The sequence below is a fragment of the Lepisosteus platostomus genome, chromosome 12, assembly GCF_059453375.1.
Source record: "Lepisosteus platostomus isolate fLepPlt1 chromosome 12, fLepPlt1.hap1, whole genome shotgun sequence".
Taxonomy (NCBI): Eukaryota; Metazoa; Chordata; class Actinopteri; order Semionotiformes; family Lepisosteidae; genus Lepisosteus; species Lepisosteus platostomus.
Window position 1 is genome coordinate 23,554,311 of NC_142622.1, and position 479,276 is coordinate 24,033,586.

Sequence of the window (479,276 nt, forward strand, 5' to 3'; positions counted from 1 at the left end):
TGTAACCACGGTTAATTTCAAACCACATAGCATATTTGTAATTTGCACTAGAAATTCTCTTAAAACCGTAATGACTGCCATATCCACAGCAGACTTCAAGGAATCATCTTGTGTAAGACAAAAGTTTTCAAATGTCAGAGTAATACTGAACACCGTCTTAACGCTTTTTAAAGCTGAATTTGGGCGTTTCGGTTAATTCTTAAATTGTTCAGACCTAGTCTTGTAAATTGGCACACTGTCATGCAGTAGCTATAGGACTTATTCAGCCTTCTCCTCTGGGTTCCAGTGGTGAATCCAAATCTCATCACCATTAACCGTACAAGACAAAAATAAAACTCAGGTATTTCAGTCTTGTGAGCTGAGGTTTCACAACACACATTTAGCAGAATGTTTGAACATAACAGGGTACTGTATGTCAACGCCAATGACAGAAAAGCCAAAGCTCCTTGCATACTGAGCTACAGTCATTTAACAATCAGACATTATCATGCTTTCTACAGTACAGCTTTGTCTGGGTGTCATCCAGACCTGGCTTCATTTTCGATTGGTTCTGTGCCACTTTTAAACTTCTTTGCCCTTTACATCACTGTAGAAAAATGAAGGACAGCTTGCCTTAATCCAGTAATTGTGTGAGAAAAAATACATTTCTCCATTTATACAAACGTGTTGACCATTGCTCAAGGTTTGAACAGGCCATCATTTAATGACCCTTGAAAGAGCAGAATGTCTTTAGTCATCTACAAATGGAAAAACAAACAGAAATCAAGGCATGATTTCAGCCTTCAATAATGAAAAGGAAATGGGCAGCAGTGACAACCTGAGTATTTGACTTACAAAACGTTTTGAATGCCCCTTGAAGTCGAGTGATTAAAGTAATCAGTCTAACAAAATCATTACTTAGCAAATTGATTTTGAATTTCCTATCAGGAATGCTAATTACAGAACAAAGGAGAGAATCAAGGAACTATTTATGTGGGAAAAATGTTGTATAACAAGAGAGAATAAAGAGATATTTCTGCTTTTTGGAAAAAAAAAAACACCTTTAAGCTGCAGAAGTTCAAACATGCTGTATTTCTTTTCATACTTACATCTTTCTGCCATATCATGTGTATTTCTTAACCAATTATTTTCAGTAATCATCTATAATACTACATTTTTTACTTTAACATATGCGCCTTTGAAAAGAATCAGCAGAGTACGAGTGCTGCTGTGCTTTGAGAACTAGTCAATGCTAGAACTCCATGCATGTAAGTACTACACCTATGATAGCAAGATAAATTCATTGCTGTTTACTACTAATAATCATTCTATCCAATAACATTATGTTCCATTAAGATTTTTCATTACACATGAGAGAAGTGGGATGTAAGGGGATGTTAGACAGATCCCCAGTGTCTCCAGCTTCCTGGTGTTTCACAGAGCCCAATTCTCTTTTACAAACAGACCAAAGTTTGCACCATTTTGTCCTGTAGGAAATTAAATTCTACTAAATGTTCAGCACCAGTAACTTGCAACTTAAACACTGTAGTGGATTATGATCAATTGAAAGGCTGCTATCACACAAAACATCAAATATTGCCTTCTTTATATTTGTTGTATTCTGCGCTCAGTCTTTAGGATTTTGAGATCTACAGTACAGAAAATGGCCAGCGTCTGGAGAAGAGAAAGTGATTTTCACTAACAGGAAATGTCCAGTTCTACCTCCCAATCCAAGTATTTCTCTGTAGTTACAAATTTATCCAAACCCTTACAGTTGTACCCATGAATACAGTTGGGTATTTAACTAGTGCAATTTGGATGATGTGCCTTTACATTACAACTCCAGTGTCTCGCCTGGGTCCAGAACCTTAATCTTTGCTCTACACACTGCTCTCAGGACAATATGCAACAAGTTTGTGATCTGTTTCCTGTGTCAAAATAATAGTTTAAGCTGGGGCCTCTATGACGGTTGTTCTTTGCAACGATGATTAGCATTGTTATTATAATTCCATGTATTCATACAGCACTTTTCATCCCAAAAGATTTTTAAGTGCTTTACATACAAGAGGGGACCCACTTCACCCACCACTGAAGTGCAGCACTTACCCTGGTGACGCACAGTAGTCATTATACCCCAGCAATACCACAGCAGCGCAGGTAGAAAAGTGAGAAATTGCTTCACCAATTGAATTAAGATACATTTATAGATATCTGAGAACTTTTCAAGAAACTGAATGCACTGAATAATACTGTATACCCGAATCATAGAATATAAATATTATACTTCAATGTTATTGCTATTGTGTCTTCTAGATAGCACACTTCTGGCATACTGAGTACAGCAAGTAAGAGAGGGATTTCTTTAGAAGTTGGGGTAAGGTAAAATGCACAACCTCCAGAGAGTGGATTCAGTTGAAAGAAACGTGAATTACTTGAATGCCCCCTCTTCAGGCATTCAATATCTTTCTTTATCATTAAGAATTAATGTCCATACCATAATATAGTAAACAATAGGCACGGTTTATTAATACAAATACAACAATTATTGAGATTTTTCTTTCTAGCTTTCTGAAACCATGCCCAGCAGGCCTTTAAATATTTATATTCCCATCAGAAGAAAATATAAAATTGTGTGTGTGATGTGAAGCTTAGCAAATGTATTATCAAACATGCAACAGAAGTGTCAGAAAAAGAGAATACAATTGTATTAAACCTCTCTTTTCTCTGGGTGAGAAACAGCCCATTCTAGGGCCTAGTTAATGCTAATCTTTACATGCTATACGCATCAAAGAGGTTGTAACTGGGTCAAAGTCCATGCAGTATACACTTAATTTACTAACATCTGACTTTAACATATAATAGATCTAATGGATCTGCCTATCGTCAATACAAGCCTTAGTGTTTTATGGCATTAAGTGAAATTTAAACTTTCATCAGTGCAACATAACATCCTTAGGTTTGAAGGCAGAGCTTGGCAGCATTTTTGGTTGTAAGGATGGATTTTTAAAAATAACAAGGCACAAGAATTAAAGAACAGAAGTATGGATTGTTTTTTATGCAATCAAGGAGAGGTATTAAATTGACACTGCTGGCACTTAGGCTTTTTACTTGAATGTGTTGGGGAAAATGACACCTAAGGGCCTCAACATCTTCTGCCTACAGTACATGAGCAAAACATCCAAGAAATCAAATATTATTCAGTTAGTTAGGAGTCTAATAGCCAGAAGAGTACACACTACTTTAGTTCAAGGGTGTGACAAGGACAAACAGCAAATGAGCCTTGTAACATTCATCGGTCTTAAAGGAGGTCGGGACAGTTAATCTGTTCCCATTTTTATGATTAAATGACATTTTGAAATTTCTATTTTTCTCGATTTTACTTTTCAAACGAAGCTAGCGAACAACCAGTACACAGCTGCTCAACAGGAAGAAAAATTGTTAGTGGTTTATGCCAGGTGCTCTGCTGTGTGTATCTTCACTTAAACAGGCATCACACATCCTTTGATTCTTCTCAGTCTTTGTGTTCCTCCTTTCTTCACAGAAAAAAGTGCATCATCACAGGATTTATCTATAGTTGGGACCACATTCAATCTAGAGATGTTCAGGAGCAGATTTATTTCATTAGCAACACTATGTGCTCTGTGTAGTGATGTCTTTCTGCAAACAGGTCCATATCAACTCTGCTCTATTTTTACCTCAGATCTGCGACGTCCCTTGGGAAGCATTTGCAGGACAATTGCGCAATTACATGTTAATGCCTTGTTTGCAAAAAAGAAAAAGACATCTTCTGCAAGTACCAATAGTAACAAACCCATTGCAGTCTCATTACTAGGGTGACAGAAGCCATGCAAACAATTCTGCTCAAATTTATATAGAAAGCTTTCTGCATCTCCATTTTATTATGAACTACCCACTTTACTGAATTCATTAACTGCACGCTTAGTTAGTTAGAGCCTGTCTTCGCTTTAGACATTGAAGGATTCAGAACTCGAACTTCAAATGTGATTGATTGCTAGTTTTGACATTTTTATCTGTGAAGCTGTTGCTGAAAACGAACCTTTTCAATTAATTAATTACACCAAAAGTACATCAGCATTGTCAGTGCGATAAAATGTCTACACTCAACAGTACGGAATAAAATCCTTAGATATAAGCACAATGACAATTGCATATAGCCTACAAGAACCAGGGAAAGGTAAACTAATTTTTACAAAACATAATAACACATGCATATAAGTGAGCTCTCTTATATGTAAAGAGCTCTGGAATGAAAATAAATTAATGTAATTAATGCTGAATTACTGTTTTGAACTGGTGCCATGTTTCTGAGGACATGAGGTTGACATGCACTGTTCATTGGGTGTTTCAACAGATCTTTCATAACACAGGTGCTGAGGTTTAAGGAAGTAAGATTTTCAAAGGGTATCTGTTAAAGTCATGCTCTGTCCATTATGCTCTTCCAGTCCTGTAGGCTGCCTATTCCTTAACCCTGTACTGTGTGTATACAAAGCAATTGATAATGCTGAATTTAATTATGTTCCACACACTAAGCTGGAATACTGTAGCTGAAGGACCATTAAGCCTGTAAATTAAATTATACCGGATGAATAGCTTATAACATAATCTTTTGTGCATTTCTCTCAAAGGCATGTTGAAATAATATAGTAGCCGGAATGCAGGGCTGAGTGTATTAAAAATCTATGGGAAATGTGTGGAAAATAAAACAAAATGTTCAAATCTGCTTCACTTTTATATTGAGCACATGAATGTAATCTAGCAAAGATGCTTCTTTATTAGATTTGATGGATGTCGGGTCCTTTTAAAAAACAGTGCCATTTTTAATTCTAATAACATTAATCATCTACCAATACATTACAAGGACTGATTCAAGAAATCCCTGCAACACTACTGCCTTCACAGTAAAATAACAAAATCTAAGACCGACTCTTGTTTCTTTTAACTAAACTGCTGTTTGTTATCATTGCATAACACAAGCACACACAGGAAAGAAGCCCCTATGCGTCAGGGGCAGTCAGACAGAGAAATTGGAAAACAAGGCTTTAAAAAACAAGCTGGCTCTTCTTGAGCATGTGAGGGATAATTGCTCGTAAGCGATCTTTGTTTTTCAATCTGTGCATCACTGAGCTTGTCTCCCTCTGGTAAGATGCATCCAGGAAACAAATCAACACAGAGAAATTTGCAGAAGATTCTATCTTGTGAAATATATACAGTACAGGAGCCTGCTACTTTATTTACAATAATATTGGCTACATATCTTTTTCCTCTTTGCAGGATAGACATATTCATATTATTCAAAAACAGAATAATTAACATTTTTTAATCTCATTCTCACATTTTTTTATCATTCCAACCTGGAAACAACAACTGACTCCATAACTGATTTAAGACTGCACATCTGAATGATTATACAGAAAAACGGAGTGAGGGAGATTGCAAAATTTCTGATTTTCCAAACTGAGGGGAATTAAGTCCTCAGATATCCGTTAAGATTAGGTTATCATGACTCCTGGGGCTCCAGGTTCTCTTAAATGAAATCCTTGTGAACATTTATCTTTTCTTATCGTTTCACCTCTAGCTTCTCTTCGATTTGCATTTCTCACTCTAATCTCTGGTAAATGTAATAAATTTTAATAAAGTAGATTCATTGAATGAGTCATAGGTTCATTGATTTGTTTATGAAGTGCAGCAGTAAGGAAAACTTCAAAACTTGTAGCTGAAGCCATTGACTAAGGCTTTGAAAACTGTGGTCATTCCACCTACATAAGGCATGATCATTATATACTGAACGTATTGTGAATGGAGTGAAAGAATGTAGTCAAGCACCCTCCCAAAATACATCCAAATGTCAGTTGTATTGACACAGACAGTCTGTGGGAGATTACTCTTCTTTTCATTATCAAGTGGTTGCTGCAGTACATGCAGTGCTTCACTGCTATTTTTTTAATGTGGCAATTGTGTGCCGAGTAGGAGGTGTGAACTGTGACAAATGAAGGTTATGGCAATTTAATTTAAAGTATCTTTCTGACCTACCATGCAATCTGAATATGCTCTTCCTTTACGCAGTCATTAGTGGTTCAGTACATGTTGGGTAATGAGATGGGATAAGATGAGGCAAATAACAAAATACTATTGCCAGGTTTCCAAATGTAGAGAGGACCTGTGGAAGATCCTTTTCACCCGGTAGCGTGGTTCAGGGGGACCTTCAAAACACAAAAGGCTTCTCAAAAAGAGCCATTCAGTTGCTACAGCTGCAAAAGTCCATTGATTCCACCTATGTAAAAATGTGCACACCCCCAAATTAAGTGAGAATGCATACTGGTCGATTATTCAGTAATACAATTGGGGAGCTTAACCCAGGTGAACTAGTTGCATGACTTCAAGGACATATCAGGCATCCACTAGTGGCCACAGGGACACTTTTTTGTTTTTTTAAGTTTTATAAAATCACTGTACTGTACACAGCAGTCTCTTTGCATCACCTGGCAATCAAGATGGTGTAACTGTCTTATAGCAGAGACCTTTCCAGAGAGAAGCAGCATGCTTCTGTAGTTGATTCTCAAATGCTTACTTAGTAAACATGTCCGTTTGCTAATTACTATTGTTTATCCATCATAACCGTGGACAGGACGCAACTCTATCACAGGGCACATACAGACATGGGCACACACACACACTGACACTCAAGGCCAATTTTCTCAGAAGCCCCTACCAGTGTGTTTTTGGATGGTTGGTGGAAACGAGCACCTGGTGAAAACCCATGTGAACACGGGGAGAACATGCAAACTCCATCCCAGGTCTCCAGTGCTACATGGGCTAACCACTGCACCTCTGTGCTGCCCCTCTATTGTTGATGTGTCATACAAATGAAAACTCTGCAACCCGAAACGTCTTGAAAAGTTGTCAAAACAGGGAAATAATTAATCATTTAATTTTAATTTAAAATATTACAGATACAGTTGACTTAAAATACAAAGTGAAAAGAAACAACTTTTCACAAACAAAACTTATGGGTGTGTACATACCTTTTATTACAAGTGGTACAATACATAACCAATGTTCTATAAGGCAGGGGCAGAGTTTTCTTCCTTCTGAATTTATAGAACACATTTAAGCCAAGAGCAATCAACATCTGCAGGTATTTTCTGTGCTTAGCTTTGCTTAAGAAGGTTTGCTGAGCTTATCCTAAGTGTGTTAATAATGGTTTTGACCATTGCTGATTATGGGAATAGCTGCCACAGTCAGAACAAATACATCACATAGTGGTGAACCCTCTGCAATAGTGAAGACTGATAGACATTGCCCAGAGGTTTACAGATGTGTTGCTGCACATGCTGGCAGGGGAGTCAGGATCTAGTGGAACACAGAACACTTATTCTGTAGGTTTTCTGTGAGGTACTGACACTAATGCTAACAGCATGCCCATCTCCTTTGTTTCACATAAAACTTACCCCACACATTCATTCTCTCTCCCACACTGTGCTAGCTTACGGGGTAAGTCGGACAAGCTTGAAAAGATCTAAAACAAAGAAACTGTACTGCAGCTGAGTTGTTTTTTAAAATAGACCAAACAGAGTTAGAGCTATAGGAACCAAACAATCAGACTGAAACACCAGAATGCTCTCATGGGTACAAAAGATATTTTCCTTGTTTGCATTTAACTGTTCTTTCACGTCTTTGTGTTTTATATTGCATTTCTATTTTTTTTTCTGATTTTATTAAACAGAATGAATATTATACTGGATTATTCCTTTACCAAAGGATAACCATACTTTAGGGAGTGGGGATGTGATAAAGATGTTTCACGGGGCAGCTTTTGATTGGAAAAACACTTTGAGAAGTATTTTATTCTTTGAGAAATGTATTCTGCAACTGTTTGGCCAAAATAGGTAGATGTTAAGGAGTACATCTGATACCAGGCTGGCCCGCAAACCGGGAGTCATGACCCCACTGCAACACTACCGAATGTAATTTATCCACAACAAAAAGTTTATCTGCTGGACAATGGAGAGGGACAGAAGTTCTGTCCAGGGCTCGTCTGACTTGATCTTTAATGGAGCAGCGAACCGCTGCCACAACATGGTTGGTTGAGATTATAGGTTCTGGTGTATAGTCCAGGTCCGGGGGTCATGGAGTCGGGAAAGTGTCAGCCCTCCCATTCTTAGATCCGGGCATATACTGTAGGTAATAACGAAATTGAAGCAGGAGAAAAACAGAGAACAGAGAGCCTGACTTGAGTTGAGGCGTTTGGCCGATTGGATGTAGGCCAGGTTCTTGTGGTTCATGATTATAACAAAGGGGCGTTGAGCCCCCTCCAGCCAATGTCTCCATTCCTCGAGGGCCAGCTTGATAGCGAGGAGTTCATGATTACCCATATCGTAATTAACCTCAGCAGGAGAGAGCTTCTTAGAGAAGAAAGCACATGGATGTAGAATGTGTCTTTCACAATGGTGCTGGGAGAGGACTGCACCAACCCCATAGGCATAGGCGTCAACCTCGACCACGAAAGGCTGGGAGGGATCCGGGTGACGGAGGAGTGGAGCCGAGCCGAAGAGGTGTTTTAGGCATAGGAATGCCTTGTCAGCCTCCAGGTTCCACTTACCCCTACCAGGTCTGTTATGTGTCAAGGCAGTGATGGGCGCAACGACGGAGCAAAAATTCCTAATGAAACTCCTGTAAAAATTGGCAAAGCCCAGAAAACAGATCTGTTTCAAATTTCAAATTCAAATTGTGTATTTAGAGACATGAAACACACACTTCTCCAGCTTAGCGTAGAGCTTATTGTTGATCAATCTGGACAACACCTCCTGGACGTGATGGACATGATCCTGAGGGTCGGTGGAAAAAATCAGAATGTCGTTCAGATACACCAAAACAAAGTTACCAATAATGTCCCTAAAGATGTCGTTCATAAAGGACTGGAAGACTGCCGGGACATTAACGAGGCCAAAGGGCATGACTTGATATTTATAATTGCTGTGCATGGTCATAGAGGCCGTCTTCCACTCATCCCCTTCCCGTATCCTGATTAGATTATAAGCCCCCCGCAGATCCAGTTTCGAAAAGATGGATATTCCCCGTAAGGATTCCAAAGCCGCAGGAATTAGAGGTAGGGGGTAGCAATGTTTGACCGTGTAATTCACCCCCCTGTCCCCAGAAAAATGATGATAGTTCCTGGCCCAGAAGATGTAGGAATCATGTTTTCTGAGCCAGGGAAGGCCCAGGATTAGTGGGTAGGCAGGCGAATCCAAGAGTAAAAATGAAGTATCCTCGGTATGTGTGCCCCCAACCATGAGAGAGAGGGGGATGGTTTGACAGGTAATCTGACCAGAAGTGAGCGAAGAACCATCTAATGCTTGAATGCTGACTGGGGGTGACACGGACACCAAAGGGATATTCCAGCGTTTATCAAAAGAGGTGTCTACAAAGTTCCCCTCTGAGCCCGAGTCAACAAAGACCGACAGGGGAAGGTAAGTCTCAGACCATGAAAGCTCCACCAAAAAAAGAGAGCCAAAAGAGGCTTGAGAAAAAAAAGCGCTATTGACCTTAGCTGTGGGCTGCGGGAGGGCACGAGGTGAAAATAGTGGTCTAGAAGGACAAGTAGCTAGCAGATGATTCGAAGAAGCAGGCATCGTCCCTCTTGACGGCGCCTTTCCTTTTCTTGAGAGGAAAGTAGGGCATGAGGCAGAGCTGGCAGTAAAGGGAGTGACCCTTCCGGACGCCCATGTCTACTTCCAGGGTGTCTCTCTGCTCTCCGAATCCTAATGCGGGTGTCCAATTCGACTACTTGAGAGATCACCGCGTCAAGGGACTGGGAGTGAATTGGCACGAGCACCAGGTGATCCTTCAACTCCTCCGAAAAGACCCTTACAGAAGAGGCAGACGAGAGCCTCCGGGTTCCAGGCAGATTCCACAGCGAGGGATTGAAATTCGGCCACGTAATCCTGTAGTGGTCTGTTGCCTTGTTGAAGTGCAGATAGCCAGAAGTGAATCAAGTCCAGGTTGTTTTGCGAAAAGCACACCTGGAGGCGATGTGCAAAAATATGAAAATCCGAGAATTGAGAGTCTCCCCTGACCAGCAAGACAGCTGCCCAATCCAAAACCTTGCCTGTGAGCAAGGAGAATGCAAATCCAATCTGCTCCCGTGAAGCAGGAAAACGCTCGGGGTGCAATTGAAATGCAAGATAGCACTGAGCAATAAAGCCTCTGCAACCCGAAGGATTACCGTCATATTTCTCTGGGAGAACAAACAGTAAGGTTGGGGGAGTGGTGGACAGGGCAGAGGCTTGGGAGAAAGATGTTGCAGGAGACTGTGTGGAAACCAGGGACACAGGAGGGGATGAAAGCCAGGCGACGTGGTTAGCGAGATGCTGTATGGACTGTTGAATCTGGGAGAGGGCTTGGGAATGCTGCTGGAGAAGGGAGCCAAAAGTTTGATCCATCTTTTGGGCTTGGTATTCTGTTAGGATTCCCTAATGAAGAGATATGGATCCTGTGCAGATGCAGCAGTAGGCAGAAGACACGGTACGTGTACAATCCAATGCAAAGGGCGAGTTCGTGGTCCAAAGGAAAAGGTGATTCAGTATCCAGGAAGTCCGACTGAAGCAAACAATCCGAAACAAGAGGCGAGGTCGCGATCGGAAGGAGTAAGGTAGGTCAAAATCCACAAAGTACACTGGTGGCAAACAATCCAAGTCGAGAGGCGAGATCCGAAGTCAAAAGGCAAAAAGGAAGTCCAAAATCCAGAGTCATATGGGGTACAGTAATCGCCAGGTAGAGCTCTCAGGGAGTAGGCTCAATACCCAGCAGCATGAAGCGGGTTAGAATGGCTTAAATACAGCAGCCTGCCGCACGGTAGGGCGTCTGGTGCCGAGTTAACACGTGTGGCGGCACTTGTAATTATCGCCCCGCTGCTGGCACTGATTAGCTCTTTTGGGGGCTGGTCTGTGCAGGTTGGTGGTTGTGACAATTGGCAATTACAAATTGGTCAGAAACAGAAAAATATAAATTGTACATTTTAATTTAAATAATATACATTTTTGATTAAGAATTCCTTTTCCCACCTTTAAAGTGTGATTTGGGATATCTGCTAGTAATCCAATCTTAGTCATCTATGTACATAAAAATATCATAACAAGGCAAACACAAATATGTTTGGTTGTATTTTCTTTTATTTTAGAGCTGCTAATTTAGAACAGAAACAACAGAACTTGGATTTCAAATAAAGGGCAAAACTGTCACACATAAATACAGGTGGCAATAGAGATCCTTGAGCAGTAACAGGATATTCTGTTTTTTAACACACAAATAGACAACCATGGATTCCAGACCTTTATTGCTTAACTTGATCCCGGTGCTGGACAATAAGAAAATAAAAGAGGTTACAGATGGCCCATTCAACATATCTAGCCCATTTGGATGCTGGTTGCCAATTGAGCCAAAGGTCTCATCCAGGTGCTTTTCAAATGAACCTGTGATCATGGGCATCAAGAACATAGCTTGGTAGCTGGCTCCAGGACACTACAACCTGTTGTGTAAAGAAATGCCTTCTGTTGAAAGAAGTGAAGCAGTCTAGAAGATGTAAACATAAATACTGCAATCTTTTTCATAAATGATACCAGTAGTTTAAATTACTACAAGTTAGGAAGACATGTGGCATAAGTACAGTGTCACCATGGTACTCCACAAATTATAGTCCATCAGCCAACTGGAGCTTTCACCTCTTATCTGTACTCTCTGGTTTATATCCTTTAACTAGTTCTCAATTCAAACAATAATAGATTTCTCTGAATACATTCCATCTGTTAATAATTTCTGAGGATGTGTATCAAAAGCTTTTGAAAAATTAAACATATTCATTAAATGTGTGTCCATTGGTGTTGTTGCTTGTTCAAAGAACTTCAGCAAATTGGTTAAGAAAGACCTATAGTACTATTTGAAAGACTCTGTCACCTATTCCCTGTGATCCCGTTTCCTAACAAACCCTCTGGTTTAGATCTGTAGTGAAATTAAAGTTAATTTACTACAGAATCATTAAGGACTAGTGGGAACAAAGAAACAAAACACAAGCTATCTGCTATAAAAATCATGACAGCAGCATTTTTTCTAGTGATTGAGGAAACATCTGACTAATCCCAGATTGATACATACTGTAGATGAAGTGGCCAGAACATTTTGTAACTGAGGAGTATAGTCACTGCTGTACAAAAGAATTGCAACACTCAGCTCTACTGGCTTCCACTAAATATTTTAAATATAGCCACCAAACAAGTTTCAAGTCTCAAGTTTCAAGACCCACGATGAATTACGAGGCATTGTTAAAATGAAAACTTTACAAAGATAACGTCAGGTAAAATTTTACTGAGCATTAACACACTCATGAAAGTCTTTGTACATACAGCTGATCAGCCTCCCGATAGACTAGACTTTTTCAGTGAAAAAACAATACTTTCTGTTCTGTAGCAGCAGAAAATTGTTGGCTCAAAAACTGTCCATGGGTTGCCGAGCAGTAAGTTGGCTTTAAATCAACACTAAAAGTATATTTGTGTTAAAAGAGACATCCTTCCTCTCATCCCTTTACCCACTGGTTGCCCTGAACAATGTAACAGTAAAATCATCATCGTAATGGCACTGCCATCATTGTCTCCAGTCAGGTCTGCAGGTCAGTGACAGCATGACATTCATTGGTGGAATGAACACTGTATTACTCAGATATTCTCTGGCCCTTATAAACTAATGATTTTATCTCTCACCTGTCAACGTTACCCCTGAATAGACTCTGAGCATGCAGAAACTTTTCATGCATATGGCAAACTACAGTAATTCTGCTGATGCATGGATTATTCCTTCCTGGAATGTACTGTGCTGTAACCACTGCTGTTTAAAAATGATGACGCAGAAGATTTTGATGAATGTTACAGTCCTGGACCAATGTGAGAACCCTCTGCCTTCCAAGACATCGCCTGTCCTTCACGCAGCCAGCTTCCTGGATTCTTTCGACTAATTTTCTAAGCAGAGCACTTAATTCTCTTGGCAGCTTCTCTGCCTCACAGGTCGTCTTCCAGCCTTGCAATAGCAGCAACACAATCGTCAATACTCGTCAAAACCTGGACATGGTCATATTTTTTTGCTGTTCTTGTGTCAATTAGAAACATTTGCTATTTACTGTATATGTAGATTTTAATTTATATTGGCAAATTTAATTTAACTTAAACACCAAACATTGAGCCCATAGCATTTTTGGAAATTATAAGACTTGTACTTATTCAGTATTGTGTTATCCCAGGGAACAACCTTCCTTAATCAACTCATCTCTCTGCTTACTATTTAAAATGCAAATACAATATATGCCTTAAAAGGTATAGACGTAAAACCAGGACTTTCTATGTTTAAATTGTGCAGCTGTATATAGATGAGATAATGTTTTCAATTTTTTTTCAGGTAATCACATTTCTTCTCAATTAATTTAACCCATGTACTCTTCACATTAGCAAACCCAGAATAAGAGAACTCTTCTCATTGCACTTTTAAGTGCGGTTCAATTGCAGACCTCGAGGAATCATAATCTTTATCATTGTCATCATTGTCTCAAAGCTCTGTATGACACAGCACAATGTTCAGATGTCAGAACAAATAAATCAACTGGAGTCTGGGCTGTGGAGTAAATGATTCAGCTGTTTAAAGCCCTCACTGATGAATGGTAACCAGTGCAACCCTGTCTTTGTGAATTATCATGCAGTAGAACAGAACACTGTGTACATATCCTCCTCTGTGTTTAGTAGATGGTACTTCACAGCTGCACCACTAAGTCAGCAAAACATTAGTGATATTTTAAGTTCTGTGTCACATGTAATTAATTAGCAGCACCCCTTTGTTTTCAGATGATGGCCATAAATTCAAAAGCTGAAGGTATGGTGCAGAATTTCATCAGGGCTGGAAATTAGTATTCCAGCCACACTAGTTAGATTTTGGTCTAAGAGTATAAGTGACATCAAGGCACAAATTCCTCTGAGTGAGAGTTCAAGAGTGTACACAACTCATAACTGGACAAGTGAGATTTTAGGGCATTTTTGGTAGTATCTTTTTGGTATGTATAGATGTTCATAGATAAATGTTTCAAAGCCTCCAACAGACACATCAATGACTGCACTTTCTGAAGTTTTGATTAGTCAATTACATGTGCTTTCGACAGCAGAAGTTGTTTTTTGCTGGTAGCATCTGAGGTTTGTCTAGACCTGGCTCATGTCTGCAAATCTTAAGCTTCTTCACCCATTACTGTATGTCACTGCGGAATAATGACAGACAGCTTCCTTAAAAACAGAATCTATGCACACATACATTTGTTTGCAGTGCATCCTCCCTTGTTCAGAAATGTCATGATTGTATGTCATCATGAAGAACAGAACGGCATTAGTCATCTACAGATGGCGATATGAACATAAAATTAAGCATGAATTTTAAGTATACTTACAGATTTCTAGAATGCATGGTAGCTACATAAATTATTTACAGTGACTTGCAAAAGTATTTAGACTCTTCCTATCGTATCACATTTGTTAAATTGCAAAATGAATCATTTTGTAAACTGCTTTACCCAGAACCTGAAAACTCAGACTGAAGGCTTTTAAGGATACGTTCTAGTAAATTATAGCAAAAGATACAAAGTGTTACGGATGAGAACCAAAGAACCCTATGGAGGTACGAAAGAAAACAATTGGGCTAGGCAAGGCCGGCGTTGGTGAGGCATGCCGAGTCGAGATCCAAAAGGTCTAGAAATTGTGGAGAGCTAGGAGAACAGCAGGCTGTTTAAATCCAAGCGATGAAGTACGGGTTGAGGAAGGCATAAATAACAGGTCCAGTGAAAGGCAAGCAGCCTGATAGGATGATTATTAAGTGTGCTGTCTTTTCCGAGAATTGGATCGGGCAGGTGTCTCATTATCTGAGGTCGTGGGAATGTGCCAGCGTTTAGGACAGTTAAGTGACTGATTATGAGGGATCATGACACAAAGGAGAAACTGAAATACTGTATGTTGATTGCCACTAGTGATTGCCTAGTGCTCATACCCATGAACGCAATATTTGGTGGAAGCATCTTTGGCACAACCACACATCATTTTGGGTAAACCTCTACCAACTTTCTGCTCTGGTGTGATGCAATTTCCTGCTTGGTAGATTTGCTCAAGTTGTCTCAATTTGTTTGGGCAGTAGTATTCAAGTTGTTTCACAGATTCTCAATAATATTAAAGTCAGGACTTTCACTGGGCCACTCACTGTGGAAAGTTGAATTTTCTTATCAGTTTTGGGTCTGAAGCAAACTTTCTTCTGAGATTCATGAGTTATTTGCTCCGCCTACAGTATGTTCCCATCAGTCAAATTTAGATTTGAATTTTCTTTTGTTTCATATAAATATGAAATACTCCCTTTGTGGAGTGACATGGATACTATTGACCATGTCACTGGTGCCTGTCTCAACCTCTGAATTGCCATTGGCATCAAGTTGGAATACCTAACAAGTTTCCTCCTTGCCTGGCTGCTCAGTTTGGAGGGATAGCCTAATCTAGGATGTGTTTGTGTGACTTCCACTTCTTAATACTGACCACCATATTCAAAGGGAAATTCAGTGACTCTTAATTTTTTTGTAGATTCTTTTCCTGATCTGTGTCTCTATACTACATTGTCCCTGAGTTGTTTTGAAAGCTTTTTGGTCTTCGTGGACTTTGCTTGAAATTCATTACCCAAACAAGGAACCTCACAGAGACAGGCATTTTCATTCTGAAATCTTGAGAACCAATATTATTGCACACAGAAGCCACTTAACTAATTTTGTATCTCATTCAGGCCATTTTGTGCATTCACATTAAGTTAATAATAAAAGAGTTTGAATACTTATGCAGTCATGACTTCCCAATTTTTATTTAATTTTCATTTCTTTCAGTTTTCTTCTTTATTTTCTTCTTTTTGTTTTTGCTTTCAATGCATCAATTTAGCTGTGTATATAACAATAGTAATTGCTATTTCAAAGTTTAACGACTGCAAGCTTTAAAGCAAAAACATGGAAACTGTGCAAGGATGAGTACTTCTGTAACACTCTGGGTGAGTTACAATACTTTTCAAATACATCTTGTGTGACTCTCCATCTCTATACCTCTAAATACATCTCTTGCACCCTTAACAAAATGTTTTATTGGACAGGCTACCATAGTGTTTCAAAACGTATTTTTCATGTTTTCTGCAACATGTTGTAAAGAAGGAACTGTACATTACATATTGTTTTTGTAAAAAAAAAATAGAATTTGTTTCATTTGTTATATGGCTGTGTTTATCATTGACTGATTTTTCTAAAATAAGGATGATTGTGTAGCTGATGGCACTCAAATTTTAAATTTTGATTTTCAGATTTACAACCAAATACAAAATCAGTCTAGCAATAAATATAAACACTATATATTAAAATTCACATTTAATTTAATAATTATTGTACAATACATATCAAATACTGTAGATACAGACATATTGTAGATTAAATATAAGCCAGTTAATATGCACACATAATATATTTTTAGTAAATGAAACAAATATAACAATATGTTAAACATTTTATTTATAGATTATTCATAAAAAATAGATTTTTATTTTTTATATGTACTTGCCAGTCAAATAGACTTGAACAAAGACAGGTACAAACACACTTTTTGTGAGTTAACATGGAAAATAAGCCTTCTTTTCTGGATTCATCTGTCTGCTGATAAAATGAAGAATATTATAATATTTATATTAGAAAACAAGGAGTATTTTCTTTATGTCAAATCAGCTTGCAAAGACTAATGCTATCACTTTAAAAACTGATGTAAGAGCAAAGGTATATTATCAACAGAAAACATTGTATGGAATGCTTGGGTTAGCAGAAAGTGAAGGTGGTTATGATAGTGGGAGCAATGTTGATTTGTGTAGATGTGGTAATATTTAGGTCACTCAGCTCCAAAATGGAAGGTGGTGGGTTTAAAATCTGTGTGGGATAGTGCTGTTTGACAAGGAGCAGTACTTCATTCAGATTACACTGGTAAATGCCATATTATATTAATCAGTACTCATCAGGCCTTCACTGTAAATGAGAAGATGTTCTTCATAGACTTATCTGGGTTATGATAAAATCTCTGCAACTAATAGATAAGGCTGCTTTCAGCTTTCCTTTTTAAACTGATATAGTTCAGCTTTATAGTCCGACAGGGTGTCGATGAGTTTTTCACACCACTTGTTCCCTGATATTGCCTAGTGACTCACAGGGACTGCAATGATGATCCTTTTTCGATTCAGGGTATCTGTTGGGAATGCTTGTTTGCAGATGTTTCTTTTCGTCAGATACAGCGATCATTGAACAAGTGTTCTGTATAGACATTAGCTAAGCTGCTTAGTTGGTTGAAATTGGTGAAAAAGAAGATCCAGTTCTCAGAATGAGGTAAAGCCAAGGGAACATTAATTATTTGGGATTGTACAGTTGTCCATCTGAATGGACTTTCAAACATTTCAGGAGTTAACAGCTTGTATTTCCAGTGTGCAATGTCTGGGCAATTTTAAATCTGTCTCACTGGACCTAAAAAATTGAGGATCCACCTGTTTCACTGAACTGTCAGTTTTGAAAGAATTGAAAGCATAATTTGTATGCTTTAATGCATCCATACATCTGAAGCTAATTAACTGTCTTAAACTGGAAAATGTTTTCGCAATGAATAATTAAGGTAAGACAAATATCAGACTTTGAAAAAATTTAAATGAAAATGAAATGTATCCCTTAAAATACTTTACATATAGGCTATAGATTATAATTTTAAATTGCCTGAATGCTTCAGTGAAAGTCCTAAAATAGACAAAACTGTGAACAGTGCTATTTATTTCATGGTAATCCCTTGGCTGATGAATGACCCAGGACATGAGGGAGATAATATGAAAACAAAAATGATCTTGTTTGAACAAGAAATTTGCAACAGCTCAGTGGGTCTAGTTTTCACAGCTTGGTGACTTGCATTAAGTAAATCCCTGTGAACTAAAATTCAGAAGGCAACAGAGACAATTATTTGCAGCGTGTGCTTTCTTAACAGCATCTGAGTTAAACTTCCCTGAAATTATAAAATTCACTCACGCGGCTCTAATTAAAAGAAAGTGCTCGAAAGTCAAATCCAACCTACATAAAAACCTTATTTCACTTCACTTTCATGCAGAGGCTTGAATTTTTTTCACTTAAGTAGTGATTAAGACATTTTTTTAAAAGATTGTGTGAAGGATAATGTTCTCATTTATTATGTACCTGAAAAGAATCACATTTTAATTGCTTGTTGGGTTACAATGTTGAGGGGCAGTACGGCAGTGCAGGGTTTAGTGTTGTTGCCTCAGTTCTAGAACCCTGGGATCAATGCTGTCTGTTTGGAGTGTGTATGTTCCCTCCATGTTCGTGAGGGTTATTGCTCCGATTTGCTCTAATGATCTAAAGATTTACTGGTAAATTCATTGGCTTCTGGAAAATTGGCCCTGGTGTGAGCCTTGTGATGGACTGGCATCTTGTCCAGGGGGTATCCTGCTGTGCACCAGTTGCTTGAGGTTCTGGCTCCCCTGCGACCTTGAATTAGATGAACCAGTTAGAAAATGGATGGATGAATTACAATATTGAGTAGTCTAATAGAGTAAATGATCATCACTTTAACACAGTTGTGCTTGAGGACCTGCAGAGACTTAAAGGATGATTGAGAGGCAGTAGATGAGAAGTATAGAGATAGCCTTCTGCTAACAGAAACCTCCTATTCCCTGGAGCTTAGCCTATCCTGGAGGCATATGAGATGTCACTGGGCCCCTTTGAGGCCGGTGACAGATAAAATCAAAGAACACAGGTTTGTCTTTAAATATCAGATTCGGTTTTATTACTCAGCTATATCTTCTGGAGGGAGTTTTTAGAAGAGCAAGACTAGTAAAGCAACTCTGAATTATGTGAGCAGACAAAATACAAGGCAGGAATGCATGACTTTTCAGTGTTTTACAGGAGAGCAGCCTGGGTGTCTTCCTTTTATATCGAAAGCTTGGGTCCCTCATGACCCCACCTGGTGCTTCTTAAAGGTGTACAGCTCATTTTTGAAAATCCTCCAACACAGAATACAGCACAGTAACCCTCCCAAGAGTGCATTTTTTCATTTTTTAGTTTCTTAAAAATCCTGAAATACTATGATGCTATGGTACACAAATAAACAATAGTGTGAATAACTGGAGGGGGAGACAATCTCCTCTTCAGACCACAAGAGAGGCCTGTGGAAGCAGGCTTGTGGCCTTTCAGTAACCATTATGTAGTTCAGTTATGGCCTACCGTATTGGTAACTAAAAGCTGCAAATTCAATAAAACAAATACATCTATTTAGAAATATTTATAAACCCATTTTCCTTCCTTCCTGTTTCATGGTCTGCTACTGCCATGAATCTTGCCAAAACATGGATCTGCTGCAATTTTTTTTTTCTTTAATTGCAAACCGGTTTGCATGGGACTGCTAGCAGAGTGCATTTGCTGGTTGGACACCAGTCCATTGCAGGACACATACACAAATTGACAAGCATATCACTCAAAGTTAGAATGAAACCATGTTATTTATGCAAAAACTCATGCAAATGTAGGGTGGAGGACTAATTCTCGAGTATCACAAGGTGTCGCTGTGTATTAGTCATGGTAATCACAAACTTTCACAACTGGTGGTTCTGTCTCAGTGTGGTCAGAATTCTATTTGTCGTGAAGGGAAGACCCTTGAGTCATCTCTCTGAGTCTTAGTAAAATGTGCTCATAATTTTCTTATCCCCTCATTTAAATGTGCTTTTAAATAAATCCTGCTGGATACATTTTCATTCTGTTGTTTTATTTAGACTAAAAATGCTGTTCTGATGTTACTTAGTTAAAACATTTAATACTGTCAGTGGTTTGATCACATGGATTGGAGTAACAAAGGGTTGTCCAGTAAAATGAAACTGTGCAAATGTAACGTTAGCACCAGCTGACTGACTTATTTTTTTGCAATGTATATTAGTGTTCTGTTTAAAAACTAATGGATTTTGTTGAGAACTCCATTCGGTCTTGTGAAGGGAAGACTGCTGTCCGCTAGTTGTGGGGCTTTAAAAAAATAATCGTATCAAACCTGCCTTTAACAGACAAAACCCAGAGTCAATTTCAAATAAACCGAGAGACTCCCAAAAAATAATAACACAACTCAAAGTACAAACTGACTGTAAAAGGTTTGCTGAGTCTGTTTTTTTAATAAATATTTTAAATTTCAATTCATAAGTCCTATCAAGCATACAGTCTTCTATTCTATGACATCAATACAAATACACTTCACAAAATAGTACAGCAAAAAGTTCTTAATCCCATGGCTACAACAAACTCTGCTAGTCTGCTGCAAGCCTGGAACTGGTGAGCAGTGGAAGAAAAGAGTGAGAAGCAGATTTTTACAGCTGGGACAACCAACCCACTAGCAGACATTTATCATCTCAGCCAATACAAACAGCACCAATTGCAAAAGAGTTATTAGACTCTCTGCCCTAACGTGTTACTGAAAATCCAGGCTAGACGTACATGATCCATCATAGTACTGAATTGATTGAACAACCTTCTACAAAGCACGTAATGCATCACACACCAAAGAGTAAACTGGAGACTCTGAGAGAATAAATTAATGTCATGCTTTGCTTACACATCACTGAACTGTATGTCAGTGCCTTACGCAATCTAGTGGTCTTAATGTCAATGAAAGCTGGCCTCAGTCTAAGTACCACCTCTTAACCTTGACCAACACTCTGTATCAACAACTTGATAGAAAACCTTTGGGGTGTTCATTAAATCACAAACCATGGAATGCAGTTATGGCGGTTGGCAAATGCCTTTGAAACAGGAAGCCAAGATGCTGACAGCTTTTTGCATCCCTTTTGGCTTGTTCCATGTGTCATGCATTCAGTCACTGTGATGGAACACTGGACACCTTTCAACCAATGATGTTTCAAATACTGGATCATTTAGAGCACCACATGGAAAGACCACCTTAAAGAATGAAGTGCACTTCTTGCAAAACATGGGGCAATGGAATTTTCTGCATTGAAGTAATGCAGTGATCACTAGTGTCCATTATTCAGGCTGCTGAAAGAGGTGTGATCATTCCATGGTTGTGGTGAGCTCACAAAAAATAAAGTGTCTTAGTGATACAACCATTTCCATCTTCACCAAGAGCACATCAGAGCACAGCACAAAGACCAAAGTGCTTGAAGTGGTGAAACAACTTAATGCGTCTATGTTATCCAATACCAGCTCCAACACATGGGATTAGGAACCAGTCTGTACATGGAGAGATTGCAGCTCTGCACGCTTCCTAACAACATTTTAGAGAAAATGCAAGTGTGCTTCATTTTTACTTTTGTTGGATTAAAATTTAAGGCTTAATGAAGAATTCAATAATTCTGGATAACCAAGTGTACATCCCACTCACCAAAGTCATACTACAGCATTAGAAGATGAAAGCTCTAAAGATTGCAGAGATTTTCTGTTTTTTACAGAATCAGAACGAGACAAAATTTTATTGTCACTTTAAGGACGCTTGCCACTCTGTTTATTTGCAAAATGTTCTATTAGATACCCTCAGGGACAGGCATGTGTGGGCTGATTAATGATTTAATATGAAAGAAGCTCCTGTCTGTAAGGGATTTGACTTTCCAGACTGTTTGTGACATTGCTTTAACTATGGAAGTAATGAAAAGCACACTGCCCGCTGCCTCTGTAACAAATGTCTCTAATAGACTGCATAAAGCAGTCATTCCCACACCATTCCTTGGAGATCCCGGTGTCTGAGGGTTTTCTTTGCAGTGGAGCGCTAAATCTCCAGTACTAATTCATGACTTTAATTGATCTGCTTTTTAGTTTCTGCACTTAGTGCTGAGGTTCAAAAATACCCTTTTTTTAGGGGTCTGTTACACACAACTTTAACACACAGAATTTGAACCTTAACAAATGTTAATAGATCTTAACAGATCTTAATAGATGTTCAAATTATGGTGAACAGACAAAGGATGGAATGACAGTGTATCAGATACACCAGCAATTCACTTTTACTCCTTCTACAGATTTCCATTTGATTACATTTCAGGTTAATCACAGGATCGTTTAGTTCAGAATCTCAAAAATTGGTGCAGGACTAACACTAATTACAAATCCCATCCCACCTTTGAAGAGCTCAAAACAAATTTAAACAACATGTCCCAAAGAGAAAACTGAAACAAAAACCAGAACATACTGAAACCAGAGTTGGAAAAAACAGATGGGGATCTGTGCTGACCTCACCAATAGATGGTTTGTTTGTTTGGTGGAGCACAAAAAGGGATAGTAAAATTAAATGGGCTGTTGTGTGTGTTTCATTTTTCTGTGTTCTGGGGATAAACAGTGCTCAGACATACCAATTCAAGAATGGTATTCAAGAGTGTTATTTGGGTTCTAAACGTGGAACATGCAGAATGAGCATGCCAAAATAAAAAGCACACTGCAGAAAAATTAAGTACAGAATCAGGGGAGGTGGCTAATACAAAGCTATCAACAGGATCTGTTCTGTTCTTGCCAGGATTCAATCAAAGTTGCGTATGGGCTCAGAGTATACACAGCCGCACTCCTTACACAGTGGAGAACCCTGCTATTCTGTAAGATTGGGTCTTCTGCGGTGGGAAAATTGTTCTGTACACCTTTAGGGTGGGAGACATCAGCTGCAGCAGGTTTAGTACCACAGAACCCTGTTACACTAAGATGCCAACTTGCACCAAGAGTTATTCAGATCCTCTTTCCTATATTTCCTATCTCCTTGACATCTCTGTACTCCTCCTGGGCTACTTTTCCTCTGTTCTTAAACAGCCCTGTGTTATATCTCTCTTAGCTAAGCCCACACTTGATCCTTGCCCTGCTCTCCTCTAATACACTTGTGCGAATTGTTAAATTCTTAAAACTTTTACTGAAATTAAATGTGTATTGAGATGATAGTTGTAGAATCAATTACAGATACAATTGTCTGTATATTCCATACAAACATTGTAAAACTACTTCCTTTCCATAATACCCAGGAAACGTTTAGACAGATTATGATATGAAATTTGAACTTTAGAACTGAAAGAAATGCTATACCTTTGTTGCAATCAATATTGATGCTTAATTAAAATGAGAAAAACCATTTTAAATTTGCCCCTTTTGGCAGATCCTCTTTAACGAATACCATGGTGTAGGAGGATGGACATAAGCTACCTGATAGTCAAGTCTTTGCTCTGTTTGCAGTATATTCCTTGGCGGAGCTTAACTGTACTGAGAGTATCTGGACTGAGGCTGGACCAGCCCTGATGTAATGTAGTCAACTTTCCAGCAGAATTTGGTCCCTTGCCACTTTGCCTACCCAGTTTTCTTTTTTGTCAAAACTGTAAAAGGCTTACCTCAGCCTGAACTACAGTAGCTCTGACATCACTCTTTCTACTGAGAATTACCACTGCCTTTCCTAATGAAGCAAAGTGGCTCCTCAGGGAGAGAGCTCAATCGGTGGTAGCTTAACAAATTACTGCAGAGAGCAAACCATATTTCTCCCATCACACATCTAGAGCCCAAACTGGATTGTATAAATAACCCAATCCTTTGTCTACCAGGAAATACTGTCACTATTCATCATTGTTTTTAGTAAATTCTAGGTCGACAACTAAGCACTGAATCTCCAGTCCTCATTTTGGTGCTGACTCTCATTGCTCAAAACTCTTCTCATCAATCGACACCTTCACCTGTGCTCTCTACCTATTTCAAGAAAAATTAAATGTAACCAGTTGCATCAGATCCTGTTCCACTTGTGCAAATGTCCTGATTTATTTTCTCTCTAAGTTATCATTAAGCTGTCCTCCAGCAGCTCATAATATTATTATCATATATTGTTCATATTAAAAGCAGTGTTAATCATCTTGTTGATGATCTTGTTGATGGAGTAGTACAAGGGCAAGCTACCTACAGTATGGTAGGCATGCCATTATTGGCACCCAAAGGGATTTTTAACGATAGTCCAATAAAAGTGGCATTCTTTCCAAGATATGCTCACATATAGTTTTCAATGACAAATGCTATCTGCTCCAATAATATGCCATTGAAGAGACACTTGGAGAGTGTGCAACAGTGTGCATCCAATGCTCTATGTGTCAGTGTCAGGAGCAGTTCTTTCCGGGCCCTATGCGGACGACACGATCCGGAAGGTGAAGAAACAATAGGGAAAAATATCATGCAGGAGTGGGTCAGGAGACAGGGGTGCGTGTCCGAAGTGAGCAGGTGTCCAGGGGAAGTGAGTCCGGGGGAAACAATCCAAGCATAAATCCAAAAGGGAAATCCAAAATGGGAGGCAGAGTCCAAGACCACGGGATCCATCCAAAGTAATTAAAAACCAGAACCGAGTCGGGACCGGCGGGACAGGGAATCAGGAACAGGAAACTAAAACCATAACGGAGCCAGACGCGGCAGGACCCCGGACTCTCACGAAACGAGATTCAATGAGAAGCGCCGGGCAAACGCCTGCGTCTGACTTTAAAGGTGGAACTAAAGAGGGGCTGGAATACGGAACAGGTGTGGGAAATGGGACAGAATGAGGAAGGGCTGGAGCGCCCTTAAGAGGAGAAGTAACGATCGTGACAGTCAGCTTACAGTGTCAGCCCAGCATCCTCTGGCAGTGTCTACCTGGCCAAGAGTATTCTTGCAGTGCAGTAGCTGAAAATCTGAGCTCAGTGTTCAGTTTAGTGATAGATCCAAACAGGATAAAAAGACTACAACAGACTAAAGACTACAACAACCGTTTATTTGATGGTCATCTATTTTATTCGAGGAAAGATAATTTCTTAAATGTTCATTATGAATCAGTGACACCCTAAACATAATTAGAAAAGTCTCAGACAAGAAAATGTACTTTACTTTCTATATATTTAAAAAATGAAGTCATAATCTTTGCCACTTTTGGCTCAAACACTCATTGATTCCAACTGTATAGAATAATTATTCAATGCAATAAAGTTACGTAGTTTTCCGCTGTTTTTTCTGTCCATTGCAACACAATACATTACCTAATTTCTTTGATTATGAGGCTTGGGTAAATTTGTTTTCAAAATGAGAACTGAAAGAGTGCTGGAACTTTACACCTACTATTCTTGTGGACAATTGCATAACGTTTAAAAATACTGTTTAGAGCATTATGGTATATTCAATGCACATTGTAGAAAATAGTACTGTAAGTAACATCTATCCATTTTGTAACTGCTTTATCCAAAACAGGTTCACAGGGAGCCAGAAATTAATCCTGGCAAGCTGTTGGTCACAGGGCACGCTCAGAAAAAAACACACACACTCAAACACAGGGCCAATTTTCCCAAATACCAATTAACCTACAGTACCAGTATGTCTTTGGATTGTGGGAAGAAAATGTAGCACCCAGAGGAAACCCCTTGTGAAAACGGGAAAACATATAAGCTCCTTACGGATAGCACCCCAAGGAATTGAACAAAGGGCCCAAACACAATACTATACTGCCCAAAAGGTAATACCATCTATCTTTTTTCTAAGTGCTTCTTCTAATTCAGGGTCGTGGGGAAGCCAGGGAATATCGTGGCAAGTAACGGGCACAAGGCAGGATACATCCTGGATGGGATGCCAGTTCCTTGCAGGGTAGACAGATGCAAACATAAATGAACATACTCCTATAAATATGTAGATTTTTGTCATTACTATTATTTTTGTGTAAAAATTGTAATCTCATATACTTATGAGTATATACGGTCGTCCTCCAATAATATTGGGATACCAATGTCAAAATGTCTATTTCTTGGCTTTGCAGCAAAGCAATTAGCATTTGTGATCATAAGAATAAATGGTAAGTACAATAGCTATGTACTGTATAATATAATATACTATTTTATTTGGGGATAATTCCATCTACATATTTGGCATATTAAACAAAAACCTTGTGATTAATTCATTAATGACACATTTACTTTAAGTACATTTCAGAGCATAATTTTGGTGCAAATCAGTTTGAGCCAATAACTGCATAAATCTGTAACCCATTGAAATTGCCCTTTGTGTTATCATTACAGAAGCTTTGTCAAAAATGTGCTTTGGTCACTAAGTCCTTGCCTATTTTTGGAATGTCCTGACTTCATTTTCTACAAAATGAAAAATATATTATCAGTTAAATATATATCGGGATCCTGGCTTGGCCAGTCAACAATTTTCTGTTATTTTCTTTTGATAAACTCTTTGGTTGCCTTGGTCATTTTTTGGGTCACTGTCATACTGCATGGTCAAGTGCTACCCGATAAATATGAAAGTGTTTTCCTTTATGAAAGCTGACAAAAAGTTTCTGTAAACTGCAGAATTCTTTCTGCTGCTGCCAACATTAATTACACTATATCATTAATGCATTTTCAGGGACACCCTTGACTTCCCATTACTTCTGATAGGCTGCAGTATTTGCTTGGACGTACAAAGAGAATTTTGGAACATGGTTTTATGGACAGTGTGGAAAATGAAGAGAACTGCAAAATACTCATGGGAGCATAACTGGGTCATGTGGATATGTGTACTTTCTATGTATTTTGTACGCATGCATGTATGTTTTCTCCCACAGTCCAAAAACATACAGGTAAATTCATTGCCTTCTGAAAAATTGACCCTATGTGTAAGTGTGTGGATCTGTGTTTGTGCCTGTGATGGACTGGTATCCTATTCAGAGTGTACTTGTATCCTGCCATGAGCTCATAGCAAACTGGGATAGACTCTGGTTTCAGACCCTGAACTGAAGGAAATGGTCAAAAAAAGGATGAAATTTAACATTGATCTAAATGATGTAACATCATTCATCATTGCACTGATAGGGCAGCCACATGACCTACAGAGTTTGTTACAGGTCTATAAAGATAAATTAAACTGAAAACCTACCTGTTCAAAGATATCTACTGTCCATGATAGCATCAGGCCAGAAAAGAAAAACAAAGAAAAGGGACTTGTAAATAGTTGAAAATATGTTTGTATTTGTTAGCTACAGTATAGCTAATCTCATTCATGTATATTCAAAGGCCAAACCATATCCAGAGTAAGGGCCAAAGATAAAGCCTGGGAAAGAGTAAAGGAATAGCCACTGACCTTTTCCCACAGCGCCACCTTGTGAATTGGAGGGGAGGTGATCTCCCCACCCATTTAAAAATACAATTTTCACAGAAACTATCCATATGCTTGTGCAAAATAATTATTTTAAAGAAAATATAAGATACAAAATATAGCTATAGAGACATTTGTGTGGAGAAGGATCATTTTTGTTTACTGTTATTGTTACTTGGTTTTATGTATGTAAAGGAGCAGCATACACTATTTTTAAGGGGCTGGTAGGTGGTAACAAAAGCATAGATTTCAAAATAAAAGACATACACTAAGCTCTGCTGAGAAGTTCTCTGTCAAGACTTTCATTAAAAGAGGAAGATGACTGCATTTTTATAGTTCTTTTTGCGATCCTGCTGGTTGCATTGTATCTAAATTGGCATATTTTTCCTTTTTGTTGTGGAGTGGCTGAGCATGACTTCTGCCAGGTACAGAGCCCCAGATAACCATTCAGAAAGGAGGGGGCTGTGACAGTAGGACAGATTACAGAGACGATTCAGTCCTTGCAACAGAAGAAACCGGTTGTATTGTTCACACTTGCAGATACCTCTGGCTTATTTTTCCCATACAACATTCATAAATTAAACAGTTTCCTACAGGATACAGTATTGCAGAATTCGACAGGGTAAGGCAGTTTCTATGATGTATATAACAAATGAAGATTTGCCTTCAGTACACACACTGCCGTATATACTGTAACATAACAGTGCCAATGCCAAAACATTCATTCCCTTCCAATGAAATTTCTAGATATATCCACAGTTTTATAATATTTCCAATCAAATCCTAAGTGCTCAAACTGAACATTTGTATAGGTAAAAAGGTAAATGTCAACAGGATTTGACAGGAGAAGATTAAAATATGTTGATACCATAAGTACTCACTTCCCTTTACTTTGGCAAAGCTCAGGCACACAAAATTACTTTGACAGATAATTTTGACAATGCAATTAGATGAATTAGATTTTATTATGCAATAGTGGTCTGCATGCAATATTAGTGATTCACATGATTTCAGAAATAATACAATCTGTCTATCTGTCAATCTGTCTGGAAGGTCTTTCATTCAGGTTGTGAATTTCATGAAGAGGAAAATAAACTAAGGAGATTTCAAAACAACTCAGGGATAAAGTAGAAAGACACAAGACCAAGAGAAGGATCTAAAAGTATATTAGAGCCACTGAATATCTGTTTGAGCATGGTAAAATTGATCATTAAGAGGCAGAAGGTATATCGTGCTATCCAGATACTGTCTAGATCAGGCTGCTTGTCCAAGCTGAACAGACGGCTAAAGAGGAAATTAATCATGGATGCCACTGTGAGAACAACAGTGACTTTAAAATAACTACAGGGTTCAATGGCTGAAAAAAATGTCCATGTGTCAATTAGATTCTGATCACTTTACAAAGTGGTCTGTATGCATTGAAAAATCACAATCTCAGACCATCTCAAACATCCATCTCATCATAGAGTTTTGCAACAAATTTAAGTGATACTGCAAACGTGACAAAACATGTTGTGGTCAGATGAGACCAAATTGGAACAATTGTGATCTAAATGCAAAATGATGCAGCTGGCGCAAACCCAGGACAGCACATCACGCAGTCAGCATCATCCCTAATGTCCAGCATGATGGTGATAGCATTATGTTATAGGACTTCTTCCCATCAGCAGTCACTGGGAAAATTGTCAAGATTGAAGGGAAAATACAGTAGATGAAGAAAAGTGCAGACAAATCTTAGACAACCTGCTTCAGTCTGCTAAAGAGCTAAAACTCAGATGAATATTCACCATTCAGCAGGACAATGAAGCAAAGAACAAGGGCACAGCTACACTGCGGAGGCTTAAAAGGAAAAATGTCTTCATGGCCGTGCATGTCTGTGTGTGGCCATCTTGGGTTATCTTGGCCATGGGATGATCTCAATATTGCAAAAATCCACTCTTGTGTATGCAGAAACTGCTTCTGCCGGTTCCCACAAGCTATGTTAGACTTCAAGCTGCAATGTACGATTTTCAGTCATTCTGTGCTTTTTAGTACAATCAAAAAAGCATGAAATATGATCATATCTATGGGTCATCTTGACTTCTGCATGACCTTTTTTGTAGCTTGTCTAATGTTCTTTAAAATCAGTGATAGTATTGTGAACTAAGATAGAGACAATTAAATTCAATTCAATTTAGTTTTAAATATAGCGCCTTTCACAACAAGGTTGCCCCAAGGCGCTTAACAGTACAATTGATGATACATTTTGTCAATACAGAACAGAAAACCAGAAGACAACGGAGGAGAGGAACCAAAATGCCCTTTGGGCATGCTAACATTATATAATTTAAAAAAGGAAACGATGAGGGTATTAATCCATCCAGCCATCATGTCTTCTGTGTGTTAGTACTCCATGCAGATCTCTGTAGACCAGTAAAGTCCTCCTAAACGATAGGTATATCCATGATGTCCCTCTTGGATCCATGGCAGTGATGCAGCATCCAACTCAGATGGTGCCCAGCCAGGGCACCATCTGGACATGTGGGGAGGAGAATAGGATAGTTTGGTCAGAACAGATGTATCTACCAGGTGGGCCAACACAGAGACACACAATGGCATGTACAGCAGCACCAGCATCCATGGTTGCAGCAGGCTATAATGTAAGGTGTGAGTAGGATAGGCTGAAGTAATAGGTCTTCAGTCTGGATTTGAATACTGAGACTTGGCATCCCGAATATGGGGTGGGAGACTTCCATAAGCTAGGGGCCCTGTAACTAAAGGCTTTACCGCCTACTGTTATTTTATTAATTCGTGGAATATGAAGAAGACCTTAAGTCTGTGATCTAAGCAGGCGACTTGGATGGTAAACATTAATAAGTTCCATTAGATAGACAGGTGCCTGATCGCTGAGAGCTTTGTAAGTACAGTAAGCAGAAGGATTTTGAAGTCTGCCCTGTAGCTGACAGGAAGCCAATGAAGAGAGCTAAGTATGGGGGTTATATGATCATACTTTCTGCTGCTAGTAACAATTCTAGCTGCTGCATTCTGAATTCGCTGTAAGGTGTTGAAAGAGTGGTGGGTGCTCCCTGATAATAGGGCATTGCAGTAGGTTAACCTGCTGTATACAAGAGCATGTATTAATTTCTCTGTGTCTTGAGTGGAGAGAAACTGCCGTAGTTTTGCTATTTCTTAACTGTAAATACTGTTTTATCATGAGAGTTAAATGAGAGCCTTGTGTCTAATATGACGCCTAGGTTACATGCTGAGTCTTTGAGGCAAATTTTTAAATCCTCTGAGTTAAGTGCTGAAGTTATAGTAGTCCTATCAGTATTGTTGCCTCCAAACAACAGAACCTCAGAGTTGAGTAACAAAATGTTTTCACATATCCAAATCTTTACTTCATTAATGCAATTAACTAAAGTGATAATCGAAGAGTTGTCATTTGATGTAAACGAAATGTATATTTGCGTGTCATTGGCATATGAATGAAAGTTAATATGATGTTTTCATATTATCCTACCTAGTGGCAGCGTGTAGAGAGAGAACAATATTGGTCCCAGCACTGATCCCTGTCAGCACTGATCCCTGTCCAGCAGTGATCCCTGTAAGACAACTGTAAGTTATGTACTGTAAGTATTTCAATTAATATTTTTTTTCTGCCTAACAAGCTCCCAATTTGACAGAATTGAATGAAGATTTCTACCTGATAACAATATAGTAAAAGTATTTGAAGAGCTAAAGTTTATTTCTGATGGCTTGATATATGAGGAACAATTGCTTCAAGCAATAGATTCTTTTCAACCTGGAAAGTCTCCAGTTGGGGAGACTCCAAATGGGCTCCAGATTGAATTTTAAAGTATTTTTACTGAGATAAAATGCACGCTCGGTTGTTTTAACCATTCTTTCGAAAAAAAGATGAACACAGAGGGAGGGATTAATTTCATTATTATTGAAGCATGATTTAGATGGAAAAGACAAGAACCCTGAGCACTTAAAAATTGGAGACCTTTGGCTTTATTATGCTGTGAAAATCATATATTATCTACTGTAAATGTCTGGCTCCTAGATTGAAAAAAAGTGATTGATAAAATTATACATAAAGACCTATCGGGATGATATATTGGTGATAATATTCTGCATGTGCTTGAGACTATAGATAATTATAAAAAATTATGAAAAGCAGGGTTACTATTTATGGCAAATTTTTAGGTCTGTTTATTTTAATATTTGTAGATATTTTATTCTTTGGCTTGAGGTACTGTATCAAAAACAGTACCTCAGTAACTCTGCAAATAATGGATATTTATCAGAAAGCTTTGAATTGACACGTGGCTTAAATCTCCTTATTTATTTACTATTGCTTTCTACATATTCCTGTGAATATGTTAATGATTATTATCCTTGATAAAATGTCATTGTTGGGGAAAGTTAATTTTGATTAAAAATTAGCTTAAATTGATATTATTTTATTGTCATGACAGGGGAAAACACTGTCCCTTTATGGCAAAGCTAACTTTCTAATTGTATCACAAAATGTTTTTTTAATGCCTTCCATCTCCAGATAATATTTTCTTTAGGCAATATTAGGCCAAAATATTTAAATTTCTTTGGAGTAGAAAACCATAAAAGGTAAGTGGCAATATATTTTCAGTTCTTTTCAAAATGGTGGGCAGAACTTGGTTAACATCAAAGCACTGAATTAAACCTTAAACTGAGTTAAACATTCAAGGATTCAGAATTTTCATATACAGTAAGTAGACCCTTGGCCTATTCAAGGATACTTTAGGAAGTATCCATCCCTTCTTTAAAACAAATTACTTTCCTTTGATTCAACTGAAAATAATACATTTATCTTGGTTTTCAAAGGTATTTTTGAAAAACGCTTGAACTTTTGTTAAAGAAGCATTAATGACAAGGTTGTACTTTCAGTATTACTCTTCCAACAAAGCTTTGGAGATTCATAGTTGAATTATATGTTTGAATTTAAATGTTTTGGTCAATGGTAAACCTTTATTCTGGCTTAATTCCATTCTAATGAGAATATTTTTATAAATGACTTTTTGGATTTAAATGGCAACTTTTATAGTTTTGAAGTCTATTTCTCTTGCATGGAAATAAAAGATTAGGTCTATAAAAAGACCAAATTAAAATATTTAAATGGATAGGTAAAATTAATATTAAGAGAGTATATACTTGTTCTTTTTCATAATAAGAATCTTTGTTCTATTCCATATACATCCTTTAGGATTTGTTCCCCTCCTCTGGACAAAAGTGTTAAATTTGATTTATGATATTACTGTATATACCCTCCTGTAGACTCTACTTCAGTTTAAGATAACTTATACATTTCTTTCTACAAAACAATATTAAACATTTGGGGTCTTACGGAATCTCATGTTTGTCACTTTAGTGGTAAAGATGATGAGGTTTTGTTACATCTATTTTTGTATTGGCCAGTACTGGTCTCACTTTGGGTATCAATACAGGACTGCCTACTTCCCATAATAATGTAGATTACAGTAAACCACAACCATAATGATTGGGGATTTTAGGATTGATTGTAATATTGTGTGTAACTCACTGATACTACTTGCTAAAGCTTTCATTTACTGTACAATTCACAAAATACAAATATGTTAAGTTTAAATGGTTTAAAGTGTACAGTAAAATATTGTTAAAAAAAACGATTACAGATGATAATCAGATAAGAGAGTTCGCTAATAAACTGAAATGTCATTAGCGATGGGAGACATAATGAGTCATTTTTGGTAATTTTTAGGAATTGTTTAGGATTGAAAAAAATTATGAATGCACAATTTTATTTTTCTCTGTTTCTTGACTTTTATATTGTTTGTTGTATCTTTTTTTGGTTTGTTTCTTAGCTATTTGTTCTTTGGATTTACTTGCCTGATTAAGTTTTGTGTTTATCTGTTGTCTGTTAAAAAGAAAATAAAAAAAAACAATACTATAACCTCCTTTTCAAAAGTTAATTATGTGAAAATCACTCCTGCTCATCTCAAATTGACAGAAGAATAAAGGTATGATTTTGTTTTAATAACAGTACTAAAGTAAACCACAGCTTAACTCTAGGAAGAAAACAGTTTTTGTGCACTTGAGTTCGCAGGGATTCACTTCAGCTTTACGTCACATCCGCACAATTTCCACCCAGCCAGATGGCAGATGAGAAATCTCTTTAATACATACATTCTGACTTTTAAATAAATAATAAAAGCTAAAAAACATCACAAAACACCTCAAAGAGTCTCATACTTTTAGTTTTTTCTTGCTGACATACTGTAAACTAGGCATTAGTTAGAATGTGAAGACAAGGATCCTCCACTTGAAATACTGATCAGGCAGTTATACACTGTAGGAGAGGTGCTGTAAAGAACAGGAGGCTCATCACCATGTCAGTGTTAATCATCATGTCTTCCATCAGATGTGTCTGGCAGAAACTAAGTATACCGAAGGCAAAGGCAGTCCATTATAACTATTTATGTTACATAACATCTTAGAAATCAACAAAACAATAAAGTAAAGCAATGACAATGAAAAACTGCAATCAAAACTGGCTTTTTTTTGGGTTGCTTGAGATACCAGAGTGAACATCTTCAATTGATAACTTCATCAATATGTTTGTATTGCATAGTTATTTCTACAGCCCTGTGAAGACTAAGCATTCACATATTGTTTCCTTAGCAACTGGAACACAATGTGGACTTGAATCATCTCTCTCTGATATACTGAAAGCAAACTACTTTTTCTATTTAATTTATTGAGCCAGGAAGGTGAAATGAGGTACTGACAACGAAGAGACATACAATTCTTACAGTGAAAAATAATTCAGACCTTTCCTATGGCATATTATTTTGTGACGTTACAAAATGATACATACACATTTTTTTTTAATCTTCAGATTTTATTTAACACTTGTGCTCAATTTATAGATTTATAGATTTATAGAAGAGTGAGATAAGTTACAGCAAATGTCATCAATTTCCCTACGGGATTAATAAAGTATTATCTATCTATCAAAACCTCAAGAGAAAGCTTTAAATACTGTATGCTGTATAAACATTCAGACTCGAACTGGGAATGTGGAAAATTGTTTGGAAGCTATTACAGCCGCAAGTCTTTTCAGAAAAGACTCTACTAGCTTTGCGTATCAGCTGGGTGTCATTTTTGCCCATTCTTCTTGGCAAATTTGCTCAAACTCCCTTAAATTGCTTGGGGATTGCTTATAGACAGAAGGTAAAGTCTTTCCAGAGTTTCTCAATAGTATTCAAGTAATAAACATTGACTGGGCCATTTAAAGACATTCACTTTCTTATTCTTAAACTAGCTACACCACTAGCTATACAGTACCTTGTGCTTTGGATCATTGTCCAGATGAAAGATGAAGTTTTGGCACACTTTAACATCTGCAGCAGATACACCTTATGTGTCAGTACTTTCTCCATTTATGACCCCATCAGTCTTGAGAAGCTCCCCAGTCCCTGCTGATGTGAAGCAGAACAATTGCATGATGCTGCTACTACCATGCATACTATTTGGGGTTTGGGCTGGTTTTGCCAATCCCTTGTGGGATTTAAAATATTTTTTACAGTTTCATACAAGCCCCTTCCAGGGGTGACTGGGATATTTTCTATATATGGACATTGTCTCTCATCTCAGCCACAGGACTCTGTAATTCTTTCAAAGTTCTTGTTGGTCTGGTTTCCTTATTACTGTTAGGTATGAAAAAACAGCTTAATGTGCACGATACACCTTCCCCTTCTCAATGATCGATTTCACTGCACTCAAAGGGTTATTAATTGTTTGTGACTTGTTTTATACACTTCTCCTGATCTGTGCCTACCTTCAATCCGGAGTTGTTTTGAAATTTTCCTTGATCATCATCAAATAGAAATCTTTGCTTGAAATTCACTACCTGCCTCAGCGATCTTTGCAAAGACATACATTTATATGGACATCACTAATTTTATGACTTGGCAAAGTAATTTTGTGAACCTAAGATAATTCAGCTAATCGTTGGATTGAAGTGTACAGTTTTGCAAGATGGCAGTATACTGTATAAGGTGTAGTAATGTTTTCTACACTACAGTCCAAAAAGTGGATTTGCCTTTTTACCCATGACAAAAGGGATCAGTATATCTCCATTTTCACGATCAAAACATCATAACAACAACAACAACAACAACAACAACATGAGTAGCCTGGTAATCCTCAATGTTTTACAGAAATGTGACTAAAATGATTTTGTCAAAATAATTGTCTTAAACTGTTCTTATCACACATTGGTCAAATTTCCATGTACACAAAGGGTATCAAGAATCCTCATTCTGGAAGACACCTTTCTGCTTCTAGTGGTAATGAGAAATTGTTTATCCTGTCTGCAATTTCACTTTTGAATAATGTAAAATATTTATGTTACTACTGTTAGAAAATGGATGGTTGAATACTGATATAATAGATTTCATGGAAAATGTTCCTCGAATCTGTTATGGACTGGAATCCCCTCCAAGGTGTATCCTGTCTTGCCCCTGTTGCTTGCTGGAATAGGCTTTGGATCTGAGCCTGTTTTGGCAGATGGAGGGATGGAAGTTCCTGAAATATTGTTTGTCCCAAACTCTTGGTTGGTGAGGGTTGTTATCTTATGTTTTTATGTTGGAAATAAAACAAATGTCCCCTAAGTAATAATAAGAGCAATAAATTCTGAGATTGAGTTCATTTTTTCAACAGATGTCAGTATTGGTCACGTACAGTAGCACCTAATGGGTGCACCAAGGAGATGAAAGTGTCACATTCACATGACTCCTTCTGTGCCTTTGAGAGTTTCATAGTCTTGGAGACCTGATCATTTAATTTTTGTTCAGGAAAGTCTGCCTTTTGACTTGTGGCTTGCCAACATATCAGTTTCAGGCTTCTAAAGGGAAAAATCGGCTTAACCGTACTTGTGAATATAACTTGCATCACCTCATTACATTGACCTTATCATTATTGTAGAGCTACGCCAGATCTACCATAGTCTCTGCCAGTCTGGAACCCAGAGCTTCTGTAACATAAAGTCGTGGTTCATTTCCACAGTAAGTGTTACATAAATGTGTTCTCCTCAACTGTGAAGTAGAACTCATTGGCTTCTCTTTGAAATCCCAAAGTGAAATCCCACTGAAATCTTTTTTGTAAAAATAACTTGGAGAATGGGTCATCAGAAATTAGGAAAGGCTGTGAGGTTGATTGAGGGGAGTACAGCATTCCAAAAAAAGGAACCCTTGCAGGTTGCCCTCTGCTTATTCTGATTTTCTGATGCAAAGGCATGTAAGTAAAGAATATAGGAACTTAAGCAGATTTCTCTGCTCTGGCTCCACATTCACTTTTCAATAGATACCTGTTACGTCCCAGTGTGTGTTCTGTGTTGTTTTTTCTATGTTCCACACTGCTGACCCTTGATTGTTCTCCCTTCCCCATTGGCCCACCATTACACCACACTTTCAGTATGACATCATCATCAATTAGCTCTCAGCCAATCAGAACACATCTTATTCAGCATATAACATGGAGGTTTTGAGCAAGGAGAGGCCTTTTGTTTGACTTCGGTCCCGTTTGGTTTTGGTTATTGCTTTGCTTTGCTTTGCTTTGCTTTGCCATTTGTTTGTGTGTTCATCCTTGTTTTGCCATTACCTTGCCCCAGTGTTACATGTTCAACCTTTTGTGTTCTTTTGTATTCCTGGTTCACTTGTGTTTTTGTGTGAACTTTTGTATATAAGGTTACTTTAGGACTTACTTTATATTAGTACACTAGTTTAGTAAGGGTGAGTGCCATTTTGTCTTGTATGGTTTTGAGTAGTCAGTGCAGGTTAGCTAGGGTGTTGAAGACGCCAAAGACCCGTGTGTTTCGGGTTTTATTTTGTAGTCAGATTAGCTTTCCCTCACTGTCCTAGCCAGCTCCATTTTGTTTGTTATTTTCTTTTCTTTGGCACCACTCTAGTTCCTTACCCTTATCACACTTCCTAGTCCCTCACCAAAACCCACCTGCTTCCAAAAGAATTATCCTAAATGTTACACCCCTTTACCCCTAGACACTTGGGGTTGTAACAATACCTCATACCTGTAGCCTGTTCACTATGGGCTGTGGAAAGTATTTTGTTTCATTTTACAAAACTTTTTTTTTAGTAAAATAAAATGTTGTAGTACTATTTTTACTATAATAGCATGTTCACTTCAACATTTGCTATTATTTAGCTACAGTGTGATAAATACTGTCTAAATGACTTAATCCACTGATCACTTGACTCCCACCAAAAAATAAAAATTCTAGTAACTAAGTTTAAGCACATTTCTTTTACATACTGTATAACATCCCAACTCTCAGCTGTCTCTTGTCACTCATTAACAACCGTTCTTCTTGCCTGTCTTTATTAATTTTTCTATTTTAACTGCCTTGGAATTTTATTTTTAACCTTGTATCCATACTTTCTGTATTGACTTGTTGAATGGATAATAATGTTTTATTTGTATTTATTAATAAGATTTTTTCCCTTGCCTACCTTTATTTCTTTGGTGGTTTCTACAGTATCTTCTTTAACATTTAAGTCTTAGTATTCTTCAATTATTTCCTTAATAATAGTCTGTAAGTAGTACTTGTAAATAAAATAATTTACCAAACATTTAAACAAAGTCACAATAAATAGCTTTAAATAAATAGCTTTACCTCTCATCTAGGAGCTGCCTTCCATATTTGTTCTCTGGGTTAATGTAGCTAATGAAGATTCAAGCTAATGTAGGACAGAAAAGAAAATATTGTAAGTTTCTCATTTTAAATAGCTAACGCTGTGTTCATTTTGTGATCTTCATGAGTGCATTTTGTGCACATTATTTTGTCTCACTACTGCTCAAGACCGTTCTGTAAATTGACTGAACATTCATTTCACTTTTTATGAACAAGACTTAGCAGGTTTTGCATGTTTTCCACTCCTCTAGTTAAAGCAATTAACTCTCCTGCTTGGTGATATTTGACAAAACAGCTACATAATTGATTTGCGGGACACTCATTCGAAGTAGCACGGTATTTTGCTCTGGTACAGTCCAAAGCGATTATATTTTAAGGTCAAACAAGTCTAAGCTGCCTGGAATTTGCACACTGTTAAAACATTTAAAAATGCTGTCACTTATACGCACTTTCCTGCTGTCACTACTGGCTGCTATAATCACATAAATATGGAAAAGGTCTGTACCAGCACTGATGAGTTGCTTTAGTTTAGTGTTGCTTATTGCATTAACAGAAGAATAATTGTTTCCAGACCTGAATTTGTATCATGTTGCTGTATGAGTAGATAGGATTACTGATTCAAGGGTATGTGATGTGACAGTTCAACCATCAATGATGCATAAAGTGATTAGCTAGCACAATTCGTCTAGGCCTTTCCTGTAGTTTTATTATTGATTGTAAGGTGGAGATCTCTGAATTATAAACTAAACAGTATTAATAGAGAAATACAGTGCCATCCGTAAGTACAGGGACAATAAAGTCAATATTGCTATTTTTGCTGTATACTTAATTCAGATTCAGATTTGAATGAAAAGATGAATATGAGGCAAAAGTACAGAATGTCACATTTTAAGGCTGGATATTTCTGTGCTTATATGCTTTAATGTTTTAGAGGGTGAAAAGTCTTAGACTTGCCAAGTCAATCTCCTGAATTAAGACCAATCGAACAGGCATTTCATTTGCTGAAAAGAGTCAGACCCCCCCCATAAAAAAAACTAACAGCCAAATAAACCAAGAGTTTGGTCATATCAGTGGGTCTCAGGTTTGATGCAGTTATTGCAAAGGATTTATACTACTTTAAGTTCATTTTCCTCAACACTTATGCTCACCTGAAATATGGGAATTGAACACACAAAAAATGCAATTATTCTAAAATACTACAACATATAAGCACAGAAATACCCAGAAGAAGGGTGGCATTCTATAATTTTGTCTGATATTCATCTTCTCATCTCAAATCTGAATTGCTTGAGTATACAGTAAAAATAGCAATTTTGACTTCACTGCCCCTATACTTATTGAGGACAGTGTTTATTTACCCACTCTGAAGGCAAGATCATCTGGAAGAAAGAAAAAGCCACAAAGATAGAACAGGAAAATAAAAGATATGTTGACATAAAATTCAAGTCAAACGAGAGCTTTGAGTGAATGCATACAGGGGGTTGTTTTATGATTTAAAGGGGAACTACGGTCCCAATTTCTCAGACCAGTTTTTAAATCTTGGTAACAAAATAAATTAATTGATGGTATTGCAAAATTTGACGAATTCTGAATTGAGTACAAAATTGTGAACTTTGTTGAAAAGTACGATATGGCTGCCATGTTGTCGCAAACTGCTGGTCTCAATACGAGTGAGAGTGAGAGTTTACGAGCATTGTGATGTGAAGCTGCCCTTCCTGTTCACTAGTCACTGTATTGACAAATGTAATGTGATGTATGAGCAAATAAATTCAGTTTGTGCAACAGACATTTCACTGCAGAAATGTTCCAATGTGATCTGCATGCAGAGTTAACAAGTAAGTGGTCTTTTTCTGCAAGCAAGTCGAGAGCAATATTTATATTGGATTAAAAGAGATGTATTCACAAGCCTGCTTATTTACAATATAAGACCACTTCATGTCACAGACAATAACGGCAATATGGCACTGTGCATACCTGGAACGTTATTCTATTTTGTGGTGTAAATTGGAGGTTTTACGTTACTGTATACATTTTACTTTCATTATGGTTTAAAAAATGCACTCATCAATGTCGATTCTAACTCTGAAATATAAAACTAGCCTTGGATTTCCACCTAAAATATTCAGATATTACTTAATTAGGCCATGAACCTAAACAGGCTCATTAAAAAATATATTTGGAATTTTTTATTGTTTTTTTTGTTTTTATGCTTCTTACAGTAAGGGAGATTTGGGCTTTGTGTTGTAGTACACTTTGAGCTCTGCAATCAGGAGCCTAAGATCAATGCATGTATCATGACAAACCACAGAACATACAGTACCTATAGGGATTTGTGTATAGCCACTAAATAGGCTACTCTTCACTCAGTTCAGTAACTGGTCAGTTTTTATCCAGGCCTAGAAAGGAAAAGTGAAATTGGTGGGACAGTTGGCCACATGTACTAAAACTAACCCATTCTTTGTGTGGTACGTATGAGGTTGGCTGCAGTCACTGCTGAAATAATATATTTGTTGTCTGTATTTCCTTTTACTATCTGCACTGAAGGATAGATATGAGCTACATACTGTATGAGATATGAGATTGTTTCCTGACCAAATCCTATAGCTCCCCTGCACACATCCTCAGAGCAAAGCGAAAAAAATCAGCTGGAAAAAAAAACTTTCTCAGGGCTTTTCAAATCTAGAAACCTGCCTAGCCTCACAGTTAATGTCATGTCATGTAAAAAGTGTGAAAGTTAATTACTATGTGTATATACTGTATGTGTGAAATATCTCTCTGAGCCCCCTTCTTCTTAGTAGCTTTTCATGCTGTATTAACGAAATAAATGTCAATGGACACCTTTGCCAGGGTTTATATCACTTTACAATGAAAAATTCTGGCTTCATCTTCTGTTGGATGTGTGGTGCAGTACTCTGGAACAGAAGCCTTTGTTTCTGAGGGAAGATTACATTAGTCAGGATTCTGGCTGGGTATCATGATCCTAAGACTATGAAGGACTACAGGTTACTGAAAATGCAAACACTGCTGTTTTTTCACTGTGTTCTGTGTTTTTCCTTGTCTGTATATTTTCCCTTTTCCCAGGGGTCTGGCACCCCTGGACAGAAGCAAGAGTTAAACCATACTATGAGTGTCAGGGTTGAGCATGAGTGCTTGTGGCCTAGTTTGCCCTTCAGACGTCAGTTGACTGGTTGAGAGTGGAAGCTATTGTGTGAGGATGCTTGAGAAACAGTATTAGAAAGCCATTTTAGAAACTTTGAAATGTTAAACCCACCAGAAACATAAAGCAGTGTGGAGATTGAGGGTAAGGATTAGTGAAGGTAGACTCTTCTGACCTGCCTGTCCACCAGCAGGCCACTCATGTTTCAATACAGTACAGGCAGCACTGCCCCATACTGGAAGCTCAGTGCCAATTGGTGGAGAGAGATGTCCACAGCACTTCCTGTCTGTAAGGGGCTAACAGGTTGTGGGATTTGCAAGTTGAGAGATCCCTGTAACGTTGATTCCACACTAACGTTGGCCACGTTCCCCTTGTGGTATTGTGGTACCAGAAAGTCATTTAGCCCCAGCAGTGCTTCTCATTATCTCCAAAATTTAGAATAAGCAACATTCATGTTTCAATTTAAATCATCAGTGGTACTGATAAATGACTGCCCAGAACCAGGAGGTATCCAGTGATGGTTTAATCATACTAAAACTTAAAGAACTTTCTTTATATCCTACCCTCTTCTCCCCATGGTTTCCATTTTCTGTGCATCTTTGAAGTATCAAATGGCTTTGAAAATTATGAGGTGTATAAAGCTCCTTGCCAAAGTATCCATCCCTTTCCCATGATACCCAGTTTGTCAAATCACTAACTGCAATATATATATAACAGTGAATATTATTTATCAAAACATGTTCAAACTGATCACTTATGGTATAAGGGTGAAAGTTTTCAAAAACTGCAAAGAAACATCAAAAACTAAAACATGCTGATAAACCTCATTTAGTTTAAGAGTGCAAAATTGCTTTGATAGGTCAAAGACGTTGAATGACCTCTGTGTGCAATAATAGTGATATTCACGTGATTTCAGACCTGTATCTGTAAGGTCTTTCAGTCAGGTAGTAACTTTTTAGCTCTGTCCAACCAATAACCAACAAACCTGATCAAACCTTATTTCAAACCATGTCTTATATAAGGCTACAGAAAGGCACAGATAGAGAGAAGAGTATAAAAAACTTCAAAGTCACAGAATATCCCCTTGAGCATGTGGGTGAATATTCATGCAATCAACATATTTTAGTATTTGATTTTCATTGCAGTTTTTTTCTGACAGTTTACTGCTTTCATGCCAAAAAATGTTCAGTTTGAACGTTCAGGATTTGGTTAATAGAATTAACATGACTTTCAGAAAACCTGGATACATAATTTTTAACTTGGCAAAACGGAACATCATTGGAAGGGGGTGATTAATTTTACAGTACAAGGCACTGTACTTTTAACATGTAGGCATCTCGTTTATTCATCAGAAACCACCTTAATACATTAATCATTTTACTTCTTATTGATTCTTATGTTTGAGGTGGAGCTTTATGATGTTCTGATCAATAAATTGTTTTGATGTGCGTGATCTGAGAATTAAAAAAAAAACCTTCTTAAGACAAGATCACTTTATCGGCTATATACAATTTCTTGTATTAGGAATTTGTCTTTTTTTGCTTACCCCAACTTGCTCTCCATGAAGTGCACACACAGGGAGAGAAGCCTGGGGTCAGAGTGCAGGGTCAGCCATTTATACAGTGCCGCTGGAGCAGTTGGGGTTAAGGGCCTTGCTCAAACCGGCAACCTCCCAGCCACAGGCTCAGATCCTTAGCCACAGAGCCACAGCACCGCCCGATATGCGTATCCCATACCCTTTTTTGGTACTTATGTTTAGAATCAATAATTGAAAAGTTTTTTTTTAACTAACAGTATACAGTATGTTGTATCAAATCATATAAGAATCCTTCATGTTTGGGGAGTGAAGTACTTCAAATGCATTTTCTCAGTCATTTGTGTTACTTCAATCAGCTGCCCCTGGATTCTAATGTTCCAATTCTGCTTAATTAGTATTCTGCTTTCTCCACCTTCCTTGTATTAAAGTCACTAAAAGCTTGCTTTTTAACAGCTAATTCCTGTTTCAAGATTGACCCAGGATTAGTTCAAAAGGAATTTTAACTGGGCCTCATTAAAAAGTGCACTTCATTATTTCATACCAAATCTCCTCTAGTCCCAGAGGCTGTGCTGTACAGTAATGAGCCTGGAGTGTGCTCACATGTTGCACACTCCAGCTCAAATCACTTCTGCCAGCTAATGGTTTAATAACATTGAAACACTTGTCATTGGGGTGAAGCACCATTGAGCCAAGCATATATTATACATCTGTGATTATCTTTCAATCATTTATGTTCCTTTTCTTTATTTATTGATCTTTTAGATCAAGCAAGGAGACATTTTCCATCTTAGGCGATCTGCTTTAAGGTATACTGAGCAGCTTTAGAAATGCTCTGCTTGACATTTTCTGTGTGTTTACTTGCAATATCATGAATAAACTAGTAGTTTCAATTAGCTCATGGGCAGCAGGTTAAAGCTAAGATTGTAAGATCCTAAGATCTAGATACTGTGTGTAAATCAGTACAACAGGTGCTTGAACTGAGATGAACATTGCTAAAAGGTCACCCTGTCAGGACTGCTAATACAACAACTTTGTGTAGGGGTGTCCTTCACAAACAAGCTTCCTAGGGGGGCCACCAAAGGCGACCCAAGGGGTTGGTGGACGCTAGATAACAAAACTCGTGCCACCTGAGAGAAAACCTTTGCTTCCTCTAACCCTCTCACCATGCAATCTTGTACCCAACAGCATCCAAACAGCCCACCCAGCCCACCCAGTGATCCATAACATGTTATCTGGGTGCACTATTACAAAAACATTCATTTAGTAAGGGAAATTTATTTTTAATGTCAGTTACTATTTGGGGAAAAAAGACTTTTTAGAAACCTTTAGAAACAAGCATGCATGTTTTTTTGTGGTCCTCCTTCATTCAGTCTGCAAAGTCCTCTGTTCAGAAATTCTTCATTCAGGATTTTCAGTCTCAAATCTCTAGCTCAGTTATTCTTAAATTGAAAGGTATGTGAGAATTCCTATCTATGACTCTATATCCCCCACTACAATATTCACTCAATTGTCACGTTTATTCAAAAAGAGGCCCAGATACATTCAATTTTCTTAACTTTTAAAGACCAGTTTTCAATCTTCACTTTAAGAAGCACAAATCTTTTTGCATAGTGAGACATTTACCATTCAATCTTATAAACGATGTGCTGCCAACTCTACTACTTTCCTTTCAAAATCATCCTTTCTAGTTATACAAGCTGATCCTGTTTAGCCAGGGACATATCTCTCTTACTTCTTAAAAACAAAAAACACTTCTGTCCTTGACACAGCAGCAGCTGGTTCGATAATATCTCAAACCTCTCACTCTAAAACCTCATACCTCTCAGCTGATGTTATAGCAAAGGAAGCACAGGAGTCCAACCCGAGCTCTCTTCAGGACTCTACTGCTTTCTTTGTTGGAGTCTAGATACAGACTGTTAATTTCCTCTAGACACCTCTTATACACCTTCCTATAAAATCCAGGGAGTGGCCAATTCCAATCAGAGCCTATCATAATTGCTCCTCTCTCTCCTGTGGTATCTCACTCTCACAGGGTGCCAATTATACGGACACATCAGGTATGCCTCATTTGTACTTTGGCTATCTCCTTAATAGATGTTTTTTTTTTAAATCCACTTCTCATTACCTCACACAGTCGTTTATAGTATACTGAAGAAAATACAATTATATATTCACTGGTCAAACTTTACTAAACAGTAGTATACCACTGTAGAAGTAAATGGTAAAGGACAGGGAAGTATGCTAATTCACACCTTGGGAAACTCTGGTAATGTATAGTGTAAAGATTATGTGTTTACATAGCACAACTCTGTTAACCTAAACTTAACGCCTGTCTCCCTTTTTGAAAGGTACTGGAATGATTTACAAGATGATAACATATGCTAGGATTGGTTTTATTGTAAGGAAACTGTTTCAAAATCTCAGTGTAAAGAACCTCTGAATGCACATGAAGGGGACATGGCTTGTGTTGGAAGAAGAAGACAGGTGCAGATCTTAGGGGAGGGGATGTCAGAGGTGCTGCAGGAGCAAGCAGGCAGGCTGAGACGCAGGCAGGACACAACTGTGTGTCACGATCGTAAGCCCCTCCTCTTAAGGGCGCTCCAGCTCTTTCTTGTTTGTCTCGATTTTTTGCACCTGCCTCCTGTTCCAGCCCCTCCCTACAAAAACCAGATGCTCCCACCATTCCAGGTTCAGCTTTGGAAGATGGACGCCAGGAAGCCCACCTACCAGTGAGTCCAGGAGATTCTTGACGGCATAGGCTTCACAACGGCGTCCTGACCATCTGGGTCTTGGGCTTGGAGCGCCTGGCCCTGTTACCCCTTTTTATTCCCCCGACCCTACGCCGAATCCTGCTCCGGCTTTTAACTCCTGTCTTGTCTGCCATGGATGGATTACCCGGCTCTGGACTTTTGATCACACATGGATTTTCCTATAGACTCCCTTTGGACTTATTTGCCTTGGCCACGCCCCGCCGAGCACCAGCGTACCATCGACACCCCCCCCCGCTGTTCTTCTTCCAGCCCTGATCCTAGTCTTCTTTCCCTGTGTTTGTTTCACTCCCTTCCGGATTCTGCCTTCTGCAAAGGGTCCTGAAAAAGGCTTTGTGACACTGTGCAGTCGAGCAGCCATGCAGCAGTAGCAGAGCTGCAGAAGAGTGGTGGAGATGAGAGGTAGATGCACTGTACACTAAGACAAATCCAGAGAGAATGGTTGGGCAGGCAAGAGGTCCAAATAATGTGAGACTAGACAAAGCCAGAGGGAGTTCCAGGAATTGAGGTAATGAAGCAAAGAGTCAATCTGGAACAGAATAGACAAGCAGGGGAGTATGAAACACTGGGTCACAGACCAAAGGCTAAGACTGAGCACTGTAATGTTGGGAATAAATACCCTGCTGGTAATGAGGTAAGTGACATTTTAATTACGGGCCGGTAGTATTGACAACATGCCCGAGTGTGTTGCCAATGGAACGGGCATATTAGGCACTTGATTCAGTGATTGATCATCAGCTGTGGTGTTGCAGAAGCTGGAAATTGTACTAATCCAAGTGTGAGCATTGGGTAATATTTTAAACATCTTTCTCTTCCCTATTGAAATGCTCTCCAGGCACAACAGAAATGACAAGCACAGCAGACAAGACACACAGCTCTTGACCTAAAATGGAAGCAGGACCTCATCTCTTTGACAGCCTTTTCAAAATATTGCAGTGAATGGCCCTTCACCCTGGTTTCAACATCTGGATGGTGGCACAGAGCAGGCTGGAGACAGGAGCTTACTTCCAACAAAAGGGGATTTATTGCTCCCTTATAGTTGACTGTGGGTGTGCTAGTCACTAGGGGAGAGAGAGAAGGAGTGGGGGGGGGGAGGCAGAGAGAGAGGGTGACCCCAGTCTCATGTAGCAGGACATAAGGCAAAACGGAAAGATGGGGGTACCCTATTATATAGGGTAACACAAGAGGAAACAGATATGGTAAATGTCAAGGTTGAGAGGGAAGTGGTACAGTCCAACACCAGGGGAGGGAGGATACTATAATATTTAAAGAACAACGAGCATGAAACACAGTCTGTGTTCCATGGGGAAAAGCATTCTTCTGCAAAGGACACTGGGGCAGAAAAGAGATATTGAAATTACATACCCGACTCAGTAATAGTTCTCTTTAGCAAGGCAGAAATCATTGTACTTTTTGAAAACATAATGATCATTTGTGTTTCACGTCTTCCTTCACAGAAGAAGCTGTTGATTATTTTCAAGTCTCTATGGAAGTGATAACATAGAATAAGATACATGATAATTTTTCCAGAGCATTATTTCCATTTTCCATTATTTTCTTGCCACATACCCTGTTATACTGTAGGTGATCAAAATAACAGTAACACTGTTCAAGAAGGTAAAAGAAAATTTGAGTTGCACAGAGCAAATTGATTAAGTAAAGGTAGGGGTTCTGCAGTATTACCTTTCATCTTGTCTTTGAAATCCTCAGAAAAGGGATCTATGAAAAGCAATAGATTATACTGCTGGAGTTCAGGCACAAAGCAATAATTAATCTAAGCCTGATGTTCAGCCTCAGGCCTAATGAAAACACGGGTATACACTTCATTAGCTAATCAATAGACAATATCCAGTGACAATTGCTAAAAAGAGTACAGACTGGTCATTAGTGGGGATTGAGGGGGTGACATTAAAATGAGATATGTTCATCAAAAGACAATAGACAAAAGACAATAGAATTACACAAGTTTTTTTGTAAACTATTAGCTACTACTGAAGCATTCAGGTATTTGCTCAGGATGTAAACAGCAGCTTTTTAACATTTATCTTTCTGCTATATCTTTGTATTTCTAGTATTTGAAGAAGAAGACAGTGGAAAAAAGTCTTAACTAAAATTAGTATTGTGTCTGACATAACAACTTATTATTTCTAATTAGTAAAAACCTTAACTACTTATAAATGGAATGTTTATCTAAATTGTACTGTAAATCAAGCCTTGTCCTGTATTTTGTATTTTGTATTTTGTGCAGTACTAACAACAGTCCAAGTCACACAGCATTTAGTAAATCTTGAGGAACAGCATGTAATGCCATGTCTCTATAAAATGAAGGTCAATATGCCTTCAATATATTTTTCTGAAACCTGACAAGTAAGGTGATATTATAATACCTTTCTCACTGGGATATTATAAATGATCTTGGCACCAAAGATTAATTAGGCTTACGCCCTTCCAGGATGTAATTCCCCCTTGGGTTTTGTGAAAATGACTTACGACAATTCTGAAATCACAGACATGCAGCTCTTGGAAAGCAACTACAAGCACTTGCATGCAAAATGAATTTTCTCACTGTCAGGATGCCCTAATTTATTCAGCTGAGCACCCCTTCAGTTGACATGTCATGGAGACAGAGGAGTGGGGTGCAATTTGATTCCATGGTAAGGAGTTTAAAGGGCAATCTGTGACAACCATTAAACAGAGATGGTGCAAAGATGAGAAAAGCAATTCTCATATTTTTGGTTATGAAGTTTCTAGGTTAAAAGCCAGATTAATTTGAATAAATTGAGAATTGCACAAGTTTTTTTTTTACAGTTTTCAAATCTATATAGGAAGTAGAAGCCTTTTAAGTAAGTATTTTCTGTGAGGTTTATATATACTGTATAGAACCAGTGAGAGTATGATCATATGTTCTATATGATTAAAAAATAATGTATTTAAAATAGATTTTATTATGGTAGTGCAACACAAATCTACTAATCAAAAGGTTTATCTCATACACAGTTTTAGTTTAATAGTGATGAAAACAAGAATAAAGCTATAAGATTGTGAGGCCAATTTACTAAATAATTTCTAATTTTCTTTTATTTCACAAAGAAGGAATAATTAATTAACTATATATATATTATTTCTGTATCTCTGCCTGCATTTCATTCCAAAACATCTTAAAGGCATGTTTTGAGGAATCACACATGAACTTAATTTTTTAAAACCTTTGAGAAAAAGATATAAAACAGAATGGAATCATTTATACGATGCCAGACTATTAAAAGCTAAAATCCAGTACAATGCAGTTAATTATTATCTTTTCTTCCTTTCTTCCTGTTCGGTATTTAAATGTATGTGAATTGTTGTGAACATTAAGCTATAGGCAGGATAATTGATGAAAACTGTATATACCGTATGGCTCTTATATGCCTTAAAATAGACACATCTTTCCTTTTTAAAAAAAAAAAGTCAAGTGCAATTACTGTTATTTTCTTGAGGAAACCAAAAAGCATTTTTTTAAAAGCAGCACTAAATGTACAGAACATTTTGCCAATACAGTTTGGAGGTTTGCATGAATAACTTTACTCAGTTTTACTCAGAAGGTTTACCATTTTGGGATGATGGTTAAGGCATTAAATTATATCCGTTTCCTAAAATTTTCTGCATTTTAAAATTTAAACATTTTCTGGATTTTGTAATACAAATCAAATGGTTAATCAGTGACTGACGTAAATATTTGATTAATATATAAATGATTGCAGCTATTTCATATTGAAAACTATTAGATTCAGTTTAAAATTAAACAGGCACAGCAAATTGAGAAAATTGATCAGGCATACTGTTCATTTCATAAAGACTGTGTTATGAACTTGATCATTAACTTCAAGCATTATCAGATGTTACTGAAGAAAAAAAATGAAGAGGTTTTTAGTGATAGAAAATGGCTTCATTGAACTGCAGCAAATTCATAATGACTTTTCTGCATAGCCAAAATTGGAGGGTGGACACCTGTTTTAAAGTGTTTGGAGAAAATTAACATTCTATTTAAATGTACTGCAACATAGGAAAGCTGCAAACACAATTAAGATAAGAATAATTTAATGAGTGAGACAAAACAGTCCTATCAGTTTATCCTGCTTACTGAGTAAAGAATGAGCATCAAATAAATTAAGATGTGGTACTAAAAATGACAGTTTAGGGGATATTTCTTTAAGGAAATTCAACTTCCTCTGCTGCAATCACAGTGGGAGATTTACTGAAACCATGACGACAGAAAGAGTTCAACACATAACACACCACACACCAAAACACAGACACAGACACAACATTCAGGATCACACACAAATAAACTGCGAGCATGCAAAAATACCAACCCAAACTGAAAGCATTGCATATACAGTATACATACAGTATAAACACCTTAGAAGGCACAAGATCACATCCATACACATTCATACAGTGCCCACTCTTTAAACTTCCTTAGATATTTACCTTAGTCATCTAAATTAAATGCATTTGGTCATACAGTTGCAAGTTAATAGTCTAATAAAACATTGTACTTCCAAAAAAAGAAAAGAAAGAGACCTATAAGCAAAGCCCTCAGTGAGACACTACAGAATGTAATGACCCATAGAAAATGTGCGTCATTCAGATCAACGCATTACACCAACAACAGTACTCAAGTAACAGTGAAATAGAGAGCTTATATTACACAAACTATTCTGTATTTATTTTGTGCTCATAGGTTTTATCAGCAAATTAAATTGTGATGGGTTTTCTAAACGTCACCAGTCTTTGTCTCCACTATATTTTCACACCATATTTTTAATAATTCAATACATGGAACAGCTGCCATAAACTGTAAAGTTACAGGTGTAATACTGGTGTCAATACTTCAGAAGAGCCAAGCAGTATTAGAAAAGATATGTTTACTGTACGTGTAAATGAAGCTAGAAATACAAAATAAAGGATCCATTTTTATGTTATCTGCAATAAGGTATTGACAACCAGAGTAATGTACAAAAAAAGGACGAGATCAGGCTTATTTACTTCTGTGTCGAAGATATATATGTGGGTTAATTGCCTCCACAACAGCTATCAAAACAATCCATCAAAGAGATATTGTAAGGTTTGAAAGAGAGAGAATCAATATCAGAACAGGCACTCTTTTCCAGGGTTTGCTCCCGTTGCTGATGTGAAAAACATAGTGAGTAAAAACATTTGACTGTTCTGTGAAACACAGCTCTGCCAACAATGACGTCTGTATTTCAACTGCAGCACAGAGATCATTGTGAAGAGTCAACTATCTACATTAGTCCCTGGCTAGGACAGGGTGCTGAATAATTTCAGAGTGGAGAGGCTTGCCCTGTCACTGAGGACAATTTTACCAGCACCCCTAAATAGGGAGTAATAAGCAGAGCTCAACCACCATAAGATTATTCAGTTGTGTGAATTGAAATACAGTAGATACACTACAGAAAAGTAATCTGTGAAGATCTCCAAGTACTCTTTGCATCAGCGTTAGGTGTGCATAAAATAAATGTCAATGTATCATGTTTCAGTTTAACTGCCTAGAATGCTGTTTGCCAAACCTTTTTTTCACTGATCACTTTAAACATGCTGAACATGTTTTCTCTCCGTGTTACATACTCATCAAGAATGGGGGAGTGAGAAGCTATTAACTTCAAGGTGGCATGTTATCTTTCACGCAATTGCTGAAAAAAGTACATTTTATATAAATGGTAGAAAAGATATAAATAATAAAAGTAGAATTCCTTTTGAGGAGAAACCATGGCAACAAATCTTTTGCACTTGGTCAAGAAATAAACATGTTACATTAAGCCAAAATGCTCCAGCCTAACTACAAGATGAATGCTGATTTTGAAATTCATTTAATTGTTATATTTCTGTTCTTATTGATCATCAGCAACAATCATATATAAAAGGAAAGAAAAATGTTTATCCAAGTAATGCTTTTGTCAGTGTAAAAGTTCCCCTGAAATTCTCTTCAGAAATATTTTTTCCAATGATGTCATGGTTTGAGGAAAACATAATCCAGATGCACTAGAGAAACAGTTTACTCAAAACTTTATTTGTGTAAAATTATTGTGTGGTTCAATTAATTATAGGCCTGGTTTTTGTAATACAATTTCAACAGCACTTCTCTGAGATTAACATGCACTTCAGAATAAATCAGAAATCAATAGTTCATCAGACTGGCCTTCAGATCTCAGATGAGCAGAATTGTAATAGCTCACTGCTTTGTATGTTGAAAACTCTCATAGAATCTTAGTAAACTTGGCACATAGCCCTGTGTGCTTCTGCTCTGTTATATTCCAATTTACCTAAGAAAGGTCTTTGTTGTACTGATGAAATCAAAATGCTCATGTACTGTACCACTATTCCAGTAATCTGAAGGGACTGGTTGTTTGATTTTGAAAGTAATCTAAAAGGCATATTTATGTTTCAATGTTTCAGAATAAATCAGAAATCAATAGCACATCAGACTGGCCTTCAGATCTTACCTAAGCACAATACCCTCAAATCTTATTGAATTTATCTATTATATTCCAGTTTACCTAGGAACTATTTTTGTACTAATGTTCTTAGCTAATGTACTAATGTTCTAATGTTCAGAAGACCTTGTTTTTTTAAACAATAAAGTCACATATCAGATTTCAGACAAACATCAAACAGGATAAAGTTAACTAAGAAGGCTTCATAGCCGAAACGTTGTGTTTTCTCTCTTCTCTTTTCAGCATGGAATAAACCTATTACTTGTTCTTTTGCAGACTACGCATGCTGATGCAGCAACCCTCCTGAACTAAAGTTAAGTTAAAGTTAAAGTTGTGGACATGACTGCATTTCATCATTACCAAACATGAGTCACAAGGTGCATTTAAGGCAGGTTCTCTACATACTGTAGTGCAGCAGACATATTGAGCAATGATTTAAATTTTGTGGACATCACAAATGCAAAGCCCAGGACTTTGGGCTTGTAGTTCACATCCAAATTCATAAGCTTTGCAAAGTCAGCATTTCTAGACACAACGGTCTAAAACATTTATCACATGATACATCATGTGACCAATGGATTAGAATAGTGTGGTATCAGAGTCACTACAAAGTACCACAACTATCTCACAGTGAGGGTTAGGTTATTATTCACAGCAATGGAAGAGTTTGAAATAGAAGGAAACAGACAAGTTTTAGCTCCAAGTTTCTCCATGGCATTTTTTCCCACATGGATTAGAAAGACTACCATTGAAGACTGTGATGAAACACAGTTCTTGATATGGTAGTGGTATGTTGGGTCTTTTACAATAAATACAAAAAGACAAATCTGAAAACATAAAGAAACTGCTTGACTGTCTTGTTAATACAGTATTTAGCAATAAAGCTAAAGATCCATTTACTTGACTTTTAGTTGTAGGCACTTGCTTATGTAACTTACTTGATAAACTGTAGAAAAAATGCATTTCAAAATGACAAAATGCATAAGCAAAACGTAATTAGTAAGGAAACAAGGGTGCTAAGATGAAATTAATTTTAATAAAGATATCTTAAAAATAAAGATAGTTCAAGATAATATAGGGCATAAAACCTGTTAAGAAACAGGTTTACGACAGAAGATGTGATATTCTGTAGCGTTAACATGGGTGTTTATGTATCATAATTGCTTACATTTACAGTATATAGTGCTTTTCTGGACACTCCACTCAAACCTCTTTACAGGTAAGGGGGACTCACCAGAGCAGAGTAATGAAGCCAAATTAATCGATGGGGATTATTAGGAGTCCATGATTGGTAAGGGCCAATGGGAAATTTGACCAGGACATGGGGTTATATCTCTCTTTTCGAGAAATTCCCCGGAAATTTTAAGGACCATGGTTTGACCTTGGTTTTACATCTCACCTGAAGGATGGCACCTTTTTATAGTATAGTATCCCCGTCACCATACTGGGGTGTTAGGACCCACATAGACTGCAGGGTGAGCGCCCCCTGCTCACCCCCCAATAACACCTCTTCCAGCAGCAACCTTAGTTTTTCCCAGGAGCTCTCCCATTCAGGCAGTGACCAGGCTCACACCTGCTGAGCTTCAGTGGGCTGCCAGTTGTGAGTTGCAGAGTGATACGGCTGCTGACAACCTGTGGAATGCAGTTTATTCTACAAGCCTAGTGTAAAATAAAATTTGTATGAAAAGAGGAGACATGTCAGTGCTGAACTTCTATTGTCTACGCAGTCAGTAAAAGTTTGTTCGAGTGACTTTTCTAAAAATTTCAATAGAATAATTTTAATGTTTTCAGCCAAATTAGATGCTATGTACACATATTATTTTCATCCTGTCTGTCTGTATTTCTCTGAGTAGTAATCACAGGCTTTCTCATGAAACTGAAATCTGCAAAATTGTCAGTTTCATGATAAGAGCATGAAGAACCTGACTGAAGGTGCTGTATTATAAAAGATTAAAGAGGTTCCAGACCTTATCATATAATGATTTCTCTTCACTGAAATCCTCTGCATTTTGAAACATGAAAAGTCATTGTCCATGAATATACTGTATAGGATCAGGTTTCAGGGGTTCACTTGGTTACCCTTGTTTTTGCATCTCAGAATTCTAGTCAGAGCCATTGAGAACTGAAAGTAAAGGGGCCGAATAATTTTGCACGCCCCACTTTTCATTTTTTTATTAGTTAAAAAAGTTTCAAAAATCCAATAGATTTCGTTCCACTTCACAATTGTGTCCCACTTGTTGGTGATTCTTCACATAAAATAAAAAATTTATATCTTTATGTTTGAAGCCTGAAATGTGGCAAAAGGTTGAAAAGTTCAAGGGGGCCGAATACTTTCGCAAGGCACTGTATCTGCTTTACAGATGCTAAACTTCTTCAGCTATTTCAGTACCACCAGCAACTACTCCTGTACTGAAAAGTGGGTGTTATTTTTAAAATATATATATATATATTCTGCATCAAGCCACTGGTACATGAAATAGTACATTTGGATTGATACCCCAGTTTCAGGTAGAAATCTCAGCAAAATGAACTAACCTGACTTTTACTAGGGGCATATAGCAGTTAAATCCCCTTACACAACAACAATCTGTGGCCAGGACTAGAGAAGCACATACAGTACTTTTTGACAGAAAACTGAAATTCTTTTCTAAACCTGGTGAATCAGTATGAAAAAGGTGAAATTGACAGAAACAGGTATTTGTGGGATTTTGACCATTACTTCAGACTAAAGATGTCAATATACAGTAGCTTCTCATCAAGCCACTTACTGATCAATAATTAAAGAACCATTCCGTTAACAGCAATGCTCACCCCTCAACAACACCTTTTCCAGCAGCAACCTTAGTTTTTCCCAGGAGGTCTCCCATCCAGGTACTGACCAGGCTCACACCTGCTGAGCTTCAGAGAGTTGCTACAGTAGTTGTGGGTTGCATGGTGATATGGCTGCTGAGATATTTTGTTAGCAGGAAACAAATGGATAGGAAACAAATGTTTGCAGTGTGTCCATGCAAGTGATTCTTTCAAGTTTTACAGACATTTTATTTTCATATTAATTTACTATTCCATGATACTCAAACCATAGTGCTAGTAGTACTATAGTAACAATCTATTTCTGGCACTAATCCCTGACTATAAAGCTGTGGAAATCAATTGATAGATTTGTAACTTTTTAATGAGGTAGGGAATTATACTGTATACTTTTATGTTTGCAAGGAGTGTTTACTTTACTTACACAGCAAATCCTTGTTTATTAAATTTAAGCATCATCAGTAAGTTTACTTAACCTTCATGTTTTGTTGAGATTGCCTTTACTTCCTCATTGTTTGGGATCCCAGAGACACCAATGCTGTACTGTATGTATAAAAATAATAATAATAATAATAATAATAATAATAATAATAATAATAATAATAATTTTTAAAATTAACCTTTTTTTCCCTTCAAATGTCTTTCAAAATCTTTTTCTTCTGACCTAATTAAAACCCAGTAGACAGAAAATGATCGAAGACTTAACCCTCCCTTTTGCCAAAAAATAGGCGTGCAGATTTCAGAAAGATGATGAAATCCGTAAATGACCATAAAACATTACTATTTTTATGTTTACATGTTGCATGGGCTATACATAAACAAATATATATTTCTTTAGTTTTCCAAAAAATTAATTCACAGAAAAAGAAATGTATGTTATTCAGGATAGTAATGCTATTTATGTTTGGAGTCAATTTGACCCCAGAGAGAAAACTCTGTTAAAAAAGTCAATTAAACCAATCCAAATAGACAACCGATCTGTCTAAGCACTCGTCCAACTGGCAACAGGCAGGTGGTGGGGGGGGTGTCCAATATATAACACCATATATAACACCCCCCACCACCCCCCTTGGCAAGATTGCCAGGCATGAACCACTGTTCCCTAGAACCCAGGCATAAAACTCTACCAAAAGGTCGCTAGCCCCACAAGATGCTAAGGCAAATGAAATATGTACAAATGTACAATATATACATCTCCCCAGGCCAACAGGACGGCAAGACACAGACTCCCTAGAACCCAGTCACAAGATGCTTCCAAAAAGTCCCAAGCCCTGCAAGATGCTAAGGCTGGGGGGAATAGGCAAAAATTAAGAAAGACCCTACTTTATGCAAGACGTGCAGACAGTTTGTGTGTGTGCCCTACATACGTACAGTATATACTTGTGACATTTCATACACGTTATGCAAGTCTTGGAGCCATTTTCTTTTGTGCAGACCTGGCACCTGCCTTGTTTTGTGTTGGGGGGCCGATTTTGAATCTCCCTCACTGTGGATGCAGTCGTGATCTGGCAAGGTGCTCCCTCCTCCCTTCACCTAGCTGCTCCAAGAAAATTCTCCTCTGGTTCAGTTTGCACTGTACCAATCATTGTTGATTTCATTCCAAATGATAAAAGCATTGTAAGTGCTAACATCAATGATGTTAAAAAAATTACCAAGAGCCAGCGGGCATTCTTTCACTGACTTTATCCAAATTGTCTACCCCACCTTTGGTTTCATTGTAGTCTAAAACCGTTTCAGAGATGGAGGTGGGTTTTTTTGCAAAGATTTGTGTATGTGTCCACACAAATTTATCTGTGCACATGAGCATGTGTGTGTGTGTACATCTTTATTTGGGAGGGGTAATATTGAGCCAACTGGACCCTCAACACCAATCAGAGAATCAAAGCATATGAAAATCCATTGCATTTAATCATGTTTTATAACTGGGTTCTCTGAGACCCCAAACAGACCTTATGTATAATTTTCCATAGAGGACTTTGAAATGTCAATTCAAAATCATGTTTATAAGCAGTTCTCATAACATTAGGAAAAGAATCAAGCTGCTAAAACAATGTTAGGTTTGTTAAGTATGTTTACTGAGTTGTTATAGAGGGTCTGGGGTCTCCAGGGCAGAACATAAGGGTTAATGTAATTCAGGTGGGTAGCTGCTTCAGCATGAGTAGGCTGCAAAGGAACAAGTAATAGGTTTATTCCATGCTGAAAAGAGAAGAAAGAAAACACATTTCGGGCATGGAGCCTTCTTTAGGTGTGAGAAAGACAGGGCAATAAGGAAAGGTAATGTAACAAGAGAACAAAAGCTGGGAGAGGGGAAGGGCGGGAGGCGGGAGCAGGGAACAGACAGAGGTTCACACCTGAAGAAGACGCTCACACCTGAAGAAGGCTCCACGGCCGAAATGTTGTGTTTTCTTTCTTCTCTTTACAGCACAGAATAAACCTATTACTTGATCCATAAGGGTTCATAGTTTAATATTGGTTTCTTAAAATTCAAATTCTGTGGATGCTGGAAAATCTATTAAATATCTTTTCAACTTCTCTTTGTTAAAATGGGAAATAGATACTGATACAGAGATATTGCATTTCTCCAAAATATCATATAAGAAAGTCGACTGTTGTTACATTATAATTTGCCATCTTTTCATTTTCAAATCCTTGGACAAACTGACCCTTAAATAGTGTGTTCCAGGTTCCAAGCTGTTTTGATACAGAACTGCCCACTCGAAGAAATAAACATTCGAATTATATACTGTGCAGTACATAGTACCACTATCTGTGGAATTTATCCAATTTATGTGCCTATGGCCACCATGTTATATGGTGTGGAGTAACCTTGTATAAGGTTAATAGATTAAATTAAGATGTGTATGTCTGTAGGGAACATTGAAAGCTAAGGTCTTTATTGCAATGTTAAAAAACATACAAGCATACTGATTAGCTAATCTTTCTCTATTCTCTCACTTGCCTTGCTATTTGTCTGTATTACACTTTAGTGAATGCACCAGAAAACAGCAAGTTTCCTCTCTAATCAGGAGATTGCAGACACAAAGGTGGCTCCTGTAACAACAACTCTTAGGTAACGTAGAGTAAAAGTCTTTCACAGGACTAAGGTCATTTTTTATAACAATGATTGCAAAAATTGATGGACTAGAGTAGCACAGTAGGTATGCATGCGTGTCATTCTTCCATTTCTGCACCGAAGATTTCACAACTTTTTTTTCCAAGGGTACACTGATTTCTGCCATATCCAGTTGAACTGAGTGGAATACTAAACTCAAAATACAAGTAACAGTTCTGTAATATTTTTTTTTGCTACTGAGAAAAAAAGCACAAACCTAAAGCAATGATATCATCTTATATTTGTCTTTATTTGGCTACATCATTGAACGTCTCAGAGCTCAATCAAGGCATTGACTTCATTTCTGATTTTATTTTAAGAGGAGAGACAAGTCCCCTTACTGATATATTGATATATCATTTACCATAGCCAGTCTATCTGGGACACTCGACAAAATGGTCTATTTGCAAAGACTAAGCAACTGCTATGGAACAAGTGTGAACATGATTTGAAATGTCTTAGTACAGTATATTACGTGAAAATAGAACTGTGCAGGAATAACTGTCCCCCTGTTCAAAGACAACTCTATCAGGTAAGATGACCACGTACAGTGTATCTTAACGATAATTTCATACAATAGTTTTCCTCCTCAGTTCTCTGGAACTCTATATCCCAGCCAGTTTGAACCATATGCCCCCTTCTTAAATCAGTAGATTTAAGTTTCTTTTCTTCTCTTTTCAGCATGGAATACACATCTACTTGTTCCAAGATACCTCAATATGCTGCAACAATTGTTCAGTACAATGTAGGAACAGCACCTAGTCTAAGATTAATTCCTAATACAACAAGTATGGAGATACGATTAGAATTCTGGGCTTGTAAAATGGAGGTTGTGGGTTCACATTCCAAATGGGGCACTGTTATACCCTTGGCCAAGGTATTTTACTCAGATTACTTCTGGAAAATGCCCAGTTGTTCAAATGTAAGTCATTTTGGCTAGAAATGGCAACCAAATAAATTAATAATCAAGGTAGTCTGCTATCAGATTGCTGTTTTTTTTTCATAGTTAGAATATATGTCTGTCATTTTAAACAAAGATCTTTACTCCAAGTGTGCACTACAGCATGGTACCAAAAAGCTTTGATTATTAAGTTAAAACCTTAACATAGGTTGTAAGGCTCTGTTAACACTCATTGGCTTCACTCTGCTTTTAAGTTTATAATTGAAAAATATCAATTCAACTTGAAATTTATACTCAGAAACATTTATACAAAACTGACAATTCTAAGGATTGCTTGAACACTTTTTTTTTCACTATAGCTCTCCAACGCATTTATTGTGAGAAGTATTCTTAAGGAAGGAAAGTTTCTTCACATTTGTTGAAAACTGATATTTTGTGAGTTTCAAGTCTATGCATTTTTAATTACAGCTTAAATTTCAATTTACTCTGTTTTCCTAAAATCAGAGGGAGTGTATGAAATTTTGGTCATAATCTAAAACAGACATTAGAAACAGATAAGGAGTGAATTTTTAATTAATCAATCTGCTGCAGTGCTCACACAACTTCTGGCACTTTCTTCAAAGTCAGACTGGATACTGCATGTATCACCACTGCAAAAATACAAGTCTAAAAATAACTTATGAATAACTGAATGAAGTCATATTCTGCTCCCCCCCCAACTCATCCCACTCGCTTCTGGGGCACCTCACTGGGCTGACTTTCATCACATGTGACAGGACCTAAAGGAGCCCTGCTCTCACAGTTCTTTGGCCATTCCTCATGCTCAAGGATGATTGTGACCCATAAGACCAATGCGTGATCTGCACAGCCTCTGTACGTTAAGCAAGCTTTATCTAGGTAGATAAACTGTCCGTGTATTGTACAATCCAGTCACAGTGAGCTTCATTCAATGCTCTCACCTTGCTTCCTTGTTCTTGCACATTTGGGTCTCAAAATCCTGGGCTCCTTCTGAGATAGTCTTCCTTCATCAGGTTCATTCAAGGACCTGAACATCCACAAAGTCAACATTTGTGCTGCTTTTCTTCCAGGTTTGGTTTAAATGTATCTTTGAAATGGGTCTTGGTGGAATAGCTTCTTCTGCTGGGCGACTGAGTTGCATAGCAATGCATATTTAAGTCTTGGACCAATAAGCTCATTGATCATTTGGTCATTTTGCTCAACTAAGTTCTAGTGTTTTATGGCTCAACAATCAATGCACCTCTTTGCAGCCATCAGAGATTTTTTTTTGGCCCTTCCCAAATGATATGAACAGAGCCAGATTAACATACCAAGTGCCCAAATATTTAGGAGAGACTATCTTCAAAGACCATTAACCTTTTGTATGGACAACACACATATCAAATATACAGTGGGTCTGTTGGATGGGTGTGGGTGAAGAACTGGTTTCTCAATGTCATTGTTTCAGGTGAAGTTATGGGTATAAAAGGATGGAAAGATACAACACAGATGAAGCTTAAATGGATGTACAGTACCACTGAAGCATGGTTTGGAGTGTGAATTTTTACTTCTTGCAGTGTTAGGTTAGCACAGTGCCCTTGTATGTTGCTGCTGTGCTTGGGCATTGATCTCAAATTTATAGTCCAGAGAACAGAGTGCCATCTATTGGTTCACCAGTATTACTGCATCCACTGACTGTAAACTCCGGATTTTCCTTTATAAACGTAAATCTTTATAAAAATGTTATTTGGTCTGTACTGAGTATAATCTCTTCAACAATTGCTATAATGTCTCCCGAAATCAGAGGGATTGACAGAACTATATAGTTATTTCTTTGATATTTGGCTAAAATTCCTAGAAATTTCCAGGTAATCTTTTAAAGCTCCTGGAATTACACCATGCCTGATTCTGATATTTAATGAGACTGGTCTCCTTGACAGTAATTTTGTACAACAAACTCTATGTAATGCATTAAACTCAACTGAGTAAAGCAGGAATTTACATCTGGAAGAGAGTACTATAAAAATATAATTTCAATATTCCATTTTCATATGGCCTAGTGCCCTGTGAGGTAAAGTGTTTCTTGGAGGCTCAGATCCAAGATGACTCTCAACTAATCCCATTAATGCTGCTGATATTCACTCAGGGGGTTGTAAAAAGATTAGGAACATAAAGATGGGAAATTACAGGCGGAAATGAAACTGCTTTGTTCTGCTAAAGCCTGTGTAAGTTTTTAATTTGACAGTACTAAACTTGTGATTACATTTTTTTCTGGGAAAAACATGAAACATGAGACAAAAGTATGCAATTTATGCGTTTTAATGGTACTGAAGACTTGAGTGCTCACTTCAATATACTACTGTACAGTATGTCCTATGTTGCAGAGTTTTAGTTATGGATACATGTGAGCAATGGGCCCCAGGAACTCTTATTGAATAGATTCTAGAGTCAGCTATGCATTATAGAGGACTTTAGTGTGGAAAGAATGTGAGATTAGTATCCTTTGCTCGGTAAACCTTCTTTTGGTGATTTTTTTACTTACAGATCTGCTACTTTATTCGTTGTGATAAAGAGGAAATCAAAATCATGTTAAGCAATACAGATTTTAATTTTATGTTACAACATGGTTTTAAGGGTTATTTTCATAAACTGAGAAGCCAGTTAATAGTAGTGCTCAGCAAAGAAGTGCTACACACTAGTTCTTTATGGTGGCTTTTTTTGTTTTCCAGACGATTCTTATCTCTACCCAGTGAAAACTAGCATTGCCCTTTGCAATTTGGAATTAGAATTGGAAAGCAGTGTGTTTAACCACCATATTTAAACCTAAATGTTACACTTTTCCTTGTCAAACAGCCATTAAGCACTGCATTACTGCAAGTCAGGTTACAACGTACTTTTAGACTTTTGATTTATGTACTGCCTGGCCAATTCCAATTCCGAAACTCTAAACACTCTTTTTCTTTTAAGACATACTGGCTCCATGGTGCGGCAGACATCTTGCTTAATATACTGTAGCTATTTTCTATAATACCAGGCAATAAAGAATAATGGATATAAATATGTATGTATAGGCTAGATTAATCATGTTATAATAATAATAATAATTATAATAATTAATAATTGCTTATATAGCGCTTTTCTGGACACTCCACTCAAAGCGCTTTACAGGTAATGGGGTCTCCCCTCCACCACCACCAATGTGCAGCATCCACCTGGATGATGCGACGGCAGCCATAGTGCGCCAGAACGCTCACCACACATCAGCTATTAGTGGGGAGGAGAGCAGAGAGTAATGAAGCCAATTCATAGATGGGGATTATTAGGAGGCCATGATTGGTTAAGGCCAATGGGAAATTTGGCCAGGACGCCGGGGTTACACCCCTACTCTTTTGGGATTTTTAATGACCACAGAGAGTCAGGACGGCACCTGTTTACAGTATAGTGTCCCCATCACTATACTGGGGCATTAGGACCCACGTGGACCACAGGGTGAGCGCCCCCTGCTGGCCCCACTAACACCTCTTCCAGCAGCAACCTTAGTTTTTCCCAGGAGGTCTCCCATCCAGGTACTGACCAGGCTCACACCTGCTTAGCTTCAGTGGGTTGCCAGTTGTGAGTTGCAGGGTGATATGGCTGCTGGCTTATAAGTTATATGTTATGGCATCTCATGTCCCTAAAAATATCCCAGTATCAGAAGAGCACCATCGATTGATTGAAACTTCCTTTATAAACTCAATTACACGAGTATCTGCAAGCAAGAACTGAGCTAGAGTGAGCTGAAGTATTTCATCTGTGGAACGAGCCACAGATGAGGACAAATAGGATTCATATGCTAAGCCAGTCTCCTGTCCTCTGTAAGATAAGATCACTTCATTGGCCATATACAATTTCTTGTATTAGGAATTTGTCTTTTCACATACCCCAACTTGCTCTTCATGAGACGCACAGACAAGGAGAGAAGCTTGGGGTTAGAGCACAGGGTCAGACATTTATACAGTGCTCTTGGAGCAGTTGGAGTTAAGGGCCTTGCTCAGGGGCCCAATGGAATAGGATTCCTCTGCCGGCTGCAGGATAGGAACCGGCAACCTTCCAGCCACAGGCACAGATCTTTAGATGCAGAGCCACTGCTCCGCCCCTGTATCTATTAAAATATGAAATACATCAAATATTAAACCTTTAAAAAAAATATGTAAGTTTTCAAGTACCAATAAAAATAGGGAAACAATTCCTAAATAAAAGACACAACTTTATGTATTTGAGTCCATATTACTGTTCATTTTTCTAAACGCATATCTAAGTAAGCAAATGCAGTAAGGATAAATGTATAACTATGTACTGTATGGAAGCATTCTAATTTCCACGAAACAAAAGAAAAACACATATTTTCCTTCCTTTCTGTACCCAGAAAGGTACCCAGAAAAGTATCATGTACCCAGAAAAATTATCAGGAATGGACCTGTGGTGAAGCAAAAGGCATTTGAGTTCATGATCTTCCAGCCGAGAGGAACGTACTGGGCTTCAATTCTCATTTCCAAAAGTAAGAGAAGGTCTGTAAAACTGAAGGGGTGTAAAATTGGGATAAGTAAGCATCAATATGCCAGGTTCCCCACTTCTCAGGTACTCTTGCTTTAAATAAATCTAGTAAACCTAGAATCATATAGCCTAAAAAATCCTATTCTATCTTTTGTTTGATGACAGATATACAGTATACCTGTACAAACACTGGTGTACATATGATCTGTATGAGCAACAGCTCATTCCATTCCTTCTAAGAATTTTCAAAATCCATTTTATAGCATCATATAGCCATCTTAAACATTTCAGACAATGGTGGACACATGAAACAGTCTAGGATAATTTTAGACCATGGGTAATTGAACAGTAAATCTCATACACAGCTTGCTCTGGTCTGGGAACTCAGTTGTTTAGCTCGTATGCAACCTGTTCGATAATTATGCTGCCAATATAATGTAGCAAGACCTGTCACCCTGTGAGGCTGAATTTTCTAGAAGGCACTATCTGACAGTAAAATGAATATTAGGCCTTTGTGAGATGTATGAATCACAGGACAGATATTTGATAATACTGGGCTGCTGTCAGGAACTAATGTTTTGAGACAGGGTTCGAACTGAAAGTCTGTCAAACTGCCAGTTGCATTTCTCTTCGGTTCAAGTCATTCATCTCAATCCAGTCTAGTGCTGGGCACTTTAAGATCATTTCACTACAAACCCTCTATTTACCAGATGGACATTATTCAATTACTGCTTTTCCTGGAGTTGTCTGCTGTCTGGGGGATATTTCAATTCTTCCTCATCAGGGGTTTTGTGCATGAACTGATTTCACCAGTTGGGAATAGCTTCCCTCTCTATTTATCTTTAACTTAACCACAAATAACTTGACCTGTTAATGAAAAAAAAAAGCACCTGTAATGTGCTGCTGCATTCTTCAATGGATTACTTCACAATGAGTCTGAAATTATAAATGGCAAAGAGAAAATACATCAGTTTAAACAGAATAAACTTTAATTTGGTTAATTCAACATGTGTACAGCTTGTTATGACATGAATGTATATTACAAAAAAGCTACTGTATACAATTTGTCAAGTGAAATGGTTTCAGAAATTTCAAAAATTCAATAGATTAGAACCAAAAGTATCAGATGAGATGTAAACAAAGCTGTGCTTTACTTAATTAATACATTTTTTGTAATTATCCATGATTGTATAAACATATAAATTTTCATGAACAGCTTAAGCAGGCCAAACCTGAAAACATATACAGAACAGCTCCAAAACCATGGAAAAAAGTATATAATAAATGTCAACATTGTTAACTATATCATTTTTAAACCATATATATAAACCTAGAAAAATGTTTATTACATTCATTCAGGAAGAAAAAAAAGTATAACAACAATGTTAAGGAATAATTTAACTTTGCAATATTAACATCAATTTACAGGCAAATAATTCTAAACAGGTTATCTTCTTTTAAGTGTACAAAAATCAAGAGAATGTAATGTTCCACATGTGCTGTCTTTTTACTGTTCATATAATTTCTAACACTTTATAACTATGACCAAAAGTGTTTGAACTACAGTGTTAGGGAAAAGCAATACTCTTGGGCATGGTTGTAATTAAGTGCAATCAGTAGTAATGAATTTGTAGGAAATTGTAAAGACAGTAACTTGTGAGCATGGAAATTCAACCTGAATTGGGCATTTGAAGAGCGTAATTCGTGCAGAAATGTCAAGGTCCTGACCTTAAATCCATTGCTTCAGAGTGTCACCTCATGATCACTGACAGTACATATATGTTTACAGAAAGCCCATGATGCGTGTTCAGAATGAGGAGTGGGACAGTGGCTAAAGTCCCCAGTTCTGCTTTGACAGACAGTAAATTTCAATACAGAACAGTAATTCTGATTTCAATACTGCTCTCTGATCCACTTAAGAAGTTTTTAACTGGGCACATGTGCATTGGACACAAAAAGATTTCTTTTGGGGGTGGGGGTTATGATTTAATCCCTGAAATCTGAGACACTGTCAAATTGCAGTCTGTAATTTTTGCTGTTTCTACACCAGTTTATGGAACTTACTTCCTAACTGTTTTATCCAATTCTGCCAGTGTACAAGCCACAAGTCAGATAATTTCCCACCTGGATTGCACTCATGATTATCACCAAAACATAGGAAAGCAAAAAGCAGATATAGTTTCAATTTATTTTTTTGACCAGTCTGCCTCCAAAATAAACGTGCCAACTCTGCACAACTACTTCATCTATATCAGTGAAAACTATTGCAAAGAAAACAACGTTACCAATCTTTTGGGTTCAGCCCATTCACTTCCAGTCTCTTTCACAGTCTCCAAAAACATACTGCACAATGAGAACCTGTAATATATACATATTTATTTGCTATTATCATCATGTCTTTGTAAGCCCTATTGATCACCTTGCATCAATCATGCTGAAGTCTGCATTTCCATTCCTGACCTTGGTGTTGGAATACACTGTAACTATATCTTAGGCCTCAGAATACAGCAGTTAAGCATTACATCATTATAACCCACAAAAATAAAACAACGGGGTTCTGTATTACACTCTGCAGTAACAAACCAAAGCAACACAAATCGAGGAACAACTTTCCAGTCCTGGTGGGACTGGCCCTGAACAGGAAAGCTCTTGGTGCAGACCCTCCAAAAGTAGTAGGAGACAGTAAGAGAGCAGAAGCTCTCATGACTGCAGAAATCTTCTTTTCTATTACTGACTATCGCAATTCTTTTCTTCTTTTGTAAGAGTACAAATAACAGTGAGGAGAGCATTTTAAAAAGGCTTCACTATACTCTTCAGCATTATAGTTATGTTTGGGTCATCATCATTGAAAAGAGCAAGTAAACACAAATGGGCAAGAATTCCAAACTCCCCGGGGTGCCAATTTCATGTCGATAGTGTATTTTATTTAATCACAAATATGCTATATGTAGCACTGTGATGGATTTGTTCATTCCTAGTCATCTTTATTTTAAATATTATGCAGCAGGTACCATCTGTTCGGAAGTGTCTACATTAATCCAGTCAAGCTGTGGTGGCTGCCTGTATGTGAATGTGTGTAGGAAAGAAAGGGAGTATGTGCAGTGCAGGTGGGAGTGATCAAGCAGACTGATTGAGATTCTCCTGGGAAGACTATGAAACAAATATATATACTGTGTATGTATATTTTAAGCCACATACTGTACTTGGGAAAACACTGAGTCATTATTTAATTAAGAGGTATTGCATAGTCTGGATAAATATTGTCACAAATCAGCTGCATACAACATAATATCATGTATTGCTTAATATTAGTAGCAGTCCCCGAGTCTCAACACATTTGAAAAGAAGGTTTCTGAAAGTTTCACTAAAGCATACTAAAACAACATACTGTACAAAAACTGGAACGTCCTTTACAATGTATGGAAATGTACAGAAAACTAAATATTTTGAATCCACAGTTCTTTTTTTGTTTTAGGTTGGATATGTAAAGCTTCTGTACATGTAGATTTCTGAAATCTCTTCACTAGTAAATAAACTGCCAAGGCAAAAATAAAGAAATGTTTTCAGGGATCTAAGATGTAGGTAAAATGCAAGATATAAAGGGGTGGCTACTTTATGCACTGAGAGATCAAACTGCATTAAAGCTGTTATTTCACTGTTAGTTACCTACTTCCTTACAGCTTTTAAAGACTGCAAAAAGGATCATTAGTTTCTGCACATTGTGGATAATCAATCAGATACCTGTAATTAGGAAGTATATTTATGCAAATTACTACCATGTAGACTGAAAACATTCTCTACATTCTAACCATTTCAAAATCAATGGTCATGATCATGAAACGAGTTTTACAGTACGAATGACATTCAGCATTCTCTGCTATGACAGATGTCTTCCAGCTAGCCATGACCATTTAAAAAAGACAACAAATATTTTAAGTAACGTTGCATTACAACTTCAAGTAATAACAGAGAACAGAAAAAAGTTGGTGAAATCAACTGTATAATACAAGATTTCACAAAGGTATGAACAAGTGAAGACCTTTGTTTACAAAATGGACAAAATCAAATCTTTTTTCCCTTGTATTTTGCTGTCTATTATGACCCACGGCATTCCTCTTTAGCGGTGATAGCTTCAAAAGCCAGACACATTTCGGAATAGGCAACAGGAAAGCGGAAAAAAACCTCTCAGAGAGTCTCAGATGTAGGTCTGGAAGAGAACTTGGTTAAAATGAATGATGTTTTCAATCACATCAACCGGTGTTATAGCAGAATGGAAATGTATTTGCTCTGCTACAGGGTGCAAAGGCATTACCTTTTTAAACCAAGATAGTGTAGGTGCCAACTATTCACGGCAGAAATTAAAAACAGCTCTCACTAATGATATCGGAACAAAATCACAAATAGCACTGAAGAGGATAAATAAGACAATCTAAGCATAGTATAATTTTAAATTAGGAGACTGAAAAATTAGTCTAATATCTGAAATGCGTAAACCCCATTATTCACTATGTCCCATGTGTTCTAAATAAGCAAAGGGATACAGATAACCACTGTGTGCAGGAAAACAGACAGATGCACTAATGTTCTCACAGGGCAAATTCTAGAGCCCACTGACAAATAAAACCCATATGGGCTAATGAATAGTTTCCATTGCTGTAATCATGGCCAACCAAATTAAACCAACTGAGAAAATACCCATCTCATGCTTTCTTTAAACCTTTTTTAAAATGTTGGTGTTTCTGTGTATAGAGTAAATCCTTAACAATTGGTGGACAAAATAGCTGAAACCTCTAAAACAGTTGATTACTAGGAATGAAACTGCATTTCTCTGTTGTACTACAACTTTTGAAAACATTTTGTACACATCTTGCAAATAATGAAAAAGAAACATCAACTCAGAACAGAACCCAGGGCTCAAGAGCCGTGAGGTAGCAGCACTATAATAAAATTGAGATGTCATTAAATTAATCCAGAGCAAAGTGTATCCAAATGTCTGTACATCACTGTACAACGTCTGTACCTCACTTAACTGTGGTTTTGGAATATTAATCAGTCTTCCCAATTTCATGTTTCAATTTTATAGAATGCATGTCAATTATTAACAGTTATTTTTTAGAAAACTATTAAATATCAGGGGCAATTCACAAATTGTGACAAGATATGGGTGACCTATATCGCCATCTGAGGCACGGTCAATATTCTGTACATGTGACCTTGGACTTCCTTCATGCTCTCTCAACTGCAGTATTCATTCTTGCCCTGGAAAGAATGAACTCAAATAAGGACTGGATGGAAAGTAACATAACTGAACATTCTACAACTGAAAAAAGGATTAAAGATTTCTATAAACACATTTATGAAGACAGTACACAAGAATACATTGCAAATAATTAGCAGCAGATTCAGCAGCAACCTGTGATCAGTTTTCAGAAAGCAAAAGGAGGAATACTAAATTTGTTCAAATGCATTCTTTACCACTGGAATTTTTCAAATTATTTTTACTTAGCAAATTATGAAATAATCAAGTAACCTTGAAAACCTCACTTCCCATATTATCCTACTGATTTTCGAGTAAGGTCTGAATACACCATGATTAAGATAACCAGTTTGCTCCCTATATCTTGGTGCATTTCTTCTGTGTTATTCAAAGGTATCACTTACTCATGATAATTATAACCAAAAACTTTATGGGCAAAAACACAGCTTTGTCATCATGCCAGCAGACAATCTCAAGCATGTCTGCATCAGTTATACTATGGAAACCATGAGATGTACATGTAATAACATTCCTGTTGTGATTGGCACAACAGGAATCACAATGTTTTTCTGCATTCTAAATTGCCAGCTAATAAAATGATGAATTTATGTCCTTTTCCTAGGATTCCCAAAGCATAATGGGATACTAATTTGCAATTACTAAATTCTTAAGAGTACGTGCAATGGACAGTGACACATACAAGCACATACTGTACACATTTATAAATGCAGAAAAACATAAAGGCCAATTTTGGGACGTACTATTTGGACACTAGTCTGATCAAGATGGGTAATGGCAATTTTGTTTGCTTTTTCCCCCCAGACACTCTTGTAACCACTGCCCCTCACCTCATCCCTCTATCATTTCTGACTTTTAGCTCTTGGTCTGGTCAGAGGGTGAAGCTTTGGCTTGGTTTGACAACTAATTGGTCAACTAATTCAATAAGTATCAGAATAATAGACAGGTAGATGACCCAACCCAAGGACACTAGACCCCTCCTCTGTAATCTTTTCTTCAGCCTTGAGAATGCCTGAGGTTTTGAGTTTACTGTGCAAACTTCAAGAACCACATGTGGCTTGGCATTCAGTTTCCACAAGGATGACTCAGACCCATGCCAAGAAATTGCCGATTTAAGCTGCTCTGGTATTAATAGACCACATAAATGGATGACTTAAAATGTAATTTAAACCTTTTATGAGCATTCTGCTGTTCCTAGTGGCTTGTAATTTTGACAAAACTGAACAGGGTCCTGGTGATCATATAGCACATGAAATAATGTCTTCTAAGAAGAACAGAAAGTTTCTGCTTTGCATCATTATCGCACTTGCATATTTCATCTATCTCACTTCGCATGCACTTTTCCACTGGAGTAGAATGATCTGCAAAAGATCAAACCACTATCAGGGTAGCAGTATAGACATAGCCTAAATCTCCCTCTATAATGAAGACGCCTGCGTTCCTCTGTTACTCCTCTAAGTTCGGTAATCGAAAGCTTAACATCAAATCTGCATCTTGAGTATTAAGAATCGAGTAGCTGTCATAGCTGCACAACACCTCCAGCAATAAAGCTAAATCACAGTAAAAAGAAGATCTAGAATGATACTGTTCAATTACGAATAAGGAACATTAGCATTAAAAGGTGCATTATAAAATACAAGCTGGCCTATCTGGACAAAACACAATGTTTTTAATTTGGAATAGTCCTTGGCTAAAGCAGTAGTTGGCACCGATCTTTATGATATAAATCTCTATGAGCACCATTCTCATTTACTTGAAGGGATTCTTTTTTGATAGTCTATGCTTTCTTCTTAATCCACCAATTACGCAAACAGTTAATTGGGAATGCCAGACATATCAGGCATTAAGATGTTACTTTTACCGTGCACAGTATAAAAGTAATGTTTTTTTCCCAATCAATAAAAAAAAAATTAAAAAAAATAGGACAGTACAAATAGTGCTAGAAAAATCTTATAACTATCCGTTATAGCAGTAGTAGTAGCAGTAGTCATTTTCCCCAATGTGTTATAAAGTGCCACAGTTCACACGCGCTCCGCCACGTTCTGTGTGTCTTCTCTCCTGCTGATCTGTGGTTTGAGCAGAACGTCGGAGAGAAGTGCAACTTTCTGGCTGCGGGTCAGCTGTGTGGGAGCCAGGCTCCCCTCCTTCCTCTGTTCCCTGCATGTGTGGGCTAGCTGGACTCCAGTGACTGGCCCCGCTGCTCCTCGTACACACGCAGGATGGCCTCGCACACGAAGCGATACTGACTCTGTAAACAGAAATATCAGGACATCAGGTAAGAGGCTGCACCATCTCTGGAGATCCAGACACAGAGGCAGGACTGAGTGTCCCTCCACAGTGCCCTCTACTGCTCTGATGTTTATAGAGTGAGGAGGAGGCACCACTAGACAGCGTGACTGAGCATTTGTGACTATGGCCATATACATAATGCATTTTCAGTCAGTCTGTATTGGAGAGTTTGTTCTGTAGATTGGAAATTTCTGTGAACTGGGTATTTATAAAACAAGCCATATGCTATGTAACCTCTTGCATTTTAAATTCCATCAGTACTTTATTCCTTTTAAGAAAGAGTGTCTGGTAACATTTAGTTTACATATAAGAAGCATGTGGCTTCACAGTGAATGCCTTTATTATATCAAAACTTGTTCAAGTCCACCTGCTAACTACAACTCATAAATGCAGCTTGATGTGTGGTTTCCATTCTGAAGAAGCACAAAACTTAAGACAAAAACCCGCCCGCAAATTTGCAATTCGATACTTGGACAATTGCATTTCAGTTTGTCCCTTGGATATCATTATTCTATGAGAATGAGAATGTAATTCTAGGTAGTATAATAAAGGTCAGGATCAGACATAGTACTTAAAAACCAAACCAGTAGCACATTGAAGTCAGCATGCCAGTTTCCCTCTAAGCACCTTGTTACTGATGGCTAGGAAAAACATACACAGTAACAGTCAGCATACTGAATATAAGGAAGACTATCTAGTTTTTCCTCAAATATTAATACCACACCTGCCCTTTAGTCTCTTTAATGTTTTATAAAAGGAACTTATTATCTTAAAGGGCAGCATGGCACTGATCATAACATTAAGAAAGAGCAGTCTAACTCAGAAAATAGAAGGATAAAAAAGGATTAAATTTAAATATATATGCTACAGAGCCAGAATGTGTTATTCAATTGCAATTAACATCACTTTGAATCTGTACACACACAAAGAGGGAAAGAGTAGGAAAAAGAAAAAGAAAGACTGAAATCTGTGTAAAATATTGTACAATGGGGGTTTTTTAATTAAGAAGAATTGGCTCAAGAGATCAAATACATCTTCATACAGCACTTGGATAAGTGTGAAGAATGCAGAAACATTCTGATGTTAAGCTTTATGTGGAAGCTGTACATGAAACACTTTTCTACACTGAACTATGAAGAAGGACCCAGGTTAACCCTTTCCTCATCAGTAATAAGGGCTAGCACTCAAAGCAGAAGTGATGTCCTACTGTATGTAACAGATTAAAACATGGTAGACTGGCATTACCTATCAATGTGCCAAAGGGTGGGCTCTGGCTTGAACATTGTGACTGCTGTACGTTCCAGACATGAACTGCAATTTAGTGATGGACACGTTTACTAGAGTTTTAAAAGGCAGGAATTTCACTGTTGAAGTGTTTTAACTAATCCCTTCAAAGTCATGGAGAAATAGAACAGTTACTCATTATATTCAGAATCACACTGTACATAGCCTACCTCTAAATCAGAATTTCAACACCTTCCATGAAAGGACAAAGACAAACATTACATTTTGGAGACTTAAAACACACTGTTGTTGTTCCCTGGAGGGAAAAGCACAATCTGAGGAACAATTCCCATTCTCTCAGAAAAAAGTCCCTATGTTTATAGGGTAGGTAAATACCTCTCTCAGATATACTCTAGCACTGCTAAAGAGAAAAATACTTAGGAATCAACAATTCTGAGGAAACAAAGACATTACCCTTGCATGAGCAAATAGATTTCTTCAAAACAAAGCAATTATACCCTTTAAGAAACAGTTAATTTATTAATAATAACCAATTTCAACATTTAACACAATTACACTTTAAAAAAGGTTATCTCCAAAGTCGTATTTCACAATGAATAACTGTCAGTTACAATAATAAAAAGGCCCCATGAGGTTAAAACGCAGGCCGCAAAATGTCAGCACGGCAGGCTCTTGCAGTAACCTGTTATTATGATAAAGGAAAAAAAAAACGCTTGAAGAAAAGAGGGCATGTTGCTGGCTTACTGTTCTGGGAAAGGGCACAGATCAGGGACCTGCATTCTTTTATAACTGGAAGGGGCTGTTCCAGCTGTGAGGCGTTAAATGTGCTGACTCATTTGAAGGTTCTAGATATTTTCATTTTTTCCTGTGCGATTTATTTACTTAGGACAAACAATGTCAGGTCTGAAACCCTTAAGTAATGAATTAACTGTTCAAACAGCCTGCTTTCCTGAGATATACAGCGGGAGACGAACATTGCTTATTTCTACCTTCTCTAGTGGGAATTTGATGGTGAAGAAAGAGAAAAAAGAGCAGTGTCTTAAATATAGCCTCATTTCATTCACCTTTTTTAGGGGTTGCAAAGTGCATTGATAAATACCACTATAAGTAATGACATTATAATGGTTTATAACATCATTAAGAAAATGTAATGGATTTTTTCTGTTGAGTTATTAATGGCAACACAAGCCAAAGTGTTATTAATTTTTGTGTGGATTTGTGAGTGTTTTAGTACCTGGTAAATTGCATTTTTACTTCCTGAGTAAAGCTATTCCATAAACTACACAACCATAAATAACTATAACATGGTCAGGAGCTACTGTACCACTGTCAGAATATGTGGTACTAAATTACTCTACATAAAGCAAACTCTAAGGTAGAAACTACAGATCCAAATGTAAACATGAGTCAGAAACATAATAAGTCACTTAAACTCCAGGTATAATAGTTGTGTAATAACTTAGTATAGTAACATATGTAATGGTGTCTGACAAACTTCATGTTGAGTGAAATTTGTAGATTTGAAATGCATATGCCTAAGTGAACTGTCTGCAAACAAAATCAATGTCTGGAACATAGAAAAAAATTATCCGTATGGTATGCAGGATACAGTGATATCCGTACAGTATATCAGACTACCCTCTTCCATCACAATATCAAGAATGGAACCAATTCAATCTGATAAAATTCATGTTAAATGCCTCTCAGTATATACCGTGATTATTTTCGAAAGGCAAAGAAACGTGCTAGTTTTATAGAGTTCATCTCTTCCAAAGAAAGGAGAATCCAACAAACAGCTGTTAAGTTAAAAACTTTAATTTGCTTGCTCAGATACCCAAACTCACCGCAGTCTGCACCATCATGGCTCTCTGGTCCCTCATGGTTCGTACAATGTCCAGTGGGTAAACAGGCTGGTTCTTTTCAATTAGCTCCACTGCTGTCTCCATGGTAACAAGGACACCAGTTCGGCCAATCCCAGCACTGTAAAAGATTCCCCACAATAACACACAGCTGGGTAATCCTAGAAAAGCCTGGAAATACTACAACCACAAGTGTGAAGCCATTTATGGACTTATTTAGATTAATCTACTGTGTCTCTACTGTATTGCTCCTTTTGAGTTTTATGAATATTCAATATGTACTTAAGTTACTTATAAGAGATAAGATCACTTTACTAGCCATATACAATTTCTTGCAATAGGAATTTGTCATTTTGCATACTCCAGCTTTCTTTCCACGAGACACACAGATTCACAGACAGGGAGAGAGAAGCTTGGGGTCAAAGTGCAGGGTCAGCCACTTATACGGCGCCCCTGGAGCAGTTGGGGTTAAGGGCTATGCTCAGGGGCCAAACTGAGAAGGATTCCTCTGCTGGCTGTGGGATTTGAACCGGCAACCTTCCAGCCACAGATCCTTAGCCACAGTGCCAATTCTCTGCCCCAATTTGTATACTGAGTATGAATTCATGGTACCCTAACACAAATAATGCTGAAAAGAGATACTCTATAAAAGTCATAGATCCTAGATTGTTTTATTCCCAAGAATGAACTCTTTAAAGATTACAACCCCTACCATCTAACAAAAGTTCGGAGAAGCTGGGAGAGACAAGAAAGGAATTGCACAAGCAATTGCAACATTAGATTTTATCATTTTTTTAATTTTACACCAATAAGCATCAACATCTTTTTTAGAGAAAACAAACTGCAATTTGCTCACGTATATTACAAGTTTTCTAACGGCTTTATCCAATTCGGGGTTGTTGGTGAGCTGGATCACATTCTGGCAAGCTGAGGCCACTAGGCAGAATACACCCTGGATGGGACAGCAGTCCATCACAGGGCAGACAGACAGACAAACTGACACCGGGGTCAATTTTCTCAGAATTAGTATTTCTTTGGACCAGGGGAGGAAACTGGAGCACCTGGCAAAAACCTCAACAAACATGGGGAGAACATCTAACACAATCTCCACACAGATAGCACCCCAGGAATTGAACCATAGACCCTGGAGCTGCAGGACAGCAATGCTAACTACTGTGCCTCCATGCTACCCTACAAGGTTGCAATTAATTATTAATAAGTTATGTCAAACGTTTCTAAAATGCAAGTCCCGTCAATGCAAAGCAAATTTAAAGAAAAATATTTACAATGGCAATAGCAGGAACTACTATTTCTGTGGGTAAACGGAAATAAACACCATTGTTATTTTTAAAGAGCACTGCTGCAGTGAGATCAACAGATACAGTTAAAAAAGTATTCACACTCACTCTCAACACAGCCAGAAGATGTACATATCAGTATTGATTATATTGAGATTACTTTGTTAGGGACCAGACCTGTGTTCCATGGAAAGTTGTTGTTGCGTTAGACCACTGAGGATTAAATAGATAATTAACAATTCTACTGTATTTTGGATGAGCACGTTTTGGGACATTCAGTGTGGGTCACATGAAGATGGATGGATGTTTGCTCGTTATACCTTCCAGCACTTAGGGGCAGCAACATGCTGTTGATGTTACCGGAACATTCGTTTTTATGGGACAGGGTTGTTAGCATTCTGCCCAACCTCCAACATGGAGGACCTGGTGCCAGACATGGGACACAAACCCACTGCTCTGAGATTATGTGTCTCATGCTCTACCAACAGAGCTAGTCAGGGCCGGTCACGTGAAGAACATTAAGAAAAAGAAAAAGGTTTGCAAACAATTGTGTTAAAAGAAATCTTATAAGAAAAAGGGTTACAAAAAGGAAGTGGCCATTTGATCCATCTAACACATTTGGTTTTAAGGCAGGTACTGTAATTGGTCTGAGGATCTCATCCAGCTGTTTCTTGAAATAAGTGATGGTATCAGTTTTGACCACATTGCTTGTTTCAGACACCCTTTGAGTGAAGTAGTACCTCCAGGTCTTGGTTGTAAAAGGCATATATATCCTCTTAGTTTCAATTTGTGCGCTTTAGTTTGTGTTACACTGTTGATTCCAATTACCTCTAAACATTTGGAATATTTGAATTAAGTCCCCTCATAGTTCTGTGTTCAAGGCTACAAAGGTCCAGTATTTTCTTATTGGTGAACCCGAGGTCTGACCTGGGTATAATTATCTTTCTTGTTTTACTGTTGATCAAATTTGATCACAGCTTTACAATTGTGGTCTAACTGGCATGCTATACAATTTTAGGATAAAATGTCTTGCGTTACGTTATGTGCTTTTAACGATATATCCTACCATTTCTGGCCTTTTTCATTGCTTCCCGCAATGTCTACAAGAGGGATATAAGATTCATTTGCTTTGGGCATTTGATTTCAATGTACTTCAGGTGGGCCCTACATACCATAAATTACAGAAATACAAGGTACATCCTGCATACAGTACATGCATAGTATTGTTTGTTGCATTGTTACTTTTTGGATTGAGGTGTTTATTTTTATTGTATTTACAATATATGTACCTTTTTAAATGCGATATTAAATACAGTCATTGCATCGTCACTAGATGTAAATTAAGCAGAACTTACAGATGACCTTCTGGGTATGGGACGTTTTTCAGCAGTATTAACTATTTAAGATGGGATAGCTGTGATTGTACTGTGTGCTACTGTATGTATGTCTATGTTCTGTTCTCCTATTGAAGCCCATTGGACAAATAAAATGCTGTTTCTGGGAAACATCAGCCCGCTTGCTTGGCTTTTTAAAACTCTCTGACACTTTTTCAGGACTCACCTGCAGTGGACAAACAGTGGGTCACTTTCACCCCTCTTTTGCCGGATAAAGTTCACAAAGTCCAGGAAGTCAGAGGGGTCATCAGGCACACCGTGGTCAGGCCAGGCTACGTACTGCAGGTGAGTGACGCTGCGCTCCTCTCCTGTCTGGGAGAGGAAGACTGTCATTAGTGGGACTGTGGAAGGCCAAAAAGATGCAGAGGCAATAAAATCAAATACCTGAAGATTAGAGAGTAAAGAATCTGGAAAGACTATACAGTACACGTCTTTTTACCCCTCGCTCTGGTTTCCTTGTAACTTGTTTAGTGATGTGTTCAAACTCCTACAGTATAAGCCATTTCTTAATTCTTAATTGATCCTACTAAAATATCCTCTATAGCAAAGCTTCATACCTTTTGATTGACATCGTTAAGCAGCCCACATACCAAATTTTGGATGAGAGGAAATACTCATGCAATATTTTCTACCTTCTTAAACTTGCTTGACTTATTCTTAATGAGAAAAACTATAAGGTTTCAAACACTTGGCTCACTCAAGTCTGTGTTAGAATGTTAAGTGTTTCTTCCAAGTACTGGAACATTTGGGTTTTGGTTATGCTTTTTTTCCCCCCCAAAGTTGTACACTGAAGTTAGTGTACTGGAAAAAGATCCGTGAGCATGGCCGAATAGGTCTTCAAAATTAGTCACTTGAGACTGCACAAAGCCTGGTCTTTTACAGCTTGGCCAAGTATTCTGTGGAACACGTGCTGCTTAACCATCGTTCCCAAGTCCAAAAAGCGCTTTTCTCAGTCGCTAATTAATGTGTCCTGAAAACAATTTGCCTTGCTTGAGTGAAGCACTGCAGAGCCCAACATATTGCCATTTTTATCATCAATAACTGGCATACAAGCCCAGTCTTTCAGCTTCTCAGGAAAACAAACATCAAACATAACAAACCATTAGCCTTTAGAGCATATTATCACATATGAAATGTGCAGGAGATAGAGACATTTAACTTAATGCAATGAATGACTGCTTCTGCATTCTGAATGTAAGAATTTAAAAGATGTTCACCAAGAATGGTATTACATTCAAATTTGGTTTTCTTAGATATGATTCTATTATCAGCAGGCAGAGCTGTCTTGTTTATTTTGACGACACACAAGTAGCATGAATAGAGCCTGGGTACTTGAGTAACGTGAGAAGATTACTGTATTTATTCTTAAAAAGAAAGAAAATAAATATAAAGAGACTGAGGCTGCATATAAAACCACTTCACTGATGAGTGTGAGAATAAGTGAAAAATAAAAATGTCTAAATGAATCTAAAGAGATCAGAATAAAAGACGGAAGAGTGAGCAAATTAAGGTTTTTAGATTTCCTTAAACTATTTAATTCCTTACCTAATTACTGAATAAAATCAATAAAGTAAGCAACATGCTGACCCATAAATGGATTGCAAACTGAGCTGTACATATCAACTGTTTGGGCATTAACATCGCCAACTTAAATTGATAAAATCCATTGAATCATCTGGTCTGTACAACTGTAAATATTTGTTTAATAACAGATAACACATAATTAATTTGTTTTAATGTTTTTTTAAAACAGGTTTTGCCTTGGCTGGATCCAAGTCATTTTCATGGTTATCAACATGAAAACCAGTTTCCTGACATTATCTCCTTTCTCTGTTCACAAACTAGAAGTCAGTACTTTAAACTCCCATAGTAGATCACAAATGGATGGTGATCTTGACTAAACAAATTCTTAATTAAGAAAACGAACCTGTGGATCCTCCTTCCCTTCTAACTCCCTTCTGGCACTGTCCTTTCAATTCTAAAGGATTAGATTACGCTAAGAGAGGTCAGGGACAGGAACAGACGGGCTGCTCTTCCTGTGCAGTTTCATAGATGCTGCCTTGGAAATTACTGTGTGCTCTGGGTACTTTCTCAGAAGTCTGTGATAACAATCTGCTGCAGATAAACAGAAAAACTTACAGATAAAGACAACTGTAGCATTGGAACAGTCCATAAACTGTGGCGCAGTCCTATTTTCTCACAATGTACACTGAATATACAAATATATCCATCAGGTAGTGAGTGACTTACAGTTCAAGTCTAAGGCATGAAGCAGACATGTGCTTTTATCTGCACCATCGTGTGCTTGGATTTCTGTTGCAACTGTTCTGTCTTCTCGGTTCCTTATCTTACTGTTGTACATCTTTAGACCTTAATCCTTCCTTGCTTTTGGAAACTGAAGGCTGATGAGTTTTGCTACTTATGTGCTTCAGCCCTTTTATTAAAAGAGAATGGATCCCTTTAATACCTAAATGATATTAGACCTGTGACTCATTATGCAGATTTCTTTACTCATCTACAGTTTTGCTTTTGGAGAAATACAACAAAGTAGTCCATGAATTCAAATGACCATTTAAGAAAACCTTTAGATCAAAGTTTAATTTTGCATTTAACAATGTATACTCATTTGTTGACCTTACACTTGTTTTTGTCGAAATTTCCTCTTATTTATAGTGACATAGCAGCTTTCCAAATTAAAACACTTTCTTGCTCTCTGCTGAAAAAGCATTCCTTTCTATGATAAATCAATGCTGTCATTAAAAGCTGGTATACGATTCAATGAATAGATTATATTATATATAATAGATTAATAGTCTATTGTTACCTAGAAATGATTAAAAAATGCTACTCAGGACCGGTATGTACGTTGTACATACAAAAACAAAATACACCACCTCATAAAACATACATTTTCCACTAAGTGGCAACTCAGAACTAAACAAAACAAACCTTCAACAGTCAGTAGTTTTGAAATGACAGAAACCTTAGCTCAGGTGCAGCAGAGTCTTCAAATGCATCTACTATAGGGGATAATTCACTTTGCGAGAAACACTACAGCTGCCTGCTCTCTGGCTGCCCTCTCCTTTGTGGTGATACATTCAGATTCCCATGGCAACAGCAGAGTGCGAACAAGAGGTTCATTTCAAGGTACACTAATCTGACAATCCTGTCCTGGTCCCTGTATGAGATAACAGCAAACTTCCTGGACAAGGAGCTTTATTTCTGCTCCTGTCAAAGCCAGAATTGAGAAAGGAGTGAAAAACCCTCTACTTTTAAGGCAAAATGCCACAACAGGAAGCAAAGGATCAAAAGTGAAAGAACCATAAAGGTGGAAAATAATATGGGATAATAGATCATAAATCAATGATTTATTATTTAATTTATTTCCATCTAGAAATGCACTAAATATTTTACATACAAGATTTTTGTAAATGACGCTTATCACAGAAAAGGGATCAGTAGTAAGGGGTAATTGTAGCAAGATTAACAATGAGGGTACATTTAAAATCAATAAATCACTGAGGCTCAATGGTATTTTTCTGGTCCTTCTTGGCAGATTTTCTTAAAATTGCTCAATTTGCTTGGGAATTGTTTATGGTGAACAGCAGTTTTGCTACAGATTATCAATAGGATTCGTCCAAAAAAGTGAATGTTTGTCACAGTTTTGTCTGAAGCAGGTTTTCCCACTAAATTGTGACTGTCATTTTGTGCATTAATGTTCCCATGAATTTTGACTCTCCTGCACATTAGAAGGAGATTTATAGCAATAGTGCCACCGGTTTGACAATAGGGATGGTGTTGACCAAGTTTTGGACTACGTTGGCTTTGCTTTAGATGTATCTATTTGCAATTAGACCAAAATAGTCCAATTCTCTCTCACAAAGCCTTAGGTGCATTGCTGCAAAATGTCATGTGGGAATTGAGAAGTTTTCCCTTACTTCCATCCAAGCACGCTTTGTGGATTGACTGGGCTATTGTTGACCTTTCAGTCAGGCTTAAGAAAAACAAAATGAAGACTTTGGAGTGGCCTAGTCAAAGTCCTGACCTGAATCCGATTGAGATGTTATGGCATGACCTTAAAAAAGCGGTTAAGGCTCGAAAACCCTCCAATGTGGCTGAATTACAACAATTCTGCAAAGATGAGTGGGCCAAAATTCCTCCACGGCGCTGTAAAAGACTCATTGCCAGTTATCGCAAACGCTTGGTTGCAGTTGTTGCTGCTAAAGGTGGCCCAACCAGTTATTAGGGTTAGTGGGCAATCACTTTTTCACACAGGGCCATGTAGGTTTGGATTTTTTTTCCTTTAATAATAAAAACTTCATTTAAAAACTGCATTTTGTGTTTACTTGTGTTATCTTTGTCTAATATTTCAATTTGTTTGATGATCTGAAACATTTCAGTGTGACAAACATGCAAAAAAATAAGAAATCAGGAAGGGGGCAAACACTTTTTCACACCACTGTAACTAAAACTTTTAAAATATCGTGTGGTTACCACATAGAGAATATATGAAATCTTAGAACAAAATAAAAAATAGCAACCAGAATGGATAACCATATACAGACGGGTGAAGTGAGGTAAGAGAATCCACAAGGGAGGCTTAGAGCAGCATTGATTTAAGTAGAAAGATCCTAAATCGTATATAGAGTTAACCCAGGAGACTATTTCCTAAAAACATAGGATCACATACTGTATTGAACATCCTTGAAAAACACACCATCATAACTCCTTCATAAACAGTACATAGTACAATCATAGTAAATCATGTACAGGAATCATATAGCAAACCAGAATCACTGTTACTAAGCTGATTCTGTAGAAAGGTCATGTCATCTATCAATTTCTTAATGCAATCTTCCATAATTCTACCTGACATTTTTTTACCTGGAGTTCTTAGGTTTTAGCTGAAAGTACTATATGTCTATAATGCACAAATGGTTGTAAAGGATCAGGAGTGTGAAGTGACTAAAGAGAACTACTTTGCGACACTACTTATTCACATTTTTCCGAGATCTGTACTTACGTATTTTATTTTTGGGATACTTTAACTTTTACTAAAGTATGTTGGTTTAGAAAACATGGTATTTGTACTCCACTAAATTTCCCAGAAGCATTTTTGTTCCATGTCCCATGTGGGATACTGATATTTACATGGGTTAGGATTCTAATTGTGTAAAGCAAAGGCACATTCTGTGTATCAACAGAATGAATACTGTAATGACCCATTAAACTAAGCACTTAAATGGAGTTTAAATTTGTTTAATTTGTTTAAGAAACAATTCAGAATTGAGAGCATTAGTGACATCTTCTAAATCAACTACTTGCTTGCTTGATCCTATCCTAAATATTATAAATTTGTTTCTAAACCTTGGATACAGCATGTACCGAAATCTCTAAAAATGGCTGTTATTAATTTTTTATTATTATTTTATCGCTAACGTCCTGGAGAAAGCTGTAGCAAAACAGTTATGTATATTTTTGCAAAGAAATTAGGTCTTTGAAGTTTTTTCCAATCAGGCTTTAGACCACACCACAGTACGGAGACTGCTTTAGTCAAAGTACTGAATGACCTACATCTCTCCACTGACCTTGGCTGCATTTCTATTCTTGTGTTATTAGATCAGCGTTTGATACCATAGATCATAACATTCTATTAAACAGACTTGAAAACCTTGTTGGCATAAGTGGACAGATGTTCCTGGTTCAGATCCTACCTAACTAATCGCTATCAATTTTTACAGGTAAATAATGCATATTCTGAGCCTATTGGGGTAAAATATCGAGTCCCTCAAGGTTCAGTGCTTGGTCCTTTGATGTTTTCCTTGTATATGTTACTCCTTGGTCATATAATTCGTAAGCATGACATTAACTTTCACCCTTTATGCAGATGATACTCAGGTGTACATATCAGTCAAACCAGACGAAGTAAAACTGTCTGAAAGACATTAGAAGCTGGATGGCTTGCCACTTCCTTGTGCTTAATTCTGACAAAACAGAAGTGCACGTGCTTGGTCCTAAGGTTGCTAAAACTAGGTTAGCTGAATGTACTGTACCTTGACTGTTGGTGGCTTCTCTGTTGCTCCCAGTACAGTAATTAAAGACCTAGGTATTACTATCGATTCAGATCTTTCATTTGATATTCACATTGAAAATCTTTCTAGAGTAGCCTTCCACCACTTAAGAAACATTGCCAAGCATAGGAGGCTGCTATCTCTCCTTGACGCTGAAAAATTAGTACATGCATTTATAACTTGAAGAGTGGATTACTGTAATGCTGTGCTCTCTGGTTGCTCTTCAGTGTCCCTAAATAGACTCCAGTTAGTTCAAAATGTGGCAGCTAGAGTACTCACAAGAACTAGAAAATATTAACATATAACTCCTGTTCTGTCATGTCTGCATTGGCTTCCTGTTAATTCTGCATTGATTAAAAATTGTCACTGCTCATTTATAAAGCTCTGTATGGTCTTGGCCCACAATATTTGAGTGATCTCTTAGTCCCTTATAATCCCTCTCGTACACTTTAATCACAAGGAGCAGGTTACCTAGTTGTTCCTACAATTAAAAAAGTCACAGCTGGCAACAAAGCATTTTCTTATAGAGCTCCCAAATTATGGAAGAGCCTCCCCAAAGATTCAGACATATCTAAATGTTCAAATGTATGCTAAAAACGTATTTGTTTAGTCAAGCTGATCTGAGAAGTTGCTAATTGATTGCAGTACATCTCGTTTGGCTTTTAGTAGCCGCTAATGACATGCACTTTTTTAATTTCAGAAATTACAGAGTTTCACACAAACATGCTAATCTGCCAATCAATCATGATATCAAGATATGCATCAAAATCTTTAACTCTGTCACTTGCGGTTATTTGGAAATAACTGGTTATTTGGAATTTTTTTGACATGCTCATTCTAACTATATTAAGTGTATACACTTTATAAAAAGCTAAAATGTTTTAACCCTTTCTATGAATATTTGCTTGTATTGTTGTAAAAAAAGCTGTACTTTTTAAAATCCACTTAATAGGGAATACTAATATGGATTCATGTAACTAAGATTTTGGTAGTTGAAAAACAATGTCACTAATGATATTAATTTAAGGATCTAAATACAGCTACAGTGGGGTAAGTGTGTGCCTACTGTATCACCCAGAAGGGTGATAGGCACTCATTCTCTAAAAAGACTCATTCTCTAAAAATAAAATAGTATATAATACTGCATGTACACTATATTGACATTTTTCTTATTTGTATATACTGTATCACAACATGTTAAATATTAAAATGATATTAATAAATTAAAGACATGAATGAGTTAGCAATTCATGTGAATACCGTCAACGGTGGGAGTATAAACCAGTTCATCAAGTTTAAAACAAGCCTTAAAATAAAAAAATATTTTTTATAATTTATAATACAAATTATAATTATAATCTAGAATAAAGCGGTATTAAAAAAACACTGACACCAAAGTATAAGAATGTCTCTGATCATTATCAACTATATTCATTTTATTACTAATAAATAATAATTTCAAACTACTTGTATTCTGTTCAGGGTGATTTGTTTTCACAATGTTCCACAACGCCTAATTTGAGACCCGTTGTTTCAGATGTCAATAACTTTGTAAACAAAATACACAGAGCCTTCAAACCACAAGCAGTAAGCAAGTTCACAACAGTAGAATTACTATTCAAAAGTTATGTAAGAGAAACACCTGACCATATAAAGCAGAATAACACAAACTCAAAATTATGCATCTTGGGTGAGTATTAGGTTCAACCTCTCTTTAATGTGCAAAAGTGTATTTTCTGTTTCTACTCAGATAACAATAAACTACATATACAATTCTTTTGACAGGAAGAAAAGTAGCCACTAGCTTTTTCACTACAGCATGCATTATGCTACATTTTTATTTTCTATTGTTTAATTGGAAAAAGACTGTCTCAAGGGGCGCAGCATTGACAGAGGTTCGAAACCAGGCGTTTTCTGGTGACAGCCCAAGTGTTTCCACACACCACTTAAGGGCTTCACTGTGCCACCTGGCAGTTTTACAAAAAGTGCACTCTGACAACAATATTTTAAGAATGTAGTGCTGAGGTGCACTGCAAATTGCTGTATTATCCAGCACGCACTCTGAATGGCTGGATCTATACATGCAATGTAATTCCATTTTCAGGAAAAAAATACTGTAAAGCGATATTACATTTAAAAAAAGTAGCTACCTATGTATTTTATATAATATATAAAATATTTTCAAGAAATAAAATTACATAACAAAAAAACGGTTTCATCTAATGCAACACAAGTGCTACCAAGCGATCTGTTTTGAGCTGTGAAGGGCTGAAAGCGGTATGCTGGATAGGACTGTGGATTACCGCCTTCTGCTGTTGTGAGTTTTGACACACATTCTAGATGGCTGCATCTGTAGCTACTGAACAACTAAACAAGCAAGATGGACTAAATGGCCTCTTTTTGTTTGCAACCCTTATTTACTATAGTCCAAAAAAAGTCTTAGAAATCTAATTTATACTGTCTGATTTGACATTTATAATGATGAGAACATATAAATTAGATAGATGATTCAGAATACACAGAAAAGTCACCATAGTTACCACTGAGTAGCAAACACTGTATAAATAATACACCGTGTATACCACTGCTGTTATTGTAGTATATTTCATTACTATGGTTATATATATATTATATATGAAAAACTCATGCAGTAAATAAGTAAATATGGATGAAAATAAAAAGGTGACAATGTCCTAAATATTTGAAAATTAAACTCTCTTCACAGGTACTGTAAGTGCTGAAATAGAGATAATTTAATCTGAGAGGCAGTGCTCGGAGTACTTTTATGTCGTATTTATGAGCAGTGCAAAAGCAGTTACTTTTCAGATGATGAAACAAAGACCACATAAAGGTATTTTTTACTTGACACCTTTTAGACTAAAGACTTATTTTTTTTGTCACTACTTAAGAAACCAATGTGACTGAATAATATAATAGTTATTAGGAACAGAATCCATGGGTTGCTTTCCCGCACATTCATCCATTTAATTTGCAGTTGCGAGAAAGACGAGGACAAAAGACTTCAACTTTTTACCCACTGTGTTGAAACTTACCAGGGCAGCAGCACAAGCAATTTCCTTCAGATTTTAATAATATACCTCTACATTACTGAAAATGGCTCCACAGAGGGAAATGAGCGAAGTAGTAATTTCCTAAACATCAAATACAAACACTGTCAACAGGAGATTTAATATAGGAAGCAACATCATCAGCATTTACACCATCCATCACCTGCTTAATTCACGCAAGAGTACAGTGTTTGACTGCATTTTAAGTTCGGCTTTAAAATATACAGTGTGGACACTGATAAATAAAAAAAATAATTCCTACATCCTGTGAAGAAAGTATTTTGATTCTTTGTTGATAAGGTTAATTTTAGTAAACAATTAAGAATATCATTTAAAAACAGAAACTAAGAACTGCCATGCAAATAGATGATCATGTTGACAGATTTTTCAATGGCATCCACACTATTCCACATCATCAACCATATAGATGTTGTTTTCATCTTCCAGAGCCTTTAGTGTACTATACCATAGTAAAAACAGGTTCACGTGCTGCAAAATCTTAGATAATTAAACCATGGTAAAAATAAAGGAGTAGGAAAAGCACGATAGAAACCATGGTAATGAAAAGTGCATGCTTGTCACTTTATAACTTTAGTAAGACTACAAAGCAAGGATGCTAACCAGCAAAGGTCCAGTATGATTCTTTAGTAAACATAATTCCTCCCCATTTATCAATAACCTACAATATAGATGTGCAAAATGAACCACTAACCAATGGTTATGGCATCTGTGACATCCATACCGGTATGACCTGCAATGACAAATAACCACCTGCACATGGCACCTCAGTATCCCTCTATCCATTATCAAAGAGCTGCATATTCCTTGGCTGGTTGTGGCAATCAGGAGCCAAGCTTGAAAACACTACACAGCAGACAGGATTGTAGTCTATTTCAAAATGTCAATTAACCCAGCCATCATGTCTTGGTTGAAGGAAACCTGAGCCCGCAGTGAAACCCTATATGAACATGGAGGAAGCATGCAAAAGCCACAGGAAAAATGTCTTAGTCCAGAATTGAGCCCAGGAGGCAGCACCCACTGCCACACTACTGTGCTGCTGTACTCCAACATACAATTCTATGTGCAATGAGGGCTAGTGTCATCATGCTGTGGGTGTAGCACTTTGCAGCAAGAGGTGAAGGTCTGAAGCCATCACTTTTAAATGTGTTCTATGAAAAAGGAGTGCTGGCTGCCTAGAGCTTGACTCATCCTGGGCTGGTCTTGTCTGTATGCGAATTGCTTACCAATAAAGGTGCCTCCATACAACAAAATCAGCACGTGGATGAATAATACTACCACTGGGATGTTACATTTGTAGAATTTGCCTTAAAAAAGGATTACAGTTTTTTGCTACAGTCAACATTGCTCAGTATTGAATCTTAAAAAGTCTACCCACTGTCTGAACCATACTAGACCTCCTAAATTGAAACTCAATTAAATCCTCACCTCAAGGGAACACAAGCTTATTAGTAAATCTTGAATATGTTAGGAAAAAAAAGTGAGAACAGAAACAGAATCTTGAAATGAGCTTTTAAAACGTCTAACATTTAGATAACTTTTTAAAAAGTGCTTCTAAACAACACTATATCAAAAGGTAGTAATAAAACCTATTTATTTTAAATGAAAACTTTTAGTTTTGAGAGTTATTGGACTGAACTGCTCCCCGAGTTAAATCATTGCTTAATAAAATTAATGAATTTTGATTTAGCTTTTTTGCATTTTTAAGAAGGGGCATACATAGGTAGGAGTTTATCCACCCACTTTCAGATCACTTTATCCAATACAGGGTTGCAGTGGAGCCAGAGACAATCCTTGCAAACAGCTGGCGCAAGGCAGAATACAAGTAATAATAATAATAATAATAATAATAATAATAATAATAATTATTATTGCTTACACTTATATAGCGCTTTTCTGGACACTCAAAGCGCTTTACAGGTAATGGGGACTCCCCTCCACCACCACCAATGTGCAGCATCCACCTGGATGATGCGACGGCAGCCATAGTGTGCCAGAACGCTCACCACACATCAGCTATTAGTGGGGAGGAGAGCAGAGTAATGTAGCCAATTCATAGATGGGGATTATTAGGAGGCCATGATTGGTAAAGGCCAATGGGAAAATTTGGCCAGGACGCTGTGGTTACACCCCTACTCTTTTCGAGAAACCCCCTGGGATTTTTAATGACCACAGAGAGTCAGGACCTCGGTTTTACATCTCATCCGAAGGACGGCGCCTGTTTACAGTATAGAGTCCCCGTCACTATACTGGGGCATTAGGACCCCCATGGACCGCAGGGTGAGCGCCCCCTGCTGGCCCCACTAACACCTCTTCCAGCAGCAACCTTAGTTTTTCCCAGGAGGTTTCCCATCCAGGTACTGACCAGGCTCGCACCTGCTTAGCTTCAGTGGGTTGCCAGTTGTGAGTTGCAGGGTGATATGGCTGCTGGTGCTACTCATTGCTACAAAGACATAATAGAGAATGTCTTTGGACTGTGGGAGGAAAACAGAGCACCCGGAGGAAACCCACCCAAACAAGGGAAGAAAACTTTATATTCCTGTGTCTAGGCTACAGTTTGGATAATGTATTATTTTGTTTTTTGTCCTCTGTAATTGTCCTTTAGGCATTTCCAAGGACCTCCTTTCACATGAGGTCTTGGTGGTTGGTCAGGTAAATCACTTCATGCATCACAGCAAATGTATCACATACACAACCACTTGGAAGAAGTTTAATTAGACAAGATGCCAGGTCAGGGCTAGTAATGGCATTGGGTGTTTAAGCAAAATGAAGTCGTGTTCAACTATATCTTTTTCGCTTCTTCTCAGTGCTACAAGCCTGTACTAAGTGACTCACATTTTAGTTTGTAGAGAATAAAGAGCCTTCAAATATTACTGCAAGGTCTGGCTTGTAGCCCTGGTATTTTTATTTAGTCTGAAGTCATAAATCACTAAATCATTATCACAAGAAGCTGCCAGTCAATGAAAATACATTGGCGATGACAGGTGCACTGTACCTTCTCAGCTGAAAGATGCTCAGGTTGGTTTAAGAATTCGATCTTTCGTTGTGCAAATTCTTAAGCATATAACTTGCTAATATTTTAAATACACTATTGTGTAAAACTGTCAGCTTACACACAATAAGGAGTTACAATACACGTATATTATTAGCACAACTTACTTAAAGCCTCTATGACTATCTACTGTCATAACAATACTGACTGATATTGATATGTGTATTCTGGACAAGAAGAAGCCAAGCTTGTCTTTTCAGCAATCTTTAATTTAGAATGATCAAAATCTCCAAAAAATGATCTCTAGATCTCAAGAGATCATAATCTATAGGTTAGCCAATATGAAGTGCTGTAGTAGCTAATACATCAAATTGATCAAATCTGATTGACTCATTCTCAAGTGTTTCTCATTGTTGACATCATTTGTCCTGCTATACATGTCCATAAAGCTAAGTGGGCTTTTTTGTAATACAAAATATACATTTTACATTTAAATTGTAAAATTACATTTTCAGTAGAAGATCACCACAGAATTGTGTTTTTGCATGAAAAATGTCAGACTTTTTCCACAGCAGAGATTAAACTATTGGATATTACTAAAGAGGGGTTTGAATGTATAAAATGGTCTAGACGCAGTCCATACGTTATGAATAATGCTCCAGGCTATAATGTTATTACAATTTTGCTCATGATTGTTTAATCTTTACAAAACTCAAATTACTAAAAAACTCTTCAAAACAACATGATTAGCAAGCCTGTACCCACAGAATACAAGGTGAGAGCTCTCATACGGCAGCTAACCATAAGCTGTTGTACAGTATGCAGTGCAGTTATGAAAAAGACAAGTTTGCATTTCTTATAACACAACTATTTAAAATTACTTTGATGTTCGAATAATTTCCTTATGATATATTTAATATTTTGCTAAACCAAGCTCAAACCTGTGCATGTTACTGATGTTTTAATCATCATAATTACATGATTAATAATATTTGACTCTGACCTTAAGCATGAGAACCTTTGAAAGCCATAGTTGACATTTACGTTTATCAACCAATTCAAACACCCGAAGCAAGGTCTTATGTTGAATGATCCATTCTAATAATGGTCTTCTCTGTTCCAGGTTTACTTTACTGGTAGGATCTTGTTTGTACAGAACAGGGGAGAGCTCCCAGAAATTCATTTTAGTCTGGCTCATTTTCACCAAGGTGTATTAAAGAGGCTATTCGACATAAATAGCACCTAAGACGCCTCTAAATCAACATCTGTCTGTTTTGAAGAGCGTTCAAGTGGTTTATCTAATGCCAAAAAATATCAGACTGCTTCCTTGTAAACACACTTGTCACTTGTCTGTCCCATATTGTTTATTTATAAAACTTTGTACTGTATGTTCTACTGTCTTAATAGTCATCCTTATCAAAGCAGATCAACATTGCTAGGTTTTATATGACAAATGTTGAAAAAATTGAAAATTATACAAGTAGAAAATTATAAAAAATGTCATTAAGGGGCACGAAAAATAACAGAAAAGATTGCTTTTTGTTTGGATTTAAAAGAGTTGTGATCGATAGATCTTTATTAGTTTAGAGATTATTTCTAAGATAGATCACATTAGAAAATTCAGAGCCAGTTCCTCATCTGGGCATCACAGCCTTTCCAGAGATGGACAGAACTGTGAAGTAGCTGTCTGGCATATTTCAGGACCAGAACCAGAGCCGCTCAATACTACTCAATCATTACGATGGCACCCTTCTTGTCAAACAGAGCAAAACACTTCCCAGACAATCAAAGTGTCAACTGTGCTATGCCATCTTCTTCCAATCCGCAATATTTCACTTGGAGCTTGGATACCTGAGGCTGTAAATGTCACATAAAACTCAAACAGGAATAACCTTTTTTATCTCAGTGACAACAGAACTGCTTTTCTGATGTTTAAGGGGTACGCTGGATCCTCTAAAAGTTGTATGTGGTACGGGCGCTCACTCGAGAGCTCTGAGCGCTATAATCGTGGGTTCGAGCTTGGCTCACATCACTCCCTGCCCGCGATGTGTTTAATGCTGAGTGGCTTGAAGGTGGGTGTTTCACAGGAGTCTGCCTATACGGAGTTTGGTAGCTACAAGTTTAGACATGCAAAACAAATGGCCCTTCTCAATCAGGTGGGTATAAAAAATAATTGGAGATTCTAAATAAAAAAAAGTCAGATTGCAAGATCAAAAGATGGGAGAAACGGCAGCTTTGTACCTCTGTGTTTGTAAGTGTCAGCTCCCGGAAGACATAGGCAATGTTGCACTCTTCTGAGTGACAGCACACTCGCAGATGCCCGTAGTCTCGCACCTCCTGGGGGTCAGGCCAGTACTGATGACATTTTGTCTGGAATAAAAGACACTGAATTAAGCCATGAACCAACGCATGTTTATTCCCATATCTTTGATTATGGGGTGATGTATGGAGCATTAAACTGTATTTGGTCTCATCAGGCTAAAATAAGAATAAATACAAATTTACATGTGAATTGTTTTAAAAGAAACTTCCAAATGAGCATTTTTGCTGGAAGTATATTCAATACTAATTTAATGTACCTGTATGGAAAGCAGACATATGTGAAAACACATTTGGGATTTTAATCCCATTCAACATGGTTGATTTCTTCAATCAGGACAACATTTCTACATTGTGTTTTAGTGTTGTACAGTACTTCACAAACCTTGGATGCGTGAAGCGTATTCTGTAAAATCACCCCCATCAGCTCATCCCTGATTTCAATGCCATCCAAAATATCAAAAATTTATCATAATTCTTAGGCTACAGTTTAAACTTCCTTCAGCGTCATGCAAACAGTGTTATAGGGCTGGTGAACTGCTGTAATTTTGAACCATCAGTGGAGAAAAAAGAGTGTGTGACTGGTAGAGGGGATTATATAAAGCTTGACATACCACTTAAGTATCTGCTCTTGAAATTTGTGCCTGTCACCGTGCATAGGACACAATGAACGACGGTCTTATTCTAATCCTAGTCTGTGACATTAAAAAGAAAGGGCAACGTGGCACAAGTTTTTTGTTAAGTGTATTACAGCGCCACTAGCTGGCAAGAATCTGAACTACAGCAGAACGTGCTACAGAAAGGATTTCTGGTAAACTCCACCATGACCTTTTAGTTCCTGATTGTAAAAAGGAAAGACACCTAAAGCAGGGAGCCTTCACACATAAGAGCACAAGCACAGTTTATTTAGCATGCACTGGACGTCCTGTATGCTGCAGAGAGAACAGGAATAGGAAGAGGAGGAAAAGGCTGGCCAAAACTCATCCTCAATCCTGGACGCGAGGAGCATAGTAACTACATCTGAAGAATGAGACACTCTCCAGACAACACAGATGAACCATTTTTATGAGCTGCCTCAGGGAGAATTTTAGCTATCACAAGTTCTATTTACTAGCCAAGGAGCAATCAATAATTTTGCAGATTTACAAAGCAGCCCAATCGCCCGTCAGCTCTCCCTTTTGATTTACTTGCTGGATTACAGGTGCATAGCAAGTGGGCAGCATTCATGAATACAGAACAGAACTCAGAGCTCAGACAACGTAGCTTCTCAAAAGACACAGGAGGAGGGGAATCTCTTCTAAATTCAAAACTAGATCTACAGTCATACTAAGCTTCTGCATAACATAGGAACAATGTTTACAATCCAGAGGCCATTCAGCCCATCCATCTTATTTTGTTTCTAGTAGCCAATTGATCTCATCCATTTCTTAAAAGTAGGGATGACATTGGCTTCAACAAGATGGCTAACTTATTCTAGACTCCAACAGCCCTTCATGTAAAACAGAGCCTACTGTTCTCAGTTTTAAAAGCATTTCCTTTAATTTTCATGTGTCCTCCGGTCTCAGTTTAAGATTTGAATTGGGTGTCCCTTCCTATATTCTCTCTGTCCAGTTTTCTTTAGCTTGTCAGAGAAGTATACTCCTTTGAGGAATGCACTCCTTAGAGCAATTCCAAAGTAATATATTTTGTAGCATATCTTCCAAAATCGGACACAATGTTCTAAACGAAGTCTCACTAGAGTATTTAAGATAACCCTTGATTTAAATTCGGAGCGGTTAACATTGCAAACCTTTTATTGCTTCCCCACAGTCTGGACAACATTGTCTAGAAGACATTAATGATTTATCCAAAAACACTTAGGTCTCTCATATGTTTCTTCATGCTCAGCACTTTCACATTTTCTATTTGTACTTTGTTTTTGAAACCTGCATTCTATACTATGCGGTTGGCTACATTTCAGGCCACCTGCCTAGTATTTGTCAGTATTTAAATCATTTTGAATTAATTTTGGAATACAGTGTTTTCTAATTCTCCTAATTAGGTATTATCTGCAAGCTTCACACGTGTGCTTAATATAACAGAATTTAGACAATTTCACTAACAGTTTTGTCTTATACAATTTGTATCTTTTCCAAGTATTCATGGGTACTACAACAGTGTCACTCCCAGTTTTTGGACATGTGTTCTGGGGTCTAGAGCCCAGACAAGTACTCCATATTATCATCTCAGCATGACTTTTTTTTTCTCTTACTGTATTTCACCTGAACACTTGGTTTATTAACTGGTGTGACAGGTTTCACATTTGTTTCCAGAATTCAAAATTTTACATATATCTTGACATAATACTTTTCCATATACAGTAAGAGGGAGAGACCTTGAAAAATCTGTACAGATAACTTGATTACATTAAGACTGGTCTTAAGCTTGGACAGAAACCAAAAGATTCCACAGCCCTCTGGGAAAGTGGATATGCCTTCTTTACACCAACAAGGGAGTTGTGAAAATTTGAGCTTTGCATCCAGAAAGTGAAAACAAATGTACAACTGTGTTGGTTGAAAGAAGCATCCAGAGAGGAAATTGGACTGATTATAACACAGATATGTCTGTTTATTATGCAATTACTAATTTGTTTCTCTTACTGAAGCAGAGTAGAGATACTGAACTTGTCCCGTGTCAAGCTGTTGTCCCAACAAACCTGCACTGGTAATGGTAAAGCAAACAACTAACACTAGACCAAGGACCCACATTTTCAGCTGGCACTGATGTTCTGCAACAGCATAGGATGACTGACTGTTAACAGTGACTTTAGCTTTCAGCCACTTTAAACCTGTCCTTCAGTGCTCAGACAGGTGTCTCCATTGAGCCTTCTTTGCTTATACACCTTTATACACTTAAGTGTCATGCTGGTCACATAAGTTTTCATTTGTGTCAGTAACAAAGATTTAACATTTGTGAAGTATACTATGTACAGTAGGTTTGGTTCTACAGAGTAAATTCTACTCATAAACTTCATAAAGTGGCAAATTTAAATATCTTTATAATATTCCAAAATATTTGTATACTGTATATAAAGCATGAAAGGAAACTATGCACTTTATGCATGCATGTTTTTAGAAAAATACATGTTGGATACGGATTAAAATTTTTTAGGGTCATTTTGATTAATGGATCATTCACGACTGACTAGGATACTTCTGAGTGACTTTGTTGCATATGCAATAAATCAACTCATAGCAAGAGTGCTGATTGGGAGCCATTTAAAACCTAGGGGAGCCAATTTTAAAACCTAATGAAAATCAAGAAACGGAAAGGATCCAATATGCTCAATGAGAGAACAATGGGTTCATGCCTTTGGCATGTTGGAGGTTAATGCACTCTTGCTTGCCATCTGTAGTGTGAAATTTCCAAGTTGGCAACATGTTACAGTTAAACTCAGTCCATCAATGATTGGCCACAGTCTGGAAGATGAGTCATGACATATCCTCAAGATGGAATACAAGTCATCTAATTGTGATGGTCTGGGAAGGAATCCCTACTTGTACTAGCTGATGGCAACAACTGTACAGCACTAAATTCTTCAAGGTCTGGAAACTCACTTGCAATCTTTTCTCCAGCTGATCCTCATGTAACATGACTCGAACAGGACAATATCCTTCCTCATGTTGCTCAAGGAACAACAGCTTTTTTGTGAGATGAGAATGTGACTGCTGTGTCCTCCTCGCCAGACTTGAGCTCACTGAACACTTGTGGGATGATCTGAGATAATGTGTGGACCTAGGATCAGTAGAAAGGCACCTTCTCTCCCTGGCTCCAAGGAATCGAACAGACCCCCACAAGACAGCATTTGCTACCTGGTGCAAAGCATGCTTTGCAGATATACAACTCGTATGGTAGCCTGCTACCAAAGGCAGTCATACAACTGAACTTAACAGACCACCTGTTGATGAGAAATACATTTATATATGCCATTTCTGCCCAAAAAACTGCATCTGCTCCAATTTTGGCAGTTTTCCAGGTAAATTGTAAATTTGTTGTAGATTTGAGTGTTAATGTTCTTTAGATGCTCAGACTTTTAACTAAAGACATTGAACAAGTAATTAAAAAAAGCAATACAAAGATAATAAGGAAGATGACCCATTGCTGAAAAATCTTGTCTTGCAATATTCAGAAATTGTAGATCACCATCTTAAAAAAAACTCAAAAGTTAAGCAAGGGTATTAGCTATGAACATTTCTGTTTTATTAAATGGTAATGAACTCTTGCGGATATACTTTTAACACTTGGGAACTTTAATCTCACAGTAAAGAAATGGAGGTTCTAGTATCTACGTGTTTTAGATACAGGGCCCTCAGCATGTATTTGAACAGCATAATACAATTACAGTGAATATTGCCTTTCCTGTCATGTTCAGCAGACTACACCTAGAGTATAAACAGAAAACTGAAAAACCAAAAGAAGTTTGGAACTGGAAGTTTGGGTGCAGGACTGGAAACTTGAAATCCCCACATACATACAGTAACTAAGAGGTCATAACATAGTTAAGATAATATAGTTAAGTTTTACAATACTACTTTGAACTAGGCTGACAATTTCAGCACTGGTTAAACTGCCAGCAGATAGTAAGACACCTCAGTTTATGTTGTTGACTGTTAAAGCCTCTACATTAACTTTTCCACACCTCTGTGCCTGCCACACCCCAGAAAGGCTCATCTGCCAGCTTTTAGCAGGAAAAATCAGGAAGAGAAATACCCAATGTCTCCTTTGAAAAAAGAAAAACAATTCTAATTAAAGTTGACCTTTCCTCCAAAGACATTGACAGAGTGATGTTACACATCCTGCATTTTTAAATTCTAATACAAAAGGTTATTATCAGTGAGCACAGCTAGTTTTCAATTAAAATGTAAAAACATACTGTAAGTATGAAAAAAAGAACTGCAATGGTGTGGTCTTTCCTTCTTTAATAGGTAAATGCAAATCTGTACAACAAAAGCAAGTTAATGGTTGAGTATTGATGTCATTGTTCTTTCAGCAAATGAAATACTTATTTATAATTCTTTTTTTCCAGAATGAGATAATTAAAAGCAAAGAAAAGATGCCTCCCGTTGTTAAGCAGTGGCCATGAAATGGTAGGAAGTTATTTTGAAGAAGCTCTTCTTTAATGAAAGCACCAACTGTATTTTCTGTTCCTGGTAATGGGATTGTAGTTGCCAAGCAACATCCAAGCAGAAGTGCATATGCAAGCAAACTTTATTGCTCCCACCAACATGGTAGATGTCTTTCAATAAATGTTGATATTTATTTCTGAAAGCAGCTGATGATGAGACAGGAACATGGGTGACATTTTAATGATGTTTCTTTGGGAAAAATGCACCTGTATGGTTTGCACTTTGGGCAAATCATTGCAAGCACAATGCCAGCCAGCCCACAAGCATTCCTTCCAAATCCGACTGTAAGGGCACCTTGCATATTAGCCAAACCAACTACAGTCAAAAACCTAAAATCTTGAAAAATAATTTGTTACACAGTACATTTTTTGGTTTCTGTTATTTTTCTTTAGCTAATACCAAAGGCAGAAATTAATAAATGTATTTCTAGTTAATTATTAGATTATTACACAAACCAACCTGCATGTACGAACAGCTGTAATCTCTATGCCCCTTCAGCTATGGGCTGTACCTACCCGGCCGCGCTCCGTCAGGGTAGTGAGCATCACGATGATGGCAGAGTTCTGCTCCCACACAGCCTGCCAGAAGTGTCTGCAGGTGTGTGGCAGGGGGCCCTGGCTTGCTACATACTTATTCACAATGCCAGCAGAAGGAATCTCCATCTGAAAAAGAAACACTAGATAAAACCAATGCCAAGGCTTCCCATAGCAGAAGAAGCAGGGAACAGTCTGATGATGCACATCTTGCATGTTGCACGCACGGTGTAGTTCATATGTTTCTCAGGCTAGTACGAGGTTTTGTAAAAATATCCCAAGAGGTGGAGAGCTGGAGCAATAAGTTCCAAATATTTGACAATTTAATTTTGTTCCATGACAAAATGATTAAGTGCCAGAGCCTGAAACTAAGTAATACTGCCACACTCACATCATTTCCAACGCACAACAGAAATACTCAAGCTTGAGCGCTTATTTTGGCATTCAGTTTATTCTAGGATGCAAATATTTCTGTAGATGTGGAACTTTTTAAGTCTGGAATGTGCCATTAAGATGTACTGCATCACTGTTTTTTTTTCAGCAGAAAGGATAGCCAGTACTACTCTTATTAATCAGTAACACAAGAAGCATACTGTACTTGCCCATTCAGCAGACAATGCATGGTATATTTTTTGTTCACCTGGCATCTTTCCACCTGAACATGGATTAAGTACTCAAAGCAGGTATGAATGGATTTTGTTATATCTTTTCATCACTGTCCTACCGTTCAAACACATTATATGATGTTTGCATTAATTTCTCACTACTGCTTTTGACGGTTGAGCATATTTACATTACCTAAACAATTTTATCTGGAGCACAACAACATCCCCATTATTTTGCCAGTGAAGTCAATTCCAGGTTCTTTTTTATTTACATTTGAGTTATTAAAAATAATATTAGCAATAGAAAGAAATCACTTTCTTGAAATAATGTTCTCTGTTGCTCAAACCAAGAGCAGTCATGTTTAACCACCCTGCTATCAGTCCACAAGCCAGATGTTATATTTAAACCTTTAGTTTGTAAATGGAGATTTCTAAATCTCTACTCCTACTATCATCCTAGTCACATTTTCTTTTTATAAGAGAAGTAATTCATTGGGTTTACTGTATTTCATAATAAGAGGTTTGCTGCTGCTTTAAGTCTGCACATAAATACCACCCAAATGAGAGATTAAAATCTGAAGGACTGCAGGCTTTTGAACTTTATATTGAAGACCTGGCAGAAGGCTGCTTTAAAAAAGTATGGAAATGCACAGCTTCACTATGTGACTTATAAACTTGTTCATCCCAAAATATCCACTGAAAAAACTCCTGATTATGTGGATCATGCTGGGAAAAGTGCTCCAGGCATCAACCAACCAAATTAATTATGGGCAGAATTAATCACACTTCTGGGATTTAAATAGTCACATTCAAGGGTTCACTAAACACAAACATATAGTATATCCCTTCATCCATCTTGTAATCACTTCATCCAATTCAGGGTTCACAAAGGAGCCAGAGGCTAACCCAACAAGCAATGGGTGTGAGGCGGGATACACCCTGGACAGTACACCAGTCCATTACAAGGCAACACTGACTCACACCAGTGTCAAGTTTCCCAGAAGCCAATTAATCTCTGGACTGTGGGAGGAAACCGACACACCCAAAGAAAACCCACGTAAAAACAGGGAAAAAACTCCAGACAGATAGTGCCCCAGGAACTGAACCCAGGTCCCAAATGGTGAGAAGCAGCAATGCTAACTACTGTGCCACCACAACATACAGTATATCCTTCCCTCTCAAACATAAAGGTATTTCAATAAGGTGTAGGGAAGTCACAGTGAGGAAGTCACAATGAAGATTAGTAAACTTTTGAAAATAGTTTTTAGGTGTTTTACGAAAAGCCATACATTTATCTCTCCCTATCTGCTCTTCACGTAGATGTTTACCACCATCTTATAAACATTAAAACATCTCTTTTACCGTAAATATCAGTTTTAGAGAAACTTCTTCAGCAAATACTTAAGGCCAGCATAACTTTTAATTCAACATACAGATTATTAGAAATACTATTGTGCTATATATGGTAAAGTTATCTTTGCCTTCTAGTTTCTCTGAAATGTCCAACTTTTCCTGAAAACATTCTACACAACAGGTGTTTATCTCCCTGGTTTACAATGCACCCTTTACACACATCAAATCTGACAAAGGTAGGAAAGGTCATCTCTCATGGTAGAAAATGAAATGAAATGGTAGGTTTGAATACACAGAGTACTATAATATCATTATCCTCCTCCGCTCACATAAGGACATGGGGATGGGAATTCAAGCACATTCTTCATGGAAGAGAATATCTGCCACATTGAAGGCATAATTAGGAAGGAGAAATGTGTGAAACTTGCTATTATTGCAAACAAATTCAATGTTTCCCTGGGTATTGTGCAAAGTGTCCTCCATGGGCTGCTGGGAACACTTATAGATGTTCATAAAATCCATGCAGATGGGGAGCAGCTCCAAACAAACAAACTTCCAGCATTAAGAATTGGATGAGCCAGACCACACTTCAAACCCCTGACCTAGCAGCTACTTTTTTCCCTCTCTTCAATCCCTTCAATCAACAAGGATTACAACACTACAACATTTAACTATTAGTTAAATCCAGCTAAACTCTTTACAAATTTATATTTACACATTTATTGATCAGGCTTCTTAAGGAATAGGTCTCCAATTCCAATTCTCCAAACCTGGTCAAAGACACTCTCATTCCAAATAGTCCTCTGATTCTAAATATTGGGAACACAGATGCTAAAGGTTGGAAGCACGTTGGATATAAATTATTATGGATAACTTAAGCAATAATCTGTCCAATTAAGAGAACTATAGAATTTGAGGATTAAAGGTTACTCAGTTTTGTGTTGCAAATCTCTGAATTGTTTAATGTATCACAGCCTGGAAAATGGTTACTGTGATCATTTAAACCAGGATTTTTCTCAGCACAGGCAAAACAGTGGAGTGGCAGTTACTTCGTATCTCTTGGGTCCTGGTTTCAGTCCAGACTGAGGCAGTCTGCACAACCTCTGTTTTCATATGGGTTCACTAATGCGTGCTCTGAGTTTTCTCCTCACTTCCAAAAACATGTTTGAGTGTGTATCCCCCCTGTGAAAGGTAGTCTTAAGCTTCAAAGAGAAGCTCTAGGTTGCTGCAGTTGATAAACACATAACAGAACTATGCCTCATCACAGTAATTATCATCTTCATTAACATAACATTAATGGGAAGAATACAGCACTTACATTAACGTGATTGGCATTGATATAATCATCCTCCTCCCCCTCCAAAACCACCCTCGTGGTGTCATCTAAGGAGAAACAAAAATGAATGTACACAGAGAAAAGGATTATCTGTTTTGCTTTAAGATATAAGGTACAGAAGAGAAAATGATGCTGACATTCAAAGCAATATTGTTACATCTTTGTTTGTCTAACAATGTGATATTATGGTTAATGGGACATTATTCTTTTCAACCAGCTAAAAAATAATTGGAGGATTAATGACAAGACATTTTTTTTTACAGAAAATGAAAAAAAGAAAATAGAGTATTGATGAAATTCCCACAGCTCATACTTTCAAGTACTTCTTTTTTAAAGTTCAAGCTAACTTGTAACAATGCTACTCTGCAGCCATTAGTTATACGCAACCATAAATTCACATTGGTTATAATACTAGTAGAACTACAGTAGTAAGTACAAACTGATAGTAGTTGAGTACAGACAGTAAAACTTACATGGCAGCACATCTTTGTATCTGTTTTTTTCCATGTTCTGAGGTAATTTGGCACACAACACTGCCATCCCAGGCTTTTTTCTGTATAGTTGCTACAAAAAAAAACATTAAATTTATTCTTACATTATATACAACAGATATCTCCAGACAGATATTCATTCCCAAGTTTTTTCTTTATTCATGTAAAACAAAGCAGAGACATGCTTCCCCATATAAGACACAAGCCTTCATTTCATTAAGTCTGTATGGCAGGAAAACTCTGCACAAGACATTGTCATCAATAGAACTATTTGTATTATCAGTACAGTACACAGGTAGTTTTCTGATATATTTTTGTTTTTCTTCCTGAAGAGATCTTCACTATTATCGTTAGATTTCGATTGTTTCATTCAATTGTTCCAATACAACTGATCTGTATAAAACCATTTACAATAATTAAACTGCCAACATAAAACATATTAAAATATACTTTACAGTTAAATATCCTTGATCTGTCAAGATGGCTTTAGAACATCAACATACTTTCATTATGATGGAGGTCACAGTCCACTAATCAGACTAGTATAATCTATCCTCTGTTTGTCCGTGTCCTATTATTCAGACTGACAACCAACATTTTTCTACATTCCATCTGCAATATGATCAATAACCTACTCAAAACATCTGATACTTCATAAAACTGGAAGTAAATGCTTCTGCTTCTGTCTTTATTGCAGTTCATATCTGCCGTTTAACAGACTACGACTGCAATTTGAGATGCATATTTGATCAACAAAAAACAATTTGGGTGAGAAGATTCTGGCTAAAGACAAACTCTTCGTCTTGCTCCTGTCACCTCAAACTGAATCAGCAGTGTCCCACTCTGCAGACCCCTCTTCAGCTGCTCCATTGACTCCTCCAGGGTTTCCCCGTAATGTGTGCAGGGGGGTAAGATGGGGTCTCCCGGCAAAGAGGAATGGTCATCATCTTCCGGTCGTGGCACCACGTGCAGACTGACCACTGCAAACCAGAGACGAGCAAGAGAGTTGTATGACTAACATACCCTTCCTCAGCACGAGCCGCTTCACTTCTGCTTCCAGCATCAAGCTGTCCATAATCTTTACGTTTTACTACTCATCTGTAGCATTCAGCTCCAGCTGCTTACCGAAAAATGACTGTTAGAGCAGTCTATCAATCTGATTACATGGTTATGAGAAAATATTTCTCAAGGATTTGGTGTCAAGTGTAAAGTGCTTAAACAAAACATTGAGTTTTCACATACTTCATCTGTCTGCTGATTTAACATATACTGTATGACAGATGTAGTCAGAGTGCCAATTCAAGAGATCAGATGTTGAAACTTGTGAAAAACAAATATAACAATTGTCCATTTCTTTTCCTCAGTCATATCATTATTGCTCTGTTCTCACATTAATCATGACAATTGCAAATTATTGAAAACACTTAAAGGTGATAATGTGCTATGAGCCATTATATTTCCTAGACAGTTGCATTCCAGTGGAATTGCTTACCTTTGCGCCTGACCAGTAGTGCAAGCTCTTTGGTGTGTGACTCCCGGCTGGCTTTGATGAACATCACTACTTGGTCGTGGGTGTGCTCAGAAATATCTCGGCCATTAATCAGGACAATCTGATCTCCTTCTAGAAGCTTGGGGACACACTTACCAGCCTGTAACACAAAAATACCAAATATTGCTGAGAAGGAATAAATTACTTTATTAACTGTCCATACACATTAACGAGTCTGCCTGACCAATGTTGTATATTACCAGTTCAAAATAACACAGCACATCAGAAGATATATCCGAATGTCTTGCCTTAGGAACCATCTCATGTTCACTATGTCACTGCTTTGCTGCTGGCCTAGGTAATTGTCAGCCTCCAGTGAAGAATGTGATTTTATATTTTGACTGAGAGAAACTGATTCGCTTGCATCCTGTGGAGATACTGTACAACAAAAAAGCTTTTTCAAGGCAAAAAAAGAGGATGAAATAAACTCTCCTTTAACTTGACTCGGTTTAAAACACTGAACTGGTCTAATTTAAGTAGATACTTTTGTCTGTCAGGAGTACAAGTACTTAATATATTCATGAAACAGGAACCATAGGTTTGAATTATGATATGATTCAAATCATGAGAAGAGATTCTAGTACTTAGGTATTGGGCAATAGGAAAGGCATCTAGCGAACAAAAAAGTCACCATTAAGAGGTCGGAATGCAATTTGTGATTGGCGGTTGATGTTAAACTTAGTCCTCTCATAGAGCAGTTATTCCTATTCCTCTTGTGCATAAAGCATCGATAATTTAATTAATGAAATATGAATGTTGGCATTTTTGAACTTTTTAAAACAACCACAAATTTATAAATTACTACCACTTTTGGAATTTGTTCTTGTGATAATAAAATTGCCACTGAATTTCCACCGCATTTCTGTAATACCGCATTAACTACATGTGGAATGCAGCCAAGATAGAATGTGAACCTGAAGCTAGGACAAGGTGTGAAACTCAATTAAAAGGCTAAAAAAGAAATGATCATTTAAAACGCCATTAAAACTGAATTTTTGTGCAACCTTCTGTTTAATCAGGAACCAACAGTGCACGGACACTCTGTGCTGTTTCAGTTCTGTCAGCAAACTGCTTTGCTAGGCTGCACCAACTGGAATGGAAAGATTACATGTATTTTTTCCATTGTAAACATTTTAACTAGGATTTTGGCTTAATTTTCAGTCCATTCACAAAAAAATCATTTGCCTGTTTCAGTGGTGCAAGTCCATCTTAATTGGTTGGACAGAATCAAATTTCACTTTTGCATTTTATTGTTTTGATTGCTACAGTTCATTACTATTTCAGCTGCTCTTACCGGTGAGTCTGCACTGACCCGTGAGATCACCAGAGGCATCTTCTGGTCCACTCCTCCCTGGGACATGCAGAACAGAATTGAGAGTTTATACTGTATGCCTGATGCAATTATTAAGATGATGCAAATATTAAGATGATGCAGACACAAGAACTGGGACACATGGTGCACAGACATGACTGTCTAATTTACCAAGCTACAGTATATACAGTAAATACAATATATAGAAGGTTCTATAGATTACATCAAATGTCTTTACAAAAGATTCTAAAAATATTACACTGTAATCTAAAAAGCACTGCAAAGAGCTAAGTGATATTTAACATAAATAAATTAAGTCCAGAAAACATGCAGGTCAGATTTATCAGATTTATTCATACCCCATGTGTTTAGTATTTTGTAAATCTTCCTTTGGCAGGGATTACACTGATGCCTCATGTGGTGTGCTAGGAGGTTCTGGCATTTCTGAGAGAGGATTTCTAACCATACCTCTAGGCAGAATTCCCGTATAAAGTCTGAAGGATATAGTGTCCATTTCTGAACTGTCTTTTTGAGTTCAAATCAAAAATATTTGACTGGATTGAGGTCTGAGAATATTAGTTTGCTTTAATTATTTCTATATTGGTGTGGATGGATGCTTTGGATTAATGTCATCTTGGAATGTCTACCTTGGCCAAACTTGAACTTCTTGGCAGAGGGAACCAAATGTCCAGAAACTAGAGGTAATTCTTTTGCATTATTCTTCTGTGTGTTCATCATCGTTGCTGTTTGCCAGCTTTTAAGTGTCAAAACCTCGCTGTTGTTTCATCCTGCTACCTTTGGCTACTGATTTCTGCCTTAACTTGAAACCTTCTCGTATTATCGATTTTTCTGCAAAGTGTTCATCTCCACCTTTCCCTTCACAGTCGTGTACAACAGCCAACTGCTTCTCTTTATGCCTATGTGTTTGTTATTCATTCTTTGCAGTTTATGACAGCATTTTTGTCACCAATTCATAGAGTATTTATGGCATGTTCATCACTTTGGTACCAATACTTATGCCAGTCCCCTGCACAGTTGTCTCATTTTTATCATTATCTACATTTGTTTGGCAACCTTTGATTTGATATCTTCTTGTTAATTCTTATTACTTGTAATCTGTCCTTCTGAGTATGTGGCACTCTTTACTTGCTCTAGGTTATCTCTTTTTAGCTTTATTTTCACCCTGTCTTCTCTGTCCTTGCTCTTAGCCATGATTTTAGTTTTGTAGGTATTCACAATCAGCCTTAATGTCTTATGTACAGTGCCCTCCAGAATTACTAGCACCTTTGGTCATAAGATGAGAAAACTGCCACTGAATTTCCACTGCATTTCTGTATCACCGCATTAACCACATCCAGATAGCCAATACTAGGTCGCGGCTGGATCTGCCAGCAGGACAATGATCCAAAGCATACCTTCAAATCCACACAGAGATGGTTCACTGACCACAGAATCAAGCTTCTGCAGTGGCCATCCCAGTCCCCTGACCTAAACCCCATTGAAAACATGTAGGGTGAGCTGAAGAGGAGAGTCCACAAGCGAGGACCAAGGACTTTTGTAAGGAGGAATGGTCTCAAATACCTTTATACAGTGGTGTGAAAAAATGTTTGCCCCCTTCCTGATTTCTTCTTTTTTTGTATGTTTGTCACACTGAAATGTTTCAGATCATCAAACAAATTGAAATATTAGACAAAGATAACACAAGTAAACACAAAATGCAGTTTTTAAATTAAGGTTTTTATTATTAAGGGAAAATAAAAATCCAAACCTACATGTGTGAAAACGAGATTGCCCCCTAAACTTAATAACTGGTTGGGCCACCCTTAGCAGCAACAACTGCAATCAAGCGTTTGCGATAACTGGCAATGAGTTTTTTACAGCGCTGTGGAGGAATTTTGGCCCACTCATCTTTGCAGAATTGTTGTAATTCAGCCACATTGGAGGGTTTTCCAGCCTTAACCGCTTTTTTAAGGTCATGCCACAACATCTCCATCGGATTCAGGTCAGGACTTTAACTAGGCCACTCCAAAGTCTTCATTTTGTTTTTCTTAAGCCATTCAGAGGTGGACTTCCTGGTGTGTTTTGGATCATTGTCCATAGGGTTTTCGAGGCTTAACCGCTTTTTTAAGGTCATGCCACAACATCTCAATCGGATTCAGGTCAGGACTTTAACTAGGCCACTCCAAAGTCTTCATTTTGTTTTTCTTAAGCCATTCAGAGGTGGACTTGCTGGTGTGTTTTGGATCATTGTCCTGCTGCAGAACCCAAGTGCGCTTCAGCTTGAGATCACGAACAGATGGCCGGACATTCTCCTTCAGGATTTTTTGGTAGACAGCAGAATTCATGGTTCCATTTACCACAGCAAGTCTTTCAGGTTCTGAAGCAGCAAAACAGCCCCAGACCATCACACTACCACCACCATATTTTAGTGTTGGTATGATGTTCCTTTTCTGAAATGCTGTGTTACTTTTACGCCAGATGTAATGGGACACACACCTTCCAAAAAGTTCAACTTTTGTCTCGTCAGTCCACAGAGTATTTTCCCAAGATGTTTTCTGGCAAAACTGAGACGAGCCTTTATGTTCTTTTTGCTCAGCAGTGGTTTTCGTCTTGGAACTCTGCCATGCAGGCCATTTTTGCCCAGTCTCTTTCTTATGGTGGAGTCATGAACACTGACCTTAACTGAGGCAAGTGAAGCCTGCAGTTCTTGGGATGTTGTTGTGGGGTTTTTTGTGACCTCTTGGATGAGTCGTCGCTGCACTCTTGGGGTAATTTTGGTCGGCCGGCCAGTCCTCGGGAAGGTTCACCACTGTTCCATGTTTTCGCCATTTGTGGATAATGGCTCTCACTGTGGTTCGCTGGAGTCCCAAAGCTTTAGAAATGGCTTTATAACCTTTTCCAGACTGATAAATCTCAATTACTTTGTTTCTCATTTGTTCCTGAATTTCTTTGGATCGCAGCATGATGTCTAGATTTTGAGGATCTTTTGGTCTACTTCACTTTGTCAGGCAGGTCCTATTTAAGTGATTTCTTGATTGAGAACAGGTGTGGCAGTAATCAGGCCTGGGTGTGGCTAGAGAAATTGAACTCAGGTTTCCAAAGATGTGATAAACCACAGTTGATTTATGTTTTAATGGGGGGGGGCAATCACTTTTTCACACAGGGCCATGTAGGTGTGGATTTTTCTTTTCCCCTTAATAATAAAAACCTTCATTTAAAAACTGCATTTTGTGTTTACTTGTGTTATCTTTGTCTAATATTTCAATTTGTTTGATGATCTGAAACATTTCAGTGTGACAAACATGCAAAAAAATAAGAAATCAGGAAGGGGGCAAACACTTTTTCACACCACAGTATGTGTTCTCCCACCTCATCCAGCATTATAAGAGAAGACTCAATGCTGTTATTTTGGCAAAGGGAGGGTGCACAAAGTACTACTGTAAATGCAAGGGTGCCAATAATTGTGACACGTGTTTTTGAGAAAAAAGATTTATTTTTTCTTTGAATAATTTAACCTCACTAAAAGGTTAGATTTCTTTCATATTTTCAGTGTTAGGTCAAGCTGATGAACAACAAAGACATTTTTTCATAGCCTGTTTTGCTCATTTTTACCAAGGGTACCAATAATGCTGGAGGGCACTGTATGTCACACATTCACTTAATTTGTGAGCTTTTGCAGCTTGTTGCTACAATTTCAATTTTCAGCAGTTAAACCACTGTTAGATTCACATTGTTTAGCTTCTCTCTACCACAGTTAATGTTCTTACCTCAATTCTGTCTTGCTAGTGTGTAGATTGCCTCCAGTATAATGATACAATGGTTGATAGCACACAATCCTGCATATTCTACTACAGTATAACATTCTTAGAACTGACTTTTTAAGGAAGACACATTATCTAGTCACTAACTCATTCTGTACCATGAGTACCATGATGTTTTTCTTGCCATTTCATTGGGTGTATGAATTAACATTGGAGGTACTGTATACACAAAGACGATAAGAATTTTAAACTCACTTTTACATTAAATCCAAACCTGCCCTCTTCATCAGGGGTTATCCGAATCAACAGAAGGTCACCATCTACCATTTCATTCTAGGGAAAAAGAGATAGTAGTTTGTTGTACACAAAAGTAAAATGCAGCTAAAATAAAACACAGACCAACCACAGAATCAGGCAGTGTTGATTTGTACACTATAAGAACAAGTTTTTTCTTTTTTGCTAACACTGTTATAATAAAATTAAATTAAGTTCCCTCAGATAGAGACAGATAATGTATTCCTTGAAAATCTTTTTTTTTTTTAATCTGGGTGAATTATCTGAAGATTTAGCCCTTCTGCACAGATCTCTGAATTATAGCCCCAAACATTAAGAACACAATAAAAGCCCATGAAGCTTATACCACAGTAATAGAGCTAATGTATGCACCCAAGCCAGTAAAATATCTGCATTTCGTTATAAGCTACATTAAACAAGAGAACCTATATAGTCTGCTAATGACTGCTGGCTTAGAAATCGTGTTCTGCATCATGATCCCAGTGAGCCAGGTGTTGTAATAAAATACATGTCATTTGTGTTAATATTATTATAAATTAAGTCCCATTACATTACAATGTTTTTGGGCAGGTGATGAGTTTTACATGGTACTACAAGCTCTGTCACATCTTTGTAGAAGACTGGCAGCAGTGAAGGAATGTTACATTAATATCGCAGTAATATCAGAGTGCTGCATTCCTATAGCAGCATACAAAAAGAAACTTGTATCTTGGTGTGAATGGCAGCAATACTCGGGACAGGTCAGCACTACTCTGGGATTACCAGCCCTGTACAATTCTATACAGATCCAAAGGGAAAGAGATAAAGACATTTTTCATACGCCATGACTGAAAGATACCTGTCCCCTAAGAAATAATAAGGAAAGACCAAAGCAGCTTATCAAGTGCCTGCTTAAGGGAACTAGCTCTGCTCCTGCAGCCATAGTTGAAAATGGGGCCAAAGGAACAGTGAGGTCAGTGGAGTCTGTGGAGTGACATCGCACATGACACGGACACCACACAATACAAACATACACAGGCCTGACATTTCAGGGAAGGAGCTGCAACATTGCCTGGGACAGCAAAGAAATCCTGAATAACTGCAAAGCTTTCAATGTTCTGCAGGGCTGCATACTTCACCCACCCATCACTTGAGCAATGAAAGTCATTTCCAGTCAACTCTGCGGCACTATTTCCAGATGAGCAAGGCAATGTACTATAAAGACCCTTTTCAGACTGACCTGCCTATACTACTAATGCACTTGCAATGTGAAAGAGGATTTATCTAACAAGTCTAACAATAAAATTGGAAGGGCATGAATAACTGTCTGCCTCTAGTGTTAGGCAGCAGTCCCTAGCACCCTCTTCAGTGTAAATTATCTTTTAATAATGACTACATTGCCTCAATGTGTGTTAACCTGATACAATTTTCCAGGAAACAATGCTTAAATGGCCGCAAAGCTTATGAATGTGAAGGTAACCAGCAAATGCAAAACATTTAAGCTCTAGTTAACCTTTTAACTGCCATGCAGGATAAAAAAAATACGAAAGTTAAATCCATAGTTTTACAACTGCGTTTGCGTAGAAAAGCCGTGGCTAATCCGTCATGCAGTAGGTAATAGCAGCTAACATTGACTCAAGCTTGTGAACTTGTGAATTTGGAAGGTACATGCAAATGGGAGCCAGGGGCTGCTTAGCAAGCCTTCTGAACTTCACCTTCATTTAAAGAATCTTAATTAACTTTTCATCAAACAGCTCATCAATGATTTATCAAAAAGGGTAACATTGACTCCTCACAAAGGGAGTTAAACTCAAGATCTGAGACAATGTGAAAGAGGCAAAAGGCAGATTTTTCTGCTGTCTCCAAGAATAGTTGTGGAAGATTGCCACATTCAGCAGAGCAGCATTGTCAGAGTGCTTCATGTGAGAAGGTCCTAATGAATGGATATGAAAGGAGCAGGTTCTGGCTGTAATGGAACAAAAGCAAGCAAGCAAGGCTTCTCTAATGAAAACACTACTGTACTGAGCACCACTCCAAACTCATACTCTTATTGACTACACCTGGATACACATAGGTACAGTACAAAAATGTGAACATCCCACATTCCAAACAATTATCATATGACACAATTAACAATCTATTTCTAAAAGGAAAGTCCATGTCTAGTAACCCCACCATTATTACGACCCCTCAGTTTCATCTTTCAGTAGTAATCTGTCACATAATGTTGAGATGGTTCTACATGTTTTCTTAATGTTCTTGAACTTGTAAATTACTGTAAGTTTCAGGTTATGCTGATTTTATATGGTCTATTAAAATCATAGAGCTTATTTCTTAAAACTGACTACTTAATTGCATTTTATTTAAGACTAGATAATGATTTTGTGATTTGCTTGAAAGACGTGAGAGGTGGAATGGGAGTTTTGTAAAATAAAAAATAAGCTTCTAAAAACTCCTTATCTAACTCATATTTAAAGCATTTTTTTTTCTTTTTTAGTAGGTGGTTCTTCTAAAATTTGCAGCAGTACATAATGAATACACAAGGCTTAAAATATAGAACTCTAGAAGTGATGACTTTTCTTAAAGATAGGAAGCCTGTTTTATTTTTCTCTCCTGAGTCACTGATGGGAAGACACAAAACCACAAAGAAGCAGAAATTATATTAAACTGTGGGCTTTTCTGACCTTGTCACAGTAGTACTGAGAGTCTGGGTCAGTGCTGCTGCCTCGGGTCACATTATCATAACTCTCCAGGAACTGTGAGTCCAACCCGTCCAAGGGGTGTGAGCCAGACAGCCGATGTGTAGTTGTGACTTGCGTCTCCTCAATGCTGGGGGAAGACTGAAGCGAATGATTCTTGGGCGCTTCAAGTGATGCGGTTGGTGCTTCACTGTTCTCCAGGAGTTTCCTTTTTAACACAACGAAGAAAGGCATACATTTTTCTTCCATAAGCTAGACTGCTTACAGTAGCGCTACCATAAGATCTATATCAGTTACATCTCATTTTGAAGAGACACAAACTGATCTGCGAGTCAGATGTGTCTGTGAATTCATTTGTGTGGTTTTGTTCACTTATTCAGACTAGATAACTCAAACATTTCATAAGAACGCGAGAATGTCTGAATGGTTTCTTTTCCTTTGTGACTTGCATAAAGGACAGGAAGTAAATATGAAAATCTTGATTATTTGATTGCTTGAAGCTTATTGATTTAAGGATCTCACACAGCCTCTTCTTAAATGAAAAAAGTTATGGGCTTTAAAAATGAAGATAAACTTTCTTCCAGACGTTTGAAGTCTTTGTGTTGTATTATTACTATTGTGTAGTAGTAAACGTAAAAAGTAGTAGCGATGCTAGGAGTATTTATTGCATTTGTATAGCAATTTTGATCTTGAAGGTTCCCAAAAGGGAGACACTTTACCACAGAGGTGCAGCATCCACCTGGCTGATACACAGCAGCTATTATGTGGCCTAAGAGCTACTGAATAGGAGGTCAGGTAGAAAACTGAGAAATCACTTCAGCTCCTAAATTAAAGAGGAATAGTGGGGAGAGCAGATTATGCAAAACACGGCCAGAATTTAGTCTGGGCAGTGGTGTGAACACCCACATTCCTACATATGGTACCATGGATTCTTTAACCACCAGGAAGTCAGTAATGTGGTTGAATGTTTTATCCAAAAGAACACACCTTTTATAATGCAAAGTCCTTTGGTCACTATAATGGGGTATCGGCTGAACAGCTCAACAGGACCAGAGGGAATAGTGCCACCTACTGGTCCACCAACAACTTGGAGCAGGATGGACGAGGCCCAGCCATGCTTAGTTTCTGAGACCTAACAAGAACAGGCTGCAAGGTGCTAAAACCGCTCTCTGCTGTCAAAATAGTGGCTTACTTTAAGACTTACTGTAAAAGAACCTTCTTTTAATTACTACTTCAACCATTGGGCCTGTGCGTCATTGATTTATTTCTCACAATGCACAGCACTGTCTGAAACACTTGTACTTTTTTTGTACTTAGTAAAAGTAAAACCCTTAAGATGCATTTACTTCAATCACTTATGCAATGTAATTCTTTTAGTGAATATATGATTTGGAAAAGAACAAGGTAAGAAACGTATAAGCATTTTAATTTCCACTTTATCGCCTGTAGAAGTACCTAATAATGTAAAAACTTACTTTGGCAATTCTGATTCAGATGACCTGTGGAAAAAAAACAACAAAGCATGTCACATTCCATTTTATTCCCATTTACTATATATTTTTATGGTATTTCTATATGTTTGAGTATTTCTACAGCAGTACATACAGTACATACTTACAAAGCTATTATAAATGTTATAGAAAACAGACATTGCGTTCAGAGTCTTTTATCCTGCCTTGTAGAGAAATCCAGAACTTAAAATACAAAGCATTCCAAAGATTATTTTAAATAAAAGAGACAAAATCAGAATGAACTACTGTACACCTGGAACCAAGAACCAGTGGCACTAATTTTGTTCAGCAATTCCATAGTCTATAAAAAGATATTCTCAACATCATGTTATACTATACTATCATACTGTCTCATCTCTGCCATTTTTCTGTCTGCACCACAGGCCATGACAGTTACAGAGCAGTATGTCTTGAATGAGGGGAGAAAACAACAACACAATCCTGGTTACATACAAAAGTTAATGATCGAGAACAAACCATTCAGTTAAAATCACTCAATTACAACACTTTGCCATTTTGAAGCACTCAGTGCTTGGAATACTTCCAAATTTCTAAAATGCCATTGTTTCACACACAGAAAACATCAAATATTGCAACCTCATTTAAGCATTTATTAATGTATAATAGAAAAAAATCTGAAAAATGAGATGGAAAAAGATTCAGTATACAGTATACCAAAACTCATCTTAAGTAATAAATTCATTAACGTGCAAGTACCGGAGCTGACATGTAAGAGAATGGGCTTTAGTTTCAGAAATTTGGTTTGATCATGATCTGAAATTTAATCATTAATTTAATTTTAAAAAATCTATTTCTCATTGTCAGTTTAAGAACAAAGCCAAAACTGATAAACTGATTAATATAAAAAGTACTTGAGGTCTTCCATATAAAATAGTATTATTGCACAAACCCAAGGGATATACAAGGTAACAACCTCACTACCTAAAATTGTTCTTCAAATGCTATTCCAATCAGACAATCAAAGATACTTTCTAAAATCCTGCAGTTTCACCTGCTCATTGGGGGAGAAAATGAGTTGAAGCCTGTATCAATTTAACATTGATTTGAGAAAAGATTTAATGCACCTGCTATCCTGATAAATCCATTATCGCCATTCTGGCTCTGACAACCTTTCTCAAGCTGTAGTCTTGTCTCATAGTCAGCAGGTAACATAGATAATATTCTATTCTGAAACTGAGGGGTGGGCTCTGTAATGTATTGCAATACTTACATTTAAATCAGCAGTTTAATGCAAGTTTAGTAAAAGTGCAAGAAAATCACAAAAGGGACTCAAAAGGCATTCACATTGCATGAAATTATACTACAAAAGCAAATGAAAACTTACACCTTGAGAACAGTTATATTTATGGAAGGTGAATCTTGAAAAACAGTCTTTAAATGAGCATCCACATTCAATAATTTTAGACAAATGCAAAAGAAGAGTAGCATGAGTATGAGGAGTAACTATGGAATATTTAGTAATAAATATTGTAGGACATAAGACCTTGAGCTTCATCACAAGCAGAACACAAGGGCTGCTAGTGGTCAAGTGGGTAACCTGATCTCATACAGTAAATTAGTAAAGAATGTGCTCACAATTTGCCCAAGAATAATGTACTATCTGATAAGAACTACATGATAAAAATACAATGAAATAAAGCACTAAGACAAGAACAGGTATTTTAAATCACTGAAAACAAAAAAAGACCCATCACTGTTAAAACTAGAAAGTACAGCTCGACTCTTTACCAAGGAGGATATTCAACAAGACAGATAAGCCATATCAGCTTTCACTTTACATTATTTCAACCTGAAATGATTTCACTTCACTACAATTTAGTGCAGTACTGCTGTGTTGTGCATGAGCGTCAAGCTGGAGGCTGTATTTAAAGACTTACCACAGAATCCAATGAACTTCATCTCCCAGCAATAGACCTCCCGTTGTTAAAGAAAGTAAGCTTGCTGTATCTTCTTGCATGCTCCAGTAGGCACGCCACACACAGCTTTCCACCCCTCAACCAACCAGGAAAAGGGCACAGAGCTGGTATTGTGCACAAGTTACAGTACCAAGGGATTTACAATAATATCTGACTAGAAGGCTAAAGCTGCTTGCCTTGGAATCTCTCCCAGACCCCTCTTAAGATAATGTGAAAAAAGGAAGAAACATAACAAAACAGAAAAAGCTCCAAACACACTTGAACCTAGATCTTTTCATCAAAGCCTTTCACAGGATCACAGTTAGCCGTAAATTGAACGGAACAATAACATTAGCCACGCAATAAGGGTACAACAGGAGAAACAACCGGGTAAATGCTTTTACACGGCTTCCCCCCCTTCCCCCAACTCAGGTCTGGAGGAAACAGCTGCAACGCCACTGGAACAAAAGAAAAGGAAAAAAAGATCTGGTTGCAGAGCTGACACAGAAAAATATACAAGGGCTTCAATCGCCACAGACAAAGACTACAAACACCGCCTGCAAAGAAACATTAATGAAGCTCCGTCAGCTATTTGTACGCAGTAAGGCTCATTGACGGCTATCATTCAGGGAACTCACGATTTATTAGGGGCGTTGTATTTCACTATACAGCTCATTAGCCTGTACCAGGATTCTAGAAAAGCCATAACTGTTTCCTCTCGTCTATTAGAGGAATCCACTTGTTTCCTCAGACCTCCCTTCATTTCTGTTAAACAGTTTCACTCTTCTTGTATTCCTGCTTATTCACAAAGCCTGGGGGTAATTGTTATTTTAAAGTCCAGACATCTGGGGATATCAATGATTAATAAATGGCATTTACTGTAAGACTGGCTTCCTATGTGACTAAGGGGTTCCATATCAGTCGATGCACAGTCAGCATCCCGTAAGGAGGAAGCTGTTCTGAAATTGAGATCTATAAAAAGACAGTTTGTTATTTATTCATGCGCTTCCCTCAATTGTTTTAATATGTGCTGCAAAGTGTTTTACAATGTCGTAATCAGCCTACTGGCATGGCTCAGGGTAGGCCTCAATCAAAATGAAGTGTTAATGGCTTCAGTAAAGTTATCACTTTTAGAAACTGGCTGCTGCAGGCACACATACCAATATCTAAATATACATGCAAGCATAAAGCACCCTGGAGTGTACATTATCTTTTTAAATAGATTAAAAGCCTTAAGACTTTCAAAATCATATGTTTAAAAATAAGATTTGTAAAGTACTGGGACATATATTTCAAAATGCACGATATATGAAATTATTCCTATCCCCGCTATTTTATGAACTCACCTTTCTTCATCTGATATCACAAGTGCTCTAAGAGACTTTAATGAAAAAGGAAACAGATTTTTTGGGTACTTGCTTGAGTTCAGGACGGCCTCTATGATCAAGGTTTGGTGGTTAGGTCACAAGTTGAATATGACTGGAATTCCCCAAATGGGGGTACATGGTGGTGGGATTAGTGGGCCAGGACGTTCTGGGCTCAGAAAACACAGTACCTTCCCAAACCCTGTGGCGTCCAAAACCAGATATCTAGATTTGCAGTGCTGTTGGTGAAGGATGCCCCTCTCCTTCAGCTGGTACTGAGCCTCCAGTACAGCACAGGGTAGAGCTGCCTGCTATAAAAGATGAGCTGCTCCAAAGTGAGCGGGTCAAAGGAGTCTGCCTGCACTTCCTCATTCTCCCGTGTGCGGTTATGGGGTTTGCAGTTGCAAGCCTGGACATGAAAAACTCACAACCGGCGACTCCAAATCAGGCAGGTATTACAAAAGAAAGAACCGATTATTCTTGATTCATTTGATTACCGAGTCTGATATCAACATCTGAGATTGATGCAGTTATTGTACTGTTAACCTATTGTAAATCTCTATTTTCCCATCTAGTCATTTTAGAACTGCTTTATCCAGTACAGTGACATGGGGAAAGCTTAAATCAATCATGGTGAACAACGGATGCTAGGCAAGACACACCCAGGGCAAGATGCCACTCTATAACAGGGCACACACACACACACAAATACATACACACTCACACCAAGGCAATTTTTCCCAGAAATCAACTAACTGACCAATACAATTGTTGCAGACATCTTCTTCATGAGGTTAACCTCATTCTTATGCTATCAGAATTTGCTTAAAATACCCAAAAAGCCTGTCCTTGTGTGTGCATTTAAGTCCCAAACTACATTTGGGCAAAACTTTCCTATATCTCCTGCCTGGTAGCAAGGCAACTAGTCAATTGCCTTTGAACGTGAAATTGGTCAATTTCAGACATCACAGTCGAAACTGTCTTACACATTTTTATAACCATATCTAAAATTTTGGAGGTTGATTGGAAGTTGATAAGCTTTTACTTTCAAAACTCTGAAAAGTCTAATAAAGCCTAGTTCCTAATCCTTTCCAAAACACTTTACAGAAAATATACAGAAACATTATGGACACAAAGAAATTGGTGCAAGTGGCAAAGAAAACCCAGAACACCATCATGTAGATCATGAAGGAAAAAATGAAATGCACTCTTGTAGTTCTTTGTTGACATAATACTGTGTGACTGGCTGTCATGCACACAAACAGAAAGTGTCACTACCCACATAAGGACTTCCAAAGTATAATGTATAATCAATGACACCATTGTGGTGACAGATGACTCACAGTTTGAACTGTTTGGTAATAATCAAAAACAGTTTGAGGGAGGACTTGGAGGCGTTATCACAGCCCATGAAAAACAGCTACAGTAAATAATACAGTGGATTAATATGAGCATCTTTGCCAAGGGTAGTGAAGATTTCTGAAAATAAATCAATGGTACACTGACTGCCACAATGAACCCATCGGAGAGGAGTAGCGCTAGAGCTGCAGACTCCAGAAAAAAGGGTTGTAGGGACAGATCTGGGTGGGACACCACTGCCATCCCTTGAATCTCATTTAAAATGACAACATGGTGAGCTTTTCATGAAGCAGGGCACTCAATGAAACAAACTGAGTTAAAAGAGCATCCATTTAAATGAAATGAGTGTTAACTCAAAGGGGTATCAAAATCCACACTGAACAAACTTCAGTAAGTCCAGGATTCAGCAGCCAGAATCATGACCAGGTCACAAGCAAAGCGATCACATTACTCCCATCTTGGAGTATAGCCAGTTTATCCTTGCTGTCATATTCACATTAATTTAAATAGCTTTCTAGTTTCATAGTTGCTTTATCCCGTTGGCATGGGAACGCACTTCAGTACTGCTGTATTTGTAGCTCAATGGAGCCTCTTCTTCTTGCTTGCTTATTTTGAAAAATTCTAAGCACCGATTTCCATTGACATCTTCAAAAAAAGGTTTGCTCTTTTTAAAACGCCTTATACCCCACCCATATGATTTTATTCAGTTTCACCTTCAGCAGAAGCACTGAACAGCTATCATGGTGTAGTGTAATCTGTCTTGTGAGTGAGTTTGACATTCGAGAATTGCTTCAACTTCAGGACTTGGTATTTGGCATAACTTCTACTATTGTTCAATTTTCCATACGTCAATGTCATTTTACAATCACAAATATATTTTATGTGAATACAAGAGGGCTAACACACCAAATATGAATACATTTCACATAGTAATGTAACTTATTCATTCCTGTTGTACAGTATAATGCATTACATGACTTCATATGAATCTCTTTGCTGCAATTGTTCATTATTTGTGCCTCCGGCATGCATAACACCTGTGTGTAGATTCAGGTTTATTTCTAATATGGTCTATGTGAACAAATAAATGAAAGATTAACAGATTTATATGGAAGCCCGTTTCCGCCAAGGAGTAAAAAAAAACGTGATATGGTATCTCACATTTGCGACTTCGAAATAGCCCATATTTCATTGTCTGTCCTTTTGTTATTGTAACGCATTCGGGTTCTAGGGCTTGTGCCCTCGCCGCTCCCACCCTAGTTCGTGCCTCACTGCATTGGCTCGAACCCAGGTCTTGCCAGCTGAGCTAACTTGTCTGTCTGTCTGTCTGTTTAAGTGGTTTGAGTGGAGACCTGGATCAAAGTGTGCTGCCTTTACTCCTTCCGATCCAATTAATATATTCTTTGTCATTTTGAAACCTTTTCATTCTAATGCTGTGATGTTAGTGAATACTTTTTAAATGCCCCTGTTTAAAAGAGTGGAAATTTCTGCACGAGTTCTAATGCAAACACAATGATTCAAACCTTGGCCGAATTGCATGCACTGTGACGTGTCATACCCCTAAAGATTCAGCATCAGTCGAATTGCACTGTGCACCTGCATTTTAAATGAGCTAAAAAGCGTTTTAGTTGTCAGTGGGCGTGATTAAAACCACTACGAAGACCAGAGGGGCCTTGTTATCTTACTTCCTGCTGGTGCCGTGGTTTGGAGGGGCTTCTGTGTCGCTGTCCTTGCTTCCTAGAGTCCCCCTGTAGGTATAGAAGACATCCTCCGTTTCGGTGATGTAGCTCATCTCGCTGGCCAGGTTGTCCATGGAGGAGTGCCGTGGCTTCCTAATCTCGTGCCGCAGTCGAGGGCTTCTCCTGCAGGGATAGCCACGAGGAAAAGAGGCCTGTCATCCGCTATATCCAGTGGCTACACTCGGACAACCCAGGTAAGCTCAGCTTGTGAAGCCAAGACATGAACAGCTTCATGTTTGCATCCTCGATGACATTTGCGGAGTAAGCTAACAGGCGTCACTGTGAACGTTTAACAAAGATCACACTGAGGAGGCTCCAGCAATCCAGCTTGCCATCATGGAAACATTTAATAAAGTTTCATAGTATAGAAATATAACATGTTATTCATACAGCTACTCTTTCTTTCACTCCAAAACACCTACTGTTCAAGTATTTTACAAAGTATTCACTCCCTTCCAATGACGTCTCATTTTGTTGAATATTGAATAACAAATGATTTATACACATTTTTAAAATGTTGCATATGCTTCTGGAACAGCTACTTGCCACATCAAGTTCATAACTCTTATATTTCTGTTTGCATGTTCATTTAAACAACCACCTTTTTTTCCCCAACAATCCTTAGTATTCAAAACTCGAATACTCAAACTGAAGATTTTTATGGGTGAAAGAAGTTAAATGTCCACAAAACCTGGAAAGAAAATCACTTATCACTTATCAGGGTAATTATATGCATTTGCGTAAACTTATTGTGCATTTGAGATAATTTAAGTTTGCCATAGCAAAGGTTTTAAATACTTAGGTATTGGATGTTGCATGTTTCATTTATTTCTTAAGGTAAATCTCCAAACGTTGGTGTAATTTTTTTCATATAGGCTCTTCATATATCATTAGGACGTTTTTTCACAGAACTGTATACTTAATACTCACAGTGGGTCATGGGTAATGCTGTGTTTCTTCAAAAACTGTTTATCTAATTAAGTCAAACCTTGAAATGATAGTAATGGTGCAATTTCATTATAGTGTTAATGCAATACGGTGATATAGAATTCTGCATTAACGTATGCCTCGGAACACGTTTCCTCATTTCAACCTGCAGTCTTAGGAACTGTTAGACCAATTGACATGAAACTTGGCAGATTTCATTTCATTAGACCCTGCATGAAACTCTTTTTTTAAGTCTATTGGTTAAAACCTGCTTGTTAAAATAAACTGTAGAAAGGGCTAATTGCACTTATCCAAAAATTGTTCAGCCATTGAAGTCATAATGTGATAATCTTTTTCGTTTACCTGTTTACTTGTACAGTAGTTCACTCTGTTATACTGCTTGCAGTGTTCTAGTTAAGAAGCATTATAAACTGCATAATAAAATTGCAATAATACTACTACTACTATTAAGGCTGTCATTTTTGAATACTTGTGGACTGTATTTTAAGAAAGCTTCTTTTAAACTGTCCATAATCATGAAGATTGCTGCATATTCTTTGTGCTTCACTACTACAGAGTAATGAACTGAAGGCAGCCTTTTTAGAAAAATTACCATGTTTGACAGAACGTACCAGCTCCTTGCATTTGTCTCTCTGTATTGGCCTGAATTGCGAGAAGCATTAATGCTACTAATAATAAAGACATTTCCCAGTAATGTATTTAAATGGAACAGAACTGTGGAATTCCTGCCACCAGAATGCCTGAATAGTTCCTTGTGTGTGGCTCAGCTCTGGCATCTTACCAGTTTGGTGTCACTGGTGGGGAGCGTGATGGAAGGCTCTTGGTCTCCAGGTGCTCCATGGACAAGGATTTTCTCAACACTGGATTCCACACCATGCCTCCAATGACCTTCCGACAGAACTGGCTGTTGATGGATCTGGGGGAATTCAACCACAAAATGGATGAAACTGGGAAGGAAATATCCCTAAAGACACCTAAGGAATAGAGTCAAAAGTGCAGAATACCCAGGCTTTTGATGTTTTCATGTCAGAATCTGAATGCTCCTGAGGAGACTTTGCACTTGAAATCAATTTCAGCTAGCAACACAAGTGTTGCCACGCTGGCTTTCAAAAATAAGTCAGATAAATGTATTCACTGAACAGACTCAGATCCTTCTAGGAATATCACAATTTCCCTGTTCTTTCAAAGCAAAAAGGAGGGATTGCTACACATATGTCTGCAAAAACTACAGAAAAGACCAAAAGGAGTAAATATAAAAATTGTTTCAACCACACTCTGCAAAAATGCAGTACAGTATACCTTTTTGTACTGAACAACATAACTCTGTCCCTGTAATATAGGCATTTTTTTATTGCTGTTACAAAGGAACACTATTGTGCTCAAATTGTAACATACAAGGAACATGGCACAAAAATGCTGCTGTAAAGCAACAGCCCTTTCAATGCAAATGCATTGCACTAGAGTTGTGCACAAGAGGCATGTCACGTGCACAGGTCAAGTGTGCAAGACTGGAGGGGAGATGTTGAAGACGAACACTGTGCTGGCCCAGAAAACAATTTAGAAACCATTTACAATGTGTGCTAATAGCAACAGTTTATATCTTCAAGATGACAGAAAGGAAAATGAACCACTCCCCACTATAGTCCCTACCATCATACACCACCCAAGGAAATTAAATAAGACGGAATCAATGGGCTTATATTTCTTAAAGCAAGGCTAAGATCTGAACTGCAGAGACCATGGTTAATTGGCGATTACTATGAAAAAGGAGGCATCATTTCTAAACATTAGCCATACCTTAAATCCACAAGCTTAATTTCTCTTAAGAAAACCATCTGACAACAAGAAAAAGTAATTACTGGATATTCTGAGCTACTCATTTATTGGTACACAGGAGTATAGATTTGTAATGAATACATGCTCTTGTCAAAGATAAATAAGACATAAATATGAACCTAAATGTGTAATTAATAATATTAATAATAATAGGAAATTAATAATATTGTTAATGATGTGCTTTGTATATATTTATTTTACATTAATATAAAAATGCCTATCATCATTAACAATATATTAAATGTTATGCAGAGCAGTGCAATGTTTAAAGAAATTAAAATGTTTTAGATACTATCATAAACTAATTACAAGTGCAAAGTGTTCCAGAATCCAAGAGTGAACTCATTAATGATTGAATTAGCAGATCTCACAAATTGTGTGCTAAATTCCCTTCTGTGCCTACAGAGTACTGTTTTTTTTTGTTTAGATCTCATCTAGGAAACAAACTTTAATCTTAAAAAGGAAAACAAATTGCTAGGGATGGGCTGATCTAATGTAGGACAGGGAGAGCATGGTTTAGGTTATGGCTGCAAACAGAGAAGGGTTACTTTTTCTGTGTGTGATGTTCTTGCACTGCACATCGCATTCCCAACCTACTCAGAAATAATCAGAGATTTGTGCAGCAGGCTTTCTAATGTCTATACTGTGCAGACTACCTGCAAACAGTGGATCCTTCCACTTCCCCAAAGAGGGAAATTGAGTTGAGATTTATTGTGTACTTGAGAAGCAGCACATACTGTACAGTACAGTAAACTGGATCTTCCAAAGAAGTAGAAATACCAAAGGTGATAAAACTACACACCTTTAAGAGAAGATTACAAAATAAAAATATCGCCTTTGCCACAGGCATCTACAGAAACATTACAAATCTTAAATCTGGTCTCTGCACAATAATTTTTCACAAAATACAAACATTAAACATTTTGGTGGTGTTATTTCTGTATTTTGATATTTTTGCCATATCATTCCTCTGAAGCCTCAACGCTACTCCAGATCCACTACAATATAGCTAAAAGTTATGTGGCTCAGGTTATGAAGACTAGTGCAAACAGACTTGGGGATGGAGAAGAAAACAAACGTCTTTACATACCACAAAGTGCTACTTTGCCAGGCAGAAATATGAAAGCAGGTGACAAAAGAAGGAATGACTACAAGTTATTAAGAGATGTCTGGGAACAACTCTTATTCCCCAGCATTTTTGACTGAAGCTACCTTTCTACCGGTAGAGCCACTTACTTGGCAGGGGCTTTGGAGCCGAGGGTCCAGTAGTTGGACAGCAGCTTTTTTTCCTGAGGTAGTGATTTCTTGGTCTGAAAAAAGGTGTGATGCTCCACGCAAGATTTCCACAGGTTTTTGCATGCTCTGTAGTTCAGCATGCTGAAGGCCACCGAGTAGTCTCGAGTCTCACCCTAACAATGCAGAAACATGTTTATTAAAAGACAGAATCTATCCACTTTATTTATGAACCCTCAAAAAATCTGTCTTAACCCACTCATGATCCTAAACCAATTGTGAGACATTTCAAGTAAAATCGTAATGTGTAAATCAGTTGAACACGCCAGGCTCTTTTCTGCTTCATTATTGCGCTCTGTGAGAAATGTGATTTTTGTCTACATTTTATTTTCAAAATGTTAAAGTGAGTTTGTAAAATGCTTTTGGGTACTTTACATTTCTGTAGCTATTACATGCTATGAATATAGAAAAGAATGTTCTTTAATTACATTTGTTTATTTATTATTGTTATTATTTTTTAAGTTATTTATTAATTATGTTTGTTTAGATTGCTTTGAAACTTCGAAAAATAACAACAAAAATCATTATATAAAAATAAGGAATTATTATTAACAGTGACAAACTAGATTTTCTTATTAGGAAAGATTCATATGATGTCTCTGGATAAGATTATTTATTATTAACCCTTTATTGCGCAAATATTTCTTGTATTTGATATTTGACCTTTCTGGGGATCAGCACACTGTTGCACAATCTAAAAAGACTTGTTTTTTAACAGAATCTGATCAGATGTGTTAAATATTTTCTAAGAAATACATTTTATTATACAAATTATCTGCTTGACTAAAATGTGACTAAAACTAATTCTGTTGTAGTCAACTAAAATTAAGAGATTAAAGTCAGAATTTAGTTGACTAATTCATACTAAAAGTGGATGACTATACAGTGACTGATTAATAATACACTTTAGTCAACTTGACTAACATGACAATCAAAAACTAGTGACTAAATTAACACTGCTGCAAACCCTAATGAAGGTGTGACCTGACAAAATACAGTACTTTGAAAAAGAAATAGTGACTAAAGAAAATTCCATTTTAAAAGTACTTAAAGCATTGCATTTTGCGCTAGAAATATAGATTTCAGTCAAAAATCCTTCTCTTCAGTTTCATTTTATATTATGATCCTAAGCCCCCTAGTGGCCTAAATCAGAAAATTCCTCAACTGAAGGAGTTACAGTTAAATGTTAAGGTGTACCTGTTAATGTTTTCTTCACATTTTCTTTAAATATTTTTCATGATGGCTAAGGAGTAAAGTCCTGGAAAGGTGTTAATGGCCTTGAGCAGTAAAACGTCAAAAACATACTACAACATGGCTCCTGTACTAGATTTATTGTCCATGTCCGTTTGTCATTTGTGCCTATTTTTTTCCTCTAAAGTTACTGGGTACAGCTGAAGGAGTACGCATTCCAATACACTTGGCCCCAGCAAGGCCCATTCACAGGAGATATCAATCTGTTGCCAGCCACAGCATTTTTCCACCTTAAGTCAAGGCAACAGGAGGTAAGGTGAAGCCCACATAGCAGAAAATCAAAGGGATTTCACTTACGTGTTTCTGCCTTAACTGTACAAAGAACCTTTTCCTTTTAAAGGAAATTTTGATAATGTTGACCCTAGAAGAAAAAAAAGAAACAGGAAAACTTTGGTTACCAAAAAACTAAAGTAATAATGTTTAAAATGTAAAAAAATATGAAATTGTTCTTTGTAACCTTTCTAATATAATTCGGTGACATTTCGATAATCTGTTGTTTGACAGGCCGACAGGAAATGTTTAGGATTTGTGACCTATCAACTAACTGTGCTGCTCATTGTGTTATAATTCTCACTCTTAGTGTCACACTTTATGCAAATAGTAGAGTTTGGGGAAATATCTTGCTCAGTTCCTTTTTAAGATCAAGTCTCGGCTCTAGTTCCTTCGGCATCATGCAATTGAACAGATAAAAAAAACAAAGAGGAACAGTAGCTGGGAATGTATTCGAAAAGAGCTAGAAGAGAAAACAGGAACTCATGCCAACCCTGTTAGAACCAATCCCCTCCCAGTTCCAATCACTTGAAGTCTGGACAATTGGCATGACTGAATCATCATGGAATCCTTGCCAGCTTGAGGGCCAAGGCTAATGAGTTTCTGTGCTTTAACAGAGGAACAACAAAGGCTTTACAGGAAAATAAAAGAAACAAATAGCAGAAAAGACCTGATGCATATCTAGGAAAAACCCTAACAAGGGTTTGATTGCCAAGAAATTACCAATTGGAAAAATCCCAGTGTAACTACACACACGTCATACTTGACTGAGCAGTACGAGAATCAGTCACGTGTAGAGCTCATGTAAAGGGAATGACAGCAGTAAGATTTTTTGGGGATCAATTAAGAACCTGCAATTTTTTTTTCAATTCAATTCAATTCAGAAAAGGAGAGGAGCAGGCTGACAGCTCTGACCTGAGCCATTTGTTTCTGAACACTTTATAGGTAACTCCACCCTGTAGAAGAGACACATTGCTGATTGAAAGGGTTGTACGTATCTCACCCAACAGTACACCTTGCCTGCCTGGGAGGCTACGGGGGTCATTATATCACTGGGAGATGAGAGAGACCTAGTTAACTAATTGCATCCTTGGAGGTGTTCAGTCAATAGTGTGCTGCTATTTGGGGAATCCCAACAGTCCCAGCTGGGAAGTGGCATGACCCAGACGCGAACCCGCGATACTAAAATATCTGTGTTTATCTGTAGTTCAGGTGGGTAGCTGCGTCAGCATGCGTAGGCTGCAAAGGAACAAGTAATAGGTTTATTCCATGCTGAAAAAAAGAAGAAAGAGAACACAACGTTTCGGCCGTGGAGCCTTCTTCAGGTGTGTTTATCTGTGTTTGGTGGAAGGCCTTTACAGATTTTTTTTAACTGTGCTAAAAAGTTTATTTTACTCCAATGAAGGAACAGTACCATGTCTTAAGTTTGGTTAATGCTATTGGTTTTATGGTTTTGTTCAATGTTTAATGAAAAACACACTTAAGTTTTGTTGTACTTTGAACTTTAACAATACTATTTTGCAATGCAGCATAATCACTTGAATCATGGGTGTTTTTTGTACAGACATCTGTATTAAAGTGTTTAAAACATGATCTACTTAAAAGCTTAATATCTTAATGAGTTCACACTTAGCAACATTGATTTAGAATATTAAGATTTTCTCTGTGGACAAAATAACATCTATTAGTGAGAAACAAGACCTTTAAACAAGTTTCTAAATTCTTTAAAACTGTCAATTGTATGACACCTTAATATACTGTGCTATACAACACGTTTTTCCAACCCTTTAAACTATAACACAGATGTGAGGCATTTTGTTTTGAAATTAAATACATTCAGTAAAAACAAGCATTCTGTTTAATCTTCCTCCATTTTTATACCAGTATATTTAAGATGCCTATATATATTTATACCAAAATACAACAGATATTTAATATCTTTGTTTTATTAAACATTAAAGTGTTTCAAGGGAAAACATTAAAAGACTGAGATGTATCACTTTAATTGCATCAACTCCCCACCCATGTGTGGACTCATGCTGGAACATGTCTACAGAGAGTCAGTAAAAATGAATAAAATGTCATTAGTTCTAATACTTACAGTATATATTGTGGTAGAGTACAAGAGTAGATTTTCTACTACTAGACCAGTTTTCTCACATAGGCCTGTCAAATGTGCAGAGAGAACCATTAACAGTTTCTGGTGCACATAAAGCCCTGTATACAGATTGCCATATTTTTTTATATTGAAGAACTGAAGCAAGTTCAGAAGTGACCAATGTAGTTACATGTGGCTAAAATAACAATTTGTTCTAGATCTATGAATTATAACTTTACCTATTAAAAGAGCTCTTAGTGCTGGGATCTTTTACATATATTGTAGCCACTATGTCAGGCTCCTGGCTGCAGGAGCTCAGTACTAAGTACTATAACAAAACTTTTTCCCTGTTTGGAGTGTATTTCCTTAACAGCTGTACATCTCAGTCCTTGAGCTTCTTTTCTTAATGTTATATTAGGCAATTTATCATCACTGGAAGTCACACTGAAGAGAAGTAGACTGCAATAATTTCCGTTAAAAGAAAATAAACTTACAATTATAAGTTACACCTCTGCCTATTGCAATCTTCATTTACAAAGTACCAATTCCCTTGAGTTTAATTCAGAAATGTAAGATATAAACTGGCTTTTTATATACCAAACACCTATTCCATTTCTCACACCAGGGACTAAGAGGTGAAATCAATTAAGGAAGAAGCCTTTAAGTAGGCATTAAACAGAAAACAGTCTTAACCTTAAACCACAATCCTTACCAGGAGAAGAAACTCGTGCAAATCATGTTGCGAAAGACGGCAAGCCCCCCAGAGGCTATTCCAATGAGCATCTCAGCATTGCTAGGATCCTGAGAAAAGAAACGGTGACATGAGTTTCTGGGAGCTGTATGTGCTTTGTGAGTTTTCAAAGTGACACAAGAAGTACAGAGGATTGGCATTTCTTACAGTATATGAAAACTGTGCAGCATGCAGGCTTCTCTGAACATACTGTATAGTTCTGATTTCTATAAAATGACTTTAAAACTCCGATTCAAAATTGCAGTAATTTTCCAAAATGTAACTAGCAGTTCAAATATAGTACATAGAGTAACACAATTTACTATAACAGGTATAGGCATGTCTTGTACAGCTAGTATATGCACGTCTGGAACAAGCTACCCAGGCATGTTATCAAAGCTAATATTGTTACTGTCCCAGATCTTAACTATGAACCCTGCATCCACAGAGGGGAAAATGAGGAGGTGCTGGCAGACTCCTCCAACACATCAGCCTTCAAGCCACTTGTCTCTTAACATGACAAAGCCCACACAGCCCTGAACAGGTTGTTCAGCACTGATTGAAGAACAGGTGAATCCCTCACTGGCAGAAAACCCTCAAGCCCTCGGGAGGCTGCAGATGTCACTGTGTTTGCAGAGAGCACCATAGGCATGTATTACAAAGCTAGCCTTGGTGGCAATACAGCCAATTGTGTTCCACTCCTTAGGGAATCCTGGTCACAGCTGACTAATCCCACGACCTAGGACTGCTTGTGATGAGCAGATGCTTACCACACGGATTTATAGCTCATGACAGCGTATGCCATTATATACAGCAGTTCTTTTGGAAATTATGGTTTATAGTTGCACTCTTACCTTGCTATGTGGTCAGGTGTGACTTAAAGAGAAATGGTCTCTGTTGTTGTTGTTGTTGTTGTTGTTTCATGCGTACACGGATGCAGCTTTTTAGTAAGGCTACTTCTCTAACCATATTCCGAGGTAGAGATGTATGTCATAACCTGGGTCATTCATTTTTGTTTGTGGTGTTAATCTATTTAAAGGTTAAGCTCTAGTTGATTTTTTAAATTGTTTTTGCCCAGCAGAGGAATTAAAAAAAAAACTTTGTGCTGTACATCTTTGTGAGTAAATCTGCCTCCATTAGGGACACAGGGACAGTTTTCTTGCAATACCCTCCCTCTTGACCGTCTTTGAAAGATGGCTTCATCACACTGCTGCATCAGAGAGCTCAGCCTGGGAGAGTGTCTTTACAGGCTGAGCTACTTAGGAGACAAAATTGTTGGATGAGGCCTTCAGATCAATTAGCTACTGGACACCAAATCAAATTGATAGACCAGGTTGTCTTTTCTTGTTTTTGTAAGATGTATACTGATAAGAAGTTGTTTACAGGTGTTAAGAAACAGGGAATGAGCAAGAAAGAGCCACCAATATTCTATTCCCAAACCACTCAGAGCAAGGGGATTCCAAACTATGATTTGCGTGCGCAAACACACAAACAAAAAATTATTCTTTATAAAAGTAATGTATAAAAGCAACTATTATGAAAGCTATGTTCAGCTCAGGGCTTTTTTCAGACCAAAAAAGTAATAATTCAAGATACATTAAGCAGCCTTTATAGTCAATATATTTGAGGGAAGTAGCTTTTTTCCAGTGCTTTTAGACAGGTCCTTATAATACTCAGGAAAGCACAAAAAATAAAAACAAAAAAGGATATTACTCCCACAAATGAAAGAAACCAGCTTTTGCAGGAGTTTTAATTTAAAACTGCAATTCCCTCTTCAGACCAAATGTAAGTCAACTATTTCCCAGCAGCCCCACCATTGTTCATCCCTATCAAGGGACTAAGGGCACGGAGCTGAGTGGTGTGTGACCAGCTGAACACAAAGTTCTCATTCACAAAACTGAGAACTTCTCCACGCCCTAGGGTGTTCTGTAAGTTTCGGCTCGAGACTGATTTGACTTGGGCCTGTATGAAGTCTCCTCACCCACGCTTCCTGTTTATGGGGGTGTTAAAAAAAAAAGTCTGGGAAAACCAAAGGCGGATTCATCAAGGATCTTTTTTTGTAGCATACAGGCATATGCGCGGCATACAAAGAAAATTAAAATCAGCAAGGTCTAAGTCTAGTGTTACTGTAAAATGTAATGGATTGTCGCTACAGGAATGACCCCCTAGCCAGCTTTCAGAGCTGACACGCAAATAAACCACCCCATGAGTTATATGGGACAGACATAAACCTATGCATCCAGATAGCATGATGACCATATTTAGAGACAGACATGTAAATAGTTTTCTTTGGTAGCAAGAAAAAAAAAATTCATGTGAGCTCGAAGATATGCAGGATTTCTACGGTCAACAAGCCCACTGTTGCGGTGCAAACTAAGGAGGTCAGCTAATTACATTCCCCCAAAAAAACATTCCACCCCTGCAGCATATCTCTGCTCCCACTCAGACAGATAAGGTGCTCCTGTCTGCAACAAAGCCCTGCATAATGTGCTATTATAATGTCATTAACAGACAAAGGATTTATATTCATGTCTTTAAATGGGTTTAGGATTTTAACTAACATTAAGTACTGAAAACAAAGTCTGAATATACAACACGTTTGGGTTTGTCTTCAAACTTCACAAAAGATGAACTTACTCTAGCACTGTGCAATTCCACACCATAGAACTCCAGAGTTCTGGCTACATTTAAATAGCAAAGCTCTGCTTCTGACTGCTTAAGGCCTCTGGAAAAGAAGAAAAAAACGGATACGAAAACTCTGTTATCTCAATAGTTGACGTTTTTTTAAATTTTCTTGTGTAATAAACAATCTCACCACAAGGGGGAGATGTTACCCCACATAATTATGTGATGGCCCAGTTGCACAGTATGCACTCAGTTCTTTTCTTTTCTTGCTTAGTTCTTTGCTTAATCAACATATAGAATGTACAGCACAAGAGGGACATGTGAAATATGTAATTTGCATTCCATTTTATTTTATCATTTAATGATGTATGTGCTTTTGCCGGTTTTGCATAGCTATAGGTCTTTATTTGTTAAACTGAATTGTCGTAAAAGAATCACTTATCCTTGAGGAAACACTTTCTTGAAAATCCAGAGTAATTCTGAAAGGTAAGCAGATTAGTAATTTTCAGAACTCTGGAAAATCTCTCTAGGGAAAATACTGCCACTCAAGCCTGTGCAACTGCAAATGTGTTTTTTGTATTTTGACAAGTGAACAATTAAAAAAAATGGTATTTAAACATTTTATCTGCAATTTATCTGCCTATATTTGGAAGGTGAATTCAAACTACTTTATATTTACTTTAGACCCACTGGGGACTAGTGATAACTAATTCTTTCTCCTGGCTGCAATTTTAATCTGCAAATTGTTTCCCGACATAAGATCACTGAACAGCATGTGGGGTCACCTTTAGAAAATAATAAACAAAATACCCTTTTCTGCACAGTATGAAGTTTAAAGCATTAAAACCAAAGTAGATGTAAAAAAATGCTAAGCAAGTGGTTTGAGATGTGATTTTTCTAAAACATTTGTTAAATAACATCCTGATCCACTAGTTGTTTTATTTAGAGTAAACTCTGCATGAATTAATTCAGTCTGCCACCAATTAACCTCCTTGTACACTGCAATTTGTATTATATCCAAAGTCCTAGGTATAATAAACACAGGAATACCAACAGGAGACGAAGTGATGTGGCAAATTTAATTAACTTTCACATGACTGTGGCAACGTCAGATGTAAAATGATATTGATGAGCTCATCAGTCACAAAATGATTCTATATGAAGCAGCTATCTGCTGAGAGTGACAAATATATGTACTCAAGGTAAATAAAACACATTATGGGATGTGGAGGTTCGTTTTTAAGTGCTTTCCATGGGATCTATTAACATTGTATATTAATGATTTCCTAAAGAAAGAAGGCTTCAGAAGAATATTGAGGGGACCGAAACTCCCCAGATTAACATTTCTGAGTTCTAAAAAAAGTGGAGGAAGATGGCACCTTCTTACACAGTGGATGAAATGCATTGTACAGAGTTTGGAAGCCAGACTGACCACAATATCCAGTCATATCCATCTGCTGACTGATAGGGATGCTTCCTGAATTAGCCAGAGTACATCACTGAAGTAATACATTTTCGTTAGGCCAGATGGCCTGTTGTCATAATTCCGTTATGTTCATAGGTGAAAACAGATATATAATAGAGAATACGTGGTCCTCTTTTGTAATTGAAATAGCAATTTCTTTGATTTTATTTGGTTTCAACTTCTCATAAATGCAAAAAGAGGAATTCAGGAAAGAACTACCTGTGTTGCTCATGCAGGGACTCTACTTTGGTTAGAAAGTCCTCATCCTGCTCAGGGATGAAGCGGAATTCTGACAAGTATCCTGGCTGGTGCTCTGAATCCGAATGGTCTCCAAGTTCAGCTACAAAGACAGTACATTGTCAGTCCTACACAGTTATGAAGATTACATATTATATCAAATCCACCTTTTGAAGTAAAATGAAAAAATAAAACTATTATGAATAATTATGTATACAAAGTAAGTGGACTCCAGAAAAAAAGCATTTAGTTTAAACAACTTGGCTAAAGTGAACTGAAATATTATATAAACCTGTACTGCAGGGTGAGTGAAAAGTGTTCATGTCCGAAGTGAAAAGAATACTGGATTTGAAAAATAGAACTGAACTTATGATATTTATCCCAAATCAAAACACCTCAGAGGCTTTAAGATAACATAAGAAAGGTTACACTTGAGAGAAACATGCCTACTTGGGGGCCAATGCTAACCAAAACTATTCAATTCGCCAAACCCCCTAAGCAATGTCACTTACATTGTACTGCATAGGAGGCCAAGACAACTGCAGAACTGAGTGGGCAACTCAACCTGGAGGACAGACAACAACAAAGGATAGTATAGCAAGGAAGGCATTAGGAGAGATCAAGGGCTACAGGCATCCAAATGTAAAGTTTGCACAAACTGGAATAAGGAAATTTCTATAATTTCAGAAGGAAAATAAAAGTATATTTTAAACAATTGTCTCTCTTACATATTTATATTTAGTCATGGAAACCAAGGTTGTGATCAGAAATGACTGTAGATCAACATCCAATATGAAAACAAAACACCTGGATTCACCATCCCTGCACTGGTAATCAGAGCATTAGCATGGAGCTAGGGGATTAAAAAAATGCTCTGCTATATGCTGCACCAATAAGGCAGTGCTGAATGAATGTGACCAAAAAAGCAGTTTTGTAATCTCTACAACCCACTAGTATCTTCCTTTTCTGTGGAAGTCCATCAGCTGGCCCAATTCCAGGTAGGTACTCTATTGTATCAGTACAGGTTTTTGTGCTCATCAGCTCCTAATCATGCATTTTAAGACTGCACAAGCCTCTTCAAAAATACTATAAATCATATCACCAAGGTGATTGCCACTTGATTGTCAGTGTCATTTCAGCATAAGTATGGAGAACTCTGCTCTAAATTAAATTCCGCAGAAATTGGTCATCTACTGTAAGATTCTAAGTTGTATCATGGGCTCCTTTTTTGTTTTTGTTCCTTATTTCCACTTTGTTTTTTTGTTGGCAAACCTAATGGATACTTAAATGCTCAAACAGTGAGATGTCATGAAATTGTTCATGCATAAAACAACAAATCAAGAACAAAGCTCTTTACAACCAACTCGATTACTTGAGCACATTTAACATGGATTATAAGAACTCTTCATGGCTTATTTTATATGGTACCCAGAACATGCTAAATAACAATGGTCAGTAAATGCAAAACTGTAATATTCCATTCCAATACAGGAACATCCCAATAAGGGAATATCCACTCAATGTTCCGCAGTATTAGAACTCCATTTTCATGCAAACTGACTGACTCAAAAAGATGAATCACAGATTCAGTTACACAGCAGGAAAGAAACCATGATCATTACCTTCCTTCTTGAATGTCGTTCTTGAGCTGCAAAAAATACAAGTGTCTGAAAAAGAACACAGACATTATCATAGTTATTTGGTTACAAGAGCATTAAACCTTTGCATGAATGTCAAATAACCAGTTTGAAGGTAAAAAGAGGAAACAAGGCGAGGCCTTTGGTATGAAAGCTCCACATCCTAAGCCCAAAAAATATATTATTTTTGCCTTCCTAGAGAACTCAAAGCCCAAAAGCAAAATTACTTGATGGTATATTTTCCAGAAGCATCTCCCTTCAACACAACATCTTTTACTGGTTTTGCAGTTTGGAATCAATTTGTGGTTAAAGAGTTTTGATTTAATTCAGACATTTGTCTGAGATTTGAGATGACTAATCGCCATAAAAGAATACAAATTTTAATGGATGGAATGAAAAGGACATGGCTCTTATGTTTATAACTTGCAAGACTATTCCACCATGAGTTAAAATTATTCACAGAGCAAGAAAATGATGCTTTTCACATTACAAAGGTGACTACCTCACTGATGCTCACCAATGAAGTAGAGGATATGAGGATCATGCACCAAAAACCTTTTAAAATGGATCTGACACCACATCTTTACACACAAAGCTTTCTGAACAGGTTCAAAACAAAGAACATTACATTTTTTTTTTTTTTAAAAGCACTAAGAACACTCACCTGGTTTGCTCCTGCTGTAGGGTATTGGGATCTGGGCTGAAAAACCTCACCCGGAAATTCAAAGAACAAGGGAAACTCCCTGAAAAATGTCAAAGTGTACAATTTTTCTACAGTCATATTTCAGTCCCTGGATAAAAGGGCAGGTTTTGTGCACAATGGCAGTTTTACATGGCTCTTTAACTGTGGTCAGAGTACAGTGTTTCTATACTCAAGAATCCCAGGAATTTCATTAGCAGAGTCCCTCACTTACAGAGAGGGCTGTGGCTTAAGATAAACAGGAACTTGGAACTAATGGGATGTTTAATACAAGTAAAACATTTCCACGTAAGGTGTGAGCCATGTGGAAACTGTCTGGAGGCAAAGCGGCTCATTACAGCCTGAAATGAAGAGTGCGAAACATGTACAGATGAACTCTGGGAGCCCTTCATTAATGGCCAGGCTTCTGTAGGTAAGGACATTCATTCACAAGCCAATACTAAGTCACAATGTACATAATATGATTCAATTATCTGTCAGCAGTAAGTAAGAAAAGATAACTTGAAAAGTATAAAGAAAAGCCTTTCTACTTCTTTATTTTGCTCTACAAATCCACACAAGCATCCATTATTCATGGTCCACAGTTATGTTTACACAGAAAAACTTTTCTTCATAGTTATGCTGATTTACTGTTATGTGTGCTTACCTTTCAGCTGCTTCCTGACAGGTTTGTTAGGTTCAAGCCACCTCTGTGAAAACAAGTGGAAATAAATAATAAAGTACATGACGTTCTTACAAACTTTAAAAAATCATAATGTGCTTCCATGCTTGCAATGGCATTAACAAACTTCCACTTCTCTAATAAATCTGACTTATATGGTAGAATAAATCTGCAGATTTACACAGTCAGTACAGATCAGGGGTTGGACCAATTTGATTTCTAAGGCAAAGAAAGCCAGATAGAGGAATTGGCTCTCTCAGCACTTTGCAGTAATTATTCCAGTCAGGTGTGGCAACTTACAGGAGAGTCTATTGAATCCTCATTGTGCTGTAGGCTGAAATATTCCTTCTCGATCAGGCCCAAGTGGTTATAGGCCATATCCAGCAAAATTTGACCAGCATCTTGTTTCTAAATGAAGACAAGCACAGGAAATAAGAACTGGAGTAAATTCTCTGTTGCAAAGAGTTTAGACGGGTGCTATACCAAATAAAATGACTGACTAATTTTACTTTAAATAGCTACAGGATATAATTTTTAAGGAATTAATTCTTATGGGTTCGCTGAATCACATGTATTTTAGATCAGATTGGGAATCTGTGCATGTAAACATTAAGAAAAAAAGGCAACAAAATAGAAAAAAAGGGATAACATTCTAGCTTTCAAACGGTGTTCAAATTAAAATGAAACATCAAATATCTAGAAGTTGTATTTACCTGTAGATGAGAACAACTGCACAGAAATTTGTGGAAGAGTGAACTTGCTCAATTATTTTTCAATAAAATAAGAATGCTTAAACCTTAATTTATTCATAACCAAAATATACATATCTCGATTCTCTCAGCTGAAATAAGAATCACTCACATAAATATAGCCAAGTTTGGATAAATAGAATCAAGTATCACATTCAGTTCAATACTTCATTCCTTATTGTTCTTTGATGATACTGATGACCATGAGTAGCACAATCTATAAAGATTAATTTACATGCTTACAGTAGGGCACCGCAAAGTCACAAAAGAAGAATACAAAAAAATACAAACGAGCACACAATCCTTAAACCAAATGGGTAGCAAAATACAGATACATGTTTATATATATATATCAAGCAAGACAAGGGGTGAGCTTAGCTCCAAATTTCTGTTGGGCATTTTCATAAGGTAAAAGTCCAGGATCATCTTTTATTTAGCTTTTGAGAGCTCCACTGTCTATTTGCTTCAGATGTGCCTGCTCATATTTTCTTCAGCAGATGCAATGACATTGTGAGCAATATTCTGGTACGGCAAGGATCCAAACGGGTAAAGACGTGGTTAACCGCGCGCAAACCAAATTGCTGGACTGGCCGGCTCAATCTACAGATCTTAATCCGATTTGTGGTTTGAATTCAAGAAGTTCTCGTGAGAGAACCACAGGGACCAAAGGACCTAGAGCATTTCTGTTTTGGAAAAATAGTCAAAAATCCACCTTCAAAAGCGCAAGAGCCTCAAAGCACACAATCCAAGCACCCCTACCTGGACAGAAAGACAGATGGGGACTGCTATTTTTTTTCACTTTTTGCTGATATTTTATATTTATTGATGTAAATGACTAATAATTATGATATTTAAGTACATGTAGGTGATTAAACCAATAATGAACCTGAAGGATTACAAAAGTCACTGTAAACATTACACATACCTCAGTAAGACAACTGGCCTGGGTGAGCAGCACACAGCTTTTCTATTCTTGGGGAGATGGAGGATGACAGACAGAGGCGTGGATCACTCTCTGGCCGGAGTCTTGAACCATTTTTGTTTTTCAAGAAAACCAGGGCAGAAAATCCACTTTCACACCAAAAAAAAAACACGTTGTTGCTAATGGCACAAGGCTCCTCACTGGCTCTGTGCTCAGCTGGGGGAAATCCTTCAGGTAACAAATCCCGAACTGTATGAGAGACCTTGAGTCAATGTTCCTGTATATGCGGCCTGTGGAGAGTTTAGTTGGTCGTGTTCAAGGGCTGTCACGTCTGAGCCTTCTGATGCATTTTCCTTAAAACATTACCCATGTTTTGTCCCATTGCCAGTATTCGGCCTCCGAAAAGTACTTGTGAAATTGAAGACCAAGTGCCTCCAAGTGTCCAAGTATTGAGCTTGTCATCCCGGCTGCGAGTCTGCTCTATCACTAGCCATTACACTGTACTTTCCACTGATGAAAACATGGAAAACTTTCCTTCCACGGCTCACCGTTTCATCTTTCGCACTGGATTTACAGTGCAACCTCTTTGAGGAGTGCAAGGAAGCCGCTTTTTATACCGCTCATAGCTCTTGCACCATCGGTACACAATGTAACACGTTTTGCCCAGATTATATCATAAGAAAAATCCAGCAATCACATAAAATTTCAGAACTTCTGCAAGCAATCGCAAGCAATCGTTGTATCTGACAACGGTATAGACATCAGTGTTTACTTATCATTGGCTGCCAGCAATATCAGTCTCTCTGGGATGGAATTTGTTGTTTTACGTTGAGCTATTCGCAGTTCCACTTGATAGGAAGCTTTGAGGGCATTCTGGCTCACCTTTGATGATTTTCTCATCAATTGCTGAAAGATTTTAGGCATTCCTGTAAATATCCTTGCTCCCGTTTTGTTTCACTGCAGCTTTGATGGTTTCAAACATTCATTTGACCAAGATTCTGAACAACTGACACATACGCACATGTCCTCTCCCCCAATTTCTTCCATATATTTTGTTTACCTTGGGCTGCTGGGAAACCTGCAGTTTCTTTTGTTTCACCAGTCACAGATGAGGTGGATGGTAGAGCAGTGTTCTTCATTTAAGAAGCGATCCATTATCCCTTTGAGAGCTGTCTTTCTTTTTCCCCCATGTGCAATATTCACCAGTGAATATGGCCAATTACTATACATGTAGGTTGAATGCACTGACCAAATGATCCTATATGTTGATTTGTCAATGCAGAGGTGAAGATTAGGAACCTATGTATTACAGAGTGGTTAAGTACGTGATAGCATGTTCGGAGTAAGAATAAAGTGTCTGATCCTTAGTAATAGGTTGTAAAATGTATAATATATAGTTAATACCCAGAATTATATTCCAGAAAAATTTCTCTTGCAAAAATATTTTTCTATGGACCCCCTGCAGTACCTCCACAGACACACTAATTGAATACATTTGCACTACAGGAGGAGTCTTGTCAGTGTAATCCTTGCCAGAGGATTCACAAAATCTTAACTACAGGGGTGTCAATAAAAATGAATGTTTTAATTATATATTATATTTAAATTATTTATGACAAATATTGAGCTCTGTGCAATGTTATTAAGATTACATTATGACTTTTTTGAATGCTTTAAGTGGGACTTACCAAATTTAAAAAAGCTTTTGACTTTTTTGTCCTGGTTTCAGGGTTATGAAATTGTAAGCTTTGGCCATTTTGCAATGCTAGATAGCAGGACATTCTAAAAGATGCTTTAATTACAGTTTGCCTTTATAAAGTCAAAGATTGCAGACAGAGGTAAAGTTCATATATCCCTAATTCATGAATTGAAAACATGCACATTATACAAGCCACTGGTCCCATCTAAGTATCCAACATTGCTCACACTGAAAGCCAGATTTGTCAACTGGATAGTATTTATTGCATAATGAGTATGCTTACACTGCTTGAGGAATAGAATGCAACCCAATATCACTGTGCCAAAGATATTCTGTCTCGTGAAGGTCCCACAACATTGTCACTTTCAGGTCTGCAAACAACTGAGGCTACTAAAGCACAGCTAATTCAAGCCCCAAAATTTTCTGTCAAACATATCACTGGGCCCAGTCCTGCCAACATACAGACGTTCTGTAGCACCATTCCTGAGCTGTATCTTGCTGATGTTGAATGGGAGGACTGGAATAGGCAAGACCTTGTGCTGGCTGGCTTCATGATGCTCATAGTCAATCTTCTTATATCAGTAGCTGCTTTTACAAATTTGTCCAGCATTTCTTGCAACGCAAGATATGAGTGTGCTTTAAGTGATGTATTTTCAGCATACAATAAATAGCTTACACTTGTTTTGCTAATCCTGGATTTCCATTTTAACCAGATGAGACACACTGCAAGTCTGCTATAAGTGCAGTTAAAATCCACACAAATCTAATTGAACAACAGTACAGATTTCTAAGCAAACAGAACAAAACTGACAAAAGGTGGTTGTGAATTAGAGCAATTAGTAGTATAAGTGAGGGAGAGAAGTGATGATTCTTCCGCTTAGAGGAGGAGAAGGGAAAGAAGGAGGAGGCCTCTATAACAGTAATTACTATGCTCAGAAAAAAATACATGAGATCTACGAATTGAAGGGGATATTTGACCAATGTGCTGCTTTTTTTGGAAGAGGGGTCCACAGTAAAGAATGACACACTTTTAGTTTATATTGGTCCTCTACAAAAACACTGGAGGAGTGAAAATTACGCATAACAAAAATTAAAATGTCAATTGAGCTATATGAGTAAAAGAATAATGAATGCTGCCTAATATGCCTGAGATAATTAATTATAGAATGTACTTAATCCTGAAATGCAAATGCATATCTCTCATAGGTTAAACAGTATCATATCAGAAGTTGCCTCAAATTGCTCAGATATCAAGGTTAAAGGCAGGAAATTATTTGCCTTAAGACTTGAGCCATAATTGCTGTCCCTTCAATTAGTATTCAATTAATTTCAGGTCAAAAGCTTTAGTCATCACTCATCACCATTACCACTAAAAATGTGAAATATCTCCAATGTCACAGTGGTTCACAGGGCGATGCAGGCCTCTAGCTATCACATTTAGAAAATCATTTTAAATTCATTATCCCTTGTTAACCTATATTATTACAGAAGCCTCCATAAATGGGCCTAAGCCTAGTGGAAGTGTAAATGAATATAAACTTCGGGTAGCTTCATTCATACAACAATCTTGTAACAAACAAATTAGGAACACATACAAGGGGAGGATCTGATGCAAAGGCAATAAAACAACTTCCTTGTCGGATAATTAACACTGTTACAATCATCATCGGGAATAATGTTTTGCATGGTCCCGAAAAAATGTTGAAAAACTAAAAACTGACCAAAGCTCAACGACCCCTGAAAGACTTAAGCCGGCGTCACACAACACAACTTCTCCTAGGTTTTTCAGTCGTAGCCTTCATTAACACAATCGTAAGAAAATCACAGCGAGTTGTAGAGAGTCGCAGCGCGCACTCCCATTACTGTCAGTTGTGTAGTGCGACACCCCCACCATCTCAGCCCCTACAACTCGCTGCGACTCGCTACGATGAAATCAAAATGGTTTGATTTTCTCGTAGCGAGTGGCAAGTTGTAGGGGTGGGCTCTTGTGTCTGCGACAGTCAACAGCCAATGAGCGCTCAACCAGAAATACAATGCATACAATGTTGCTGCAAGGAAAGAAGACCCTCTAGGACAGAAAAGGCAGCATGATTCAGCAACTCCAGTCGTTAAATCCGACATGCTCTCCAACTAGAAGTCATGTCGAGTCCTGTAGTGTGACAAAGGCTTAACAGTGCTGCACTTTTCCTTGCAAAAAAAAAAAATCACCATATTGACAGGCATAGGGGGCTGGTCTTCTTGGCCTGGTATGACCTTTTTCCCCCCCAAACTGAAAAGTAAGACAGTACCTCTTTTTTTGTTGCAATGATATAGTACACTTTTAACACCCTTCTGTAACATGTCATTTTGGACATTGCAATGGTTATTACATAATGAAAATTTGACATTTATGCAAAAATGCACGTTTTCCATAATATTCAGCAAGTCTTGGAAATTTGTCAAGGCAGATCTAACATGTCTCCTGTGTTTTGGAATAGCTGCAGGAGTGTTCATTAAATGGGACTGCAGACTAAACTGTTTAAACATAGTCCCTCTTAAATCTGTCAGATCAGAAGAGCTCAAGGAAAGGAGCAGAAAGCCTAACAAGCCGTGAACTTTCCAAAATCTTGCCTTCTTGCATTTCGATAAATGATTGAGAAGACTGAAATTTGCCCATTTTAAGGAGTGCCCTTTGACATTTTTAAAGAAATGTAAGCATGTAGTATAGAGCATAGTAAGAAATCAAACTACTTAGAATACGCTCAGGTGTGTCTTGTTGGGTGCTTTATGATTGAATGTTATGAGAGGAGTGCATGGTACACAAGCACAAAGCAATATGAAAGACATTCAATTACCTCCCCAATTATCTGTGTGAAACATGGGTAGTCAAATGATATGGACATAACTTCTAAATGTAACTATAGCACCGCAGCCATTCAAAAGGTGAAACATTAAACGAGTGAGCTTTTCAAACAGCTTTTCAGGTACATATGCTTCGGTTAAATCATTTTTCAAGAAACATCTTCTTTCTTGAAGTAACTTGATCTTCTATTAAGAATATATACTGTACATTAGACCTACTGTAAAGCATCAATTATATAAACCAAAACAACTCCACAATTACAAGAGAGGGGAGATCCATACTTTGCCTTATTCTTTGCAAGAATGACCAAAGAAGGATTTTGCAATTTGGACATTCAGCTTAACTCAAAAGGTGCAACACATTAATGCTTCAAACATTATACACATAAGCAGCAGGAAAAGACTCTGACAGGGCAAAGCTACAGAAAGGCTTGTATTTCGATGAGCAATCAATCTCCTACTCTTTACAGTTCACATTTAGCAGCCCAAAGCTTGCCAAGCTATTAATTTACTACTAACCATTCATATCCTTTCAAAGTTTCAAAAGACAACTGATTCATGGTTCCACCATGTTTCCCTCCAGTATAGATGATTGACTCTCATCGCCTATCAATTATGCATGACAACTGCTTTTTCATACAATTTAAAAGCTGAGTATCGGAGTAGTGTGGTATTCCTTCAAATAGGATGCCTCGATGTCCCATATTGGGGGAAAACAGGTTAAAACAATCCATCTGTTGTCAAGTTGTGTACTTAATTCAGCTACTAATGAATAGTAGTAGCTACTACTACATAGCTACTACTATGAATGGTCTGGTCACAAGGCTCTGAGAGTTACTGTGAGGTGCTATTTCTCAGGCATGCGAATATGTTTGTCCACAGCATGTACAACGACATGCAATACATTTGTCCCTTCTGTGATATTCCTCATGCCAAGGAAACAGAGAAACTCATAAATAAAGTATCAGAACACAAAAGAGCTTTGGTACAAGCCCGGTCAACTGAAATAGTTTACTCACAGAACACTGGCATTTATGCATTAAATTTTAATCTAACTTTTACAAAAAAAGATTTGGTTTTTGAATAAGACGGAGAATACAACAAGTCCTAAAATAATTGTACTGTGCATCCAGCATATGCTCTAGGACAAGCTCTAGGACAAGCTGAAAGCTAATCATCTTGCTGAATCGTGTTTTATGACTTTAGTGCTGCAGCTAGTCTCTTATTCCATTTCTCTTATTCCATTTCATTTAACACTGCATAAAGCAGTGAATGAAAATGCTGCTAGTGGAACCGCTTTCCAAATCGAAATACAAAATGTATGCCAAAAAAGCCATATCATCAATAATGAAGGACTGGGTCAAGGATAGTTGGCTTTGAGCATTCTTGTTGCTGAAAAGCATGATTGCCCAGATTCTCCAGCTGAAATCCAATATTCATTCAGCTCTCTTTCATAGCAGTGAAGTATCTCAATAACCCAAATCCAGAAGTCCACATCGTTACACATCTAAGCAGCTGGGAGTCTCATTTGATACAAACAGCCTTAAACTTCCTAAGTCTCTCCATCCCAGGATAACTCATTTTATCTCTGTAACCATGCATTCTGTACAATTAAGGTGACAAGGCCCACAGCTGCTTTTAAACGCCTCTCAGAGGAACTATTTTTGGAGCTCTGTTGAAGCCAGGACTGGTTTAGACGTGTGGGAAAACTGCGGACCCTCCACCCCACTCCCACCCCCCTTGACAGGAGGAGCGCTGAATCAAACACAAACAAGCCCTTTCTGGAACACTGCACTCCAACCGTGAGGGCAGAGCACACTCACTCAAAAAAAGGGAACAGGAAAGATTAAAATAATGGTATGTTATGCTACACCCTGTCACCTTTTGCACGGTCTGTTTCTTTGTATAAAGTAACATGAGACGTACAGTATGAGCAGCTATTGTAGTGTTGAGTGTTTTGGGGCTTAAGACATTTCAGTTTTGTTTGATGTTTAGATCTGAACTCCCCCCCCCCTAAAGGACAGACTGCTCTCACTTCTATAAAAGAAATGTAAAAAATGCATCCATTACTGAATTTAGTGTTTTCTGTACTTATTTTCTGGTGGAAGGTAATTATGGTTTATGGTGCATACAATTTGTGCAGTATGTGCCAGAGTCCTGTGTCTTGTTTTTACACTGTAATCTAAATGTACAGGACTGCAGTACTGTGCTTGCTTCCCTATGCCCTCCATTGCCATGAAAGCAGGGCAGCTGATACTTCTAATGAATGCACAGTCATTCTGAAACTTGCCACACAGTTCATTACAATGCTAGTGCAAGACTGAACTGAACTGGGATAAAGTGCATCAGTGAACCAGCTGCAACAGTGCACATGATACAGACACAACATTTTCTCAATCACTGCTCAAATACAGTCAAACATACCAGTTAAAAGCCAATAATTGTATTTATTTCACCCAACTCCTGAATAATTTGTTATTCTCACCAAAAATAAACCATTTGAAATCTGGTGAAAAGATTCTAAAATCCAACAGTTCTACAATATTCTTTAAAAAAAAGATAATTCTAACATAACATTATTAGGAATTTGTTTATTTTATCATAATATGAATGTGAGTCCCTTATCAAATAACAGCAAAAAAAACCTTGACACTGAAAATTAAGATTCATGGGATTTGAGAGGGATACAGGCCTCTATTAATGTCACACAATCCTATACTGAATTCTGATCCTCAAGTGCATTTTAAAGCTATTACAAAATGTTGTTATTCTGGTGACAGCATGTCAGAATGTACTTTGTAAATGCAGACAATTCAGCCCAAAATAAAATCTTTTCTCATGCATTTGTAGACAGGTTTAAATCTCGGAGGAAAACAACTTTATTCTTTTCTCTACAAAACCATTTTAAAGCACATTGTTTTGGCAGGCTTCAAGCACATCACTAAAATTTGAGGTGAGTAGAAAGCACAGGATCATTGTGTGTAAAAATAATTAATTTAGTACAGTATACAAGACGCATGAAGCTCACTTCTAACAAATGTTAGAAAATAGGAATTAAACTTACATTTATACATTCTTACTCTTCTAAAGACTCCAGAAAAAAATGTTCAAGTAATGCAATTTTCCTGCTAAAGAACACTGAAAGTCAAATTTTATTGGGGATAACTACAGAGGCAAATGGAATTCTATTTTCCACTAAACTAACAGAAATTAAAGCTATTAGAGCTATTCGCACTGCAAAAATGGTTTTGGTCATGTCTGTCCAAGGAAACCTACACCACCTGTGACTGTAGCCTTTCCCCTGTCCAAGGAGTCTATAAGGTCACTTCTAAGATAAAGCAGGTGCTATCTGACCACTTCATTCCAAAGTGAAACTTTATACCGTCTAACTGCCGACTTCGTAAACCTGACTTTATTCTTTTGCTTCTCAAAGCACAGTAGCTGTCTCTGGATATTATCACCCTCTAGACAGCTGCATGTGTGAGAATGACTAAATGCATTTTCTCGCACAATCAGTTGGTCTCAAATGGACGTCTCAGAACTCCTGCAGACCCTGAAGAAAGAAAAAATGTTCACGATGGAAAATATAATGGGCAAAATCAGCATTCATAATACTGTTTAAACAAAGTTAAAACAAAGGGCTGGTTTAAGGCTTTATTTTTTGTTTTATACAAGTTGAATAAAACATTCCCCCATCACTGTCAGTGTGAGTGTCATATGTGGTGACATATATATTGTAAGCAAAAAATGTTTTAACAGAAACCCCAATTTTCTCTGAGCAACCAAGGACAGGTTACCAGGACAGATTGAATTGTGTTGCAAGTGCTCATTATAAAGATAATAAGCAGTTATAGTGCAGCTGAATAGTTCTGCCGACAGTGGCTGCTCCCTGACCTTCAGTGCCCAATCAGAGAACTGTCTTAGCAGAGCAAGATTTTCACACTGGGCCACAAATTACAGAAACCACTTGCAATTTAAAGAAAGCACATGGAAACTAGACTTTTCAAATAAAAGAAAATCTTACAGGCCAAATTAAATAATATCTGATGTTTTGTATTTTAACTAAAATTGACTGAAGTAATCCATTATATAAATTTGTCTTTAGTAGTTGAATCTATATAAATATCCAACCATTCACTTTATACTTTATTTCAGGGGAGCCAGGGAGCCTGAACCAATCCCAGCAAGCAACAGGCACATGGCAGGATACACTCTGGACGGGACGCCAATCCCTTGAAGGGCACACACAGATGCACACGCACACCATGGCCAGTTTTCCCAGAAGCCAACTTCCCTACCAGTTTATCTTTGGACGGTGGGGACAAAAACAGAAGAACACCCACACAGACAAAACATTGTGTTTCTATTCTTCTCTTTTCAGCATGGACTAAACCTTTACTTGTTCCTTTACAGGGAATACATACTGTATGAACTCCATCAAGATTGCACCCCAGGTCCAGAATTAAACTTGGGCCTCAGTACTGCGAGGCAGCCAATGCTAACCACTGTACCACCTTGCCTCTAGGAATGATCAATTCCCCGATATTTTTTCCTGTTTACTTCCAGGTAGAAGCAGTTTTCCTATCACAGATCTTGCATCACTATAAAGCTCCATGCAGATAGCACCCCAGATCCGGTCTTGAACCCAGGGCCCAAGCAGTGTTAACCAGTGCACCACTGTGCCATCCCACTATAGAAATATAGACAATTTAAATATGTCTAGACATTAAGTTTATTTCTTTGTTTTGAGGATTCATGTTGCCCAGAGGTAGATGTGTAGATACATACATCCATACAGATCCAGCTACCCTACCAATGTCTATGGTGACAAAGGACATTAAAGATTTTGTTTCTGGCTCACACAAACCTGGTATTCAAATTTGCATGATAATTTTTTTGTATGTCGTGTTACTTTATACAAATATTGAACACCAACAATACACATTTGAACACACATTCGAAAGACAAATTAGAAAAAAACATGTAAACATACCAGTTTCAAGAACTTCATATCAACCAATATAGCAAGTGAGACAACAGTATCCTTGGTGCCATCACATCTGCTCTGGCTTGCATTGTCAGGGTGTCTTTTTATTTTCAATCTACACAAAGGCTTAGTTTACAAGTAATACCATAAAGAGCTTCAGAACCTCTGACAACCACAAGGATGCAGTGTTTAGCAGACTCCTTGAAAGCTCTGACAAATTCAAAACCTTGCATCCATTTGTCAATTCAAATCTGACACTTAAAACTCTCAGAAATGTCTGTAGAGTGTCGGTATAGAGAAGCCATAGTGTGAAAATCCTTGCTTCGTTTGAACTTGAGTACATTACTAAAAGATTTAAAGATGACTTTTTGCACAACAGTTGCTAAGTCTCGGCATGTAACATCTGAAATGAAGCAAGACACACTACTAAGTCTTTAGAATTTTGTGCACTGGTGTGGGATAGATTCCCATTTCCATAATCCCATCTCCAGTCCAGCCTACATAGTTGAATAATAACACTGAAGTGACCTTTAGCATGCTGCTCTAGGCATCTGACCCAGAAGCTGCAACATTAACATTTCCACCAGCTTTCTTGTCATAAGACACTCCAATTTCAAGATTAGCAGGGTTTAAGTCAGTTATGGCATAAAGATTTAAGAAGTAATGAAAATGTCATGTTATGAGAATTAGATAGTTTATCAAAATTAAACAGAAAAGAAAACCACTGGGCAGATCTTTGCAAAATCCACACAACCTACATGTTGCACCCAAGTAATTGATCATAGAAACTCCCTGTAATGTAAACCAGTCCTTTTGCATCATAAACAATTTAACTTTTACTGCTATGGAGCCATTAATCAATCCATTAACCATGTGAGAATAGAACAGGAGACGGTGGAAAAAGGAAAGATTTGCTGGAGGGGATGGGTGTAAATTTCGGTTGGGTTTACAGCAATAAAGCTTTTACATCTTTGCCATGTGAGTAAGAGGTTTTAAACATGATTTATGTGATGAAAGTAGTGAGTAAAGGTGTTATAATGTTGGAACCAAGCAAAAACATACCTTTTCTAACAGATTAGAGCAAATTAAAAATTTTAACAGCTCTCAAGCCTTAAAAAAGATCAAGTCAGAGGTACTCTCTCAGTACACATAACATTAGGGTCAATATGAAATCGGGATAACAAAACAAACTACTTGAACATCCTTAAATTCAAATGTGTTGAGCAGAAGAAATAGCAAAGAACAAATAAAGCAGCAATATCTTATTAAAGCAGGCTATTATAGCTAAATTAGAGAACAGCAATTCACTTTTGTAACTGCATCCAGCTCTACATTGCAGCTACCAAACTGAGCCTGTCTTCTGCAAAAAAAGGTAGCTAGTTCGTGTGAAGACCGTACCATGCTGTCCTCAAGGTTTCAAGTCACACAGATCAAGTTTAAAATGCACTCAAATTGCCTCCAAATCCAGGATCAATAGAACTATAATTGATACTTTTTCATTGACCAATAAGATCATTTTTAATTACCTCATCAAACAAGACCAAGATGGTGATTTGCTGTTATTGTAGGACTTGTTATAAAACAGATGACAAAGAGAGATTTAGAGATTAAATGATCCCCCAAGAAACTGGGTTACACTGGTATAACAAAGTTCCAATCCTCATCATCTCCCCACCCATAGTCAGATCAGTTTTTCCAGGTGAATTGTGAAGGCTGGAGCTTAGGCACTTACACTGATTTTGAAGCTCTGGACAGTGCCATCCAGGAAGTGCACATTGCAGATGACCTCTGACCTACTCTTGTCCTTTGGCAGCTCCGATACCCGTATGTTGCTGATCCTCCCGCCTAACACGCGAAGCCTGGAGGTCATCACTGTGGACAAGCCGCCTGCGCAACAGACAGAGAAAAGGAACACTTTTTAGGCAAGCTGAGGAATCTTATTACATAGCAGGATTCCTTAAAAATGATTAGTAATTTTTCAATCACTTCTTTCTGCTCCTGAGTAGAGTACAAAACCTGGAACAAGGCATTTTCTGATGATAAGCTCCCACTACACATTGGGATGAAGGGACACAGTTGCATATACGCATTTTAATCATACAAACCAATTTAACAGAACACCATTTAAATGGAAAAGTATGGATGTAAAAACTGAAGTACCATAAACACAGAATCTTTTGTTACAGAAACCTGGTCAAACACTTCATGGTTAAACATGGAACTTTGTTCTCTATGCATGCAAAGGAGTTTTTCTGTAAGCTGCAAAACCAATTTTCATGGACTAGAACAACTGTGTTTTCAACAAACGCAGATATATTCTCTGATCTCATTCCCAGTGACACAGCTCATTCATCACACAACTTCAGTTCTGTCCTCTACAGATCTTACGGTCTCATTCAAACCCAATTTGAGTCATCTCCCTGGCGGTTAATTAAGGATGGAAAAAAAAAAGTCAAGTACCAGCAACATTACAATGAGTGCTTCAAGAAAAGCTTTCCAGATTGCCTGTCATTAAGTGCAGAATTATTTAGCAGAATTTATATTATGACGTCAGCACAAAAATCAAGCCAAACAATTCTTAATCACATTATAAAACCTAGCTCAATCATTCTTTTAAGTTGAGTACTTGTAATAAGATCCTTAGTTAAGATAAAATTAATGACAAGTACTGTTTTAAATGGTACGCACACTGAGGACTTTAAGTATTAACTGTGAGCACATATGTATAACTTTCCTTTGATACATTTAGATTACTTTTTTGGAATTTAAAATTAATTTAAAAAAATTAAAATGTTCACTGTGTGCTTTACTGTCCAAAATGTTGTATATAACTATACCATTTATTCTATTCCACAGTTAAATATACATGTAGTTCTGTTTCCTTTTACAGAAAATATATTGAAAAAACATATATGATGAACATGGTACAGCAACAGTATGTTACAATGCTTTACCAGCTTTAAACAAAGTTTCAGTTTATAATACCATCAAGAATTAAGATCTGAAACTTCTCACAATGAACTAGGGAATCCAATGCATGTACTGGTGTTGGTTCCTATATATAAATCTGTTAAAACCATAAGCTACCCTAAAAATATGGACCACTCCAGCAGTCCCCTCCTCTATGTCCTCACTTCCCTCAGCTCCTTGGATGGAGCAGTCCCATTAGAATGCTGCTCTCTCCTTCATCGCTGTTCTCCTTCAAATCCTCCCCCCTGTCCCTCTTTCTCTTGTCACATTCAAATTTCATATCTTAAGTAAACTCATTTAACTTCGCCTTTTAGCCTTGTACTCTACTGCTGTCTAGGTTCTCTTATTTACTTTGTTGACAGATGACTTCCCTCCCCTCTCCCTCTACACATGGGGATCTTGCTTGGCGATTTCCACCTTTCCAACCACTTCCTATGCTGGGCTACATCCCCTTTTGCACACTCTCGACTTCTCCCTCTCTGTCTGTCTGTCTGCCCCTGCTCACAAAAGTTGGGTCTCATCTTCTTCAAGGACTAACCTTCTTCCCTTCCTCTGTCTGTCTATTCTGTTAATTCTTCAACATCTTAGTATCCCAGCTGCTCCCTTAATAGAATATGAACTCACCTATAGTACCTTATCTTATCTTATCTCCTTTTACTCCCTTGACACCCTCTGTCCACTCACTTCTCACCCTGTCCACTCTTCCCTTTCACATTCCTAAGCCAGAACTGAGCTGCACTCATGCGAAAAGAAAAGATCTATACTACCAATCTGGGATATCAATCACTCTTTATCAACCTTCATTTGCCTCTTCAACACTTGCCTCTGAAAAATTTCTGAATCCAGTCCTATAATCAACAATCTTAGTGAGCTTTTCACCTCCGTCTTATCCGATGACTATCTCCTCTAAAATCTCAGACATTCACAAGCTACAAAATTTCTCAAACTTCCAAAATTCCAACTCCTCCCTCAATCACTAACCCACACCCTCAGCCTACTCACTACCCACTTGCTCCTATTTCTCTCACTGGTGCTCCCTCCTTCAAACCCTTCTCTGACTCAGACACTTCCTCCTTCCACCAGAACTATCATTTGAAATCAGTATCCTCTTCCCACTCATCTCTTCAAAACAAGTCTCTCATCTGCTTCCCTCTTCTTCCCCTTTCTTTAATATTCCTGTACTTTTGTACTGATTTAACTCATTTTCATTAATTTGAAACAGGTTTGCATCACCTCTTAAAAAACAGCCTAGTCCCCCATCTTCCGAATATTTTAAGCATGTGGTAGACCTCAAACTCTCTCCTTTCCTAATGCATCTTGATTCTCTCATCTGGCATTTGCTCGGCACAGTAGACAAAGTGCTCTCCTCTACATTATGGATTCTTCACCCAGCTCATGCTGCTTCCTCTTTCTTCATTCTTGACTGCTTTGCTACCCTTAAGATTGGATAACTATTATCCCGTCATCTACTGATCAAGACCTTTATAACATATACTTGCATATACTACGACTTCTAGTGAGACTTGTGTCCCAAAGTCTTGTCCTGTGTCCCCTACCTTTCTTTCTCTAGATTCCTGATATTGCTTCTTAAATAACGTTTGCAAAATCTGCCTATACTGTATATCAACCTGTTCTACAAAACTATTAGCCTTGGGACTTTCCTGCTAATACTATTATAATTCCCTTTTGGCCAGACTCCCTGCCAATGACACCCGCCCACTGCAGCACATCCAGCAATCTGTGGCTCACCTCTTCGTTTCTCTTCTCAGCTTTGCACATGTACTGCTTTACACCAGGGCCACCTATTGCATCCGATTCAAAATCAGAGACTTCCCCCTACTGTTCTCTCCACTTCCTGCTCTTTTGGCAAATATTCAATTCCTCCTTTATGCTTTTTTATCTTCCAGAGGACTTCATTCTCAATCATCAGTGATGGAATAAACTACCCAGATAAGGCAGAAGTGCTCAATCCCTGACCACCTTTTGGAACTTGACTCAAGATCCATCTTGGATCTATATTCATACCTACAGGGTATTTACATTACTGCGCTGCAATTAAACTGTCTGTATACAGTGACATTTCTAACCATATCAATACTTTGCATGGCACGTGACATTTGCTTTTCCAGTTGAAAGTTTAAAAAGTTTCCCTTCGTTATATCTGCATATAAATTACATTGGAGTTCCAATCTTTAAAAGAGGTGTGAAAATCATTTATGGGGACATGTAGTGACAAATCAATCCCTACGAATTCTTCTCATTTTCACATCTCAATCCCACGACAGAAGAAAATTTTCAAAAGAAAGACCATTACATCAGCTTTTTAGAGTGAGGTAAGAAATATCACAAGCCAAAGGTGGAAAAGTAAACCATCCCATGCGAGCAATTGTTAACTCGCTGATCGAAGAACCTCTCCAAGATCTTAGTAAATCAGTAGCCATTAAATATCCCAAAGCAGCAGTTTCTCATGCATTTAACTTCCTCTTGTACTCATTCCTTCATCGACTTTGTATACATACTGCACATATAATAGTTCTCCTGTTCTGCCTCTACTTCATCTGAAGTATAGGCTAGAATGAATTTCAATTAATACATCTGAAGAAGATTCCACATTTAATTGTGTATTTACTCCTCTTTCTAGAGTGTGGAACTAACCTCTACTCCTCTAACATGCCGACGCAACTGTCCACTTGACCTTTGATGCTTATTTCAGATGAAATGTCAAACTGAACACACACAGTATGTGGACTTCTAACAATGTGGTTATTCATGCACTCCTTAGTTAGTCTCCAATAAAGAGCTGGTGTGAACTTTTTTCTGAACATTGAATTCTGTTTTTATTACAGGAATAAATTTTGATCATTTCTGCAGACCTTTAAGCTAAGAGGAAATAAAACAGGTTATATGTTGTGTAAATGTAAAGTCTGTTAGACAACCTATCTGGCAGCCTCATTTCAATCCGCATACTGTAGAGGAGTAAATTCACAGAAACAGACATCAGCAGGACAGCACTAAAACATATTCTTATTAATACACCTTTCTGGAGAGCTGGCTGATTTACAGTAGCTGCCCGTGTAACACAGGGAGCATGAGTGCATTGCATTATTAATGAGCTGCTGGCCAGGAGGTAATGCATTTACCTTTGACTAATCCCCAGGGAGAAATGAAGGTGAAGACAAGTTCTCTTAGGTTGGGTCTTTTAATCATTTCAGACTACGATGTCTGCAACAGCCTTCTAAATGGAAAAAATAAGTTTACTGCTTTTACCTTCTATTCCAAAAACACTACAGAGCAGAGCAGCTTTTACTGGTTTTGAATAGTTGTTTATACCAATAGACACTGAAAATAATTTACTATCAACCAACTTCCTTTCAAACTTTGTAAGCAAGCAGACAAAGTTCTACAAACCCTCAATCATGTGTATAAAGATACGTTTTTCAATATAAAATCTTCCAACACGTGCCTCCCAGGTAACTACCGAAAACACAATTACAGATTACTGAAAAAGAAAAAAGAAGTCCTGAAGTATTTTCTTGAGAAACACCGTTGTATTCATAGGTGCAAAATGTTTAACAAGTTTGTATTGAACATAAGGAGGGGTAAAAGACTTTCATATCAACGTAACGGTTCATAAACATTGGCTTTAAAGTAGATCTGAAGCACTATGCATGTGATCCTGCAAGAGTGATTCTGCACTGGTCCAGAAGGGGCACCACAAATACACTGTAGCTGCTACCAGTAATAATATGCTTTGGTCCGGATACAGAATAATATCCTGACCTCACAATAAATGTGTATAGTCAGAGATAATACATTCTTGCATTTGTATATGGCTTTTCACCTGTACTGGTTAACATGCAGTGACATAAGAGGATCACAAATGTATGACTTCAATGTTTAAAGTTTAAAGTTCAATTAAAAAACAAATGACTCATAATTTATCATTCCTTAGCCATTTGGGACCTTTATAGTTCTGCACTTAGTGAAAACCTCCGATTTTAGGATACTCATAAACCAACTTTCCGAATTACTGTAACAGTGTAAGTAATTTTATGTTAGTAACCGTGTGATGAATTAATGTACTGCATAAGTATATTCATGTAGGATTCTTGCAACATCAAGACATTTTTACAGCGCACAGGAAAAACAGGTTATGAGTCATTAGTAAATGCGCTGCTGTATAATGCTGTTGGTCAGCACAGATCAAAGCAACTTTCTCACATGATGGCACGATTGATCAAACAGTCTGACATTTACTTGAAACAAATTGTAACGCATTTACTTCAAGGTACTCATGTAATAATGATCCGGATTGATTGCTATCCAAAGTTTCTACAAATGAGTGCAGAAATCTTTATTATGCATGAATCTTAAAGTCCATCATAAATGCCTATTGTTCTTGAAGAAAAAAAGAAAATCGGTTAGCATAATGGATTAACCTGAAATATAACACACAAAACACTGGCTTCCCAAACAGCTTATTTTATCATCTTTCGTTAAAAAACTCATTCCAACAAATGCTCCAACATATTGGTCTTCCAATACCAAACAACCAGTATGCATTTTAAGTGTTTATACTGACATACCAATACAAAATGCCCATTTTTTTACAGAATTTGCAGATTTCCAGGGCCCGTTACGCTAGTGAGATAATGACACTCATTTCAGTGAGCCATGAGTTAAAAGCCTCCTTGCAGACTGTGCTGTAGGTATAGTCAGCACTCAAAAACTGTGGGCTTTACACCCTGTGACCATCTGGACATAAAACTAGAAAAGATGGAACATCCAGACTATGATCACTTACAAAATGTAGTGTTACATTTTCCCGATACAATCCAGCACTTTGCATAAAAACGTAATTGACCATCTAACGCTCAACGAGGACAAATACTTTTTCCATCATTTATAATAAAGACTGAAATCGGCACTGGAATTGCTATTTCACAGCTGAAATCATTATATTCATAAACTACCAAGTTATCTGAATGAATTAGCTCACAACCCCAAGAACCAGCCCACCAAGCTTTAAAACACTGTCACAAACACTGGATTCCGACTCACCCCCCAAACTGAAGTCTCCCCCCCCCATTCACTCATGCACACTGCAGCCTTGTTTCAAGACCTGGCTCCCAGCAATCAGGACACTTTTTGCATCAATAAGCATGCAGAGACTAGCTCATCCAGCAGGCCAGTGTTGGCCACTTTTGGTAGTTTTATTTTGTTCCCCTTTAAAGTGTTTCTCAAGCCAGCTGACCTTGTCACTGAGGCTTATAAGCTTATATTATTAAAAACCCTGCTTAACAGAACAAGCAATGGCCAAGCGTCCTGGATGCCAGCCAACGCACAAATTCCACAGAACGAAATGCATCCGAGAAGCATGGACTTTGCACTTGCACACCATGACTGAAAAAATAATTCCGTCTGGAATGCAGCCTACAGAAAACACTTTCCAATTACTCAGTCCAGCAGTAGTGTTTTCCTCTCCTTTAGCAAGAATCACTGTTCACTTAAAGTTCCATTCGGGAAAGTTTTGCAGCAGCAGACAACATTTTTTCTTTGCCTGTTTTCTAAATGAACAGGCCTCAGCGTAGGCAACCTTCCAGGCGCGTCAAGTACAGGTAGCAGGAAAAAACATTCCCTGCTTTTAAAGGACACTCTTGCTTGTGAAGCCTCACAACTTATCTTCTTTTTAGCAACCAGGTTATCTAAAGAGACAATCCTGGCCCTGAGCAGCTTGACAATGAGTCACTGAAAAGAACATGTTGTACAAGAGCTTGCAGTAGGCCACTGAATGCAGAAAGATATCTTCACAACACCTGAGTCCTAAAGCCCTGGATTAAAAACTTCTAATGTAATGAATGCAGTGTACAAGTGACTTCACAGTTCCGTACAGCACCTTTTTAATTCTGCACGTGGTGTGGCATACAACAGAGCAAAACAGAATACTTGCTAAAAAGATTGCCCATGAAATTACCATAAGTCCTGACAGTACAGTAATAACCACATGAACCATAACTTCTTTCAGGTGTCTTTTCTTTTTAAAAATGTAAAGAGATTTTCCAAAGAAAGCTATTAAAAGCATGTTTTTTTTTAATGCTACAAATTTCTAAACAAAATGGAACCTTGGGGGGCATTTTAATTAGGAGATGTTGAACTAAGCATACATGTTATGCATTTAATACATGCTTAACTAGGTCCAAATAAAATGCTGTGAGGGACAGGAACAGTGTTTCCAGTTCATCAACAGTGTGTATAAGTTCACATTACTAAGCTACCACAGAGACTTTTACTGTCTGTTCACCTTGTCTAAATGAAAGGGTACTTTCTCTGTTGCACCTTACCAAAGCAGTCTACAGAAGCAGGACTTTGTGATTAACAGCTCACAGTTATAGAGTCTCCATTCATCACACCATGCACCTATAACTGCAGGCAGGTCAAAGGGCTAAAAAAATGTACAATCTACTGTGTTTTGCAAGGAGAGATTAAATTTAAAGCAGAGGATCTATTTATTTTTCATTTTATGACAATGTCTTTTTTCTCATTTTGTTGCTCTAAAAAGGAGCATTTCAATCTTGGCTGTGACATCAGTATAAAAGCCAACACATTAACAACTGAGTGGAATGTGTCATAAACTGGGCCATTTGGTAACTACAGAAGAACCTGCCAGTGATATTGAACTTGAGTGTCAGTCGAACATTATTTTTTACATTAACACATGATTAAGGGCCCTGATAACCGCATTTATTCTTTTAAAATGCATTGTAAAGACAAGACCCCAAACCTGCCTTTAAGCTGTTCTTAGATGGTCTATGAAGCCAGGACAGTATAAGCCAAGGGTGTCCAATTGTGATCCTGGGGGGGCAGTCAATTTTAGGGAGGATTTTGTCTTGGAGACCTTCAGTCCTAACTGGTAGCTTTATACAGTACCATTGTCTCCTCGGACCAGCACAGACCCCAAATGTCTGAATCTACAGTTCCTCTTGTAGTGAACAGGATTACTATTATGATGCATCATCAGTTGAGTAAAACTACCTGTCTCACGATGGCCTAGTCCCAGCTCACGCACCATATTAGTGGGAAAATAAGCCAAACTTGGTGAATCCTGTTTCAAAGTAATAAGAGCAGTCTAATATACAATATATTAAATAAGGTTGCCATAAAATCCTTCAGAACCAGGACTGCCTATTCCTTGTTTAGGCTTATATAGAGTGCTTTACCCAGTGATCTGTTTTATGCTTTTTTATTAAACCCGATTGCATTTATACGTTACTCACAATACTCTCCATTACATGGGCATGTTCTTTGCAGAGACAGATTACTGCCCTTCAAGATTCTAATGAAATTTGTTGCTGCACAATGCTCTATGTACACGCCTAACATTATGATGCAGCACAACAAAAGTAAGTGCATTCTGTTCAGCTTTTAATATTCTTGTTAGGATGGAAGCACGAAGAAACCATCCAATAAATTACTTTTGAAATTGTTTTATAAAGTACCTGTCATAGTAAGGACCATTTTGAAAAGATGAAAGCAAACCATCCAAATGTATTATTCCAGTACTAAATCCAATCTTAATTTCTGAATCGCTCAGCTGTGTATTTTGACTATTAAATTATTTTTTAGCTATATTCATTTAGTGCTGGAACACCCTCAGAAAAAAAAAGTTGCTTTATATACAACTTAAAACAGTAATATACTCTGCAGCAATATTAACAGTTTCCACCCTATAAAAATTTAATTTCTGTGGTACTTTACTGTCAGTCCAATTAGTCACCCTTCACTGTAATTAGTTTATCTACTTTCCAGATGGCACAGACTCTGACTAATTAAGGTCAGTTGGTAATGCTTGGTACTTCAAAAAAGAAAATAAAAATGCTTTTGGTAAAACCTTCAGGAAACCTTCAGTGGTGGGCTGATATTATAAAGGATAATAAAAAGTGATGGACAGATCTTATCACAGGTTTGCGGTAAAAAAACAAGCACTGATTGGACCAATAATTAGCTTAGAATTCAGACATCGGTGTTGCTTTCTTTGCAGCTCTATAAGAGCTGAGTGATGCTCCTGCTAAATAAACTTCAATGCACTGAAAACTACACCTGTTGCCCGTTGAAGGGTCTTCACACACACAGCCATTGTATTTCATGTCTGAGTCATTCCGTTCTGCAGTCCTAGAAATTTGGCTCGCCCCTTGCCACACCTTTGTCTGAATCTGATCATGCCATGTGCAAACCCCCTGCACTCATACATAAAGAATGGGAGTGATAAATGCATTTATCACATAGTAATGCACATGATCCACATTCTTTCAAAATCTCAAACATGATGTAGGTCATAAATTAATGACTTGGCAAGGGGCAAGGCTAGAAAAACAGAGCAAACAAAGCACACACAGGATTCTTCTACTAATTTAATACCATAAGTTAGTCAGAACTAACTTATATAGTTAACAAAAAGAATAAAAAATGACTAATTGTTTTGAGATATCTCTATAACTATAAAAATAGTGACATAACTGAATCAAGTAATTATAAACCAATAAGCCTAGCTCCTAGGTTGTGGAAACAATGGTCAAAATGGATTTAGTAAAAAAAATACAGTGTTGCTTAACTAACTTGATAAGATGCTCTTAACAAGCAACAACAGTAACAGAAATTCACGGAGCACATGAATATGGTCTTTAGATTTTCAGAAGGTTTTTGATAAAGTTACTCATAACATTACAGGCGTTAGGCAATAGGAGAAAGGACTGTGTTCAATTTGAAAATTAGTTCATTGCAAACACAGATAAGAGACATACCCTCTCTCAATGGAATGAAGTTGAGTACCACAGGGATCTGTACTATGTAAATACCATTCCTAAATTAGATAAATGACTTAGAAGTTAGTATAATTCACAAATTAGCCAAATATCTAATATCAAAATAGGAGAATTAGCAAATACTACAGAAGTATTCTATTTTACTACAGAATTTAAAGACTGGGTAAACATCTTGCAAATGGTGTATGCAAGTGCAGAGTTAAATTCAGGCAGCAGAAAAATAAAAAGGAACTTGCTTTGGCTCATGAACTATTCACCAGTACAGTGGATTTAATAGGGTGGGAGAATGTTGCCTTAAACTAGACTGGAAAACCAAGAACACTGACTTAAAATGTTAAATGAATTGCAGTTTGTAGATCACTTTACAAACTCTATTAGAATACACAAGATGAAGCACTAAAGGTATTCAAGTAATATACAGCTAGGAAAAAAAGTAACCGAGACATTTTTAATGATGTTTACTATTATAACAACTTTATTTACAGAGCATTATTTGGTTAAGAAGAAACCAAGCTTGCTATTTTTAAATCTTTCATCCATATTGACCTGAGTCTTAAAAAACATGACCACAACAACTCAAGATAAACCATACCTGGGCAGCCAATATGAAGTGCTCTCATTGTCAGGTGGTTCTCATCATCAAAAACATTCTTTGTTCTTTTAATTTTAAAATTTAGACTTTTTAAATTATATACCAACTCAATTTGGAAGCACCAGCTGTGTGTCTTTCATGTCTTGGTTCACTGTTACTGTATGAGTGAATGAGGAGATGAGGCAGACTCTTCAAGCCTAGCCACCACAGAAGCACTTTTAACACGTCACAGGGTTAATGGCCCGGACATCAGCAGTGACTGGAGGCAAGGTACAATCCTCATCACCATCCTACAAGTATCTGGCAAGCTGAAGGGCTTGCAGCCCAGGTGGCCAGAGAATGCCTGGCTCTCACCATTTTCCACTCCAGCCTCAAGAGCGCTGAGCTAACTGTGTGTCGGGGTTTGGGAATCTCAGCCACAGTCTGACCCACGGCTCGCCTTCATTGCACAGCTCAACCTGATCTGGGGAGAGCACCCAATTCATCCAATATAAATAAATACAAATATTTAAGTACTAATTAAATAAGTACTAATTTTACTGTAGAGTAGTTTTACTCAATATAAACATTCCAGAAAACAGCAGATACAATTTTGTTATCCAGCCCAGGTACAGGTGTGAAATACATTGCGAACTGGGATACTGTGAGCACTTGAGGTTGTGCTACAATGCTATTTGGAACGAATAAAAAAAAAACACTGTATTTACAATAATTATTAGCCAAAATGATCCGGAATAATTAAGCAGAAAGAGATTAATGTAGCCACTATAGATGAAGGGGTTGAGAGATTAAAATTGGTATAATACAAACTGACAAAGTATTATAAAGCAGTAGAAAAAAAACATTAAAAAGGCAGTCAGGTTTAGAAGTCACGGTGCAGGAAAGAAAAGATCTTTGGATAAATTATTAAAAACAACAGAAGTATTAGTAGGCAAGGTCAAGCATTTTACAAATATGAACAGATTGTAAAATGTTATCTCATAACATAGCTCACTCCAAAAAAAAAGAAGTACTCCTAAATATGTTGTTCAACTTCACTGCAAATGTATTGTACTTATAGACAGTAGACGTGTTCCCCTTTTAAAATGAGCTCCTGCACTACCTGTTTCTACCAAAGTAAGAAAAAAAACTACAGTGTCAGTTACCGCTAATACTATTTCAAGGGTACTGCAGTCTTCTTCAGCACCACATGGGGATTGAAAATACTCCTGCAGATTCCTGCATTACTCTATCTGCTTCATTTTTCAAAGTTAAAAATGTTTGTACTGTCAGAACTACATTATCCAATAGAGGTTTCAAGGAGAGCAAAGTCCATCAAACTTATTTAGAACTCCCTGTTTTGGTCATCAGATTTAGCTTGACGTGTATTATTGATTTTGTGACCAATGGCTCCCACTATTTAAGGAGTTAAATATAAAGCTTTTGTACTGTACAAAGGATAGTGTTGCTCCTGGAAATAAGATTACATCATCTCCTGGTAAAATAATTTATACTCTACAGGATAATAAAAAAAAAAGAAAACAGGGGTTTCAATCCATATTCCAACATGCAGTACTGCAACAGAGAATGAAAAGGAAGTAACCTTTCTATAAAAATACAGAACATCTTTATTCTCTGAACTGTTATTCTAAAGTATGAAAAAGGGACCAATTTATCAAATGCAGCATCGATTTTCACCAGATGAGAAAAAAAAGCTGCTGAAGTCCCAAATATAAATCATTCCTGATGGTTAATTTCTATAGAAGGGCATGTCTTGGAAACTGATGATTCAGAGTTTACGGAATTGAACATTTTACTCTTCCTCCGGAGGGAACAGAATCAACTGCAGTTTTTCATTTGGATCTCGCAATCCTCTAAACTACAATAAAGCTCTCTCAAATTGAATCATCTCTCTGCCCCCCCACAACAACAAAAAATGTTTTAAAGCATTGATTTACACGGAACAATTTAGCTCACTGTGCAGTTATGGATATTCTTCCATTGCTTTTCACCAACATTTGACACTATAGTTGTATTAAAAGGCTCCATCATATTTGAGTGTTGAGAATGGGTGAACGGCCCTTTTACGCATCTTAAAAGTTTTAAAAATGCCACAAAATAAGAATATTTTTTAAAAACAAATTGGCAGATGATACAATTGGCTGATGCATCATCTGTGATGCAAACCATCCCCACTGCTACAAAAACTCTTAATCTGACAACATAGTCATCCACACTTCCCCTTCTAAACCCATCACTTAACACATGATTCTTAATGTTTCCAAGCCAGCTGGTACATTCACAGGATTGAGAATTCTATTCCATGAACAGGAAATTCAGACAGGACTTACTCTATTGTACCTACTCTAATGCAGTTTGCAGTATTTTCCATAAGTTGCTCATTTAGTTGTAGAAATTTAGAAGAAGGGATCTACAAGGAAAACAGCGTGTAAAAAACATACGTTGTGTAAATGGTACTGAATTAAGAACTTCGAACGTTTCCAAACAAGATGGAAGAGCAGCAAACAAGGGCGTGTGATGTACCATCATTGTGATAGTTGGTGAAGAAACAACACAGTTAATCTCCCCTCAAGGCAAAGAAAGTCAGGGTTTAAATTCTTCCAGAAAATACAGAATTGAGTTTCCTGAGAAAGCGGTTTAAATTAAAATTTATTAAAAAAAACTATTTTTAGTTCTAGCCATTCAGTTTTTTGAATCACCAGTTCTGTGTTTTTCATCACACAGCTCACAATTCCAAATTCCACACTCCCACGCAGGAGAATATTTGGAAGTGCGGCAGATTACTTGGCTACATCCCCTTACCTGCCCACCTGTCCACTCATCTTAACAGGTCACAGGCAACACAGGCCTGTACCAGAGGCTAGAGAAGTTTGTTCCGATTGTGAGGGACTGGAAACTCAGGATGCTGCAGGGGTCAATGAGACACGGTAATTTCCACTCTACCCTCCGTGGTGCTGGTCCAGCTGGGCACCACTGCTTAGGGAATCCCAGGAAAACCCACAACATGTGTGGTTCATATAACCCAGCCTGCATCCATGCCTCTGGTTGAATCAATCAGGAAGCCTTAAGAGGACTTTTGATAAAAGCAATGTAATATGATGCTCAGGTACTCTAAGCCAATACAGAATCACATGCCAATTTGTACTATGACACATTTATAATAAGTGCAATTAAAATCTACATACAAAAGAAAAAAAACAAATGTACAATGTAATTTGTGTAAAGTTATGTTTGTGTTCCTCTTTTAAAAATACCAGAAAAGCTAGATTCATAGTTGATCATAAATCAGTATTACCTGACTAACGGCAAAGTTACCAAGCCATTAGCTCACCTCTCCTCTGGGCAGATTTCACACAAGATCATTTTTAACTGTCAGTCACAGAGAACCACTTTCATTATTTTTATTGAACCACAGTTGCAACAGAGTACAGTAGCTGTAGTGACAAAGCAATCAACTGCCCTAATAAAAGCTGCCTTTTTTATTGCTAAAGAACAGTAGCAGTTGAAAGAGGGAAGAAGACTTCAAAGGATTAAGAACATAAAAACAAAGGTTACAAATAAGAGGGGGACCATTCAGACTGCCAATCCCGTTAGACTGACGTAATATGTCTGATTATTGCATGGTATAAAGTTAACATTCACACCCAGCTGTTATAAATTAGACAAACTCTACACTTTTAACTATATAAAACTAACTTCTCCACAAAAAGTCTAAAAACCTTCCAACATATGGAATTTCTAACAGAGGATGTTATGAAAGTTGGGCATCTATTTTGTAATCTGGGACCACAAACTCAATCTGATGGCTTCTATTTTCAGATCTGTAAAATCAGGCTAGGTCTGGATCAGAGACCTCTTAGAAAAAAAGTTAATAACTTAACCAAAGCAACGTGAATGTCTCTAAGCTTTAGAAACATTTTATATAGTCCACTAAAGCAAAAAAACTACCACCACATATGCTTACTTTCAGTTAAATGTATTCAGACAAAAATGAGGAAAACTGGAGGTTGTGTAAACCACAAGCTTTGTGGTCGCTAATTCATCTCTCACAAGCAGGTTTTTGATAGGGTTCAGGCTAATCCTTGGGCTCTTTGAAGCTGCTGTAACATCTCCCACTTCTGTCTCATGAAAAGCTCTCCAGGTAGACTCTGCAGAAAAGAGATGTGGACAATTTCAAGGCACAAGTCTCTCCTTTCCCCACAGTGTAATGCATGCCAAGACTCCTCTTCACATGGCAGCTTTCTATCCAAACAGCACAGGAAGGCAGATTCCTGCTGACACAGCTTTCTGTAGACCCAGTCCTGCCACACGTTGGCCACAGTCAACAGTCCATCCTAAGAGTCAATTAGACATTGTGTTGTACAGATCTTAAATAGCTTTCCAGTAGCTTTTATATATTCATAAAATGTTTTATAAATGTTGTTTGTTTATTCCCTACCACAGCTGGAGAGCAGCAGAAGCTGGATTCAGAGCCTTGTCCCTCTCAAGGCTATTAGCACATGTGGATGTTCAGTATCTAACCAGCAAGTGAAATGGTTAGAAAGCAGAGACACTACGCAAAGCACGGAATAAAAGTTAATTAATTTGATCTATAAAAGATAGAGCAATGCATTCCGATAGAGTTAAAGCTCCTATTGCACATTTTAAATTTAGTTATATACATATAAGTAAAAACAGGCTTTTAGATGTAGCTATGTACACTACATAAATGCCACTAATTTCTGTATTTCCAGATGTAAAACTGAGACTGTGTGTGATGCTCAAAGTTACATAGTGGTCTCACATCAGACTATAAACCAATAGATCCTTTTGGATCAGTGTTAAATCAAAAGCAGCTGCCTGTCTTGCTATACACATATGGCTGACAGAGGTCCACAGCATTACTTAAGAAAAGAGATCTAGGGAAATAAAAAAATAAGTAACCATTTAAACTCTACCATATGTTAATATCTGTAATACAAATTAAAACGTTTTTTTCCCAGCACTAATGATCATAAACTAAAAGTCTTGACAAATGCCAAGGAGCCAATTAAACCACAAACCTGGAAAAACTCTTATATGTGCCTTGTATCTTATAGCTACCCACCTTAGAATGCAAAAATGAACTTGTTATTCAGGTGACGCATTTGTGGGTCACCAGACAGTAGCCAACCCAAACATTAAAGATTTCCTAAGCATGAAAGTTAGTGGTATTGCAGATATAATGCTTGACTTTTTGTGGCAGGAGAGCTCCTCGACTTTCACAGAGGCAATGTGACAGTTACACAGTGCAGCCTTTCGGCACACTGCCAGGCAACAGCTTCCTGCATTGTGAAAATTGAGGAAACACTACAGCTTCCTTTATAGCCTACTTCCACTTCCACAAAAATCAGTGGAAAATCAAATAAACATACCAAGGCAGACGTGATTAAACCACTGCCCAGGAAAGGAATACTGCTCCAATAAACAAGAGCACAGGGAACAGTGACGCTTACACTCAGCCAGTCACACTCTGTGTCTCTCTTATGTCGCACTGGGGAGATTGAATTAGCTTGAACAGCTGGAGTGACTTGCAGTCGAGATGAATTTAAATTGAGCACCGCAAATCTTGAGTGAACATCACACTGGGAAGAAGGCAGCCTTTCAATTAACTGGAAGAGCTTGGTCTCGGAATAGTGATTAAAGGGATCAATGGAGCTGTTATATTGGCTGAATAGGCCTGGAGAGGCTGAAACAGATGTTTGAACATCGATGGGGCTTTGCAGCCAAACACGTCTCCTCCCTGGCATTCAGCCACTCACAGTCCAGCATTCAGGAAGTTTTCCAAAAACAAGAACTTTACACACATTTGCAACCACGAAAAAGAGAAGAAAAGTCAGAGAACCCATGGATATCATTCAAGAACCTTGCAGAATGGTCTTTAGTTCGTTTGTTTCAGGTGAAATGATGAATATGCACTGCTTTGGAATGATGCTGTAAAATTCCCTGATTTACATTATCTTAACAGACGAGGACCTGCTCGTGTATAACAAGGAGTTCAATGACACAGGGGTAAAGAAATATCGCTGTCAACATTCATTTGGTTTGCATGCCAGTGGGTTGTTAGAGTATACAATGCATTAATAAACTGGACATAAAATAGCAAGATTAAGACTTGGTTAAATTCCTGTCAGAATTATTTATCTAAACCATTAGAAAGATATGGATTATGTGATTTACATATGTATGTAAAAACCAAATATTACACAGCATACGGAGCTGGAAGGGACACCCCTTATTAATAACCATTTCCATCAAAAACTGCTGGCTCACTGTTCTTTTTACAGCTCTTGGTAACTTGCAACATGTGCTTTACATGAGTTGCACAGTAGAAAATCTTTACTGGGTAGTACAGAAACAGTAGATTCTAATCCTGATCATTCTGTACATCTAATGTTCAAAGTAGCAAGACAACCTGATTGCAATTAGGTTGTGACATACTTAGTTTCAAGTATTTAGGACAACACCCTGGTTAATATGAAAATGTGTTGGAACTCTCCACATCAGTATGTAAATTAATGTGCAACAATCAGTTTGGTAGAGAAGTCAGTGACCTATCAATTAGTTTACCTCCAAGAGCAACAGCATCTTCTAGAACTTCAACTGTTAAAAAAAAGAGGACCTGTTATTTCTGTTCAAGTTCAGTGAACCTGCACTGAAATGGTTTAATGAAGACTTTTAAAAAAATGTATCTGAAACATGTGTTTTGGAGAGGAAACCAGTATAGGATTGATGCAATACTATGTATCGACCTAGCAATTAACTGGGAAAAACAAAGGGCAATGTCTGAAAGAAAGAACCATAGGGATCTTCCAAAATTAAGTAGCCTCACCACATGCAATCTGTTACCTGTTATGCAACCCCAGGCTATATTAAACCAGCAGGGACGCCACTTCCTCACTTATTCAGAAACATGGAGAAAACCCAAACAAACAGACATTTCCTAGGTACATCAATTTGTCTTTCGGAAAATAGGCCCAGTCTGGACCTGCCCTGTTTTGTTTTTTGCTCCTCCGCCTAATGCGGTTTGACTAGAAATTGTTCCCAACAGAATGTTAAGAATGTCAAATATTTCCTAACCAAATCGCACCTAAATATAAGGCCTAAACACAGGCTGTGAGCAGCGGTAAAGTGAATCAAGGTACTTGTATGATGTCAGTCCTGCCTAATGCAGGCTTACTGTACATTCAACACAGAAAAGTACTGTAGATCATTCAAAACATTTTAGCAGCACTAAACAGCAGAGAACATGCAGCGCCACAATGTATTTTGTCAAATACTTTTTTTGATACCAGCTTGGTACAATAGCTCGTAGCAAAATGATCCAAGTATCTCATCAAACTGTTTGCCTGTAAGACACCAAGGAATCTGTTTCTACAGCATAGCTGGATAGCCTGCTCCACCTGACCTCAACCCTTTGGGTAAGTAAGTACCTCCTGCTCTTGGTTTTTAATGCACTTCCACAGAACCAGAAATTTTGCATTTTAAAAAACATGATATGCCCATGCTCACATTGCTTTGCTATCCAATATACATGTATACATTGAGGTTTACTGCTGATATTGATGCTTAATATACATTTCTACTTTTTTCCACCCCATTTACTCCCTTCAAACTCTACAATCTAGGCAGACGTCTATATTTCAAGACCACAATGCTGCTAAATCTTTTGATGCAAATGCAATGAAAGTCAGTACTTCATATCAATTATTCTTAATGTTGTTCCTTAGTTACATTTAATCATTTGAACATGTACTGTAGTGCCTTGCACATTTTTCACCACCTTCCACTATCACAGTGAGTCCTATTTTTTTCAAATTAATTTTCATTAGAACTGTAATAATAAAACTAGTGAAGTAGGATGAATGCCATTGAAAACATGCAAAGCAATTTACAACATTTAGACAGTACCTGATAGAAGCACCTTTGGGTGCAAATGATGTTGAGAGCATTGTTTTTGGATAGGTCTCCATCAGCTTACCATATTGCGATGATGGAGTTTTTGCCCATTCTTCCTAAACTGCTCTTGGTCTGACAAGTTCCTTGAAGACAATGATTTGTAAGTATTTCCATAAATTCTTTGGATTCAAGTGGAGACTTTGACTAGGCCACTCATGTGCACTTTCTGTCAAACCACTCCAATGCGGCTTTGGATTTTGACCCTGCTAAAATGTTAATGTGTCCTACTTTTAGGTCTTTGGCAGACTAAAGCAGGCTTTCCTTTGAGATTTGCAAACAAGTTCTGCTATCTCACCCTTGATCTACAGCTGTATGACCAGAACACGCAGTGTCTACAGTCCCACAGAATTAACCTAGATCAAAGGCTGTCATGGTATTTACATTGACTTCAGGGGAGGTGGTACAACAATCTGGCCTTGGAGTGCAGTGATATGGAATACAGTCGTTACAGACTAGCCTCAAAACAGCAACTCTATTCTGCAGTGGCAGAAATCTCACCAATAAGAGCATTTTGAGAGACAGCTGGAATCTTTATCGGCTTGTGTAGAGGCAGACAACAAAACTTCTACGTACTGTACCACAATAGCAATCTTATCTGGGAAATACAAGCTTTAAACAAGTGGAAAAGATCGACACCTGTGAGAGAGTTCCTTACAAAATCAGAACAGCCAAACATAATCCTCTTTAACCTTTTTCAATATCTGAAGATAATTTCAATGTGAAATCTTACCACATGCCTTTTCAAGATCCAAGTGGTTTGGCTCAAAGGTTATCCATCTATTTTCTAACCGCTTCATACAATTCAGAGTAGAGGGGGAGCCGGAGCCTATCCCCACAAGCAATAGGCACAAAGTTGGCTACACCCATTAACTTACCAGTATGTTTTTGGACTGTGGGAAGAAACCCACTTAAACACAGGGAGAACATACAAACTGCACTCAGATACCACCCAACGTCCAGAAATGAACCCAGGGCCCCTGTGCTGCAAGGCAGCAATAGTAACCACTGCAGCAACAATGCCACTCAGTTTAGAATACTGTAAAATGCAAAAGTCTAAATTTTGTCTGCCACTGTAATTTTACCATTCACTCGGGTTATGTTGAATCTATTTTATGCTTGTTTTTCTTTGTTTTTATTTTCTGGAAGAAATGCTTGTCACTGAGGTTAACTAAAAATGGGGAGTATACACACATGGTTTGCTGAAAGGTTAAGGTTTACTCATATCTGAATACATCCAGAGAAAGTTAGAATGCTGTTACATCTGGATTCAAACCTGCCGAGACTTGCAGGCCTCCCACATCCTAGTCAAATGAAAAAAGGGTATTCAGAAAACATGCCCTGCACTGCATATTCAATGTAAAATTGTAGCTCATAGACTGCGCACTTAAGATAAAACTTCAACAACAGAGATAAAAACACACATAAGAATCATCCCTCAAGTCATGTGATTTGGTTAGCTAGCTGATGAAGGGTTAATATCACAAAACAAACAGCTTTCGAGAAAAACCATACCAATAAACTATTACAAGACAAAATTAATACGAAGGAACTTCCTTTGTGTAGCCATAAACACACTATAAATGGAATAAATTTTGTACATACATTCCTTCCTAAAAATCATTTTCAGTATCTCAGCATGACAGGAGGGAGACAATTATGCAGTCAGTTGCAGCCATACCACCCTGCACAACTGGTAACCCACTGAAGCTAAACAGGGGTAAACCTGATCAGTATCTGGATGGGTGACCTCCTGGGAAAAACCAAGGTTGCTGCTGGAAGTGGTGTTAGTGGGGCCAGTAGGGGGCGCTCACCCTGCAGTCTGTGTGGGTCGTAATAACCCAATATAGTGATGGGGATACTATACTGTAAAAAGGCGCCGTCCTTCAGATGAGATGTAAAACCGAAGTCCTGACTCTCTGTGGTCATTAAAAATCCCAGAGTGTTTCTCAAAAATAGTAGGGATGATACCCTGACATTCTGGCCAAATTTCCCATTGGCCCTTACCAATCATGGCCTCCTAATAATCCCTATCTATGAACCATCTTCATCACTCTGTTCTCCTCCCCACTACTAGCCCATGTGTGGTGAGAGTACTGGTGCAGTATGGCTGCCGTCACATCATTCAGGTGGTGCTGCACATTGGTGGTGGTGAGTGTAGTGTCCAGAAAAGCAGTGTAAGCAATTACTACTATTAAATGCTTGCTGGGCGCATGCCAATTTGGGGAAGCAATAAAAAAAAAAAACATTTGATTTCAATTCTACACGTTTGGCTGTTTAAAGAGATGGTATGTTCAAATTGTGTAATGCACTAGTAAGGATTTATTTAGTAGATTTAATATACTGTTTGGTCACCATGTTCCAAAAAAAGATATTGCTGCTCTCCAATCAGCCAAGAGAACAGCATCCAGAAATTCCTGAAGGAGTCCTTAATTCCTGAATGTCCTAAAGGAGTTCCTATCATTAACAGACCTACATTTTTTGAGGTGTGGAACAGAGGCAGTTAAGGGGAAACTTGTTATAAGTACTCAAAACCCTCATTGAGAAAGTAAATGCAGTCAACATCTTCAGAATGAACAGTGAATTTTGAACCAGAGGAGAAAAGTAAAAACAAGTGGGAAGCTGAGTGAGAATGGAACAAACTCCACAGCCATGATGATGAAGTCAGTACCCTGGCTTCTTTCAAGAAATGGCTGGAGGAGATGTTTTGCTCAACAAACTACTAATGTCCAAACAGGCTAAATGGGCCAAAAGCCACCACCTTGTTTAGAACTGTTGTTATCTATTGGCCAGCTCACACATAAATCATCCTTTTATTAGCCAAAATAATGTCTCCCTGGAATCCGCCCCGCCCCACACATTATTTCCCCCGAGTTGTTCAAAGCTTATATTTTGGCATCCTAGCATTATAGTTAAAAGCCTGCAACTTGCATTAAAAGGTGATGGCTGATTGTAATTTTCTCATGCATCACCTACTGGCTATCTGCAATAGCAAAAAGAGTAGAACATAATGCATTGAAGAAAATTAAATGATTCTGAATTCTGTTGCTACTTTTGCTCTTTGTTGGTGGAAAAAAACTCTGGCAATGAAATATGATTAAGACGAGAAAAATCGGTGCATGTCAAGACATGTTCAGACCGACCTGATTGTGCCAAGATGGGAATCTATGCATTAGATGCTGTGTGTATGTCACAATACACACAATACACTTGGACTCTCTGTTCACTATGCGCCTGACTCATCTACCGGAAGAGCCATATTTCTGCCTGAAGCTGCTGTACATATTAAAATTTGAGCCATTCTGCACTGCAAATGTAAATATGTCATGCAAAGAGTGAAAAACGAATAGTGGAACAACAAAAATTAAACCTGTATTTCAGATCAGCACTGCTCACATTGCCCGTGAGAACATGGAAAACAGGCAAGACTGCAGCGATGCTAAAGTCATGAGAATAAACAAACTAGTTCTACGGTTGCCATTTTGTGCCTCATAATGGGGAAGCAGAGTAAATCAGGTAATAGCTTTAATGCCATGAATTTAAAAATGAAGAAATCTAAAATGATGTAATTGTTCTAGTTATGTAAACATAATTTTAGTGCTTGTTTTAAAGAAACTGGCCAAGCTTCCTACATGTGTGAATTTTGAGAGTTAGTTTATTATGACAGTGCATATTACTGGGTTAACATATAAAAAGCACTAATTAGTGACTTATAGCTCTTACAGACTGCCTCAGAGGTTATTTATTACAGTCAATAATGTATACCGTCAATAATGTAATAATTCAACCTTACCACACCAGCGAAAAATGTACCAGTTTCATGAACCCCCTCAGAGTTGTTCACATACAACACTGGGAGGAATGTGAAATCAAACTGCAAATTATTTGTAGGAATACCCTAACATAACTAAAACTGATTTCTATGCATGTAAGCCAGTTTACACCATGTACTTGCCAGAATGATATCACTGCCTATACCACTGCAGGCCTTGAGGTGCTTTGGTATTTTTTTTTATGGCCAACCTATGATATCCCAGTTGTACAGCTACCTTTGTAAGGTTTTTCTGCAAAGTTATTTGATGAGCTCTTCAAAATCTAAGGCATGATTTAACTGACATTAGAGGACGACGCATCTGGGTCCTTCACCCGCGCTATCATACCTTTGCTGATCTTTTCACCAACTAGTGAAAAAGGGAGCAGTAAATAAGAAATGCCATTTCACTATGGAATACAGCCAAGGACATGGCTATGAAGAATCACATTCTTTTGACGTTTTTGGGTCACAGTATGAGGCTCAGAAATGTAACTTTCTTTATTCTATTACGTAGTAATGAATAAAAAAAATTCTGAAAAATTCTATAAAAATAAAATTTGTTTTCTGTGGCCTTTCTGCATTTACAGTACATCCTATTAAGATTTCTCTGTGAAAGCTGCATTTATTCCAACAGCCAACCTCATGTAATTAAGTACATTTTCCTTTTGACACTGCTTGTTTTGACTGCTTTCAGATAATACTCATACTGCATGTATAACCTGAAAATGACAGAAATTGTCATATCAACACAATTGTTATTTATGGGCAAGAGAGAGAAACGTTAATGCTCAGTTGACCTGATAAAAAAAATAACAGATCATGTTGCTGTACTGAGGGCTAAAATCTTTTGGTCTTCTATTTTTTGCCACTATTACTTTCCAGGAAGTAATGAAATTACACTTCCTGAAGCCCCCAACATTCCTTAGGACCGTATATGGAAGATGTTTTTCATTTGGTGGGGTCAAAATTAGGCTTAAAAGAGATCAAAGTTGATAACATCACAAAAAACTATCAACACTTGTACCACTATACACTCCTACCAACATGTGAGAACATGTAATTTTTTGTGCTATTATAACTATTATACAACTATCACACTTAAAACATTTTTTGTAGTTTATTGCACAAAATTGAAAAGTGATTATATCCTACCTAGAATCACAGAAGATTCCAGTTAATGTAACTAAGTTCAGACAGGGATGTCAAAACCCAATATGGATGTCTGCAAGGTTAAATAAAATAACTAAAAAAGGTGCTAAAACATTTGTTTGCTACTTCGTAACACACACTTTTTTAATTGGTCCTTTTAGGCTAAAGGGAGGAGCTGTTACAGTCATTGATTGAACATCATATTTAGAATACAGTATATCCAGCCTTAAAAGCAGTTAAAAGTTAACACACCCTTCCCAACCAAGAAGAAAACATAAATCAAAGGTTGATGTTATGTGCTGGAAGGTATGAAGCAGATACAAATGAGTTGGGAAACATGGCTAGGAATTTAATGTATTTGATACTATAAGTCTGTCATGGTACAAAACAAATAGTGTGAAGTGTGAAATGGTCAAGCTATAAAGAAGCACTTAATACTCTAACAATAAGGCAAGATGGATATTGCCTAAACAGAGTATCACTCTGACATGAAGCCTACCGGAGCAAAGTTTATGTTGCAAGACTAACAGAATACTGCAAGAATGTTTTAATGTGACAAGCACAGATGTGTCCTGCAGGGTTCACAACTTGAAAATGAGAGAGGATGAACTAAAACCAAACGGCTTCAGCCTCAATAAACTGGATTACTGGATCTGAAAAACAACGAGAAGACAACGCCACACAATGAAAATGTTGCAGAAATCGAGGAAGAACTGGAAAAGAGGAAAAAGGAAAAATGAAGTGCTTTCAGAGTGAGAAGGAGACCCTCCCCCAAGACTAAAACAGTTTGAACATAAAAATGTGTGTTGCATAACAAGGGAGAGAAGAGGGGTGGCAGTAAGGTTCAAGGCAGCACATAGTTATAATTTGCATGTCATTTCAGTCAAGAATACAATATTTAACGTAGTCTTCAGGAAGCTTCACTAAAAAAAGGGGCTTCTTAGAGAGAAGCGTTGAGAGATGAAACACAGAGGCAGCCTGGGGAAAGTAACTCGGGGAGCTTCATAAATGTGAGGATTCAAGTCTTACCACTTGATTTATAATTATACTCCGATTTTTCAGAGGCTCCTCAGAAAGAACAGCAGGGGTGTAGGATGTTAGCAAGGTGGAGCCAGGCCTTACAGATTGCAATTACTAATAGAATATTGGCAAGTACTGTTTTCTTTACACAGGACAGTTCTCATTCCATGCTATGGGGAAAAGGAAGGAAACACAGGCTATCAAAATTAGGTACTGTAATTAAAATCCCCTGCAAAACCACACATCAACTCAAAAGTGAAGGTGTTTATGGGAGAAGGTACGTGATGTGCCAAACATAAGGCAAAGAGCAACTTGCCTGTTCTTATATTCAATCATGTTAAGGGACATGACTTCAGGTCCCTCCCCTCTCTCTAAGTAAATAATTCTCAAAACTTAATTTTATGTACTATGTACTGTATCAGCATGCTACCAACTACCAACTCTGTAATAACAGAGATGTTAAAAGGAAGGAATGATGACCAAGTGTTGTGAAGTAATACAAGTTGTCATTGCAAATGAAAACTGAAAGAATTTATAAATTCACTTTTCTAGTCAAAGAAATAAATGAGTAGTTATCAACTGTCTACTGCGGCAGTTTTTCATATCAATTCCAGTCAATGTCTTTATGCTCCAAAACCAAAATACAAAATGATTTAGGGTTTTCCTGGAATCTGCATGGCCCTCACTTTCTTCAGACTAGAAGGTACCACGCAAAGACCTTGAGGATATTCCATCCATAACACCTGCCCCATTGATTTAGTTGTACAACAATCATTTCCATGTATTAACCCGCATTAACCCACAACCAGCTGCGATAACAGGATTTACTTTATCACAAAAAAATCTGTCACCCTTCTCATCCTCAGCTTTTTTCTGTCAGATAGTGTTAAATCGTATTAAAGGGCAACAGACGGGTTCTTTTCTGCCTTGGCTTTAACAGCAGAGCCCTCCAGGCAGTCAGCTTAACTGTTAGTCAGAGAGATTATGAAAGCAGCCTGTATAAAACAAAACTATTTGAACTCCCCTCACCAAACTATAAACCGCTGAGAGGTGAAGAAATAAAGTAATTGGCAGTCAAAGTGGACACAAGAGAGTAGGATTTTATGAGCCATATTGGTAATGGGTCAAAGTTTATATCCCACAATAAGACGTACAGTACTGTTTGAGCTATTGTCTATGTGCACACACAGAATGTTTCCTGTGTAGATATTTTACAAAACGTTGATACAGAAAGAAAGCCCAGTAACATCCAACACTGCAGGCATGTTTTAGAAATCAAGTCACCCTATTAAAACCTGGACAGGGTAGTATCCTCCCGTGACAGGAGGACAGAGTGTCTTTGTGAATCCTGGAAAGGGCAGAGGAGGGCACTTATCATCCATGGTCAGAAAAATAAACCTGGATGACTTAACATACTTTGCAGTATTTTTTACATATTGTAATTGTGGGAGTGGGAGGAGCCGCGGCGAGCACCGGTAAAAAGTCAACGCTCCTAACTGAGGGACGGAACCATTGGTGTGCGGTTGGCAAGAACCGAAAATAACACAAAAAAGGGCGAAAAAACAAAACAAAAAGCAAACAGAAAAATGTGTCACTGTGCGTCACGGCATCCAGGCTGGGCTTACCCTATTTGGCGGGGTCCAGTCTAGAACTAAATAAAAACTAAATGTGTGAAAAAGGTCAGCCTGCCTCAATAGAGATAGTGTATGTAACGGAACAGGCAAAAAGAAAAAGAAAAATAATGACAGCCTCCAGGACTGCCGGTCTACCCACCCATTTTATTGAAGATGACACCCTGGCTTCTAATGAGCTTCACAGAATATTTACCAACAACCAAGAGAGCTAAATGTGCAAAAGGAGGCTATTTGGCCTATGAGCAATCTTACGTTCTTAAGGCACCAGATTTTTAAGTTATCCTCATTATCCCTCAACTTCAAGTACAAGACCAGTACCATAAAATGCAAAATAACTATAAGGCTGCACAGATCCATTCCTGCTTTTGACATTTTTCCCCAACATCAGATTGACCTTCCTGTACTAATAAGACCACACGTACTGTAAGCCTGCTCAGAAACAATTTTTGTTTCATCGAACTGCATTCTTACTCCACGCAGTTGAGGATTTTGATGTTACTAAAACAGAACTTAAATGAAGCATCTAAGGATCACTGCTATTAATGAAACTGTATAATCATTGGCACCCCTCATCACCAACAATTAGATTAATGAGTATGGCAGATAACATACTGTATGTTACAATTTTATTGAAAATGGTATATCCATAAAGTTTAATGAACATCCATTCATTCATTCTCAAACGCAAATTAAGATTGCTAGGTAATTCACCAATATAAGAAATAGGGAGGGTGGCATAGTGGCACAGTAGTTAGGATTGCTACCTCGCAGTGCCTGGGCCCAGCGTTCATTTCCTGGAGTGCGTGAAGTTTGTATGATCTTGTGTTTATGTAGGGTTTTTCTCAGTGCTCTTGTTTCCTCCCACAGTTCAAAGACATTCATGGTACGCAAATTGGTTTCTGGGAAAAGTGTTTCTGGTGTGAGTTTGTATGTGTCTGCCCTGTGATGGACTGGCTTTCAATCCAGAGTATATCCTGCTTTGCGCCTGTTGCTTGCTGTGTACATGTTCCTGTTGTACTATAATTAACCTTTAGCTTGCTTAATACATTTAGTTAAACTATTTGTATTATTGCTTATGTAATAGATTGAGGAATCCTGGAGCTCTATTTCTTCACTAAGCACAAAAGGCAAAATCAAATAAAATGAAGGCCAAAACATGGAATCTTTCCTGAGTTTTGGACAGCCTTGTTCAATGGCTACAATAAGCAACATCAACTGTTAGCTTTACAACATAAAAAACTCCCTTTGCAATTTAAGTATGTTCAAGAAGAAAAATGCTTTTGTTTTCAGTATTTAGAAATAAATAATATAACATTCAGGTGTGTAACACTGTAATAGCACATTTACGAATTTAAAATATAATAATAATTTGTAATTACAATGAGTAATGACAAATCTCAAATCACAAAACAAACTCTCTGAATATCCCTAAAAATGTGTGATTCTTCAAAGCCTAGACCAGACAATACAGACCCACCATAGCACAGTATGCACAGTTCTGCATGCAGGTACACTTAATTAAGGATACGCCCATTAGAGGACACAAAATATTGACTCCTACAGATCAGGTTGCATGTTTTTAAATTATGCAACTGCTCTTTGTAGTTAATTTCTTAATGAATAATTTTGAAAAGCTCTTTATATGAAATTCCTTCTGGCAACATGCCTAAGCATCCAAAACACTCCAGGTGGCACAGAAGTAGAAAAGAACGGAAATAGGGAAGTACAGTATTTACCAATGTTCAGCCTTTGAGGTCTGTGATCAATTCAGTAACATGTTGCCAAGATCAGATTTCAGTTAAAAATAAAGGTAAATCACATTGCAACGAGAGGGGCACCTGTTATCACCGTTTTGCAATGGATTTGTATCTCCCGGAGAGGAACGTGCTCTGTTCTTCAGGGGACGTCATGTACACTGGTCACACTTTCAGAATAGGTAAGCTGCCAGTGGATATATTACATGAAGAGTTCTTCAAAATGATAAAATTGCATTCTATAACCCAGTAGCTGATAAATACTAATTATTGTTTAATATTAAAACAACGGACACCCTGATTTCCAGGTAGCACTTCACATAAGCTCATAGGGTTTACATAAGCCTTTTAATATTTTAGCAGATAAAGCACTATAGGTTGTGAGGTTAACACTGACTGAAACACAATTAAAAATTATAATAATTAAAGGAGAGCTGGAAATAGTATATTTAATCTATATAAAAACCTATAAAACATCTTAAGCTTGCGATTGCTCCAGCTCACCAAAGCCGAAAAAAAAATCTAAATTGTTTAGAAAGAAGAAAGCATTGCTCTTTGTGAAATCCTGTATTTAAGAGCAATTGTTAGAAGACAAAATGAGTGAAAGTAAGGTCAACGTATAGTACTAAAATAGAGCAGTACAACTGGGAGCTAAAGGAGCAAACATTTCTGAAGAGCAAAAAGGGCGCTGAACTGAGTGTAGGAGGATTGCTATTATTAATATACACAGGAGAAATGCAAATAAATTAATGTTAATTATGCAAGCCAGGGCTATCTGGTATCTCCTACTCACTGTTGCACCTAAAAAATGTGGGTGTCCAGCTGTCTTTACATAGCATTTTTATAGCACATGGGAATTCGAAGCTCTGCAGATTTCTACGTTAATGTCAAAGTACAGTACTCATTTGAAAGACATGAAAACACTTTCCTCCTGAGAAAACTTAGGAGGTTTTTAGTTGTTAGGTCATTTTTTTTGGGGAAAAAAACTTTAAAACAAATGTTTCAGATGCTTCCTTTCATCTTCGGGACAAAACACAAGTTTGACAAGTTTGTTGTGTCTACATGCTAAGTGAGGTTACCTCTGCCTAGGCTTTTTTGTAACTTAACAGGTACTAAGTATATCCCCGTTAGTGACATGATCACCTGAACATGAGAACACAACCAATCTAGTGTGTCAGCTAGTAACCAGCTGACGCAAAGATTTCATCCATATTTTCTTGAAGAAAGCCAGGGTAACCATTTCAACAACATGGCTGGGGAGTCTGAAACAACCTACTGTACCACACTTTGTGTGAAAAGGGTCTCAGGGTCTTATCAGTTAACATTGCTGCCCTACAGCATTGGGGCAATTCTAGACCTGGTGTGTTATCTGTGTAGAGGATGAATGTTCTCATGTTTTTGCAGGGTGCTCCAGTTTCCTCCCACAGTCCAAAGCCATACTGGTCATGGTTTGGGTTCTATAAAACTGGTGCTATGGTGTGCATATTTGTATCTCTGTGTGTCCCACAATTGACAAGCATCTTACAACTCTTTAATGTAAAAAAAAAAAAAACAACTCTAAAGTTAATAAGATTACAGAAAATAAACTAATTGATTACATAAATATTCACTCCTCTTGTTTTAATACTTAGCAGAAGTATATTTCATTGTTGTAATTGAAGCTAGTCTATTTGGGTAAGTCTCTACCAGCTTTGAAAATCTGGACACTGCAATTTTCTCCCATTTTCCTTTGTAATATTGCTCGACCTCCACCAGGTTGGATGGGGGCCATTGGGGAACAAGTAATTTCAAATCATTCCACAGGTTCTCGATGGGATTGAGGTCTGAGACACTCTCCGACACCGATTTTGTTGTTTTTAAGCCACTCCAATGCGTCTTTTTCTGTATGTTTTGGGGCTCCGTTCTGCTGAAATATAAATCTTCCCACCAGACCTACAGTAGGCATATTGCAGACTGCAGCAGGTTTTTCCTCCAGGATTTGTCTATATCTCACTTCTTTTTGCCCACTATTTGACAAGTTCTCCAGTTTTCCAGTCCCTCAAGCAGTAATAGCATTATGCTTGAACTACCATGTTTCAAGCAGGGGAAGTGTTCTTGGGATGATGGACAGTGTAACTCTTCCGTCAGATATAGTGCTTAGCGATGAGGTCAAAAAGTTCAATCCTGGTCTCATCAGACCATAGCAATTTCTTCCAGTTGGTTTGAGCATCTCCCACATGCCTTCTGGAAAACTCTAAGCAAGATTTCATATTTCGTCAACATTGACTTTGTTTTTGTAACCCTCCCACAAAGCGCATATTTGTGAAGTGCCCGGACTACTGCTGTCCCATGGACAATTCCTCCTGTCTCTGCCATGGAAGACTAACTCTGTCAGAGTTGCCATAGGCCTCTTAGCAGCCTCCCTAACATGCACCTTCTCGTATGGATGCTCAGTTTTGGAGTACGGCCTGTTCTAGTCACAGTTGTAACATATTCTCACTATTTCATAATGATGGACTTGGTGATGCTCCAGGGGATATTCAAAGACTTTGAAATTTTCTTATATCCGTCCCCTGATTTGTGCTTTTCAATAACTTTTGGGGGATTTGATTAGAATAGTCTTTGATCTTAATGGTGAAGCTCATGTGTGGAAATGCACTAACCAACTGTGGGACTTTCAAAGACAGGCATATTTATTCTGCAATCAGCTGAAACACTTTAATTGTATACAGGTGGACTCCAATCAAATAATTAGGTGATGTCAGAAAACAACACACTGCACCGGGGTTTATTTAGGTGTATCTTTGCAAAAGGGGTGAATACTTGTCTGTTTTTGATTTGTAATTAATTTAAAAAAATAATGTTTTTTTTTTTTGTTTGGCATTACAAAGTATCTTGTGTTGGTCAGTGGTAATAATCCCTGAATAAATCCATTTTGATTCCATGATGTTAGAAAATAAAATGTGAAAAAAGTGTGTGAATACTTTTTTTAGCCACTGTTATACTGTAGGTTCAGGATGTCAATACTTTCAGAAGCTTTCCTTTTATCTTATGTTGTGCATTATTGAAAGAAGGATGAGGTTGTCTGGTTCATTACACCTAAAAACTATGCTATCTGATCAATTTAAGTCCCTGTGGCAGACATTTGTGGCACACTTGTGCAGTCTGAAGCAAATAACACCTTTTAACTAGCATGCATGCATGCATGCCAAGGCCTTTCCACAGCCCATGTCCTGCAAGAAGCTGCAGCAGCCCATCTGATCAGAGCCTGGAGTATCATGTAGAAGAAAGTACCCGTGACCTAAATTCAAACCCCCTCAAGAAACCTTCGTGAAGGATTGCAAATGCCAGCCTCCTTCACAGATGGATGAATAATTCTGAAAAAGCAGCTGGATGTACTGTTCCTACTGGGAAATCCACTGTACAGTATAGCCCTGAGGCGAACAATAAACGTCTTTTAATAGCAACCAAATGCCTCTGGCCTAAAGTTTCAATGAAGTTTGAAATCCTATGCAACACCAAGTGAATCAAGTCAGTGTACTTGCTTTGCCAAACTGCAAGCAACGCTAACACTACCTCAGAGTAACTGCAGGAATTCCAACAATTATTCCCCTATCATTGTTAATACTGCCATCAGGATCACAAAATAAACATTTCAACAAATGACACAGCGACACAAACAACAAGAGAAGAAGTTGCAGGCATTTGTAATTCCCATCCAATCTGGGATGTCTCACTAACGGTAATTTTGGCAACATTGTTGGGGAAAAAAATAATAATAATTAAGCTAGTCATCTTCTAGAAAGGACAAAAAAATTACAGATCACATATGAAAGAAATGTCATAAGAAATGTCAGCAGCACACCCATATGAAACAACAGAGTGTGAAAAACTGAATTCTGTACAATTGTACCTCAGCTTTATGGAGTCTCAAGAATAAATACTAGCTCATAAATAAAACAATTCAAATGTCTTCAATATTATTTAAATAAAAATACTACGGTGATTTGTCAATGTTCCAAGGATTCTTGTCTCACGTATAAAAAGATCAATATTCTCACCTTGGCAGTATTTCTCTAATTGCTAAAAACTTTTGTTTCTTTGATAAAGAATTTCCTAGGTACCGTTAAACAGAGGCTCTGCGTTTATTTTTAACCAAGCTTGAATGTTTACACATTGCACAGCAGCAGACAGCTTTGTACTCCGAAACCTCAAGATACCTTAATCAACACCAGCACTGAAAGACATGGAGGTGCAACAATACATTAAGCACTGCTTTTCTTTTTGATCCTCAATTATTTAACCTATAAAAATACATTTTCTGAGATTTACTGTATACTTCAATGGTATAAAGTAATCATAATTTTGAGCATTCTCTCAAAAAAAGAACAGCTTGATGAGTATGGAAGATTGCCATCCTGATTTGCCTCCATTTCTAACTGCACTCCCGACAGAGAGATAATGGCCAAATAACAAATACCTTTGTCGCTCAATTGCGTATTTTGGCCTGCAGGCATGGGTGTCCAAATTCTAGGTCACAGGTAATACCCACCAAATTGTCATATCTTTGTGTGCTTTAATTCCATTCTATCAGTGTGGCCTCCAACAAACAACATCAAACAACAAACCGTGAAATGACATCAAACATTTCCAATTCTCACTTCCAGATAGTCTTCTGTTTGGTTATCTACATTATAACTGACAAAAAGAGATATTTTGTAAAAATAAGACACAAATAAGAAATGTTAAAAATTGATGGGATTTAACTGGACTAGCCCAGAGGAAGAAATAATTAAAGAAAACAAGATAAGGTATCTTTTGTTCTCTTAAAATAATGGTGAAATATCCAAGCTTCAAGTACAGCTTATAACAATTTGTCTTTCTCCACTTGATGATTAATTGCCAGGTCTGAAACAGTTCTGGACACTTGAGCTGCCCAGAGCCTCCAGCAACTTTTCAACCAACGTGACAGTGAAAGAGGAGACCTTTTCTAGTGCAGCTATAGTAACCACATCTGGATGATTAAGTCTAGTGTCTTCAAATTGTAAAATAGATGGTGACACAGAGCAAGTCACTGTCTTGTGAAACAGAGCTAACTGACTCACTAATCACAATGAAGCTAGCACTCAGGTGCAGCTGTCAGATTCTTGCTAGAATCTGACAGTTTTCAAGTTTTTATGCAGTGGTGGGTAAAGCTGAAAAGGCACTTTTCCATTCTGAATCTAGTGTAATTGTGACTCATACAGGAAAGGATATGCTGCTCTCCTGGGGGTACAGTGTACTCAATATGAATCCCCCACCAATGGATGAAATGGATTAAAATCCCTAATAAAGCATCCCCTGCTACATTCAAATATACTTACTGAGAACATCACATTTTCAGTAAATATTTCAGGAAAAATAATCCTTATTTTTTTGTAGGGGAGAGGCATCATAGATACAGTTCACCCCAGCATGTAGACTTTAAAGAAGGATGGATATTTTACCCACTTTTAGAGGAGTAAAATTCTTCATGGGTATATCAGTCATCACCCAGCATCTTACATCTGTCTGGGTTCCACAAACACATAATACAGTCATTTCACAAACATAAAAATCATCATATTTCTGTCTACCATGGCAAATGTTATTCAAAGAACCAACCAGTATCACTCTTATCAAATGGTTACAGCTTTAAGGTCATGTTTTAGAGTAAAAACTTTGAAAAGGGAAGACTGGGCACATCTATGTAGACTAAACAAAGGGTCGGACTGATGTAGTTACATATTTCCTTCATCTGTTACGGACTGACGCTGAACAGAACACTACACCTCATCTCCCCCTCCTATGTTAAGTACCAGCGTATATGGAGACATCCAAGAACCTCTCGTGGGATTTTTCTGGGTCCCTTTAATAAAGGAAACTAAAAAAAGCTTGATGTGTTGCACAGTAATTTGAATTTCCCTTTTAAAACACTTTTAGCAAATACATGCTTAACACTATATTGAAGCCAGTGGTAAGATCAATTGTGGATCACTCCGAAACAAAAACATCTAGTGGATAAACTCAAAACTTGTCCTTGCATTTTCATTCAATAGACTATGTTCATCAACTGTGCAGAGCTTTCATCCCAGCACGGAGCCGTCAGTTCTGTGCCTGCTTCCCAACTGGAATAAAGACTCTAGATAATGCAGACGCTGTGTTTTAAATTGCAAATGTGAGCTGTGTTATTTCCATTTTTACTGGAAAGCCGTCATCAGCATGAATGTGCAATAGCAAAATGCAAGAGAGGAAAATTATCCTTAAAAAATATTAGTGTTCCCACCAGGCAACCATAAGCAAAGTGGTTGGATTTATCTTGTTATTTTATTATCTTATTAACATGACTGTTAAAATGTACATACTGCAGTGGATTGCTGCATAGCACTCTCCATCTCTTACTAGTTTGAGACAATTATATGCGGATCCCATTGCTGTATGTAAAAACCATAGGTGACCTACATTCAGTACTCACAGTAGGGCTGGCTGTAAAATGTTCAAAAAGATGGATTGTGCTAGTTTAGCACTGAACTCAATTTCTTTCTCGAATATTCCAAAACCTGCATCAGGCATTCTTCCTAGAGAAGCTGTATAAATACGTTGCTAAGTCTGGTTCTAGAGCATACGTGCACTTTCACATTACATTTTCTAGTATTTCGGGAAAAATAATCCTCTTTTTTTTCTGGAGGGGAGAGGCATCATAGAGTTCACCCCATGCATGCACTGGAGAAGCCCCTAAAAAATTTTATGAAGGTTTTTAAAAACTTTTTAAGGGGAGTGGATTGGACTGTATGCATGTGTTCTTTAAAAACTTGAATGATCAGCGAAGCTTTATTGACTCAAAACTCAAAACCCTCGAAGTCTCAGAGGTTTGCAGGTAGGTGACAAAGTACAAGGAATTCTAAGTGTCAACAAATTAAAACATTCATCAACTAAAATGATTAATGTGGAACATTAATATAAAGAAAATGGCCCACTGTTTAGAGATCTTTATAAGGCAGACGAATCCTGCCTCTCTAGATATTATACTAACAAAAGATCATGCAATACAAAAACAATTACAGTTATCCAATAAACACATTCAGGTATAATATGTTTTTCTAGCTGTTTTTACAAGGATATGATTATTTTCACAATTCAGTAACTACTCTGCAAATACTCACATGCCGTGTTCTCAGAAACACTGAAAAACAATGATGTATTCTATACCAACATCCAATACAATGTCTGTGTGCCCCGTGTTGGACAGTGTACTGTCCCACCATGTGCACTATGCTCCTGGGATAAGCTCCGAATTACCGTGAAACTTACTTGAAACAAATGGCTCTCTGATAATAGATGGATGTGATGTTAATAATAATAAACAAATATTTGGTCTCACTATAAAAAGTCACAGTACCATTTTCTGCACATTAACAATTACTAAGCACTTGCACTTTGCCACTGTAGCTGGCACATAGCAAACCCGCCGATCCACACATTACAGTACCTTTGAGAGCCAGAGGAAAAACAATAACTACCCATGGGACCTACAATACGTGAAGCACCAGCAGACCAAGCAGGCAAAGATTACTTTCAGTCTACCTGTAAAACATTCCAGAAAAAAACTCTCCAAGCGGTTTCTTAAACTGTAACACTGATGCTCAAGATCTTTTAAACACTGTGATGATTTTAGAAACAAAAAAATGGCACTATAGATGAAAAATGCATTGTGTGATATAGATTAACTGAATGTCCTTTTTGGCTTCATCTTTACAGAGCACAAAACATGTTTTAAGCCATTAACTGGTTCACTCACTCACAACTTTCATGTTTTCCAACAGCCATTTTGTGACTTATCTTCTAAAGGGATAGTAGTATAAAGCACACAAAGCAACATCAAAGCCCTCTTTATACCAAACACACTTACTGAGGAGGTATTGAAATATTTTCTACCCTAAATGACTCACTAGAATAATAAAAAAAAATACACTCCTCCTTCCTAAGTTGTCACTGTACAGTAGAAGTGAATCTGTTCTTGGTTTGTTCTACCAAAATAAATAAAGGAACACATTTGACTGAATGCAATGTTTGTTGAGGACTGCCAAAACACAAGGAGTTCGGCTGGTCTCCAGGTTTCTAGCCACTGACCAATTCTTACAGACTGTGCCAAAGCCAACACAACTACAGAAAAGATAATAGATAAAGAAATAATTCTCCAGATTAATCCATCCATGAGGTGTTCCAAAAAAGTGATGCAGGCTTTTTTTAAGCTCCCACGTAGAATATAGATGGTCTGTTTGTTTAGAGAATTGCTATTTGGCACTGGAGGTGATCTTCACCTTCTTCTGCAGTGCTGTACATATCCTAGCCTAGTACTGCACCTTGCTGACACTTACTCTGAAATAGAAAGGAGTACACACAAATGTGGACACAATGGCACTCTTCACTCAGCCTCAGAGTCTCCCTTACCTCTATGGGTTGTGCACACTGCTGATCCATTTCTGTTCTTACTCCAATTCTGACCGCTGACACAGAGCTCTCAGTCGCTTATGCTGCTGTCCTGACTCATTTCAGCATATCAGCCAGCCAAATACCCTTCAAGCATCAAAAGCTAATGGAAACTGAAGCCAATATATTTTCAAATGACACGGAACAACGGATTAAAACAGTGAAATTCTAAATGCACACTTTCTCATGACAGTATTTTGCACAGAAAACACAAATCCATTCAGATGTGCAGCAATATTTAGAAAATTAGACATTAGTTATGGGAGAATGAGCAAAACAACCTCCCCTCCGTTATCTTCTGTCTGTGTAATTACTGTAAAACAGTATACCATGTAGAGAAGAAAAGTTTGTGGTCACAATTAACAAAACATCACCGTGAGAATTACAGGAGCTCCTTTAAAGAACTTAAAACCTGCATCCTATTCATAACTTTAAAAAGTACTGTAAAAACACAACATGGCCTGTGCTAGAGGCTACACTACCATACATTTCCCCATCATAAAAATGCACAAAGAACATTAAGAATGGTGACAAAAGTTGGAAATTCAAAATTTTAAAATGTATAGTACAAGACATTTGGTCTGTTTTAGTTAGATTCCAAATAGTATAAGAGAATCATTTAAATAGCATAGCAGAAGGCAGACAGAAGCAGTTTTGGTTGAGCCCAACATGTTAGTAAACAAAGACATACGTGTTTAAACACAAACACATAGGTAAACATGTTGCACAGCACACAGCGCACTTTACAGCAGATACTCAATATACAGTACCAACCTGATGTCACAGGGAAATCCCATACAGATTACTTAAAGCTCATCCAATTCTTTTTATCCCTACATGATGGTTTATTTCCTCCCTGTTTTATTCTTGGATCGACTGTTCTCTAGATATTTTCCCTTCACTGGCTTTTGCGGTTATCTATACTAACTGACAGCATTCATGTAACTTATCTATAGGCAGTGGTTAGACTGGGCCACTGCACTGAAGCACTTTGACAACTACAGCTGTATGGATAATAGTGCAACTGTTGTCGACGCAAACTGGTTCTGAGCCTTGCTTGACTTCTTTTATAATTGACTGAATATGATTCTAATCTGAAATATGAATTCCCAACCCTGGTCCTGGAGGAACACTGCTGGTATTAATTCCAGCTGAGCTCTACATCTACAGTGCAAATTGATTAATTGATCTGCTGGCTGGTTTAGACTTTTTTAAAGTTGTTTCTTCTGTTAGTACTGACTTCTTTAAAGATACCAACAAGTTCATCAGGCAAAACTACCTCTCCTCAACCTTCTGAATAAACAGTTCTTACTAGCGGATTAATTTATAATGAACAGACACGGGTGGGTATGATACTATCAGACACACCCACAGTGAGGCAGTTTTTGCTTCTGCAGAGGTCCAGTAATTTATATTTCAGGCAATGAAGCTGAATAAATACAATTCTGAAACTCAGAAATTGCTACAGGGTTTATACCAATTACAAATCCAATGTGACCATTTAAAAGCTGAAAGCATATTTTCATAAATGTCCCAAACTGAAACTGAAATCAAAGCCTACGATTAAGGAAACAACTGAAAACAAAAACCAGAAGAAACTTGTGTTCCTCCAGGACCAGGAACCACTGGAATAAATTGCTGTTCTATTTAAAAGAATGTGAGGACTCAGCAAGTTAAAAAGACTTCATTCCTAGGCTGAAAGTCCCAGAAACTTTACAATATTTGCTCTTGAACCATTATTGATCCACATCCATAGCATTTAAGAAATATATAGGTTTACAAATCCTATTTGTAGCAGGACTGCTTATTTTAAACCTATGCATTCGTACTTTACTGGTGCCAGATGACGACAACACCACATGAATTCATTAATAGCCTTCAGAGAGGAAAATCGGCTGCACTGTTTAAAGTAAAGGATGTGCACCACAAATTCCTACATTACAGGAATAAAATGTTTCAATTAGCAAAGTCCATCATTGTGTGACACAGTCATAACCGACTTATCCCAAAAGACACTGAAGACTGATGAATAACTGTTGTTAATAGGAAAATAAATAATTCAGATATATACAGAACTGCACAAAACAGTATGAAGAAAGGTATTTTCCAAGATGTTATTTTGATATAAAAAAATCAATATGCCTCCATGACAAGGAAACTATTATCAGGATAACTTCATAGCAGCTGATATTATAATGGACTATGAAAAATATGTACATAGCAATTTATTAAGCCTTACTAAAAAATCCAGGAGATCTTGATCTTTTAACTAACAATTAAACTCGTTTTTTAATGATATAGGAGAAGCCATTTAGGTCATGCCCTGTAATAACCAAGATTTTATCCACTCTAATATGGCCAGTTATGTTATCAGGCAGGCAGGATGGTGGCACAGTGGTTACCATGGTTGTATTGCAGTACTGGGGCTCCAGATTCAACTAATGGGATGCTATCTGATTGGAGAGCATGTTCACATGCATTTCCTCCAGGTGCTCTGGTTTCCTCCCACAGTCCAAAGACATACTGGTAGCTTAACTGGGTTCTGGGAAAACTGGCCCTGGTGTGAGTGTGTGTGTGTTTGTGTCTATGTGTTCCTTGGACTGGCATCCTATTCCAAGGTGTATCCTGCCTTGCGCCAATTGCTTGCCAGGATAGACGCCAGCTCCCCCGTGACCCTGAATTGGACAGAGCAGTTAAAAAACGATGAATGGAAAGCCTGGAGGTACCTACCATGGCCTATCTAGCAGTGTCAACCTATAGAGAACTGTTCTACTGTAATAGTTTGAATGACATGAAGGTTAAGTGCACTGAAGTCTAGGGAAAGTGATCAAGAGATCTTGACATTACATTGACTCAATCTCTTTTAACAGTGACCGATTCTTCAAAGCTCAAAACAGTATTCCAGCAAATTCAACTCAAAAATCAACTCAAACAAGAGTATAAATAACACTTATTAATTTTGCAGACAATTAGCTCAAGACAAAAACTTTTGCATAAAAGTGTTCACTTTTAAGAAAATAACCTACTCATGAGAGGGAAAAAAGAGTCATAAAATTTGTGGACTAAAACATTTCAATCTTTAGCTTGCTTAGATGGAAGCATATGACAAATATCAATTTTATAATGAAAATAGGTGTTTATAACCAAGTTGAGTGCATGGCAGCCAGCACAGGTATGATTCACAGGTTTGTGTTGATGAACAGGAAGTACACTAATGAATTAAACTTGTGTCATTGACAATTTGGTACAATGCATTTGAAATAAAGCTCCCTTAAGGACTGAACATACAAATTTAAACACTTGCAGTACAGCTCAGGTCCTATAAATGTCAAGTACAAATGAGAACACTTTACACCTGGTATTTAATTGCTTTGCAGGCAAATACACTTTCTTTTGAAGTATAGTCAATTATTAAATACATTTACTATGATTGGATATTATTGAAGATAATGTAATATTGCTGAATGTCTTATGCATTACAGTATGTATTATGCTCTACAACTACAGAAGTATAATAAATATCTTAGGACTGATGGTGAATTTACAGCAAATATACAAACATTTGGCACACCCAGCTCATTTGGTTTCTAGCTGCCAATGAACTAAGGATCTCATCCAGCTTGACAGAAGCCAGGTTACAAACAACATGGCTGGTAGCCTGTTCCAGCCTCCCACTACTCTGTGTGTAAAAATGTGCCTGCGGTTCTCAGCTTTAAATGCACATCCACATACTTTTCACATGTCCTCTGGTGCACGCTTCACGGCGGACAACTACAATAAGGTCCACTGGGCTTACTCTGCCAGTTCCTTTGAAGATTCAGACTACATAAATCTGGTGCCTTTACAGTCTTCTGTGTTCACAGAAGAAAGCCACCAGGAAATACTGTCACCTCTGGCAATTTCAATGTAGAACTTTACAATGGCACCCCCTTGGGGGAAAACTCTCAGAGTGTGTTCTCCAAAGCCTCATGTACATGCTTGTTAAACCCAACACTGGCATCACTGTCTCACAGATATAAACAAAGGAATGCATGAAGTAACTTCATTGCTTCCCAGTGTCTTATTCTTAAATAATCAAAGAGCCTTGGATGTTGAAATAAACGTGTCACAGGAAACATTTTCTAATCTTTTTTTAGAATAATTAGTAACACTTTATTCACCCTTATTGCTCCAAGCTGCCTTATGACTTTGTCAAGGTCACAATCTGTTGCACTAAATGCTGTACAGTCGTCTTCAAGCAAAAATAAACAGGCCTGGGGATGTGGAATTACAGCATGTCACACTGATTTCACCCTATTATTACAGCCCTCTTGGTGAGTACAGGCTTTGTCTGAAGGGCGACTAAAAATAATCCCTAAATATATAATTTCCATAGGCTACCAATTTGCAATAAGACTCTTGAATAAAGATTCTTTGATAATAACACACTTTCAAACCGGCTGGACAGTGGCAATTTGCTAACAAACGCTGGAGACCTGCAAATACATGTATATTCAGCTCTTCCGAATATAAATACCAACATCTGAAGTGGAGGTGCAGGGCATTTCCACTTTGACATTATATTAAACTGTACTTTAGTTACTTAAGAGATAATAAACTGTCATTACTTTGTGTCGGGACTTGAAAAGAAATACAAGCAGCTGTGCTTCCAAATGCCAGAGGTTATCTTAAGGCTTATTTTCTACCCTATAAAAGAGAGAAACTTACTAAGCAGGCAGCCACTGAAACCACAAGGTGACTGTTCACTTCTCAGTGACTCCCAACCTGACTGGGTGTTGCCAGGGTGCAAATAAGGACTTGCTTCAGTAATGACTCTGTCCCACTGCTGGGGTCGTACAAGGCTGTTCAAATATGGATTTCCAGACAGGAGAGACTAATCAGATGAGCAGGCACCCAAAAAAACAAAATAACACAATGGGACACTTTTGTAAAGGTTATTACGAGCAAACACGGGAGTGCAAGTGTTCTCCAAATATGTTGTCATAAAATAATACAAACCTTCATGTTTTACAAAGTAAACTGTAGCAATTTATTAAGTGCATTTTACATTATAGTGCACGGTGAGCCCTGACGCACATCTTCACAGAAAATGGGAAAGGGGTGGGCTTGATTCATGCATGTACCAAAACCTTCAAGCTGCACAGGCCACTGTGGTTTAATTATTAAGTGCATCCACAGTCCTTGTTGTCTTTGCATACACAACTACCTTATTTAAAGTAACAGGGCTTTAAAAGCCTCAGCTGGAGGCTGCACTCGGCTGTTCCACATCTACCCTGTCTAAAATAACCATGAGTGCTTAAGCTGTGCAAGAGTGAATGATTTTTGAAAGTCTTCTTTTTTTCCAGCCTTGTTCAACAATAATTTGCTTTCTGTATGCACTTCTTGACAGTTGGCTTTGAGAGATCTTTTCAGGGGTGTTTTCAAGTGGAACAGTAACTCAGTATGGTAAATAATCTAAGAAAGGAAGTCTCAGCTCCTTTCTTCAGTTTTCAAAGACCACTGAGTTTTCTACTTTCCATTCCAAATGCTATCTTAGCCACTGAAATTACTGTGGGCCTAAATTCTGTTGCACTAAATCCCTGAAGAATAAAGTTAAAGGCTCCTCATACAGACAGAAACACTTACAAAAATGTCAGTGAACACATGTATAGGTAACAGGTTTGAAGTATACTGCTGATCTATGCTATTCTCTAGTATATTTCAAATTACTTATAAGTGGAATAAAAACTGCACCCCATTTACAAAATACGTAACATACAAACAGAAATATTCATTCAAGAACTCATGAAGGAAGATAGACATCCCTTGATATGTTTTTAAAAAGAAAGCAAAACAGAAACGTGGAACTAAACTGCAGGACAATTACACTACATACATTACCACAAATATCAACTGTAAGACACTGTAATATGCACAAGATACATATTGCAATTGAAAATACTTATTTTAAAAAAGATTTATAAAATATATATATAATAAATAACTCTTCAATAAACACAGTGCTCTGTATATGTTATATTAAAAGGATTCGTAATTAAAAATGACAAAACGCTTGGTAGTTGTATAACTTTGTTTCCAAAGTCATTTAGCGTTCTAGGAATTCCCAAGGACACTGCTTTTCAAGTTTAATACAAAAAATTGTTAGAAACCAACATTGGATACATCAACGTACCATTACAGTTGAAAGGGGCGCTAGTTCACTATTTAAGGTTACAATATGGACAGAATGCTTTTTATATTCGACGCAATGTGCCAAGAAGACTGAATAAGCACAGTCCATGAACTATGTGAAAATTAATATTGCACATAAACTTGCAGTTCCAACATTAAATTATTAAGAATATGCAAGTGGAGATACATTAACGTAAAGTTAAAAAATACGTTCAACATGGGCAATCCACCTGAGTACTGGACGTTTTTACAAACCTAGGTCACAAAATAATGTTTCTATTCCCAGTCCGCCTCTCTACGTGAGGTATTATTACTCAATAAAGCACCACGAAGCTACCCACAGTGGCGTGTCGCTTTTCAAAGCGAGACGAAAACCTTGCGTCTTAGAAATCTGGCTTAAAAATAACACCGATCTGATTGATTACCGACCAAAAAAGAAAAGCGTATTGTGTTCAACTGGGGGTGGAGAGTGTGGGTGAAGTTGAACTGTGCTCCAACATTAGTTCTCCAGGAACTACCAAAGTCTTAACAGCATTTGTGCAAGAGGGAAAAAAATCATGCATTGCTTATTACTGGGTTACAAACAATAAAAGTTTAGATTCAACAAAAACAAGAAACAACAAAAAGGCATTCCAATGTCAGCGATACAAGCAAAACTACGAATCCAGGCAGCGCTGTCGAACTGTACTGAAATTCATTACTGTAAATATTTACGTTGCTATCACAGTCATCTTTACAAGGCTTCACACACCTCATATTTAACTGGGAGTAGCTCTAAACGAGCCGTATGACTACACTACTACCTTGCAGGTTTTCCCAAGTAAAAAGCCCGTGTGGCACTGTGTTATTACCTTAACCATCCAGATTCTCGCAGTCTTGCCTTTCTTCTCTTTACATGTGCCACAACCGTTCGTCCCAGTTTGTGTATCCGTACAATTCAAAGACAAAGACAGGTGTCGGCAGGACGGATGACCAGGAAGAGAAGCACTGTTCTTTTCCCCCTCGCTCCCTTTCTTGTTGGACTGCTGCGATACTCGATCTCCGCCTCTCTTCGGGATTCCCGATGGCACAAGTGCTGATCGGCAATCTTCGGGTTTTATCGGAAACCTGGAAGCGATTCCAGGCTGGAATAAAAAAAAGCTTCTGCTCGCATAGGTGTCGACTGCACCCTGTTTTACTGTAGTTTCGATTTTGGACATTAATCAGCGGTTAGGCAAGCATTATGTCATGTAGAACATACAACCTAACAATAACTGAGATCATATAGCGTCCGTTGAAATAGAGTCTGTGTTTATGCATAACTTTAATTTATTAAAACAATAAAACAATTATGGTATTTTTGTACAAATATGTCACTATACAGATTGACTGTATTCGCAATTATAATTACTATTTATTTTTTCTGTAATATTTTGTCTTAATTGTTACCTTTCTGCTTACAAAAAATAATACTTTTCCTGCTGTTTCCTGGCCATTAAATTCTGTCTACCTACGTATGTAGCTGTATGAGGATGTAAATAAACATGTATAATTTACTTTCCCTCAGAGAAACATGCGATGATTGCGTGTGGTGTTGTTGATTTTTTTCTCAATATTTTGCCAATAATAATCGCCAAAAGTCCCCGGCATGATTGTGTTTGAAGAAAAGAAAGTTAAATTTCTGAAAACTCATCCAACTATCGTGTGAGATTTTGTTTTGTCGCAGGACAGAACGGGTGGAAGGTAGAAGGGGCTCCCCTGGCGGCAATGTTATGTAAATGCTGCCATTTTTCAAAGTGGTTTTGGAAGTGTATTATTAAACGCATTTCCGAAGGGTGTTGTCTTCTATAAACTTGAATTACATTTTGGGTGTTTCTGTAAATTGGTATCAATATAGAAAACTGGAATTCTTTCTGTGATCTTTGATTTTTCTTTTGTTTTATTTAGAACAGTTTATACTTTCTTCTATAGAAAATGTTGGGCATACATAGTATACTGTACATTAAAATGATCATTTTAAAGAACGTTTTTGGAGTTTATTTGAATTTATGGAGTACAGTTTAGTTTAGCAGATCTGAAACAGTCATTATGAAAATAGCTATAAGCAATACAATACCAAATTCAGTTTGAGTGTCTGCACACATACAGTAAATACTAGTGTGTGTGGGTGTGTTAGAAAATGTTTAGTTTTGATTACTTAAGGAGCAAAAGCTGCACAGTTACCAATTAGATACAGGAACTATTTAAGCATTTATTTTTAATTAGTACAGTTAATAACATTAAACTCTTATGTTCACCTTGGAATTTTAATTCCTACCACAAAAAGAGTCCTGTTTTATGCTTTCCTTGTTTACTTTTTCATATAACTCTTGCACACCATAAGGCTCACTGGGGAAGACTTGTTCTGACTGTTCTATTGTGTACATTATGTCCCACATCTCACATACTGTGTTCCAGCTTTAAAAAGGGTGGCATTATAAATGAAATTCATGTTTACCTAAATGGTGTATAAAAAGCAGTAATTCTGCTACATTAGAGTGATTAGCCGCTGTGAACCACTTGCCCTTTTCAGCTACTCACCAGCAGACATCAACAAGGAGACCAATTATCTGCTTCTGCATTGAAGTTATTATCACTGTCATCAAAACACAGTTAGGGCCATTTAAGATCACTTCAAAGCACCCCTGTACAAATGATGGCAATTATCCAAGTTGACTTTACTGGGTGTTCACCGATAGACAGGTAAAACATATGACAGGATTTATTGAGCCATTTTCTGACAATCACTTTTACATTGCAATCAAAGCCATTACTGCAAAATGCTGGGCTACATTTAAACATTTCCCATTTACTATGCATGTATACATGTGGAGCGTATTAGATCATTAGTAAGTAAAGAGTCGTAAAGAATAATCAGTTTTATCCATATACTGTACATAAGTAGTTTTACTTAAATTTGAGTAAGATTAGCTAAAACTCCCCTACTGTATTCTTAGGACCATAAATTATAATGGCTTCCTTTTTATGATAGAAGCCTGTAAAGATAGAAAGTGCACTTTGTACCCTTAAAGCCAGGACAGACATCTATTGCCTGTATTTTACTCATATCACAGAAAAAAAAATCATAATGCTATGATTAACACAAAGCTTTTTCTAAACAAATATGTATTCTTAAAATTAATACTAAGCAACATCTAGTCTATACCCTGTAAAGTTCATAGGTCTTACATAGCCTTCATCAATCAGTGCTACTTAATTTTATGTATTTAACTATAACCAAAATATGTTGTGGTGCTTTAAATATTCGAGACCTTATGTTAATGTAACTAAATCTATGAGAGTATTCACATTTATAAGCACAGATGCTGGACAACCTGCTGTCCACATGGACATCTGTCCACATGTTTTAGTAAAACAACCCTTTAGTGTTTGAACACCACTGCTGGCTACTAGAAGACAAAATACATGAGGAATGAACTCACCTTCTTCTTCCAGTGAGGGGGCTTGTTGATGCACACCTTGGTCCTCCACCATGGCCTCCTGCTTTATCTTATAATCCACAGTTTATTCACTATTCAATCCATGCAGCAGAGAATCATCAAAGTCAAGGATGTACAAACAGCACAGCAAGTAAAAGGCTGTCTTCATCCAATCTCCTTTTCTTTCCTTTCTTTTTCGTATATTAGTTCTCCAGTACAAACCAGAGGAACAGGTCCTTGCACATTGCAAAAGAACAGCTTAATTAAAAGCACACACCCTTTCTGTTGGCTCCTAAAATGTCTAGCCCGCTTCTTTAGGGTTGGAAAACAACACATGCTGAAGTAATAGCTATGCTGGTGCACTGGGAAATAGGTTGAAATGAATAAGAACTTATCATTTCCCTCCTGAAATGCATAGTGTGGGATTTAAATATGTACCATCTGGTTTTTAAACAGTACCCTACCTCTGTATTCTCTGAAAACATTCTATTGTCCATGAACTGAAAATGAAACACGTCTAGTTGTTTGTGCACTGTGGCATGATTGTATTGGTAGTGATGCAGAGGCTTAGATATTTTTCCAATGTTTGAACATGCAACCAATAATATCTTCTCTATCTGAACATGAGCCTAGGTAACCAACAGCTGTAGGTTTATGTTTAGTCCTTGTTTGGCATATGTGTTATTTACTTGTAGCTGGGTATCAAGAGTAGACGTGAAACTTCTGTGTTGAGAATACCAAAGCTGCTTTGGTTTCTTTGGAAAAGCATGATCTATGTTGTGGCGCTAATGTAATCCCAGAGGACAGTGTGCTATTTCCTCACCTGTTGCAGGGCTGTTTTATGCTGAGTGACACTGACTCAGCCCTGGTGCTGCAATAGATATGAAACTCAATTACTGTAACAAAGGCCTCCACCCTTTCCTTCTTCTAAACTGAAGACACATCTCTGTAGTTTACCACGCTAATTTGTTCTCATCAGTCACATTTTCAGATCAACTTTGACTTGCGTTCTGATTAGACGTCTTATTTTAATGTTTAGGTTGTTCATTTTATAAACTTTGAGTAAGGTCCTGAAATTGGAGAACCTTGAGTCATACCAAGTTTGTTGGGTTCATGAAATGTTTTGTTCACATCTTGGGATGTACAATTTACTACATCTTCCTGGCCCTATGTAAAGCACGTTTTGAGAGTTTTTGTTTGACATCACTCTTTAAATTTGAAGTTTATTTTATTTATGTCACATGTTATGTAAAACATTTGTGACCATGTCTGATAACAAAAAGCAAAGTGTCTATTATATGTTACTGTGACAGACCATTAGTAATGAAGGTAGTAATTTCTGCTGACACCACTGGAGGTTGTTAAGACCTCTATTTTTGTATGTACAGTAGGTTCACATGGATAGAGTTGATTACTTAATTATTGAAGGTCCAACAATTATATTTAATTTAGATTTATTTGGTACATAAAGGGACTCACCGGGTAAGGGTTAGGTACAGAGTAAGTTTTTGTTATTGTGTATAACAGTTTTGTCTGAAAAGAAAGTCTCCTTACACAAATATGTTTTGTTGTCTAATGTGATTTCAATGTGCTCAGGACTCACAAGCCACATGTACACCTTACAATAGTTATGTGATTGAGTCCTGTGATGTGACTGACTGTGTGCCCTCTTTGCTTTCTCATGAACACTTCAGTTATCCATGGATGAAATGGGTGTGATTTTTCAGAATATGTCCATACATGTATCTCCTCTTGTACTAATGAGAGGAATCTTTCCTGAAGGAACCTGCTCCAAAAGGAATAATTTCTGAGATACTGCGAAATCATGGAAATAATGTCTTGTCACAGTATTCAGAACCTTCCTATGGTGTCCCATTTTGTGAAGTTATAAAATGATGCAGACACATTATTTTCTACGCCAAAAATACAGCCGAAATGTCGTGTTTCTTTTCTTCTCTTTTCAGCATGGAATAAACCTTTACCTTTACAATAATACGTTATGCAAAACCCAAAAGGTGAGAAAAGCAACAGTTAATGTAATCAAATATTAAGAAAAAGAAATGGAATATGTTGATAGTATAAGCATTCAGACCCATGATCTCAATATTTGGTAAAAGCACTTTTCATAGAAATTACAGCCACAAGTGCTTTGGAGAACATTTCTACCAAATTTGCTCACTGGCTTGGTGCATTTTTTTGCCCACTCCTCTCTGCAGATTTGGAAAAACACTCTCAGGTTGCTTGGGGATTGCACAACAGCTTTCAAGCCTTTCCACAGGTTCTCATTAGGATTCAAGTCAGGACACTGAGTAAGCCACTCAAGGACATCTACTTTCTTTTTCTTAAACCTCTCTAGTGTAAATATGAACTTGTGCTTTGGGTCATTGTCTGGCGGAAAGGTAATTATTTTGCCCCAGTTTTTGGCCTGGAGCAGGTTCTTCTCTAAGATATGCCAGTACTTTGTTCCATCTTTCTTGATAAGCTTCCAAGTCCCTGCTGATGAGAAGCAGAACTAGAGTATAATGTAATGCTGCTACCACTATGCTAGACTGCAGAGTGATGTACTGTAGTCTGTTGGGTTTATATCACATGTAGGATTTTACCTTTAGTCCACAAGGTTCCAGTTTTGTTTTGTCTGACCACAAAATCTTTTTCAGCATCACTTTGGTGCTTTGTTGCAAACCCCAAGCAGAACTTGAGATGGGCTTTCCACTGTGCTGCACAGGCCCGTTTTGTGGAGTGGCTGGGCGGTGACTTTGAAAGAGCTACAGAGCTCAGTGGCTGAGATGGAAGGAAAAGTGCATGAGTCAACAAGATGTTGCCATGTTGACTCATGCATTTTTCCTTCCATCTCGGCCACTGAGCTCTGTAGCTCTTTCAAAGTCACTATTGGCCTCATAGTGGCATCTCTAAGCAGTTTAATCTTCCTCATCTTAACCATTGTCTTTAACATGCTCAAGGAGATATTAAGGATCACTGAAATCTTTTCATACCCTGCTCCTTATCCTTGAATTTTTTTTAAGCTTCTTGGTTCAAGCTCTTTGCTTGAAATTCACTATGTGACTGAGGGACTTTGTAGAAATATGTGTATTTATTCTGAAATAATATGAACCACTATTATTGCACACTGATAGAGGCCACTCGACTAATTGTTAAACTCATTCAGGTAATTTTGTGCACCTAAATTAATTTAAGTTTGCACATTGCAAAGTCTTTGAATAATTATAGAGTTATGACTTTTCCATTTTCTCTCATATCTTTTTTACTTCTTTCTTTTTGTTATGAAGGTTAGGAATATATAAAAGATATTAATTGCTACATGTAAGCTTCAAGACTGCAAGCTTTATAGCAACCAAATGACCAAATGTTAATACTTTTGCAAGGAACTGCATTTTATAGAATTAACTAATATATTTGCCACAGCAATGTGGTATGATGTTTGACCTTTGTTGTGGATTTGGTTTTAAAATTCACCTTAGACAATTGGGCACACATTTCCTCTTCTCAATTGCATCTATGATTTTCCTCTAAGATAAACTTCAGTTAAGGATGTATTGAATTAGTTCAAAATATGGTGAAGAAATACAACATTTACAGTAATAATAATAATAATAATAATAATAATAATAATAATAATAATAATAATAATAATAATAATAATAATAATAATTGCTTACACTTATATAGCGCTTGGGCCAATGGGAAATTTTGGCCAGGACGCTGGATTAAACCCCTACTCTTTACGAGAAACGCCCAGGGATTTTAAATGACCACAGAGAGTCAGGACCTCGGTTTTACGTCTCATCCGAAGGACGGCGCCTGTTTACAGTATAGTGTCCCCGTCACTATACTGGGGCATTAGGACCCACATAGACTGCAGGGTGAGCGCTCCCTGCTGGCTCCACTAACACCACTTCCAGCAGCAACCTTAGTTTTTCTCAGTAACTTTTCCTTTTTATTGCACACTACCCCATTGCATGCTGTTTGAACAACAGTGTGTTTTGCTCTTTCCACAGTAACTGGAGAGCATTGGAGAGTCAATGTATCTTCTGGTTTTACCTCCACCTGCATTGTTAATGACCTACTGTAACTTAATGGGACTGATTTAGCATTTCCCCTGCTCTAAAACAGTGAATGATTCACAGATATCCAGATGCTCTGTTGAAGGGAGGACCCAGAGGACCTGAATACCAAGCTTACAGTATCATGTAATGGAGTTAGAACTTATTTCCCAATCTGATTACAGTGTCACAAACATCAAACATTCAGATGCCTTAGTTATGAAATATCCTGCTGCCTGTTATACCAGTCATTCTTTTGTTACCCCACGGGTTTCCTACGTGTGCAGTGCATGATCAAACACAACATTCTTTAGTAATTGCTGGATACACATTTTGGATTCTCTACTGAATGGATGAAGTTCAGACTGAATATCCAGTGGACACTTGATTTGACACTGATTTGCTAGTATGTTAAAAAAGCACTCCATTAAAACCCATCATCATGTGGATTAACGTAATTCACTTGGTGAATAACAAGCTGACTGTGTGTCAACTCAATTAATCTTACCCAGTATATGTTGGTTTCATGAGGATGATTTGAGTGAAAAATTAAATTTCTTGCTCAAACTAGTTGAACAAAAATTCACAATACTTCATCACATCAACAGAAATATAACATACGTATTATGTATTTGTCAAATTTACTTTTAACAACATTATAATATTATTCTATACATGTTTGTGCTCCTGCAGCTTTGTGAGTAAGTACTGTGCCAAATGCTACAGAATGAATACAGAAAGTCCATGTCTGTAAGGCTTTTACCAAGGCAAAAATGCCTAAAGCACTAAACACTATATTATCTTAGCTGCTTTTTTCTTATTGAGTAGTTGCTGATTAGAACTTTGACATTCACACTAAAATGTATTAATAGACATTGATAGCCTTATACAGTATGTGAATTATTTTATGCTTTACCATGAAGGACACATGCATTAATGAGCATAACCAGGTCGTTCAGCATACGAACACTGGCAACAGACCAGAACACATACTGTACAAGTCAAGTGCTCTCAATAGCAGCACTTGAGAAATACAAGGCAATTCTACCACCTAGTGGAAACTGCTGAAATTAATTTCTGTGTATATTGCAGATGCTGTATGTGTAAAATGAATGAACAATATAGACACACCACACGCTATAGTGATCTTAGAATACATACTCCAGATATTCCAGTATTTGTGGCAAATATCTCATGCTAAGAGAAAATAACAGTAAAGCTGATGTTAAAGAATACATGGATCAGACAAACCCCAACCTACTGTATTATATTTCTGTAAGACTGTTTTACAGAATTTATAGGATATTTATCACTGGATTTTGCAGGGGCCGTGTGGTGGTGGAATGTGCTGTAATACCTAGGGGGAATCAGATGTACATTGTAAAAAGTATACAATTAATATTACATGGAACATTGTCAGAATTCTCTTGGTCAATTTTGACACCCTTCAGGAGATAGATCATAAGGATAGAATAAAAAGCTCCATATGACAAAATGAGCTAATACTTGTTCTCTACAGCGCATTCCATCTGCCACTAATGACAAACATGACTCATTTCCTTAGCTAAAGCGCTACAGAGCTAGAGGCAACAGAGTCACCTCTACTGTACATTTGACTACATTATATCTGTAATCTATCATGGTTATTGCCATACAAATACAGTACATTTCCCTAATAGAGGTTCAGTATACTTTTATACTTTTCTAGTGCTTTAACAATGCATTGCTTGTATTGCTTGCATTGCTTGTATGTAAAACCTTATTTACCTCTCCACTTTGCTGCCAAGTGGATTGTAGGAATACTGTAATAAATAAATAATTAATTATTATTATTAATAATAATAATAATAATAATAATAATAATAATTGCTTACACTTATATAGCTTTTTTTTTGGACACTCCACTCAAAGCACTTTACAAGGTAATCGGGATTCTCCTCCACCACCACCAATGTGCAGTCCCACCTGGATGATGCGACGGCAGCCATAGTGCACCAGAACGCTCACCACACATCAGCTATCAGTGGGGAGGAGAGCAGAGTAATGAAGCCAATTCATAGATGGGGATTATTAGGAGGCCATGACTGGTAAGGGCCAATGGGAAATTTGGCCAGGACGCCGTGATTACATCCCTACTCTTTTCGAGAAACGCCCTGGGATTTTAATTACCACAAAGAGCCAGGACCTCAGTTTTACGACTCATCCGAAGGACAGCGCCTCTTTACAGTGTATAGTGTCCCTTCACTATACTGGGGCATTAGGACCCACATAGACTACAGGGTGAGCGCCCCCTGCTGGCCCCACTAACACCTCTTCCAGCAGCAACCTTAGTTTTTCCCGGGGGGTCTCTTAACCAGGTACTGACCAGGCTCACACCTGCTTAGCTTCAGTGGGTTGCCAGTTGTGAGTTGCAGAGTGATATGGCTGCTAAATTCATAAATAAACATGTATTAATATGCATTTTACCAGGTAAATTGTGGTAAGACAAAAACCTCTTGGTATTCAATTATCCTATCATTTACAGGGACCATTATCTGCATGCTATTGTTTCTACTGTCAGTATATTCATAAAATTATTTTTCAACCCAGTGACATTTTACGAACTCACATCAGTATCTACTCAGAAGTTAATTAATTTATCTAGAATACTCACCTAGGAGTTACTCTTTTCTCTCTGTCATCCCATTCCTTTTAAACGATCTGTGCTATACTGAATTGTTAGTTTCTAGCATTCTAGCAGGGAAAAATAAAAAAATAACTTGAAAGCTTTCACTTCTGAAATGTGTATATATTTTATTTTTCTGAGTAAATTTTTGGAAGTAATTGTTACAAAGATAGTGGTTAATTAAAAAGATATAGTTTGTATAAAATAAAAAAATTGTAGTAATCAATGTTAGGAAAAAATGTTCGTTTACAATTTGAATTCTAAATATATGAGTCAGGTTTCTGGTTAAAAATAAAAAAATATTTTAATAGTGCCTAGAGCTAACTATACAACATCTTAAGAAGTTGATTAGTTAGCTCTAGGCACTATGAAAATATAAAATTAAATGTAAAAACAACGGTATCTTGAATATTTTCAATTTGTACTATTTTTAATTTAATTGATCTTATTTTACAGTTACCAATGCTGAAACCTTGGTGGTTTCCCTCTGCACATTCATACATCTACTGTAATTAGAACGGACCTTTTACAGGATGTAATTCATGAGGATAAGCTCTGACTGTCTGATCTGTGGAATCTTTGGTTGACATTAAGAAAATAAACCAACAATATAATTCTTCTATGTTTACACATTTGTGTGTCTCAGTCTGAGGTCAGCTGGCAGTCCTAATCAATAAACAAAAGAGTCATGTGTTGCTGATCCTTCACATTTTCATGTTAGCTCTGAGAGGACACTGCAAGAGACCCAGTCAAAATGGTTTCTCTGCTTGGGGGCCGCTGGCTGCTCGGGAAACAACAGGGAATGCTGGAGACCCCACTGACAGGATGTGGGTGTGCTGAGAAGCATCTGAGGGCTGGTGTATCAGGTATATTCCAAAGCTGGCCTGTGAAAAGAGGTTGTGTTAAATGCAAATCAATAAATATATAAAATTCACTTAAAAATTAAGATGGCTATTGTTGAAGTTTGGTTTATCATGTATTGTATAACACATTTACACAGATTCAATTATTCAGTATTGGAAATCATTAAGAAATGCATTTTTCTCATTAACTTGAAAAAACAGGAAGACTAAATCACACAAGTATAATATTCAAACTGAAATCAAACTATTATACTAATACTATTTTCTTTTTCATAAAGTACCTTAAACTATCTTTTAAGAATTGAAATGTCCAAGCAAGTTCATCTCCATTGTTATCCTTCACAAAGAATGAAGATTTGCATTATTTTTCTGGCTTTAGCTATTTGTCTTAAAGACCACTATTTTGTCTGTGCAAGAGTAAAACAATAACCCTTTTCAGCAAGTCTCTTCAGAAATGCACATGCTTTTAAAATGTCTTATTCCCACAAATTATATTTATAGCAATTTAGAAAAATAACCTCAGCTTCGCCATTGTTTGTTATATGTTGTATGATACAGCAGAAGCAAAAAAATATAGACTTTATTTCCAGGGCTACGGATCCAAAAAAACACAGCCTTTTTCAAGTTTCTTATTTCTTTTTGATGTACTATTTAGGATTCAGAGCTTCAAGCAGACTCATTCTTATTCAGCTGCAGCCTTTACAAAGCAGTTTTGGTGCAAATAGTTCCAGGACAAACCACATTCTCCCTGCAGATGTGTGGTGCAATAAAATATAACTGCTGTGCTTCTTACACTTTATCATAACATCTACATGGAGAACAATACATATCATTATCTGACACGGGTCTTAAGAATTGTTATATTAATTGGTGCCCCTTTTAGAAAGGAACTTCCTCTCTACAACTGGAAGCTGGAGTCAGAACTGACTGTAATTATATTTAACTAAACCTTTAATGATTACGTAACTAGCTCTTTTGTTAATAACACCCCCAATGCACACTTAAAATAGCAATGTGAATTGAATAGAGGACAAATATTTCTCTAGTGAGGCTCAGAAAATCTTAGTAATTACCAGTGTCTTTTGAAAAACTTGCAAAGTTGTTCTGGAGTACATCAAACCTTAAATGTTTATACAATTGGAAAATTTTAAAAACAGGAAGTGTATTGAGGTATTCAAGGTGTTTTGATAAACATGTTGAGATAACAGACCGATAGAAATAAACGTATTTGATTTTTGGATATCTTTTTCTTACACAACAGCAATGGCCTCCACAGGTCTTTGGAGCAGTAGTCTCCAATCCTAGTTCAGGAAATCTTATGTATCTACAGTATATCTGTCCATCTGGGCTCTCAATGACTTGAATCAAGTCATTATTGATTTCGTTTAACAGCATCTCCCAGGTGCTGGTGCTTTAAAGAGATCTGAAAAGACTGCAGACACACTGGCTCTGCAGGACCAAGACTGGACATTTCAGCTATGCCATCTCTCTAATGTTTTCTTCACTTCTTGGACACAAAGATTTTTTTGACTGCCTTGGGTTTAATGCCTCAGGATTAAAACAAAAGTCTGACAAAACCTGGACAGAAGCCAATTACAACATCAAACTCAAGAGGGCAGCACAACACAGATTAAAAAAATAACTGGGTAATTCTATACAATATTTTCCCCCCAGTGCCACATTAGTAGAAATCTGAACATCCCTGTTCAAAATAGGTATGCCTGAACTGTCGATGGTACAGTAGCTTGTCATGTATTACTGAAAACATAAGACTCAGCTTGAAAAAACAGAATTGACATTGTGACAAAGGACATTTGAAACAAAGGCCTTGGATTATACAAGCATTTCTATACATCTACAGTATATTAAAAAAATGATGTGTTTAATTCCCATTCCAATTTATGCTTATTTTACATTAAATAATATTTATTTTTTTATGGTACTTAAACAGAGAGCATCTCAAAGTGCTGGAAAGTTTAAGACATGATACATTTAAATTGCCCTCCTGGAATGAATAAAGTATTTTGAATTTAACTGAACTTGCAAATGAGATCTCATCTAGTCATTTCTTGAAAGAAGCAATGATATCAGTTTCAATGTCAGGTTCCAGACACCACTGTATTTGCAAAGAAGTGCCTTCTGTTCTGTTTTAAATGCACTTACCCTTAGTTTCCACTTGTGTCCTTTGGTTCATGTTTCACTGTTAATTCTAAAGAAGTCATAGTTTTGACTTTCTCAATGCCTCCAAGGATTATGAATACAATAATATATGAGTTTTCTCTGTGTGAGGCTGAAGTTTAATTTATTGTACTATGCTAGAGTACAAAACTCTATTAATCCCTGGTACATAACCTAGTTTATTTTGTTTCCTGAGGATTTTTTTTAAAATATTTTTTGCATTGTGGTGACAACAACTGTATAGAATTTTCTAAACAAGCTCTTACTAGTGCATTGCACGATTCTAAAGTAATATCTTTTGATTTAAATTCTACCTTTTGAACCTCATGTACTTACTGTATATTTTGTTTGTTTTTTGCTCATCTAAATTGTCTAAAGCATTAAAATAATGCCAAAGCATAAAATATTAGAATCAGACACATAAATAAAAGCAAGCCAAAGCATAACAAATCAGCACAAAAACAATACACAATTGAGCTGAAGATAAAAGCAGGCATTACACGTAACACAACAGGAGACAATATCAGGACATAAAAAGAGTATCGGTAGTTTTGTATTTCTTGATTGCTTGAGAAGATTATTTGAGAGTGGAAAATGCTAACAAAAGTTCGTAAAACACTGATTATGTGTGGGAACTTGGCATATACTAATATAATAGCACAGTGATATAGCTTAAACCTAGATGATTAAAAACGTTTTGTTTTAAAAAATAAGTATTAAAAATCAAAGTGTGGCACAGTGATTAAGTGGTGAGCGCTGCTACCTCACAGCACAGGGCCCCAGGTTCAATTCCTGGTGTGCTATCTGTATGGTGTTTGTCTGTTTCCCCCATGTTTGTGGATTTCCTCCATGTGTCCTGGCTTCCTACCAGAGTCCAAAGCCATACTGGCAGATTAATTGGCTTTTGTGAAAAATGGCCCTGGTCTGTGTATGCTGGCCTGGCGTCCCATCCAGGGTGATGTACTGACATTCCATCCAGGGTGTGTCCTGCCTTGTGCCAGTTGCTTGCTAGGATAGGTTCTGGCTCCATTGAGATCCTGAATTGGATAAATATGTTATGGTGATGGTTTATGTTAGAAAATGGATGGATGAATTAAAAATCAAGCCTGCTCGTAAGAGTAACACAATGCAGAAAAGTCAGATTCTGTGAAATTTGTGTGGCTAATTCAGAACCAGCTAAAACATAAGTAACAGAGTATTGAATATATTTCACCTTATGTATTGCAGCCTTGGAAGCACTAGCAAACAAAGTTTTACAGCAGTTTGCTCTAAAGGTATGCACCAACTTCTCTCAATTTAACTTTGAAGCTTTGAGATACAGTACATCTATGAAAAAGCTACTTTGGAATCAGATATAAGACTCTAAAGTTCAAAAACCACACCTAGATTTCTGATCTGATCTGTGGCTCACTTGAATAGGACCGCCAAGCAACATTTCCTCAGTTTTATCACAAATAGAGTGTCCCAAGTGGTTCAATCAACCAAGCAAGGATGAGGTGAGTTTGAGCTGTGTCATGTCACTAACCAACGGTGACCAGGATTTCCAGAATGGATACATAAGAACATTGTCACAATTGTAAGTCCCTCCTCTTAAGGGCGCCCTGGCTCTATCTTGTTTCCCTTGATTTTTTGCACCTGCCTCCTGTTCTAGCCCTTCCCTTTAAAAGCCAGACACTCCCACCAATCTGGGCTCAGCTTTGGAAGATGGACGCCCGGAAGCCCAACTACCAGCAGGTCCAGCAGTGGCCCGATGGCATAGGCTTCACAACAGTGTCCTGACCATCTGGGTCTGGGGCTTGGATTGCCTGGCCGTGTTACCCCTTTTTATTTCCCTGTCCCTGCACCTGATCCCGCTCCGGTTTTTAACTTTTGTCGTATCTGTCGAGGATGGATTACCCGGTTCTGGACTTTTGCTTTCACTCTGGATTTCCCTTCGGAATCCTTTTGGACTTTCGCCTGGACCAGCCCCCCCCCGAGCACCAGTGCACTGTCGACATGCCCCCCTGAACTTGAACTTGAACTTTATTGCCATATGTAGCCGGTACTGGTACAATGGAATTCTTACTTACAGAAAGTCTCTCGATTGTAAAACAAGTGTAAAAAACAAAACAAAGTGCAAACAGTGCATCAAGACAATGTACAAACAATAGACAATGTGCAAGTAAACATGTAGACAGTTTGAATGTAAACAATACAGACGTGTAAACAATGACTGGAGATGTGCAATAGATAAGAAATCATAAAGAGGTAGATGGTGATGGTGTAGGTGTGGTCCGAGGGGGATGGCTAAATGTGTTCGCCAGTCTCACTGCTTGTGGATAGAAGCTATTGAAGAATCTAGTGGTAAGCTATTGAAGAATCCTGTTCGTCTACCAGCCCCGTTCCCAGTCTTCTCTCCCCTGTGGCTGATTCACTCCCTTCCGGATTCTACCGTCTGCATAGGATCCTGATTTAAGCTTCGTGACAAACATTAGACCTTAAGAAAGATTGTTGTTGCCCATCTATCCTGTTTGGATGTTCACTGTCCATTCCTCCAAGGATCTCACCCAGTTGTCTCTACAAAGTAGCCAAGATATCAGATATCAGATATCAGATTTAGGGAAGACAGGATTAGTTGGGCAAAGCTTCCTTGGCTCTCAGCCACTACGGCCCTTCCTCTGATCAGAGCTGAACCTCTGGTAACCTCTTGTGTAACCTGTGACAGGAGGAAAGACTTGAGGCTTGAAAGAAGGTGGCTATGAGGGATCTGCCTACACTTCCTCTTTCTCCCTTGCATGTGGCTCTAGATTTGTAACTGTGAACTGAGATGCGAAAATCACACATTGGCTATCAGCCATGAGAAAATTAATATTTTGCAGATACACAGAAATAAGAGTTGAAGAAATTGTCTCAAATCTGTCTCACAAATTTTAAATTGATTGAAGATTATTTTAACTTTTATATCAGTGCAAAGATGGCCACCTTCATATCAGTAGTAGGCTGTTCAGGAGCATAAACGTGTGCAGTCTATTACCAGTCAAGTCAGCAGAACATGTAAGTAGTTGACAAATAAATGGAAACACCTGTGTAAGTGAGGGATGCAAAGTATATGGAAATTTTGACACAGGTGGATAAATTAATGAAGGGTCATGCATAAAATATTTGACAAGCTTGGTTGCTAACATTTGTAACTAGCATGGCTGTAAAATGAGACCTCAGTGACTTTGAAAGAGAAGTGATTGTTGGGATGTGTGTGGCAGGAGCTTCAGCAAGAAACAATAGTGGAAGCGCACACTCCAGGATTGTGATATTTGTGCATGAATTTAAAGTGCAAGGCAAGACTGGCAAGCAACTGCAAATTAATTGCTAATTAACTGCTAATTTCAACCTGGGGTATCCAGCAGCCAGCTGCATTATAAACGGCCCACTGAAAATGAGCGATTGTCAGGTTGCATTGCACAAAACAGTCATCACATTTGGCAATGCACGATCGTGAGATGTGGTGCAAAGACACAGGCAATGGACTACAGAGCAATAGAGAAATGTAATATTATCCATCAATGTGTTCTTAAGAGACCGTCATCACAGGCACCATCCTAAAGAACTCTACAGCCATGAGTGATTGGCTCCAACAGAGAGGGGTTCTAGTGGGTCTGCAATTTTGAAGGACACATTTTCCTGACCAGGTTTCCTGACATGGCTACATGTCGCATCATTTCTTTTCTGCCTGGAAAGGTGATTTCCAGGATGACAATGCGCCCATCCACAGAGTATGTGCAGTTGCTCTATCATATATTCTACATCCATCAGTTAGGCATAAGTTGATTGACTTTCTCGTGGAAGATTGGTGTTGCATCCCTTCTGCAGAATTCCAGATGTTGACAGACTCTATGCCAGGGGTCAGTAACCTCTCAGAAGGGGTTCAGAAGGGTTTAGCTTATGCACTTGTTTTTACAGATTTGCAAGCCACTGATACTATGTTTAATGTCAATTATAGCCCTACTTATATTTTTATTAAATTAAAATTAATAAATTAATACTTCTTACCATTTTGTGTGACACTTGCCCTTGCTTTCCTTTGCTGAGTTTTCCAATCTCAGGCTTGCAGCTTGACACTATAGGCATCACACAAACTTGAGTGTTAAGTTGTTAACCGGCTACAGGAGGGACACAGATCTGACTAAATGTGTGAAAATAACTCTTCACAGAGGTATTTTGATCTAAATACTGAGAGCAGTGAATATGTCACTTTCTTCAAACAATCAAATTTTCTTAGCAGGGGCTTTCAACAGGTGGTGATAGAGAGGCTGTGATCACTTTGAATCCTTAAGATCCAACAATCTTTAATCTTTAAACAATCAATGTTGGAAACTGTGAAAAGTTGAGGTGTCAAAGTCCACATTTTGAAAAGTACCATAACAGTTTGATCTGTACTCTTCAGACAGAGGTGGTATACAATGTTTTGCATTAAGAATTTGTCTTTTCACATACCCCAGCTTGCTCTCCATGAGACACACAGACAGGAAGAGAAGCCTGGGCTCATAGCACAGGGTCAGCCTTAGTCAAGGGCCCAACAGAGTAGGATTTCTCTACCAGCCACAGGATTTGAACTGGCAACCTTCCAGCCACAGGCCCTTAGCCACAGTGCAACCACTCCACCCCCAAACCCACTGTGAGAGCTGAGTTTGAACCCCCGACCTCCAGCATGGAAGGCACACACCTAAGCCATTACACCAACACACCACATATGTTGGCTATGTTGGCTAGAAATATTAGTTTTGCAACCCATTTTTCATTGTATAGTTTAGGGTAGGTTTGACCTTTTCCTTACAAAAAGATCTTGATTGCATCAAGACTTCAAACAAAACATGCCAAACATTCCCTTGGCTTAGCCACCAAACATTGCTGTGAAGCAGAATGTCCCTGTGTGCACTTTCCATCTCCTGAAGCAGAGTTTGAAACTGCCTGTGCGTCTGTTGTTTGTTAATGTTTTCAGCTATTTCACTTATAGTATGTTTCTCTCCACTGATCTCAGAGACACAGATACTCTAAGTCCTTAATTCTTGAGATCATTGTCTCTTTGTTGAGTAAACCATCAAACAAAACATCTGAACAACTAAGAAAAACACCTTTTATATATTTATATTTTATATATTTGACTGTACACTTAAGTTTGAATAGTGCTTTCACCTGCACGCATTGTGAACTCTCCTTTGAAAACAACAGGCTAGCCCCACTAAATAAACCAAGTGTCACGATCGTAAGTCCCTCCTCTTAAGGACGCTACAGCTCTTTCATGTTTCTCTTGATTTTTTGCACCTGCCTCCTGTTCCTGCCCTTCACTACAAAAGCCAGACGCTCCCACCATTCCAGGCTCAGCTTTGGAAGATGGACGCCCGGAAGCCCAACTACCAGCGGGTCCAGGAGTGGCCCGACGGCGTCCTGACCATCTGGGTCTGGGGCCGGGACTGCCTGGCCCCGTTACCCCTTTTTTATTCCCCCGATCCTTCACTGGATCCCGCTCCAGCTTTTAACTTCTGTCATGTCTGTCTTGGATTGGATTACCTGGCTCTGGACTTTTCCTACACTGGATTTCCCTACGGACTCCCTTTGGACTTGTTTGCCTTGGATCACACCCACCGAGCAGTAGCATACCGTAGACATGCCCCCCTGTTCTTCTTCCAGCCCTGATCCTAGTCTCTTTCCCCTTGTTTGTTTCACTACCCTCTGGATTCTGCCGTCTGCATAATGTCCTGAAAAACGCTTCGTGACACCAAGTGAATCATTTTTCCTACGCCAAAGAGCTTTTGTTGGGTAGCATGATGTAGAGAATTACAGAACTATTGAGCATAGTTTTTATAGTTTTTTAACTTAATTTCTTCATGGCTTATTAGATATTTATCGCACATGCCATTAAAAAACCTTGTGCATTCCAATAATGGCACATCTGCTCTACGTTGCCATGACGTGTATATATTGGCTGCATTTGGTGGCCAGACGTCCAATTAAGGGACCTTACTCTTGTGTATCTTGTCCAATACCTGTACATGATAAAAACTGGATGTCTTAGAACACCTATGGATAACAAACTAGGATTATTTATTTACCCATAGATATACTTAGTTTTCAATTGGAGAAATATGATTTGGACCACTGAATAGCAATGTCAATAATACCCAAACAATATTCCAAACACAAGGCTTACTATTTTTTAACTGTTTATAAAGAGGACAGTTTTTTCTTCAAAAAAAACATTGTGCATGGTTTACCCACTGAAGCTTTCTTTCCCTCATCCTGAGAACACAGTTAAATGACTTTAATACTAAAGCTTAAAACAAGACATGGACCCACAGCCAACTCCTGCACAAGCATAATCAATTCCTTACACCTATACAGTATATTAGTTTAGTTTTTTTCTGTAAAGTTCCTTCCGTGCCTCACAATATTGAACCAGCCTGTCCAGTAATCGATGGGTTTTATTTTTCTAATTACATGGCTAAAGTATAATCCATCTGTTTTCAATGACTGCTTAGTCCAATACAGCATTGTACTGACCTAAAGCCTAACCGGCACACAGTGGGCATAAGGCAGGGTACACCCTGGATAGGACACCAGTCCCAAAGTACATTTTTAAAATGTACGTAGATTTAACACATTTAAAAACCTATGAACACACTTTGTATAAATATGCATTTTTTAATTTATTAAGCATTGTGATTCTGAGCAGATTGCTGGAGCTCTGCAGCATTTCCCTATATTTTATTCAGAAAGAGGTGGCTGCTGTATCACTCAAGCTGCTCAGCTTCAAAGACAAAAACCATGAGCAAAGTAGCTTTGAAGTAGTTGTTGTGAATAAATCAGACATAATTCCTGCTGGGAACACTTAGTCTCCTATATGAAACAATTTCCTGTGTTCACATGCTATCAGTAACAGTCTGTAACTACCTCTGCACTTTTTCCTTCTGTTAATTCTTCAAAGCTTGATTTGGTTCTTAATGTTTACCTCCCTCTGCCCCTCCTTCTGTTCTTCAGTATTTGGAGGGCCAGCACAATACTGAAATATCAGCTTTTTTAAACCTCAAAAAACAAATTAATTAACTATAAAGGTATAGGTGTGACAAGTGGTGTGAAGAACCCTATGCAGGTCGGATAGCAAATGAGTCCAGTAGTGCAAGTCAAAGTCGGAGTCGGGTAGACAGGCAGTGTCGTTATTCAGGAGGGTGTGCGTACAAATCCAACGGGCGAGACGAAGACGGAGTCAGATCGGCAATCAGTGACGTTTCCAGGAGGCTTGAAGAAAGGGCTTGCAAAGGTTTCGAAGGTGAAGAGCTCAATAAAACAGTAGACTGTTTAATATCAAGCATTGAAGTGAAGGTTGAGGAGGTTTAAATAGCAGGTGCAGTGAGAAGTGAGAGACGTGATAGGATGATTACTGTAGCTTGTGCGTTGTCGTATTCGGGAATTGGACCGGGGTGGTGGGGTTGTGGGAATACGCTGGTGTTTATCTGAATTATGTGATTGATTATGTGAGAGCGTGACAATAGATTTATGTTGTGTACATTAAAACAGAGGTCTTCTTTATCCACTTCTAAGTTACATGTTGTCATGAGTTAGTGGTATCAAAGTCTTAATGTTTGCTTTTCACATTCTGATTGTGCTACTCAGGCCTTAGTCATAAAGCTTAAGACAGTGTGTAGCATTTGAGGAGTTTGCCTAGTTCCAGGTGGGCAAAGAGGCAAATTAGCACATAGAGGGTTCTGTTGGTTTACTCTGGCTAATTTACTTTATGGTAAATTATCCAAGCATTCAGCGGCCCTGGAACACAACATAAGAGAGAAAGAAGAAAAGACAAGAAGCAGAAGGAAGTAGAAACACAGTAGAAGACATGATGAAAAGAAATAACACCATCCTCCGCTTCCACCTCAAAGCTTGTGCCATGCATGGAGGAACTTGTTCTGATCAGTTTTGGAGACCAGAATCCAGCTACATAATCTTAACATCATTTTACAAGCTTTACTATTTTGTTTATTTTAGAAAATTCTGATTTCCTGTGCAGTGGAATCCTTAGACCAAAAATTTTTTTTTCCTAATTTCATGATGCATTTCTAGAGTTGAGGGATGGGTTCCTGTTTACTTTTGAGCATCCCTGTTGTAGGAAGAGAGATTCAGTTCTGAATCATATTCTTTTACAATTTGTTTCTCCTTTTGGTCTTTTTTGGTGCACAGTATTTATTGGGTTACAGGAGGTTTATGCATCTTTAGAATGCAGGACTCAGAAATGCATAGTTTTTGTACATATACAGTATAGCATGTAATCATTAAATGTGGTGTGTTGTGAAATTGTTTTCTATTATTATTTCTAACAAATATTTGTTTCCATCAAATTTTGACTCTGATTTTGTTATTTAATTGCCAGATCTGTGCTGCAGAATATAATGAATTCTCAAGCCATTTCACTCATGCCTCAAATTGTACCTAGGCTATGCTTCTGTTTTCACTACATTTTTGTGACATTTTGTAACAATACCTTTTGACTGAGTTTAAAAAAGACAGTGAAGATTTATGCTTTTGGTAGGATACTGCACTGAGTATAAACATAAGGAAAAATCCAGTTATTCAGAGTCAGGAGTTACTCGAGTAAATGTTGAGCAAAATGGCATTACAATTTTCTGAGAAACAAAATGCATTTTTAATAGAAACTACCAATGGCATGGTGTAGGGTGGCATCTGAAAAATCATCTTCCAGCCAATTAGAATTGTCATAATGTTTAGATATTTATTTATATGAGTAATACTAGCTTAATTTATATAACTGCATTGCTTAAGGGTCATTTTATGTCAAAGGGACAGCCATGTTCAATTACAATGACTATATCAACATTGAAGAATTCCAGCTCTTCAAGTTATTTGTATTCTTGATTTCTGATAAGACTGCAAACCTACAGTACCAGTTCTTCAACATTTCAAAGTATGAACCAGCACTAAACATTTTATAGTATACTGAAAATAAGTCTTCATTATAATAATTGGTCTTACCTGGCAAAATAAATATTTGATTTAACTGTTAATGTTCAATCCTGACTGCCTCAGAAAACTATTTAATTACCTTGTGGTAACTGGAAGATGTGCTTCATAGGAGAAAATAAGACATACTGATTTGCTTGTAAATGTCTATTTTCATTGGCAGAGACAGATTAAATGATCGATGTAAATGATTTAATTGAAACAGTTCCATGCATAATGTAAAAGGTTGCTGATATCATTTAATGAATTCTATCAGTATGCCACTGACTAAATAAACACCTCAATTATCAAATAAATCATCTCTGTTTACTAACTAATGCTCAATAATGGAAAATGTTTATCTGGTAGACACGCTAAGACCTAGCATCTAATTTCCTGTGTGGTTGCTGTTGGAATAAAATCCATCAGCAAAACTACTTCCACATTAATAAATCATTAAATGTTGTCACTTAGAGGATGGTGCCTCAAGAAAACACGATGCAAAAATAGAAAATGAAATGATGTCACCACTTACATGACAACCAGCAATCTCAGGGAATGGAGCATAAATAATTATTTTTTTGGTTCATTCCAAAAATGTGCACTTACATTTGCTGCAGACTATGTACAGATTCATAATTCCTGAAGACCCACAATCTATCAGGTATTTTATTTGTCTTCAATTTGTGGTTAAACATCATGTTTGGCTTTACAAATGAACGGCTCAAATAATTTTGTCATTTCTCATTTGGAATGAAAAGCAATCATTTTTCTTCAGACCTAGTGACCTATGACCTATAACATGGAACTAATAAAGACATAAGGAAAATAGAAAATAGATGTTTATACGAAATAAGGAATTTATTTAGTCCTCCAATATACTCCAATTTTTTTTTAAATTGGCAGCATGGTGGGACAATAGTTAGCCTTACTGACCTGCAGTGATAGGGTCAATCCCTGGTTCTATCCCTGGGGTGCTATCTGCATGGAATTTCTATGTTTTTCCTTCTTCAGTCTAAAGACATACTGGTAGGAAAACTGGTCCTGGTGTAAGTGTGTGTGTTTTTATCTGTGTATGCCATGTGATGGACTGACATCCAATCCATTGTGCCACAAGGCAGCAATACTAACCACTGTGCTACCGTGGTTCCCCATATAAGACAAAAAATGACTTTATTTTCCTGACCTTCCCACTGTGGCAACCAGGCAGAGACAAGAGAGGCTCCCTACTTCTGTCTCCAGTTTTCTGGTCAATTCCAATCATCTGACAACGATTGCACTGTCCCACAACCTGAAAAACACAAAACCAGAAAAAGTGACTTAGTGTATTTGTTTATTCTGACCTGTTATCTGCTCATTCCTTCACCTGTCCTCCCTTCCATCAATGTCGTTATGCTTCTGCCTAAAAGAAGAAATTGTGCAAAAACTATCTCACCTGAAAAGGGGTTTGGCCTACTGTCACCTTTGTCCAATTATCTTCCTCAAAGGGCTCCTTCCCAGATACCACTAGGTTGGCACGGAAACGCTCAATAAGCTGCTCTGTGTTGAACTGCAGGCAGGTACTGGAGTCACTTCTGTAACATGCAGAGATAATAAAAAAATGGATGAGGCAATCAATTCTCCTCTCCTCCTCTGTATAAACCTCCTGCATCAATAAAAGCAGGACACTTTAACAGAGCTCTATATATTTTATATATTGCTCTATTACATAAGAGAAAGTAAGCTGCTGAGAGTGCAAATCAAAATAAAGGTTCAGACAAAACTCTTGAAACTCCTGGGTGTAATATAAGACAGATATTAATACGAAAAATACGCAAAAACTGTAAAACCTGCAAAGAAAATTCAAAAAGACTTGAAATTAAAGATCAGAAAAATGTGTAGAAGACATTTAATGTAGGTAACTGCAGAATATAACATGCAAAAACATGAACTGTAGATAAAAAAAGAAACACTGAGCTTGATGAAACGTCTTCTGAAGGAGTTTGAGTTTTTTTTTAATTATTTACATCTTCTAGACATTGTGGGTATAAAAAGGCCAAAAATTGTAAGGATATATAGATAAAACTTAACATTTACAAGGGATAGTATGTTAAAATTGTTCAATGCACTAGTAAGACCTAATTTACAATATTGCATAGAATTTTTAATAGCACATTGCAAAAAAGATATTGCTGCTTTGGAATTAATCCATAGAAGAACACCCAAATACTCTATTGGTCTTAAATTATTTTCCTACACAAAGAGCTTAAAGAACTAAACTCTTTAGTCTTAGAAAAAATGACAAGAAGGCTTGTTTCAAGTATTCAAAATCTTCAATAACATTAACTCTTTTCTTAAGGATCAGAAGGAAAACATTAACTTGAAGGCATAGACTGGGAATCTACAGTATATTGCATTTAAAAGTGCATTTAAATCTGAGAACATGAGGCCCTTCCTTACATAAAAGAATGTGGGATTCTTGAACAAGCTACTGAACCACCCTGTTGAAGACGATTTTGTGAATTGGATCAATTAACAGTTAGCACCCAAATGTGTAGATGGGTTGAATGATCACCTCTAATTTGTACTTCTTATATTGTTAAAAAAGTCACAGGTTGTTCTTAAATAAACCCTGTATGGCTGTATGCACACATTGCAAAAGCCTTGTCTGAAAATCATTTCCTCTGGCTGCTGAAGTGTATGAGTTGATAATAATGTTTACTAGTTTCTTAAGATCAGCACAGCATTTATGCAGGTCTACAGAAGTCTGTATCAGACTGGGTACTTACCTGCTGGTGATGTGGTCCTGAAGTAACTGGATGCTAGCTCTGTTGATCATCAGGTACTGGGCTTCATTCACTAGTGAAAGTGAGGTGCGTGATTCCCCTGGAAGTAACAGAAAACATACTTACTCTTCTTGACAACAAACCAAGCCTCTGTTTAAGAGAAAGATGTTCTGTCTCTACATTAAAAGAACTAGACTCTGTCAGGTATACAAACAGTCAAGGCTGTAGAATACGATTAACAAGTCAGTCTGGGTGGTTGCTGTTACAGTAACCACTCCATTATATTTACCAGGAGGCAACAGAAAATTGCACAATATTGCATTAAGATAAAATACATTTAACAATAAGCACACAGATTTTAGACTGTGTACTTGTACAGGATAGTAAATCGTGATTCAGGTGCAGAGTCACAACATTAACCAGAAACCTCTTGCTACTTCTATATTTTCCGGAATCACTGCCCATACCTTAGCTTTCAAGCTAAGAGTAGACAAGAGAAGGGGAGAGCTCACTGTTTTTCTTACCTTGCAAATGGCCTTTCTTTACATTTCTAGAGAAGTCAGCCCTCTGCCTGATGAGCCGACACGTTTTTCCCAAGAATTCAGATATCCAACCTGCTACCTCATCTCCACAGTCTACCGTCTGCACCCTGGTGAAGAAACAATACCATTTACTGAACCAAAACAAGTTTACAAAGTTTAAAACCCAATTTAAGAAATTCAGCTTTTATAAAATGAAGACAAATGTGACTACTGACCTAAAATCTGTCCTGTAATTGCTTTCCTGAATTAGTTTAACAAGGATATTTCCCAGTATCTGTATCAATAAAATTTATTTTTATGTAGCACCTTTCAGTCAGAACACTGAGCTCAGTAGTAGTGACAGGCAACAGATTAATGGAAATTGAAGGTAGAATGTTTAAATTAGGTTAACCTTTAGCACCCCATTACAGATTGAAAAAACTGATAAAGCTGGGGCTTTTATTTTATGAAGATGACAATATTGAGGTCTCACCTGTCTCCACAGACTTTGGTCTGACACACCTGCACTGTTTGCTTTTCCTGTCTATTGCCTTCCAGGGGAACTGATATCAGACTCATTCCTGAAAGAGAGGGTGAAAGCACTGTTCATTAGCCAACTGTCAGTTTAGTTAAATACCAAATTCAGGTTTCACCTTCTGTTAAAGACTTTGGTGTCAATACATACTGTACTTATCTGAGGTTAAATACAGGTTTTTACTTTGACTCCGATTGAACAGGCTTCTTTTTTGAACAAAATCTAAAACTAATAATGATCCTAATTATATAATTACTTCTGTTTATTCCATTACTTTACTCAGACTTTATAAGTTGATTCAGTTTCCCAAATTAACCTTCATTCAGTTTTCCCAGTGTTCCAGAAGATGGTGCTAAATTATAGCCAACGATGGCTGAGAGAACAGAACGGGCATCTTGATGTCTGCTTTTTAGTCCAGTGATCTTCAAGGCTATCAGTGCAGAGAATTATGTATTCTCATTCAGATACAGTAGTAATGATATAACAGCAACTATATAAGGTGGTGTAAATTCCACACAAAGTTTTGTGTAATTCGTTTACTTTTCAAGCTTTATTAATGTAAACATTGATACCTAGAAACTTGGTTCGATGTTCTGAACAGGACTTTAATTTTACATTTTCTTTAACAGTTCAATGAGAAAATCAACACATTTCCAAAACTTTTGATCAAGATTTAGTGACAGAGCTTTTGAAACACATCGTATTTCACTTTAAGCTTTATTACATGTTTACTTGTTACTTGTTTAGAAAACCTCTGTTGTTAATTTTGAATAAAAAGGCTGTCTCTTCAGATTTTGGGTCAAGATCAATACTCCATTTGAAACAATGATTCGGGTGCCAGGGTGCTGAATCTGATAAACCCCTGTTAGTCTGAATGCGTATTTTTTCAGATATGCCATTTGCAATGAGCTGCTCCAAGGTTCTGAGAGGATGCTGGGTTATACAGCAGGGCAATGTACAACCTCAGCAGGCCTTCAGTGCTTTGACACTGAAGTAGGGCGCTTTCCCTGGCTCTGTTGCCATGGAGCTGTGCCTGACCTTCTGCGCTCAAAGACAGCTTGCTGTGCTGCAGACTGATGTGTGGCTGGATGAGACATAGCTTTGGCTCCTGCTTCTGGCTTAGACACACTCCGTTCACATTCACCACCATCCAGATACGGTCGTAAAGCAGGCCTCTCTCTCCAATTGGCCACTCCCTCACCTGAAACCCACAGGAGCAGAGAATACACAGTGGGTGAAAAGAAGTCCCTATGGGGTTACAGTACACCATGATGATCTGAGTCACTGGTCACACAATGATGACTAACACATACTGTAATATACTGTTATTCATCACAACCATATTGCAAATTGCTCACTTTACTGCATTAAACTAACTACAGGCACATGGCATGAAATAACGGTCAGGGCTCTCTGGGCTCCAGACTGGAGAGATTGGCTTAAATCCTGAGCAGGAGGCTGGAAGTCTGGGTGGGAGCGAAGTACTGTACTGCATAAGTGCCCTGCAGTATAAATGGGTCTCTAGGCCACCACTGTGAATGAGAATTTGTACTCAGTTGACTTAGCGTGGAATTTATAAAATCCTGAATTAATGCTGTAGTTCCTCTTCTTTAATTCCATAGGTGCTATACAAGTCAATACTGATGGATTGTTCCAGTCTATTATAAAAAATATTATAAAGAAATGATGAGATTATATTTTACTTAGCTTTAGTTCACCAGGGAGTTCTCTGTTGCTGTTTCTGCTTTGATTGGGATTTTGCTCTCTATTCTAGTAAAAATAGCTTAAACTTATAGTATGCAGATTTCTGTAAATTCCCTGTCCTTCATGTTTATATTTTTGATGTGAAAATACATTTGTTACCAGTGCAGATATATTTTGTGCACAATCATCACTCAGTCTTCTCTGGCTGATACAATTATCTAGCATTACCTACAGGTGTTCACTAAACCTGCGAAACAAAAACTTGCCTCATCTTGACTCTTGCTTTCAGCTGTCAGCCAAACTCTCTAAACCCATTTATAATTAAAAGGCCTTTTCATTCTCCCTAGGATGCTTAGTCATCTCTGCAGTCAATGATCTGCCCTGTGACACCAATCTAAAACAAACTTATTTTTCAACAAAAAACAAAATGTTTAAAAAATAATTCTCTCTATTACTCAGCATCTGTTCAAAATAATGAAGACAATTTTATGCAAGGGGAATTGTACTAGGTTGAAATTTTCCAAATATAAAAGATTACAAGATTTCATCCTCTCAAATATGGGGTAGGTCTTGCAAGAAGTCTTTAATTATAGCTTCCATTATTCCCGACTCCCACACTACCCTCCCTCTTTGTACATGAGCCTGAAACTAGAAGCTACAATTTTACAGATGTTACTCACTAACATTATACAGCAAAATAATTGTTACTCTTTCTAATAATGAGGGAAAAAACAATTAATAATATAGGCAATTGTTTATCCCAAATATGTACTGTACATTAATTAGTATTATAACAGGTGTGGGCAACATGGTGGTGCAGTGGTTAGCATTACTGATTCACAACGCTGGGGTCCTAGGTTCATTTCCTGGGGTGCTATCTGCATAGCGTTTGTATGTTTTCCCCACGTCTGTGGGATTCTGACAGGGGCTCAAGGTTCCTCCCACAGTCCAAAGACATACTGGTAGGTTTATTGCACCAGGTGCACCACTATTTATTGCCAGAGGCTAGGGCATTGTAGCGATGTAATTATTTGATTGTGATGTGATTTAATGTAGTTATGTAGTGAATTGATGTAGTTACAGTATATAGTGATGTAATTGTGTAATTGTGATGATCCCAGTGTAATCATGATATAGGGGCATCTGAGCAGGTTAAAGTCTACAAGGTTTCCTGAGATCCTTAATTTCCCTGAAGAAGCTCCTGTCACGCCTCACACAAATGCCATTACTTTCCCAAACCCACTGTTTCACGATCTCATTCCTAACTGAACCCATCACATTCTCACAGGCACCAGATTTGGTAAACTCCCAAAATGTATGGTATTAACTAACTTTCTCAACCCAGTCTCCTTGTAATCTGAAACAAATCATGGTAGTGAATATGCATGTCAGAGCTCCAGGTGCTTCAGAAAAGCTTTCAGCATGTTATTTGAACACTGATGCCAGAACAACCTACTTAGAGATAGTTGGATGTCAACTTTAAGGAGAATTGTAGAAGAAAACCTTTTATACAGTAGGTGGTTCAAAGAAAGTTTAACAGCAAGGTATCCTGGCTCTTGCACATAAAAAGCAAGCAACTCTTTAATATAAACTTGTTGTGAATGTTTTTAAAAAACAATATTTCAATACTTAATTTATAATTGTGTTGCTTTACTTTCAAAAAAATATTTTTCATCTTTGTGTCAAAGCACGTTTGTGCCCCCCTTTTTATAAAACATTGGCACTCACAGTGAATGCTGGATTATCTTCTATAATGTGGCAGTTTTGCAATATTTGTACAATATTTGCTTCAGGCAATCAATAAAAAGTTGATAGAAAACAGTGTCAGTGCCAGGTTTCTCAAGGTCCCAAGGTCATCTGTGATAAAGAGTTGAGATGGAAAAACTGGTTGATAAACTGGTCATAAGAAAAGCCATGAAGAAGTGACTTCTTGACTATTGGAGGTGGAACATGAAATTAGTACTACCATTCTAGTCCATAAGACAGCAACATAATGTATCATAATATACTGTACTGTACAGTTTGTTATACATTCACTTTTTAAAGTCAATGATGAATTTAAAAGTTAATTAATTCTTATTTTACAAAAGAAAAGATAATTCTATGACACCCCACTCTTGAACAATGTAGACCAAGGGACTTAAACACAAATTTCCCAATGGCAATACTAGGCAGGAGGCTTTATTTTAGCATTTCTGCTGGTCTTTTCAACACAAAGCAGCCTTTCAAGACTACTGTCAAACATCCAGCTCCCAGGACAGCCCTACTGTATATATACCCAAACAGTCCACCTCCCATGAGAAAACATTGAATTAATCAGTGCCAATAATCCCAATATTCTAATTAAGTAAGGGATAATTACCCAGTGTTTCTATTTACAGAAGACAGGGGTCTTTTGTGGCTTCTAACAGCAGAAAGAAGCTGCTGCTGGGACAGGTGTTTACCAGTCCCCTCAAAAACTGACCTGCTACTAGAAGCCAAAGGCCTCTTTGCCTAACCATCTGGCATCTATCACTTGAATAAAACCAGTTCTTTGGAAAATCTTGTTCTCTATTATTCTCCACTTTCCTCTCCATTATAGCTACAGTCATAACAATGACTCGCCATTTATTGGGCCTGATTAGAAAGCCAGGATTTTACAAATGTTTTCCTAAAAGAAGTACTATAAGCCATGTTGGAAATATTGTAGAAAATAGGGAAAAACATCTGTTTGTCATGGACCAGGGACTCTTGCACTGAATCAATACTGAAAGGATGGGCTGGATTTAAGATGGCAATGGATTTATTTCTATCTCTTCCAGTGCTAGGATGAGCTGGCACACAGGAATTTCATTATATAACATCAAAAAGTCTGTATAGAAACTCATAAATTCCAGATAAATGGGATGGAAGGGAACACATATATTCTCTGAGCATTTCACCTGATTTTGTGTGTCTCTGCTCAAATTAATCACTGCATATTTGATTCGGAAAATGAATACCAATATAAATAACATCTGCGTCTCACTTAAGAGTTCTCTATTACATCTTCTTCTTAATGTCAAACTCTGAGAAATGATGTTGAAGAGCTTAATCTTAGGAGAGGTGTTGAAATATATCTATTTCACAAATGCTTTGAAAACCAGTAGCACTATAAAAGAAGAGTAAATTTTAAAAACATTTAAGAAAAGAAATACACTTAAAATACTATATTAAATATGTATTCCTGGGGCTCCAAAGGGTCCGGCAGTGAGATGTTCTGTTCAGCTGTAGTAGGCTGTTGTATTTAATCAGAAACTGCTTTTCAGTACCTGGTAAAAAGATCCTTGTCTTTTCTGACTGTGAAGTGCCTTTAGATTCTATATGGAAGGCACTAAATTAATTTAATCCCCCTGCCAACACTCCAGCTTTCACATATAAAGTAATTAAAGTTAGAAGAGTCCCTGCAGATCCTCGGCAATGAGATATTAAGACAGAGGTTTACATTGCAATTGCACTGAACTAGAGCTGACCACAACTTGCTGAAAGACATTTCAGATAAATTTGTAATGGATTATTACTTGCAACCCCTGTTGATTATGCTGAGTTATTCCAAGATTGAGTTAGGACAGCTCCTGAAAAAAAAAATTTGTAATTTACTGAAAACACTGAACTAAATATGTAAATGGCTGAAATATTAATATAGTTTAATGACCATCATCCTGTTACAATTAAGGTGAGTGGTTACTTAAACCATATTTAATTATGCATACATTATGCATAAATTATGTATGATAAAACTCTTGCCTGGTTTAAGTGTAAGAGGCTTGAATATAGAATATTAAATATTATGGATAAAAATGAAATATAGTTAATACAGATAAACACAGACAATACAGGTAATCTAGAAATGTAAGAAGAATCAGTCATGCTACATTTGTTGACATATTGTCCTTCTCTGTATTTTATTATGCTATTTTATACAATGCATATTGAATCTGAACTAAAGCATTCTTGTATATTCATGTATAAAACATACTGGGTAGACTTTTACTGCTTTTGAACAACTGTATACTGAGTTTGTTCTTGTACATGTATTTCAGGGGTGGGAGGAGGTACAAGGGGCTTTCCTTCTTTTGTATTCACAAGAAGAAGGAAGGTACTCAAGTTCAGCTTTGATGAATTTAGTGCTCATATAAGGTGATAGTCTGACAGTAGTGTTGGCTGTAGCCTTGTGTATCTCATTAGAGGAGGAGCTCAAAGGTTATCTGCACTGCCAGGCTTGCATGTAAACTGTCCTTTATCTAGAGCTATGTAAACAAGCAAACCTTCAGAAGGAGACAGAATAGGCTAACAGGAATAATGAGTAGGGAAAAAATAGAAATATTCAATCTTTTTGGAGCATGGCTGGTGCCCACGAGAGTCAAAACTGTATATACAAGTAAAATAACAAGGAAACAGAATTCTTATTCTTATATCCTATTAGAATAAACAAGTGTATAATAGCATTGCCTCTAAGGAAGAGAGTTTTTGAATCATTTACAAAAAAATACTCTGTCAGCTTCGTCCAATGAACGGCTTAACTTGAAGGATCAAACCTGGTGAAAATTAAAATCCGGTTGTTACATCAATCATCTTTGCTGATCGAGTTGGCGATATACACCATTTCTTTTTCCAAGATGGCGCTGACCAGAGTGACATTGTGTTTGCTGTTTGTGTCTTGTCTGTTTTGTTTGTTACTGTTTTTTAAAATAACTATGTGTGTTAAAGTACGACAGACTGGGTCAACTGTTTTTACTCTAAAGGGTACTGAATCTCAATCTACTACCAAAGCTTATTTTTTCCTTCAAGTGACTGGCTTTACTTATTCAATCAAGACAAGATTACACTTATTGCTCTGCACTCTTTCTACTCTTTCTATGTGAATCAACAATAGTGCTCAGACCCTAAGCTACTTCTAAAATAATGCTCTCCAGAGTTAGAAACCTTTTTCACAAATAGCAGGTCTTTTTATCTGCCCAAATAATTTGCCTTGGTTGTACTAGTGGCTGTTTATGTTCCCCTGGATGCAAATGCAGCTTCTGCTATTCAGCAATTAGTGGCAAAAATTAATATACATTTCCCATCATTGGTTTGAGAGATTTTAAAAATGCCAACCTGAGGAAAGTTCTCCCCAGATATAAACAGCAAAAAGAAGCTGCCACTAGGAAAAATAAAACACTGGATCACTGTTACTGCACTATCTCTGAGGCATACCAAGCTTTGGTTTGTTCCCCTCTTGGCCAGACAGATAATAATGTAGTACAGTATTTCTTGTCCCAAGGTATAGACAGAGATCCAAAGCACGTACAGTATACCAACCATAAGAACTGTAAAACAGTGGTCAGCTGAGACTGAAGAAGTGCTAATGGATTGTTTTGATACCACAGACTGGGGGGTGTTTATGGAGGCCTTTCGTGATCTTAATGAGCTCACTGACACGGTAACATAATAAATTCACTTTTGTGAAATTATATGTGTTCCTCGCAAATCATTCATTGTGTACAATAATAATAAGATTGGTTCAACTGGGAAATGTAAACCCTGTGAGAAAGAAGAACAGGGCTTTCAAAGAGTGAGATGATGCTGACTTCAAATCCTGCAAATATGAATTTCAGCATACAGTGCAGTAAAGAGAGCCAATGCTGAATATAAGAACAAACTAGAAAATAAGCTAATCATCAATGACGGCCGAGGTGTCCGGCGAAGCCTTCAACTTATCACTTTTTACAAGGTGAAACAAACTGCTGACAATCCTTTTCTCCCAGACCAGCTGAATTAATCCTATTGCACATTTCATGCTCAAAACAACACATAGCAGACTGCCCCTAGAAGGCCAGTGGAGCCCCTCCAGCCACCCTTTATCATTCAGGAGTATAATGTAAGATGATTTTTCTGCATACAGCACAGCAGGAAAGCATCTGGACCTGACCTTGTTTCCACAGCTACACTGAAATCTTGTGCCATTCATCGTGCTCCTATCTTTACAGATAATTTTTTAAAGCAGACTAAGATGGCTACTCCAATACCAGTACCTAAGAAATCCACTTCAAGCTGCTTCAATGACTAAAGACCAATAGCTTGAAATCTGTTGTTATGAATGTTTTTGAGAGACTTGCTGTACAGTATAGTACATTTCCTGTATAAAGAGCACTTGCCTACAGAGCAAACAGGTCAGAGGGCTCCATGATATATTTCAACATCTAGAAGAACCTAGCACGTATTGTATGCTCAGATCCTCTTTATTGACTAGGCAATTTGATTAGCTAGCAGAGACAGGTATTTATCAGACGGTGTTGGCTACTGGATTTCCTATCCGATAGGAAGCAGGTGGTGAAACTAAACCTCTCACCCTGAGCACAGGAGCTCATCAGGGTTCTCCCCTCTGGTAGGTGGCTTAGGTACATCAAGACAACGACAACAAGGTTCTGTAACAGCACCTACCCAGAGGCCGAGAGATGCACAAACCTGGCACTTTTTGATATTTTTGCATGGCTTACTGATACTCCATCAGACCCCAATGTTATTTATCTGTTATTTATTTTATTAATGGTGTGTCTTTAGGATGGTGTGTGAATGTGTTGGGTGGATGCATTAAGTTGTATATTTGTATTGTATCTCTTTAATTGTATGAGCTTACTAGATCAAATTCCATGCAACTAGCTGTTATGGCAATAAAGTATTGAACTTAAACTTATATCACTTTGAAAACCATACAACATAAAAGCTATTGATTTCCAGCAATCATCTCCTAATTTTCTTACTTGGGATAAAAGTACACCTCTTGTACTATATAGTGTCTTGTAAATGTGTTCACCACTCTGTAAAGGTTACATTTTATTTCTGTCTGATCTTGCAATTGTGGCACTTTTAAATAGGACTTTATTAATAGAATCTACACAGTTTACCGCAAACCAATCAAACAAACAAATATGATGTAAATAGATTTGATGTTTTCAGCGAAAATTTAAAAAACCCTAAGTTTTATACATATTCACCCATTTTACTATGAAATCAGTTCCAATGGAAAAGAGTAGTTTGAAATTTCACAAAGTTAGTGTAATGGTCTCTGTCTCTGTCTCTGTGTAATCAAATGGATGTTTTCACTTGACTTCAGAGTACATGCTGTGTACAAAAGTTCCCTTAGATTCAGTAGATACTGAATTTCAAGGCACAACTCACAGAGTGGGTTGTAAGGTGATACAATGGTTTGCATTGCTGCCTCATAGTGGCCTGGTTGGATTCCCAAACCTGGGTGCAATCTGAGTTGTGTTTGTTCTCCCCATGTTTGCGTGTATTTCCTGCAGGTTCTCTGATTTTGTAATGAAACAGTTCTTTCCAGACCCTATGCGGACGACACAATCCGGGGTTGAGTGAGAAACACAGGGGAAAAAGCCATGCAGGAAAGTGGGATGAAAACAGGGGGCGTGTCCTCTGGAACCGGGTTGGAACCGGCAGGGGGGGAATGGGAACAGAGAATAAAACCTTAATGGGACCAGGCGCTTCCAGGTCCCGGACTCGCATGATGCGGAGATCAGATGCAGAGCCCAGATTAATGTCAGCGCCTGGCTTTTAAGGAGGACTGGAAACAGGCTGAAACGGGACAGGTGCAGAAAATCAAGTCCGAAGTGAAAGGGCCGGAGCGCCCTTAAGGGAAAGGGACTACAGTCGTGACAGATTTCCTCCCACATTCCAAAAACATAATAGTAGGTTAAGTGGCTTCTGGGAAAATTGACCCTGGGTGTGTATGTGTTTGTGTACTATGCGCCCTGTGATGGAGGAGCATCCCATGTGGGAATGGTGGACACCTTCATGAATAATCATACAATAAGCACCTGGTGAGCCTTTTTACAAAATTATAGAGACCCTTTGGCATTCTCTAGTGGTAGGTCAGTTGTTTTTGAAGTTCCTTCATAGGGTGGCCTACCACAATAATTATGTGATTTTAATTATAAGCAAAATGCATCGTACTGGTATCCCATCCAGGTTGTACCCTGCCTTGTACCACTGCTTGCTGGGATAAGCTCTAAATTCATTTGGAATCCTGAATTGGAAGGAGCGGTGGAAACAGGTTGGATGAATGGAAATAACTAGTAAAGTGCTGATTTTGAATTTAATGTTAAGTACATGGTAGAAAATAATATCACTGTGGAGAGCCGACATGTAGTAACTGTGTAATACTCTCTGGCAATGCACATGTGGGCTGCTGACAAAGCTGCTCATGTCTACCCTGAGGCTACTAAGAACACTGCTGTTCTGTGGTTTACTTCTGAATAACCACCTAAAATGGAAAATGTGTTTAAAGTCATTAATTAATCTTAAAAAGGACTGACTACATAACTATTCATTTTAAAGAAATTTAGTCACCACAAGGAAAGTAGCATTCCACTAAATTATCTCAAAATGATGTCATGATGACATTCTGATTAGGCCATAGTCACTGCTAAGATAATCCGCAAGACTGTAAAATGAAACCCGGCCCTAGGGTTCTGTAGCAACAATACCGAGACTGATTTAACTTTCATAGGAGGATTTGAAAACTGCATTTAAGACCCAAAAATAAATCATAAATTTGGCTTAAATCATTAGTAAGCTTTTGAAAACCTATTACATTACAGTGGGTGTTCATACGTCACAACCAGAATTGTTTTTTTTTCAGTAGTGATCCTTTTCCTCATGAAGTGGAACAATGAGGCAGTCTGTATGTGAATATTAAAGACTGGAAAGAAAGTCTTTTTGGAATTAACAACCAGTAAGACAGCTCCTTACAAACTGACACTCTCTTCCATTTACATGGACAGCAGGATGCATAAGCAAAGGTGCAGGTTGCTTTGTAAAGCTACCAGCTGCCTGGCAACAGCAAAAGCAGTCACTGAGGGCAAAGGGATTAAATCTGATGGTTCCACATATATTTTCCAAACTGACAAGAAGTACAGACTCGTACCAGCATCAGCTTATTTGCTATTTACCAGTTTTGACAGAAGCTGTGATGAGAGTGAAGGTTTAAAAAAGTATAAAATTTCAATCTCTGTCGACTCCTGCATTACCTTCTGTATACTCTCAAACATACCATAGGCTCCCTTCATATTATCCCACTGCAAATACTCGCCTCTCAACAGAGCATTACCATATGTCTTTCACATGCCTGCAGAGACAAAATGATGAGAAACCAAGGACAGGGCTGATCTGCACACTAGACAGAAGAGAGCTTTTTTTGTATGTGGGTGTGTGGGTTTCAGCAAAGCGACAAACTCCAAACTAATTAATAAAGCTGGGCAACACAAAAAGGTTTATTTTACAGATATGACTGTGAGTTTCATAAGGAACCATTGACAAATCTCCCTCTGCAATTATAGTTTCAAAAAAGAATATTTATGGTTTTCTAACTCTCTGTCATAACATATTCCTGGTGTACAGTTTGAATTGATACCGTATTAAACTCAGAATCACTAAAGGTTTAATATTTACATTCCAATAATGAGATCTGTGTTAGTTCATACACTGAAAGTGCAAATTTCTAGGCTCATGGTCAATTTGAAATGTTTTCAGTGGCCTTTCAGCTTGAATGTAATTTTGCTAATTGGAATCTTTCCAAAGATCAAATTGTACAAAAGGAAAAGGTAATGCCATAAAATGACTTTTAAGTATATCTTTGAACAATACCAACAACAGAGCGATGTAACAATTTCTCCAAACTCATTATTATTTTGGCTGTTTTTTCCAAAGCACCATAAGATGTTGTCTTCACATGGAGTTACTTCTCATTAATTTACAACATGCTTTTTCAAAGAAATTCTCTCAGCAAACTGAGGAAGTATCACATTTCTTAAAGCCCAGGTGTCAGGTTCTGCACAGTCTGCTGTATTTGTTCATATGACTGTAACTCCATGATAAACTCCTGTTGACCTGATCACTTTATGTGTTGCAGTGCTGCTATCACTTCAGCCTTTAATCTGCTTTGCAGTCATTTTCCGGTCAGAACTGCTAGAGGAGCATTAATTTAAGGGCTTACCTATTATATCCTCCTATATTTGAATAATACAGCCAACTCACATGGGGCTAAACGGCATTATGTACTGATTCCTTATTTTCATACCCTGCAATATTGCAGGACAAGCAGCACATTGCCACTAGCTTTGGCAAATCTAGCAAATCTAATACTCTGAACAAGGAATGATACAGCTTGCAATTTTTGGGAGTTGATATGGAGGAGAGGTGTGGGTTGGTGTTTGTGGTCTGGCAAGAAATGTATCCAAATACTACTTGAAACAGCTGCTTTCCTGAAACTTCTTTAAACACAATTTCTATTATTTCACTGTTAATGTTCAGCTAGTAATTTGATACAGTAGCCTTAAATTTGAAAATCTAATGAAATACTGTACACAAATCTGCTTAAAGCACAAAACTAGAAGGAAAATGGTATAAAGTAATGTGCGATGAAAACATTATTAACACCCTGAAACATTCACTAAAAGGTCAGAGAGGATAAACAAAAAATCACACCAAAATGTGGATACTTTTACCTGTATCATAGCCTGGGAGATGAAGACTGAGAATTATAAATTCGTTTTGATCAATGCACAGCCCTAATATGTCAATGTACACTACAGAGCATCCAGGAAAACCCAGAACATTTCTCACTGACACTTTTCTATTCCTGGTGTGGTCCCCTCACACACAGGTAATGTGCTGACACTCTGACGTCGCTGGCTTTGCTCTCTCCACATACTTGAACTGAGGAACAAAGAAGCACAGATAAACAAACTGCTTTACGTACTGTAAGAAACATATGAAGGGATACAAACAAGAGAAGGCCTACAGTGCATCTTGCTTGTCTGGCTACAACCAACTCAGTAAACCAAGGATCTCACTCTCAGTTTAATTAAAACTAACTAAATAAATAATTTCTGAAAGAAGCCAGTGTATCCTCTTCACCAGCATGGCTGGGTAGCTTGTTCTTACCTCCCACAACCTTCTGTGTAAAGAAGTGTGCCCTGTTCTCAGTTTTTAAAAGCCCCTGCCCTTAGCATCAATTCATGTCCACCGGTTTGTATTTCATTGTTGATTATGAAGATGTCCATACAATTACATTTGTCAAAGCTAAATAAGTAAAGTAAACTGATTTTGAGTACTCGACTGTACCGAGGAAATGCATTATTACTCTTCTTTGTATTAATTCTTAATTACCAATATCTTTTTTGTAGTATGGTGACCAAAATTGTACACAATATTCTAAATTATTTTAGAATATTTATGATACTATTTTAAAATAAGACCCCCTTGATTTACATTCTATATTTTTAATGATATAAAACACTCTGCATTTTTGTTTTAGAAACTTAAACATCTCTTTTCCATAAATACCCTCTTCAGACCCAGTGTTTCCCATTTTATATCTTTGTTTTTGTTTTTACAGCTTGGATGAAATACTATACATTTTCCTGGATTAATTTTCTGTCAAATGATTCTTCGGTCTTGAATTCTTTCTAAATGTTTTTAAATTTCCTTTTGCAGCATCAGTAGTGTTTGGTAATATTTCTAATTTGTTATCATCTGCAAATGTGACTAGTTTATTCAGGTAACCATAATCTACATCATTGATATAAATTAAGGAGAATGGTCCTAATACATATTCCATTAATTGCATCACTCCTTAACTGTACTTTCTGTTTCCTGTCTATTAACCTCTTCTTAATAAAATACTTCTTATTTCTCTGAATGTATTTTGTCTTGATGAACTTCATCAGAAACTTTCTGGAAAATTAAAAATGACCATACCATATTCTCAGTCGTGTTTAATCAGAGTCTGTGTGTACCTGATAAAATACACCCACACCTTAGATTACTACACATACAACTTTATAATACAAATTAGAGTACTGAAGATAGTGTATTTAGCAAATCAGCCGTTTCTTAAAATAATTTCACATGTTCTCACACAGTATATACACATCTCATGTCATCACAGGTTGAGCAGGGCAGAACAGACTTCCCTTTTCCTGGCAAGCTCCTCTTAGGGGCTTCCCCGATGCCCCATGCCATCTGAGAGATATACTGTAATCCCACCAGTGTGTCCTGGGTCTGCCCTGTATCTCTTCTCAGTGGGCTGTGCCTGGTACACATCCAGTGGGAGACACCTGGGGGGCATCCTCACCAAATGCTGGAACCACCTCAACTAGCTTCTCTCAATCCAGAGTGATACGTCTTTTGGTGTTTTTTTTTTTAGTGGGTGGACATGGTTTTTTTCCTCTTCCCTACATCTACAGCATCTGTTCTGGCTGCTGAGAATTTGGTGATTAGAGGGGTTGGCTGATACCCCATGTATTCTGCTGTTTGGATGAATCTACTGTACTTTAAAACAACATTGAAAAGGGATCCCTACCCTGAGAGAAAAAGCTGATTTGACCCACATGGTCAAGTATTATGCTTAGTCAGTTTTGAAATGTTGCAGCTCTAATAGGGAGTGACTTTTGTTGTTTTTTTTCCAGGAAATTTTTATGTATTAGAAGTTGTTATTTTCTTATATTGGTTTCTGATAAAGCAGGAGATGTGTATGTTTTTCTTTCTTTTCTGTCTTCACCCTTCCTTTTTTTATTATACTTACTAGAAATAAAAGTTTTTTTTAAACTTATCTGGCATGTGTGAATTTTGTTAGTAATGTTGCGACTCATTATGTTCTTATTTTCCCCCAGACTTTATTTATTTTTTTAAAAGTGGGTCATAACAAGTGGAGCAGCAACTCTACTCCATGGTCCTCTTGGATTGCCGAGGTCCTCACCCCGTCATGGAAAGTATGCCCAGCTGCCCTATAGACAAACCTAATTTCTACCATTTTTACCTATTATCGCATTCATTTGGTCACTGCCCAAAGCTCATGGCCATACAGTAGGTAAGTTTGTTTATGTAAACTGAGCAGAAAACCGAAAGCTTCATTGGAAAATTCAGCTCCTATTTCACAGTTCAGAGTACATCGCGGTCTTTTTCGTGAGTGAGGGTAGACAGGATCATGAGGCTGACCAGTGGAATTGTGCAGCGGGTGCAGTAAAGTGAATATTGTACTGAGCAGTGGTGGTGAATTGGGAATATACTGTATACACATTGTGGTGTTGCCGGGGGAAACGTTTATGTAAATGAGATAAGTTACTCACACCACACTTTTAAAAAAAAATTCCAGGTGTTCTTCTCCATTTTTTCTGTCTGTTTATCTTCCAAATCCAGTCCGTAATCTGTTCTCTCAATCCTTAATCTATTCGAGTTCCAAAATACGTAAAGCAACACAAATTTGTGCCATATCCGAGCCACAATCGTAATCCTTTTTCCTCTCGTCAGTCCGTAATTCTTCAATCCTTCGTAAACACCAACCCGATTCCTCTATCTCCTCCAAAACGCATTCACCTCACTGGCTTCCCCACCTGTTCACCACTTCCGGGGCATTTAAATTTTGTTTCCCGATGAGGCTCACCTGTGTCTCATTGTTTCTCTGAATAGGCCCTTTCCATATGCGGGTCAGCTGGTTCTTCTTGGTGGCCATTTTGCTTAGGTCTATGTCGAGTCTATTAAGCAGGTCGATCCATGTATATTAAGCATGGATGTCCCTTCCCCTGGTCATCTTACATGTATAAAGTAATTATGTATTGAGATAGGATGTTAGGTTCCAACAAGATGGCAGTTCTTGTCAGAAACAAAGTCCTTAGAAAGCTGTGAGGGATGACCTGCTGCTCTTGGTTACCTAGCTAATTAGACACTGATGCTTTCATAGGACTGTTGACCTCTGTCAGTGCATAGTATCACTGGGATAAGAGAGCAATTGGACAATGATAAGCCAATAGACTTGAAATGTGAGTTCTGAGAAGAAACTTTGTTTTGAAGCCGGTACGCATGTTATCTGCCCAGTTGTTTACATAGAGCAGACATTCGCAGAAATCTAGTTCTAATTCAAGGAATAGCTTAGGCTTCAGTTTCTGTGGGTTAGGTTATTGAGCGTGTTTACACGTATCTTATTTAATGATCTCCTCATGGTATCCCACCAGATGTGTCACAATATGTAGACGTAACATTCTGAGGTAGAGGGTGTGTCGTTTGCCATTCACATCTTGAAAGTTCACATCTCAGAAAACATTTGCAGTGTACATTTTATTGCACTACTTTTTCAGGTTCTAGAGTTCACATTCTGAGTTTCTGCATCTGTAGAACATTAGCCTCTGAAAACATACTGTATATGTAAATACATGATAGAGTGTAACTGGTGCATGTTGTGTAACATTTTTTGTTGTGTAGTTTTGATATGGTTTTTGTTAATAAATATTTGCTTCTTTGTCCAAATTCTGACTCTGAGGTATACCAGCAGCCATATCACCCTGCAACTCACAACTGGCAACCCACTGAAGCTAAGCAGGTGTGAGCCTGCTCAATACCTGGATGGGAGACCTCCTGGGGAAAAACTAAGGTTGCTGCTGGAAGAGGTGTTAGTGGGGCCAGCAGGGGGTGCTCACCCTGCAGTCCATGTGGGTCCTAATGGCCCAGTATAGTGTTGGGGACACTATACTGTAAAACAGGCGCTGTCCTTTGGATGAGATGTAAAACTGAGGTCCTGACTCTCTGTGGTCATTAAAAATCCCAGTGTGTTTTTCGAAAAGAGTAGGGGTGTAACCCCGGTCAAATTTCCCATTGGCCCTTACCAATCATGGCCTCCTAATAATCCCCATCTATGAATTGGCCTCATCACTCTGCTCTCCTCCCCACTGATAGCTGTTGTGTGGTGAGTGTTCTGGCACACTATGGCTGCCGTCGCATCATCCAGGTGGAAGGGAGTCCCAATTACCTGTAAAGCGCTTTGAGTGGAGTGTATTATAATTATTAAATTATTGATCTTCTACCAGAAGAGAATATAAAGAACTTGCAACCTCACGTTGTTACTTCTCGGATACATTTTAACAGCTCTATTTTCCTGAGCCCTCTATTTTGTGACAATATGTAAGAGTAATAATTTAATAATAATTGCTTACACTTATATAGCGCTTTTCTGGACACTCCACTCAAAGCGCTTTACAGGTAATGGGGACTCCCCTCCACCACTACCAATGTGCAGCATCCACCTGGATGATGCGACGGCAGCCATAGTGCGCCAGAACGCTCACCACACATCAACTATCAGTGGGGAGGAGAGCAGAGTAATGAGGCCAATTCATAGATGGGGATTATTAGGAGGCCATGATTGGTAAAGGCTAATGGGAAATTTGGCCAGGATGGTGGGGTTACACCCCTACTCTTTTCGAGAAACGCCCTGGGATTTTTAATGACCACAGAGAGTCAGGACCTCGGTTTTATGCATTTCTTAAATATTATGCAATGAGACAACCTGCTTTCACAAGCACAAGCTAAGCTTAGACTTAGAAAACAGAGCAGTTGTTATACCCTGCTAGGGAGAATAAAAATAAACCGAGGCTAGCTTTGTATTGTTATTACACATGATGCTTCCCAAGGATAAATTGTCTCTGACATAAAATTGACATACAGAAAACATGTGGCATAATTTCTTCCCAGCAGGATTGATTTTTTATAGTAGATGATTTAATTTGTAAATGTAATTTAAAATGCATTTAATCAACAAACTCTATAAGGGTAACTTATAGATCTAAATCTCCTATTTTAGTGTAAAGCATGGGGTGCTTCTTTTTGAAGGTCCAGGGGGTGGATACAGTCTACTATACGCCCTCTGATCACCAGTCAGATCAATAGAGGTTAATTCTAGTCATGACTAAACAAAAGACAAGTGAGGGTTTTCACCTGAGCAGCTGCAAATCATTTACGCCATGTGTACTGTACATGCCTAGACAGAGCTCAGCTGTTCAGAAATCAATGTCTCAGCTAAGATGTGACACAGGGGCTGGAGGACACTGTTCTGCTTTCTGTGTCATCACTCAAGTATGAGTGGAAGCCTTAAAAGCTAGAAGCAATTGAATAATGTTTAAAGAATAAACATGAAAACAAAAATGTGAATTCAGAAGCATTTAGATAATATTTTTTGCATTTAAGCCTGTACTTTTAATGGAGCATGCATGCCTATAATGAAAAGAAAAAAATTAAATATGTAGCTATGTGTATTCTTTAAGATGAGATGCCACTGCCAGCTACACAATCTCAGGAGAACTATGTACTGTATGCTGTGGATGGGAGAGCTGAATTACTGGATCTGCTTTGCTAAAATTTCATTGATTATTATAGTACTGGGAAAGATACTTTGCCCTCTGAGCTAAATAGAGGCCAAACATAGAAAAGACAGCAAATCCTTACAGATTAGCCCTTGATTGGTTAAATCACACAGCGATCATAACTCATGTCCATGTTGATCTAAATTAAATGAGACAATTCACTGTAATCAGAGAAAGAAAAAGACCCAACAGACTGAGTCTGATTTAGAAGAAGGCTTTACTCAGGCAGTGACTCTAGATATTTAGATACTAGGTACTTTCTAAAATGAAATCTAAATTGATAAAGGTTCAATCCTTAATAGCACATTTTATTAAATGGGACCAGAGTAATAATAGATATCTCATCAACCTTTTGACAGGTGCCACACCCCATATTTGATGCAATGATTTCAACTGATTTTTCAGGATGTCCTTCTTTCCTGTATCCTTGTTTGTAGTCTTGAGCAGAGAGTGAGTGTGTTTTTAGTTCTCTCACTCCTTTTGTAATTTTATCATTAGGGTCTTTAAGAGTTCAGAGCAATATTACTTGTTTTAGACTTTTATAAACAGTCAGCTGGGGCAGCTGAGTGATTAATGCATTAGGGCATTAGGTTAAGAGCAGAAGCATGTCTTGGTCTCTTACTACTAATGGACAGATGTCTGCATGGGTTTGAAGAAAGTAACTTTACATTTACTTGATAGTGACTTCAATGCAAACATCCTACATGATGCAAAGTACAGATTGAGAATTTTGTTTTTCCCACATGATTTATCGGTGACTTCTGTCTTTAAAAATTCTAAAAGCCATTGATTTTCATCGGTATGACACATTTGAAAAGTGTTCATACATTGGTCAGCATGTCCTCATGTGTGCAGATCTGGATCTCTTACAGTTTTTGACAGAGGAAACAACCAAAGGAATGTTTTACTTTTTGCTGCCTCTGATGAAACAGCTTTGAGCACTCTGCAAACTGTTGGGAGTTTAATTCTTAACCAAAAGGGTGTCTTTGTTAAAAGAAAGAGACCGTTCGTTAAACAATCTGGCAGTTTTATATGAAACTTATTGGGTATGGCAGTGCTGTTGATTACAGGGGTCCTGCTAAATTAATGTTTTATGTGATGGAAAACATATGAATATGATGCCCCAGAAATAACTTGATCAACTCAGAGTTGGATTTTAGTTTGGTGTCCAAACACCAAAAGGCTAAACTTTATGGTCAGATGCTCCAATGGCCCTTGATTTTGGTACAGAAGGGAGGTCTGAAAAATGGACTTTAACATTGTTAGTGGGGCCAGTAGGGGGCGCTCACCCTGCAGTCTGTGTGGGTTCTAATGCTCTAGTATAGTGACGGGGACACTATACTGTGGAATAGGCACCGTCCTTCAGATGAGACGTAAAACTGAGGTCCTGACTCTCTCTGTCGCTCTAAAAGAGTACGGGTGTTACCCCGGCATACTGGCCAAATTTCCCTTTGGCCTTTACCAATCATGGCCTCTTAATAAACCCCATCTATGAATTGGCTTCATTAGTCTCCTCTCCTTCCCACTAATAGCTGGTGTGTGATGAGCGTTCTGGCGCACTATGGCTGCCGTGCACATTGGTGGTGGTGGAGGGGAGTCCCCATTACCTGTAAAGCGCTTTGAGAGGAATGTCCAGAAAAGCGCTATATAAGTGTAAGCAATTAATATAATTATTATTATTATTATTATTATTAGTAGTAGTACTAGTTTTGCTGGAAAGCAACTCTGTTGATCTACCACTCCCACACAGTCCACTTAGCAGCGTGTCTCAAAGGTGAAAAGACAATACAAAAACATTTGAATTTGCATACAATTGCTTGTTGCGAGGTCTCAGATATTAGATCTGGAAAGGTCACACAGCATCAACTGGTACCAGCAAGAAAAAATCCAAAAGGGTGAAACGGATTTATGGAGGCAATAGTTCAGATTAGCATCCCAGGTGCTTTATGTGCCAACACCAGTAAACCAGGCTGATGCAGACAGGTACAGTATCTGTAAAGCCATTAAAACTAGATGTAGAACTGGCAGTTGCTAGTGTGTCACCAGATATAGAAATAGTGAACACCTCGCTGATGCAAAATGCTTGTAAGACCCTTTAAAATGTTTTTGTGTTTTAAATTAAATAGCTGTTTATTCATGCATTATGTTAACATTTGTCCATAATCTCTCATTAATGAAAAATAAAACTACTATTTTATTTATACATACTGTAGAAGTTAACATTTCGACACAATTCACGTTAGAATACATAATGCATAACTGAATATCCTTATTTTTAGGTGGCTTAATTTGGTACAGAAGTCTTCATCCCTCCAAAAGACCATTTTTTCACCAATATTTCTGCCATTTTGACTTACATCAGTAGAATAAGGTTCTACAATGTGTCTGTTAAAAAAGTAACCCTTTACATTTCAAGTGTAGAAAATAATCCACAGAAAACTGAAAGGAACTCTTAAAACTCGTTATAAAGTATAGAATTAGTGTTTTCTTTAAAAAGTTCTTAATCCTCTTGAGGAACAGAAAATGTCAGGAAAAAATCTGTATGAGCCAAAAAAATTAATCTCTTCCATCAGTTGTCAGGTAAATATCAAGCCAATCCTCTCAGGGCTCATCATTGTCAAACTAAAAGGTCTCCACTTTTAGACTTTTTCTTTCAGGAGCATGTCACTAGGAAGCTCTTTCAAAAAGTTCCCTAGTATACGGATCCCATGTCAAAATATCCTTTTTGACCAAACAGTTGTTCATATTCAGGGTCTGCTTTTTCGCATGAAATTAGCTGAAGTCATAAATTACCTGACAACACATTTCATTTTCGATCACGTTGTCAAAAATGGCACACACAGCCATGTTAACTGCAGTGGGAAAAGGTTGTGCAAAGTGAATGTCTGCCCTCAGATTGTCTGTTTTACAGTAGCAATAAATGCCTGCTCTCCTGGTCCACACTGAGGCTGAAAGTAAAACAAGTTGTACTCCATTGCAATCTCTTCCACTAGAATAAGTGTCTTTTACCTGGTGAAAATTTTCCTGCACACAGATCCCTTTTTGAAAATCTATTTTCTCATGGGGGGGTTGGTCTTCTAGAAAAATACTCTCAAATCATTGGATCAAAAAAAGGGCTTGACAACTGTCATAGCTTTTCACAAGATTTGTATACTCTCGTATACAGTATTGTATTACAATGATGGAATTACTAAAGTAATAATAATATACTGTACACTATTATTACCACATGTAATATGCATGTATTATGTAAAATGCATTATTTATAACAAAACTCATTAGATCTCTCAACTCCAAACTCTACCAGTTTCTCATTACCGAGAAGGATAAAAAACTCAGTCATCTTCTACAGAAGAAAACCATCAACACCTCGAACACCTTCACCAATCCCAACCTTGTTGTCACTATACCTTCTGACCTTTCCCTTTCACAGGATGAGTCATCCCTCCTCAGCAAAGGCCTCAGTTTTGTACCAGTTCCCAGGAAGCTGGACATCCCCCAGATCATGGTCGACCTCAACCGCGTTTACCGCAGGATCCGTCTCAGAGCACATTTTGCTGACGATTCCTCTTCACAGGCAGCTGACAATAATCCTGTTATTGATATCATTAACAATATTAATCCTAAACAGAGCTGTTGGACTCCCCCCTCCGGCCCCCCTCTGGACCTCACCCAAGGAGAAATTCAGGTGCTCCAGTCTCTGCACAACAGAGATGATATCGTCATCAAACCAGCGGACAAAGGAGGAGCCTTTGATGTGTGGCGGAAGGACCTATATATCTTTGAAGCCTCTAGACCAGTGGTTCTCAAACTGTGGTACGCATACCGGCAGTGGTACGTGGAGTGCCGCCAGGTGGTATGCCAAATGACCATGGAACTGTGTCATGTGCGTTGAAAAATCGGGACGGGTTTTCATATTTTGTATTTTAATACGTGTCGAATACGCAGCCTACATACTACGATACAGTGTGCGCTAATACTTCAGTGGACACAAGAGATACTCTGTAATTCTATACCACTCTATAGGAATGGGTGCTACGGATGCAAGTGACCAATTGTATTTAAAAAAAGCTACTGTATCTCCAGCAAATAGGGAGAAAGGAGAATGTGCGTGATTTTGGAACAATGCCAACGTTGTAAACACAGGAATGCATAGAAATACGTGCTACGAACGCAGGTAATCTTCTGAGCACACAAAAGCATTATAACAGAAAAATATTTAAGAACTGTTCTAATTTTAGAAAAATACACTGAGCGTTGTTGGCAAAAGAGCTGACACGTATTATGTGTAGAGAAAAAGCTGCTAAACAGCTCGACCTGCAGCCCCCCTCCCCCTGAAAGATACAGTCATTCATAGAATTATTGAAATGAAGGATTATATCAAAAGTACACTGATAGAGCGAGTTAAGATGAGCAGATGTTTTTCACTGCAATTAGATGAGTCTGTAGTTGATTTGGCCAATTTGCTAGTTTACGTTAGATACGAGTTTGAGGGTACGTCCCGTGAGGACTTTCTGTTCTTTAAACCGCTACCAACAGGAACTACAGGAGAGCACATATTTCAGCTTCTGAATGAACTTATCGAAGAGAATGGCATCGACTGGATAAAATGTGTGGGAGTTTGTACAGACAGTCCTAGAGCAATGACAAGTCGACATAATGGTGTAGTTGCACGAAGGTTGCTCCAGAAATTAATGTAAGCATTACAACATCCACCGCAAGACTTTTGCCTTCAAGAAAATGTCTGACGATTTAATATCTGTTAGACTCTGTTGTGAATTGTATCAAGGCTCAAAAAATTAATTCACATCTGCTTTGCTCAACTAAACAGGCTCACCCCTCTCACTGAAATGGTGCTTTTTTATTAGTTGTTGTTAATGTTTTTTTTTCTGTAAAACACTTTGAGAAGCCACCTTTAAAGGTGCTACATCAAATAAAGTTTATTATTATAATATTTATTATAAGTATGTGTGAGTGTGTGTGCACGCGCGCTCATGTTGGTCATTGAGAATTTCTGGGGTTCCTATGAGATGATGACTTGTAGGTGGTACTTGGATGCTTTGGTTGGATTAGGGGTGGTACTTGGTCCAAAAAGTTTGAGAACCACTGCTCTAGACAACTAACTGACACTTCTGCGTACATCCCTCTTCAACAGGATCCTACCACTGACTACCAAAAGGAAGCGGTATTCAACATCTTCCTTCTTATCAGCATTCAGGAGCTCCCTCAGGAGGCAAACCAGCTCATCATTGAACATCCGCAGGTATCTTAATTTTACCTCCTCCCCAAAATCGACAATCTGAACACCCCTGGATGCCCCATCATATCAGCATGCAACTGTCCGACTACTTACATCTCAGCCTTTCTCGACAGCCTCATGAGACCGCTGGTTGAAGGTCTTCCCTCATACATCAAGGACATCAACCACGTGCTCCTTTTTCATGATTTCCAATTTAGATAGATAGATAAGATAAGACCTTATTGATCCTGAAGGGAAATTTCAGGGCCCTGAAAGCTACATTTTTACCATGGACATCACATCTCTTTACACCATCATTCCCCATAACGACAGCCTTACAGCCCTCAAGCACACGCTGGACAAATGCACGGTGCTTGATCCACCCACACTGAATGCATTCTCATTCAATAACCTTTTTTACCAACAGGTCAGTGGAGTCGCCATGGGCACCACAATGGGACCCAGCTATGCCAATATTTTGGTCGGCTGGGTAGAAGAGCGCTTCTTCACTTCGTACACTGGCTATGTCCCTGATATCTACAAGCGATACATTGTTGACTGTGTTGGTGCCATCAAATGCTGTAATGACCAGCTTGAGCACTTTCTGCATCATTTCACCAACTTCCACCCGTCCCTCAAATATACAGTTAATATATCTTCCACTACTCTTCTGTTTCTAGACAACAACTTCTCCATTAACTACCCCCGACTCTCTACTTCAGTCTATCACAAACCCACAGATTCAAACAGCTATCTCCTGCATAGCTCATTTCACCTCAAACACACTAAAAATGATCTCCCTTTTTGACAGTTCCTTTGGCTATGACAATTATGCAGTGATGACATCAATTTCCAGAACCAAGCCCTCAAAATGTACTCCTTTTTCATCAACAGAGGATACCCCAGCAGTGTTATTGACAGGGCCCTCGCCCAAGCCAAAAACACCCCTTGGACCATCAACTCAATCAGGAACTCCCGCCGTAACAACTGTATTCCTTTGGTGCTTCCCTACCACCCAACACACTTCCTATCCCCAGGACTATTAACGACAACTTTTCCATCCTACAGGATGATCCCTCCATTGGGGCCCTCTTTTCTGACCGCCCCATCATTTTATATTCCTGATCACCTAATCTGCATAACCTTCTTGTTCACAGCTCCTTTGACTGCCCTCAGCAACCATCCACACCAGGCACTTTCCCTTGCAACAGAGCTTGCTGTATCACCTGCAAGTACATATCTAACACCACACTCATTCAAGGCCCCTCAGGACAATTCCGTATCATCCAGATGGCAACCTTATTTACTGTATCTCTTGCAGTAAATGCCCAGCCCTTTACATTGGAGAAACAGGAAGGAGCCTCAAGACCGCTTCAGAGAACATGTTAGGGCTGTGAAGATTAAAGATCTCTCCAAACCCATTGTTTCCCATTTCACCTCTGACCTCTGATGGCCATGATCACACTAATCTCTCCGTCTGTGTTCTCAAAGATGGTTTTCCAAACTCATACATCAGAAAGACTACAGAAACTTAAATTATACTGCAGCTAGGATCACACCTTCCCCTTCTCTTAATGACAGACTACTTTTCTTCTAAATTCTCTCTATTCGTTGTAGGTTTCATTTCACACCTCTCTTCACCTATCCTGACTTCATACCTCCTGATTGGCCTCTCTTTCTGTCTCCTGCTCCCGCTCCTCGCTCCTCCTCTCTCCCAGCCTTTGTTCTCCCACTATATCACCTTTGCTTACTGCCCTGTCTTTCTCACACCTGAAGAAGGCTCCACAACCGAAACGTTGTGTTTTCTTTCTTCTCTTTTCAGCATGGAATAAACCTGTTACTTGTTCATTATCAATATACTGTACTTTTTATAGTATATGTTCAATGTCAAACCCTTTTCATTTATTGAACTGTCACATTTAATACACACACTGTACTGTATATATTTATGTCTGTGTAAGTTCTTGAAAGCGCTAGAAAGAATTTAGGCCATGAGCAGAAATGAAAGAAATTCATTTTAAAGCTCTTTTTTGAACTCACAGTGTGTGATCAAGTTTCTAAACCTACTGTACATATTTAACCATATTTATCTTCAGATTGCTTTTCAGAAGGCTGAAACAGTAGTTTTAGGCTAGTACATACTGTACATTAAGCCAAGGGAATAATAACATCAATCTTTTCAGAGAAGATATCACTAGTAATACGATTTTAAATGGTTAAAAGATACAAAACTATGAAAAGTAACATGGCACATGTTTGTATGCAGAATTCCAATGTTTATTCTGTCACATCAATACAGACCTTCAGTTCAATTTCTGGTGCTCAGCCTCACAGGATAACAACAGAAGTGTAATGTAAACCACACTGTTCTGCACCTGCTTAGACTGTATATTATCTTCATTATACATTATTTAATACCAGTCTGTGCTGGGTTTGTGGCACTATTACATGAAAAAAGTAATTAAAATCTTCAAGGAGGAATGATTCAAATGGTATTGCAAAATTTAAATATCATATTTCAGTTCCAAATGCATTTTAATGATAACATTTCTTTCTAATGTAAATAACTATCTTTTAATCCTTATCGTCACCCTGTTGCTTCTTGATTGTTGCATGTCTCTATGGCTGAGATGTCATCCCATGCTTCTTTTTTTCCCCTTTTTCTGTCTCCCTGTCTGACTTGCTTTTTACAAGCATACTAATTGCTTAATTAAAATTTGATTCAAGAGCGCCAGTGGCTTTACAGCTCTTCACCAGCACATCAAGGCAGAAGCTGCATTATGCTTGAGATTTGTCTGTTTGTAAGACTGCAGATCACATACTGTATATTCCAATTCTCTGAGCCACAAAAACCCACATTATGGGTTTTAAGGACTTAATTATCAGGGACTTGCAAACCCCAGCTAATACTCCAGATTCCTCACAGAGATATGCTGCAGAGGACCTAAATGATCAGGGCTCCTCTCTGGCATTCTTTTCTGTTCTTTGGATTGTTTCATAACACCATTACAACATCTTTGAGAGAGGCTTGCATTTCATCTGTATGTTGATGACTAGGTTAATGTCACCACTGATGAAAATTGAAAATAAATGACAACGACTGATGACGATTATCTTATTTTACATTTTCACCTCCATTCTGGTTGAAACTGGTTAAATGTCTCCCATTAATTATTGTCTTATACAAATGCATCACACTAACTCCACCCTTATTTATATTTACAAACTTATATAGTGGTTTTCTGGTCACTCCACTCAAAGCTCCACTCAGGAGGCCTCCTGGGAAAGATAAGGTTGTTGCCGGAATAGATGCTAGTGGGACCAGTAGGGGGCACTTACTTTGTGGTCCGTGTGGCTCCTAATGCCACAGTATAGTGATGGGGACACTATACTGTAAAAAGGCAGTGTCCTTCAGATGACACATGAAACAGAGTTCCTGACTCCTTGTGGTCATTAAAAATACCATAAAACACATTAAAACCTAACACTGTATCTGCCTTTAAACCTTTCATATTTGCATAGTAATATAGATAAATAGACACTAGGTAATCATTATAAGAAAAGATTGAATTTAAGTACGAGAAAAACATTTATGAATTTCAATATATTTTAGAGATAAAATATGTCATACATCCATGTGTTTTACATGTTAATTTGTATTAGAAAGGGATTAGGAAACCCTGCAATTACAAAGCCATCAACCTGCAATTGCTATACAGTAGGTACTTTTAACATTAGCAACTTATTAAGACCTAAAAAATACCTCAAACTGACTTTCTATCCAAATGATTCCTTCAATTAGGTGAACAAGATCATAAGTAGAATTAAGATAAGAGAATCCTCAGAACATTTGAGAACTAGAGCTGCCCATCCCTAGGCAGGAGGAAACTGTTGGTCTTAGAATTGTATTTATCAACTCATGTTGTTTTATATTTAAATTTTAAAGCTTATTATTTATCTACAGGTATCTTTACCTTTGCGAGTATAATTCAATTTGATTCCCTTCCCGGAACAAAATGATTAAACATAATCCCTAGATATACAGTATAATGCAAAATTTATAAACTAATTATAAAAGATAATTTATTTTCCTTTCAAAAAGGTTCTTTTTAACACCTAGAGTAGAAGAACTTGCTATCTTTGAATTCCTTAATGACCTGGATAGATGGTACTAAGAGGCTTCAGGCACTAGCACTCTTGTAGGAGCTGTTAACTATAATTACAATCCAAATAAGCACCAAACTAGTTTAGCATTTATTAAGTACCTTCTGATCTAGAGTGGCCCTAATTTACTCCAAGTTCATTACCAACAAAAATGCATCTTAAAGAACCATTCACATAAAACAAGATACATACAAATAGCCACTGTCATTAGAAAACCAAAGCCTTTAATCAGCTAGTAAATTAATGTGATTTCAATAGCCTTTTTTCTCTTTAAAATGTTTTAAGACTCGGAAAGTTTAAGTTTTCTCACTGCAGAGTTTGTCACTATTTTTACTTTATCTCAGAGGACAACACTTCCTCGAAAACAGTACTGTGTTTTTACAATCACCTCCAGTAATATTTGCTTTTAACTGGCCCCTTTCACCATCACAGGTTTTTTTCCTTCTGCAAGGATTAACGTGTTCCATTACAGGCAACACATACGAATGATGGCAGTCCTGAAACTCAGAAATTTTTACACGGTTGATACCAATTACGTATCTCATTTGACCTCCAATTACAAATCTCATTTGACCTGAAAAAAACACAATCATGCTCCAAACAAAAAAAAAACTCAAACATTTTAGCCTGTCATTAAGAACTCAACTGGAGCAAAAACCAGAAGACACAGTGTTCCTCTGTGACCACTCTGTGATTGTGAACCACTGCAATATATACTTGAAATAAAGAGATGAACATGAATACCAATAAATGTGAAAGCTTAAAGTGAGTGCCCACATCAGGTTTTAAAAACACACATACCTGTATAAGGCACATACCTCTACTGCAGCACAAGACTTGATCGGATAAAGGAAGATGTTTGTTAGAGTTCCAGAGACTTCCGCACTCCTTGAGAACACAACTCCAGATCTAGGAATGTTGCTTTCCCCACGCTGAGCAGAGATGCTCAGTGTCTTCACAGAGCCACTGCATTCAGATCCTTCCTCTTGAACTTTTAGAGGGCCATTATGATTTGGAAGTGTGGGATATGCTAAGCTTTCTGCCGGCAGAGAAGTTCTTAACCTCTTCAGTCTGTCTTTATCCATTTTGACTGGCTGTTGAGCGAAAGAGTCAACAATGAACTTCAAGAAGGTCTGGCAGTCCTGGAAGGTCGACATGTAGCCAAAAGAGATCCGAACGGAGCCAGTGGGTCGCCCTCCAATCAGATCCACATTGTCTCCACAGACATGGCCAGCCTGGAAAAAATAAAATCATTGGAGATTCCAGCAGGGTGGGTGGGTTTCATAGAAGAAGAGATGACAGGGGTAACAGTCCCCATTACCTGTAAAGCGCTTTGAGTGGAGTGTCCAGAAAAGCACTATATAAGTATAAGCAATTATTATTATTATTACTTCACAAGACAGGTTCTGCACTATTTTTGTATCTTTCATATTTTATCCATATGTTATTTACAGTCTTGTCATGTTCCTTGAGTGCTCCTTGTTTTTTATGTAAAATAAAAAAAAAGTAGAGCTTCCCATCAGCACACAGTTACTAGTGTCTATGAATGCTGAGAAGGAAAATGTTATTAATTTATCATGAAAGTTCATTAGCTTTTACAAGTCTTGCTTACCTTTTTGTACTTTTATTGCTGAGGTTTCCAGGGTTATCATGAAATGTGCTGTTGAAAGTCAACTAGGGTATATCGAAGGTTGTTGGGAATACATTTTAAAACCATTTTAATGAGGCAATTAATTTAATGAGGGGTATATTTTGTGCATGTGAATACTGTGAAGGCATGGGTATTGTATATTGATGGACAGAACTCGAGTAGGACGGACTAAATATTTTGCTTGTTTTGGTGATAATTGATAGCCTGAGGTGTGATTGGGGAAGTTTTGTCTTCTCACATCTATTGCTTAGAAAAGGTAACACTGAGCAGAGGTACCTAACTTCAACCACTTTATGCAATGGATTATAGGAGTATGAAACAAACTATCCAGCAAAGTTGTTCATACTGATACCCTTGTTTCTGTCAAGATTCTTAGATCAATTAGCTAGTAACTACCAAAGAGGTCAAATGGGCCAAATGGCCTCCTCTTGTGTATAACCTTTTCCTACATGTATGTTCTTAAATGATGAGAATGTGGTTATTTGAGAATTTTAGATTTGTTGTCCATGTAAGTGCTTTTGCATATTTGTTTCTAGTTTTTATGCATATTTGTGAAGGAACTTTTTGAACCTCTGAAGAAAATTGTGATGTCTTTACCTTTTGTTTCCTGTGTATGTGAGATGTTTTTTTCCACTGCTCAAAGAGGGTGACCCTACTTAAATCTAGGTCATTGCATTACATGTACAATAAGGTTTTGGTGATGGAGAAGGAAGCGTATTTTGCCACTAGAACTGGGAATGTAGAGGACATCCCAATTTTCTTTTAAAAAAGCTGCTTTTTTGTTTGTTTTCACTTAACAGCTTGAAGAGAATTGCTACCCTGAATGGATCATTTCTTTTTGCCTCATTAACCCTTTTATATTCTCACATCTGTTATAGCCATTTTAAAAATCCGACAGTGTCCTGCGGTCCTCTGCTCTCTCACCTGCAGATTGTTTTGCACTTCCTGGTCACTGATGCCCAGGTGGCGCTGGCAGGCTCCAGTGTTGCAGAAGCAGCCTGTGCGGACTTGGATGCTATGCAGACTAGCGAGTTTATCCACCTGAAAGGGAAAACACAAAGCTGCATTGTTGGTGTATGTTAAGTATGTGTGAAGGGGATTGATTCAGCAATGTCTTAAGAGACATATTTTAATATATGATGCAGACAGTCCCTGAACTGAAGTAGTTTAAGACTGCTTTTAGGAGCAGGTCATCTTGTAAGTTGTAAGTTCTCTGAAAAAAAGTCCAAAGGCACAAAAACAAAAGGAACCAAATTTCAAGCCATGTGGCATTGCAAGTTTGCTGTTGCTTCACTGTACTGCGAAAAAAAAACACAAATGACAGAGCCCAAACAATCAGATTGGTACATGCATGATGATGAAGATCAGCAAGATGTGTAGTCTAATAGCAAACTCTACTCAGATCCATTGCTTTGAATATCACCTGTACCATCTTTTAAATGTCTGTCTTTGATTTGAAAAAGACTGGGATTTCACTGCATTTTTAAGCCAGTTTAAAGCCAGTGAAATCAGAGAGATGTCAATCAAACATGACACTAAAGAAGGAAAGCACAGATTTAATATCTCTTGGGGTGCAGCTTTGTATACATGCTAGAACAACAGCTTGGATCAAATCTGTTTGTACTTCAATGGTTAGTTGCAAAGCATAAATCATGGAGGAGTTTTACAGGTTGACACAGAAAAAAGTAGATGTTTTTTTCATTTTTTAATAAATGAAAAGATTTGGATTCCCTAAGGATTTTCTATTCTGTTAACTTTACATTGTCTTCTATATTATCTATCCCACTCTATACACTGATTATCACTGTATAGAGTTTAACCTCTGGCATGTGGTCCGACCAACAGACACCTGGACAGTTTCTTTCCCAATGCCATATCCTTACTTAACCAGCATCCTCCCCCAACAACTCCCCGTTTCAGCTGAAAACACTTTGAACTATTATTACTGCTTAGTTCATACATCTTGAATATCTTGTGGTTAAGAACTGGTGCATCTTCCCAACATGTTTACATAGTTGCACCTTACTCCTCCATCTTTTGTATATTGTCCAATATTAACTATGTCAGTAATGTTAATGCTTCTTTTGCACCTGTGTGGGTTTTGTGTTGAGCAGGTTCCAAATGTACAAAGGCAAATTCCTGTACCTGCACAAACTGGCGAATAAAAGCAATTCTGATTGTGATTCTGTTATAAGGTAAATTTTCATTGGGTTGATGCTAATGTAAAAAAAAAAGTTTTTATTGTAAAGTTCCACATGAGAAAGTCTAAAAGAAGAATATAGGAAGGGAGATGGTACAGAACATACTTTTACTCCCAGTTGCTAGCATAATGATGTCAAATCAGACAATACAACAATCATCTGCATCTTGGATGTGCATGAATCCTATTTAGCTTGAAAGATGCATCATAAGACCACTGTAGCCAACAGTTGCAGTTCAATGAGAACTGGTTTTCTCAGGTCAGAGATATAGCTCATGAAAGGATTCTAGAAGCATGTCTGATTGACAGTGAAGGTCAATCAGACAGCAAGCTTGTACAGTAGGTTTCAGTATGATGAAAAACTTTGGCACCTGTATTTAGAACAGTAGAAGACATAAGAAGAAGTGGTTTATAATTGCAAAACATTTACCAACACCCTAAAAAAGAAAATAAATGAGTGGAGTTGTGATATTAAAGTAATCTTTCAGGATGGAGTAAAGCTTTTCGTTAGTTTTACCCTCAAACAGGTTAGTTTTAAGAGTTGTTGCAAATAGTAATCCTGGTCAGTATGAAAAGGAACTGCATATTTAGATATTTATCTGCTAGAACATTATAACTGAATGCTTCTAAATAGGAAATCCTCCTAAAAGATGACAGAAATTAACAGCTATATTACAGAACTGTGTGGATACCTTGTATTTTTAAAATGTATTGTCCAGATTGGCTATATTATTAATTTTCAGTATGTGGATCTTGACTAGACACACGGTGTCCTGTGAAGCAGAAGCTGCCTTAATACTATTTGCATTAAGGATTGTGGTTAAGCTGAGCTCATTAATTATTCGCACATCAATGTGGTGCTGCACGTTGACCAAATACAGAGACTGAAGTTACTTGCATTTTTCCCTTCATGATTTAATTTATTTCAATTTGTGTATGGTATATTTAAATGAAAGACAAAAGCTTAATTCTGAATTAAAACGTTCAATTTTTTTGTCCCCAAAAAACATTCTGAAAATTAAAGATTTACGTAATTCTTACCAAAATACCAAATTCTTACCAAAACAAAACATAACTAGAACATTTTCAAATAAAACAAAATCAGATACTAATTGGAAAATTGCAAACTGTATATGCAATTTGTGGCTCAAAGAACAAAGCTTCAAGAAACTAATATTTAATCTGAGTTTAAATTTAAAATCAAAGACTCTTCTAGGTGTGATAATTTAGCCCCTTTTCTAAAACATACTCATTTGTTAATTTAAATCTTAATTAGAGTTTCCTGCAATTGTGTATTGAGCAATCTACTTTATGTACTATATACTACAGTATATTGTTTACACCGTAATTTATTTTAATTAATGTACATTCATCTTAATTTAATATTTTCACAAAAATGCCAGTAGCCATGCTTGCAGACTTGTGCACATTTAAACAGAGGTTTATGCCAGGGTTAATTATAATTTTCACAATACAGTCATTTGCCTTTCCAAATCCCCCTTTAACAGTTTCACAGATTTCCACTCACTGATGATAAAAGGACTGCTCACAAGCAGTATTATTATTATTATTATTATTATTATTATTATTATTATTATTATTATTATTATTAAGCCTTTGGGATAAACAAAATGTTTGTTAAAGAAGTATGGAGCTGTGTTGCATAAACTGGCTGCAATGGAATACGTAAAGGTTAATTCCAAGCTTAAAGGAAAAGACATAATATTTTTATCTATATATTTTCTAACCCCTTTATCCAAGACAGGTCGTGGTGTGACAGTATTAAGTGCAGTACTTTACTGAGTGGCTACATCTGCACTCCTATATTCAGTAGTTAACTCTGAGTGTTTATTCTCCTTGCTCTAGGAAGATGAACTAGGGCATCACTGATTTCTCAGATACAACAAGATGAAACATTTACTATATTTTCCCTCTTAGAGCTGTTTCTGGAAATCCCAGCTTTTGAAACATGTGCATTTGTTGGAATACTGAGATGATACAGACCTCAAAAAAGACTGAACCCATGGTAAGAAAAGCCTTGTGAATACTGTTAAAAAAACAGGGCTTAAGGAAATTTTAGAACACTGAGCTGGATAATCAATAATTAAGTACCATAAACATAACTCCCAAATTGTAAAAAACATGCCAAGCATATACCTGTTTAGACGCACTTGAGATCTTTATTCTCCTGTACAGCTCTGGTAAAGGAGAAAAAAACCAGTAAACTGTGATAAATTTATGAACAATTATAGAAATCTAGTAACATACAATACAAACATACAAGTTAAAATGCCTCAAAGGCCTAAATTCTGACAAACTGGAACAACCAGACTACAACCTTGTGTTCACATTTCCTGTATAACGCCTAACAGGCCAACAAAAGATACATTTGTGTCCTAAATGAAACATAGAATACAGCACAGAGGTAAATCTCTCTTCTTATAAATCCAGATGCTCCAAAGTGAATGAGACCATATTCTAAATAAATGCATCCACTGAACCTTAGAGAACATTTTTACCCTGGGGACTCATTATAAAGTAAATCAGGAGTTTCCTTAAAAAACAGAAGGCAAGCTCTCTTAAATACTTCAGATACTTAACTAGAATCTGGTCTTCAGGGGTTGATTTGAACAAGGTCCTTTTGCCTGTTACAAATTTCTTCCTTGTGCTCTTTCTCCATCTCTTTCTACATCTCTCCACTCCTTGAACTTGAACTTGAACTTTATTGCCATATGTAACCGGTACTGGTACAATGGAATTCTTACTTACAGAAAGTCTCTCGATTGCAAAACAAGTGTAAAAAACAAAACAAAGTGCAAACAGTGCATCAAGACAATGTACAAACAAACAATAGCCAATGTGCAAGTAAACATGCAGACAGTTTGAATGTAAACAATACAGACGTGTAAACAATGACTGGAGACGTACAATAAATAAATTACAATGATGTAGATGGTGATGGTGTAGGTGTGGTCCGAGGGGGATGGCTAAATGTGTTCGCCAGTCTCACTGCTTGTGGATAGAAGCTATTGAAGAATCTAGTGGTAAGTGTCCGTATGCTCTTATATCTCTTGCCTGAGGGCAGTGGGGTGAAGAGCTCATGCCCTGGGTGGTGACTGTCCTCTGTGATGGCCAGAATTCTACCACGGCAGCGGTCCTCATAGAGCTGTTTAATCTCGGTGAGACCGCAGCCGATGATCTTCTGGGCCATATTGACCATTCTCTGCAGTGCCTTTCTTTCTCGCGAAGAGGTGTTGCCATACCACACGGTGATCCCGTTGGTGAGGACGCTCTCGATAGTGCAGCGGTAGAAGTTCACCAACACATGTATTGGCATCCCCCATCGCTTGAGGCACCTCAAGAAATAAAGGCGCTTCTGAGCCTTCTTCATGATAGAGTCAGTGTTCACAGTCCAGGTTAGATCTTTAGAGATGTGAATTCCCAAAAACCTAAAGCTGGTGACTGTTTCCACTTCCGTTCCATCAATACTGAGTGGGCTGTGAGTGTGTGGCCTGTGTCTCCGAAAGTCCACTATTAGCTCTTTCGTTTTTTTTATGTTCAAGTCCAGGTTATTGCTATGACACCACCTAAGCAGCTGTACAACTTCATCCCTGTAAGTGGACTCGTCATCATCACTGATCAGTCCTATTATAGTGGTGTCATCGGCAAACTTGATGATGCGGTTGTTGCTGTGTCTTGCTGTGCAGTCGTGAGTAAATAGGGAGTACAACCTTGGACTCAGACAGCAGCCTTGTGGGGTTCCAGTGCTCAGGGTGAGTGTTGATGTTTTATTGCCTATCCGCACCACCTGTGGTCTCTCGATAAGAAAGTCCAGCAGCCAGTTGCAGACAGAGTTGCACAGACCTAATCCCCTGAGCTTTGTCACCAGTTGACTGGGTATGATGGAATTGAATGCTGAACTGTAGTCCACAAACAGCATTCTCACATACGAGTTCTTAGTGTCCAGGTGTTCCAAGGTTCCCTTATGCTTACACCTCTTTTATCCTGGGTTTCAAACTGATGAAGACTCTTTATGACACTGTGGATAAAACTTACTTTTCTCACTGTGATATTGTTACTCATCACTAGAGGCCAAGATACCAGCAATCACAGTCCTCTAGCTTTCATCCCTAACAGCCTTATAAAAATGTGGGCTCTCTCATCAGCACTGTCTGTGTCTCTAATCTATATTAAATGCTCATGTGGCTGCCTAAAGGTTCATTGCAGAACCATGCCGAAATCTCGGTTCACTACTGGAATCAGTAATCTTGAATGGACATTCAAGTGTTCCAAACACTAGTTTACTCCGGGAGTGTGCTCTGTTTGGTATCCCCATAGTGAAGAAAGATATAAGATGTGAAGTAGGGGTTAAGTGATTTCTTGCTGCACTTCTTGTGACACAAGACATTCCAGGCTTTGAGTTATGGCAGGGATGGGGGTTAACTGATAAGAATTCCAGATGCAAGTAAGAGACCCCCCAACTAAGGAAACCTAAAACCAACCATTAAAAGTGGTCAAGGTCTGAGAAATGTCCGAGCACCGGTGTCCTTCCCCCATTACCATGGTAACAAATTGCATCAGAAATGGCTGAAGTTTGCTTTATAAACTGGAAGTTTTGTACCTATATTCCGAACAATACTTTGGTCTTATTGTTCCTTGCATGCAATAAACTCAGTAGTTTAAATGTCATCTCGGGATCCAGAACTTATTTGTCTGTTACAACAGTAGTGAGACCAGCTTGAGTAGAGGAATGACAGAACCCTGCTGTCACATGCATTGACAGCTGCCTGTGTGAATCTCCGACTCAGAATAAAAAGTTATAGCATCTGGGCCACCGTGATTCAAAAACTACAATATTGTCTTATCATTGGCAGGGATTTTCCCTGGTTACATCAGTTATTTCTCTCATAACCGTTTACCAAGAGGGATCTTACCTCGGAGAAATTGGGAATAATTGAACCTGCAAACACTAAACAAATAATCTGAGCCGTGGGAAAATGCAAAAAAAAAAGGAGTCACCACACAAACCAACCCTAACAATAATGCTTCTGCCCCTACTCTCTCTCCATACAGATCTAGGACTCCAAGGATTAGTTCATCTTGTGCTGATCCCTTTGACAACTATGGAGCTTTTGACAACACACTTCCAACATGATCATATCAAGGATTCTACGTTGAGCCATGCACAAGAGCAAGTAGTGGAACTGAATGGACTGTAGGACAAAGGATGGACTCAACTATCCACTTCCTTTATTATAAAAAAATAATCTATTGCATCAGTTAAATGATCAACACTGTGAGGGATTCCTGGTGCACCCAAAACATGGACAGTTCATCCTTCGACTAGCCCAGTGGTTCTCAAACTTTTTGGACCAAGTACCACCCCTAATCCAACCAAAGTATCCAAGTACCACCTACAAGTCATCATCTCATAGGAACCCCAGAAATGATCAATGACCAACATGAGCGCATGTGCACACACACTCACACATACATATAATAAATATTATAATAATAAACTTTGTTTGATATATTAAAATGTGGCTTCTCAAAGTGTTTTACAGAAAAAAAAAACACATAAAAATAAAAAAGCACCATTTCAGTGAGAGGGGTTAGCCTGTTTAGTCGAGCAAAGGAGATGTGAATAAATTTTTCGAGCCTTGATACAATTCACAACAGTCTAACAGATTTTAAATCATCAGGCATTTTCTTGACGGCAAAGGTCTCGCGGTGGATGTTGCAATGAAACCATTAATTTCTGGAGCAACCTCTCTAATTCGTACAACTACACCGCTGTGTCGGCTTGTCATTGCTCTAGCACCGTCTGTACAAACTCCGACACATTTTATGCAGTCGATGCCATTCTCTTCGATAAATTCATTCAGAAGCTGAAATATGTGCTCTCCTGTAGTTCCTGTTGGTAGCGGCTTACAGAACAGAAAGTCCTCACGGGACGTACCCTTAAACTCGTATCTAACGGAAACGAGCAAATTGGCCAAATCGACTACAGACTCATCTAATTGCAGTGAAAAACATCTGCTCATCTAAACGCGCTCTGTCAGCGTACTTTTAATATAATCCTTCATTTCAATAATTCTATGAATGACTGTGTCTTTTCTTTAGGGCAACAGGTCGAGCTGTTCAGCAGCTTTTTCTCCACACATAATAGTGTGGGGATTACCTGCTTTAGCAATCCGCAAGCTTGCATTTTTCCACGTTTCCGTTTTTATTTCAGTGTTTATTTTAAGTATTTAATGCGCATGGGAGAGAAACACAGAGACGCTCTGTGTATTTTTCTCAAATTAACTTAGAACAGTTCTTAAATATTTTTCTGTTATTTTTCACGCTTTCCTGTGCTCACAAGATTACCAGCGTTCGTAGCACGCATTTCTATGCATTCCTGTGTTTACAACGTTGGCATTGTTCCAAAATCACGCACATTCTCCTTTCTCCCTGTTTGCTGGAGATGCAGTAGCTTTTTTTAAATACAATTGGTCACTTGCGTCCGTAGCACGCATTCCTATAGAGTGGTATAGAATTACAGAGTATCTATTGTGTCCACTGAAGTATTAGCGCGCACTGTATCGTAGTACGTAGGCTGCGTATTTGACACGTATAAAAATACAAAATATGAAAACCCGTCCCGATTTTTTCACCGCACACAACACAGTTCCAGGGTCATTTGGCGTACCACCTGGCGGCACGCCACGTACCACTGCCGGTACGCGTACCACAGTTTGAGAACCACTGTTGTAGACTATTGTCCTTAGACACTTCAATAGCCACTTCTATAGCAAATACACTCAACCCACCTGGTTCATATCCATTTGATCAGTGTCCTTTAGATTTGAGCCATGTCTCTTCCTTGTGTTGCACCCTAGCCTTCTCTTCACAAATATATTTGTAAATGTGTTTGACATTAGGTTATGTATCACCTGATTATGCAAAAAGGAGAAACACATGACCAAGTATTGGAATAGAAAACATAATCATTCTTTTATGTGAAATCACATAACTAATCTACTAAGTAGAGCACGTTCTTCTGTTGTCAGTCACTGAAAATTGCTTTTGTTTGAGTGAACATGAAGCATATGTATTTAAGGTTTATTGGCTGAAGCTGGTAAATGTCATTTCTGATAATAAAGTGACCCCTTAAACTCCCTCAGTAAAAAATAAGTTTTCCAAAGAAATTCATTGTAGACTTCACACAGTTCAGCCTAAAGAATATGTTGATTCTAGCATTTTATATTGTATATTCACTGAAATATTTTGAAAATAAGAGACTTACAGAAGAAGAAACATGAAAAAGCATTGATATTTTATATGTGTGTGACTTTGTAAAATAGCATAAAGCCATCCCTAGCCTGGCCTTAACATTGTCCAAGCTAGCACTGCTTCAGGTCAGTACAATTCATACTATTCAGGCTGTTATTTCACTCTACTTTAATTGCACCAGTAGTATAATGGAGCAAGACAAAGGTATCCTCCATGATAAATTACACCAGCCTCAATTTAAACATCAGAATTTTCAAGTAATAGCAGTCCAAAAAATATGAAGAATTGTTACGAACTACGATTGCTAAGGATTGTTCTCTGAGATCCTTATAAAGTCTACAGAATCCTATTGATTTCTTTATATTTATCTAGAGTAAATACTAGATATCATGTGTAGTGAAAGGATTTAGTCTTTTGTCTATTTAGACTTAAGGGAATCTGAATCCATAATGGTTTTGTCACTCTGAAAAAATCAACAGGTTTGTTTAAAGCAGTAAGTTATAAAATATTAGCCAAGTTCTAGTATGCATGTTGTATAATGAGATAATCTCAGGTGATAGAGCAGGATGGGATCTGATAGAAGTAACTAAATCATTCCCAGAGAGAGCAGTTCTGCTTCAAGCAACAGATCAGTATGGAGTTCTGCCATCATAATTCTTGTTTTATGGTTGTTTTCAACAGAATTAGTCTGAAAATGCTGCTTGGGTGATTTTTAGGAGGTTACTGTTAGGCATCTAGCCAAAAAACCCATTAGATCTACCATTAATCTTCATACTTTTCCAAGGCATCATACTGCAACAAAGGAACACTTAACAAAATGAGCTCAGAGCATTTTTGAACCCTTATATTACAAACCGGACCTTAGTGGAATTTTAACCCCTGAGGCTGAGACAGTACAGCTTCTAGGACAGTATTTCACCTAAATAATAAAATATATCTTCTTTCTGTTTTTAGATGTCTGAAAGTACTGCATAACAGCCACGCAAACACAGCTATAAATTGTTACCTGCTTCACTCACTCAGAAAGCTACAGCCAAGGAAAAAGATGAGCTGACATTAAGCTGTAGTACATTAAAAATTATCTGGGATGAATTTAATAGCTGTACAGCGGAACATTAATTCTTAGTAACTGGAGAGGAAAAGTACTATAAGCAGTTATTTAATCTGGATGATATTACAGATCTTAGTGTTATGGATGAAAGTTGAAAAATATGTCTGACATTTTTTTTCTCTTTTTCTGTTTAGATAAACACTTCTTTCAATGAAGCAAACGACACAACCAATATAATACATTAATTGCTCATGCTTTTTCTATTCTAAATGGAACTAAACATCCAAGACATCCTTACTTGCTGTTTCAAGACAGGAAGAATGGTACTCAATGTCCAGGAATCTAACATTAAGAATAAGAAAGCTTGGAAGAAGAGATGTGAATTTCCAGTGTTCAGTTCATAATATATTGTAAGTGAGAAACAGTGGGTTTACTGATATTGGGAAAATAAATGCAAGTGGCCATGCCTTTTAGGTTCTTTGTAACCTTAATGTATTATAGTATTAAGTTTTATAAGGTATAAACAGAGTAAAGTATACTTAATTGTTCAAGAAAGGAAGAACAATAGTTTTGTAATAAGGCTCAATACCTTGTTCTATTCAGCAGTAAAGTTACAGTGTATATGAAACACCTGAAACTTCATACAAATAATCAAAATGAAGAATTCTAAAAAGCTTGTGGGGATAACTATTTTTAAGGCCAGTAAAAAAAATGTTTAGAATCCTTTCTCCCACTGTTACATTTGCCATATGATACTCTCTATTAGCATTCACTACTACCTGTATACATCATTATATTTTTATAAGTTTTATGCACAAATTCTGCCACATTGTTTATTCATTTTTATACACTTTTAACAATTTTTAAAACATTTTTTAGAAGTTGTCTAACAATTTTCTATAATGATTATTCAGTGTGTTTTTCCATCTGATTCTTTAGTGAGATACCTTATATAACCCTAATTGACCAAAAGGATTAAATTACCTTACCGGAGACAATCTGGGAAGTGATTGGTGGAATGTACACGTATTTCTTAAAATGAGCACTGTCACCCATTTCTTTTTTTAATTGAAAGTATTGTACTTTAAAAGGCCATTTTGAAACATAATTATACTATGGAACAAGTAATAGGTTTATTCCATGCTGAAAAGAGAAGAAAGAAAACAAAATGTTTCAGCTGTGGAGCCTTCTTCGGGTGTAATTTTACTATGTTATTAAATACTACATGTATTTACAGCAGCTATATTAACATCACTTTATTAACCCTTTACAATTTCTTGCATTAGGAATTGTCTTTTCGCATATTGCTGGTTTTTAAAAGATACACAGGATGGTGAGAGATTTTAAATGCTATTTTTTTTGTCAAAATCAGTTAACTATAATGAAAACCTAAAATTTGAAGGGCCACTATATTTGCTCAGTGCACACAACAATACGTTATAGAAATCTGTATTCTATATTTTGAGTGACAGAGTTTTAGCTGCAGGGATTTAGGTTTTCCAATCTTGGCTGCCTGAGAAGTGATTTATTGCCCAACAAGTCTAACAGATGCACTCCCTCTACTCCTCCAATTACAGTAAAGCACTCTGACTGCCATCTCCCATCTCTGCTGCAGTTCAGCACTACAGACAGGGATCGAAAGCAGGATGCCATTTATTTAAACACATGAAGCGTTTAATGAGTTCATAAAAATAAAATATTCTCACATCTCTACACATGTAGGCGTCACATAATTTTCTATCATGATTCCCCCCAAAATCAAATAAATATGCCAGGTTAAATACAGTAAGCTATGCACTGGCAGCAAATCGCATTCTGCTCACTTTCTGAAGGACATAGAAACCTACTCAGTTTGTTTTAAAATAGGCGCTAATAATCATTCAGAAATCCATCCAATCATTGTGAAAAAGCCACTTAGACCTGGTAAGGATGATGACAACCCACCAGCCATGCTGTAAGCACAAGGCTCAAGGAGAGGTAATCTGGAATGCCAATGCATCACAGGTGCTCATACACATACTCAGGGACAAACCAGGAACACCAATTAACTTAAAGAGCAACTGCTGTCCCAGTTTTTCAGACCTGTTATTAAATCATAGTAAGAGAATAAATTCACTGATGGTATAACATTTTTTTACAAATTTTAAAACTATATACATAATTGTGAACTTTGGGAAAGTATTGTAAATTGCCATGTTATTGCAAATCGACATTCGATCGACAAATCGCAAAGTCGAGAGCAATATTTCTATTGGATTAAAAGAGATGTATTCACAAGCCTGCTTGTTTAAAATGGTATAAGGCTGCATCACATCACTGCAACCTTTATTGCCTAGTTCTGAATCACAGAATGTGGCAATGTGTATACCTGGAAATTTAGTATATTTTGCGATGCAAATTTGTGGTTTTAGAAGTTACTGTGTACATTTTATTTTTATTGTGGTTTGAAATGCACTCAAATCAGCATCAACGCTGATTCTTTCTAACCCCAAAATATAAAAATAGCTTTGCAGTTCCCTTTTAACTAGCATCTATTTGGAAGGTGAGAGCAAACGAGAGCCTGGTACAAAACCCACACAGATGCAGGGGAGAACACGTAAACTATGAACAGGAGGCTTCCCAGGAGCTGAGACCCATGAGGCAGTATGAGCTAATAACTGCGTCATTCAGAATAATGAAATATATTATTATCCTTCACACACTCAAGGGTTCTCTGATTATTTAAATGTAAACAAAAGCTCCTTAAAGGACTTCTTGTTTTATATTTTATTATTTTTCTTTTCTTTTTCCTATTGTTACCACCTTGTCCTATCAGGGTAGCATGGTCTGGATGACTTACTTACCTTAAACCATATTTTTTTTAAATCATGAAAGTGGTTAATCAACTCAGATTGACAAACCTAATGTTGAGAGCAAGGTGTCGTTTGGTCTTCATCCCTACAGCAATGTTTCTTTCTCAATTTATTTAAAGCCTAATTGAACTAGCTGGTCCTGTTTGGCCAGGGACAGGTAACCAGAGATACAGTACTTGTCCTGAAATACTGTAGTAGTCAGTATAGACCTCAACAAAAACATAGTATTTTCAACCTATAGACAGTTTACTTTTTGCCAACACGCAAAAGTTTAGCTTCAAAACCTAGGTAGAACAAAGTACACTGCTTTCTCTATGTGATTCTATTTGATTAGAACCACTGTCGGATTCAACACACTTTTCTCTGAGCTAGTCTCTTTTAAAGTGTAAAATCAGCTCGTTAACATCTGAAGCCGATTTCCCTCAAACTCTAGTGAGGAATGTGAACCCTGAATTATTCCTCTCCACATGTAATAATATGAAAAGTGGACTTCCTGTTTGATGTTTTTTCGACAGCATAACAGCACCTTACCAAAATTAATAAATAAATAAGAAAAGTACAAAAATTGCCTTATATTGGATGGGTTATTTACCGTATATTATTATTAATATGAAATTTACAGGTGGTCTTTGAGGATGATTTTGTTCATTCATCCTTTTGGCACAGATCATTTTCATTAACTAATTTAACTGACCCTTTTATCCAAACAGATTACAGCATTGTCATTTTTTCAATAAAAGATTTTGGTTTCCAACAATGCAATCGGTATTAAATAGTAACTATTACACTTTTGTAAGATTGGTGAAAATACCTTTTTGATTCAAGAAAAAAAGAAAGTAAAACAATATTCACATGGTGTGATAGATCACAAAGCTTCTTGGTACATAGTTTTTTGTTTTTGAACAACTGTTTGCACTTTAAATTTCTATTTCAAGGTTAAAATAATAGGCTGTATACATGCTCACAAAGCCGAGGGCTTACATTGGAGATGCAAACCAAGGTGAGTTTTTCTCAGGTCATTTTCTGCGTGAATAACTGAATCAGGTGCAGCTACTTAAGACTAAGCCCTTTCATCACACCTGCTGTGAAATCAGCAATTTAGCCCCCACAGGGAAAATGACTATTTTTCACCTTTTCAATAAAATGTGTCACTGTGCACATATTTTCTGCTTTATTTAAAGTAAAAAAATGAGGGTAAGATTTCTGTAGCAGAAAATGTATCATTAACAACATCATAAAGCTGGTTTTATGCCTCATTATTAACAAATCATTCAGTTAGTTTCAGTGTAGCCTCTCTCATTTGAACATTTTTTTGTTTCTTCTCCATTATATTTCACCCCTATACTCTTGACTATACTTCTTGTATATCCAGCAGTTTTGTACATCATAGGTCCCCAGCACATGGGATTTATAATTCCCCTCTCATTATTGTTAAATCAGCATCAGCATTGTATAAAATGCAATTTTGGTATTTGTGGAGTGGCTGTCAGCCTCTTATATCTAGGGACAAACTCTGATACAGGACAACTTCAGAGTCTCTGCTGTGTTTCTCAGAGAGGACAAGAGCCACTGCAAGCATTTGTTTCCTGATTTTTAAATGTAACTGAACTAATAGTCTTCTTCTATCTGGTCCAATTACAGCATGTAGTACAGAAGGTCACTTCCCTTCTGGGGAGTGTGGTTCAGATAAGGACTGTCTGAATTTTTTGCTCTTTAGCAGTATTTTTGTACAATAACTATCAATTTAATGTAGACATTTTCATTGTGGGCTGTCACTCTGTATTACAATATTAATGTTACTGATTAATCTGAGGGAGACGGAAATGGTAGGATGGAGTACTGTAGCTATTTTAACTTAGCTACACTTTTTTGTCTTATATACCTGGGAATATCCAACGATGTCTCCCTTGTCGTTCAGCACATTGAAATTAATAATGGCACCTTGAGTGTCGGGGTCATCATATTCCGTCTCACAATATATCTGGGCAACTGGGCTTCCATTTGCATGCTGCAGGCTGGACAGGATCATGTAAGTGTAGCGTCCAAGTCCAAAGGTGTGCAGTTTGATAAAACTCATCCCTCCTGAAAGAGAACAGAAAATTAGAAAAAAAATGCATCACTGTCGCCAATCAAAACTGATCGATCTCTATGCTGAAAATAAAAAAATCTTAAAACAAAGTTATATTTTTTATATTAATGTATTTGTTCAAGTATAAATAGATTAAATTAAATTTCCAATTAGATGCAAAGTAATTACACAGCTACAGTATCTCTCTTAATTATTAACTTTGGGGGTTTTGTTCCTGTCTGCTCAATTATCATCGGCAGACATTCCCTTAAATAACAATTTAAATGGTCTTCATCATGGAGTAGAAAGTTAAGAACTCTACACAGAGTCCTATTCTGAAAATAGACAGATTGCTATTATGTAAAATGTTAGTTTTGTAAAGTTTCTTAGATAAACTGTTTTATTAAATATTTATGTACTGCATGAAATGTTTCTCTGTTTTAACATATTGTTAATGTGGAAGCAGCAGATTGAAGAAATGCCCTTGATAAGTTGGAATATATTGTAATATATTACAAATTCACAGTGTTTTTAATAAAACCTGTATTACACCACTAAATTATTGTATGATCCTTTTTTAAAAATAAACATATATTCAGTGACCATAAAGGTCTAAAGGCTTCTTCAAAATTCCAGTTTTCTTTCTAAGAAGGTTTCATTCTGAACTCAGTTTCTGTACAGTAGCAACACAAAACTGTTAGTGTTGCTGAACCGCAGGTTCTCTGACCTCCAAACTGATAGTTCTCTTTTTTTGAGAGCTTTCAAAATAGTAAAAAGCTACATGAGGTAAAACTTAAATCTCAAAACTGGTAATAACTTGTAAATATTAATTCCATATTTCATATCTATTTGAAATGTTTCTGGATGAACTGGTTTCCCAGCCTAAAATCTCAAGTCTTATATACAGTACATTTGTCTGATACCTGCTCCCTCTCCCCTCCTCAACAAACAAAACAAAAACCAAGACCAAAATTCAGTCAGATATCTGAAGCCCATAAGCACTAAGAGGATGATGTTCTTAGAAATAAAGTCAGCATCAGTTAAGTTTTGAAAATAAAAGAAGTAATTCTAAAAGTCTAAGGGTCACAAACAATAAGAGTTTTAAAGCTTCATAAGTGCTTGCTTACAACACAATGATTAACCACAGCCTGGAAATCAGCCACTCATGTGAAAGAACCCAATAATCTTGCTATTATTTCGAGCAAGAACTGCCAGGTTTGAGCATTGTTTAATTTCACCTGGAAGTGGCTCTATTTCATTTTCCTGTTTAAATAATTATGATATTAAGCTAAAACAGCAAAATGGCGGTCCATGTTGTTCAAATCGGTTTTTTTTTAAGTGGAAGTTTAGGAATTGACATGTTTTGAAATAACCTGTACTTCAGAACTAACAACCAATGGGAAGGGGTGCTTGAGAGATGTATTTTTATTAAATGATCTTTTTTGTAAAAAGGAACTGTAACAAACTCTAAACGTAACATAATGGTAGGAAAAAAATAACTAAGGATCCCTTAAACAGCAAAGGTAATTTAAAAAACAAAGAGGCTTCATCTTTTGAACAAACAGAAGCCATAGACTAAAATACCTAAATTCAATAAATGAGAAATACAAAAAACAAAAAAAAATACAAAAAAAAAAACAAAGAGGCTTCATCTTTTGAACAAACAGAAGCCATAGACTAAAATACCTAAATTCAATCTTATGAGAAAACCCAAGAATCTGACAACATGTCTAAGGAGATAAACAGCTCCATGACAAGGTCACGGCAGTATCAATTTAGTACTGTTCGATCCATTTGCAATTCTGCTGAAGGGGGAACTATGACAACTCTCTCAGACTAAAAAGTTGGCAATTTAGGGAAAAACTGGAAAAAATTGAACTGTTAAGTACAGGTTGTTCTGTCAGGTGTTCATAGTGAGCTGAAGCAGGAACTCTGTGCAGTTATTAGTGTTAAAAGCGAGGTAGTGACAAGGTTTTCAAGAATCCTTATAATCCAAAAGGCAACAACACATGCTTAGAAGTACTTATTGTAGTTTTTTTATTGAATGTTGTGAAAGTATTGATTGGAATAAAACATTACATGAGAAAGAAAAAGCATGTAACAGCTTTGACTAAGAGCTAAATCACGTGATATCTCCATGATACACCCACTAAAAATCTGTCCAAAAACCTTCCTGTGGTTCATTGACTATTTAACATGTCTAAAAATTAGACCAACTCTGAATTCAAGGTCAGCCGATTAACTGAAGTCTACTACCCAGTAATCCTGAATTATGTTTGAGCTGTAACCCTACTGACCAGTACAGTGATGCGGTGGTAAGCATTGCATTCTTGCAGCACTGGGGCCCTGGGTTCAATTACTGAGGTGCTAACAGTGTGGATTTTGTATGTCGTCTACGTTTTCGAGCCCATTTCCTCTGGGTGTTTTGGTTTCCTCCCACGATCCAAAAACATTCTGGTAAGTAAATTGGCTTCTGGGAAAGTCGGCTCTGGTGTAAGTGTGTGCTGCCTGTGTTAGTGTGTGCCCAGTGATGGACTGGTTCTGTCCAGGGTGTACTCTACCTTATGCCTGTTACTTGCCAGGATAGGTTCTGGCTCCCTGGAGACGCTGTACTGGATAAAAGCAGTTCAAAAAATGATATTCTGTAGAGTATGTAATCCTACCTCTAGTCTTAAATTAAGCCTAACTCTAGCGTTAACCCTTAACTTCTGACTTAATATTAACTTCCGACTGAAATACAATCTATACCCTCAACTTACACCTAGCAATAGTTGTAACCAAAATGTAACACTATTTCAAGCATAAACCTATATCTAACTCTAACTTTAAACCTGACTCTACCCACTACCCCAGGCCAGATGTTATTACAGCAAAAGTGTAGGCACCCCTGGTAAATTTTATGTTTCAGCAAATCTCTAAAAGAAGTTGACACAAGTGGCACAAATGTAAACATGACATGTTTCTTTAAATTTAAATGCAAAATTAGTATTGATTTACAATATTTACTTTCTGTAGATATTGAAAACAATAAAACAGTGAATATGGCTTGTGCAAACGTTTGGGCACCCAAAAAATTGGTCAGTATTTTCTAATCCCCCCCACTCACAAAAATCACAGCCTTCAAACATTTCTTGAAGTCAGCTAAGAGTCTTTCTATTCTTTCTTTTGGATTTTTTTCCCACTCTTCCTCACAGAAATTTTCTAGCTCAGAAATATTCTTACAGTAGCTCCGGGGACTATGAAGGCCATTCCAAAACCTTAAGCTTTCACAAAATTCACACAACGCTAAAGCATAATAGATCCAACCAGTGCTTAATCGTTGGTAATGTGTTCTTTTCTCTAAATGTATCTTCTGTAGTTGTGACCAAAATTCCATTTTAATTTCAACAGTCCACAGAACTTTGCAGGTCCTTTGCAGTGATCTGTGGGTTCGGCTTTGCAGATCTGAACAGTTTTTCTGCAGTTCTATAAGAGATTTTTCTGGGTCTTCCAGATCTTGCCTTGACTTCAACAGTTCCCTTTAACTTCCATTTCTTAATGATTTTTCTGACAGTTGAAATTGCAAGCTGGCCTCCCCCTGCTTTGTAACTGAGCATTATCTTAATTTTCAAGTCCTCAGACAGCTGCTTGAGGATCTTACAGTTGTTAAAAATAGGCATTACAATCTGAGAGATTAAAAGGGTCGTTTGTTCAATACTGCAAATGTCTTCACCTGACTTAATTTAAGGCTTTACAAGTCAATCAAGTTTTGTAGCCTTTTGTAGCCTTTGAAAAACATAACTTAAAAAAATAGACATGAATGGTAAAAAAACATTTGCACATCACATCAACTTTTTTATTTTTTTGATCTGTTCAAATCAGAAAAGAAATATTAATTTTGCAATACAACTTGCAGAAATATGTTGGGTTTAACTTTGTACCATGTAGAGGTTGCGCTACCTTCTGTTCACTTAGAGTTTCATTGAAATATAATTTAGCCAGGGATCCCTAAACTTTTCGACACAACTGTAAATGTACATTCTAAACACAACAATCCTTTACTGAAACTTTAACTAATTAAGTTAATTACACCCTACCTTATCAGTACTTCTTATAGCTAAAGCAAGACAATTGGCATATTTTGAGTGTTGGTGTAAACAACATGTAAACAAACTGTTCAGTAAAAATATTCTTTATTTAACAGAGAATACCTAACAAGGGCTGAATTAGGCCAAAACAGTAACCAGAATCCTACCAGAACTCCAAAAGGCCCGCTGAGACAAGAACTAAGCCCAGAGAAAACCCCCTATGCCAGCTGGTCCTAATGATGCTTACTGACACTTCAGTACCAACCTCAAGACAGCATTAATCAAAGTCAAGCAAATCACAGCACAAACCAAACAGCATTGCCTTTTCCACTGGGACACACACGCAAACCCAACAAAAATGTGAATGTTACAGGACTCTAAAAAGGAAATACACACTATTCAATTCAATTCAATGAATTTTATTGGCATGACCAATGAATTGCAGTGTTGCCAAAGTGTATATAATTAACGCAACATCTGCAGACATTTCCAATACAAACACATCATGGCACATTTACATATGCATACAACAAATAGAACATTATTGAGAGACGGGCTCATTGTTCCTCAGGCTATAACAGGAGATCACATACTGGGCTACCAGCTCAATGAGTTCCCTCTCCCTCTCCTAGAAGGATTGGAAGCTGCTCTGATTCTGGTTGGTGTGGGAATTCTAGGATTAGGCTTGTTATTTTAAGGATCCCATATTATTTTGCATGGTAATCACATTTTTCACTCTGATTCCAGAGTATTTTTCACAGTGCAGCAGAAAGTGCATCTCTGTTCCTTTTTCTCCCTGCTGGCAGTAAGAACATAGGCTATCCTCCCTTGACAGCCAGGTCTGTCTGTGCCACCCAGTTTCTATGGCTAGACTATGGTTACTGAGCCTGTGCGTCATCAGGGTCTGTTTCTCTTGTGTTTGTTCACTGCTTTTTAGATGTAGCTATTATTGTATTGCTCTTTTCTGTATGTTGATCAGCCGTGTGTATTGGCCTTATTCTGCCCTGCACATTTTGTTTGGAATTTTTCTCTGCACATGAAAGATGTTTTTACAGAAAAGTGCAGAGCTTCTGTGGAGTCTTTATCCCATTTTATGTAATCCTGGTCTGTGATTGGACCCCACACTTCGCTGCCTTACAGGGAAAAGGGATGTATTAAGCATTCAAATGTTTGAATCCAGATTCTTGTGGGAGGGTTGATGTTGAAAAGATTCCTTCTTATTGCATAGAAAGCCCTGAGTGCCTTCACCACCAGGTCTGACAAATTGAAAGTCAGACCAAGGAATGTGTAGCTCATTGTGTGCTCAAGTGTGGTGTTGTTCACTGTGAAGTGCTACCTGTTTCCCTGAGATCTGGCTCTATTTAGGAAGGCCCCTTGTCACTTGTCTTTATCCAACTGACCGTGAGTGCCCATGTCTAACAGTACTGCTCCAGAAGTAACGGGCTCTGCTGCAGCCTCTGTTTTTTGGGCAACAGTAGAACCAGGCACCAGCATGTTTGGACTCAGGATGCAGCCCTATCTCACCCCACAACCCAGAGTGAAGAATTCTGTCCATTTGTTTCCAATTTTCACTGCACATCTGTTCTCCAAAAACATTGATTTAATTATGTCATACATTTTATCCGCTTGTGCCAAATACCTTTTTGGTGGTTGTTTTTATCTTTAAGTGTGCTTAGGATGTGCGGTGATCTGATAAGAAGCCAATCTTACTCTTACTCAGGACACTGTGCCCAGTAAGGAAGGTCAGTATTCATGTACTGTATATATACTGAGTCTGTCTCTACTTTAATAAAGGGGAGTGATCAGTCCTTGATTCCAGGCCTCAGGAAAACAGTGGGCTCTCAGGATGAGGGTAAAGAGTTTGAGCAGGGCTTAAACATACTAGCTGAATATCTGACCAGGGTAAGAGATAACAAAGAAAAGCAGATCCTGATGAAGTACAGGCTCAGTGACCATAGCTTGTCCACTGGGCATCAACCTGGCTGCCCAAAGAGAAGCAGTGATGAAGATATACTTTCTGCTGTACTATGAGAAATACTCTGTGTTTAGACATTCTTCCCTAAAATATCAAATCTAATCCTTCCAATCCTGCTGGGCAAGGGAGAAGGAGACATACAATAATTGAGCCGGCAGCCCAATATGTGATCTACTGTGACAGCCTAAAGGACAGGGAGCTATGCTGTCTCTCACTAATGTTATATGCTTTTTGTGATATACAGTATGTAAATATCCAATAATGTTTGTCTGTGAATGTTGTGTTAAATGTATATACTTTGGTGATAATGTAATTCATCATTGATGCCAATAAAGCTCTTTGAATGTGATGTCAGATTGAAGCCCCACAAATGTCTTTTGTTTTATCTTACCAAATGAGACCACAGCAATGATAATCTTTGGAAATAAGTAAACACACCCTATTGGAGATGGGGAAAATGGCCCCCAATACAATATAACTAAAACTTCAAACATTCTCAGGCTAAAGAAAACAAGTGTAGAAGGAAAAAATAAGAAACTGTACTTTGAATACTATACAGTAAGTGGTCTTATAGGAAAATTTATTTTCCTTTTGTAGCACCCACACTATACCAAATGCAATATCCTGCTTTTATATGTACTATTTGGTATACAGAGAAAGATTTTCAGTTACTATTTAGGATGTGCATCTGTCATGAACATTCTCATTGTCATGAGAATGATCTTTTATTTTATAAGAAACAGGTTCCCATTTTCCTTTGAAGTTTCTGTTCCTCTTTTGCAGGACTAAGATCTATTTCCTGTTTCTATAAATGCTAAGCCCCATTTGGCCCATCTTACCCATTTGGTTGAAAGTAGATAAATGATTCAAGCATCTCATCCAGCTTTTTTTAAAATGAAACCAAGATATCAGCTTCAACAACTTGGTTGGGATATGTCCATAGCTGATTTTTCTCCCCAGACACATCAGGTAAAGAAATGCCTCCTGTACACAATATTCTAATATTATTGTGACCGTATTGGTGCATTAATACTATGATTAGATTTAAACTAATTCTGAAATAGTTTTCACCCCATTTTGGGCTCAGTATGTATAACTGACACCCCTAGCTTGTAAAGCTATCAATAACAATCCTATCCTAACACTTATTTATGAGATGCTTCCAGTAACACCATGTATTTGTGCTTCAAAATGACAGCAATAAGAATCAGAAATAATAATAAAAAATTATTTAATAAATAATAAATAAAAAATAATTAAGGCACTCCCATCATAGGGTGTCAATTGTGTAGAATGATAAGTGATGAGGATTTGTACAGAGAACCCCCTGAGTCCTTGACTTGAGTTCAAGGTAAGTGAGTTGAAGCTCTTAATTGGGAATGTGAGTATGGAGTATGGAATGAGCTACCCAGCAATACACAGTATATACTGTATAAACTATATACTGTATATACTGTATAAAGCCGTCACTCATTAATTAGAACAGACATATTATATAAAGGAGCCACTAATGCTGTACCTTTCATTTAACCAGTTTTACTGCATTTTCAACACAAATCATAAATTAAAAAATAATCCAATGCCTAGTCTAAAAAAACTTGAAAGCACTGTAACATAAATGGAAAAAAAAAGGAAAAAAGCTGGTTGTTCAAATGAACGTGCAAACAGAAATATAAGTTCTCAAAAGTACATATAGATGCATCTGGCAAAGCTAATTAGATTTTGTTGTCTATATATGAACTTGATGTGGTAAGTAGTTATTCCAGAAGCATACAGTATACAACAATAAATGCTCCCTGTGAGGTAGGAAGGAATTTCTAACAGAAACTGTGACATACAGTACCAACAACACAACAGAAGCCATTTGAAGCATAAAAGAGAAGAAGGGTTGTTTTGTCGGAGACAGAATATTGAGCTAACAAGTGCTGAAATTGTTCAATTAACAAATCTAGACCTGCAACGTGATCCATATGGCAAAAAGTACAAATAAAAATGAATGATTTAGGTGGCTTTCCCAGGATGATAATTCAATATTGAAAGATGACATGGATGCAGTATGAAAGTTTAGATGTCTTGTTTTCTCAAATTACATGGAATATCATGATGTATAGTAGTCTGATAATAAAATTTGATTTTTTTGTCTAATTTATTTGAACATTTTTGGAACAACTTTACTTTTATTGTTGACTGTGATCTGACACAGGGGCTATCTTTAATTTAAACCTGGCCTAGAACTAGTTACTGACAGTGTTTTGCTGTTGTTCACATTTCTGAAAGGAGGTTGACACCTGGGATTGTTGTAAACGTTGTGCGGATGAGAGGATCATTAACCATCATCTCAATTTCTTTAAAACACTCTTCACAGACCTGTGCCATTGGGTCTTAATACTAGTCCTTTAGGGGTTTCATTGGCATGACTCTTTGTTCAAAGGAGTTCAAAATCCAGACATATGCTCCTGTTTTTTCCATCTGACTGCCAGTTTAAGTATGCAACCTACACAGTTCACAATATCCTTGTACAGTATTTCTGAACAATGGAAGGAAGCACAATGAATTCTTTATGAAACATTACTCTTGCTTTCCTTACAGTTCCAGCAGGGTGAGCTGAGAAAGTTTGTTCTAGAACTTTAAGGTAGATGCCTTTATTAACAAAACGAGAATCTTAAAGCAGTTGCCTGTCTCTTTAAATGAGCTCCTCGGGTACTTGCAAAGCACAGTTTTCCTGAGATAATATCCATTTAATCCAAATGCTGTCATTTCTGATTTCACACATGCTCCAGCGAGCAGTAATTCTGTAGGGAATTAGTCGTGTGTAATAAAAACACTAAAAGAGGAAAATGTGTCGCCGTTTGATCATCTGACAGTTGCCTAGGGCTCAAACTGAAAAGTTTTTTTTTATTATTTAATGTTATTATTTTCCTCTTATTTCGACAACGAACATGGCTTGGTGAGATACTCCCTAGCATTACAACTGATAGTCTTAATGACAGACCCTGCATGGCACAGATACTGCTAAATCTGCTAAAACTGAAGGTTTTAGAAGTAGCTTTTAAGTATTTTGCAACTATTTGTCTGTTATGGCTTTTAGGGTGGTGCTTTAGACCCCGTCGAAACAGTGCCTCTACAACTGGATTTTGGATGCAATTTCAACAGTTTATGAAAGTGTGGATCATTGCACTCTATCACAATAATGTGTGGCAAGGTCAGTAGCTGGGTAGGCAATAGCGGTTCTTACACCCCAATTTACATAGCCACGATTGGCAGGTTTATTGCTAGCTGTATTATAATTAGAAATATGGTTGGGAATGAGATTGTAATTGACACAACTAAGAGCACAGAAAGACCCCATGTAATTGGATGGCTCTAGATTTCAATGCTTACTTTATTATCATCTGACCTCACTGTCAAATTGATGGTTATTATTGTTCAGCAAAGAATGCACTTTACAATGTATCCACTGATTTAATTTGGAAAAAGAAAATTGTGTAAATTTGTTTAAATTAATGTTGAAAACTATAGTTAATGTTGGGATTTAAAAAATCTACAAATATGAAATACAAACAAATAAATGCATTTACATCTCACTGACTGCTGCACTGGAAAATACAATTTTTAAAAGTCTTTTTGAGATATTATATTACCCGTTTACAGTTTGGTTGGGGATTATCATGTTGGTTTACCTCGGTTAGCTAAATTGCTTGTTAAGAGCATCAACTAAAGGACACAACCCCAAATCCAAAGGATGTCTGTGGTTTTCCATCAGATTTTCCAAAAGCATTTTTTTCCTACCAGTACACATGCATTAATATTATCTCTGCAATGACATAAAAATAATTCTATTTTTGCTGGATTTCCAGAAGGTAGGCAGTGCTTTCTTTACATTTCCCATGTTCTGCTAGCGGTACTGTCAACTCTGTTATTATGTATTCAGCAACTAGCTGTCATATTTCACACACTTTGTGAGGTTCAACTGTCTGGTGCCATGAGTCATTTAATGGTTAAGCGACAGAGCAGCACCCTAGTTCTGCACTACTTCAGCACCTACAGTACTACAGTATATGTCAACACTTCCCACCAGAACTACCATTTGATAGTTGGTCTTCTGTTTCATTGGTGGGTGGATAGTCTTCAAGATGACATGAAACTCCTATTGAGCACAAAAGAACTACACACAAAACCACCCTTGTTTATTGTGAGGGAATGTGGAAGTGGGCTGAAAATTGACTAATCCATAATCTTCTCAGGTTTCCTCTACTACTCAAGAGCTAATTGATTCTATTTGGATAGGGATGTAATTCGAACATGACAAGCTACTGTAGTTTCCTGGTACAACTGCAGTTGGTATGCTCTTATCACTAATGTCCCACCATGAGACTGAAGTGGTAGTTTTCAATATCATCTCAACACAAGACTGTAACATTCTACCCTGAAACCAGCAGTAGGCAACCTCTATTGTGTGTTAACCTCTCTTATAGAATAAATCAGCTCGCAGACAGCTAAAGCTGATTTCTCTAGTAACCTCTTGAAGAATGCAAAACCTTATTAAGCAGTCATTGAAGCCTTCCTGCGCCACCTTCTGGTAGCCTACCCAGTGTTATCAGTCCAGATCCAGGTGATCCATTACAGAAATGCTTGGTAACCCCTGTGACCCTGGTTCCCTGAATGATAAGAGCAATAACTAAGCTTCTCAAGATACTTGACTGACCCTGCATGTCTATGTCAATGAAAGAGGAAGGGCAGAAGGCAGGTCAGCCATATAGTATATCTTCTCTGGAGAGGGGGTGGAGACAGAACTGTATGCTCCTGACTGGCTTATTGGAGATGCTGGAATAAATGCTCAGTCAATTCAATTCAAGCTTTATCGTCCCCTGGGGGAAATTTGTTTTACGGCACACTATGACAAAACAAATATCACTAAAAGGGAAGAGAATACAGTAGTATTACAGAAGATAAGAAACAAGAGACAAGGTAGTTACTTTGCATTGTTTAAGAGTGTTATTGCAATGGGAATGAAAGATTTCCTGAGTCTGTTGGTTTTACACCAGGGGGCACAGAGGCGTCTCCCAAATGGGAGAAGTGTGAATTCGCAATGGAGAGGGTGAGACACACACTCCATGATGCTTTTGGCTTTCTTAGTCACCCTCTGTTTGTAAAGGAAACTTAAGTTGATTTGATTATCATATACCCCTGGGGGCAACACTACCCCACTGGCTAGTGGCTATTCTTCTACATCAGGGAACCTGGGCTACAGGAGCAACATAATGCTTTGTTTTCTTATTAAGTATTCTAAATTGCATTTCACAATGTAATTGGAATTCAGACAGAATAGTAGATCTACATTTTTCTCACTTGTACAGTATGTGTACATGTTTATAAAGTACGAACCTTTAGTGTTGCAACATGTATTGTAAGTTCACAGATGCAATTTATCAGCTTCTAATTTTATTTTGTACACACCTAGCCTTAGCTATATTTTTGCTGACACAGGTGGCCGGCATACAAAAGCCAGTGCTGACAGTGCTTCAGTTAATTTTCTATTTTTTTTCTTTTAAATTGATCATAAGAATGTATTTAAAAATGAATCTGAAACTAGAGACATTCATTTATGACATTTGTGAAAAAATCAACAAAGGGAAGTCAGGAAGGTGCTTTTGAATACATTCAATCACAATGTCCTTAAAGAGATCTGTAAACACAATACACCTACATCTAAACTATTTTTATATATTTTGGGGGAAAGTATTTTGTTGGCATCTTCCATGTATCCTTTCAATTAATTTTCTAATTTCTTTATCCTATACAGGTTGAAGGGGGAGCAATGAGTGCAAGACAGGGTACACCCTGGTCAGGACACCAGTCAATGGCAGGGCACACACAGATATAGACACACACACCAGGGCCAATTTTCCCAGAAGCCAATTAACCTACCAGCATGCCTTTGGACTGTGGGAGAAAACTGGAATTGAACTCAGTGTCACAGTACTGTGAGACAGCAAACACTGCATCACTATGCCACCCATGGGTTTCTTCCATAATTTTTAAATTAAAGTTCAGCAAAAAGATGAGGCTTTGATGCTGAACGAGATGTGCCTCTCTTTCACTGAATACATAAAACTCCCATTTAGCTACAGGCAGGCACTCTGTTTTTTACTGCTCTCTGATCTGGAGCCAGTAGGATCTCCTAGGGCAAACCTTTGATTGTGAAAGGGCTCAGCTGTGTGTTCTACACATTAGATACTACATTCAATTCCTGCCGCTGACTGACCTAGGCTTAAAATATATGGCAAGATAAAGTAGGTTCAGTCACTGTGACAAGATGGGGATGACTGGAGATGCATGGGGAAGAATGCAGCCTCACGGAAAGCACATAAAAAAAGAAAATGGCACAGCACTGCGTAGATTTATAACTGCGACATTAGTGTGCAGGTTCTCCAGCTGCTTTATTTACAAGCTGTTCAAAATATGCCTCAAATGCTTTGTAGGTATTTTCAAATAACTTCCTCAGGGGGGAATAAATAAGCAGTAACCTTGAGAAAGGAGAGGCAAAGGGTCAGCAGGGGAGTCTGAAATTCAGAGAGGAGAAGTGCCTGACATCCTCCTTTCAAATAAGGCCCCACACTTTGATGACAGCTGCCTTCTATGTCGCTTGCTTTGCTGTCTGTTTATAAAGAGACGAGTGATGAGCAAGGGCATAAAACCTCCTGTCACGCAAACCTACCGCAGGTGTCATGCCACTTTCCGCTTAGCATACACTGAGTCACTCAGGCTTCAGGAATGTAAAAGAAAACATTAACCTTTTTTCTTATTCCTTGGAAGGGAATATTTCAAAAAAGCACTTGAAAGCACAAGAATCTGTAAGTCCATTAATTCACATATGTGCATATGAAAACTTCCCTAGAATCAAACAGCAAAATAGATGAGATCCATAATCGTTTTTGTTTTCTGCTGATAAGCCAATAGTTGCATGCTACTCACAAAGAAAAGGTTAGGGAACATATTTTGCAATGAAAAATAAAGCAACTCATTTTGTTTTATTAATGGTACTTAAAAACAGAGAATTTGACTTCAAAGCTCGACCTCACATAAACTAATACTTCCGAAAGGAAATTAAGCGCAAGGTCGAAGGGGGGCATCTACTGTAGGTAATGCTGGAGGGCTGAAGGCTCTCTTTGTGAAGGAATGATTCATGCTGGGAGAGATTTGATATCATTAACAATATCCATGCCTCCTACTCCAGGTGTCCAGTATGTAATCTGCCAGCACAGCTTTGGATGAAAAGATACACCGAAGACCTACAGTAATATTACACTTGACCCAACTCAGTATCACTGAATCACAATTTATTTTCAGCCAGGTCTTCTGGAAAACACTCTTGCAACAGCCCCAGATTCGACAAGAAACAATACATGTTTGAATGTGAGTTTCATTTATTCAAATGTTTTGCAGCAAATTTGCTATTATTCTACTCTGTGCAGTGAAAAATTAAATATGTCCATATAAGGTAATAGCAATAACAAGTTTACACTCTCATGTGTTATCCCCAAAGCTGATTGATTACCTGTTCACCAGCTGTAACACAAAACAGATTGCCCTTTAAGGGAACATGGTGCAAATTGTGCTGTACTCTAAAGTGCTTTGATAAGCTTGTCATTCATTAAGATTAAGCACTTTGTTTTACTAAGACCCAATTGGAAATTGAATATTAATTAATTGCTACAATACTGCCTAACCATGCCATCTTGTGACCAATAAGCATATCTCAACCCTAAATCAATTTGAAAATATGTAAAAAAACCCAAAGCTTTTCTTTTTGTCTAACCACATCAGGCACGGTTACTAGGAATATGCATCTAATGTCACTCGTGTAACACAGAAATGACCATAGCACAATACCAAAACAGAAGTAATCTTCTGTACTATTGTCCTGCAGTTAATTACAGCTGACCTGCCCCTAGAGACTGCTATAGGCTACACATTTACATGTAAATAGCCACGGTGGGGATTAGTTCGACAATTATTAATTAAAGCAATAAATTAATAAAGCAGTTGGAAAACAGTTGCATTGTAAAGGATTTAGGCTAACATTATGCATTTTTGTAAAAACAGAAGATTTATGTAAAACAAGTGACAAGCTGTTAAAAAGTCAAACATGCCTCTAAAACATGCCTTTGGGGTGGAGCGGTGGCTCTGTGGCTAAGGATCTGCGTCTGTGACTGGAAGGTTGCCAGTTCAAATCCCGTGGCTGGCAGAGGAATCCTACTCTGTTGGGCCCCTGAGCAAGGCCCTTAACCCCAACTGCTCCAGGGGTGCCATACAATGGCAGACCCTGTGCTCTGACCCCAAGCTTCTCTCCCTGTCTGTGTCTCCTTGGAGAAAATCTGGGGTATGTGAAAAGACAAATTCCTAATGCAAGGGCTCATAAAGAAGCATTATTATTAAAAAGCCTACTTCCCTTTTAATATTCTCTACACTGCTTGTAAAGTAGTCAAGACACTACATTTGCTGATCTTGTCCTCATTCAGCACAAAACCATCTGTTCTGAAACACCCCCACCAAATTAGAAAAGAGGCTGATTCTCTCACATTCTGGAACAAACTGTCTTATTGTCTTGTGAAATTATACTTCACTAATGCAAAACATAAAAAGATAGCAATCAAGAATACTGGTGATAATGGGAATGGTGAAATAATGGGAAAGACAGTAAAACTTATACAATGGTCAGCCATGAAAAAACCAATGCAACACACTGGTGTAGTGGCAATGCTTGTTAATAAGACAGAATTAAGTGTTGCTGTGCTTTCCCAAATTAGGCCTCATCTCTCTGTTCATCTCTGTGGTGCAGCCACAGAGAAACTATTCATGCAGGCTGATTTAAAGATGTTTTCTTTTGATAAGGGACAGCTCCCAAATGGGGATGCACTTAGCTAAGCCTGGCTATCATGATCAATGGTCATCCAATGGCGCCTATCTGTCTAGGGAGTGCCAGATGGACATCTGGACTGCATTCCTAAGTGTCAGGAGTAAGTGACTCATATCTCACCTTGATCAACCAATCAGGGACTGGTAGGGCCGAGTAACCCACGTGGGACTCTGATGCCCAGGAAAATTTCAGCCAATGAACGAGCTGAAGTTCCTCCAGGTAAAAACAGGCAACACAGAGGGCCTGAGAGACTTCTGTGGACTTTTCGGACTATTCCAGTAGGAGAATTCAAAGGAGAATTCCAGGGCAGGACGGCCCAGGAGCAGAAAGGCTCCCAAGGGCAGGACATTCTCGCAGCGCGCCTCCTGACCATCCTGAGACTCAGCCCGGACAACCACGGAACGGCCAGTGTGTCCGAGTGCCAGAACTTTCCTCTGTTCTAAGAGTCTAGAGCGGAGGTTGCCAGAGGGTATCCCGAGGATCCACCCGAGGTTAGCACCAGCAGCAAGCCTCGTGAACAGGTCAGAACTGTGGACAGCTGAATCAGTATTCAGAACTAGCGCTTCATCAGGAACTAACCGTTCCTCTTCCTGACCTGCTGGGACCCACAGTCATCTTTTCTCCTGTGCACAAACTTTGCTAGTTAAAGCCAACACTAACTAGCCGGTCACTGAGCATCAGCAGCGCACCGTCGCAAGCTGCACAGCACAGCCTGGCACGGAGCCAGAGAGCCCACAGGAGATCTGAATCACCAGAGATTGGATGAGTATTCAACTTCAATGCATTACAGCTCGAGAATTCAATTGTTATCCCAACCAGTTGATATCAATTTAATTCCTAAGAGTTCTGTACTTGTTTTGAGTATCTAATGTAGAAGTTGAAACCAAGTTCAATTATGAAACGGTCTAAATGAATGATATACTGAACGTATGTCCTCTTGATATGTGTAACACTTCGTAACTGACTGAATATATATACCTTTTGTATTCTGATAACCCTCTCGATAAGATCTGTTAGGTTTATATGCATATTCTATGTATTAATAAATGTATCCTCCTGCATTAGTACCTGTGTGTGTGCGTTGTTTGAGTTATATCGCATGGTTGGATTCTAAGGCCATCAAAAGAATCATTTTGTGATTTACTGCTACAATAAATAATTGTCCCAGTAAATGCCCAAATCCTACAGAACTGGTGCCTTCAGAGAGCACGCTACACTGGTATGTACAGTGCCTTTCGAAAGTATTCGGCCCCCTTGAACTTTTCAACCTTTTGCCACATTTCAGGCTTCAAACATAAAGATATAAATTTTTTATTTTATGTGAAGAATCACCAACAAGTGGGACACAATTGTGAAGTGGAACGAAATCTATTGGATTTTTGAAACTTTTTTAACTAATAAAAAAATGAAAAGTGGGGCGTGCAAAATTATTCGGCCCCCTTGCGTAAATACTTTGTAGAGCCACCTTTTGCTGCGATTACAGCTGCAAGTCGCTTGGGGTATGTCTCTATCAGTTTTGCACATCGAGAGACTGAAATTCTTGCCCATTCTTCCTTGCAAAACAGCTCGAGCTCAGTGAGGTTGGATGGAGAGCGTTTGTGAACAGCAGTTTTCAGCTCTTTCCACAGATTCTCGATTGGATTCAGGTCTGGACTTTGACTTGGCCATTCAAACACCTGGATACGTTTATTTGTGAACCATTCCTTTGTAGATTTTGCTGTATGTTTGGGATCATTGTCTTGTTGGAAGATAAATCTCCGTCCCAGTTTCAGGTCTTTTGCAGACTCCAACAGGTTTTCATCCAGAATGGTCCTGTATTTGGCTGCATCCATCTTCCCCTCAATTTTAACCATCTTCCCTGTCCCTGCTGAAGAAAAGCAGGCCCAAACCATGATGCTGCCACCACCATGTTTGACAGTGGGGATGGTGTGTTGAGGGTGATGAGCTGTGTTGCTTTTACGCCAAACATATCGTTTTGCATTGTGGCCAAAAAGTTCGATTTTGGTTTCATCTGACCAGAGCACCTTCTTCCACATGTTTGGGGTGTCACCCAGGTGGCTTGTGGCAAACTTTAGACGAGACTTTTTATGGATATCTTTGAGAAATGGCTTTCTTCTTGCCACTCTTCCATAAAGGCCAGATTTGTGCAGTGTAAGACTGATTGTTGTCCTATGGACAGACTCTCCCACCTCAGCTGTAGTTCTCTGCAGTTCATCCAGAGTGATCATGGGCCTCTTGGCTGCATCTCTGATCAGTCTTCTCCTTGTCTGAGCTGAAAGTTTAGAGGGACGGCCAGGTCTTGGTAGATTTGCAGTGGTCTGATACTCCTTCCATTTCAAGATGATCGCTTGCACAGTGCTCCTTGGGATGTTTGAAGCTTGGGAAATCTTTTTGTATCCAAATCCGGCTTTAAACTTCTCCACAACAGTATTACGGACCTGCCTGGTGTGTTCCTTGGTCTTCATGATGCTCTCTGCGCTTTCAACAGAACCTTGAGACTATCACAGAGCAGGTGCATTTATACAGAGACTTGATTACACACAGGTGGATTCTATTTATCACCATCAGTCATTTAGGACAACATTGGATCATTCAGAGATCCTCGCTGAACTTCTGGAGTGAGTTTGCTGCACTGAAAGTAAAGGGGCCGAATAATTTTGCACGCCCCACTTTTCATTTTTTTATTAGTTAAAAAAGTTTCAAAAATCCAATAGATTTCGTTCCACTTCACAATTGTGTCCCACTTGTTGGTGATTCTTCACATAAAATAAAAAATTTATATCTTTATGTTTGAAGCCTGAAATGTGGCAAAAGGTTGAAAAGTTCAAGGGGGCCGAATACTTTCGCAAGGCACTGTAATATTTCACTAGGAATGACACCACCCAAGATTAAAGCATCATGAAAGGATTAGGGCTTAACCCCCTTGGCTGAGGGCTGGCTTCCTGGCCATAGGACAAGGAGGCCAGGACCCCCATGCAGGGTGACCAAGGGGTAGCTGCAGAGGTGGAGATGGGGTGGAGGTGGGATGCAAGAGACATGCAAGAGAGAGAGATAGGGATCTCATTGGTATTTATAGTGTTTGGGAGAGGAATGGATGTCAGGAGCAATTGCTACTGTAATTATTGACAGCTTGAACTTGGTTGTTGTCATCCCTCCTGAACCTTTGTTATAAACTCCATTAATCGTAAACACAGCTGATGCCCAGGGGCACCTGCAACAGACGATAAAAGAAGTTGAGTTGCAGTTGTGCAGAGTAAACATCTTCATCGATGTCCTTCCGCACTGTGACTTTAATTGGTCTTATTTACAGTCCTAAAGCATTCTCAAAACAGCCAAGACCCCTTCTGAAAAGCACAAGTCCATTCAGTCTTAAGCAGATCATGACAAACCACATCTGCAGAGGTGTGCAACACATTGTTCCCATAATCACCACATGTGCAGCAGTGGCCCAGATCACACATGCTGGTTTCCATTAGATTGGTGTGTCAGGAACTTGGATGTGTGTGCTTGGACAGCCCAGCATCACATTTCAGTAAGCATAGATATAAAAATAAATGTCAAAAAAGTTCAATTGAACTCGCAAGAGGAGAAAAGAGACACTGAAAATTGATCTCTGTGGGTTTTCTTACCATTCAGAAGAGGTTGCTGTGTGGTCCAACAAAAAGAAAGAGGAGTCTAAGAAAAGCTCATCTGCAACATGTTACCGGCTTCTGGGCCTCCTCAAGGCAGAATGGGCAGGCACTCTGTGTGATATTGTTCATGCATTAATTTCATACGCTATTTGGCGGTCTGTATATGGCTTCGACAAATTCACATTCCATGTGGGAATTGTTTAAATGGTTTCTGGAGACGAATGATAAATGGAATTCGATTTGTTGTGCAAAGTGTCTCCTGTAATTCATGATTTATCGTCAGTGCAGGTAGTATTAAAGAATATGCTGCAAAATAATAAAAGAAGAAGGGACTCAGATAGTTGTCAGCTTCTTTTTGATTGCCAGTTTACAGTCAGTAGATGCATATTGTGGCCATTCAAAAAACAAAAGCATTTCAAATTACAAGGAGCACTGAAATGAATCCCACTGAATAAAAGGTCCTAAATCATATCTAGCTACCAATAGATCATAGCCTCAGATTTGAAGAAAACCAAGAATATGTAATAATATTCAGATTGATTGATAATGAGAGAAACATATTCACATTTACTCTTTTGGACTGTGATGGGTGTTTATTTTATCTTATCCATGTGTTATAAATCTTCAGACAGCCATATCAACAGTCAGACTTATCCTTCAGTCATCATAATTGCTCGATGGCAGATGACTACAAGGAACATATGCAGTGCAGTTTAGGTTAATATGTAAACACAGCTGAACTGTTTAATATATTTATAAATATGCTTGTGTGCTATAAAGCAAAAAACATTTTATAAGGATTCATCATTTCACTTGCTTTGTACTGCATCATGATGTTTGAGTTAATGAAATAGGGTGCTATTCTTAATCAAAGACCATGATTTCTAAATTTTGCTCTACATATGGATCAGCAACAAGAAATAGCAAATCAGTCCTAAACTGTTAAGATTGTAGATTTAGCATAGAATCATGGGGTTGCCAACACAGATGAAGTAACGGCTTACAATGTTTGTTGGCAAACCATTCAGTGTTAATAGTTATGCAACAAAGAGATGTCTTTAAAGGTGCCCTTGATATCATATAGCTTTGCAATTAACAAAAACAGAGAAAAGAGCATGAAGCACTGCAGTTTCAGTTGGTATTTCATAGTACAGATGAACAAGAACAGAAAATTTTAAGTTCAGATGACTGAAGCCTGAACAAGCAAGTGTTGCGCATTAGGCCTAGACAGATTAATACGAGCACTTGTGTTTTATTTATGCTTTAATTACCTAGCAGAACCTAAATTTATTTAAACTTTCTTAACACATGTCCAGGTTGTAAGACGCAGATGATATAAACAGTTCTAGAAATCCTAAAGGGAGGAGATGCGGTGCTCAGAAAGTGAAGCTGCTACATCTAGAGGAATAAGTTCAGGTGGGTAGCTGCGTCAGCTTGCATAGTCTGCAAAGGAACAAGTAATAGGTTTATTCCATGCTGAAAAGAGAAGAAAGAAAACATAACGTGAAAAAGGCTTCACAGCCTAAACGTTTTATTTTCTCTCTTCTCTTTTCAGCATGGAATAAACCTATTACTTGGTCCTTTACATCTAGAGGAGTCTACAATGGTGCCTGATGCCAGAAGAGAACAGACAGCTAACTGTATATAATCTGAATTTTTGAATTTTTATTTTTTTTAAACCCTTAAATCCTTACATTCTTATATCTTTATATATTTACATCCTTAGCTTTTCAGAAGAAATCTATTAAAAATTTAGAGAAGAGACAGATGCACAGATAAGAAGACAGATACAGTATGTTGATACATAAAGGTAGAGCTCTAATCACAGCAACTTTCAAGCCAATACTTTGACTGGGGCGACTTGTACCTATTGGTGTTTAGGGTCACTAGTCTGCTGAAAGGTGAATTTTTGTTCTATTGTTTGTCTTCAGCAGACTGAAGCTGGCTCTCCTTAAAGATTTTCCTTTACTTTTCTCTATCCATTTTTCCCTCAGTCTTGACAAGCTGATGATGAGAAGCAGCCCATTAACATAATGATCCCACCACCATGCTTGACTGTAGTGATGGGGTACCATTTGCCAAATATGTGCAGTATCACTTAAATGCTTGGTTGCACATTACATGTGGAAAATCAGATAGGTTTGTCTTTTTGCCATGCAGACCAGCTTTGTGGAGTTGCGGTTACGTTGAAGCCATTGAACCCATGGCCATTGAACCTTGTACCCCTTTAAAGTCACTATTGTCCTCACAGTTACAACCTTGTGCAATTTCTTCTTAGTTAGAAAGGATAGCATGCTCTAGTCACACCTTCCACTTCTTAATGATCAACTTCACTGAGCTCAAAGGGATAGTGAATTTTTTAATAATAATTATTCCTTACACTTTTCTTAAAATTCCTCTCAAAGCGCTTTACAGGTAATGGGGACTCCCCTCCACCACCAATGTACAGTACCATCTGCATGAGTGCGTCACAACACTCACCACACACCATCTATCAGTGGGGAGGAGAACAAAGTGATGATGACAATTCAGAGATGGGGATTATTGCGAGGCCATGATTGGTAAAGGCCAATGGGAAATTTGGCAAGGATGCCAGGGTAACACCCCTACTCTTTTCGAGAAATGTCCTGGGATTTTTAATGACCACAGAGAGTCAGCACCTTGGTCTTATGTCTAATCAAAAGGACAGCACCTTTTTAAAGTATAGTGTCACTATACTGGGACATTAGGATGCAGATAGATCACAGGATGAGCACCCCCTGCTGGCACCACTAACACCTCTTCCAGCAGCAACCTTAGCTTTTCTCAGATGGTCTCCCACCCAGGTACTGACCAGCTCACACCTGCTGAGCTTCATTAGGTTGTCAGTTGTGAGCTGCAGGGTGGTATGGCTGCTGGCTGTTTTTAGAACCTTCTACTGATCAGTACCTTTATCCCTGAGTTATTCTGAACACTGTTTGGTCTTCATGGTTGAATCTCTGCATCAAATTAACTACCTAGCAGAGCAACCTTATAGTGACAGTATATTCTCAAATCACATCAACCTCTGCTATGCACATAGCCTGAGGCCTTTCAACAAATAGTATAAAAGTCAAAGTAATTTTGTGCACCTTAACTAATTCTGGTTTGCCACAGGAAAAATACTTGTGTAATTGACACAATTATAGATTTGAATTTTGTTTGCAGTTTTTGTTAACATTTAACTTCTCACATATGAATACTGCGAGAATAATATATCTTAATGATAAATAAATGTTAGAACTAAATTTGCGCTTAAAGGTGTAAAAAATAAAGTATTTTTAGAGCTCTATTTCAATGGCTACCATTTTTAAAACCCTTGAGTACGTGATCCCTGGAAGCAAAACCTGCTTAATACTGGCAAATATAAAGTCTGATCTAATTTTTACTTTCTGATAATCTCTCTATCTTATTCTTGTTCTATCTGGAAACAGTAGTTCATTATTTTATAAACATATTCCAGTTGATTCATGGGAGTAATTCCATTATCCTCTTTAAGGTGTAAAACTCCCAATCCTTTCTTTCACAATTATTTTCAATTTGCATACACAAATTACAACCGACATTAGACATATGGCTTTTAATTTGAACGCAAAACAATTTTTAATTAGAATTAGTTAAAGCATAAAATCTATTTGGAGAAAATTGCTTGTTCATTATTTTGGAAAAAATGCACAAATTTAAATCTTAATGAACCTCATAATTACAACAGAACCAAGGCGTAAAATGAAGTGCTTGCTAACCATTCCCCACTTATAAAAAAACTGGGGTACTAAGTCAGAATTTACATACTTAATAGAGGAAAATTCAAAGAGGAGGCTTCATTCTGACGGACAGCTCTTACAACATGGGTTCTGTGAATAACTAGCTTAATCATACAACTTTTAATACTCATTTACTTAATCCAGATCTGCCCATTTTTTTTGTATAGCTCATTAACATGAATCAAAATATCTCTGGCAGGTATTGTGGGATTGGAAGCACAGTTCCTGTCTTCTTCACAAACTGTTGTGGCATGTGAAATTGACTTGATAAGAATTTTTCTGAGAAGGTGTCAATTCTGTACAGTAAAGTCATGGCAGAGTTTGGAAGGATTTATCTGGTGTTCAAGATTAGGGCTATTTAATCCACTGTGCAGCATTACGAAGTATTAGGGGTATGTAAGAAATGGAAATGCTGCAGTTGTAAAAAAAGAGCCCTGCCAGAATTTATATTTAAAAACCTCTGGATTACACATGAGGGTAAGAGCAGCTGTCACGTGATATCTTAAAGAGTTGAACACCTCATGAATTAAACAGCCTTATCCTCAGAACAGCATTTCACCTGCATAATAATAAATCAGTAACAGGAATTTCCATATGGGGAGAAACACATAATATCAAAATCTCTCTACATTATTTACATAGCATAATCCTGTATATCACTGTATTCCTACCTTAAAAAGAGGCAGCACATTCTGAACATAAACTGGGCGTATCACATTTATATCAATAATAACATTTTTAACAAGTGGAAGAAAAGCATAACCATAAAGAATCTTTTTTATTTAGTTTCTTAGCTGTGGGTGATCTTCAAATTACTGGAAAAATAACCTGTCAGGTTTCCTTAAAACTTGCAAAAATGTATGTAAATATATAAGAATATCAAAGCTTGTTTTTTGCTGTGATCATAAAACCTTAGTAACACATGTTTCAGATGGGAGGAACGGAACAGTTTTTCTTCCTTTCTCTATGAAGATGAAGACTAAATGACAGATTGTAATGTAATTTCTAACTGCTTTATCCCATATAGGGCCGTATACTGCACCAGTCCGTCACAGGGCACACACAGACAAACACTCACATCAGGGCCAGTTTTCCCAGGAGCCTCAAAAGACACCTTAAACAGCTGAGTGTGGTGGTCTTTATCAGCTCACATGAAAACGTACTTCTAAGCACCCTTGTCAGGAGGTGTAGAGCTGTAAAATTTTTATATATGACAGTGCTATTGACACCTTGTTCCCTGGCCATCAGTTGTACTGTATCATACTTGTAAAGAATCAGATTTTAATTAACATCGGATTTTAAAAACCTTACTTTGATGTAAATTGCATTTTTTTAATTATCCCAAAAAATAAAAAAGAAAACAGGAATGTTACTGATTACTGGAACTGAGCAAAGAAAGGGGACATCATGAGAAGTGGACACACCACCAAAATTATGCAACTGTCTCTATAAATCATAATGCCTCATCTGTCTGTCTCTGTGTTCTCTCCCTTTCTGATTCCAAAATAATTATAGCACTTGACATCTGCTACACATATCATAACTTCCTCTAACACAACACAAAAGCTCTCGCTTTTAGTTATTATTCTCCTTCGCAAAAACAATTTAGACACCAGAAATATAACAATTCTCCCACTTATTATAGTGGAAATATGAGTAGATGCTTTCAAGTAGCATTTTCATTCTGCACCTTATCACCTCCAGTGCAGTGTGCAGCACAGTATTAAATGTGTTTGGGTTCGAGATATATTTTGATTACTTGAGAGTGTCTATTAAATAAGTACATGCTGTAGAAATTGGAAGCAAATTACAAATAGAAAACCCACGATGTGGAAAAATGTCAAAGACCGATCTTTTGTGTTGAGGCAAGTCATGGTTACTTAGATTCAGATGTATGTTCTGATTAGGGATGATTTTTGTATCAGCGAACCATTAAAATAAGCATTTAGCATAACCACACATAAGCATATATTTGTAATGGGGTTTCCAGCAACATTTGGACTTCTGTACTGCTGGCTATAGTCAGGCAGACATAAAGATATGAACATTTTTTAAAATAAATCTTGTTTTCTGTACTTGTCATGGATTTATCTTCAAAGGCACTTTGTTCTTTGGCCCTAGGTCTGACTTTGTGAAATATGAGCAACACACAATTTCAATCTTTCAGTAAAGAGTCTTTAAACATTGGGAGGAAAAAAAAATAAGACAATTTTGCAAAAGTTAGCCACATGTTATGGTTTAAAAGGTAAATTGAGTAATTTACTTTTTTATCCACCTACTTATCCATTTTCTAACTGCTTTGTCCAATACAAGGTTGCAGAGAACCCAGAGCCTTTACTGGCAAACAATGGGCACAAGGCAGTATATACCCAAATGAACACAGGGAGAACATATAAACTCCATGCAGACAGCACCCAAGGTCCAGAATTGAGGGCTCTAGCACTGCAAGCAGCAATGCTAATCACTGTGCTACCATGCCACCCTTTTGGTCCAACTGTTTTATATTATTAATCACTGTCTTCGATATTTACATTTATAACTTTAACACAATAAAGTTAAAGATATGACTCTCTCAGCCTTTAATTTGGCATGGTGCTTAACCTACTTACTTAACTTGGCTATGATGGACTTTGACCAAGTCTCTTTAATGTTATCCTCAAAAAGAATCTTTGCTCAAAGGCTTCAGAATCTTTTCCATAAATACATCTGCTGCTTGAATGGTGGTTGACAAACACCACATTATAGAATACTCACAACATTTATAAAATATATCAGCAATTAAATAGAAAAAAAACTACTGAATTTGATTCATATTGTAGTTACAATTTATTTACTGTTGTGTCTATTGATTTTTATTGATTTCATGTATGATTTACTGATGATGTCAATTTAGTAAAGAGTTTCATGAAATAATTAAAATACCTCTTATTGTCAGGTTACGTTGTTCACTGGCTTTGGAGGCCAGAACATCATCAAAGTTTTCTAGTACACAGTGATGGGTGAAGGGTCATCTTGATAATGATTAAGGGTATGTACCTCCTTTTATTCGAAAACTACTACTTCACCAAGCAACAGTCCTTTCTACTATTCAAAGAGGTCCTGAGAGACACGTTACTTTATGAATATAGGTGTAATTAAACACAGCTTTTAAAATTTTTAATTAGCCCTGTGCAAATACTGTGCAGTGGGGCAGTATACTGAAGAAACACACTGGGGCTTTAGCTAGGCTCTTTTGTTTTCATTGCTGGCATTAGCACAAGAGGTATTTAACTAATTCTATTTTTAAATATTCGGATTAGACCTCCTCAAGGTGATACGTGTAGAGTAAGGAAAATGTTGAATTCTCTTTCAGTCCTCACAGGAACTACAACATGATGTGGTTCAGTTTGCGTGACAGTCTCCACATTGCTGATTTATAAGACCAGTATTTTCCCCCCACATGTCCATCTGAGAAACTGTTTAGACTGATGACTTACATGAATCCCACAATCTTTCCCCTTGGTGATGCCCTGTCACAGTGGGAGAGACTATTGAGCTATTATCACCTCTTCCAGCAGCAACTGTTAATCTCTCAAAGGTCATCATTTCAACCACTACTTGATTTCAGCCCTGCTAGGTTTCTGCTGCACTCCTGATGTTTGACAAACTCTTCTTATAAAGGCATAAAGTGAGAAAGACAGACATCGAGTACAACACTTCAAGGTTTATAACCTCCACCTTATCATTTCCTGCAAATCTACTGTATAAAGGAGAACCAAAAGTACTACTCAGGGGTCAACATCTACTTTGTGTTTGCAATTTGGCGTATTCATACAGCATAATTAAAAAATGTATATAATTTAAATCCATTGCTTTATCAACTTAAGTTGATAAATAACAACAGATGAAACTGAAAAACAGGAGCTAGCATTCCTCCCCCCTAGAAGCTTTGGATCTGTGGAAAACAGGCCTATTCAACTTCATGTTTTGTTTTGGTTGTAATCAAATCTTGATGCATTTTATAGCTCAAATAACACTGTTTCTCTTGTTAGGTGGCAAGTTATTGATTAGGAAAGATGATAGGAGTTGAAAAGGGTACTATAGAGATGAAATCTGTATAACAAAATATAGGGAACATTTCCTTCCTCTCACTCCTTTTCCCATTTTCTGGTTTTTACCTCAAATCCCCATTATTTTGCATCATTCTCCCACCTGAAGAACTGTCCACACTCATAACATTGCTTCTTTTTACTTTTCATTATAGAATTAACCATAATTTGTTACTTGCATGTTGGCACAGCTCCTGACTGTATGTATAATGTATACAGTATTTACTTTAGTATATACAGTGTATACATATACAGCGCTTTGTAACTAGTATTCAGACACCTCCTTTGGTGTCCATGTTGTAAAATTACAAAATTATGCAGACACAATTTTATTTAAAACATAAGAGTAAGATAAGTTACAGTAAATGTTAGCAAAAACCAAAGAGACAAAAAAATATATTGATTGAATAAGTTCTCAGTCCTGTGAAATAAATATCTGATGGAAGCACATTTCATACCACTTACAGTTTGAAGTGTTTTTTGGAACATTTCTATCAACTTTGAACACTGGCTGAGTGTACTTTTTGCCCATTCATCATGACAGATTTTCTCAAACTCTGAAGTTTCTAGGGAATCGCTTATGGACAGCAGTTTTCACGTCTTTCTACAGATTCTCAATAGGATTTATGTCAGGACTTTGACTGGACCTATCAAGGAAATTAACCTTCTTGTTTTCAAGGTACTCCATTCTTGTTTTGGCCTTGTGCTTTGAATCATGGTTCTGCTGAAAAGGGGATTTTCATACTAGTGTTAGGTCTGAAACAGATTTTCCTCTTAGATTTGTCAGTAATTTGATCCATCTATGTCAGTATCAGTTTTGACAAGCTTCCCAGTCCCTGCTGATAAGAAGCACAACTATAACATAATGCTGTCATCACCATTTTTGACAGTAAGGATGGTATTGAGTGATGCACTATGCTGGGTTTGCATCAGATGTAACCCTTTGCATTTAGACCACCAAGTCCCACTTTTACTTTATGTTATCTGACTACAAAACTGTCAGTGAACCAATACGTGGAATAGGAGGATTCTTATGCGTGACCGGAATCCCGCAGGACACAGAGTAGCAAAGGGACAATCCAAAAGACAAAATCCAAAGGCAGGGTCGATAAGGGAGGCAAAGGGTCCGGTAACGAGAGACATTCAAAACAATTCAAAGGCAAAATCCAGAAGGCGAGGTCAAGAGGCGGAAGCAGAAGATTCGTAACGGGAGATCAGTCAAAAGGTTAGGAAACACGCACTGGAGAATACTAAGATAGGCCTCTCAATAGTGAGTGTGGGAAGGTGTGCGAAGGGGGTTTAAATACTGAAAGGAAAGGGGTGTGATTGGATGATTGGTTAGGGAGTGAGAATTTGAGGAATCTGATGCATGTGAGAATGTGCTGGGTTCAATCAGGGATGAGATTGGGAAGCAGAGGTTCCGGGAATGTAACGTCGTTTGGGAGGGAGAGTGTGGGGCGTGACAGTACCCCCCCCTTTAGGGTCGGCTCCTGACGACCTCAGAGAGCGAGTACGAACAAAGTCATCAATGAGGCTGCGATCCAAAATATCTTTCTCCCAGACCCAGGAACGTTCCTCAGGACCATAGCCCTCCCAGTTGACTAGAAATTGTTGGCGACCTCGGAGCCAGCGGGCATCCAAGATCTTATTGACCATGTAGGAAGGCAGACCGTCAATGAGTCGTGGTGGGGGTGGAGGTGGCCGAGGCCAGGAGAGGGGGGATCTGTGGTAGGGTTTCAGGAGAGAGACGTGGAAGGAGGGGTGCACCCTGAGAGTTGGAGGAAGAGCAAGACGATAGGTTACAGGGGTGAGCTGGGAGAGGATGCGAAAAGGGTTTAAATACTGAAAGGAAAGGGGTGTGATTGGATGATTGGTAAGGGAGTGAGAATTTGAGGAATCTGATGCATGTGAGAATGTGCTGGGTTCAATCAGGGATGAGATTGGGAAGCAGAGGTTCCGGGAATGTAACGTCGTTTGCGAGGGAGAGTGTGGGGCGTGACAAAAACCTTTTACCAAATGTTTGCAGTATCACCTAAATGCATTGGTGCACACCCAGTGCTGAATTAGACATGTTTTTGTCAGCAATGGCTTCCTTCTTGACACTCTGACAAATAGACCAGCTTTGATTTAAGTATATTTTGTCTCATCCCGGCCAATGAACTATGTAGCTTTCTAAAAATTGCTGATCCCTAACCCATTTTCTCCTTGCTTGGCTGCTCAGATTGCAGGGGCAGCATGATTTAGGTACAATACACCTTCCAATTCTCTTTGATTGACTTTTGTGTATTTTCTCTAATACCCTTGTCTTGGCCTGTGCCTTTTTATAACTTTATCCCTGAGTTGTTCTGAAACCTCCTTACTCTTCAAAGCTGAAGCCTTGCTTGAAATGAATTACCAGAAAGAAGGACCTTTTTGAGATAAATGTATTTATTATGAAATCATGTCAACCACTATTATAGCACACAGACAGAAGCTGTTCAACTAAGTGTGTGGCTCGTTACAGTAATTTTGAGGACCTAAATTAATTTAGGCTTGCCAAAGCAAAGACATTGACTACTTGTGTAATCACGACTTTTCCATTTTCTTAAGTAATAAGCTATTTTTTTGCTTTGAATGTCTGTAGTAGTTTGTGTACCTGCACCACGTTTTAAAGCAACAAAATGTCAAAACCTGGCAAGGGCGTGAGAAAACGTTAGCTTGGCACAGTATGTACTGTATAAAGCTCCAGAGTTCAATTGCAAAGTTTATGAAAAATACTTTCATTTGCAATTAACACAGCAATCTAGCTACATATTTAATGTTAAACAATTTAACAATTAAATTTTTAGAATTCAGCAATGTTTAATACTTAGGACCAGATTATGATAACTGTTATGCAGGAATTGTTGTAGATAGGCAGGTGAAATCTGCTGGTCAGTAACATTTGCCACAAGCACATAATCTTTATGAGATCATTCTCTACTGGCAGTGGTTGTTCAGCAGTTAGGAGTGGGAAAACAATGGTAGCTGCACTATAGTTACTACAACACTATTAAGGAGACACCGGCACTGCATGACATTCAATTGCTGCATCCACTTTAAACATAGCAAAAGGAATGGTTCACTGTTCCTTGTTTATTGATCAAAAAACATTCATAGCATTTTTTTATCCTCTTATTTTATTTTCAGGTTTCTTTTTTGTTTTGTACAGTTTACTCAGTATGAACATTTCTGTGTAATAATTACATATAAAGTATACACTATATGATCCCAACCTCGAAATACATATTGCTTTGTGCAGAATAATATATTCATGTTTGTGTTCCTTTAATGAACAGTACTTGTTTACAGACTGAATTGACATCACAAACATTGAACACACAGTTAAGTAAAATAATTGGCTAAATCCTCGGCTATGAATGTTTAGTCAGTTATTAATGTAACTGTTTCACAAATACTGACAGAATCCTTGCCTTTACAATTATAGCACAAGCATATAGCATTTTGCATCAGTGTTAGTTTCTGTAGATATACACAATAAGTTGGATTGTTAACACAGCCTTGATTGTCTTAGAAGAAATACTTAATCTTGGCACAATCATCAGTCATTGCATTGACTGCAGTCAGTGCATTGCTCAGGCCCACCCTCATTTCCTCAAAGCCTAGGTGACAAAAAAGATAACTGCCATTTTTTTAGTTAAGCAGGAAGGCTGAGAAGAAGCGACCTTAAAATGTTACTGCATTCCTTTTCAGGATAGCCACATTCTGAAACAAGCCAGCAAACCTTTTCATGCATGGGAATTGGGAAACAGGAGGTCAAAGCAACATGGTTGCACCCTGGACAACTCCAGAAGTGGAAGCAAAATGCAATCCTTTGAAAGAAGCATAGCTTTCAATACATTTGTGTAATGAAATCGTGCAAAGATGTTTGGCAAGGTCCTAGTGGCTGTTGAAGGTGATCCATACAACTAAACCCCACAATGTAGAATAGGCAAGAGTGCTTTGCATGCACCACATTTCCAACAGAAGCCTGTGCAGGGTCTCATATGTCTTGTAGCTTCCATTGTCCATAGGCACTATCAGAATCAGGAGCAAAAAAAACAGTTCTCATAACTTTACAGTTTAATTCTTCCAGGTCCCGAGTAACTTACTGCTTCCACAAAAAATATATTGTTGAAATCCAAAGTTCAGTTCAATAAAAATGCCTGTCTGGAGTGGTTACGCTTCTCATCCAATATTAAAGAAACAAAATATCACATTTTTTCATGTTGAAAATCTACACTCAATATGAGCAATGTGCAGCAGAAACGTTCTGCTTTTTTTTCTCCAAACTTAGGCCTCTAGTTAGTTCGCCCCAGTTTTACAGTCTAGTGGCTATTAAGTTGTGACAACAACCTAAGGAAGAGGATATGGGTTCTTTCTCCTTGTTTAGTTTTTGATTTTTGATTGGCTATGACACTGACCAGCAGGCAGGTCTGAAGCATTAGTTTCAGTCTGTTATGGATAGCGAGGGGCTGAATCAGAGACAGAAGGAGATTAAAGGATTGAATTGCTTTCACTAAGTTAAGTATTAGGGGAAAGCAACCAATGGTTTACCCAGGTCATGTTAATGAGAGGCTGGGATGCTGGGCTGGGATTTAATTGGAAAAAAAGGTTGCATAAACGTTTTAAGTTTTAAGATGTACTTTAGTGGACTCTTCACTCTCTCTCATTTATATTCCAAATTTCTATCAACATACTGTATGCTGGTTGATGTCTTCCTTCCTGTCCTGCCTTGTCCTGCTGCTTGTGCCTCACATGACTGATTTGGAATGTTGGCAGTATTTTCTGCCTGCATTGAGGTCTGCTTCAGAGTTTTGGGACATAAGAATTGCTGAGGAGTTTGGAATAGTATGGTCTTATAGAGAAGAACTGATTTGGAGGAAAATACTTTGCTGTGGATGAAGTGTCAGCCTTATCTTTCTCCCTTTATCTTTCTACTATTGTGGTCTCTTACAGTTGATGTAAAGTTGATGTAACTCTGTATGTAAAAACATGTTTGAGTCTAGTTAGACGTTGTTACAATCGTGCAGTTTAAATAATTAAATAATTCGTTCAGCTATGTAACTAAAAGATCAGGAGAAAATAAATAAAACAGAAGACACTACGCCCTCAAGGAACTGAGACTGAGATCATGGGATACATGCCTATGTGATCACCTCCCGAAAACCCAAAACTATAAGTGCAGCTGCCCTAAGCAGTCACTAGAGGGCGAAAGGGGGTCAGGTTTTCAGTCGTGATTCTAGGGCAGCAGATGAGTATTTTTACTATGGAATGTTAAGTACAGAACCTGTATTCTCAGGAGACATTCATCCAGGAAATTGAATCAGAGGTAAGGCAGCACAGCTGAGGGAAGGGATGAGCTCTCCTTTAGAGGTATTAATTCTTAACAGTTTGGATCAGTTTCAACCCACAATAAAGTTCACTTTTGTGTGTCTCTTAGAAATGTGTAAAGCTGTTTTTGTAGAAGAAATACGGGGTGGTTCCAGAATGAGAATATCAAATTCTTTTAAGTAAAGGCAAAGGATGTGTTTTTGGAGATTGATGAAAATTTTGATGGATAAGTATTGTACAGGTTGGCAAGAGAACTAAATTCAAAAGAAACAAGTCCCGTGCTCCCTACAAAGAGGTTACTGGAACTAAAGACTGTGGGTCCCATCCCACATCTAAAAGTTATTTACTGGGATCTCCCCAGGCTGTGCTACTTGGTCTCTGGGGAAGTCTCACACATTTTAAAACCTCAAATAGGATATTTCCATTTTCTCTTTTTATGATGTATGTACTTTTTCTTCTAGCGATTAGCTTGCATTTTCCATCTTACAATATTTTAATTTTAGTTGTATACACTTTATATGTATACACAGTGCCACATGAGAAAGGCACTCATAATATATTATTAATTGTGCATGTAGATATATTCATGTACAAAAATACACTCAGTGATTTGCAATGATTTGCCTTTAAGTTCTTCTTTTTTAGATTAGTCTTTAGTTTTACTTCTGACTTAACACTCCATATTTATAGCCTGTAGAGTCATTTGCTCTGAGGTGTGAACTGAGAAAAAGCCTCCCTGAAAGAGCTCTTTATAAATGCAAATGCCAGACAGTGACACAGTTTGTGTAGAATCACTTTACACGAAAGCATTAACAAGCACACAGCACAAAAGGGTGTGCTGACCTTTGTCAATAGTGTACAAAGCATGTTCCTAAAATCACAGTGCAGCACAAATAGCTCTTCGCCCAACTTTGAGCTTGATAATCAGGCACGAAGAGATCAAAATATGTCCCTATAAATTTAAAACCTCATGAAAGTTCATTAGCTGTAATTGCTGACAGACCATCTTGAGATGATGACAGAACAAATAAATGTTACAGCTTTTAGTATAGTAAATTAGTTTATAGTAGTTGTATGCTTAGAAATGCACAACAGAAGGAATTGCAGAAAAACAAGGAAAAGGGAACAAGTATTAATTGAACAACTAACTCATGGCATTAAATTTAAGGTTGGTGTTCATCATAAATGTTTTTTTTGTTGTATAGGATTTCAGTACTTGGCATACTGGTCTCTTTCACCTTTCTTTTCACTCAGAAAGAGTTTACTTAATTAATTACTATACTGTACTATAAATAATTACTGTACATATGTTGAAATCATAAAAATCTCTGGTGCTCAGATATTCTATAACTGATAATTTGTACATGTTTAATTGACTATAAAAAATCACTTACATCCCAGTACTGATTTGTAATTGACAGTGCATATGTGCATTCATATTTTTCCATTTTGAAAAGGCCAGATTTTCCTTATGCAAATAATGTAAAAATTATATGCTAGTCCATTATCATTGATAAATATGCCCTTAAGTCCATAAGAACTAGTTCCTTTCCTAATCATTAGTCATTCTGATGTTCATACTCCAAATGCAATTTATAATGAAAGTGCATATTTTCAACTGAAGTGCCTTACAATAAATGTTACTCCACGATTACTTACATTGCTCTCTATTCATCATGAGTGCTAAATCACGACATCCAGAACTGCAAACATTCAATTAATGAGTCTTCTCATTAAAGCTCCAAGTATCAAGAACAAGTACAATATGGGTGTAGGAGGCTGTATTAGTGATTCAGTCAATAGACCCCCAAGAGAGAAAGAAAAGGAAATGTGACTCATTTAAAGAAAATGCATCCGATTGAGTGAAAAGCCACAGAACAGTATCCCAAATACATACATATCTTGTATCAGAGTTTATTACAGTCTGCAGTTGGTAAACATTTCAATTAACTTCAAAGGTTTGGTAGTTTCCCATTAATATGTGAAATATCCATTAAAGTGCAGTGAAACACAGCTGGGTATGGCACCCTTCAGCTGGTGATTAGAATGTCTGCACTAGATAAATGCACATTCAGATGGAAGTAAAATTACCAACAGCATACTGGTAAAGATGGAGAGAGCTGTGCTGCCATGGTATCAGAAGAAGGGATAACCATATAAATCTAAACCTTGACCCAGAAATAAAGCTTCTTCGCCAATCTACGGTTGTGTTTTTTTCCTTCATATATGTACAGTTTATTTACTGTATATGTTCTCGAAAGGGCAAAGCAAGTGGGATGTTGCCAAATAGAACAATAAAGCTTTGATTCCTTTATTTTCTGTTTAGAGTTATGCTGCTGGCCTTTACCATAAGGGCTTTATAAATAAAACTAAGTGTAAAGAACAAAAACAAAAATGCTGAATTTTGGACAGGTATAAAAAGATGTTTTGAAAACTAGAAAATATCCAATATTCCATTATCTTTTTATGAGTTCACGACCTGGTTCCCACCTGGGAACCAGATTCTAAAACACAGTTCTTTATACAGTAGCTACAGTTCATTGAGTTGCACAGAAAACCAACTTCTATCAAGCAACAGCAGTTAGAGCTCTGGACTAGTAATTGCAAGGAGACACCCATTTTCACTAAAACTGACTAAAAAACCCAGATGTACAACATGCCCAGTTTGTTACAAATACTGTATAAGTATATGTTACATCAGCCAATAACATTAGAAAAGTGAAAAATCACCTATTCTTCAGTGTCAATACCACAGCCCCCCCATCACTGTGTTTGTGCATTTTGCTTAGAGGAACAGCAGTTCTGGAAGCTGAACCCATCACCCTTTAGTCTGGAATCCATAACCATGAAGTTTAAATCAGCTGGTTGTAATGAAATTCAATTCCAAAGTTTAGCCAATCTATGCAGCTAAAGCTCAGTGTAAAAGGTTCTACCAGTTGGGTTTTCATGTAACTTTTTGTGTACCACAAACAAATACTGCCATAAAGCTAGAAATGCACCTGTCAGAAATCAATTTGAGAGGAGAGAAACGTCTTAGGTTATGTGAGTGATTATGTCTAAATCAGGCTTGCAATGGTTTGTGTGACTAATAATGTCAAGGAAGTAGATGAGATAAGTGAGATCTTTTTCACCCAGAAAACTTTCTCAGCTTTCTCCCACAGGATGTTTATGACCAATGACTGCTTAATTCTGCAACAATACAAAAGTCCTCCTTGAAACCATTATTATATCTTGCTTATAAAACACAAATTGGGTACTTTTCCCTTCCACAGTATTTTGTTTGCTGCACATGTATGCATTTTACATGTTTTCAGAACTGTACTATCACTGGCCATATAATGTGATTTCAGTTTTAAACATAATCAGACATTTGAAAGGGTGCTTACATACTATAGCACTACGGCAGTGTGGGAAAAAATATTTCAAATGCAGAATCTGGATACTAGATACTAATAAGCTTTGTAAATTTATCCCTCAGGCTACCTCAAGGCTGTGTCATCTTTCAGCTTGAGAAAAACAGCATCTGCCAAACATGGTAGATAAAATTACAGTAGGATGCTAGAAAAGTAGGGTCTAGGATCTTTGAACCGCACTGATAATAAATAAAACATTTTATGTATGTCCTTGAAACTCCAGAGGGATTTAAAAAATCTGTCCAGATTTTATATCTTTAGAGGTGACTAAATTGAATTACTTAAATATAAATCAGCTGTTGAATTAGTGTAAAGTTGTAATACACGTTTTATGTGGTCTTTATTTTAGTTAATTACTTTGTGTACAAAAATAAACCTTGTTTTTGTAATTTTACAAAAAACCACAAGGGATTTTCTGGATTAATACTACTTTGATAATTTATTAATACTGCTTATGTAATGCAGAAATTTGTAAAATGTGTTAAAGGAGAAATCGCCACATTTACCTATTCCATCTTTGTTTTAAAGAAATATCCTAAAGGAATTGGTTTTCATCACATTCTAGAAGTAAACAAATGAAACAAAAATTATTTGCATTTTCTGCCACAGCTTGATTAAAGTCAAATATTAAGAGTCTTAGGAACCTCTATGGTTAGAACTCTACTGTTCTGTGAACTATATACTGTAATTAGGTGGAGCTGTTAGAAAGGCTGGGCTGGAGTTGCTCTTCTGTTCAGGGTGACTTAGCATTCAAATAATGAACATCTGCTAGAGTTCGTATTCATTCCCTAGTGTAAATGAGGTTAAGAGAATACCTGTGTTTTCCCATAGGGCTGAAGACATTTTCACTTAAATCTTATTTGCTATGTGCTTTATCAAGATTATTAAGATACAAATTTACTGTAAGTAAAACATGACATATTTTGAAGTTGGAATGTCTTCATAAAATGCTAAAGGACTATGACAACTAGCACCTCCTTCTAAAAAAACAGCTGTTAATTTAATTTAGAATACAGAATATTTTGTATCTTTTCATACTGTACCTTTTGATATATAACTAGCCATACGTTTTATCTACCAACAGTCAATTTATTATTCATCAAGGATAGTCGTACTATTGTTACATTATTTATGTTGTGTACAGTTAAAGAAAGATACTCTATTATTCTTAAAAGATGCTTCTCTGAACATCTACCTGTCAGCTTACAGGGAATGACATGGAAAAGCACAGGAGGTATAAAGATAAGTGTTTAGTGCACCATAAGTTCTCTAGCCCTAAAACACACAGCTGATCTCCTAGCACATTATTAAAAATATTTTCTGATTTTGACTATATTTTAAAAATCCATTGAACACTTCCTGTATGCTGCTTCTACATTTTAGTTCAGTTATTTATATACAGTATTTGATGTACAAATAGTGTGTTGATACACCATGGTTGTAAACATTTCTGCGTTAAACAGATTTCATCCCTGCTTTTCATTTAAACAGTTAATTGTATTATGCATATTGTGCGTTATGGACCTGGAGTGCCATTTGAGTGGCTATTTACTGTATGTTTTTCCTGTGTTTAGGTGGAAACAGGAAACAGAAGCCAAGTAGGCCGGGAAACCAGAAGCCAGGGCAGCCGGGAAACCAGAAGCCAGAGCGGCCAGGAAAATAAAAACAAGGAAAAAGCAAAAAGACTAAGACCAGAAGCCAGGGCAGCCAGAAAAACAAAAGCCAGGAAAGAAGAAAAGGGAGACAAGGAATATAAGCCAGGGTGGCCAGGAGACCGCTTGTGATGTCCAGAGCAGGCTCGGCATCCTGTCACGGAAGTTGGAGGCTTGCCGTGGAGAGAGACCAGTGAGATGGAAGGACCCTATGCTTAGCAGCAGGAACGGAGCAAATACTGGGGTTTGGTCCGGGCTCAAGGTATCGGGCGGAGTCGGAGCGAGACATAAGCCCTCAGATAACAGGCGTGGGGCGACCTGGAGAGGCGAGCCTCCCGACAACTGATCCCAATGCTGAGCGAGGAGGATAGGGAGACCCGGAAATATAAAGCCCCAGACAACAAGACACACCAGAAGAACAAGTAAAGCACAGGGAAACTAGGAACAGGACAGAGCAGGACCACCTCCTAGATGTGGAGGGCGTGACATTATCCTCCTGGTGCTATGTGTTTCTCCCTACTAGGACATACTAGTAGTTGAATTGACTTCTAGGAAAATTGGTGTGTGTGTATGTCTATGTGTTCCCTGAAATGGACTAACGTCTAATCTGGGGTGTATCCTGCCTGGTGCCCACTTCATGTTGTGATAGGCTCCAGTTCCCCTGTGACCCTGAATAGGATGAAGTGGTTAGAAAATGAATGGATGAAATGCTAAGGCTTTCATTTGTGTTTCATCACTTCATACAGTACATGCTTTTTAAATTTTCCCAATATTTCATTCTGTTCTGGGTGCAATACTTCAGATGGCCCACAACTTCTAATTAGCCCCATGCCTTTGGTTTGATTCTCTCCTGTGAGATCTGTGTTCACTCACCTGTCAGAGTCTCCAGCACCTCAAAGCCATGGTTAAGAGCAATAACATCCAGGAAAGAAATTGTTCCATCTTCAAACCTAGCAACAGGGACAACAGAACACTTTGTTATTTTGTTATTTTGTTTCTTGAACTGATGTATTCATATTGGAAAGGTATTAAGTATATATTATTTAAAAACTGTGTATAATATAAGAAATATTAATGACCATCAGGGGTTTAGAAACCTTTGTGGCTCCAGACAATGACTGAATTACTATGGACTTATCACTGACACTCTGTCAAGTTAGCTTAATTCATGCAAGGCATCCATGTTCTACTTCAATAGATCGCTGTCAATCACTATTCTGTGCTGTTTAAAGGAATGCAGTTACTAAGCTTTTGAAACCGAAAATATATTTCAGAAAGCCAATAAATAATTATGCAAATATGTTTTATAATATAATATAATATTATTACTATATAATACAAATATTAATATATAACAATTTGTGTTTCCCAAAGAAAGGGATAACTAGTGCACATACGTAGGCTAAAATATGTTTTAGCACAGTCTGTTTACTTCTACTTTTTTTTAACAGAAGTAGGATTTTTTCTTTTTTTATTTGGTTTTGTATTTTTTTGCTTTGTGTCTTGGAATGATATATTAAAACATCAGATTTAAATTTTATTTGCATGTAAAGAAAACAGGCCTCCAGACCTCCAAAATATGAAGCATACAGGGTACTGTATGGTATGCTTTAAATTTATTTTGTAACAAGACATACTCAGTGGTTGTGGTGTCGTAGCAAGAAATCTTTTAATAGGTGGGAATATAGACACAAATACTGCTTTAGGGTACAAAAAGAACTTTAAATTTTCAGTATAGGAACACAAAACAACCAAGAACCCCCAAAAAAACAAAAGCTTATTTTGTTCAAAAATAATAATGCCTTGTACACAATCCATAGGCAATTTTATGTCAGAAGCAGACTACTTATTGAGATTGTTTTCTGGAAATCTAGATGTTCAAAAACCTTTCAAGCATACAGAATAAAATCTGTTGTTGCATTGTTACTTGAGAATGATTTGATAATGGTTCCTGTTAAGTAGGTGATTCTGTATGTACAGTAAAAGGGATAAGCAAAGGGCTATGAATGTATACAAGTTTGACACCAGCTGTGTTTATTACCCTGGTAATTTGATAATATTGTAATACTAAGCAGTAATCATAGTATGATAATGGACAAGTGGTGTGGTACTGTATACAATCTTTCCATGTTTCCTCATTTGATTTCTCTCCATTTTAGGTCTGAAATGCTCTTGCTGACCGAGAAATGTTTTGTGCACAGAACTTTAAGTTTACTGGCTACACAATTGCACAGCTTAGAGGGAATACAGGTTGCCATGAATTATTCCAAGTGGAGGTCAGTAGTGACTACAGGAGATACTCCTTGTCAGACAATCATGCTTGTTCAATCATGGTGAGATGTTGTTAATCGTGGTCTCCCAGATTGTGTCCAAACATTGTCAGAGTGTGTTTGACTGTAATGTCTTGCTAAATTAGAACTACTGACTATGAACACCAACGGTTCAAATAAAGTGTATCTTGATAAGTGGGACACATTGACTCCTTTCTTCTTCTTTTCTTTCTTGATTTTCGTGCATATTGTGTCCATACTTCAAATGGCACATTTCCCATCCCATAAGGCCATTTTGCCATTTCTATTTATGAGGGATAACCACACTCAAGAATGAAAATATTTATTGAGTGTTTAGTTATAGTAAACATGGCTCAACCCACTTGGCTATGGGCTAACCTCCTGACCTTATTGCTGTGCCATTCACAATGAGGACTTAACCAAGGGGTAGCCGCAAAGGTGAAGAAAAGGTGGAGGAGGGATGCAGAAAATAATTGCAAATGAAAAAAAGGCTTATAGTATATATAGAGCTGTTTAGGATAGCTGAGACAAATTGAATTTGGCTGCTGTCATCCTTCCCAAACCTAAGTTGTGAATTCCATTAACTGTATATTTGCCAGATAATTATGGAGTTGGGCCAAGAACAGCTACCATATGGTCAGAAAAGACTATTCATCCCCCAAATTATTACACTCGAATTTGTGGGGGAGAACCTCAGGGGAAAAATCTGAGTAAACCATCAATTGATAGTTGGTGACCCAGTTGGCCAGAACACATTTTTGTTTTAATCAGGTGTAGCTGAAAAAGGCAATATTCAGCAAAACTCCATTCAGTCAATGTGCCCTGATACAGTATTTCCCTTTAAAAATGTATTTTAAATGCTTCTGCACAATGACATCAACCAACAGAAAAAAGGGCTTCTGATTTAAAATTACACACACAAGACATGTTAGTCAGAAAAGACTAAGAATCACATAATTCCATTTGATAATCAGTATTCAGACTCATATTATAGTAACAAAACTCCAAGCAGTAAGGAAATGAATAGCCTGTAATACATTTTTTGACATGTCCTCATCACAGCCATAGTAATGTGTGTGAGTGCTTGTGATACTGTGGATAATATGCTGACAGTGAAAGAGACAGTTTCCAGATGTACAAGTTAATGAAGCATTAGCTACTGTAACAAATCTCATCTTATGGCAAAAAGTCCAGTTCAATCAAAGCTTGCTCAGTGAGGCCACAGCCGTTCCCACTCATTAAGATCAGCTCTTCTTTGACAAATATAGAACATACACCCTTCTGACTCATTATATTGATGAGTGGTTAACCAAATGGAGTAAAATATTTCAAAAACATATATTCTTTAAATTGTATTTACCAGTTTACCAGGCTCATACAATATACGGCATGTGTATGTAAAGAATCTTATTACAATTTTTCCATTGACAATAAAAAATATTAATTGAACACCATTTCACTCACATTTTTCAAAGATTTTCCATTTTTTGTGTACAATTTATTGAAATATAAACGTATTTAAAATGTTTAATTTCACCTGGATTAACTCTGTGACTCTATTTCATTAGGTTTCACTTTTAAGATCAAAACAGTCTTTCTGCTGGGAATGTGATGATTGCTTTTACACTCACATTCTGGGATGTCACTGCATTTCTTATTCAATCTGGTCTAGTACTTTGTGTTTTTGTGTAGTATGCTAAAGAAGGTGACCCTACGTTTCACATTTACAAATAAAAGATAGAACAACACAAAGGACACAATTTCCACAAAAAAACTAAAGTGTGAAAATCCAGGAGAAGTTGCAGCAGGATGTCTTGAAGACAGAGCTAGTCAGGACCATCTAATTAATAGCCCACTGTCAACACAGTTTAATTGAGCATCTCTAAGCTTCTCATTCAAGGAAAGTTGCATAAATACAGTATCAAGAGAGGAAGGAGTGACATACTCTCATCAAGAGCAGTGATCACACGGACTTTGGCAAGGTGTTAACTTTTATTTCTTTAACGTCGGAATAAAGATTTTAATACACTGAATTCTATCATTTGATTTTCTCTGGCATTTCTCTGGAAAATGTGAAATATTTTCACAGATTTGATCTTTTTTTAAAAACACAGAACAATATCTTTATGAAAACAGTCATCACTGTATCAAAACTGTTCAAGGTGCATTTTCTCTACTGTTTCACACATAGCACTAAGCCTAGACAAAAACATGAGCTCACTGGTTTAAGTCTGGCCTACTACATGTCATTAGCCAACTATGCCCAGGACTCCTCAAGCAGTGGCCAACAATTGGGCTGGGTACCGCAGAGTAAATGTGCTGACCTGGATGTCTTGACTTACTGCAAATTAGTGACACCTTTAATCTACTAAACACCCAAACTAAACACCAACACTAAGCATGTTGTAAGGTTTTCAAGTAGAATGTCAATGTCTAACCTAAAGGCTTCTTGATTGAAAACTACACTCAAAAGACATACAAGAGTTTCTAGAAGGACAGTATCTTCCAGGTTACATTTTTGATGATTTAACATAATTCAAAATAATTAATTAATTACTTAAGACCAGGGTGGAATGAAAACCAGAGAAATCTGGAGATGGCTGTATGAAAAGTGGTAGATGATTAGACAGGATATGTTTTAGAATAAGGCATGCAACAAAGATGGTACAGTGGTGTGACAGGGTGTCAGCTATTGCTCACCTGGGAGACCACAGCTGCCGCTAGTTACTGTCTTGATAAGCTGTAGCTGCAATTCTCTCTATAAAAACCCAGTACTCTTTTCAGTAGGTGTGTGAAAGGTGAGCTGGAGAAAAGCAGCACATCAAGGCTCTGCAGATGAGCCAAGCAGCAACGACACTGACAGCTGCAAGTGCTGAGAAAGACGAATGAGCCATTGAAAGCTGCCTTAAATAAAGAAGCAGACACTGACAGCTGTAAAGAAGAGGAAAATAAGAAGTCCAAAGGAGACTAGGAAGGACAAATTTGTTTCTCTTTGGCTTCTTTTGTTCCAGTTAGAAATAAAAGAACACTACTGTGTCAAGTTCAATTTTTTTTAAAAGTGCACTGCATTAAAATATCTTTCTTGGAATGAGTCACACCAAATAACATGCATTGCTTGATAAGTCACAGATGTACAGTATGGTTAATAATTTTACACAGAAGATATACTGTTTAAGAACAACTATTGCAAATACTGAAAATTTTATTTCTATCTTTATTATCTTTGAACACTTAAAAGCTTAACCTCCACCAAAGAAATCTTTGCACCAGGAAGAGACATTTTATCAGCTGAGAAAGCAATTCAGAGAGGACGAGAACTACAAATACACAAACATTCCCTATGGCCATTGGTCCTTCTGTTGAATTATTGTCAACACATTCCCACGCGCACAGATCCCCGCAAACACCAATGCACTACCTAATTATCCAACCACGTCCCTTGTCCCGCACCACACCTCCCAGCTACTCACTACTTAAGGACTCCTTACCCGTACTTCATTGTTCAGTATTGGTCTAACCAGTGGAGCTCCCAGCTCTCATCCTTGAGATCATCCTGGTTTCTTTAATACTTCTGAATACTCCCTGCTTCCCGGCCTTGTGCTCTGACCCTGACTACGACTCCTCATCTTTCGACTTGGCTAAGTAAACCCGACTTTCTCTCTCTCTGAAACACGGCTCTTGAAACTAGGGAGTTATCGCATAGGGTCCAAGAAAACACAAACAATTCGGCCTCTGCGTCATGACAATTATAACTGAAGAATAGATGGATTACAATGTTTTCTGATGCCTTTTGTCATGAAACTCAGGCTTGATGGCAAATGGACTTCACAAACGGATAACAATAGAAAATATGCATCATCCTCAATGACTACAAGGATAAGAGATCCGAAAATGGGCGTTCCTGATGGGATATACTAGCATTCACAGTTTGAAGTATAACATGAGCTTAAGAAAACAGGTCACAATGCAGGCTGTACACCTTTTAAAAGGATATGGGAAGCATATTACCAAAGCAAAAGGATGGTTAATATAATACAGACTGAACATTACTGGTAGAAGAAACAGTTCTGAAAGATTCTCTATTTATCCATACAATATACTGTAGATAGTTATCAGACTTTAGCAAAAAAAGTCTGTCTATACAGATGGATTTTCATGCTAAATCAACATTTACAGTTATTTGAGGGGATACAAACATTTGGAAGCTACAGTAAAATGAGTCAGATTGAAGGGAGGTAGAAGCACCCATAGATTGACAGAAACTTGAAATCTGATTCTTAATACCTTAAGCTTTTACAGGCAGAAGCTGCTTAATAGACGTTTACATAATTATGCTGTCTCTTGTAAATCTGAATGGCCGAAAGGCTAAAATTCAATTCCCATCTAAATACTGCTACTTTATCCTGAAAATGTATATAAGTTTGTATATACAGTAATTGTGAACTTACTGTATGATAATTGCCTTCACAGTTTCCACTGTGCATTATATTTGTAATAAAATATATAACGTGTTGATGGCTTGTCAATAAAAACAATAAAACTAAAAAATACCAAGGCATAGTACGGTTCTACAACCATCTTCTAACTGTGTTCAGTGGTAATTTTCTCTCTGTAGGTTGACAAATGAAAACACCTGCAATTGTGAATGTAAATAGTAGAATAGAATCTTGCTGTGTGCTTTGTATAAATACACGTAAATATACTTTTGTTTTCATGGTCATTGTTTTCACATATGTACTGTAAATTATTCATTCATTCTCACCTGCAGATAAACACATACACACATTCACACGCACGTGTACGCATTATGCCTTTTTCTACAGTACATTCTATTTTCAATTTTACACAACATGATTTTATTGATAGTAAAACTCATGGGTGAGTAAGCATTGCACATATCAGAAGATGCTGAATGCAGAGCTCCTGCTTGATATACTGGCAACGATTCCATATGCTGCAGGGAAATTGAAACATACAGACACTTCTATTTTATCACGTTTATCTGGGCTTTATAAACGCATAGGTCTGGGACAGCCGAACAGAAAATAATATAGCACAGTCTTTATATATGAATTAACCACCAGCAGGCTGCAGGACTGAATTAGTGGATTAACGGGCCAGCTATATTAAATTTGCCCTTGGGTCCCTTGCTTGTGTGAACACTAGGAAAAAATGTGAATCCTTCCTACTCAAAACGGTTCCCTAAGAGTAGAGAGATCTTCTTTATTGGCTAATGCTGGAGCCGCAGTGACAGCGAGCTCTATTTTAATCTGTGACATCAGTTCACTTGCGAGGCATACCGTGGGGTCTGCTGCCTGTGTCGCAGGAGCTGTCACTTCACTGCATCCTTGGCAGCACACATGCAGGTCTCGGCACACCTACAGTATGTACTGGCAAACCGCTTGCTCCCGGAATATGAAGCAGCTTGAAGCTCTAGGTTCCAAAAGTATATATATATTCTGCCACTAAGGTGCTGCCACCCAGTACAATTTTTGGCACTTGGAAAATCATAGAGCAGATTGTTGTTTCTTACATTCAAAACTGAGTTCAGTGCCTAGTAGTTACTCTTAGTAGCAGCAAGACCGGAGCTGAATGCAAAGGCTGGTTGTACTAAACAATTATTGTAGTAGAACTTAGTGACATTCGGTGGCAAATTTTATGTGTATTTTCTAAAACACAGCACAGCTACATTATTGCAAAGTAGGCTCACAAAATCAAAGAGTGCCTTACTCTGCACTTTGTACAGATTTTACAAATAAAAGCCGAGGTTTGCTTGTGTGGGCGTGTGTGTGTTTGGGTGGGTGGTGAGGATATTTTACGAGGATATTTGAATTATGCATACTGAGATCAAGTGCCTCATAAATTCTCCAAATGAAGATGTACTAAAAAGTTATATCAGATTTAAGTGACTTTCCTGGGAATCCATTAAGACTTTAGTGTTTTGTGTGCATAAAATATACTTTCAACATTCTGCTACATTAGTAGCTTTACCAATTACAATGTATAGTATGAATACACCGTGCCTGACTAGTGCTCCAGATACAATATTTTGTCTCTTTTCAGACAATATATTCCAAATTATTGCAATTTTCAAACTTAAGAATTCCAATTCTTAATTTTGAGTTACAAATACAGTAATTGGGACTTCCAAACCCACATATTCATAGTTGCAGTTATTTCCCTTTTTACAAAGAGGCAGTCCGGTTATCATTGAGTAGGCTTGAGTTCAATGATTCTATCATCACTAATTCCCACACAACAATGGCAGTCTTACTTAAAGAAAACACTTCTCTTTCTAACCTCTGTCTAAAATTAACCCATTTGTGCTCCCTGTTGCCATATTATTCTGCATGACACAAATGACATTTGAGACCCCAGCCCACCCTAATAGTATTTCATCCTGGCACACAACAGCAGCTTTCCATGAGACTGTGATGAACTCACCCTGACAACCTAGTGCTCTAATCACGACTCTTGCTCCTATACCAGTTCTGATGTTATAACCATATAGGAATTGAAGTGGTGAAAGAGAACAGATGTCTGTTCATGCCCTGTAACCTTCATGAAGTTGTTTTTATAAATGGTGATTTGAAATTTCATCCACTATTCTAAGGTTCAATGCACTCCATCAGGTGTTCATTTACTTTCTGTAGAACTAGTAGAAATGTACAGTATCTTTGAAGTCCGATATAATGGCTCTATAGAGTATACAGTACATCTAAGTTGCTGTACTATTATTCTGCAGTTTGAAGATTGCCTTCATATTAAACAATATGTTATTAACAAATCTGCTTTAACATAATCAACGACATGAATGCAACATGGGAAATTCACACAGGCTAAACATAAACTTCTGCTTTGTGCTGTTAAGACACATGAACTGAAAAACTGAAAAAAATATTATTCAGTACATAGATTTCGTATATGCAGTAACTCAATTTTTAATGTTTTCCACATGAATTAAGAATCTCTCCTCATTTTACATCCATTAGTATTCTTTTTCTCTGGTAGGTTTTTCTCTTGGGCGATTTTTCAGCTATGCAGCTGCATGTCAGTACTTGTTATAGATTCTATTAGCCCTCATGTTGCTGCCCTTCTCCTGAGCATACAAGCCACCACTGCCCTACACTCACCCCCACCACACACACACACCACTAACCCCTCTCACTTTAGCCACAGAGTCTGCAGAGCAGCACTGCCCATCAATATTTCAACACACAGACACTAGCACTCACGTGCCTATCAGTTTCCTTTTACTGAAGCAGCTATGCAAGTTATGTCACTCTGTAAGAAGGGGTGAATATTCTGAGGTTTGCCAGCTGAAATAGTAAATAGCCACTCTTATACTTCAATCAAATATACATTATTGTTTTTATGTATTCCATTTTCCACATTCCATTTTCTTCACCTGCTTTCTATTTCTGTTGCAAGATGATTCTGTTCAAATCTTCTGTCCTGTTGTTGCTAAAACTGCACACACAAAAAAACATTAAACCTATGGGAGGGGTTATCTGTTCAAAATAATGGTAGCATTTTTATGCGAGATGATGGCCATTTAACACTACCATTGAGTCACCAGTCACTGCACATGACATCCACGTGGGTTATCCAAGAACAAAGCAATTTCAGTGAACCCTCTTCCTGATATTTCCTAATAATTCCTTATCCAGGAATAGACAGCAGTCTAGAACATATCTGAAAATCTGGTGATTATATACAGTATAAGCATGTATCTGTCCATGTCTTATTACCAGAAAATCTACCATCTTTCAAGAAGCACTTGTGAACAGCAAAGAATTGGCCAACTGTACTCAATACCAGGATAGTCTGATTCAGTAGAAACGGCTCAAGACTGTTTCTTCCAGCAAACTGGAATGGCTGTCATGCAGTATCCCACTATATATATATACTTCATTTAAACTCCAGTGAGAACTTGTGAGACTAGCTATTTAACAGTTCCACTTATTTTGTATAGCAGTTTTATCCCGATGGGACAAAAACAGAAGTGCAGCACCGACTGGATTGATGTGTAGCAGCCCTTATGAGCCACAGCCCCACAACATAGATAGCAGGTCAGATACAGAAGTAAGAAACTGATTTTTTAATTGAAATAGAGGGGATTCAGAGCCTGGCCAGTAAACTTAAGCCCAGGGTAAAATTAGCAAGGACACTAGTGTGCCATGTGATCTTTTGTGACTAAGAAGTTAGTTCCTCACTTTAATGTCACACATCCTAGAGCAGTTTCCCCAGTTACAATAAAGCCACAATCTTTCCTATGAATAGAGACTGAGCAGCAATCTAAGCTATATGTTTTTTTCGTGGTGTTCTCTTCACCAAGCACTAATACACTAACAAGGCCCAGCCTTGTACAATTTCTGTGATTTCACAAGACCAGGCTACAAGGCAATAAATTGGGCGGAGCAGTGGCACGGTGGATAAGGATCTGCGTCTGTGGCTAGAAGGTTGCCAGTTCATATCCCGTGGCCAGCAGAGGGCCCCTGAGCAAGGCCCTTAAACCCAACTGCTCCAGGGGCACCATATAAATGGTTAACCCTGTGCTCTGACTCCAAGCTTCTCTCTCCCCGCCTGTGTGTCTCATGGAGAGCAAGCTAGGGTACGTGAAAAGACAAATTCCTAATGCAAGAAATTGTAAATGGCTAATAAAGTGATCTTATCTAAATGTGCTGATTGTGTACATCAGCCCATACCATGACTAAACACTATCATGATGTAGCAGCTGATGAACATACATTCTGGAATGGCTATGATTGTTTATACCACATCATTTTTATAAATGCTTTTTTTTGAGTGAATAATAGATGCACCATATGTTATTCACATACTGTACTTAGTGTAACATAACATATGATTCATACCTTGTGATTTTTTAAAGGGGAACTGAAATGTTATTTTTATGTTTCGGGGTTAGAAAGAATCAGTATCGATGAGTGCATTTCAGGCCACAATAAAACTAAAATGTACAAAGTAACTTGTAAAATGTCCAATTTACATCACAAAATAGTAGATTAAATTTCCAGGTATGCACAGCACAATGTGATTCAGAATGAGGCAACAATACTTCCAGTGATGTGATGTGGCATTAAATTGTAAACAATTAGGCTTGTGAATACTCTCTCTTTTAATTCAACAAAAATATACAGTAGTTCTTGATTTCAAGACGGTTTTGCTTACAAATGCTACAATGTACTTGTTAACTCTGTATGCAGATCACCTTGGAACATTTCTGTGGTGAAATGTCTGCTGCACAACCAACCTGCACTTATTCGTTTGTATATCACATTACATTAATCATTACAGTGACTATTGAGCAGGAAGAGCCACATCACGTCACAATTCGTGGGAACTCTTGCTCTCGCAAGACCAGGGACTTGGTAAAAGAGAAGAGAGAAAACCCGTTTCAGCTGTGAAGCTCACACCTGAAGAAGGCTTCACAGACGAAACGTGGTGTTTTCTCTCTTCTCTTTTCAACATGGACTTAACCTATTACTTGTTCCTTTGCAAACTGTATCATTGTTTAGTTTGGGAATTGTAAGGTCTCAGACTGCAAGTCCCTGCAACGAATTGTTAATAAGGCAGGAAACATAATTGGAGCCTCCCTTCCGTCCACTCAGGACATATACCACAACCGCTGCACACACAAGGCCTCCAGTATTGTGGACGATCCCTCCCATCCCTCCTGCAACCTCTTTGCCCTCCTACCATCTGGTAACAGGTATCGCAGTATATGGGCCAGCTCCACCAGACTCCATAACAGCTGTTTTCCACAGGCTGTCAGGCTCCTCAACACCCTGGTACCTACTGCACCTACTCTAAATCTGGAAACTTAGTTCTTTTTTACCTAATGTCAGGCATACTGTCTGATGTATTATTTGCACAATTCTTTGCACAATCCTGTAAAGTTAATTGCACTATGCACATTGCACTTTATGTACCCTGTACCCTGTCAGAAATTGCTATGTTGAAATTGTCTATACCATTGTCTTATCAGTGTCTTGTCTGTATTCGCACCGTAGACCTGAAGAACGATATCTTGCTCCTCTGTATACTTGTATATTGCTGGACTGACAAATAAACCTGAACTTGAACTTGAAATATGAAAAATGATAAAAGACATCAAAGCTAAAACATTAAGAATAAACCTAATTTTCTCTTGTGTAATGTTTAACTTGAATCTTGGGTAGCATTTCTAAACATTATCTAATTATCCACACACATTAACAATAGTTTAATTTATATCTATGAGACAGTATTATTTGAATTACACGTCAGTTATAACAAGACAACCAGACAGCAACACAGTTTGGATTCTTCTGATAATGCTGAAAAGATATAAAATTTTAAGCTACATCAATTCCATAAATAAATCCTCATTCCCAGGGTCTACTTAATCATTTCATTTTATATCAACATTATGTAACATCCCTCGAGGGACTGCTTCATCCAAAAACAGTTAAGATTTCTAAATTAATGATTTTTGGAAGACAGTATTACGGGTGAAATTAATGCTGACGACTCTTCAGAATCTCATAAATTATGAAGCTTAAGTAACTCACAACTAGATATTTTAAATGGAAAGATAAATCATGAAAACAAGCAATGAAATCAAACCCTAATCAAACTGAATGAAAAGCTTAGACAGTGTTCTGAAAAAGACATGTGCCCACCTTAATCAAAAGCAAATATGCTCCTATGGGTTTGTTCAAACTGTGAGACTGCAGCTTCTGTTTTGGGCCATATGTTCACACAGGCTTAACCAACTGTTTCTGGACATGTGGTATAGTACATTACTGGCGTGTACTATACTTATACAGTTTGTTTGTGTGTGTAAGGCGGACTTGGGATATGCAGGTGTTGTAAACTCTTCCATAGTAAGAAGGATTTTATTTTAACACTGTCAAAAGGAGGAGTACATACAATAATTTCTTTATAGTATATTAAAATCTAATGTGTACTCATAAAATTACCATTTGATTTTGAATGTACTATACATTAAATAGGCTGCATAGATGTACTGGGAAAATTATAATTAAAGTTACAAACAGCAGTGCCTCATGTGACAGAAAAAGTGTACACAACATGTGCACATCCAGGAAAACAACACCTAATTTTCTCGAGCATGTTAATGTTGATGTAAAAACAGTGGAAGAGTTACAAATGAGATGAGGTCAGTTCATCTAGTCCATTTGGTGCCTTGCTCTGAGATAGGAGAATCTCTTTTAACAAGCAAATCTTTTTAACTATTTACTGTTAAAAGCATATATTTAATTAACCACTTTTGTAATCTGCACATTCTTCTCCCACTGTTTAATTCATTGATAACATGAACAAGTTTTTTTTTAAATTTCCTTAGTGTTACATTGTTTTCTGTGACAAATTAACAGAAGCAAATAAAGCTACTTAATTTTTTTTGTGTTACTTAATTTTTCTGTATATTGGATAAGAAGTATAAGCTTCACGTGGACTACTGTGAGAGTGTATCTGTGTACTTTTTACATTTTAATTAAAATGCAAATAGGCAAAAATAGAACTTCTGAAATCAAGCCAAAACATAATGTTGTGAATTAATGATGACAGCATTATGTTGCAAGACCAAGGCTTTCATTGATTGTTTGAAAGGAAAGCTGATACAGGAGGTCAGCAGCTCTGTAGAGGTGAGCTGGGTAACCTTCACATGACAAAATTTCTGGAATACCATATAGAAGCCACATCTCCATCTCTTTTGCCTCTACTAGATCCCAAGGAAGCAATAACAAAACTTTGCATAGTATAAGCTCTTAGGCACTGATTTAATCATTCTGTATATGTGATAAATACAGTGCCCGCTTGAGGGCCTATTGCAATTAATGTTGCTAACAATGCTGCTCCAAACAAAACAACAAGAGATACATTTCTTAACCGACAGATGTTACCTGGTAAGCAACCTTTACATACGTTTGTTACAATAAAAAAAAATGAAAATATAACAGAGGAATACTTAAAGGCTCAAGAAAATTACACTCCCTGATTGGCAGTAAGGATAAATGTGTGATATGTACTGTAGGTGACAACTCCTGTAACATTTGATGATATCTCTATCTATAAGCACGGTAACCAAGCAACTGCAGATCCCCTGGACATCTTGTTTATTGGTCTAACTTGAGCCTGCAACCCATATAAAGAAAGGGACCCACTGAGAACCTACAGCCTTCAGATGTGTTTTGATTTTGTCTGCTGAAAGCCACAGATACTGTATTTGTGTGTAGCATTAAAATTTGACTCTGGGAGAGACGTTTGTAGCATGTTGATCGTGTTGCAGTATACATTTAAAACAGCAAGTCCTTATGTTCACATGGTCACCATAAGTCAGATTTAATGGTTTTACCTGCATGCTTAATTACTTTATCTTAAAAATAAATTAATGGTCTTACCTGCTTGCTACAGAGGTATGTGGCACAAAGTAGTCTTGGCCTGCCAGGTAGGCAGATGCTGTCCCACCTCCAAAGTATCTCTTCTTTAGGATCCCTATGCTATCATTGCGTATGAGCAGGGCTCCTAAACCAGTGGGGAAACCAAATAGCTTATAGAATGAAATGGGAACAAAGTCAGCTGGATGGACCTGTAGATTCAGTGGAGAACAACTCACAAAGCAAGCTGCATCCAGCAGAACAAACCAATGGCCTGCTGTTTTGCATGAAGGATACAGCTTCTGAGACTGGATCCCTTTTACATAACTCAAAGGATACTTCTTTCCAGAGAAATTACTCTGGGCAGGGTAGCAGAAGAGGTGAGGATTCTGAGAGACCTTTCCATTTGGTACCTGCCCAGTGTTCATCGATTCTTCACTTTGAGTCATTTCAATCTCCTCTGGTTGAACAGGAACACTTGTTACTCCAAGTGGAGATGTCACTCCCCTGATCCCCACCACAGAGGTGTGGTTGTCTGTCAGGTAACAGAAGAGACTCCCTGTGTCTGTTTGACTGGCGGGCTTCCAAGGAAACATCTCTGAAACTAATTTAAGAGCTGCGGTGCATCCAGAAGTGAAAATCACTGAGTACTCGTCAGGGTTAGTGTTGAAGTGCTGCAGTATTCTGTAGGAGAAAACAAAGGAAAGTAGGATGCAACTGTGAAACTACATCGGTCCATTATTATACACCTCAATGATCTAATTTCACACCTCTGGAAAATATATTTATTCTAATACTTAATGTAACATGTAGCACTCCCAATTCTATGGCAGAAAACTTAAGCGTGTTTGCAATTTCTCCACAGTTTACCAGTCTCAAGGTTTATCATAGTTTGTATCAGATTTAAGGAAATCTCTCTTTGCTTTGCACTGCTTGTACCATGTACCATGATTTTACCGTGTTTTGCCATGATACATCAAAGTAAATATTTAGAAGGATGGACCTAAATTTTCTCTCCCTATTGTGAATAGTTTACATGTGGAACATTTCCATGGAATCAGGACAGCCTAATCACTATAATAGCATGTTCTAAGAGGTGTTTGCAGGGAGAACAATTTGCATATTTATATATCTTTCCTAATTAAATTAAAGTTTTCTGACTCTTGCTCAGTTTCCATATTTTGCTGTTTTAAAGCTTGCAGTCATGATGCTTTGAAGCAGCAAATAATATTTGTTATATACATAACCTACTCCACACATTCAAAACAAAATAATATGTAAATAGAAAATTAGTTTGAAAGAAAATGGAAAAGCTGTGATTACAAACCCTTTGCTTTTACAAACCTAAATTAATTTAGGGACACAATGTTACCACAAAATTAGTTCAATGGCCTATGTGTGCAATAATAGCAATTCACATTATTTCACAATCAGTATACATATCTGATTAATAAAATGTCGACCCTTTTATTTGCTGAGGGAGTTTTCCGCCACCATTATTACAGCCGTTTACATTCAACCTCAAGCCTGTGTGGAATCAGCACACAGCAAACTCCACAACATTATCTGCAAGCATGAAAACTCCCACCCAGAATGCGGTCTCAATTGTAGTCAGGGACTTCAACCACTGCAATCTGAGGAAGGTAGTGCAAAAATACATTCACAATGTACCGACAAGAGGAGGCAATATTCTGGACCACTGCTACACAACAATAAAAGGAGCATACAAAGCGCTTCCCAAACTGAGTTTCGGTAAGTCGGACCACATCGCTCTCCTGTTGCTTCCTGGGTACAAACAGAATCTGAAGACCTCCCCCGTTACGAACAGGTCAGTGCATTGTTGGTCTGAGGAGGCAGAAAGCAGGTTAATAGACTGCTTTGATTGTACAGACTGGGATGCATTCAGAGCTCCCGACACAGATTGAAATGAGTATATGGATGCGGTCACTAGCTATATTAAATACTGCACCGACATTTGTGTACCAGAAAAGAAAATTAGGACATTTCCCAATCAGAAACCGTGGTTCAACAACGACATTTGAAATAAAATAAAAGATAGATCCACCGCGTTTAAATTGGGGGACAAAGAGCTGTAGAGGGAATCATGGTATGCATTAGAGAAAGCCATAAAACGCACTAAACTGAACTACAGTGTGCGGCTTGAAACGCAGTGCGTTGACACCTGGAGGCTGTGGCAGGGATTACAGTCAATCACAGGCTACAAGGGCTGCAGCCAGGAGATCAACACGAACAACACATTCCTGCCGGACGAGCTGAACCATTTCTATGCCCGCTTTAATGCTCTGAACACGAACACTGCTGAGAAGACCCAAAGTGTACAGGGCGAGTTTGTTCTGAAACTCTCAGAGCAGGACTTGCAGAAGACTCTGAGTAGGGTGAAAATCCGCAAGGCTGCAGGGCCTGATGGGATACCACCCTGTGTCCTTAGGACACGTGCAGCCCAGTTGACCACAGTGTTTATGGACATCTTTAACTCCTCCGTCACAGTCCATTGTTCCCACTTGCTTAAAAAAACCCACTATTGTTCCACTACCCAAAACGGCAAAAGTGACGTGCCTGAACAATTACCGCCCAGTTTTATTAACATCTGCGGTGATGAAATGCTTGGAGAAGCTGGTGTTGTCACACATCAACTCCTCAATCACAGAGTCCCTGGACACCTTGCAGTTCTCCTACCAGAACAACAGATCAGTTGATGATGTTGTCTCCCTGGCTCTACATACAGTCTTGGAACACCTGGACACTAAGAACTCGTACTGTATGTGAGAATGCTGTTTGTGGACTACAGTTCAGCATTCAATTCCATCATACCCAGTCAACTAGTGAAAAAGCTCAGGGGATTAGGTCTGTGCAACTCTGTCTGCAACTGGCTGCTGGACTTCCTAATCGAGAGACCAGGTGGTGCGGATAGGTAATAAAACATCAACACCACTCACCCTGAGCACTGGCACCCCACAAGTCTGCTGTCTGAGTCCAAGGTTATACTCCCTGTTCACTCACGACTGCACAGCAAGACACAACAACAACTGCATCATTATGTTTGCTGAAGACACCACTATAATAGGCCTGATCAGCGATGATGATGAGTCCACTTACAGGACTTACAAGTCGTACAGCTGTTTAGGTGGTGTCATAGCAATAACCTGGACTTGAATGTAAATGACACAAAAGAGCTAATAGTGGACTTTTGGATACACAGGCCACACACTCACAGCCCACTCAGTATTGATGGAACAGAAGTGGAAACAGTCATCAGCTTTAGGTTTTTGGGAATTTACATTTCTAATGATCTAACCTGGACTGTGCACATGGACTCTATCTTGAAGAAGGCTCAGCAGCGCCTTTATTTCTTGAGGTGCCTCAAATGATGGTGGATGCCAGTACCTGTTTTGGTGAACTTCTACCGCTGCACCATCGAGAGCATCTTCACCAACTGGATCACCGTGTGGTACGGCAACACCTCTTCTCGAGAAAGAAAAGCACTGCAGAGAATTGTGAATGTGGTCCAGAAGATCATCGGCTGTGGTCTCACAGAGATTAAACAGCACTATGAGGATTGCTGCCATGGTAGAATTCTGGCCCTCACAGAGGACAGTCACCACCCCGGGCATGAGCTCTTCACCCCTCTGCCCTCAGGCAAGAGATACAAAAGCGTACGGACACTTACCACTAGATTCTTCAATAGCTTCTATCTACAAGCAGTGCGATTGGCGAACACATTTAGCCATGATCCTCGGACCACACCTACACCATCTACCTCATTATGATTTCTTATTTATTGCACATCTCCAGTCATTGTTTACATGTCTGCATTGTTTACATTCAAACTGTTTACTTGTTTGCTTATACATTGTCTACTGTTCGTATATTGTCTTGATGCACTGTCTGCACTTTGTGTTTTTACACTTGCTTAAACAATCAAGATACTTTCTGTAAGTTAGAATTCCATTGTACCAGTACATGTACCGGTTACATATGGCAATAAAGTTCAAGTTCAAGTTCTGTCTCTGCCTGTAAGGACTACCTGTTGGTTAATTTCAAGCAAAAATTCATCCATGAAGACTAAGGAGCTTTCAAAGTTTAGGGATAAAGTTATGAAAAGGCACAGATCAGAAGAAGAGCTTAAAAAGAGTTTTAGGACCCACAATATCTCAATTCTGAGCATGGTTAAGATCCACACTGCATCGATCATGCTGTCCCTGCAAACTGAAGTACTGGGCAAGGAGGAAAACCGTATTAGGAATGAGACCAGTGGCATCTTTGAAAGTGTTGCAGAGTTGGTATTAAAAAAAAGCAATGGAGATGTCTATGGGTCAACTGCATCTTGGTCATTCCACAAAAGGGAAAAGTATAAAACTAAAAAAATATGCAGTGTATATGCATCAGATCCCATAGGGTTCTAGTTGCATTAATGCAAATAGATGATTCTGCATACATATAGCAAAACATTATTTTTTACCTTTCAGTTGGACAGTGATCCAAAGTAGAAGGCCAAAACCACAATGGAAATGTTAAAGAATATGAAAGTGAAAGTCCTTTTTCCTTCCTGAAAGTGAGAGCCCCCGTCCAGTCTTGACTTGAATCCTATTGAGAATTAATATAAAGTCTATAGAAAGACTTGAAAAGTGCTGTCCATAAGCTATCCCCCAGCAAGTTCTTTGAGCAAATCTTCCAAGAATAAAGTTGGTAGAGACTTAGCCAAAAAGACTTGCATCTGTAATTGCTGCTAAAAATGCATCAACCAAATACTGACTTGATGAGTCTTGAATTTTTATGCAATCAACAGATTTTATGCTTTTCCCATTAGAATTTTCTAATGATGTATATTGTAATTTTACATTTGCAATGAAAGACTGTGTTTGTAGTTACACAAAATAACTTCATTGAAAGGGTGTGCTTTACTTTTTTATTAAAAATGCCATTCACTGAAAGAGAAATGCAGAGCTCTGTGTGATTCTGTCTGATTTTATTTTTAATAAAATCAGTATTACAGTGTTGTATTCCTTTTGTTTTGCTTATTAAAATGACAAGTACAACTTAACCTTATTCAGCTTATTATTACAACTCGTTGTCTCAGAAAGCTTTATAATAATAAACAACCAAACATATTATCAACTTACACAGCCATATCACAACTTTAAAAACACAAAAAAGAACAAGGAAAAGCCATCATAAGACTGACTGTGTTATACTTTCCTCTTAGCATGAACTGCAAGAAAAAAGGTGGGATTATTAAACAGATGTGACAACATCTGTTCTCTGAAATGTCACAGCTATCTGTTTTCTCATAAGTGGGGTGAAACAGAAGAGAAGATATCAAAGGAATATACAATGATCTGAAGTTAAAATCCATCAAAGCTAAGTAATTCGCTTTCTTATTGGCATTTCTGTCTTGAGTTGAAACAAAACAAGCTGTATGTCAATGCTTCACATGATTTCAACAGCAATACCTCAAATTAATCACATAAGATACGACTGAACTCAACGTCAGACAAAAAAGAAACACCACTGAGTATGGAAGAATGTAATATACAGTTCTGCTTATATATAGCGCCAATGCTTGTTAATAAGACAGAATTAAGTGTTGCTGTGCTTTCCCAAATGAGGCATCATCTCTCTGTTCATCTCTGTGGTGCAGCCACAGAGAAACTATTCATGCAGGCTGATTTAAAGATGTTTTCTTTTGATAAGGGACAGCTCCCAAAGGGGGATGCACTTAGCTAAGCCTGGCTATCATGATCAATGGTCATCCATTGGCGCCTATCTGTCTAGGGAGTGCCAGATGGACATCTGGACTGCATTCCTAAGTGTCAGGAGTAAGTGACTCATATCTCACCTTGATCAACCCATCAGGACTGGTAGGGCCGAGTAACCCACGTGGGACTCTGATGCCCAGGAAACTTTCAGCCAATGAATGAGCTGAAGGTCCTCCAGGTAAAAACAGGCAACACAGAGAGCCTGTAGTGGACTTTTCTGAAAAGGAGAATTCTAAGGAGAATTCCAGGGCAGGACGGCCCAGGAGCAGAAAGGCTCCCAAGGGCAGGACATTCTCGCAGCGCGCCACCTAACCATCCTGAGACTCCACGGACAACCACGGAACGGCCAGTGTGTCCGAGTGCCAGAACTTTCCTCTGTTCTAAGAGTCTAGAGCGGAGGTTGCCAGAAAGTAACCCGAGGATCCACCCGAGGTTAGCATCAGCAGCAAGCCTCGTGAACAGGTCGGAACTGTGGACAGCTGAATCAGTATTCAGAACTAGCGCTTCATCAGGAACGAACCGGTTCTCTTCCTGACTTGCTGGGACCCACAGTCATCTTTTCTCCTGTGCACAAACTTTGCTAGTTAAAGCCAACACTAACTAGCGAGTCTTCAGAGAGCATCAGCAGCGCACCGTCGCAAGCCGCACAGCACAGCCTGGCACCGAGCCAGAGAGAGCGGATTGGACAGCAACAAGCCTGCAACTATTTCTTTGTGCCCGCAGGAGATCTGAATCCCCAGAGATTGGATGAGTATTCAACTTCACTGCATTACAGCTCGAGAATTCAATTATTATCCCAACCAGTTAATATCAATTTTATTCCGAGTGTACTTGTTTCGAGTATCTAGTGTAGAAGTTATAACCAAGTTCATTTACGAAACGGTCTAAATGAATGATATACTGAACGTATGTCCCCTTGATATATGTAACTCTTTGTCACTGATTGAATATATACCTTTTGTATTCTGATAACACTCTCAATAAGATCTGTTAGGTTTACATGCATATTCTATGTATTCATAAATGTATCCTCGTGTATTAGTACCTGTGTGTGTGCGTTGTTTGAGTTATATTGCATGGTTGGATTCTAAAGCCATTAAAAGAATCATTTCTTGATTTACTGCTACAATTAATAATTGTCCCAGTAAATGCCCAAACCCTACAGAACTGGTGCCTTCAGAGAGCACACTACAGCACCCTCCAAAGATAATGGGACTATGGTTCTCAGATTCCTCATTTTACATTTTTGGACAACAATGCATTATTCAAGACAGTTGATTCCAGGGAATTCTGTTTTGTTTTGGAAAAACATCTCCTACATCATAAACTCTGTCAGCCCACATCAAATGATAACTCAATAGGATTATTGCACGAAAAATATAACAAGATTATTAGAAAGCCTTCAATTACAGGTGCTTTCTTGATGTTAGTTCGAACGGATTGTATAATGTTTTCTATAAGGAGCGGGAGCTATCTGATTTTGTCACATAGATAATATATCTAATATTAGATTCATATTTAGTAATTGTAGTCAAGCACATGATTTACTTCTGACCAGATATTTGATACCTGGTCTATACATTCAACTGGGCACTCCAGTACAAACATTTATAATTTGCTTTTCAGTGAAGCAGTTGCATTTGTACAATATCAAGTTCAAGTTCAAGTTCACTTCAATACAAGTGTAAGTTCACAATATAAGTTCACAACAATATAATATATAGTTACAGCTAGGGTTGGTCAACATCTAGCTAGTGTCTCAATATTAGCAATTCTTGGTGGCTTCAATGTAAGAAAGGAACTGAGGTATTTGCTGAGGTCGGGTGAGTCTGAGACACACACACACAGGCTATCCAAACAGACTTAGAGAGAAGAGAGAAGAAGGAAGGATCCGATGATGAACAAAAAGTCACAAAAAAAGATAAAAAAAGAGTGCCAGGCGAGAGTTCCTGGTTTGGATCAACCGTAAAGACCAGATCCTAGTTCAGATTCATTGCAGAATTCACACAGACATAGACCTCCAAACATTCATACCAGGGACAATTTTCCCAGAAGCCATTTAACCTACTGGTATGACTGTGGAAGAAACCAGAGCACCCAGAGGAAACCCACAAGAACACATGGAGAACACAGCATATGCAAACTCCATGCAAATAGCACCGTAGGTTCAAAATTGAACCTAGGACCCCAGCCCACAAGGCAGCTAACCGCTGTTCCACCATGCCATTGGGATGGTGCTCCCTGCTCCCGTCTCCTACTACTCCTCTGTCCCAGCTTTTGTTCTCCTATGCTACATTACCTTTGCTTACTGCCCTGTCTTTCTCACACCTGAAGAAGGCTCCACATCTGAAATGTTGTGTTTTCTTTCTTCTCTTTTCTGCATGGAATAAACCCATTACTTGTTCTTTTGCAGCCTACACATGCTACCCACCTTAACTACTTCTGTCTAAAAAAGTACTATATAAGTGTAAGCCATTTTTATTATTATTAAATTGAGCTAATGTTGTTAAGGGCAGAGCAATGTGGTCGGGCAAGTACCTTCAGAAAGACTACGCATCAGGTAGGCCACATAACATGCAATTGTCACGCCCTCTGTAGCCAGAGGTCGCTCCTTCTCTGTCCTGTCCCTAGTTTCTGGTCTGCGGTCCTTCCGGTCCCTCTCTTTCCCTTGGGCTATATATTTCCGGGACTTGCACTCTGTTATGGCTCAGCATTGACGTTCGAAAGTCCTGAGACCCACCTAGCACCAGGTTGCCCCATGTCCGCTACCTGAGGGCACAGGTTTCTATATGGCATTTCTGAACTCTTTGCACTACGAGCCTGCTACGCATATGGGTCTTGTTCCGCTCTCCTGCTGCCCTCGGGTAGTCCCTTTGGACGTCCGTGACAGCAATCTGGCTGTTTGCAGCATCATTATCTCATCATAATGAAATACCAGAACACATTGTTTCAAATATTAATTTGTGTTAATCACTCGCTCCTGTTAACATCTTTAATCACTTTCCACTTGCCTTACAGCCATGTTGTCTTGTATTTATAACATTTCCATGCTAGGGTGTTAACTTTTTAACTTTAATATAGGAATCTAATCAGCATAAAAGGGCAAAATGATCAATCTGAATGCAATATCTCAGAAAGAAGTGTCCTGCCATTTTTCCGTATGTATAGAGAAAACAGATGTGTTCTCATTAATACGCAATCACAATTAACTGAATAAAAACAAAAGATGCCATTGCTTTTCAAAACACATCAACATGTCAGCCAGCTCTTAATTGCCCAACAATTGTTAACAAAAAAGATACAAACCTTAACATACTTAGATGCTATTGAGTCTCAAGAAAATTAAACAACAATGTTAAATGACATATGAATGATGATGAATTAAACAGCCAAACCAAAGCATGATTACATGTGTGCTGTCACATTATCAGTTTGAGTGAATCTACAACTTCTTAAGATGCAACTAGGCCATTAAAGCATAAAGATTATGAACAGGCAAATAATCAATAAAAATGAAATAATTCTCTAGTTTCTTCTTAGTTTTGTTGTAAATGTTTACCCTAGATGTTTCCTTGATGGTGTCATTTAATTCCTTGATAGGTTTGCAAAGAAAGTTTTCTAAGCAACCAGAACAGACTTAGTGGTAAACTCCTAAAAATGTTTTTCTTCATTGTCTAATCAAGCTGTGGAAAACAAATGTAATACTCTTACATTCACCTTCTATTCTCCTGCTAAGCTCTTTTCTACTTGGAATGTTTGGCAAATCCTACTATGTAGAGCACAACTGAAGATTACAGACTGAGTGTACAGTGTTGGGTGCAGTTATTAATATATCTTATTGTACGTGGTTTGATACAAGGGAGCAATCAGTGTTTTTTTAGTGTAATTCTGAGGTTTCTATTTCCACTCAAAACACCTGAAACCATGTGAATTCCTCACTGAATAACAGCAAAATGAAGACAAAGAGAAAAAAAACCTTCCCTGAAATGCTTTTCATAAATACAGTATACTAGTTAATTACATTTACAAAACACAGCAGTAAATAATAATGAAAATGTATGTTTAAAAGTGAAACAATAAAGCTAAGTGGAAACATGTGAGTTTCAATATTATTTTCGAAGCACAGTACTAGCTAGAAGATAGGGATATGTCCATTTTAAAGAAAAATATTTGCATGTGTATGATACACACAATTATGATATCATACACATCCTCTGAAATCTTGCAATGTATATATATCCCAATAATAAGCCCTGGTTGGCCAAATCTCTCAAGTCAGCTCTTAATTGGAATAAAATCACTTTCAATCAAGGTGATGCTGTTCTGTTTAAGGAAGCACAAAAGAATGTCAATAGAGAGATTAAGAAGGCTAAATGTAGGTATAAAGGTAAAGTGAGGGAAGCAGTGTGCAAGGGTAACTCACGCTCTGCATGGAAGGGTATTAGGTCTATGGTGGGAATGCACAAGAATGGAGGCAGCAGTATTAACACAGGTGGTAAATCAGATGCTGACTTTGCAGATGATCTGAATCAATTTTATTTTCGGTTTAACACACTAATTTTTCTGATTAAATTAGTGCCTGCAGAGGCAGGATCTCTGATTGTGCAATTAGAATTGATGAGGTTTGTAAATGGTTCAGTCAGATTAAAAAGAAGAAGAGTCAGTTGGGGAAAGAGTATTGAAAAGGTGTGCTAGACAGCTGTGTGGCATCTTTTCTTTCATTTTCCAAATGTCATTAACCAAACAAAAGATTCCTAAGGTGTGGAAAGAATCAGTTGTCGTCCCAGTAGCTAAAGTCAAATCTTCCAGTTCACTCAATGTTTACATACCAGTAGCCCTCACCTCTCTGGTTATGAAAAGTTTTGAACAGATTATGAAAAAGGAGATTGTGGTCAAAGTAACCTCACCTACTGGCAACTAAGCTATTGTCAAGCTTTGGTCTTGATCTAAATCTCGTCAGCTGGGTTACTGATTTCCTAACAGACAAAACTCAGAGGGTGAGAGTCAAGAATGTTTTATCCAACAAAAAGCATTCTCCTACTGAGTCCCCCCAAGGATGTGTATTGTCTCCCTTACTCTTTGTTCAATACACAAATGATTGCAAGAGCTAGCACCTCTCAAGATACATAATCAAATTTGCAGATTACTTTTTCATTGTTAGCCTGCTGCAAGGAAACAAGTGGAGCCACGGCCCAATCATTGAAGCATTTGCCACCTGGTGTGAACAAAACTTCCTCACGCTAAATGTGTCCAAGACCAAAGACAATAATTTATAGACAATAAAAACAAGCAATTCAAAATGAGCGAGGTACGCTGCGGTATAATGCGGTGGGCGTGTCACATCATAACGTGTCATATCGCGTCAAACCACATTTTACCGCATACAAATTGGATTATGTTAATAGTATCTGGGATCAACTTTTAAAACCGCCAGGTGGAGCTAATAAAGCTTAACCTCTCATGTAGAGCATTTGAGCTGTCACCAGAAAACACCCAGTTTTGAATCCCGATCACTGCTGAAGGACAATCTTCCTTTGTCGATGTTAATGAAATGATGTTAATCATTAAACATTAAAAAGTTGGTATAATTTATAAAAGCAAGATTGCTCAGTTGGACAAAAGTACACAACCTACCATTTTTATCATAAATATTTTAATTATGCAGAAATGTGTTATGCATCAAAGTCTTTACCGAAGATATTACTAATAGTATTAATAATGAATGACCTAGGACAAGCTGTGAGCTCAAAGTATTACCCTGGTCCACTTTCTTTGTAACCGTCTTTGTAAACAAAAGACTATTTTTTCATTGACAAAAAGTAACACCACAGCATTTCGTTGATCCGATCATGTATTCGTTTCCAATCATACAAAGTAAATTTTAAGAATCTCCGATTCACCTTTCACCTTTCACCTTTTTTGTATTTATTTAATTCCACTCAATAGTTATATTAACAGAGATAAGCTCTCTATTAAAGCTCAGATCAAAGATCAAACACAGATCAAACAGCAATATCTCAAACACTGGGACTGATCTGTGATGTGGTTGAGTGTGAATTGTGGTGCTCTAGCAGGCTAGCTGGTGTCTGTGTGGTTCGGGGCGGCTGACTGTGCCGAAAAATAAATAGAACCGGTTTAACAACTCTTAAGCATACTGTAGTTTTTGTTAACACAACTTTATTAGTGAAAAGACCACAGGCACTTTTCCTCCCCCCTACATTCTCAGAGTAGAATAGGCATACTTTCCAATGAAAGACAGTCCCCCTTCTCCCCATGGACAGACAGACAAATGTTTTCACTGCCTATTATCTGACTAGCTATTCAGAGGGAAAGGCATGCTCATTAGATAATGCGATTCCATATTATATTCCCTATTAATCAAATTCTAAAAGTATGCTTTTGTTTACTCCGATAACAAGCGTATTCGCAGAGAAGGTTAAAACATTATCACTTTTCACAAAGTATGTAAACTTAATATGGTCAGAAGGAGCATGTAAAAACGTTTCTGAACTAACCACATGTAAGACTTTGATGCTTAAAATGTTTAGGAAGAAAATGGAATAATGGTGTGTATTTTTTCATTAAACTACCAATACCAGCCATTTACAGTTTACATGATATGTTTATGTTCCTAAATTAATATTGTTTATGATCATCAGACGCATTATGCTCCTCTCCCTTTTATGCTCAGCTACTAAAATTTCCCTTTAGTTGTAAAATTCAATATAAATATTCAAGGGGATTAAAACGTGCACAGTAAAGACATTAAATAATTACATCTTTCACTACTGACCAATGCACCAAGAGTGTCCCTGTCGGTCATTTTGGCCAGCCAATCACATACCGTGGTATTACGTAGGTAGTTGCGTGCAGTACAGGTTTGTATTGCGCACTTTGAATGGCTGCATCTGTACACTCCCACCCTAACCTACATTGGGGGAGATTCAGTGGAGCTAATGGAACAATACAAGACCTTGGCGACTGTTCTCGATTCCAGGCTTAATTCAGAAGCCAATACTGACATGATACTGAGAAAAGGTCAACAGCGTCTGTTTTTTTTAAGGAAGCTTAAGTATTTTAAGGTCAATGATTCATTGTTGGTTTTGTTCTATCGGCCCTTCCTTAAATCTGTTCTATCTTTTGCCCTGATCTGCTGGTTTGGCACCCTGAATCTGAGAGGCAAGAACAAATTGGGTAGTCTTGTTAAAATATGTAATTGCTGCTGATATTCCAGCCCTCTCCTCCATCTATTATCATTCACGTGTTTTGCTGAAAGCAAAATCCATTTGTGACGATCCTTCACACCCCTTGTTTAATAATTTCCAGTTACTCCCATCAGAACACAGATACAGTACATAACTCCCAACTCCAAAAACAACAGATTTAAGTTCTCATTCATACCTGTAGCCATATCATTACTTAACCTTGGCCTTCTATGTAAATATGTATGTATATTGTTGTTCCTGTTGTTTTATTTTCTTCTGTCCATCTGTACACCAACACTGCTGCTGTAAAACAACCTTCCCCTCCCCCGGGGATAATAAAGACTCACTCTCACAAATGGCCTTACTACCTAAAAGATTGGGTTGTTGACTTCAATGACCTATTCAAATCATCATATAAAGTTCAAATAATTTTAAATTGTTCTACTTCATTTGTATAATTATTTCAACGGTTCATTACCCAGTATGTACTAGATATAGATAATATAAAAATGAAATAGAAATAATTACTGTGTGTGCAACATCATACAACACTAATATATGAATGCATGAGAAAAACACTGTTGAAAGCTAAGGTTTATTTTCTGTTTCCAGTTCCAGGGCTTTTTCTTATTTAAATTATATATTCCATATATTTAAAAACATTTTGTCTTCACATTGCAATAATTTATCATGTTGAATTTAAATGTAAATTAATGTAAATCTAGCCCTGAGCTTACCAAGTTTGCAATTTTCTTCCAGAAGACCTTCTTCATAATCAGTAATTGTAACCCACATTCTAAACTCTATATAAGTGTTTATGTACCTATAATGTCTTTTACTGCAATAGCCAAATTAGTGTGAATGTTGTTGTAACATGCCTAACGACTCCATAAAGGTATTACATTGTACCACACTAATGACTGTATTCTTTTTATTTAACATATGTTTGTAATACCAGTAATACTCATCATTCCATTTCAGCATGGTATGATGATAAAACAAGAACACTACTAGCACAAACCATATTTTTTAAAACAGTGTTGATAAAGGTTTCCTTGAGAATGTAAAGTGTCAATTGATATCAGCCATTACTGGCTTATTGGTTTAATTTGGCCATTATTGCTCTCTAAAGGCCAAAAATATCAGTAATTAAACTGAATTTTCCTAAAGTATTCTGCAATTTTTTTACAATTGCATTTAATTCACAAGAAGTGTAGTGGACAACTGTGGGTATTGGGAAGAATTTAATATAACACTAATTAAGTATTCTAGTTTTTCCTTAAACCCCTGGCGATTTTAATTGATAAAAGCTGCTTGGGTGTACTATTTCAAATGAAACTGATTGAAATAGTAATAACCTGATAATGACTTTCAGATTTAAATCATTTTATAATGATGCTAGGACCTATGATATTTAATTTACCTCAACAAGATCCTTTAGGTTTAAATTACATAATAATTTTCTAGAGGTTTGAAATGAAATCTTTTTTTGCACTTTAGCACTCTAGCCATTAATACACTATACTACAAAGCTATTAATATTACAAAGAAGCGTCTGCATATTGCAGCACTCTAAACGTGTTACAATGGAAAAGTAAAATGAATCCTAAAAGCTCTTAACTAGAAAGTTTTAGTGAAATTCTTTGAAAACAGGAAAAGTTTCTGGCACATATTTGAAGCTATGAACACTTGTTCCAGTTTAAATTGAATTGTTTAAACTAATTTAACTTAGAAAAATATTTTAAAAGGACATGTATTGAATTTGCAGAAATGTGTAGACTGGTCACCTCATTCTCAATCTGAAGGTTTTTTGTATAATAATAAAATTACTTATTAATTACTAAAAGTGATGGAAATTATCAGGACTTTTGCAAATCACACTGAAATAAAACTAATACTACTCCGTTACATGGATTATAAGCTTATCAAAACAAAATGCAAGAAATCATGTTCCACAATAAATATTTTTAATCAAATATCCCTTCTGTTTATCAAGAAGAGCAGGATATAGGGTTCTCTGGGAATTCTGTCACACAATATTAGCGATCAATTTATGTGTTTTTCTTTTCTTTTGCCAAATGACATATATAAATGTTACGAAAGTCTACTCTATATGATAAATGCTTTTCAGTGAAATAACCTATTGCTAGGTGCAAAAAAGTCCATGCTCTTTGCAGGTGCTCTGTTGCTGGGCCAATTAGCAAGGAACTTAACAATATATTAACATTTCTTCTTAAACACATATGGTAAGTAGGGGCTTACTAATGGCACAAGTAGCTGTGAAGAGTGCACTCTGAGCCCTACAGACCAGACTTTGCTGGCCCAGTTCTGGGCTCTGTCATCAGCTGACCAGGAATCCCCAGGTGCTGATACACAATTTCTTGCCAGACTTAGACAGGAGTGAACTGGTCCATGGGACTCACAGTTTATAAAACAACAATAGGAGCACTGTCCTCATGCCCCCTGTGCTCATACAAGGATTGCCGCAGTGAGTCAAGTTGATAAATAATTAGTGATTCCAAACTGGAGGCTAACACAAATATAAGTAACTGCTCATTTGCATTCATCTATTCATTGTCAAAAAGATACTTATTCTGTCAAGTGTCACAGAAAATCAAAGCCTATACAGGAAGCAAAGGGCACAAGGTGGGTCTATGCCCAACTTGAGAAGCCAATCCTTCACCGGGCACAGGCACAAGCCTCAGCAAAGGGACAATTTAAAGACAACTGAAATAGCCAACATGTATTCAGGAGGTGGACGGAAAATGGAATTCCCAGAGTAAACCTAAAGACTTGAGGAGAACAAATTCCACACAAACCATGCCCCAGACTTGAATCAAATGCAAGATCCAAGAGCTGTGAGGCGGCAGTGCTAACTGTCATGCCACTCTACTGCCCCTGGCAATTTCAATTTAAATAAAAATAGTGTATCTATTTCTCTCTCTCTATATATATACTTTCTTTATGGGAGAGCAGCGCTATCTCAGAACTCAAGAAGACACGGGTATTAAAAGCTTAAAGCTGATATGAAATCCTCTGAAGTTACTTCTGTTAGATGAAGTGTCATTCATAGATAAGAAGTCAATTGTGAAGTACTTAAATTCCTTTTATGCTATCTTTAAATATTTGGTAGCAAACCCTTTTAATTTCAGACTTCCCCTCTGTTTCAATTATACACCAGCTACTCCACTACAGGCAGCTCGGTGGCGCAGTAGTTAGTTTAGCTGTCTCACAGATCAACGGCCATGGATTCAACTCCTGGGGTACTATCAATGTGGAGTTTTTCCCAGGCCCTCATGGGGTTACTTAGGGGATATGGTTTCTTCCTTTAGTCCACAGACATACTGGTAGTTTAACTTGCTTCTGAGAGCATTTGCCTTGGTGTGAATGTATGTTTGTGTCTGTGTGTATCCTGCAATGAGAGACTCTGGCAAAGAATAATACTTTCACTTGTCTTCACTGTAATCTGTAATATAACCCAATATATCTGCTCGTCTGACCAGATAACTTTCCTTTCTGTGCAAACCTTTGAAAGGCATTGTAGAATAAAACAATGACATGCACATTTTTAATTTAGGAAAAAAAGCTTAGGAATGTCTACTGAAGTTTCTTTTACACCATTATTTCTGAGGCTTTTCCATTTATCTGCCATGTTAAAATAATTTTCTCAGAGGTCTAACACATGTGTTTTTAACATGATTTATACTTATGATATTTCCTTTAAGATGATATAGGGCTCTTCAATTCTTAGTGAAGAATAGATCTATGCATTTGAACTAAATTGTATCTCACACCTTACTGGACTCACAGATTTCTTTCATCAAGGAAAAAAAACTGAAGAAATTATTGATGTCAGTACTACAACAACATGGCCTAATAACGACACATGCAGGTTCTTGTTTTTGAAGATATCTTAAGATAGAATCTTTGATCTTTCATACAAATATTCTGCATCTCTTTAAACATTGTTTGGCTTGCAGCAATGAACAGCTTGTCTTCACTGCTAGCCAGGTTCAGACAGACAGGCCAGCCTACAGCAACCTGGTAGCATTTCGGCTCACTGTGCTCTCCCTTTCCATCAGACAATGATATGTAGATTTTGTGCAGAATGCCATGTCCTTGCAATTGTCCACATGCTTCAGTTCAGCTACATAAAACAAAAAATTATAAAAGTATTAGAAGGGCGAATACTTTTATTCAATAAAATATACAATATCAGGTATTTTTTTACAATACCTGATATTGAGCTTTTCAGTGCTCGTAAAACATCACACATTCTTGAAAGAATGTGTGGATATACCTAAAAATTAATTAATGATTGATAAAGTTGAAACTGTTTTTTTCACATCTTAAAGACCACCTCTTAATTACAAGGGACCTTAAGTGTATTTGCTTTTGTAAATACATGATTAGCTACTTACAACATGCCTTCATCCAAAGCTACTAACAGAGCATTAAAAATCAATGACTACTTAAGAATCATTTATAGCTGTACTTAGGTTTGATGTTTTTCAAGGATAGGGCATGAAGAAGCTAAGCAACTTGCAGAGTATAAAATGTACTCCATGAAGGGTGGGACCAGAGATTTAATAGGAAAACTGCTGGACACAACACATTTTCCTTATCCAGGGAATCATCTGGCCTCATCTTGGCTTATTTCTAGCTTTCTTTCTGTACCCTGGTGTAGTGTACTCTCACCAGGCACCAGTTCTGTAGGGGTTTGGGCATTTATTGGGACAATTATTAATTGTAGCAGTAAGTCACAAACTGATTCTTTTAATGGCCTTAGAATCCAACCATGCGGTATAACTCAAACAATGCACACAGACAGGTACTAATACACGAGGATACATTTATTAATACATAGAATGTGCATGTGAACCTCACAGATCTTATCGAGAGGGTTATCAGAATACAAAAGGTATATATTCAATCAGTGACAAAGAGTTACATATATCAAGGGGACATACGTTCAGTATATCATTCATTTAGACCATTTCGTAAATGAACTTGGTTATAACTTCTACACTAGATACTCGAAACAAGTACATAACTCTTCGGAATTAAATTGATATTAACTGGTTGGGATAATAATTGAATTCTCGAGCTGTAATGCAGTGAAGTTGAATACTCATCCAATCTCTGGGGATTCAGATCTCCTGCGGGCAGAAAGAAACAGTTGCAGGCTTGTTGCTGTCCAATCCGCGCTCTCTGGCTTGGTGCCAGGCTGTGCTGTTCGGCTTGCGATGGTGCGCTGCTGATGCTCTCTGAAGACCGGCTAGTTAGTGTTGGCTTTAACTAGCAAAGTTGTGCACAGGAGAAAAGATGACTGTGGTTCCCAGCAGGTCAGGAAGAGGACCGGTTTGTTCCTGATGAAGTGCTGGTTCTGAATACTGATTCAGCTGTCCACAGTTCCGACCTGTTCACGAGGCTTACTGCTGATGCTGACCTCTGGTGGATCCTTTGGTTACTCGTGGCAACCTCCGCTCTCGACTCAGCAAAAAAAGTTCTGGCACTCGGACACACTGGCCGTTACATGGTTGTCCGGGCTGAGTCTCAGGATGGTCAGGAGGCGCACTGCGAGAATGTCCTGCGCTTGGGAGCCTTTCTGCTCCTGGGCCGTCCTGCCCTGGAATTGTCTTGCACCCCTGGAATTCTCCTTGGAGTTGTCCTGTTGCCTGTTTTTACCTGGAGGAACTTCAGCTCGTTCATTGGCTGAAAGTTTCATGGGCATCAGAGTCCCACGTGGGTTACTCAGCCCTACCAGTCACTGATTGGTTGATCAAGGTGAGATATGAGTCACTTACTCCTGACACTTAGGAATGCAGTCCAGATGTCCATCTGGCACTCCCTAGACAGATAGACGCCAATGGATGACCATTGATCATGATAGCCAGGCTTAGCTAAGTGCATCCCCATTTGGGAGCTGTCCCTTATCAAAAGAAAACATCTTTAAATCAGCCTGCATGAATAGCTTCTCTGTGGCTGCACCACAGAGATGAAGAAAGAGATGAGGCCTCATTTGGGAAAGCACAGCAACACTTAATTCTGTCTTATTAACAAGCATTGCCGCTACACTGGTATAAAAGACATTTTAGAAAAATATATATTTATTTAGGGGTGGCATAATGGCACAGTGATTAACATTGTTGCCTTGCAGTGCTGGGGTCCTGGGTTCAATTCTAGACCTGAGTGTAGTTTGTTTGTTCTCCAGGGTTTTGCCAGGTGCTCTGGTTTCCTCCAACAATCTAAAGACGTACTGGTACGTTAACTGGCTTCTGGGAAAACTGGTCCTGGTGTGTGCGTCTGAGTCTGTGATTGCCCTGCAATGGACTAGCATCTTGTCCTAGGTGTATAGTACCTTGTCTTGTACTCACTACTTGGTGGGTTAGGCTCTGGCTTTCCTCTGACCTTTTACTGGATGAAGTGGTTAATAGTTGAATAACTACCCCTTAGGTGTAGTACTTCATCTAGTCTACTGTATTTTTTAAATTGGGAGTAATGGATTAAAAAGCTTCCCTAAATGGATGATTTTAGGAACCACTACACATAATAAAATAATTTGATAAGTATATAAAGAAATAAAATGTTATAAATGAAAGATTTATCAAAGTGGGTATTTTTATATGAAATCCTAACATAATTAATTCATATGACAACAGAGCTTGTTTACTTCTTCAGAATTTTCATCTGGCTAAATACAATGCCCTTTGACCACTCAAAGCAGAATGCTGATACACAAATAAATAATATTTAGAAGCATTTAAATAATATTTCAATAACAAGGTCTCCAGCCCTTATTACTTTTCTTGTGCTATGTCTGTTGGCTAAATCCAACTTCCGCTCGTCAGCCTGCTTAGTTTGAGACAAAAAAGTCAAATGTTCACAATATTACGTGGCAGTCATATTATCAAAATTAAAACTTCTAACAATCAGTTATTATCTTTATATTATTATTTTTTTTATTTTCCTCATTTGAAAATGTCAATTAGTGACATCCTACAGCAGCCCGAGTAAAAACAAAATATTAACACAAAAAAGATTACAAATTGGGGGAGGCAATACTTTTACTGTAACTCATTTGGTTTCTAGAAGGTTATTGATCAAGGATATCATGGACTAATTTCTCCAATTTATTTTCATTGAAAATTCTGAAGTGTCATTTAGATTTCTCAGTACCTTTGAGAATTCAGAATACCTGAATTAAATTCCCTTCCAGTGTAATCTGGGCTGCTACTAGGGGAGGCTTGGTCATGTTCAGTTAATGGTTGAGCCACTTTAAAAAAGACCTGTAGTTTCTTTTTCTATCTGTTGGAAATAAGGGTACAGCACAGAATAATGGACTTTTAAGCTATTTTGAGGGCTTTTTCTTTGAAGTAGAAAGGACATATAATTATTGCATTAAAAATATCGATCACAATAATAATGAGAATGTATTTCCTAATGTTTTGCCTCTGTTCAGTGGGGTAGTCTTTTCTCTATAGACCAGGTTATCACACAGAGAATGCTCTGAGACTACACATTTGAAATCTCTTTATTACAGCGTGCAATGACTTTCCACTACAAAAGAAGCCCTTGAAAACTTACAGAAGAGAAATAGAATTGCACTCCCACATGTGACAAACAAAATAACAATTCTGAGGCTGTAATTTCTTAACTAAATCTCTCTGTCTCTCCCTCTTTATATGAACAGCCCCCTGTGCTCCAGAAAATAGGCCAGTTTGAAAAAATCATATATTATACCATTTAAGCACTTCAGTTTTCAATAACAGTATTAAACTCCTGAGACTTCAGGGACAGTTCTAAACAAAAAGAATATTAAAATAGTCATTTACACTGGTATACTTACTATAATAAAGACATCTCCTACTTAAAAACAAACAAACAACTGACAAACCACCAAATAAAAAGTGGCATAATAGAACTAAAAAAAGCAAGTTTAGCCTCCATGATTCATAACAATATTAAATATAAGTGGTAAACCATATCTCAGAAATATATTTATTTTCAGGGAAAAGTTTAGTTCCAGAAGCATTTCAAAGATCATCTTAAAACTTATGGCTCAAGTGGAGAAGTACAGATGCAGCCATTCAAAGTGCACGGTACAGACACGTACAGGAGGTAATTGGCTACGGCGTCGTGCATCGTGACACGGGATGACGCAAAATACCGCGGTACGTGATTGGTTGACCGACAGGGGCACTCGTGGTCCGTTGGTCTGTCGTAGAAAGACTTACTGTAAACGTCTTTACTGTGCCCGTTGTAGATATTGAATTTTACGACTGAAGGGAAATCTTAGTAGCTGAGCATAAAAAGAATAGGAGCATACTGTAACGCGTGTGAAAGCCATAAACGATATTAATTTTGGAACATAAACATACAGTATATAGCTGGTCTTGGTACTTTAAAGAAAAAAATACACACCAGTATTCCATTTCTCCCTAAACATTGTAAGCTTCGAAGTCTTTAACGTGATACCGGAGTCAACAAGCATACTTTTAGAATTTGATTAAAAGGGAATATAACATGGAATCGCGTATCTCAATAATTTAATAACGGTATGATTATATCCGTGTACTGCGGCAGGGCTATGTAGGGCTGTTTCGCCTGCCTGCTCATGCAAGCTGTCTTGTAGCCTACTGGTCTAGGTGCGTGACTACCAACTGGCAGGTTGTGTGTTCAAATCCAGCTGGTGCTGGACTTTTCATTTTTATTTATTTATTTTTTAATCGCGTAACATAAACATATTACCATATGCAAACTGTACTGTATACAGTATGTATATGTATATTTAATGTCTTAACTGTGCCCGTTTAATTGAATTTAAAAAAATTATTTAACACGAACATTAAGCTGTTTACATCTTCCGCCTGAGAACAGTCACCCGTTGCTACCCAACGCAGAATGGTGATTGGCTGACACCATCTGACACCCCTCTGATTGGAGAAAAAAGACGTGCTGGTTTGCTATACATACTGTACCAGGAAGAGGATTTCTTTCTATTCAAAACGTGTATTTTAAAAGTTTAAGAAGTAAAAACCTTACAGCGTACACAGATTTCTAAACTGATCAGGATCGTTATCTTTGTCTTATGCATAATAATGTTCACCGCTCTGTCCAGCAAATTAATAATAAACTTTATTTTATATAGCGTTTTAAACGAATAAGTAATTAGATTGCTCATAAACCTAATCACTTGCTTTTTATTTTTATTTAGGCTCAGATTTCAACTATAAATCATATTATTAATAACCATAATAACAACCAACCAACAAAAACAACCATATAAACATAATACCAACCAAAAACATAGATAACAACCACAATACAAAATCAAATATATCAAACCATTTTACTCTCGCAAAGTCCTCCAATTATCATAATCCCGCCCCTTATGCAAAACCAAACCTTCCTCCCATCCCAGTTTATCCTGTTCATCATAAACAAAATCCACCTCAATTTTCAACATAAAGCATTACACAAAATCAATACCTCAACACTCCATACTCAACAACGATAATTCACAAACAGCCAGAACATGTAATTACACATTCCCAAACAGACCTAATTTCCATAGCCCCGCCCCTTATGCAAAACCAACATCCCTCCCCTGTTCTCTCTCTCCCCTGGCGGTTGTAATTGTTTTTATTTTCAAATAAATTTTAGCAAAGTCATGTATTTTAAAAATCTTAAGATTTTTATATTTATGTCTTTATTTAGTGGTTTCATTAGTGACAAAGGCTAAACTTTCTTGGAAAAATGTCTTTTATGTAAACCATGTTTGCTATTAATTCATTCAGAGCTAAAATATGTTCATTGTCTTCTAATGAAAGAAGGGTTCCTTTCGCCGTAGTCGGGAGCCTAGCCTTAAACTAGTAAGTACTGTACTTACTGGGTTTTTGAGGGGGGGGAGGTGTCTTTCGCTGGAAATCTCGCCTCCTACTTTGAAAATACCCGTGAAACCGGTTCAATTCGTCACAGCCAGCACTCCTGCAGAGAGGGGGGTTGTACTTGCAGTGCATACAGTACACGCGTTATGCTCTTCGTTAATGTCTAAGCCGGAACATATCATTATATCTCATTTTGTATTTCTTAAAAAAAAATCGTTTTCCCAGCCTAACAGTATTGTTTTTAACCTGTAAAGCGCTTTGAGGAGCTACCTTTAAAGGCGCCATATGCAATAAAGTTCATTATTATTCCTATTGTAAATTTGCTGGACAGAGAGGTGAACATTATTACACAGAAGACAAAGATAGCGATTTACGTTGCATTGTGTATCGTGCTGCTTTAATACAGTTTTAAATAATTGAAAGTCTAAACAGTATCAGCTTTATTTATGGGTTTTAAATAAAGGGGATTTAAACGCGATTTAAATCAATATAAATGTTTATATTGTAACGCATAGGTGACTATTCATTGTTATTAAAATGACTTAAATTCGATCATGTTGTGATATTTAGAAATATACATTTGTTTGGTGCGAGTGAAGTTTTATTTAATCTCTGAGCCATACTGATTCTTCTGGAAGCCAGTTTCCGCCAGGGAGTAAAAAAAAAAAAACACACTATGGTATTCTCTCCAATGCAGTGCAGTTAAAAACATACCTCTGATGCTGCTCCTAAATGAATATCGTTTATGACCATCAGAAGCTTTATGCTCCTTTTCTTTTTTCCAGTGGATTGAACAGGGAGAGGCATTTCATGATGTACTTTTCACTGATGAAACAACAGTGGCTCTGGAACAGTTTTCAACCATGTCGTTTTATAAAAAGGGGAGATATGTACACGTTACTGAAGCTAAAAGTTTAGCCTTTGTCACTAATGTAACCACTAAATAAAGACATATAGAAATCCCTACGTTACAGACTGTATATGGCTGGTATTGGTAGTTTAAAGAAAAAATACACACCAGTATTCCACTTTCTCCCTAAACATTTTAAGCATCAGAGTCTTACATGTGGTTATTTATTGCATAATTTAATTTTGAAAGCCACTGAGACATCAGGTACTACTGTTGTATTTATGAAAAAGAAACAAAACAAAAAACATACTAACAACTGTGCCATCCTACTCCTTAGTTAATACATTTTATTATTCATAAACAGTTAACATTGTTAGCAAAATATTTTGAATTATAATTAACCCTATTTTTTCTTTAGTTTTGTATTTAACTTATTATATGATAGTCAGACTTAATGTATATTTGAACAATGAAAATATATTTTTACAAGATTTTACATTAAGCACTTAAAATTAATATGGTTAATAATAGTAAACTGTAACATGCTGTAACAAGATCGGTTAAACTGCGAAGAAAATGCTTTCAGAGAAAATGTTTCAGGTGTGAAGAACATAGATCTCCAATGCAATTTCAACCAAACCTGTTCCCACACACCCTGCCCCCACTACCATTAGAATATACACAAACATTTTAGCGTTTCATTCTGAGCAGAAGACCCTCACACCTGAAGAGTGCTGGCTGTGACGAATTAAACCGGTTTTACAGGTTTCAATCACAGACCATGTGACATGGGACTCAGTAAACTAACAGCGCCACTGGATTTGATAATACCTAACCAAAATCCGCAATATGGAAACAGAACCTGTGTGATTGTTGATAGATGATGTACTCGTAAAATTTTTTCAAGACGAACTACAACATTTAAAAAATGACTTGTATGTACTTGATATCTCTAATCAATCCACGGGTCCCAGCACAAAATAAAAGTAAAACGCATACCGTTTCGCGCTTCTTATTAGTTGCTCAAAAGTAATTTGACCGTATGAAATGCATAATATAAACCTAGAAACATATACGTGAGCAGTACTTAAGCACTGTAGTATCGGTGTTAAGACATACCTCTCAAATACTGTAAATCAAGTTAAAAATATCTCAAGACCGATTCTGGTCGTAATGAAACCATGTTTCGTGTATGTTTTCTTTTTCATCTTGAAATAACTCATTTCTAAATACCTTTTTCACTGTTAACATCTTGCAGCAACTTTGCGACAAAATATACACTCTGACAGTTCATCCTGCTACCAACATTAAATAAAACAAATCTTAAGATTTCTATATTCATGTCTTTATTTAGTGGTTTCATTAGTGACAAAGGCTAAACTTTCTTGGAAAAATGTATTTTATGTGTTGCAGAAAAAACTGACTTGCTTTAACAAAATATGTTTACAAATCCTTTCACCTGGCATTTTCGTAGTTAGAAATTATGGAACGCTCTGTTAAAAGCAAGGGAGTTTTTATTTCCGTTGCAGTTCTTTTGCAACATGAATATAATTATATCGTTATTAATTTCTTGAGATACGCGATTCCATATTATAAATTAAAATTAAAGGCTCAAATGCTGTACATGAGAGGTTAAGCTCCCCCTGGCGGTTTTACAAGGCGACGCCGGATAGTTAGTCACGTGACACACGTGAACCGCTTGATACCCCGGTGGGCGTGTCGCGGTATGCCGCGAAATACCTCACCCATTTTGAATGGCTGCATTTGGTTGAATGGCTGCAAGAGTTCTTAAACCCCTGCAGTTCTTTAAACTGTTCAATGACAATCAAAAAAAGATATGATCTGGAATGCCGTTTCATCTGGTGCACATAATCTATATTTTATTTAATAAACAGTGTGGTAGTAATAAAATAATTTAAAATATAATGTTATTAATTAAACATTATAACATGGTGTACAGCTATTGAATATGTAATTATATAGTATCTTTGGTGTCTGTGTGATTTTATAGGCCAAAAAGAAATGGCGAAACTGGAAAACAAGTTGAGGGGCTTCTGTTATTTGTGTGATAGGCAGCAGATCAGAATATACTTTGGCGATGCATCTAGCATAAAAACATGAGCTGGAAGCAGTGTAATTTTGCTAAAGTTCTGACACCATATTTATAGGCAACAGTGACTAAAGGAGGGGACAGAGAGTGCTGCATGGAACATTTATATACAGTAGTATAAGAAGAACCTTAGTGCATTACTCCCACAGTAGCTTTCTCCCTCTAAAACATCCTTACAAGTTAGCTGCACCATGTAAAAATAATGATGGTAATGTCCTGCTTATATTAGCAGATATGTAGCATGTTGAGTATGTGTAAATGCAAACATCTTCTGTATTTTTATGTCAAGGTGTATGAATAAAAGATATTCAGACATGTTTTCATGATTTAGCATTATGGAGGTTCATTATCCACCTTGTGTTTTTGGTTTTACGAAGGAGGCCTTAAGGATTTTTCAAAATGTACAGAAAAGGTCCTTAAATCCATTCTGGCATGATATCTAAAGTGCAACTGTGTAGAACACTGCCAGCCTTGGTCATCAATAATGCATCCTTTGAAAGCTCAAAATAGCAGGACACTGTCACAAGGGATCAGCACTTAGCGAAAGACAAGCAGAAAGAATGAAAGGAATCGCATACTCCTTTATGAATCAAGCTAAATTATTGAACACAGAGAAGTTCAAGATATTTATCTAATGCTGTGAAGATAGGCTGATATAGTAATGTGTAAACTACAAAGTTGCATTACAATTTTAATAAAAACCATTATGGAGACCCATAAAATGACCTTTAATAAAATGGATTTCAGAGTTTGATGTTTCCTTCCTCTCCAAATGGCATATTTGTTAAAATAACAGGATAGGTGGACATAAATGACTTTTCACGAACAAAAATGTGATGTTGATTATTTAACCTAACTTTATTCTGTATACCTTAAATACAGTACATACAGCATACTAACATTCTGACTTTAAATCTATCTGACTATAAATTACTTAAATAGTAATTATTTAGCCCACCTATTACCCAGGACATGAACAGACATACATTTCTCTCCAGAATGTAATGTTAGACACAATCTGCAGTGTTAGTCAAAAGATACACATGGCATTGTCAGTGAATTAAAAAAAATCAGCTTTGACAAAACTGCTATCGTATACACCTTGTTAAACCTGTTAGAACTGCCTCTTGCTCTAAATTTTAAATATAAAGTACTTCTTCATAGCTTCCACCTGTGTCTTCTAGACTATTGTTTCTGAGGAAGTTCAATACTTCGAAACTTTTTGATTTTAGGATACTTCAGTCAGCTCCCGATTTTGCTATTTTTGTGTCTCTGCCTGCAAGCTTGCCACATTATTTCTGTGGTGGTTTTAATGGTCTAGCTTTACATGGCTACTATACTTGGACACCCTCTAGGATCCTAGCTCATTGGTTCCCTTCCTTCTTACTAGTTGTGTTTTTTTTAGAGTTTTTAGTTGTGAGTTTTGGTGTAAACGTACACACTTTCTCTCTCTTTACTATGCAATAGAATGGTGTCCGGCTCCATTTTTTCTTATTCATCCTAGCGTTAATCCTGCATCAGCAGGGTCCTCTTGTCGACACGCCCGTCTTCATTTGATGCTTTGAACCAAATCTTTGAGCTGACGTTGCAATTAAATGCGACCGAGAAAACTCCAACTGGCGCGTCGCTCCGCCTGCCGTCGGAGAAGGAGGGGGGGGGGGGGAGAACAAAGTAATGTAGCCAATTCATAGAGCGGGATTATTAAGAGGCATAGGAAATTTGGCCAGGACGCCGGGGTTAACACCCTGGGATTTTTAATTACCACAGAGAGTCAGGACCTCGGTTTTACGTCTCATCCGAAAGACGGCGCTTGTTTACAGTATAGTGTCCCGTGTCCGGCTCCATTTAATTTAACTAAATCAACTACTTTGAACTTTGAAACTTTCTTATGCTGCCATCCAAATGTGCTTTATTATACAGAATTCCTTATAATTACTCTGTGTTATATTAGTAATTATTATAATAATTGCTTACACTTATATAGCACTTTTCTGGACACTCCACTCAAAGCGCTTTACATGTGATGGGGACTCCCCTCCACCACCACCAATGTGCAGCATCAACCTGGATCATGGGACAGCAGCCATAAGAGAGAAGAGTAATGAAGCCGATCAATAGATGGGGATTATTAGGAGGCCATGATCAGTAATGGTCAATGGGACATTTGGCCAGGACGCCGGGATTACACCCCTACTCTTTTCGAGAAATGCCCTGGGATTTTTAATGACCACAGAGAGTCAGGACCTCAGTTTTACATCTCATCCGAAGGACGGCGCCTGTTTACAGTGTAGTGTCCCTATCACTATACTGGGGAATTAGGACCCACATGGACCATAGGGTGAGTGTCTCCTGCTGGCCCCACTAACACCTCTTCCAGCAGCAGTTTTTCCCAGGAGGTCTTCCATCCAGGTACTGACCAGGCTCACACCTGCTTAGCTTCAGTGGGTTGCCAGTTGTGAGCTGCAGAGTGATATGGCTGGTGGCAGTAGTTTTTTAGTAGTAGTGTTGTTTAGACTCTTGTCCTTTCTGTGGTGAGAAGATACACAGCAGCCAGGTAATGCCTTACTCCACCAGGTGTCCAATTCTTCAGCTTTTCCATTAATCACTGGGCATCCTGGATCAAGACTTCCCACTGGGCCTAGTTTGAGCCAAAATTCGCACTCCAGCATAGGTTAATTAGTACAATGGACAAAGTTAACCTAGCATCACTTGATTTAAATTCTACACATTCTGTTACATAACCTAACATTGTTTTCCTTTTTGTTCATTCCCCAATATTATTTAGAAAATGAAAATGATGAAGAGATTAAAACTGTCAACATAGACTCCACTCTTTTTAAAGCTTGATACTTGATAAGTAGTGAAAATCTGGACAAAGAAATTTGTGAAGTACAACAGTGATCTGTACTAGGAACACTGCTCATCCTTATTTCTATCAATGATCTAGATTCAGAAAAACAGAGAGTAAATTGTCACATTTGCAGATGATTAGATTATTCCAAAACAGGAGGATCAGCAAACACTGCGGAAGCAGCAAATGAAGTTCAAATGCTTTAAGATTTAAGAATCGACAAACACACGTCAGATGACATTTACCATAGAAGAGTGCAGAGTGTTGCATTTAGTTAGTGACAACATAAACTATAAATACAAAATAGGAAACTGTGTTAGAAGAGGCTACTTTTGGAAAAGACTTTGGTATTTATGTTAATAAATTGTTTACATCTTCCGGACAAGAGAAATGTGAAAAACAAAATACAAAATGGGCTAGAAGAGCCTACTGGTCAAAAAGACTTAACCATTCATCACTAATGCCCGGGAACTGACATCTGATCTGCTTTAAAAATGTCATGGCCAACATCTTTGAAAAGCATAGAGACTCATATTAAATACATTTTCTCAATTTTAGTAGTCTTGCCTCTAAGATTTGAATTGTGCAGTGCACTGAGAAAAACTCAGTACTGATATGCCTGTAAGTTTGGTTGGTCACCATGCATTAAAGTTCACCCCTGTTGTGATGTCATCAGAATCCTGGACATGAAGGTTCCAATCTTTAAAAAGCACAAACCAAGTGGTAAACTTGGCATTTTATGCTTATCTATCAGGCAGAGAAGATGCAGGCTGTGAAGACTCTATTGGCAGCTTTTGGACTCCTAATATGGTGGGGGACAGATTGCTAATGAAAAGAGGGCCCCGATCTCTGCAGAGCTCCACTTGATGCACAGTGAGGCCGAAGTACTGATCAGACAGGAGGAGGAGCTTTGGAGGCAGGGAAAGGACAGACAGGACTCTGGACAGCTAGAGAGGAACACACAATGGTAGGAAAAAGCAGGCTCTTGCCAGCCAACTAATGTACTCTCAAAGACAGAGTAAAAATACAACTTTATTTTCTATTTTCTACCAGGATAACTTACTGTACTTACATGTACAATAATTTCCACAGTGCGAATTCATTCTGAAACAAAACACCTTCCTTATAATTTACTCATTTAAACTACCATATCTGCCAGATTGAAGTCAACAAGTGGAAGAGAGTTGAATCCAATGGACCAAAACTGGTCTTTGACCCCCCAAAGCTGCCACCAGTGCAGCCTAGGGGAAGAGCTCTGAGAGCTGGGCCCAGATGATCAGGACCCTGGTCCTCTTCTCCACAGAGACAGTGAGGACAGGCTGCCGTCTGTGTCATGGTTGTCTTTCCTCCTCTTGAGGGTGCTCCTACCTTTTTCGTTGTGTTATTAGTTTCATCTGTGTCTTATTCCCTTTTTATTATTTAAACCCAGTGCTTCCTCACCTCAGGGCTAAATTTTGGAAGAGGGATGCCCGGAAGCCTGCCAACCACTGGGCTCAGGAGTAGCCCCAGGGCATAGGCTTCGTCACAGGATCCTGACCACTGTGCCCGGGGCTTGGAGTGCCTTGCTCCGTTATGGTTTTAACCTTCTATGTTCTTGGATTCCTGTTCCTGTTTATCTGGATGGATCTCCCAGTACCTGGACCCTGGACTGCGCCTGATTTCCCCCTTTTGGACTTCCTCTTGGAGTAGTTCACTCTTGTTTCCCCTGAGCACCAAGCACCGGATCACTGTCTACACCATTCCCTGTCTGTCATCCTGTCCAATCCTCACCGTGTATTCCCTGATGTCCTTCTCCTGTCACTTCTGAATTATATGCCGTCAAGAACGGCTACCGTGACAGTCTGTGTGTGGAGTACGGTGGGTCCTTCATCTCCTGTACTGTGTCCTGGTCTGGATCAAGAAGCATCTCACACTGAAAAATGTCAGACTCTCTGTAGTCAGACTGGAATAAGAGCACCTCAATGTCAGGAACCACAAACAGTTGAGTTGCAGGACAGCCCCCCACTCTTACATAGGATATAAAACAGGAAAGGGGAACAAAAGCGATAACAAATGACAACACAAAATTAAAGTTGGCACCTTTCCAGCCTAGATTTTTACTGAGTATTACCCCATTTCCCTAGTTTCAATGACTTGGCCTCAAATTAAGTATGCCCACCAAAGAGTAGGATGTCATGTAATCTGTGTGGCTAATTGCTTGAAGATTAAACTGTAGAAGATCTTGTAAAGCCAGAGATACTTTACAAAAATCTGAGATGCTGTTTTTTCTCAGGGCTGTGTTCCAGTAGCAAAGAGTCGGCCGTGCCCAGGCTATCAGCACAAGGAAGAGAGGAAGAGTGAGAAAACTACTGGTAATTATAGTCCCACCTCTTACACCCAGATCACACTGAGAAGACAAGGATAGGGGGAAATGCATCTTCTTAGACTGACAGTCTCCAGGAGAGAAATCCAGGGGCAGTGCCTGAATTCTGTCTGTACTGAAGAACATCATTGCTTAGCAATTCATTCTGTCTATTAAAGAGCCAGTGTTTCTCTCAGTGATGTCAGTCTTCATACATTAGTCCTGTTTTACTTTAAATGGTATCTTTTATTGTCTTAGTCCATTAGATACATTAGATTTATGGCAGTTGTATTAAACAATATGGGCTCTAACAATGTCTACCTCTTCAGAATGGTTTTAAAAGAAATAGCAACTTTATCTACTCAGACATCCATCGTTCATGAATGTTCAAATTGAGGAGATACTGCTAATCCTAAATTGTATTATTGATCTAGATTCTGGTATAGTTGGTAAACTAGTCTCTTTTGTAGCTCATCCCAAAATAATTGCATTCGCAAATAGTGTAGGAGCAGTAAATTAAAGTCAAAATGATTTACAGTATATCAAATTCAACACTGGGCAAGCATCTGACAGATCGAAAACACTAACTTAAATCTTATAAAAAATACATAAGTATTTATGTTGATACTGTGGAGATACAGGCTGTGTTGGTGGGAAGGTGGAGCTCTCAACAGAGAGCAACACATTGTCTTGGTAACCACAGCTGAGAGGAGTGGTAATGACTGTCAGCTGTGGGAGCGGTCTAAAAGTATGCTGAATGCTTTCCAGTAAAGAGAGATCAAGCAAAGCCTTAGTCTTGGGGTAGTTACATGCGAGTGAGGAGGTGGGAGATCAGGGCTCTTGCACACAGAGTTTCGGCTGTGAGAGAGCTGGGCCAAAGCAGGACAAGTGTAGGTGTGAGGCGCTGCTAGTTTGGGTGCCATTAGGAGAGCATACGTGCTGTACAGGGGCCAGAGAGAAGGCAGACTAGCTGTTGTAACTAAACCCTGCTAAGGGACATAGAGAGTGAGCTACAGTTCTGAAAGGAACAGGAGGAAACTGCGAAACCTTAATCCTGGAAGGGAGCAAGAAGAGCGACAGCCCTGGATGGGACTGTGGAGGGGAGCCTTTCAGAGAGAAGTAGCAGAAGAGCCGGAGAGATTTAAAGGGACGGCAGCCAGCTACAGAGCATAAGAACAGGGCTGGCCATGGGTCCACCGTGTGAGTGTATTTGGGAGTTAGTGTTTGTCAGAGTATGTGTACTAGAGTGTCATGTACACGCAGAAGAGGGACCCTCCCCCAGGCGATACAGGGTATTGGGGAAGAGAGTGGGGTCCATCTGGCTGCAAACCTCTGGTGGTGAAAAGTGCAGTGGTGGTTGGGCATGGAAAAGGTGCACCAGCGGCTGTGTGTACTGTACACAGCCCAGGGCGTGGGAATGACGTGCCAGAGGTGGGAGAGAGGTTGTGTGAGTGTGTATAAAAGTGTGTAAAAGTTCCCCAGCAGGCTGTAAGTGTCACTCCCCCCCCCCCATAATCAGAAACAAGCCCCTTCCGATTCCCACAAAAGCCGCCATAGAAACTAATTATCCAATCACACCCCTCGATCACCATCACACCACCTGATTCTCAGAATACTTAATGGCTCTTTACCACCATCATGGTGCTCAGTATTGGGTATTCCAGTGGAGCTCCTAGTTATCGTCCTCACATCTACTTGATTGCTGTTCAACTCTTGAATCTCTGGCTTCCTGACCTGTGCTTCCCTTTGACTACGATTCCGGATTCTTTGGTTAAGTATACCCGGCTCTCTCTCAAACGCTGTGCTTGATATTATAACTGCTCCTGCAGGGTCCAATTTTACATCAATTTTTCAGCCATCGTGCTGTTACAGTAAGGGGCAGCCTCCCTTGCTCCAGACACACCTGTTCATGGCCAGGGTAGCAGCCACCACCCCTGTGGAGTTTACATCTTCTAAACAATGTAACGAATCTATACAAAAAGCCAAACAAAATGATAGGATAAATAGTTAAATATATATAATTTATATGCACTTGTGTAATTTTAAAATTGTACAATGCACTAATAATGTCAGAATAAAAATACTGAATACAAAATGTATTGTTGATTTAGAATCACGCCACGTCAAGTCAAACATGCTTTGGTTTATTGAACTGCTCTAAACTGAGTTTGAGGAATAACCTACACTGACAGGTTAAAATACCAGAAGCTTTTTATTTACTCTTTGACAGAAGATTATGAGGGGACCTGATACTTTTTAAAATTCTCAAGGCACTGACAAAGCCAACATATTAGACTTTTTCAGAATCAACAGTGAAATGTGAACCAGAGGATACACGTCAAAACTACCAGAATGCTCATTTAAAAAGAAGAAACATGTCTTTACAGTAGAATTGTGGGAATACAAAACAAGCATTCTAGCCATGTTATTTGAAGCTGATACACTTTCATCTACTTACTACAGATTTGGCTAGATGGACCAAATAGCCTCTTCTCCTTTGTAAACTCTCTTATGATTTCCAATCTCATATTTATAGCAAATCTCCTTTCATTACCTGCATGTGACACTCGTCATATGCCTTCCATACAGTATGTCTGTCCAGTACTGAACTCTTTCTGAATTTCCTTTGCAGCTTATACTGCTATTTTATGATTTATTAATTTGATTTGTTTACTTAGAATCAAGATAATAGAAATTGACGATATAAGTTTATATAAATTAGGACAAACAATGCTGATAATACTGATGCCTGTAGTCCTACTCTGATCGTATAATCCCAATCTGAATATTACCTCAATGTATCTTGTCATTAACCAGTTTTCAGTTCAGAGACTTGCCTTACTACAAATGCCTACCAGCATTCCTATTCTAAGAAATTTTGTCAAAAATCTTCTAATTATATCTAAACATATCATATGCTGTATTTGTATCCTTTACTGCTGTTGCTTGTTCAAAGAATTAGAATTCTTCAAACCAGAATCCTACTGCTGAGGACGTCATATGACAGGGATGCCATGACAGAAACATGAGAGTAAGGCTCTCATTTGTTTAAACCCCCCACCCCAAATGTACTGTTCACAGATATTTGTTTAAGTATGTTTTATGCAACTTCATTTAAGATACGAAGGAACAAGTAAAGGTTGATTCCCGAAGAAGGCTCCACAGCCGAAACGTTGTGTTTCTTCTCTTTTCAGCATAGAATAAACCTTTACTTGTTCCTTTGCGGCCTATAAATGCTGACACAGCTATCCACTTGAACTACTTCATTTAAGATAGTATTACACAAAAAAATCACACGTCCCCCACCTCTTCCACGAATATGAAGAAAATGAACAAGTTTGATTCTCCTAAAACAAACAAAATTGCTGCTCAGCTGCATCTGCACAGATGAATCATCAAACACAGCTCGTAAGAATTGAGATGACAGCAGTGAATGCCTGTGGATTTTGTTTTGGTTAAATATTATGGCTAAAAAAGATCCAGAACACTCCTGTCCAAACAAAACAAAGCTGGATGATCTCGAGGTAAGTAATAGGACCTGAAGGACAATTTGCTGTAGGTTTGATGGAGGGAACTGAACAGGATGACACTAGTGGATTTCTGACCAGACCAATCCAGTGGTTCCCAAGTTTGGAACAGCGAGATGCGCTGGTGGAGAAATCCCACCATCTTGTAGCGGCTAGGCTTATTAATAAGAAAGAATTAAGTGTTCTGAGTTTTCCCAAATGAGGCCCCATCTCTGTTCACCTTTGTGGTGCAGCCACAGAGAAACTATTCATGCAGGCTGATTTAAGGTTTCCTTTGATAAGGGACAGATTCCAAAGGGGGATGCACTTAGCTAAGCCTGGCTATCATGATCAATGGTCATCCATTGGTGCCTATCTGTCTAGGGAGTGCCAGATGGACATCTGGACTGCATTCCTAAGTGTCAGGAGTAAGTGACTCATATCTCACCTTGATCAACCAATCAGGGACTGGTAGGGCCGAGTAACCCACGTGGGACTCTGATGCCCATGGAACTTTCAGCCAATGAACGAGCTGAAGTTCCTCCAGGTAAAAACAGGCAACACAGAGGGCCTGGGTAGAATTCTGGAGAGGATTCTGTGGACTTTTCTAAAGGGAATTCAAAGGAGAATTCCAGGGCAGGACGGCCCAGGAGCAGAAGGCTCCCAAGGGCGAGACATTCTCGCAGCGCGCCTCCTGACCTTCCTGAGACTCAGCCCGGACAACCACAGAACGGCCAGTGTGTCCGAGTGCCAGAACTTTCCTCTGTTCTAAGAGTCTAGAGCGGAGGTTGCCAGAGAGTAACCAGAGGATCCACCCGAGGTTAGCACCAGCAGCAAGCCTCATGAACAGGTCGGAACTGTGGACAGCTGAATCACTATTCAGAACTAGCTCTTCATCAGGAACGAACCGGTCCTCTTCCTGACTTGCTGGGACCCACAGTCATCTTTTCTCCTGTGTGCAAACTTTGCTAGTTAAGCCGCACAGCACAGCCTGGCACCGAGCCAGAGAGCGCGGATTGGACAGCAACAGCCTGCAACTGTTTCTTTGTGCCCGCAGGAGATCTGAATCCCCAGAGATTGGATGAGTATTCAACTTCAATGCATTACAGCTCGAGAATTCAATTGTTATCCCAACCAGTTGATATCAATTTAATTCCTAAGAGTACTTGTTTTGAGTATCTAATGTAGAAGTTATAACCAAGTTCATTTACGAAACGGTCTAAATGAATGATATACTGAACGTATGTCCTCGTGATAGATGTAACTCTTTGTAACTGATTGAATATATATCTTTTGTATTCTGATAACCCTCTCGATAAGATCTGTTAGGTTTATATGCATATTCTATGTATTAATAAATGTATCCTCGTGTATTAGTACCTGTGTGTGTGCGTTGTTTGAGCTATATCGCATGGTTGGATTCTAAAGCCATCAAAAGAATCAATTTTGTGATTTACTGCTACAATTAATAATTGTCCCAGTAAATGCCCAAACCCTACAGAACTGGTGCCTTCAGAGAGCACACTACAATCTATAGTGCCCTCCAAAATTTCTGGTACAGCAAAGTCAAAACTATTATTTTTGCTTCACTGTCAAGCAATTTTGTGTGGTCATGAGATTAATATGTCTGATAAAAACTATACGTACTATTGTTGAGTAATTTAGTAATTTGGCACTGCCAGCAGCCATATCTACCTGCAACTCACAACTGGCAACCCACTGAAGCTCAGCAGGTGTGAGCCTGGTCAGAACCTGGATGGGAGACTGCCAGGGAAAAATTAAGGTTGCTCACACTCACCTTGTGGTCTATGTGGGTCCTAATGCCCCAGTATAGGGACATGACACTATAGTGACATGAGACGTAAAAACGAGGTCCTCTGTGGTCATCCAAAATCCCAGGCCGTTTCTCAAGAAGATTAGGGGTGTAACCCCAGTGTCCTGGCCAAATTTCCCATTGGCCCTTACCAATCATGGCCTCTTAATAATCCCCATCTATGAATTGGCTTCATTACTCTGTTCTTCCCCCCACTAAGAGGTGATGTGTGGTGAGTGTACTGGAGCAAGTCCCCATTACCAGTATAGTAGTTTGAGTGGAGTGTCCAGAAAAGCACTATATATGTTTAAGCAATTATTATTATTATTATTAATAATAATAATAATAATAATTGAATGCTTAAACTGTAGTTGATCATATTGGAACTAAAACATACTGTGTCACGCCCTCTGCAGCCAGAGAGTGCTCCTTCTCTGTCCTGTCCTTAGTTTTCCAGTCTGCTGTCCCTCTCTTTCCCTTGGGCTATATATTTCCGGGTCTTGCACTCTGCCCTCGCTCAGCATTGACGTTCGGATGTCCTGAGACCCGCCTAGCACCAGGGCGCCCCACGTCTGCTCCCTGAGGTCATAGGTTTCTATATGGCATTCCTGAACTCTTTGCACTATGAGCCCGGGCCTTTTTTCCATCTCGCCGCTACGCATATGGGTCTTTTTCCGCTCTCCTGCTCTCCACGGTTAGTCCCTTTGGACGTCCATGACACTGTGTTTGTGTTCATGCATGACCAACTCTGGAATCAACTCACTCATTTTTACTGACGATGCAACTAATTGAGGCAGCAGTAGAAAAAATGTAAAGTTTAAACAAAGATTTTGTCAGCTTATATAGAAGAAAACAATTCCATACTAATTGGACATATAGCATTGGAATAACCCAAAACATGTGTCGAATTGAACCACACAGTTCATCAGGAAAAATGGGACTTTTCCATCAGAGGAGCTAACCAAGACAAACTCCATATTTAAATCCAATTGAGAATGCATTTTACACATTGAAAAAAAGTCAAAAGTCAGTCAGAACACCCCAAGAAAAAGGAAAGTGGCTGCAGCGCAGCATCTTAAATGACAATGCAAGGAGTCACAGTGCAATTCAGTGAAGATGTGAGATGACGGGAAAGGGGCATTTCCAGAGACACACACTAGTTTTATTTTCCACAGTGCCCGAATTACAACAGTGTTACAGAACTTCAGTCCATGTCCAGCTATGGTCACCCTTTGTTGTTAACATGAATGGGTGTTTGAGTGACAATTGCCAAAATGCTTCTGTTTATGGCACAGTGGCTATTCCTAATAATGATATCCCTGACTCCCAGCTATTCCTGAGATGTGACATACATAGCAGGAGTCTGTTTAAAATTCACTCAAGATATCTAAAGATATCAGATATCTACAACATAAAGAGTTTGACCAGCTCAATGGGTCCCTAAAAGATCATTTTTATTTATATTTAATTTAAAGATCATTTTACCATATTTACTGTTTACTGTCAAAATGGAGAAATACTGAATTTGAAATTAGAGTCGATTTTATTGCGGAATTCTCAAAACCTATTTTTTTTCTGAGGTCACGAACCTAATTTGCAAAGAATAAAAATAATTGTTTCGAAACTGTGCAGAGTTTCTTACACATACAGTAGATCTAGGTAAAAGTCTTATTTCAATTGCAATTAACCCAGACACTTAATATTAGGAGGTCTTATACAGGTAAACTCCTCATTTTGCATGTTTTACTTTAACCAATTATACAGTTTTGACATCCACTTTGGTCAGGGGAAGTGCAGGAGGTTTCTCCAATCTTATTATTTACCGAGTCTTTTCCCAACAGAAGCAACATTACTGCTGAAACCTAAATGTCTATGTATCCTAAATGGTTGTCGCTTGAGACACGACAATACTAGGATGTGTACTGTAGTATAGATGGCACCCCTCGTAAATTGTTCCTGACTGTTTTGGCTCCCCCAGCAATGTTTTTTATTGTATGGTTGATTCTGGATTTTATGGGGTTGGGATCAAGTTTTTCCATAAAGGATTTTTTTTAAGTTGACTTTCTTGGGGCTAGTTAACATGACCAGAGACACAGATCAAAGGAGTGATTAGTGTACAAATCCTAACCTCAGGCTAAACACGTATTCTGTTAAATCAATAAGTTATGCCTATTACAACATAAATATGTGACACTGAGTGGTCCATTCTGAGTGAGGTCATTAAGTTAGTCTTCATGGGAATAGTACAGAGGATCTAGGAATAGTACACGTCAGGATAAACAGAACAAACAGCAAATAAGAGGATAAAGAGAGGAAGAGGCACAAAGAAAACTAAAGGAGAAAGAACTGAGCTGCGAAAGAGGAACCTTTTCCTACAGACTACATAACCATAATGTGTCCAGGTGAGCAGTGAAAGAGTACCGGAACCATTTGTTTGACATTTATTTTACAGAGAAAGGCTTAGTCCTGATTAGAATATTTGTGACATACAGTAAGTTCCCTCCTCACCCTAATACTGTTTATGTCTCGGTTATAGAGAGAATAGGGAGTTATCTCTCTCTATAGAAAGCAGGACATTGATACCCACACAATTGTAAATACCTGTATATAGCCATAAAACACTGTATGTACGACTGAATGTAAATAAATATTTGTCTTATCTGAGCTTGCAGCCAATTTATTACACTGTTATCAAACTGTGCTGGAGAATAAAGAAATCACATGCTGTGATGCACTCATGTCTATTCCCTCACTATGGGGGATGAAATTAGCATTAATCTTTAGAATTTGTTTGCATAGCAATCTGGTGTAAGGACTTGATTTTGATTTGATAACAACATATTTTATGTTTTTATATGATTTGATATGAACAACCCCACCATATTTGTACACTATTTTCCACAGTGTTTTGGCTCCATAATTACAGAACTACAATTTGGCATTCAGTAGAATAACACAGAGGAAATAGTATACCCATTTTCCATTTTTTATAATTATAAGTTCCTTACATGCCATTCCTCTTTCTCCTTTACACATTGGAGACATAAAGGATGTCACATTTTTAGAGATATAATATTTTCAATTACAGGGTTCCTAAAAACCCTTAACATTAGTTATTCTCTGGAATAGGGAGTCATATTGTAGAGAGGCCAATTCCTGGGGCAATATCTTATGAACATAATACTTAAGAAGAGAGTTTCTAATCCCCTATGTACACTATGTCTGTCGGGCACTGTGGGCGCATTTTTACATGTTTCAATGGTCCCTACAAGTTGATAATTTCTGGAAACAGGGCTCTTCAACTTGTTCTATTATAGTAAATAGTATTATTCATTTTACCTTTAGTTATCTTGCTAAATTACAATTCTAACCTGAGACTAGCAAAAGCATCAGACATGGGTCTGGCTGGGTAGTGTGACGGTATCTAAGAATTTTTAAGGCACTTCCTTGGGAGCTTCCAACTTCCCTCTGCTGGCATCACTGGATTGTGGTGAATCTTTATAGTATTTTTATATGGATCAAAGTTCAAAGCACCTGTGGGATGATTCTAGAGGCATTGACGTTAGTCAAGTTAGGACCTATTGTTTTTTTTATGGGTCCATTAGAAATTAAATGCTCAAGATGCTCATTAGTTTTGCATTTATGAAATTAAATGTCAAAATATTTTGTCAAAACTGCAACAAAAAACCAATGTTCAAATAAACAGCACAAGAACTCTATACACCTACAGATGCAGCCGCTCAGAATGCGCCTTATTACTACCAAATACGTCAAACGTAATGCAGCGTGTTGCATTGTGTAATTTTGGAAAAGTTTTGACGTGCTCGTTCTGACTATATAAAGTTTATATACTTTGTAAAAAGCGATAACCTTTTCTATGGATACTTGCTGTCGTTATTTCAGTAAAAATAAAAACATGTTTTTTGAATCCGCCTAATAGGGAATATAATAAGGAATCGCGTAACTAAAGAAATTAATAACGATATTAAATTAAGGATCTAAATATATTTATATAGCTGGCAGTATTACCATAGTCCACTTTCTTTGTATAAGTGTTATTTTTTCTTTGACTCATTCACTCATGATACACACACTCACACCAGAACCAATTTTGCCAGAAACAACCTCCCAGTAAATCTTTGGACTGCGCAGTACTATAAAGTACAATATACGGTTTAATGTTTTAAATTTAAAGTTAAATTGGTGGCTAATTACTGGTTGGTTGAAATTTGGATTAAGACAAAATACAGATTTTCTCAATTTGCATGTAAACCTGAAAGAGGCACATCACGGTCACTTTATTAGTGTACTATTTTTATATATTTGGCTATGTAAGAAATAAACCAAAAGTAATGCTCTGATTGGGCTTTGAACCGCCTGGATGCAGCACACTACATTATAGTCCATGAGCATTCCATTGTCCATTACCACTGTAAGGACAATAAATGTTTCTTAAAAAATGAATGTCAAAATGTTTCCAAAACTTCCACTTGTGATATTTTAGCTGCTCAGTTACACGATTCCATATTAATATTACAATCAAGTGACATTAAATCAGTACCACCTTTTTTTTTAAATAACTGCAAGTGATGTTCTTACTACATATTCTTAGAAACGAATAAAACATTATAACTTTTCATGAAGTACAGTAAGTAAACTTTATAACGTTAGAATACGCATGGTTAAACCATAACCCACTGTAAGTCACCAAGTTAAAGACTTTGATGCTTAAAATATTTATAAAGAAGGTGGAATATTGCTGTGTACTTATTATATTTAGCTACCATCGCCATCTTCTCTGTGTAAATTAGGTATGTATTATATTATACTACTTTTTTTATTTTCAGCTACCAAGTGTGTTAAGCGTTTTGAGAAGCCACCTTTAAAGGCGCTATATAAAATAAAGTTTATTATTATTATTGTTATTATTATTATTATTATTATTATTATTATTATTATTATTTACCTTTGGATTTTCTCTATGTGGATATAAACCTGAAAGAGGCACATGGCATTCACAACAAGTTACAGTATAATAATTTTTAATATATCCAACTGAGCAAGCTTGCTTTTATAAAATATATTGTACCTACTTGACTTAATATTTAACATGCTGTAATACACATTTTAAAATTAATCAAAGTCTAAACAGTATACAACTTATATTCTATAATTGGAAAAAGATTGTCCGTCAGCATTGACTGGGATTCGAAACCAGGCAGAAACCATTTTGCACCACCTGGAGGTTTTACAAAGTAGTGCAGTTCACAACTGAGTAATTCTAAAAAGCTGCGGTATACCGCAGACACTGAACTGCAAACTACTGCAGTATCCCCCGCGCATTCTGAATGGCTGGATCTGTATATAAAGCTATAATGTTTTAACTTTTCCTATTGCTGTCGATATTGTTGTAAAAAACTTGTACTTTTTCAAATCCACTTGATAGGGAATATTAATATGGAATAATGTTACTAAAGAAATGAATAACAATATTAATTTAAGAATCTTAATAGAATATATATAGCTGGTAGTAGTACCGTATTCCACTTTCTTCATAAATATCTGCATCAATTTCTTTGACGCATTCACTTGTGATCACTCTGGAAACATTTTGACATGTCCTTTTCAGCTACAGATCTGGCCACTCAGAATGCTTGGTATGTCTTCTGAATACGGTTAATGTCATGCGGTGTGTTGTGGTATGTAATTCACTGGCCAAAGATGACTGATAGGTGGCACCTGTGTATTAGATGTTAGTGAAATGATTAATTCATTTAATCTCTCTACTGTGCATGTTCAAATCCGCTTAATATGGAATATAAATATGGAATTTTACAACTAAAGGGAAATTTTGGTAGCTGAGTTAACAAATAACGAGCATAACATCTCTGAATATCATATTAATTTAGAATATTAATTTAGAAAGATAAATATATTATACAAACTGTATATGGCTGGTAGTGGTAGCTAAAAAAATACAGTATTCCACTTTCTTCATAAACATTTTATGCATGAAGGTCTTTAACTTGGTCACTTACTGTGGTTAGTTTGGAAAAGTTTTGACGTGCTTGTTATGACTATATTAAGTTTATATACTTTATAAAAAGCTACAATGTTTTAACCTTTTCTATTAATACTTGCTGTCATTATTTCAATAAAAACACACTTTTTAGAATCTGCTTATATCTGAATATAATATGGAATCATGTAACTAAAGAAATTAAAAACAACATTAATTAAAGGATCTAAATATAATATATTTATATAGCTGGTTTTATTACTGTATTCCACTTTCTTTTTAAACATCTGCATCAATTTGTTTGCTGTGTGGAACTTGAGTGCAGTGGGGTTGGTGTGTGCATATCACACAGAAGGTCTAGTGTTTGATTCTTGGTCAGTTTTATTTTGACTCCTCTCTAAAAGCAAAATAGTGAATTATATGTTCACTATACTGACATTTGTATTATTTTTATATACCAAAACATGTTAGATGTTAAAATAATATTAATAAACGTTCAACCAGTTTAATTCAATTCAAAATACTTTATTCATCCATGGGGACAATTTAAGACAAGCTTTTACAACAAGCCTTAAAATGAAATCAGATATATTATAATTATAACCTAGAATAACAAAGTGATATTAACAAGACCCTGAACCTGAGCAAAAAAGGAACAAGCATGATTTAGATTTAGATTTATGATTATGATCAGTTCAAGCAAGCACAACATTCAAAACACTCTACTCGGTTTTTGAAGATTTAATTATTTGAACACTGAGCACACTAGAGAAATCACGTTGATTAAAAATTATGACTGTAAAAAACTGAAAGAAGGTTTCACTCTCTTGTGTAACAATCGTGAGGTTTCCAAAATTTGAAGCTTCTTAATTTTTGAAGTATTTGCTGCCAATAAGAATCTTATTGTCTTTAATACAATATGGGATTATGCTGTATTACTGTATATACAATATACAGATTCTATTAAGTATCTTAATACTTAATAGAAGACAAAGATATCAATTAATGTTGCATTTGTCTGATTGTGAATCAAAAAACACATATATTTAAACACGCATTTGCAATCAAAACGTGATTTAAATCAATATAAATGTTTATATTGTAACGCATAGGTGACGCATATTCATTGTTATTAAAATGACTTAAATTCAATCATGTTGTGATATTTAGAAATATAAATTTGTTTGGTGCGAGTGAAGTTTTATTTAATCACTGACCCAGGGAAACGTTTTATTTTTTCAAAGAAATGTTTGTTAAAAAAAAAAGTCATGGCTCCGGCTGGATTTGAACACCCAACATGTGATGTGTGAGTCAGGAAGCTAACCCACAGCGCCACTGGCAAGGTCACATGAGGAGTGTTGAAAAAGCCCTACAGAAACATTATCAACAGACAATGTACAGTGTGTAGTATTATTGTGTTGCGGTACATGAATATAATTATATTGTTATTAATTTCTTTAGATACGCGATTCCATTTTATATTCCATTTTAATCAAATTCTAAAAGTATGCTTGTTGACTCGGGTATCACGTTAGTTAAAGACTCCGATGCTTAAAATGTTTAGGGAGAAATGGAATACTGGTGTGTATTTTTTCTTTAAAGTACCGAGACCAGCCACTGTATGTTTATGTTCCAAAATTAATATCGTTTATGGCCTTCACACGCGTTACAGTATGCTCCTATTCTTTTTATGCTCAGCTACTAAGATTTCCCTTCAGTGGTAAAATTCCATATAAATATTCAATACTAAAACGGGCACAGTAAAGACATTTAAATCTTTCTACGACCGACCAATGCACCACGAGTTCCCCTGTTGGTCAACCAATCATGTACCTTGGTATTTTGCATCATCGTGCGTCACGATGCGCAAGGCTGTAACCAATTACCTCCGGTACGTGTCTGTACCGTGCACTTTGAATGGCTGCATCTGTATATTGTATATACAGTAATACAGCATAATGCCATATTGTATTAAAGACAATAAGATTCTTATTGGCAGCAAATACTTCAAAAATTAAGAAGCTTCAGTGGTAAGATTTCCCTTCAGTGGTAAAATTCCATATAAATATTCAATACTTAAACGGGCACAGTAAAGACATTAAATATACATATACATACTGTGTACAGTACAGTTTGCATACAGTAATATGTTTATGTTCCTAAATCAACCTCTTTTATGAGCATGTGAAAGGCATGGTGAATCGGAGATTCTCAAAAATTACTGTACTTTGCTTGATTGGAAACAAATGCGTGATTGCGAAATGCTGTGGTGTTACTTTTACAGAGACGGTCAATGAAAAAAAGAATGTGGACCAGGGCAATACTTTGAGTTTAAAGCTTGTCCAAGGTCATTCATTATTAATACTATTAGTAATATCTTCGTTAAAGACTTTGATGGCGACAGCTCAAACATGAGAGGTTGAGCTTTATTAGCTCCACCTTGCGGAAATTCCGGAAACTATTATTTTACTTGCGGTACCACGTGGTATTATGAGGTACTATACGAGAATTTACGGTAACTCGCGGTAGGCTGCGTCAAGCGCACCGCAAAATAATGCGGTATCGCCTGCTTGTTTTGAATGGCTGCACCTGTATGTATAGAATATACCCTCAGTTAATTGTACGCTATCGGTTCAGCATATCATTGGAAATAACTTATTGTGATTCTTGCATGTGGCACGGAATGTAGTCTTTGTTTTAAAACTACAGTACAAGAAGAACAAGTGCTCTTATAAAACATGCCGTTTAACTGCTGATTGCCTCATGTTAAACTTCACTTGCTCCTTTGCAGCCTACGCATCCAAAGCAGCTCCTTACTTCTATAACAAACATTATGTTTATTACAAAGAGTGGGGGTGACACGTCCTGCTGTGTTTGTTACTTTGAATAAGCACTTTTGCTTGGGGGATGGGACTGAATTTACAGTCTCTTGCCCTCTTCTTCATTGTTTATTGTGCAATCCCATGATGAAAGTTGTGTCTCTTTTCAGCATTCCTGGAAGTAACTGTCACTTGTTCCTCTACTGTCCATTACAACAATGTATGCTGGTCACAAGATAAACTCTTCTATAATTCTTTAGCCTAAACAAAAATCTCCCCTTAATTATTAGAAACCATCAGTTATAATAATTTATCTAGATACACACTCTCACCCCAGAGCCAATTTTCCCCAAAACAATTAACATCCCAGCATGTCTGGGCTGTGCAGTACTGTGTGTTATACTGCACTCTGCAGTAATCAACTGCAGTATGATATAATTTGTATATAAATATATGTTAAACACAGTAAATACAGTATGGTACTGTATGATTTTAAAGCCAATACAGTACAATATGTATGAAATATTTTTTATAATCAAAATTTAAATTATTATTTTTTTCCTGATTACTCCTTGCAGAAATTTGCATTAAGACAAAATATAGATTTTGTGGATGTAACCTGAAAGAGGCACATCAGGTTCACAAAAGCTGTAATAATAAACTATTTTTGTATATACAAGTAAGAGCAGGGTGACTTTCTACTCAATGAAAGGAAATCTACAATACAGTCACTTATGTTCGTGTCTGTCTGCCCTGTGATGGACTGACGTCCTGTCCAGGGTGTACCATGCTTTGCACATGTTGCTTGCAGGGAAGAGAGGCTCTGGCTCTCCTGCTCCGCTGAAGTGCAAGAAGTGGTTAAGAAAATAGATGGATGGATGAATATATCATAAGGGTATTGCAAAAGACTGGTTTATGAAAGGGGTTGCAGTTACAGCAGTCTTCCTGTCACTAGAGGCTGCACTACAACCTCTAATTCTGTAAATAGTCCCGCAGTGAGTGTTTATTAGATCATTAATTAGATAAGGCTGTTTCTGCACATTCTCACATGGGCGTAATTAAGTTTGTGCGGGTTACATAAAGCATGTGTTTGGTTCTAGCGGAGGCTGGGTTTTGCCTGAAAAGACAAAGCTGCCTGGACTTCACTTCTCACATCCACATGTTTTTGTGTCTGCAGCACAACGGAACCACTCTGGTTCATGGTAGGGTCTGTCACAGGTATACATACTTTGCTTTTTTTTCTCTTGGGTTCTCTTTTTGAGCCTATTCACAGTATATTTTTTAATATATTGTCTTTAGGTTCTCATCTTTTCGATTCTAGTTTTTAAGTTTTTGAATTTCACTGTAGATCTTTCCACGAAAGAATGGAAACCTTACATCAACAGACTAAATGACTTTTAACAAATTAAACAAATGAACCTATTCCAACCCCACGGCAAACTTGATTTTTGTTGCTTGAATAAAAACAGTCCACAAATTCTATGCAATCTCTTAGAGTAAGGATAACCCATCGTAGACAACTATCAGGGAAGAAAAACATACGACAAAACTAGATCAGTATTTCTTTGAAGATAAGCAAATCACCCATGAAAAAGGGCTGTGAGAGCCCATCATCATTGTGAGATACCTTATCTGTCATGCTGACTGCATTCTATCTGCAGGGACACCTGCAGAAAATGTACCTCTAAAATGTCTTATATCTAGTACGCCTAAGCCCTGTGATCCTTTTCATATTGAAATTGAAAAGTAGGCTGAAATCAAGGCCACAGCTGTGCCAGGAACTGGTCTTTAGTAATTGAGATATGTATCTTCTGCAAAAACGAATTATTTTTATGTAGAATACAAGGTTTTACTGAACATGTTCTCATACTAGAACCTTGAAGGAAACACATGGCCTAAATGTTATTCAGTGAGAACCCCTCCGTTGTAGCAGTACAGACATCTAGGTTAGAGTGTTCATTTTAGGTCAAAGCCATGTTAGGAACAGGACATTTTTTTGATGTTCAATTATTTGAGCTGACTGAGGATTTAAATATGCAGCAATCAAGGGATTGAGATATATTTATATCGATATATATCATACTGTATTTGAAGATGATGTCTGCTTTGGCATACGCCTCGTTCTTAAACAATTAATCATGAAAATTAGAATGTCAGCATGCCAATTTCCGGGCATCTTTTTTTGTCTGTCAGCCCTGGCATTTTACCCTAGGTGCAGAATGTTAATGCCAAACTAATATGTGTATTTTGATGTCTAGTAATCCTATGTGGCAGCAGGTTTCTTTTTTTGTTCTTTGTTGCAAGAGATCTTGTACTGTGTAAGCAGCACTGCAGCCTGGCAGGGTCATGCAGATCTGAACAGTGTCTCTCAGGATAATTCATACCATAGACAAACAGTCAAGAGAAGAGTATTATTGGAATCTGACACTTAAGCTGTCACTGTCCAAGTGAACTATGTGCTTGAGGGGGCTGTTTATGTTTTGTGAGTGTTCAGAAAACCCTGTACTGCTATAGGATCAAATCAGTGTATAAATAAGGATTAATTTGCCAAATTTTGAGAGGTTATAACTTTTGATTATTCCTTATTATCTACTTAGAAAATATACCTGTTTAGCAATGACGTTTCACATCATATTGGAAAATGTAACACCTGAGTAATGCGCTCTGAAATTCTTCAATGACTTGGTATTAGCCTGTTAATCTTTACTTAGCAAATTAAGTTATTTTTTATTTGACAACTAATTATTGCATGTATGATCTTTCTTTTTAAAATCAAATTAAAATAGATACAAATCCTTAAATCAAACTAGAAATCTGTATTGATGTACAGTATTTAAATATCTAAAGTTCCCATGTTTTCTTTCCATATTAAATACTGCTATTGTGACAATGAAAAGTACTGTTTTAAAAGAAATATTTCTCAACAGAGTGTGGTATCTCACAGATAGAATACTGTGGTGATTAAACATAGTACAGTACTATACAGACATCTCTACTATGGGAATCTGGTTCCTTATTATGGATAATTATAACTTTATCAGGATTTGCCTGTGACACACAAATACAACCTTTCTATATAAGATTAATATTCAATTTATCTTAGCAGCAACAACAGAAATACTTACAAGAAAAGGGTTTAACATTGTTTTCATCAATCCATTTATTCTTATACAGTGTATGAGGCCTGTCATGCAAGTGGTAAGATAAGAGGTTTTCCACCTATTCTACTCACAATGATTTCTCATCACAGATAACTCCTAGTGTGCAGAAGCCAGATCTTTCATTCCACTTAACAGCACACATTTCCTCTACATTTTCAGGTGCTTTGAAGCAAGAATGAGTATGGCATAAGTCTTCCAATTCCCTCTTTAACCTTCCTAGGGGCAAAATCTGGGAAGCAACTCCTCCTGCATGTGTTCAGACAAACTACAAAATCTATGAAATGCTTTACTTTTATAAAGCTCGTACATGGTGGACATCTGGTAGTACTTTCAAGCAATAAAAAGACAAAGTAAGAAAAAGAGAAGAAGCTACATGAATCTGATAATCACTCATATCAGACTCAATTCCAAGTAATCAAAGATGATTGAACATATCAAAAGATGAAACAGTTACCGTATTCTTAATGACAGTTTTATTATTGCACCAGCAGAAAAACAGTGATGACTGAAAATCAAGGAAAAGCATACAATGATATATGAAAAAAATTCTGTAGCAGACTTGGTTTTAATCATACCCTTCAGTGCAGGTTCCACTTATGTCTATTTTAATACACATTCTTTTGAAAACCACACAGCCTGATTACATTATCTACTGGTCAATGAAAATAAAGCTGCATGTTTACATCAATAGCTCACTGGGCACATACAGTACTTGTTATTTATCTACAGTGGATATAAAAAGTCTACACACCCTTATTGAAATTGCAGACAATTGCAGAAATCATGTCAGACATTTTTCCATCTTTAATGTGACCTTGTAACCAACAAAATTCAAGAGAAAAACAAATAGATAATTATTAGGAAAAATAATTTCAATTAAAAAACCTACAACACCCTGGTTGCATAAGTGTGCACACCCTTTTATAATGGGGGCTGTAGCTGTGTTCAGAGGTAACCAATCACATTCAAAATCATGTTCAAAGGTAAGTAGCATACACCTGCTGTCAATGAAAGTGATTCTGATTAACCCCAAATAAAAATCAGCTGTTCCTGTTGGATTTCCTTGAAACTTTCGTGGTTGCATCCTACTGGGATAGCCATTGTCTGCAAGGAGCTGACAAAACCTCTAAGGGATCTTATTGTTGAAAGGTACCGATCAGGAAAGGAGTATAAAAGAATAAAGACATTGGATGTACCATGGGGCACTGTGGTAACTATCATCAATAAGTGGAGAAAATGTGGCACCACATGTGGCACCAAGATCAGGATGACCCTCCAAAGTTGATGACAGGACAAGGAGAAACCTTATCAGGGAGGCTACCAAGCGGCCTACAGCAAGATTAAAGGAGCTGCAGGAATTTCTGGCAGGTACTGGTCACTCCTTGCATGTGACAACAATCTCCCGTATTCTGTACATGTCTGGGCTATGGGGTAAGTGTGGCAAGACGGAGGCCATTTCTCACAAAGAAGAACATCCAAGCCCATCTAAATTTAGCAAAATATACATTCAATCACCCCAGACCATGTGGTAAAATGTCTTATGGTTTGATGAGACAAAGGCTGAACTTTGTGGCCTTAATTCTAAAAGATATGTTTGGCGCAAAGACAACACAGCTCATCATCCAAAGAACACCATACTTACTGTGAAGCATGGTGGCAGCATCATGCTTTGGGGCTGGTTCTCTTCAGCTGGGACAGGGGCTCTAGTCAAAATAGATATGATAACGACTAGCTCCAAATATCAAGATATTTTAGAACAAAACCTGCTGGTCTCTGTCAGAAAGCTGAAGATGAAGAGGAATTTCACCTTCCTACATGATAATGACCCAAAGCACACATCCAAGTCAACCAAGGAATGGCTTCAGAAAAGGAAGATCAAAGTCTTGGAATGGCTCAGTCAGAGCCCAGACCTTAATCCCATAGAAAACCTGTGGAATGACCTAAAGAGAGCTGTGCACAAGAGATCCCCTGGCAACTGGACGGAGCTTGAACTTTTTTGCAAGGAAGAGTGGGATAAAACTGCAAAGCACAGGTGTGCAAAGTTGATAGAGACTTATTCACAATGACTTTCTGTCGCAGATGCCGGAAAGGCCAGCTGTGGAATGAACAGAAAAACAGTAGAGACCCTATGCGTAGTGGCAAAAACGGGACAAACACAGAGGTTTGCGCCGGGCTCATGGGTCAGGCGATGTCGGGGATTAGGCCTATGCCCTCAGGACACAGACGTGGGGTGACCTGGTGCTAGTTGTGCCTCGTGACATCCATACCCTAATGCTCAGCGAGGAAAGACGTGAATAATGACACGGAACTAGAAACAGGAAAGAAGTAGAGCTCCCTCTAAGGGTTGGATATAGACCGAGAAAGTTGCGCATCTAGAATAAGCTGCACAGCACAGGGGGGAGGAAAATCCTCATTTAACTGTCAGAAAACCTCTGGGAGTCCACAGCTGAGAGCAACCCCCTCCTCCAGGGTAATATGATAAACTTTATTAACATGTGGTAGAGGGAGCCGAAAGTCTCTAGTGGACCGTGACACTGCTGTAAAAAATGCAAAAAGTGCTTCCACAAAGTATTAGTTGGGGGGGGGGTGTACACTTATGCAACCAGGGTGTTGTAGGTTTTTTCATTTCAATAATTTTTCCTAATAATTATCTATTTGTTTTTCACTTGAATTTTGTTGGTTGCAAGGTCACATTAAAGATGAAAATGTCTGACATGATTTATCTTGATTTCTGGCTTTACATCTCAAAAACCTGCAATTTCAATAAGGGTGTGTAGACTTTATATCCACTGTAGCTAATACAACTCTGTGAAGTTGCCCCCCCCACAAAGAGCACCAACAACACACCACAATTATTTGTGCTATGTTTGTGCCATTTAAAATAGTGTTTGTGCTGGTTTAGTTCCTGAGAAACAGCACCTTCTTTTTCGGGGTGTGAGGTTACTCAGCCTCCCTACAACGGCACAGGAGAACCAAATTGGTTTTATTCGCTTCCGGTTAGTGAATAATACTAAGATATTGGAGACAGTTTTAATCTTACCATTAACATAAGCCCATGCACAAAACATACACAGTAAATTGATGGATATACAAATGGAAAAGATCCCCCTCACCATGGACAGACTGGGAAAGCAATTAGCAGATGTTGCTGTTGTTGCTTAAAATAAAGCCATTCTCTTTCAATGACAATGCTTAATATCTTTACGCACAGTAAATATATAAAAGCAAAACACTACCAAGCCTCCTTGTAATAAACATAATAAATAAACTGCTAAGTATATTCAGTGTATACTAATGTATAATGTATATACAGTGTCCTCCAGAATTATTGGCACCCTTGGTAAAGATTAGCAAAAAAGGCTATGAAAAAATGTGTTTGTAGTTTATCAGCTTGATCTTACACTGAAAATATGAGAAATCTATCCTTTCAGTGAGGTAAAATTATGCAAAAAAAATTCAAATAAAAAATTAATATTTTTCTCAAAAACACGTCACAATTACTGGCACCCCTAGAAATTCCTATGAACAAAATCTAATTTACATATATTCCCATTCATATTTTACCTTTTTTTAAGCACACCTGAGTCTTTAGGACCTCTTAAGTGGTCATCCATAACCTCCTGTTTCACTGGGGTATAAATATGAGGTGACATGCAGGCCAAACACCCTTAGTCATCCATCAACATGGGGAAGATCAGAGAATACACAAAAGAAATTAGACAAAAGGTTGTTGACCTTCATAAATCAGGAAATGGCTATAACAAAATAGCTTCACACCTGAAAATACCCATCTCAACTATTAGGGCAATAATTAAGAAGTTTCAAACAACTGGAGCTCTGATGAACCTGGCTGAAAGAGGACACAGGTGTATTTTGCCCCCACGCACAGCGAGGAGGATGGTTCAAGAGGCAAAACTTTCTCAGAGAATCACAGTTGGACAATTGCAGGAGTTGATTGCATCCTTTCTGAATTCTGTTTGGGGAAAAAAGATACATAGACATTCATTTGAAATCAACTCTTAGCTCAGTTTCTCTTAGTCATCCCTCTGATTGTTTTAGCAAATGTTTTACTCAGTTGGTCTAGGATTACATTTGCACAAATTCAGTTTTTACCTTTATACAACATAAAAGCAAAAACTGAATTAATCACTTTACATTCATCAGACTTCTCTGATGAAGAGACACAGTAAGAAGAGAAACAAAATAATGGTTCAATGAAGAAGAATTCCAGATTTAGTAAAATTCCAGGTCCAAACAGTGATTGCCCTGCTGTTATTTTAAATGAGAATGTGTTCTTAATTAATTAACTTTGTAAAATATAGGAATACAAAAACATACAACCTTCTCATTTTGAATAGATGCAGCCATTCAAAGTTCACAGTACAAACCTGTACCACACGCATCTACGCATGAACCACCGCAACGTACCGCGGTACGTGATTAGCTGGCTCAAATGACCGACGGGGGCACTCGTGGTGCATTGGTCGGTATTGAAAATATTTAATCATTTAATCTCTTTACTGTGCACATTTTAATCCGTGCCAGCAGCCATGTCACCCTGCAACTTACAATTGGCAACCCACTGAAGCTAAGCAGGTGTGAGCCTGGTCAGTACTTGGATAAGAGACCTCCTGGGAAAAACTAAGGTTGCTGCTGGAAGAGGTGTTATTAGGGCCAGCAGGGGGCGCTCACCCTGTGGTCCATGTGGGTCCTAATGCCCCAGTATAGTGACGGGGACACTATACTGTAAAAAACGAGCCCCGTCTTTTGGATGAGACGTAAAACCGAGGTCCTGAAAAGAAAGAAAAGAAAATGTTTCTCGAAAAGAGTAGGGGTGTAATCCCGGCGTCCTGGCCAAATTTCCTATGCCTCCTAATAATCCTCCTCTATGAATTGGTTACATTACTTTGTCCCCCCCCCGACGGCAGGCAGAGCGACGCACCGGTTGGAGTATTCTCGGTTGCATTTAATGGCAACGTCAGCTCAAAGATTTGGTTCAAACCACCAAATAGAGAGGGGCGTGCCGACAAGCGGACCCTGCTGATGTGGGATTAACGCTAGGATGAGAGACTGTGCACATTTTAATCCGCTTAGTATTGATTATTTATATGGAATTGAACAACTAAAGGGACATTTTAGTAGCTGAGCATAAAAAGAATAGGAGCATAACACATCTGAAGGTCATAAACGATATTAATTTAGGAACATAAACATATTATGTAAACTGTATATTGCTGGTATTGGTATTTTAAAGAAAAAATACACACTAGTATTCCATTTCTCCCTAAACATTTGAAGCATCTAAGTCTTACATGTGGTTATTTCAGAAACATTTTTAACGTGCTCCTTCTGACCATGTTACTGTACTGTACGTTTATATACAGTACTTTGTGAGAAAAGTGACAGTTTTAAGCTTTTCTGCCAATACGCTCGATATTGGAGTAAACAAAAGCATACTTTTAGAATTTGATTAATAGGGAATATAATATGGAATCGTGTATCTAAAGAAATGAATAACAATATAATTATATTCATGTACTGAAGCACAAACAGTAGCATATACACATATCTATTGATGATGGCATGATGGCTTAAATGACTTATAAGCATGAGGTCAGGTGTTCAAATCCAGCTATCACCACAAGTTTTCTTTTAACAAATAAACACTTCTTTGAAAAACTAAAATAGCAATAGCACAATAGTAATAGTATGGACACTCTATTGACTTTTTATATTTCTAAATATCACTACATGTTCGCATCTAAGTCATTTATTAATAACAACGAATAGTTTCAAACTGTTACTGATATCACTATCATCAATATGTGAAAAAAGTTTTTTATGGTCTGTAGCTCAAATCCTGCTTAACGAAAAATTCGACACAAGAAGAGTATTATTGGACAATGTTGTGAGGCTAAAGAAATCAATGATGATATTGATTCAAAGATCTAAATAAATGTAATGCATACGCCTAACATTAGTGTGTGTCTGCTGGCCTGTGCGGTGATGTCACTGTCTTTCCCTCTGAATAGCTAGCAGGAACCTGTACCGTGTGGATCCCTTTAGATCTCCCTTCAGATTTAAAAGGTTATTAATAATATCTTCAGTGTCGCATTAACATTGGAATGTTCTTCCAAGTGTAAAAAGAGGTGATACTCAATGTGTTTCCTTCATAAATTTTCAGTTTACAGACCATACAAGATCATTTGTTATGAATAATGTCTTCCGTATCGCATTAAAATTGGAATGCTTTTCACAGGTGTAAATCCAACTATTTCCTAACTGCTTTATCCAGGACAGGTAACAGTTTCATAACTCACCCTTCCTCCTGCCTGTCTGACATTCTTTTTAACCCTTCTGTGCCCGAATTGCAGTGGGTAAGAAAGAAATTTTTCCAAGAAAGATCTGATGACGAGGAAAAAAATCACCCGTTTTTCGTGCACATAAAGTGGTTAACTATCGAAAACTGTTTTTATCGCTTTATAGTCATGCAATTTCTAAGTGAAGCAGGAACACATAATTATATCTCAGTTTTTATTTCTTTTTTTAAAATGAAAAAATTTGATTGCCCAGCCTAAGGGCGTTTATAATATTGTGGCATTATTATAAAGGACGGACACAGTTACTCAGGCACTCGTTGAATGAAAAACAGTGCTTTATTTTTCAGTAAAGCTGAGTACAGAGACACACATGCACACACACTTTTTCATTGGCAAAAAGTAACGCCACACTCTCTTGTTTAATGCACACAGGCAGCTGAAGCACCACATCTCTTCCCATAAAAAGTGATGATTTTTTTGTAATGTGAACTCAGCCCAATCCCTTGGTGTATTTATATTATATTCTCATGTACGAGTAGAATAGGTTCATTGTTTTCCAATGAAAGACAGGTTCCTTTCGCTCAAGACAGTAAGGGGACAGTAGAAACTCCCACATTTGGACTGTTACAATAACTCAATCAGCCTTAATAGCCTTGCAAATGAGCTCACACTGTTGGATGTATACTCGACGCTCAAGAGCTGTCACATTTTACTGTACATGTCAAACTGGTTGCTTTCTATTGCAGATGTGCTCCCGCGGATACTTTTTTTCCTCATAGCACTTTACACTTAGTTTAAACTACTGACCTGAAACAGGTGGGTAGCTGCGTACAGCATGCGTAGGCTGCAAAGGAACAAGTAATAGGTTAATTTCATTCCGAAAAAGCGCTGTTCTGCTTCCTATGGTGATATACAGGTTTTTCACATGAAGCTCTATTGAGCAGTAATTCTCGCGTTGTGAACATGTGTACACAGTGGTCACCCAGGTTCCAGTTAGTGCGTAATTACGCATTGATGAAAAACCAGAGGCTTAAAAAAAGAGAATTAGCTCGCTGATAGTTTTATGTGGAGGCTGTGAAGATTTTCACAAGTTGTGGTCTTTAAAATGCATTTGGTTTGAAGGTTTTCTGTGTTTTCCTTCCAAAGATATGGACAGAAGAATATTCCAGCGTGGTCAAAAAAATGGCTTAAAAACGACATAGTGAAGCCTGTGAATGTCACATGTACTTTGTACACACAGCAGGTGTTTTTGTAACTCTAGGAGGTTTGTGAAAAAGCTACAGGCGTGCCAATTGTAATCGTTGTAATAATTTTTATATTTAAATACATTTTAGGAAAGTGTCATCTATACAAAAAAGTTGCATTTAATACCACTCTATATTAATATATTAATAGAGATAAGCTCTCTATTAAAGCTCAGATCAAAGATCAAGCTCAGATCAAACAGCAATATTTCACACACTGGGACTGATCTGTTATCTGTGATGTGGTTGAATGTGAATTGTGGTGCTCTAGCAGGCAGGCTGTGCCGAAAAATAAATAAAAACTAGTTTAACAACTCTTAACCGTACTGTAGTTTTTGTTAACACAAGTTTATCAGTGAAAAGACCACGGGCATTCTCAGAGTAGAATAGGCGTAACTTCCAATTAAAGACAGTCCCCCTTCCCCCTACGGAAAGACAGACAAATGTTTTCACTGCCTATTCAGAAGCTATTCAGAGGGAAAGGCGGTGACGTCACTGCGCTGGCAAAATAACGTGATTCCATATTATATTCCCTATTAATCAAATTCTAAAAGTATGCTTTTGTTTACTCCGATAGCGAACGTATTTGTAGAAAAGTTCAAGTTCAAGTTTATTGTCATTATACTCATATACAGGTATATGGTATAACAAAATGCTATTTAGCTAGCTCTCAGACGATAAGTAGTACAAAAAAACAACAATACAATTGTATAATAAAAGAAAGACAGAAAAGGTAAAAACTATCACTTTTCTCACAAAGTAAACAATATGGTCAGAAGGAGCATGTAAAAACGTTTCCAAAATATTAATGAAATTTTGAAAAGTTATTTTTACTGTGATAATGAGGGCAAGTATTCATGGAAAATGGTAATCACTTAACTTTGAATGTTTTGTGATATTTAGAAAGACAAACAAATTCAATATGGTGTTGATAATATTTATTGTCAGTAATATCGGTAGCAGTTTGAAATTATTCGTTGTTATTAATAAATGACTTAGCTTCGAACATGTTGTGATATTTAGAAATATAAAAAATGTCAAAATTGTGTCCATAATATTTGCTATTTTAGTTTTTCAAAGAAATGTTTATTTGTTAAAAGAACTCAAAACTGGATTTGAACACCCGACCGCACGCTTATAAGTCAGTCAGTCAGTCACTTAAGCCATCACACCACAGACGCAGTGACGTAGCATTGTGGTGAAACATCCGTACACATATCAATAGAAAGTCTTATACTACTGTTTGTGCTACAGTATCTGAATATAATTATATCATTTTTAATTCCTTTAAATACACGATTATATTATATTATATTCCCTATTAATCAAATTCTAAAAGTATGCTTTTGTTTACTCCGATAATGAGTGTACAGTATTTGTAGAAAAGCTTAAAACTATCACTTTTCTCACAAAGTATATAAATGTACAGTAATATGGTCAGAAGGAGCACATAAAAACGTTTCCGAAATAACCACATGTAAGACTTTGATGCTTAAAATGTTTAGGGAGAAATGGAATACTGGTGTGTATTTTTTCTTTAAACTTCCAAGACCTCCAATATACAGTTTACGTAATATCTTTATATTCCTAAATTAATATAGTTTATGAGCATGTGAAAGGCATGGTGAATTGGAGATTCTCAAGACTTACTTTGTATGATTGGAAATAAATATGTGATCAGATGCTGTGGTGTTACTTTTTGTCAATGAAAAAATAAAGTATTTTCATTTACAAAGACGATTACAAAGAATGTGGACCAGGGTAATACTTTGAGTTTACAGCTTGTCCAAGGTCATTCATTATTAATACTATTAGTAATATCTTTCGTGAAGACTTTGATGCATAACATATTTCTGCATAATTAAGATATTTATGATAAAGGTGGTAGGTTGTGTACTTTTGTCCAACTGAGCAATCTTGCTTTCATAAAATATACCAACTTTTTGATGTATAATGATTAACATGCATTAATACACAATTAAAATTTAAAAGTCTAAAGAGTATACAACTTAAATTCTTAATCGAATATTGTCCCTCAGCAGTGATTGGGATTCGAAACTGGGTGTTTTCTGGTGACAGCTCAAAAGCTGTACATGAGAAGTTAAGCTTTACTAGCTCCACCAGGCGTTGAGTCCGGATACTATTATCATAACTGCGGTATGATGCGTTATGATACATTAAATTGCGACACGCTCACCACGTTTTACCGCAGCGTACCTTGCTCGTTTTGAATGGCTGCATCTGAAATTAATAAATACAGCAATGTTGTTATTGACATCATGAACAAATACGAGGCAAGGAATTAAATTGGTAACAATAATATGGATTATTTTTTAAGATATTCTGTAACAGGTGCCACTTATTTTCTGTTCTAGGAATTTTACTTTTACCACAATATGATATATTGCTCAACCGATCACAATTTTATTATGAGGCAAAAAGACCCCTTAATAAACTTGATTTATTCTTTGCATCTGTACAATCTAGATAACATAAGACGTGCTGATTTTGCTAAAGATATGCTGATACAGAAAGCATTTCTTAAAATTCTGTACCTATGACCACATATTTTGCCACAGGGCGATATGGAATTTAAATTCCAATTAGACTTCTGTTTTACCATGATTACTAAACACCACAGCAAATTGATTTGAGTATAAAGCTTACACAGTAAACTGAGTGTTATTCCTCTATGTGTAACATTTTATTAATATTCTTAGGGATAAAAGAATTAACATCATTCTGCAAAATTTCAGCTTTTTGGACTTATTTTATTCAGTATTTATTTTTAAGCTTGATTTAATTTTAAATATTCAGATTCATCTCACATTTAGCATATATTTTTATTCCAAAAGCATCTGAGGTCTCATATATCTTTCCTGCCAAATCAGACAGAATACTTATATGTCAGGATAAACAGAATCATGAACATTAATTCCAAAAGATTTAGAAAAAGTGCTAAAACTTGCAAAGCCATGATAACAGTAAGATGAATGCATTGCCATGTAGTCTTACAGAAAGCAATGCTGACTAATCTCTTCCTAGAATATCTCATCGAGAAATACTGTAGAGACAAGTGCATGAAAAAAATCTAATTATTAATTTGGCCAATTTTTTGTAAATATTTAGAATTGCCATCTCAGAAGAAAATTGTAGAATGACAAAAGCCTCTTCACATATTTCTAACTGGAATTTATTGGGTTTCTTGAAAGAGATGAATATGCAGTGCACTGTAACAGCTACCAAAAATGGACAGTCAGAAAAGAACACAGGACTGCTGAATGACTCCACAGTTCCACATGACTCCAAACCAAAAATAACCATGACACTGGTACACTGATGCAACTATTTTTTCACACGAATGATAGCTCAGGAAGCAGCTTTTACAACACCACAACCAAAACTAAACCCTGTCGTTTCAACTCATCTTAACATACCAGTGCCCCATCAATCATCCTGTTACCTAGGTTACTGTCTTCCTTCCAAAGATGACTTAGAGAAGAAACCTATTTACATTAATACAGCAACCACATTCCCACAGGATTGGGAATTGTTGAATCCTGTAGTGTGACTCAAAAAACACACCAATATACTGTAACAGTCTCACTTACTGTAGGTGTGTTTCGCATTTGCTTTTCTAAATGCCGATTATGTGTTTCAGAAATCACAGCAAATGATTATTCTGTTGTGGTAATCAGAGGTAGCTTTAACCCCAGACACAGTACTTACAGTATATGCACAAAGCAACTAGAACATATAAACAAAAAAGTTGTATCTTTTGGATAAATTGGGGCCTTTTAGTAGTGAAATCCATCCATTATCAGAAAGCTGCTTATTCCCGGTAAAAGTTGCTGCTACCAGAGCCTATCCTGGAATCACAGGGCAATTAACCTAGCCCTGTTAATTGTCTCATTTTTGGAAAGTGGGAGGAAATGAACACACCCTTGAAAAACCATTTGGACACAATAAGAACATGAAAAATGCACAAGGATTACACACAAGACCCAAGTGCTTTGAAGCAGAAGAACAGGAGCACAGACATACTGTACAAATCCTAAATATGTGTGACTGTAATGTGTGACTTTAAGACATATCTAAATCCGAGTGTCAGAAAAGTTAAAAGAATATAATATGCTATGGTACAACCAATGGTTTAAACTTTTTTTTTTGCCAGATTCTCACTTGAAAGTCTGATTTTTGACTCTTTGTGCCCCTTTTTTAAAACTCCTTTTTTATTTTCTTTGTTATCAGATGGGAACATGGGTCTCTACATCTCAGCAGTAATGGAACGTGCACCTTAATTCAGACAAGGATGCCAAGATGGATAACAAATGCATTTGTTAATTATTTGGCTAGTTTACCCTAATGCATTACTGGCATAGATTCCAAAGAATACTTTATCTCAAATGAAATTGGTCTAATTTTTTCCAGCCTGCAGTTGGACATTTACCAAGGTTACTCCTGTTTAATGGAGAATACAATTGCTCCTTATGCTACAGTCAAACACAAAACACTCTCTGTAACATTACTTTGTGAGTCTATGCCTCTGTGTTTCACTTTGTACGTCAGTAATGGCAGTCAGGAAAGGTTCAGTCTTGTTTTTGTTTTTGTGCATTCACTACCCATTTCACATATTCAAGTTTCAGAGATTTCTAAAGCTTTTGTGTTCTGGATCTTCTTATTTTGACATTATCTATGAAATTTCAAAAGAAGCAACACAAGTGAAATACACCATAGGGATAAGAGAACAGAAGCTAACATTTTAATAATTTTGGCAGGGTTTTAAAAAATAAAATACTGTTAATTTAAGGTGTAAGCATCTTTTGAAAGATATACAATTTAAATAATTTCTTTCATTAAACTAGAAAGCATTTTTATTCAGTATTTTCTCGACAACAAAAGACAATAAAAGATAGATTTCATATCATTTAGTCAGTCTTTGCATCATCACTGTATGTTTTCTAAAGGCAGTGTCACGTGTGAAGGAAGTGCTCCTCAAGGAACAACAAAACCTTTTTTTTTCATGAAAAAAACATTTAATGACTGGCAATTGAACAACCATAGACTAAGACAAAACATTTGGAAGGTCTATCAAAGAACCAGAGAAGAGGATGTGATCATGGAATCTCTATGTGTTAGATGTCTAATGTTATTATTTTTCTAATGATATAATAATGAGTACAGAATAAACCAGAGATGCAAGGTTTATTCAAAGCAGGCGAATTCGAAGTAGGTTGAAAAGAGTCTAATCTCTCTCTTTATCCCATCAGTTCAGAACATGTGTCTGATGGTGAATACAGAAGATTAATATTCACTAATAGACCACTTTTTTGCACCTCGAACTGTCCAGTGCTTAATTTTTTTTCCTTTAAACTTTTGTATCATCCTTGTTTTGGTGAATCTCCTAGTTTAGAAGTGGCATTTGTTAGTCAGCTCAGCCCAATGCCACACTTGCACCAAAGTGGGCGGAGTAAAGACTGAGCCTTCATGAGCCTTGAGCCACCTGTCATTTTTTACACTAGGAGTCCAGAGCACCTCACTGACAACACTGCAAACTATAGGACAAATCAATGAGGCCCTGGGCCACTCATTTGCTTTCAACAATTAACTAGTTGTACACCACTGTTTAGATAACCAAAGCTAATGACATAGCCCACATACTAATTAACTGTTTTTGTAATTTAGGGCTTAGCTCTGTTTGAAATGAACGACTCTGAGAAGCCAACTAGTGCTCCCTTTTAACCACAAAATATTAAGATCAAAGTTAAGGTTAAGGTAATTACATTTTACAGCTTTCTGGAAGGTCTTTAAATTGATTAAACCTCACTGCATTTAATTAAATAAAAGTTCAAGGCTGTGTCTTAAAATGCACACTTGCGGTCTTGTGCCCTTCATATGCTCATTTCCAGTTGGGTCTGCTAGGGCTTAGGGTGACCCATTTCTAATTTGTGTTTCCCAACAGTGCCCAAGAGAGCTCCCAATGCGCCCTTTATGTTTCCTTCTCTGAAGTCCTTTGCTGAAGGGAATTGCCCCAAATTCCTTGCAGAATAGTAACATTTCATGTTCTAATCTATCCAAGCGGAGTGAAGTTGCAAAATGAAGTTGTGTTATCTCACAATACTTTATGTTAAAACAAAATTTCATTAGGCTACTTTAGATGTGTATTCTTAGTATGAAGTGTTAACATACAGATATTATTTTGTCACTGCATTTTGACCGATATTTGTTGCATATTTGTTCGCCTACGGTGTATTTTTTAGTATTTAATAGTACAAAGCTCTGAGGTATTGCCAAGTTTACCTTATTTAGTTTACACACTTTAAATCAATCCTGTGTGACTGAACATATTATGTTCCAAGTATTGGCATTTTTGTACAGGAAAAGATTAGGTGAAATGTATTTAATAGAACAAAGCTTGGAGTGAACAGTGGTATTGCTAAGTTTACTTCGCCTGTTTTGATTCGAGTATGCTCAACATGAATGAACACAATATACTACTGCAGGGACAGACAAGATGGCATTCAATTTAATCAAACTGAAAAATTCCCGAAACAATTCTGTCGACGTGGACGTAGCCACTGGAAAAGAAGCAATGCAAAAGCTGCAACTACAGAAAGCATTTTGACCGTGAGCCATAACCAATGAGTGATTTCATGTTGGAGTGTCCCATTACCTGTTTTATATTAGTGCAGCTGCAAATGCTCGTGCACTTTAAGTCCACACTTATGCTACGACACAAAAGTGAACTTGGAAGAAGAGCTTAGGGCTTAGGGCTTAGGGCTTAGGGCGTTTTTTGGGACACAACCCAAAAGGAAGTAAACTGTTAAAGGGCTCCATGACAGAAACTTCATTAAGTCATCTGCTACATGTCAAATCTCAGTTATTTAATGATGAACTTAAATCTGGTACTGCAGCAGCACAATGCCATGTAGAACTGGCTTTCTAAAAAGTAGGATAAAGAGCATACAGTACACATAATCCTGAAAGGTATGAAATGTTGAGATCTTCTATGCCACAGCTCTATATCACTGGTCCTGCAAAGATACAGATTTGAGGACAGCTATAAATCCTGCAAGACTGATGTCATTCTAGACCAGGTTTGAAAGCCACTGTTCTACACATTGTTGAACAACATTTGGCCATGTGGAAACCAATGCCCTAGCTTCTTTCAGGAAATGGCAAGGTAAGATCCAGAGATCACTTAACACTAGCAGCCAAACAGACTAGAAGCACTGAATGGCTTACTGACTTCTCTAAACATCCTTATGTTCTTCTTGTAGCACATAACTGTCCAGAGAAAGATCTCAGTTTTATCTCCGTTTTTTTAGTTACTGGACCTTTACTGATAAAAGCATAACATTCAATCATTTGTCACAGCACATTAGTCACAATGGTGAGTCTTTCATGAGTCCAGTATTGACCATTTGAGGTGTTTGTGGATATTCTACAAAATGTCTACACTTCTGAGTACAGTTCAATAACTAAACCATTTAGATGAATTTAAGAAATAAGGCAATTTTTACATTATGATATTAAAGCACAGCTATATATCTTAATTCATGTACTATGTATTTTATATACTGTAGAAAGTTTTACAGCATTTGCCATTTTAGAAAATAAGAAAGTACAATGCCTTGCAAAAATATTCACCCCTTCTAATAAGATTTGAAATGGGGGAAATTCTTTATCAGAAGAGCAGGAAACAATCTTGTGCAGATTCAGTTTTTTATTGAGCTCAATAAGTACTGCCCTGCTCATTCGGATGGAGCCCTTTTTCCAAATTCTTGTTTTTAAACACATTCAAGCTCAAGATTTTGAGTTCTGACATTAGGCATCCTTGTAGTTTATTGTGTTCAAGACTCAAATGAACAGTTTCTAAAGCCTGTCAGTTTAGGACATTCTTTAAGGCAACATATGTACCTGGTTGTGCTTTTCTGGACTGATTTCAGGAAATAATTTAATAAGTTATTAAACTTTATAAAGTTTAATAAGGCAAAGCTCATTAAATCTTATAGGAAACAGGCATTTTTAAAACAGGAAACAACGTCAGTCAGAAAACAAAAAAGTAAGAACAGTGATTTCTCAAGGGGTAAAATATTCTCTATACTTATGCACTATGTGATAGGATAACGAGTACAGTAAAAATGTAATAATGCATTATACGGTAAAATGCAAAAGATACATTTTATTTATTTTAATATTTATTTTAATATTTTAATTAACATTTGATATGCAGGCCATTAGACTTAAATTAAAAATTTTAACTAACACAGTACATACAGAAATGATATACTGTAGCACAATTATTCCCAGTTCTCTTTGTATCTATTGAATCAAATAATCACAATTAAAAAATAAAAAAGTTAGTATAAAGTATTGAAACGAGAAATATTTAGTCTTTGAAAATTCCCTTTTTCATTACAGTATGTTTCTGTAAAGCTTTATGATAGATATTATCATTCTTACAATGTGCGACTTACATACTAAACAGATCTTATTGGACAACCTGTGGTCTGACCTTAAACATTTGCCATAAATATTCATAAACAGTCGCCAGTCACTTTCAGTTAAGAGAAAAAAGGAAGAGCAGAAAGCCTGCCTTTGCCTGTACCAATTGGGATAAATGTATACTCTTCACCACAATTCCCCCACCCAAACCAACACACAAAATATTCTATTTTTAAAAAAGGTCAATATATTCTTTCTATCTCTGATAACAATGCACATGGAAATTACACAGGCATGAGAAAGCAGAGACATTTCACGCAAGTGCAGAGGTCTGGATGATTCTTCCAAGTAAACTGAATTGATGAATTGCAATGATTTATTTCACAGAAATAACTTCCTGCTTCCTAGATGTGATAATGGATTAAAACAGCCACTGACCTCCTGAAGCATGATTTTGTCATATTCAAGATGAGCTGATTATAAACAGCATGATTGGATTCAATGAGAGCAGTTTTCCTTGTTTTATTATAGGGACAGCGGTAAGGATGCCTTTTAATTTTAGATTACACTCTTCACAAATTCTCATTATGGCAGAGTCTCATAGAGCTCAGATTTCAGTTTGCTATCTTAGATCATTCAAGTTTCCGTCAACTTGAGTTTTGAAAAACCTATTTCAGCTATAACCACAGTCACTAGATCCTCACTTTTAGAAGTGGAGGACTTGAGGCTTTCTTTTCACATTAAAGTTCTCTCTTCTAATACTCTACTGGCTTTAAAAGGCACTAAGTGTTTTTGAGGTTGGTGAAGCTACCAATGTTTCATTATTTTAAATGCATGAAATTAAATGAATCCTGTCTGCTTACTGTAGGTAATGGCAGAACAAAGAACAGCAGAATGGCACAAACAGTATAGCCAACTGTTAAAGTCTCTAACACCAAGCATGCCACAAGGGGAAACTTTTATTCAGCAAGCCAAGGAAACACAGTTCATCTCCTGGCCTATACATATGCAACAGCAATAGGGCTATTATGAATGACCACATGGGAAATTCCAGGCACTGTTGATTAATGCCACAGCCTTGATTTAAGCAAGAGATTTATCATCTAATGGGCTAAATGTGCAATCTGAGCAAAGACCTTTACCAGCTGAGCCAACCTCGCACCCTCATCAATGAAATCTTAGTGTGCTTACAACTCCCGTATATATACTGTATAAGAAGTTTCCGTCATTATGCGTAGGCTGCAAAGGAACGATAAAGGTTTATTCCATGCTGAAAGGAAAAGAAACTAAATGTTTCGGCTGTGGAGTTTGCACCAGGTGGGCCTCTTGAAGAATCTGCACTACATGAACCTTCTTCACACCAAAAGGTAAAGAGAAAAACCTTTACCTGTTCCTATACAGATGCAGCCATTCAAAGTGTGCGGTACAGACACGTACCGGAGGTAATTGGCTACGGCGTCGCGCATCGTGACGCAAGATGACGCGGGGTACCGCGGTACGTGATTGGTTGACCGACAGGGGCACTCGTGGTCCGTTGGTCTGTCGTAGAAAGTCTTACAGTACAGTAAACGTATTTACTGTGCCCGTTGTAGATATTGAATTTTACCACTGAAGGGAAATCTTAGTAGCTCAGCTTAAAAAGAATAGGAGCATACTGTAACGCGTATGAAGGCCATAAACGATATTAATTTTGGCACATAAACATACAGTATATGGCTGGTCTTGGTACTTTAAAGAAAAAATACACACCAGTATTCCATTTCTCCCTAAACATTTTAAGCATCGAAGTCTTTAACTAAAGAGATACCGGAGTCAACAAGCATACTTTTAGAATTTGATTAAAAGGGAATATAATATGGAATCGCGTATCTAAAGAATTTAATAACGATATGATTATATTTGTGTACTGCGACAGGGCTGTGTAGGGCTGTTTCGCCTCTCTCTTCATGCGACTTCCCTTGTAGCCTACTGGTCTACGTGCCTGACTACCAACTCACGGGTTGTGTGTTCAAATCCAGCTGGTGCTGGACTTTTCTTTTAACAAACATTTCTTCGAAAAAAAAAAGAATAGCGATATTATGGACAATCAATTGACTTTTATATTTCAAAATATCACAACATGATCGATTCTAAGTCATTTTTGATAACAATGAATAGTCACCTTCTTCCCTTCTGACAACGGTCCCTGCTTCTGCTTCCTGCTTCTATTGAGTGTGTGTGTGTGATAGAGTAAATTTTTATAGAGAAATGGAGGCTGGACAGTATGCGTTACAATATAAACATTTATATTGATTTAAATCGTGTTTTGATTTAAATCGCAAACGCGTGTTTAATTATATGTGTTTTTTTAATCATAATCAGGCTAATGCAACATAAATTGATACAGTATCTTTGTCTTCTAAGTATCTTAATAAACTTTCAGCATAGCTTTCTACCCATTTAGATTTATATTTCTTGGGATTTTGGGATCAAACGTGGAAGAATTAGATTGTAATCATTTTTATTTTTCAAATACGTTTTAGAAAAGTGTAATCTATACCTGCCCAGACTGTACGCCTTCCTATACCCCGCCTTTCATTCCTGTCCTGCTTTTCCCCGCGCACCCCAGCCGGGCGCTCTTCGGCCTCTGCCCGGGACGAATGTATATTTTGATATTTACACCCGACGCGGCACCAAGGGAGCGTCTGCATTTATAACTTAGTTTTTAAAATTAGTCAAGCAATATGAAGCATCTCCTTTTACTTTTAAGTCCCTTAAATACATTGAGCACAGCTTTCTCACCACTTAAGATTACTTTTTGATACCATCCTTACACAAAGCAGAAACGTTCCGATGACATACAGTACAAGTGGAAAGATTACAGATTTTAATCGTCTTTAATTTTGTTACGTTATACGTTTTAGGAACGTTTCATCTAAACAAACACCACAAAACTATTCTCGATTGTATTTCTGAATGTTATGTTACACCTACAGTAGTTCACTGCTTTAAATACATCGAATTAAGAAAGTTATGGGTAGCACTTTAGATCTTTTTTTCTGAACCAGGGAAAATCTGATCATGTTTCTCTATAACAATAATAAAAAACTTTATTTTACATATCACCTTGGCATCTCAAAGCAATACAGTAGATCGAAAAACAGTTAAAAGGGACCAAAGTAAATACCAGACAAACGCAAACGCGTTTTTAATAAAATGCTTTTATTCATTCAGCAGAGAGTGAGAGGGACATCCAGCAGAGAGAGACACACACACCGGTTTCCATTGACAAAATTGTTTTTTTTCAATTCCTCTTGTCTAACAGGAATGTTTTGTTTGTGGACAGACTGTTAGACTAGAGGAAAAGAGCGCCTCCTTCTACGAAGCATTTAGTTGATCCGATCACGAATTCTTTTCCAGTCGCACGAAGTAAGAGTTGTAAAGCGCGAAGTAAAGCGCTGGTTCTTATGGAATGTGTACATTTTAGGAACGTTTCATCTAAACAAACACCACAAAACTATTCTTGATTGTATTTCTGAATGTTATGTTACACCTAAAGTAGTTCACTGCTTTAAATACATCGAATTAAGAAACTTATGTGTAGCACTTTAGATCTTTTTTTCTGAACCAGGGAAAATCTGATCATGTTTCTCTATAACAACAATAAAAAAAAAACATTATTTTACATATCACCTTAAGGATGCGCAAAGAAATTTAAAATAGTCTTCTTTAGGTGTGAGGGTAGGAGTGGATCGCAGCAGGCATAATCGGCAAATTAGGAAAACAAAGAACTGGACAGGCGAGACGTTTATCCAGAGAGCGAGTGATCAGAAAAAGGAACAGCTGTTACACCCAGGTTTTACGCTCTCTCTCTGTTGAATGAATGAAAGCATTTTATTAAAAACGCATTTGCGTTTGTCTGGGTATTTACTTTGTAACGTGTGGTTTACATCTACTGTATTGTTTTGAGATGCCACTTTTAAAGGTGATATGTAAAATAAAGTTTTTTATTATTGTTATAGAGAAACATGATCAGATTTTCCCTGGCTCAGAAAAAAGACGATTAAAATCTGTAATCTTTGCACTTGTATGTCATCGGAAAATACAATCAGTTTCTGCTTTGTGTAAGGGTGGTGTGGTGAGAAGGTGAGAAAGTGGTGAGAAAGCTGTGCTCTTCAAAGCGCTTTACAGGATAAAAACAATAACAACAATAGTGGCTGGGCAAACGATTTTTTTTCATCGAAATACAAAATGAGATACTGTATAATGATGTGCATGAACAAAGTTATACTGCAATTTTCCTTAGATACGCGATTAAAAAAAATAATTTTTTTGAATCCCCGGCGGAACACATTCCATAAGAATCAGCGCTTTACTTCGCGCTTTACAACTCTTACTTCGTGCGACTGGAAAAGAATTCGTGATCGGATCAACTAAATGCTTCGTAGAAGGAGGCGCTCTTTTCCTCTAGTCTAACAGTCTGTCCACAAACAAAACATTCCTGTTAGACAAGAGGAATTGAAAAAAAACAATTTTGTCAATGGAAACCGGTGTGTGTGTCTCTCTCTGCTGGATGTCCCTCTCACTCTCTGCTGAATGAATAAAAGCATTTTATTAAAAACGCGTTTGCGTTTGTCTGGTATTTACTTTGGTCCCTTTTAACTGTTTTTCGATCTACTGTATTGCTTTGAGATGCCAAGGTGATATGTAAAATAAAGTTTTTTATTATTGTTATAGAGAAACATGATCAGATTTTCCCTGGTTCAGAAAAAAAGATCTAAAGTGCTACCCATAACTTTCTTAATTCGATGTATTTAAAGCAGTGAACTACTGTAGGTGTAACATAACATTCAGAAATACAATCGAGAATAGTTTTGTGGTGTTTGTTTAGATGAAACGTTCCTAAAACGTATAACGTAACAAAATTAAAGATGATTAAAATCTGTAATCTTTCCACTTGTACTGTATGTCATCGGAACGTTTCTGCTTTGTGTAAGGATGGTATCAAAAAGTAATCTTAAGTGGTGAGAAAGCTGTGCTCAATGTATTTTAGGGACTTAAAAGTAAAAGGAGATGCTTCATATTGCTTGACTAATTTTAAAAAGTAAGTTATAAATGCAGACACTCCTTCGGTGTCGCGCCGGGAGTAAATATCAAAATATACATTCGTCCCGGGCAGAGGCCGAAGAGCGTCCGGCTGGGGTGCGCGGGGAAGAGCAGGACAGGAATGAAAGGCGGGGTATAGGAAGGCGTACAGTCTGGGCAGGTATAGATTACACTTTTCTAAAACGTATTTGAAAAATAAAAATGATTACAATCTAATCCTTCCACGTTTGATCCCAAAATCCCAAGAAATATAAATCTAAACGGGTAGAAAGCTATGCTGAAAGTTTATTAAGATACTTAGAAGACAAAGATACTGTATCAATTTATGTTGCATTAGCCTGATTATGATTAAAAAAACACATATAATTAAACACGCGTTTGCGATTTAAATCAAAACACAATTTAAATCAATATAAATGTTTATATTGTAACACATACTGTCCAGCCTCCATTTCTCTATAAACATTTACTCTATTACACACACACACACACAATAGAAGCAGGACCGTTGTAAATATTAAAAAAAGAACCGTTGTCAGAAGGGAAGAAGGTGACTATTCATTGTTATCAAAAATGACTTAGAATCGATCATGTTGTGATATTTTGAAATATAAAAGTCAATTGATTGTCCATAATATCGCTATTCTATTTTTTCAAAGAAATGTTTGTTAAAAGAAAAGTCCAGCACCAGCTGGATTTGAACACACAACCCGTTGGTAGTCAGGCACGTAGACCAGTAGGCTACAAGGGAAGTCGCATGAAGAGAGAGGCGAAACAGCCCTACACAGCCCTGTCGCAGTACTCGAATTTAATCATATCGTTATTAAATTCTTTAGATACGCGATTCCATATTATATTAGCAGAAAAGCTTAAAACTACCACTTTTTCACACACTATTTCACATGCTAGTTAAATACTTCGATGCTTAAAATCGTTAGGGAGAAATGGAATACCGGTGTGTATTTTTCCTTTAAAGTACCGATTCCTGGAATCTGACTGGCTGACACCCTTCTGAAGTGGTTCCATAAAATCTGGTATACGGAAAAGAAAGCGTTGATAAAAAAGCCTGGATTCTCATGTATCTCATACAAGTATCTTTTAATACAGTCTTTGCTGTGCTCTTGAGGGTCCTTGTGATATTTTGAGCTCTAGTTGAATGATAAGTGTCGCATTTTAAATCATTTTCGTAGTTAGAAATTATGAAACGCCCTGTTAAAAGCAAGGGAGTTTTTATGCCCGTTGAAGTCAAACAAAATGCCTGACAAAGTATGGCTTGGACAGATTCCAAGTGCTTGTACAAATGTGCTAAAGAAATTATACTTTGAGTATACAGCTTGTCCAAAGTCATTCATTATTAATACTATTAGTAATATCTTCGGTAAAGGCTTTGATGCATAAATATTTCTGATAAAGGTAGGTTGTGTACTTTTGTCCAACTGAGCAATCTTGCTTTCATAAAATATACCAACATTTTAATGACTGATGATTAACATGCTGTAATACACCGTTCAAAATTAAAAGCTCAAATGCTGTACATGAGAGGTTAAGCTCCCCCTGGCGGTTTTACAAGGTGACGCCGGATAGTTTCTGGCATGACGTCAAATGACGCGATTAACCGCGTGATACTGTGTGATACCGCGTGATAGCGCGTGATACCGCGTGATACTGCGACACGCCCACCGGGGTATGCCGCGAAATACCCCACCCATTTTGAATGGCTGCATCTGTATATACTGTAATACATAGTGTACACAGAGGATTACAGATGCTTACGTGGTGCAGAGACTCTTCAAGATCTACATGACTAGGAAATTTCATCACTATTGTTGCATCACATTGAAGAGTTCTATGTTACTACTTGCGTATACAGTACATACTGTAAAGAAATTTAAAAATGTGTTACTGGATTTTTACAAAATATGTTGTAAGTCAAGGCATTTTCTAATCTTGTCAGAGTCTAATTAATTAGCACTCACTCAAGCCGAAACTATGCAAGATGCTCTAGTGTTGCCATGACAAATTATGTCTTCTCATCCACCACTTTAACTAGATGCTACAAGAACAAAATCGATACCACCTGTTGATAATTAGGATCATTAACCACCAGATATTTTAGACTTGTTTACACCCCATGCCCCAGCTTTGTTTTGGTTTCTGTTTCGTTTTCAGATTGTTATGGTGCTTCATCGGCTATGGACATTCACTTGTGTTTCTCTCGCCTTGTTTTGTGAATTTCTTTTTTGGATTTCATGCTTTGCTATGTGATCTCCTGGTTGCTGTACATGTCTGAACCTTGTTCAAGAATCACCTACTACTGGGCTCAACCTGCTACATGAGCTGTTGCTCTTTACAGTAAACCTAATGGTGATAAGCACATCCACAATCTCATGTTTCATGTCCTGTGACCATATGATGTGGTGGTAGTTGACTTTCAGATGTAGTTCAGCAATCAAGATTAAAGTGCAGTATTTTTAGAATACATTTTAAGAAAGACACATTATCAGCAACTAAATTTTATATGATGTTTTTTCCTTTCAATTTTTTGGGGGATAAGAATACATTTGGAGGGCACTGCTCATCACTGCTTTTAAACTTAATATTACATAGGTTAAAATGGTCAGTAATACCATCAATGTTGCAGTATGGAACTACTTTTTCTTGAAATTTCTGCGAAGTCAAAAGTAAATACTGATGCCCAATGAAGACACAATAGTCTACATTTTACAACACTAATTCTTTCAAGTTCAAGTTCAAGTTTATTTGTCATTTCAGCCATATAGAAGTATGCAGAGGAGCAAGATATCGTTCTCCATGTCTACAGTGCGAATACAGACAAGGCACTGATAAGACAATGTTATAGACAATGTAGACACAGATATTTATGACAGGGTACAGAGTACATAAGTGCAATGTGCATAGTGCAATTCACTTTACAGGATTGTGCAAAGAATTGTGCAAAGAACACATCAGACAGTATGCCTGACATTAGGCAAAAGGTAAGTTTCCAGATTTGGAGTACATGCAGTAGGTACCAGGAGCTTGTTGAGGAGCCTGACAGCCTGTGGAAAACAGCTGTTACGGAGTCTGGTGGGGCTGTCCCATATACTGTGATACCTTTTACCAGATGGTAGGAGGGCAAAGAGGTTGCAGCAGAGGTTGGAGGGATCGTCCACAATACTGGAGGCTTTGTGTGTGCAGCGTTTGTGGAAGATGCCCTGAGTGGACTAAAGGGAGGCTCCAATGATGTTTCCTGCCGTATTGACAATTCATTGCAGGGACTTGCTGTCTGAGACCTTACAATTCCCAAACCACATAGTGATGCAATTTGTCAGGATGCTCTCGATGGTACCTCAATAGAATATGGATAGTATGGTAGAGGGGGTTTGCCTTTCTCAGGCGCCGCAGGAAGTGGAGACGTTGTCGTGCTTTTTTAGCTAGGGAGGTAGTGTTGATGGTCCAAGTGAGGTCATCTGTGATATGCACACCAAAAAACTTACTACTTGATGTGCAGTGGGGAGTGATCAGCACGGGCCTTCCTGAAGTCAACTATCATCAGTACACAGCCCTGGGAGGTTCCAGTGTTCAGTATGGTGGTACTAGAGATGTTGTTTCCAATCCAGACTGTCTGAGGTCTCTCGGTCAGAACGTCCAGAATCCAGTTGCAGAGGGAGGCGTTAAGGTTCGACAAACTCAGTTTTTCTATCAGTTTCTGGGGGATGATTGTGTTAAATGTGTTAAATTGTGTTAAATTATGACCACTATACTGGTCCTAATGCCCCAGTACAGTGACGGGGACTATACTGTAAACAGGCGCCGTCCTTCGGATGAGACGTAAAAAAAAAACCGAGGACCTGACTCTCTGTGGTCATTAAAAATCCCAGGGCGTTTCTCGAAAAGAGTAGTGGTATAACCCCAGCGTGCTGGCCAAATTTCCCATTGGTCCTTACCAGTCATGGCCTCCTAATAATCCTCCTCTATGAATTGACAACATCTGCTCTCCTTCCTACTGATAGCTGATGTGTGGAGAGCGTTCTGGCACACAATGGCTGCCGTCGCATCACCCAGGTGGATGCTGCACATTGGTGGTGGTGGAGGGGAGTCCCCATTACCTGTAAAGCGCTTTGAGTGGAGTGTCCAGAAAAGCGCTATATAAGTGTAAGCAATTATTATTATTACAATCATTATTAAATGCTGAACTGAAGTCAAATAACAGCATTCTTACATAAGTGTCCCTCTTATCCATGGGACAGGGGAAGGTGAAGGGCAAGGGATACAGCATCATTAGTAGACCGGTTGGGACGATACGCAAACTGGAAGGGGTCCAGAGAGGTGGGGAGTCTGGACTTAATAAGGCCCATGACTAGCCTTTCGAAGCACTTCATGACAATTGGTGTGAGTGCCACTTAGCGATAGTCATTGAGACAGGACACAGTAGTCTTCTTCAGCACTGGTATAATCATGGTGGTCTTGAAACATACAGGGATGACTTCCTGGCACAGGGAGATATTAAAAATGTCTGTAAAAACATCAGCTTACTGTGCTGCACATTCCTTGAGCACACACTTGTGTGCTGCTAGAAGCTTTTAACTTAGCCTTTAAAAACCTTTTGACATGATAACCCCATGTTTGGTCTTCACCAGACCCTCACGACCACCACCTCTGTTTTTTGTATTTGAAACAAATTTAACTGAAGCAGCAGGGAGACAGTGGTTAGCGTTGATGTCTCACAGCACCGGGGCCCTGAATTTAATTCCTGGGGGTGCTGTCTATGTGGAGTTCGCACTAAAATGTGAGTGTGAGTGTGAGTGTGTGTTTGTTCCTGTGTATGCCCTGCAACTGACTAGTCTTTTGTCTGGGGTGTATCCTGTCTTGAGCCCAATGCTTCCAGGGATAGGCTTCGGGCCATTGTGACCCTAATTTGGATAAGCGATTATTGAAAGTGATGTGATCAGTTTAGCTTATTGCACACCTTCTTATTGTTTATTTTTATTTAATTTGTATGTTATATTTTTATTTAATGATTAAAGATACGATTAAATTTAATATCAATTATATTTTATATTTCACTATATAATTTGTAATAATAATAATAATAATAATAATAATAATAATAATAATAATAATAATAATAATAATAATAATTGCTTATACTTATATAGCGCTTTTCTGGACACTCCACTCAAAGCGCTTGACAGGTAATGGGGACTCCCCTCCACCACCACCAATGTGCAGCATCCACCTGGATAATGCAACGGCAGCCATAGTGTGCCAGTACGCTCACCACACATCAGCTCTTAGTGGGGAGAGCAGAGTAATGAAGCCAATTCATAGATGGGGATGGGGATAATATACTTTATTTATCTTTGCCCTTCTCAGCCATTGAACTCTTGTTCTTTTGAAGTCTCTATTGGCCTCAGAATGGCGTCCCTTACCAATTTCTGCCAGTCTGATGTACTGTAGGTAGTTTTGGAGTTTTACAATACACCATCCACTTCTTAATGATTGACTTTGTGCTCAAAGTGATATTCATTATCTTTGAAATTTTTATGCCTTCTTCTGATTTGTGCCTTTGTACAACTTCATTCCTGAACTGTTTATGAAAGTTCCTTTATCTTTGTTTTCATGGTTGAATCATTGTTTGAAATACAGTACACTGCCTTCCTGAAGAACCTTCAGTACAGGTTTATTTATTCAGAAATGATGTACAGTAAACACTATTATTTCACACAGACGTAGGAAATTCAACTTATAGTATGACAAAGTGCACTTACTCTAATTAAGATTTGCCAAAGAAAGGGACTGATTATCTATACAATTCACATATTTAAGTGTTTAATTTTTCTTTGATTAAACATATTCACTATAAAAATATCCTGTATATATCTCTTTCATCATTGAAAGGGGGGTGAAAACATTTTCAAGACATTCAGTATTCTAATACACAACATACAGTATGCAACACTCAGATCAAATGGATTTAATGAAATATTTAATATGTACTGTAGTTGTTAAAATCACAGAAAATGTGAATACTAATACAGACCAAGAGTCTTGACAAGTTTTCAGTACTTACAGTGACAGTCATAATTAACACATTACAATGTTGATATTAAGTATGAGCTACCTGAGCATGAACAAAATCCCGATAGCTGGGACGTGTAGACCTGATCTTCTATGTAGACTATTGTGGGATTTTCCAATAGCTGCAGCCAACTGGTTGACCAGAAATGTTTGTCTCTGGTTGATGGTATTGGTGGCTAAATGTTTAATTAGACTCTCTTGAAGTTGTGCCATTGCCATTAACAAGTGTGTGGACGTGCAGTGTTATGCTTGCAGGAATGGAGAAACTGTTGAATCAAAGACATAATCAGGTGTATCACTAAGTATCTTTGCCCTCAATCTCAACCAATTCCTCTCCACATCACAATTTCACCACATCACCAACAAGTGCTTGAAAAGTGCAACACTGAAACATAATGTTCACCACTAAAACTAATACTAAAGCCAGATGTATTAGTGGCAAAACACTATTCATTGGTAATTAAAACACCGCTATAACATACTTCAACCTGTGATAATCTCTGGCTCGCAGAAGATGGAAATTTAACTCTCCCTTGTTTTAACATATTTTTGACATATGTTTGAACATACAGATAATTTTCATGCAGTTTGTAGGCTACCGTCATTCTGTACATCCAAGGGTGCTCTCTGGAATTACTCATGATATAGAAATTGCAGTGTGAAAATTATGCAGAAGGAACAAATGTGATGGTTCCAAGAAACTGTTAAATCTGTTACTTACAGAATTTGGTCTTTTCTTCATAGGAAAGTTGATCTCCTGGTTTCTCTGGTTGAGTGTTGATTGATGAAGCATAAGATTGCATTTTATTAGAAACCTCTCTCACAAAAAGGCTGCCTTCAATCAAGCTGATAGCAACTAGGTGATCTCCATTACTCAAGCAGGGCAAGGACATTGTCTAACAATAACTCTAAATCTTATTTTATGTAGCACCTTTAAAAGCAATGATCATATAATTCTTTACAATGCATAAAAGACACAAAACTGAAAAATACAAAAGATAAAAAAACTGGAAAATGTCTGTTTATACACCCGATATAACTATGACACTAATTTATTTGGGGTTGGTACTGTTGAGTTATTGGGCACAGCAACAAAAGGCCAGCACCAACTTTCCAGAATATGCTGCCTGAGGTCATTTGGGGTGGGGGGGTGTCACTGAAAGGTAAGTTAAAGAATTTTAAATTCACCCCTGAAATCTGACAGGAAGCCATTGCACAGACACCAAGAGAAGAGTGATATAATCGCTCTTCACATGACATTAGCTTCTGAAATTTGGACATATTGTAAATTGTCAGGTGAAGTTTTAGACACTCCTGCAAATTGGATGGTACAGTATGTATTTAAACACAGCGTCATAAGCTGACAAGGTAACATCACTGGATTTATGTAATTGTAAACCAGTAAACAGTACTGTAAACCAGTAGCTTATCACAATATGGTAAAGAATTTGTGTTATCCAGACATTTGAAAGAAATGTAATCGGAGAGCACTGAAACAGCTATTTCCATATCAGGTTTGGTTTAGACATAACAGTAGATTTGAATGTGGTCTGCATAGTATTAATAATTCAGACAATGTATTTTTTAGTATTTGACCTAGAGGAAACACAAATACTAAAGAACTGTTTGCCGTCTCAAGCATGACTGAAATAATTTGGAAAGCTTAGTAACAGTGAGAAGAGTAGTTACAAGGAATTTTTTTACAAGGAAAATACAAGTTCAATATGGTCAAAAAGTATTAGATTATCCTAGGCTCTAATAGGTGTTTCAGACACTAACATAACAGCAGAAGTTATGTTAAAACATTGAAACTTGAGGAGGGCTTGAATTGCCCGAGGGGAACATAACACTAAGAGAAAAAATATTTTCGCTGCCAAATTCAGCTAGAAAAACACACTTTCAGCTACATTTAATCATCTCTTTCGTTAGTACCTGTCAGAATTGGTAATCTAAATGTTAATAAAATGTCAGTAGAGTCCAATATTTTTTGCCATTCTTCATTGTTGAAGAACACCAACGATCATACCTGTGTGTCTTGAAAAGAAGAAAGAAAATAACTAACAAAGAGGCAACACCTCTTTGTAAAACTCGTGTAAAACTAGCTTTCTGTGTCATAAAGCAATGGTGGCGGTTTCCCTACTCTTTTCACTCCTGTTCATATGACCTTGAGTTCACATCACCACAGCCGCAAATATTCTTGTTATGGTAATGTCTTCACTCACCAACAATCTGAGTAATCTTGTCATGATCATTAAAAACACAAGAGAAAGTTCCTTGCTCATTAAAGTTTTGTTTCTAGATCGCTTTTGTTTAGAGTATATATACTTGACTGAATGAGCCCTCAGTCAGTTAATAATTGAGAGAGTTTAAAGTATGACTGTATATAGCACAGTCTATAATGTTTGTACTTGTGATATGTGTAGTTTGGGATAGAGCCTATATCTATTCCTTGTTAATTACATGTTTCTAAGCTATTTTCTAACTGTTATTTGTTATTATATTTCTTTTGGTATTTTTTCATTTTTCTAGAAAATGTGTGCAGCAAAAAAAGGTTATGTAATGAAGAGTGTATCAAGTCTGACTTTGGTTTTGCATTCTTCAATGATGATAGTATGAGACCTGAACTCTAAAGTGACATTTGAACCCAAAATACGAGGAACTGAAAGGCACACACACAGTTTTGTTCTGCCAAACACCAATGCTTGAAGCTGGACACTACCAAAACTTTTCATTAGGGCACCGCACAATTTGTGGAAAATACAGTATCTCACAACTTGTCACTACTCACTGTCAAAACAAAGAAAGCTCAAAGAATAGGGAAGACACTTGTGAAACAGTGCTTGTTGACTGCTTCAAGTAATGCGCTTAGTGAAAAAATAAAAATTGTGCTGTATAATAACAGTGCAGTGCCACAGTGATGAACTTGCAGCAGACATTAAAAGACACGCTTTGAAAAATAATTGTTTTTTGCTTTTCAGTGCCATGAAACATTTAATGAAGCTCAACAATGTCAGTTGCTCTTCTGTTGTCGATTTGTGGATGATAGAGCTATGAAAGAAAAAATTCACAAGAGCATTAGAGACCACATCAAAGGATTCTGATGTTTTGGCCACAGATTCTAACTTTGTATAAGAAAATGGGAAAACTAGTAGCCGATTGCACTGGTGGTGCCCAGGCAATGTTTGGCTCTTGCTCTGCATTCATGACACTGGTCAAAGAAAAATGCAGAGGTACAGAGGGTAAAGAAAGTCACCACCCCCTTTCAAAATGTGTACCTTTAGTTTTTTTACTTCACACAGTAACCCATATTAGCCAAGTGAAAATAAAATTCTAAAACATTCTGAAAAATAATTAATATTACAACAGTAAAATACAGTACCTTATTTGGATAAGTAAACACCCCCCTTACAATTGCATTTGAAAACTTGCTTAGGTATAACCATTCACCTTACAGATCACACAACAAACTAATTGGCTCCCAACTGTGATCAACTGTGGTGATTTTGATTGGTTCAGAATAAAAGCAGCTGTTTCTAGAGGATTCCATTGCTTGGAAGTACATTTTAAAGCAAAGAATCCAATATGGGGGGAAAGGTGTTTTCAAAAGAGCTTCGAGATGGAAAGGCGGGAGATTGGTATAAAAAGATTTAAAAGGCTTAAGGTATCCCATGGAGCACAGTAAAGACCATCATTAAGAAGTGGAAGGCATATGGCACCACCCAGACCTTGCCTAGATCAGGCTGTCCCTCCAAACTGGATGAATGAGCAAGAAGGAGACTGATCAGAGAGGCTACCAAGAGGCTGATGGCAACTTTGAATGAGCTAAAGGCCTTTATGGCAAAGCGTGGTCATTGTATGCATGTGACAACAATATCACAAGCTCTCCACAGATCTGGCCTATATGGGAGGGTGGCAAGAAAAAAGCCACTCCTTAAAAAAAGCCACATCACTTCTGTTTTGCTAAAAAGCACCTTAAAGATTCTGTGGCCAATTGGCAAAAGGTGCTGTGATCAGATGAGACCAAAATCGGACTTTTTGGCCGGAATGGCAAAACAGTACATCTTACCATTCATAGAACACCATTCCTACAGTAAAGCACAGTGGTGGAAGTGTCCTGTTGTGGGAGTGTTTCTCTTCAGCTGGGACTTGGGCACTTGTCAAGATAGAAGGGAAGATGGATGGTGCAAAATACAGGCAAGAAAACCTGCATCCTTCAGCCAGGAAGTTGAAAATAGGAAGACGGTTCACCTTTCAGCATGACAATGACCCGAAACACACCACCAAAGCAACCATACAGTGACTGAAGGACAGGAAGGTGAATGTCCTTGAGTGACCTAGTCAGAGCCCCTACCTAAATCCCATAGAAAATCTTTGGATTGACTTACAGAGGGCAGTCCATCAACAGTCACCACGCAGTTTGACTGAGCTCGAAAAATTCTGTAAGGAGGAATGGGCAAATATTCCTCCCTCTAGGTGTGCAAAGTTGGTAGAGATGTATCCAAACAGACTCAAGGCTATAATTCAAGCAAAAGGTGCTTCCACCAAGTATTAACTCAGGGGGGTGTCCTCTTATCCAACCCAGTTATTCTACTTTTTTATTAATTTTTTCAGAAATGTTGCTTTCTTTTTTCACTTGGATGTTTCAAGGTACATTACCCACTGTAACTGGCACTCACTGTGTGCTTTATTGACAAGCCTAGGCTGCTACTATCCCACACATGACCTGTGTATTTCACTGAATTTCACCAAGTTGTGAATTTTGTGAAGAGGAGTGCTTTAAATGAAAGATCTGGGCTCCTTTTTGCCCAGATTTAGGACTTGATCATTAAACTCTCATTTCACATGGGTGTCCACTGGCTGTCAAAAGGATATATATATAAGTCAACTTTACTCAAGCATGAAGTAGAAATTTTTCTCCAAGATCAGAAAAAAAACCAGTATGGTGCTTTCATAGATGAGACGAAACATTTCAGTTTTCAATGGCACACTGTATAATGTTTGATGATTTTGAGAATATCAACAGATTCAATTTGAAGCAGCAAGGAAGAAATGTAAACAGCACTATCCACTACATCAGTCATCAGAGCTTTCATGGAGAAAAATTAGCTTCGGAACTACACATTGGAAGTGGAAATGAACAATTTAGGGGTGTTAATACTTATACAATTAAAACATTTTAGTTTTTGATTATTTTTTGTCGTTTTTGCTTACATTTAATTTCCTTCACCTATAAAAGTGAACCTTGACCCTTGACCAGTTTAAACTTAAAACACACAGCTTTATGTGTATCTTACAAAAAAAACATCTAGAACAGTTTTAAGAGACTGCATTTAAGAGCCCTATTAAAACCACATCTTGCTGTTATGAAACTAGACAGAAATACAAATAAATCTGACTTTGTTGTGTGACTTTCTATTACAAATGTTAGTCATGACATTGATTTTGTGTTCATTTCAAATCCATGGTTGAAGGTAACTTTTTTTGTGCTAGCATCTAAATTCCCCTCAATGTATCTCAAAGAACCCCCTTTGTCCAGCAAAATACAGATTGACAGATCCTCCTATTGCTTTTGTCAGCCAACAGTTTCTATTTTGAGTGGCCTTTGGTAAAACTGCGAAATCATAAAGGCATCTCACCTTGAGCTTGTGACAGGAGTTTTCTTTTCCTCTGCTTTTTCAGAGTGGGATGATTGCTCTCAGAAGATGCTGTGCATGTTAATCAGGCAGCAAATGAGAAAGATATCTTTCAGTTTCTAGCTTCTCGCCTGCTTTAATAATGTTCGCTAGAGGAACAGGACCTCAGAGTCCAAAGCAGCAATATTTTGATGGTAGACATGCATATGCAGTCATTTTCTCCAGAGCTACATAATAATGATTTCATGAATAAGAACACACAAACATGCTCATCCAATTAATGATAATTTCAATAAATAACAGTTTCCTATCAACTAAGGAATATTATTGACTAAAAAAATCTTTGCAGGGTGAAACATGAATACATTATACTGTATATGCTATGTATTTTGTATTTGAAATAAGGTAACAAAGATATTACAGCTAATGGACTTCAAATGGGGAACAAAGACTATAATTATATAGCTTTAACAATATTATACAGCAGAAACGTATTTTGAACCAATAAAATAAGAGCCTCTTAAGTTTTTGCAATAAATTAAGAAATTCTGGTTGAGAGTTTTACACTTGCTTTCTCAGCACTCTCATCTCCAGCTTTATCTTTGTACTAATGATTCCTCTCTTCTGTGTTTTACAGTATGTTTTACTCTTCTTTGATGATACAGCACTGTGAGATGGGATCTACTGTATATAGTGAAGTACAGTAAATTATAATTATATACATTAATTGTAATATAATTATACTATAAAACATATACATTGTAATATTAATATTGCATATGATAACACATATAGAATTATAATATCATTTTTATATTCTCTTAAATAAAGCAGTTTATAAATTAATGTATAAATAATCATTAAATAGAATCATGAAGTGCCCTACATAACGTAAACCAAGAATGTGCAGTGTGCTAGCAGTTTATCTACTAAATTGCCTTCAGTTTAGATAAAGAGGTCAGTGATGTTTATTTCTATTCCTTCCTACAACAGAAAATGCTTGGATGTCAAGCTGAGCCACACGTCTCAGAAATCATTTTCTTTGACTCTAGGAAGACTAACATCATTATCACATTTGTAAATTTGGAGGAAATGGACTAAAAGTGTACAGTAAGTGTCCACAGGAGCAACTACTATATCATAGCTTCTTCATAATTTCATAATACGAGTACACACAAAAAATCTAGATTGTGTACAAGCTCCAAAATGGAGCTCAATGAAGTAGTCTGCAAGGTATTTATGGGTTGGAATAACCAAAAACAGTTAGAAAATCTTGAATGACCCAAATAACTCAGTAAGAATGCATACATAATTCACTGGCATGACTTTTGGCATTCAAAATCACATAAAATGTCTTTTAAACTACCTGTTTCTCTGACAGCCTAAAATTGAGGGTTGTTCATTTCTGAGTGAACATTTGCATTGTTTCATTTAATAAGCATGTCAATTTGAAGGTTAAATACATTTTATTTAAGCAAGCATATATAGTAAATAAATATAATCATAATATTATCTTTTAGCTTTTTTAGGCCAGAATTTTCTTTCCCTTTATAGTAAAGTCTATTTTCTCATTGCATAATGTCAGCATTCAGGTTTAGATTTCTCCTTCTTTAGTCATCTTGTGGGAATTTTATCAGTAAAGCAGGAGAATAAATCCCTCTTTTCATATACTCCATGAAAAAACATAGACCTTTCTTACTAACAATGCTGTATAATTTAAAATATAAAGGGAAATTTTATTCAATTTTAGCCTTCAAATCTTCATAAAAATGTCACGCACAGTACTGCCTCTTAAACCTGTGCTTTGTTAATATGAACAATTTAACTAATCCTACTAAAATGATTGCTCTGATATGACTTATTGTGTGCTTCATTGCATTCTAACAGCAAAATGCTAAGATCTTTTTGAAGTAGGATGTAGAATATCAATTGTAAGAGTTGTAAGAATCTAGAATAAGCTACACAATCATGTTGTTGAAACATATACTTTTTCAAGAAATGTAATGGATAAGATTTTCGGATCAAAGAGCTTCTAAGGATTCAAATGGGCTAGATAGCCCAAATGGCCTCCTCTTATACAGATGCAGCCATTCAAAGTGCGCGGTACAGACACGTACCGGACGTTATTGGTTACGGCGTAGCGCATTTTGACGCGAGATAACGCAAGATGACGCGGGGTACCGCGGTACGTGATTGGTTGACGAGTACCCCTGTCGGTCTGTCGTAGAAAGATTTACTGTAAACGTCTTTATTGTGCCCATTGTAGTATTGAATATTCATATGTAATTTTACCACTGAAGGGAAATCTTAGTAGCTGAGCATAAAAAGAATAGGAGCATACTGTAACGCGTGTGAAGGCCATAAACGATATTAATTATGGAACATAAACACACAGTATATGGCTGGTCTCGGTACTTTAAAGAAAACATACACGAAACATGGTTTCATTATGACCAGAATCGATCTTGAGATATTTATAACTTGATTTACAGTATTTGAGAGGTATGTCTTGACACCGATACTACGTAAATACTGCTCACGTATATGTTTCTAGGTTTATATTATGCATTTCATACGGTCAAATTACTTTTGAGCAACTGATAAGAAGCGCGAAACTGTATGCCCAGGGCGTTTTAGTTTCGTTTTGTGCAGGGACTCTGCTTTAACTATATCGCCGTGGATTGATTAGAGATATCAAGTACATACAAGTAATTTTTTAAATGTTGTAGTTCGTCTTGAAAAAATGTTACGAGTACATCATCTATCAACAATTACACAGGTTCTGTTTCCATATTGCGGATTTTGGTTACGTAATATTATTTTCTAGATTTCACGTTGTGAATATATGATTTGGGCAAACAGAGCCGCAAAGAAGTACATTATGGGTTGTTGTTTTTTTTGCAGTTTTATCTAGAACAAGCGATGCTTAAACCTTTGTCTGATTCTTGTGAAACTATCCACACGACAGTTACCTAGGAGTTGACTTCAGTGATGTCACTGATGGGATGTTTCTAAAAATCCATCCACTGTAAAACGTCTTCTCCAGTTGTCCTGCATATGTATTCGCTAATGAAGCTGTGTGTTCTGAGCCTGGTTCTCTACATTTCTGTATGAACCAGCTTAGAGGGCTAAAGACAGCGTGTGTTTAAATGAGTTTAAGGTAATTTATGCTTCTAAAGTCATGGTCAGCATTTATTATTGTACTGTGCTGTAAACTTGTTCTGTGCCTAATTACATTATTTTATAGCTTTATCAAATCTGTACATTGTCTGTCGATAATGTTTCTGTAGTGCTTTTTCAGCACTCAGCATGTGACCGCGCCGGTGGCGCTGTTGGTTAGGTTCCTGACTCCCATGTCACACAAGACATTTTTTCAAGAAAGTTTATAATAATACGATCTATAGTTGAAATCTGAGCCTAAATATAAAGAAAAAGCATTTTCAGAGAGCAATCACGCTGTGTTTATGTAGAAAAAGCGATTAGGTTTCTGAGCAATCTAATTACCTATTCGCTTAAAACGCTATATAAAATAAAGTTTATTTAAAGATGAATGATAAGTGTCGCAGTTTAAATAATTTTCATAGTAGGGCTTGGACAGATTCCAAGTGCATTTTTGCAATCTACGTTGCATTGTCAAATGCACTGCTGTAATACAGTTTAGAATACAGTAAGTCTAAACTGTATCAGCTTTATTTATGGGTTGTAATTTAGAAAAAGTCAAAAAACGCACTCAAAATGCAATTTAGAGCTTTCTGGCAAGAGGAGACACCCAAATTAATAATGTAACATGCCACTGTTTGTGCATGAACAAAGTTATACTGCAATTTTCCTTAGATACGCGATAAAAAAAAAAATTAATCCCCGGCGGAACACATTCCATTAGAATCAGCGCTTTTATACAGTATATCGCCTTTAAACACATATATTTGGACAAGTGTTTACGATTTAAATCAAAACACGATTCAAATCAATATAAATGTTTATTTTGTAACGCATAGGTGACTATTCATTGTTATTAAAAAGACTTAAATTCGATCATGTTGTGATATTTAGAAATATAAATTTGTTTGGTGCGAGTGAGGTTTTATTTAATCTCTGACCAAGGGAAACGTTTCATTTTTTCAAAGAAATGTTTGTTAAAAAATTAAGTCATAGTTACATGGGATTCGATCACAGACCGTGTGACATGGGAGTCAGGAACCTAACCAACAGCGCCACCGGCGCAGTCACATGCTGAGTGCTGAAAAAGCACTACAGAAACATTATCGACAGACAATGTACAGATTTGATAAAGCTATAAAATAATGTAATTAGGCACAGAACAAGTTTACAGCACAGTACAATAATAAATGCTGACCATGACTTTAGAAGCATAAATTACCTTACACTCAATTTAAACACAAGCTGTCTTTAGCCCTCTAAGCTGGTTCATACAGAAATGTAGAGAACCAGGCTCAGAACACACAGCTTCATTAGCGAATACATATGCAGGACAACTGGAGAAGACGTTTTACAGTGGATGGATTTTTAGAAACATCCCATCAGTGACATCACTGAAGTCAACTCCTAGGTAACTGTCATGTGGATAGTTTCACAAGAATCAGACAAAGGTTTAAGCATCGCTTGTTCTAGATAAAACTGCAAAAAAAACAACAACCCATAATGTACTTCTTTGCGGCTGTTTGCCCAAATCATATATTCACAACATGAAATTAGAAAATAATATTACGTAACCAAATTCCGCAATATGGAAACAGAACCTGTGTAATTGTTGACAGATGATGTACTCGTAAAATTTTTACAAGACGAACTACAACATTTGAAAAATGACTTGTATGTACTTGATATCTCTAATCAATCCACGGCGATATAGTTAAAGCAGAGTCCCCGCACAAAACGAAACTAAAACACCCAGGGCATACAGTTTCGCGCTTCTTATCAGTTGCTCAAAAGTAATTTGACCGTATGAAATGCATAATATAAACCTAGAAACATATACGTGAGCAGTATTTACGTAGTATCGGTGTCAAGACATACCTCTCAAATACTGTTGTAGCGGCGAGGCTTATTAATAAGGCAGAATTAAGTGTTTCTGAGCTTTCCCAAATTAGGCCTCATTTCTCTGTTCATCTCTGTGGTGCAGCCACAGAGAAACCATGCAGGCTGATTTAGGGTTCCTTTGATAAAAGACAGCTCCCAAAGGGGGATGCACTTAGCTAAGCCTGGCTATCATGATCAATGGTCATCCATTGCCGCCTATCTGTCTAGGGAGTGCCAGTTGGACATCTGGACTGCATTACTAAGTGTCAGGAGTAAGTGACTCATATCTCACCTTGATCAACCAATCAGGGACTGGTAGGGCCGAGTAACCCACGTGGGACTCTGATGCCCATGGAACTTTCAGCCAATCAATGAGCTGAAGTTCCTCCAGGTAAAAACAGGCAACACAGAGAGCCTGAGAGATTCAGAGGAGATTCAGTAAGATCCAGGAGAATTCTGTGGACAATTCTAAAGGGAATTCAAAGGAGAATTCCAGGGCAGGACGGCCCAGGAGCAGAAGGCTCCCAAGGGCGGGACATTCTCGCAGCGCGCCTCCTGACCATCCTGAGACTCAGCCCGGACAACCACGGAACGGCCAGTGTGTCCGAGTGCCAGAACTTTCCTTTGTTCTAAGAGTCTAGAGTGGAGGTTGCCAGAGAATAACCAGCAGCAGGCCTCGTGAACAGGTCGGAACTGTGGACAGCTGAATCACTATTCAGAACTAGCTCTTCATCAGGAACGAACCGGTCCTCTTCCTGACTTGCTGGGACCCACAGTCATCTTTTCTCCTGAACACAAACTTTGCTAGTTAAAGCCAACAGTGAACATCAGCAGTGCACCGTCGCAAGCCGCACAGCACAGCCTGGCACGGAGCCAGAGAGCGCAGATTGGACAGCAACAAGCCTGCAACTGTTTCTTTGTGCCTGCAGGAGATCTGAATCCCCAGAGATTGGATGAGTATTCAACTTCAATGCATTACAGCTCGAGAATTCAATTGTTATCCCAACCAGTTGATATCAATTTAATTCCTAAGAGTTATGTACTTGTTTCGAGTATCTAATGTAGAAGTTATAACCAAGTTCATTTATGAAACGGTCTTAATGAATGATATACTGAACGTATGTCCTCTTGATATATGTAACTCTTTGTAACTGATTGAATATATATCTTTTGTATTCTGATAACCCTCTCGATAAGATCTGTTAGGTTTACATGCATATTCTATGTATTAATAAATGTATCCTCGTGTATTAGTACCTGTGTGTGTGCGTTGTTTGAGTTATGTCGCATGGTTGGATTCTAAAGCCATCAAAAGAATCAACTTTGTGATTTACTGCTACAATTAATAATTGTCTCAGTAAATGCCCAAACCCTACAGAACTGGTGCCTTCACAGAGCCACTATGATTACATATTTGGCGTCCCTGAACGGATATGAACCGGTTTTCTTACACTGTAAATCAAGTTAAAAATATCTCAAGATCAATTCTGGTCATAATGAAACCATGTTTCGTGTATGTTTTCTTTAAAGTACCGAGACCAGCCATATGCTGTATGTTTATGTTCCAAAATTAATATCGTTTATGGCCTTCACACGCGTTGCAGTATGCTCCTATTCTTTTTATGCTCAGCTACTAAGATTTCCCTTCAGTGGTAAAATTCCATATGAATATTCAATACTTAAACGGGTACAGTTAAGACATTAAATATACATATACATACTGTATACAGTACAGTTTGCATACGGTAATATGTTTATGTTCCTAAATCAATCTCTTTTATGAGCATGTGAAAGGCATGGTGAATCGATTCTCAAAAATTACTGTACTTTGCATGATTGGAAACAAATGCGTGATTGCGAAATGCTGTGGTGTTACTTTTACAAATACGGTCAATGAAAAAAAGAATGTGGACCAGGGCAATACTTTGAGTTGGGGACTCCCCTCCACCACCACCAATGTGCAGCATCCACCTGGATGATGCGACGGCAGCCATAGTGCGCCAGAACGCTCACCATACATCAGCTATCAGTGGGGAGGAGAGCAGAGTGATGAAGCCAATTCATAGTTGGGGATTATTAGATAGATAGATAATACTTTATTAATCCCGTAGGGAAATTGATGTGTTACAGCACTCCAGCCCAAGACAAGCAAAACAGACATCAGAATAGTTATAAAACAAAAGACAAACAAAATAAATAAAAATAAATAAAAACATAGGTGTGTGCAAAATGTGCTGATCATAGTCACTGTAAAAACAATAAAATATGTGCAAAATGTGCATAGGTTTATACAGACTGATTGTCCAAAAAGTACAATGGAGTAAACATGCTGTCCATAGAGGAGCAAATGAAGGGCTAACAGTCCTAGCCTAGGGCAGCGTTATACACCCTGACAGCTGCCGGGAGGAAAGACCTGCGGAAACGTTCCCTTGAAGACCGTAGCTGGAGCAGTCTGTTGCTAAATAAATGCTCCGCTGCCCAGTAACAGTCCCATGAAGTGGATGAGAGGTGTTGTTCATGATGGCTGTGAGCTTGGTCAGCATTCTCCTCTCAGCCACTACCTCCATGGGGTCAAGGCTCATCCCCAACACAGTGCCAGCCTTCTTGATGAGTTTATTGAGCCTATTTGCATCTTTTGTCATGATGCTGTTGCCCCAGCACACCACAGCGTAGAATATGGCCCCCGCCACCACTGATTCATAAAAAATGTGTAGCAGTGTTCCACACACACCAAAGGACCTGAGTCTCCTAAGAAAATAGAGTTGTCTCTGATCATTAGAAGGCCATGATTGGTAAGGGCCAATGGGAAATTTGGCCAGGATGCCGGGGTTACACCCCTACTCTTTTCGAGAAACACCTTTGGATTTTTAATGACCACAGAGAGTGAGGACCTCGGTTTTACATCTCATCCGAAGGACGGCACCTGTTTACAGTATAGTGTCCCTGGCACTATAATGGGGCATTAGGACCCACACAGACCGCAGGGTGAGCGCCCCCTGCTGGTCCCACTAACGCCTCTACCAGCAGCAACCTTAGTTTTTCCCAGGAGGTCTCCCATCCAGGTACTGACCAGGCTCACACCTGCTTAGCTTCAGCGGGTTGCCAGTTGTGAGTTGCAGGGTGATATGGCTGCTTATGCTTATGGATATATTCTGTTTATGGTGTTAAATTCTGATCCCTTCCTGACTGCTTGTTTACCCTCACAGCAAGGGTAGTAGATTTCATACAAGGCCTTTTCTACAGAACAGAAAATCATGTCTCTGAAATAACTGTGTGAGCAAATGAAGAAAGCAATTAAAACAGGCAGTCCTTGCCCTGAGATATGGAAAATCCTGGGAGTCATTACAACCTTTAGCTTAGCATCGTTATTGAGACCATGTCCAGCAGATCACAGTGTGATCCAAGCACTACCTCCTTAGCAAACAGCTTCTTATCTTTAACAGACACACATGGTTAATTGGATTCCATATCTACACACCTCATAGTCTACAGTTTGTATATCGAAAACGGAAAGGGATGCAGTGTTGGCAAAACTGAGAATTCCTCTGTATGGCTTAAAGCGAAGGACATTTAAGAAGGCACCTGTGCATGAAGGTTTCATACAAACTACAGTAGAAGGATAGACGTGTGAACATGAGTAAAACAAGAAATTATGTTTTCATTTTAAAGAAAAATGTGACACCCTGAAGAAAATCCAGGTAATATTACTGGAACACAGTACAATTCCCCTTAACAGGATCAGGATACACATTTAATTTAATTTAATTTAATTCTGTATTCTGTAGCCCTAGTAAATGTTTTAATAGTTCCCCCTAAAACATTACTACTGATAACAATCACTTTTTAAAATAACAAATAACAAATAACACTTTTTATGTATTAAAGCCACTGGAATACCAATAGGATGTTTAAACATGCGGACAGAATCAAAATTTACTGATAAAACAAATAATCACAAAGATCTACTTAAAGCAGAGCTAATGACAATTAATAAATGAAACCAAATACTAAGTGGTATTCTACCTAGTGATAAGACTGAAGTGAATTAATTAGGAAAATCAAATGACAATTTTATATTAAAAATAAAAAACAATCTTTGTGCACCCCATTAGCTCAATTTTTATTGCAGAGTTGACCATTACAAGGAATCAAAAAGAAAATGAAAAAGTATATTTGACCAGCATTTACCCCTTAGGCCATCATACTCTCCAGGACTTAAGATTTATATTCTCTAATTCTCTGAAACAAAAATAATTTTGTCTGAAATTATATGCAATCATTTTAAAACTTATTTCTCTAGACCGGGTATCATACAGGACACGCATTTGCTTCCAAAGATCCAATTTTACATAAGAAGTGGGAACAGTTCCTAAATAACTTTTCACTGGACATAACCCTTAAGCCTGGTTAGACATGTGCTCTCCAGGCCAAAGTTGGGATTTGAACCCCAGGGGGGATGATGTTGTTGTATACTTGAACAAGGCATTACATTTAGATCATACCGCATATACCACTGTAAATCACAATTTTGTCCTCAATTACTTTATGTAAAAAATAAAAAAAGAATATTGTTTACATTTAACCGAGTTCCAGCCGGCCAATGCTTGCCCAAATGTGGTCTTGAATTTTGCTGTTAGAAATTACTTTGTCCAGTTAGATGAGAAAGAAATTCAGGTATAAAAAAGACTAAGCAAGTCCAAACCTGGATTATCCAGGGTACTGTGTTTACTAACCCTACTTTTGCACAGGCGAGATTTTGGTCATCCACAGGAAGGCACAGTGTCCCCTGTCACTATAATGGGGAATGTTATAAGAATTTGAGGTCTGGAATGAAGAGAGCCACCTACTGGTCCCTCAGCATAAAAACAACAACCTGATCTTCCTTAAATTCTGGTAACAACTAGGCAAGGCCTTTCAGTTGGGGTCACTGCTGACATCATGACAGCCTTTAGATAACCGGGTAAAGTGTTCCTCATAACTGACAGAGATTAGTTCATCTTCATGTCCATGTGCAATAATCACAAAACATGTGCAGAAGTATCAAGTGGTGCTTAGATCTAATGGTCACAGCAAAATTAAAACAGCGTAGAAAAACAGAAGGCATTAACTGAGACCACACATAACATGTCTGTTAAAAAGTAAATAATATTATGAGAAAATAAGAAGTTTCTCCATAAGGAACATCTTTTAAATACAACGATTATTCATACTTACAAAAGACTATTTGTTGAAAGACCAGGGAGATTGAAAGTGGGAAAAAAAAACATACCTGACTGCAATAGTCAGAATAAACCTGTTTTCTTTAATGGACAGCAAGCTCTGTGATTTTTATACTGTATGTAAAATACCTGGGAATTAGTTTCCATACTGTAAATTGTTGAGAACATCTGAAAGCTTACATTCACAATTTTATCTCGAGTATGTAAAGAAAGTCACCGGTCATCTTTCTTTTACCTTCATACTCCTTGTATGAACTCCAGGTCTGAACCTGATCAGTTCAGACCCTTTCTTTGTCCGTCTGTTACTTCACCTAATCAAATCAAGGTTACATGACTGCAATGTCTTACCTACAGGCCCAGTAAAGTTAATTATGGGCTTCAGTATGTTTAGAATTCATTAGTTCATCCAGTAACTAAATTAACTAAATTAACTAATGAGCACATTACGCCCATCCATTGGTGCTGGTAAAAGTCAGAGAGAACTTAAAGGAGGACTTCTGCTCACATACATGGTTTTATATATTTTTCTAGATCCAGATTATCGCGATTACCTTTTCTTAAAAAGATTTATTTGAAAAAATGTAAATTTTGTCTTTATCTTTCTGATTGCCTTTGACACAGGTTTGTATTTTCACAGTGAAGATCTTCATTGCATTCAAACTGCGTTAACAGCACACAGATACACTCAATGCAATATTTTAATAACATATGTTATTTAATTCAAAACAGGGTAAATGTAACCTTTTCTACCAGTTAATTAATCAGTATTGGTTGTTCGTGTTTAGTTCAATATTTAAAAATTATCCATGTTGCCACAAATGAGACAACAACAAAAAATGTGAATGAGATTTTATGATAATTGTATTGTTTATTTCATTTTTTAGAAAATGCATACTGTAATTATCATTATAATTAAAGCTGTTTTAAACAGGTTGGCTTATATGTTACTTTGTATCACATACTTCATTATGATAATTTAACTAGATGCAGAACTGACAAGCATTTTTTCAACATCTTTAGCTGAAAACCTGACAATTGTTGTAAGGAGATTTTGATATACTTTAAGGCTCTAAGATACAGATGCAGCCATTCAAAATGGGTGAGGTATTTCGCGGCATACCCCGGTGGGCGTGTCGCGGTGTCACGCGGTATCACGTGGTGTCACGTATCATTTGACGCTCTGCCGGAAAACTATCCGGCGTCGCCTTGTAAAACCGCCAGGGGGAGCTTAACCTCTCATTTACAGCATTTGAGCCTTTAATTTTGAACTGTGTATTACAGCATGTTAATCATCAGTCATTAAAATGTTGGTATATTTTATGAAAGCAAGATTGCTCAGTTGGACAAAAGTACACAACCTACCTTTATCAGAAATATTTATGCATCAAAGCCTTTACTGAAGATAATACTAATAGTATTAATAATGGATGACTTTGGACAAGCTGTATACTTGGAAAAATACACACCGGTATTCCATTTCTCCCTAAACATTGTAAGCTTTGAAGTCTTTAACTAACGTGATACCGGAGTCAACAAGCATACTTTTAGAACTTGATTAAAAGGGAATATAATATGGAATCGCGTATCTAAAGAATTTAATAACGGTATGATTATATCCGTGTACTGCGACAGGGCTGTGTAGGGCTGTTTCGCCTGCCTGTTCATGCGAGCTGTCTTGTAGCCTACTGGTCTAGGTATGGACTACCAACTGGCAGGTTGTGTGTTCGAATCCAGCTGGTGCTGGACTTTTCATTTTTATTTATTTATTTTTTAATCGCGTAACATAAACATATCACCGTATGCAAACTGTACTGTATACAGTATGTATATGTATATTTAATCGGTCTTGAGATATTTTTAACTTGATTTACAGTATTTGAGAGGTATGTCTTAACACCGATACTACAGTGCTTAAGTACTGCTCACGTATATGTTTCTAGGTTTATATTATGCATTTCATACGGTCAAATTACTTTTGAGCAACTAATAAGAAGCGTGAAACGGTATGCGTTTTAGTTTCGTTTTGTGCTGGGACCCGTGGATTGATTAGAGATATCAAGTGCATACAAGTCATTTTTTAAATGTTGTAGTTCGTCTTGAAAAAATGTTACGAGTACATCATCTATCAACAATTACACAGGTTCTGTTTCCATATTGCGGATTTTGGTTACGTAATATTATTTTCTAGATTTCACGTTGTGAATATATGATTTGGGCAAACAGAGCCGCAAAGAAGTACATTATTGGTTGTTGTTTTTTTTTTGCAGTTTTATCTAGAACAAGCGATGCTTAAACCTTTGTCTGATTCTTGTGAAACTATCCACACGACAGTTACAGTACCTAGGAGTTGACTTCAGTGATGTCACTGATGGGATGTTTCTAAAAATCCATCCTCTGTAAAACGTCTTCTCTAGTTGTCCTGCATATGTATTCGCTAATGAAGCTGTGTGTTCTGAGCCTGGATCTCTACATTTCTGTATGAACCAGCTTAGAGGGCTAAAGACAGCTTGTGTTTAAATTGAGTGTAAGGCAATTTATGCTTCTAAAGTCATGGTCAGCATTTATTTTTGTACTGTGCTGTAAACCTGTTCTGTGCCAAGTCACATCATTTTATAGCGTTTTTATAGCGTTATCAAATCCGGTGGCGCTGTGTGTTAATTTCCTGACTCCCATGTCACATGGTCTGTGATTGAAACCTGTAAAACCGGTTTAATTCGTCACAGCCAGCACTCTTCAGGTGTGAGGGTCTTCTGCTCAGAATGAAACGCTAAAATGTTTGTGTATATTCTAATGGTAGTGGGGGCAGGGTGTGTGGGAACAGGTTTGGTTGAAATTGCATTGGAGATCTATGTTCTTCACACCTGAAACATTTTCTCTGAAAGCATTTTCTTCGCAGTTTAACCGATCTTGTTACAGCATGTTACAGTTTACTATTATTAACCATATTAATTTTAAGTGCTTAATGTAAAATCTTGTAAAAATATATTTTCATTGTTCAAATATACATTAAGTCTGACTATCATATAATAAGTTAAATACAAAACTAAAGAAAAAATAGGGTTAAATATAATTCAAAATATTTTGCTAACAATGTTAACTGTTTATGAATAATAAAATGTATTAACTAAGGAGTAGGATGGCACAGTTGTTAGTATGTTTTTTGTTTTGTTTCTTTTTCATAAATACAACAGTAGTACCTGATGTCTCAGTGGCTTTCAAAATTAAATTATGCAATAAATAACCACATGTAAGACTCTGATGCTTAAAATGTTTAGGGAGAAAGTGGAATACTGGTGTGTATTTTTTCTTTAAACTACCAATACCAGCCATATACAGTCTGTAACGTAGGGATTTCTATATGTCTTTATTTAGTGGTTACATTAGTGACAAAGGCTAAACTTTTAGCTTCAGTAACGTGTACATATCTCCCCTTTTTATAAAACGACATGGTTGAAAACTGTTCCAGAGCCAATGTTGTTTCATCAGTGAAAAGTATATCATGAAATGCCTCTCCCTGTTCAATCCACTGGAAAAAAGAAAAGGAGCATAAAGCTTCTGATGGTCATAAACGATATTCATTTAGGAGCAGCATCAGAGGTATGTTTTTAACTACACTGCATTGGAGAGAATACCATAGTGTGTTTTTTTTTTTACTCCCTGGCGGAAACTGGCTTCCAGAAGAATCAGTATGGCTCAGAGATTAAATAAAACTTCACTCGCACCAAACAAATGTATATTTCTAAATATCACAACATGATCGAATTTAAGTCATTTTAATAACAATGAATAGTCACCTATGCGTTACAATATAAACATTTATATTGATTTAAATCGCATTTAAATCACCTTTATTTAAAACCCATAAATAAAGCTGATACTGTTTAGACTTTTAATTATTTAAAACTGTATTAAAGCAGCACGATACACAATGCAACGTAAATCGCTATCTTTGTCTTCTGTGTAATAATGTTCACCTCTCTGTCCAGCAAATTTACAATAGTAATAATAATGAACTTTATTGTATATGGCGCCTTTAAAGGTGGCTCCTCAAAGCGCTTTACAGGTTAAAAACAATACCGTTAGGCTGGGAAAACGATTTTTTTTTTAAGAAATACAAAATGAGATATAATGATATGTTCCGGCTTAGACATTAACGAAGAGCATAACGCGTGTACTGTATACACTGCAAATACAACCCCCCTCTCTGCAGGAGTGCTGGCTGTGACGAATTGAACCGGTTTCACGGGTATTTTCAAAGTAGGAGGCGAGATTTCCAGCGAAAGACACCTCCCCCCCCTCAAAAACCTACTAAGTACAGTACTTACTAGTTAAAGGCTAGGCTCCTCAATGAAATCGATTTAACATGCTAATGCGTTGGTGTAACAGTCCGGGCGTAGCAAGCTTCTAATTTCAACCCGACTACGGCGAAAGGAACCCTTCTTTCATTAGAAGACAATGAACATATTTTAGCCCTGAATGAATTAATAGCAAACATGGTTTACATAAAAGACATTTTTCCAAGAAAGTTTAGCCTTTGTCACTAATGAAACCACTAAATAAAGACATAAATATAAAAATCTTAAGATTTTTAAAATACATGACTTTGCTAAAATTTATTTGAAAATAAAAACAATTACAACCGCCAGGGGAGAGAGAGAACAGGGGAGGGATGTTGGTTTTGCATAAGGGGCGGGGCTATGGAAATTAGGTCTGTTTGGAAATGTGTAGTTACATGTTCTGGCTGTTTGTGAATTATCGTTGTTGAGTATGGCGTGTTGAGGTATTGATTTTGTGTAATGCTTTATGTTGAAAATTGAGGTGGATTTTGTTTATGATAAACAGGATAAACTGGGATGGGAGGAAGGTTTGGTTTTGCATAAGGGGCGGGATTATGATAATTGGAGGACTTTGCGAGAGTAAAATGGTTTGATATATTTGATTTTGTATTGTGGTTGTTATCTATGTTTTTGGTTGGTATTATGTTTATATGGTTGTTTTTGTTGGTTGGTTGTTATTATGGTTATTAATAATACGATCTATAGTTGAAATCTGAGCCTAAATAAAAAGAAAAAGCAAGTGATTAGGTTTATGAGCAATCTAATTACTTATTCATTTAAAACGCTATATAAAATAAAGTTTATTATTAATTTGCTGGACAGAGCAGTGAACATTATTATGCATAAGACAAAGATAACGATCCTGATCAGTTTAGAAATCTGTGTACGCTGTAAGGTTTTTACTTCTTAAACTTTTAAAATACACGTTTTGAATAGAAAGAAATCCTCTTCCTGGTACAGTATGTATAGCAAACCAGCACGTCTTTTTTCTCCAATCAGAGGGGTGTCAGATGGTGTCAGCCAATCACCATTCTGAAGCCCTACCATAATCTCTGGTATGGGGAGACCCCAGAATTCTGTCCCATAGTTTAGACAGATGATAGATACTTTTATTGATCCCGTGAGGGAAATAAAGTAAATCATTTTCATTTTAGGAAATTATTAAACGCTCGGTTAAAAGCAAAGGAGATTGTCTGTTATAGTGGACATAAAAACAAGAGTTCGCTGGCATTATATCCTGGAAGACACAGACCGGCGCCAGACCGGTAAAATGCCTGATGAACTAGGGATTGGACAGTTTCCAAGTGCTTGTACAATCGATGGAAATGTTCAAATAAATGTGCAAAAGAAATAAACAAAATAATCATTTATTTCTTTATCATATTGGGTAGCTAATGTCCTCTCTTTGCTAGTTAGTGGCTGTGTTTCTGCGTTGGGTAGCAACGGGTGACTGTTCTCAGGCGGAAGATGTAAACAGCTTAATGTTCGTGTTAAATATTTTTTTTAAATTAAAATTCATTCTATACAGCAATCGCATATTTGGGTACCGTTTCATAAAACTTTCATGCTTAAAATGTTTAGGGAGAAATGGAAGACTGGTGTGTATTTTTTCTTTAAACTACCAAGACCAGCCATACACAGTACAGTTTACATACATACAGTAATGTTTATGTTCCTAAATTAATATCGTTTATGACCTTCAGATGCGTTATGCTCCTCTTCTTTTTATGCTCAGCTACTAAAATTTCCCTTTAGTGGTAAAATCCATATAAATATTCAAAACTAAGCGGATTTAAATGTGCACAGTAAAGACATTAAATGATTAAATCTTTGCACTACCAACCAATGCACCACGAGTGCCCCTGTCGGTCATTTTGGCCAGCCAATCACTTGCCCTGCGGTGCCCTACGGTGCCCCGCGGGTTGGTTACTGTACCGCGGGTTTTTACCGCTCATTTTGAATGGCTGCATCTGTACACTAAGACTCATACAATAATATAAAAGATACGCGATTCCATATTATATTCCCTTTTAATCAAATTCTAAATGTATGCTTGTTGACTCCGGTATCACGTTAGTTAAAGACTTAAAATGTTTAGGGAGAAATGGAATACTGGTGTGTATGTTTTCTTTAAAGTACCGAGACCAGCCATATACTGTATGTTTAAGTTCCAAAATTAATATCGTTTATGGCCTTCACACGCGTTACAGTATGCTCCTATTCTTTTTATGCTCAGGTACTAAGATTTTCCTTCAGTGGTAAAATTCCATATAAATATTCAATACTTAAACGGGCACAGTTAAGACATTAAATATACATATACATACTGTATACAGTACAGTTTGCATACAGTAATATGTTTATGTTCCTAAATCAATCTCTTTTATGAGCATGTGAAAGGCATGGTGAATCGATTCTCAAAAATTACTGTACTTTGCATGATTGGAACCAAATGCGTGATTGCGAAATGCTGTGGTGTTACTTTTACAAAGACCAGGGCAATACTTTGAGTTTACACTTACAGCTTGTCCAAGGTCATTCATTATTAATACTATTAGTAATATCTTGGTTAAAGACTTTGATGGCGACAGCTCAAACATGTGAGGTTGAGCTTTATTAGCTCCACCTTGCGGAAATTCCGGATACTATTATTTTGCTTGCGGTATTATAGGAGAATTTACGGTAACTAGCGGTATTTACCGGTAACTCGCGGTAGACTGCGTACAGCGTACCGGAAAATAATGCGGTATCGCCTGCGCATTTTGAATGGCTGCATCTGTATAGCATTGTTCTAATGAGAACCGTTAGGTCATAACATTTATAAAGCTCTTCAGTTTATAAATACCCCAGCTGTTTTAATAACATTTAATTGGTCCTGGGTCACCCATATTACTCCTTAAACAAATGATGAATCATGCATCCCCATGGTATATTATTTTTGAATTTTGAACTGTCACAAGGCAAAAGTAGTCCTACAGAGCAATTAATTTAAACCGATTCCCTGCTCACCCTTAACTGCTACCTAAATGTCAAACTGGTTAAAGAAAATGTGAAAACTCCCATAAAAAAACACTAATGGCTAAAATAAACCACAACCAGCAGCAAAGCAAAAAATAGTTTTTTTTTACTTTTTCATAATTTATCCCAGCAGTTCTTTTATTTTAATGATTTAATGACCATGCCACAAGCAATGTGCCTAACATTCAAGGGGGTGGGGGAGGGGTGTAAACATTTTCCTCAACTAAAGAATTGTTAGGAGATTCAATCATACTGTACATCTTGGAAAGATTTGAGTAATATTATAATTTTAAAACCTATACACATATTTGAATCTCCATTTGAACAGAATTTGAAATATTGGCTTAGATCAGTAAATAGTACATGATTATACATGACGTATAGTCCCATTGTTTTTAAACACAATACTTCCTTCTCAAGGCACAGGATGCTGTTCTTATTTGACTTTCTTTTCAACCAAAATACAGTTAACAGAGTATATTGATAATACTACTGGGAAACTATAACCACGATAGAGGCTTTAGTTTATTGATTATTGTCATATGCACAAGTGCAATGAAATGCATATTTGCATGTAAGCTCCAATACAAACAATACACAGACATTAAGGAAATACCAAAACATAAACACAGAACAGCAGAAGCAGCAAAAAGCTAAATATCATACATCTTGGAAAAAAACACATCAGTGTGAGCCAGTGGAAGGGGCAGAGTTCAATAATCTGACAGCTTGTGGGAAGAAACTGTCTCTGAACCTGGACGTACGTGCTCCTATAATGCTTATCAGAGGGAAGGGGGGAGAAAAATTAGAAACCAGGATCCTTAGTGATTCTTCCAGCCTTCCTGAGACAGCAAGTTGTAAAAATGTTGGAAATAGAAGGGAGCTGTACTGTACTCCAATGATGGACTGGGCTGACCTGATCACCACCTGTAACGCCTTCTGGTCAGACAACGAGCAACGTGCCAAAACACACCTTACTACCACACATGAGCAATATCTTAATAGCACACCTGTAAAATGTGGTAAGGACAGTTGAAGTTAGACCAAAGTTTTTCAACTGTGAGGAATTAAAGGTGCTGTTATGCCTTCTTTGTTGTTCCAGTTACATGCTGGGACCATATTAAATCATTAGAGATGATTTAAGTAGCCACCCCACTGATGTGAACAGGGGTATGGTCCCCGCCATGCTTTCTAAAATCGATGACCAATCCTTGGTTTTGCTGACATAGAGGGAGAGATTATTGTCAAGGCACCACTCCACCAGGTTCCTGACCTTATCCCTGTAGCAGTGATTTGGCCAATGATGGTAGTTTCTTTTATGTAAACTGTACATTCTATTTCCAAAGCGTCAGTCTAGAATTAGGATTTAGTATTTCAGAAAAGCTGACTTTGAATACACGTGGCAGAGCTTACAGGTGATAATACTACAGACATTTTCAGAGTGAGATAAAGGCTGTTTGTACTTCTAAAATAATGTTAAAGGGTTATCCCTAAAACAAATATGTTGGGGTCTAGGAAAATATTACCTACACGCTTTAATAGAGAAATTAAAAAAAAAGAACTACAGACGGTGTAAAGAAACCAGAGATATAAATCCAGAAAAATAATACACTGAGCTCCTGGCACGGCTGAGAAAAAGATAATAAAATTGCCAAAAGAGAACAAAAAAAGACTAATACAACAGAGGGACAAAAATAATGCAAACCATTTTTCAACACTGCTGCAGTAAAAGAGCTATAACAGCATATTTCAACTCTCACTTAAGATGAGCTGCAGCCACAGACAATTTCAAATGTGAGGCCAATTCATACAGTACAAAAGGAAACGAAAGTGAACTAGGAGATTGTAAACCAATCAGTCTTATTCTTGTTTCTGGTACAGTAAGGGAAATTATGGTGAGAAAAAATTAGAAGAATAATCAGAAAACAATTGAGTTTTAAGAAACTGGATTTAGAAAGGGTATATTTTGTTAAACTTTTCATATTTCCCCAAACAAGTAATAAGCAAAGTTTATAGCACTAAAGGTCATAAACTATGTATTTTATATATATATAAGCTTTTTTTATAAGGTCTCTCATAAAAAAGCTTCATTCTCAAATTAAAAGCTATAAGAATCCAAGGCAATGTACTGTATGTGTATATATCGAAAAATGGGAAATGAAAAGGAAATAGTATGTCTTTAGGGACATTAATTAGACAAGTGTGAGCAGTGGTGAGCCAGACATTTTAGGCCTGTTGGTCTGGAGTTGCATGGAGCAATACATGAAAGATGTAAGGATATTGATGTAGATTTGTTTATGTGTCCATAAAGACAATGTGGCCAAGCAATATTAAAATCAAAAAGAATGATTCTGAATAGAGAAAAAAAGTGTTCATTTAAAAATAAAGGAGTTTTTCTCAATCTTTACAATGCATGAGTAAAACCTCACTCAGAATATCATGTTCAGTTCTTATAGCTATACCAGAAAATAAGACATTATAGCCTTAAAAAGAGTTCAAAAGTGTAATAAGAATGACACTTGGTCTCAATGTCTTTGTCAGACAGGTTAAAGGAGCTAAATATTTTCAGTCCACAGCAAAGGAGATTAAGAGATCAGGAGATCTCACATCCTAAGGGTCAATCTGGGGGATTATCATCACGACTGAAAAGACAAAGAGCAGACAATAGGAATCATGTCTTTACACAAAGTGATGTGTTTGTCTGAGACAGGCTTCCCAGCCAGGTGTTCATGGCCTAAATTCAGAGTTCTTTTAAGTAGTGATTGGATAAAATTTTTAAGTTACTTTTGAATCTACAAAATGTGTTTTGTAACAAATACATTCTTTGTGTCTTTTATAAAAGACTGTTAAAATGCATAGAAATATAATAATTAACATTGCCATCATAATCTGGCCGTAAAAATGATAGCCCTGTATATCATTACCAAAGCTGAAACACTAACATAATGTAAGTCAATTAAAATTTGACTTTAGAAGGGAACTAACATATATTTGCAGTGAACCTCACCTATGATATAAAAAACACACACTGCACTTATATTTGATTAACCTGGCACACACATTTTGTTAACAAGAAAATTATAATGACCTGGCAACTTTATTCATGGGACTAAGCTCAGAATAATTGAGCAGACCTTATTAGTTTTTCTGGGGTCTGCTTCTCATGGGACGTGAATTACCCATGTTTACCTGATTAATCAAGACAAGAAAGCCTGACAGACCAGGATAAGGGATAAATACCTTGGGATGTGAAGAACTGTGGAGTGAAACATAGTGGATTGTTATGGTGAACCGCTGGAGGGGGACCAAGGTACTAAAATCTTGAGATCTTGAGGGCCAGTAAAACCAAATGATAGAAGATGGAAACTCTTGTCTGAACTATATTCAACAGAAAATCTATAGGGAATGATCTGCAATCCCCACTCACCTGATCGATTGGTATAAAACAGTTGGTTGTGTTCCAGTTTAAGAAACATAATATGGAGTCTCTCAGTTATTATTTGTTGTCTGGAAACACAAATCTGATTTTCTAATATGCACACGGCACAGGAGAGAGGAAGGCAGTGGAAGAAACTGTCCAGTGGGTGAATGGTGGGACTTCTTGTTTTGAAACATTTTGTTCCCAGAAGGCAGTTTAGTTGCCTGGTTGTTTAGAGAAGAAACTGAAGAAGTTTAGTAAAAAGCTAAAAGAGCTCAGGCTTTTGTTTGCTTTAGCTTTGGATTTATTTCAGTGCAGTGTAAATAAAAGAACACTTTGTCTTGACCTTACAGTTATTTTGTATGTTTAGATATTAGACAACAAACAAAAAGGGACCTGACTTTGGCAACACCTGAGGTCCTAGGCCCCCATAAAATGAAGAGAAAAAATAAGAAAAGACAGTGTGGAGCAAAATTTAAAGAGGGAGAGATTTTGCCCTACTGTAAGTGGGGATAGAGGAAACAAAAAAGTACTTTTCCCAAGAAAGTGTTAAATAAAAGAGCTACCGTAAGGGATGAGGCAAAAAAATTGGAATGAACTACTCTGAATGAAGTCATAGTATAGTTGAGAAGTCCCCAAGCGACAATAACCACCTCCAGACATAGTTGGGAAATGCCCATAAAAAATGTACTTATCATTGTTGATAATCAATTAATCACCCAATCAATACTAATGTATGAGAAATAATATGGGGAAACATTAAGATAATGAAAGGGAAATTAATGATGTATTAAACAAGTGTTTTACTTTGTTATTTACCAGAGGAAACTACTGTATCTTCCACTGAAGAATCAGCAGTATTACAGGTACTGTAAAGTAAAAATACAAGACACTCAAGATAATTGCTAATGTAGCACTCATGCATTAGAAGAGAAATAAAAGTGAAACAATTATAGTTTAATAAATCCTACTCAATTACATATGTGGATTATGGAAATGAAATTTCAAACTACAGGATCATCTGTACTGCAATACATTTCTATGGGATAGTGAATGTGAAATTAGAAAAGGTAAGCCTCGTTTAATAAATCTGTTAGAATTCGCTGAACAAGCAAACAGCAATCATGGATTATAAATGTGATATGGCATATTCAGAATTTCAAAGGGTTTTAAAAATGGAGAGCCCCATTAAAGTTTAATTCTAAAATTGTAGGCAGTAGTAGCATTAAGTAAAGCGTGTATTTCAATAGAGAACCAGCTCATGGATAGGAAACAACACAAACAGAATGTGCAAGGTGTCTGTTAATATACTGCAGCAGGCACCACAGTATCATGGACAGGACCAAGTCATGGCATTTATTTTTCTGAATAATCTGATGCAGGACTGTCCTACTCTGTATAACTGTCAGGTGGCTAAGTGAACCCTACTGCACCTGTGGTTGTCAGACAAATCATTACAGTATAAAATACTGATTAAACACTTTCCTGTGCTAATTACACTGTATGCATACTATACTGGTGACAATTTCTTTTAATATAATGGTTACAGTATATTGTTGAGGCATGATGTTGTTAACCCATTGCGATCACAACACAACTCAAACAGAACTCAAAAAGAATGATTGTTTCCTAATCACCTAAATATACATAATTACAGTATTAGTAATTGAATATAATGGTAATTAGAAAACTATTGTACACAACATTGTATTTAAAAGCAAATAAACGTAAAACTAAAAAAAGAGTCCATATTAAGATACATTTTGAGTAGTGATTATAATGACATTGTCGGTTCTGTACCATAATTTGCATTGCAGCTGATAAAAGTCTGCACTATATTAAAAGGTTGAATCCAATACTCACACAAGAATCATGTACCTCAAAGCTGTTTACAAATACCCAGAGGCTTCAATCTAAAATTACATAATATAAACTGATAATTTAAAATAGAAAAACCTTTCAGTTCGTGGTATTCTGTTTTATATGGCCATGTGAACCTACTTTAATGTAGCCAACTGTAATTCTTATAGTATGAGGTCACGCAGACTGTGTTTACACTGTATTCTAGTCTGTGCATAATTGACCATAAACAAAAAACTAAGGTTAATAAAAATGCAAATAAGTAATAGATATTATCAGAAATAGTGGTCTTTTCAATATCAGTGATTTGAAAGAAAACAAAACAAGAGGAGCATAAAAGCGATAAAGAGATGTCCAGTCTACACTCACAGAACCTTTCATTTTTATGGTTAAAAAAAATTAGATATGAGATAACACAGAAATTTTCTTTTCCTGATGATCTAATATGATTACGTAGGATACAAGCACACATGAAACAGCCTGTAACCTGTAACAAACTCACAGTTGTTTACAAACATCCAGTGGCATACTTAGTATATACTATACTTACTGTATAGTATATAAACTGATCATTTAAAACACATTAAATACACACTGTCTTCTCATGTTAAACGATCATGGATGTACATTCCCGAATGCACCCCATTTCTATTCTGCATCTCTGTACAGTTTACTTAAAAACAATAACCAAATTTTTAATGGAAAATCATCAACAAATAGTTCACTATCTTCCAGCAATTCCCCCTTAATTCCCCTCACAGAGATGGTAGCCGTAGCTCACTGACCTGTTGTCCATTGACAAAAAACAACAAAGGGTTAAGTACTTAAAGTATATAACTTATGTTTATTCAAGTATATGTTGTTTATTGTTTTTAATTGGAGGCTTGCAAGTCTCCATGGGAAATGTTTTTAAAATGAGCACATTAAAACTTTCCACAAATAACAAGAGCAAGTGTCCATGAGAAATGTAGTTAAAATGAGCACCTCAAAACTTTCCTAAAATAACCACAGCAAATGACCAATTTCATTGTTAAATATGAAGTAGTTCCTTGATCTAACTTTGTCTATTCCTTTTTAGATTTTAATTACCAACCGCAAATCCCCACAAACTCTTTTCTGTTCCAGGTTAAAGAAATGAAATTCTTTTGATGACTGAAGCTTAATTTTTTTATATACAGATGCAGCCATTCAAAATGCGCGGGCGATACCACATTATTTTATGGTGCGCTTTACGCAGTCTACCGCGAGTTACCGGTAAATACCGCTAGTTACCGTAAATTCTCCTATAATACCGCAAGCAAAATAATAGTATCCGGAATTTCCGCAAGGTGGAGCTAATAAAGCTCAACCTCTCATGTTTGAGCTGTAACCATCAAAGTCTTTAACGAAGATATTACTAATAGTATTAATAATGAATGACCTTGGACAAGCTGTAAACTCAAATTATTGCCCTGGTCCACATTCTTTTTTTCATTGACCGTCTTTGTAAAAGTAACACCACAGCATTTCGCAATCACGCATTTGTTTCCAATCATGCAAAGTACAGTAATTTTTGAGAATCGATTCACCATGCCTTTCACATGCTCATAAAAGAGATTAATTAAGGAACATAAACATATTACCGTATGCAAACTGTTCTGTATACAGTATGTATATGTATATTTAATGTCTTAACTGTGCCTGTTTAAGTATTGAATATTTATATGGAATTTTACCACTGAAGGGAAATCTTAGTACCTGAGCATAAAAAGAATAGGAGCATACTGTAACGCGTGTGAAGGCCGTAAACGATATTAATTTTGGAACTTAAACATACAGTATATGGCTGGTCTCGGTACTTTAAAGAAAAAATACACATCAGTATTCCATTTCTCCCTAAACATTTTAAGCATCGAAGTCTTTAACAAACGTGATACCGGAGTCAACATACTTTTAGAATTTGATTAAAAGGGAATATAATATGGAATCGCTTATCTAAAGAAATTAATAACTATATAATTATATTCATGTTGCAAAAAAACTGCAACGGACATAAAAACTCCCTTGCTTTTAACAGAGAGTTCCATAATTTCTAACTACGAAAATTATTTAAACTGCGACACTTATCATTCAACCAGAGCTCGAAATATCACAAGGATCCCCAAGAGCACAGCAAAGACTGTATTAAAAGAATCGCGTATCTAAAGAAATTAATAAGATATAATTATATTCGTGTACTGCGACAGGGCCGTGTAGGGCTGTTTCACCTCTCTCTTCATGTGACTCTATTCAAAAGCCATTTAGCAAAGAGGGGATGAGAAGAGTGACAAACTAGTATACAGTACAGTACTTTAGATCTTTTTTTCTGAACCGGGGAAAATCTGATCATGTTGCTCTATAACAATAATAAAAAACATTGCCACACCCGGACTGTTAAACCAACGCATTAGCACGTCAAAGCCCATTGAGGAGCCGGGCGCAATAATTGTTTTGTCCCTTGATTTACTGATCTGCATTAATTACAGAAATCGAGTTCCTGCTCTTTGCAGATGACCTGGTCCTGCTGTCGCCCACAGAACAGAGGCTGCGGCAGAACCTGGCACTGCTGGAGCAGCACTGTCAGACCTGGGCACTGACAGTCAATCTGGACAAGACCAGAGTTATGGTTTTCCAGAAAAAAAGCCAGACCTCCCTTAGTCTTCCTGAAATTGTCGGATTATGAGTGAATAAAAGCATCTTATTAAAAACACGTTTGCGGTTGTTTGGGAGCTATATTATGTATTTTTCATATGTAAGATATAATGATGTGTTCCTGCTTACACATCGCATGACTTTAAAAGCTAGAAAAACAGGTTTCGATTCACATTATCTGGGGAGCCTTGTTTTGTCAAAGGACAGCACAAAAAAAACAGACAATACATGGGGGGGGGAGGGCAAGCGAGAGAGAGAGTTTTTTACCCTCGGTCAAAAAAAACCAAATCACCCGGGGCAGAGACTTTGGGAGGATCATTGTGTGGTACAGAACGGAGCTCAGTCAATCCAAACAAGTTCAGTAGTAAAGAGAGAAAAGTCAACAATTGATTTAAGGACAATCTGTCAAAGTGCAATGAAATACAATACTGTTGTTGTTGCTGTTATTGTTGTTTTTTTACTGTAAAGCGTTTTGAGAAGCCACCTTTAAAGGCGATATATAAAAGCGCTGATTCTTATGGAATGTGTTCCGCCGGGGATTCAAAAAAATTGCAACGGACATAAAAACTCCCTTGCTTTTAACAGAGCGTTTCATAATTTCCAACTACGAAATGTATTTAAACTGCGACACTTATCATTCAACCAGAGCTCGAAATATCACAAGGATCCTCTAGAGCACAGCAAAGACTATATTAAAAGTATACTAGAGACAAACTAGTATACTTTAGATCTTTTTTTCTGAACCAGGGAAAATCTGATCATGTTTCTCTATAACAATAATAAAAAACATTATTTTACATATCACCTTTATGTGATATCACCTTAAGGACAGCACATACAAGGGTTAATTGCACAATGGACCGCGCAAAGAAATTTAAAATAGTCTTCTTTAGGTGTGAGGGCAGGAGTGGATCGCAGAAGGCATAATCAGCAAATTAGGAAAACAAAGAACAGGACAGGTGAGACGTTTATCCAGAGAGCGAGTGATCAGAAAAAGGAACAGCTGTTACGCCCAGGTTTTACTCTCTCTCTACTGAATGAATAAAAGCATTTTATTAAAAACGCGTTTGCGTTTGTCTGGGTATTTACTTTGTAATCTGTGGTTTACATCTACTGTATTGCTTTGAGATGCCACTTTTAAAGGTGATATGTAAAATAAAGTTTTTTATTATTGTTATAGACAAACATGATCAGATTTACCCTGGTTCAGAAAAAAGACGATTAAAATCTGTAATCTTTCCACTTGTATGTCATCGGAAAATAAAAAAAGTTTCTGCTTTGTGTAAGGATGGTATCAAAAAGTAATCTAAGTGGTAAGAAAGCTGTGCTCCTCAAAGCGCTTTACAGGATAAAAACAATAACAACAATAGTGTTAAGCTGGGCAAACAATTTTTTTATAGAAATACAAAATGAGATATAATGATGTGTTCCGGCTAAGACATTAACGAGTACAACCCCCCTCTCTGCGGGAGTGCTGGCTGTGACGAATTAAACCGGTTTCACAGGTATTTTCAAAGTAGAAGGGGGCGAGATTTCCAGCGAAAGACACCTCCCCCTCCAAAGCCAAGGAAGTACAGTACTTACTTGTTAAGAAAGCTAGGCTCCTCAATGAAATCGCTTTAACATGGTCATGCGTTGGTGTAACAGTCTGTCATTACAATCGAGTCGAGTAATGTCAACTCGACTCAATTGGAAGACAATGAACATATTCTAGCCCTAAATGAATTAATAGCAAACATGGTTTACGTAAAATACATTTTTCCAAGAAAGTTTATAATAATACGATCTATAGTTGAAATCTGAGCCTAAACAAAAAGAAACAGCATTTTCAGAGAGCAATCACGCTGTGTTTATGTAGAAAAAATGATTAGGTTTATGAGCAATCTAATTACTTATTCGTTTAAAACGCTATATAAAATAAAGTTTATTATTAATTTGCTGGACAGAGCGGTGAACATTATTATGGATAAGACAAAGATAACGATCCTGATCAGTTTAGAAATCTGTGTACGCTGTAAGGTTTTTACTTCTTAAACTTTTAAAATACACGTTTTGAATAGAAAGAAATCCTCTTCCTGGTACAGTATGTATAGCAAACCAGCACGTCTTTTTTCTCCAATCAGAGGGGTTAGACGCTTGGTTAAAGGCAAAGGAGATTGTCTGTTATAGTGGACATAAAAACAAGAGTTTGCTGGCATTATATCCTAGAAGACACAGACCAGGAGAATGCCCGCAGTGTAAAAGAAAATGCCTGATGAACTAGGGATTGGCAGTTTCCAAGTGCTTATACAATCGATGGAAATGTTCAAATAAATGTGCAAAAGAAATAAACAAAATAATCATTTATTTCTTTATCATATTGGCTAGCTAATGTCCTCTCTTTGCTAGTTAGTGGCTGTGTTTCTGCGTTGGGTAGCAACGGGTGACTGTTCTCAGGCAGAAGATGTAAACAGCTTAATTGTCGTGTTAAATATATTTTTTTTAATTAAAATTCATTCTATACAGCAATCGCATATGTGGGTACCGTTTCATAAAACTTTCATGCTTAAAATGTTTAGGGAGAAATGGAAGACTGATAATGGAATGGAATGGAATGAATGATAAGTGTCGCAGTTTAAAAAATTTTCATAGTTAGAAATTATGGAACGCTCTGTTAAAAGCAAGGGAGTTTTTATGTCCGTTGCAGTAAAAGAAAATGCCTGACAAAGTAGGGCTTGGACAGATTCCAAGTGCATTTTTACAATGTACGTTGCATTGTCCATTGTGCTGCTGTAATACAGTTTAAAATAAGGCTAAACTGTATCAGCTTTATTTATGGGTTGCAATTTAGAAAAAGTCAAAAACCGCACTCAAAATGCGATTTAGAGCTTTCTGGCAAATTAATAATGTAACATGCCACCGTTTGTGCATGAACAAAGTTATACTGCGATTTCCTTAGATACGTGATTAAAAAAAAAACATTTTTGAATCCCCGGCGGAACACATTCCATAAGAATCAGCACTTTTATATATCGCCTTTAAAGGTGGCTTCTCATAACGCTTTACAGGATAAAAACAACAATAACAGCAACAACAACAACAATATTGTATTTCATTGCACTTTGAAAACCAAGTAATAACTTAACTATATGTGCAAACGTTTTATGATATGTCGCTGTTGTGAATGTCTGTGGAGTGTATCTTATTTGCCCGTCTGTCCTGGCTCTCTCACTCGCCCTCCCCCCCTCTCTCCCTCAATTCAATTCAATTCAAGGTGCTTTATTAGCATGAAAGATGGGTACAATCAGTATTGGGTATTTACTTTGCTTTGAGATTCCACTTTTTAAGGTGATATATAAAATCAAGGCTTTAACTTGCTTTAACTCCGCAAGTCTGAGTTCTCGTGTCTGTCCTATCCGAACCCGAAAGTATTACAATATGTATCTTTATAGTGGGTGGTGTACAACTTTTTAGCATAGATTACACTTTTATAAAATGTATTTAAAAAATAAAAACGATTACAATCTAATCTTTCCACGTTTGATCCCAAGATCCCAAGAAAAATAAATCTAAACGGGGAGAAAGTTATGCTGAAAGTTTATTAAGATACTTAGAAGACAAAGATATCAATTTATGTTGCATTTGTCTGATTGTGAATCAAAAAACACATATATTTAAACACGGTTTTACGATTTAAATCAAAACGCGATTCAAATCAATATAAATGTTTATATTGTAACGCATAGGTGACTATTCATTGTTATTAAAATGACTTAAATTCGATCATGTTGTGATATTTAGAAATATAAATTTGTTTGGTGCGAGTGAGGTTTTATTTAATCTCTGACCAAGGGAAACGTTTCATTTTTTCAAAGAAATGTTTGTTAAAAAAGGAAGTCATGACTCCAGTGGGATTCGATCACAGACCGTGTGACGTGGGAGTCAGGAACCTAACCCACAGCGCCACCGGCAAGGTCACATGCAGAGTGCTGAAAAAGCACTACAGAAACATTATCAACAGACAATGTACAGCGTGTACTATTCTTGTGTTGCGGTACATGAATATAATTATATCATTATTAATTTCTTTAGATACGCGATTCCATATTATATTCCCTTTTAATCAAATTCTAAAAGTTTGCTTGTTGACTCCGGTATCTCGTTAGTTAAAGACTTCGATGCTTAAAATGTTTAGGGAGAAATGGAATACTGGTGTGTATTTTTTCTTTAAAGTACCAAGACCTGCCATATACTGTATGGCCTTCACACGCGTTACAGTATGCTCCTATTCTTTTTATGCTCAGCTACTAAGATTTCCCTTCAGTGGTAAAATTCCATCTAAATATTCAATACTACAACGGGCACAGTAAAGACGTTTACTGTAAATCTTTCTACGACAGACCAACGAGTCGGTCAACCAGTCACGTACCGCGGTACCTCGCGTCATCGTGCGTCACAATGCGCGACGCCGTAGCCAATTACCTCCGGTACGTGTCTGTACCACGCACTTTGAATGGCTGCATCTGTATAAATACTGGCCAAAAACAATGAATGTTACTGTAATGTGTACTGTTAAATCATTTTTTACTCTGGTCATAAATAACAGTAAATTTGAGCACTTGCTACTGAAAAATAAAATTATTGACAATACATCAGTTATTTTCTTGAATTTCATAATCAGTGGTTTATTCATGTAAATTATTGAGGAAAAAAATCAAAGATGAAGTAAAAGAAAAGTATGGCACAAAATAATACATTCTGAAGTAGGTGTCTTACACACTTCACAGCTCATAGTGTCTTTACAATTTTTCAATTCAATTCAAGGTGCTTCATTAGCATGACCGATGGGTACAATCAGTGTTGCCAAAGCAAAAAAAAAATGAAATTACTCTCACCTTACTTTTCTAAAGACTTACTCTTATTTTTTACTCTCACTGGAATTGTTGCTGGAATGTCTGTTGTCATGTTTTTGTTTGTTTATTTGTATTAATCCTATTAATATTGTATTAATATTGAATTAAATTCAATATTAATCATGTTACATCATTTAGAAAGCTTTTACCTGTATTAGCACTGCAAAGAGAACCTTCTCAGGTAATGAGAAGAAGACTACAGTGTCTGGTTAATTTTGCAATCAAAAGAAAAAGAAAAATCACAATCATCTGTATCTGCTAAAAGACAAAGAGGAAAACATGCATCAATGGAGACAACAATAGATTTTCTTTTACACATTAAACAGTTTTTTTTGTCTGTCAAAACTTTTTAAAGCCTAATTTAAGCTAACAATTCAACCAGTGTAAGTCCCCAGAAGGTTGAGTGCAAATCCTTTCCTTTGATGGATTTAGACATCGGCTGTAAAGGATTCTAGGTTATTAATTATTAGATTTTCAATTAAATACCAGAGGGAACATATGTTTCTCATCTATTTATTACCGGCCTTGGTCAGAGTAGCATACAATCAGTCTAAAAGGGTCAGAGTGGCATACAATCAATCTAAAAACAATACCATCTGGGAAAACTGACACTTTAAACAAATGGGCCAAATCAAACAGCTAAACTGTCTTTAACAAATAAACTACGACATTCATATTTTACACATAAGTCACACATCTCATTAAACAAAATAATAAATTATATGTTCGATTTTAAAGGTTGTTGTTTCAAAAGGATCTACCATTTACTTTAACTCTAAAGCAAGAATATCTGTACCTAAAAAGGGCTTGAGTTTAGAAACAACAGAAAGACTGCTGCAGGATCACTTAGGTCCTTCTGCACTTACATTCCTTTGATCTCTCATTACTCTGCTAGAAACATTTATGTCTCACTTGGATTATTCCTGAATTATTTTAATGGCATTTTTAATATGTTAATAAAGCAGGATTTGCATAAACTGCAGTACAGCTGGCTTCACTAGTTATCAAAAGCTTAAAGAAGTACAAGATGACACCATGCTTTATTTTTCCAGAGTTCTTTCCTAATACAGTATTTCTAACTGAAACTTAGTTCCCTGTACATTTGGATAAAGATAAGAAAACTGTGGCAATCAAGACCAAATACAGCATATGCAAAGTCGAAGGATTCCTTAGTGGCTAAACCAGTTAAGGTGTTTGCTCATAGCACATGCTGAGCCCTGTAGTGCAGAAATTTTCTCAGTCTGATGCTGTGTTGTTATTCTCCGATTGACCTGAATTTAACAAGCGCCAGCATGCAGGGCCTGAGTCAAGCGGAATATAAAAAAAACATTTAATCAAAACCAGTGTACCTTTTTTTCTAAAAACATCCATGCATGAATAGAGTGAGTGGATTCTTTTGATGTTCAGTATATCGTTACATTATATTTTTCTATCAAGCTCTGTTGAAAGACCTATTAATTCTGAAGGTAACAAGTACCCTTTATTACAAAAAACTCCAATACATTTATATTACTTTGTGTCAAAGACATCATCGTGCTACAATTTTGAGGTTTTGATAAACTTGCTTTGTGAAAGAGAACACAGTTTTAATGGATGTCATTGAGTGCTAATGAATTATTGTATGTTGTAAGACTTTATGACGATACAGTATTTATTTACCAGTTCTTTAATTTTTTTTTTCTATCAGGAACTCCATTTTGGTTAAATATAGCTTGTGTCTTTCTTTAGATCACATGACTGGCTACTGTCTTTGTCTTTTCCTTCACTCTACAGATTCTTTGTCTTTGTCAATCACTTCTGTTGATCTATTCTTCATTGTGTAGCTGCAATGCTCATTAATAAGACATAATTAAGTGTTGTTGTGCTTTCCTAAATGAGGCCTCATCTCTCTTTCTCATCTCTGTGGTGCAGCCACAGAGAAGCTATTCATGCAGTTCTGATTTAGGGTGCTTTCTCTCAGATAAGGAGCAGATCCCAAGTGGGGATGCGCTCAGCCATGCTTGGCTGTCATGATCAATGGCCATTCCTGGCATCTATCTGTCTGTGAGATTTTTGAGAACATCTGGATTGTGGTCCTATATGTCAGAGGTCGTTGTGACTCATCTCTCACCTCAGGAACCTGTAGGGCATGGTAACCCCATGTGGGTCTGGAATGCCCGCTAAACTTTCAAACCAATCACCACCTGTCTTGGTCCAGGTTTAAAAGACACTGCACAGCTCAGAAACTTTTCTTCTCTGGCCACTTTTCACACCCTCAGAGACAATCAAGTGATGGCCAGTGTTGTCTGTATAGGAACTGGAACCTTGTTTCAGCAAAGTTTCAGCCCGGGGAATGCCCCTACGTAAATTGCTAGCCAATGCCAACGTGGACGCTTCACTTGATCAGCAGAGTATATATCTGGACTCTTGTTGACAACCTGAATATGTTTTATTCAGCAACAGCGCTACACCAGAAGCAAACCAAGTTTCTTCCCCCTAAAGAGTGACTTGCTCAGACCCGTGGTAACCCTCTGTGCATAGAGACTTTCTACTAGTCAGCCGGACTACTAGTACTGTAGGTCCCTGATAAATAAATGTATCTCGTTTATTGAATCCCTCTGTGTGCGTTGCTGATCGATTGATTTTCTTAAAGCCATAATGAACCACCTCGTGATTGCTGCTATAATAAATAAATTGTCCCAGTAAATTCACAAAAACCCTACATTAGGATAAATGAAACAAGGCTTTCCCTGTTTTGTTTAATCTTTTCTTTATAATATTTTCACTATTCACTATTCTTGTATGCCTTTAGGCCAGCATGGTGGCACAGTGGTTAGCATTGCTGCCTTGCAGCATTGGGCCCTAGGTTGAATTGTGGACCTGGAGTGCTATCTCTATGGTATTTGTATATTCTCCCCATGTTTGCATGGGTATCCTCTGAATGATCCTGTTTTCTTCCGAGTGTGTGTATTTGTGCCCCATGATGGACTGGCATCCTGTCCAGTGTACAACCTGTGGTGCCTCCGGGGGAAACGTTTATGTAATGGAGACAAAAGTACTAACACCACACTTCTCTTCTTTAATTTTTCCTCCGTTTCTCCAGTTCGTCCTTCTTCCAAGCCAGTCCGCAATCCGTTCTCTCAATCCTTATTCAGTCTGAGTTCCAAAATCCATAAAGTTCCACAAAACCGCATTGTATCCAAATCACAAGCCGTAAACCGTAATCCTTTATTTCTTCCGTTATTCCATTATCCTTAAATCTGTACCAACACCAACCTACAGTAATTCCGCTATCTCCTCCATAACGCATTCACCTACTGGCTTCCGCCCTGGTTCAATGTTTCCAGGGCAAATATATTTTGTTTCCTGATGAGACACACCTGTGTCTCGTTGTTTTTTTGACTAAGCCCTTTCCATCTGCGGGTCAGCTGATTTCTCTTAGTGGCCATCTTGGTCAAGTCTAAGTCGAGTATATTGAGCAGATCATTCCTGAAATATCTGTCCTGGATGACCCTTCCCCTGGTCATCTTACAAACCTGACATACACCCTTTCCTTTCCATGAGAGGCTCTGGCTCCCCCCACTTGGATAAAGTGGTATAAAATGTATTAATAATGCGTTTTCATCACACTGTACGGCATTATTCTGCTCCGATAGAATAAACCTAAATATTCTGGAATCAGTCAACTGGGGGTCATGAACTTACACTCCGTCATGTACAAACTGTTTCTGTAAATAACTTTTAGTGATTTCTGACTGATGTGGGGTGAAAGATCTCCCTTTCTGATAGCGTGGCAAGGGGTTTTCACATGAACCAAAACCATATATTTCCCCAGATAGCAAAGACAAGAAACACACTCGGTCAATTCCAATTGGCCAGGTGCGCTCATTAACCGTCTTCTTATTTACCAGTGTCCCGACCCGGAAAACGAGGCTGCTAGCGATATTATCCCGCTACAATCCTTTTCGTACCACACCAAGACCTTTACCTCTGAATCGTCTTTTAAATGTTCATTGTTTTACTTAACCATAAGGGTCTGTAAAAGACAACCTCTAACTGCCTCAAGAACCTCTTTTTATAGGGAGATAGAGTCTCCAGGTAAAGCCAATTCAGTGATTTCCCTGTGACAATTTGAAAAAATGTGACTTGCCTAAAAGAGATAACCCCGCCCCTTGGTGATTCACCCGTACAACCCAGCACCTGCTCTGCTGCATATGGTCAATTGCAGAGTTCTAATTTAGTATGGATCTCACTTTTGAAAAGACTGTTTAGTTCATAAAAGGCTAATGACATTTTTGTGGAACCTCTTGTCTATGTTCACATATCGACAGTCCCAAATTTTGTAAAACGTTTAAAGCCACACTAGAGCAACTCATCCACAGACCCTAGGCTCAGCCAACCCTTCCCATTAACATACTGATGAACATACAGTATAGTATATTCTGTGAAGTGGTTCATCAATATGCATCGGAAAATTGTGCACGTTGCACTAGAAATTACTTGAAATCATTTGTGACTAGGGTGAAGGTATGAAAACATCTTTTTTCCACAATAGCCTTGCTGTTACTTAATACTGTATTATTGAGTTTTGTATTCAGAATAGGTTACAGATTAAACACAGTTCATACATTTACTGACAGACTAAGAACAGTACAACAAAACAAGTTCAGGTTCTTTGGCACAGTTAAAGCAGCTACAGTTTGTTGAGTTTAATTTTAAGTGCCTTGCTCTGCTCTGTTCCCAGCAGAATGCAGGTGGTATAAGTGAAAAATTGCAGCTGCACTTTGGAGCCCTGTTATTCCACCAACACAATACTGTAGTACTACTGACATCAGCTCTCTGATATAAGTGTTTTTTTTTTGCTTTGATCCTGAAGTTTCATCTTAACAGTGGCTCAGTTTGGGTCACATGCTGTTGACAGGTCTTTTGGGGGGAGTACAGATTGGAAGAAAGTAACATACAGAGAGATGAAGAGGAGATACAGAAGAGATAATACATGAGCCTTTAGCCTTTCTTCCCATGAGACCTGGGTTTGAATTTAGCTCTGAACACAAAGCATTTCAGCTCGACACTCTATGAGCATTACACTAAATCTGTGTGATACAAAACAAGCTTTACTTCAGTAGTAGTCTTGACAGAGATGCAAACGCCTTGTTGGAACTGGCTGAAAGGTAAGAGGAAAGGTAAACTGGAAATAATGAAGGGGAAGAGTACAACACTTCAGATGCATTACTCTGATTTTAAGCCTATTATCCTTAATCCTTAAACAGTAAATTCAGGTATTTTTTCTTATTTAGGTAAAGTAAGCTAACTAAAGGCTGTTTTCTATGAAAAATACATTCCAAAAGGAGGAAGTAAATTTCCTGAATTTTTGTTAGTCACATTTTAAGCAAACTGCTTTACTAATTAATCTGTATTTCAATATCCTATGTATTTTTTAATTTTATGTTTAAAGGTCCTTTACACTGATAAACTACATGGACTAAAGGCATCTCCAAGAAGATTCTACTTTCAATATTTAAATGCACTTGAGAATTAGCATGTATAAAGGGTAGAAAGTCATGTTTGAAAGCATTTATGTAGTGGGAAAATAATAATTGAAGGGTCACTGAATTTCATAAATATATGACAGCAGCTTTCATCTGCACATCAAGGGCCACTGTGTCACATCAGAAGGAGACTGAAAGGGAAACACCCTCATTTTGTAAAATAAAAATATCATTTTGGGATATTTGAAAGTCTATCAGTCAATTAACCAAATTCTTTTAACAGTGACTGCTCCTGTTAAATAACCGTAGCCTATGTGTTCTATTTGACAGATACCCTGATAGCTATGCTATTGAATGTGATATTTTGCTACACTAATGGGGTGACCTTAAACAGTGGATAAATATATTGAAGGCAAAACTGTATGAGCAATGTATGGGTTTTTGTGACGTATAAGGTTAATTTCCAGGCTTTGAAAGTATTACCTCTAGTATCTGGGTTATTGCTTAAGCTATAAGCCAATTTAGTGATGGGTATACTTCCCAGTACTTCCCAGTAGATATCTTTCTACACAGCAAAAATAGTTTGACAAAAAGCAGGCACAGAACCGCAGATGCTGATTGCATTGAGGGCTGCATTCAAGAGCCTAAGAATCCTTAATCCTTGCAATGGTCTGTAGTGATGATGTAAAGCGAGAGTAAAAAAGAAAATGATTTAAAACCCTTAAGAATATAAGTATAAAAATCTAATGACTGCATATTGTAATGCTGAAGCTAGGTAAAGGAAACACATTCTACTATCCTTTCCAGATAAACCAGCCCAAGATAAATCTATTATTTAATTAAAAAATGCAATTGCATGCCAACTGCAAGGGTTAGGTTCCTAAGAATCTTAAAGTACTGTAGGTAAATTTGTGGTTGGTAAACTTTATGGAACAAATTGGATTAGGCAAAGTGAAGTCACCTCCAATAAATTATCCTAAAAATATATTTAAAAAAAAAATATTCTTATCTATCAGGCTATACACTTCCAAAATAGCACTGTTTTTACAGTGCTGAAGACATCAGGTAAATAACCTTTTTTTATCAATTCGGCATTAAACTTGGAAACTCATCTGCTAATGCTCATCTGCTAATGCTGCTTCATCAGCTAACTTCACCTTATGCAAACAGTAACGGTTTTTAAGGTTATTGAAATGGTTATTTGGTGGCCAGAGGCTTTTCAGTCTTCCTTTCCTGAACTTTTCGGTTGATGTTTATTAATTCTCTCATCTTTATTGCACATTATATGCGCATTTTTTCAAATGGGTCACAAGGTACAAAACCTTGAGCAAAGACAGTATACCACTACAAACAACTGCAGCCTCATTTTTCTCTATTGTTCGAATCATGAATTTATTAACACAAAATCAACCAATAGCACTACTGTTTTGACCTTCTCACAAGTTATCAAGAACTTTTACTTTATCAAGACATCCCTGATCTTGTACACTTAGCAACATCATCTTAGGAGCCATTGTAATTGCTTATTGTGACTACTGTATTATAGTAGCTATGGAACTTTTCAAGCACTTTAATTTTTTCTTCTAAACTCTTCAGGAATCTAGATTGCTTAGCAACACTGGACTTCTCGTTCTTTCTCATACACTTTGGAGCCTTTTAAAGTATTTTTTTACTTAAGTAATATTAAAGTAATTAACAATACTTAAGTATTTAAGTTATATTATTTAAGGGCTAACGCTTTTACTATGGAAATCACTATAACTAACACTTCTCTGCACAATCAAGTGCAAATAACCATCAAAGCCCATTGCAATAATATACACTAACATGTGTAGAACACTTGAGATTCCAATCAGCTGATCTCATTTTCTCCTCTCATGTAAGGAACTCTCATGCCAGCATGCATCACAGCAAACAGATGCTTCTTGACCTTAAAGGTAAAATTATATACAGAAAATTGTGTGTGGATACTCAATTATGAATAAGATAAATTTCCGTATAGCAAAGGATTACTGTAATGCATATTTATTCCTACAGAAGACCACGTTCTGCTACTGGGTTGCTGTTTTCCTGAAAATCCTATGCACATTTTTCTCATTAGATAATCATAGAATTACATTTGTTAATATAATACTTAGCATATAGTACGTTGTTGGCCATCAAAGCTGATTTTTATGTAAATTCCGTAGCTGCAATGCTTTTTAATGAGCCGCGGAACAAGGTGTTGTTGTAGTTTCCTTATTGAGGCCCCTCTCTTGGGTCTCAGCCGCAGAGTACCTAATGATCTTTATGTGTTTTGAATGTAGGGTGATGAAACTGTATTTGATAAGAAGCATCTCCGAGGCCAGTGACACCGATCAGTACCCCATTATTACCCCAGACTATCCTGGCGCCTGAATGTCTGGCAGATCCATAGTCGTGTCTATATAATGGTCTTAAAGTCACAGGCTGTGATCAATCAGATGGCCAGCAAACCAGGTACTTGTAGAGCATGGAGACACACTTCACCGAGTGACATTTTAACCAATCACCAACTATGTTTTCCCCATTTTAAAAGCAGTGCACATCACTTCTAATTCTGGTTCTCTCCACTGAAATAACTTTGGCTGGCTGACGACCACGTAGCTGACTGAGAACCACGTGACTGCCACAACTGTCGTCTAACTTTGGGATGTAAACCTTTTCTTGAAGCGTCAAGTTAGAGAGTGAGCCGATATGTATAGAGGCTACAGCAGGATCCTTCTCTTCTCTGTCTTCCCAAAACCACAATCTGCTCCAGAGCGGACAAGCCTTGGGCCAGCCGAGCACAGACTGGACAACACTGCAACAGATCCCGTCAGCTTGTTCCCTTATCCTTATCTGCGGGAGTTACAAATCCATGGTGGATGAGTACAGTTTAGTTTTCAACATTACCGATCTTGACAATTCAATTGCTATCCTAACACATGTTGATACCAATGTAATTCATTTAAGTAATAATATTTACTTATGAGTATTTGAATGTTTAAAATGTTAGTGAGACTGAACCTTGTTTTTGTATACCTTCTTGAAATCGATATGCCTTTTGTATCCAGACATACTTTCAGGTTATTTACTTTGAATGCTTTTATGTACACTTTATGTATCAATAAATATATTCTATGTGCTGTGAATATGTATGCAGACCCTTTGTTATTCTGTTGATTTTGCTCTGGGAGTGCAGTATTGCATGGTGGGTACATTAGGTCCAATGACTCACGATCGATTGATGGGTTATGGATGCAAGTCCCTGCTGCTGACAAGTAGTTTACTGCATTTGCTTCAGGCCACCTAACTGTATGAATGAGGACCAGCATTAACTGGGGTTAGGCTCTGCCATGGTCTGGCGTCCTACCCTGGGATACAGTTACAGTATGTGCTCTGTATTTGCTAAACACCATAGTAACAATAAGCTCTGGGCTGATGGAGATGTGGTAACTCAAATATAAAACTACCTACCTACCTTCATTCTGTGGATTTTGAATTACAACTAATAGAACCTGAAAAAGGCACAGACTGATAGTAAAAGGACACCACAGCTGCTCAATATGAAAGGTCATATATTTAATCAGAATGAGACAGGCATAAAGTTTTGCATCTGTCTGATTCGTCCTGAATAGTAATAATGAAAACACCAACATTTTGCAAACGATTGGTCCGGTTTTCTATGACTGCTCCTCCCCCTTAGAAGAAATTATCTTAACTAACCATTAAGATGTCATATTATAATGAACAAGTGCCATGCATGAGTAAGTGGGACCACATTTTAAACATGTGGAATTACTAAACTGATTAGAACCTTTTTTCTGCACGAGTGGTGATAGTAATGATATTGGATTTTAAATGAATGCTTGAAAATTCCCTGGGGATAAGTGCACAGGTTCTCGGGATTTGCAGAAGCCAAAGAGCTATTAACCTCTGAGTAGCTGAGATAACCTCATTCTTAAAAGTTCAGTCTGAAATAAGGAAAACACATAATTGCATGTTTTGTGAAATGTTTGATGCATTTATATGCAGGATGAAATAAAGACATTCATGACAAAATACATAAAAATACAAAATCTGTTTTGCAGATTAAAATGATGAAAAATAAAGTAATACAAATATGTAAATCTTCAAATGAAACTACCACAGTAACATTACACAGTGTTGTGAGGGGGGAATGCTTACAACTGTAGCCAATATAAAGAAAATGCAGTTAACTTAGTGGTAAAAAAGAACTTACATGGATAGTAAGTTTATTAGTTTAAAGCTGATTTCAGTGAAAATCTAAACTTTTTACAGAGCATCCTGTCAAGGACAGCAGCATATAAAGGAGGTGTAAAATTAAGTATAACACATACAAATTAAGTGATTTGATTTGACCCAATCAAATGTCTAAAGCTCAGTAGGTACTTCTTGGAAAACTGTATACAGTAAGTCTCTGAAATACAGGTAACTCTCGATTTACACCCTCTTAATGTGTGCATTTTCAGTTTAACTTGGATCATGAATTATTACAACTTTATAATTGTATGACAAATTAGTTTTTACTTTAACGTGTGGGCAAATGTGAAATGAGAACTGAATTAACTAAAAGCTAGTCTGGACACTATTACTCACTAGGTCTTAGTCATCATCACATCACATGATCATACAAATCTTTGAAAAAATATACAATTTACACAAAAAAGTCTCATGGAGAAAATACTTTATCACTTATCCACTGTCTCTGTAACAAAAGGACTTCTTAATTTACTGTACATTAAGGTCGTTAAGTTTCTTAGCCCCAAGACTTCATTAAATGGAAAAACTTTCAATATTTTATTCATTTTGGTTATTTGGAAGGTGACTTAATTTACTATTTACAGTCACAATATTAACAATCACAGACAAAAGTCTGATTACAATCAGTAAACTACATACATTAACCATTTGTTTTTTCAATTTACCATTATTTCTAAAAAAGCCAAGCACTTCTTATAGTACATACCAACATTTTGAGATCAAATTAAGATATAAAATCATAACAAATAATCCGCATTTGAACATTCCGATGTGTGAGTGTTTTAAGTACCTAAATGCATCACATAATCTACTCATGATTTCAAGATGAACAGTGTCTTTGCTTCATCTCAAATCTTGAGAATGACGCAGAGGTCTGGGGAGATATGTAGCATATGTCTTTTGCGATTTACTCTTTCGCAATTCTTATACTTACCCACTGCAATCAGCCGAGCTACAGATCATCCCAGAAGTGGTCCAATACATGTGTGGTCACATCATCAATTTTAAGTCATTATTCTCTCTTATTTACAAGATCGTGTTTGCTCATTTCTGCACATTGCCTACAGGCTACAGTTAAATAAACCACTGGAACACATCAGAAACCAAGTGTCACAGTAAAAGAAGTTCTTTACTAAGGAACCTCCATCTTACCATGGGTCAATGATATGCAGCTGTCTAACTTGCAATTTAAATCAGACCCATAATTATAGTTTGTCCCCAAAGTGGCAAAAGGAACTGTCAGAAATTGATTATAAGTGCATAGCATACTGGCACTAAGCAATGATCATTTGGAATCAATCTGTTTTTCAAATTGGAAATAAATATCTTTGATATTCTTGTCCATTTGAGAGTACAGTCATAATGTCCATTGTGCATCCTAAAATTGTTTCACATGACAATTTTCCAACAGGATTTTATTGAATCAGACAACGTATTATTAGACCACATTAAGAGATTAGTTTGCCAGAGAATATGAAGTTCTCCAAGGCTGTAGTTCCTTATATACAATGTTTTAAAGCCTGCTGGCATGCTGAATATGAGGATTAGACTAAAAGTGGTAAATAACGTACCTGTAACGAACACTTTCCACTGTGTCATATGTCAATCTGCTCGTGCTGTTGTGGCTGTGAGGATTACCTGAAAAACATTAAAATTTAAGGGTTTTGTGCATTTTTGTCAAAATATTTAAGGGAATTAAGAAACATATAAATGCAACTGCAGTTTCTGTAAGTCATTTACAGAGTTTCAGTACACTACTTACAATTTTTTTTATCAACAGCTTTTTCTACCAGTGATCTGTTTTGAATTGAGAATCGCTTTCACAGCTGCTTTCCTTTATGCAGCATTCCAGTGGTTAATTAAAATGTCACCAAACTGTTCAGTTAGTAAAAACCAATTTTCAAATGCTATTTTTATATTCGCTGCTGCTAATTGCCTTCTGCAAACAAAGGTCAAGCAAGTCTAGTCATGTAAATGAAAGCTAATTTAAGAGAGTAGATGGTTTTTAAATTTTCAGATTTTAATTAACTTCGAACCCAATAGGCAAGACAAAGTGTCATATGTTTAAAACAACATCCAGTACACTTACAGTATCTGGTTCTGTGGAATTGGAAACTCAAAATTATTCCCATTCTGAGGCATGGGGGATATTCTCCACCTTCCAATATGTTCCATTTTGTTTAAATGAAAAAGGCTTGATGCACATTATTAAAAATATATATTTTTTAAATAAAACTTGAATATACAAACTGAGCTCTTTTATAGTTGAAAGCATAAACCGCAATGAAAAATTAAAAACCTCTATTTTTAAAAAATATGGTGACTGAATAAATATTCACTCTCTTTTCTATTGCACACTTACATTATATCAAGTGCACAAAATTATTTTGACACAATAACACAATAACAGTGGTTCATATGCCATATAGGTCAAATATTAAAATAGTGAATTACAAAGAAAGATTCAACCATGAAAGTGACACAGTGGTTAGAATTTCTGTCTTGCAGTGGGGTTTATATGCCACACTGCTCTAAATTGAATTAAGTGATTAGAAAATGGATGGATCCAATCATATTGTTTTTAACCAATTTTCAAAACAATACATGGATACATTTGCAGAAGGGCACATATCAGGAGAAGGCCATTGAAAACCAGAAAAGAAACAAAGCAGAAAGAGGCAGGCAAGCAAAAACTGTCATGTGGACTTCTAGAACTGATAGAATTATTAGTTGCTTTTCAAGTCAGTGGGAGTAACCAAACTGAGCTTCGGAGGAAGACTGTTTTCATGGTCCTTTAAATGTTTCTTCTTGGTTAATTTCATTCCATAAGGTGCTTCCTAACTTTGCTGTTACAGCAGATCCTTGCTGAATATAAAATAACTGATCTCAGCAGACCAGCAATTTCACTGATTTGTGAAGAAATGCTGATTTATAAAAAATACATACAGTAATTACATCACAACTTTTTAATATTTAACTATTTGAAATTTGATGTAAAATATATGAAAGGAGTACTAAGAATATCAAAAGCATAAATGAAAACATAATTACATATATTTCTAAAACCATAATATTCTAATATATTAATATCCTCTAAATATGCAGAAAATAAGTACTATAAATGTAATTTTCCAATGGTTTTTACTTATCTTGTAGGTTCACAAAGCCTTAGAAAGCCTATAGAATCTTATGGAAGTCATGTTGATTGCCCCAGGCTATTGAAGGAGACTATGCACAGAAATAAAAACTCATACCATCATGGGATAAGTCAGAGAACTATCTGATGATTGAAGGTGAAAGGTTATTAACTTCTATAATTCTAGGGGCAACTATTAAAAATTCCCAGTTCTCATTGTGGTGACCATGATCGAAAAGGTAAATTACTATAAAGAGATAATTACTACCTGAAAGGCAATGCAAGAAGGTTTAACCCACAGCTCTGTGAAGTTTCTCCAAATACAAACAGCACAAAAAGGGACCCACTTATATAATACAGATGCAGCCATTCAAAATGCGCGGGCGATACCGCATTATTTTGCGGTGCGCTTTACGCAGTCTACCGCGAGTTACCGGTAAATACCGCTAGTTACCATAAATTCTCCTATAATACCGCAAGCAAAATAATAGTATCCGGAATTTCCGCAAGGTGGAGCTAATAAAGCTCAACCTCTCATGTTTGAGCTGTCGCCATCAAAGTCTTTAACCAAGATATTACTAATAGTATTAATAATGAATGACCTTGGACAAGCTGTAAACTTAAAGTATTGCCCTGGTCCACAACTTTTTTTCTGTGGTGTCTTTGTAAAAGTAACACCACAGCATTTTGCAATCACGGATTTGTTTCCAATCATGCAAAGTACAGTAATTTTTGAGAATCGATTCACCATGCCTTTCACATGCTAATAAAAGAGATTGATTTAGGAACATAAACATATTACCGTATGCAAACTGTACTGTATACATTATGTATATGTATATTTAATGTCTTAACTGTGCCCGTTTAAGTATTGAATATTTATATGGAATTTTACCACTGAGGGGAAATCTTAGTACATGAGCATAAAAAGAATAGGAGCATACTGTAACGCGTGTGAAGGCCATAAACGATATTGATTTTGGAACTTAAACATACAGTATATGGCTGGTCTCGGTACTGTAAAGAAAACATACACACCAGTATTCCATTTCTCCCTAAACATTTTAAGCATCGAACTCTTTAACTAACGTGATACCGGAGTCAACAAGCATACTTTTAGAATTTGATTAAAAGGGAATATAATATGGAATCGCGTATCTAAAGAAATTAATAACGATATAATTATATTCATGTTGCAAAAAAACTGCAACGGATATAAAAACCCCCTTGCTTTTAACAGAGCGTTCCATAATTTCTAACTACGAAAATTATTTAAACTGCGACACTTATCATTCAACCAGAGCTCGAAATATCACAAGGATCCCCAAGAGCACAGCAAAGACTGTATTAAAAGAATCGCGTATCTAAAGAAATTAATAAGATATAATTATATTCGTGTACTGCGACAGGGCCGTGTAGGGCTGTTTCACCTCTCTCTTCATGTGACTCTATTCAAAAGCCATTTAGCAAAGAGGGGATGAGAAGAGTGACAAACTAGTATACAGTACAGTACTTTAGATCTTTTTTTCTGAACCGGGGAAAATCTGATCATGTTTCTCTATAACAATAATAAAAAACATTGCCACACCCGGACTGTTAAACCAACGCATTAGCACGTCAAAGCCCATTGAGGAGCCAGGCGCAATAATTGTTTTGTCCCTTGATTTACTGATCTGCATTAATTACAGAAATCGAGTTCCTGCTCTTTGCAGATGACCTGGTCCTGCTGTCGCCCACAGAACAGAGGCTGCGGCAGAACCTGGCACTGCTGGAGCAGCACTGTCAGACCTGGGCACTGACAGTCAATCTGGACAAGACCAGAGTTATGGTTTTCCAGAAAAAAAGCCAGACCTCCCTTAGTCTTCCTGAAATTGTTGGATAATGAGTGAATAAAAGCATCTTATTAAAAACAAGTTTGCGGTTGTTTGGGAGCTATATTATGTATTTTTCATATGTAAGATATAATGATGTGTTCCTGCTTACACATCGCATGACTTTAAAAGCTAGAAAAACAGGTTTCGATTCACATTATCTGGCGAGCCTTGTTTTGTCAAAGGACAGCACAAAAAAAAACAGACAATACATGGGGGGGGGAGGGCAAGCGAGAGAGAGAGTTTTTTACCCTCGGTCAAAAAAAAACAAATCACCCGGGGCAGAGACTTTGGGGGGATCATTGTGTGGTACAGAACGGAGCTCAGTCAATCCAAACAAGTTCAGTAGTAAAGAGAGAAAAGTCAACAATTGATTTAAGGACAATCTGTCAAAGTGCAATGAAATATAATACTGTTGTTGTTGCTGTTATTGTTGTTTTTTTACTGTAAAGTGTTTTGAGAAGCCACCTTTAAAGGCGATATATAAAAGTGCTGATTCTTATGGAATGTGTTCCGCCGGGGATTCAAAAAAATTGCAACGGACATAAAAACTCCCTTGCTTTTAACAGAGCGTTTCATAATTTCCAACTACGAAATGTATTTAAACTGCGACACTTATCATTCAACCAGAGCTCGAAATATCACAAGGATCCTCTAGAGCACAGCAAAGACTATATTAAAAGTAATTGGGTTAATTGCACAATGGACCGCGCAAAGAAATTTAAAATAGTCTTCTTTAGGTGTGAGGGCAGGAGTGGATCGCAGAAGGCATAATCAGCAAATTAGGAAAACAAAGAACAGGACAGGTGAGACGTTTATCCAGAGAGCGAGTGATCAGAAAAAGGAACAGCTGTTACGCCCAGGTTTTACTCTCTCTCTACTGAATGAATAAAAGCATTTTATTAAAAACGCGTTTGCGTTTGTCTGGGTATTTACTTTGTAATCTGTGGTTTACATCTACTGTATTGCTTTGAGATGCCACTTTTAAAGGTGATATGTAAAATAAAGTTTTTTATTATTGTTATAGACAATAATAGGTTAGGTTGCAGAAAAAAGACGATTAAAATCTGTAATCTTTCCACTTGTATGTCATCGGAAAATACAAGAAGTTTCTGCTTTGTGTAAGGATGGTATCAAAAAGTAATCTAAGTGGTAAGAAAGCTGTGCTCCTCAAAGCGCTTTACAGGATAAAAACAATAACAACAATAGTGTTAAGCTGGGCAAACAATTTTTTTATAGAAATACAAAATGAGATATAATGATGTGTTCCGGCTAAGACATTAACGAGTACAACCCCCCTCTCTGCGGGAGTGCTGGCTGTGACGAATTAAACCGGTTTCACAGGTATTTTCAAAGTAGAAGGGGGCGAGATTTCCAGCGAAAGACACCTCCCCCTCCAAAGCCAAGGAAGTACAGTACTTACTTGTTAAGAAAGCTAGGCTCCTCAATGAAATCGCTTTAACATGGTCATGCGTTGGTGTAACAGTCTGTCATTACAATCGAGTCGAGTAATGTCAACTCGACTCAATTGGAAGACAATGAACATATTCTAGCCCTAAATGAATTAATAGCAAACATGGTTTACGTAAAATACATTTTTCCAAGAAAGTTTATAATTATACGATCTATAGTTGAAATCTGAGCCTAAACAAAAAGAAACAGCATTTTCAGAGAGCAATCACGCTGTGTTTATGTAGAAAAAGTGATTAGGTTTATGAGCAATCTAATTACTTATTCGTTTAAAACGCTATATAAAATAAAGTTTATTATTAATTTGCTGGACAGAGCGGTGAACATTATTATGGATAAGACAAAGATAACGATCCTGATCAGTTTAGAAATCTGTGTACGCTGTAAGGTTTTTACTTCTTAAACTTTTAAAATACACATTTCAAAAAGAAAGAAATCATCTTCCTGGTACAGTATGTATAGCAAACCAGCACGTTTTTTTTCTCCAATCAGAGGGGTTAGACGCTTGGTTAAAAGCAAAGGAGATTGTCTGTTATAGTGGACATAAAAACAAGAGTTCGCTGGCATTATATCCTAGAAGACACAGACCGGCGCCAGACCGGGAGAATGCCCGCAGCGTAAAAGAAAATGCCTGATGAACTAGGGATTGGACAGTTTCCAAGTGCTTGTACAATTGATGGAAATGTTCAAATAAATGTGCAAAAGAAATAAACAAAATAATAATTTATTTCTTTATCATATTGGCTAGCTAATGTCCTCTCTTTGCTAGTTAGTGGCTGGGTTTCTGCGTTGGGTAGCAACGGGTGACTGTTCTCAGGCGGAAGATGTAAACAGCTTAATTTTCGTGTTAAATAATTTTTTTTATACAGCAATCGCATATTTGGGTACCGTTTCATAAAACTTTCATGCTTAAAATGTTTAGGGAGAAATGGAAGACTGGTGTGTATTTTTTCTTTAAACTACCAAGACCAGCCATACACAGTACAGTTTACGTACATACAGTAATGTTTATGTTCCTAAATTAATATCGTTTATGACCTTCAGATGCGTTATGCTCCTCTTCTTTTTATGCTCAGCTACTAAAATTTCCCTTTAGTGGTAAAATTCCATATAAATATTCAAAACTAAGTGGATTAAAATGTGCACAGTAAAGACATTAAATTATTAAATCTTTTCACTACCAACCAATGCACCACGAGTGCCCCTGTCGGTCATTTTGGCCAGCCAATCACTTACCGCTTGTGGGTAGATTACCGTACCGCGTGTTTGTACCGCGCATTTTGAATGGCTGTATCTGTATGTGAAAAATAACTCAGTGAAGAACAGAATGTGATCTTTCATCTTTAGGATTAAGGATTTAGGATCCTCTGGTCCTGCTGTTCTAGTTGAGGATTTTACCAGGACATCCAGTACAGTGTTAGCCCAAAAGGTTTGACGTCTGTCATGAAGCTTAAGCTAAGAATCTGATGGACATAGTATTTGGACATAGTATACAATGGACAAAAGGTTAAGACAGTATAAAAATCACTTTCTAATATCACTTTCTCTAGTAGAATATTTAGGGTATGAGCTGAAAAACTTATAAAAAGAAACAAGCAGCCTCCTCAAAGTCATTAAAACAAACAAGGGCTCACAAAATACTGTTTGCTGGGGCAAAAATAAATTTGTACATGATGCATTTACAAATACATGGAACTGTTATTGACAGATGTTCTATTTTCTTTAATTTTTTAACTTGTTGTCTACAAAATACTATTACTTACCATAAGCATGCAAGACTAAACCATGTCACTTGGAGTGTCTTCAGCAGCTGACACTTACATTTACCTAGGTGAAAGGTTTTGTTGCAGCTAGAAGCTGAAAGCAGCATTAGAGCACATAACAACTGTGACCAGGCTCTCCTGCACTTGTAGGGTGAATATCTATTAAGGCAGCTGCACCACAGGCATACAATGGAAAGTTTCATGTGTCAGACAGTCATACTCAGGATCTACATACAAAGTTCCCAAGCACCTCCCGCACTATTTACACCTTAGAAACACAGTACAAAAGATGATGAGGTGATGATAGCTCCTGCTTCCGAAGACACCGATAGTATGTGTGCCTGAGGCCATTCAGAGTCAGTGCTGGGATACGTATAAGGGTTTGGCTGAATAGGTATTACCACTTTTAAAATATAGGAAGTGACAACATGTGAAAATAAGATTTTTAAGAATAAGATAATTATGCATTTAACTCAAAAGCTTTAGCAAAGTAGTGAAATATCTTAAGATAAATCGAAAATCAGCCTAGTTTCTCCTTAAAATCCACATGAAGAGACATGACACTATGACCATGTTTTGACCAGGCTGAGAAACTGAACAAATGTAATAACTTACCGTAGACATTTTCAGACAGATCTTGAGAAAATCCCTTAATCTGGGACTGTGGAAAGAGTGTAGTGCCTGCATGATCAAGATAGGTCATTCCTGTCAGAGAGAAAGATCAGAAAATAGAAGTTAACATTTCTATCTCGTACTGTACAGTGACAAAATAATAAAAAGAACTGGATGAAATCATATTAAAAAACTAATCATACATTTAATCGGATACAATCTGACCACAACTTGTGCAGATAACCTACAAGATATATCTTGCATTCTAAAATACCCTTGCATCAGATAATGTCACATATGTCATGTTATTTTAACAATTTGTCTTCCAACACTGATTCCTCAAGTGCAGGACCTATTAAATGTGTAACAAGTACTCTCCATGCCTGACAGACGGAGATTCCTTCACCTTAAATTATGTATTTGGGACATTGTACACTTGTAAAGGACATCATGTTTGAGACATTGTCTATGCTACTACTGTACAAGCCAAGTTTGCCCTTGCAAGTGCTGCTCAAAAGGGATGTTAAGGAAGTGAGAAAGAAATTGTAAATGCTTCTTTAACAAATGTTTTCTTTATTGTAGGGCTCCTTACAATGAGTTGTGACCAGGTTTTTCAGAAATGAATTACTAAGAAATGCTAGCGGACAAAATAGGCAGTAATCTAAGCAATTAAAAGACTAAATAAGGACCAAGGACACATATTTCAGAAAACATTGCAGAGTAATAAATTAAATCAGAGAAAATTTATATTGGGGTGGCACTGTGGTACAGTGGTAATACTGCTGTCTTGCAGCACTGGGGCCCTGGGCTCAATTCCTGGGGTGCTATCTGCATAGTTCCATTGGTTGTGAGGACTTTCTCCTTGGTGCTCTGGTTTCCTCCCACCGTCCAAAGACTTATTGGTACAGTAGCTTTATCAGCTTGGCCCTGGAGGGAGTGCGTGTCTATGTCTGTGCATGCCCCGTGATGGACCAGTGCCCTGTCCAGGCTGTATCCTGCCTTGTGCCTGTTGATGGCCAGAATAGGCTCCAGGTCACCTGTGACACTGAATCGGAAGAGGTGGTTAGAAAATGAATGGATGGATATTATATAAAGTAACAGATCCCCCATTGATGGTAGCTAAACATGTAGAATCCACACAGCACCCCATTTAACATGCATTAATTGATTAATTCAATTTGTAAAGCAATTTCTCTTTCTGCCACCTGATCTGCTATGTAGTGCAGCTGCTGGAACATAATGACAGTTGTACATCACCAACGTGCGTAGTGGCTATACAAAACCAGGACATCAACTCCATTATGCTTCAGAATATGCTTAGAAGTACAAATATGAAATGGGAGCATTCTGGACAAAGATCTTTGGACATTTACAGTGCCGTGAAAAAGTATTTGCCCCCTTACTGATTTCCTCTATTATTGCAAAGTTTTTACACTGAATGTTTTCAGGTCTTTAACCAAAATCGAATATTAGATAAAGGGAACCCAAATGAACAAATAACCCTTTTTTAAATTATTGTATTTATTTAATGAACAACGTTATCCAATACCAGTTGGCACTGTGTGAAAACGTAATTGCCCCCTACAACCCTGCTCAATATAAACCTCACTTACCATCAGAGTTAAGTTGCCAGCACAAAGATTCAACAAGCACATTATGCCATGATCAAAGGAAATTCCTGAAGAGATCAGAAAAAAGTTGTTGATATCTATCAGTGTGGGAAGGGTTACAAAGCCATTTCTAAGGCTCTGGGACTCCACCGAACCATAGTGAGAGTCATAATCTCCGAATCGAGAACACTTGGAACAGTAGTGAATCTTTCCAGGAGTGGCCGGCTTGCCAAAATTTCTCCAAAGGCGCAGCACAAAATCATCTAGGAAGTCACAAAGCATCCTAAAAAACATCCAAAGACCTGCAGGTTTCTCTTGTTTCATCTAAGGTCAGTGTTCATGACTCCACAATCAGAAGAGACTGGGCTAAAATGGGCTTCAAGGGAGAGTGGCAAGGCAGAAACCACTGCTAACCAAGAACATAAATACTTGTCTCTCATTTGCCAAGAAGCACCTGGATGATCCCCAAGTCTTTTGGGAGAATGTTCTATGTACAGATGAGTCAAAAGTTGAACTTTTTGGACGACACGGGCCCCAATATGTCTGGCGTAAAGCAAACACAACATTCCACAGTAAGAATATCATACCAACAGTCAAACATGGTGGTGGTAGTGTGATGGTGTGGGGATGCTTTGCTGCCTCAGAACCTGGATGACTTGCCATAATTGAAGGAATCATGAATTCTGCTCTGTATCAGAAAATTCTTAAGGAGAATGTCCGATCATCCCGAAGCTGAAGTGTAAATTGGGTCATGCAGCAACACAATGATCCAAAACACAAAAGCAAGTCCACATCAGAATGGCTGAAAAGAAGCAAAATGAAAGGTTTGCAGTGGCCTAGTCAAAGTCCAGACCTAAACCCACTAGAGATGCTGTGGCAGGACCTGAAATGAGCAGAATTGAGCAGTTCATGCTCGAAGACCTACCAATGTTTCTGAATTAAAGCAGTTCTGTGAGGAAGAGTGGGCTAAAATGCCTCCACAGTGATGTGAAAGAATTATAGGAAGCTAAAGGTGGCGCAACCAGTTATTACGTTTAAGGGGGCAATTACTTTTTTTCACACAGGGGATATGGGTGGAGGATAACTTTGTTTATCAAATAAATTAAATAATAATAATAAAGTGTTATTTGTTCACTCTGGTTCCCTTTATCTAATACTAGATTTTGTCTAAAGATCTGAAAACATCAAGTGTGACAAATAATAGAGGAAATCAGGAAGGAGGCAAATACTTTTTCATGGCACTTTAAGACCAAACTAAAGATTTATCAAAGTGATGGAAAGGATAAAGCATGAAAAAAGAAAGGAACTGTGAATGCTCCAAAACAATCACCTATTCTCGGAAGTCTGGTAGAGGTTATGTCATGGCCTGGCGTCTGGAATTGACTCACACATCTTTACTAATGATGTAATGAAAGATGGCAGCAGTAGAATGAATTCTGAACTTAAAAGAAACATGTTGTCTGCTTGTACGGAAGAAAACACATACTTATTGAGTGGTGCTGCAGCATGAAGTATGACAATGACCTAAAATATATGGCCAATGTAACAAAGAAGTCAATTAAAAGAATACAAGTGAAAAAAATCATAGAATGGCCACGTCAATCTCCAAGTTTAACTCCAACTGAGAAGGTACTTTACATGCTGAAGAGAAAAAGTGAAGTGAAAACACCACCGGAACAGGTAAACAGATAAAACTTCAATCTGGTTGCAGCAAAGTACGGATAAATGACTACACGAAGTGCTTGGTGTGCTCAACAAACTTAAGTGGGTCACAGACTTCATGAAGTTATTGCCTCAAATGAACGCTTAAATAAATAATAGACTTTTTCACTCTGGAATTTACCCAAAGTGATTGTCCCGATTTATGAAGTAGGTTCATTGGGTTCAATGTCATACAGTATGAACAAGTGCAATGAAATGCTTATTTTCATGTTTGCTCCAATACAAAGACGTTAAGGAGACACCAAAACATAAACACAGAACAGCAGCAGCAACAACAAAGTTAAATAACCTACAACTTAACATATCTCCACTCACCACTGCCATGTTGAACATAAGTAATTTTTTGTGTGGAAAAATGATTGAAGTAGAGGCATGCACTAAAAACAAAGAAAAAAATTACATTAAAAGGGAGGTTTAGGGGGTTAAATAGCACAGTGAGCAAACACAAAAGATTTTTTTCAGAAAAAAAAGAAGTTGACCACTGTACAGGTGGGTGGAAGTGAAAAAAAGATCTCACTGGGAGCGCTGCATTCCTGCCAGTGTCGAGGAGGCTGCATGGGTCACTGCTGCTGAGGGCCGAGAGAGCCCTGGCCAACTATACAGACATTACCTAGGCTCCTTGAATCCTGGTCACAGACTGCTAGTGACATGATCCAGTCTTGGGGTACCCTGGTCACAGTAGGCTTAGAGACATGGCCCATTGGGGTATCCTGGTGTCAGTAGACTGGAGATGTGGCCCAGTCTTGGAGAATCATGGTCATAGTGTTTTAGAAACAAGGAACAGGCTTGGGGTATCCTGGTCTCAGAAGGCTAGAGACGTGGCCCAGTCTTGGGGAATCCTGGTCAAAGTAGTTTAGGGACAAAGCACAGGCTTGGGGTATCAGGGTCTCAGTGGACTAGTTACATGTCCCAGGTTGCATAGAGCTAACCCTGTGCTTAGACAAGTGCCATACCTCTGCAAATTCTAATGTAACCCTGTTTTTCTTCTTTTTCTCTTTTATTTGACCTTTATCGCCCTTATTCACTCTTGCTTCCCCCTTTTCCAGACGTTTACCATTTCACTTCTAAATGATTACTATCTTGGTGTGTTTCTATTTAACACTTCATTAAATTTAATTCTCATTTGTCTTTATAAGTATGGTTTTGGGGATATCTACAGTATATACAAAATGGATTGCCTTGCACTGTTTTATGTATATTATTGTTTATAAAGCTCCAATTCTTCAGCATACTTTTTGCACAATTGCACTTTAATTAAATTTGGTAATGTTACTTTACATTGCCATCTGCAAAGAATTTAAAATAATTTCATAAAAAAGAATAAAACAGACCTCTGGTGACTCAGTAATGCAGTCCATTAGGGGAAGATCTGTAGGCTTCATTACAAGTGTATAGAGTCTGAGCCATGGTGGCAGTACAGCTCAATGCGTGACCAAGGAGTAATGTTTCTAGTCTAAATTCATTTAATTTAAAAGACTTTTGCTATTCGTTTTGTGGAGCAGAAGTCCTTCTACTTTGTGACTGCACACATGATCTGACATTCCTGTGTTGATGCCGCCGGGGCTGCTGGTCATTAATTACGCAGTTGTGAGACTGTCAACACCACATATTTGCATGCAGCTCAGGCACATACTGTATTATCCTACGTTAATTTAGACATATCCCAACTTAGCAGATGCCTTTGATATTAAAGAAAATATTAAATGGCTATGCTTAATAATATATGAAAATGTTTAGAAGCTTACATGAGCTGGAGACAGAACTGTTCAAAGTGAAGCACGCACGCACTGGGAATTAAGCTCTTCTGCAAAATTATTAAGATGTATTGCCGTATTTTTAATGTACAATATTTTGTTAGTATGTCTCACCGTTGTTTTGATAATCCTCCAGTTACTGAAAATGTAACATTCCTTGAATTAACCTTTGTCACACACAACATATGGACTAGAATACTAAACTTTTCTTCTTTCTGTGTAATGCAAGCTGTACATAATTAAAATTCATAATTTAAATCTAAACTAAATGAGTTTTCCACTTAGTTAATGACTTGATTATGAATTCACTTTGCACTTCGAAAAGCTTAAATTTACGCAGCATCTACAGTACAAAGAAAGAAGAAACAGTATAAAGAATTTAATTTTAAATTTAAAACTGAAGTGTAGGAAAATATACTCGTGTACCTGAACAAACTGACAACTGTTAATTAGTATGGGAGCGTGACGTAAGGGGACAGAGGGAGGAGTCGATTAACGTTTAATCTTCTTTCATAAAAATGAAGTTGTGCTAGTTTACGTCATTGTTTATATTTGGGAAACTAAACAGGAACATGTATTTATTTTTGTAAATATACGGTACCTTTGATCCTGACGAACTCCTTGTTTCTCATTTCCATCATGTCACCGCTTTCATAGCCGTAGTGATTCCAAACTTTTCTGAAACTGGCGAAACTGCAGAGCTCTTCGAAATCCGCAGCAGGCTTCTCCATTCTGGTTTTACCAGATGTTGGTAATGAATCCGAAACTAAGTCAGTAAACTGAAATAAACAGTTTGACAATACAATACCGATTACGCGGTTTTATTCACAAAAGTATCTAAATCCACGACTGACATTGCAAAACAACCTTAGAAGACTTTGGTTATTATTTAACTTGTCCCAATTATCTGAAGCCTGCGCATTAAGCAACAGGAAATATGGTCAATGTAGTTCGACTGGTTCTACGCTTTTGCATTTTTATCGCATTCTTCTAAAACCATTTTAATAACCGCAGTACCGCAGTTAACTTGTCGGAGAGCAGTGAAAATTCTAAGAGGTGCAGATGCAGTATGAAGCATTTTTCAGGAAAACACTAAGAGGCTTAGACAAGATATTAAATATGTTCGTAACAATTGGATCCATCGCTATGCGTAAAATACTATAATTACAACACTATTATTTTTTAGATCTTTTAAATACATCTTGCATGTATAAACCACTTTGTTTTTTTTAATTTTGTATGTTGAAATCACTGGATGAACGAATAGTCTGTGAGACTATTTTAATGGTAAAGTGGTTTTAAATGGCAAAAGTTGAAGTTAAAGGACAGCTGCTGGTACAATTTTACTGTACTTGTTTTATTTGTTGCCAGGAAAACACAACTTTCAAGCACACATAGAGCATGCATGAAAAATGCATTTATCTCATATTAACGTTTTTCAATACTATCTCATGAATACATGTCTGGCATGCTACAGTAATGCAGCCTCTAACTTGTACAAAGACACAGATCTGCAATTAAACCATGATCCACAGATTATGTTAGAGTGTGAGATTATTATTTAGATTATTAAATACAAAAATAAGTCTTTCTTCAGGCTGGAAAAGCCTGATGTTGAAGCGTGAAATAATATAAAAAAGTTAATGACAGAAACAGGCCATTCATTTTATTAGCACTTGTCATTTTTTTATACACTAAATTATTCCATCACAACATAAAGGTTTGGCCTAGAAATGCCAGTGTCTCCACAATATGCCCTAATAATTCATTTACACATTCATACATTTGTGTAAAATATATTTCCTAGTATGGTGGTGCAATGTTTTTAACAAGTTTCCATGTTTGTCCCCATGTTCTGCTCATCATAACCTAACATAACAATTTGAATGAACCTTAATGGTTCCCTTTAAAAAGTTCTTAACCTCAGTCAAGTATCCTCTGAGATGTTAAGTTCCTTCAACCTGTCCTTATAACTCATTCTCAAATGAGAATCTTTTTTCTCTTGTCTTTTTTTTCTTCTCTGGACTTTCTCCAGTTCTTGTGCAACAGGTCAGTTACAGAAGTGGCGCCACAGCTTCTCTGAAATCTAGACAGCACAGAGCTCTGCCACACCACTGTACTGTACCTGGTCTGTTGGCGTGGCAGAGTTATCTGCTGTCTAGGAAGTGGCATCGTGCATGCCTGGAGACCACAGTGACCTGAAGCGAAACTCGGTAGGGGCAGGGGGGCTGCATTTATCACACTTCTTCATCCATCCATTTTCTAAATGCTTCATCCTACTCTGGGTCACGGGTAGCCAGAGGCAGCAGGCACACGGTGAGGTACACCCTGGACAGGACTCCAATCCATTGCAGTCCTGCACACATGGACACATTCACCCTAGGGTCCATTTACCCTGAAGTCAATTAACCTATAGTAAATGTACTGTACGTCTTTGGACTGTGGAAGGAGACCCATGCGAGCACGGGGAGAACATACAAACTCCACACAGATAGTGCTGAGCCCAGGGCCTCAACACTGCAAGGTGGTAATTCTAACCCCTGCACCACAATACCACCCACACACTTCTTCATCCTTTTTGTAAAGTGGAGTCTAGAATGGTATGAGGTACTCCAGACGTGTGTTGTACTGTAACTAGTGCATTGTACAGTTTCAGAATAACCTCTCTTGATTTATATGTTTTACACTTTGTTCTGTAGCCAAGCAATCTGTTTGCCTTGTTCTTGTTTCTGTACCTTGCCATTTGCTGAGAGCGATGAATCTTCTACAGTCCTTTTCCCACAGAGCAATTTCATAGGTTTAAATTTAAGAATGAGTCTCTCATGGGGAACCTTGTCAAAGGCTTTCTGAAAATACAAATACAAAATGCCATAAGCACTACACATGCTAGTGCTTTCTGGTGCTTCTTCAAAAAAACCTGGATTTGTTATGTAGGATCTTCCTCCACAGATCTCAGCTAACTATCTCCAATACCTAATTATGCCCTCCATATTTTCCATGACATCCACATTAAATGTACAGGTATATAATTAATTATATTAGGAATGTTCCAGGTTTTTAATGACAGAAAAACACAATCTATAAGACCCCTGGGGTAAATGCCATTTAGGCCAGGTAACGTTTGATATTTTACATCTGTAAAATTAGTTACTGTGTTACTCTTGAGCTATTGAATGTTATGATATATACTTGAAGTCAGAGTTTAAAACTAAGAACATGAGGGTTTTGGGAGTCTTGAAAAAACTTCCCATCCATGTTGTTGAAGGTGATACTCTGGCATGGAATCCTCAGATTAGTTATTTACTGCTAACTGAACAAGATTTCTTGTTTGAAATCTTACCTACACTATGTTCTTACAGTGTATGGGATTCAGTATCTTTGACAGTAATAACCTGGCTGCTACTGTCTGTAACTGAGTGAGGCAAACGTCCTTCTCAAAGTGATGTTAGGTATGTTTGTCAGGATAGGCTGCTTTTCTTTTACGTCCTTTTTTCAATCTAAGACCATATCTTCTCTGTCATTGTACTGCATTGGTTTTCATGTGATTTGGGGTTCATACCTATTAGAATATGGGATTTGCCAGTACCTCCATACTCTCCTATTTTCTGCAAATCCAACTCCAGCGCATTCACACTGGATGTGAGGAAAACATCAGCTTTCATGGATGTTTGGCTGCTGGTAGTTTTACAGAATGATCCATACAGTATATTGTACCCTTCACAGATCACAGGTTGGGAACCATTTTTAACATATTCAAATTTGGAATCAACCTCTGAGGCATTGATACGTCTCTGTTCTATTAGGTCCATGATTGTTTTGTTTGTGTTTTAAATTTCTAAAGAAGGACACTTATTTTCAATCTAAATCTCTATCCAAAACCAAGCTACTAGTACAAACTAAATGCAACTTACTGTAAGCAACAGGCAATATTCCTCAATTAATAATACCAGGTCAATTAATGACCTAGATGTATTAGTTAAGAAAGGCAAGCATACAAAACTAAACAACAGTCCTACCTAAGTTTTGCACAATGCAAATTTATGTGCATACTTCCTTTAATTTATTTAGTTCTGTGAATCCTTGACTGTCCTGAAATGTTGACATTCCTGAAATATATGCATTTATTACATTATCCAGTCTCCAGAGTGAAAGTTTTGTAGGGGAGCTAGTTCTACTAAACCTTAAATTTTATTTCTACTCTTTTGTTTTGTAATAACACCTGTTTGATTTACTGTAAGTCTGGCACTCCAGTATCTTGGCAACCCCTTGAAAAACGTCTGGTATTTCCATACAGACTTCAAGTTTTCATTTAAATTGGTGTTCCCCTTAGTCATTGCAGATTGCATTTTAGCCCCATAACTACATACAGTACTTAATTACAATTTGTCTTTCAGCAGAAATATTCACTAAATCCCAGAAGACTTGGCATTCTCATTCATTTTCATAATAAGAAACTCCTTACAGGTGAAGTAAACCTTCACTGGTTGCTCTTTTTGACACTGGATAAACTAGAGGCTTCACCTTATGGCAGTTATTCTAAATGAGAATGGTCTTTACTTTTTTCAGGGCTTGCAATCTCAATACAAGGTACTGGATCATTTATTTTACCTGGTTGGGGGGAATTTATCTACCCTATGCATAATTGTCTGGGACAAAACAAAAGTATTAGCTGCCTCTATTTATGTTTTTTTCTGTTAGGGGCTTCATAAAAACTTTAACAGCATTTACTATTTGGAACAGTGATATAAATATAACAGATGTTTAAATATCCTGGTATGATGTCAATTTGACTTCCAAACATCCTAATTGTCAAATGATTCAATTACATTTCCTTCACAGAGTGTAATTGACCCCTTGTAGACACTATTATATAAAACGTGCTGATACCATTTTACACACATTTTGTGTGGTTGGGTTTTGGAGAAGTCCATCGATCTTGACAGCAATAGTCCTTGCTCATACTTGGTATTCTTGAAGATGTCTCTAGTCTTTGTCACTCACAGCAGAAAACAAAAATGATTGAGTTGCCTCACTGCAGCTAAAGGTATGTTTGTGCTACATTGGGATCCTCTGCATTTTGTCCTCTGGTGTCCTTGTCTTCAGTCAGGATAGGCTGTTGTTGATGCACTCAGGTCTATATTACACTCTACATTCATGAATGTGGTGTGATTTTCCTTGTAATGTTTGTTGGAGTGACGTTTACAGTTTGGAGATTGTACCAGTGAAGGGGGTTTTTTTCAGGGCGAGGAAATATTGTTTTGTACTGTTCAAATGAAAAAAAGAAAATAATGATTTGGTAAAAGAAGAAATGCCTAATTGCATACATGGTGGCAAATTAGACAAAAGAGAAATGGGAAACATTTAAAAGAATTAGCTTTTTTGAGTAGGGTCTGTGTTGGCATGCAATGGTTGCTAAGGAACAATTATATATCTGTGTTAAAAAACAGAAATGAGAAAAATAATGTTTTGTCTGCTAAACCTTCTTCAGGCTCAACACTTTAAAAAAAAGTCAAAATTCAAAAGTTAATTAAAAAAATATTCTTAGCAAAAGTGTATTTGAGGATGGATTCATTAACAAGAATCCTGCTGTGGATGAATGAATCTGAAAGAAAAAGTCAAGAGAAGACTGTTATACCTACTGTACATCAAGAAAGAGGCTCAATTAAGAACATATCTGACAATCTTCTCTAAATGGAATATGAATGACTAAAAGGCAGCAGAAAAAGAGTATTGGTGAAAATAAAAAATAAACTCAAATATTTTTGTATCTTTTTTTTTAAATAAGAGCAAGGTTAAGAAAAGGGTGCATTCAAAAGTGGTGGAGAGAAACTATACAGAATGACAAGGAAACCACAGGTTGTTATTTGTTTTTTAATGCCTTCCCCACAGTGTTTAGAATACAAACACAATGTGACAATAAGACAGGTGATTGGAGAGGGACAAGATAAATGAAGAAACTGGAGGATACTCACACAATTTGGCCAATAATATCAAATGCCTAAGATGCATAATATAGATAAAAAGGCGAACTATGATTTATAGTTCGAACAGGTCTGTACACCATATGACTACAGTGATATGACAGCGATATGGTATCTTAGTATCTAAGCTTTGTGTACCACTTGAAAAAAATATAGTGAAGGGGTTACACATTTGCCATAGATCAGTCACATTGAGGTCTATTTCTGAAAGCTGCATAATTCAGATACTGGCAATCACCTTCTTAGACTTTGATCAGTGATGTATGTGATTCATGACAGCATTCATGTTTGCAGACAAAATCACATCCAATTCAGTGAATTCCAGAAGGGATTTGACTACTAGGACATTTATAAAATCTGATCTGAGCATTATAAGGACATAAATTGAAACATTTTTAAAACATTAGTTGTCAGATACAGTATGCTAGTCTTCTCATTTTCTCAATATTCCCACTTCTCATTACTCCTGATCCCAATATACAGTACAGATTCACAATTAATTGGTAGTAAAATTAAATCACCCTTTGTTTTCACACAAGACAAAGCTGCCAGAGAGTACAAGTCAAATGAAAATGAAAAAATAGATATCTCGTTTAAAAAAAAAAAATATTCATGGCAACATATTGTAACGACCATGGGTTTCGGTGTGGAATGGAGCAGGCATGGGACTCAAGGAATAGGGTTGAACAACAAATTTATTTGTTGTCAAACCAGGAAAAGGTATACACAGGGGTTACAGCGCTGCACCTACACTAACACACACACAGGAAGGGAAGAGACTGTCTCCCAGCTTCAATCCCACTATATACAGTCCCACATGGCGCTATAATATATATTGTGACTGCACAGCAGTTGTGCCCACCACTGTGGACGTGGATCAGGCATGTCCACTGCTCTGAAGATCCCCCTTTTTCCCTGCTGCGGGATCTTTTTGCTCACACTTTCACTATGTTTGCATACGCTCCACTGTGTGCACTCGCTCTTGCTTTTCACACACTCTTCTCTGAGAATTGTGTTGATCATGACCCCTTCATCGAGAGGCTGTGCTATACACAGTTAAAAGGCGTTGTTAGGCCCGACACGAAGCAGACGCAACCCTTTTAACTGTGACTACTATATATCCACGATATAGCAGAGGTCTCGAGTGCCTTATTGCTTTTATAAAAAGGTCCCCAAATATGCGATTGCTATATAGAATGATAAAAATTTGGCTAAAAATTTTAAAATGTATTTAACATGTAAATTAAGCTGTTTACATTCCTCTACCTGAGAATATAGTCCCTCGTTGCTACGCAATGCAGAAACACAGCCAGAGGTAACTAGGAATTAACTAGCAAAGAGGGGACATTAGCTAACCAATATGATAAAGGAATAAAATGACTTGTTTTTTGTTAATTTCTTTAACACATGTATTTGAACATTTCCATTGATTGTACAAGCATTGAAAAACTGTCCAATCCCTATTTCGTCAGGCATTTTTGTAACGAACAGTTCTTTCAGGGCCCTATGCGGACGACACGATCCAGAATAGTGAAGACACAAGGGGAAATAGTCATGCAGGAAAAGGGTCTGGAGACGGGGGGCGTGTCCATGCAGTGCAGGTGTCCAGGGGAAGTGAGTCCAGGCGAACAATCCATGTAGGTAATCCAAAAGAGTAATCCGAGACAAAGGGTAGAGTCCAAGGCCAGGAGATCCATCCAGGGAGTTAAAACACGAACCGGGTCGGAACAGGAACTAGGAACAGAAAGTTAAAAGCATAACGGAGCCAGATGCAGCAAGACCCCGGGCTCTCATGATGTGGAAATCAATGAGGAACCAGGAGTGAGGTCCGCGTCTGGCTTTTAAGGGGAAACGGGAATAGGGATCAGGTGCAAACAATATGAGGGAATGAGGAAGAGCTGGAGCTCCCTTAAGAGGAGGGGTTAGCGATCGTGACAATTTTCTTTTTCACTGCGAACTCTCATTTTTATGTTCACTATAACAGGCATAATCTCCCTTGCTTTTAATTGAGCATTTGATAATTTCTCAGAATGAAAATGATTTAAACCATGTGATCATTCAATGAGAGCACAAAAAATCACAAGGATCCTCAAGAGCACAACAAAGACAGCAGAAGAAGATACATGTATCAGATACCTGAGAAACCAAACTTTTTTTAAGATTTAAGAGGATTCTTATTCTTGTTGACTTTAATGTACAAATTGACTCACAGTCATCCAGTTTAGCTATGAATTTTCTAGTTCTGTTGGGATGCTTTGATTTAACCTAGTTTGTTCTTAGGCTATCACATAACAAAGTACAAACCCTTGATTTAATTATTGCAAATGACTCTTTTGTTTCCCACTTCTCTTCCCTTGAACTAGCCTCCCTGACCACTTAGCGATTCTCTTCCCCTCACGCTCTGTAAGTGTTCACAGCTGGCCATCAGTTGTTCTATTCTCCTTATCTTTCTTCACTACCTGTGGTCCTAGAGGACAAAATACATTTGTTTAATAGTGCTCATCTTATCTACCCTCGACACCTTAGCTCCTTTAAAAACTCAACCCATCTCTTTTTCTTGCTCAGCTCCCTTGTCCACCAGCCACCTGTGTTCAATGAACACAGTCTCCCTGAAACTTGAATGTCGGTGGCATCTTTCTGGCCTAAACATAAATTATCGGGCTTGAAAAGATTACTTGTCTAAATACAAGGATACTATGAAGCCTTCTAGATCCTGCTACTTCTCTCACGCCATTGAAAATAACCATAACAGCCTTAGACACATTTTCTCCAGCATCAACAGACTGCTAAAGCCAAACTGCCCCACCACATTTCCTGTACATTTGCCTAGTGATCAAAATCACTAATGATCTTATGGCTTTTGATTCTGGTTTTCTTTCTATCTTTATTGTTCTTGATCTCAGTGCTGCTCTAGACACTGTTAACCATGTTACCTTACTTTCTTGTCTTGAAACAGTGTTTGGGGTTTCTGAATGCTCTTAAATGGTTCTTACCTCACTGAGTTCTGTCATTTTGTCTGTCTTGGCAGATTGAGCTCTGAAATTGGACTAAATCTGGTGTTCCTCAGGGTGCGATACTGGACCCCTACTTTTCAGCATTTACATGTTTCCACTTGGTCAGCTTTTATGATTGCATGGCCTAAATTATCTTTTTTATGCTGATGATACTCAAATCTACACCATTTATTTACCAAACCCGATACAGATGTACAGTATCTCTGTTCTCTCTAATTGCATCTATGACATAAAAACATGGATGACTCAAAGTTTCCTTAATTTAAACTGTGACAAGACTGAAGTCATTCATATCGGCACCCCCCATCAACTTTGTAAAGCCAATGGATGGTACTGTATTTGAGCTTCAGTCAAAATTAAAAATTGATTAATGTTTGACCCACATATGCAATGTATTGTTAAAGCATTCTTTCACCTCAGAAATATCACTAGACTATGTCCTGTGTTATCACAAAAAGTAAATTTTGTAATCGGTTTTGGATGGATTGCAGTCAGCAATTATAGCACAGCTGGTACACTAAGAAATATTTCTGAACAGGATTCCTACCAAAAATGGTTTGTGAGGAGATGATGGAGATCTTGTGAAGGGTTACTTGTGTGTCTAAAGATCTAGATTGATTCTTGAAGCATGCAAGTTTTTGGCTCATATAATTTTTAGTCTAGGAATAGACGTTGAGTTTGACAATTGTCAGGATTAGGCTTCCTCTTAGATTTAGATTTTGCATAATGTTGCATTACATTTCAACCAAGAATGGCTGTAGAGGATGACTGATCATTTTGTCTATATTTTTGGTCTAATTTATTTTTTGTTGGCTGGGTTTTGGCGGTTAAATTAGTAATAGACCTGACACTTACCAGAGCCCCAAATTAATGTTATATTAAAGGAGTCTAAATTATTCTCTGTTTTGGACATTCTTAGTTAATTCTTAGCAATTCAGACTCATTAATTTGGGCTAATTGAACTCAAAGCTCAATGGTTTTACTAACTGTAAACCAAGTTTGAACATGAACTGAGCCTTAATCTGAATACTATTCCAACATAACCCTAAAATCATATACATTGCAATACTATTTGACTGTAGAACAATTGTAATATGACCTTTATAGCACAGCTCAATTAGCTTAATCCTTTATTAATTTTATTTGCCGTTAAATTGAAGTCTAGAACATACTTCATCAGCTGAAATTTAGTTTTAATTCATCCTTTTTTATGGATGAATTGTTTCAGTGGTAAATTAATTCATGTTCATTTTAACTTCTATTATCATGTTTGTGTTACGTATTTCTATTATAAATTATGGGTATGAATACAATAAAATAACAATTAGTATTAGTATTACAGTTCAATTAGGACATAAGTGGAAAGGGTGGTAAGACAGTCCCTGGGTTAGCTGGTTTTTAGGCAGTGATAATTTAGTTGGCACAACATTAACTGTTTCTTAAGGTTTTATGAATAAGAGAATATATATCCTGGGATTACTATCTTTGAGTGTTTAAATGCACCATCTTTTAATGTAATCCATCAAAATACCTTTAAAAAGCTGTAAGATGAAAGAGAGTTTCAATTTCTTTCTACTTTTCTATTCAACAGAGTCTCAAAACTTAATATAGACTTATACACTGAATAGGCATCAGTTTAATATGTTTGGTTAAAACTAATAAAATTATTTTATTAAATTCTTGAATTCATTGCATTAGCATGCATTAACTGAATATATAAAGCTACCTGGTAATGAACACCTGACACAGTACCATCAAGGGCAGTAATTCTGATGGAAGTAGAAAAGACACAATCTCCATCTCCAGAATGATCTCTTTTCTTATGAAAAAATAAATTATTTGATTGGAGTTTTAATTCTAGTTTTCAAGTAGGAGTTTATACTTTTATGCTAGATTTCATATACAGTAATTACAAACCTCCAAATTTTCCCCATGTGTGATTGGCTTGCACTTGCCCTGTGATGGACTGGCCCCCCAACCAGGGTGTACCTTCCCATGACACCGTATAGTATAAAGCAGTTTGGTAAATTACATGGCATGACAATTATGAACCACTAGTGTTCAGATGCAGCCATTCAGAATGCGCAGGGTGTCAGGCAGTATACCACAACAAGTGCCGTAATATGCCGAACACCATCACATAAATCCTTTTGCATTTTTTAAAATAATCTTATGCAGGACTGCACTGTCCTGTAAAACTGGTGACATCCTTAAGCAGTGTACCACTGCTTTGTGTAAATGTTATTTTAATAATAAAAATTAAATGTGTATGAACCCATTAATGCTTTCCTGCACTAATCACACTGTACAGTAACACAGAATGTTTTATTTTTTAATTATAAACAGTATACAGAATTATTAGTAATTTATCTTAGATTTTGATTGTTAACATTATATTTATTCTGTACATAGTGGATTAAAATTATGTGATATTTAAAAGCAACCAAGCAAGTAAAAAACAAAAAAGAGGGTGGTAGTGACTTAAATGAGTTTCTGTCAGGAATCCTCAATGAAAAGGTATACAGATCCTTTGCAGACGCTGGAGTAGTTTGATGACAAGGCAGGCAAACAATCCAAGGCGAGTTCGTGGTCCAAAGGAAAAAGGTGATTCAGAATCCAGGAAGAACGATTGAAGCAAACAATCCGAAGCAAGAGGCGAGACCGTGGTCAAAAGGAGTAAGGTATGTCGAAATCAGGGAAGTACACTGGTGGAAAACAATCTGAGACAAGAGGCGGGGTCCAAAGTCGAAAGGCTAAAGGGAAGTCCAGAATCCAGAATTATATGAGGTACAGAAAACACCAGGTAGAGCACTCAACAAGTAGACTCAATACCAAGCAGTGGGAAGTGGGTTAGAATGGTTTAAATAGTGCTGCTCGCCGCACGGTAGAGCGTGTGCTGATGGATTAACACATGCGGCGGCGCTTGTTATTATTAACCTGTTGCTGGTACTGGTTAGTTCTTTTGTAAATGATCTCCGCTGGCTGGTGGTCGTGACAGTTTCAAAGAATGACTTTTTGGCCAGCATCTATAACACCCTGCAGTTCTCAACTGGCTACCCACTGAAGCTAAGAAGGGTTGATCCTGGTCAGTATCTGGATAAGAGACCTCCTGGGAAGCTATGATTGCTGCTGGAAGTGATTTTAGTGGGACCAGCGGGGGGTGCTTACCCTGTAGTCTGTGTGGGTCCTAATGCCCCAATATTGTGGTGGGGACACTATACTGTAGTGGGTGCCATCTTTCGGATGAGACGTTAAACCGAGGTCCTGACTCTCAGTGGTCATTAAAGATCCCCGAGCATTTCTTGATAAAAGTAGGCAGTTACCCCGATGTCTGGGCCCAATTTCCCGCCTTGGCTTTTACCATGGTCTCCAAATTGTCCCAATGCATGATTGGCTTGCACTTGCCCTGTGATGGATTTGGCGCTCCATCCGGGGTTTACCCTGCCTTGTGCTCATTGCTTGCTGGGTAGGCTCCGGCTTCCCGCTACACCGTATGGTACACTATAAAGTGGGCAGGCAAATGCAATGACATGACTTACGGTTGTATACTATAATCAGCTTTGGAGATGATACAAGTCTGCACTATATAAAGCTTTTTAATATAAACCACACTTTTGCCACAACAATGCCACAATTATTGCGACAGTGTTTTTGATTTATAGTATGTTGTTTTTATTGTGTTTCTCAGTACATCTGTGCACATTTTCACTCAGTTTTATTTATTTCAAAACCCTTCTGATTGGTTTCACTTACTCCTCAAGCAATTATAACATCAGCAATTTTAATTGTTTCTTGTTTATTGTATTTATATATTATGTAGTGTATAATTCTTTTTTAGAGTGTAAACAGTGGAAAAGGCTGCACAATTTTTAATTTAGCTCATTTGAGCACAGGGCCACATTAGTGGTTCTGTGGTAGAATTCTCTCCTACCATGCAAAGGGGACAGGGTTTTATTCCCAGCCAATGTGTAAGTTGTAGTTTTAAGAAATCACCACTTGGGGATAATAAAGACTCTTGCTCTAATAAAAAATAAAATCAATAATGTATAGTATATGTATACTATATTGACATTTTTATTAATTTTATATATCACAGTCTATCTATTAATTTTATGTATCGACCCAAAAACTGATTATTTTCATCGCCCATTGGCTAATATTGAAGCACCTGTCAGCAGCTGTTGTGAACTGGGACAAAAAAGTCAGTTTGATTATTTAAAAAATGTTGTCCTCGTGGCACCAGGACTCTGCTACCATAGATAGTATATAGTCTAACAATGTAACTTAAACATCTATAAGACACATTACTGTATGTCATGAATAAATAAAAAATGCATATTTTATCATAAAACTGTGAGCATTAATGAGTGAATATGATCAATTTAATAAACCTCTCCCCCACCCCCTGCTCAAAAGCTTGGTAGAAGTCATATTAAATCTAACCAGAGACTGATCATTTTAAATGGTCCATTCTCTTTAGAAATGTCTTTAGAAATATTTATCTGTATGTGGATTTTGATATCTGTAGTATCTGCTTTATAAATACATACATTTCTGCATGGGTTTGCATGATAACGAACGTATTGAAAGGTTATATAAATCAACTGCATATTTCTTTATTGTGAAAATGGTCTAAGTCTGAACCTGTGTAGGTGTAGGTCCCATCCAGCCTTGGTGGTATATACAGTAAGTAGGCATATACTGTAATTTATGTTTGTTGAAGAATTGTCCTGTAGTTAAAACAAGCATGTTAATTATTTTTTTTCCCAAAATAACCACAGCAAGTGACTGAGTTAAATTGATCCACAAATACGTTTATGAAAAAGGTGGAATGCAGTTGTGTACCTATTTTTTTTTTCAACTACTAAGAGTTGCATAAATATATTATATTCATATTAATAACTTAAGATTGTTAATGATGTTCAGATATATTATTATACTTTGGTCATTATTATTTTCAGATATCAAAATGTCCCTTTAGTTACATGATTCTATGTTAAGATTCCGTATTAAGTGGATTTGAAGAAGTACAACATATTAAATGAAGTTAATATTTCACTAACATCTAATTTCACCACAAGTGCCACCTATCAATATTCTTTGGGCAGTGAAAGTTAAATTCAGCAAAGTCAAATTATATCACGGTACATAGCGGTGAACTTCCCACTGACAAGGGTATTGACATGCAATCTGAAAGGCTGCAACTGTATGGATCTGGAGCACCTTCATCTCCTGGCAATCTACGCAGCCTGTTAATCCACCAGTTACCATAGTAAGGAGTTCGAGATGAAGCTGTATACCACTGGAACGTAAGTTAATCACTTACCATGTCCACCAGCGGGTACTTAAGCTTTCCGAGGATGGTATTCCTCACTCTGTCATAGAATTCCTCCAGTGCACTACATTCCCTAGCATTTCACTCTTAACTTGTTGCCTGTCTGCTTTGTCTCTCTGTGTTTGACCCTACTTGTCTGACTACATTTTTTTAACTGCCTTTGTGTATTGAACTTGGCTTGTTTCTCGTATGACTCTTCTGTGTCCCCTCTGTGAAGTGGCCTTGTTTATCACTGACTTTGACCCTTCCTTATCTGACTGTGCACTTGGATAGTTTTAATTTCAGTTTCATCTAACTGATCACCACCAGCCATAGTGCTCAGCCCACACTTGGCTATCTCCCAACTATTACACTTCATCTGGTGAGTTCACCAGTATTACAATTATGAGTCAAGCATGGATGCCGTGGGCTCAGAAGACATCTGTCAAACACTGGCAAGTCATGGCTCAGCTTTGCGTTTGCAGCAGGCTAGTGCTGAGAGATGCAATTCAAAATCTACAGTTACAGTGTGCATTGCTGTTACTAACAACATGCATAATAGTTATTATGTTTGCTTTACTGGGCAGCCCTAGCTTGTTCCAGCTCTTCTTTCTGGGAAGACTTTGTTCTGGGTAACAGCACTTTGGGAGAGATTGAATCATGTATATAGTACTTTTCTATGGTTCAGAGACATATTCTGCCAAGTTTTTGATGTTTCTAATCACTCAGTTGGATCTACACATGTACTCTTGCATCAGAAACAGGGGAATTGTTTAGTGGCTAGCCATGCCAACCACTTTCGGCAATTGAAAAGAGATGGGGAGTGGAGGCTCTTGTGGCATTATTCCAAGATGGACTGTCTGAAGAACTCAAGAAGAAGCTGGCGTGCAGGGATCTTCGTCAAGTCCTGGAAGCTCTAGTCAGTCTTATCAGTCGCTTGCATGAGAGGGAGCTTGAGATACCCCACAGCACTCCATTCAAACCTGCAGTCCTGAGTCTAACAGCTCCTCTCCACAGACCACGAAAAAACGTTTACCATCAACACTGTGTTTCCTAACAAAGAACAGAGGAAGAGCCAATGCACATTGGAAATGCCAGGCTCACCCAGCAGAATGTTTGCAGTGTCAGACTAAGGATCTTAACTAAGATCTGCATATACATGGGGCAATGGACATATTTGTCACAATTGAGCTGAGCTTCAGAGAAATGCCTCAGCGTAGTAAGGTACAGGGAGTACTTATTGAGCAGGGTAACAACATCTCCCATCTCAACTCAACATTTAATTCAGACTGGATTGTTGTCTTGGAACCATCAGCACATCAAGGTGGATATTTCTGTGGATTCCAGGGACATGGGGAGCTTTATAGATTTCACTTTAGCTAAGTGGCTTGAAATATCTCTCGAAACATCCTGTTCCCTCCCTGTTCAGGCCCTAGTTAGATGGCCCATTGAAAGTGGAGTTATCAAGCAACACACCTGGTTTTGCATGACTGAAGCAGCACAATTCACAGTTCAATTGGGATCTCAAGGAATTCAGTACCTGGAGTTCTGCATGCCATGGTCGCTGCTTCAACATGATTCAAACCATAGCCCCCTCCCCAGTCCAATGTCCTTCAGAGTATAACAGGTCTTCAGAGTAATATCGATATTTTCAGCAAGGAAGCTCAATCTCTGTCTCCCCTCTGGCCCTGTGATTGCCCCATCGACCACTTGCAAAGAACTGTCCAGAGGTTGCCTGTTTTCTCTCTCTCCAGTATAATTGCAGGCTATGAAGGAATACATCGAGGGCAATCTCCAGATTGATATGTTCATCCTCATCTCTAGCTGGAGTCAGATTCTTTTCTGTAGAGAGACTGAATAAGATTACCACTAAAAAACAATTTCCACTTCCATTGATTACCTCCATGCTAGAAAAGGTGAACCAGGCTACAGTTTTCACTACACTCAGACAGAGAGGGCCACAACCTGGTGGATATGTGGAAAGGAGATGAGTGGAAGACAGACTTTGAGGTGCAGGTGGGGGCTTCAGATATGGGAGTTGGAGTTGGAGCCGCTATTTTACAGTGGTTTGGTTCAGTGAAGATTCTTAACCCTTGTGGTTATTTTTACAGGAAGCTCTCAGTAGCCAAACAGAACTATGATGTGTACAATCGGAAGCTACTGGCAGTGAAATTGTTTCTGGAGAAGTGGAGACAACTGTTGAAAGGAGCTCTGCTCTGCTACTCTACTACTTCTACTGACTCCTGTCCATGGTCTTCTATTTTGGTAGATTTCATCACTGGTCTTCTACACTCCCTGGGCTACTGTGTGACTTTAGTCTTGCTCGACCAGTTTTCAAGAGATACCTATTTCATACCTCTCCAAACACTGCTAACTGCCCCTGAGATGGCATACAGTAAATGTTTTTGAATATTGATTATTGAATATAGAATATTGATTTGTGAAAGAGGTGTTCCACCTGCTGACAGGACTGCTCAAGATCTGCAGAGTTTGTGGAAAACAATGCATTGCAAACTGATGAAATCCTCCCACTGTCAAAATAAATTTGCTGATAATTGCAGATGCAATCCTCTTTGGTTCTTGGCAAAACAGAGAGACTAGGCAACTTGGCACCTCCTAGACTACTAAGCAACTCCACATGTAGGTCCCTTCAAGGAAATTGGCTCCCTAGTTCATTGGTTAGTGAATCACATCAATCGGATCACTCACTGGCTGGCACTTCCTGTCAACTCAGACATTTTTATTAGCCTTCCACATGTCCTTGTTGAGACCTATTAGATCCAGTCCCCTCTTGCCTGCCCCTGCTGCACTGACAATCCTACCAGTCAACAGGAGCCTCTATAACAGGAGACAGGAAAGGGAGTATGAATCCTGTGCAGGACTGGAGAGAGAGAGAGAATTCCTATCCAAATCGCCAATCAAAAACTTAATCCAGGAAACAAGCAAGAAGGTCTGATGGTAGAGACAGCAGGAGAGGCTAAATCATAAAAGAGGGGGAGAGCAAGAAGATCTGATACAGAATAGATTGTAGTAGTTAATAACGTGCACTTGGTAGCTTGAGGAGAGTCCCCAATAGTGAGTGGGGAAGAGAGGAAAGAGGGGAACTGAAATAGTGATGGGAGTGAAAGGTGATAGGTACAGTACAGTACATTACTTGTGGCATGATAGGTACAACACAGTGCATGTGGGAATGCGAGATGAGTAAGAGACGCGTGCGGAATGCGTAACAGCTTTTTTCTCACTTTTTTGGATTGTCTTGCGAATCACCTGCTTAAGCCCTTGCCTGTCTGACTGTTTGTCTGGACAGTGTTTTTTTTTTCTTTTTCGTCTGCTTGATCAATGCCAGCTTTAGCTCTCAACCTACAGTACACTTGGATCTAGCCTCCTGCCGCCTGACCATTTCTTTCATTTGGTGAGTGCAATGGTATTACAGTAAAGTGACAGAAATCATCTCTATATAACACAAGAGGCACACATCTGTCAGACATGCAATTTAGGCAATTTTATGCCTAAAATAGTTTACGCAATTTATTTTTTTGCAATGTAGTAAAATTCAGTGTTTAGCTAATTTCACAATTTCAGTGCAGACCATGAAAGCATGATCTGCATAGGGTCTTATATGTTATTGTTAATGGGAGACACACTCAGATTATTGTTGCTCTATCAAATTAAGCACGCTGCTTAAGAGTTTTTTAGAATACAAAATATGGAGTGACACTTATCTCAATATGGCACTGTTTAAGTGGACTAGATTGCAAGTAAAACAGCACATGGAGTACTATGCATTTATGTTCTTAACTTATTCTGTTATTAATATGACTTGTGTAAAAAATCTGAATTGTTTTTAATTAATTCTGATTATTTTTTCAAAACCAGAGTGCCACCTTTCTGAACTGAGCTACAGCAGAAGGATATCACAGCTGGTGGTTCATCATCCTGCTTTTAGGCATACTGAATATGTTTTAGAGAATTAAATAGTTTAAAATACACAGTGTGAGTTTTTATTTCTGCAACTCTTTAGAATTCCGTGGAGGTCTAAAAAGAATTATTTGCCATATGCATTTTTTGAATCACTTTGGTTCTATATCATGAATTCAGTGCTACAAATACTTGTTTTGCAATCAATTAAAAAACAACATTATATTGAGGGCATTTTTATAACAAAGGAATACATAAATATATTGATCACATTTGGGTTTTAACTTCTACTTAATTGAACTAAAAAATAAATAAAACAGTAATGGACTCCGAATGAGTTTTTGAAAGATGCCTCACTATCTATACATTTTCAAAATACTATTTAACATTTCTTTTACAAAATAATAATGAAACAAAATATCTGGACTACCCAACTGAAACAACAAAATTCAGTTTTTTAGGACAAAATTCAGTCTATCTATATCAGTAGTTCTCAAACTTTTTGGACCAAGTACCAGCCCTGATCAAACCAAAGCATCCAAGTAACACCTACAAGTCATCAACCACAGAAAATCTCAATGACCAACATGAGCACACGCACACACACATATAATAAAAATAGCACTGAGCACTTACCATTTCAGTGAGTCTGTTTAGTGGAGCAAAGCCTTGCAGTCTTAGGGACTAGGGCAGTTAGCTTCAAACGCAGATCTGGCTCAGCATCCATTTTGTTGTGGTACTTTGTCTTGATTGCAGTGAGAGCAGAGAAGCCTTTCTCACAAAGGTAGGTAGTAGCAAAAGGCATCAAAAACCACACAGCCTTTAATGAGTGGGTTGGGTATTCACTATGTATTTGGATCCAGAAATCCAACAGTGACTGTCGTTTCAATTCTGACATCAAAGTCACATCATATGATAAGTTGAGCAACTTCTCTTGCTCAAATCTTCTCTTGATTTTATATCCTCAGGCATTTTCTTGACTGCCACAGCCTCGCGGTGGATACTGCAGTGCGTCCTCTTCATATCTGGAGCAACCTCTCTAATTTGTACAACTACAGTGCTGTCGGTTTGTCATCACTCTAGCCCCTTTTGTACAAACTCAGTGCTCTCCTGTAATTCTTGTTGGTAGCAGCTTACAGAACAGAAGGTCCTCATGGGACATGCCCTCAAACTCATATCTAATGTAAATGAGCAAATTGGCCAAATCAACTACATCTACAGACTCATCCAATTGCAGTGAAAAGCATCTCCTCATCTTAACGCGCTCTATCAGCGTACTTTTGACATCATCTGCCATATCAATAATTCTACGAGTGACTGTGTCATTCAAAAGGGGTAGCAGGTCAAGCTGTTTAGCAGCTTTTTCTCCACACATAATAATAATAATTTGCCATCAGTAAATGAAGTTCTTAACCCATAGTGTGGGGCTTAACTGCTTTAGCAATCCTCAAGCTTGCATTTTTCCCTATTTTCCCTTAAAAGACAGTCAAGAGTCCATCTCAGAAGTTAAAAGTTCTTAAATATTTTTCTATTATCTATTACCCTTTCCTGTGCTTTGTTCCAAAATCATGTACATTATCCTACCTCCCAATTTGCTGAAGATAACCTTTTTTAAATACAATTGGTCACTTAGGTTCGTAGAACGCATTCCTGTATAATGGTATAGAATTACATAGTAGCTCTTGTGTCCACTCAAGTATTAACGTGCACTGTATCATCATAGTTAAGTATGTAGGCTGAGTATTTCACACATAAACTAATTTTATTAAAACAGAAAATATGAAAACCCATCCTAATTTTTCAGCGCACACAACAAATTTCCAGTGTCATCTGGTGTACCACAGTTTGAGAACCACGGATCTAAATAAACTTGAACATGAAGGCAAGTGTCTGATAAATAAAGTTATTATTAAGAATATGTAACAAAGGTAAGCTACATGAAATTGCTGAAAATAGAGGTTTTGATAGATCAAATAAACACTGACAAACATGATACTGAATACTGCGTTGCCAATTTTGGAATTTTGAATTCCTATTTGCATATCACGATGGAATAGAATGCACTCGACCAGTATGACCATAGTCTTAAAGGCCTGACACACTGTAAGCTCAGCAGTTCCTTACAGGAGAGTTAGTATCAGTTCAATGAGACAGGTGCCCTCATGTCACAATGAGTTGGTGTTGCAGGCAAGTAGTGTTTGCTGAGTCAGGCCCACGGCATGGCAGCCATGGCAGGTCTCAGTGTGTTGTGCACAGCTCAACCTGGTGATCTGGATTACAGGGTTCAAGCCCACTCTAAAAGACCACCTTACGTGGTTGAATCTCTCTGGATTTAGGAAACACAGTTTTTTTAAAATATAAATATTTCAAAGATAAATGCAAAGTAACAAACGAACCTTACAACAAATCTCAGCTAGCCCATACCAGTGGTACTCATTGTACAGAGCATATGAGCTGAGATAACTAACTGGCTGGTTAATGGCCTGCAACACAGTTTGCATTTTAATAATGCTCATGCCAATCAATCAGTCAATTTTCTACCTTTAATAAAAGTAACTTTCTGAGCTCTTTATTCAATTAGGAGGGCTTGCCAGCTGTGCCAAAACAATCTGCATCGGCACCCTGCCACATTGGCATGGTTTGAAAAATAAAGATTATAATCAGACTTTGGCTAAAGCAGTGGTTCAACAAACAAGTGTGTACTGTAATTCAGTGCCAGCTGTGTGAAATTACGCAATTAACTCAAATAATTTTTTTCTTACATGCAGCATGCTAGTGGCTGAAATAAAATTTAAATTGTGCTATACAATTTAAATATTGGGCAATATATTTAGGGCAATTAAAATATTGCCCTGCATACAACAACTGAAATCAAGCACTAAATTTAGATATATTGTAATAAAACAATTTTTCCCTTGTCATATTTTTAAATTTTAGACCTTTTAACTTGCAGAGATGCATGTAGTCTTTTCTGTTCTCTAGTGAGTATGTAAATATATTGTTTGGAGCAAATTATTTCAGTGCTATACATTTGCATTTCAAAATAATGAATCACAATAGATGAATAGTGTAAAAATGCAATTATTCGTATATCAGAGTGAAATGACAAACCAGTCTTTGATTTTTGGCTCCACTGGCACAGTGGTGTTGTTAACTGGAGCACAGCCAGAAAGTGCTAGAACTGCACACACTTCTGTGGTGAGCAGTCTCATTATAAGTACATGATCTGCCATAGAAATCATCTGATTAACTGCAGGTGAAATGCATGACCTGAAACTGAGCTAGCAAACAGTCTCTTTCTAAAGTGTTTCCAAGGAAACCGATGCCAAAGCTTCTGCTAGGAAATAATATTAAAAGAATCACCGCCAGCAAATTATGCTGGTTGGAGTTGCAGAGAAGCCCATGGGGGCCATTGCAATTAACATGGACTATATTTACTGCCATTTAAGGTGAAATTAAATGAAATTAATTGATTAAAATACTCCAAAAATCAAGAATTTCTTAGCATTTTGTGTTAGTAAGAAGAAATACTTGGTTTTGGTGTCAGGCTCTGTTGCATTTGGTAGCAGGCAAAGCATAGTGGCCTCAAGGTTCATATTAATCATTTTGCCTATGCTGAACTGACTGTAATAAACAATGAACATACAAGGTACCAATCAATGTTTGTCATTCAAAAGTGAGGTGGTGCTGTGTGTGAAATGTTCCCTATTGAAGAACCTTTGACTTCATGGTTTGCTTTGAGATTATTCTTTGGAATTACCAATGCCAATGTGCCCTTTCTAACAAAAAGCCTAACATTAATACAGAGTAATCTATCCTCTTGATTTCCGGCTGCTCCTCTTGATGATTCTCCTCATGCCCTTTCACATATCCCCCATTCTGCATGAATGCTAATTTGCTACACAGGAAAGATCTTAAAAGAATGCATGGTATTTTGTCAAACCTTATAACTGATTTCTTTGTATGTGATTTTTATATTTGATGATGATTTTATAACATCATAAAGCCCATCTATTCAGCCCATCTAGCCCATTTGCTAGATGACTGTAGTTAATTGACTCAAGGATCTCATCCACCCTTTTCCTGAAAGAAACCGGGGTTATGGTTTCAGCAACCTGACAAACCTTTGCAAAAATGCTCCCTGTTCTTGGATTTACTGTAAAGTACTATCACGTATGTTCCACTTTTGCCCTCTGGTTCATCTTTCACTTACCATTCTGAAGAAGTTCAATTGATTGACTTTGTTAGAGCTCTTGAGGATTTTGAATAATTGTTTCAGGTCTGTTCAGAGTCTACTCTGTTTAAGACTCAAAAGGTCCAGTTGTTTAATTAATTATATACTTTTTTATTAATTCTATAAAGCAATCCCATTTCTGTGAGATGTTTCCTAGTTTTTTTGCTTTTCAGAAATTGTGAAAGTTTGCGTTTGCTAAAACCTTAATGATCTGAGGCTCTACTTGTCATGGAACTATTCTGCCCCAGCTTTTCTCTTCTTTCTGGGATCTTAGAGAAACAAGATTCATTGCTTTCTTCTTTACACATTACTGCTGTTTACAAAATATTAGCAACTCATTCCAGAATAAAGTTATCTTTTGGCCTTGAAGGTTTAAATGCTTCACTGGCTCCAGATCCTAGTATCTTCTGAAATATAAGGAGATTAAAATTCAAAAGGTCTGACCCAAGACCTTGATTACCATGGTGAGAAACTAAGTTATAGGGATGACACCATTTATAAATCTTATCACTTTCATTAACAAATCACTGTGCAACCGCATTTTATTTGCTGTTCTAATTATGCATGCCCAATGCATTGTTAGATAACGCCCTCAAAACCACCTTGAAATTTTCCTGTAAAGATTTCCTTGGGGTTTCTATTAGTGACTTCAGTTGATTCAGTGACATTAATTGATTCTACTAGATTACACCTGGAAATAATGATTTAAATACAGCTTGAGCTTGACACACATATTGAGTTGACATACTCATTTTAGCACATCCTTTCTACTGGCAAAATCTGACATTGAGGAATATAAGATTTCTTTGTTGAATGCTCTTCAGTTCATCTGATGATCAATAAAAATACAGTTGCAGTTTTGTGTTGTATCTGTGGAGGCCATTTTCACTAAATTGCAACAAAACACCAAATTTACTTTAACTGTATGTAAACTTTACATTTACATCAGTCATGCATAAACCATATTGCACACTACATGTACAGTATATAACACTCTAAACTAACTTCTAAATCCAGTTCTAAGTCCTATATGAAGTCAAAGTCTGACTATTTCTCTGATCAAATATGTACAATGAAGTGTGAATTTACATGAAGGTTGTATACTTCCTATATAACCCACTTGAGATCGAAGCTTATCCAGGCAGAAATAAGTCCATCACAATTTCCTGTATTGCTTTCAAACAGCTCTCCTCCTCCATCAATATTATTGTAAATGTACAAAAGTTAGAATTTGCCACACTGATTCTTAATAATGGCAAAACAACTGCTAATTATAACACTCTCACATAATCAACCGCATAATTCGGATAAACGCATTCCCACGACCCCTGTCAATCAGACACCAGCCTGATCCAATTCCCGAAAATGACAACGCACAAGCTAATCATCCTTTCACGTCTCACCACACCTGTTATTTACACCTCCTCAACCTTTACTTCACCGCTTGGTATTAAACAGTTTGCTGTTTTCCTGAGCTCTTCACCTTCGAAACCTTTGCAATCCCTTTCTTCAAGTCTCCTGGAAACAACTGATTGCCTACCCGACTCTATCTTCGTCTCACCCTTTGGATTTGTTCGCATCCTCTTGACAGCCTCCTGGATAACGACACTGCCTGCCTAACCAACTCCGACTTCGTCTAGCCCTACTGGACTCATTCCCTATCCAACCTGCATAGGGTTCTTCACACCATTTGTTACACTAATTTTGACTTTATATACTGTAGTTGAACCATAATTAAATCGTGTGTAGATGGTACTTCTTTATAGCATTGTAAAATGATCTAATGTTAATTCACATTCTCACAAAATATATAAATACTTCTATTGTCTTTACTAAGCTAATCATCCCCTGTGGGACCAACTCAACATCATTGTCCCATAAACATTAGGCATTGAGGCACAATTGAATGATTGTTGACCGGAAAACAATGTTGGGGAAACCCCCCCCAATATTTCAATAAACACCTTTTCAGTGATCTCGCAAAAATGTCACCAAGCTAAAACTGGCTGAAATATGAAAATATGAAAAATATGGAAAGTAATCAACCAATGCTGGACTACAATAGGAGAAGCCACCATCACTTCCACATCCTGAAAATAAAATCCTCCTACACATATGACAATGTACTTAAAATCCAGCACATTATAAATTCCTTACCAAGATGAAAGCTTGCAGGAGGTTTCCTAAACACCCAAAGTAATTTGGGGCACTTTAATGTAGGCAATGTTGCACATCTAAACTTACTGTCAACATTTCATTTGACAAACTGATATGTAAACAGAAATACAGTATATCCCTTTATGCAGAAATGAATGATTGAATGTGTAAGTATTTTACATGTAAAATAAAATGGCAATAAGCACATGTATAATAATCCAATAACTAAGTGGTTAAATCTATCTAAATTCATTCATTTTTTATTTATTTTTTTGCACTTAAAGTACTACAACTCTGAAATCAAGGACATAATTGAGAAACAAGTCTGTTATTCGTAAATTATCTATTAAGTATTACTTCCTATGTTTTAAGAAAATATGACGGCTTTCTATCACTCCTTTCTGAAAGCTGGGTGTGGGCACTGGAATGTACAGTACGTGAAATACTTGTTGCAGTAATAATATCCTGTGGATAATTTAAATATAATTTTATCCAGTCTGGTTGTAAATTAAATAAGGATTGAAAGTCAAATAATTCTTGAATACTGTAGATTTCTTCCAGTTTCTTTGTCTTAAAAAAAGGAACTCTAGCCATTTAAAGTAGAGAACATAAAAACGAAAAAAAAAACAGATATCAGTTTAGAAGAAGCAATGTGAGTTTCTCCAAATTTTAACATTTGATCTAACAATGTCTAGAATTGCTCATCAAAAGTGGAAAGATGCTTTTGTTTATCTGTGTTAGAGCAGTTAACTTTTAATTTCAATATTTCATTTGGGGTACACTTTGAGCTCTTTATATTTTTAATGAACCCTGTTATTGGTATTGCCGTTGTACCAATTTCTGAGTATCCAGATCCCTGTTGTAACCAGTTAGCACTCAGTAAAACTCATTATAACTCATTATGGGAGTGTCTCATACATTGCCGTTCGCACCTGTGTCCATTCATCACAACTTCATTGCCAATAAAGAGATGTAATGTCCAAAAAAAGGCAAGGAAGCTCAGGAGTCACTGCTAGTCATTTGCTGTTGTTGGAAGATAGGCCTTTTTGAATGAAATAATCCAAAGGTCTAAGCAAATAGATAAATCAATTAAATTAAGGAATTAACAATAGTAATTTAGTAAATTTCAGTAGAAATAAAAAGCACATGTTTAGGAGCCACTTCTATAAACATCAATACATCTATTTATAATGTATATACAGTGCCTTGGTAGGACTACCATTCTTATCATCATTTATCTGCCTGTCTTATCTTATCAAATTTTCTCTATTTGCTTTGCTTTTTCTCCATGTTAAACCCAAACAAACTGCAAGAAAGTTATTAAAGAAAATATTTCTCAATCAAAAAAGTTTTTTATGAACAACTGAAATCTAATTTATCTAATCTAATAAATATAGGAAATTGCTTATACTGTATGCCTCCTGGAGTGTTACAAATTAGCTAGTTTAAAGTACTCAGCGACAGCGAGTGCAATCCTGTGCTGTGATTGATCATATGTTTTTGAAGCATTCAAGAGTTGAACAATTTAGGCAAGGGACAACTGAAAAAATGGAGAAGAGCTGAAGGTTGCATGTTAACTCTGCCTTGAACACTTGAGCATAATTAAGGAGTTACCTTGAATGAACAGAAGTAACTAACAGAATCTGTGGTATAATAATCATTCTTACTGCTAAGATATTCACAGCCTTTTTTATTAATTAATTTTAGTTGCCATGGCAAGTAGTAAATGATAACTCTTGTCTTTCTATACATTCCACTATATTACTCGGTCCCTGTGCTCTGAGGGCACTATTTGCTTCACAATGTACTGTAGTTCAGTGCCTATTTATAAAAATATTTTTTCCAAGGACAGATTGAGAATATAGTTGTGTCTTTAAAAGTCACTCAGGAAATCAACACTTCTATGTTATTCAGTGTCAAGTATACCCTCATTGTAAGGCAGTACTTTCTGGAGGTTGTGAGCATTTTATTTGTACTTTTTGAAATGTTGCACTCTTAACACCACATTCTGAAACCCACATGGGATTTCAGAATGAGAAGATGTACTGTATGTCTACTTTAGAATTTCAAATGTGCAGCAGAAGAAATAAAAGCTGCAATCAGTAAAGACATGAACAAGTTCTCAGGATGAATAAAGGTGTTTGACAATGTGAATCTAGGTGCAACTGTCAGGATAGTTCACAGGATAGTATAAAAATATGTATTGTGTCATCCTACACTGATATAGATAAATCAGCCTTATTTTAGGAGAAACAGTATCAGTGCTTAAACGCAATCAGCATGTTTGCATGTTGCCAACACGTCATCAGCTCACCCTGCACTACCTGGCCTCCAGTCACTAACAGTAGGCTTTTACTTTACAAACTTTTAAAACTTTATACACAAACCCCCTTCAGACAAGCTAAATGAAGTCCAGTGGAGTCGCTCCAACCACCCTTTGTCATTCAGGAGCAAGACCATTTTTCCACATACACAATGGCAGGAAAGCATCTGGGCCCAACCTTGTTTTAACAGCTATGCTGAAATCTTGTGCCAGTCCGCTTGCTCCTAATTTTACAGATTTTTTTCAATCTATCACTTAAGCAGGCTATAGTGCCACACTGTTTTAACATGGTGTAGCAAAGCAGGAGTTGGAAACACAGGTGAATCCCCAAGGGGCGGGGTCATCTCATTTAGGAGAGCCACATTCTTCACAGGGAAAGCACTGAATCAGCTGCACCTGGAGTCTCTAGCTTGCTGTAAAAGCAGTTCCTAAGGCAGTCAGAGGTTGTCTTTTCACAGACCCTCACGGTTTTTGAATAACAGTGAGCATTTAAGAGATGATTTGGAGGTAAAGGTTTTTGTGTGGTACAACAAATTCAAGAGATTATAGTGGGATAATATTGGTAGCAGCCTCGGTTGTTTTCCAGGCTGGGATGCCAGTAAATAAGAAGACGGTTAATGAGTGCACCAGGCCAACCGGAATCGACCGAGTGGGGATCTTGCCACTATTATCCGAGGAAAGATATGGTTAAGAATCTTTCACAGATGGCTACTGTACTATAATACCAGTATCTAAAATATCCACTGCAAGATGTCTCAAAGACTATAGACCAGTAGCCTATTTTTGAGTCACTCAAAGTAAATTTCCTAATGTGTACTTGGACCCATGTCAGTTTGCCTACAGAGCAAACAGGTCAGTGAATGATGCTCCATGGGGCTCCATGCTATATTTCAAAGTGTAGAAGCACCCAGAACATACTGTTTTGATAAGCTAGCAGACATGGGTATTAATCAGACTGTGTGTTATTGGCTACTGGATTTCCTATCTGATAGGAAGCAGGAGGTGAAGCTGAAGGATACTGTCTCTAAGCCTCTTACTCTGAGCACAGGAGCTCGTTGGGGTTGTGACTCCTCTCCTTTGCTCTCTGTACACAAATCACTGCATTTCAAATTCAGATTTAGTCAGAATATTTTAATTCACTGATGATAGTACTCAAAGGGCTCATCATGAATTGGTATACAGGAAAGAAGTACTGTAGCTGAATTAGTTGAATGGTGTAGCTATTCAACCTGGAACTAAATGTCAGTAAAACAAAATAACTTGTGATGGTCTTTAGACGAAGCAAGGGTGTATTCTCACCACCATTTTGGCCAGGAAAACTCACCAGAGGCTGTTATTTCTTGGACAGTTAAAGCAGTTTTGAGTCTCACAGGAAGCAATGACACTCGTCTGCAGATCTGTCATTGAGTGTTTTGACCTTTTCCATCACTGCGTGGTATGGCAGCACTTCTTCCCAGGAAAAGAAGCAGCTAAAGACAGTAGTGTATAACACCTCCAAAATTGTAGGAAGCCAACTTCCCTCTGTGGAGTAAGTCTACTTATCTGGACTGAAACACAAAGCTCTGAAGATCCTTGCCAACCCTGCCCACCCTGTCCAACCTCTGTGGTTAAGGGGCTTAAGTCTGTCAAGACAAGGGCTACTAAGTTCCTTAACAGCACCTACCCAGAAGCTGTGAGACACCTAAAATCTGCACTTTAATTTTGAAACTTTAGCACAGCTCATTGTTATAATATCAGGTATCACTGATATTTATTTTATAACAAGTGGGTGTTTAGGCTGGTACTGTACAGTATGTGAAGATGTGTTGGGAGGATACTGTCTAAAATTGGCTTTATGTTGTATATTAGTATTGTATGTCTTTTTATTGTATGAGCTCAGAAAACCAAATTCCATTAAACTAGTTATGTTAATAACGTATTAAACTTGAACTTGAAAACGCAAGCAATCCTGATTCATTTTATGTCTTTAGAAAAAGATGGTAAATCACAGAAAACTGCAGCTGATTTGCATATTGAGTTGCAATTGCTTACTTTGGGATATTCTCTCATCTCTCACGGGTTTCTCACACTAAGTGTAGAGATACAAGGTCAAAGGAAGGGACAGTTTATGACACAACATACAATATATCTATTTTTATTTTTTTCGTTATCAACCATTCACTCTGTATTAAGTCATAAACTAAATGTGTATTTTTATCAAAAGGAGATGTCAAAGGTCTTTGATGGTTGATAAATCATGTGATCAGTCATGTTTATTCAGTTGTTGACAGTAAGTAGGCTGTTACTCCTTAATGATGATTCATGAACCTACAACATTTTACTTTTTAAATATATTCCAACATATATAAATACTGTACATACATTTTACGAAAAGCAGAAATTAGAGTTCCTTTTTTAAATTACCACACTGTTGGGATGCTTACCACACTGTGGGGATTGGTGTTTTTTCAAGTGTCATACTATGGGGAGGAAAATGGTGCTGACAAGGACAGCTGCCATCCAGTGAGCTCTCATCTGTTTTTGTGTTTTTCTCTAGTATATGGTGTTTTTTATACTGTTAACTGTACATAATGCTTATTTAATGATCAGCTATTACTGACAAATGCTCATGGACATAAGATCAACTATCATCTTAACCGTATATTGTGACAGATTACCTGGACTATGGAGTCTTACCTGTACCTGTTCTTGGAGGAAACTGGCAGTGGTGCAGGAAGAGAGGTAAGTGGGCAGGTGTCTTGGTTAGACTGAGACAACTCTGAAATCGCCCTCCGCTTCCAAGCATACTCCTTGCTAATGTTCAATCACTTGACAACAAGCTGGTCAATCTGAAAGCAAGGCTTGTTTTCCCATGGGACATTAAGAACTGCAACATGCTAGCATTTACTGAAACCTGGCTCAACCCATCCACTCCGGGCTATTCTACTGAGAGGTTTTTCCGTGTACAGTCATGACAGGACAAAAGACTCGGGGAAGATCAAGGGTGGAAGGGGATGTTTCATGGTTAATTACTCCTGGTGCACATACGTGGAGACTATTTCATCGTCATGCACCCCACATCTTGAACACCTGACAATTAAATGTCACCCCTTCTATGTACTGAGGGAGTTTACACTGGTAGTCCTCACGGTAGTGTTTATTCCACTGCAGGCTTACACCACAAAAGCACTGAACACCTAAGCAGACATGAGAAGTCATACCCCGAGGCACATTCATCACAATGGGGGACTTCAATAGTGTGAACCTGAAGAAAATCATGCTAAACCCGCATTAGCATATCAACTGTCCGACTTGTGGAACAAACACATTGGACAATGTTTACATTCCCTTCCGGGATGGCTACAAAGCCCTCCCCGACCTCCTTTCGGCAAATCAGATCACACCTCCATCGACTGTACCCACAACGACTGTACTCCTACACCACTACACACACATGTAAGCCGAAATTTTACTGTCCCCTCGATAGCCCAGTAAAACTGTAACAGGCATAATAATATTTAATATTTATTAATTAACCATACTATTTTTAACCATACTATTTTTGCACTGTTCCAAGAATTACCTTGCACTGCTTTTGTCCTGTTATATTTTCTCTGTTTGCGGAATTTTGCACAGTTTTGATTACTTGATTACATGTTATTTATGTTATGTTACTGTTATTGCTATTGTGTTACTGTCTATTGTCTTATCTTCTGTCCTATTTATATACTGCACCTGAGTGACTAATGAGAAACACTTTTCATTATACTATGCACCTGTGTAACAGTGACAATAAAGTTGAATTGAATCCTTCTACTCCCTGCTTATAGGCAGAAACTAAAGCAGGAGAATCCTGTGACAAGGACATAACATAACAACATTAACCTGTACGCAGACTATGTTACTGGCTATATCAGCAAATGTATAGAAGATGTTGTCCCCAGGATTACTGTTTGCACATTCCCAATCAAAAACCTAGGGTAAATGGTGAAGTACAGGCTAAACGCAGAGCTAGAACACTGGAGACAAGGACAAGTACAGAAAATCCAGATCCGATCTAAGAAAAGCCATAAAAAAGCCAAATATAACTACAGAGGGAAAATGGAATCACACTGTCATGAGGACCAGAACACTTGGAATATGTTGGCATGGAATCCATACCATCACAGACTACAAAGCGAAACCCAGCAACACGACACACTTGCGTTCCCCCTGATGAACTACTGTAAATTCATTTTACTCGGTTCAAAGTCCATCACACAGAATCAGCTAAGAAAATCCCAGTAAACCAGGAGAATACCCACTGTCTGTCTTCAGAGCTGACGTTGTACAAAGTCTTTAAAAAAACGAATCCATGCAAAGCTCCTGGCCCTGATGCTATCCCCGGTCGTGTCCTGAAGGCTTGCGCAGATCAGATCTTATCTTATCACCTGCAGACATCTTCACACACATATTTAATCTCTCCCTTAATGCATAGTCCCCTCTTGCTTCATGAAAACCACCATCATCCCGATCCCCAAGAAAATCAGTGTCAACTGCCTAAATGACTACCACCCCGTTGCACTCACATCTATCATCATAAAATGCTTTGAGCAGCTGATCAAAGTACACATCACCTCTTCATTGCCTGACACCTTGGGCCCACTGCAGTTTGCAGACCGACGGAACAGATCAATTGAGGATGCCATCGCCACTGCTCTACATACTACCCTTTCACACCTAGATAAAAGAGGAATGTATGTGAGAATGTTGTTTGTTGATTACAGTTCAGCACTCAACACCATCATACCCTCAAGGCTTATCACCAAGCTCATGGACCTAGGATTAAGCTCCCCTCTCTGCAATTTGATCCTAGATTTTCATTCTTGTCCACAGGTGGTGAGAGTAGGCACAAATACATCCTCTGCCCTGACTCTGAACATAAGCGCCCCCAAGGCTGTGTACTCATCCCTCTCCTCTACCGTCCATTCATGCATGACTGAGTCACAAGGAACAAAACAAACTCCATTATTAATTTTGCGGATGATACAATGATCATTGGCTTGATCACAAACAGTGATGAGTCTGTGTACAGGGAGGAGATAGAAAGGCAAGGTACTCCAGAGGGTGGTGAAACTGGTTCAAAACACTACTGGCTGCGTGCTACCGAATATCGAGGATATCTACTCTGTTAGATGCCTCAAGAAGGCCAGGTCTATCCTCAGGGACCCCGACCACAACTTGTTCTCCCTACTAGCATCTGGAAAACAATACCTATGTATACAGACCAAGACCAACAGGTTTCGAAACAGCTTCTTCTCCCAGGCAATAAGACTGCTAAACAGCCAACCACAGCAGACACCTGCAATTACCCAAATTGAAACTGGTGAATAGGCAACCTACTTGAACTGCTAGGGTGCAACGGCGCCCTCCTGTCACTTTGCACTCTCAGATTGATTGATTGGTGAGTTTCACCATTTAGTAAATACTGTCCCACAAGGAGCCCATTAGGAGTGCACGGTTTAGTGGTCTGTCACCGTATATACAGTATCTTGCAGAAACTATCAGGCCTCCTATGATGAACTGGTGGTCCCCTTTTGGAGAAGCCCGCTCAATATCTTTGATTCCCTTTCAGCTCTTGAACTTCAAGTCTTTTACAGTCTGTTGGGGGAATTGGAAGAGCTGAATTCCTATCAAACTCTATTCCTCTT

General features: G+C 37.5%; 2 protein-coding genes and 1 long non-coding RNA gene across 4 annotated transcripts; all 3 read right to left on the bottom strand.

Annotated features, from left to right (window-relative positions):
- Positions 1–65,960: 65,960 nt before the first annotated feature.
- Positions 65,961–192,995, bottom strand: ptpn3 (protein tyrosine phosphatase non-receptor type 3). Of its 2 annotated transcripts, XM_088601447.1 has the most exons (28): positions 192,815–192,971; positions 190,205–190,477; positions 146,702–146,856; positions 134,072–134,179; positions 133,757–133,799; positions 133,075–133,153; positions 132,396–132,440; positions 131,286–131,338; positions 130,756–130,876; positions 129,084–129,171; positions 126,429–126,517; positions 123,646–123,709; positions 122,041–122,213; positions 119,750–119,884; positions 117,967–118,143; positions 111,607–111,630; positions 110,117–110,339; positions 107,415–107,492; positions 103,381–103,437; positions 102,030–102,186; positions 101,354–101,517; positions 100,520–100,610; positions 100,029–100,093; positions 96,735–96,881; positions 90,977–91,105; positions 76,753–76,898; positions 73,880–74,015; positions 65,961–70,749 (listed from the first exon to the last, which is right to left on the bottom strand). In XM_088601447.1, exons 3-28 carry the CDS (start codon positions 146,837–146,839, stop codon positions 70,672–70,674), a joined length of 2,808 nt encoding a protein of 935 aa, XP_088457573.1. In that variant the 5' UTR covers positions 146,840–146,856; positions 190,205–190,477; positions 192,815–192,971; the 3' UTR covers positions 65,961–70,671. The 2 variants fall into 2 exon arrangements, with proteins under 2 accessions (XP_088457573.1, XP_088457572.1); XM_088601446.1 differs by lacking the exon at positions 190,205–190,477 and having other exon boundaries at positions 192,815–192,995.
- Positions 192,996–199,639: 6,644 nt separating this feature from the next.
- Positions 199,640–447,597, bottom strand: mocos (molybdenum cofactor sulfurase). Its single transcript, XM_088601448.1, has 15 exons — positions 447,268–447,597; positions 441,584–441,673; positions 434,300–434,366; positions 311,394–312,053; positions 297,548–297,624; positions 259,608–259,807; positions 245,272–245,388; positions 243,515–243,931; positions 216,420–216,582; positions 215,340–215,427; positions 214,850–214,974; positions 214,329–214,425; positions 212,996–213,134; positions 212,747–212,851; positions 199,640–200,421 (listed from the first exon to the last, which is right to left on the bottom strand). The coding sequence occupies exons 1-15, from the start codon at positions 447,395–447,397 to the stop codon at positions 200,287–200,289; spliced, it is 2,610 nt and encodes an 869-aa protein (XP_088457574.1). The 5' UTR covers positions 447,398–447,597; the 3' UTR covers positions 199,640–200,286.
- Positions 447,598–457,972: 10,375 nt separating this feature from the next.
- Positions 457,973–461,207, bottom strand: LOC148651327 (uncharacterized). The gene is made up of 2 exons (XR_015925723.1): positions 460,988–461,207; positions 457,973–458,414 (listed from the first exon to the last, which is right to left on the bottom strand). It is a non-coding gene; the product is annotated as an uncharacterized LOC148651327 (long non-coding RNA).
- Positions 461,208–479,276: the final 18,069 nt, after the last annotated feature.

What these genes read in the sequence shown, in the direction of transcription:
- ptpn3 (XM_088601446.1), bottom strand. Translation starts at nt 192,866, where the DNA reads ATGGTGGAGGACCAAGGTGTGCATCAACAAGCCCCCTCACTGGAAGAA. An exon ending in TCCAGAGCTTCAAAATCAGT is followed by an intron (nt 134,180 to 146,701) that starts GTAAGTGCCTAA and finishes GTCTTCATTTAG; the next exon opens with AAACAAGATGCTGGTCAAAT. An exon ending in CCCTGACGGAGCGCGGCCGG is followed by an intron (nt 91,106 to 96,734) that starts GTAGGTACAGCC and finishes CTTTTATTCCAG; the next exon opens with ACAAAATGTCATCAGTACTG.
- mocos (XM_088601448.1), bottom strand. Translation starts at nt 447,397, where the DNA reads ATGGAGAAGCCTGCTGCGGATTTCGAAGAGCTCTGCAGTTTCGCCAGT. An exon ending in AGTCTTGTGCTGCAGTAGAG is followed by an intron (nt 216,583 to 243,514) that starts GTATGTGCCTTA and finishes TGTGGGTTTCAG; the next exon opens with GTGAGGGAGTGGCCAATTGG. An exon ending in CTGGTTGCCACAGTGGGAAG is followed by an intron (nt 200,422 to 212,746) that starts GTCAGGAAAATA and finishes CTCTTTTCACAG; the next exon opens with GCCAGCTTTGGAATATACCT.